This window comes from Magallana gigas, chromosome 2 (assembly GCF_963853765.1).
Source record: "Magallana gigas chromosome 2, xbMagGiga1.1, whole genome shotgun sequence".
NCBI classification, from domain to species: domain Eukaryota; kingdom Metazoa; phylum Mollusca; class Bivalvia; order Ostreida; family Ostreidae; genus Magallana; species Magallana gigas.
The window spans coordinates 45,758,300-46,335,015 of NC_088854.1; the positions used below are offsets into that span (position 1 = coordinate 45,758,300).

General features: G+C 33.2%; 32 protein-coding genes and 16 long non-coding RNA genes across 105 annotated transcripts; 33 read left to right on the forward strand and 15 right to left on the reverse strand.

Moving 5' to 3' along the window:
- Positions 1-1,768: 1,768 nt before the first annotated feature.
- On the forward strand, positions 1,769-7,041 carry LOC117681362 (uncharacterized). The gene is made up of 3 exons (XR_004596014.2): positions 1,769-1,997; positions 2,632-2,681; positions 3,947-7,041. It is a non-coding gene; the product is annotated as an uncharacterized lncRNA (long non-coding RNA).
- A 14,682-nt stretch (positions 7,042-21,723) lies between these two features.
- Positions 21,724-36,318, forward strand: LOC105339017 (paired mesoderm homeobox protein 2A). The gene is made up of 5 exons (XM_034445512.2): positions 21,724-22,189; positions 25,277-25,318; positions 33,855-34,048; positions 34,250-34,454; positions 34,576-36,318. Exons 1-5 carry the CDS (start codon positions 21,937-21,939, stop codon positions 34,758-34,760), a joined length of 879 nt encoding a protein of 292 aa, XP_034301403.1. The 5' UTR covers positions 21,724-21,936; the 3' UTR covers positions 34,761-36,318.
- Positions 36,319-43,502: 7,184 nt separating this feature from the next.
- LOC105338997 (transcription factor ovo-like homolog lin-48) lies at positions 43,503-46,534 on the forward strand. 2 transcript variants are annotated; one of them, XM_011444362.4, is made up of 5 exons: positions 43,503-43,827; positions 44,697-45,088; positions 45,253-45,361; positions 45,532-45,705; positions 45,878-46,534. In XM_011444362.4, the coding sequence occupies exons 1-5, from the start codon at positions 43,686-43,688 to the stop codon at positions 46,183-46,185; spliced, it is 1,125 nt and encodes a 374-aa protein (XP_011442664.3). In that variant the 5' UTR covers positions 43,503-43,685; the 3' UTR covers positions 46,186-46,534. The 2 variants fall into 2 exon arrangements, with proteins under 2 accessions (XP_011442664.3, XP_011442665.3); XM_011444363.4 differs by having other exon boundaries at positions 43,505-43,827; positions 44,697-45,049.
- A 25,828-nt stretch (positions 46,535-72,362) lies between these two features.
- LOC105338998 (zinc finger CCHC domain-containing protein 10) lies at positions 72,363-76,819 on the reverse strand. Its single transcript, XM_011444364.4, has 4 exons — positions 76,695-76,819; positions 73,708-73,869; positions 73,301-73,357; positions 72,363-72,735 (listed from the first exon to the last, which is right to left on the reverse strand). The coding sequence occupies exons 1-4, from the start codon at positions 76,736-76,738 to the stop codon at positions 72,522-72,524; spliced, it is 477 nt and encodes a 158-aa protein (XP_011442666.2). The 5' UTR covers positions 76,739-76,819; the 3' UTR covers positions 72,363-72,521.
- Positions 76,820-78,437: 1,618 nt separating this feature from the next.
- LOC105338999 (delta-like protein 1) lies at positions 78,438-97,063 on the forward strand. Of its 3 annotated transcripts, XM_066076829.1 has the most exons (10): positions 78,438-78,737; positions 81,373-81,423; positions 89,022-89,312; positions 93,380-93,440; positions 94,150-94,404; positions 94,776-94,836; positions 94,969-95,099; positions 95,223-95,386; positions 95,523-95,739; positions 95,960-97,063. In XM_066076829.1, exons 2-10 carry the CDS (start codon positions 81,376-81,378, stop codon positions 96,502-96,504), a joined length of 1,773 nt encoding a protein of 590 aa, XP_065932901.1. In that variant the 5' UTR covers positions 78,438-78,737; positions 81,373-81,375; the 3' UTR covers positions 96,505-97,063. The 3 variants fall into 3 exon arrangements, with proteins under 3 accessions (XP_065932901.1, XP_065932902.1, XP_065932900.1); XM_066076830.1 differs by lacking the exon at positions 78,438-78,737 and having other exon boundaries at positions 80,651-81,423; positions 95,926-96,059; XM_066076828.1 differs by lacking the exon at positions 78,438-78,737 and having other exon boundaries at positions 80,657-81,423.
- A 2,412-nt stretch (positions 97,064-99,475) lies between these two features.
- LOC105339000 (copper-transporting ATPase 1) lies at positions 99,476-118,289 on the reverse strand. Of its 5 annotated transcripts, XM_066076831.1 has the most exons (23): positions 118,138-118,254; positions 114,961-114,976; positions 113,478-113,593; positions 108,626-109,715; positions 108,074-108,310; positions 107,768-107,931; positions 107,502-107,663; positions 107,291-107,370; positions 106,942-107,179; positions 106,353-106,586; positions 105,898-106,038; positions 105,671-105,779; positions 105,332-105,456; positions 105,092-105,226; positions 104,802-104,993; positions 104,363-104,545; positions 103,275-103,482; positions 102,757-102,918; positions 102,260-102,402; positions 101,710-101,913; positions 101,141-101,258; positions 100,914-101,016; positions 99,476-100,579 (listed from the first exon to the last, which is right to left on the reverse strand). In XM_066076831.1, the coding sequence occupies exons 2-23, from the start codon at positions 114,965-114,967 to the stop codon at positions 100,336-100,338; spliced, it is 4,395 nt and encodes a 1,464-aa protein (XP_065932903.1). In that variant the 5' UTR covers positions 114,968-114,976; positions 118,138-118,254; the 3' UTR covers positions 99,476-100,335. The 5 variants fall into 5 exon arrangements, with proteins under 5 accessions (XP_065932903.1, XP_034301410.2, XP_011442670.3 ...); XM_034445519.2 differs by lacking the exon at positions 114,961-114,976 and having other exon boundaries at positions 118,138-118,289; XM_011444368.4 differs by lacking the exons at positions 114,961-114,976; positions 118,138-118,254 and adding an exon at positions 115,148-115,279.
- LOC105329962 (uncharacterized) lies at positions 112,823-117,651 on the forward strand. Of its 2 annotated transcripts, none has more exons than XR_900417.4 (3): positions 112,823-112,964; positions 116,947-117,027; positions 117,342-117,651. It is a non-coding gene; the product is annotated as an uncharacterized lncRNA (long non-coding RNA). The 2 variants fall into 2 exon arrangements; XR_010711184.1 differs by having other exon boundaries at positions 112,827-112,964; positions 116,955-117,027.
- Positions 118,290-120,688: 2,399 nt separating the features above from the next.
- Positions 120,689-125,742, forward strand: LOC105339001 (protein FRG1 homolog). Its single transcript, XM_011444372.4, has 8 exons — positions 120,689-120,844; positions 121,022-121,113; positions 123,005-123,130; positions 123,528-123,697; positions 124,001-124,105; positions 124,456-124,547; positions 124,648-124,758; positions 125,332-125,742. Exons 1-8 carry the CDS (start codon positions 120,780-120,782, stop codon positions 125,366-125,368), a joined length of 798 nt encoding a protein of 265 aa, XP_011442674.2. The 5' UTR covers positions 120,689-120,779; the 3' UTR covers positions 125,369-125,742.
- A 1,456-nt stretch (positions 125,743-127,198) lies between these two features.
- Positions 127,199-130,641, reverse strand: LOC105339002 (fucose-1-phosphate guanylyltransferase). Its single transcript, XM_011444373.4, has 4 exons — positions 130,491-130,641; positions 130,047-130,136; positions 129,506-129,679; positions 127,199-129,388 (listed from the first exon to the last, which is right to left on the reverse strand). Exons 1-4 carry the CDS (start codon positions 130,513-130,515, stop codon positions 127,800-127,802), a joined length of 1,878 nt encoding a protein of 625 aa, XP_011442675.3. The 5' UTR covers positions 130,516-130,641; the 3' UTR covers positions 127,199-127,799.
- Positions 130,642-131,992: 1,351 nt separating this feature from the next.
- Positions 131,993-137,808, forward strand: LOC105339004 (transmembrane protein 272). Its single transcript, XM_020071716.3, has 5 exons — positions 131,993-132,151; positions 132,715-132,825; positions 134,224-134,283; positions 136,248-136,469; positions 137,556-137,808. Exons 1-5 carry the CDS (start codon positions 132,067-132,069, stop codon positions 137,750-137,752), a joined length of 675 nt encoding a protein of 224 aa, XP_019927275.3. The 5' UTR covers positions 131,993-132,066; the 3' UTR covers positions 137,753-137,808.
- On the reverse strand, positions 134,851-136,015 carry LOC136273046 (uncharacterized). Its single transcript, XR_010711185.1, has 3 exons — positions 135,668-136,015; positions 135,367-135,486; positions 134,851-134,949 (listed from the first exon to the last, which is right to left on the reverse strand). It is a non-coding gene; the product is annotated as an uncharacterized lncRNA (long non-coding RNA).
- A 9,612-nt stretch (positions 137,809-147,420) lies between the features above and the next one.
- On the forward strand, positions 147,421-167,940 carry LOC105339007 (calpain-15). 2 transcript variants are annotated; one of them, XM_034445523.2, is made up of 14 exons: positions 147,421-147,560; positions 154,180-154,292; positions 155,210-155,688; positions 156,125-156,303; positions 156,623-156,806; positions 156,990-157,134; positions 157,421-157,508; positions 157,931-158,032; positions 158,170-158,319; positions 158,440-158,601; positions 159,039-159,256; positions 160,753-160,952; positions 162,030-162,199; positions 162,756-167,940. In XM_034445523.2, exons 2-14 carry the CDS (start codon positions 154,262-154,264, stop codon positions 162,922-162,924), a joined length of 2,277 nt encoding a protein of 758 aa, XP_034301414.2. In that variant the 5' UTR covers positions 147,421-147,560; positions 154,180-154,261; the 3' UTR covers positions 162,925-167,940. The 2 variants fall into 2 exon arrangements, with proteins under 2 accessions (XP_034301414.2, XP_034301415.2); XM_034445524.2 differs by lacking the exon at positions 162,756-167,940 and adding an exon at positions 162,291-162,353.
- A 2,460-nt stretch (positions 167,941-170,400) lies between these two features.
- On the forward strand, positions 170,401-177,011 carry LOC109617473 (putative uncharacterized protein ENSP00000383309). Its single transcript, XM_066076832.1, has 10 exons — positions 170,401-170,560; positions 170,811-172,756; positions 173,012-173,207; positions 173,366-173,482; positions 173,581-173,634; positions 173,744-174,766; positions 174,888-175,057; positions 175,931-175,995; positions 176,124-176,218; positions 176,718-177,011. Exons 3-10 carry the CDS (start codon positions 173,012-173,014, stop codon positions 176,834-176,836), a joined length of 1,839 nt encoding a protein of 612 aa, XP_065932904.1. The 5' UTR covers positions 170,401-170,560; positions 170,811-172,756; the 3' UTR covers positions 176,837-177,011.
- Positions 177,012-183,666: 6,655 nt separating this feature from the next.
- LOC136273047 (uncharacterized) lies at positions 183,667-186,588 on the reverse strand. The gene is made up of 2 exons (XR_010711187.1): positions 184,968-186,588; positions 183,667-184,595 (listed from the first exon to the last, which is right to left on the reverse strand). It is a non-coding gene; the product is annotated as an uncharacterized lncRNA (long non-coding RNA).
- Positions 186,589-191,061: 4,473 nt separating this feature from the next.
- On the forward strand, positions 191,062-203,590 carry LOC105339005 (calpain-D). The gene is made up of 14 exons (XM_034445521.2): positions 191,062-191,201; positions 193,243-193,356; positions 194,642-195,120; positions 195,975-196,153; positions 196,559-196,742; positions 196,928-197,072; positions 197,372-197,459; positions 198,697-198,798; positions 198,924-199,073; positions 199,182-199,343; positions 199,840-200,060; positions 200,768-200,979; positions 201,126-201,295; positions 201,466-203,590. Exons 2-14 carry the CDS (start codon positions 193,326-193,328, stop codon positions 201,629-201,631), a joined length of 2,289 nt encoding a protein of 762 aa, XP_034301412.2. The 5' UTR covers positions 191,062-191,201; positions 193,243-193,325; the 3' UTR covers positions 201,632-203,590.
- A 245-nt stretch (positions 203,591-203,835) lies between these two features.
- LOC117681363 (uncharacterized) lies at positions 203,836-205,328 on the reverse strand. Its single transcript, XM_034445525.2, has one exon. The coding sequence runs from the start codon at positions 205,326-205,328 to the stop codon at positions 204,147-204,149; it is 1,182 nt and encodes a 393-aa protein (XP_034301416.2). The 3' UTR covers positions 203,836-204,146.
- Positions 205,329-205,737: 409 nt separating this feature from the next.
- Positions 205,738-208,335, reverse strand: LOC105339008 (insulin-like growth factor-binding protein complex acid labile subunit). Its single transcript, XM_011444378.4, has 2 exons — positions 207,880-208,335; positions 205,738-207,373 (listed from the first exon to the last, which is right to left on the reverse strand). Exon 2 carries the CDS (start codon positions 207,352-207,354, stop codon positions 205,738-205,740), a length of 1,617 nt encoding a protein of 538 aa, XP_011442680.3. The 5' UTR covers positions 207,355-207,373; positions 207,880-208,335.
- A 110-nt stretch (positions 208,336-208,445) lies between these two features.
- LOC105339010 (S-acyl fatty acid synthase thioesterase, medium chain) lies at positions 208,446-216,828 on the reverse strand. Of its 3 annotated transcripts, none has more exons than XM_011444381.4 (8): positions 216,690-216,828; positions 214,078-214,211; positions 213,862-214,000; positions 210,242-210,341; positions 210,059-210,137; positions 209,844-209,937; positions 209,676-209,761; positions 208,446-208,660 (listed from the first exon to the last, which is right to left on the reverse strand). In XM_011444381.4, exons 2-8 carry the CDS (start codon positions 214,208-214,210, stop codon positions 208,539-208,541), a joined length of 753 nt encoding a protein of 250 aa, XP_011442683.3. In that variant the 5' UTR covers position 214,211; positions 216,690-216,828; the 3' UTR covers positions 208,446-208,538. The 3 variants fall into 3 exon arrangements, with proteins under 3 accessions (XP_011442683.3, XP_011442684.3, XP_034301417.2); XM_011444382.4 differs by lacking the exon at positions 216,690-216,828 and adding an exon at positions 216,460-216,623; XM_034445526.2 differs by lacking the exon at positions 216,690-216,828 and having other exon boundaries at positions 214,078-214,353.
- LOC105339009 (uncharacterized) lies at positions 216,222-221,552 on the forward strand. The gene is made up of 10 exons (XM_011444380.4): positions 216,222-216,389; positions 216,723-216,819; positions 217,480-217,597; positions 217,686-217,883; positions 217,992-218,222; positions 218,487-218,639; positions 218,900-218,992; positions 219,319-219,478; positions 219,776-219,943; positions 220,114-221,552. Exons 1-10 carry the CDS (start codon positions 216,359-216,361, stop codon positions 220,599-220,601), a joined length of 1,737 nt encoding a protein of 578 aa, XP_011442682.3. The 5' UTR covers positions 216,222-216,358; the 3' UTR covers positions 220,602-221,552.
- A 990-nt stretch (positions 221,553-222,542) lies between these two features.
- LOC105339014 (replication factor C subunit 3) lies at positions 222,543-226,586 on the reverse strand. Its single transcript, XM_011444394.4, has 7 exons — positions 226,402-226,586; positions 225,793-225,998; positions 225,269-225,363; positions 224,881-225,062; positions 224,393-224,529; positions 223,407-223,575; positions 222,543-222,823 (listed from the first exon to the last, which is right to left on the reverse strand). The coding sequence occupies exons 1-7, from the start codon at positions 226,486-226,488 to the stop codon at positions 222,635-222,637; spliced, it is 1,065 nt and encodes a 354-aa protein (XP_011442696.3). The 5' UTR covers positions 226,489-226,586; the 3' UTR covers positions 222,543-222,634.
- A 2-nt stretch (positions 226,587-226,588) lies between these two features.
- LOC105339013 (uncharacterized) lies at positions 226,589-229,967 on the forward strand. The gene is made up of 4 exons (XR_010711189.1): positions 226,589-226,684; positions 228,276-228,480; positions 228,698-228,859; positions 229,482-229,967. It is a non-coding gene; the product is annotated as an uncharacterized lncRNA (long non-coding RNA).
- Positions 229,968-232,457: 2,490 nt separating this feature from the next.
- Positions 232,458-263,421, forward strand: LOC105339011 (protocadherin-11 X-linked). 5 transcript variants are annotated; one of them, XM_066076835.1, is made up of 5 exons: positions 232,458-232,613; positions 256,243-258,949; positions 261,660-261,758; positions 262,213-262,336; positions 262,500-263,421. In XM_066076835.1, the coding sequence occupies exons 2-5, from the start codon at positions 256,331-256,333 to the stop codon at positions 262,916-262,918; spliced, it is 3,261 nt and encodes a 1,086-aa protein (XP_065932907.1). In that variant the 5' UTR covers positions 232,458-232,613; positions 256,243-256,330; the 3' UTR covers positions 262,919-263,421. The 5 variants fall into 5 exon arrangements, with proteins under 5 accessions (XP_065932907.1, XP_065932906.1, XP_065932908.1 ...); XM_066076834.1 differs by lacking the exon at positions 232,458-232,613 and adding an exon at positions 240,658-240,813; XM_066076836.1 differs by lacking the exon at positions 232,458-232,613 and adding an exon at positions 246,594-246,787.
- Positions 263,422-268,904: 5,483 nt separating this feature from the next.
- On the reverse strand, positions 268,905-293,688 carry LOC105339015 (protocadherin-7). 8 transcript variants are annotated; one of them, XM_066076840.1, is made up of 7 exons: positions 293,518-293,688; positions 292,166-292,200; positions 274,353-277,004; positions 272,483-272,572; positions 270,591-270,708; positions 269,646-270,234; positions 268,905-269,446 (listed from the first exon to the last, which is right to left on the reverse strand). In XM_066076840.1, exons 3-6 carry the CDS (start codon positions 276,975-276,977, stop codon positions 269,993-269,995), a joined length of 3,075 nt encoding a protein of 1,024 aa, XP_065932912.1. In that variant the 5' UTR covers positions 276,978-277,004; positions 292,166-292,200; positions 293,518-293,688; the 3' UTR covers positions 268,905-269,446; positions 269,646-269,992. The 8 variants fall into 8 exon arrangements, with proteins under 8 accessions (XP_065932912.1, XP_065932913.1, XP_065932916.1 ...); XM_066076841.1 differs by lacking the exons at positions 292,166-292,200; positions 293,518-293,688 and adding an exon at positions 288,145-288,285; XM_066076844.1 differs by lacking the exons at positions 292,166-292,200; positions 293,518-293,688 and adding an exon at positions 282,884-283,024.
- A 4,827-nt stretch (positions 293,689-298,515) lies between these two features.
- On the reverse strand, positions 298,516-301,541 carry LOC117681365 (toll-like receptor 13). Its single transcript, XM_034445530.2, has one exon. The coding sequence runs from the start codon at positions 301,402-301,404 to the stop codon at positions 299,281-299,283; it is 2,124 nt and encodes a 707-aa protein (XP_034301421.2). The 5' UTR covers positions 301,405-301,541; the 3' UTR covers positions 298,516-299,280.
- A 1,627-nt stretch (positions 301,542-303,168) lies between these two features.
- Positions 303,169-313,461, forward strand: LOC117681366 (heat shock protein 75 kDa, mitochondrial). The gene is made up of 17 exons (XM_034445536.2): positions 303,169-303,303; positions 303,630-303,794; positions 304,193-304,275; positions 304,592-304,741; positions 304,969-305,040; positions 305,224-305,387; positions 305,811-305,920; positions 306,049-306,122; positions 306,393-306,555; positions 306,917-307,030; positions 307,374-307,443; positions 307,786-307,933; positions 308,213-308,340; positions 308,661-308,934; positions 309,287-309,432; positions 309,972-310,044; positions 312,870-313,461. The coding sequence occupies exons 1-17, from the start codon at positions 303,180-303,182 to the stop codon at positions 312,969-312,971; spliced, it is 2,160 nt and encodes a 719-aa protein (XP_034301427.2). The 5' UTR covers positions 303,169-303,179; the 3' UTR covers positions 312,972-313,461.
- Positions 313,462-314,493: 1,032 nt separating this feature from the next.
- On the reverse strand, positions 314,494-319,018 carry LOC105321566 (V-type proton ATPase 16 kDa proteolipid subunit c). The gene is made up of 3 exons (XM_011419904.4): positions 318,831-319,018; positions 315,698-315,881; positions 314,494-315,536 (listed from the first exon to the last, which is right to left on the reverse strand). The coding sequence occupies exons 1-3, from the start codon at positions 318,901-318,903 to the stop codon at positions 315,323-315,325; spliced, it is 471 nt and encodes a 156-aa protein (XP_011418206.1). The 5' UTR covers positions 318,904-319,018; the 3' UTR covers positions 314,494-315,322.
- Positions 319,019-319,086: 68 nt separating this feature from the next.
- On the forward strand, positions 319,087-335,197 carry LOC105348182 (periodic tryptophan protein 2 homolog). Its single transcript, XM_034445532.2, has 19 exons — positions 319,087-319,234; positions 319,347-319,459; positions 321,344-321,438; positions 321,875-321,974; positions 322,347-322,490; positions 322,713-322,848; positions 323,372-323,513; positions 323,832-323,898; positions 324,034-324,189; positions 324,354-324,561; positions 324,927-325,075; positions 325,360-325,507; positions 325,779-325,929; positions 326,218-326,398; positions 326,730-326,877; positions 327,617-327,791; positions 329,390-329,608; positions 331,024-331,249; positions 332,428-335,197. Exons 1-19 carry the CDS (start codon positions 319,217-319,219, stop codon positions 332,621-332,623), a joined length of 2,772 nt encoding a protein of 923 aa, XP_034301423.2. The 5' UTR covers positions 319,087-319,216; the 3' UTR covers positions 332,624-335,197.
- LOC105321563 (uncharacterized) lies at positions 335,057-345,347 on the forward strand. Of its 2 annotated transcripts, XM_011419897.4 has the most exons (17): positions 335,057-335,197; positions 336,197-337,099; positions 337,325-337,395; positions 337,491-337,632; positions 338,456-338,530; positions 338,760-338,848; positions 339,425-339,498; positions 339,595-339,683; positions 340,478-340,626; positions 340,714-340,791; positions 341,240-341,300; positions 341,418-341,535; positions 341,775-341,875; positions 342,150-342,428; positions 343,016-343,147; positions 344,185-344,259; positions 344,571-345,347. In XM_011419897.4, exons 2-17 carry the CDS (start codon positions 336,215-336,217, stop codon positions 344,796-344,798), a joined length of 2,646 nt encoding a protein of 881 aa, XP_011418199.3. In that variant the 5' UTR covers positions 335,057-335,197; positions 336,197-336,214; the 3' UTR covers positions 344,799-345,347. The 2 variants fall into 2 exon arrangements, with proteins under 2 accessions (XP_011418199.3, XP_034301425.2); XM_034445534.2 differs by lacking the exon at positions 342,150-342,428.
- On the reverse strand, positions 345,090-351,505 carry LOC105321564 (uncharacterized). Of its 2 annotated transcripts, XM_011419901.4 has the most exons (6): positions 351,239-351,505; positions 350,079-351,083; positions 348,676-348,869; positions 346,803-348,543; positions 345,809-346,633; positions 345,540-345,732 (listed from the first exon to the last, which is right to left on the reverse strand). In XM_011419901.4, the coding sequence occupies exons 1-6, from the start codon at positions 351,299-351,301 to the stop codon at positions 345,682-345,684; spliced, it is 3,879 nt and encodes a 1,292-aa protein (XP_011418203.3). In that variant the 5' UTR covers positions 351,302-351,505; the 3' UTR covers positions 345,540-345,681. The 2 variants fall into 2 exon arrangements, with proteins under 2 accessions (XP_011418201.3, XP_011418203.3); XM_011419899.4 differs by having other exon boundaries at positions 345,090-346,633.
- A 1,322-nt stretch (positions 351,506-352,827) lies between these two features.
- LOC105321561 (uncharacterized) lies at positions 352,828-355,496 on the forward strand. Of its 2 annotated transcripts, none has more exons than XM_066076846.1 (4): positions 352,828-352,982; positions 353,501-353,670; positions 353,875-353,964; positions 354,075-355,496. In XM_066076846.1, exons 2-4 carry the CDS (start codon positions 353,517-353,519, stop codon positions 354,701-354,703), a joined length of 873 nt encoding a protein of 290 aa, XP_065932918.1. In that variant the 5' UTR covers positions 352,828-352,982; positions 353,501-353,516; the 3' UTR covers positions 354,704-355,496. The 2 variants fall into 2 exon arrangements, with proteins under 2 accessions (XP_065932918.1, XP_011418197.3); XM_011419895.4 differs by lacking the exon at positions 352,828-352,982 and adding an exon at positions 353,029-353,352.
- A 1,229-nt stretch (positions 355,497-356,725) lies between these two features.
- On the reverse strand, positions 356,726-378,915 carry LOC136273049 (uncharacterized). Of its 20 annotated transcripts, XR_010711214.1 has the most exons (11): positions 378,568-378,915; positions 376,967-378,195; positions 374,553-376,302; positions 372,139-373,888; positions 369,725-371,474; positions 367,311-369,060; positions 364,897-366,646; positions 362,483-364,232; positions 360,069-361,818; positions 357,655-359,404; positions 356,726-356,990 (listed from the first exon to the last, which is right to left on the reverse strand). It is a non-coding gene; the product is annotated as an uncharacterized lncRNA (long non-coding RNA). The 20 variants fall into 20 exon arrangements; XR_010711215.1 differs by lacking the exon at positions 376,967-378,195; XR_010711196.1 differs by having other exon boundaries at positions 376,967-378,915.
- Positions 378,916-379,360: 445 nt separating this feature from the next.
- LOC105321560 (cyclic nucleotide-binding domain-containing protein 2) lies at positions 379,361-399,641 on the forward strand. Of its 7 annotated transcripts, none has more exons than XM_020064576.3 (13): positions 379,361-379,722; positions 381,546-381,702; positions 390,652-390,837; positions 391,003-391,169; positions 391,514-391,587; positions 392,067-392,155; positions 393,346-393,575; positions 394,093-394,244; positions 396,292-396,462; positions 396,951-397,033; positions 397,969-398,070; positions 398,486-398,629; positions 399,079-399,641. In XM_020064576.3, exons 1-13 carry the CDS (start codon positions 379,556-379,558, stop codon positions 399,211-399,213), a joined length of 1,857 nt encoding a protein of 618 aa, XP_019920135.3. In that variant the 5' UTR covers positions 379,361-379,555; the 3' UTR covers positions 399,214-399,641. The 7 variants fall into 7 exon arrangements, with proteins under 7 accessions (XP_019920135.3, XP_019920136.3, XP_011418193.4 ...); XM_020064577.3 differs by lacking the exon at positions 379,361-379,722 and adding an exon at positions 381,234-381,415; XM_011419891.4 differs by lacking the exons at positions 379,361-379,722; positions 381,546-381,702 and adding an exon at positions 382,379-383,082.
- Positions 399,642-400,878: 1,237 nt separating this feature from the next.
- On the forward strand, positions 400,879-416,090 carry LOC105321559 (uncharacterized). 3 transcript variants are annotated; one of them, XM_066076847.1, is made up of 17 exons: positions 400,879-401,028; positions 402,404-402,750; positions 405,233-405,303; positions 405,435-405,621; positions 406,203-406,277; positions 406,538-406,629; positions 407,122-407,195; positions 411,185-411,246; positions 411,651-411,734; positions 413,026-413,090; positions 413,411-413,488; positions 413,846-413,906; positions 414,098-414,242; positions 414,565-415,166; positions 415,434-415,484; positions 415,594-415,683; positions 415,836-416,090. In XM_066076847.1, exons 2-17 carry the CDS (start codon positions 402,505-402,507, stop codon positions 415,953-415,955), a joined length of 2,103 nt encoding a protein of 700 aa, XP_065932919.1. In that variant the 5' UTR covers positions 400,879-401,028; positions 402,404-402,504; the 3' UTR covers positions 415,956-416,090. The 3 variants fall into 3 exon arrangements, with proteins under 3 accessions (XP_065932919.1, XP_011418187.3, XP_011418190.3); XM_011419885.4 differs by having other exon boundaries at positions 400,945-401,028; positions 402,401-402,750; XM_011419888.4 differs by lacking the exons at positions 400,879-401,028; positions 402,404-402,750 and adding an exon at positions 403,513-404,544.
- Positions 416,091-418,161: 2,071 nt separating this feature from the next.
- LOC105321558 (START domain-containing protein 10) lies at positions 418,162-422,177 on the forward strand. Its single transcript, XM_011419884.4, has 6 exons — positions 418,162-418,376; positions 418,868-419,015; positions 419,751-419,854; positions 420,043-420,160; positions 420,571-420,623; positions 421,826-422,177. Exons 1-6 carry the CDS (start codon positions 418,221-418,223, stop codon positions 422,042-422,044), a joined length of 798 nt encoding a protein of 265 aa, XP_011418186.3. The 5' UTR covers positions 418,162-418,220; the 3' UTR covers positions 422,045-422,177.
- A 2,551-nt stretch (positions 422,178-424,728) lies between these two features.
- Positions 424,729-445,160, reverse strand: LOC105321555 (H(+)/Cl(-) exchange transporter 4). Of its 5 annotated transcripts, none has more exons than XM_011419881.4 (22): positions 445,040-445,160; positions 439,103-439,285; positions 436,219-436,437; positions 433,926-434,071; positions 433,390-433,551; positions 432,892-433,098; positions 432,572-432,652; positions 432,281-432,463; positions 432,041-432,130; positions 431,785-431,840; positions 431,615-431,683; positions 430,992-431,154; positions 430,783-430,868; positions 430,514-430,638; positions 430,152-430,266; positions 429,828-429,923; positions 429,675-429,698; positions 427,666-427,724; positions 427,207-427,314; positions 426,858-426,976; positions 426,521-426,615; positions 424,729-426,122 (listed from the first exon to the last, which is right to left on the reverse strand). In XM_011419881.4, exons 2-22 carry the CDS (start codon positions 439,278-439,280, stop codon positions 426,032-426,034), a joined length of 2,472 nt encoding a protein of 823 aa, XP_011418183.3. In that variant the 5' UTR covers positions 439,281-439,285; positions 445,040-445,160; the 3' UTR covers positions 424,729-426,031. The 5 variants fall into 5 exon arrangements, with proteins under 5 accessions (XP_011418183.3, XP_011418180.3, XP_065932920.1 ...); XM_011419878.4 differs by having other exon boundaries at positions 439,103-439,357; positions 445,040-445,152; XM_066076848.1 differs by lacking the exon at positions 445,040-445,160 and adding an exon at positions 442,965-442,986 and having other exon boundaries at positions 439,103-439,357.
- LOC105321557 (uncharacterized) lies at positions 436,975-439,012 on the forward strand. Of its 2 annotated transcripts, XR_898982.4 has the most exons (5): positions 436,975-437,124; positions 438,063-438,116; positions 438,285-438,454; positions 438,549-438,597; positions 438,687-439,012. It is a non-coding gene; the product is annotated as an uncharacterized lncRNA (long non-coding RNA). The 2 variants fall into 2 exon arrangements; XR_010711218.1 differs by lacking the exon at positions 438,063-438,116.
- Positions 445,161-455,658: 10,498 nt separating the features above from the next.
- On the forward strand, positions 455,659-460,521 carry LOC136272412 (uncharacterized). The gene is made up of 4 exons (XR_010710413.1): positions 455,659-455,859; positions 456,092-456,138; positions 459,723-459,878; positions 459,972-460,521. It is a non-coding gene; the product is annotated as an uncharacterized lncRNA (long non-coding RNA).
- LOC136272582 (uncharacterized protein KIAA1958 homolog) lies at positions 457,343-459,057 on the forward strand. The gene has a single exon (XM_066074328.1). It carries the CDS (start codon positions 457,522-457,524, stop codon positions 459,055-459,057), a length of 1,536 nt encoding a protein of 511 aa, XP_065930400.1. The 5' UTR covers positions 457,343-457,521.
- Positions 460,522-478,654: 18,133 nt separating the features above from the next.
- On the forward strand, positions 478,655-481,214 carry LOC105323994 (uncharacterized). The gene is made up of 4 exons (XR_010710415.1): positions 478,655-479,700; positions 479,918-479,964; positions 480,069-480,224; positions 480,333-481,214. It is a non-coding gene; the product is annotated as an uncharacterized lncRNA (long non-coding RNA).
- Positions 481,215-483,369: 2,155 nt separating this feature from the next.
- Positions 483,370-485,966, forward strand: LOC117681369 (uncharacterized). The gene is made up of 4 exons (XR_010710421.1): positions 483,370-484,624; positions 484,943-484,989; positions 485,099-485,248; positions 485,389-485,966. It is a non-coding gene; the product is annotated as an uncharacterized lncRNA (long non-coding RNA).
- A 4,175-nt stretch (positions 485,967-490,141) lies between these two features.
- LOC105334227 (uncharacterized) lies at positions 490,142-491,766 on the forward strand. Its single transcript, XR_010710424.1, has 4 exons — positions 490,142-490,538; positions 490,779-490,825; positions 490,949-491,104; positions 491,213-491,766. It is a non-coding gene; the product is annotated as an uncharacterized lncRNA (long non-coding RNA).
- Positions 491,767-495,324: 3,558 nt separating this feature from the next.
- LOC136272422 (uncharacterized) lies at positions 495,325-498,025 on the forward strand. The gene is made up of 4 exons (XM_066073967.1): positions 495,325-495,852; positions 496,146-496,192; positions 496,293-496,448; positions 496,581-498,025. The coding sequence occupies exons 1-4, from the start codon at positions 495,840-495,842 to the stop codon at positions 496,713-496,715; spliced, it is 351 nt and encodes a 116-aa protein (XP_065930039.1). The 5' UTR covers positions 495,325-495,839; the 3' UTR covers positions 496,716-498,025.
- Positions 498,026-503,625: 5,600 nt separating this feature from the next.
- LOC136272425 (uncharacterized) lies at positions 503,626-505,211 on the forward strand. The gene is made up of 4 exons (XR_010710427.1): positions 503,626-504,025; positions 504,376-504,422; positions 504,559-504,708; positions 504,817-505,211. It is a non-coding gene; the product is annotated as an uncharacterized lncRNA (long non-coding RNA).
- A 12,591-nt stretch (positions 505,212-517,802) lies between these two features.
- LOC136272427 (uncharacterized) lies at positions 517,803-518,164 on the forward strand. The gene is made up of 2 exons (XR_010710428.1): positions 517,803-517,969; positions 518,078-518,164. It is a non-coding gene; the product is annotated as an uncharacterized lncRNA (long non-coding RNA).
- Positions 518,165-527,202: 9,038 nt separating this feature from the next.
- Positions 527,203-529,295, forward strand: LOC136272428 (uncharacterized). Its single transcript, XR_010710434.1, has 3 exons — positions 527,203-527,384; positions 527,497-527,543; positions 527,777-529,295. It is a non-coding gene; the product is annotated as an uncharacterized lncRNA (long non-coding RNA).
- A 21,876-nt stretch (positions 529,296-551,171) lies between these two features.
- Positions 551,172-553,102, forward strand: LOC105335029 (uncharacterized). The gene is made up of 3 exons (XR_010710435.1): positions 551,172-551,814; positions 551,938-552,093; positions 552,202-553,102. It is a non-coding gene; the product is annotated as an uncharacterized lncRNA (long non-coding RNA).
- A 3,628-nt stretch (positions 553,103-556,730) lies between these two features.
- On the forward strand, positions 556,731-558,144 carry LOC109619519 (uncharacterized). Its single transcript, XM_020069737.3, has 4 exons — positions 556,731-556,897; positions 557,164-557,210; positions 557,310-557,465; positions 557,592-558,144. Exons 1-4 carry the CDS (start codon positions 556,885-556,887, stop codon positions 557,727-557,729), a joined length of 354 nt encoding a protein of 117 aa, XP_019925296.3. The 5' UTR covers positions 556,731-556,884; the 3' UTR covers positions 557,730-558,144.
- A 6,846-nt stretch (positions 558,145-564,990) lies between these two features.
- Positions 564,991-566,745, forward strand: LOC117681368 (uncharacterized). Its single transcript, XR_010710442.1, has 4 exons — positions 564,991-565,159; positions 565,402-565,448; positions 566,067-566,222; positions 566,331-566,745. It is a non-coding gene; the product is annotated as an uncharacterized lncRNA (long non-coding RNA).
- Positions 566,746-576,716: the final 9,971 nt, after the last annotated feature.

Here is a 576,716-nt window from a genome sequence, read left to right on the forward strand (position 1 = left end):
ATTCTATTTTATGAGAGTATTCACGCTATGATCACATTAAGAGAACATTGAACTTTCACAAGATAGGTACAGGTATATTTTAATTGATTAATACGTTATCACACATAATTCGCTGCGTTACTGTACTATCCGCTTACATTCAATATCTGTCAGATAGTGGATGAACAGTACGTAAGAAATTTTGCTACTTATGATTCTCACAAGATTTGTCTTTCATATGAGAATCATTTGATAATTATTTGTGAAGTTGCTTTGATATTCTAAAGAACATTTTTTCATGCATATTTTCATTTATTTAGGTTTCTGTTTTGTTGTGAGAGTATTCAAATTATCCATTTATTCTGCAATGCATAGAAATTAAACTTTCAAATTAACACTCCCCAATGCGTTCAATAGTCAATGCTAGTATATAATTATAACATGAAAAAAAATGAGGGCTGTTCTAAAAAGTTGTCATTTTTATTTTTAGAATGCGCTATTCAAATGAAAACGACACACAATATACTCCAATTTAATATATGTGTTGTGTAGTGACAATGAAGCATGTGGCTGGTTCACAAAACACTAACATATATACAAATTTGAGCTCTTTAAATCCTAGGTGGGATGTTAGGAAAAGTCAAGTGGTTGATTCTTGTCAAAACAAAGAAATAACGTTGTATAAATATACTTTGGATCGCAATGCTAACTTTGAATTTTGAATCATCGTTATAAATCGAGCTGTATTGGCAGATAGATGATGACACAAAATAATCATTACACTTCTTGCGATGAATCGGGTTGAACAATTAGCAAATTTTGAAAAAGAAATAAAAATTAGAAGTTTTTAAAACGAGTTCTTAACCGAATCATTTAGCTTTATCAATTTGATTGACACGAGGTCAAATCATATATAAATAAAGGGTATCAATGACGTAATGCCTGTTTTAATTTAGACAGAATTTTCATGTCCCAATCTCCGTTTAACTCAGACAGGCGTGAACTTGGGAACATACTCGGCGTACGTCTGTACGTATATCACAAGAACCCCGTATATATCAGTGGTAGAAATCGCAGCTGAATTGATTAGCTTCTCAAGGAAAAAAAAAACTTTGATAAATACGTCTGGGAGACGATCGAAAGAGGTTTCACTGATGCCTCCATAGTGGACATCAGTCAACGGAGAAAGTTGCCGTCAAAACTCCTCTCGTCCGGAAATCAATACAATGGCCATGGTAGAAGATCACGGCAAAACAGCCGTGTCTCGGGCTCTCGCCTGGATATCGTAATGTCCGTGTAAACGGTCCTCCAGGAAGCCTCTTGGAATAAGTAAGATGACAGCTCATTTGTTCTCCAATCTTTTCCTGCCGCCGAATTAACACGATCTTGATTGCTTCGGTCGATTCATGGGGAGAAACAATATGAGTTTCTTGTCATTTTTCTCACATGGACATTGCAATATAGTAATTGAGAAAACATTGCTATCACCCCACGTATATGTGAAGAACTCGCTGAAAATGCATTATTTAACATTCGCGTTAATTGAATGTCTTATGTATGCATGTACCATTTTTGTTTGACCTTGTTTTTGCTTATTTGCTAATTATAATTGCTAAGGATATATATCATGTCAAAATACGCCTCAAGAATTCACATAAATAAATGTAAACAAAAATGCAATAGAGCAGGTAAATTGAAAATCAGTTTTGGTTTATTTATCAATGACGATACTTATTATGTGTTTAAAAAATGAAGGTGAATTCACTGTTGCAAATATTATTTTTAGTGAGACGAAACCCACAACAACAATAGAGATATAAGCTGAATTATGATGAATCTGTCCGTCACCTGGGGCTGGGGATAGACATTACATAACGCCTATCTCCTGACTTTTGTTGAGGTGAAATAGATGAGCTTTGGCGGCCCGGAGAGATGCTGAGTCTTTCTTCTTCACACCAAGTGTCAAATCGCTGACGCTTACAGCCAAATTACAAACACTCGGCATTTTTGGCTTATTAGTAAGTTAAAAAGGGGACAAATAAATGAGACAATGATTCTTTCATATGTCACGTTAAAGAAGAGCGGTGTATGTCTACTCACTAGAGCCTTCTGCCCCGTTTCATTTTTCTCTACTACGCCTACATTTTGAAGGGCCTTTAGAGATATTGCCAAATCTAACAAATGGCTTCACCCACTTATAGCTTGTTATGGATTTCGACTCATAATTTTATGATGAGCGCCTCACGATTCAGTTTGTCGTTAATTGAATAAATTAATCATGCTACAAGCCATATATACGTATTGGACAGCAGAAACTCACTGTTCGATAGAAAAATCTTTAAATGCATGTAGCAAATTTTATGAATAAGTGATGAAGGAGAAATTTTGTAGCACAGGGAAGTATTTTCGGGAATAATGGTTTGTTGTTACCAAACATGAAAGATAAATATCTATATATATGGAGATCACTGTTTGTCTCCTTTACTCTACACACATGCAGTCCCCGATTTAACAAAGACCAATTAGAATTTTCTTATGTTGGTTCTCGATCCCTGTAATAAAATGCAGTCACGATTAATTAACAATCATTGCAATAAACATTCAAAACATTGTTCATGATAAATTCATTTCAGTACATTTTTTTTATTGCAGGTAAAAATCTGAGTTCAAAAACCGACAGGTAGTCCGTCTCTAGTGGTAAGGTGAGAATGAATTTCTCCTACTCCGCCTTCCCTTTAACAATGTTAATGTTATAATAAATGTGGAAAAAAACAACAACACAAAAAATGTTAAATGTATTTTCTTCTTTTTTTAATATAAATTTTAAATAAAAAAAAAATGACATGAACAATTTCTAAAACATGTTTAAAATTTTACTTCTAGGAACTGTAAATTGAATTTATTTCATCAAATCTTTCACGCCACATTTTGGTACATCCCTATATAGTCACATTTATTTCCTCTCCGATGCTACCCAGTTGAATTAAGATCTAATCTGTTCATTTTTTATTATTTTTTTTTTTTTGGGGGGGGGGGTCTTTCTATAAATAAAAATATTCAGATATATTAAAAACACTAAGCACTCAAATTTTAATATTTGGAAGTGATTAAACAAATTAATAAACATTTTGAGCGAGCGATCAGAACCCAGTGCATGTCTGTCCTTATTTACGGCTAACTCACACCAAGGCGAACCATTGATTTATGATATCGACGATAAGACGGGATTCCACATCTTGTAGCATAATTAGCAATAATAGGTAATTTGACAATTTACATGGACAGTTATGCAAATGAGCTGCGAAAGTTTGCACGGACTTGAAATACGCAATGACTTTTTTCTACAGACGAGAACGTGTCGATCTGTCAGTTTTACCTGTTATACATTCATCATTTTTGTGAATGGCCTTGAATAAGCGTACATATATTTTCATTCTTATGTTAAAAAAAATCAAAATATTATATTTCTCACAATTAATTTTTCATGGTCAGTTTTAAAACAATTCTTAGTGAACATTACCACTGTTTACTTAGAGGGAAATAAACAAGTTTGTTTTTTCTCTGTAAAGTTTCTCAAAAGAGAAATAAGCTTGAAGGTTAATTATCTGCTTTGAAAAAGAATCTATAGACGGCAGTGCCATATGAATGAAATAAAAAAAAAATAGCCGTATTTTCTCTTTTTTCTGCTTAACTTCAATGAATTGCATTAATTGCAAGTAGACTTATTAAAGTGTTACATTAAAGTTTTAAAATTCAGAGAATATAAAACTATCTCTGACAATTTATTGTATATATAGATAAATTCTCTGAAATAAATGAATAATGATGATTATGATAATTGATACAGAAACAACTCTAAATCTGTTGACTTAACTAGAAATTGTACTTTTTCTGAACTGAACATTTGCTTATTCCAATTCGATGATCAATGGATGAGAAAGATACAGTGCTATTTCAAAATTGATAGGAAGACGAGAATTCTATATACCACCTTGCGCCATTGTTTACCAAAGATCTGCTGATTACCGTGAAAATTGTTGAAATTAGCCAAAGCAATCTGGTGTGCTCTCGTGTAATATTCATGAAAATCTCACGTGAACAACTATTCAGGAAATCAGACCCAAACATATTGCGTTGTGTTGTAATATGTTGATAATTTCTTGTTTAGATCATGATTATTGTCTTAATTTATGTACCAATCATAAAGTTCATTTTTTGACTCATTTAATTAAAAGGCAAGCGATATGCATGACTTCTCTTCAATGACTTGATTAAGAACAGGTTTAAATCGCGGTTTTATACCGGTATATTAATGAAATACAAGTTTTTATTTAAAAATGATGCCAAGTTTCTTTTGAGCTTTTACCGGCAAATAAAGGATTATAATGTTCTTTTCATATCCCAATTTTTACCCTCTTGAATTTTTTAAGCAGGAACGGACAGTCATAAATAAAAACCCGTTTGGTTCTTAATGTTAATTTAATCTAGATGAATGAAGACCTCATTTCATTTAATAACTGTATAAATATTTGATGATGTATACAATTTTGCAATAAACCTCAAAGAGCGTTTTGGTGAACGTGAGAAACAAAATCGTTCTATTTTGTTTTCAAGTAAATAGCTGGTCTACCATAAATTGAAATTTTATTGGCGGTTTTATTTATGAGAAATTAAACGAATTGCAAGGCAAGGAATATTTATGCCTATTATTAATATTGTAATAAAACTTATTCGTTTTGCCTCATTTCTTTTTAAACAAACGCAGAAGAAAAGAAAGATAAAAGAAAAAAACCGAAGAAAATAAATAACTAAATCGACCAAATAAGGTCATTATACTTCTAAGTGAAACACTCAACAAAAGCGCAGAAAAGTGTAATATACGCCGGATTATGTTGACAAAGTGCGCGATATCCCGGAATCAATGACTAAGCCCCGAAGAACTGCGACACAATCGGGGTTGACTGCGAACACCGTTCATGAAAGACAGTCCTCTCGAATTGCAACATTTTGTCTAATTGCCATATATATCATCGGGCTTGCGACAGAAAATGGTATTCAGGAGTCCTCAGCCGGAAAATCGAGCCCAAACTGGGTCAGCCAGTCCTACCCTGATACATTTTTAAAACGGTGTTCTTTGCTGTGGATTAAACAGGAAGTATGATGTTATAAAACAAGGACAAACCATAATCCACGGTATACCAAGGTCAACAAGGTCAAACCGCGTGGATTACAGCTTCATCTTAAAATTTGACGTCCAAGGGAAGTCCCTTATATCGTATTTCTTGGTTAAGCTTAGTAGAGGGATTAACATGTCCTTTTGGTAGAAAAGAATTACACACATATACTTTACCCGCCATTGTTACACAATAAGGTTGCAAAACTACCAGGGGTGAAATCAGATACAGGAGTGTGCAGGGTTCGAATCTTTCAACACCCTGCCCCTGTGGTGGAGTGTTGGCATTTTGCTGTCACTCCGCCATCCTTTGTCCTTGATGACAATATATGACAAAGTTTGAGGCATGTATGTCGCTTCATTGCAATGTAGTGTCGCCAATGACCAAAACAGGAAACCCTTCTTGTCGTCTGCGAACTGATTTTAGTCATTTTACCCATCCTTACAACACTTGAAGGAAAATGCCCACTTGCATCGCAATTTGGTTTGTTTTTCATGGAATCGCCAACACTTTATTTCAAAATATATTCGATTGTCACGTTATTGATTTATGAAAATTGTTATTCTGATTGTACTAGTTGAACTACTGCACAAATACTGCTTTTAAAAAAAGTAAGGAAAAAAGTAGTTAATTATTACGCGTTAATGAACATAGGAACATTTTATACAACATGTAAATGTCAGTTAAAATGTCATAATCATGATGTTTGTAAAGTTGTTTATATCTTCTGTGGGCAAATTCTCTACAACGCAATTGATGATGAACAACAATTTCATACAGTCTCAAGAGAGACAACCTGCACCGGAAAATGTAAATTGTAACTGTTACACTAACTTCTGCTGATCCATGCAAGAAAAATTATGTCAACATGCAAGAAAAAATTGCCAACATGCAAGCTAATTATGTCTAAGCAGAATTAGTTTATGACGCAACTTATACCCGTTTTGGTAAGAGAATCTGATCTCGATATAGATAAATGTCTTTACAGAGACCAGCATTTGACATGACAGATCTTTAAGATATTTATCTAGACATGCAATATCAATAATTATGACAAATGATAGCTAATATAGGTATGTTTAATAACCAGAAGATTTAGTTGTTGATATTATACCTTACTATCTAACTTTTGGATACTAATGATTGTGCATGTTTAGTGTATACAATGTACATGTTTTTGTATTGTATAGTTTTTAATGACAGTTGTGTAATTACATTTAGTTACAATTTAAGGAGAAGAGAAGAACTCGTGAGTTGTTTGAACTTATTTGTAATCCTTTGTTGTTATAAAATGTGTTAATTCAAATTTAATAACTTAATACGTCAGTTTATCTGACATCATATGATATGACAAATGCGATGTAATTTTGTAAACGTATTTGTACATGTAAACTTGTTTGTACATGTAAACTTATTTGTACATGTAAACTTATTTGTACATGTAAACTTATTTATGTCAACATGAAAGATAATCACATCAACATGAAATAATAATGAGCCTTATGTTTAGACAAGACTCGATTATGTCTATATCCGTCTTATATATGTCAGCACTTAAGCATAGTTTTCACGCAAGTTGACATAAATAAAATGCATATCAAGATATTATCATATAACTACAATAACAAAACTTTTTATTTTATTTTTTGACCGTATGTAATTTACACCTACAACTTTAGTATATTTTTGAAGTTTCAAGAAAATATTTTAAGGGTTCATCTAAAAAAACAGGTATATTTACAAAAGGAATATATAGGAAATTGTCATTTTCCGCATTTAGAGCAGATTAGAAAATTCTACAATAACGATTTTCCTCAAATTGTAACATGTTCATCTCAAACTATCAAAATGCACCAAATTTTGCTACATATTTGGAAAATTACAAATTTAGATTACAAAAATATGAAAAATAACCCAGAGGATAGCATCATTCTGTGTTTAAATTTTCAAAGAAATACACTTTTTACTTTCTCTTTTATTTTATTTCTGATAATTCACTCCAACAAAGCTTCATTTTATCGTAACTTCATAAAAGCACAATGGCAACGCTTACCGACCGAACAACGAAAAATCGTTTAAAAATAAAATTTTCCTTAAAATATCTAAATAATTTATCAGTATTTTGTTTATTGTGTCCTGGTTAATGAATGGTATCGAAACGATTTCACAAAAGGTATAAATACACTGTATTTTACTTAAATGCGCAAAAACATGTGCAATGAAAACTGAAGTCGGTCTCCTAAAATATAGTATACTCTTATCTATATTAATATCTCATTTAAATATATCATTCTACATTTATTCATTTTTTTTACATGGAATAACCCTGAGAAATTCTTCAAAATCACACTCTCAAATCATGAGTATTCCAGCATTTAATTCTCTTTTGGGAAGGAGGCTTTGACAAAATTCTGATCAGGAATTTAATTCTTACTTACATGTGCTCTTATCTTTTCTTACTATAATACTATATGTGTTTCTTCTTGTGTGTCATAATGGCGATGCAGATGCTATAGCTGTCTGTTACAAGGGAGATTTTAAAGAGGTGCAATTATTATAAAATTAGTTTTATCATCGTATTAATCGAAAAAAAGAACAATAATTTAAAAAAAAATAGGGCCACACACTAAAATATTTTTCTCCTTATTACGAGAAAAGATCTCATTATCACGAGAAAAAAACCTCGTTATTACGAGAAAAGATCTCGCTATTACGAGAAAAGACCTATATAAAATGGTGCGTTTTATTGATTTACATGTACTCTCTGAGTCTCTTTATGTAAAATACATGCAATTGAACATATATTAAGAAATTCATTAAATTAGTTAAAAAGAATTTCATCAGAAGAAGCAAAGCAGATAGATTAATAAATCAATAGACCAATTTATTAATATGAAAGATAATTTGTTTTGACTCAAAAATGTTTATATACAAAACAATTATTTTTAATATATAATGTGTATGAATATATAAAACACAATTTAGGGCAAATCCTGTATACCCATAATTGAAACTAAATAGTTATCAGTAACTAACAGAATTGTGTTTTTATGACTAGAACTATCTGGTATTTACTTCTGAGTGGGATTGTATTATTGAAAATTGAAAAGTAAAATTACATGAGGTTCTTTTCACATATTCATATAAGATGAAAAGTAAAATCCGATCATTTTATGTAGAAATTAATAAATAAATATGGTTGTTATCTTAAAATAATCAAAATTGAATTAACGTTTTTTTGAAAGTAAAAAAATGATATTGAACCAATTGACTTTGAAGTCTAGACCCGATGAAAGAGAAACACTATGTATTTTTTTCACAATAATAAATCAAATAACAACTACTATGTATTTTATAATAACGAGGTATTTAATTGTAATTTTGAGATAATTAAGTCGTAATAACAAGATCTTTTCTCGTAATTACGAGATAAACATATATTTCATGTGGCCTTATTTGTCTTTCGTAGTCATCTGTTCAAGTATTATTATTTTTAAAAATATAGAAATTAGTTATCCTTTTGTAATTGCTCCTACCTAGATGATTAATCAGTTTGCAATATTATAGTTACAAATCCATAAAATAATTTCATATGTCATTTAATTGTTATTTTTCCCGTTTGTATGATTATACATACAAAATTTACATTAGGACAACGGCAATATAGTTTATAAATTGGTATCTTGTCTTGATTAGTTCTTTAATTTCATAGGTCAATACGAGTACATGTATATTATTATATCAATATTAATATCTTTCTACAACTGAGCTTTAAAAAATAAATACAAAATCAAGTATCTTATCCTGTTGCATCAAATCTATATCGAAACACTCTTACAAACCAGGATATTGATATACACGTATCGTGCCAATGAAGTCAAACCACAACGTTGTCCTTACTGTACATTTTATATTTCATTATTCTATTATACTTGAATACTACATATTTTTGGCTTTACAACCAGTTATAACTAAATTGTTCTACGATATCTTCACAGTATCTCAACATTGAATCTGTGATCAGCAACAAAAGAAAATACATGTACGCTTCGGAACAAATACGTTAGAGTAGTTGTCTTTCTTTGCGAGTCAGACATAGGTATCATCTGATAAAAAGTTATCTTATGCACTCTGTAAATATGAGTTAAAGAGGACATGATTTCTTTCCAGGTCACTTTAACTGGAAAGACTTTTAAAATATCTTGTAGCATAAGCGATTAATCTCAACTAAACAATCAGTTTATATACATGTATCAAACAAATATTCCAATTAAAAACTTTAACAAAGTTAATCTTCATGTGATTTTGCAAAAATGAAAACACAACACATATATAATACATTTACCCATTCGTTTTGAATGAATATACAAAGAAAGTTGTACTTCTATTTTTTGCATTTCAGACACAGTTGTTTTATTCTTGTGGTCCCATCAATAAGTAGCAATGATCTGTCTTCGGCGAAACATAGTCATGAAGTCACTTTTGCAAAATTCTGCTGGAATTCATATCTTGAAAACGTATATCTCCTTCTGCAACAAATCTAAAATGATGCACTTGTCCATACTTCTTGGGACGTGGTTATATTATTAGCCCAAACTGCTCTTCTGCAATAAAATATAAAGAATGCTTACTTGCACTAAGATGGAAATATTGTCAATTATTTTTTTTTCAAATTTCGATATACTTGGATAATAAAGTTTAAACAATTACCCACTTGTTCAATATTTAGGCAGACGTATTAACAACGCGGAATATACATATACATGAATTGTCATATTTTATATAGATATATTTGTCCTTCTAGCATATTTCAATTTAAGTAATAAAAATATCCATAATGACTACTTTATACTTTATTGCTAAAATTAAAACATGTTAGAAGGACACGATGACAAAGACCAACTATAGTTATTGATAACTTTGTTTTGTTTTTAAAGTTGTCCCTCTTTGCATGCCAGGAATTACAACAACAAAACCAGCATTATTAAGAATGGAGTTAACAAGTCCACAGTATTGTATCATCAAGATTAAATTGTGTTAGCTGTAGACATTTGGTGCTGTGTACTATATACTATATTAATGCAACTTGCTTAGCTTTATCAATGCCATTTTTTTCCAAGTAGTACTTTCAATGTAAAATTATTCTAACATTATTAAATATTTGAATGTGTAAACCAATCAAAACGCAAATATAAGATATTCTATTAAAATGTTAACTTAATTTTGTATTTTTATCCCAAAAACAATCAACAATCTCAATTATTTCACAAAAGCATGTTTTATACTGAAATCAATCAAAAATGTTTAACCAATGGTAAACGTGTAACAAGTACATTTCACACTAAGTAAATGCATGCTTGTGATTGTTTACTAGATCATGATATATACATTAAATATATCGTAGACTAACCAAACTGATCATGTTGGAAACAAGTGATTACCTATTATTTTAACTTTGAGAAAAGTATCAAAATGCAATGAATGTGCAATGAATATTATTTTTGATAATTTGCTAAGCTAGAATTAAATATCAATCATTACACATGCTTTGCGTTTAATAACATACATGTACAATATGAAAAGGAGCATTTCTTAGTTCATAATATCCTCAGAAAGATTTACTTTTTATAGTTTAATCCTTTCTTTTGTTATATATATACTATTAATATGATATTGAATGGTATATATTTAAAAAACAAATAAATAAAATTTTTATCATTGTTCCAAACAAGAAAAAAAGGGGTAAATTAATAAATAAAATATTTATAAGAAATAAAAAAGAAAAGAAAATGGAAATAGGGGACATATCTTATGAAAAGGCAGAATTTTTTTTTTACTTATCAAGCCCTTCAAAGGTCACTACATGTACAAGGAAAATAAAACAAGAGGCCCAGGGGACACATCGCTCACCTGATCAACAATTGCCTTAATTCTGATCAAATTAGCATTACAGTATCAAAATATCTTGACAAATAAGTACAGTAGATCTTGCTAAAAAAAATTTGAAAAACTGCCAATTTTTATCCACCTCTTATTTTTTGGTAAATACCAAGCCCTTTTTGTTGTTGTACCTCTAAGATTTTTCTCTATTCCTATATACCCCCCCCCCCCCATTTCGTGGCCCCACTATTCTCTAGGGAATCATGGTTTCATCAAACTACCTTTAATCTCATAACCTGTGCTTTCACACTAAGTACTGAGTTTTGGACCAAAAACTTTCCCAGAATATTTTTAAAGATTTTCTCTATATATTCCTATGTATAAATTCAAACCGCCATCACGGTCCCGCCCTACCACTAGTGATTTTGCAAACTTGAATTTACACTACCCAAGGATGCCTCTACACAAGTTTAAGCTTTTCTGGCCAAATAGTCTCTAAAAAGAAGATTTTGAAAGATTTTCTCTATATATTCCTAAGTAAGATTTCATCCCCGATTGTGGCCTCACCCTACCCCTGGACTATTATTTAAAGAAACTTGAATCTATATGATCTGGGGATGCCTCCACTCAAATTTGGGCTTTCCTGTCCTAATACTTTTGAGAAGAAGACTTTTAAAGATTTTCTCTATATATAAAAATGTATCCCCCATTGTGGCCCCGCCCTACCCCCAGGAACCATGATTTGAACAAACTTGAATCTACATTATCTGAGGATGGTTACACGCCAATTTGAGATTTCTTGGCCAAATAGTTATTAAAATAAATTTTTAAAAAGATTTTCTCTATATACTCTTATGTAAAAATTGATCCCCCAATTGTGGCCCCACCCTACCCCCGGGGACTATGATTTGAAGAAACGTGAATCTACACTACCTGAGGATGCTTCCATTTTAATTTGAGCCTATCTGGCCTAATAGATTTTGAGAATAAGATTTTTAAAGATTTTCTCTATATATATTCCTATGTAAAACCTGAACCCCCAATTATGGCCCCACCCTACCCCTGGGGATCATGATTTGAACAGACTTAAATCTACACTACCTGAGGATGCTTCCATTTTAATTTGAGCTTTTCTGGCCAAAAAGTTTTTGAGAAGAGGATTTTTAAAGATTTTCTCTATATATTCCTATTTAAAACATGATCCCCCTATTGTGGCCCCACCCTACCCCCGGGGACCATGATTTAAACAAACTTGAATCTACACTACCTGCGGATGCTTCCACTCAAAGTTGAGCTTTCCTGGCCTAGTAGTTTTTGAGAAGAAGATTTTTAAAGATTTTCTCTATATATTCCTATGTTAAACTTGATCCCCCAATTGTGGCCCCATCCTACCCCTGGGGACCATGATTTGAACAAACTTAAATCTACATTTCCTGAGCATGCTTCAAATTTATTTTGAGCTTTTCTGGCCTAATAGTTTTTGAGAAGAAGATTCTTAAAGATTTTCTCTATATATTCATATGTAAAACTTGATCCCCCAATTGTGGCCCCACCCTACCCCCGGAAACCATGATTTGAAGAAACTTGAATCTACACTACCTGAGGATGCTCCCATTTTAATTTGAGCTTTTCTGGCCTAATAGTTTTTGAGAATAAGATTTTTAAAGATTTTCTCTATATATTCCAATGTAAAACTTGATCCCCCTCTTGTGGCCCCTCCCTACCCCCGGGGACCATGATTTGAACAAACGTGAATCTACACTACCTGAGGATGCCTCCACACAAGTTTAAGCTTTTCCGGCTGAATAGTTTTTGAGAAGAAGATTTTTGAAAAATACCAACAAATTTTTAATAATTCTCAATTATCTCCCCTTTAAAAAGGGCGTGGCACTTCATTTGAACAAACTTGAATCCCCTTCACCTAGTGGTGCTTTGTGCCAAATTTGAAATCTGTCCAGTGGTTCTTGAGAAGAAGATGAAAATGTGAAAAGTTAACAACGACAACGACGACAACGACAGACAACGGACAAATTGTGATCAGAAAAGCTCACTTGAGCCTTTGGCTCAGGTGAGCTAAAAAACGGGAAGGCCAAAAAAGACATGGAGAAGAGTTATTGAAATAGAAATGGTCTGGAAAAGACACAGCTAGAACATTATCCACCAACTATCATAGGACAAAGAGAGGTGGACAGAATTGTACTTAGCCTATGATCCACAAGGAAGTAATGAAGGCTTATCAAGTAAGTCAAAAGAATTGGCTTACACACTTACACAAAACCTAGACTTTAGGAGAATAAAAATGACAGAGTCATCAGGAGAATAATGTAATTTTAAGAATTTTGTTCGACATATTTCGATCAATTAGAGTACTTTAAAACTGCTATTTTGTTTTGTTTTCCTGGCAATGGGATATCTTTTATTTCCTTTGTCCAAAGCTGTACAATTTGAATATTATTTCAGATTACTGCCTTTATTCTTGATACTTTGTTTTAAATTTCTTACACGTGTTGAAGTTTAAGACTATATACAAATCGTCCCATATAATTATATATGATGAAAAGTTATTACAACATGCAATTGTTCCAGTGATTAGTATGTGGTAAGAATATCATTGCGTTGGAATAATTATGTGGAACGCTGTTTAACCGTACCATACAAACACTAGTATTCAGATTTTTATTAGTAAAGTTTTGTGTACATTAATGTAAGTTTATTTTTACTTCTTCTGTCCTTTAATGTTTCCTCTCCTTATTCGTTATAAATGTATCTAAACCCAGAAACCAATTCTCTCTGAATAACTTCAGATAAATCTCTTTTCCTGTTTGCAACTATACATCGTTACATAACATGAAACATTTTACACTGATTATTCATTTAATTATACTGTGCTTTACCAAAATTTAGATAATTGAGAAAAAAAAATTGTACAATGTTTGAATTTTAAATAATCTTAAGTTTTGCAAAAGACATTATTTTGCCCATAAACCACATGGCTTGTGTTTATAGATTAAACTTATTACTTCATTGATTAATTGACAGTGTTTACCAATTTCTTTAATGCATTTTATATAATATAACATTTGCCATAAATGGCTATCGGAAGGTTGAATGGATACAACTTTTTGAGGTATATTTTGTGAACATATTATTTAGTAAAATTATTATTTGTATTGGTATATTATTATCATGCATAATTAATCACCTCCTTATCTCAATTAACATCTGCCATTTATTGATGTATTGTGAAATGAAAGGTTTTGTTAGAAATCGGTTATAGAAGAAATTGTGTATTATTTTATATGAAAAAAATGAGGTTTGAAAAAAAATCAATGACAAATACTGCTTATTGTATTAACAGCACAGTTATCTCCCTTTTAACAATACATGGTGATACTTTCTGAATTTACCAAAAATACTAGTAAGACTTATATTTTGATCATTATCATTTACCATTGACTCAAGTCTCATTGTTTTTTTTTTTAAATGAATGATTTTGAACAAATAAATGTTATTTAAACAAAGTGTTGACATTTTTGAAGTTGCGAACAGAAATAAACGAATGCAGTGCAAGGTCGTTACAAATTGGCGGGCTGTTAATTAATATCAGATTGAAGAAAAAATAGCATTTTGTTGTTATCTGCAATGCATTATCATAATTAAATGGTTAATATTAACCCTTTTTTTTTTTTGCTTTCCCAATCTGGACTTTTATGAAATTAAACATATGGTTTTGGTTGTTAAGTTAAAATTCTTTCGCAAAGCTTGCATCAAATTCATAAGTTTGAATATTAGAAAACGTATATTGTAATATATAAAAAGCTGACTTGATCATTTTTTACCATATGAATTTCATTGAGAAGAAGGACTCTGTATTCAAATTTTAAAGTTTATAAATATATGACTTTTCTTGACTTTATAATTGTTTTAGCTATAGCTACAACTCATATCTAGAACTCTAAAGTAGATCTGGTGAGTAATTAATTGACTACCAAGCCTCTTTATATCAGAGAGAGAGAGAGAGAGAGAGAGAGAGAGAGAGAGGTTTACGAAGTTGGACGTAATAGATTTGCTTTAATGAAACAGCAGAATATTTTGAACATGATAATTCCGACAAATTCAGGACATAGTACTCATTAGGAATGCCAGGTCTTCTTCCAGTGGTGCCTCTGTGACGTAATTAAAGTACTGTCACGGGGAAACTCTTTGTTGTCCATTTTTCCTGTATCCAGCGACTCTAGGGACTCGCCTATACTGCTTATCGGTCGCAGTCCTCGCGATGAAATCAATCAAGCAATCGAAATAATTGTGACTAATTTTTCTTCTTCTCTACAGTCTCCCATTATTACTTCTACGAAGTCTTTTTCCCGTTTGATGATAAATGCTATTGATGAAGTCCTTTACTCCCTGTTTAAGGGGAGAGCGTCGATCGTGTTTTGTTCTCGCGGAAGCGAGATGTTAACCGAGATTACAATCTTGTCCGTTCCACCTAACGATTGACTAGCGCTTGGTAAACGACAACATTCGTTGCTCTTTTATTTATTGGCGTTTGATCTCCGTTTAGTTATTTTGTAATAGCCACCCTGCCAGATGTTAGAAATTAATATCACACTGACGACTATTATATATCGATGAGTTACGCACTAGTCACGCTTGAACGCTTTGACACGTGACGTAGCGTTGCAAACTGTCAAAGAAACGTTTAAGACATATGGCAAATCTATTCTTCCGATTTCAGCTTAGTCGAAGTTGCATATTAATAGACTCTCCATTAATGCCGACTTATCTTATTTTCGATCACGTAGCTCTAATTCAACGAAGTGCTACATTTTCTTGATACTCAAATTAAAACACGAAGCCCTCCCTGAAAGAATATTCTCTGAAAGTTGCATGGTGTCGAAAAAGTGCAAACGTATTCAAATTGCAGATTTAAATTGACAGTCACATGTCAGCACTAGAAAGACTGCAATCAGTTGGCCTGCTTGATGACCAACTTGAGATTTGTTCTTGCTAATGGACAGAGCAGTTTGGATACAATTTCAATGAATTTTCAACAGCAACCAGACACACCAAAGGAGGCATTTCACGATCGTGAAGTGTGATGACGACCGGGGCGATGTTACAGTGTTTGACAGTTACGTACACTGAAGGAAGTTCGTGAGAAGAAGCGTCTAGAAGACGATGAACAATTCATATCACTCCGCCGTGAAAGACTTTTAGACGTATAGCGAACCACTAAGACGTAATGTTTGACACTAAAAAGGCTGGAAGCTTGTAGAATTCGGGGGTTTGACAGTTTCACGCGACAGAATCTATCATACAAATGGACTCCGCAGATGCCATCGCGACGGATTTCACAAATTTCGCCCTCCGCTCTCATAAAATCTCCATGCATTGAACGTCAGTCATAACGAAATCCATCAAATCTGTTACCGGCGTGTTGGGGCTTACACGTCAGCCCGCTAACAAATGCTTTTTACGTCGGTCGTGTTTTTCTACAGTTAAACTTGTAGTTAAATACTGTACATTTTCTCGGGTAATCACACGAATTTTATAGTCCATATGTAGGTGAAGAATTTCAGAGATATAAAATATAGATAAAACTAAATGAATGCAAAAAAATGTAAGCGCCAGATGAAAGATTCCCGTCGAGATCAAACACAATTAACACTGTTCATTTATTCATTTTTTAACGAAAGTTTTATTTATGAATATAAATATTTCATTAGTATTGGCATTTTAAAAAAGTACAGAAGTTGAACACGCATTGTCTACCATAACTAATTGGCCTGGATCGTGATTTATCATGAACAGTATGGAAACACAATTTTAATTCAAAATTTGTGTTAGTTTTTGAAACCTTCGAAAAAAAAACAAGTGCTATCATACATGAAATAATCATACTAATATTTATTTGAAACATTATTTCTCACAAAATTTTTAACAACAGCAGTAAATATTTTATGGAGGTTGTAATAAGGTATAAGGAGATAGTTATAAGGAGATAGTTTATTTTTCTTTTGCAAACAAAAAAGTCTTTACTACAAAGAATATCAATGAACACATGTGAATGGGTTTTTTTTTCTTATTTGGAGTACAATTCATTAGGATTTTTTTTTTTACAGAAAAGATTTTATAAAATTTGCTTTGTTCAATGTTGTTTTCTTTTCTAATAAAACACAGGGGAGGGAACTATTCAATGACAGGTTAACGTCACAAATAAGAACACACTTTGCCCTTATATACTGACATAAGCAGTATACTTCTGTTTTGCAGTATTTATTAAAGTATATATGGATACATTGAAAGGGATTGAACAGCAGGATATATACCTATATACTAGCATGTTCATTCAAATTACTTGATTCTACGTCTATTATGGTAATACATGTATAAACTCAATATGGCAATGAGATATAATAATATGCATCATATTTAACTATATTTAACGCTCATACCTATTCTGAATTTTATTTTTGATATTGGTCGTAATTTTTTTTTATTTCAAAGATGTGAAAATTGTAAAAGACCTACCTACTCGACGAAAACTTTAAGATGAAAACTTAACCAAATGAGCTTCATTGCATACTACACATTGAATGTATTGAAGACAAAATATCAAAAGTTATTGACAATTCTACAGTTAATTTTTAGATATATTTTTAAGAGTTAAAAAAATTTCATTATAATATTTACTATAACTCATAGATGCAATTAAATGTGAATATAATCTAATTAATGTTTCATTGAGATATTCATCTAAAACTGATCAGCATGCAGATGATATGCCATCTTTTGACCTTTCTCTATAAATTCATCAACTAAGGGCAGTACAGCAAGGATTTACAAGTATACAATATTTAGACTCCCTTGAGTCTAAAATGGAGGGGGAGAGGGTGAAACCCCTGGTCAAGTGTTCCACAGTTCACAGTTACTAGTAAATAACATTTAATATATGGAGCTATTTTCTACTAACAATAAGTGTATTGTAGAAGTAAAACTATCGTAGAAAATTACGACCAACATGCATAAAAATACAATAATATATATTTATTAAATCAACATGATATTTCATTGTTACGTAACATAAGAGCAAAATTAATATTTCTAACAAAATCAACCAAAGTAGTTGTGTCATTAGAACCCGACAGCTGAATTAACTTAAATGTTTTAGAATTTGCTAAGGGATATATTCCTTAGGTTCGTATAATATTGGCAATAAAGAATAAAATGAAACTCGTCCCCTGTTTGGTGGGTGTCTCTAACATCATACAATCTATCCTGTCTGATCTTACCTTAGTATCTCCAAGAATAAATATTTAAACAATAAAACCAGACCATGGATATCGATTAACAGTCAAAACCGTTTGGAATCCTTATATAAAAACATTCTTTTGTCTTTTATCAGGGATCTGCTTTTTCAAAGAACACACAATGTAATTTTCTAATACCCTAATTTTTTCTGTAAAACATACATGTATTTTTTCTAACAATGACATGCATGGTTTGACGTCAGTTTTCATTGTATTTCATATATATTGTAAAAAGTTAATTTTTTCAGAGGATTCACCCAAATAAAATGGGGTTGTCTTTATTTTTAACCAAATGGCTGTATTCATTTCTTTTTAATTTTTTCATAAACATTTTAACAACATTCAGTAAAAAAGCAGAGATGAAACATCTTACTTTTTTCTAAAATGGTATTAAGGCTTTAAAGGGGCATGGTCACGATTTTGGTCAAATTTTATTTTTATGTTTTTATTCTTTACAATGCTTTAATTAGAAATGCATTTCTAATAATCAGATTAGATTGGAGAGTCATTCGTAGGGTTGTAGGCACGATACAGGGCTCACAATACAATTCTTTGTCATGTAAACAAGGCTCGTGCCCTGTTTTTGTTTACATAGGTTCAATATACCAGTAAAAAATCTTTTTCCAGCTTATTTGTATATCTTTTTATTTATTTTAAGCATAGATAAACAGTTCCTAACGTTTAACACACTCGTTTTATGTTTAAAACTGAAATTTTTACTTCAACGTTCAAAATGTAAACAAACGCTTTGTTTACATATCGAAGAATTTCAAGCTCTGTAACTCACTTATATCCCAACAAATGACACTCAAACTTCGGTTGCCTACTAAAAATGCCTTTTTGAAGCATTTTAAATATTAAAATCGGAAAAATAATTTTTGACCAAAATCGTGACCATGCCCCTTTAATATCTAAATTAGATCACTCATCTGGATAAATGTTTTAAATCATTCTAAATTCTTTATTATTATCCTTCAATCTTATTTGTAACATAATAAAAATCCATTCTTTATTAATATAACAAATCTATATGTGTAGGAGTAATCGTGAAATCAAACGAATTAAATTAAGTAACCAAAAAAAAAAAAAAAAAAAGCTACGGTGGTTTAACAAATATGGAGTATGATTTTACTTTCCAAAATGAATGTGCATGTATCGTCAGTGGCTATAATACTTTCCACACATTTCTTTTAAATTGTTTTTTATTTTCATTTGTCGTAAAAAGTTATTGCATGGGGAAAAATTAAGGTTTAAGCTGAAGCATTTGGGATTTTTTTTTTCGTTGAAGAAGTTGCTTGCTATTATTACCCTTACAGAATAGAAGCGATAAAATAAACTTGATTCCATAACGATGCATAAAACGAGGAACTCATTAGACCAAATAAAAGACGGATCACTTTAATTCTCCCGGAACCCCAAACTGAAAAAGGGGGTGCTTCATAAACGGTCGATTAATTTCGGTAAATCAACTGTTCTCTTCAATTCTCTCTCCATAAAAATTTAATTAATCAAATCAGTTTTAAGTGTTATAATTAAGAATCCCTGGGCAACTTTGTTCCCCAGAAGAAGCAAACTTCATATGGGATAAAATTCATAAATCTTTATGGGTAAAATATGATGAGAGACACCTCGGCAATTAAGATATCACGTTACGAAATTTAATCAGGGCCAATTTTCTGGCTGTAAGGACATCGGGATCGAGTGTCAACGCTACAAAGACGCCATGTTTCGTTGGCCCTTGATTAACTTGTTGTACCATTTAGTTGTTCGTATTTATAATGATAATATTGACAAATGGCGAGTAATACCAACCCGGCCTTTGCCTCTACCAGTCTGGTGCCTATTTGTAACTTTCTGGTAGCTTTTCTTTGTCCCGATGCCTCATTCTTTTCATCTATTTAGTTATTGCATTTGTTAACTAACCACGCAAGCATTTACCTTAAACCGTTTTCAAGTGATAAAAAAAAACAACAGAAAAAAAATCTAATTACATTACCGAGCTATATGACATGATTTAATCTTAAATATTGGTATGAAAAAAAATTGTAAAAAAAGAGAGAGAAGGGTAGACATGGAAAAACCCCAGTTTGTATCATCCAAAAACCGTTGTTTGAGAAAACATAAAATCTAATAGTTTACATCATTGGTATTTTTTATTTTGCATATTCTCTATATAAATTCCATCTAATTCACAACATCTACAGTAAATGGTCATAAGGGTTTAATTGATTACTAAACTTCAGCGGGAGTTCATAACGGTAAGACGAACTCATGAGACAGACGGCTGCGATCTTTGATGTTCATTTCATATTGATTTCATATTCAGAATAATTACAACGAGTGGGTGCACTCCAAGTTTGGAGGACTTTTAAACATTTGGTTTATTATTCTATAATCAGCCCGAGATGACCTTTCCTATTGGAGGGCACTCGAGTGTTACACTGGCCGGATGAGCAAATGAATGCCTTTTTTATATTTTGTAATCGGGAGAAAATGTTTTCCGCTTGAAATTAGACATTTCGCCATTGAAACATAACTTGACCATATGAGGGTATGCTTGACATTGTCAAGGAACAAGGCTTCCTTGGAAAGATTTATGCCAAGGGGTCGCAAGAGAATTTAATTAAATTTTTAGAATTCTCGTCGATCTTGCAGAATTATGATAGATTTCATAAGGGAAATGTTAAAATCAGAAGTGTTTTGTAATCTCTGTTAATTTTTTTTTAAAATAAATTCTTGAATATCAAATGTAATTCCTCTGTTTCAGATTTTGGATATCATCGAAAAATCATAATTTCCAATTTTGTAAAAGGAGAAACACAAGAAAATAATACAATGAAAAAACAATGCATCAGAATTGATTTTCGTATCCTTATGAATTCAATTAGTTCCATTATTGCGAAGGACATTACATAACAAATATAATATCTATAAATTGAATTAAAAAAATAAAATAAAATGATTTAAAAATATATACAAAATCTGTAGTATGCTTTTAAAGAAATGTTTTCTTCCAGCTCTGACGGATGAAATTAAAAGGCGCTGTTATGATGGGCATAATAGATATAGATTCACATTTATGATTGGACATCACCTACATTGGTCACCACTGACTATAGATGACCAGAGGGGGATTCACTCCGTACACCGACAATGGTATCATCTTACACGGTCCCGATATCTATAAATATTTGTTGAAGTAAACCTGCCTTCTGTCTTAGGGAAAACCTTTCTATTCATGAACCGCTTGAATTGAATATAAAATCGATGATCCCGCCTCAAACTCGCCGTTCTCCAATAAACAGGGAGCGCGGAAGCTCATTATTACTCTTCTAAGGAACATTATAATTTAATCATTTCCTCCATAAATAAATGTCCCAGGAGTTTGCAAATTTCTCACTTTGTAAACTTCATCAATACCCATTTATCCTAATCAAAATATAGCTTTCGGGACACCCCAGTAATTCGTTAAAACATAAGTCCCCCGGACTGTGGTCGGCATCTGTCGTCGTTTTCCTAGTTTCAGTAGTCTACTGACCATCCTTCATACCTAATCCTATTCTTTGCCGAACTTTCATTCTGATCTCTTGGTTATGGAGTACTCGTACTTAGGACAGAATTCTTTCGATGCCGGAAATTGTACCTTACCCGGCATGGAGAATCCCCTTGCTGGGTGTAACATCCCCTGTACCTACGGGGACAGCAACCCTTTCGGTCAAATGGCTGCCCAGGGATACCGCTACAACGGGGTGCGGAGTTTCCCGCCAAACCCCAGTATCAGCTCTGCAAGCTGCAGTATGGTGCCTCGCCCTAGAGATCACCCACAGCCGCCTGTTTTCCCAACTGGTAAGTAAAACAAAAATTACGCTTATATTGCAGAGCCGTTCTCCGGCAAAATAAGATTTGGGGGAAGAAAATTGTTTTAGGTGCGTCTAACTATGTTAGTGGCGCGTACTTAACGCTCCTGATTGTAGCTAAATTGGATTACTTAATGTACGGATACACAGTTTACATAATTTTCGCTTAAGCTGAAAAAAATCATGTTTATTTACGAGCCAAAATTGATATAAACACAGAATTGTCAGAAAATTTAATAAGAAACGCCGTTCTTTTCAAAAGCGATTTGGAGAATTTGACTTAGTTAAATTTAGTCGCCGCGAGACGGATAATTCGAACCGAGTTGTTCGTGAAATTGGCAAATAAGATTTGGGTCCTCCGAAGAATCGCATTGCCAATTTTGATTCCTTTATTTCATTTTATTGGTAAATTAAATAATCTATCGATTCCAATATACAACAGACATAAAACCTTTGATTTATTGGAAAACTGATATACAATTGAAGAACAACTTAAGGCACACGCCGAACTAACAATATTAGAGGTAAACTGAACCTCTTCATTGAGTTAAGTTGTCATTTCCCTCTACGTTGATGCAATATACTGGGGTATATGTCAAGAAATACATAGCAATGATGTTTATCAGCGAGGAAGCGATGATTTCAGACATAATTCGAGATAGTGATGACTTAAGACCGTAATATGTATTTATTATATGATGATATTTTATTGTTTTGTCGCTGGTTTACTTATCAACGAATTCTAAGGGTAAATGAAAAAAAATGTATGTTTTAATATAAACTGCATGAATATAATGATTGCATTTTCAGTTATTTTTTATAAAAAGGGAAAGCATCAAAATGGGATGCTACATGTAACAATTATTGTAGGTAATTTTTTTCAATTTTTAAAATTGTATATTTTCAGTCATTTTAAAACAAAGGGAAAATTATTGGTTTGTGTATATTTATTGTATTTAGTAATTCAAGAATTTTTTATCCAATTACCAAAACTGTATTTTTACGATTAAATATACTTTTAAAAATCGAAAACAAATAACTACATAACAGAATGAAATACACAAAATACTTCAGATGGCAGGTAAAATTTTATTTTAAAGCCATTATTTATTATATTAGTTTTCGATTAATTAATTGATTTTTTTATATTGTTTTATTTTATCTAACATCAAGATAAAAAATAGATAAATTAATTTTAGTTTTATGCTATCATCTTTGTTTTTATTGCCACTGAAAAATGCTGAACTGTAAACAAAATCCTTTTTTTTTTTATATATCACGAGTTCTTAAATAAATTTCATGTTTGATTCTTATAATGTTTTGAGATAAAAAAAAAAAAAAAAAAAAAAAAACCCATGAAGTCTAGATTAACAAGGTTGATATTTTAAAAAAAATAGAGATAACATTATTCTGACTGAAAAACATACATTTTTAAATCAATTTATAACAAAATAAACTATGTTTTTTTATATAAACACTAATCGGATTGTTGTAACATGTTTTTGTATATCTACTTGCAAAACATTCAAATCCCACGGGTTGTATGTTGTTTTAATAAGATCCCGTTTAATTAGGTTTTAAGGCTTTCTTCTTCATTTCTTATGTATCAAAATGAACAAATACTTTAACGTGAATGTTAAATTCGTTTTTTATTCTTCAGAATTTACGAATATTATCCCACGGGTTGTATGTTGTTTTAATAAAATCCCGTTTAATTAGGTTTTAAGGCTTTCTTCTTCATTTTTTATGTATCAAAATGAACAAATACTTTAACGTAAATGTTAAATTCGTTTTTTTTTCTTCAGAATTTAGGAATATTATATTTTTAGACAACATAAAGCTGGACATCCCCTTATTTCATACTCTTAATCTTATTTTTTTCTGTACAAAGACATATTTACCAATTTTTACCCCAATTGCTCTAAGATAACAACAAAGTACAGTATCACACCCAAGTTATTTTCAGTACATTGTTTAATATTATTTGATAAATTATCCGACCAAATAGCTAGGATGTTCATTTATTTGATTCTAATTACATAACGTGTATTATAGATATGTTCACTTTCATATTTTTATTTACCGACTTTATTTACATAAATATTTGAATTACAAAGTATAATATAGAAAAATCCGCGAAACGTCTTATTTACTAGTTTAATCTTTTAAAATTACGATTAGCAATGGTATTTTCATTCAAAGAAGAATATGTGTGGATAAAGAATACTCATGATTTGAAACAGAAAATTGAATGGAATGTTTTTGCTTGAAACCAAAATGATTACAATGTACAAGCATTTGTTTATCATTGAAAATATTCACAACTGAAAAAAAAAATTAAAAGTCTATAATGTGTTCAAATTATTTTTTATGAACTTTATGATAAAAATTATGATTTTGATGATAAATAGTAATTATTTTTTTTATAACGATCACCCTTAATTTACATTTATTTTATATTGATATTTGCATATTTTTACCAACATTTTTTTTCAATTTGCAGATAGATACCAGCAATCAATAACATATCCATTTACTCGTGCACCTTTAAAATATATACAAATAAATAACAAAAATATAAACACAAAATATGAAAGGATGCTAAGTAAAATTACTAAGTTGGAAAGACGATCATGGGTATGGTTTACATATACGACCAAGTTATTAAGCTAGATAATTCTACTATGCGGTATCTAAATTCAATTAAACATCTATGACATTTTTTCATTAATAATACTAAAACAGAAGTCCTGCGTTGTTCTTTAGTCCAAATTATAACTGGACCAAGTCACCGTATATTTTACTTTCTATACAAATATGCCATTTACAAAACCACATTTTTATTTACATAAAACAGAACAATTAGAAGTAAGAACAAATGATATTGCATCTATAAAACTGTAAAATAGTTATTTAGCATACCGGTATGTTGTTTATTGTCAATTCGAAAAATGCTGGTTTAATGTTATATTTGAAAAAAAGCCGTTTAAACGATTAATTCTCTAAAACTTTTAAGCCGTAACATTGTATTTTGATGATCATTATAAATCAAAACGTGAACTTTATTTTTTTTTAGGAACCAGTCCATGGTTAGGCCAATCCGAAAGCTTTACCAAGGGTAAGTGTGCAAAAACAGTTTTTTAATATTCCTTTTGGAAAACGATGGAATGATTTTGTTGGCACTTCAAAGAAGTAGGTCGTTTCATCACATACATTTTCTCTGTGGAGCTGAGTTCTCCATTCATCTATTATGGATACCATGACGGAAAATAAAGGCATTTTAATGGAGTCTGCAATTTCAAACCTGTATTCCATACAGTATGCAATAATGTTTTATGAAACAGAGGAGGAACAAGGCATTAAAGTTGACTTGTAACTCTCTTGAGTAGCCCCATGTGTAACTTCATTTTAGGAGTCTTTAATTATTCATGATATGGCGGTAATTATATAGTTGGGAACCGAAATGATGCCTTGGTAAGGTGCGATCGTAATATTACTGGTTCTCGGTCCCCACACACCAGAAGATCGGCTTGTGTGCACTATCCTCTACCCACCATTTGCGCGTAGAATTTGAACCAGGTCGTTGAAATTAGAGTCTTCAGGAAATATTGTTTTTCAGTACTAGATGGATCTCTCTCTCTCTCTCTCTCTCTCTCTCTCTCTCTCTCTCTCTCTCTCTCTCTCTCTCTCTCTCTCCGAAATCAAAGAAACATTGCTGATGTTTTGAACATCCCACGCATGTGCATCTTTCATAGGAGGCTAGATGTTCAACAAATTAGCTATCAGATATACCTTAATTTTCAAAAAAATGATTTGCTTAGCTATAAATACTTATTTATTACAGAACAATTCGACCTATTTGGACGGTTTCCTATATCTTTATACAGAGACATTTTTTATATAGTCTATCTAAAACCACCACGCCCAGCTTTGCAATGCTAGATTTTCTAATTTCAGACACGCTACATTATTTTTATTTTTATTTGACTGCATGTGAATCAGAAATTTTTAACAAAGACTTTTTTGCCTTCATCACTATTATCAAATTCAAAGGGACTGGGTCGTTCATAATATTTTCACATTTTTCAGTACTAAACAATATAAGGATGAATATATCTGTAAAAAAACAATTTATTTTTGTTGTCTATTTTGAAATTATTCTCAAACTTTATGTTTGCAGACAATGAGGCTCATCTCTCTTTGCATCAATGAATAAAAAAATCGAATATATTTTTTAAAAAGGCTCCTATCTTTATTTTGTGCTTTTGTTTATTCCTCTCGGTTAGAAACTACATTATTTGATCATATCGTGATTAAACTAAATCAATGCGTTTGATTTTCCTTTAGAAAAAAGTGTACTTCTTTAATGAACATTATTTTAATACAAGACAAATTGTATATACGTTATATAGCTCGCCACACGAAAAATATTTCTAACAATTATCATAAAAATATTTCAATAGACTGTTACATTTTGTAGAGAGGGAAAAATTACTGAAATGAGCTTAATTGAAAATTTGATATACCTCACTAGTCTTAATGAAATTATTAATGTTCAAAACAGTTATGCTCTCTCTCTCTCTCTCTCTCTCTCTCTCTCTCTCTCTCTCTCTCTCTCTCTCTCTCTCTGTTGCTGTTATTTTCCCCGCATATGCATGTTACATGAAACTGTTACAAACAAAGTTAACTAAATAGAGATCAAACTGACATTAAAGACTTTCAACAGCAAAACCGTTGGTCATAAAGTAAAATTGAATTCTAATGTCGCGCCCTAAGTCAGTAATTGCAAATTAATTAACACAGTGTTTGTAATTGTGATGAAAAGACGGCATTGGTTGATGTCTGTTAATTTCATCTGCGGAAATATAATCAGATAAGCTTTGAAAACGGTTCTGTCTCGGAATTTATGCATTAAAATGATAACGGAATGACTGATGCTCATACAATAATCAAAACATGGCTCAAGATTGCTCATTCAGAACGCAGTTTTTTTTATATTAATGTTTGGATATGATTTGATTAAACAAAGCCCTAGCGATTTCCCTCTCTTATTGGTTAAATTGTAATCGGTTAGTTAAATTACACGCGTACTTGAATTATCAATTTAATATCAATCAAACAGAGTAATTATAGGAAATGCTGGTTCTTTTTCAGTCGATCAGATACCAATTATTTTCCGGAAACACGAAACCCAAACAGAAAATGGTTTCGACTTTTATTGAACATCAATCACTAAAAAAAAATGGCGAGTAATTCTTCTAATGTACCGCTGAGATTTGAATTCTTAATTAATAAATCCTGATAGTCGCCCCTTACTTTGGCTTAAAGTTAACACAGTTTAATCAAGGCAATGCCTTCCGTCAAAAGTGAATTCAAACACTTGGTACGTGTGACCATATTGTCTCCGCAGACGGGTTATATTGAAATATCCATTACCAATCGGAAAACGGCCATTTTCTGGTTATTAATATCGCTTCTGTCGGTCTTTTAGCTGCAGAAACTTTTCACGCGTGGTTGAATCTAGTCACGTGCGAGGTTGTCAGGAATATAAAAAAGCAAGAGTAGATTAAAGACACCAGCTACCTAATGAGGTTATAATATTTCTTTACAAAAACATTTGAACGCGCACGATCTGTTCGCCAGAAGCATTGAATGAGATGTATTTGAAAGACATCATACAGTACAGGTTTTTTTTCTTGATAAGCAAACTGAATACTTTATAACATGAGAATAAAACCTATCTGAAAATGAAAAAAACAAACGACACTGTTAACTAGACCGTTCGATAGTTTATTCGTATCCCTATACAGCATCAACTTGTACATATGCACGTAAGTTCTGAAGCTGCATCATCCTTAACTGGAATCAGCTGTAGCGGTGGCGCTTTTTGTACGGTTGATGGTTTTTTAATGAGATTTTCTTCGAGTTAAGCACATAGAGTCTAATTTCCATCGAGTTACTTCCAAATTTCCAAGTTTCCGTGTCAGTTAGTGAATTATCTAATTAAGGAAACAAACCATTCTTGTTGTTATCAATATCAATAGTGTTATTTTACCAAAACCAAATTTCCTTACAATTTTTTAACAATTCTTTTTTCTTCAAAAATCTTAAATGCTGTAATACATATGCTATCATAATAATGAAATTCCTTTAACATTTTTATTGTAATTTATTCCTTACGAAATTTAATAATGCAAACATTTTTTTTAGCATGTAAAAATGTTTAAGATATATGTTTCTTGTACCCGAGATTTGTTCTACTACCTTTGAAATTTTATTTTTTACTTTTTATATCACTCTTTTCAAATGATCTATTTTTGCAATTGATTTACACATTCTAGCGTTTTACAATAATTTTGTTTTATAAATATGAATATTTGTTATCCTAAAAAAATTAAATCATTAAATAAATATAAAATTATCATTATTGAAAAATAATATACCAGCATATTGACAGTAAAAAAATTCCAAATGATTGAATCATTTTTTATTAAAAGTATTTTTGTTGTCTTTGTAATCTCCTGCTTTAAATGTTGTAAATACCATTATAAGTTTAAAATATATAAAAGAAATTGCATATTTGTTTGGATATGTGAATAAGGAAGAATTGATACTCAGATGAAAACCAAAACATACTATATACTTTAAATACTCTTTGATAGGGAATTATCTTATTAATTTCTTCTGGAATTCAACCTTTAAACCACCATAATTAAAGAATTCGTTTTATCTTTTACCTTGAAAGAAATGGTACATGTTATATGTTTACAAATATTGGCAAGATATGTTTAATTAATTTTTTCTCTCTCTTTTATCTAGCTATTTATTGTCACAATTACTGCTGAATGGTTTTACAACAAATCATTCATGACAACATTGCATACTTAGTAATATTATGAATCTTTATCTTTTTATGTTGTTGTCAAAGATGAAAAATTCACATTGAATATTTTGGGGGGCAGATATTATATTTATAATCATTACACAATTCTCACAATTATGATTAAATTTTGTTTGGATGTTTTAGGTTTAAATTTTGATTTAACAATTTAACATATTTTTGACTTAACAATCTCAGTGTTTTCGACTGTGTCACAGTATAACGTATCAATATTATAATAAAATATTTTGGACGATTTTACAGTTAAACCAGATGATTTTTCCATTAAAAAAGTTAGTCTAACATATTCTAAAATAGAAGAAACTGTATTCATAATCGTTTTAACCACTAAGGCCGCGTATAACATGATAAAGTTCCCTGAACATAAGAGGTAGTCTCCATCGTTCTGAGCGTCTACGGACCAGGATATGTTCGTTTTATAGACCGTTCTCTGGAAGCCCGGTGCCTGAAAGTTTCCAGATGTCCCAGAGCTTGTCGGGTCGTCAGAAATCAGTCGCCCAGCAAGATACATTAGTTTTCTCTTTTTCCTGACATTGTCAAGAAATATTGCATTTTGGCCGGATATAATTGTATTGTCTCGGAAGATAATTCGCCCTGATTTTACAAATGATCTCATACAAAGTGATTATAGATCTAGAGTTAGACTAATCATATGTTATATGCGAAAATTGAGATAAATAACTCCATCGTTTTATTGGGGGGACATGGCCAGGATTGAACATAAATTGGGAGGTGGAAGCGTTACAGACAGTGACCTGGGTTTTTATTACATCCCCATCTATCCATAAACAATGCACACGTTTAATCCGTGGTCAATGTAAAATTAAATGTCACTGTCTTTCATATTTTGATGACACTTAAGGTTTAGCAATGACTGTCACTCAAAGGTTTTTTTTTCTGATCGTATTGGCAAATGATATCGAAACACCCACAAGTCAGTGTTCAATAAAGTATTTTATTTTCTCTAAATGCGGTTACCTTTTCTTAATATTATTTTTAGCTTTACTAAATTTTTAACTATGATCATTTTGAGGATCTCCACCCTATGAAATCAATATTAAAGTTACAAACTGGATTACGAAAATAATGATGGCATCAGATTTCATTTGTGTTTTCATCTCAAACTAAATCGTAATTTTTTTTTTTAAATTAAAAATCTATTTTATTTATAGTAAGCTTTATTCGGGTAATACATTCGAGTAAAAATGCTATGATTATGTTGATTGAAATATTAGGAAAAAAATATTTCAACCAAACTAAAAATATAACAAGAATCAAAAGATCCAGAATTGTGAAATGCTAAAATATTCAGTATCTTCTCCATTATATGTGGGAACATGATAGCTCATTTTTGCCATTTCAAGCAAATATTTCAAACTAAATGATTTTGCATATCATGATTTATTGATTTATTATTTCATAAAGGCGACATTACTTCGCTTTAGCTTGACGCAACTACTAGTATATACAGCATGTTAATTTATACATGATGTAATAATTTCTTCTAGAAACAAGACCACTTTCATAAATGAAACAGTACATGTACTATAATAATCTTTTTTGAATAATTCATCAACAATTAAAACTATACAGAAAGTTACAGTATATATAGAACAGAAAGAGGATAAAAAAAAAAGGAAGAAAGAACCGAATAGAATTTTCTTGACTTCCGTGATAAAGTCGAACAGAGTATTCTTGTGGACAGGGTGATAAAAGCCAGGGATAAATAAACCCCGTCATCTTGACAAATAAGATGGCGGTCAAAATTGAATATTCATCGATTTCAGATGAGAATTTTGTACCCGCTCTCATCACTTCAGTATAAATACAGAAAATTAAGATCTTAGAAGACTATTGTGACAAACAGGAGTCGGAATACGGACAGTTTCATTAGAACCTTTTCGCACAAACAACCAAATTTCATTAGTGTAACCACCATTGATTTGCCTCTGATGAATGACATGTCTATTCGCACCCCTCCTAATCTTTGTTCTTTTATTTAATAAATGTTTTTCAAAAAACGCATTGGAACTGAAATTTTTACAGACTCATCTTCTTTGGGCGAACTTTTCTTCTGCACTGTGCGTGCGAAGATTCTCTGATTGTAAAATAACATGCCTAAGTTAGGCTCGATTTCGGACTCAATTGAATTAAACGAATATAAAACTGATATCAAAATACGAATGCTGCAGACTTTTATCGTGGCGCTTCCCAAACGAACAGCCATTGTGCCGCGGGAAAGACCGGGGAATATCTTAATTCTCCATAATAAAACGGGACCTCGTAATTAAAGCTGTGAGTTTAATATACATAGCCCTGGAATGATTTCCGATCGGAGAATGCGCAGTAATAGGGTTATGGCACCCAAGGGGAACCCGACCAAATGACAAAAAGTCAGCAGACGGGCCAAATTTACGTAATATTCCAAGAACATTATCTGTAGGTTCCCGTTCATTGGTCCACTTTCTTCTGGCAGCGTTTAGTTGTAGTGATAATTTACATTTCTCCCCCGAACCAGCACCCACCTTATATTTAGACTGTAGACGAAAAATAAAGATGCTTTTATAAAATGAATTGTTTTTATCGTTTATATACATTTTGCCTGATATTAAAGTACCCAGCTTCTCATTTTTTAATTTTATCATTAATTTGATTTGGTGTTTTTTTTATTCTTAAAAAATTATCACAATGTTATTGTTTTTTAAATTTAATTTTCTTTTCATAAAGTATTTGTGATTGTACTTGAAATTTTAATATTTAAAAAATGTTAGAGACAATGGAAAAGTGCACATTTATTCGATTTTCATATTTGTTCAATGATATCGTTGCGTGCCTCTTTCTTGTATACATGTACATCTGTGTCTGGCATCAATTGTCTTCAAATCTAAAAAGCGATATGTGCTTTGTATGGGGGCCATAATTCGCTGAACTGTCGTTTCTGTTTCTAGATCTTACATATTTATATGCAGGATTTTTGACTACATTTTTATACAATTGTTTAAATTACTTTCCGTTTTTGTACGAAATTGGAAATTTCGCGTCTCTGATTTAACGTAAGCAAGATGACAGAGTTGGGATATGTTTCCCCAAGTGGAATATGAATTAATGTTGCCTATTTAGCTCTTTAGAAATTCTACCCTGGAGAATTCCATAAATTCTCCCCCTTTGAAAGTAACGTTACGATTTGACAAAAACCACGTGTGTTTATTGGAAAGTGTAATTTTCCTTAGGTCGACCCCTCATTCTATTTCGTTAATTTGTTCTTGGCAAATAAAGAGTAACAGACCCCGTAATGGAAATTATTAGATCAAACTACCGATAAATGAGCCATCGCTGATCGTTCCCCTTCTTTATACGAGAGAGGAGGGATTTAGTTGTTGGGCATGCTGCGTCCTCACAGAATGCCGTTTGGCAGTCACTTGTCTATTTATTGTTGTGATTTTGCGATGTTTTTTTGTTTCTCCTTTGGAAACATCAATACTGCCTACATTTGAATTTGCAACACGACCATTTTAATGGAAGAAATGTCCACAGAGCGAGCGTCAAGTTACTAAAACGTCTGGAATGAACTGTGTTTGATAAATGTATAGAGTCCCCTAAGCGACAAAAAAAGAAGGCGCAAAACCGTTTTATCGCCACTGGTAGCCGTGCATCATGCTACACTTTTCTATCTTTTATTTCAAAGTGAGCACTTTGAAATCCACAGCGATGTGAGAAACTTCTACTTTGAAAACGTTATGTTTTAGAGGAAATATTCACACTGGGATATGCGAATGGTGTTTTCAGAAGCGGCGGTAGCGAAGAGGGATTTCGTTGCCTTCCAAAAGCCGATGCCTGCAAGATTCCTAGACTTAATAGGAAACACTACAATAAAAAAACAGCAGACATTTTAGTTTTTAAAAAACCTCTTTTATAATATTAAAGCAAATTCACCAATTCAATTATGTAATATTCGTCGGAAAAAATTGTAGTGATGCAATGAATTACCTAACATATAGTATATTTTATATGCGGATATTAAAAACTACTATACATGTACTTCAAAATACTGTTATATAAATAGTGCCTGTTTGGGAGGGTAACAGTTGAAATTGACACCCCGAGAAAACCATTGTCAACCGACGCGAAGCCCAAACAGGCACTATTTATTTTGTTATACTGAATGTCTTAATTTTTAAGAAAATTTTACTGCTTTTGTATAGGAATAACGTGAATTCTACAGCGAACCGTACGCGCATAATTTTCGCGCATGTAACATTTTTTAATGTTACCCGTTGCTTAGGGCGTTACTAACGCTGAGGGTAATAGAAAATATTATTAACTGCGTCTTAACCAATCAGATTTCAGTATTTAACATGAAAGTATAACAAAAAATATTAATACACGTTCTCTGACAGCAATACAAATATTACTTGGAGAAAAAGTTAGTATTTTTAAAAAACCCTTTGGGGTGAATCTAATTTTTAACATTTTTTTTAAATTTCATAGTTGCCAACAATCTTAAAATAATTGAAAAGAAATATATGTTTTACCTTGAGCAAAGTTATCACCGTTCCAAATATTTCATTCCACGTGTTATTTTAAAGAACCTATTTATATTTGTTTCTGTTGTATCTTAGTCGCAGTTGTCGTTCTTGTAATGCCGTGTTTAAATTTTAAAACGACAATTGCTTTCAGAAATATTCTACTTTCCTTACATAACAACTTCTTATGAAGATATATTTTCAGAAATTGATTTATTTTATGATTTTAGGACTCTCCTATAAGATGTACCAGCATGATGCCGGAATAAGCCCAGAAAAACGCAAACAGCGGCGTATACGGACAACGTTCACTAGCGCACAACTGAAGGAACTGGAGAAGGCGTTCGCGGAGACCCACTACCCCGACATTTACACCAGGGAGGAGATAGCCATGAAAACAGACCTCACCGAAGCTAGAGTTCAGGTATAACCATTAACCTGTAATTGCGACCATATGCATTTTAAGAATAAATCATTTGAAATACAAACTTTCTAAAAAGCTAGCAAAAAAATTACCTACATTCAATTTAATAATTCTTATGAAAAGTTATTTATATTTTTATTCTGGAGACCTTATTTATCTTTATCAAAACTCATATTGAATTGTTTCAATTTTTATTTTAAGGTATGGTTTCAAAATCGTCGAGCAAAATTTAGAAAAATGGAACGAGCGAAGCAGCAGCAACAGAGTCAGTCCAGTTCATCGGTAAAACAAGAACCCAGCAATAACAGTGGAGGCAATAACAGTAACAACAACAATTCAAGCAGCTCCAACAACAATAACAACAACACCTGTAAAGACAAGATCATCAAATCAGAGGAAGGTCAAGGTCAGTTAAACCGAGAGTAACTTTCGATTTAATGGAAAAAGAAATGTCATAAGAAATTAAATTGCTAACTAACTTCGTCAAAAAAGTGAGATAAATCAAATCATTGGTTTTTTTTCAACAGCAAAATCTCAACCTGATGCAACAAAATGGAATTCCAGTGTATCGAGCGGTAAAGTTACGCCATCTCTCTCCAACCCTTCGTCACTTCCGGGGCCCTATTCCAGTGTGCTGAATTCCCATGGACACGAATTCCACCATACCTCTTCACTGGATAAAAACGTATCTTTGGCAGGAGGAATCTTTTAATTTTTTGCCATTTTCAATGTTTGATAGTAAAATCATGTGTGACATAGGAGATGCGGCGTGACAAACTTGAGGTATTTTGGGCTGGATTTATTTATATATACAACAACGTCTTCCCCACGTCACCTCAAGCTGGTTTTCCGAATGTATCTCGTCCTCAAATAGTCTCTCCAGACCGATTGTTCAGCATGACTGGGATTTGAATGTGTACGTTTCAGCATAGACATGTTATATGTAACAGTATTAGATTTTTTGAATTTTTTTCTTTTTCTTTTTATTATATTTTTAATACTCCGTACTACAGTATTATTACAGTATTACATTGAATTTTGTGATGTGAAAGAATCTTGTGACTTTGCAGTAAAAATTAAATATTAAGGTTCTGTTTAATGTGTTTATATACAAATTAATTCGATGATGTGAATTGCATTAGTGGTGGTTGCATTTGAAACAATTGTTAAGGATACAATCTTTAACCAGTTCATATCTCGCTCTTTTCAATATCACAATTTTGAAATAACATTTCTAAGAAATCATTTGTGCTCACGTTTCTATCACGTTGTTATCTGTCAAATCAAATGACTTGATTTCATTATATCAGTTATGTTTATTGAAATATCCTAATGTATAAAAGAAATTCGAAATCATAACTTTCATTCCTCTTTTATTTGATAATTTTACGCAATGATTTGCAAATTTGAAGTACGCAACGAGACTCTTTCTTCTTAAGCTGTAAAACTGCTTGACAATAGTTTTATTGATCAGTATTTCTTTTCACATGAACAATTTCTTTCTTAAGAGTTGTATGAAATTGAAGCTAAACTCATAAAACATGATAAAATATGTAAATGTACGTTTAATAACTTGCATCACGATTTTTATGAAACAGTCTTTTTGCTGTACTATTTCTTTTGATCTTTTTAAAATTATATATATTTAGATAGGAATAATAGCTTTCGAATACATCTAATACATGTACGCAGTTCTAGCACTAAAGAAATACAATTGTATGGGGCTCTCGCATTCATAATAGCCAGGTTGTAGCGGAAATGACCAATTTGCTCTACAGTGTCTCAAAAACAGTTTTCGTCAAATGATTCAGATAAAATACTCATCAGTATTTCACGTCGATATATTTTTTTTTTTGGAAATCACGCTTGTCCTATAAGAGTTTAATCCCTTTGTACCATAAATGTCAATTTTATTTAAAGCAATATGAGCTGTATTTTTTAGAATTTTATTTTGCTTCAAAAACCTGCTAGTATGCTAAGTCTGCATGTAACTTAAACTTTTATGATAAATAAGATTTGAAAAAATCATTAGTTTTTGATAGTAGAAAGATTTCTCTTCTAAGGAATATATAGCAGATCAGATTTTGTACAGGACGACAATAATTCATTTTTGCTTCAATTAAGGCTTCTTTACGGCTTTTATCACAAAATAAGACTAACAGAAATTTAAAAACTATGATATTTTTGTCATTTTAGTAGCAAATAACATTTTCTTACAAAAAAAATTCACCATGAAAATTGCAGCTCAGATTGCTTTAATTCATTTTTCTATTTTACTGGAGAAAGTCATTTTATTGTAGAAGTCATGTAATAAAGTTTTTTTTTCATCTTTCACCCTAAGAAGCCAAGATGCGAGATATTTTTTCGTCTGATTTTTCCTTTATATCTCAATATATACAGGGGGCTCGGTGATGAATGCAAGGTGAAGCTCCTATTATTAGATGGTGTGATTAAGAGATATCAAAGGACAAATATTGAACATTTAAATAGTTTCATAAGAATGCTCAAAGGGTTATAAAGAAATTATAACATTTTAGTAGGAGATATCATCTGATAAAAAAATCTCACCCTCCACTGGTCCCGCAATATAGCTGGAAACACATAATTCTTTTTTTACCTCTATTTTTCTGTTTATTTTTTTTACATTTCCATCTTTTACCTTTGATGTATAAGATAAAGAATGCAAATAAACAATCAAATGGAAAACTTTTGCTATCATTTCATCATAAAAGACACATTTCATCAATGTGTGAAAAAAAAAAATTAAGTGTATATTAAACGTTACAATTGAAATTACAAGTTCAAAAGTTATAAATTCAACTAAGTCAATAAAAATTGGCTTTGATGTGAATCATCTTAAGTCTAGTATTACTTTTACAAAGGTTTGCTTTTAAAGGTATCATCAGTGAGTATGGTGAAGATTTACATGTATATAGGGGAAAAACCATTTTACCATCTCTATCTGCAGTTCTTTTTGTTTTGAAACTGTAGTCATAATGTCATCTTTCAATTGTCAGTTCTTGGACACTTGGCGAGTGAGATGTAGTCAAAAGAAATAATTTAAAAGTGAAAATAATTTCGAAAAGAGTACAGTTATGACACTTTTGAAATATAATGTTCAATGTTAGGCATAAATAAAGTTCATTATAATTATACTCGTTAACGTACACGCACTTTGACGGGTCGTCTATGGACATTTCTTCCAGGTGTAATTTGTATGATAAAAGTATGTTTCTGATTTAAAGACGATTGTCAATGAGTACGCAATTAAGATTTATATCCTAAAAATGATATCTGTTTATAATGCAAAATTTTTCTTTAAGCAAAAATTACAAAATCCTTGGTATTTATTGCGAAAAGATGAAAAAAGAAATACATCTATCAGTACATACGTGTATAGAATTTCGAACATTGAAAGATAAACCCAGAGAATTATCACTTTTACTTTTGATGGTTATCAGAGGTAATTTTCGCGATTAAGAAGCAATCATTTGTAAAATTCAAGTCCCATTGAGGTAAATGATGAAATTGGGCGATTACAGATGACTATTGCCACTGTTCAATCAGATAAGCCTCGAGATGTGTGTATGGGCGCACTATACTTAAATCTCACTTCAAAGCCGTCCTAAATCTGCTATTCATCGAGAGGCATTTCCACTGACAAGTTAATTATTACCTCGGATCCTTTCCCGCGTGAGTTTTGGGGGGTAATTTTGACAAATATGGATGAAATATTGCGTAAAGACATGAGAAATGAAATCGGTGATCCTCCCTAAAAGGGTCAAACGGCAAAACCACTGGGCCACTTCCAAACCTATACTTACTATTTTATATGGCAGTGCCTAATAATGGGTTAAACAAACTTCTTCTTGTGGCAAAGCGGATGTATATCACCTAAACTGTTAGTGTGCGGGGATGATGCCCTTGCTGCTGTTGACCCGAAGTGGAGGATCATTATACGCGGTGTGAACACCCATACACTGTTACTTTTTCTGATCGCTTTTGAAAAACGAAACATAAACCTTTTTTTCTTCGTCGTGTTTCGAAAAAATGGCCTCGCTCTGTGCCACATCATTTCAGAGTTAGGATCTTTCAATGACTTTTGTTGTTGATCGATACTGAAAAACAGACTTGTAATCATCAATTTAAAAAGAAAAATGTGTCAAGATAAGTAGCCTATTTTGCTCACATAAACTAACCAGGCACTTTTATGGACAGCAACTTCAATCACCCGGGTCCTAGAGGACACAAGATGCAGGCTTTGGTCGTCAGGTGGCGCTGCGTGAACCCCGTCTGATGATCACAGTTTAATCATGATGTCGTAGTTGTAATTAACTTAATATCGATCCCGATTTTTATAATTGGTAAAATGATTTCCCCGAAGATTCCGGGATGTCATACCACTTCATCTCGGTAGACACAGAAGCATTATCGCTCCTTTCATAAATGATTGGAACTATTTTTATTTTTCTATCCATTCTTCATAGCCGAAAATTAAAACTTCTCTTGGAAACAATCTTGATAATTCAATTACGTTGGCGAATTGAAATTAATTGGCCACAAATAAGGTCTAGCGGGAATAACTCTAGGATGAAGAATAACGAACAAGATATCAACCAGAAGTTACTGTACCTATCCTTATGAAATTCACAAATAATCTCCACATTTTGTATAATCTTTTTTTCCTTCTGAAAAGAGTTGAATGGTCGTGGCCATTTTTAGAATATATAAATCTCCTTAAAGCTTTGTGTAAAGATGCATATAGAAAGCATTCTTTTTACATTTAAAATGTAGGGATTTTTTTCTAGACTTATTGATTTTTTATAGCCTTACAAATCATTTTTTTTTTAAAAAAGTTAAGGTAGATCTGATGGCTAATATGTTGACCACTCAGCCTCCTTGCATAAAGTTTTACATCTTACTAAATATGTTTTCTCAATGAAAGTCTCAGTATGTAAATGATACATCAGTCAAAATATTGGCAAGTCTTCACGTACGGTAAAATCGTGGTGTAATTTCAAAACTCTTTTTTTTTTTACAGTTGTGGCCAAATTTTTACATCTCTCAAAATAATTTAATCATACTACGATAGATCCAAAGATATATTAGCTTCAGGCCAACCAGTACTGTACTGCAAATGATGAACTAATCTCATTGTGTTCTAGTGTGTTCGGGTGTCGAATAGAAAGATTCTCTACAGTTACCTTACCGTGCGCCGTGGTGACAAAACATGTTGTTTTTAAAAAGGGGTAACAAAAATACCGTTTCATCAAATGGACTAAAACTTCGCATATCAATAACATAAGTTTTGGTGCAAAGATTAATCTGTTAAGTATGACTTTTATGACAAATATATGATAGACAGCCACATTGTCTTCGTATTTTTTTATTGACCCTCGTACTACCATAAAACTATTACACTTTACGATCACTTTTACTATCATTTGACCTAGTATGTTAGTTGTAAGTATTGTAACTGAAGAACTGGAGCTCTACGAGAAAAACCCATATTTTTCCGTAGAGCTATAATTCTGCGACTATTCGCGTTGTTTCTCCGGATACGGAGCTTTATGATGTGACATACTGAAGACTTCAGAACAAATACCGTACTATTAATTCAACTTTGAAACATTTTCATTTCTCCAGCTGACATAAAAAGAGCATGCGCAGTCAACGATGTCTTCGGAAAATCATAGATTAGAGAGCATTTCTTATATACCTTTACGCCTCTTTTTTGGCAGTTGTATGTTTTTTCTGCTTTAACAATCAATCGTTTCTTCAAAATTATGTCTCTAATATACCCGGTATATGAAGATACAATATCACATCATAGCTTAACCCAAAAACAATACTAGAATTGGGCATATTGTGTATCAATAATGCTAGTACAAGCATTAGAAAGGGCTTCTGAAACTAGAGTTATCTGTAACGCCGTTTTTTTATTGTATTTAGATCGCATTGATCTAAAGGTATTCAGACAGTCGTCGTGAAATAGGCAAACAAAATACCAAGTGGGCTGATATTTCTTGCATGGGTTTCATAATTGAAAACCAAAACAAAACAAAAGGTTAAAGAAAATCGTTCCGCCAAAGACGAAAAACTATACAATAACTGTTGCGTGTTCCAGTTTTCTTCGTTCGTTTCTTAAAACAACTGAGAAAAGCAATTTGATAAAACTGAAAAGTTGAAGAAGGAATTTCGGGCTTCTGAAAGGTGATAAATTCAAAACCGCAAAACGCGAGATGACCGCTTTCCTTACAATGATAACGGGTTTTGTTTACAGCCGGTAAGCCACGTGCATCAAGAGGTAGCACGCAACAGTATTCAAAATCTGAGTATCGGTTACCAAAGTTACATCTTGTTATTTTTCTAAATTTCTAAAAAGATTTCTGTTGGCGATGTAATTACACAAAGGTGTGAGATTTGATAGTCTTATCTTAAGATGATCCTTGATTGCAATGTCAGAACTATTCGTCACGTGACCTTGTACCTGTATGTAAAGAACGGTTACAGTAGCCTTAAATTGCAGGGTTGTATGAAAAACGACACAGATATGTTTCTATTATGTAATGGTTGTACTAATATTTGTTTTCACTTATCGCTATATCTTTACATAAAAAGTTATCAAAATCATGTTTAATATTCTAGCAATCTACTAAGGAATTTCGGAAAGGACTTTGCTATTGTAAACGTATCTTACATTGTAAAGCATAAATAATGGAATCTTTTTTGCATCTGAAAATGAAATCAACTTGATAATTTTTATATATGTGTTAAAAATTAGTTATTTACGTTGTATATAGTTAACTTTTCTTTCGAGCAAGGAATATTCTCTCTAAATTTGTGTGTAATGCATTTTTAAAGGTGTTTTTCAAAACAGGAATAAACAGGTCAGCATTCAAAGATCGAAACAAATTTGAATCAAACAGGAAGAGACGAGTGATAACGGCATTGCCCCTGAGGTGTTTACCACGCCCTCCTAAACAAAACATCACACATCCTTTCTCATTCCGTTAGAGAAGTCTATTGAGAATTTTTCAATCCAAACCTCTTAAACAATTAGGGACACCGATTCAAACTGAATGGCGGAATTTGTTACCTGAAATATGACATACTAGTCAACCGATATGCCATTATTTACGGACAATGGCTCCAGTGGCGCTCGCAGTTCTCTCCCCTATCATATTTACCTAAAATGGCGGTTTGCTAATGGGACTTCAACCAAAAGTTAACTCCTCGATTGATACAGCTTAGCACATCGATTGTTTGGTTAGACGGAAGAGTTTGTTATCTATGTGCTTCAATTATTACACAATTTACACAAACACCGTCTCTGGATGGCATTTTCCTGATCTCGACAATCGATCTTGACACACAATCACCGCTGTTTTAAAAAGTGACATACTAGATTAATAGGATTATTTATTAAAAAGTAATTGCGATTGACAAACAATTTGAAGAAAACTTGATTTGTGATACCCGATCCTCTCCATTCAATTTGGAAACTAGATAAGATAGTTGCTTTTAAGTTCTATGTCTTACGGCATATATTTTAAAGGTTTTTTTTAAATTTAACTCATGAATTCCTTATTTTGATTAATTTGTTAAACAAAATAACTTTTCTGTACTTATTTAAGACATATAATCAATATGAAAATCGCTAAGATTTGTGTGTTCCATGTGTTTTTCATCTTATTGGACCAATGTTATTTCGGGCAATATATTGAAAACTGTCTTAAACCTAATTATTTGGGTTAGTTAAAAAGATGGATGCTTATCATCTTCAGTATACCATAGATGAAGACATTAAATTTGAAAAAAAAATGTTCAAAATTATTAATATTTGGTACTTGTGTACCAACATTTTACTTCGATTTTGTACTGAATGCCAGAAAGGTTTAAGTTTTCAGGGAAGGTTAAGATTTGAACCTGTACGGTTTTTATCAAGACAATTAATCGTGACATCACAATACAAAAAAATCCCCGAATACTACACTGGCTAGAAAGTGTATTACCAAATATAGAAAGAATCCGAGGACATTTAGGCCGGGTGTTTATGAAATAAAATCGCGAGGACAATTTTCGGGATCAGATTTTGCGACCTGGGGTTAGCATTCTTGGTGTGACTGTTTACTGTTAGGTGCTACATGACCCGAGAGGTGAAAGGCTATTGTTGTCATAGAGACGACATGATTAATGGAGAGGGTCCAATTCCATGGTGAACCTGAGATGCTGAATGCAAGGAACATACCGAACAGGGATATAGTTTCCACAGTAGTTTGTTGATAATGGTTGAAAAGTAACCAAATAACAATACTTAAGTTTAGAGCATTTATTTTTTTAACGATTCAGAAAGCAGGTGCTTACATTGATTTCAAAAAGGTTTAACCAGATGACAATTTCAATTTTTTGTTTTTGTGTATGTGTGTGAGGTTTGTTGATTGTAATTACTTTTGCAGAAATCATGAAACATTCCAAAGAATATCACAAAGTCCGTTACATATTTATAGATAATATGGTATTTATATTTTAATTGGAAACTGCAAATTAACACATATCGAATAACCGATTTCTTTCCATCCAAGTATTACGTTGATGTAGATGTTCATGTATATAACATGTTAAAATTTCACTGACTGCCTTTATGTTAAGAGTTATTTAAATGGTCTATAACGTAGAAAGAAACTCGCACCCCAGTTTGTTTTCTTTTAAATACATGTATAAAAAATACAAGTGTTCTTATTCTTCTGTTTGTGGATGAACAAAAAAGACCCATAATTGTTCCCAAAACACTTCTGTAATGTTTCGTCCCAAATTGGGTCAAGAGTACAAGGGTACTTTTTTAACTTCCGAAAAAAACGTTTACCTTTTATCCCACAGAACATTGAAGGCATATTTGAATTTGAGACAGTCTTTGCTTAAAGATGATTGCAGGGATGATTTTTAACTATTAGAAGAAATTTTGTCTTTCTTTTTGTACATACCATCACGTGTGAGTCTGGTTATTATGCAATCTTTTATATATACATCATCAGGATTTTAAATGTCTTCACAATATCAAAGCTTGAACCTCCGTTTTTAATGTCTTTTAATTTTTTAAGTCACTTTTATGTGGGAAAACGTATTTAAAAGTCTCTCTTTTGCCCTCCTCTATGAAGTTTATTAAGTGGCAATTCTAATTTAGGTTGACTAATTGTGGGAAATAATAGTTTAATGCATTTAAAGATCGTAAATGCCTAAATCCGAGGTCAATTTTCACAAATTTGAGTTGAATGAGATGGTGTACTTCTTGATATTGTTTGTAAATACGGGAGGTTAGAAGACAGTTACCTTTGTAGATACAGGTGTACCCATGGATCGTCACAGGTGACTGATTCGAACACGCTCCGGTGATCAACATCCCGTAGCGATTAGTGATGTACAGTTATATGGATACCCGTCCATCACCCTTGGGGGCGGGGCAGGGGCAAGCTCCGTATAAAACCTGACTGTTACCTTCTCACTTTTCATATATCATCTTTTAAGTTATACTTATTGTAACTTGGTACAAAGATTGACACATTTCAACCTACGGTTTAATTTGATTCCGGAATAAAATTTGTGTGAAAATATATTATGAGAGTTTGAAAACTTTACCATGCCAAAGTCATTTCTTGTTCGTGGTCAACACAGACCTAAGGCGACTACTGAGGTCTTGGACTCACAGCTGGAAGTAAAAAGTACTTTAAAACTGTTGGATGATGAAAAATCTCCCGTACAAGAGAACAAGAGCGAAAAAGGTAAGAAAAGTCATTTTTGTTATCCAAAATTACGAATTTGATTTTAGTGATAAACTTTTTGATTTAGATCATCATAAATTTGAACTTTTAATGTTTAAATATCAAACTTAAGTTTTTCATAAGACAATCTTTACAGGTAAAAAAAATCATTACATCCTGACATTTTTTATTTTTTCACATCATGAAAGTTTTATCACATTATCACAGTTAATTGATTTTTCTACTTTTTTTCAAAATCATAATCTCGTCTTTGCTTCAAATTATTTTCCCTACCCATAAATATAAGGAGTTTTGTACAAACAAAACAGACACTAGGGATAAGATTTCAAGATGCCTCAAGAAGGCCTGAAAGTTAATCTCCAGAGATTGAAGAGAAAGCTCCTTTTGTGCATGACAATGAAACACTTTTTCTTTCAGTTTCCCGTTCAAAACCACGAGACATCTCTTCTCTGTATAAACAGCGTGTCAAAATTTCTGTATCAATAGGAATAGGTTGTGGTGAAAAATCAGTGAAAATAGCCCCGGGGCCCTGGGCCGTTATATCCGTGTAGTGTATTGGGCAGGAATTTAAATTACAAGTATTGAGCGAGGTTAGAAGATTAGGTTTCGCCAGAATAGCGGATAGGCTGTACGATCCAGCTAGAGGGATGAATTAAAACTTTCTTAAATATCGTAAAGTTCAGATGAAATAAGATTAAGAGTACATTATCGAACTAAATGAATTATTATGCACATATATTGAAACCGTGGTATAGAGTTTTTGATGAGGACAATTTGAGACAAAAAAATATTTACAACTGTTTTGCATATAATTTTTTCATTAAATAAATTGCTTTGAAAATTCAAATCGTTTTATTTTATTTTGTCAGACATCCCTCATCCCGCAGAATTCAAAAAACGAAAAAGAGGCAAAACTACGGAGGATATCATCCAAGAAGATGTTGTGAAAAATCCCGAGGGAACACGAAGACCGTTATTTCTCCCTTTACCATATGAACACAAAATGTACAATTTAATGCTGCACTCTCCAGGAAGCGACAAATTCGGTTTTAACAACCTGATGTCACCCCTTTCCTACCATTCCTTCCGGTACCAGGAACTGTGTTCTCCGACGTCCCCCGTTGCTCCCCACATTCCGAGCCCGACTCCAATTATCGATCCAGGATTTTCAAATCGAATATGCCCAAATCCAGCAACTCCGACAAAAGAACAGTTAGACAGCGTAAATAACTTTGTAAAACCTTCCATTTCATTGCTCAAGGTGAGCAAATGACAAACAAACGATTAAATTTCATTGCCCCGGAATTAATGATTTAAATGAAATGTGTTTTATTTAAAAAAAAAGTCCTTTAATTTTAACAGTTTATATTTTTGAAAGCATTTTTGCATTAGACATATTGACTTGATTTTTGATTGATGTTTCAGCATTCAGTCGTCCATGGTGTAGAACTCATTAACGGTGGATTTGGTATGAAAAATCCGATCATTGCGCATGCTCAGGATCAGCGAATACTGACTCCCCTAAGTAATGCATGTAAGTATAGCTTTAGATATTGGTAGAAATTATGATCAGCTAATTAATATGAATTCTTCTACACGAATACACGACAGATAAATTACAAGATACTTTAACCTGAAAATCTATAAATAAATAATCAATACCTTGGAGATACGTCTTTTGATAAAATATGTTTGTTTGAACAGCTGAGGACGGCCAGAGCTTCACTTGCAGTATCTGTACCAAGTCTTTTCCCCTTCAGAGGTTGCTAAACCGTCACCTGAAATGTCACAGTGAAATCAAGAGATACCTTTGCACGATATGTGGCAAAGGTTTCAACGATACTTTCGATCTCAAACGACACACAAGAACACATACAGGTGAGATTCGTCATTTTGTAAAATCTATATAAAATCTATATCTCCTTACAACAAATGTGTGCATGTATAATCATAAAACACATTTTTAAAAATAACGATTTGGTTGCCATCAATAAAGTTACAGACTCGAAAAAATGACAATTCTGGAACAAATTTCGTGCTTTTTGAACAGGTGTCCGTCCATACAAGTGCGTGACTTGCGGTAAGGCGTTCACCCAGCGCTGCTCACTCGAGTCACACGGGCGCAAAGTCCACGGGTTCAACTTCCAATACGCCTACAAGGAGCGCCGGAACAAGTTGTACGTGTGCGAGGATTGTGGTCACACGACCTCTGACCCCGGACAACATTTCATTCACCTGAAACACTTCCATCCTCAAAACCCCGTCTTACTAAAGTTCTACGACAAAAGACAGTTCAAGTTTTCTGAGTCTTCCAACGACAGTGAGGAGATAATGGACCTTTCCGTTACTAAAAGATAATATTGGTGAAAATGCCAAATAGTTGATGATAATAATTATAATGTTGATGATGATGATAATGCACGTATACCGAAAGTTTGTAATTTTTAATATCTATATTTATACATGATTTGAAGGATATTATATATTTTTTTAAAGTGCTATTGGGGGTTCTTTGCAACAGAGAGTACACTTTTAGGACATGGTGCAATAAAAAAGAGGCGGGCCACATACTTGCAATATACACCTATCTCCTCTCTATATCACCTGTGATTACATTGATATCTACTTGTTCTCGTTATGGCATATATTTTATAGATTATATGATAAATCAATATTACTTTTTTGCATAAAAACATTTCATACATGACTACCTTTGTTTTCTCCATTTTTAATTCATCGCCATATTTCTGTTCTTCATATAGAGCTTTTTAGGGTAATGTTTTCATGCAGTGTATTGTCTCTTGCACATGAAAAAATGATGCAATACGAAGAGGTAACAGACAAGCGTTGCTAACGGAATTATGCACATCACACAGCTGTAGACAAATTGCTATACAAAGAACTGTGTTTTTAGCATTTAATGGTACAAGTATATGATTAACTAAAAAAAGTTATCTCTTATTAAATGTAGTGTTGACAATATCGTAACTCAACCAAATGCAGTTAAAATGCAATGAAAATTTTAAAGACTTTTAATAAATAATTGATTTAGTCGGAATACGGTTGTATGCAGTTTTTTGTTCCAGTGATAAGATCTTTGAATCTGCCGTATCATACATTTAATAATGGTCATTGTGCAATTCATAATATATCACTCCTGGGGGTTATTGTCAAAAAACCGCTTTATTGCATTTTAATTTCACCTCTAACATTCGATCAGCGACTATTAATTTCAGAAACTCATCTCATTTCTTGTTGATTTTTTACGAAAATAAAAATGCCAGATTCCACACAAAAAATACGCTTCTCTATCGAACTAAAATTATATCTTGAAGGTGGAAAGTTGTCAAACGAGATTTTTATGAGAAGTAGGCGAACGAGAGAAGAACGGAATTTTGTAACAAATTGTCGCTCTCCTTGAAAATAATCCCAATACAAAGGGTGTGTTTGTTGTTTTTCATAGCTTACCTACAGTTAGGGGACACTAGGTTTAAGTGTACCGTTGTTTGGGTGCTGTAGACTTGGTTTCCCACGGTGCTAACAATGAAGAGTCATCTTCCTTCACCAACTCCGTTACCGTAACGGCGCTTACATGTAGCTTGGTGTAAAATGTCTCGCACTTCTCATGCAATGTCTTACATATATGTGATTATTGCATTTCAGTGCAGGAGGATCCGAGACGAAGGGTTCTGTTTTCGTACTTACCCTATTCTTTGACTTGAAGGATACCGGTTCGAGTTTCACCGTTATGCGCTAAATACATCACGGTTCCTTGTATCTTTGAATGTGCTATACTGTGATTAATATGTATATAATACGATCCTACTGACTCTTCTTGAATCAAATGGCGTGGGAAAAGCGTAATCCTTGTTGCCTTTACTATTGACAAATCGGAAGTAATTATAGAATGGCGACGCAAGGGCAGATGTCGCTTTTGCTACTGTAATATTTCACGAAAAAAGTAACTGTTTCCCACCCTTTTAAGACACTGAGGTAACCTATAATAGCTTGATGGTATCTTAGATAATATACAATGCTTAATACCAGTGGGCCTATAAGAATATTCAAGCTAATACATCATGTTATAGCTATCCGATTTTCTTCCTCTGCTTGTCTCGCAATTTTGTTACACATTTGTTACGCATTCTCGTTTTTGCTTTTTTAATTTTCTACTTTTGTAATTCAAACATTAGCAATAGAAAGCAAAGGGGTTAAATTTTTTGTAATTTCATATTTAAAGTTTTTAGGTGTTTTCATCCTTACAAAAGATTTGTCATCGTTGGTGAGAATGTTAATTAATCGGGCATGTCGAGCAGTAGAGAATTTTTAGTTAGAAGGCTTAACCCCTCAACATGTGAACGACACGAAATTTGCATTTAGAAAGTTATTTAATGAGAAAATTACAGTAATAAAGTTCACTAGACCCATGTGGTCTTCAATTTTAAATCTGGTAAAATTACATTAAATTTCTTAAATGTTTCAACCCGGTGAAGGGCTCTGTTACCCAACGGTTCTTTTATTATGGGAGTCATCAGACCAAATAATCCATTATAGTCCAATAGTTGCGCCGCTGCAAGCATAACAGTTTGAAAGTTGTGAAGAAAATTAAAGTTTTGATAATTGTATCCTTCCATTCAGCGTGGGATAGCCGTGTACCCACCCCTTATTGTCCTCACTGTATTGTGTAACTGTTTTAAAGATAAACACACAGCCTAACGACTGTAAGAGTCCCCATAGCAAGCTATTGTAATGAAGACATTTATGCTTGTCAAACAGGAAAATACACCTGACATGTATCTAAACATTATCATTGCATTGAGGAGGATTTTTTTTTTTAAAACGAAAGGAGTTCAAAGTTGAAAATGAAAATAAGATCTTATTTTCATAAAAGAGAGAAAAATGTTTTAAGAATGTGAACGGGAAGAGCAGAAACCATGACGGCCAAAGAAGGCTTAAAATGATGTTGACAAAACATGCTGGAGCTAAGATTTTTTCAGTTTTTTCTTGTGATGAGAAAGTACTTAATCACTACAAAGTGTTCCACTTCAATCGAAAAAAAACCCCGATACACCCAAGATTTTGAACAGTAAAGATATCATAATTCCATATAGATCAAAATATTCCTTTATATAGCATATCCATCATTCAGGGATTTTAATAATTAGATCCTGCATAAAACCAACGAACACTGCCTTCAAATTTGTAGTAAACGTAACTAATATACTGGTAGAATACATTTGATCACGTGAATAAACGATAACAAATTGAAGCTTTGTAAGTTCAAAGTATTAACGACAATGTACATGTTGAAGGTGAAACATTACATAATATATAACATATAAATAGACATACAGGTACAGAAGCACTGAAACAACTCCGTTACATTTATGCTGAACAATGGATTACCAAGCTCTACAACTTCCAGCAACTAAAAAAAATTTATATTGTAGATTTTATTTTGTCATGTATCAAAGTATTATTTACAAACACATTTGGATACATACTAGTTATAAATTTATTTTAAACAAAAAAATTATTTTCCAAATTAATTCATTAAAAAACCAAATATCATGATATAAATAATTACTTGTACAAAGAAAACACAATAGTGCTTTTTATTGCATTAAAAACACAAAAAGTTTACTCTTTCTATACACTGTACACTTCAAATTAATGTTAGTAAAAATGCATATAAATCTATGGGGTTTTTTTTTTTTTAGCTAATATTGAAAAAGCTTTGAAATTGATTTAATTTTTAGTATATCGAGACAAATATTTGAAAATGAAATACATATATAGATTGTATAAACTATCAATTAATATAAATCAATTACAGTAGACAAATTCATTTTAAAAAAAGAAAACAAAGTAGATCAGGTATATGTCCTAAACGAAGTGAAATATTTAAAGCTATACACGCTATAATTTGCGTCAATTTTGAATAAAGGGGAAAATGTATGTGTTTGATTACTAATAAAAGTTACCTTTATTCTGTTAATTATAATGCTCAATTCGATCACGTAACAAATATATCAAATATTAAACAATAAAAAATATTTATTTTCCTGCCAGGAAAGTAATGCCTCCTCGTGAATATCAATCTATCACGTGATATCGACAGCTAAATTTAGCCTATCATACCAAAACTGGTGAAGGGTCAACATCTTCATAATTGTGATAGTTTTACAAAGGAAAGGATATTTTCAGTAAAGCATAAATTTGTCCGATATACGAGTGCAAACAAAAGAAAAAAATACAAGCCTGTGAGTAAATATGAATACTTCCTTTAAAAAAATGACGTAGACCTGTGTTTTCCCCCTATGTGCTATTTATAGATCCCATAAGTGTTAATGCAGAAGTAAGGGTATCGTGAATGGCAAGCGTATTTTACTCATTATACATGTATGTATTTCAAATTAACAACTGTTAAGCATATTAAAAATCAAGTTGGATATTTAATTAGGAAAACAATAACGACCACCTAGTTCTCCGCGGACATGCGCAATGAGGTCGGTTTGCTCTTCCTTCATCAATATTCATGAAAAGGTATATTTTCCTGGCAGGAAAATAAACAATTAAAAATCTATATCTTTGTAACGAGATGGAATTCACCCTTGTAATTTACAGATTAAGGATAACTTTTATAAGTAGACAAACACATGCGTTTTCACTGTCATTCAAAATTGACGCAAATTATAGCGTGTATAGCTTTAAAGCTTTTGGTTAACGTTTAAAGGGACTTGGACACAATTTTAGATCAAAATTTTCTTTCCTTTTTTTATGTTTAAAATGGTTTACTTGCTCATTTTGAATGATTGACCAAACTTTGAATGTTAAAAGTCAAGTTATAAAAGAGATATAGATGAAAGAAATCATTGTTATGTTAACAAAGCTCGAGTCTTATATTTGTTTACAAATAATGTTAAGTATGGAATTACCATTTTTTTGACAAAATGAATCGTGGCAAAGAGAGTAAACTGATTCAATGTGTTCATAGATAATATGCTAAACAGAAAAAAGCAACATTTGATTTAGACTTAAACCAATAAAACACATACGTAAACCATAACAAAGCTCCAGTTTTGTTTAAAAAACACAAATTTTCAAACTCTGTATCTTGCTTATATCTCAATATTTGACTTTCAAATTTTGACAAAGCATTAAAAGTACCCATATTAAGGTGGAATAACACACCTGAAAACAGTCACTCGAATTAACAGTAAATTATTTGATTATGAAAGATATTATGATAAATAAACTGTGCATATGTCAAATGAGCGAAGAATTTGCAGTCTGGGGATATAAAATGAATATCTAAAAAATTCAATTCAGTATCTAACAGCAAAAGCCCCCAATGGATTCGAACTCGGGATATACGGATCACAAACCCAACACTTTAACCACCCGGCTATGAAGTAAGGTACATGTCACCGTCGATAAAATCATTTTAATATAACAAAATGTCGTTTTGATTAGAGGTCAGCCATTTTGTGACGATGTGTTATTCCACCTTAACCATTCTAAACATTAAAACTGGGAAAGTAAAACTTTAAATTTTGAGCTCAAACCGTGTCCAAGTCCCTTTAAAGAAAAAAATATATAAGGTTTTTGCAATAATAGCTTTGTAGTAACCTCTAATGATACATTATCCTCTAATGATATTAAGTTGCATTAGTGGTCAGAATCTTGACCGTTCATGATATAATATTATTATTAAAGAACTACCTAGCCGTACATTAATAATACAAATTTAAAATGATATCATAATTGGTTAAAATTCACATCAATTAATGATATGTGATAAAAACACAAAAAAGTACATCGTTTACCATTCGTGATATAATTTTCATTGCAATAAAGGATGAACGTCAACTATTAATGTTACAGTCATTTAAGAAATAGTACTGTTTTAAGTTTTTTATGTTCCTCTACATACATTATAGTATCATGAATTGTTGAAGTCCATCCATTTGGCAACACTATCCAATAGGACCAATGCAACATCATTATAGGACAATGATGTCCTTTTTTAAATTGTTTATTTGTTTATCTTTATTCCTTTTTTATAAGCAACAAGAGGTAAAAAGGCAGAGTGGCAGTTGTCTATACTATAGACAAGACCATCCACTAGGCCCAATGCAGTATAAAGATTGATCAGTACATTTTGTATTGGTCAACGATGTATTTATTTTCAATGGTCTACTTTGTTGATCATCTATCTAATTTACTTTTCTTTAATAGCTAACAGAGAAACAGAAAGAGGGGAATGTGAAAAAGCATGTCTTGTTCAAAACAGAAACATTTCATTATAATTGCATATTTATAAATGATTTAAGTACATCCATTGATGCAATAAAAATTAATTTATCATTAACAGTCAACGATGTAGCTATTTTGCTTTTTATTTCATATCATTAGTTGAATAAATCTTGAAATTGTATCAATAATGTACGGCTAAGTAGTTCGTTCACGATAAAATATATCATTAACGGTCAGGATTCTGATCACTAATGCAACTTTATATCATTGGAAGATACTGTATCATCAGAGGTTTCTTCATGGACTTTAACCATTGATGAAACAATTACGAATTGTTTTTAATTACATGCATTTTTAAATGGATTAGTTTTAGTTTAAGACATTGTCTTCACTTTTAATAATCTGCTCGTTTTTGACGCCCCAGGTTTTGGATATTTGAGGTAAAATAATTATATGTTTATTTCATATAGAAGAAAATGCGACAAAACGAGTAAAATCTCGAAAAAAGTTTAGTGAACTTATGCAAATATCTAACAACAATTTTTAGAGAAGTTCGTTCATGTTTGTTCTTACCTAGTCTGACAATCATGCACAATATATTAATTCTTATCATATATTTATAAATATAGTTCATATATATTTCCTTAAAAATAATAAAAACAAAAACAAAGTAGAACTGATTGAATAATATATCAGAGGCTCCTTTTAGCCAACAGAAAAAGACAGAGGTACATTCAAAATTCAAAATAATATTATTTCATACATACCTGTATCTTTAATGCAATTAATGATAACATTTTGAATTTGTATCATCAATGGACGGCTAAATAGTTTGTTAATCATAATGGACAGGATTATGAACACTAATGCAACTCTTTATCATTAGAGGATACCATATCATTAGAGGTTACTACATAGACTTCAATCATTAATGAAACTGAAATGTTGTTTTGTTTGTTCGGGGGGTTTTGGTTTTTTAATTTTATTTTTGGGGTTTTTGTGGGGGGTTTTCACCTTTTTCGGAAGGGGGTTGTATTATGTTTATGATAAGAGTAAGTATATAACATTGAAAACTACAAAAATAATTGTCAACTAGATGTTGTCATTATATTTTTAAAAGCTTAAACATATTGAACGTGTTTTTCAGGTTTTATACATACATACGTCAAACTGCTCTTAGCCTCCAATTCTTTTCTTTTTAAAGATGAACTTCTTAAACTGAAATACAAAATGTAAAAAGAAGAAAAAATGAAATATGCAGTGTCATTTTGTTTGTATGGTGGATTATTGGTTAGTAGTAGACAGGGTTGAGATTATCTTTGAGATTACAGGTGTTTGCAATACATTCTCCATTTTCTTGAATCACTATTACATCATCCTTTTTATGATATAAAGGCGTTAACACCTTTGCTTTTGTGTTAAAGTTATTTTTAAATATTATATGTTTTTGTGTTTAGTTTTGGAAATCAAGGTAAATGTATATCTTGTCATATTTTAGAAAGTCTATTCAGGTTTTTGTGACTGAATTAAAGACTTAACGGCTTAAAACTTTGACTTTTGACTTTCATGCATGTATGCTCGATGACTTGTTATAAAGGTAAAAATCACTTGATTTATTATCTACATCATATAATCTACTTTTTCTTTATATTTGGTATAGTGATTCATATACATTTCCATGCATGATGTATATGCAAAAGAGATTAAAATTTCTTTAAAATATATATTACAATTTTCTTAGACATAAAATCATACATTTTTTATGATATGTTTATATATTATAAAGTATGAACTTTTAACAATATATAAGAACAGAATCAGAAAAGTTAGATATAAGTCTGGAAAACATATGTGTAACATGGCTTCCTTTGAATGTGTAGTATCGACAAAAAAAAACACCAAAAATCTCTGATTGATTTTAAATACCGTATGTTTTCAATAAAGATGAACCACTGCCTTTGAAACTTATTTTCATCTGCTTAATAAAAATAGCTCGAATATTCTTGGAGTATAAAAAGCATAAATTGTTCTGTGTTTAAAGTGTTTTGAAAGTTTTTTCACTGATGAAAAAACCTGTTATCATATAAAGTTTACGAATATTAATATTTTTTAACAATAAGCTATAATCCTGTCGTTTTTAATTTGATTATAAACCAGTATGCTTGATTTTTTTTTTTAGAATTACTACACTATAATACGGCACATTTTCTACCATGATAGGTTATATTTAATAGATACTGCCACCACCGAAGTCGGCATGTAAACAGAAAACTTAATAAATAGAACAACAAAGCTAAGTTACTGTGATTCATAAAATTTATTTTTAAACTGTATTTTTTAAACATTCATAATATAAAAAATATTATAAATCAAAATATGCTAATATCTTAAAACGCTTTCCATATTGCCTGTCTCTATGGGTTAAAAATATTTTGAGAGTCCATCAAATATTAACATCTCTGTATACATTATTTTTTGAAACAGGGTTGATAAATGTCGATCCTTACTTGTTTCCGTTACATGGCTGTTATAAAGTTTTGTTGCGCTCTTCTGGGTCCATTCAAAAGACAGCGGAAGTAAGCATTGTGTTTCAACTTTTTTTTACCCGCTGTATTCATCAAGAATCAAACATCGAAGACATGGGATGGTAGTTTTGTATACAAATGAGATTCCTTTCAGTGATTGGTGTATCTTGTTTCAGTATGTAATATCGACAGAGATTACAATCAGAAGATGGCATTATCACAAACCATCTGAATTTACAACTCAAAATTAATCTCTGTGAAATTTCATAATAAACCCATTTATCACTGGTTTCCAATACCTATCTGGCCACAGATGACATCTTTTCTGAGCGACCAAGTCAATATTTTCTCACCCTAGTCTTATCAAGTGCATAGTTTAACATAATTTACTTGAAAATTCCCATCATTTGTGAACCATTTCGGGTTTTGGAAATGACAAAACACAATTTTGAATTTAAAATAACAACAAAAAATACTTTATAAGAACAGAACACGTGTGAAAACTGATAAAATAGGTAGATATATAAATGAAGGGATGGATGAACAATAAACCATCATAACGGATATAAAAAACATTCTGTTGTCCCACGCTCTGAGTTATGAAGTGTTTTGTTGCCGTGGTGTACCTTATAAAATAGATTGGAATTTGTTTTATATTCATATAGGTAACGCAATAAATAACGTTTCCAATGGGTAGTCTTATATACATATATATAGTGTTAGGCGTTGCTGTTGTGTAATCGGAATGTTTAAAGTTTTTTTTGTAAAATCTTGCAGCATACTTATAATTGAGAAATTACACATGCATATATACCTCTAACCTTAAATTTACGTAGTCTCTTAAACCTTAGATGGTCCATTGTGATTATAATATTTTACGTTACATAAGTTTTAAGGGATTAAGTTTTTGTATCTTCATTAAAAAATATAAATAGATTTAAGTTGTTTCATCTACTGACCGATGAGCATCTGGATTTCAATTCTCCATGAGAAATTAGAGAAACGTTTTTAAATGTTAGCAATACATATAAAGTAAGTAAATAAAGTATATGGTTATAGTATTTTAATGTTGTAATTTAATTCATGGCGAACAAAAGAGTCATCCACCTCATAGCTATCAATATTTGGACTGGGTAAAACATGAAATTCTTCATCTTTCATTTCCAGCTTCAAATAATCGACATACATTTTATTCATAAATTTTGCTGTGCTTTTATTTTCATGTTTCTAAAAACTAAACTAACCTGTTGATTTTTCTCTCTTTCCTGATCTTTCAAACGGAAGTTGACTCAACAACTCAAAAAAATTAAGCTTCAAATTGTAAACCAAAGTGTTCTGTTATCATCGTTTGTATTATAACAATTTTTTTTTTATTTATTTGTAGCTTGAACTTTATATATATACACAAAGGGTCATTCTTTTTGGCTTTTCGCGGGCATTTCTTTCTGTTGGCACTATTCTGTCATTAATGGAAATAATAAATAAAAGTATCTGACATTTTTGTTACGGGCACCTGTCGAAAACTTGGCGTTACCACCTTACCCATGAATATAAACCGACGGGGAAATTGGACACCGTATATTTGAAAACATTTCCCCGTTTAAAGTCAAAACTGTTCGTGTAATAATCAACGGAAAGCTAAACGGAAGGCATTCCAAAAGATCGTATTTTTTCTTTTCTTTTCTAAACCTGACACCATCATCTACAAAAGAAAATAGTTTTTGAATCGGAAAGAGTGATATAATACACCTGAATTATGTATCAATTTTTGACAATTATGAAAACTGAAGCTTTTTACTTAAATTTGAAATAGAAAAAAATGGTGTTAAGTTAGAAATATCTTTAACCAAAACTTTCTTTGATGTTTAATTGTGAATCTGTTTTATAGCATTTAAACATGTTTAAAGTTCACAATTTATGAAAAGTTGCGCAATTACCTACACAAGTCTATAAGCGTGAATGAAACCACTGCGCATCCAGCTCAGATCCGCAGACTGTGACCTTGTTAAAATAAAATTATCCAAAAAAGTTCTCATTCATGAAATAAATTGCACCAATTTAGCTAAATTTTCTAAACGATTGGGTAACGACATAAAATTAAACAATAGAATACCTATAAAAATACCCCCGATGACAAGAAAAACCCCGTTGATTACTTTCTACAATTTCGATATCATTCCCGACCGACGACTAACCGTTGATCGGCAAATTTAACATAAACATTTCTTGTCTGTAAACGAAACTCATTAACATAAAAAAGACAGAAGAAGAATGAAATCTTCTAAAGACAGAAAGAGAACTATGGAGAATCACGCCCGCCCCGTAGACAGTTATCATCTAACCCACCTCATTTTATCTCTATATAATAACCGACAAAATTGTTTGGTTTATATAACGTATGACACTGCGCTCCTTTGGACAGGGGTTGTTTTTTTTTTTCAGGCGACAGGGGGCTCGGGTGATTATGATACTATCTGTTAAATAATCCATTAACAGGTCAGCATCAGGCTGAGTGACCTAGTTTTATGGCATCCTAAGTCGAAACAGCAATAAATTGCAACTGTTTTACATAAGGAGTCAGCAAAATTATCAAAATTTTAAGTTTTATCAATAAAATGTATCAAAAAGCAGACAAAGATTGGTTTTCAATGGGAAAAGAATGGATCTAAGTTGTTCAAACTTCATATTGTTTCATTGATTAATCACATCAAATGTCCATTGTTATCTTCTGTTTTAGTGTTAATTTGCATTTCCAAATTAAAAGTTAAAATAAAAGTTTAAAAAAAATATTTAACTCACTGTAGCGATATTTTAAGTCATTGGAAACAACAGGTAACATAATCATGTCTATATGTTCAAAGAAAAAATACAAATAATAAACATGATGAATATTAAGAACACCCCTTCCCCACCCCCACCCCCCCCCCCCCCCCCCCACCCCCCAAAAAAATAAAAACGAAGGTTAAAACGAAGGTCAAAGGCTTACTAAGAGAGATTCAATATTTTTCTAAAGGAAGTACCGCTTTTAATTTATGGAATCTATTCAATGTTCTCAATATAATGGATAAGATGGGAAGCAAGATTGGTTGAAGTACATTCTAGTAAGCTAGCATAAATAAAACACGAACATATCAAGTTTCCCACGAATTCAATTCATGTGTTTCTTTTGTTACCCGACTCTGTTTGATTACTATACAATATAAATTATTTTTTAGAACAAGCCGTTATCAGACGTTAGAATATTCATATACCTTTCCCTCCATTGTAAGCTGGTTTTATTGAGGATAAATATGCATATAATAGAACGTTATTTACATTTCCGGTTCATATTTCAATAACCTTTATCAAGAAGATAGCTTACGCGTATATATGTAAAACCGCCTTACAAGGGCAAAGAGAAGCTTTACCGATGACGAAAATATAGAGCACCGTAAATGGTAAAACTGTTGCAGAGCTAAACCGTGATTGGCAATTTTTCTGCATAAACTACATACATTAAGAAAATTGTAAACCTCAAATAGTCCGAATGCAGCATCAATCATATACATGTACAGTATTATACTGTGGATAGTAATATTGTATATTGTGGCATATAGTAAACCATGAAAAGTTACTGTAACAATGCGGCAAATTGTACTACAGAAACTCTCCGGTATTTTGTGACGTCACCGCCAAATAACCTTATACCTCGTAAATAAATTTCAATAAATTACAGTTTATTTATGGTTATTGTTTACATCTTATAATCCCATCTAGAACAAAATTTAAAACCCAAATACTGTTGGAAATATAACAGGTTTACAATTTATTGTCCATTAAATTCTGATATAATGGAGGATATGAGCGATTACGTATGTAAATAAGGGAATTAAAGGTTTATTTGACATTTGCAACCTCTTCATACATATCTATTTCCCGTTTCAAACTCGCTCATTGCCATTGAGGTGTATTCTGAGCTCATATCATGTGAAATTCTCTAGTCCGCATTATGGCCGTAAAATGATATTTGTCCATAAAGGGGAATTAAGTGACGGATGCCAAGATTAGACCTGCCGGTAGAAGAGAATCGCGGTGGCAAATATCCACTACACCCTACCGACCCAATAGAAAGGTCATCACAGAACACAGTCGGATGTCGAGATAGTATACAGAGAGAGAGAGAGAGAGAGAGAGAGAGAGAGAGAGAGAGAGATCTATGTGTGCAAGTTTACAAACTTAAGATAGTCGTAGTTCAAATTATAGTAAATATTATCAAACTGTAGCAGACTTAGAGATAAAAAAAAATATTACATTATATCATAACAAGTAGAATTAAAATATACATCACTCAAATATGGTGAACCGAAATCTAGGTATTAACTGGTTTTTTGTAATAGCATGAGAGGGTGGAGGTATAAAATTTTGATTTACTTCAATCTCTAAGATTTTTGAAATCTTTATGATACTGTGAAGATTGGATGAACACTGGAAAAGAGCCGTATTCTCCGTATTAATGTTATACAGTCTTGGATGACATGGGCGATCAAATTCCAATTCTGGTTACAACAATAACTTTGCGTGACATGAAAAATAGCTGGCGATTTGATTTCTGGTTACTTGAGCTTTATTTCGCTTTCCTTTCACAAAACGCTGTGTGCCATCTTCGGATTTCAAATGCTTAACTGCTTGGTATGAGCCATAAATCTAACCTTTAAACGGTCTCTACGAGCGAAAATAATTTGTATCTAATTTATTATGTATACATCTCTAACATGACTTTAGTACATTGACCTGTAATGCAATACGTTGTGGGCAATGGGAGGGTGTCAATGTAAACGAATGACCATATGTACATTTAACAGATGAAAATTTCCAACAATTAATGGAGTACCTGTCTCAGCCATCTTAGAACCCGGCCAGATGTCCAGATTCGATCAGGTTTAATGTCGACAGTTGGCCTGATACGGAAACCTTTTTAGAGGTTGAATTCCGGGATCCGTTATACTTTTTATCATGTCTTTGTTATTTCAAAGCTAAGAGACATCAAAAAATCAACGTTATTAAAATTATTTCAGAAAATATGGTATGATATGCTGTTGTTTCCCTCTCTGTGTGCTTTCATCAAATTCTGTATAATTTAACTTATCATATATATTCTTCGCTATTGAAAACCTTTTTCATTTGAAGATGGTTTGTGGTCATTGACATGCACAATAGATTTATTTTAGGTTATATTTTTAATGAAGAATGAGGATAAACTAAAGCACGATTTGCGATAGAAAACTTTGTTGAAATTTCTTCGTTACTTGAAACGTCACTAAGTAGTGGAAATATTAAGATTATGTTAACTATTTTTAATGAGATATTTTTTTCTTCAAACTTTTTGTCTTTGGCAAATTGTAAGTTTTAAAACTTTATTTATAAACAAAAGTCATGGACATTTCTAAAAATAAAATAAATCATACTCCCAAAGGTTAGCCTGTTTCCCTGGCCTCTTCATAATTAGCTACATGTATCTTTGCGGAGCATCATGGCTTGGCCAAGGAAACAGGTTCCCCAAAGACGACGGTATTGTTATCTTAGAGCGATATGAGAGTCATTGCGAATTATTCAGGCACCTTTAAAAATAAAAATATAGGATAATTATAATATATTCATATACCAATAATATTCACCGTTGCTTGAAAGTTCAACATCTGCATGAAAATATTATCTTCTGACACGCAAGAAATTAACTTTAGCCGACCTTATAAAATCGAATCACTAAGCATTTGCATTGTTGTTTTATATGAAATCACTGGACTGACTAAAATATACGAAAAGACATATTTTGACAGTCATTCATTATTCATAATTATTAAAACTTTTTTGTAACTAACAGAAGTTTTGTTTGACCTTTTGCAAAACATCTGAATATCGAACTCCGGGTGTCAAAAGTCATGGGAAAAAGAATGAAAAGGTTCTATAGGTTGACAAAAAATAGAAGTTTTTTATCTAAATTTTTATTTTTATGTCAGGTAAAAATGCTTTTGACATTAAGACTTTCTTTACAAACGAATTTTATTCAAAATAATTTTATCAAACTATTTTTCTGCAAAGACTTCAAATTGAAGAGAACAACTTTTAACCCGCTTTAACACCAAAAACAATCTACGACAGAAGACTTAACTTTTGCCAATCACCATCCCCCCTTTCCGATATGACATTCACATATTTTATATACTAAAAGTATTGTAATTATTAAATTTTAAAAAATCTTAAAGATTTGCGGTAAACAACAAAAATCATGATGAATATTTACATACTAAAGACGAAAGATCTAAAAATGTTAATGAAAATAATACTTATACTTGAAATCAGTTTAAACTTTGAAGAGAATTCAATAAGAAGGTATGCTATCACGCATCATGGTCCTACAATTTTATTGGTAAAATCGTTTTTCAAATCAGTATTTCCCGATGACAATTGAAGCCATGATTCTCAATTAACAAATTTTGTTTCGCTCTTTGATCTGAAACAAATCTCGAGAATTCAACTGCTTATGTTAAAAACATATGCTATATAATTATCTTATTAAAGTATCTTTGACTTCAATATTATAAAAATTTTATTTGCATTTTTATCAAATTGTCTATGTAATAGAAGTAACGGACCTTTATCGTGCCAGTGCTAACCGCTAGTACACGACTGGATCTTTATCGTACCATTGCCGACTGTTAGTACAGGACCTCAGTTTTTATGTCAAAGGTCCCTGAAAGTTTCGATTGCTGGAAGGAATCCATGTATCTCTGGCACTCGAGGCAGCAACGTTTGAAAATATCTTCCATTTAGCAACACAGGACTGGTCTTGAATTGTTAGATTCTACCTGCAGGTCTGTAGCTCCTGGTCGTCCATCCGAATTTTTTCAGACCTGGTCGTCCATCCGAATTTTTTCAGACCAGGAGCTACAGACCTGCAGCTAGCTACTACTGATATCGACACTTTACTTGCCTTAGACTCCGTCTTAAACAAGCTAACCGACCTAGGAGAATGGGGGTACCACTTCACTGTCCTGGCTGGTGATCGTCTTTGAAAGAGTATCAGAGGCAAGTTAAGTGACAATATCTGTAGTAAAATGTCTGAGGAAATTTTTCGAATCAAATACTTGTACAGAATATGTTTGAAAATAAGATAAATCAGTCCAAAACTAGCTAAATTTCTGCAAAATTAAAACTTTTCATTACGTACCGAACAGTAGCTCGAAGGTCGCCCACCCGAATTTTTTTCAGACCTTCAACTTCACCTTATCATATACTAAACAGAAAACCAATGGTACAACATCTATAACGTTATGTCTATGATTTTTGGGAGTTGATTTTAATCAACTTTCCTATGCAGTTACTCTGGCAAACCGAAAGTGAAACAGTGTTTGGACCTAAGCACAAATCATCACCGCTGACAAGACGTACAGTAGTTGGCCATAAATGAGTTCCAAAATGGCCGACGTTTACGTAGGTCTCGTCATCAGTTGAATTTTTTGGACCAATTATTTATAACAACAAAGTAAAAATGACTTAGCAGACATATATGTTACTGTGTATTATATCCTTGGGAGTGAAATAATCATAGAATTTACACAACATGATTCATATGTGGTTTTCTCGAAATTCTTGTCAGAAAAGTTCTAGAATTCATATTATAAAAATTTGCATAAATTATCGTTGATTTTAAAATAGATAATAATCAATAAAATCAACTCCCGACAGTACTTCAGTACTTTGATTCTTAACTTCAACCCTTAACTTATTAAACAAACAATCATTAACGACTTTAATACATATGAATACGTTTTTTTCCTGTATAGTCTTAAATACCTTTTCTGTTAAAATGCTACAAAAAAGCAGTATCTAGAATTAATGTGATTTTTAAAAGTAATAAAACAGATCTCGTTATACGACTTTGTCCAATAGATAAGAGTGTGTAATATTCTCCATATACATGTACTACCTGATATTAAGAAGAAGGTGGCCATTCTCTAAAACTTTATGGGTTATTTACGGCCTGTTTCCTTTGTGAGGGTATCTTCAAATCTGCAATAAAATGTGAAAATGATGATACTCTGACCTCTTCAGCTGCAGAGAATCTGTATGGTTACTTTAATTTTAATCTCGGATTTATCTCAAATTCAAAATAACATTAAAAAACGTATAAAACTGATAATATTTCAAAGTTTTATTTTTCACAATAAAATATGAAATGTTTTATATATTTCGAAATTTAAGGCATATAATCCGTGTATTACATTTATACTGGGTGGTAAAGCATACTTACAAGTTTTCTGCATCTTCAGTGTTAAACCGTTCGAATCTCAAAATAATAAAATCTTAAACTCACTTTACATGTTAAATACTTTAAACAATCGTGCAAAATATACATTCTGCCTTCAACCACATAATCCAGACCTAGATTATTATTTGACTCCTCACGTGCAACCTTTAAATGTGAGAAGAGGTTAAGGCCAGTTATATTTTTTTCTATGCTGTGTAGCAGTGAGTTCGAAAAGGTCGAGTATGCAGCAAAGAAGAAATAGTTAAACAATGAATATAGAATCTCGCATGATTTGCGATGGTATAGGATTTTTTATCCAACGAGTTGTTTGTTTTTATATCCCCGAGCCATGCGTTTTGTTAAACCTCAATCTTTTCTGTAGAAATTACAATTGTGAGCCGCACAACACATTTACTTTAAGACTTCAATAACTTTACGTATGGAAAAGCGTCCTTTGAAGATTAACAAATAACCATTTTATTTTCAAGCGTACATGTATGTTTATCAAATCTTAAAAAATAAGACATCACTAAATGCTCCACATTGACAACTCAACTCAACTCTTTTCAACTGAATTATTTTGGTATGCTTTTTTTCATTCTACGTCAATCAAGGCAGGTTAAAGTTTAACTATGACGTCACGTTGGGTAAGATACACAGTGTAATATCAAAAATTTTTAATACATGAGCGATATCCAACGCATATTGATATAAACATGTGGAAATATGGCTTATTTTGTAATTCATGTGGGATATGAAGGTAGCGACAACTTAGGGAAAAAATACATAACCGTATACACGATTGTTAATGTACACAAGCACGTTTTATATGTATGGGAATTTGAGTCCGACATCATTATTTCGTGCAGTCTCAGGTTACTGAAGGTTTCGATCGATCGATAAACTGTAGATTTCAGTCCTGTCAGTTTCTATATATCGCTGTTAATTACAATCGGTTTGTATGAGAAATAGAGGAGAAAATACCCAGTGAGTGTATTTACAAATCCGATGTAGATTACGAAGTATCATTTTAAAAAAGGACATGGGATTAATTAATCAAACGCTATAAAACGTATAATAATCCTTAATACAGAACGTATACGTACGTTTTCGGGTTGTGTAATTTTTTCTGCAATGATCACTACCGCCATAACCTGCATGAATCATCAAAGAAATCATTTTATTTTCTATATTTACATCTTCCTTTTAACAAATTAATAAATTGATCGTAAAAAGTAAGAAAAATTAACTTAATTATTGTTAATATACATCAGTACGTTTGATAAATTTAAATCGTTTTCTATAGGAATTTGAGTCTGATATCAGAAATCGATAAATGGGGCGTGTAGATTTCAGTCCTGTCAGTTTCTACAGAGCTATGAATGCACAATCAATTTTCGTAAGAAATGGAGGAAATCATACTTGGTGGATGTACCTACCTACCTAATCCTTGTTGCACCCGGAGGCACATAGGGCAAGGACAAGGGATTTCCACTCTTCTCTGTTCATGGCTATCCTTTCCGCTTCTCCCCAGGTAAGGTTGATGTCCTTTAGTTCATTTTCGACAGTACGCCTCCATGGTGTTCTTGGACGGCCTTTACCCCTTTTTCCTTCTGGAGTCCATCTTAGTGCCACTCTTGTGATGTCATTTGTTGGCTTTGCCAAAAATTAAAAAATTAAGGACTGAAGTTTGATACTGAAATTGATTTTTTTATACTTATGCACAGTAAAGAACATTTCGTGTACAAAACGTTCCCATAAGAATAATTAACTTGAAATTGATAGACATATTATTCTAATTCACATGAGGGATAGGGACCTTCACGGGGGAATAGTATTTAATCAATTTTGCAACGTTATTAACAATGAGATTCCCAAATTTAGATCAGTTTTAAATTGCTTTATAACGGATATTAAAGGGCCCGAGACATGATTTGAGATCAAAATATCATTTTTATCTTTTATGTATAAAATAGTTTACTTGTGCACTTTTAATGATTTACAAATATTTGAATGTTAGAAGTTGAATTATAAGCGAGATACAGAGGCAAGAATTCATTGTTGTGTACTTGTAAGCAAAGGTCGAGTCTTAAATTTGTTTACAAATAATGTAAAAGTAAGAAATTACTATTTATTTTTTGCAAAATGACTCGTGACAAACAATGTAAACTAATTTACATGTAATGTGTTCAAAGATTACCTATTAATATCAACAAAAAGCACCATTTGGTTGAAATTATACCAAAACAACACATAATTTTGCAAACAATAACAAGACTCGAGCTTTGTTTACAAAACAAATAACTAAGAACTCTGTATCTTGCTTGTAACTTGATATTTGACTTTCAAATTTTAATGAAGCATTAAAAAAACCTATACTTACCATTCTAGACATTAAAAATTAAACAATAAAATTTGAATGTTTTATGTCAAATCGTGTCTAGGTCCCTTTAACGGGAAAAAAATTGTTTCAAAATTGATGGCGATGATAATGATGATCTTAATGATGATGATGACTTTGTGACTTTGGAATAACATGACACCAGGAATCACAGTACTATATATTGTTGAAAAAATCAAGTGGAGGGCTACACAGATGTATAAGTGTGTTAAATACTCGATCTTTCAACCTTAAACGTACCGTAAACAGTTAACTATATGAATTTAAGTCTGCACACCCTGAATATACTTGATAAAATGCGTGAGGTGAATTGAGTCACATAAGTATTTGATTAGAAACTACGCCTAACATTTCAAAAGTAAATCTTACATTGAACATATACCTACTTTTTAACCCATTCAATTACCATAAAACTTTCTCTCAAATCAGACGGGATATGTTCTGACGTATTTTTGTTCGACCGTTTAAAAATGCATTTGTCGCTCTTTTGAAGTAAATTATTTTCACGTTCGTATGACAGTTTTACCTATTTATTCCGTGTAATAACCCATCACCTATATTTTTTTTCAAAAATTAAGTCTGTATTTTCTATGCATGGTATGAGGTAATAATTATTATATACATGTAGGTTAAAATCGCTTGATCATTTACAAGTGTGATGCGTCTCTCTTGGGTTGTCTTCGTTTGTTATTTATTTTCCAGTCTCGTTTTGAGGCTCACAATGGCTGTGGGAGGCCTTTTTCTTGGGGTTTTACTCTTTTTTAAAAGGCCAACTGTGTCTTTGAAATTGTCATTATAACCATGAATATAACTGAAACTATTAATAAATAATCATATTGATTTATAATGACTGCTAAAATCAGACTGTCTCATGTGTGTCTAACTTTACGAACCTTTTTTGGACTTGTACCATACCCTTGCATCAGATTTTAAAGAACAATTCCTATTAAAGTCGCCTCCAATACCATTCTGGGTGGTAGTTTTCAGTCTCCGGGCCAAAGAAGTATATATACGAGCCAACTTTTGATCTAAATCTCATTTTACCGTATACATATTAGTGGAAAAGTGAGACTGAAATCAAAACAGGATTTGTTGAAGTTAAATTCATGGTCCCATGTCCAGAACAATTACGCTCCTAAAATATAGACAAGTGAAGGTGTTCAGCCACTGTGACGTCACATGTGGGCTCCCAGACTGAGACAATCTAATCTATAAAAGCTGATACACCCAAATTGTTATTAGCTATGTATGCTGATACAGCCAAATTGTTATTATAAACCCAGTATAGTCCGTCCGTTTTTTACTTACCGTTAGGACAACCAACTTTTTATAAGCAAGGCTTTCATTTCGTTAATTATTATACTCTGTCCCGAGTTTTTGCTTCCACGACTTTTCGCTTGATATTTCGATAATAATAAATACCTTTGTGCTCAAACTACGTTCATCCACTAATATGAAAAATGTCCAGATTATCTGTTTTTAAACGCCCCCTCTACCGTTTCAGGTTTCAATACACATCCCAAAATAGAAAGTCTACGGGGATTTTGCATTGCATCAGCCATTAATAAGCCCGGATGATAACGTTAAAAACGATAAAATTACGCGAGGTGTCCCGAGTATTTCCGAATGGAGAAGTAAACAATTCCCATTATAAATCTCCGTAAGAAATATGTTTTCGTTCCTGTAAACTTTTATGAGTGAAAAGGGATCATAATTTGCTAATGAAAACATCTTGGATATTTTCCATTTCATCCATTTCAACTGAACTTATTTCACAGGTATGTGGATTTTTATTAAAAATCATCAAAAAGTGATGGAAGCAATAACTTGGGACAGACTATAGTGAAAAATTGAAAAATAATTTTTAGATTACGATATAGTATAGTTGTACCTGTTAAAGATTTATCGTTTAAAGCATGTATTTGTGGCATTTCCTGTAAAGTGCTTTAGAATCAAAAGTGATTTAAAAATACATTGATCTTTTGTGTATAGCAAATGAAACAACATGCAGTAACTGTTACTCGTTACTCTTCCAGTAAAGGATTTGAAAAGTGCCTAGGTAAGATCAAGTCCTAGGTGACGATAAACCGGAAACAAGATCTAATATAGACAAATATGTTGTGTTTTGGTTTTTTTAAATTTTAGTAGGTTCATTTTTGAACGGTTTGTCATTTTACAGAAATATCATGGTATTAAAACGTCACCTGACGTCAATGAAGGCAACATTTAGACCCATTATGCACGCATGGTCATTTAAATTTTCAGAATTATTAAATCATGCACGCACCTACCATGACCTGCGATACACACCCCCCCCCCCCTCACAAAAAAACCCCTCGGAATCTGTTATTACAAAATTTCAATTCTCCATCTAACGTGCAAAAGTACATATTAATTGTTGTAATTTCATAACAGTTTAATATATCACGTGACCTTAACACTGGTCATAAAATGATTCAGCATCTTTTCTTCTCATCTATCTCACCCGATAACATCTGCTCCGGCAAAAAACGGCAACGAAAGTAAGACAACGGTATATGGTATCACAACACACAATAGCGGTCCACAATGGCATTCCGACAACCGAATACACAGAAATGACGGGGCGGAATTTGCATTCAGAAAACATCAAGAATGGGGAACCGTTCACACAATGAGGGAAGTACGCGATTAACATGCAAGCTATATCTTGTCACGTGAATCGACCATTGTGTTTACATATTGCAAAAACTCGTTCCATGGAAATCTTAACCAGTTTATGTTACAACTGTAAAGTCTGCCGATGTTATATTTGATTATGTGTGCGAGTGTATGCATATTTATTGGTGTATTTTTGAAAACCAAAGTTTTCCGATCGAGAGTATTTGCCCGATGCATGATGAACTTGCCCTATATTTTCCGACATGGTGTTAATTAATCTACCCACGTTCTTGGTTACACTATTCTGGAAGGTTCTTTCCATCAAAACTAAAATCGCGCATTCAAAAACCGAATAGGCTCGTTAGATTTATTCATTATTTGTCGAATCTTAATTTCTGTGTATAACCAAAATGAAAAGGTTTTTGGTAAACATCTTCACTCTTAGTCGGTCTTTACGTAATTATTCAATATTATTTCAATGCAAATATAGATGTATGTATTTTGATGCAAATTCACTCTGACTTAGATCCGTCGAAGCGTATCCGCTATCTTACATTTTTAACTTCTTCTTAAAAACTACAAGGCCAATTGTTACCATTTTTGGTGTGAAGCATCTCTATGGTAAGAGAAATCAGTTGCGTTCAGAGTTCACCAGATTGTTACCTATGGTAAGTTCGATCACCAAAATCTACAGTCACAGGTGGTTGCAATTGATTAACAATGTTGATCTTTGGTGTACAATCTAATATAGATGAGGGTTTCTAAAGCCTACCTCTGTACCCAGAAACATTAGAAAGTATGTGGTATAGAACCATTTCAACAATACCGTCTTGGACTTTCCGTAGGACTTAACTATATACTTCATGCATCAAAACAAGTTAATTTGACGCTGGTTTCGAGTGAAATATGTACAGATTACGTAGCCTTAGCTCAAAAGCCAAACAAAATATTGCTGATATCAGAGAGCCATGGCTGGGTGACCAACAATGAAATAGGCCTACGTCACACTGCTGTATGACACAACTAATAGTACCCAAGGTCAAAGCTCCTGTTAAAAGGGTTCTAATTATACTTTTTGCTGGCATTAAATATTATAAATTTTATAATCTTTACGATCTTTGTAAAAATGATGGGATGAAAGTCATATTATAATATTATAAATGACTTCTTGACATCAAATGTTTGTATTGTGATGGCCTTTTTGAGTAGAATAAATCATTAAATGAAGCTTTTTTGTTCACTGTTTTAGAGCGAAACAGTCAAACTTCAAAGAGGATATAGGCTATGTATACATAGTTATTTTGATTTTGTTTTCCACTATTTTATATGTTCAGATGGTTACAATTGGTAACCAAGAGTAACCAAAGACTACCATTTGTTTAAATTTGACCAAAAAAATTGTTCATTGTTTTACCTATAAAATTGCTATGAATGGCAGTACTAGGTAATCAATGAATACCACAGTTCACTCATAGCAACCAATGCTGCCAGCCGTAGATATCATGTTCACCAAAGGTAAACTCTAAACGCACCTTATATCATGCTGGTTTATCGAAAATGAAAGTAGGTTTTTTTAAATTAATTTCACAATAATTACTTCAAAATTCAATGATACAAGTAGTTTACGGATATCACCTTACGCGTGTTGAAATAACAAAGGTGTATGAATTAACGCTGGGGCGGGCATTTTGATTTTTTGGCAAAATGTCTTCATTTATAAGTATAGATACCTTTGAGAGAAAATAACAGAGAAAATATTATAATAATCAATTTAAAAAACAAGTACGTTAACAATATTTGATAGATAAGGTGTGGATAAGCATCGAGAGCTCGATATGATGTAGCCGAGGTTGGCGCTTTGAAAAAAAAAAAAGGGAACATAAAAGACTAAATTGTCTATAAACATATTCTCTTTTTATTAATTAATTCTTCATAACTTAAAGATTTGCAGTGTCAATACCTACGATGAGCCATATTTATGACAGTATAATAGTATCTTTATATGAAAAGAGTTTCTTTCTTATTTACTTTTGATTTAAACAAAATAAAAACGGGTCATTTCTCGTTGAAACCTTTAAAGTGGCATGGTCACGATTTTGGTCAAATTCTACTTTTCTGTTTTTATTATTTACAATGCTTTAACATGTTTATATGGTGGCATAGATCTGCCACCACTTGTCAGATAGTTATGTCGACTTGTCAGATGATTATGTCGACTTGTCAGATATTTATGTCAACTTGTCAGATCTTTATGTTGACTTGTCAGAAAATAACCATATTGACTAGAAACTAAACATTTTGTTGTTAAATCGTGTTAGTGCCACTAACTGCCATTAAGTTGACACAATAATATCTGACAAGTCGACATAAAGATCTCACAAGTTAACATAATTATCTGACAGAAAAAATAGTAAGGCCACTAATTTAAAGAAAATTATCATTCATATTATAAGTCGACTTGTCAGATAATGATGTTGACTTGTCAGATGTTATGTCGTCTGGTCAAATAATTATGTCGACTTATCAAATAATTATGTCGACTTGTCAAATAATTATGTCGACTTAAAAGATGCTAATGTCGACTTCTCAGATCCTTATGACGACTTGCCAGAACATATTATTTCAACTTGATGGCACAAATTGGGCGTGGAAAGGTAATATAGGTTAACTTTTTAAACACGTGGATAAGTGACTAGTCGACTTAAAGAACTGGCAAGTCCACATAATTATCTGACAAGTCGACATCAAGATCTGACAAGTCGACATAATTATCTGACAAGTGGTGGCAGATCTATGCCACCATATGTTTAAGAAGGCATTTCTCATGATCAAATGAAATTTGATGAAAGTTATAAGCAAGATACAGGGCTCATAATTCTTTGTCATCTAAACAAGGCTGGTGCCCTGCTTTTGTTTAAATACACTGTAGGTTCATTACACCAGTAAAAAATCTTTCCTAGACAATTTGTCAATCTTCTTATTCATTTTAAGCATGAATAAACTGTTCCTAACATATAACACATTCATTTTAGGTCTAAAACTGGAATTTTGACCTCATCATTCAAAATGTAAACAAAGGCCTTGTTTACACAGCAAAAAATTGTAAGCTCTGTAACTCCCTTATAACTCAAAAAATGACACTCAAATTTTTGTTGACTGTTAAAAATGCCCAACTGAAGCATTGTGAACATGAAAATTGGAAAAATAATTTTTGACCAAAATCGTGACAATGCCCCTTTAAAGATTCTAAAACATTGTAAAAATAGCAAGTCAATAGCTAGGTCTAATAAATTAAATTACTATGCCATTTATTAAAGGCACTTGTATCTGCGATGAATTCATCTCATTGTATCATCAACAGTGTTAGACTATGGCGTAAACTTTTTTGCAGAAACAAGTGACTGTGGAATTAATAGATGCGTTAAACTTTCGTTTTTATAATATTGTAATTAAAATATATGACGATACTTTGAATCTGCTTTGGTAAAAGTTATTCAAGTACATACAGATATTTTGAGGTGATTCTCATCTACCGCACACAAACAAAGAGAATGGTCTCTAGAATCTAGCTGTATGTTTTATGTTGCGTCAAGTCATTTGATATATTTAAGTCTTTAAACGAAGGAAAGTTTCATATGATCGTAAATAAAAAGATATAGTTTCGGATTTATAAGTACAATAAACGGATTGAATTGCCACATCTTGTTGAATAAATTCTTGTGTAACGGGTTCCAACGAGATAACACAAGATTGAGTTTCGTGGATTTTTTTTATTTTTTAGTTCTTCTTTAATTCACACACAATCCTACCTCTGTCGTCAATCTCGCTTCAAGAATGAAAAATTTAAAAAAAATTAGTTCATACCACAAATTAAATTTTTTTCAATGATTCAAACTTCAATGAAAACTTTTTGAAACCGTAAACATGCCTTTCCTATCCTCTCTGACTAATTGCTTCGTTTACGTTGTTTCTCCTATTGCTTCATTCCTATCAACTAGGCCATACTACAACCTCTAATAGAGGTCCCCGTGGTTTACACAATCACAGAATGGGTGATTGATTGAGTTTTCCTTTCCTTAATCTCTTAATCTCTTGAGGAATAAGAATTCATGTTTTGAAATTAAAAATAAATCAAACTGCGTGCTAATTTGACAAGTTCGAACCCAAATACATTTATCATAATGTTCGAATCTCGTCCATTACCGCCTGTTCTCCAACGACAGTATTACTAAATGAACGATTATCTACGTCACTGACACGTCATTTTCATTATAAAGTAGTCAGAATATCACGTGGTATAGGTACCAAAGCTAACCAAATCAATAATAAGAAGAGCGATAACTCTCACACTTTACAATGTCTCAATATCAGAATCGAGCTCTATTTATGTTGACCATTTAAACAAACAAAAAATCAATCTTGATCTTTGACTACACAAATTTATTGTTACTACAAAACATTTGGTCATTAAAAACAAAAGAAATCAATCCTTATTCTTTCTTATCTTAGCTTTAAAAAATATGAACTTGAATTTAAAAGATTTAAAAGTTATTTTTGTCCATGGCATGATATGATCAGGCTATTACTTCCTCTGTTTCTTCTTCTTCTTCTTTCTTTTAGATTCTTTTTCAGATTCAGAACTGCCTGACGAAGATGATGATGAAGAATCACTGTCAGATGAAGATGATGAGGATGATGAAGAGGAGCTGGAATCATCATCCGAGGAATCTGAGCTTGAGTCACTGGATGAGTCGCTGGAGGATGAGGAACTTGAGGAGGAAGAGGAACTGACAGACCTGTAATGTAAATGTAATTTAGAGTAAATGTAACGTAAATGTAAAGTAATATAAAATAGTTTATACATTATAAATGTAAAATGGTAATGTGATGCAAATGTAAAACTGATTGAAGAGTGCCTTTAAGGAATATTTCTGCATATTCTACCTATATTCTCAGAATCTAACAAATTGTTGCCAGTTTTTTTTTTTTTTTTTTTTGGTTCTTGTTTTGTTTTCTATTTCTTTTAAGATTACTACATAATGTAACTTTGAAATGAAAATCATGGAGGGGGGGGCTCTCCAACACCCTTCTAGATCTAGACATGGTACTTTCAAAAAGGAAGAAAAAAATAAATCATATTTTTATTTTTTTTTTTTATTTTTATATTTCCTTTCTGAAATTATATATTTCTGATCTACCACCCAGATGAACCAGTATTTATTTGATGTTTTATCAAGACATCTGCTTATTTTATCCATGTATCTTATAATATGTTGTGTTGGCTAAACGTTTTGAAGCAATTGAGATAATCCAGTTGTATTCAAACTTGCTCTATCTAATCAAGGAAAAATAAACAGTTACCTTCTTTTTTTCTTCTTGGATTCTTTCTTTTTATGTTGTATCGAAGTGCATTTATTTCTGTAAATAAGAAAAGATTTGTAAGTAAATGCTATTGGTAGTCTACTTCTAATTGTTTTTTCTTCAAGTTTGAGATGATTTTTAAATTGTTTACATGTATATGTATCAGAGTTCATCAAATTTTTGAATAGCACTCTTTAGTAATTGAACTATTTCAGAAAATAAGAAAATTAAAGAATTGAAAAAAGGATATCAGTAATTGATATAATCTTATCATTTCTAATTTCAAAATTGAAGGGCGTTCAGGAATCTTAATGATTATATCAGTAACTGAGATACTTTCATAAATTCTAGATATAATTATATCTACATAATATGTATGTTGATTGAGAAATATGTAAAGAACTTACAGTAGCTCAGCTTGCTTTTTCTCCTCATCCATCTTCATCCGTTTAGCCATTTCCTTTGAGCGGGATTCTCTGTGAACATATTTGCGTTTTCCTGTGCACTCGAATGTGAAGTGACCTTTCTGTAGGCATTTCTGGCAGGTAAAGTTCTCTGCACTCGGCTGTCTGTCAAAAAAATAATTCAATATTTTTTCATACTAGTACAGAAGCAGCAGGGGAAGCAATCAGATAGCGAGGCAGATCCAAAGGAGATATTGATTAGGAACACTAATAGCATTGCAGTGACAAGTACTAAATTAAAGACAATCAAATGATTTCCTTCACCAATAAGCTCCTTAATTATGTAGTTTATAATGTACACAAATTTTGCATTAAACGATAAGCATTTTACTTGGGAAGCTTTGCCAACTTCCAGATTCTGAGACAGTTTTTTTAAATTTGTGTTCACAAAAACCCTTCATAAGCTTTACTAAAGAGGTACATGTATAGCGCCTTTTCCCATTATTTCACCTACACCTGTGTTTGGACGGAAAGTACCTGTTACTAAAAATAGCTTCAGGTACCTAGCTGTCGCAATATGATTTTCGAAACCTGGATACACTGTACTGATTTTATAATGGTGTCTGTAACAAATGATTTGTCGTAAATTCAGGAAACTCTGTGTATAACAGTAGTTGATATTCTGAACCGTGATAAGTTCAAGCAAAATGCAATGGATCTAAGTGTAAATGTACATGTATAGTGTTAATGAAGAGATCTGTTTATATTTGGTAAGCTCATACTTAGACTGAATTCAACAAGACCAAAAAAACCCAGAATAATAGATACATGTATGTAACCTCTCTATTCTGTTCATCTTTAAATTTAAGTGAAAAGAAATTACTACTTAGTGGATTCGATCCAGCGACCACAAAATCAAAAAGACCTCCGCGTTACCACTAGGCCACGCATCTGACATTTTCAGCAGATGAATTTTCAATATATATTGCTATATACATGATTGTATTATAAGAGACATTTATTGAAATATTTGTCTAATTTTCAGTACGAAGACCACGTTAAACCAAAACTAATTCAATGTAAACCTGTACTACAGTACCTGTAGAACATAATTTTAATCAGATGTCTTTGGTTTAGAGTGGTTCAAATAGTCAAATACCCAAATTTTTATCGTATACCAACTACTTTCCTATATATCCCTTACAAAACCTAAATATTTTAATGATGTCGTGTAAGATAATTAAGACTCTTTTTAATATATTTAAACTAAATATTATATAATATTGAAGATGTCTGATGTTTGCAATTGCTATATTTGTGGCCAAATCGTATATTAAGTTAAGCTATACCTCTTTAAAATTTTGTGTTTTGATGGATCGATTATAAAGAGACATGATGTCTGGTTATAAACCTTTCTATCTATCACATAAGAAATTGAGTTCAATTTTGAATGTAAATGTGATTTTTTTAGGGTCTTCTTAAAAGAGTATGAACAATTGTCTCCAATCCTATTTTCTTACTGAAGATTATGAGTTTACTACTAAACAGACCCGTAACTCTGATCATATGCCTTTTGTCTGGCACTGAAGAGCAATCATTACATCAAGTTTTATGTACAGATACAGCAACTTTATATAATTTCATGTTGGCAGATTATTTTTTCATGCCGTTTATCACACAAATTAAGCCACAAGTTTTTCTGAATGCCAGGAGACAAAAAGAGTTAAGGATCCTATTTTTTAGAAACACACAAAGATATTTCTAACTTTAATACCTAAGGTTTGACAACAGATACATGAACAAGCTGTTATACACAGAAAATATTTATATATGTAGTTGCAAAAATTGTACCTAGGCAGAGAACTGTTGTCAACTAGTGAACTACATGTAGCTGTTTTAAGAAATCACTGCAGTCATTTGTCAAATTGATAAAGATGCAAGGGCTATGCTGCTCCTTTATGCCTTGTCAAAGATCAACAGCATTTAAAATGTTGATACATCCCTTATTCAAATCAAGATTTTTTAAAATAAGAACCATAGTGTGTTCAATTTTACTTCCTTGGGTACTTCTTGTCTGTGAATCAAGATCAAAATAATGGCATATATATGATTTAAAAGATAATGCTAGGAAAAGATACTTGAGAGAATTTGGACTTAAACAATTGTAGAGCAATTTTTATTTGCATGAATCTTATTTTATTTGAGAAACTTGTTTGCAACAACTAATTATCACAATCAAACTTTTATCATAATTCAAAAGGACTGTTCACGGATGAGAAATATTTGCCGTAAGTAGGTTTTTGCGAAACTCACTTCTCATGCGCACATTCAACTGTTTAAACAGAACTTATTTAAAATGAAATTTATAGGTCTTATATACTGACCTTCTATTGAATGATTGAGAAAAAATTAGGGGTAAACCATAAAAATTAAAATTACTCTTCATAATGTTTTTCATTCATTTATCTTTAAAAAATTGTGCTTAATTTAGCATCTCTGGTGCAATCATTCATAAATATCAACCTATGCCTTATGTACTGCATTTGTATTCTCTTTTTGAGAAGAAGACAGGCATAGCCTTCATCCATGAATGTAGGCTTTGCCTGTCCACTGTCCACTTCTCAAAAGAGAATACCTTAGGTACTTGTGTTTATCCCAGCTGTAGCCAATTTACTCATCAGCTCATGAGAAAAAAAAGTGCTGGGACCCAATGACTATAGATATGACTAGTTCAGAATAAATCAATTTATGATACTGATATTTAAAACATTTTAATGAAAGTTTCTGAATTCTGAGTATGGAACTTGTTAGAGGAACAAAGCTCACTCTTGTACATATGTTGTACGTAATACCCCCCCCCCCCTTCAAACTATTGTGATAATCTCTTGATCACGTTTAATCTTAAATTGACGAAACAAAGATTTTTAAAGTTTTAAATTACAAAAGCTACATTAACAGAATTTGACTTCATAAAATAATAACTGTCTTACTTTTTTCGAAATGAAGGTGGTCGAACTCCATACGAGGAAGCCATTTTTGCTCGATAATATAAACTGGTGAACGGAAGGACAACGTATTTCCGGATTTATAGAAATGCAATTTATTGACAAAAACCATATGTAGCGCAAGTCATACATACATTTTACAAATATAATTAGTAAATAGATTTTCTTCTGTTAAATTCATTGCGGAAGTTAAAAATATTTCTTGTTGATTTAACATCTGCTGGGTTAAGAATTTTATAAGATATACACGCGTTAATAAAAAGTGACCAATATTTGCTTCGTAGTTGATTATAATGAGGACATTTGAATAAAAAATTATGTTTATCTTCAACAACAAGGTGACATTAAATACAATTTCTTTCATTCTTTGGAATAAACAGGTTTCAATAACTCAGATAATTTACCAACCTCTATATCTCTAATTTGTGTGAACTTATTCTCAATTGAGTAAAAAAAAGAACGAATCTTCTTGAAAATGGAAAAAATTAGGTATGGTTGAATTTCAAGCTTGTTTGAAATTTTGTGTACTTATCAATTGGCTGTAGAATGACATTTTTTCCATTTCCCTTTTCTCTAATATTTTTAATGTCTCTGAAAAACTATATTTTCAAAATACTTTTTCAAATTATTTTCAAAATCATTTATAGATACATGTACTGTATTAGTATGTGAACCAATTATATAATCAAGAATTCTTCGTATAGGCCTACAGTTTTTCCAACAAGTTTTTCCATTTCCTGCAATTTTTTTTCACCCTCTAAATATGCATGTTTTAAAAGCAAGTTTGAGTTCTCTTGATTTGACACAATTTTCTGCAATCTGAAATAATATCTCTATAATAATAATGTATATATTCTTAAAATTAAGGGAAGTGCACCAAACTCTATTCTTATTGCTAAATTAGAAGCTTTATTATGAAAAATCTTTAGTAATTTACCGCTTATTTGCTGATTTATTTAATCTGTGAATAGCAACAGGCCTTTAGAATCCCTAACGATTATGTAATAGTCTGATAAAGGATACTAACACTAACTATCACTAACAGATTGATAGTTACAGGCATGACAATCATTGTAGGAACAGATAATCTTAAAAAGTCCATCTTCAAAATAACGTTTATATATATTCCCATTTAAAATGAATGTTATATACTGTAAATATAATATAAATGCCATATTTGACATTTATTTCCAAAAAAACCCAGATATGGACACCAAAGAGAGAACAATAAGATGGGGGGGGGGGGGGGGGCTTTTAAAAAAGAATTAGTGAAGAGTATGGGAAAAGCATCTTCCCCAATCGGGGGTTTATGATCCGCTCCGAGTCGCGGAGCGGATCAGAAACCTTTCACTTGAGAAGTTGCAGGAAAGGGAGTCAGGTGTTGGATGCTGTATCAACCCAAAAAATAGCGGAATAAAATGTATTTTTCTGTTCTTCAGTGCAAATGTATTTTTTCACAAATGATTGGAAATGGGGTAGGAAAAACCAGTTTAAAGTCAAACTTAGAATACCTGTTAGTTCAAATTCGTCCAAATTATTTTGACATACGTTTGTCCAGTTTCCTTCTAAAAAAAGTTTATTTTTTATCTATCACCCAATGCAGACATGTTACCCGGAGGAAAATGGGTGGGGCTAGAATTTGCGGTTTATGTGTCTTTTGTTCTGCATTTGATTCTTTTACAAACTTTTTTTTTCTTTTAGTAACAACACCTGGCGTGATTATAAAGAGAGAATTTAATTCAAAACTGTATCAGAAACTATCCCCGGAGAGCCAATCACACTAGACTAGGGAGGATACAGATGTTATTTGTGTGGGGGGAGAATCGGTGGCGACCACAGGTGCCCGATAAATGGCCAGGGATAACTGTAAATCGAGGCATTGTTTGCCGGGGGGAGCGACGGTCGTGTGTCGGACACAGACAGATGTCGGAGGGCGCGCGAGGTCACGAATCGGGAAAGTTCCCCCCATCGAGATTTATTGAGATCAGTGCTGGAGATACGGGTGCTTAAACACCTTTACCTGTACAGGTAAGTATATTGCTAAATATGAAACTTCAAATGCCTAAAAAAAAAAACGAGAAATAAAAAATTAAAATACAAAACAAAAAATGAAGTAGTCTTTCTGCTATATTGTTCATTATAAATTTACGGGTTTGGGTATGATTAAAAAATCACTACGTTATAGTGAAACATCAAAATTTACAATATGACATTTTACCAACTTCATAAAAAATGGTATTTAATCGAAGTTTTCATAAATTATCTGCAGTCTTTTATCGTTTTGTATTTTGAAAAACGTATTCATGGTCACTGATTTTGGTCGAGATACTAGAGAGTACATTCCGCGGAAATCTTATCTAACAAACTTGTAGACACTGGCAGTCGGATCCAGCCTCTGTATCAAACCCTGCTATGATTGCTCTCGATGAGCCAAGAATCATTTGATTTAAATTACATACGTATTAAATTAAAGAAAGCGTTGTCAAATTAGATTTTGAGGTAAATAGCATCAAAAATGATGTCGTTGTCATCTTATTTCATTGTTCTCTTATCAGACAAATGCATTTCTTCCTCGTCTGCAACTAAGAATTAGCCAACTTATTGTTTAATTGAGATTTTAAAATGTCGTAATATTAGCACCAATGTTCAATTCTAGCGAAAATATGAATTTTTCGAGCCAAAAACCAAGCACTCAATATTTATAAATTGGTTTGAATTGATAGTTGTAATCAATGTATTTCCGCCCTATTTTCTGATTTAGTTTTAGTGTTTTTAATCGTTTGTATATCATTACCAGAAGTGTAAAAAACAAAGTATCACAACTTGTCAAGTCTGCATGGTTTCGTCCTGTACCTGATGCCACAAGCACTGCTGCTTGCTTATATTTTTCTTTTAAATCATAAGAAAATATTTTTTGAAGCCTCATTTTGGAAATTGAAATTCCATGAAATGTGAGAAATATTCAATTATCGAAAAATATGGACGTGTTTTGCGATTACCCCACTGAATATGAAAACAGGTGTTTCAGTTGGGAAAAATGCTTCATGCACGTTCACCATCGTAACAAGTGTTTATCCAGGAAAATAGCAGATACACATAAAATTATGACAGATACTGACATGGTTTTCAAACCTTCTGCATTCTGACAATTGCTCGCTTATCTATGGAGACCTGTAATGGGTCATAAATTTTTATCGAATTTTTTGCAAAGAAAACATCGATGAAGATAATACAAAGGCTCGTTAATCTTTGCGCGCTCGTGACGATATCCAGACGACAGGCTGTTTTCCCGCGCCGACTGATCCACCGCTTCCAGACACCCCAACAAATAAACATCTTCGCTGGAATTAATCAGAGTTGCGTTAGGAAATTTCAATAATTTGTCTGTTTGATAAATATTATGTATATATACGGAGATAAATTTTATGATTTGTGTGAAAATTAGTACGAATTAATTGGTTTTCGGGTCTTTCGTACGATTGCGAAATTGATGATTTTGCACCAGTAAATCAAGCCGATCTGCAATGTCGACTTTACAACTCGACGCAGTACGAACAATGAGTGTAAATTCGGTCCTATCAAAAACGCGTTGGCATATTCACTCCTCACAGCCAGATTAATGTTAACATCAAAAATACTTGGAATTTTTTCCATTTTTTTTTTTTTTTTTTTTTTTTAGTACAAGTTCCCAAAGTCCCTGAAAGTACATGTATTGGTTGTGTGGGACAAAGAGGGTGTAATCAAGCTTGCATGTTTTATTATAGATTTTAAGGTAAAAAATATACATATCTCTGAAGAAACGAACAATAAGCTTAACAGTAGAAATGCAGTCACTGTGATAAATTCGGTAGTCGACCAAAAAAAAAAGTTACAAGAAGGAAACTGCTCTCCAATAAACAGAGAAGATGTTTCTATGTTGAAATGCAATAAACAGTGTTCGGTCCGTCGAAGAAGAAAAAAAAATAACAACAAAACAAATTGAGTAATCTAAACAACCGCACTGCTCTCTGACTTTGTTTAGTCTCCTCAGACTCTGGATTTTTTAAGGAAAAAAATGAAGCATGGCAGAAGGATGTACATATCAAAACTATGTAATGGTGTGTGACAATTGGCGTTCTGTTTTACGGCCGCCAATATGCGGTTAGAGTACAAGCTCTGATGTCTGCTAGATATAGTAGGCCACCAGGCACGCAGATAATCCCCCTAACTGTACCATAAAATCTACACCAAATACCAAAAAAATCCAACAGTCAATGATTCCTGCTACGAGGGTCATCCAAAAATCGAATATCAAACGGATTTCAAAGTTTTAGCTTTACACTAAAACTGACAGCTCGGGGGTTCACGCCCTAGACTTTGACGATGCAGTGGAACTGCATGTCGCCGAACAGAGAACGCGACAGTTTTTGATTTTTTTTCCCGAAAGAATTTTATTACAAAGAGCATGCAAAGGGACGATAAGGAGGAGGCTGCGTCAAAATTCGGCAAAACTCAAGATCAGAATTAGTTCTAGCGCGTCGCTCGCTTGGCAGTTATATTATTGATGCACGCGCACGCCTGCGCGCCGGTCAGCTCTCAAGTCCGGAGATGTGTTAATATGCCAGCAGAGTTCATTTATAGAAATGATGAAACAATTAATTTACTTAGACTCCACTTTTTGTAGAAAATGGGAGGATTATATGTTGGACTAACTCTCATGCTGACTTTCAATATGGTAAGTGTACTTTTTTTCAACCAAACCACATGTTTTGCCAACTAATTATTTTGTTTGCTTCTCAAACTTGATTATGTTTGCAATGCCTTGAATTTGTACATCAAAATCTTTCAAACCGTAATTTTCTTATTTTCGGAAAGTTTTTTTATCACTTGATTTAATGATTGGATATATATTTATACAAAAAACTATAATACAACTTTTAGATATAACAAGAAAAAAATTTCAAAGCATCTAAAGCTACTGAAATTCTTCAAATTTAAAATCAATTTAGAGGCGTCTTGGTTCTTCATAAATGATATGGTTGGGAAAATGTCTTTGCTCTACCCGTTGCGTCGCAGGATGCCTTCTTGTTTTTATACGAAGCTGAAGAATAATAGCTATGCGCTTTCCTTTTGTCGTTCCTATTTTTTAACCGTTTCAGTGAACGTTTGGAGTCTGCTCTGTTTTTTATTCTGTTCAATTTTTTTTTTAAACTTTTGAAAATTTTGAGTACGTTTAGTTACCTCGATTAAAACTTTTATCCGTTTTTACAACATAAATTTCGTAAGAACATCGTTAATCCCAAAAGTCCCACAAAAGAAAAAAACTTTCTGCAAACGTAAGAAAAAAATCGCTCTTGCTATTGACATTCTAAGCCGTATTTTTTATACCCCATGAATGAAGCTATCGTATAAAAACTATACACCCTAATTGTCAAATGTTTGTATTAGGAGTCTGCTTTTTTTATACTTGATGTGCAATGGGTCTGTTCTGTCTTCGGCTACATGAATGGAGTTATCATCCCTTCATGGAACCCTTTAACACCTGACGGGGAAGTAGTGACGTAATCATTATCTATAATGGACAATACATGCATTCTACGCCTCTAACTAGAAGCCTATTTTATCATGTCTGCTCGATCCTTCTTCGTATCTTTTTTCTAACACCATGTTTAATGCTAACGTTATACAAAATTTTTCCAGCTGTTCGACTTGTATTTTTTAAATGTTATATTTATGAAGAGTTTTGCGGTTGGTGATTAAAATTTTTATTCCGTGTAATTAGATACAAATTACGAATAGCAGGTCTTCTTCAACGCTATCAAATTCTACTTCTTTCATTTTATGTGTGTTATGTATGAAAAGGTCGTCGTTTTTTTTTGTTGAATATGCATTTTTTGTTAAAAATTCTATATCAACTCTCTTGTATGGGAAAGAATTTCATTTTAAATCTCTCAGAACTGTAAATGTTTAAAAAAAAGAAGAAGAAAGAAATAAACTGTTTAGATTTGGAGTGGAAATCGGGCAATGTTTGCGTTCTGGATATAATGCAATTTAAGTACTCATCGAAAGTTTTTAAGTATACAGATTTTATCGTTTTGATTTACCATTCTATTCGTAAAATATCGGTTAAGTAATGTGTAAAACAAATTTCCATACAAATATCTCATTATTACGAGCCTTTAATGCAGTGATTGAAGTTTGAAGACTATCTATATATGAAATGTGGAACCCATTTTACAAAAGGTCGTACATGCAAGTCGGACAAAATTAACGATGATGCACGACCGTTTTACAACTTATTGCAACCTTGCAAGTTACGCCGAAATTCGGTCGTGTGTCTACGACCTCTCAGACGGGCTATGCTAAGTTTCGATGGGTTTTTTTCAAAATTTGTAGCCGTTTCTATGGTTGATATTTTAAAAGCTAGGTCCAGGAAGTGGAACTGAGTACATCATTGCATATGATTATATCCCGCTGATGTAAGATACGTTAACTATTAGCCAATGCAGGATTAGTTTGTTTGGATCATAAATATAGCAAAGTCTTTATACACAAAATAAAAAATATGCTTAAAATATATGTTTGTATAACAATATATTCCAAGTGTATGTAAACACAGAAGCGGGCAACATACGATGCTTGATTTTACAGGATCTCGATGTATCTGTATGGAGTAAAGCATGCATAGTATAGGCTTTACATGTTATATCTAACAAGCCATAGAAGAGAGACTATTAAGGAAATGGAGAATTTGACTGATTTCAGAGAAAAATATTGCTTTTCCAATCTGATATGCTTTTTTTTTTAAAAAAAAACCTTAGAATCACGAAGGAACCTGATTTAAAATTGTGTATACATGTATTATCATAAAGTTTCATTATTGAAAACACAGAAATTTAAAAAGTCACTGATAAATTTTTCTCTATCTTATCAATAGTTAAAAATTTTAACGGTCGATTAAAATATATGGTAAAGTATTTACTTTACGAATGAACGAATGATCAAAATGTTGACTTATGTTGAAGAATTTTTCGTGTTTCCGCTCGCAAATCACATATAATTGCTCAGCAGCATTGCTAACCACTTTAAATAAAAACCCTGTAATTTTCTAATAATCCGACAAGAAAACAGTGTGGCGATTTCTTATCTGATTATATTAGAAAGAGTTTCAATATTTCGCCCAAAGTTCCGAAAAGTCATTATTTTTTTTTCTAATAAACGAATATACCATACCAGATGAAAAGATTTAGATATGAAAGTCCAATGACCTAATCCTCTTTTTCTTCAGATCATTGACTGAAAAATACCTTGGTTAAAAAAAACCGTGGAACAATCTACACTTCTGTAGGAAAATTACACGTTCATTACTATAAGATCTTCTGGAAATCAAGGATTCAAGTTGTTCCCGCCTTTATCAAACTAAATAATATCAGCAGTATTTAAATTAAAACTATCTGTATCTCAATATTGAAAATTGTGCGGTAAATCCTCATAAATCTTATTTGATCCTTTAGCAAGCCTCCGACTTGTAACATCACAACAACAACATATGCTATCAATAATATCTTCACATCAAATACATGCATGTGAACTAAAAACGATGAAAGTGTTGAATTTGTTTAAAGTACACGTGTATAATTCAATTGACGTTGAAACGTCATTTCTCCGACGAAACGCCGTACATAACATATAAATACTCGGCACTCACCGTCATATTGTTTGAATTTACCGGATGGAATTTAATACAAAATTTATCTTGTTGTAAATAGTGTTATATTGTCATGTTGTAAATTTTAAATTTATAGGGTGAGTTAAAATACAAAATTTACAACGTGTTGTAAATTTTGTATGTTCACTCACCGAGTAAATTCAAAATTTACAACAAGACAAATATACTACCACCCTGTAAATTAAAAAGTAACAAAAAAGACAATATTAACAAAGAGGAATTTTCTCAGTGCCATCGGATTCTGCGAGACAGGGTTCCGGTTGTATTTCCAAACATTCGTCTTATCCTCCAACACGAAGACTGGCACGCGATGCAATGATCAGTTCCGGCTGCCTCTAATCTTTACCGGAAGTCGTCTTTACCACAAATATACCACAGTGTTGGTGACAAAGAGAAGAACCACCTGATGATTCCAAACGTAATGCATCGTTGGTTTCACTGTATTGCAAATTTATCATTGTGACCCGACCAGCGTAAATTAGATTTAAACCACTGAAAAAATTAACACGAATACTTGAGCCTCATGTCTTCTCAATATAAATCTTTCATTAACAGCCACAAACCTCATTTGCGGTCGTGGTTTGCTTCATGTCTTTTAAACCTGGATTAAAAGTATTAGTTGAAATTTCGCAGCATGGTTCGAATCCCAGGGCGGACACTTAGGTCTTTGGACGAGGCAGTTGACCTGTAACTCTCATCCAACATTCGTGATGGTTCGTTTAGTATTAGCGGTATGAGCTTATACCAAAATATCAGTTCCTTTGTGAGAAGCCGTGGAAACACGGGTTAATAAATCCCTTGTGAGAACAATGCTATTGCTTGTAGGTAAACGAATCAATGTCGAATGAATAATACAGATATACCCGTCTTGTGAAATAATTATGAGAATGAATTAAAACTAACTTTGCGAGACTGTTTGTAATCTCTCAACAACGTTTATAATACTAACTTTTTAAAAGCATTATTCCCATTTATTAACCAAAGAAATTTTCACATAAATGCTAGGTATAAGTTGAATTTTTTCAGCATTTCCTAAAATAAAGCAGGGGTAACTTTTTTTCCAAGCGAGCTGTTAGATATCATATTTACTAAGATTATACTTTTAAAAAAAAACACGTTTTCTAAGAGGACTCTACATCCAATAGAATGTTAACTTTAATAGTCGATAAAGTAGACATTGAAGGGGCATGGTCACGATTTCGGTCAAATTATATTTTTCTGTTTGTATTATTTGGAATGCTTTAGGAGTGTATTTACTATGACCAAATTGAAATTTGAGTGTCAGTAGTAAGGTTATAAGCAAGATACAGGGCTCACAATTCTTTGTCATGTAAACAAGGCTCGTGCCCTGTTTTTGTTTACATTAGTTTAATATACCAGGAAACATTCTTTTTGAAGCTGATTTGTCTATCTTCTTATTCCTTTTAGGCATAAATAAACAGTTCCTAGTGTTTACCAAATTCGTTTTAGGTCTAAAACTGGAGTTTACACTTCAATATTCAAAACTTAAACAAAATCTTTGTTTACATAGCAAAGAAGTGTAAGCTCTGTAACTCGCTTGTAACTCAACAAATGACACTCAAATTTTGGTCGCCTATTAAAAATGCCTCGGTGAAGCATTGTAACCATTAAAATTGGAGTAATAATTTTTGACCAAAATCGTGACCATGCCCTTTTAAACAAAGTATTTAAATTATAAATACATGTACAAAGTTGAATTATTATCAAATGACATTCCCTTCAAAATTTTACCATCGCAACAAAAATCAAATTTGCATCTACTAGTTACAAGTGCTGTCGTAATACAAGAGTCAGCAGAAATCTAAAATAATAAGTATCGCACTTTTAGTAAAAAGTGTATGTTGATTAAGTGAAAGAGACATAACAATATGATTTGAAAAACTCATCCAAAAATATTGGTGTCATTCATTGTACAACAATGGTCCTTGCTTATTCTGTTAGAGAGTTCTTTCAAATTTTCTAACGTATGTTTTAGTTAAAAACCGTCGCGTTGCCCCAGCCGGAAGAGCGTTCCCTCAGTAGTACGAGGGTTTACGTTTTGGATTTGCATCGCTTGATAAACATGGGTTAAATAAAATGTTTCTCAAAATAAATGTTTCATTGCTGAGTGCTTGGCTTTATCATTGAAAATTTCTTCGCTCCTGGAAATATGGTAAACCGAAGTGTCACGTCACAGTACATTTATTGCATAACTATTGTCCTTTCATGTAAAAAGGAATGAAAGTTTCATTATCAATTTTATATTCTATTTTTCTATTTATTATAAATCATCATTGCTCACACCTTTTAGAATTTTCCAGTATGATTTTTGGCCACTTTCCGGAATAGTAAGGTTTATTTCCTACTGTTTTAAAACACCTCTTTCTTCTCAATTTTTCAAAGAAGGAGCAAAAAGAATTGCTAATTGTCTTTAGTTTTGGAAGTTGTTCTCTTTAAGAGGGTTTGATGATCATGGTCATTTTTAGACTGTTTTGAATTTTTCTCTATAAAAAGAGTTCTATATAAAAACATAGGAAAATACCAAAAATTTAAAGATAAGTTATGTAGATTTTTCAGCTAATCAAATCATATCTTTATATTAAAGGAAGCTCTGGTGGATGATTTGGTGACCACGCATCCTCCTTAATATATGGTTAAGCATTTGAGCGAGGTACCCTCATGTTGGTTATCTCGTTATTTCAGACGCGTGTTCGATTCTTTTTCACGTAAATTGTGTTCTATATAAATTACCAAACGAATGTGTCATTTCTCTCTTAAAATCTTACTATTGCGTAGGTGTTGATACGTTTTTAAAAGATCCTACGTTGTGAATTAATCTTCAACGGCTTTGACGACGTTTCGATAAGAATAAAAAATGAATGAAATAAACAACATATAAATGAATCAATCATGTTTTTTTTTTATTCTTTGAATTATGACATCGTTTGACGCTGGCGGTTTTTAAATACTGACAGATCTTTAATGCGCAAGCGCCCCTTTGACACAGGGCATGTAAGGTTTTAGAAGATTTTTTTTTACTTTTAACGCTGAGTGTTTCGTTAATAATATCGGGACTTGAGTCGTCACTAAGATAGCACCCATCTACACATGAAACTTAAAGAAGTGCAGTTTTCGTCGGTATTTGCACATACCACAGCAAATTGATAAATCGTAATAGCAAGATGCTAGATAGCAAAAATCATCCTTATTTGAAATTCCCATGAATCGTAAACAAATATTTTTAATTATGATATACGATATACATTAGGTAAAGTTGTATCAAATCGCAATATTGAATTGAGCGAAGTTATTTAAATATTAACTTTAAAATGATATGAAATGCATTACTTTTAATTATTTTTTAACTAATATATAAATATACCGGTGGATACAGAGGGAAGAAATATATATTTCAAGCTATATAAAGTTGCTTGAAATTTGTGGTGTCGAAATGGAAAAAGATATGATTAATAGGCATGTGTGTTACTTTTTTATTAGATATAATCAAATGCAAGTTATGTACAACAAGAAATAAATTGATTGCAGCTCTTAGTCAAAACTTCTTAATAAATAGCGTAAATGTGAAAAAGCTATAAAGTTCTACATCACTGTAATATTTATATATGTGACAAATAATAATCTAAAACTCGTGCGTTTTGCCGATAATAAACGAGATTTATAACCACCCACAATGCATGTCGCAAACGCAGATACAGCAAATGAAATAATTTACCGTGTAGGACTTTCATATACATGTACAATGACAGGTCCCTGTGATATAGGTAAATAATGACTGGTCCCTAAGCTAATTAACAAAGGGAACGTCATTATTGCAGAAGTATTAGAATTATACATCTACGAATTCCTTGGAACGGAAATCGGTATCGATGGAAGCGAAATGAAACCGTGAAAAGTGAATGGAATTATTCAGATATGGTATTTATCTTAGCAATATACAATGTTTAACTTGGCAAAGCTTCACCCAAGATATACACCGCTAAACAGATAAAAAAAGAGAACCTATTTATCATAAATTACACATATTTCACTCCAGAAACTAGCCGGCAATCTCGATTTGATACCGAGTCTATGTTAACATGCACTCTGGAGATAGGGTTGATACTATCATGTAACCAGACCTGCCGCCTGCCCGCGCTATCCATCTGCAAGTGGTATTGTGTGTATGACTTCTCCAGCATCCAGTAACCGACTGTTACAAAATTCGGTGAATTTATTGCTGGCTTGTTTTTTTTTAAGGAAAGTCAAAGAGCAAGTTCCTTTTCGATAATTATTCAAATACTTAAAGCGCGCCGATAAAATTTTGGATACAATTTCTGAGTCGGTGCAGGATGATGCCATATAGGAACCGGGGCCATTATTTTGATGCACTATTTAGTTATTTGCATCCTGTGCACTGTCTGCCTTAATCCCTCCAATAATCAAGTAATTGTTATTGAAGTGCATTTTCGCCGAACATTCTATGTTATATTAATATTTTGAGTACCAAAATGGGACACATGTTGTCTTGTAGATTGATATTTAATAAGCTCGTAGCCATTGGTCTAGTCCAGCATTAACCTTTGCCAATTTTACCATTATTTCAGGTTGTAGGAACCGGTCGTTTCGAGGTTTCAATTTTGGCGTACTTCAATGAAAGTGGACGGATGGCGGGCGAATCATGTTGTTCCGGGTCACGTGATAACGATACGTGCTTATCACTTTGTCCTACCTTCCTCACTGTCTGTCTCCAACACCATTCGGCCTTTATCCCAGAATTCCCTGCGTGTACGTATGGACATGCTGTTACTCCTGTCTTCAACCGTAGTTTGACCGATGACGTCAAACCCACAAAGAATATGTACTTTATCAAAATTCCATTCCAGTTTTCTTGGCCTGTAAGTATATACGTTTTTAAATCTAAAACACGTTATCTGATCAAGTAATTATCTCATTATCGTTCTATGCAATTGCGCTTCCGTAAGAAAAAACCCAAATATCACAGAAAATTATAATAGACTTTTATTGCTTGCAGTAATGATGAAAAATAGCACGCTAATTTGTTTTAAGATTATTTGTATGTTTCTTCGTACACTTTTTTTTTTAAATATAACAAACAAAAGCAAAAAGCGGGCGTTCCTTGCATGACGTCATTTTTCCGGAAGAAGAAAGTCAGATCCGTGACGTGATAAGGTCGCCCCCGCCTGGCTCAATCCTATTTCCATTCATTCGAGTTCTGTATAGAGATATTACTACTATTTCTTCATGTTAACTCTCGATAAACACTATCGTACTTCAATCGAAGCAGGGGTTTTGTCGTGGCACCCAAATCTATATTTAGTAACAGATGAAGGAACTAGTTGTATAATCAGTGGGTTGGACCTAAAAAAGAGCGATGCTGCGGCATCTGGAAAGGTTCCGAAGAGCAGTAACACCGTGTGTACACACATTAAAACACGTTATTAATATTATTTATTTAAGAAGTTTATCTACTTTTTTTTTTTACATAATCACGGGTAGAAATCAGGGAAAAGTACAATACAGGACAGACGATAAGACTCTGCAGATAAGACCACGAACAATTTATTAGATTTTCCATCATTTCCCCGCTATTTTACGGCAAAAAAATACAACGTATGGATCAATCATAAAAAAAAAAAGGTTACATAGTACACAACACATTTTTAATCGTGAAAAACATTGCAGAGAATACGCAATGCACGTGTTCGCTTGTCACTAGCAATATCGTTCATGTTCTATAAACCAACCTTCGTTCGCTTGCGAGAAATTTTCGCAACGTTCTCGAGAGCCTTATCGTCGCAAATAACTATCGCCGCGAACATGTCCTGAAACGTCTCTGGTATAATATTTTCAAGATAAACTATATCGCGAAAATTACTAGTAGTCTCCAAAAAAGAATATTACCAGTAAATCGCGAAATAAAATAATCGCAAATAAAAGTTGGTTTACATGGTTTATATGCCATTAAGGTAAATTCTGTTACTTTACTAGGTCACCAATTGTCAAAAAAAAAAACACCCAAAAAAACCCAAGTTAGTCGGTTTTAAATACTGTATAGATTGCGCTATAAAATCTACATATAGTTGGACTGTGTCAATAAGACAAGCTTTTTATGTTCTATAAATATATGACAAATAATATTTGTTCATTAAAACAAAAACAAGGAAGGATTCGTTAAAATGCAGCGTTCCTTAAAAAGTTATAATTGTAAAGAAAAAAGTTACTGAGAACATTTGAAAGCAGAAACTATTATATAATAGCATATTGGAGAGTCCCTAGGTAACGATACAATGAGAATAAAAGAAAGGACAAAAATGTTGCTGATTTATCAAACTTGTCTACAGACTGCTAAGATAAAAATGTCAAGGTCATGACCTTGTTACTATCGACATCAAATCTGGAGTAGATAATGAATGGCCTGATTTGAGGGGTATCTAGGGCTCATTCTCTCTACCATTGCGTGAAAAGGTTCACTTATAGATACGAAGAGATCATCTTTGGTTGAAACCGAAAACGCCCGCACCAGGGCCAGTCTGGAAAAATTCAAGGACACTCGTATCGTCAAGGGTCATTTTGAAATTTGTAACGCTATCTTCTGACCGTAACCTAATAATTACACGTGCTGGAATGTGTCTGAATGACACAAGCTCTTTATGCTTCGTGGACTAATTTCTTGCTGACTTGACGTTCAGTTTCTCTTTCGTCATCAAACGTCAAAGTTTGTGTCAGAAGTCTGAAAAGCAGGCCTATACCTGTCATGTCACGCAATTTAAGTTCAATTAATTTTCAAGCATATTTTAAAGCGATTACGTGATGGATGCGCGGTGGAGAGTTGTTTCGGCACTGTGGTGATAAATTACCGGTCGTTATCGTCTAACCAAGAAGGCAGGGAGAGATGAATTAATTGATGGTATTCGTTACATCATCTTGAAGGATAAGATAATCTAATCTGATATATTGAACGTACTAGCAATAAAAAATTCAACGGAAAAGTCAAGAACTTATCGTTCAAATTTTCATCTTAATCGCTGCAGATAAGAGGGTCAGCGTCGATCTTCTCAAGGAGTTTGTGAACGGTATACAAGATGGTCGACCTTTGCTATTATGCAATACGGATAAACCAGAAGGTGCAAAATTGTGCACCTTACGAGTGTTTTCTATAAACAATGTAATCTTTCGTCGCTTCAAGTGTTTGTAATTAGGAGAAATTAAAAAGGAGATTCCACTCAGAAAACATCAGTTATCACATGCTATAGGCCCACGCTGAATCCGTCTGTTTACAATACTGATATACATGTACGTTTAAGATGCCGTTTTATATTAATTTGTCAAGGCTTTCATCTCGGTTATCAACACTTATGCCGACAATTTTCAATATCTTTTAAAATTTGTTTTGGTAAAAGAGCTTAAAGTGTCTGAAGAATTTATATGTCTGAAGAATTTATATTTCTAGTGGAAAGGGGGGGGGGGGAGTAATATTTCTAGCGTTACCCTTTGTGTTTTTTGTTTGTAATAACATTACGAATCAAATGTGTACTGTGTAGTCCAATACATTGCAAATGACTTATTGTGTGGTGCAAGCGCGGTTTGCATTATTTTACAAGACAGAAATAACGTTAAAATGTCAATTTTAATATTTTTTTAAACAATTGAAATTATATAACCATAAGGAATAAGAAATCTTTCTTTGAGTATTATTACATGTAGATGATCAAAAACAGTCAAGTTATGAAATATTTTCCTTGTCGGTTCCTTCGAGAAAAAATAACTGTTGAGGTATCGCAGAAAAATGAGGCCGGGTATTATATTTTTCTGCAATAATCGAAGCCGTTAATGTTCACATACATATACCAACAAGGAAATTTTTAAGAAGGTTGGATGATCATGGCCTCTTTAGACTAAATTGATCTCCTCGAGATGAAGAGTTAAGTGTAGATAAGATAAAGGAAAATGTTAATTAAAATTTTAAAGCTGATTTTTTTTTTTTACACAAAATTGTTATTTCTGGCCAAAAATGTTCAAATTTTATATATTCGGGAATATCTGATTGGTAGTGTGTTGAACAAAAAGCCTTCTCAATTGTTTATATTTACATCTTTCGTTAAATTGTCTAAACATAAAAATAACATTGAATGAAAGTGATAAAATAACATATAATCAATTAGTCTGTTACTTTGATTTTATTCACAGATCAAATTCAGCTAGATAAGCCTGGATTTTGTCTATTCAGCAAGTCAGTTTACGTAACACAATGAACAACACTTTCTATAAACATATAAAAGAAAATACTCAGCTAATGTGTAAATCTAATACAATATTATCTAGATAGCAGAAGGAATGTCTAAAAATTATCAACACTTTAAACAATAAGAGTACACATGATGATACAAAGTCCGATTCTCCCGAGAAAAATGGTATGGCAAAAAATGATAGGAATGTTCATTAAACCAATTCGCGAAATAATAAGATAAAAAGTGAAAGTCGTATTCGAATGAGAGATATAGGATTGCCTGGTTTTATTTACTTTAAACCGTAATTAGAATAGATGGTTTATACAGGATTGGTACGCGTATAGTCTCGTGCTCACATTCTGAGCACGTGCCGGGAATTTCTTGCTTTCATTGTCAAATTAAAACATGAACTTTTTTCTCTTTGTAGAACAGTCTTGTTGAAATTTTTGAATGACTCGTTAATTAGATACTTTATTCTGTTTAAATTGAAATTTGAACTTTTGCCCTCGGTTTCAAACACAGTTAACAAATTACATAATATCGATGATTCACAAAGGCCTGTTTTACCCGAAAGACACGAAGACGCCCAAACATTTGGCGGATAATCCTTTTCCGCCTCTCAAGAAGTAGAATTAACAATCTTTAATTCAATTGATTCTTCAGTAAACAAACTTGAAACAAAGACTCATGGCTTTTCTTATTCTTTATTTCAGGAATCGTTTTCTCTGGTGATAGACGCATGGCAAGAACCCCAACTAAATCAATCCGCTAAAGGTAAGGTCACCGAAATACGCAACTTAACATACCACATGCGGTCTCGGGGTTTTGCTCCCAACCAAAGGTCTCCAGAAGCGCAGATGCCGTTGCATCTTAGACACATTTAGATCTGATTGTATATTTTACTGACACAATTAGTAACGAAAGAGTGAACCTGCCAACATTTATATTACCCATCATTTCTCCCCGCTCTACCGTTCTCTGTCAAACGTGGGCACCCACGGTCATAATATCCCATGCCAGAGATTCGCCATTTGCATATTTTCTTTTCACGCAACACATTTCCGTAATAAAATAGGATGATAATGTGTGTGTTCTTGAAATAAAATGCATAGAATGAACTTAAGTGTACGTGCTTAAGTGCAGGGGGAACCTTCTTCATCTTGGATAAAAAGACACTTTGGGCTGCAACTGAATCCATAACTCTTTACCCCACTGAATTCTGAAATGTAATTGATAGGTTTTAAATTCACCATATACAACGAATGCGAAATTAAACAGATCGACACTTCAATAAAATATTGGATTTTTACTGCTCAATATCTCAATAAATCGCAATGTGTTTTTGTAAAGGTTTTGCAAAACTGTCTGCCTTCACAGACGATTAAAAACTGAGAAGTTATGAAGTTTGTCTGATGCCTTATTGATACCTGCGGTAGAGAGAAAAAAATACCATTAATAAAAAAGTACATAATATTTTTTTCAGATCTCTCTAATAGAATCTTACGAGACGTTGTACGAGACAAACTAACTCCCCCTTCCCTGTGGGTGAAGAGACGGACAAAGACGGCTCAGTTAGAGCTCATTTATGAGTACCGAGTAGTTTGTGACGAGTTCTACTATAGCGACACCTGTGAGCAGATTTGCAGACACAGGAACGATAACTTTGGGCACTATGTGTGCGACGAAACAGGGTCCAAAGTATGTCTTCCTGGGTGGCAGGGAGAGTTTTGTCAAGAAGGTATTGGTCGACAGTTTCTAGAAAAGTCAGCAAAACCAAACACAAAGTTAAAGATGAAAAAGCAGTAAATATAGTAGTATATACCAATTTAATCCAAATAAGGTCTTTCATCTCATTCCCATAGCAACGTATCGAAAACTGGGGAAAAGATTAAAGACTCTTCAAGTTAATTAAGTTTAGCTTTAAAAAATCCAAAGGATCGCCATGTTAAAGTTTCTGTAACTGATTCTGTCAAATTGTCACGATGGATGATTTGTACTTTCTTTGTTAATACTTATTTTTGACAAAATTGTCTGAAACAGTTTTTGATTATTTCAGTTGAAAATCTTTAGGGTTTTTTTCAGTAAATGTTTGAATTTTTATTATTACAGCGGTTTGCACTGAGAAGTGTAACAGTAGCCGTGGGTATTGCGACAAACCTTTTGAGTGCAGGTATGTACACTACGACTACTATACCTTGAGTCTTATTCGGAATCGAACTGAAAGCCTTTTCATAATGTTCATAAAGTGAAAGCAAGTTTGAAATTTAAGTTCCCTGATTAATGTTATTTTGACTTCTTGTAGATGTCTTCTGGGCTGGACGGGGGAATCATGCGATAAGTGTATTCCTAACCCCGGTTGTGTGCACGGAATTTGTTACGAGCCGTGGCAATGCATCTGTCAGAGCGGTTGGGGTGGTAGATACTGCAATATAGGTAAGTCTATTGCTAGTACAAATGCAAGTACAAACAGATTTATATAACAGTCACTGGTTTTTAGACACAAATGATGAGTGACATCTCTCAACGTTTTATTATTGAGAGGTTTTGTTCTTACAGACCAACATTATTGCACCAACCACCAGCCCTGCAGAAATGGCGGAACTTGTATTAACGACGCGAACAAGAATTTCACTTGCGCATGTTCGGTTGGATATACTGGTCAGAGATGCGAGAATGTCGTGTGCTATAATAGCATCTGTCAAAATGGCGGGAAATGTCAGGTATAATGATCTTATCCTCTTTTTTTTGCACAAAACTTCATTTTTGAATGAATTTACCATTTGATATAATTGGAAATTTCCTCATGTGTGTTATTTTGCCTAGATCTGTTATCCAAGTATTATGGCCTTATTTCAGGGAACTTCGGAAAATAATGCTTCGTGCGTTTGTCCCAATGGTTTCTATGGTCAACATTGTGAATACAAGAAACATTATTGTAAAGACACAAATTGCGCCAATGCTGGCACGTGTGTTGAAGAAGCAAACGGTGTACGTTGTTTGTGTGTAGAAGGATTTGAAGGAAATTATTGCGAAAGTGAAATTGACGAATGTCGATCAAATCCTTGCAAAAACGGTAAGGCGTTCAAATATTTACAAAGCATTTAACGCACGTGGCTAATTATTTTGACTAATTTGCTAACTTCAAATAAGTTTTTACATCATTTTATAAACAAATCTTGGGTGTCTATAAAAATGAAAGCTAATCGTCGACTTTTTTCATGCCCAGACTAAACAATTGATGGCTTATCTTTTCATAAAGGCAATTGACAACAGTCTTTTCATGTCATTCCCAGGTGGCACCTGTTTGGATGGAGTCAATGATTTCATATGTCGCTGCAGGGAAAACTACATCGGTAAGACTTGTGGGATAATTATGGACCCTTGTCGCGGAATCACGTGCTTAAATGGCGGCCGATGTGATATCACTGTCAGCTTCCGGGGAGAGTGCGCATGCCCAAGCGGCTTTACGGGAAAGCGTTGCGAGTCCAGCATGCAAGTTTGTGAGAGTATGCCTTGTGGAAACGGCGGCAGTTGCGTCGCCAATAAAAATAAATACAGTTGTGTTTGTTTGAAAGGTTACTATGGGGATCGCTGTGAATATTCGTCGTTCATTTGTACACCCAACTCATGTCAAAATGGTGGCATTTGCAAACAGCACAAAAACCGTACCAGTTGTATATGTCCTTCTGAATTTGTCGGAGACAGATGTGAAAGTTCAGTTATCCAGTTGGAAGAAAATTTTTCAGGGGCCTTTTCTCCGAACTCTTGTGTATCTTTTCATCCTCATTCATTGTTTACTCTATTTCTGATATTTTTAAATTTACTTATTCCCACGTGACATTTCGCATCAGACACAATGCTACCGGTGACAATTATGCCGATAATGTTTTTTATTCGGTGTTCTGGTAATGTTCCTGACATTTTTGCAGCATTTGCTGTACATTTCATTCCGTTCTGAATGCATCGATTATACATGTACTTTCGTCGCCTTGAGAAGGCGCATTATGCAAGACTGGAAGTAAAAAAAAAACGATGTCCTTGGTCGAGCGGTATGCTGATTTGTCATTCAAACCATGCAACTTAATTATCTGTCATCTCCCAAAAAATCAACAGCATCATGGAGTGTGAGATACGTGTTTAGAATGTGGATGCTGTGTGTATATATATTATGTACAGTATGACTTACAATAGAGCGAGAGAAGTTAGAATATTAAAAAAATTTTCTAAGGTGGACGGATTATTGTTGATTTTTCTCGTTCTTTCTGTGTATATACACGTACATTGTAATACTTTTGTATATATGTACATTGTAATATTTTCTCTGTTTTATACGTTGTATGAAATCGGAATATCATGGTATTTATATCTAATGATCAAAATAAATGCAATAAAGTTTGTTTCTCGGTAATAACATATCCTGGATTTTGAAGGTTTTAGGATATAGTCATTTCTTGTCGTAATTTAATTAGACAAATACGATTCATATACATAAATGAAAAAAAATCACAGTATGCATACCATATTTTCCTGAGTACTGAAATACTGTAAACAAAACTTTATTTGCGTGCGAGTAATTTTCGCGGGGTTCGCGAGAACGTTGTAGTCGCGAATATTTATCGCCGCAAAACAGTTCTCAAATGTCTTTGTCAATTTAAATAAGAAATCAACGTATATCTTGGGTTTCAAAACATCAGAACTAACAGTAGTCTAATAGATGATTTTAGATTTATTTCAATCTCTCGGTGAAAGTACATATACTTTTATATGTTATACATGTATCTTCAATGCTTGAGAACAGTAAACAATTCAGGTGTAACAGAAATTTACAGATTTATGTTTGCGAGAAGAAAAATAACAATAACACACTTCATTTAGATTAAGCCGAATACCTGATTCTTTTTTTTCAGTATAAACAAAACACGATAGAATATTTACGTTAACAGTATTTTTTGGCTGTCTGTGGTGAAACTTTGTCAGGAACTTGAGTAATACGAAGTAAGAACATTGATTAACAAGGCGTGTAAAGCGCCCATATAAAAGACGGACTAGGAAAGAATAGCTAAAAATCACACATATCCATATATCTACTGTAATTGAACTGATAAAACCGAATCACCATCTAAACAGTTGATATCAGTTTGTCTGCGTGAATATAAGGATATCTTTAACCTTTTAAAACTGCATTCGAACGCACTCTTTAGCAGCATTCAGTCAGCATTTGCAAAGCTTGCTAACCCTATTCACGCATGAACCATCTAATTAAAAAATTTCATACATGTATTATACTCAAGGGACCGTTAGAACCTTTTGCTCATTTGTTCAAACACCGTTCCATACCGTGTATTAAGTGTGCTCTAACTTGGAAATCAGTGGAATTGTAACCTCTAATCAGACTGCGTTGTAAAATCAAGCGTATAGTATGTCACGTAAAGTTGAGAAATGTTTCCTAGACATTTATGGATTTGAACCGAACTATACACCGTGTAACATTCGTTTCAAGTACAAAAGACGTTAACTTGCCGGGATAATCTTATCAACCATACCCCCCCCCCCCTTTTAAAAAAGGTTTTACCATGTCTATGATCTAGTTTTCTGAAGAAAAATGATAAACCCCGACATATATTTTCCACTGGCGAAAAATCTCAGAATTTATGGTATACTGAAGATTTAGGAGTCAACATTTTTTACATATAAATACGTGTGATATATCGATAACTCTCATATACAAAATAAATCGTAACCTTTTCTTCTTTTGTACATAGAAGAGACCTCATATTTCGATAAATGCATCCTTTATGCACAAAAATGGTCAAGGTCATATCTAAAGGTCAAATGTAAATCAAGGTCACATCTAAAGGTCTAATGTATAAACGCAATTTATCGTTTCCTATCATTATTTTTTTTCTTTTGTCAAATTTATGAAAATTCAATTTACATGTACATATACATGTATATAAAATCATTATATGCTTCTTACAGAAATATTGCGGTAAATCAAATGTGTTTTTTTTTTCAACTTGAAATATAATTGGTGTTTTCATATATTTTAAATGTAGGAAATTAACGTTTTTATTTACAATTCACAATCCTTTTTAACTATATTTACATTGTAAGCAAAGGTTTCAGTTACAAAATAGTTATCTGAGATTAAATAACAAATGTGTCTCCTTTAGAAAAAGCACCACAAACATCGAAAAGGTTGTACTAGAACAGACTGCAGCATAACCATTTTTTTTCCTACAAGAAATGATTTATACTGTATATAACGACAACTTGATCAGATATGATTTCTTACTCGTTTTTAAGCGAATACAGGAGCGGTGAAAAACAGCTAAGACTACAGACTTGTATGAATAGGGGTCTGGTTTGTAAGGCAGGAAGAATGTTTACATATCAATCTAAGTGTATATACGTCACCAAAAAAAGATTAATGCATTTTCATTTTGAAAATGGTATTAATAATCCAATCCCTAAATTGTCGGACAGAATCCAATTACATTTGATGATCAGATTGTGTGAAAAAAATTAAAAACCCTTGACATTGTAATTGAGTGTCAAGGTCAAATAATCGTAAAACTCGTAACTTTCTCCTGTGGTCCATTCAGCAATGACTCGCAAATATTTGTGTGGGCGATAAGGAATTACACAGGCATTTGCTCTACTAAAACAAAATAGAACTATATCTATTTCTTTGTTACAAAATGATATTTAGTTTGGCTTGATTGTAACTAAGGTAACATAGTATCAAAACCTGAACAAAATACAAAGATAAAAATGGATATCAGTGAAGAAATGAGTAAAATCTCATCTTAATGAATGATTTTTTTTATTTATATTTCAAAACACACATTAAAGCAACATTTTATATAATAGCAACAACAATTTTTATCATGATCATTGAAAAAAAGTCATAATATCACTCTGGGTTATAAACCGGTCTCTACAAAAGGATTAAGTCAGTTCATATCACTACCTCTCTCTCTGTGGGTAAAACAACCTATTCAACAATGAGCACCGTTCTATAAATCATATCAAAACCACCCAGTTTTCTTGAATATAGGATATTGTTACTTCAGTCATTAGCTTTCCCTCATATTCTACTAAAGATACATGAAATTACATTGGGTTATTTATGGTATGTGACAAAAAAATGGGACAAGTCAAGAGTCAGTGGGGTGGGTGTTTGGGACTGTTAAGTACAAGAATGAAAATATAATGTACATGAATAATAAAAATACTCCTGTAAAATCTATTCCAAGGACTTGAACGGTGAACAATCATCTTATTGATATCTGTAAACAACTTTGTGTAGATTTGTATAAACAACAAGAAAACATACAAAAGCTGTAATTCTAATAATAAATGCAGAGAAGATACTTTGAGTTTAAATATTAATTTGTGAGGGCAAATAATGAAACAAACTATATTGTTATAATACATAAATGACATTCCAAAAATATTTTAATAAAATATCACAAATATTTTGAAAAATAATGATTTAGATTCAGACATGTAATACGATGTAACATAATTTTGGAAGCTGAACTTTTTTTTAGAGTTAGATAAATCAATTCAAAACTAATCACAAGTTCATGTTATGACAATCGAAATGAGTCATAAAAACACATGATTTTTATCTTTTTGATCTACGTAACATTTGGTGTTAATTTTAGATGTCACTGGAGTCGGAGTCAGACATGTTATTCATCTCCAGCAGACTTGTGTGGTCAGGCGAGGGCGTCTTCTTCTTTCCGCTGAGGCGTGAAATGATGCTACCTTGTTTGCTGGGCTCCCTACTTGATGGAAGACTCTCCACTCCCCGGTGGACAGAAATATTGTCGAGCTCCTGATCAGCGGCGAATTTTGCATAGTATTTCGGAGTCAGCATTTTCTCTTTGCTGGGCTTCTTGAATCTGATAAAAGAAATATAAATACTTACTATTTGTTGTTTTACATTTGTATATAGAGATATAAAATCAAATACATGAATAACCCAGAATCAAACACCAAGAGCATACTGAGTATGCAAAGATTTAAAGATTTTCTATTATGATAAGATATTATTTTTATTTGAAATAACAAAATTGAATCAAATAAAACTATTTAAGATCATTATTTCGGCTCCCGCAGTACCATTTATATCTACTTTAGATATGTTTTTGTGATATGTATAGAGTTTCATGGCATTTGAACAGGTTTCATGGAATCCAAATAAATGAAGCCGCTAAGAAAGAAAAATTGTCTTACGTCTTCAGTAGCAAGGAAGAGAGGACCACGGACACAGAGGACATGGCCATAGCTGCTGATGCCATCCAGGGCTTGAGGGAGAGACCCCATGGTACAAAGATGCCTAAAAAAAGAACCCATAAAATACAATGTACATGTATCTTTTACTTCTAGACAAGATGCATTATTGAGAGAACTATAGATTTGAAAATTGTACAATATGCTAGAAGTTTGATTCAAGGCCTCACCAGCAGCAATAGGGATTCCGACCAAATTGTAGATGGAGGCAGCAAAGAAGTTGATGCGGATTCTGCGTACAGTCTTCTTAGAGAGCTGAATAGCTGCAGCCACATCTAGCAGGTCATTCTGTTGAAGAAAAAACAGTTTAATACGCATCTAACAGCTAGTAATGATTTCATTTTCCTACAATAATTATTTTGATTATGAACTTAATAAGATTAACAGGATAATATTATTGATTTAAAGATAAATCAGTTTAATTTAGCATGAAGCACAATAGTTGTAATTTTTCTCTTTGGAAATGTTTACAGGTCCTAGTTTCCCACAGAAAGTAATTCACAAGAAGTTAACTTACATTGATTTTACTTAATTTGTAAATTTTGATTGGTGTTACATGTATATATTCCATTTGAATGAATATTTGATTTGATTCAATTGAATTTGAAAAATATAGAGTGAGGCATGCTGTAAAATCTAGATTGGTTCAGAGAGAGAATTTCCTTAGAATTATCAGTCTTAAGGTCAACAATAATTACATTTTCCTGTGACTATTGTGTTATTTTTAAAAGGTAGATACCTTGATCAGGACAACATCTGCAGCCTCTACAGCAACGTCGGTCCCTGTTCCTATGGCAATGCCGACATCAGCCTGGGCCAGGGCTGGAGAATCATTGACACCGTCCCCTACCATTGCAACCTTCATACCCTGCTTCTGAAGCTGTTTTATTTTCTTCACTTTGTGAGAGGGCAACACTTCTGCAAACACCTTATGTATACCAATCTATCAAATGAAAAAGAAAAAACAAACATGTTATGTTAATAAAAGAATAGAAATCATTTGTCTTTTTATGTTCTCCAAAGTAGATTATAATAAACAAAAGCATATTATTACCACCCATCCTACCCCTTTTCCAAAAAAAAATAAACCCATACTAACTGTAAATACCTTGTACATTTTGTATAAATATTTACAGGTACGTGTAAATTGAGAATTCTTACAGGGTTTTGGCATAAAGTTTTTTAATTAAACCTTGCTATAAAGATTTCCATTTTTGTTTAATACTTTTAAGTTTACATTAACTCAGCATTAGATTATCTAATTATTTTCAATTAAAACTATCACATACCTGTCTGGCGATGGCCCTGGCGGTTTTCTGGTTGTCGCCAGTAAGTAGCACCACCTGTAGACCCATGTCCTTCAACACACTAATAGCCAGGTGGGCCTCCGACTTCACAGTGTCCGCCACCGCCAACATAGCCACGATATTATCTGTAATTGAAAATATACAGTAGATTTTAACAACAATACATTTAGGTATTTAACACTTTTGTGTAGCAGGACATCAAAATGAGGTCACTCTATAAACTTAAAAGATGATGATACATGTATGTGTGATAGTAACTGCCATAGATTTCAACATACAATGTGTTTACAGTATTTCCAAAATTAAGAGTTTATAAAGAAATTATGTACATGTATATCCCTTTAAGATGACAGATCATATGTAAATTAGAGGTATGTGAACTCTCAAGGGTAGATCATATAAAGCAATATACATATGATACACATATGAGGCAAAGTTATCAACAATGTCAGAAACTACTCAGTGTGAGTGGAACTGACCATCAATGGCACACAGAATCGCTGTTTGTCCCAGGTGCTCATGCTCGGTCATCGTTTCGTCCATTTTGTCTGTTACAACCAATCCATTTCTTGTCATCCACTCTCTGTTTCCAATCAGAACCTTGTATGGTTTAGAAGCAACAGCACCGACTAAACTACTCTCTGAAAAAGAAAGAAAAAGATACTGTATAAAGTATGAAATAATTACAGGGAAAAAATGATACAAAAAAGATTCATAAAATTCTGAAAATGGGTTTATCATAACATAAAAGTTTTACACGAAATGTGTATCTATGAGAACTTATTTTCGTTTAAAAAATAACTACCAAGTACCCTTATCATATTATGATATATAATGGTAAAATTTGCTAAGTAAAATTTCATTAAAGATTAAATTTTGGTTACCAGTTAAAACAATTTTAGTGAAGTGATAAAAAATCTTCTCTCTAATGAATATTTGTTTTTCAATATATGGGACAACATAATCTAATGTGACAATAGATGTGAGAGTATCTGACCTTCAATAGTTGCAGTGATTTCCTCCCCATCAAAGAGTACATTATCTGTCATCACCTTGGTGCTCCCCATCAGGTTCTTCCTGTTGTTGACCCCCTCAAGGTCAATGTCCACCAGCACACCATCAATCTGGGTCACAGTGCACTGCAGACCACACCCTGGCACCGCCTGGTATCCCTGAGTCTTACCCAGGATCTCTGTCTTCAAAGTCTGTAACAAAAAGTCAATACTGGTTAACAGCTTCCTAAAACAGAAACAAGATACTGTATATTCTAGGTTTTTATTTTACAAAAGGCGCTACTGTGCCCCTATTGTATTTATCAGTGTTTTTTTTCTGTTCAATATCTATCCAACTTAAATGAAAAATAGTATGGATTTTTTCTATGCGTTAACACATAGATTCTAAGTTCCTGTCCTGTTCTTAGGTACTGTGCTATGTGATGTTTTTTTATTTTTCCTTTGTTCAGTATGAAATATCCAACTAAACTCTATATAAGCTTGACTTCACATCATAAATATGTCCAATAGGCATGTATTTTCTAGGGCTGGGACGATACTGTACTTAGCCGATTCGGTACATATCACGATACATGATATGCGATACGATACATATCACGATACATTGCAACTAAATGAAAACATGAATAAGGGTTAAAAATTTATTCAATCTGTCGATGTATTACCGCATGTCCAAAGTTATTTTGATATATTTAAAATGAGCATTGCACAATTTACAAATTACTTTAGTCTCATATACTCTACTTTTTCATAAACAAGTAATACAAAAGTTGTCCACACTCCAGATTTAGCTTCCTAACAGTTTTGACAACTTTACGAGGTTTTCCGCCATCTTTGTATTTTCATATTTAGGCTTGCGGACTAAAAATAGCCGATATTTGAAGCTCGGATATTTTTGGAAAATAAAAAAATGTTCGCTTAGGTATCGTTGTATTAATGGTAAATGTATCGATCCAAATATCGTCAAAATAAATATCGTGATGCACCGGTGCATCGGTGGATCGTCCCATCCCTAGTATTTTCTCATTGCATTCTGATATTATCATCTCTACAGTGGTTACGACTGACATACCTGTTTGGCATACTTCACGATGGCTGAGGCTAGAGGGTGCTCACTGCTTGTCTCGGCTGTCCCAGCTATGGCGATCAGCTTCACAAAAGAGCAGACTGAGTCTTCTACAAACATGGCCACCCTAGCAACACGGGGGACTCCATGGGTTACTGTCCCAGTCTTGTCAAACACTATACACTTCAGCTGTTAAATAAAACATAAAATGATGCACAATACTACACAGTAACAACTAAGGCACATGAATAAACCTATACTAGTCTTGTAATCAATTCATTATTATTTAGAATTTCATTAATTAGTGTGCTTTTTGAAAGTAGTGGTTTACTTGAAACCAAGATGTAAAATAATCCATTGCATACAATGGCATTTATGACTAAGGAGGGTTCAAATTTGAAATAACAAACTTTCAATTAACTTTCAACAAATTATCATTACTTACTTTATGGGAGCATTCCAGGGGCTCTCCGCCTTTGATCAATATCCCGTTGGAGGCCCCTATCCCTGTTCCCACCATCACAGCTGTGGGTGTGGCTAAACCTAAGGCACAGGGGCAAGCAATGCTCAATACTGTGATAGCATACTGAAACGCTTTCTGAAATATGATCTCATCCCTGGAAAGAGTTCCATCATCCTGAAAAAGTTAATGATCTTCATTCATACCTGACCAAATACTTCATTTTTGGATGGAAAATAAATGAATATATTAACAAGAAAGATGCATGTACTTACCACAAAGTCTGGTTTGACTTTTGTGATATCACTATAGCCAACAATGGTCCAGGCAATAACAGTTAGAGTGGACAAAACAACCACACCAGGTACGAAATAGCCAGCTATCTTGTCGGCAAGCTGCTGTATGGGAGCCTACAAGAAGCAAATACCAGGGTATACATTTATATTTTCCACCATTCATTAATCACACTGAATATTTTAGCTGCGATCTCTTAAGATTTAGTTTGAGTTGTCTACCTTTGAGGTCTGAGCCTCCTCCACCAGTTTAACAATCTGTGACAGAGTGGTGTCTGCGCCCACATGGGTGGCCTCTATCAGAATCATACCATGCTGATTAATGGAGCCACCAATCACAGAGGCACCTACGATAAATAATGGAAAGCGGATTGAATTAATCCACATATCTGATACAAATATTCAGATTAAAATCTGAATAGAAAATATTTTATGTCAAAGAACCGCCAATGATGAAATGGAATAAGTGAGAGAAGTAAATCTATATATGTTAATGTCCGCTTAATATTTGAGTAGAAAATATTCAATGTCTTTGATGTACTAGCATACACTAGCTCTGACCTGGTTTCTTTGATACAGGCATGGACTCTCCTGTTATAAGGGACTCGTCACAAGTTGTGATTCCCTCAATGATCTTGGCATCCACTGGAATCTTCTCACCAGGGACAACCTGAAACAATGATGAAGATATTTGTGTTACAGGATCACTTTGTTGTCAAACATAATTTACAAATACATTATACTATTTTAATTTCCATATGTTTTAATTCAGTACTAAATTTTCTCACCTTCAGCACATCACCCCTTTGCACTAAGTCCACACTAATTGTTTGTTCATTCAGGATGTTGAATTCTTTGTCAATTTCCACTAACACAGCCTCTGAAGCCTGCAGAGACATGAGCTTGGCCAGAGCCTCTGATGTTTTACCCTGTAAAATATATCAATAACATTCAAACAAAGCTTTCCAAACAATAACAATTGAATCACACTAGAAGATGATTCCTTTCAGATAAAGATGAACAAGCAATATCTTTCTTATTTGGTTTTCATTGTTATCATCTTAATGATGTTTGTGTGTTCTTTTAACTTAACCATATATTTACTAACGTAAGGTAAATAAAGTTGCTTTAAAAAATCTCCAGTATATATTAAAGATACCTGAAACTTTTTGTAACTTAATGACACCTTTTGAGCTTAATTAAATTTTTAAAATAAATTAATAAAGATGTTGACTTTCTCTACCTTGGCTACATGTTCCAGCCATCTACCAAGAGATATGAACACCATCAACATAGGCGTGGTCTCAAAGAACGTGACAGGGCTGGTGGCTTCCTTCATGACCATGGCCACGATGACCACCACACAGGAGTACACATAGGAAATGGTGGTGGCTAGAACCACCAGAACGTCCATGTTTGAGGCCCCATGTCGGAGAGCTTTGAAGGCTTGGATGTAGAAGTATCGTCCTCCAATGAACTGAAAGAAATATGTAGATGTGTCATTTATTGTGTACGGTACTTTTCATTAAACAGCAAAGAACTGAACTTACACAGGGTTGTATTACAAAATATTGTAAAATGAGAAGAATTTCAATCAGCTAAAATATCAGAAAAATCTTTCATACTTGGGACAAAAAAGAAAGGTTTTGAATTTTTAAGGCATATACATGTACTAAGGTGAATGTTAAGGAATTAAATAGTTGTAAACATTAAATATAATATGACAACGCTGTGGATATAAATCTGTGGGAAAGTATATTACAAAACCGTCCAATGAAATTTATTCCCCAACAAATATAAATACTGTCACAAGCATTATTCTATAAACTGACCTGTACAGGGGTGGCCAGAATGAACATAAGCAGGTTATCCAGTGATAAACCGGGTACTATCATGATCTGGTAGTGGCCATCAGAAGACATCTGAGGTTTGATGGTGGTTGTGGAATTACTTCCTGTAGTGTTGGCCACAGGGGTGTGGTCGTCAGGGGGAGAGGCAAACATGAAGTACATCATTATCACCAAAGAGGGAACCCCAAAGATCAGTGACCACAAAAATGAAGTCCTCCATCTGAGGGACAAAACAAAGGAATTTAGTAACTTTTGATCTCTTAATGACTAATTCAATTTCAAAAAACAGTACATGCTACAAGATATCTAATCTTTAGACATTGGTCCTAACCTTTTGATTTCATCTCTGTGATCATAACGTGCAGCATCTTTATCATCATCAGTGTACAACTCTGCTTCATAACCCAACGACTGAAAATAAAACCCACAAAATTAACGATATGAACCTCAATCAACCTGGACGTTTTTATCTAGATAGATAGCTTAATTATAAATTTGGAAGTACATATTCATGCACTTGAAAAGGTAACCCAAGACTTTACCTTGATGGCATCAATGATTGCCCTCGGACCTATGACCTCGGGGTTATAGGTGAACTTCCCTTTACAAGTGGACAGAGCCACAGAGGCTGAAAGTACCCCAGGCTTTTTCATGATGGAGGACTCAATCATGTGCACACATGATGAACAAGTCATTCCTGTGATCTACAACAGGTAATTAACAGTCTCAGGAAATTGCTCTCTTGATTTAGCATTTCAAGAATCAAATCTCAAGGGGTGTTTTCATTTAGACTTTTATTGGTACGTACCAGAAGCTCTACAACTCCGTTGCCAAAGCCTTCATTCTCCAAAACAGTGGCCTCAAACCCCAGACTGGAGATTTTGGCTGCTATCTGGGAGGGAAGCAGGTAGGCAGGGTCATATTTAACCTCTGCTTTCTGTGCCATCAATGCAACCAAACAACTGTGTATACCTTTAGAAATAAATTGGAGGTCAATTTAAATATATTTTTCTAATTTGACAAGAATTGATATGTAAGAATGAAAACTGTACTTTTGTTTTCCAAGTTTTGAATGTTTAAACATGGAAACTTTTAAAACAAAAAAAGTTCTTACCATGGACTTTCATCAGATTCTTCTCAATGGTGGCCACACAGGAAGCACAAGTCATTCCAGAGACTCTCAGGAAGCACTTCTCCAGGTCATCATCAATTGCGGCCCCGCCCTTTCTGAAGGACACCGACCCTCTGTCCATCTCCATCTGTATGCTTCCCTGGTGAGAGGAGGAAGATGAAGAGGTCGGCTTGGCTGGACCATTCTTCTTAGGCTGTACGACTTGTACTTCTGGATTATCTGAATATAAAAGAGGACAACATTGGTGAGTGTTATTGTTATATACTTTTATGTAAATTGCACAGAGACAAAAATCAAGGTACAGCTGTACAATAGATCCTTTAATAAGAAAGATAACTCTTAATGACAAAAAAATTTATTTTCATGTTTTAAACTGTCAAGCTTAAAGGTAATATGTCAAATTTGACCTGTAATGTATTCTAAAAGATTTGAATGACATGTATAATGTAGATTTGCTTAGGAATATCAATATACCTACATCCAAAGTTTACTGGTATACTAGTGCACAGAGATAATGAATACTAGATGATGTACCTGTAGATAAGGATGCAGTAAAGCCCATGTCATCAATAGCATCCCTCAGAGAGGAAGGTGTGGCTCTGTCTGGATAATACTCAATGGTTGCATTCTGGTCTGCTAGGGAGACTTTGATCAACTTGACAGCTGGATTCTTGGAGATATGGTCCTCAATGCTTTTAACACATGAGTGGCAGGTCATGCCTTGTACCCCTATCACCACAGTTTCCACTGCTGGCTCTGTGTCAGAGCCCTGTACAGTGGCCTCAAACCCCATGTCATCGATCATCCCAGCAATGGCTGATGGAGAGATGACGAGGGGGTTGTAAGTCACTGTGGCTGTTTCTGTCTCCAGTGATACAGATATGGTCTTAATCCCTGGTTTGGGTGAAATATTGGTTTCAATGTTCTTCACACATGAATGGCAGGTCATTCCAATGACTGATATCTGGCAGACTAACTCATTCTGGACTGATCTTGTGGAGGACTGTCGTGAGGCCAAGCGGTCAAATTCACTGTCGAGGGAAGACTCTCTCATCAGTGTGGCTTCAAACCCCATATCATCAATCTGATCCTTGAGGGTGCCAGGGTTTGTCAGGGTGGGGTCATACACTATGTACGCCTCTTTATCATCGAGTGACACCCTTATTTCTCTCACTCCTGGTTTGCTTCCCATGGTTGACTCAATAGACTTGACACAAGATTGACATGTCATGCCCTCCACCCCAATCTTAGTGGTCAGACCCTTGTCCCGCGTAATTGAGTGAACCGATGCCTCAAATCCCATATCGTCAATAGCTGCAGCAATGTTTTCTGCGGAAACTTTTCCAGGGTTGAACTGGACATAGGCCTGCTTCTTCTCCAATGACACAGTTATTCCCAGGACGCCGCTGACCTCGGAGATCTTGGACTCTATGGATTTGACACATGACTGACAGGTCATGCCCTCGACGTTGATGATGGCATCCTGGCAGTTGTCTCCCCTGACCGGGTGTACCAACTTAATCTTTGATGGGAAACCCAGATCAGAGATTTTCTCAGCGAGTATGGGAGGGGAGGTTTCCGTTGGACTGTATGCAATCTTTGCTTCTTTCTCCTCCAAATACATCTATAAATTTATACAGGTTAACAATGAAAAAAAGCATTGGGTATTTTCATTTACCACACCAAACAAAGTCACCATGCAGTTGTTTCTTTTCTTTTTCTTTCATACTACAGTATAAAATTTAAAATAGTAGGTAATAGAAATTTAAAACCAAAAAATAGTGAATTTTTTAGGCATATGTACAACATTTATTTGTAGATGTATTGCATATGTATTTATGTGTTTATGATACTCATAGACCTTTATAATCACTTTCACATATTCATATTTCAATCCTAAACTGACTTAATTTTATATCATATTATGAATTATATGCCTACCAGTAGATCATTTCATTACAATAAATGAAAATTAGATGAGATAAAATTGTCTGGAACATATGTTCAGTGTAATTTTTCAACATCTACATATAAATATTCATGCTTAATTTGCACAGGTTGATAATATTAATTGGGTTATTAAAACTTAGGAATTAAAAACATTGTCAAGACAGATAACTCATTTTCTTCTGATATATATTACATAGGCTTTCTATGTTGTCAATGCATGGTCAACATTATACAAATTAGGAGTACACTTTACCACGTATCACATTGAAACAAAATGCCCGACAGTCACCAGGACTGAAAATCAGACTGAATTGAGAACTGTATATTCAGATTGTATACAGCAAATGTATTGAATTTTTTGGGACATCCATCACTTAATATCTTGGTTTTTTTTCTTTTCATTTCAGTACGATATGTCTAGTAGTGGAAAATAAAAGCAATTTTCTAAAAAAAAAACCAAAACAACCCTTCCTACTGTGACGTAAAGACAATTCATACTTGATATGTCTATTTATATACAGGAGAGTGATTTAAGGAGAAAATGATTACATTATGTCAAATCGGAAGGGATCTTGTCAAAACATGATCACCATTGCAGAGCTGTGGTTATAACCAGTATAATCATTTTGTCTATATCTAGGAGAGTGTGTCTAACAGTTAACCTAAATTACCTAAGCTCGTAACGGTACTTGCATAAAAAAAAATTAGGTTAGCAGTATGTTCGCCTTAATAATTGATAAAAAACCTAAAATGCACAGTATATGGTCTGTATAGGCTGCTGTGTGATGGAATATCTAAATTCCATTCACCTGCCCTTCATATGACAGAGGTTTCCATTTCTAATCTAGCTTTATCTTCATGTATTGATTTCTTTTCATACAGCTGCCATTCAATAAACTTGCGATATTAGGGAAAATTCAATAAGGAAATAATTTTTTTGTGTACTCTACAGAGATTTTTTTTTTTCCCTAGACCTGCCTATCCTTTTAATTTAATGTTTCGTTTGGCTGCACTTGCATTTAACAAACAACATAACTGATCGTTATCGTAATGGTTTGATAAACAAGCACAGAACAAAAAACATATTCCAATCCTGAGCTAAGCATGTCTGATTATATTAACACAATTATATTGAAACATCTTAAAGTGATCTTATTTCTAAGTCAAATCCTGATTTTACTTTTCATCAAAGTATATCTCTCTCAAACATGAAGAAAACCCTGTATCATCACAATTACGATGCAAATGTAGAACAATGTTTTTTTTACCCATTTCAAACAATGGGACTTTCTTGTACATTAGAGATCTCAATTAATTATTTGTTGTTGTACATGTAGGTCACACGTCCCCATACCATGGAAAATCAAACAGTTCAATGACATTGTATCACATCAAATGTCCATTGTCATCTGAAGAGGCTAGCTATGTTCTAAATTGTCAGCCCAATAAGACCACACTTACTGCTCCAAATCATGTGGTTAACAAGGACACATATTGTAAGTTGTTTTTCAAGTTGTTTGCTACATATCATAAGTATGTCAGCTAATTTAGATTATCTTATATAAGTAAAGAGAAAGGGGTGCGAAGGAGTGAGATTAAATCTAAGGTGATCAAGTTATCCACACAAAATACTTATCACAATGGTTAGTTGTGACATGAATAACAATAAGTCACAATTACATATCATTAAACAATTAATAATGAATGAATGACAGGTACACAAGTCTCCAACCTGATAGTCTATCACCTGTATAGTCTCTCTCTCTCTCTCTCTCTCTCTCTCTCTCTCTCTCTCTCTCTCTCTGTATATTTATGTTCAAGGTTTAATACTTTGAGAAAAGAAATGTCAATATTATAACTTGTTTGATATGTATCTAAATAGTCTAAACTTCATTTATAAAGTCATCAAATATTACAGTAAATCATATAATTCTGATTTCCTCAATATGTTATAGTCTCTTTAAAAATCTTATAATTCCCCTGACTGTCAAGATAATAACATAACATCAACAAAATCTTACCGGTAACGGCATGTATTTTCCTTGTTTAGCCATGGCGAACTCAATAAAAATCTGTCTGACTAGAAAATGGTTGTTCTATATAACATGTAAATCATCTGACACAAACATTTGCGCTCATTACGTCCAATAAATAACTGAAGTAAGGAGTTTCCTGAAAACTTATTGAAGGATGAAGTCACGTGCTCAAGAAACTGAATTTCCGATAGTTAATCATACAACACATTATCTCCTTGTTTACGACTCATCAGACCTTCGTCCTATATGTTCACTGTACAAACAAAAGTAATTTTGTGCTGATACAGTAGCTATTTAACAGCGAGACAGCATTTTCTCTCTCCTATATACAGATATTTCTCATGAGAACTCCACAAAACGACGTAAATATCTCATGATCAGGTAAGAATTAAGTATTCAATACACTCTTCTTGGCCTCCAATTAGAAAAACACATGTTCCATCAAAAGGTAACTATCTCAAAGCCCTAGGGCAGTAGCTGTATACTGTCTCTGACAATGTCTGGCCCAGGAAACCCGTCAACAAACATTCCATGAGCACTACCTGCATAAATGGCAGTAAGGAGAGAATACTGGAGGGACGTTATCTTGTACCCTGGCCTCCTGAACTGATAAACCTAATTCAGAATGTATCTCTTAAATTTTTAAGCTTGTGCTGTGACATACATATGCTGGACTTGGGAGGACGACGATTTCTGCATGATTATACAGAAGATGCCTGCATGCCTCTGTAGAGGGGAGAGGCTGAGAAAACACCCTCCCTGACCAAGCAGTGGACCACCCTAAATTAGAAGCTTATGGACTTCTCAGTGACCAACAACTGAGGGAGAGATATACATTCCCTCTCCAAGGCTACATGTGGTAGGAACCATCTAATTCATTGAACCAGGTAAATGTAACATTAGTTTTAATTCAAACATCTTGTAACTATCTATTCTATTTTAACATAAAAGTTTTTAACGGTTCTGCTCCCCTTTTATATTATGTGCCCATCACCTACATGAATGATAATTCAAGCAGGTTTAATCAAATATGACATTACGTTCCCCAATTAAACTGTTTAAAATTTGAATATCTCTTCAAATAAACCTAATTTACCACTACATCTAACAGTTAAGAAATTACAACATCGTCATTCATGTTAGTTTTTAGACACGTACAGCATGATAAGGTGTGTCCCACTTAATCTAAAATTTAAACATCTTTCTCACAAGCACACCATGCACACGATACACTCGCTTCAATATCCTGTTCAAGTGTGTCACACTTGTAGTACAGAGTGCACACACCAGGACACATGATGTAAAAACTCTCCATTTTGTGCTGGCTTATGACTTTTGTTTAATTTTCAAGCACCTGTGTCCCCCCCCCCTCCCCATTCATCAGCCACTCTGTTACGTACCTGAATACTTATCACCCCTGGCTCCTGGGCCATGTGATCTTGAATTTTTTGGACAGAAGACTTACAAGTCATGCCATCTACATGGAGCTCTGTTATTTTCTCCATTTCTTTTTCTCCTGTAATTTCCAAGAATAATATTAAACAATAAAATTCAGATGGAACACTAGCCATTTTTTATCATCTAACTGCCAATAAAGCTTATATACTGTGGAATCAATCCAAACTTTAACTCATGAAACTGTACCAAGGCTGCATATTACAAAAGGACTTACAACAAAATTAATGAGTGCTAAATAAATTAATAAATCACAAACTAATCAATGTTTTATTCTAATATCTGTGACATATAATTATGGACATTGCAATAGTTGTAAATAAATGGTTTTGTTTAAGTTTTGTTCATTAAAAGATCATTCCATGAGACTGAAAATATTTACAACTTCGTCTAGATTTTCTTTTGTAAAATGCAGTCCTGTTATTAGGAGTAGCAATAAGGGAATTAACTCCTGAGTATTGGTATATGGGTAGTTATTTTGTGGCTTTGTACATGGTATTCATCAAACCATGAACAATGAGTCAATATGAGCAATGTTGATTCCACAGCATTAAAAAAAAACCTGACATACATGATATAAATATCACACACACCATTACCAACAAAAATGGACATAATTTAAGCTTTTTAATAATGTCATTACAGAATTTCTGATAATTTAACACTCAATCTTCATTAGAATTCTGAAGGAAAAAAATTAACAATGCAAAAATAAAACCCAGATAACCACAATAACACAGATGTTAATGATATCAATATTAGAGTTAACTTATTTTCATGCATTTTTGGCATATTATGTTTAATTGGGCTTGGACAGAGTTGGACGAATATATGGAGTTGAAATCTGAGGTTCACACTTAAAATTTTTAAACCATTATGGCATGTCACTTTAGGTTATATAAATTCACATAACTACATGTAATAACCAACAACTGTATCATATTAGAACCATTTTAACAAAACCTTGGACTTTTGGTTGGACATAGCCATCTTTCTCTTGCATCAAAAGATGTTAAAAATGACGCGTTTTCAAGTGAAATATGCACCGATTGCTAGTCTTAGCTCAAAAGCCAGACAAATCTTGTTGATTTCAAAGAGCCTACATCACATTGTTGTGTGACACAACTACCAAAAGTCCAAGCTCTTGATAAAATAGTTCTATTCTGATAAATAATACATGTATTATAGTCCAACAATTAGTTTTCTGCTATTTCAGTGTATTTGAGTAATTTCGATAATCATTGTGATTATATAAACATAAGTCTTCATTTGGGAAATGAAATATAAAACAAAATGTCTCAGTTATAATCTGAATGATATCATCTAACATATCAGAAAATGGTACTGACTAACTGAAAAATCTAAAATGTGAACAAAAACATTTCACAGAAAGCTTTTCTAGAAAGAAATCATTATGATAAAACTCACCCGACATTGTCACTGCCTTCCGTGAAAGCAATAAAAAAAAAAAATACCCTTAATGTTTATATTCGCATAACTGAACACTCCTTTCAGAGATAAATGGCACTCATGTACCTAGACTAAAATATTCTACAATGTAAATAAACATGTACATTTTAACATCCTGTTTCGATTTGGCATATGTTTTACTTACAAATTCAATACAGTATCATGTAGATCCACAGTCCTGATCAAGACACCCTTTTATAAACGCAAAATTCCTGAACAAAGTCACGGATGAATAGTTTTGTAGAACATGTTTACATTAATGTACATGATGTAGGCTTTTAAACTTCAGATGGTCATATTCTTGATAAACATTGAGATATATGTTAAACTTGAATTTTATTATTTTATTATTTTCACAGAAAGCACAATGAAAATTTTGCTCATTGATGTTTGAAACTGTATTTTAAATAGCTGAGTGTATCTTTTTAAAAACACTGGGTCTTAATTAGCTATTATTCTTGTATACACAAATAAAGAAATTTAAAATGCCTCTGGTAATCAGTATATTTACATATTAGGTATCTTTGTCTATAAAACACCCCCTCCCCAAAAAAGCATTCAGCGTTTGAGAGAGATGGGTGGATTTGGCCATTTTTACACAGCCTTTATTGATCTCATTGAAAAGTCTTAGAGATCTGTATAAAGTTATTGGAAAACATTCAAATTTGACATGTAGAATACTGTATAAAGGGTTATTTTCACCCAGTGTAATTTTCGCCCTTCTACACTTGCAAACAGTTTCACCCTGTATTGAATTCGCCCAAACAGAATTGTTTTTGAAGAGAAATAATTGAAGACATCAGAATTCGCCCAGTCTTAAATTCTCCCGCTGACAATGAGTGCGAATTGGGCGATAATAAAACGGGGGCGAAAATTTCCCTGTATACTGTATAAAAATATATGAAATTATTCTTTTCTGTACAAAAAAAAGTTTAATTAATATAGCTTATGAAATCTTATCTAAATTTGCAATATGAGTTAGATCTGATGGGGGATTTGTTGTCCACTCAGCAAGTATTCTATAAAAGTCACATTACATGTATATTGGCCTTTAATTGATGTTTTTAAAGTTGATTTTTTAATTAGCTAAAATATCACAATATTTTGAATTTACATCATTAATACCTAGTTACTTAATTGACAGTACATCACACATATGTATATGAATAAAATGTCATTTTGAAAATGTTTATTTTTAATAAGTGTGGTTTTTCAAACATTTGGAATGAACAATGTACTGTAAATGTTAATTGGATTACAAATGCTGTCAAGCAAAGGCTTAAAGACCAGTTTGTGCAGAAATGGTCGGCTGATATTGCAAATTCTTCAAAAGGTCATATATATAGAACTTTCAAATTTATTTTTGGATATGAAAAATATTTGAGTATTCTGCCATCAAAACTTCGAAAAATTCTTGTTAAATTCCGTACGTCGAATCACCAACTTCCTGTAGAAACTGGTAGATGGTTAGGCATTCCTCTTAATGAAAGATGTTGCACATTATGTAATAAAAATCAAATAGCCGATGAAATGCACTTTATATTAGAATGTAATGCTCTTTCATGTATTAGACAAAAATACTTGGAACCTAGATTTTGTGTAAGACCAAACACTTTTAAATTTTGTGAGTTATTGTCTACTTTAAAACTTAAAAAACTCAAAAAACTCTGTTTATTTATAGATGAAATTTTTGAATCAGTCTGTCCTCCTTGAACATTTGTACTTTTTTCTCATATTTTTTTTTTTTTCTCTCTAATTTGTACTGTACATGTACCTCTGACTCTATACATACATTTGTAAATATTTATATATATATATGTGTACCTCATGTACCGTCATGTTGACGGTTTGAGTGAAAATAAATTGAATTGAATAAATTGAATTGAATTGAAATAAATCATCAGCAAACTTTGTTCATTATAAAAATGTTGAATTTTTTTTCAGACATGCAGGTCCACCTGGAGCTTTTTCTGAAAATATCTACATCAATCAAGAAATATGGTGGAATTATGACAAAAATTCTTGGTCAGTGCTTTTTATCTAATTCCTGAGATAACTTTCAACAAATAAATCCACAAAACACTACGGTAAACAACCTTCTTGATTTCTCAGAAACGCAGGGTAAGATAATCCATGGACCAGAGAAAATAGGACCATGTATCTCTGATGAAAAAAATTGATTGATAATAACTGTCAATATAAACATTCTTTGTATTTTCAAAATTGAAATATGTTGATTTTTGATAAACTTTTGTAAAATAGAACTGTACTGTATAACTTCAAATATTAACATATGTTTTTATGACAATTCACATATTCGTTTAATGACACTGTTCTAGGAAAGAAAAATAAAGGAAAATATTCGGCTGAAACAGGATTTGGGAACACAGTACTGATTGATCATCGTGATTATTTCTCAAAGTGTTCTTTGTGTTTAAAAGAGCACAGGAATCTCAACTGTTTTCCATTTATATCTTTTTATCATAATGTAACGAGATGGAAGAAATAATGACAGACCAGACCGTGATTCAAACCCAGGCCCTGAATCTTTAGTCAGGTGCTCTACCAACTGAGTAATATGGCATCAGTATTTGAACAAATCTGACTGTCACATTCCACCCTCCTGAAATGATCTTCACCCTTGAAGGAGATCACTTGTTAATTCCAGGGGTTGGTCATGGCACCAAATGAAACGGGATGGGAGGATTTGGAATAATGCCGGACCAGACCAGTTTCAAACCCGGCCCCCTGAATCTCAAGTCAGGAGCTCTACAAACTGAGCTATCTAGCGCGCCAGTATTCGAACCGGTCTGACCATCAGAATAACTCTTATCATAAATTATTAAAGGAGAGAGAGAGAAAAAAGAGAGAGAGAGAGAGATAGATTGAGAGATTTTCAAGATCTTTGTGACATTTAATTTATTAATTCCTACAAAATACGTAATCAAATGGGAATTTACGATCACTTGAGTTTTAACTTGAATAAAGAAATAAATGTATCTTAAAAATTTTATCTCTTTTTGTATGAGCTTATAATAACAACAAAATTCTTAGTCATGTAAAAAAAAACTGGAATGTCTCTGCCAAATATCTCCTTATTGCACGTTAAACAATCGCCATTCAATGAAAACTCACCAGATTGTTCCTTATTCTAACTGTATTCCTTTTGAACAATGAAATTTGATAACTAATAAAATGACAAATTACGTTTCTTTCAATCTTTGACTTTTTGTTTTTTTTATGTCGACCGTCACATTACGACTTCCTGTTGACAAAAGTTACGTCGGAATGGATTTTGTAGGTCGATCCCGACCTAAAATCAGATCTAACGTTATTGGCACATGACGTAAAAAGTTAATTTCACGTATTATCAAATAACCTTTTTTTAGTGCAGTAAATTATTTTGAAAATAACTTTGTATATGTATAGTTTATATAGAGCGTATATATTTGATAAGTTGGAAAGATTATGCACGTTAAGCACTAAAATCAGAGACATTTATAAATAACATAATAATTAATAGATAAATGTTATTTATTTCTCTGCTAAAATGTAGTATTAATTGCACCCCAAAACTTCTTGGATTGTTATGAAATTAAAAACTCTGAAAAATTATTATCCGTTCAATTTTCAATCTTTATATGTATATAGGGGAGAATTTAATATTCGACTACTATCATATGTAAATATCATAATTATACAGTGTATACATCATTTTAAAATCACAGGGTGTGTTAATTACACACATACGTACATGTAGATGTTTGTATTGCATACTTTGAATTTTTGTTAAAATTATCAGTTATACGAAACCGTAATTCTAAGCGTAACGCTAGGAAAACGTTGACACACAACTCGGTTGCCGTAAGCGTTAAGTTACATTTACATCCACTGAGTATTGTCTACTCTATTTCATTCACGATCCAGTTCTATCCACTTTATTTATATATCTAATTAACCAGTTGATCGATTGGCCCGTCACATCGGGGCTGCGACTTCAAGGACATCAGGCGATCCTGGGGCTGCGTCCCCAAAAAAAAATGTAAAAAAAAAAAAGCCAAGGTGCACGCAGTAGAGTTTCATACAGCGCCACAACAACGCGCGCACCGGCATCTTCATTTGTCGCAGTGCTCCTCCCTCCTCCCCTCTATATATATGCAACGCAGTGGCGTCGGAAGCAAATTGAAAGTGGGAGGGCTAGACTAATCATCAGAAATATTGACAAAAATCATGAAAATCCTAATCCGGGGGGGGGGGGGGGGGGTATACCTTTAACTCCAATGTTAACTGCCAAATCCCCCCCCCCCCACCCCTCTGATTACCGTATATTTACATATTAGGTATCTTCGTCTATAAAACACCGGACCCCCTCCACCAAAAAGCATTCAGCGTTTAAGAGGGATGGGTGGATTTGACCGTTTTTATACGGCCTTTATTGATCTCATTGAAAAGTCTTAGAGCTAGCTCTGTAAAAAGATATCGGAAAACATTCAAATTTGACATGAAGAACACTGTGTATAGGGATATTTTCGCCCAGTGTAATTTTCGCCCTTCTACACTTGCAAACAGTTTCACCCACCCGAATCATGAATTTCCTAATCTGTGGGGAGGGGGGGGGGGCTGCGTACTTTACCTATGACTCCAATTTTCAATATCACTTTTTTATATATATAACAACCTCCGCGATGCTATATTCCTAATGGTTAGGTCTAACTTTGCAAAAAAGGGGGAGAGGGGCCAAGCCCCCCCCCCCCCCCCCAGTTCCGACGCCTATGCGACGGTGCGCACCTTGAACATGCACAAAGTACGCGCTGTGGCTCGGAGAAAAACGCTGTAAGAACGAAGTGGGGTCGCCGTGGCAGCGCCGTAAAGTATCCAACAGCGCTATTACCGGCTGATTAGAGTCCTTTGGCGCTCTGAAGTAACGCACATATTTTTGGATGTCCAAGCAGAGCATACAAATTGAATACCGCGCGTTAGTTTCATTATAAAATGAAGATGTATCGTTAAATATTTACATTCCCCATATTTTTGGTATGTACACTGATGTAAAGTGAGTTGAAAGCTACTGCAGTTATAACATAAAGTACTGAATAAATAAGGATAATACAGGCTATTACGCTCTAAACCACATTTGCAGGCTAGGAAAGAAGTTAAAAAAATGTAAATATTATCATGTTTTTTTAAAAGATCTAACTGCAACGTTATGTGCAAACAATTTTTCACAACGTACATTAGTTTAGCTTTTTATATTTTGTGAATTTTGTGTTTTAAAAGATGATATTGATATATCTAATTAGGTACTAGAACACATGTTATATTTTTTGCTTTTATATATTCAAACCTGTAGCCATTGGCTATTTATAGCGTATCACATGCATGTATTCAAGTTATGCACGATTTTCACTCATTCGAAGGCTTTTCTTTGCTGCATTTACGCAATCCCCACCCACCCACTTATGAAGTGACATTTAAAAATCGAAGGACTGTGCACAATAAAATGTAAATTGCTTTATTTCAGAAAGAAGTTTGAAGAATATTTATATGTATTTGTACGTGTAAATAAATGCAGCAAATAAGCAGCGCTTCCTTCACTAATCATGTGTTTTTTTATTATTGTAAATAATTTATGTTCGGTTGAGTGGAACGAATAAGAATTTCTAATGCATGGTAAATAATCCGGAAAATATTAACACCACCAGTTCACCTTTTACTATAATCCAAAATGGCTGCGCCCATAAATTGTTGAAAAACAAAAATTCAAAGTGTTGAAAGAAATGGCTGATGCCTATTCATTTGTTAAAGGCGGGAAGTTAAGATTAAAAGGTCATAAAGATAAAAAGTGAGTATAGTATAAAAAATGTTGAATTATTTTAAAACAATTTAAAATCAATGTATTTGAAACGTATTCGTACTTCAGACGTACGAATACTGTTCAACCAGAGACATAAATAACGTTACTCATGTCATTGGTTGAACATAAATTTTGATACAAACAGTTTTATTGGATATTTTCCAGACATAAAAAACACAAGAAAAAGAGAAAGCATGACGAAATAGACAATTCTTCACAAGGCAGTTCACACACAGATCCTGACATAGCTGCTCATGGTAAGAAAGTAGGATCACACGGGAGCTCCGTTGTCAGAGAGTATGGATCTCTGGTGTCTATATCTGAATACAAATATAAAATATAATAAGAATTGGTAGTCTTATGTCATTGGTTTAATGGTTTTGTGACTGTTAGTAAGAAATTGATCTTAGAACTCGGAAGCTCAGTGGTTTAAGAACCACCGGCACTCAAACTCAAGGAGCATATTTTCTTTATTATATTCATTGACTGTTAGACTGTTACATACAATTCCAGGTATCCGTGTACTAATGTATTTATGTTTCTGTTTGAGGTAAATAAAGAAATTCTAATTGTTACCTACATGATTAATTAAGTCTTTGTAATTCTTTGTTTATTATTAGGGCTTTTCGACTTTCGGTCGAAAAGACCTATTGTTTTTGTCTTTTTTTATTATTATTATTTTCGACAGATTTCTGTCAGCGATTTTTTGAAAACTGGAAGGAATACTAATACAAGTATACATTGGTCTTAAAGCAAATATATCAATTTATGAAATGTAAGGTTTTCGATTTCCGGTTCTGGTACTTCCGGTTTTTACAAGGAAATTTGCAAAAATTGTTTGAAACTCAATTCTTTGTTTATTTTTTAATGTAGAGCATTCAAATTTTAGAATTATCTTTATCATAAATAGTTGTACAAAATTGTAAGCGTAGGCAACTTTCTATCTCTTACTGTTTTTGAGATATTAAGTCGTAATCTCTAAAAAAGGGGGGATGAAAAAACAAAAACATTCAAATGACCTTTAAAAAATTATTTGACGCCTGAATATTATTAGAATAGAAGTAATTAATATATATTCCAAGTTTCATTGAAAAGTATTGAGTACTTCCGGTTTTATGAGCCGATGAAAATTGTCTATGGGAGTTTCTATGTTAAATTGAATTCACGCGTGTAACGTTTTCTCAAACAGTTATGAAGCAAATATTTTTATTTTTGATATTTGCAATAAGGGACCTAATGCGCAGACCGGAAAAGGTCCTGGAAAAGAACTTTTGAAAAATAAGGGATCTGTAGGGGTCAGTATTAAAAACAGCCCTTTAGCTGTATCTTTTTTATTATTCATCCAATTTTCAAAATATTTTCGGTTAATAATTCAGAATAAAGAGTGCAATCTTAAAATTATGGTCCGAGGGGCCACTTTTTGACTCCTTACAGGGGTTTGGAGGGCCCAAAGATCATCACTTGTTGAAATTTCAAAATGTTTTAAGTAAGAGTTATCTCGCTTTGATGTAAGAATGTAGATCATAAGTACTATAGGCATACCAAGTTTTGTGTCCCAGGAATTAATACTTTCTTCAATATGATTTTTTGAAAATATTCCTCTGGAAATTAGAAGTGTAGCTACCTGTAAAGTTCTGGAGTTATCTTTCTTTTCACATTGCACTACTCATAAGTTCATATCTAAGCAAATGGAGATACCAAGGCGTTTAGAACACTTGGAAATAAATTAGAGAATAATTTTATGTTGAACATTTAATTAAAAAGGGATAATGGGGCTGTCGAAAAGCCCTAACTTTTTGTTGAAGACAAAAAAAGTTCTAGTTTTATATTGTCATTTGTTTAAACCATCAAGTTCTATAGTTGTTTCCAACAACATTTAGTGTACTGAGCCCCTTCTTTTGTTACAATATGGCATATACGGTGATATACCTAATTCAATTATAAAAATTGATGAATTAAACTATCAACTGGTGAAGGAATAGTTCAAATGTTATATCCAATAAAAATCTTGATAAGAACTTTCCAATTAACTGTTACTATATAGCTTAATTAACATTGGTATTCAATTACGTATGATTTAGTTTGTGTTAGAAAATTTTAAGGCTTTTATTGGTGGATATACATACCCTGAATTTTCTTTTTCAATAGGTGGCTGGTGGAAGGCAAAAAAGTTTGAAGATATTACAGGAAATGTTGCAATAGAAATAGGCGATAGTCGCTATGTTTCTGCTGTAGATAATGGCACATTTAGGCTTGGAGAACCAAGGGATCAAGGTGAATATAAAAAACATTTATAGCTTAAGCTGTGAAAAAGTCAAATATGTTTCACAAATTTATGAACTTGTATCCAACTACCTGGAATAAAATCTTAAAAAGCTTCTTACTTTAAATTCTTTATATATTTTTTAATTTTAACTTGAAAAATTGTATTACATGTAATAAATTTTATTTTGATATAATTAAACAGTTGCAAAAAAGAAAAACCTTTAAAGCAGTTTTCCTTCAATGAAGTATGAAGTCCTATTTTTGAAAAATTGTTCATCAAATTAGTTGATTCCTCTGAATCATTTGCTAGATCAGAGAGATAAAATTTAAATTTAGTTTTAAAGTTCTGGCTTTTTCAAGGCATTTAAACGAAGCATTGTTGAACAAGTCCTTAGTATTTGTACAGGTGATGGACCAGAAGCAGAGGAAATATTGACAGCTGTGCAAGTGTCGGACACAAAAATTGCGTTGAAGTCCGGATATGGGAAATACTTGACAGTGGATCCCGACGGAGATGTGACAGGAAAGGCAGAGGCCATCGGAATGAGAGAACAATGGGAGCCTGTGTTTCAAGATGTAGGTTTTTTTCAAAACTCTATATTACATTGAAATTGAGGTTTGACCAGCAGAGCAGGTGCTCGCAAGACTTGAAGTGCTTGCCAAACTTTGTGTTACAGGTATTTGGAATATAGGTGAGCGCTCGCATACACATGCTTTGCTGAACATGCCTCAGAACAGTACCATTACTAACATAGCAAATTTTTTCATGTGATAAATATGTTTTGCATGGAAGACATATGTGTTACTGTTTGTTACAGGAAAGTGACTTCAAATTTTTATTCTAATATGTATAAAAGTTGTTTGTTTTCAACATAACAGGGCAAAATGGCTCTGAATGGCAGCAATGGGAAGTTTTTATCTGCAAACAGAGATGATGAAATAGTTTGTCTCAGTTCCAAAGCTGGAGAGCAAGAAATAATACAGGTATGTTTTCACAATAAATGAACTCACTTGACTAGCATCTTGCAAGCAATAGATCAGGATTATTTTTTGCACATGCACTATTTTTATTTAATTGTCATTTAGATTGATTTTGTTTAGTTGATAACATTCCTTCAAGCATATAAAGGTACATATATTCAGAGATTATTTCACCATTTTCACCCCACATAGAATTCATTGTTTTTGCTTGGTCATTAAATATAGCAATTTCAAATGCGGGTGCCAATACATTTGTATGCATTATTTTTTTCATAGACTGTCATTTGTATTTGTTTACTGAAACCTTAGTCTTTAATGTACAGCTAATCAAATCAAAATTCCTTTCCATTCAGATTCGATTAAATACTTCTTTGGAAGTTGATCCTCTAGAAAATATTCCGAAGGAAGAGCGAGGAAAAGTGAAGGAAACTGAAATCAATTATGTGTAAGAAAACCAGAAAGCATTGTATTACCTATTCATCTAGCACATTTTTAAATATCAATCTGTGTAAATGGGGATACAATTTGGTACATTTTATTTGCAGGAAAAAATTCCAAAGCTTTCAAGACAGGAAACTAAAAGTAAGCAAAGAGGATGTATCTTCTCTTAAAAAGGCAAAGAAGGAAGGAATATTTCATGAAACTTTATTAGACAGGCAAGTAATGATATTGACATGTATTCTCTGTTTTGATCAATCAATTCTGTTTTGAATATTTTGATCAAATATACATCTTGTTACCCTCATTTGCAAACTTCTTTTTAATCACAGTTTGGTATTTTACCCCATGCAACAAAGTAGCGAGGGGTATGTTTTTGACCAGTCCGTCAGTCATTCAGTCCGCGAGTCCTGTTGAGCCCTTTTGAACTTCGAATTAGGCCCTATGTTAAATATAGTAATGAAAAGTTTGTAAGTGCAACTCCTCTTAAACCACTGCATATAACTTAGTGAGACATTGTAGGCAACAATGTGCATATTACCAGGAAATTCCAATTCCACTATTTTTCTATGAATTTTGGCCCTTTGAACTTCAAATTTTGGCCATACAAGAAGTTTTTTAGGAATGATTTTTTGGGAGTTACACTCTTTATCAAATTATTTTGTGTATTTAATGCATACATTGCCATTCATTATGTATATCATTGTTAATTAATGGGGGAGCGAGAGGTAAGTGAGCTGGTTCCTTTTTCCTTTCATCTTTGTAAAGCTTTTGATTCATTTTATTTTCAGAAGAGAGAAAATGAAGGCGGATAGATACTGCAAATAACTTTAGTTCTGCAAAATCCAGGGCTTTTATTGACATGATTAATGGTGACAGAATCCATTGCTTCTACTGAAAAGCTGTTGTACAGTAAATAAAAAGAAAGGACTAAATACCACTAACAATCATGAATATCAGTCAAAATGCTTAAGGTGTTTATCAGGATCAGTATTGCTTTTTCATACATAAAGAATATTGACTTGTGCATTTACTGGTATATTAGAATTGATATCAAGACTTAAGGAATAGATTGAAAAAATTTTAAGTGACAAAAAAAAAATACATGTATTTATTTTTGTTTAGGACGTTTTTCTAGACATTTATTGTTTTGGAGAGTACCGGTACTCTCCATGATTTTTATAATAAAAGTATTGAAGCTCATTATAGTCATGGTTATGATTTGCAATACCACTTTCAGAGGAGAAGATTACTCAAATTGACTCCCCAACCCCACTAATATGATATTCAAGGTAGGGTGCAAATTTCTACATTGGAATGTAAGCATTTTCTTCTCAAGAAGTAAAATGCTACAGTATGTGAATGGTATCACTATACAGTTATTCAGATAATTCCATCTTCGCTAGCCAAGGGTTTTCGGTCCACTTTGCTCCCCATAAACCCTTGGCGGATTTCATTACGAAAACTCGGTGTCAAGCTCCTTTTAATGATTGGCTGCAGCTGCGAGTAGCTGATCCAATCGCAGTGCTTGTAAATATATATAATATAAACTTTAAAAGAAAACACGTGTGATCTTTGGTAAAACATACGGTGCTTTTAACAAGTTGAGACACAAGTTCTCGAGTACGATGCCTCCCCAACGATGCTCTTACCGGATCGCTTTAAAAACCTATATATTTTACTGGGATTGAACATAGTTCTACAAACTTGTAAGGGCTCGCGTGATAGCATGGGAAGAAAACATGGCGAATGTAGAAGTTGCCTATCCCGTTAGTATATAAGTTCCTGCTTATGATTATTGCTTTTAAGGGTTCAATGAGCTCTGTTTTATTCAATTTCTTTGGTCCGCAATATGGCATGAAAGCTTTCCTATAATGCGGTGACTTTTTCACTTCCGGTACAGGTCCTTACAAAACACTATGAATAAAACATTCCGTGCTTTCCCTAGGTTATAACTTAATTCGTATTTTATTTCATCGTTAATTATGCTCCGATATTCGCTAGTCAACGTGTTTTCAAGCTGTATTAATGCCGTAGTGTGTATATAACCTGTTGTTTAATTCGATTAAAATGTAAATATGCAAGGGGCGCAACTCAAGTTGCTCGCTAGATAGCGCCACCACATCACCGAGTTTTCGTAATGAAATCCGCCAAGGGTTTATGGGGAGCAAAGTGGACCGAAAACCCTTGGCTAGCGAAGATGGATAATTCATTCAGAATGTGACACCTGAACTTATTCTGTATGAAGCTAAAGAAGAGGTGCACATTTCAACTAACGTGTACTGTATACAAGGTTATTTTCGCTCCGTGGTATTTTCACCTTTCTTCACTTGCAAACAGTTTCGCCCAGTCTTGAATTTGACCAGACGTAGTTGTGTTTAAAGAGAGATAATTGGAGACATTGGAATTCACCCAATCTTAAATTCACCCGCTGGCAAAAACGGCCAAAATAAAACGGGGGCGAATATTACCCTGTATACAGTTCCGGTATATGTGATAAAATTGTCAAAACTTTATTGACTTTCAGAGAAATCATCTAGGAACAAAAGTGGTACAGACAGTCAATTCAAACCATCCACAAGTTTTGTGTCACAATTAACTACCCGAAGTTTAGCAATATTGATTCACAATTTAAAACTAAGATCAGAACAGAGATAATGCCTGTATATATTGATTTATTCACAAACATAGGAATTCCCTGGATCATTTCTAGTTCTGCATGAAATACAATTGGTATGCAGATTATATTACAAAAATGTGATATTTATTCAACCTTATTGCTTGCAATGGAAATACATGTACATGTATATAAACATATTAGATATGTATATAAACAGTAAAATGGGGGGATAAATAACAAACATATATTTCATATTGAATTAGATCTATAGACAATGCTATGTCTGTATGAAGTCGCCAACAAAATATGTGTAACTTTTTTCAGATCTACAGAGTAAAACCAAAAAAGATTCTATTGAGCAAGTTACTTAAAAATAAATCACAATACGTATCACATGTATATGCCATAAAGGCAGGCTTTGCTTTCCCACTACTTCTTTCATCAAACCAAAAAATCTAATTTCTGTCTAAAAATTTTAAAGTAGTATTAGATTCTAATTACATGTAAGTACATGTACCATATCCAAAAAAAATAAGATTTCTGCTGATCAAATAAATATGTTATATGGTTACTGAGTTATAATCACAAAGTATTCTTTATATAATTCTCCTACATCTTGTAATCAAGTATGCTTATTATTTAAGACTTTAAAATCTTTGAAAACAGACCCTCCCTATACTTCAGCATTGCTCTAACATCTTTCATGTCCAGAATTTCCTCCATTGAGACCACATGATAGCCACTGAGGTCTACCATGTCCGGATTGTTACTCTGTGCTGCTTTCGCTGCTGTTAATGCTAGCACCAAAGACCTGGTCATACTACTCTCTAGAGGAAACAGGCACATCTGCCATAGACTGGTGAGGGCCTGCCCCTCCCCCTCTCCTTCTCTCTGAACTCCGCCAGTGTCCTCATCCAATTGAAACTGGGTCAGCTTGCAGTTCTCAATAAATCGCTGGATATCGTAACCTAGATATGAGGCTTCAATCACATTTGAGATTGGGACTTGTTTTTTCAGATCATCATCGATGTGGAACACAACTGTGGCATACTTGGTTTGGTCCTGGTGTCTGACGGCTACTGTGTGCAGGAATATGTTGTGTGGGGTTTGTGTGGGTGTGGGTAAATTGTCTGAAAGTTCCTCCTCAAACAAAGCACAGTTACTAATTATAGAATTCTGACCCACTTGAAGTGGCAGCTCAAAGTGGCAGTACTCTAAAACTGTGTTTGAGGATACAAAGCACTCAGTGGGTATGCAAGAGTGCATGATGCACCCTAAACCAGTGTCTGAGAACTTCCGTTTTTTAGCACTTGGTTTGATCTCTGTAAAAGTGTTAAAACAGTCTTTAACCAAACCAAGTTCATCCTGGAGTTTAGTGTCAAAACAGAAGTGATAAATATACTCTTTGGTTGTGCCAATGTGAATAAATTTTGATGCATTCATCAGCAAAAGGTTAATATCAGTTCCTTTCAGAAGCTCAAATATCTGTAATCTAGTTGGCACAAGGTTTGGAGTTAAATGTGTTACATTGCTAGTGTTGTGGACATATTCACTAGTGGCCAAGGGACCAAGTGCTTGTAGAAAGTCTCCATAGGCATCAATTTCACAAGTCAAAGGGCTGTTTTCTTTGAAGAAGTGCAAAAGTTTCTTAGCTATGTCCATTCCAAAGAAAAAGGAACTGTCTGTATATGAAGTATCTCCCTTGAAAGCAACTTCTTCAGAGAACTTGAGATTACTGAGCACAGCCCCTTTCTCATACATCTGAGTAATCCTTGGTTTCTGCAGGACTCTCAGACATCTCATTCCTCTTATATGTTTCTTCGGATCCACATTTTTCTCATTTTCCACCACATACACACCATGCTTTGTTCCAATCTGTACAGGTGAGGGGTGTGCCAGAGCAGTGAATCCATTATAACAGAACGACCAATATTTTGAATCCTCCACCGGTCCTAAATCATACACCAGAATATCATCGGCACAGGCTACAAACACCCCTGGAGGCATATTAGGGAGAAATGGCATGTACATAGCTAGTTTGAGGTCCAGCATTTGGTAAATGGGATCACCATGAGGGATAGGAGAGAAGATCTTCCCCAGGCAGCTAGCACTCGGCATACGTTTGCTCTGACCTCCAGCATGGATCAACAGAATTTTCTTCTTGTACATCTCCTGACCCAAGCAGAGCTCCAGAAAAGACAAAACCACCAGTGTAGATCCACCATTACCTAGAATTTGATATTGTATTCATCAAGCACTAGTTTAACATTTAATTTTCTATAAAGTTATCATTGACTTAACCATATATATTTTTTTCTGCAAGTAAAGCCAATATCACATCACACCTATCTTTGGTCCAGGGGGATCCGCCACAACATAGATAGGAAGATTCAAAGGAAGCTCATTTCTCTTCCTTTTACTCTCAATCTGTAGTTCAAAGACACGCTTCTGTGCATTATCTGCAGTTGTTATAACAACAACATCCCAAAACTTGCAATTGTTTGAATTTTTGTCTTTTCCTACAAAAAAAAAAGGAATCATCAAATGTATACACATTAACAGTAAACTTTTAATAGCAAATCTTATAGAAGATTCTCTTAATGACCCATATGTCTTAACCAACTTTTTCACTTATTTATTTTCATTCAATTAAAAGCTCTGAGGAGCAAAAGATCTTAATTACCTACATGTTCAAAAAAGGTTGTAATGTACATTATGCGTTTCCCCCCTGCAGATTATTTTTTAGCAAAATAAATATTGGCACAAAGTAGATCCGCTTCACTGCTACCACATTGCAGGTATATGTGACAAACACTTACTATGACCTGAGCATAGCCTGGTCACAGTACGATTATTCTTTCTATAGTAAAAACATATTATAAATACCTCGAATCTTTTCATAATCACATAATACTTTCTTCATATAGTTTGCAATTCCTGTGGCTTTGGGCAGGGGCACTTCTTGACTGTTTATACCTTCAAAATAAATGACAGAGAAACTGACTTTATTTCTGTGTCAGACACAGGCACTCGTTTAATATAGTACGCTAATCTACTATAATTTTCATAGACAAAACTAGCGCATGTATGGTGTAGTATAATGTCATGTCAGACCACAGGGGCTCGTCACGAAGTTTTTTCAACCTTCTATATCTACCACCTCTATACAATAAAATACACCAATATTTCGAATCCTCCACTGTATTTTATTGTATAGAGGTGGTAGATATGGAAGGTTGAAAAAACTTCGTGACGAGCCCCTGTTGTCAGACGGTGGCAGACTTGAATCGAACTGTATATCAATTGCAAAAGATCTTCAGTATAGCCTACATTTGTTTTCTTCCTTCTCCTCCATGATTTAGGCGACGTGTACCATTACTTGCCTGACCGGATTAGAAACACAGGCACACCGACACCTGTCAACGTTCCCAATCACAGAGGCATCTCATGCACTTCCGGATTGTAAATTTAGACAGCTCGAACCAAGAAATATTCGATAGACTTCATATGGAGAAAAACTAAATGCAATGTAATCATGGTAATAATGTCCATGAAGCCCTCTGCCAAAATTGTGAAAATCAGGCCCTGGGATGGGGCTAATATCTCTCTCTCTCTCTCTCTCTCTCTCTCTCTCTCTCTCTCTCTCTCTCTCTCTCTCTCTCTCTCTCTCTCTCTCTCTCCTCTCTCTCTCTCTCTCTCTCTCTCTCTCTCTCTCTCTCTCTCTCTCTCTCTCTCTCTCTCTCTCTCTCTCTCTCTTTGATTTGATGTTTAACTGGTTAACTCTGTACCTTGAAAATAACGGTGTTGACCCTCCATTTCTACGTACAACGAAACTGAAAAAATTAAAGGGAATATTCATATGCAAAAATCAAATCATATATTTTATATATTACATGTATTTTTAACAAGGCAAATATCAATAGCGGAAGTTCCTTCCGCTGATGTTAAGTTAATATCTCTGAAATTCTTTGTTTATTCATTTATTTTTATTTTTTGTTGTTTTTTTTCTTATTTCGTTATTGCCTGATATTCTGTTTCATTTAATCGGTTTTCAAATATGCATTTGTATATATATGGTTCAAATTGATTTTGTTTTTTAATTTACGTTTAATATTATATTGTATTTTTACCTGAGCTGTTTTTTTTTTATCTGTATATAAAGAGGATATAAAGATTGAAAGAATAGATCGAAAGACTTGTTATATAATATTCTCTGATGAGGAAACGTGATCTATGAAAAACTGAGAACACGTTCAAAAACGGAGAAGTTTAAGTTCAATTAAGTTCAGTACAAAAAAATTAAAGCAGCATTCAATTAAACAAACCAACCGTTCATCTTGTTTTTGTTACACCAAGAGCTAGGCGACTTAAATTACGCACACACAAAAGTCATACCTAATTGCATTTTAAATCTCTGTAGAAGTTCTGTGCAGTTAATAATGAGATTTCTTATAGCCAATGTGGATCATTGGGAGATTCCTCTCATTTGTTTTGTTTATGTTTTTCGTATCAGCAACAAACATACCCTTAATGAATTGTTGGTACAAACCTTTTTAATTTTATTCTATTTCAAATCACACAAAGAGAAACTTGAATAATATTACTTATATACTTATACAATATGCATGTATATTCTTCTTTCCTATAATAACAATTGAAACATAAAATGATTTGACCTGAACAGTTGGATTGTACGATATTTGTCAGTACATTGATTCATTCAGATGTGAGTGAATATAAAGCACTTTCATATGTAGGTAATTTTAATACAAACAATGCACAGAAACATTTAAATACGAGTATGTTGGATTAATCACGTTTAAATATCCAATAATTAAAGACCAACGTAGTCAAGAAACTCTAAAACAGGCACTCAATTATTCTGTGACGGTATTTCATCATTGAAATGATCCATCCGGAATACTCTATCAACCCAGGGACCCCGGAAGACCCACCCCATGTACAAACTGCTAATGATGTGGCCAAAAACGGTAAGCATATTTCTTTTGGACTATCACAAGTTAACTGTCCCTTTCCTTTTCACTAACACAATGATTAAAACCAAATTACACACTTTTGACGGTCATTCATTTTTCATAATGACCCCCCCCCCCCTTCACTCACGTATCCCCGATTTCATTAAGATAAATACTCATGAGCATGAAAAAATTACGAACACAATATGTTTGATTAATACAATAGGTGGTTAAATATACTATAGTACTAGGGACATGCGTGGTTCTAGAGGAGTCGAGGGGCGTCTAGAAATATTCTCAATTTTTAAATTCAAGTATCAAATTTACCGAAGATCGATGCGCTTCAGACTCCTTCCGGCAAAAATAAATATGAGATATCCCCTCAGACCCCCTCCCCCACCCCGAAAAAAATCCGATTCCACGCATGAGGGTTATACCAAAATTACGTATAGACAGGAACATAACACTTAAAATCCGATCACTGCAGTTCCATAATACAGCTACTGTTTATGATTTGTTGAAGTTTTGTCGAACATTTACAATCTTATCTTTATACAAATATGTTAGTTATATTTCAGATCCTCCGCCAAGCTACGAATCCCTGTTTGGTAAGATTAAGAGGGCAAAAGCGGAATCATCGGGGAGAGTGGACTTCGCCAAGAGAAGCTGCTCTATCTGTACAGAATCAGGTATCAGTCGACAAAGGTCTAAAGACATCAATACGATTATTGGAGGACAGCACTATACATTGTTGTATCAGTATATGAAGATCTATAAAGACAACATAACGATTATCGGAATACAGCACTGTAATATCTAAAGACAACAAACCAACTATCGTAAGACAGTACATTACATTGTTGTATATCGGTATATATTTACACTTTCCAGTGTCTTTGTATGTGATAACATTGCGAATCAAATCAATTGACAGTACTGTACATCAAAAAAACTACCAGGACGAACCGCGATGCTCAGTAGCACAATCATTATACAATGATTGTCGTACCATCGATGAAAGTCTAAAGAAACCTAAACGATTATCGGAAGGCAGCTCGTAAAAGAACAAAACTATGCTTGATATAGTATATCAATTAATGAAATGAAAGTCTTGGTATCAGTAAGCAACAATAAGATTATCGGAAGTCAATAAGTGTATATAAAAAGACAAGGCGATGCCTAATAGTACAGATAAGAAAAAACGATGATCGAAGCGATACAGATATTAAAATGATAAGCTTTAATCGTAGGATGCAGAGAAGAAAAAAGAGATACTACAGCTATAGAACTTAAAAGATTAGTAATCGAAGAATCCTAATCATACGTAACATACGTCAAGCATCATGAAGCATGGCGATAATCGTAAGACAGTGACACTTTAAAGGAGGTCAAGCAATAATCTTAGGATAGCAAAATTATAGTATGAGTAAAGAGTTATATAGTCAAAGGACATATAGCAGAGTTCAAAAGTTCACATGGTTAGTCGCAGAAAACAAGTAGGCCTAGAGCAGTTCTGAAAAAAGCAAGACTGAAAAATTAAGGAATTTAATTTCAGGGATAACCGTGCAAAAACAAAGTGATAATCGAAAATTACTCACAGTAGTACTGATGATTAATAAATTAGAAATAAATCACTTGTACATTAATATTAGGCACCCGACCTGTAGGTCACCTTTGATTATATCAACGACTACTGAAATAACACTACGCAGAGCTGAAATCTCGTATTTACACTGCTTGAAAGGTATTGAACTATATTCATCAAAATCGTGCAAAGCGTTATCGCGCTGTGCTACAATACACGTTATATATCGAACAGCCCTCGTAAGTGCATTGTGCCTATTTTACCACTGGCGTCCCGTTTTACTTTACATATACATGTACCTGCAAAAAAGCGATCTGGCTAATGCTAGGTTTCCAATTACGCTATATATGAAGCCCAACATCCTGTTCTGTAGCAAACGATTTGTATTCAATCCCAAGAAATCTGGACGTACATGTACATGCATGTTCTTCATAATTGATGTATTGTACTACTTTTAACACTTTTATAAAATGTCAATGTTAATGTTTTTATCTTTGTTCAGTGGTGTTTGCAGTAATTCTTTGCATCATTCTGATTATTCCGGTCAGCATGATTGTGATGGGTAAGATATTGCCATTATAAAACATTTGATAATATATTAAAATATGCTATTTATGTTATATACATGTATAATGGTGTTATGGAACATTCATATATTTGTTAAAAAAAGAAAGCGGTCTCCTTTACACAGAAATAGCTACATTATGCATGCTCACATAAATAATGTTTTATCGATCTTATTTTATATATACATATTTACCTGTATAACATGAAAAACATATACCTTATTTCACAAAATTTCGAATAAATATGATCTTTTTGCATAGCATCAATAATATTTGCGGTTTAAAAGGTTTCTAATAGCAAGATACATGTACCTTAAGGTGGATCTCTACACTAAATAAGTGTAGGAGATTTTTGTTGCATGCATTTGTTACCAATACTAGGCACAGTATTCAACAATAATAGACCTCAAAATACAGTACACTATTTTCTAGAGAATTTTTAAAATATCAATCTGGTTCCAGATAACCCCTTATTTATCAAAATTTTAAACATTTCTGTTTTAAAATTCTTATGAAAGTGAAATGTTATTAAGTTTAGAAATGAAAAATAAAAAAATCATGAATAAAGTTTGTATGATTTTTATTGGAATCCACATAAATATGAAACTAAAATATAAAAAAATTCTTTTAAGGCAAACTGCTGGACAAAATCCCACAAAAGCCTGAAAATATAAACAATATTCGTCGGTCAATGGGATGAAGAAAAGAAATTGAATGAAATTGAAAAATTAAAGGAAATACTTAATTATTGCAAAAATCTTGGTATGAAAGATCCTGTTTAAGAGTTGTCTTTCTTTATTTTACATGGTCTCAAATATCTTGGGATCAATTTTTTAATTAAGAAAAATCACGAAGAAAAATTAAAAAAAGGAACAAGTCTATGCTAAATATGTAGATATAAGATTAGTAGTGCTTCTGATAATGTTTGAAGCTGAAAAATTATACTTTTGATGAATGCATTATATATATTTAACTCTTTAAAACAAAATATAAGTAGTTAATTATATTATAAATTGCCTTTTACTTTTTTATATACAATAGCAATTATAAACAACAACCATACGCATATTAATACATACATTAGATGTCCATAGTGATACACATGCATGTGTGGAAATGAAAAACATGCTCCTTTTCAGACTTCTGTCTTTCCCTCATTTGGCTTGCAAATCCGGGCTTCCACTGCTATTGCTACCTAGCTGTATTTATGTTTATCAAAATACATTAGTTTAATGTCAAAGTTTCAATGAAAGTCTTTTACTGCAAATGTTTTTTTTTAATTTGGAAAGTTAGAATCAATTCAAGAGATCGTACTACGGTACTTTCGTTTTATATTCATCATACATATATAGTTTAAATGAAAATTTGACATCTGCTTACCTATATCGATAATCCGTCGCATATGTATGATCGTCTGTTGCAGATGACATGACAAAAATGTATTGCCAATATAGCAGCAGAGCAGGGAAACTGTATATTATTTAGATTCCACGTTTTCCGTACAAAACAGCTGATAATCAATGTTAGTTAAAAGCTTTAAACAGGAAGAAAATTGACATATTTTCTAAGCGTTTTGGTGATTTCCTATCTTATCTCCTTAGTTAGAAGAGTTCAATTAAACGGTGTATAGCTATTTTGTACCACGACATAATGTTATCAATCCGGAACACAATGGCGTTTCGAACGGAAGTCAGACATGTTGTGACGATGTAGCCTTCCACCTTAAATAATTTCTGCGTATTGTATTATGATGTGAAAGTGATTGCAGAAAAGCGAAAATTATATCAGCGCGAAAATAACCAAAAAGATGGTATAAGATTTATGTTAAACGACCGATCAAGGTCCCTCAAAGGGCATATTCATAAAAATCAATACTTGTATCATTATGTTGTTTGCATTAGTTAAAGGAAATACGTTTGATTGCTTTTCATTTTGTTTTGTTTTTTCGCTACATATACAGGCTCGGTGTTCCTGTATGACTGTCGCGCCAACGAGATGGTTCCCGTGTATCTGGTGGTGCATGGCGTCTTCCTCATCATCGCTATCATCTTTGGACTGTTGCAAACACGCTCAGACAAAGACAAGAAAAAAGACAGCAAAAAGGAGAAAACACCCAACGAAAAATGTATCGAACTGATATCAACCCTCATCCACGTCTTTTTGATTGCATGGTTTTTCTATGGTAAGTATCGGGACAGTAGTGTCCCTCCCCCTTCTCTCTGTGTTGAGGGAAAAGTTAATTAAGATCGGTGTGCAATCTTCGCTAGCCAAGGAAGACGATTCACTCTGCTCCTCTATTCGATATAGAGAAGAACACCGTGGATCGTCACCCTTGTTAGCGAAAACGTCAGAGAGCATTCAAAAAGCAGAGAGAGAGAGAGAGAGAGAGAGAGAGAGAGAGAGAGACGATAACAACTTGATTTATTATACTTTCATGTTAAATACTGAAATCTGATTGGTTTAGACGCAGTTGGTAATCCGTTCTATTACCCTCAGCGTTAGCAACACACTTGGCAACGGGTAACACAACAAATTGTTACATGCGCGTAAATTATGCGCGTACGGTTCGCCTTAGAATTCACTTCATTTCTATATAAAACAGTAAAATGTTCTTTAAAATTAAGACATTCAGTATAATAAAATAAATAGTGCCTGTTATGGAAGGGTAACTGTTGAAATTGACAACCCTCGAAAACCACTGTCAACCTCCGCTTCGCATCGGTTGACAATGGTTGTCTCGGGGTGTCAATTTCAACAGTTACCCTTCCATAACAGGCACTATTTATTTTATTCCATTGCGCTTTCGCTATCTCGGCTCTTCAGTGGATTTTAAATTGTAACAGTAGTAACAAACAATAACATATATTTCTTTGCTTTGGCTTATACAAAAGGAACTCTTGTGCACAGTAAATAGTAATAATTAAAAAAAACACGAACTTATCTGATATTTGAGTACTTTTCAAAATATAATCAATAACATAACAAAATGTTTATAATGACTGTCTACGCGTCCTGTAGATTCCTTATTTAATGCGTGTACTCTACTTCTCGATCCATCTGTTTTGTATCAAATTGCGAGCACCGACCTTTTGTAGTACATTAAGTTTTATTAACATGCAGTATGCAACCGTCAACGAGCAATTCAAAGAGAGATGTAAAGATTCTCGAGGGGTGCTTCTCGTGATTTTACGCGGATAGGAATTAAAATTACATGTATTATTCACACTGCCGTAAATGACACGATTGTCTTTTTCATCTCTTTTTGCAGGAAATTCAATCACCATCGGATTAAACTGGGTGTCTACTCCTGCCACGGCTCGAACCTACTGCCATCCCTCTCTGTATTACTACGCCTACTGGGTTATCATGTCGGTGTATATATTTATAGGGATTGTTGTGTTTGTTTCTCTCTGTGTTGTTTTGTATTCATGCATCTCTGGGTCGAAGGCGAAAAATAATTGTTGAATGCAGAGAGAGAGAGAGAGAGAGAGAGAGAGAGAGAGAGAGAGAGAGAGAGAGAGAGAGAGCCAGACTGACAGACAGACAGCTAGACAGACGGACAGACAGACAGCATACCAAACAGAGAGAGAGAGCCAGCCAGACTGACAGACAGACAGACAGACGGATAGACAGACAGCATACCAAACATGATATTATTTGTTGATAATTTTATAGTTGGCGTTTTTTTCAATTTGAAGCAAAGTATTTTCGAATTTTCGCCATAAGTAATTTCGAAAATTTACGCTTCTGTCTCTGACAACCGATTCACTTGACTTCTATTTTTTACAAACTAGTACATAGCTGTTAATCATCATCAAAGAAAAATCATTGTGTGTTTATGTCGAATTCAGATTCGAGTGTGTGTGTATATATATATATATATATATATATATATATATATATATATATATATATATATATATATATATATATATATATATATATATATATATATATATATATTTATTTTTTTTTTTTTTTTTTTAATATTAAATTTTTTTTCTAGCGTTGTACACCGGATATTTACGGCGGCGTGGAAGGGCCAGATGAAAAAATAAAAAATTCTTATTTGTTCGGACAAATAAGTTATTTGTTCGGACGAATTACGATTTGTTCGGACGAATAAGTTATTTGTTCGGACGAATTACGATTTGTTCGGACGAATTAGGATTTGTTCGCGAATTAGGATTTGTTCGGACGAATAAGTTATTTGTTCGGACGAATTAGGATTTGTTCGGACGAATTACATTTTTGTTCGGACAAATAATTTATTTGTTCGGACGAATTACGATTTGTTCGGACGAATTACGATTTGTTCGGACGAATAAGTTATTTGTTCGGACGAATTAGGATTTGTTCGGACGAATTACACATTTGTTCGGACAAATAATTTATTTGTTCGGACAAATAAGTTATTTGTTCGGACGAATTACGATTTGTTCGGACGAATAAGTTATTTGTTCGGACGAATTACGATTTGTTCGGACGAATCAGATATTTGTTCGGACGAATTAGGATTTGTTCGGACGAATTAGGATGTCATAATCATGGATACATAAATGTGAAAAGTCTAATCAGTTAACATGATCATGCGCGGATCCAGAAAAATTTACCGGGGTAGTGGTGGTGGTGGTGGGGGGGGGGGTCTGATAGATAGTTTTGTTTGTGGGGTGGGGGGGCAAGGCCCCCCGACCACCCCGGCTCTAGATCCGCGTATAGATGTATGCCAACTCTAGTCAGCGCAGGTTTTTTCTTTGCTAACTATAAGTTTTATTTCGCGCAATGCCAGAAGAAATGATTCCAATAGTCATAATTATATGATTCCGCTGGTGGATTTCGATTGTCGATGTTTATATTGAAAATGTAGTCATTCTCCTGTTTACTTGGGACACTGGACATACGAAATTATCTTACGCCTTAACTTTATACATATACATGTATACGATCAAAGTTAACTGATATGCTTCGTTGAATTGTAATAATCGCACAATTACTTAAGTGACTTATAAAACAAACTAGTTTTTACTTATACTTTATAATATAAAGACTACATGTATATTTAGACTACATGTATCTGCTCTGGTAATGATGTAGATGAAAGGGGGGGGGGGGGGGGGGGTCAAGCCACCCCTTTCCTTCAAATGATAAATTGTTAATAATATAGACATAGGTGTTACATGTATACTATCTGACATGTATGCAATATCTGACATATTGTGCTGTCAAGCTCAATTTTCAAACTCTATCTATCTAAAGGATTGGAGTTATATTATCATGGTGCCATGGGTTTTCGATAGTCTAAAACTAATGTTAACCTTAATGGTTGTCTCATTAGTCAACTTTGAATCTATTTCATTTTTAAAATCAGACATAGCATCAAAAATCGTCGATACAAAATCAAAGTTAGTCGTCATCATATGCAGTTTTTATCTATAAATAACCTGGATGCCGCATTCGACCGATGAAAATAGGCGTCAGATGTTTACGATAGTATGATTCATAAACAAAATTTTTCAATAATAGTTAAGAAAAATGAAATACAACCTTTTGAAAATATTGTATAAAATTGTCAATTGTTTTGTAAGCTTTTATTTCACCTTAAATCGTCCAATTATTTTAATTTTCCCCATAACTTGATTCAATCAGTTATGATTATTCAATCAGTTATGATTATTGATAATGTTTTTATTTGCGCTCCTAAGATTCCAAACATAGGAAAACTTTACAAAGCCATATGATAATTTTAACATGCAAATACGTCAGCAGAGGTCTATTTGACGGACAATAAGTATTTTTATCATTAAATTCTATTTTTATTACTTTTTTGCATTATAGTTAGGATGTTGTGATATTTTGCTGACTTTATATTATAAAGTATAAGTAAAAATTAGCTTGTTTTATAAGTCACTTTTAAAAGTAACTGTGCGATTATTACAATTCCACGAAGTATATCAGTTAACTTTGATCGTATACATGTATATGTATAAAGTTAAGGCGAAAGATAATTTCGTATGTCCAGCGTCCCAAGTAAACAGGAGAATGACTATATTTTCAATATAAACATCGACAATCGAAATCCACCTGCGGAATCATATAATTATGACTATTGGAATCATTTCTTCTGGCATTGCGCGAAATAAAACTTATAGTTAGTTAAGAAAAAACCTGCGCTGCCTAGAGTTGGCATACATGTACATCTATACGCGGATCTAGAGCCGGGGTGGTCGGGGGGCCTTGCACCCCCACCCCGCAAACAAAACTATCTATCAGACCCCCCCCCCCCACCACCACCACCCCGGTAAATTTTTCTGGATCCGCGCATGATCATGTTAACTGATTAGACTTTTCACATTTATGTATCCATGATTATGACATCTCTCTCTCTCTCTCCCTCTCTCTCTCTCTCATACATGTACCACTATTAATAACTTATTTGTCCGAACAAATCCTAATTCGTCCGAACAAATCCTTATTCGTCCGAACAAATCCTAATTCGTCCGAACAAATAACATATTTGTCCGAACAAATAGCTAATTCGTCCGAACAAATCTTAATTCGTCCGAACAAATAATTTATTTGTCCGAACGAATCCTAATTCGTCTGAACAAATCCTAATTCGTCCGAACAAATAACTTCTTCGTCCGAACAAATAGCTAATTCGTCCGAACGAATAAGATTAATTTTTTTTCTCATCTGGCCCTTCCACGCCGCCGTAGATATTCTAGCCTTTTAACATGTTGTAAATTTTGTATTTACTACCACCCAGTAAATTCAAAATTTACAACGTGACAGTTGAACTGCGGAAAATGCGGTATATAAGAAAATGAAATCGTGATGGAATTTGTCCTGAAGATTGCAGTGAAAATAGAACCATTTTAACAGGAGCTTGGACTTTGAGAAGTTGTGTCAAATGTAACAATATGACGTAGGCCTGTTTATTTCTTTACCGGTCACTCAGCTATGGGTCTTTGTGTCTGGCTCTTGAGCAAAGACTACGCAATCTGTGTATATTTCACTTGAAACCAGCGTCATTTACAACTTGTTTTGACGCAAGAGAAAGATAGTTACATCCTACCGAACGTCCAAGGTCTTGTTAAAATGGTTCTAAAACTCTACCAGTCGTTGCACGGTATATAGTAACACTTTTATTGATTAGGATGCATGTTTTATACAATCTTCGCCTGCCAAGGGTTCAATTCATTCATTCATCTAGATGATGAGGATCTGGGAGATGAGAATAAACAAATCGGGCCCTTAACTTACGAAGTTGGTTTAATGCACTTTATTCTTAATTTCAAAATGCTCGTACGTGTATTTGATGAACACGCATAGTTTTAAACGAGTTCTGTATTTGTAGTTACATTGTACAAAAACAAGTTATAAACTGTGATTTTTAAGCGTCATTTGTTTCTTTGTTTTTCTGGTTTTGAATCAATAAATGATTTATTGAACATTTTGGGGTTTTTTTTTATGTATACAGTGTACCATACAATTGAAGAAATTTATAATGATATAATTATTAACGTTAATAGTCAAATATGTCCCCTGGTCTTTTACCATTGTGCATGGGCATATATGTTAGATTAGAGCAAAGAAATGATAAATATGTGCGACAGATCATATTAGTATAAGGGCCAACATTTAAAACAATAAAACGCATACATTCATGAAGGTAGTAGCTAGAAAAATACCTGAGCCTAACCCACAAGACCCTTGATATTTATTTCGTTTTATACGTATGTACCATTAAGCGTCCAAATTGTAAGTCTGATTTTGTATTTATTTGTTTGTTTGTTTATTTATTCTTGTGGATCGTTCGATTTACTTCCTTGATACATCTCACAAATGACACAATATTAGTGACAACTTGTAAATAAGCTTGATATCATCATTATTGGGGTATTAATTTTCAGCAGACTATAAATATCATGCTTTGGGAAGTTTCTAAAATAATAATATTTGGGCTTTTTGTGATATTTCTTATTTATGTGTGTCTGAGGTCAGTCCATGCAAGTTTGTGGAGTTCGTATTCTCAATATGTACCTTTAGTTTTGATCATTCAAGAAATAACAGCAAAGTACGATGGAGACATCCTGTAATGAGCAATGTAATCTAAATTATTAATTGCAGCTAAAAGAATTTAAGTTTTCATTAAAAATAAATAATTAATACATCTAACAGCAGTTTAGAATACCTATATTCTTACGCCGCAGGCTAGGTCATTTCAATGGATGGTGTAGATCTCTGTCGTATCATGCATGTATGAATTACAAATTGTTATCATTAAAAAAAAATATTCAGTGGATGTAAATATTTAGGTATTCTCGATGAGAATAAAAGACGAACACTTGACTAGCGAAGATGAGGTATTAATTAATACAAACAACACGTCCAAACATTCATATACGGGTATGGTGGATTACACACGTTTAAATATCAAACAAATTCAAACTAACGTTGTCAAGAAACTCTATACAGATATTCAATTATTCTGTGGTACTGTGACGGTATCTTATCATTGAAATGATCCACCCGGAATATTCTATCAACCCAGGGACCTCGGAAGAACCTCCCCGGGTACAAACCGCTAATGATGTGGCCAAAAACAGTAAAGATATTTCTTTGCCTAAATATCGCACGTTAACCGTATCTTTGCCTTTTGACTAACACGAGTAATCCTTAAATCAATTTATACACCTATTACTCTCATTCGTGACATACAGATTGATCGATTTATTTTCATAATATAACCCCTCCCCCCACATATCCATTTTCATTGAAATAAGTATCCAAAAACATGCAAACCCTAACAAATTTACAAATTGATAAAAACTAGTAAGATGGGATTGCATGTACGAAGGTTGTTCCAAAATAACGTAGATTGGCAAAAAACTTTATAATCTGTTTACCGCAATTTTTTTTTTCGAAAACTCTTATTTTATTACGGACCCGTTGTCAATCAATACATTCTTACGTCGTCTATATTTCAGATCCTCCGCCAAGCTTCGAATCCCTGTTTGGTAAGATTAGAAGGACCAGAGCAGAATCGTCGGGGAAAATGGTCTTCGCTAAGAAAAGCTGCTCTATCTGTACAAAATCAGGTATCACTAAATGAAAAAGATTTAAATGCTGTACTGTACTGTACATTGCTGTCACAAGCAACTGACGTCATAATGTTTTTCTTGTAATATAACCCCTCTCCCTTATCTAAGTATCTAAGACATGTACAGTACTGTTTTCCGATAATTCCGATGTGTTTGCGATTGTTGTATCAGTATATAAAGGTCCAAATTTTAACAAAAATATTATCGGAAAATTATAACACATAAAAAGGGACGAACCGATGTTCAATAACACAAAACATCATATCAGTATACTTAAAATTATGTGCATGATGAATTTTCATACGTACTCGAATGGGGTTTCGGGTCACGTGATCAGGTAATATAAATACTACAACCATGCGGTGGCGTGGCACTCTAAGCTCGCTCGCTAGTTGCGATTTAAAGTAAAATGGTAGATGCTATGGAAAGTGTTGATTTTGGGCTGACAGATGGATGTAATTCGCGGATGCGTCGGTTACTGTTTCAGTAACAAATTTATATCTTTCTAAAATTGTTTTCGTTGAGGATTTAAATTCGTGGGGGAGGGCTAACCACGAATACCACGAAAATTGAGCCACCACGAATTCTTATGATTCCACAGTATGTGTTTTTGTGTAAAATAAAATAAACGCTAGCGAGCAGCACACCTATGCAATATCTGTTATTTCTATTCATTTAGCACTTTATTGTTTTATATTCGGACGAACGTAGTGAGGGGGAATATAAGAAAGTTTAAAGACCTTAAGGCAGTTCATAAAGGACAAAGCGATGCTCAATATAGTACAGAGACAATGAAATGATTGGCTCAAGAAAACATTACAATTATCAGAAGACAATATATCAAAGGACAAAGCGATGCTTAATAGTACAGAACGGAAAAGGCGATGATCGGAAAGTGATACAGAAAATGACAAGCGATAATCGTAGGATGCTTCAGGGAAGAAAAAAGATACTGGTGATCGAAAGAATTGTACAAGAAAGGGATGAAGTGGGTTTCGGTAAATGATAAAGGTACAAAACAATAATCGACAAATCTTAATAATACGAAGCATAGCAGTTTGGCGATAATCGCAAACATTATCAGTTTAAAGAAAGTTAAATCTTAGGGTAGCAATAGAGTATGGTAAAGAGATAGTCAATTAAAGGAAAAAACAAATTTCAAAAGTTCACGTACTTAATCGCAAAATACTAGTATTACTGAAGATCATTTTTAAAATTTATTTTTTAAGAAAACGGTCTCTTTTACACAAAATAGATCCAGAACGCGCCGTTGTCTTAAATGTGACCATTCATTAAAAATATAGAAATTATCAACCTATATCCGGGATTTTTTAGGTTTCGCAACATTCTTAAGGCTGAGTGGTCAACAAATTCTCCATCAGATCTACCTTAATTTTTAAAAATTGATTTGTTAAGCTATAAGTTATTTTTTTTAGCAAAGAAGAAAATCCATTTTAAACTTTTTAAAATTTGAATGTTTTCCTATATCTTCTTTTTCAAGGAGATTTATATGGTTTAAAAAGGTTATTACCATCCAGCCCGCTTTTAAGTAACCTTTTTTCTAAGAGTCGATTATTTCTTGCAATTAAAAAAAATTCTAATAGCAAATGATACCGGAAATAATTTCTGCGTATTATATTTATTGCTATGTTAAAGTGTCGATCGCTGGAAATAAGATCATTGTGAAAATAATCTAATGAACTGTATATAATTATGTTTAAATACCGATCAAAGGTTCACAAAGGTATGATAAATTTAATTGATAATTTATGTACATATATATAATCGTGACAAATAATGCATGCATTTATTAAAAAAAAAAAATATGCCTTTAAGTTACTCATGTACTTGTTTTTTCTTTCTTCATGTACTTGTTTTTCTTTCGCTTCAAATACAGGCGCCGTTTTCCTGTAAGATTGTCGCGCCAGTGAGATGATTACCATATACCTGGTGGTGCATGGCGGCTTCCTGATCGCCGTTATCATCCTTAGACTGGTGCAAAGTCGCCGTGAGAAAGACGGGAAAAAAGACACCAATAAGAAGAAATCACGCAAAGAAAATTGCATTGAATTAATAACAACCCTCATCCACATATTTTTGATTCTTTGGTTTTTTCTATGATAAGTACATGTATATTCAATTTGACTAAGCCTACTATACATGATTACCTCTTACACGTTATATATTTATTCATAGAGTAGCAACAAACGCTTGATACATTTACTAATATTCAATATTTGTAGGTGGATAGCAAAAAACTATTCTGATATAATCTTGAATACTAATATGCAATTAGATAAACAAAACTAATTTTGGTAAGATTTTCTTCAGAATCATGCTTCATGAAATTGAGCGTCGCTGGAGTTGCCAACCTCGCAAAAAAACACGCAAAGAAATATGTCTCGAACTGATAACTACTCTTGTCCATATATTTTTTTTTTGGGGGGGGGGGGGGTTCCGATGGTAAGTATCGGAACTGTAGTGTCCCTCCCCTATCCCCTCCTTCTCGCTGTGTTTAGCCAGGGAAAAGCGATAAAAGTTCGGGGTGCACACCGCATTTATATAAATTAATGTCTGTACAAGTGTAAGTAAGAATGTTAACTATGAATAAAAACTATGTTATATGAAATCTTTGTAGCTACAAATCATAACTCATTCAAACTGATCAAAAGGACTTTTCTTTTTCTCGTCTCTTGTTGCAGAAAATTCAATCACTATCGGATTAAACTGGGTGTCTTCTCCTGCCACAGCTCGAACCTACTGTCATCCCTCTCTGCATTACTACGCCGACTGGGTTATCATGTCGGTGTATATATTTATGGCAATTGTTGTGTTTGTACTAGTATGTATCTGTGTAGTTTTGTATTCATGCATCTCTGATTTGATGAAGAAAAAATAATTGTTGAAGAGAGAGAGAGAGAGAGAGAGAGAGAGAGAGAGAGAGAGAGAGAGAATATCAATACCAGGTGTTTTTTTCGTTTACATTCGTTTCAAATTGAGGCAAAGAAAGTTTTAGTTTCGCTTAGTCTGGCGGTCAAATCGCCAATATCAATATTAGGATATGTGATTAACACAATGAATGAGTATACATTAATCTCCTTTAAAATCTCTTAAGCTTTGCGGTAGTACATCATTTTTTTAAACACAGACTCAAACACGGTCATTTAAATATAGATACATATTTATTTATAAATATTTAAATATATATTTCATTTAATATAAATTGTGACTTTTTGTAAAAAAAAAAAAAAAAAAAGGAGAATTACATGATTATTAGTGTATAAATAATTAAACCACAGTATAATTTATGAGAATCAAAATGCTTAAAGATCATAAACATTAATGAAAATACCCCCTGAAGTTTAGACATATATTTTAAATTGGGGTGAGAAATGATAAATATATGTATGAAGGTAAAGAGCATTTCAGGAAAAAAACGCACAGTGCCCTTAATTAAAGGGGCATAGTCACGATTTTGGTCAAAAATTATTTTTCCGATTTTATTATTTACAATGCTTCTGAAAGGCATTTTTAATAGGGAACCGAAATTTGAGTGTCATTTGTTGAGTTTTAAGCGAGTTACAGAACTTGAAATTCTTTGCTATGTAAACAAATCTATTTTGAACGTTGAAGTAAAAATTTCAGTTTCAAACCTAAAATAAATGTGTTAAACGTTGGGAACTATTTAGCTATGTTTAAAATAAATAAAAAGATATGCAAATATAAGCTGGAAAAAAAGATTTGTTTACTGCTATATTAAACCTATATAAACAAAACCAGGACACGAGCCTTGACAAAGAATTTTATTTGATAATTAGAAATGCGTTTCTAAAGCATTGTAAATAATAAAAAAAAAATAGAATTTGACTAAAATCGTGACCATGCCCCTTTACTTTTTCGCGTTGTATGTACATTTCTTCCGTAGGTTGTGCGTTGTTTTGAATACAATCGTAACCTCGATCGTAGCCATTTTCGCTAGCGAAAAATAAAGTTATTTTTGCGTGCAGAAATGTCCGAGTAATTACGATAGGTTCTGAATAATGATTTAAATGTAAAGGGGACCAAATTATTTTCCAGACAGATAAGATACGGCTTCTACATGCAGACAAACCGAAAGTACACAAGAAAAACCAGTTTTAATGTACACAGTCAGTGCTAACAAGAAACGGGTAAAGCAGTTATTTATTTTATATTTTTTAGATATTTATTTCTATTTTTCTAAGAGTTTTTATCTGTGTTAACAGTGAAGTTATTCCGAACAAAATTTGCCTGTGTTAATCAATATTTCACATCTATAAACCGTCGTTAAGGCGATAATCTATGTTTTTAGAGGTGTACTAGTAAACTATAAAATCATTTGCGATAGCACACCATAGCTTATCTGATGGCTCCTCGCGATTTTACGCGGAAATTATTTCCTCGCATTTATTTAGGAATCTTCAGTATATTTTTTCAGGTGTGAATCTATATTTGTCAGCGAAATCTATTGTTATCGTTTATTTACAGGCAAATAAGGTTTGATTAGCATTCGTTAACAACTAATATAGTTTACAACCGTTAAATAGAGTTTTACATACTGTGGAATCATTTTTATTAGTGGTGAGCAATGTTCGTGGGTACCAGAAATGTTCTGGGTTCGTGGGAACGTGATTTCGTTCGTAACAAGTTCGGGATAATTTTAATTGATATTTAACAAATGCTTGTATATATATACGTTCATTGGGATGTAAATTCGTCGGCAGGGGTTACCCCAAGAAAGCCACAAACATTGATGACGGACAGTAGTTTCTCGACTGTAAACTATTAATAGTTAACGAAAAGTAACCAATAGTTTACGATATGTTTACTGTAGTAAACTTTAAAGCAAAACACCGCTCGAAGGAAATAGGCACTGTCCGCCATATTTTTTTCTCTCATCGCTACCTGTACAACCCCTAGGTAAGCCACAGACCTCTTACGAGTTTAAAGTATTTCACTGAAGAGGTCCCACCTGTGTGTGGACATACATCTTGCCCCGCCGTGTTACTCGGTTGCGATGAAATTATCAAATTTTTTGCACTTTTGTCAGGCCAGAAGAATACTAACATTAATGGGGAAGTGCGGTTATCGTTTACATTTGAGAAGAAAAATGTAAACATTTCTTGAACTGGCTTGTTCTGTTCAAAACTTTCTAAAACTGTAGTCGAAAGATACAAGAGCAATAAATATGACATTCAACATGTTGTTTTGTATGCAAATAACGCATACAAGGGCAGACCAATGCATTTTTAATCACTTAAACTGCGCAGCTACAGGCTCAAATATAAGATTTAAAAATCTAAAAAATATGAAGAAGGTCATTAGTGTCCACTCTACAACCATTTGTTGAGAAAAAAAGTCAAAACTTGCTTATTGAAGTTGTAACATCGTCTTCCATCCCTCCCTAATATTTAATGATGTTCACCTGAAAGAAGTAAAAACCCATAAACACTTAAGAGTTATTCTTAGTAGTAATTTGTCTTGGAATTTACATGTAGACGAAACAGTTAAAAAAGCCTATTCGCCCCTTGGTATGATGCGAAGACTCAAGTATATTCTTGATAGGAAATCTTTGCAAAAACTGTATTTTTCTTTGTAAGACCAGTCTTAGAATATGCAGACATTATATGGGACAACATACCAGAATAATTGGTCAATAAGATTGAAAGTATACAATTGGAAGCAGCCAGAATAGTTACGGGAGGGAATAGACTGGCATTCAGACATCTGCTATATAAAGAAACGGGATGGGAACCATTATCGAAACGTAGGGAAAATCATCGTCTTATTCAATTTCACAAAATATTTCACAATATGGCTCCTATTTATTTATCTACTATCATCCAATCACAAAAAACTCAAGGACATAACTACAACACAAGAACAATGCACCCACTGCGAGAAATCAATACAAGAACTAAGCTTTATTTTAATTCATTCTTCCCAGCTACAATAAGACAATGGAATGCTTTACCCCAAAATGTGCAATCAAATCCTTCATTACACTGCTTTAAGACATACTTACATACCAGTAGGATTAAAATCCCAAATTATTTTTATTTAGGTACCAGAATAGGCCAAACTCTTCACTCCAAACTAAGACTAGAATGTAGTGGTCTTAATCTTCATTTGTTTCAAAGAAAGTTAATCGACTCGCCTCTCTGTATTTGCGGCGAAGTTGAAAGAACTGACCTTTTTTTATTACACTGTAATACGTATTCCAGAGTTAGGATCAATACAATCCTGACACTTCCATATTTTCTCAATGTTGAATTATTATTATATGATAAAGCTTATTTATCTGAAAGTGAAAACAACAATATTTTCTACCTTGTCCAGAAATTTCTTGTTGAAAGTAAAATGTTCTGAGTTCACCTGTTGTTTTACTATAACTATTGTATTACATTACATGTAAATATCATATTTGTATGTAAGTGTATGTTCACAGATATACAATGCTTATTTAGAGTCACTAAGCAACATTATGCTTCAATATTAATACATGTATAAGTAACCTTAGTCTATTGGTATAGACATTATCTATTGGATTGATACAATTGTCTCAATACTCAATTCCAGCTATTTTTTTCTCGCCTTTCATTTTTTTTCTTTCCCTACATTTTTCCTAATCAATGTTTATGTGTAATATTATTGTGATTGAAAATTTTACCCACCTCTCATTTGTAAACTGACGAGAGCGAGATTAACATAAGCCTTTGGCTTGTTTCTCAATCTTCTATGTATTGTCATTATAATATGTATGATGAAATTTACTAAAGAAAATATTGTTTAAATTAACTTCGTCTCAAAAGAGGATACCCTAGTCTTAAAATGGACACAGACAAAAACCATAAATTTGCACGAGATATTTTTGTCTGTGTCCATTGAGATATATAATTATGATTTCATTGAAAAATATATGTATATTTTTTATTTAAGGTAATTATTTTTTTTGACCCCTATATACCCTCTTCTCATTGTATCGCAGGTTCCTTGTATCGCGGTGTGTATATTCCCGTTTTTTCCCGCGATTTCCCACAAAGAGTTTATGCACCAACTTCAGGATAAGTGCAAAGAAGCTTGTCAAATATATCGGCAAATAAAATTTTCTCACAAGTAAAAGTTTTTCCGGAGAGAAAGCAAGTTCAAAAGTCCACAGTGTATTTGATGAAAAAAGTAAATAAAAAACATAATAAAACGCATATTCCATTCCCTCTCCAGTTTAAGTGACTTTGATTTCATGAAGAACCATATTTTAATTTTAAAAAAATAAAACTGTCCATTTTAACTGAACCAGGCTTCCAGATTTCCAATGCCGCGATACAATGGAACTCTCTAATTTTAAAGGTGAATAAGACTTGTGATTTAAAAATAGCACACAAAATAAACTAAGTAAGTTTGAAAATTGATGTTCCTCAGAAAAGCTAGTCTAATACAAGCTTTTTTAACAGCACTTACTGACATGTGAAAATAACAACTTGGAATATCGTTTTTAGGGGAGAAAAATAAGTACCGCGATATTATGAGACACCGGTATATATCCTACTTCTAATATGAATTTAATTTCATACTTCAAGAACTAAATAAAACAATTGGAACTGGTATAGAGATGTCTGTCACGTTCATAGAGATGTCTGTCACGTTCATTCCAATTTGTTTTGAATTGATGTTTATTTTTTTCGATGAAAATATAACGTCAATGTGCCTCCATAGACACGGGAGTTTCAAGTATAGCCTGCAATTTTTTTGAAGATGCCACGCCGACTGATAAAATTAGGGTATCCTATTTTGAGGAAACGTTTCTACATAAATGTGCAAAATTAAACCTCTTTCTCAACAAATGGTTGTAGACAGGACATCAATGAACCCTTCTGTTACTTTTCATATTTTATAATCTTTAAAATAAGTCTGCTGCTGCGCAGTTCTACAGCTGTTCTAAGTGATTTAAAAAGCACTGTTCTGTTCTTGTATGCATAATTTGCACATAAAACAACATACACAACTTCATATTTATTGTTGTTTTTTATCTTTAAACAACAGTTTTGGCTAGTTTTGTGCAGAATCAAGCCAATTCAAGAAATGTTTACATTTTTACTCTCAGATAAATAAGATGGCCGCACATCCCCCTTAGGTATGGGAAACCTCAATATTGTGACGCATTGTTTATCAAATAAGCAATAAAATAAGGTGTAATTATGTAAGTAGTTTCTTTCCCAATATTATCAACAGCATAGCGCAGTGGGTTAGAGGGTTTACAAGGAATCTGTAAGTCATGAGTTTTACATATTTTACCTCTCGAAATATGCTCCAAAGCTATTTTTTTAAAATTCAATATTGTAAAAGGACTATATATGCTTTGAGCCTAAAATGGCCCCCTTAAATGAATATTGTCATTTTACTGTAATTCTTTGTTTTATTTGTACAAATATACATCTGAAGCTTTTACATAATTTTCATTTTGATTTTAGTGACCACAATTTAAAAATATGACATCATAAAACTTACCTTTTCCCGCCATTTTCTCATTTTTAGCATAAAACAGCTTGTTTTGAAGCAGTTTTTCTTTAAGGAAACGTTGAGCGACTGCTTGAACAAACAAAATATTATCACCAAAGATGTATCTCTCCAGTACTTATAAGTGACAAAAAGGTCGTTCTTGTTCAAAGAGTCACTCTATATTTCCCATTCGAAAAAAGATAAGAAAAATGTCAATTTTTGACTAATTTTGATTGAATCATAAAAATAGCGTCACTTCTGACGTCATATACTGCCAGTGAGTGCATATAAATCATATAAATAGGTGAAAAACATATTTTATGTCAACTCTTTTAATAAAATAACACAACAAATTAATGTATCTGAATTACTTTAATTAAAAATAGCGAATTATGGGGACCAAATTTGACAAACATCATAATTAGTTCTTTGAAAATGTTAAACCGTTGAAAGTATTCTAATTATAATGTACTTTAAACCACATTATTATCAACAGATATCCCATACCACGTTAAATAAACAGGCCAATGCATCATTTATAGGGTATGTTCATAAAATAAGAAATAAATGCATAAAATCCAATGGCCACGAAAGGAGTACATGTACTCATGTCAGCCACGAGTTTCAGGTGTGCAATCGGGTGTAACGAAATCGAATGGTTTATTTACCGTACCTGACCTGGATGACAGTGCCTATCTATGAACGGTGTTCAGCTTTAAACATGTAAAAGCAATCAACCGGAACTATACCTTAGTGTAGTGTAAACACGCTTTGATTGAGGATAGGAATCATTCACTCTGTGTAACTCGAGACGGGTGCCACGTAAAAAAAATCTTACCGAGCAAAGACTATTGCGTTTGCCTCTCCAGAACATATATAGAAAACTGTACAATTGTGGGAGAAGAACTGCAGAGTAGACGCAGTTTGTTGTTTGCAAAGGACATGTGCATTGGGGACATTTTATGCCAAAAATGCAGGAGGAATGTTTATAGATTTGAAAAAATTGGGGGGGGGGGAGGGTTAGTTAGAGTTTTCCGTCCCCTTGCCATCCCGGCATCAGGTACGTCCCCTTTGTGTCTAAAAATATCAGTAAATAATAATTATTGAAATGGCTATAGTTACTAGTATACATGAAGTACAATAAAACAGGTGTTTTAAGGTTGGCTTTTAATAGTAGTTTAAATTTTTTATGATTTTGTTTTACCTCTTTGCCTTCAGGAAAATACGACAATGTATTGAACCTTTGAGAAAAACTTCTTTTGCACATACAGATGAAACAAACGTTCCTTGCAATGTCATCAAAGATTAGTTGACATAAAATAAATAGATCCCTCGGAGGACATGGTGTGAAATTAATCTTTAAGAAATGGTCATAGAATGAAGAATATGAACTACACGTATATTCTGTCAGTAAGAAGCATAAAACTGTTTTATATAGTGAAAGGCTATATAAATGTATTTATAATATTCCAAAAATAAGCTGTGATTTTAGGTTCCAGGAAAGCTTCCAGACAATTTATTTTCCTTTGTCAGCATATGGTTATAACATTTTCCCATATAAATACAATAATTATAGGCAATTTATTCTTATCATTTCAATTATTGCAGTTAATGTACACGTAATGAAACAATATAAATATTTTCAATATACTATAGAATATAAAAATATTTATCAGGTGATGATGTGATCTTAAGAGATAGCGTATTGAGGGGTTAGTTATGACAGTAATACTAAACAGGCAGTATTATAATTTAAGTTAATTTTTTTTTTCATTTCTAATAGTATTGTAACTGTCACACACTATACAATAAAAACTAAGCAACACAAAATATCATTTTTGCCTCAATCCCTGTAAATGTGCATGATTTAGAATGCAAACTGTTTTGGTCTGCCAGGGGTGAAAAGAAAGGGAAGCTATGCCTTTTGTTGTCTTTTAATGAATGTCTGTACAGGGAACATACAGTGTATTTAAGTATAATGGATATATGCTGAAAACAGTTCTGTCTGAAAAACATCAGAGAGTTTCGAGAGGGCCAAGATCTGTCTGATATTTTTTCATACAGAATTGTTTGAGGCTTATATCGTACTAAAATTCTGCTATTGAATTTCATTGTTGATTTACCTGAGACTCCGATTTTGAAGGATATCAGCACCGCAATCACTGGTAACCGTCTGATATTAAGAAGCTCACTAATATCGGACTGTCACAGGTAAAATTCTAGACTGGAACAAGGGAATACCATCACAGTGGTGTTTTAACCTCTTTTTTGCAGTGTTTTTCTCACTGGACTAAACGTTGATGAATGAAACAGAAAGATGGATTTGATGAATTAGAGTAAGGGAACCTACCTGGAGATGGAGATGTTTAATAAGCTATTTAGGCACAGTGAGTCTTTGTTAAATTGCTCTGGTTTCATCAATATTCCTTAAATACCAATTTTCGTGGATTTCATTGTTCTGCTAATTGTTCAACGAAATGAAATGTACTTTCTAATGGAATACTTTTTGCATTGATAGGATCATATATTGGCCACGAGTTATGCATCTTTGAAACTGTCATTGCAGAAAATCCATAAATTGATACCTATGATTATTAATGAAACCACAGTATTCTTATCTTATTTATAACCTTGGTAAATAAAATGTGGAGAAATTGTACATGTATGTCAAACTGACAATTTAGAAATAAAAATTAATAAAAATGTTAACGTAGACATATGTTCACTCAGTTATCACATGTACTAATGAACTTAATTCATAGACATATATGGCATTAAATATCTTATCATAGTACATAATCAACATGTTATCATTTCACTAATGCGTGCAGTTTTACAGACTGATGAAATGTCTGCCATTTGGTTAAAACCAAAGTATCTTTAGTCAAACTAATTTACCTATAATTGACCTTGTATTTCAATCCTGCATTTTAAGTAGTAAGTATTAAGGTGTGATACCTTGAATTTTCCGAAATTGTCCAAAAAGTTGTGGACAATTTTAATGAATCTTTATTTGTATTAGTTGTAATATGTGCAATTCCAATAAATGTCAATTTTTTCGCGATTACTTTTCTTTTTCTAGCTCTAATTCAAAGGACACATATGCATGTATATATATGTATTAATATATTTACAAATAACGGTAGTTGTTTATATATTATGATTTGTACTAACGTCGCAACGCTTGAGTTGCATTTAAACGTGCATATGTATAATGTAATATTCTTGCAATGTCATATGGAAGGAAATAAAAAATGATTGAATGAATCATCCAAGTTTGTTGTAAGTAATTTTAAAATTTCAGAGGCATCTAAGTCAAACTGGATGTGCCATAAGTGTAAAAACGAGGTGGCTCAAGGAGAAAAATGCAAAACTTGTCAAAGAGGGTTTAATAAGAAAAAAGATGAAGAAGTAGGCAGCACAAGAAATGAACAAAATACAAAAGAAGCATTGGATGGAGCAACTAGTCATTCTGGTGATGATCAAGTAAATAGAATAAACTGTGATGTCAGCGAAGAAAGAGGGATTGAAACAGTCAATAGTAGTGGATGGACTTGTAAGATCTGCTACATGAGTGGGAATCAAAGTACTGAATGTAAGATGTGTAAACAAACCAAAAAGGAATTGAGTGACGAAGATAACATCAAGAATAGAAGGAAGAGGACGAACCTCAACAGAAGCAGGCTAAAGGCAGGTCACAGTCTAAAAGTGAAGGACGAACGGGATAAGCAGAAACAAATTGCAAGGGATATTGCAAGAAACATTACAGATTATTGCAAAGAGGTAAATTTAGTACATGGCGTTTAATATATTAAAGTTGTAAAATAAGGATAGATATTAACATACAAATACAATTAGGTATATATCTGCTAATGCATGAACTCATTTAATAAATAGGGACTTAGAACTTGAAAAAGAGAAAGTTGAAATAGCATTCTGATTTCTGTGGGAGAGTTATTTATTTAATTTCTTAACATTTGATACCTTTATGGATATGAAATCACAAATATATTACACATATTGTATAAAGAGTGTTTTCCTTATTTGTTTTTTAATCAGCGAAACACGATGTCATTTTAAGAATCTTTAATTAGTTAAGAAGATTAATTCAAAACAAACTGAATTATTCAAAGTAGTAAAACTAATTAAGAAAAAGAAGCAATTTTTCTATATCATTTTTAAATTGATTAAATTAATGTTACTCTCTAACCACTTGTAGAATAATATTCATTATGAAGACAGGAGTTTTCCTGCTTCAAATGACCCTAAACGAGATGAAGAGCGATGGATAAGAATAGGCCAAATTGAGGACAACAGCTGTAGAGGACATGGATCTTGGAAAATCTTTAGGAACCCAAGCCCAGATGATGCAATACAGGGGGCAGCAGAAAACTGCTGGTATGATTATAAAACACACGTTATTTCCTTTGGAAGTCATTGTGCTTGTCAAGCATGTTTTTTTGGTGATAATGATTTGAAATATTAACACTAAGGGACGAAAAACAATGACAAATAAACCTTTATTCAGTGTATTGAAAGGAGTTTCACGAGGGGATAAGTTTGAATACAACAGTAAAATTAAATATAAAAATAATTCTTTTCTGTAACCATTATACATATGAAGCTTTTTGTTGTATAAGGGTATAAGGATTTTGCTTCCATAGACTGTATTAAAATTGTAATATGTAGTCTTCACTCCCTAATTATATTTGGACAGGTTTCTGTGTGCAGTAAGTTTATTGTCTCAGAAAAAAGAACTTCTGAAAGACATTTTCATCACTGAGAGTTTTTGTGAGGAGGGTTTGTATCAAGTTCGCCTATGTAAAGATGGAAACTGGAAGACTGTGATTGTTGATGACCGCTTTCCCTGTGATGAAAAAGGAAATCTGAAATATTCTAGAGTATGTTATTTAATTATGCCAAAGAAATACATTTTTTCTGAGATTCATTCAAAAATACACTTCATGTAAGCGCCTAATTTATACCTTTAGGTACCGCATCTTGTCTTCTCTTCAAAATATATATCTAATGGGAGCACTATCTTGTAAAAGTGTTAGAATAAAAAGTCATATGTCTGATTCTAGTCACAAAACAAACAGCTGTGGGTAATGCTGTTAGAAAAGGCGGCAGCTAAACTTTATGGAGGGTATGAAGCATTGCGCTCTGGTCTTGTGGTAGAGTCCCTGACCATGCTGACAGGGGAGCCATGTGAACACATTGACCTCAAAGGTAAGTCAACAGCTGCCCTGTACGTGAATCAAATACCGACAGAGTTTAAAGTAATAAGACTGAAACTGTCAATTTTGTCAGGTATTGTATAGTCCTCAGTGAGCACAACATCTGTCATAATGAACAGAATATGACTTTTAATGATAATGCAAACTACCAACAGTTTTAACTGGAGAAATCCTCCACAATATTGAATAGACACCAACTTAAAAGAATGTAAAAATTATGAAGTGTGGCCACTTGTGGCCTGGCTTTGTGATATTTCTGGTTTATATTTTATTTAAAGGATCTGATGAGGAGAAGGAAGATGACAACAAACTTAAATTAGATCTTGACAAACTTTGGACTGAATTGAAGGCTTGGCATTCCTCTAGGTAAAGTCTAGACTGCCATAGTAACTCTGTTTTTATTGCATCTCTGCATATGCAATCCTATTTTTCCATAAAGAGTATTTTTTCATAGATAGTGATAAGTACCAAACATCTTTTAATATGTTGTATGCCGCTTTGAGACAGTGCCTCGGGTTACGTGTGTACATGAAAATATGTTTGTTTTTTTCCAAGAAAAATGAACTTCTTCGCTGACAAAAACTTTGTCTTAGATCTTTTCTATTGATAAGAAAATATGCTTCTTGCATTGGTTGTTTCATTTCAGTCGTATATTGTTTATATATATTGTATATTGTTGTGTATTGTTTAAGTTGTTTATAGAACCAAAGCAAATACATGCTTCCTCATTTGAAGATTCTAAAAGTATGAAATTTGATGATATTTGATTTTTTTAATGAATCATCCAGGTATTTGATAGGAATAAGTACCCCAGAAGATTTACAGCAGGGGGAACTGGAGTCCTCTCATTGTTATCCTGTTCTTGAAGTTCAGGAGATGAATGACACAAAGTATTTCTCTCTCTCTTTCTCTCAGTATTGATAACAAATACAGTATTTTTAAGATATTCCACACATTTTCTCTCTCTCTCTCTCTCTCTCTCTCTCAAATTTAGATTAAATTAATTCTGAGTAATTTTAAACAACAGGCTCATGAAACTGTGGACATGTTCAGACCATAAGCACTGTATCACTGGATGTTTGACAAGCAACGTTGATCTTCAGAAAGAGAAGAAAAGATTGTTACGAAACCTTAAAACAGGAGAATTTTGGATTTCATTCGAGGATGAATTTATAAAGTAAATCTTTTATTTTATATGTAAAACTCTACTTGACTTTTTATTAGTTTCAAAGATTTTATCTATCAGACCGCAGCTTTTTCCATCTCTTAATATTTGGTTATTCTATTTTGTTTTCAGATACTTTAATAGCCTGTCTGTCTGTAAAACAGATGAAGGATGGTTTGAATCTCGCTTTAAAGGTGTGTTTCCTCCTATCTTGAGTGAGGAGTGGAAGTACCACTCCTTTAGACTTGTGAATGACACCAAACTAAAACTTGGACTGTTTCAGGAAAGCATGAGGTAATTTAACCTTTCTATATAGATGTTTAAAACAGGGTGATCTTCCTTGAAGAATACCAGTATAATGAATGGAATCAATAAAAATTTGACATTTTTTATTAAAAACATACATATAATAGTAAAAACCCAAACATTGGTTAATTTGTTCCTTTATATTTCAAATTTTTAGTATTATTTAAAGCAAAGTATCAAATAGAAATAAATTATAATTGAATACGAAGCAACCATAACCTGAACTGGCATAAGATATCATTGAGAATGTTTTTGGTCACTCAGCATAAGAATGCTGTAGTAAGTTGCCGTATAATGGCCTTGTTCTTTGCCATAATTTAAGACCTTGTCATAAACATAAATTTATCCTCCAAATGAAATATATATGTATTTAATACTTAGTTTCAATATTGAAACAATGCAATTACTGATATTACAATTTTCAGAGGAACGGGTTTGAAGCTAGAAGCCTTCACAGATCTACTGATTATGGTGCTTAGAAACCAAGACGACGGTTCTGGACATCCGTTTATGACAGCCCCGTTGTTTTCAGAAGTCATGAGCTACAGTAAGAGGCGGGCCAGAAGCCTGACAACCTGTAATGTAGACCTTACCCAGGGTAGTTACACAGTGGCCTGTTTTTCATTCGGAAAGTTAAGACAAGGTCAGTCTTAAATTGCAAGCTGTACAAGTTATTGAAAGGCTTTTTATCTGGTTCATGTTAAGGGACTCTTCTTGCTTTTAATAGATGTTTGTTTTATGATTATTATGAAAATTGAACTGTAAGAACCTTTTGATTGACACTAATGAAGGTAAAGAATTATAACTCATTAAGATTAGTAAAAATAACTTTAAACTGCTGTGTTTTTCCTACCGGTACTACATGTAATGTTATGCTCAACTTCATTTTCCTCCTACCAGTATATTTTGAACTATTAGTACACATAACAATTTTTTACTTCAATTATACTTTACCACCAAAGTTAGTACAATATTATTTTGATAACTTGTGTATGTTAAAGAGGCAGTACGGCGCATCTTATCAAAAAACCGACTTGAAAAAAATTTCCGATCGGGTTCGGTATTTTTGTACTACTCATGAATGTATAAACTTTTAGAAAATTACAATGTTCTCAATGCAATAAATCTACTTATTTCATTAAAATTAATAATTACGTATAACCTATCACATAAATACATCGCAACGTGTTCGGGGTTCAGCCTTCTCTACTATTACGCATGCGTATTTACTGTAAACAAAACATATGCAGGGCTCGCGAAGAATCTCCTGGACAGGTTTGTTGATAAAAATATGTCTTTTCTACTTCTTATAGGTAATAACTGTTCAAAGTTTTTAAAATAACCACAATTATTTTTTTGTAAGCATGTATTTTTCGTGTTTATCATAGGAGTTGATACAACCTAAATTTATTTTTATAAATGAGGCCCCTTGAGGGGTTATTTGACATATTTATGTCTATTCATTTTAAAATGAACCTAAATTGGTAAACCATTTATAAATTATCGAGTAAGTAAGGATGTGTTTCATTAAGAAAATCGCTTTAACCTCGTTTTCCATGATGACCGTAGTGGGACGAAGATCTTGTAGTTTTCAGCACGTGTCAATTGCTGTCAATCAAGGTCCACGTGGTACAAACAAACAATATAAGATTATTCAGGTTTGTACGACCCTTGAATTCCCGGAGGCTCATAATTACGTTAATTAAGTATGTGAAAGGGATTTTCATGTATTTCAACTATTACAATAAACGTTATTTCTTATTTCCTAACTATAGAATAGGTAAATCTGAAGTTATTCACACATGTGTTTTCAGCTGTACTGTCTCTTTAAGAGATGAGACACTATTGAAGAAACGATCTATCTACAGTCTTTCTATCATGCTAACACGAAATAAGCCCCAGTCAGGGCTGATGTTTAATCTTCAGTTTGGATGTCCTGTTATGAGCCAGTCTCTGCCTATTTTCCTGCTTGAACTTTCGCATCACTTTGCCTGATTGTGACCTCAGATACATAGCATGCACTTAAGAACTGCTGTGTGTATGATGATGAGTTACGGCATAATATACAAGTACTACACTGCACTAATTCTAATTTAAATCATAATTTGTTGCAGTAACACTTTACAAATTTCCCTTTAGATAATAATTTTGAGGCAGAAGACTATGTCAGTTACACCTTAAGCATACACAGTTCCGTCCAGCTGCATTTTGTTGAGGAAGTCAATGCCTCTAGCTTTCCAGAGCTCATGTATGCCTCCGCTGATGCTCTCATTACATTGGCCAAACAGAGCAAGATCAAAGAAAATGATGTAAAAATCAGTGATATCGACGCATTTAATGTAAGATATTACTTTGTACTTATAGAACTGAGAAGTGAAGTTTAAAATTTTAAAAAGCTCATAGTCATTAAAATAATCTTAGCATATAGCTTAACTATTTTTAGGTATATTCTAAGGCAATACATCTACATAAATTCAATGTTTAGTATCTATATTACTATATTAAAATAATAGACTCGAATTTTTGGTCTTTAATACCGAGAAATCGGAAGAATACTGTCTTTTGTTTTTATATATTTTAAACATAATTGGTACTTGAAGATTACCAATTTGTTTTTATTTTTTCTCAATTAATTAATAATCAACGAAAATTCCTCAAAATATCCCGTAAATCACCTGGTTATTTTGGATTTTACAATCTTGCGCTTGTGCAATACATTCATGCTAACGGGATCGTTAGTTTGTTTCCACAATATCACATCTGCATGAATAAACTCAGAAATGATAATACAAATACGGGTAAATTTTCATTAGACTTTTGCTATATATATTCTAGATCTGTTCATATTAATTATTGATTTCTTATGAGAGAAAGTATAAAATAACTAATATACATTTCAACAAAGTACTTACTTTTGTCTTCGTGATGACAAAAAAATATTTGATTACATGCAAAAAAGTTACATTATATTTGTTAGGAGAGTGAAGATACAATATGGTTTATCGTAAAAATGGACAAAAGGCGTTGAATTATAATTCCCTTCTATGGATTAAAATTTTTAGTTGAAAGGTATTTGCAGTCTCAAAAAGGTTTGTTGTGATGAAATTGACTGTTATTTTCAAGGCGACTTCATTAACTTTCTCCAAAATCGTTCCGGAGCGATTCTGCAATTTTTTTGCTACATTACGGGTACAAGGGAGGCATTCTAACAGTGGTGAGGGCTTTTCCCGAGGCACAGTTAGATTATTCAAACTAAGGAAAGTGAAGTGAAACTAATAGCATTATTGTAGGCTTATAGCTTTCTTTTGTAAATGTCAATAATAAAGTGTGTCTATGTACCTATTTCGTAAATGTCCGATATGCAATGTCAACCCGTGCACGCACGGGTCAAAGTCTAGTTTGTTTTATTTGTGTAGATTGCGGATGGTGTGTATTATGTGAAGTTCAGGTTCTATGGACAAATTTGTGTCTTTATCAACGAGACAACAGAAGGCTATTCTTATCGTAGGAACTACGGGGATAGTGAATACATTTTAGATGTTAGGAATAGAATGAATACCTTGGATTACATTCCACCTAAATCAGGGTAAATAATTTTATTTTAATAATGTTCGGTATGCAAATAGCATATTGATTCAATGACATGATTTTATTTTTGTGGAGTTGGGAAAATTCAGGGTGTTCCAGATTTTCCCTCCCTGAAAAATTGAGACCTCTGCACCCATGCTTGATAAACGTGTATGTTTTTGCATCATTATGACTCTCATTGTTGTATAATAGTGAATTGGTAGGGTCATTGCTAAGTCCGGGGGTGGGAGGGTGAGGGAGACGAATGGGAAAAGAATTAAACTTTCGAATTCAGTAGAACATCAGGAAATTACATTTTCCTCTCAGTTTCACTACGCTAATATGTTAGAAATTATTAGGGAAGAAAAGTTGAAGGATATATTGGGAAATAACGTTTACAGATTCAATAAGTTTGTTTACATTATCAAATACTTTATTATATATACTTTTGGACTTCAGAACTCGTCTTGCGATAATTTCATTTAAGGAATACATTTGTATTAGTTATTAATCCATGCAGCCAGAGTTATGTTTCTTGTCACAGAATGTATTAACCTTAATGGATTTATTTTCAGACGTGTTATAAATATAGTGACTCCACTAAACCCTGAGACTTCATGGAAGATTGCGGCTCAGAAGAATTTCTTGAAGTCAGAACCACTAGAAAGTATTCCCCCAGTTCCAGACACATTGGAAGGTCTCCTGACACCAAGACCTATCCCTGAAATTACTTCATCATCATGATAGTATATATGTGATTGTAACCTGATTGATTGTAAAAATATGATATTAGATAAAGCCTGCGGCAGATTAGTCTTTAGTTTATGCTAAACTGCATATAATGTGATATGAAAAATCAAAAGTCTTCACGGAGGGTTATTTTTCATCGCTTTTAATGCACTGCTTTTTTAGCTCACCTGAGCTGAAAGCTCAAGTGAGCTATTCTGATCACATTTTGTCCGTCGTCCGTCTGTCCGTCCGTCTGTAAACTTTTTACATTTTGAACTTCTTCTCTAAAACCGCTTATCCAATTTCAACCAAATTTGGCACAAAGCATCTTTATGGGAGGGCGAATATAAATTGCAGAAATAAAAGTCCGATCTGTTTTCAAAGCGGAGAAAACCTTGAAATTGTAGAAAAAGGGGGGTGCATTTTTACGAATTACGACTTATTACGAAAATAATTATAAAGGAAAGGCGTGTTTCAATCAGTTTAATAGCTTCGGGCTCGGCATCCGGTAAAATGGGTAGGCAAGACTTGGCCAGGGCAAAACAAAAGATTGGCAGTTCAGTTATTAATCTGCCAATCTCATTAAAATTTCAGGATATTTGATGGACTAGTATATTTGTATTCGCTGTAAATATTGCTGCAAAATAATGCGTATTTGGAATTGACGATTTGCCCCGGCTTTTATTTTGCCACGGCCCGGGTTTGCAGACCCATTTTACTTAGACTCGTATTCCATACTTCTAAATCGAGGTTCTTTGTTTAAAGCAGCCATGACATTATACGAAAAAGGGTCGATCTGACTATGATGAATTTGCTTGTTGTGCAACAGTTCGCGTATGAAGGGAAATTTTGAAACATGCAAAATATATTGGTGCCGATTTTGTGAAGTAAATTGAGGCTAAATATTTCAATGCGTTGACAGTTTTCACACATGACGTTGGTGTTCGCTTGTTCTAATTTTCGTTTCGTTTTCATTATTTATGCTTTGTAACCTGGAAACTATCGTCTGTATTTCGTGATTTTTACGTATTAAATCAAACAGAGACTTCGGTAAATCAAACAGTTAACTGTTTACCTGCGCAAATTAAGCAAAATCTGATGATGGGGTAGGTGCCCACTGAAATACAATTCATTCTATCGGTAATTCGGCATTATCTTTTGCGTAATGATAGATGAATGCAATTGGTTTTGTTGAGATGCTCGGCATTTTCTCGAGTTTATTCAGTTTAAATAGAGTTTGATATCGCTGACGGAAATATGTAGGTATATACATGTATATATATGATTCATTTCGAAAAAATAAATTGTTCTTTATTTGTTATACATGTAGTGCATGTTTCTTGTGTTTAATTGTTTACAATTTCTATTTACTAACCATATTTGAGTGTTAAACTTCGAATTATAAGCAAGATACAGAGATTTGCTCACAATTCTATGTTTGTACACAGATCTTAAAAACTAAAGATTAAAAAAGTAAAAAATTTGTCAATATTTATTAAGAAAATTTTCAAAGTCTGTTCTTCCAGAAACCAACTTTAACAACTTATTGTATTGTAAACTTAGCCTTTTTAGCTCACCTAAGGGTGGGACCACAATGGGGGGTCGAAGTTTAACAAATGAATATATAGAGTAAATCTTTAAAAATCTTCTTCTCAGAAACTAATCAGCCAGGAACGCTAAAACTTGTGTGAAAGCATCATCAGGTAATGTAGATTCAAATTTGAGAAAATCATGACCTCCGGGGGTAGGGTGGGGCCACAATGGGAGATCGAAGTTTAACATAAGAATATATATAGAGTTAATCTTTAAAAATCTTCTTCTCAGAAACTAATCGGCCAGGAAAGCTGACACTTGTGTGGAAGCATCCTCAGGTAGTGTAGATTCAAAATTGTGAAAATCATGACCCCCGGGGGTAGGGTGGGGCCACAATGGGGGGGTCGAAGTTTAACATATGAATATATAAAGTAAATCTTTAAAAATCTTCTTCTCAGAAACTAATCGGCCAGGAAAGCTGACACTTGTGTGGATGCATCCTCAGGTAGTGTAAACTCAAAATTGTGAAAATCATGACCCCCGGGGGTAGGGTGGGGCCACAATGGGGGATCGAAGTTTAACAAAGGAATATAGAGTAAATCTTTCAAAATCTTCTTCACCGAAACTTATTAGCCGGCAAAGGTAAAACTTGTGTGGAAGCATCCTCAGGTAGTGTAGATTCAAAGTTGTTTTAAAGTCATGAAAATAATAACCCCTGGGGGTAGGGTGGGGTCACAATGGGGGATCGAAGTTTAACATATGATTATATAAAGTAAGTCTTTAAAAATCTTCTTCTCAGAAACTAATCAGCCAGGAAAGCTGAAACTTGTGTGGAAGCATCCTCAGGTAGTGTAATTCAACATTGTGAAAATCATAACCCTGGGGGTAGGTTTGGGCCACAATGAGAGGTCGATGTTTTACATAGGAATAAACAGAGTAAATCTTTAAAAATCTTCTTCTCAGAAACTAATCAGTCAGGAAAGCTGAAACTTGTGTGAAAGCATCCTCAGGTAGTGTAGATTCAAAGTTGTGAAAATCATGATCTCCAGGGGTAGGGTGGGGCCACAATGGGGGGTCAAAGCTTAACAAAGGAATATATAGGGTTAATCTTTAAAAATCTTCTCAGAAACTAATCAGCCAGATGATTCTTTATAATTGTTAAGACTTTGGCCCCAGGACAATTCTTTGGCCTCACGAGAAGGTTCAGAGGTTGATGTACGTTTATATCCCATATATAAACTATTGTTAAGGATCTTTTTGAGAACTGCGGTATATACATGTATATATATGATTCATTTCGAAAAAATAAATTGTTCTTTATTTGTTATACATGTAGTGCATGTTTCTTGTGTTTAATTGTTTACAATTTCTATTTACTAACCATATTTGAGTGTTAAACTTCGAATTATAAGCAAGATACAGAGATTTGCTCACAATTCTATGTTTGTACACAGATCTTAAAAACTAAAGATTAAAAAAGTAAAAAATTTGTCAATATTTATTGAGAAAATTTTCAAAGTCTGTTCTTCCAGAAACCAACTTTAACAACTTATTGTATTGTAAACTTAGCCTTTTTAGCTCACCTGAGGGTGGGACCACAATGGGGGGTCGAAGTTTAACAAATGAATATATAGAGTAAATCTTTAAAAATCTTCTTCTCAGAAACTAATCAGCCAGGAACGCTAAAACTTGTGTGAAAGCATCATCAGGTAATGTAGATTCAAATTTGAGAAAATCATGACCTCCGGGGGTAGGGTGGGGCCACAATGGGAGATCGAAGTTTAACATAAGAATATATATAGAGTTAATCTTTAAAAATCTTCTTCTCAGAAACTAATCGGCCAGGAAAGCTGACACTTGTGTGGAAGCATCCTCAGGTAGTGTAGATTCAAAATTGTGAAAATCATGACCCCCGGGGGTAGGGTGGGGCCACAATGGGGGGGTCGAAGTTTAACATATGAATATATAAAGTAAATCTTTAAAAATCTTCTTCTCAGAAACTAATCGGCCAGGAAAGCTGACACTTGTGTGGATGCATCCTCAGGTAGTGTAAACTCAAAATTGTGAAAATCATGACCCCCGGAGGTAGGGTGGGGCCACAATGGGGGATCGAAGTTTAACAAAGGAATATAGAGTACATCTTTCAAAATCTTCTTCACCGAAACTAATTAGCCGGCAAAGGTAAAACTTGTGTGGAAGCATCCTCAGGTAGTGTAGATTCAAAGTTGTTTTAAAGTCATGAAAATAATAACCCCTGGGGGTAGGGTGGGGTCACAATGGGGGATCGAAGTTTAACATATGATTATATAAAGTAAGTCTTTAAAAATCTTCTTCTCAGAAACTTATCAGCCAGGAAAGCTGAAACTTGTGTGGAAGCATCCTCAGGTAGTGTAATTCAACATTGTGAAAATCATAACCCTGGGGGTAGGTTTGGGCCACAATGGGAGGTCGATGTTTTACATAGGAATAAACAGAGTAAATCTTTAAAAATCTTCTTCTCAGAAACTAATCAGTCAGGAAAGCTGAAACTTGTGTGAAAGCATCCTCAGGTAGTGTAGATTCAAAGTTGTGAAAATCATGATCTCCAGGGGTAGGGTGGGGCCACAATGGGGGGTCAAAGCTTAACAAAGGAATATAAAGGGTTAATCTTTAAAAATCTTCTCAGAAACTAATCAGCCAGATGATTCTTTATAATTGTTAAGACTTTGGCCCCAGGACAATTCTTTGGCCTCACGAGAAGGTTCAGAGGTTGATGTACGTTTATATCCCATATATAAACTATTGTTAAGGATCTTTTTGAGAACTGCAATACTCAACATATGATATGACTATAAAATCATCCTGTTAGAAAAGGGACTAATGATTATAAACATAAGAATATCCAGGGGAAAATGGATTTTATTTATACAGGATCTACATGTATTATTGTACATTGTCCAGATAGTTTGTATTATGACTCCATTAAGCTGATTTTATCATACCTATTGTTCCTCAGGTGAGCGATGTGGCCCATGGGCCTCTTGTTAATATGGGTTTATGTCAGCATAAAATAAGGTTGATGAACTGTACAAATGTTGACATGATTGAGAGATAGTCATAGAGAAACTGACATATCTCTAATGCATTTGTATACATAGATTCAATTTGATTAATATGTTATTCAAGTATACTAAGAATATATGAATTTGATCAAACAGCTGGCAAGATGCCTGTATATGTTCTCTCCTGTATCGTAAAAAAGAGAATTATATAATTATATATATGATGATTTAATGAAAAATAATTAATACATGCCCTGATCTTTTATCATTTTGCATTTGCATGATAAATTAAAACTGAACTTGAAACATTAAAATGCATGTATGAAGGTACATGTAGCAAGCATTGCATAAATAAATCAAATACCGGTAACCTACAGGGACCTTAATATTTTGCAAATTACGAACAATGTTCATGTACCTATTTACCATTTAGCATTAAAGATCTTTTAAAATCTAATTTTGTTTCTTTTTCTTGACGCAATGCCAATGACACTTTACGATGGTGTCCTCGTCTGGTTTTGGCTCCAGTGGATCAAATGTTCTTCGAGTCTGAAGTTTCTTCTCGCACTCTATTTGAGTGCCCCCAAGCACAGCAATCGTCTGAAAACTCAATTTTTTGACACTTGTTTGCTTATTTCAAGAGGAAGACATTGGGGGTTTATGTTCAATTGGGATCGTCTGTGTATTAGTGGTTTATCTGACGCAGAGACAGCTTTATCGGATCGTCAACTTTCATGAAACGGTTGTTTGAAAAGGATTGGACGGTGTGTGACTCTTCAACTTCTGCATGTGGGTTTTGTAAAAAGTCTCTTTTCTTCTTTTTCTTCTAAGATGCAATACCTATTTGACCTATTGAATGATGATTCGGGGCTACATTATGGAGATGTCAGAGGTAATGGTACAATCTTGGAGCTTTTTGGTTGTTCGGAGGAAAATGAGAGTCGCTTATGTTGACGGTGAAGAATATGGCTTCACGATAGGAGATGGCAACAAATAAGGAGACGATGGCGACGATGGATGTAGGCACACGTCTTGTTGTCTTTGGTAAATCTACCGGTACATTTAAATCACCCTTTCCATCACACACCTCTCTCACACCCGCAGACAAAACTTTCTCACCAGTATTGAACTGTAAACCATAAAAATGTTTTTCCCTCTTTGTTTTCTATGCATTTCTATGGTTATATTAGATTTGTTCTTCACTTCGTCATTGATATGATTTTATGAAACAACATCCATTTCACTGGTTAAAAATAATGCGGTACTTTTTGAAGGAAGATTATTTTCAACTTAAGTACCAAATGTAAACGTAAAACACATTGAATAATTGATGCAATGTGAACTATACTTATGTTTCGACTTCTAAAACTATAATACATGTATAAGTTTCTAAATTTAAAATTGTAAGGTTTTCTTTTACCACTGTCTCTAAAATCCAAAAAATGTTAAATGTACAAAAGCATTATCAAAGCTATCCTTTTCTTTTGGTGACAATAACAAATCAATTTCAATTTGACTTGGCAATTACATTTCTATACTGTTGCACTGTACACTTTTAATTTTTTTTGTACATTTTCTTTTTCTTCTTTTCTTATGGTATGTTTTTTTTTTTTTTTTTTATAATTGTTTTTCTAAATTTTCGGTTTGTATTTTCAACATTAAAAGATCTTATTTTGTCTTTAAGACCATGCAGCATTTTCCCTCCTTCGTTTTGTTATGAGGCTACTCTGCTCCGATATGATCTCTTATAGCCTAGTATTCCGTCTTCTTTACCTTCTTTCTCCTTACATGAAATTGATTTTTGTTAATGGTATCCACTCCCCCCAGCAGGCATACGACGTTGTACCAACGTTGAAAATACGTTGATCATGGTTGACGACGTTGATCAACCAAAATACAACGTTGTGCGACGTTGAAGAAAAAGACGTTATCAACATGACAAATTTTCAACGTTAGTTAGACGTCAGATATTCTGACCAATATCGACCAAATTTCTCATACATATATTTATAAAATTGTATTTTTCATAATTTCGTGTAATTATTGAATTCTGTAATTTGTGGGCATAAAAAGTGAAAAAACATCATCAGTGATGGCAAAAATCGCACATGTAAAGAATTTACATGTATGCGGAAAGCGCGCGATAGGCATTGATCTTGTAACCCCCCCCCCCCCCCCCCAATATCTACACAGCTCGAAATGATTTAAGTAACTTTATGAATCATTTATATATATAGTGTTAATGAATAAAACTGTTGATAGTGAAATAAATTCAGTTATGGCGAAAGTTAGCGCATGTAAACAAATTATGCGGCAAGGTGCGCGATAGCCATTGATCTATTGCACATCCTCCATATCTGCTCAGCTTGAAAGCGCATGCTGGCCAGACAAGTATTAATTACTGGCGCGAACAAATTACCGCGCCAACTGAAACAAAGAATCAGTGTCCAGCTGGGGATAAGATATCCTAGCTGGGAAGCCATTTTGAACGCCATTCCAAACTTGAGACCGTGCATGAGGAGCAGCATTTATAAATTCTACATCGACCTTTAATACAAGGACATTTTGGATTTCATCCTCTAAAATAGTAAAGTAAGTGTTTCTTTCAATTATATAATGCATGTTGTATAATGTTTTTATTTTTTTCCAAGCTAGAAAAAAATGCTTAACCGCATGGCGCGTGTTTTTGAATTCACCACTAACGAACAGAGAATGCATGTAAAAATTGATCGATCTCTAACTTACATTAGTCTAATAATATCAAAGTATTGTTAGCCTTGAAAATGTCTTTAAGTTTTTGGTGTTTTTTGTGGTGTTTTTATTTTTATTTTTCACCACTAACGTTAGTAATGTTATGTACGATAGTTCACACGTATCACGAATGACTCTTTGGACGAGTTAACTAAGAGAATTTCCGTTTTACGTACAAGTTAACAGAAGAGTGAAACTATAAATAGAATTGGGATTTTATTGTTGTCGTTGATCTTTGGTCTCCAACATAACGATGCAAGTTTTAATACTCAATAAGTGTACCCAGGCAACTGATCGAAGCCGTTTTGTAATACAGTATATAGAAAGTAATAATCTTATCTGTTACCTTCGATGGTCTTTAAAGGAAAACAATAAATCCTTTAACACTAACAGTCCATATTCAATTCACAGTATTGAAGACAGTACTTTAGGCCTAGTATATAAGTATTTATATTTGTAATGATTATGATGTTAATATTAACTCAAAGTGATGATATTATTTATAATGGTTAATCAATACAAACAATAGAAACAAAAACTAGCTGCACGTGCATGTATTTTTTTGTTCTATTTAAGACATGGCCTATCTCAGAAACTGGAGACGGTACAATACATTTGTTCATGCGCTTGCACAATCAAGCAGCAGTGAAAATGATGTTGAAAATCAACTGCAGGCAGTTGGGGGCCAGCAGACAACTCCTGAAAGGTACACCTCCTCTGTGCAGTCAGATTCTGGGGAAGATCAGCAACAGCAGCACATTAATGAACCAGCAGATTATGACAGTGATTCTTCCATGTCCGTTGTTTTAACAAGTGATGAAGATAATGAAAATGAGCCTGAGGAATGTTTACCATCACAAATTGCAGAATGGGCTACAAAGTTTAAATGCACTAGATCATGCATTAATCATATACTTGAAATTTTTAGAAAGCAAGGCCACAGAGTACCAAAAGATGCACGTACTTTACTTCAGACACCTCAAAGTATTGATATCATTAGAAAATGTGGTGGCAATTATTATTATTTTGGGCTGCTATCAGGACTTACGAAAACTGTGTCATTACATCCAAATCATTTTGAAGATGAAAACTCAATTAAACTTTCATTTAACATCGATGGAGTACCATTATTTAAGTCTTCCTCGGTACAATTTTGGCCAATCCTATGCAGTGTCAATAGTTTTGAACCATTTATTGTTGCTTTGTTCTGTGGAACAAAGAAACCAGACTCAGTTGAGGAGTATTTGCTGGACTTTGTTGAAGAACTTTGTAATGTTGAAAATACTGGGTTTCAATTGAATGATAAACATTTTGCTGTGATCATTGACTCATTTATTTGTGATGCTCCTGCAAGGTCATTTTTGAAATGTACTAAAGGACACAATGCATACTTTGGATGCGATAGATGCACAATTAAAGGTGTATGGCGTGGACGTGTTGTTTTTGAACAACCAGACGGCATGAATATGCCGGAAAAGAGAACTAAAGAAGATTTCAATGAATTGCAGTATACTGATTATCAATTAAAGAGGTCACCTTTAGTTGATATTGGTATCGATTGTATCAAATCGTTTCCGCTTGATTATATGCATCTTGTGTGTCTTGGTGTGATGAAAAGAATTTTGATGTTTTTAAAATCAGGACCACGAGAGTGCAAGCTATCCCATCTGCAAATAGAATTACTTTCGGACAAACTTGTTGCTCTGAATGGGAAAATGCCTCGAGAATTCGCAAGACAGCCACGTTCGCTTGAGGTTCTCGATCGATGGAAGGCAACAGAGTACAGGCAATGCATTCTATACACTGGCCCACTTATTTTCCGCAACATAATGCATGACCAAATGTATCAACATTTCCTAGCTCTAACGGTTGCCATGTCAATATTACTTGACTCCAGAGATGCTTCTAGGAATCACTACCTGAATTATGCAAAAGAATTGCTTGAATACTTTGTCAAGAAAGCACCCCAGATATACGGAGAGACATTTACTACCTACAACATTCACTCTCTTGTACACATAAGTGATGATGTTAAAAATTATGGTGTTTCACTAAATGAACTAAGTGCCTTTAGATTTGAAAACTATCTTCAAAAGTTAAAGAAATTTGTGAAGAAAGCACAAAATCCTATTGCTCAAGTTGCTAAACGGTTGTTTGAACTGGAAAGAACTACTGTCAAACCATGGATGAATGTTTCAACAACCTATCTTTCCACAAAAAGAAAAGACAGTTGTTTACTTTTAAAAGATCAGTCGTTTGCATTTTTGCAAGAAAAAAGAGAAAATGGAGAATTGATATGCAAAGTTGTTTCACAACAGAGACTGGAAAATTTATTTATTAATCCATGTGAATCGAAATTAATAAATGTTGCCGTTGTGAAAAACACAACATTGCAGAGGCATGGACGGGAAAAAATAATCAGAAAGCATGACATAGATAGAAAAGTTGCATGTTTGCCTTATGATGGGAAATATGTGCTGTTTCCTTTGCTGCATGGAATTGAAAGGCAATATTAGGATAAGGTTGGTTTTTAGCACTATCAAGTATTGTAAAGAGAGATATATATTGCTAAATTAGTTCTACCGGTAATTGTAATTTCTTTAATACTGAATTGGTGACTTTATAATAAAATATATGTCAGATAATAATTTTTTTTTAAACATTACAACTCAAAGAACTCTTTTCTTGTGACATTGATGACAAAAAACAAACTATGTTATTTATTGAAAAAATAATATGTTTAAGCATTTTGCTTAATTTTGATTTTTTAAATTAAGATGGACAAGAAGTGGGTAAGAGCTGTGTGGAGAGAGGATGAAAAAGAGATGGAGCTTGCCATACCCAGTGTATGGGTTGAAGGAAATCGCATAAGATGGCCAAATACATCAAATGCAAAATCTGCACTCAAAGAATGCAAGAAACCTGCTGACAAATGGCTTTCATTTGATCTGATAAAGATCAAGTTTTCATCAGGTAACTTCTTAATTTATTGATAAGAAACCGAGTAATTTATGTTTGAAGATGTAAAAAATGTAGGGAAGTCAACAAAGTTAACAAAGAATTTTTTGTATACATTTCTCATCAAGTCAATTGTACCTTCTCTTCATGCATTGTTTTTCTTTTAAATAAAGACGACTATCGAGAATGTGAGGACTATGATGAGACGACAGCGGTGGAATCTGAGTGTGACTCAGAACCAGTAATGAAAAGGAAACCAAAAAAGAAGGTCATGAGTGACTTTATTATGGGTGAGCTTGCAATTTATCTACACACTTGAAGATTCTTTTATTTGTTATTTACTTTGATATTTTGATTAATGAAATATATATAAATTTTGTTTAATTAGATTCTGCTGAAGACAATTCATCAATAAAAATGCAGAAGAAGTTACCTGTAGCAGGTTAGATATTGTTATGCAAATATATATCCAGATATAAAAGAGGACAATTTATTATGGTAATTCCTTTTTTTTTTGGAGCATTTTCCAACAATTTGATATTATACTTCAGCACCAGTTATGCCGCCAAAACCACCCCAAAAAATCTCTTCTAAAAAAAACCAAGACCAGTCATCACTTCAGTCGTCCAGGTCTCGATCACCTTCACCTTCTACTAGAGATGAAATGGAAACCAGACGTAGCAGGTCTATTACACCAAGCAAGTCCTGGGCTAGTTCAAACAGTCGGGAGAGCTCGATGAATAGGTCGATGTCACCAAGAAGTCCCATTCGCTCAACACAAAGGTCCAGAATTTCAACATCCAGAAGTCCAATTCGCTCAACACAAAGGTCCAGAATTTCAACATCCAGAAGTCCAATTCGCTCAACACAAAGGTCCAGAATTTCAACATCCAGAAGTCCAATTCGCTCAACACAAAGGCCCAGAATTTCAACACCCAGAAGTCCAATTCGCTCAACACAAAGACCCAGAATTTCAACATCCAGAAGTCCAATTCGCTCAACACAAAGGCCCAGAATTTCAACATCCAGAAGTCCAATTCGCTCAACACAAAGGTCCAGAATTTCAACATCCAGAAGTCCAATTCGCTCAACACAAAGGCCCAGAATTTCAACATCCAGAAGTCCAATTCGCTCAACACAAAGGCCCAGAATTTCAACATCCAGAAGTCCAATTCGCTCAACACAAAGGCCCAGAATTTCAACACCCAGAAGTCCAATTCGCTCAACACAAAGGCCAAGAATTTCAACATCCAGAAGTCCAATTCGCTCAACACAAAGGTCACGAATCTCAAGGTCCAGGAGTCCTGTTCACTCTTTGAACAGCTCAAGATTTTCAAGATCAAAAAGCAGAGACAGGCATCACAATAGGTCAAGGCACTCTATGTCACAAAGCAGTGAAAGGTCAACCCTGAGAAGAGAAAGCCCAAAAAGACTTAACAAAGGATCTGAACATTCCAGGAGCTATGATAGGCCTTGTAGCAGGTTAAGTGTAGAGAGCACCCCAACACTTCCATCTCTTTCTAAGCGAAAGCAGCATCAGTCCTCAACAGACTCCTTTCCCATGACCGAAGAAAGTGAGTACAGTTAGATGTGTTACAAATTTTCAATTCAAGGGACCTTTTATGAGACTAGAATTTTTGCTTATGATGCCTTGGGTGTTAAATGTTTAATACTTAGTTATATTCTGTTTCACAGGATTTCAGAGAAGAGTCCTCTACCTTCTTGTTGAAATAAGAGACCTTCTTAAGAGTCCAGTAACAACAGCTTCAAATACAGAAGACGTTGATCTTGTTACCATAGACTCAGAAGAAGGATTTGAAGCCTTAGACAGAAGACTTGAAAACAGGGACTTTAAAGCCAGCTTTGTAAGTAATTGAAAATAAATGTAAATTGTCATGTTTCGTGTAGAATTATGTTGTATTTTTATATACATACTATACATAATGGGCCTGCCTTATGTGCCAGCGGGCAAGAAGAGGTTAGGTGAGGTGAGGTGAATATACATAAACTCTAAATTCTTGATCAAATGAGGGGAATTATTCTTCAAGTTAAATCACAAGAAGTAACCCTCAAAGATTTTCTCTAACAGTCAGGAATTATTACAAAAAAAATTAAACCTTTGGTGCTGGACTCAGGTTTTTTATTCTCTTGATATGACACAAAATGACTGAAATGCAGAATTAAAATTAGAAATTGTGTATAGAATGAATATAATGTTCTCCTTTATTATACATTTGAGCATTGAATCATTATTTTATGAAAGATATTGTATCATAACAATAGCGGTGTGTGCATACAAATTTTCATAAATAACTAATGCGCATTATAAAATTTGTATGCACACACCGCTGCAGTTATGAGACTATATCTTTCAAAAAATAATGATTTAAAGCTTATATTTACATTTTTCTAACTTCTTGCTTTGTCTGCAAATGTGATTTATATGTCAAAATTTCTATTTTATTCTAAGGATAAATTCAAATTAATGGAATAGCCATTGTAACAGCCACAAGCGTGAACTTTGATTCTCGCTTGTGACGTTGCATTTTACAGCGTTCAAAGTTTGTTATGTCACGGTTAAACTCGTCATTTTAACCTTTGAGTTCCGTTTGTGTGTTACGGTCTTATTACTTCAGTATCTTTTCACACACTTTACATGCAAAAAATATTTGGAATGTAAATTTATATATTGCAGTAACACTACAAAGTATGAATGAAAATGAACAATTGCATTTCAGAAATTCTTGCTTCAAAAGATTGGAGGTACAGATGGTACTGACCACATGAAGAAAGCAATGTTAAGGTAAATAAAGAATGATGTTACTGAATAATTAAAGATCATTTATTGAAAAAATCAATGTATGACATTGTATTCAGAGTGATATGAAATACTAAGTATTTGAAGTATGACATATTTCAATTTATTTTCAGAACTATGACAAACTCGTACATGGCTGGTCTAAACATGAAGGGAAAACGGGGAAAGAAAGCTTTTGGTTCCTCCCAACTCTACCTCCTTATAAAAGGTAAAATGTTTTCTGATTTTTACTACTGTCAAATTTCTCATTTGTAGTACATGTAGATTGAAACAATTAAAACATAATTTGATTAGTTGGTGCAGACGCAGAGTACTGTAGATTCCTCATTTTTCATGATTACTTCATTTTGCGATTCAATTATTTAATGCATCAAATTGCTAGAACATATAATTTTTATCATATATATTCATTAAATTTACACCTGCCAAAAATTAATAGGGAGATCATAAAATCCGCGAGATGTGCTTTTGGCAATTTTACATGGATATTAATTCCTTGTGTTTAATTAGGAATCTACAGTATACATCTATTTAAAAATGGTGTGTTATCTTTATGGCAATCTTATTGAAATTAGATCCCGTGATCTGCAAGGAAAAAGCCACTGGAGCAGATCAAAGGATCCAATTTTGGTTGAATTGTCTTTATGTAAAGAAAAAAATATATACAGAGGAACATATATTATAAAGCACCTTTATGTCTGTTTCAGAAACTGTATTGACATCTCATACACAGTATACAGAATCAAAATTCAATGAAGATTTGGCTAAATTCCTAAAATATGCCCCGGAGCGTGTGGGAGGAGGTGGAAGAAGGAGAAGAGATTGACTGTTTTTCACGTTCACTTGACCAGAACTAATGATTTTACTCTTTTTCATCTTCTTAAACTAATGTTTTTGTGAAAAGCTGGCTACAGATGTGAGCTAGGTTATCCATCAGTGATTTTAAGCGATACTTTCAATTTATTTAACTGTTTCTCTCTTGAATAAATTGATTAATGATATTTGTTCTGGTGTCATGTTGTTCATAAAATAATTTGAGGCAAAATGATTCACTGCAATTAGCGAAAAAAAATCAGTGTTCAAGGTCAAACAGTTGTAGCATTTCAACCAAATATCAACTAAATTTAAACGTTGTAACAACGTCAGAAGACGTTAAATCAACGTTGAAACAACGTCAGATATCAACGTTGAATCAACGTCAAAATTTCAACGTCCATTCAACTTTCATATTCAACCAAAATTCAACGTCATTTCAACGTTGAGGCATGACGTTGTTTCAACGTTGAATCAACGTTAGAATGCCTGCTGGGCCATTACTTGGTTTTTGTTTTAATTGGGGGAACTCAAATGTGTTGTTGAGATCTGTATTCAATTTCCAATTTCTCTTTGTTGATGTATTTTTTAAGTTTTCTACTTCTTTTCAAATTCGGTTTACTTTATACAAGAGACTAACTCTGTTCATCTTTGTATATTCGACTTTCAATTTGTCGCAGACTTCATCGTGTAAGCATTTCACTGCTCTGTGATGATCTTCTTCAGTATTCCCTCTTCTTTATCTTCTCTTTCCATTGATAAATCTCATTTATTGTCCTGATATCCTTTATATTCAATTTCTCTTTGGTGGAGTATTTTTAAGTTGTCTATTTCTTTTCTTATTCTGCTAAAAATCTTCTTCTCAAAAACTATTAGGCAAGGAAAGCTCAAATTTGAGTGGAAGCATCCTCAGGTTGTGTGGATTCAAGTTTATTCAAATCATAGTCCCTGGGGGGTAGGGTGGGGCCACAAGAGGGGGATCAAGTTTTACATAGGAATATATAGAAAAAATCTTTAAAAATCTACTTCTCAAAAACTATTAGGCCAGAAAAATCTCAAATTAAAATGGAAGCATCCTCAGGTAGTGTAGATTCAAGTTTTCTCAAATCATAGTCCCTGGGGGAAGGGTGGGCCACAAGAGGGGGGTCAAGTTTTACATAGGAATATATAAAGAAAATCTTTAAAAATCTTCTTGTCAAAAACGATTAGGCCAGGAAAGCTCAAATTTGAGTGGAAGCATCCTCAAATAGTGTAGATTCAAGTTTGTTCAAATCATGGTCCCTGGGAGTAGGGTGGGGCCACAATTGGGGGATAAATTTTTATACAGGAATATATAGAGAAAATCTATATAAAAAAATCTTTTAAAAACTATTTGGCCAAGAAAGCTCAAATTGGCGTGTAACTATCCTCAGATAATGTAGATTCAAGTTTGTTCAAATCATGGGCCCCGGGGGGTAGGGCAGGCCACAATGGGGGATAAATTTTTATATATAGAGAAAATCTTTTAAAATCTTTTTCTCATAAACTATTAGCCCAGGAAAGCTCAAATTTGAGTGGAAGCATCCTCAGATAGTGTAGATTCAAGTTTGTTCAATTGTCCCTAGGGGTAGATTGGGGCCACAATTGGGGGATAAATTTTTATACAGGAATATATAGAGAAAATCAATTAAAAAAAATCTTTTAAAAACTATTTGGCCAAGAAAGCTCAAATTGGCGTGTAACTATCCTCAGATAATGTAGATTCAAGTTTGTTCAAATCAAGGTCCCTGGGGGTAGGGCGGGTCACAATGGGGGATAAATTTTTATATATAGAGAAAATCTTTAAAAATCTTCTTCTCAAAACTATTAAGCCAGGAAAGCCCAAATTTGAGTGGAAGCATCCCCAGTTCGTATAGATTCAAGTTTGTTTAAATAATAGTCCAGGGTTAGGGTGAGGCCACAATGGGGGATGACTTTTTACATAGGAATATATAGAGAAAATCTTTAAAAATATTCTGGGAAAGTTTTCGGTCCAAAACTCAGTACTTAGTGTGAAAGCACAGGTTATGCAGCTTTAAGTTTGATTTAACCATGATTCCCTAGAGAAAAGTGGGGCCACGAAATGGGGGGGGGGGGGTTATATAGGAATAGAGAAAAATCTTCTTAGAGGTACAACAACAAAAGGGGCTTGGTATTTACCAAAAAAAAAAAGGTGGATAAAAATTGGCAGATTTTCAAATTTTTTTTAGCAAGATCTACTGTACTTAGTTGTCAAGATATTTTGATACTGTAATGCTAATTTGATCAGAATTAAGGCAATTGTTGATCAGGTGAGCGATGTGGCCCCTGGGCCTTTTGTTTGTAAATGTTGATTTGTTTTTTATACTTTTCAATTTCTCTTTTTTTTTTTTTTATAATTTCTCCATCTCCTCCCTGATCTTATCCTCACTCTCCCAGATCCCAACTTTTCTCATATCCTCTATTGTTTTATCTGTTTCAGTTCCTTTCCTCTCCTTCTTCTCCTTGCTTCTTTTTCTTTCCGTTTAAAATCTATTTTTTCTCAAGGTTCTTTCTGTTTCTCTCTGTCTTTCTTTAAAAAAAACATGTTTTCTGATCATGCAGTGTTTATAATGACTTCATTATTCTGTTTGCATGTTCGCATATAGAAATATAATAGAACTTTCAATACTATTTAAAGATGTTGTCCCATTAGCCTTCCAAGACAACCATTTTTGTTTAACATAACTGGCATTCTGGTAAATAAATCACAGTAATATTAAGATATTTTCCATCTCTTTAAAATTCTTTTAACAGTTTAGCAACTTATCTTTTAAAACAAAACATAAACGCACTATAAAAATACAAGTCGGGTCATCAGATTTACGTAAGTTTTCAGTAAAAAAAAAAGAACTTTTAAAAAATAAAAAATACTAAAATATATATTGTGCATAAAAAAGTACCAGTAGCATTATAAAACATTACAATAAAACAATTCCCTCAAATATTAACAATAGAAATATTTTCAACACCCTGGGTTTTTTTTTTCATATAAACCTGTAATATGTTGGGATCACCTGTCCCATCTTCGTAAAATAGTTTTGAGACGGATTTTAAAAGAAACAAAATTAAAGGCTCTCTTAACGAATGGGTACTTAGTATACCCAGCAAATTTAAAACACAAATCTTACTCAATATTAAAAATTACTTCAATGCATACATCAGAAATCTAAAAGAAGGAGCAGAATGGTCAATATCTCTAGCTAAAATATCATTCACTTTCTGCTAGGTCGCACTTCTGAGCAATGAAACATTATTTAAGATATTCTAACATTTCAAACTTGAAAACATCTTATTATGTCTGCAGTTTTCTTCATAAGGTGTGTGGTGACAATACTCTGCTCTGAAATGGTCTCCTTCAGCATTCCATCTCCTTTATCTTCTCTCTCCTTAGATAAATCTCATTTGTTGTCCTGATATCCACTTCCATCTTGATTTTTGTTTTAATTAGTATTTCAAAGATTTTGTTGAGGTATTTGTTCAATTTGTCTGGCTATTGGTACTTTGCGGAACGGAACGGAACGGAACGGAACCAGTTAAGAGGCCCCAAAAGGGGAAACAATATTTTTTTTAAACGTCATTATTTCAATTTAACTTATCGTAAATGGAAGATTGTTTTACAAATTTTGCTGTTTTAATGAACTGTGTATTACATAAAATATGCTACTCATTGCTCTATAAGTCAATACACGCTTCTTTCCCGAGAAAACCTAAAGTCACTAGTTGTTTTATGATGTTTGATTGACACTGTAAATATAAAGTTGAGGTTTAAACCAAACTCAAATAATCTGTGTGTGTAAAGTCGATGAAAATTACTTAAGTAATCTTTCTTCTGAATAGATTTCTTCTGGTTCCGTTCCGTTCCGCAAAATACCATTACCCGTGTGGATATTGGTATTTAACGGAACGGAACGGAACCGTTTAAAAATTTTGAAATAAAGGAAAACATCATAACAACTACTAGCTGTTTGTTTATTTCTATGTTCTTTTGAGATAAATGAAGCAAATCATTTCATCAATTCAAACATCTTGCATATGTGCATATCACTCCTGTGTTGTGTACAGCTATAACTTTTATTTCATCTATGATACTACATTACTTACACGGATGATATTACTAGTTTGTTCATCAAGCTAGCAATAACGCAATGTGTATCCCATATTACGTAGAATTCTAAAATATAACGAGCACATTCGCAAGGAAAAAGTTTAATATTCATCACTTACCTTCCGTCTGAACAATTTTCTTCTGGTTCCGTTCCGTTCCGCAAAATACCATTACCCGTGTGGATATTGGTATTTAACGGAACGGAACGGAATCTTTCAAACTTTTTAAATAATGGAAAATATCATAACAACTACTCACCGTTCCTTGAATTTTTTATCAGATTCTTTAAAGATGAATGAGTCTATCAATCAAATCAATTCAGTCATCTTGTGTATTTGCTGATTATTAATTTCAGCGTCTGTGTGCGTGTGCTGCATACAACAACAACTCTGTTTTCATTTTTTTTATCAATTTCATATCATTGTCACGGCAGAACTAACTAGTTGGTTAATTAAGCTAGCAAAAACACAATGCTTATATCAAGTAGAATTCATATTATACCAAGATCATTCGCAGCGCAGGGATACTATCGATAAAAATACTTGATAGTCTTATTTGAAATAAATTTGAATGAATGATGATATAACAAATGTTGTTACCATACTTATAAATAATTTTCTTCTGGTTCCGTTCCGTTCCGCAAAATACCATTACCCGTGTGGATATTGGTATTTAACGGAACGGAACGGAACCGTTTAAAATTTTTGAAATATAAAATATATCATAACAACAACTAGCTGTTTGTTTATTTCTATGTTATTTTGAGATAAATGAAGCAAACCAACAAATCATTTCATCAATTCAAACATCTTGCATATGTGCATATCACTCCTGTGTTGTGTACAGCTATAACTTTTATTTCATCTTTGATACTACATTACTTACACGGATGATATTACTAGTTTGTTCATCAAGCTAGCAATAACGCAATGTGTATCCCATATTACGTAGAATTCTAAAATATAACGAGCACATTCGCAAGGAAAAAGTTTAATATTCATCACTTACCTTCCGTCTGAACAATTTTCTTCTGGTTCCGTTCCGTTCCGCAAAATACCATTACCCGTGTGGATATTGGTATTTAACGGAACGGAACGGAATCTTTCAAATTTTTTATAATATGAAAAATATCATAACAAGCACGGCATTTATTCAATCTATAACGAACATGTATTTGTTACGGGAGTTTACGGGAGATTAAACGAGTTTGTTTATCAAATTAACAATATACAATGTTTACATCCAGTAGAATTTTATATTATATCAAACATATTCTGAGGGATAGTATTATTTCCAAAAATAATTGATGGCTTTATTTGTAATACATTAAAATAGATATTAATATAAGAATATGGATTCCATACTTATTAATAATTTTCTCACGATTCCGTTCCGTTCCGCAAAATACCAATACCCGTGTGGATATTGGTATTTAACGGAACGGAACGGAATCTTTTTTTTTTAAAGCCATCTCAGGGCTTTGTTCGTACGATCAGTTTTATAATAGAGATTAACTGCCACTGATCATGGCTAAATATACATTTACATGCTTTATATGTTAAAAATATAATGTGCACATTAAATGGATTGCATGTCACTGAATTTTCATATCCATGATACAGCAAGAGACAGATTATCATAATGTTGATTAAATGTGCTTAATCATGTGTCTCTGTATTCCGCTTGTAAGTTTGTGTTACTAATCAGTGCAGTCTAATTGCAACTTCTCGGGCCTTCCCGACAGGCTCGGAAAAAACATGAATGCATTAACATTACCGGATGTTAGAATTTTATACAAAATGGAGTTGCTTCCCATTTAAATAAGGATAGACTAAACAGCCTTGTGTGTCGTTTTTCGTGGTATAGTTTAGGATATATCGTTGGCTTTAATGAAGTCTATGTCAGGTCTCAACAGATCATAGATTGCATGTGTTGTATTTATATCAAGATTTATAAAAATGGATGTTACCATGTACGCCTATCTAATACTTTCAATTGTGTCAATTTCAACTGTTACCCTCCAAAACAGGACTATTTATTTTTTTATACTGAATGTTTTAAAGGGGCATGGTCACGATTTTGGTCAAATTTTATTTTTCTGTTTTTATTATTTACAGTGCTTTATGAATGCATTTCTAATAATCACATGAAATTTGGGTGCCCGTCGGTGAGTTTTAAGCAAGATACAGGGCTCGCAATTCTTCATAATGTAAACAAGGCTCGTGCCCTGTTTTTGTTTACATAGGTTCAATATACCAGTAAAAAATCTTTTTCAAGCTGATTTGTCTATATTCTTATTTATTTTAAGCATAAATAATCAGTTCCTAACGATTAACACATTCATTTTAGGTCTAAAACTGGAATTTTCACTTCAACAAAATGTAAACACAAGCTTTGTTTCCATTGCGAGGAATTGTAAGCTCTGTAACTCGCTTATTAGTCAACAAATGACACTAAAATTTTGATTGTCTATTAAAAATGCCTTTCTGAAGCATTATAAACATTAAAATCGAAAAAATAATTTTTGACCAAAATCGTGACCATGCCCCTTTAATTTTAGAGAACATTTTACTGCTTCTACATAGAAATGACGAGAATTATACAGCAAACCGTACGCGTATGTAACAATTTGTGTGTTACCCGTTGCCAAGGGAGTTGCTAATGCTGAGGGTAATATAACGGATTATCAACTGCGTCTAAACCAATCAGATTTCAGTATTTTTTTTTATTCGAACTTTCATGTACAAGTTATTCACATCATCTTATATATTTAGTTTTACAGTGCATACACATCATATATTCACTTCATTTGAGATTTAGAATATAAGTATAATATAGACACAGTCACATAACGAAGATAAAAAAGCACATGTACAGACAAGTGTATACACCGACAGACAGACGTATATATGCACAAACAATCTCGAAAACTTGCTTTCAGAAATTAACATAGAATTATAATAAAACAAAATATTCGGAAATGTATTTATTGGCCAATAAATCTCTCATCGACCGTAGAAACTAAAATATACATATAAAGACAAATGAATTCAAAGCACAAATCACACACCAACGCTAGATCAATCACAACGACAACTGATTACCCTTATGGCACGTCATACTATTACTTATTAGGTTAGTTACTGACTCACTACGCCTCGCTTTCGATAAGTTTGGCAAGTATCTAGTACATTTCGGAAAGATGTGTTTATTATGCAGCGTACAGATGTAGTCAGACGATAGGAATAAGTAATTTTAACATTCTACAACCTATATATCGTCAGAAATCGTTGGAGAAACGGAAGAACTTGTTTAAAACATAGCTTGAAATGAGGACCCCCTATAAATCCAAAATGGCGAGTGTCGTCCCTTTACTTTTTTTAATGTACATTGAATACACTTTTTTAACATGATTGAAACGGGGGGTTTCGGTGAATTTATTTATTGCAATACACAAAAATACACATAAGATTACCAATTTTAATCAATTTTTTCTTCGGGAACAAATAATTAGGATATTCACTATCCAACAACCAAGCCCCTGTGATTAAAGTATTCTCGTGCAAAATGTGACATAAAGTAAGCATTAAAGATTTTAATTGACTGATAACTGCAATGCGATAAGAATCTGTAATAAACAAAATACAAATGAAAATGACAGGTATTGGTTTCCATAGAAAAATAATTCAATAAACCTTTCACATAGAATTAAGTAATGCAACATATCTTAAATATATTCTATAAATAAATTCATTAATTGAATAGAAAATAATGAGTTAAAACCGTAATCAATTGACTTTATTAAACTGACTACGTAATTATCAAGTTCAAAATGTAATGTTTGTCGACGAAATGGCGCACCATACTTGAAGCACATGGTAAACTAAAATCCATCGGTAACAAGAATATGCAAAACTAAGCATAGTTGACAATAAAGACAGAGGTAAATTACATCACTAGAAGATTAATAATACATAATTATAACAGTCAAAACACTTACACAGTGGAATTCAAGGCTTACAAAAAACTGTAGTAATCGAGCGTTTAGAAATATGGCGCAGTACTCCACCCATAAACAAACAAGTCGTACACAAAATCTTTCGTACAAAATACATGTAGTAATCAAAATAAGATATGCACAAGACATAACAGAAATAAAAGTTAACGTTGTACACAAGATAAGCACACAAGATATTTATAATTTTATATTAATGAAATGGTTTGTTAGCTTGCTTCTTATATCCCAAAATGATGTTTTGATATTTTCCATTATTTTTTTTTAAGATTCCGTTCCGTTCCGTTAAATACCAATATCCACACGGGTAATGGTATTTTGCGGAACGGAACGGAACGGAATCATAAGAAAATTATTCAAAAGTTTCGTAACAACATTTGTTATATCATTATTCATTTCAATGTATAACAAACAAGCTATAGGTTAGCTTTTTAAAAAGAAAGTTAAGAAAGTCAGCCAGCGGAATATTATTTTTGGTCAAACGTGAATACACAATCTATTAAAATACGGGTAATGTAGTTTTCAGAAGAATGATAATAGGCAAGTGTATTTTTAGTTTGCACGCTTATTTTCATGTCTGTATGCATATGTGCGGAGAGAAGCTTATATATTATAGCAATGTACTTACATTGTACGATTGCAAATCTACTTATTACTTAAAATTGTAATTTGCAAGATTGCACTCTGAATTTCATGGTCCTGTCGCAAACTACTGCCGATGCATTTTCTCTCCAATCTCACTAAGCTGATTCCGAAGACCCCGGCCCGTGAACGCAGACGATACTTATGGGCAGTCTTTCAAGATATATATCCAGTTTGACCTAGACTCTTCGAGTTTCTCTAACAAGGACTGTCTAATTCCTTCCCAGAATTTTAATTTACGGAAGCGCAATTGAAGTTTAATCCCAACTTAATAAGTCAGCCCACTCATAAGGCTATCAAGTATTTATTTTTAAAAATGATTATAACCCTGCAAATGGATTTGATATAAACTTTGACTTGATGTAAACATTGTCTTTCGCTAGCTTGATTAACCAACTAGCTAATTCTTCCTAAAAAAATCAAATAATTCATTATATAATGAATAAATGTTGCCTTTGTAAAAATATGTTTCACATTTTAAAAAGTTTGAAAGATTCCGTTCCGTTCCGTTAAATACCAATATCCACACGGGTAATGGTATTTTGCGGAACGGAACGGAACCAGAAGAAAATTGTTCAGACGGAAGGTAAGTGATGAATATTAAACTTTTTCCTTGCGAATGTGTTCGTTATATGTTAGAATTCTACGTAATATGGGATACACATTGCGTTATAAACTAGTAATATCATCCGTGTAAGTAATGTAGTATCATAGATGAAATAAAAGTTATAGCTGTACTCAACACAGGAGTGATATGCACATATGCAAGATGTTTGAATTGATGAAATGATTTGTTGGTTTGCTTCATTTATCTCAAAATAACATAGAAATAAACAAACAGCTAGTAGTTGTTATGATATATCTTATATTTCAAAATTTTTAAACGGTTCCGTTCCGTTCCGTTAAATACCAATATCCACACGGGTAATGGTATTTTGCGGAACGGAACGGAACCAGAAGTAAATTATTTATAAGTATGGTAACAACATTTGTTACATTATCATTCATTCAAATTTATTTCAAATAAGACTATCAAGTATTTTTATCGATATTATCCCTGCGCTGCGAATGATCTTGGTATAATATGAATTCTACTTGATATAAGCATTATGTTTTTGCTAGCTTAATTAACCAACTAGTTAGTTCTGCCGTGACAATGATATGAAATTGATAAAAAAAAAAACAAAAACAGAGTTGTTGTTGTATGCAGCACACGCACACAAACGCTGAAATTAATAATCAGCAAATACACAAGATGACTGAATTGATTTGATTGATAGACTCATTCATCTTTAAAGAATCTGATAAAAAAAATTCAAGGAACGGTGAGTAGTTGTTATGATATTTTCCATTATTTAAAATGTTTGAAAGATTCCGTTACGTTCCGTTAAATACCAATATCCACACGGGTAATGGTATTTTGCGGAACGGAACGGAACCAGAAGAAAATTGTTCAGACGGAAGGTAAGTGATGAATATTAAACTTTTTCCTTGCGAATGTGCTCGTTATATTTTAGAATTCTACGTAATATGGGATACACATTGCGTTATTGCTAGCTTGATGAACAAACTAGTAATATCATCCGTGTAAGTAATGTAGTATCATAGATGAAATAAAAGTTATAGCTGTACACAACACAGGAGTGATATGCACATATGCAAGATGTTTGAATTGATGAAATGATTTGTTGCTTTGCTTCATTTATCTCAAAAGAACATAGAAATAAACAAACAGCTAGTAGTTGTTATGATTTATTTTATATTTCAAAATTTTTAAACGGTTCCGTTCCGTTCCGTTAAATACCAGTATCCACACGGGTAATGGTATTTTGCGGAACGGAACGGAACCAGAAGAAAATTGTTCAGACGGAAGGTAAGTGATGAATATTAAACTTTTTCCTTGCGAATGTGTTCGTTATATTTTAGAATTCTACGTTATATGGGATACACATTGCGTTATTGCTAGCTTGATGAACAAACTAGTAATATCATAATATCCGTGTAAGTAATATAGTATCATAGATGAAATAAAAGTTATAGCTGTACACAACACAGGAGTGATATGCACATATGCAAGATGTTTGAATTGATGAAATGATTTGCTTTATTTATCTCAAAAGAACATAGAAATAAACAAACAGCTAGTAGTTGGTATGATGTTTTCCTTTATTTAAAAAGTTTGAAAGATTCCGTTCCGTTCCGTTAAATACCAATATCCACACGGGTAATGGTATTTTGCGGAACGGAACGGAACCAGAAGAAATCTATTCAGAAGAAAGATTACTTAAGTAATTTTCATCGACTTTACACACACAGATTAATTGAGTTTGGTTTAAACCTCAACTTTATATTTACAGTGTCAATCAAACATCATAAAACAACTAGTGACTTTAGGTTTTCTCGGGAAAGAAGCGTGTATTGACTTATAGAGCAATGAGTAGCATATTTTATGTAATACACAGTTCATTAAAACAGCAAAATTTGTAAAACAATCTTCCATTTACGATAAGTTAAATTGAAATAATGACGTTTAAAAAAAATATTGTTTCCCCTTTTGGGGCCTCTTAACTGGTTCCGTTCCGTTCCGTTCCGTTCCGCAAAGTACCAATAGCCATTTTTCTTTCTTGGTGTATTAAGGGGTTTTTTCTTCTCTCATCCAGTTTACTTTGTATAAAAGACTATAGCTCGATTCATCTTTGTATATTCGACTTTCAATTTGTGGCAGACTTCATGATCATCGTGTAAGCATTTCATAAAGTTAGCACGGTCTTCATGCCTTAAATAAACTTCATTAACACCCAAGTACGTAAGTACCATGGTTATCTGCAAAAAATGTAAGTTTTAGCTGAATACAACCAAAAAATGAAGGCAATCAAAACAAAGACAGTAAAGTTGAATAAACTAAATGTAGAATAAAAAGAAAATAATTTGAAAATTAAAGACAAACACAATGAACCAAAGAAAGTTACATGAAAATGGAAAAAAAATAATGAAATAAAATAAAAATATCAGACAGAAATTGTTTATCTTTTCTTTTAAAAGTAATATATGTTTACCTTTGTATGGAAAAATTCAGTCACTATGTCACTCTGTAATTTATGAAACCCTAAAACGAGACAAACAAATTAATAATATATTTTTATGAAAATAATATTGTCAATCTGCGTTCTTAATATCAATATGTATGAAAATACTATACTGAACTAAAACGATATCGACTATTTCAAGGGCAGTTAATTTGATTAAAACAAAATAAATGTGTTGACTAATCTACCTACATTTTAAAAAAAACGTGCAAAAATGCAGAGAAAAGCTTCCATTTCATTAACCATTAATATGATTTGAAAAACCATTAATAGCATCATGTCTCTATGGATGCCACTGATTCTTGTAGAAGTCAAGGGATCACAGAAAATACAAATGTAAAGACCTGTGCTGTGGATATACTTTTACTGTTGTTATTTTATTTCAAGAAAATTAACAGACTTTCAGAGGTTCCTGGCAAAGCACAAAGTAAACCAAAACAGAAACACAAACACGGCTTACACACTACTGTCATCAACATCAGAGTAAATCAAGTAATTTTTACCTCGATCTGTCTCTAAACAGTCTAGGATCCAATATCCATTCACTATATTATGCATATATGGCTACCAGAGTTCTGCTTCACACACCTCATGTACCTTCCAATTGTTACTTTTTTAGGATTAAGATGGCGTTGACTGTAATAGGTACTTTACAAAACACAAGCGCATTTCTCCTTCAGCTGGTCAATGTATTTTGTCAAAATGTATAATCTATAAGTGAACAGGGAAAATGTACCTCACCACGCTCATATGAAATTATAAAGAAGTGGGTCTCTCCACTTATAAACTGACGTTGTTTACCTGCTGGTGTGAACTTGCTTAACCTTTCATAATATTACTTGACTAGCTGTACCATGCGTATCACGTGACAGAGATTTTGGCAAGCGCGTTCGACTAGCTGCAGGTCTGTAGCTCCCGGCCTATAAAAAATTCGGATGAACGAATTGGGAGCTACATAGCTGCAATAATGTAGCCCTCTCCGATTTTTTTATATCTGATATTTACTGGAGAGGGCTCCCTCTCCCCCCAAAAAAACAAACAAAAATCGGGAGAGGGCTACATTATTGCAGTTAGGAGCTACAATGCCTCCAATTGTAAAAAAAAATAAAATAAAAACTACAAAAAGCTATATACAGACAAGCAGCTATATATTGTTCGACGTGACATTATATGCCATTTAACTTTAATTATTTATGCGAATTTCATTATTTGTGTAAGTTTTTATTTTTGATCGCTGTTTTCTCAGTGGTGAGAATTTGGCGACAAATAAAGTCACGTGGTATGTAAACGTGTGTTATCCGACCTATTTTCAAAAAATATCGAGCAAAAATTCACAGTAACAGGGTGTGCGGAATCATTGATAATGCGTTAATCAATTCATTACCGTAAAAAACGATCCAAATATATCAACAACAATCAGAATGTGGCATATTTATTCACTCTTGATTTTCAATCATCAAAAGCATGGTAGATTTTCTATAATTCGTTGTGTAAAAGGGACAGTTTTCATGTGTTTACTCTTTAAGCTACCCTTAAAACGTTTGATAAAGTAGTAGGACCGGTTTTGCATAATGGCTGTGAAATTTTGGGTTATGAGAATATAGATATCATTGAAAAAACTCCATTTGAAATACCGGTATATGTTCTATGATTGAAAAGAAGTATGCCATCTGATATGGTTGACGGTGAATCAGGTCGTTATCCTTTATATGTCATTGTACATATTCTCGATTAATTTCTTACTGGATAAAAATGATCCAAGGTCCATTAAGATTGTGTTTACTGTTTACAAATATCTAGCAAATCAATATATGTACATTTGTACAATAATGACTGTAAATCCATGGACCGATTTTAAACGACATATTTTAGATTCTTGTGTTTTTTCTAATATCTGGACATAGTTTTATAATAAGATTAAAGGAAAATGCATCATGATATCATTATTGTTTGTGTGTATATATATATATATATATATATATATATATATATATATATATATATATATATATATATATATATATATATATATATATATATATATATCATCGATGCTTTATTTCTGCAGCTTCCTTAAATATTTAACACCTTCATATGATGGCATAATTCTGCAACTACTTGTCGGATAATTATGTCGATTTATTAGATAATTATGCTATAACTTGTCAGATTTTGATGTCGACTTGTCACTCATTCACGTGTTTAAATCTTCAACACTAAAACCTTTTCAAGCCCAATTTGTGCCATTCAGTTGACATTAAATTTTGAAATGTTTTCTGAAAAGTCGACATAAGGATCTGACAAGTTGATATAATCATCATTATTATGATTTACCTGGCAAAGGGATTTTAATTCAACTCCAAAAATTGTTTAATGAGGAATGAAAAAATTAAGAGGATCTTTAAAAACAAAATCCGGATAGTTAACGTCCGGGTTTTACAATTACTTACGTAGACAAACCGAAAGTAGCCTAAAGAAAAACCTGTTTAAGGTAAACATTAAAACATTCATTATCATTCATGTACATAGTCAGCGAAACAGGTAAAGCAGATGTTCATTTTGTATTAATTTAAATACTGAGTTCTATTTTTGTGTAAATCTGTTTTAACAGTGAAGTTAACCCGCATAAAAATTGTCTCTGCGTGTTAATGTTTATCATAGTGTATTTTATGTTTACCTCTGACCCCTCAGATAAGGGTAAAAGAATAGTTCAAAACCTAGAAGGGCAGTACAAAGTTAAAACAATCAATTCATTGATTTTCTATCGTAAATTAAATCTTTGATACGGGTTATCCTCTTTTGAGAGGCGGACATTCATAACAGATGGCTTGGTGCATGTTAAAAGCTAATTCTTACAAATCAAGCTCCGCCCCCTCAACTTTGGAGAGACATGGAAAGCAGGGGGTGGAGCTTGATTTTTCAATTTCAACACACAACACATTTGATTTGACATTTTTTATGTATCAAGATGTGGTAGCTGATGTGAGGAGATTATTTATGTATACTTCTAACAGATATGCAATGTTGGGAAAATAGTCTGATTAATGTCAAATAATTAACTCATATAAAACCTGTAGATTGCATGTTATAAGTATGTACAGAGCTACAAATCTAATGCTTGCAACACCACTGTAAATATATTGTTTATGATAAGACACTCTCTGAGTCTGACACATACCTAAACATAAATATTTCAATATAATTGGTGTAGACTTGAAGAGTTGACAACAGATTCAGGAAATAAGAAATACACACCTATAAACTGTTAAATGAATAAATATTCTATCATAGAATATTTATTCATTTAACAGTTTATAGGTGTGTATTTCTTATTTCCTGAATCTGTTGTCAACTCTTCAAGTCTACACCAATTATATTGAAATATTTATGTTTAGGTGTGTGTCAGAGAGTGTCTTATCATAAACAATATATTTACAGTGGTGTTGCAAGCATTAGATTTGTAGCTCTGTAGACTATGGAAGTCTGAAAAATTATTGAAATGTTACCGGTAAATAGGAGAGTAAAAAAACATTATCTCTTGACTGACGTTATGCCTCAGTGTAAACACCAAAGTAAAGTTTACTAATGTAAAACTTTGGAGAATTTATTTTGTTTAAAATTCAACACCAAGTACTTAGTTATAGTTACTAACCACATCATTCCTATGTACTGTGGAATCATCAATTTTCGCGGGGGCCAATTTTCGTGGATTCTTGATATTTTATAGGTTAGTGGGGACGTAATTTCGTGTATTTTCTTATACCTACAAAACGAAATATGACTTTATAACCCTAATATATTATTCGTGGAGGATGTTAATTCGTGGATGAGAGGTACCCACGAAATCCACGAAAATTGAGCCACCACGAAATCTAATGATTCCACAGTATTTGATGGATTATAGTAAGGAAACTTAGAGATGGAGTCATGTTTAAGTTTTTTAAGCATAGTGAGTCATGTCAGACAAGAGCTGAGTTAACAAAATACATGAATGACAAGCCCTCTACCTTGCTAATAACTCAACAGCTGGTATCCAAATTTATTAACACATTTAGAAATACCTTTATAATTGGTGTAAACAACAACAATAGAAACTAAAATTTAATTTTTTTTTGCGCAAATCGTGACCAAATCCATTTGATTGATTGTTAAATGTGATAATGCTTTGCACTACCGCCTTAACCCTGTCTGTATGTAAATTACCATGTGTTACAATCATGTGCGTGTTACAATTGATGAACAGTCTAAACTAAGCAAAACTGGACATTTATTTTGCCTCATCCCTATACAGTTGTGTAAAGGATAAACTTAATGTATTATCAATTTACCTTTTTTTTTAGTGTCAGTGTAACGTATTAGTTAAAAATCTTAAACTCCGTTTGTGTATAAGCAGTTGTATATAATTTACAAAGCAGTTAGATATTGGTTTGATCTGCCAGGGAAAAAAAGAAAAGGAAATATTGCCCTTTAATTGTTGTTTACGAGAATTTCTGAACAGGGAACAGACAGTTTATTTATCCTCTTTTATACAGTGATATTTCTCATTGGACTAAACGATGATGGATGGAACAGAAAGATGGATTTGATGAATTAGATTAAGGGAACCTACCTGGAGATGGAGATGTTTAATAAGCTATTTAAGAATAGTGAGTCTTTATTAAATTACTATATGATTTTATCAATACTTTTTGAATACATTTTTGTGGATTTCATTAATTATTTGATTCATGGGATTGAAATTGAAATTTAACAAATCGAAATTTTATTGATTCATGGGATCAATTAAATCTAAGCATATTCCACTGAAAGGATTATTGTAATTTTTGTATCCTTGAAACTGTCATTTGCAGTAAATCTATAAAAATTGGTACCCACAAATATTAATGCAACCACAGGATTTTAGATTATCTGATTTATAACTTTGTTAGATGAAATGTAAGAATAATTTAGTACAAGTATATTAAACAGACAATTTAGAAATAAGAGATTTTAAATAATCGAGGTCAATGTAGAAATCATTATGTTCACTCAGCTTTCACATGTACCAGTACTTAGCCCATCAAATATATAAAATAATGTAGAGTTGTAGATAAATGACATTCAAGATCCTCTTTTAGTACAAAATGAACGTGATTATCATATCAATAAGACATATGCAATATATTACAGACTAATATGATATATCATCTTGGCTAAAACAAAGCATCTTTAATCAAACTAATTTGCTTATACTGATAATTGACAAGCTAATTAGCATTTCAGTCCAACACTTTGCTAAGTAATAAAGTGTGATGCGTTGAATTTACCAGTATTGTAAAGAAATTTTTAGACACTGTTGATGAACTTTTAACTGTAACAGTTAAAATCTATGCAACTCCCATTGACGGCAGTTTATTTTTGGCAATTACTTCCCTGTTTCTTGCTCAATGCAATGTACACACTTGCACACATTACATAAGGAATAAGGAATCATTCTTCGAGTATTATGAGGTGATAATTTTGGTCGGGGCATGATCAAATCCAATAAAGCCCGAAGGGCTTTATTGTAGATTTGAACACGCCCCGACCGAAATTATCACCTTATAATATTCAAAGAATGATTCCTTATTACTTATATTTATATGATTTTAAGCCATCGTACGATTAAACATTTAAATATAAATAAGCAAACCCCCCTGGCGCCTCAATTTGGCGTCATTTGTATTATGGGTTATATAGTACAAAATCGATAGGTAGTGTTATCATAGGCAAAGACACTGGAAAACGTAAATATATGTATTTAATGCTATTTTTTTTCATATTATGATTTGTATTAACATTGTTACCCTTGTAGTCTGTATAATTGAATACTCATGCAATCTCATATGGAAGGAAATAAAAATTGAGTGAATGAATCATCCAAGATCATTGTAAGTAATTTTGAAATTGTAGAGGCATCTAAGTCAAACTGGGTGTGCCATAAGTGTAAAAATGAGGTGGACCAAGGAGAAAAATGCAAAACATGTCATAGATGGTTTAATAAGAAAAAAGATGAAGAAGTAAACTGTGCAAGAAATGAACAAAATACAAAAGAAGCATTGGATGGGGCCACTGGTAATTCTGGTGATGATCAATTAAGTAGAATAAATTGTGATGTCGGCGGAGAAAGAGGGATTGAAACAGTCAATAGTAGTGGATGGACTTGTAAGATCTGCTACATAAGTGGGAATCAAAGTACTGAATGTAAGATGTGTAAACAAACCAAAAAGGATTTGAGTGACGAAGATAACATCAAGAATAGAAGGAAGAGGAAGAACCTCAACAGAAGCAGGCTCAAGGCGGGTCACAGTGTAAGAGTGAAGGACGAACTGGATAAGCAGAGAAAAGTTGCTAGGGATATTGCCAGAAACATTACAGATTATTGCAACAAGGTAAAATTAAGCACTGGTTTTTTGTTAAGAATTAAAACTAATTTTAAAAAAAGAAGTACCGGTAATGATAAATCAATTTTTTAACCGGGTTTTCCAACGGAAAAATTCGGTTATTAAAATGGTGAAAATGGCGGGTTGGTGGGTAGGTGGCTGCTAAAAGGGTACCCTCATTGTACGGATAACTTCTCCTACAGTTTTCAAGATTGGAAGTTATTCTTATGCAGATCAATTGTACATATATCAGAGGTGTGCATATTGCTAGGATTTTGATTTCTGTTTATTTATGAAAAAAATACCAGCTTTTGAACTTAGTCATTTTTTGACCAAACATATCATATAGGGTACCCTAATTGTACGGATAACTCCTCCTACAGTTTTCAAGATAAGAAGTTGTTCTTTTGCAGATCAATTAGAGGTGTGCATATTGCTAGGATTTTGATTTCTGATAATTTATGAAAAAAATACCAGCTTTTGAACTTAGTCATTTTTTGACCAAACATATCATATAGGGTACCCTCATTGTACGGATAACTCCTCCTACAGTTTTCAAGATAGGAAGTTGTTCTTTTGCGGATCACTTGTACATATATTAGAGGTGTGCATATTGCTAGGATTTTGATTTCTGATAATTTATGAAAAAAATACCAGCTTTAGAACTTAGTCATTTTTTGACAAAATATTGAATATAGGGTACTCCATTTCACTGGATACGGTTGGTAGTGTTTATCAATTCAGGGTTGACATGGATTATGGATACAGTTCAAATAAAAGAAAACCTGGTTTGCTGTCACATTGACAGCTTTTCACTTGTTTTTTATTGGATTAAATCAATGCTGCTCTTTAATTTATTGCAGAATAATATTCATTATGAAGACAAGGGCTTTCCTGATTCAAATGCCCCTAAACGAGATGAAGGGCAATGGCAAAGAATAGGCCAAATTCAGGACAAAAGCTGTAAAGGAAAAGAATCTTGGACCATTTTCCGGAACCCCAGTCCTGATGATGCTATACAGGGGGAAGCAGAAAACTGTTGGTATGGAAGTCCTTATATTGCAATAAAGCTACGATAAATAGATGTCTATTTCATGCTCCCCCCCCCCCCCCCCCCCCCAAAAAAAAATTGCCTATCCTTGTTTCTTGAAACATTTCCAAAGGTGAACACGCCTGAAATGCATGCTTGAAAAAAGCATGCATGAAAAACATTTTTTAGATGACCATGAATAAAGTCACCAGTTACAAACAATGAATCAATATTCATTGTATTTGAGAAGTCTCACTGGGGCCAAGTTTGAAAATGACTGTAAAAGGTTAAAATGAAAATAATCTATATTATCATAATATGTGAAGCTTTTTGTTGTTTAAAGTTATAAGGATTTTTTCCCCATTGAATGTGTAGAATTTTTTGAAATAGTTTTCATTCACCCATCCCATTTTTCAGGTTTCTGTGTGCAGTAAGTTTATTAGCTCAGAAAGGAGAACTTCTTAGAGACATTTTCATCACTGAGAATTTTTGTGAAGAGGGTTTGTACCAGGTTCGCCTGTGTAGGGATGGAAACTGGAAGACTGTGATTGTGGATGACCGCTTTCCCTGTGATGAAAAAGGAAATCTGAAATATTCTAGAGTAAGTACAATGCATGTTTATATATATCTAAGAAATCTCCTTTTTTCTTAGATTCATCTAATAACTCGCTTCATATAAGCACAATATTACCACATCTTGCCCTTTGTAAGAATTTTTTATGATGAGACAAAAACTAAAATGTTTTTAAAATGTCAGAATATAATAATCTTTATGTCTGATTCCAGCCTCAAAACAAACAGTTGTGGGTAATGCTGTTAGAAAAGGCGGCAGCTAAACTTTATGGAGGTTACAAAGCACTGCACTCTGGTCTAGTGGTAGAGTCCCTGACCATGCTGACAGGGGAGCCATGTGAACACATTGACCTCGAAGGTTAGTCAACAGCTCTCTGTGAATCAAAGTACTGAAAGAGTATAAAGGCATAAGACTAAAACTGTCCAGTATGTCAGATATTGTACAGTCCTCAGTGAGCACAAAATATGATTTAGTGGACAGAATCAGGCCTATAATAATTATGCAAACAACCAACAGTTTTAACAGGAGAAATCCTACACAATATTGAATTTGAATAAACACCAACTTAAAAGAATGTGAAACTTGTTCAGTGTTGCCACTTGTTGGGCCCCCAACTTTGTGATATGTGATATTTTTGGTTTATATTTTATTTGAAGGATCTGATGTAGAGAAGAAAGATGACAACAAACTTAAATTAGATCGTGACAAACTTTGGACTGAATTGAAGGATTGGCACTCCTTTAGGTATAGTCTAGACTGCCATAGTGTCTCTCTATTTATCAAAATATTTTTGCATATGCAATCCTATTGTTTGTTTCATTAAGAGTGATTTTTCTTATCCCTGCAACATCAACAATTTGGAGACAGTGATTAGTATCACTCGAGTACTCGACTATCGCTCGGTCACACCGATCATTGATTAAAATTTTCTTAGTCAATTAATCGTTATAAAGTGAGGAAACAATTTCAAAACCTTTTTTTTTATAATGCGGCAGTTTTGGGGCTTCGAATAAAAAAATAGTTTTCTTTTCTCGGCATTTTTAATCACGTTACACTCGGTTGAATCGAATGGGTGTCCCTAGTACATTTTTAAGCTGCTACAAATTGATCTCTGTTGAATTTGTAGGTGAAATTGTTGTTTTAAATAGAAGTACTTATGCAAACATGTTCTTAAAGAGATCAATTTGTGGTTCTCCTAAACAGTTATTTATTGTATTAGATGTTTGTATTAATCAAAAATTTTAATCATATCAACTCAAGGCGTTTGTTTTTATACCACCATTAAATTTAATTGTTGATTTGGCACGGCACGGGACAATGACTTAACATGAAACAGGTCACATTTGATTTGCCTAAAATGATATGGAGCTCAATTATGTGTAAGCATCACAAGAAAAAAGAAAAATTAGGACATTAGCTAACGGATATCTAGATAAAATGTTTTTTAAATTTATTTGAAATCAAATACATCTATAGAGCGTATTATCATAAGTTTTTAAATCACTATGTTTATTATGGATAATGGTTAAGATACAGTGAATGTGATAGTAGAATAAGCACACACAGTTTCAAATAAATAAATGAGTACTGGACTATTGCTCAACTAAAGGCTCCGATTAACCGACTAAGCCAACCGAGTAAAATTGACATCTCTAGTAATTTTCAATGGTTTTATGGCACTTTTAGGTTTACCTTGGGTTACCTGTCAACTTGAAGATTTGTAAACGCTAACTGTATGATAAATCATTATTTTATAAGAAAAATTACCTCCTTAGCTAACAAAAACTTTGGGTTATCTTTTCTGTTGATAAGAAAATTGATTTCTTGCATGAGATGTTTTATTTCAGTCTGATACACATATTAATAGTATTAAAGCAATATCATCTATAAATGCATCCTGATTCCTTTGAACATTCTGAAAGTATGAAATAATGATTATATGATATATGATTTTGATTTTTTTTTTTTACAAATTATCCAGGTATTTGATAGGAATAAGTACTCCAGAAGATTTACAGCAGGGGGAACTGGAGTCTTCTCATTGTTATCCTGTTCTTGAAGTTCAGGAGATGAATGACAAAAAGTAATTCTCTCTCTCTCTCTCTCTCTCTCTCTCTCTCTCTCTCTCTCTCTCTCTCTCTCTCTCTCTCTCTCTCTGTGACCAGTCAAATCTGAATTAAATTTATTCTGATCTATTTTAAACAACAGGCTCTTGAAACTGTGGACATGTTCAGACCACAATCACTGTATCACTGGATGTTTGAAAAACAACGCTGATCTTCAGAAGGAGAAGAAAAGATTGTTACGAAACTTAAAGAAAGGAGAGTTTTGGATTTCATTTGAGGATGAATTTACAAAGTAAACTGTAACATTATATTTTGTAATTAGTTTCAAATATTTTGCATGTATCTTTCTGATTGCATTTTTATCCACCTCTCTATACTTGGTAATTTATTCTGCTTACAGATACTTCAACAGCCTGTCCGTCTGTAAAACAGATGAGGGATGGTTTGAATCTCGCTTTAAAGGTGTGTTTCCTCCCATCTTGAGTAAAGAGTGGAAGTACTACTCCTTTAGACTTGTGAATGACACCAAACTAAAACTTGGACTATTTCAGAAAAGCATGAGGTAATTATCATCTCTTCTTTCCATATGGTTATTTAAAAGGTGTCATTCTTCTTTGTAGAATACCACATTAAATAAGTGGAATCTATAATAATGACATATTTATTGATGAACATGTAGAAAAACCCAGAATGAGATACCAGTTTATATGCCTATTTCTAATTCAAACTTGAAAAATAATACTAGTAAATAGCAAAATACCAAATAGTAATAAAGAACACCTTTTAAACATGTTCATTGTAATTGAATATAAAGAAACCTTTAAAAACTTTGGAAAACATTAACTGACATAGGATATCAATAAGATATTCATGCTGTCACTCAGCATAGGACCTCCATTTAATGTAAGTCTGCTGTATTATGACCCTGATCTTTGCCATTTGACCTTGTCTCAAACATGACCTTGACCTTTATTTGTCCATGTATTTCAACTAAGACAAATGCTTACTAATTAGTTCAAATATTGAAACCATGCAATACTGATAACATAATTTTACAGAGGAACAGGTTTAAAGATACCAGAAACCTTCACAGATCTACTGATTATGGTGCTGAGGAACCAAGATGATGGTTCTGGACACCCATTTAAGGCAGCCCCACTGTTTTCTGAGGTCATTAGCTACAGTAAGAGGCGGGCCAGAAGCCTGACAACCTGTAATGTAGACCTTACCCAGGGTAGTTACACAGTGGCCTGTTTTTCATTCGGAAAGTTAAGACAAGGTCAGTGCTAACATAGATTACATTAAAAAGTAAGTGATGGTATAACTGGACTTTCATTGATACATGATGAAAGTGCATATATTGAATGAGTATAAAATGTTCTGTGCATCAATTTTTTGCAGTTTTTTTTCTTTTTTATCTTTATGATTATAAACTTCATATTTTTGTACCTTTCAAATAATTTTTATTGAAACTTAATTAAGGCAAAGAGTTGTAATTCAGTAAGGTAGGTGAAACACTAAACATATATTGTACACTATTATTTTTCTTCCTACTACTTTTATGCCCCAAATCAAATCTTTAACTCTGTCTTCCTCATAAGTTTTGAACAAACAAATCAGTTTATTTTGTTACATACTTAATCTCCCAAGAAAGAGATAAGTACTATGTTATTTTAACAACATATCTATTGTTTGGAAATGAGACACTCCGAAGGTACTATATACACTTACTCTGTCATACATTGAATAGCATGGAATAGGTCTCAGTTGGGGCTGCTGTTTAACCTTCAGACTTGAGGTCCTGATATAGGACAGTATCTGCATCTGTATTTCCCTTGCTTGACCTTTTGCATCTATTTGCTTGACTGTGAACACAAGATATGAAGCATGCATTCAATGTCTGTATGCTGATGAGTTATTATGCATTCTTCACTGTACTTAAATTTCTGTAGCATATTATTTACTGTTTTCCAACTTCTCTGACAGACAATGATGTTGAGGTTGAAGACTATGTCAGTTACACCTTAAGCATACACAGTTCTGTCCAGTTGCTGTTCATGGATGAATGTGAAGTCAATGCCTCTGGCTTTCCAGAGCTCATGTATGCCCCTGCCGATGCTCTCATTACATTGGCAAAACAGAGCAAGATCAAAGAATATGATGCAGACATAGGTCAGAGTGATATCAGGCTAAGTCATGTAAGTCATTAATTTGATTTTTGAAGATTTGAGAGGATGGAGTTTGAAATGCTAAATCATTTTATACATAGATAGCTTGAGCATACATGTATTTCATGCATATTTTAAGATTTTACATCAGCATATATTTTATGTTTCTCATATAGATTGCGGATGGTGTGTATTGTGTGATGTTCATGTTCTATGGAGAAATTTGTGTCTTTATCAACGAGACAACAGAAGGTTATAGTTATATCAGGCACTATGGACCCAGTGAATACATCATGAGTGTTAGGCATAGAATGAAGACCACCGATTTCATTCCACCTAAATCAGGGTAAATTATTTTAGCACTGTTAGTATACAATTGACATATTTATTTATATAACGTACATGTGTGTATCTAGAGGTAATTTTGTGATTGATGGAATAATAGTCATTCATCCTTGCAGTGAGAGTTGTCTTTCTTGCCATAGGAATCATTAACCTTAATGGATTTCTTTTCAGACGCGTTATAAATATAGTGACTCCACAAAGCCCTGAGACTTCATGGAAGATTGCGGCTCAGAAGAATTTCTTGAAGTCAGAACCACTAGAAAGTAGTCCCCCAGTTCCAGACACATTGGAAGGTCTCCTGACACCAAGACCCATCCCTGAAATTACTTCATCATGATAGTTTATTATTGAAACCTGATTGGTTGTAAAAAGTGGCATTTGACTTTGCCTGCGAAAGGTTAATCTTTGATTTATGTTAAATAGAGCATTTTATTTAAAAAAAAAAATGAGATATGTGAAAATCATAAGTAGATGTAGTTTTCATTGCTTTTATAAGGCATTTTTTTTTTAACGATATACTAAGGTATTCGATGTATAACGACCACATTTTGTACCTTATAAATGAATGGTCCGATATTCTTAATCATGATATCATTTTGAAGGTGTTATCAAATAAAAATACTCCACCAAAGGAATTTTCAAAATTTTGATTATGGTCCAACTAATTACACCTTGAATTTTGCATTGAAGTATATGGGCAATGTATGTTTTATTAAGATATTGTAAAAAGTAACTTAAAATTCGTAAAACTCTTTTGGTTAATACATGCACAAACTTTCTCTTTATTTAAATATGAAATAAAATGAATTATTTACCGCAGATATTTTGACGAAATTAAAGTTTTCTTTTTTTCATCACGGGGAGATAACTCTTTAAAAAAAAATTAAAGTGCGAAATTACCGTCTCCTTATATGTTGTCTGTCATGTGAATTTGTTTCATGTCACTTTCATAGTTATCTTGCAATACATATTTAACTAGTTTAAAATGATTCAAAATTGTTCAATATCCCGTCATTATACATTGAATACCTTAAACAGTTCATTGCTTACTAATTTTTAAAATGTCATCTGAAGCTGTAATTTGATAGCATTTACACTGTTTTGCCTTTTGTAGGTGAACCACATGAACAAACCACAAACTATATGTGCTCAAATTTACCCAAATGAAAATTGATGCAATTGTTTTACATCCCACACTTATTGAGTAAAATGTTATTTTTGGAATCATTGTTATTTAGATGTGTTAGGAAAGGTTGAAACGGCCAAACTGGATGATTTATGTCAGCATAGAATGTGGTTGTGAGATGAAGTGTACAAATTTTGAGAAAATTGAGAGAAAGTCATAGAGTAACTGAAATATCTCTAAAGTGTATGCATATATTTGCTTGATCATGGAGTTATAGTTTGTATACTGACCAGTAATAGATAACTTATAGATATTCATATAAATTAAACTATATTATGTGATGTCCCTAGAGCTTCATTTCAATAGACACTTAATCATGTTTTATTGCTAATTTTTACTATATTCAGAATTATTTTAGATAATTACATTATATACATGTACATTTATTAATTTTTTTGGTGCCTAGGTCACACTGACTTTAAAAGTATGAATTGGTTTGTTGTACATTTGAATTTTGTGCAATCTTTATATGTTAGAAAGCATTATTTGCCATTTTTCTGTATTAATTGATGAAATTATAGAGCTTCCAAAATATACCTGTGTGCCCATATAAACTGTGTTTGAACAGTTAACAAATTTTTTTACAACCGTTTGGCATAAATGAAATATAAACTGTCTGCAAAAAATACATGTAATTCCGCTGCCAAAAGTTATTGCTTAAATTATGTATGGCAAGACCAATGATGCAAAGAGCATGTGTGAAACTTAAAAAATAACCTGAACAGAATATTAAAAGTAGAACTTAGTACTAAAATAAATTCTATAAATTCTGTATGTTATTAATTCATTTTTTTCATTGTAAATTAGCAAATTAATTCTGATACAACAGCATTAGGAACAAATTGAATAAATGTTCATATTTTGAGTGCATGAAATTGACACAATTTGCCTCAAATTTTTGGAATCGCCCATATGAAAAAAAACAACCTTTTTTTCTATGACATACAGGACCTCAAAGATTTACAATTATTTTTCAATGAAAACCTGCAGTGTGGTGACTTTGTTTTAAGTACCGTGTAAAAAATTGAATTGTCCTAGTCTTGCAATAGTGTGGTTTAAAATTTAACAATGTTTCCATTTTAAAAAATAAATTTTGTGAGAAAACACAAATTTGTCATGTATTCTGTTATCTGTTTGGTTTGAATCATCTCTATTGCTTTATTTAGCATAAAGTTTCATTTGAGCAGTAAAATGTTTTCTTTAGGTGACTAGTTCATGTGGTTATTGCAAAAAACAACAACAACTCATGTCAGCGTGTTATGTTGGTTTTTTTTGTTACCTTCTTACATCAAAAAGAAAACAATTATAAACACATATATAAACACATAATTTTTGCCGGAATTATATACACGCACCTCTTAATGACGTTTTAACAACGTGAAATGAATAGTTTGGAAATTCGTCAATATCCAGATGACTAGCTGATTTTTCCGAGATTACTACTATTTGACAAACAGTTCGTTGTGTATTTGAAACGCAAGGCACCTAGACGCCAGTCAGACGTAAATGACGTTGGAACCAAATATAAACTATATTACTACGCCGTGAAGACGTTGTGAGTCTTTTGGAAATAATAACAAATAATAACCACATGTTGGAAATAACTTTTCGGATATAAAATAATGTATTTGATTTGAATTCCTGTAACATTTAAATTATTTAGCGTCTACATATCGTCATCGTCGTCGCTGGACTCGTCAGAGGACAAGATGACCGGCTGATAGTCCGGACGGAAATTATCTGCCGTTGTCACGGTGTCACGTGAACTGAAATCAAACTTCAGATTTTTGAAAGTGAGGCTTTTTAGATCCAAGTTACCCACATGCCTGTTGTACTCATCTTCCGGAGTTCCGGGTACTTGCTCGTATTTAATACCTGATATTTCCTTCATCGCTGCCCTGAGTCTCAGTGTATAATAGTCTCTGTCTTCAATGTCATCCACTACCAAGTCATTCAAGGTGTCTACAAACTCTTGGATTTTCTGGTCATAATTCAAAGACTTGGTCGCTTTTAACTGTAATTCGACAACATCGATTTTCTTCTCATCCTCAAAGAAACTGGAGGATTTCTTTCTGTGGTTCTCTTGTTCTGATGGCCGCCGTGACCCGGATGTTGCATCTTTGGTGACTTGCTGCAACAGGGACGGTCCGCATGTGTGAGGCCGCGCTTTCTGCTTCACCGGCAAATCTAACGTCAGTTTGTTGTTCTGTTTCTTTCCTTTGGTGGCAATACTCAGCTGGATGTCTTTTTTGAGGGGCAGGGATTGGACGCTGACTTCTACCTCCCGCTGTTGTGGACGACTCCCCGTGGTGGATGGTCGATCTACGGTGGGCAGGGGTAGACCTGCTAGGGTACCTGTCGATCGTGACGTCATGCATTCACTGACAGAGTTGCTTCTCCGTCGAGTACCATTGCCGTCCATAAATACGTCATCGACAAGTTCCTTTTGAGTGTCTTTTGGAATGGTGACTGTAATTTTTGGATGTTTTTTCTGTTTATTTTGCTGCGACTTTTTCCGGTTGCTCTGAAGTTTTGTGAGGAACTCGTAATCCTTTTCGACACTACCAAAATCAGTGTTTAATCCATGGAGATTTTTGGCCCGAAGTTCTCTTTCTATTTCTTTATTTCCATGCATGCGCGCCTCACATAATTTAGATCTATACAACTTATCCTGAAATCGTTTGAATAACACTTTTTGGTCTATTTTGATTCTATGAATTACATTTTTCTCACTTCTTTCCAACACATGCATTTGTTTTTTCAATAAGATAGTTTCCTTCCAATTTGCATAATGCACTGATGGAGACTTTTCAGCATTTTCACCCGTTTTCCATCCTTGCGATGTCATCTTGAACCTCTTGCGGCTTGACTGGCCGTGATTCTTTCAACATTTGTTTGTAGTGGGGTGCGTTTTTATCAGCTGTCGTTTGTACAATCTCTTGTTCTGTAACATAGTCGAGTACCTTTGTTTCTTATCGTGCAAAACGAATATATTCATTCCACTTTCATTTAATTTATGCGGCCATGGAAGTTCATTGATAACAACTGCTTTCACAAACGTGTAATTATCTTTAAGTCAACATAACTGCGATAGCTTACGTACAACTGTCGATTTACAGCTTCTAGAAGCCATTCCAATTCGGAAGTGTTATTTTTGCATGCTTTCGTACATGTTGGATTGAACCCCATAAGCCCCAAAAATACCTTTACGCTGAATTGCTTTATCCTTATCTATTGTTCTTGTGTCATGATTTATTTTATTTGTAGCTCTTGTTAAGGAGAACAGAAACAAAGCATATCCACACATTCATCAAAGTTAATCCTGCGTTTGATTGCACCGCACGATTCGACTCGAACTTTCCTGGGCACCAAACTATCCTTTCACTCCTGTTACAAAACCCATGTAGCTGTTCCTCAAGTTTAGAGCTTCCAAGCTCATACACAGTATTACGTAGTTTGCAAAAACCTGTTAATCCCATGTCAAAAATGGTGCCACTGTGCAAAATTTCTTCAACGTCACAATCGCATTCGAGTGGATTACCCGTTATATCTACGTAACTGAAAGAGCATAGGGGTGCATGGACAATAAATGAAATGTCCGATATATTATTGTTGTCTAAGTCGAGTCCAATCGAGTGTCGCATGTTTGAGAATGCTGAGGGAGATATGTGCACGAGGCTGTTATTACTCATGACCAGAGTTTTAATTGATAAAGTAGATAAACTGGTATCAAACGTTTGCCTATGGAAATGGTTATGAGATACGTCCAAGTATGATAGCATTTTGAGAGGGGCTAGAGAAGACACGGGTATACTTGTCATCCCTACTTCCCTCAGAAACAAAGTCTCTAGCGAATTTTCTAGTCCCTGGAATGTAGTTTTGGTAAAGGTCAGTGGGTTGCTGTCAAGATAAAGCATGTCTAGCTGGTAATTGCCCTGAAATGCATTGTGGATGGTTCTGATGTCGTTTTTTGATATTTTTAAAAACAGAAGTTTCCTTAGTGGTTTCAACGCGGCAGACGGTATCTGTTGTAGATAATTACCATGAAGCTCGAGTTCTTTGAGACTCTCTTCCAGTCCTGCAAAGGCGCCATTTTCTATCGAAGACAGTTCGTTGTAGTCTAGAACTATTTTTTCCAAACTTGTCAAAGAGTGAAAACTGTTTGTTGCTATTGTTGATAAGTCGTTTCCACCCAGGAATAGCTTTTGCAGATTTCGCAGATGTAACAATGCCGATGGCACATTTTCTAAATAATTATAGGTGAGATCGATCTCTTTGATTGATTCCAATCCGACGAATGCCCGCGGCCCTATGGAAGTGATTCCGCAGGAACTCAAACTCAGTTTGCGAAGCGAGTGTAAACGCAGATCTCTGAAAATGTCATTTGGGAGGACCTGGATATCATTTTGATAATTATGGATCATATTTGAATCCATTATAAGCTCTGTTAGAACACTTAAATCTTTCATGAACATTAAGTCTTGATCGATGGCTATTCGATTGCGTGCCAAATTGAGCTTTGTTATATAGGGTGCAAGCTGTGAGAGAGCCCCGATGGCGTGGTTCTCCAATGTGTTTTTGCTTAAATCTAGCTCTGTGATGTTCTTAAAACCCAAATCCGATAGGGAGATTGAAGATATATTGTTTCCGCGCAGTAAAAGCTTTGTCACGTTGCGGTTTGACAGGGATGATAAATTAGGCATCGTTTTTAGATTTGCATGGCTGCAGTTCACGATGGTCAGTCTGTCATTGTTCCACCAGACGTCTTCTCGGCACGTGCATGACGTCTGCTTCTCCAGAACGGGGCAACGGAAGTCAGCGAATGACTTCATGGTGAACATAAATAAGGCAATCGCAAGAGTTAACAGAATCATACCGTCTTGCGTTACGAATCTAAAAAAAAATATTTAATAAAAGTTAGTTTACTATTACATACATACTATATAAAAGGCACGACTTTTGCCATTTTTACGATCGATTTTATACATGAAATCACAAAAAATATTTGGTTTAGGTTACACGATTTATAGAAAAGATAGAAAACATATTTAGTTATGCTAAAACCCAGCAATATGTCAAACATCTGGAGGTTTTCATGCATAATAAATTGTTTTAATGTATATAATATTTATTGCCGGTATTTTTTATTTCAAGCCGCTGATGATAATAAACTTTATTTGCCACATAGTGGCTAATGTGACTTACAGTTTTTTAATCAAATAAATATATACATATACATTAAAGATATTATGTTACTCATAATAGGGTTATGAAAATCTATGCGGTTTCAAATGGAAAAGGCAATCGTTTTGTTTTAATTTGGTACCGGTTAGCCATGTAATCCTAGAAATTAAGTGAATAATTACAACAATCAGAACAGAACATTAGCGATTGCTTACCTTTTTTAAGTACTTTGGTTTTGCACAATTCCTTTATAATAACTTGTTTGCCCGTGCCCCAGCACGCGCATTTTATATATACATTACACGGTTACTTATCACTGAGCAAAAATTTTTTTCAACATCAGGGGAGTCCTGCTCACATGCGGCGGTGATTAAAGAACCATCACCAAAAGAAAATATCTGAAATCTCCCCAAAGTGAACGTTTCCCAGCTGCTGCTCAAGTTGCTCAATTACAGAACAGTTTCAACCGAAACACGGAGAGAGAGAAAAATTAGCGACCGTTTATATTCGATTATTGAACGATGGTGACTCTGATATTTGTTAGCAAATCCACCCATTCAATCGTTGTATTAAGGTTTTGGAAGAACAGGAAGAAATCAACACACATGTGCGCAATTAGGTTTTTTCCCTTGCATCAATCATCTGTTTTTGTCAGATTCCAATTCAATTTGTCTGAAAGGCACAAAAATATTTCAGCTCTGGCAAGTCATCTTGAATATCACAGAGTGGTGAATGGGGTTTTTTGGAGAGGCATAACGGGGTGAAAATAAGATAAAATTAATCTAGATATGACACATTTTTATTGCTATTGTACGTGATTTTATTAAATACAAAAGAGTTCGAATATGGCAACTTGAGATCGTGAGTTCACCAATCATACGAGAGTTTTGGAAATGTATGAGATGAGGAAGCTTTGATTGGCTGCTTCTTTGAGGTAGAAGTGACCCCCGGGCAGATACTGGATCGATGTCTCTCCTGAAGTCATATCCTTCCATGCTGAAATTATCATGTATCACGCGATTAACAAGTTAAAAGTAAAATTATACAATCGTAGCACCCACATTAATGACTGACGGTCACAATGTGATGAGTTAAGGTAGCTCACTCACGACCGTTACACTTTAGGACATTACGTCACAAGATGGCGCTTTAATGGTTTTGTTAAATTTGTCGTATCAATCGATCACATAGGCGTCGGAACCGGGGGGAGGGGCTAGGGGGCGCTCAGCCCTCCCCCCACTTTTTTTGTTAAGTTAGACCTAACCATTAGGCACATAGCAAAATAGAGGGATCAGCCCCCCCCCCCCCCCCCCTCCATTTTTTCGCAGGTAACATAATTGTTCCGTAATGTACGTTTGAAAGATTGAGAAGTTGGAGTCAAATGTTATGGCCGGAAAGATTTGTTGTAAAGGAGTTAACCCCCCCCCCCCCACGGATTAGGATTTTCATGATTTTGTGAATAAGGTTTTTTTCTCTCTCAATATTTCTGAGGATCAGTCTAGCGCCCCCCCCCCCCTTTCAATTTGCTTCCGACGCCAGTGGATCATCATAGCGCAGTGGATAAAGTTACGGTTTGCGAATCGCAGATTACGGGTTTAAATCTGTTCATATAAATTTACTATATTAAATTTTTAAAACTCAAAATATTTTATCCAAAATAACATATTTTTGCGGCTTATATAATTCCTACCTATAATAATCTAGTAAATTTCGGCATATTTGAGAACCTATTTCAAGGGGTAGTAAACCACCCTGATTTAAAATTAAACCTCTATGTTGTTTATTTCTTTTATTCTTTTGGACAAAGTTGTATGGTGTTGGAAAAAATTAATGATCAGCTCTCTACCTTAAACAGTTACCAAAACTGAAATAGATTTGGCATTACCAAAAATATAAAAGAGAGCACATAAAATTAATGACTGACTAAACAAGTGAAGTCGACTGTAAAACGTGTAGTTGATTGTTATTACATCTTTATTTGTTATTTTAAAAAACAAACAAAATATAATACCTTCTAAATTATGTTTGACGTCGTCTTGACCGTCAAATACATGTATAGGACAAGAAAAGGGCGGGTCTGTTCCACAGACTTCAGAACTGAAAAAAATGAAAACGCTCTTGTCAATATATAAAGCAAGCGTGTATAAAGGAATTTGATGGAATTTTGATGTTTTTTTACCTGAAACCTGCAATCATCGTGTAATCTGCCCTGAGAGGAGGTAAGAAAAGTTTCATCATCTCGGGGTCTGATATCATCTGTTCTGGGGTCCCCCCTGTGTGTTATAGAAGAAAGGTATGTATATCTGATTTATCAACGGTCGCGCAAGCTTTGAAAGCAGGTGCATTAGTTATATTTAACTATCAAAAAATTTCAGGATCCAAAGCAGTATGTACCAAGCCTTTTCAAGAATTCTATAAACTCTGAATCAGACATGTCCGCAACTTTTGATCCCAAGCTTTTCCTTTCCGGGGTCTATAAATAGTAAAATTGTTTGAAGATGATATAAGTGGATAACGTTTTTTTCCACGACTGTTTTGATCATTTCACGCATGCACAGACCAATTTGATTAACTTACATGTGGCGCCGAAACTCCCGAACAAAACATTCTCACTGGTTCTTTATGATGTAATTTCTTCATCAAGAGAGCAGTTTCAAAACTGAAGAGTGCTCCCATACTAAAAAGAAACACAGAATAAAACGTATTTGTAAAATGGCACAAATGCCTAGTTATTAAATCGTTTAATAAAATTTCTCATTTTTAATATTTTCATTTAAATTTATTGCATAAATAATGTGCTTTACATCCTAATGGAAGAATTCAAAACCACAATTTCAAACTATAGTCGGTTTGAAGAGTTGAATAGTTTCAAACACTATTGAAATTTTTGGTGGCATTGAACTTTCAACTTTTAAGATTAAAATCTATTCTATTTACATCATACTTTAATTACAACAGGACAAAATATGGAGATTGAGACATGTAGCTAACTATACGTCGCAGAGAACGGTTTTTGAAAAAAGAAAAGTCAAATACCAATACATTTGACTTTTCTTTTTTCAAAAACCGTTCTCTGCGACATATAGCTAACTATACGTCGCAGAGAACGGTTTTTGAAAAAAGAAAAGTCAAATGTATTGGTATTTCAATTTTCTGGATTCCTACCCGTCCTTCTGTCGTTATTTCATCGTCACTTATCTTTAGAACATCATCAAGGGATTAATAAGTATTATATTAGAAGAATTAATGATTGAAATTTTGACTTTTTTGGAAGAGCCTTGCCACTTGGTCTAAACTCATGCAAACCTCTTTTCCCACTGGAAGCCACAGAAAGCCTCGACCCCCCCCCCCCCCCAATCCCTCGCCTTATTAGCTGACAGTACCAGATCTTAAATCCGAGATCTACCTCCTCTACCCACCATCTTGATATATGTATTATGGACAATTTTGACTCAGTATGTCAGTACCTTAATTGGTTTGATTATAGACCGTCCAGAAAATTGTTTTGTAAACATGCTGTTCATACAACATGGTACATCGTTTGCACAATATTGGAAATGGGTAGTACAGTTACTATAGTACCTTATGTCAATTTTCTTTGACACTGCTTTTATAGGAACCGGTATGTGGAGAAAAAAAATCATGTCTTGGAATACTCCGGTATTTCATCATCAAAATCACAGCTTTTCTAAACGTTCAGTGATTCACTTCATTTTTTAGACGGTATCACGTGACCCCGTCTATTGGTTTACTGTCAGCCGAAGTCTCAAACCGGAAGGCACGCGTAGAACACATGAATTGAGTCTACGCGTAAGAAAATAGTGCAGAAAGTTTTCATGCATTTCAGTAAATATATATTATGAAAACACGCATTTAATCTTTTTAAGTCCTCTGTGTATAAACAAAATTCTATTTAGAAAATAAACAAATAGTTTTATTGATCAAAATATTCTTGCTCGGGTTCAAATGTGGAATGAGTTACGTAACTGAATGCACAGCCCCGTTGACGATTCAGTTGGTGTACGAGCTCATTAATCAATAAAATAGGTTGATGGCGGAATCGAAATTAAAGTTCCCAAACGCAATGTGCCATTTTTGAAAAGTTGTGAATTTCATTTTGACAATCTTTCACCTTAATACTACCAAACTTCATGCGCAAGCCGATGTTAAAATCGGGACGGGTTATACACAGATGTTTTACAAATTAAATAGGTGTTTTATTGGCTTCCAGTCTACTTGCGGTATGACTGCTGTTCGTCTCTAAAGGAATTGTGTACAAAGAAAATAAAGACTAGTCTCAATATTTGCCTTCTCGTTCGTTGGCTCTTTAGTTGATTAAACTGAATTTAAATTTTAAACAATGCATTATAAGCAAAATGTATAATAGATTATACATTTTGGAAGACTTATACATCATATAATATATACAATCTTATCGATTGAAGAACCAAGTTAAATGTTAATGTTCATGTTTTCCGGCTTAGTTGGAATCAGGCTTGGGGTGAATTACATTGTAAAATAATGCATTGCATTACCATTACTTCATGAATTAGGGCATTAAATTACCATTACCATTACTTAATTTTGTTGAAGTAATGCATTACATTACCATTACATGAGTAAAGTAATGCATTACCATTACTTTGTGAAAAGTCAATAAGTTTTTAAAAAGTAATTTAAGGTAGCTCCATACTTGTAAAATTCTCTGAGGAAAGTTGAAAAACCGAACTGATTTCGACTTAATAGACTTAAATGTCATCAATTGTTAGAAAAAATTTACATGTCATCACACTTTTTGAGATGCCAGATAAACACAAACTAAAGTATATTTTAGCATTAGAAAAATGTATTTTTTTCTGTTAAAAGTAAAATCTTGTAGGCAGAAATTTGTTTTTCTTGTTTAATTTTAATGTCAACTTTATCAGAAAACTAAAATTACAAAATTATTTCAAAATTAATCGTTGGAATAAGAAAAACTATAGCATTTAGACATACAACTGAGAGAAAAGTCAGAAAAAGAGTTATTTCCCCTTTGCATAGATAAAATATATAAAAATTTGGAAATTTAGTATAAAACTAAGTGCGAAAATATCTTTAACCTACCAATAATTCTAATTACATCCATGTGATTATATTCACATGAAATAAATAAAACTATCTTGCACAATTTTTAAAGAATTCAAAGTTTTACAAAAAAGTGTGACGTCACAGAACACTGGATCTACTTTAAAAACTAAATAAAGAGTTTTTGTAAATATTTTATAAATAAAACATGCTTAAAATATTTACAGGTTCATGTTCATGTTTACTATCAGGTTCAAATTTAATGACTTATAGAAGATTGCTGTTGCACTTGTAGTTCTCAAAGTAAGGTTGGTCCCGTAACATTTACACGCTAATGGCAGAGTTGACAATCTCTGTTATCTATGTCTCTGATTTTCGGAGTATGATTTTTAATGAAAGGAACGGTTGTATCGTAATTCGTGTAGGTGATGCACGAGTTCACACAAAAAAGTAGTAAGTGGCGAACGGATTTATTTTTACCTATTAATTTTGCATGAATCGCAAATGAAGAAAATCGTGTCAGATAAGTCGGTCTTAAAAATCAAAATGGTGACCGTGACAAATCTTTTTATTGTCAAAGTTCTTGGAATCTTATTGTAAAAAAATATTTCTAACGTCAGGTGCCTGTGTTTGTTATCGGTATACAAATGTTCACTTTGTTTGTTAATTCAGCAGTTTTAGTGTTTTCGGGGTTTTCATAAAACTTTTATTACAGATACCGTCCGACTAGTGGATTTCCTTTGGATCACAAAATTGAATAAATCTAATGATTAAAATTATCTACTTTGATATAGTTGTTTGATTTTCCCGGTTAGTAGTAATTTGTACAATTTTTCCTTGGGGTCTTTTTTTTTTTACATAATTTACCTTTGTGTCAATTTTCTACAATTATGAAGGCCGGGATACAGTTAAATTTAGACAAAGTATCAGACAATTCCAAAAAAGCCGAATTAACATAGATTGTAACAAATAATTCAAACTCATAAATTTTGGAAGCATATTCGAGGAAATCCAGGACAATTACAAGATCAAACTTTCAAGACCCCGTCTTTCAGTACTCTCAGTACTTTGATTTTAATACTGTATGCTGGATCAGCATTCTCAATATAAATAAATCCCAGTGTCTTATTTACCTGTGACCCCAGAAGACTAGGTCTTTATCCGGGTACCTGTTCAGGATTGCAGAACATGTGTCCTTTACAATTTGTTTGGCGTCCGTTGAACATGGTTCTCCAAAACGAGATTCACGCCCTGGTAGAGTGACCCCACAAACTAAAACAGTAAATGTATTTCATTAGTTTGTTGTATTCGAATGAACGTAAGTATTTCATACATTCACGTGCACTCACCCTCTATAGAATCAGGAAACTTTTTTCCCCACTGTGCATAAAAGTTAGATCCTCCACCAGCCCAAGGGAAACAGATCATCGCATATTTGGCATTGGGTTTGGCACGAAGGCAGTTCAGAAACTTGTCAACCATTCTACAATCAATCATATGTACATATAACTCATTATCAATTTGCACGCATACACCATATACATGTATGTGTACACTGCACGGTGTGTAAACACACTATTTTTGGTAGTTTTTTTCTTAACACAACCTCCCATCCACTGAACCGAAAAAATTATTATTGTTGTAAAAGTTGGAGCTATTGTGGTATATCTATATGTATTTGTATATGTTTGATCCCGGATTTTATATAGTCCGTTTATATTTTTAAGACTATTGATGCTCTGTTTATTAATTTATATTTAAATTCTATTGTCTATAAGTGTATGACCGTCATCGGTCATACGAGAGGCTCTCTTGTTGTTCTATGGACCTAGCTGCAGGACTGTAGCTCCCGGTCTGAAAAAATTCCGATGGACGACCTGGTCGTCCATCCGAATTTTTTCAGACCGGGAGCTACAGTCCTGCAGCTACTATGGACCAATCTCTTCCCTCTCTCCCTTTGCGGCATTTATTTATGGTAAATTTTCATTTCTACGTCTTAAATTCGAAACGGAATCAAACAAATGTTATTTATGTTCAATATTTGATTTTTGCTTAATAAATTCTTAGATCTGCGCTATCTTTGTTATTTTGTAATTCAGAGGCAAACTGAACAGGATGATCCTGGGTTGATGCTGAAAGACGTTGAATCTCTCTTCTTTTATTATATTACACTATTGATAGAACTCACTGCTTAACAGGGGGCTTCTAGAGTGGTACATGTACTTATATGAGCCCTATAAAGAGCGTTGAACCTAAAGCTAAACTACAGTTTAAAAGAGGTTTTTGTGCATTTTTATTTAAATTTCATGACATTACTGAAAATCATAAAAATATGCCTTTCATTCATTATGACGAATTTAAAGGTTTGCACGTGTAGGCTATATAAATTTATTATTCAATACAGCAAAATATATCAAATCCATAAATACACCGACATGTTTATATTATTGAAGGGTTAATTCTAACATCTCGATTGCATTTGATGATAATAACATGAGTCGGTTCGTCAGAATAGTTGGAATACAAATATCATAGTCAAACCTAATTTTGCCATGAGTCTAAAAGAAAGTCATAGGACTGTTCATATTAAGATACATGTATAAAAACGCATATCCAGAGAAGACAAAACACACTTGGGGGGGGGGGGGGGGGGGGGGGAGGTGAAGGGAGACTCCCCGAGAGACCGAACCTATAGATGTAATATTGCATTATGTTTTTATACAATCATTAGATTGGCTTTGCATGATGATTTCAGAATAAAAAAGCAGATTTATGTGCATCGTCTCAAGCCACGGGTTTTGTGTCCATTCTATTTCCACAACTTGAACCCGATTTGTGGAAATAGAATGGACACAAAACCCGTGGCTTGAGACATAAATATCCCAGCACTGTTCAAAGTGGTACATTTGTACCGCAGCATGGAAGGGACCATATATTTTTATTTTTATTTTTTTTTTGTTATTTGTGAAATATGTTGGAAAAAACCACAATTTAAAAAAAACCACGCAAATGTAAAAGTAAATGATGTTTGATAAAAAATCTTGATCATTTCTCTCCTTTAAAGATCGTATCAGTGTGTGTTAATGATAAAGATTAATATAATATGATATAATAACGAAACTATAACGCAAAACAAAGGAAAGGGAAATCATTGGCATAATATAAAATTAAGGTCACAAAATTCTAATATTGTTTAATTACACTAAAAAAAATGTATACCCTCTATATATTTTAATCCAATAATTAACGTTAGGAAAGCGATGATAGCGTAAAAAATAAAAATAAAACGCGGAACGACAGAAAGACAAACGACGATCGTGACACGATATCCTGGCCATGAAACAAACTCAGGATTTGTGAAAACGGGAAAAAATGGATTTTTCCAGAACGGTATTTGGTACGAATAAGCTTTGCACGACCCATCCTGCTCTTATTACATGCTATAAATAGATCGGGTGCTTCCCTCATTGGAATTTTTTTTACATTCGGAATCATCTTGACTTTTGGTAGACTCGGAAGAAAAGACCAAGAAATGAGGCGAAGATGACGTAAAGGGGAAAATAAATGGTGGCGAAAACAAGAACTTGAAAAAGCATTTTGTTTTCTTCGATTATGTAGCCCCAAAGAGTCATGTGGAGGTGGATATGTGGGATTCCACGAGGTAAATAAACAAACATCATTACTTATCCATTGTTTGATAATGACGCAATACATAACCTCAAAAACTTTACCTGTAAATCTTCAAGGACGAAGCATAAAACTGATAAATGTCAGTTCTATTGATATCCAAATGACAAATGTGACCCCGCGGGATGTAAGAAAATTTGTCTCCATTACGTCGTACGAAAATAGTCCATTAAAAATAGATTAAATCCAATGTTTAAGAAAAAAATGATTCAAGATAGAACTTTGACTTAAAAAACGTTAATCCAGAGTTCTTGAAAATGACACTTTGACCTACTTTTCTCATGTGTTTGTGTTCTTTTATCCACAGCGTTACGGCAGAACCTTCATAACCCGCGTTTCTCCACTACCGCGTGTTTAGAGGAAGAAAAAAAGACCAACCATGCCAGATTCTGTCACACAACTAGGTGAGTTATGCAAAAAGTTCAAAGGATAAGTTCAATATTTGCCATGCTCTTGTTAAATAAGATTATGATAAGGCCTAATACTGTACTATAAATTCTGTTCCCAGAATTCGGGATCAATTCTGCATACAGCTATATATAGATCAAGCAAAATAGAAATATTCAACCTACCCCTTGAATTCTCCCTTCTATAAAAATTATTATTTATTTCATACACAACAATTAATGCAATGAAGTTGAAAAAAAGTCATAGATGAATGAAGGCACAACACAGTGCCAAAAGAGCTGTTTTGACAAGAGCATAGACTTTCACTGGGTGTTACTATCTAGTTTGTTCATTAAAATAAGCTGTCAAATATTAACACCCATTCTTCTAATTTGCCAAAAGAATCTCATAAATATTCATAGACTGTCCAAATTGGAAAGTTTTTTTCCCCAAGATCTGCTCTATGGTGTGAAATTGATGTTGTTTCAACTGAAATATACATCTCTTATGTTAGCCATGGGTAAACCCCACCTCCATCAAATTGGAAGTTGTCACATACTGCCCATTGTCCAAGCTCTTGTTAATTGGCTCTAATATTCTAATGATCAAATTCAGTTTTGAAATCTCTCTTCATTTGAAAATGTACTACCGGTATATGTATCTTGATTTATCAACAGGCAGAGTAGTTTTCACGGTCAGCAGAAAGATGATCGGAGAGGGTACGATGAGTGGTGGAACAACAAACCAGGGTGGAACTGTTTGTCCCCATCTGATACCTTAGGGGTCCTGGGATTGGTAGGTAGTAAACATGTCCACTTTAAAGATTATTCATCTATCATGTCAATGTTTAATCCTGTTAATATATTTCCCCATTCATTTCCAGGGTGCGATTGTGTATCTTAGCCTGCAGATATCACGATGTCACCAAAAGGTCTCGGAGAGAAATGAAAAGCCTGTATATGCCAGGAACTGCCTTATCTCTCAGATATCCCAGGTTGTGTTTTGTCATCCCACCACAGTCAGGAGATTGGGGGAGCAGAGAGGGGAGATCCAGGACAGTGGAAAGGCCCCAGTAGAATGGGTAGGCCACATGTTACTTGGTATCATAAATCCTCAAGCATACTGATTGTCTATAGAAACACAAAACCCTTATTTCCTGCATTACAATGTAAAATTTTCTTTGTTGTAGAAAACAAAAGAAGACCCATTAACAAAGGTGATGGCTGAATTTGAAAATGTGGTTCAAAAATATGTGGCCATAGCTAAAACCATTCAAGCCCAGCGCAAGGCCAGGAAAGGGGAGATGACTGATGCAGTCAGCATGTGGAAAGAGGCCAGCGAGATGGGATACTCTAGATCACAGTTCAATCTGGGCCTCAGCTACGAAACAGGTCAAGGAGTGAAAAAAGATGCTAGGAAGGTATGGTTCCAAATGAGTTCTTTGTTAATACAAATAATTCTATATCACATTGATTACTAAATTAATGATGTTTTTTTTACTATTATGGTCATAAGTTGAAACTATGGTTGAAAGTGCATTAGTGTAACATCAAGTGAAAGTCTTAAAATATGCTTCTAGAATATTGTATACATTTGGTATGAATTTTATTCAGTGTTTCCTAGTGAGAGATCTTGATTTGAAATGAGTTAAATGTATTTCATTGGGGAAACAATTTTGATTAAGGCTGCCAAGTATTACAAGATGGCAGCGGCTGAGAACCACACCCAGGCCATGTACAACTTGGCCCTGATGTACCGCGAAGGAGAGGGAGTAAAACAGGACACAGGCAAAGCCATCGATCTGATGGAGAGGGCTGCCGAGCAGGGACTAGCCCAGGTATGACAGGGGAAATCCAAAGGGCCAGATAAAGTTTCTCAGCTTACATGCATAACAATTATTATTGCACTGTTATAAATTTTTTTTAATTATCAGATATGATTATGTAGTTGGAAAATATGTATGTGTTAACAGTATACAATTATCATAAAAAGTTAATCCACAAGAAATATTTACTTAAAGTATTACTCTCTATTGACATGTTTTCTTTACTATTGATTTCTCACTTACTGTATTATCTGTTTACATTATAACTTCAGGCTCAGACATATCTTGGAGTACATTACACAGAAACTGAAAGTCAGGACTACAACAAGGCTGCGTCAATGTTCAGTGAGGCTGCAAAACAAGAGGTAAAACTCAGGCACAAGGCCTTCAGAACTTCTGTAGATTTCTAATAAAATGCAAGGAATTAATTTCCACATAAAATCACGAGAAGCATTCCTCACTGATTTTAAAATCTAGCTTTTATTTTTCAGGCAGTTTTGAACTATAAAAGTTATAACATAAAATTGGGGATCGCGATTTTATATTCTTGCGATTTGATACAAAACAGCAGAATTGCGGAATTAGGTTCTTGGGGTTAAATAAGGAATTTACAGTGTCTGCCCTTAAAATATTGAATATGAAATGAATGGCTTGGAAAGAATGCAATATTAAAATATAGTTGTTTTCCCAGAATCCTGAGGCACAGTACTTCCTAGGAATTTGCTACGAGCAGGGATTGGGTGTAGAAGTCAACGAGTGTAAGGCAGCCCACTTGTACTCCCAAGCTGCTCAATCTGGGCACGACGGAGCGCTGTACAACCTGGCCGTGTTTCACGAGTATGGCATTGGAGGTATGAAGCACTTTTTTCTTAACATGTACTTGTAAAACAAAATATTTAGAATTTCATAGTACTATGATATTTATGATAGTTACTACCAAAGAAGTCTCCTAAAAAAAATTAACACACATTTAATTTTAGTTAAAAGTTATATTGAAAAATTATATTGAAAAATTGCATCCATTAAACAAACGTGTAAAAAATTGTATTTAAATAGGCCCCTCTAACCATAACCTCTGTATCTTGTATTCCTATATTAATTTTTTATTTATGCATTGGTTTTTCAGTATAGATTTCATATGTCAATAGGTTTACCAGAAGATTCCATCTCAGCTGAGGAGCTCTACAGGAAATCTGCCCAGCTTGGTAATAAAATGGCTGAGGATAAAGTAATGGAGATTGAAGCCAAGAAAGTTGTGAAGCCATGGAAGGGGGATTATCCACCTTGCAGAATGGATGAATTTTTACATGATTTAGGTATCATATTGAATCAGCCTATTTCAATTATACAGTAATATAAGATGATAAATGCACTACTTAAAATATGGATAATTTTGTTTCATATAAAGTGATGAACAATAAAACCAATGTTTGAAACTGGTATTTACATTGATTCACATGTATATGAATCGAAACTTTCGTTTCAGATCGATTTTCTGGCAGCGATGAGGAAAAAGCTGAATCTCAAGCAAAAGAAATTCCAAGACAATACCCTCAAAGAGAAGAGATGACAGGGCTAAAGGGAGACGACTCTAGGAGTTCTCTCCACATGTCCTCCTCTTCTCCCTCTTTGACGGAGTATGTCCGCCAACACCTGTCTCATCTACAGATTGGAGCGGGTCCTGTCTTAGGTCTTCCATCTCCTCTCTCTGCTCAGGACTTGGCTGCAGGGGCTTGGAATCCACAGTATGGTAGCCCCAAGCTTACCTCACCCTCTCCCCCCAGCTCCTCAGTGGTCTTCACCCTCGGGGATGTGGATGAGGAGCTGTTGGCTGTGAACAGTCTGAACCTCACATCCACTCCGACTGACATCCAGTTCCAGATTCTGGAGAGAAATAGTCATCATTTCTGCTCAATGATACAGAGGACCTCTACCACACCTGATCTACAGAGCCAAGTCGTTTCCTGTCTTTGATTTTATGAACAAAATATTTCTTATGCATTGATTTTTATTGTCACAATATTTCTATGATTATAGATTTTCATTTCTAAGCTTGAATTAGATTTTGTTTGAGTTTAACATTACATCACCATGCAATTGTATTTTTGATATTTTTTTTTTATTGAACGTTTTGCTGCATTTTGCTTCACAATTTTTATTGATATTTAGGTACTAGCTTATTTGAATTTCCTTCTGCTTTTAGACCAAGCATTCATCAAATTGATAGATTTGTTTTTGAATAATGTTTAGAATCTTTGATCCAAAGAACTTCTTTTATTGTTTTTCATTCAGTACTTTGGCTAAAGTGTTCATTTGTAAAGCAGTATATCAATTAATATTTGTTTTTTTATATAAGAAATTATTGAAAACTTTTTGTGCAAAGAGCTTTATACAAACATGCCATATTACAAAGTTAGTGCTAGTTTCCATTTCATTTAATTTGATATTAATCTATCAATTTTTTAAATGTTATTTTCATCATGATTTTGAATTCCAGCTCAGATTCTATAAAATCATTGATTACACTTCAGGTTACATTTAAGAAATCAAACCACAATCATCAGTTGTTATATATGGCCATTTTTAATACTCATTTCTCCATACTGGAATGTTAATGCCGAAAGAGAGCAGGAATTTTTGTCTGCTCAGAATGTTCAATATTTGATTAGATGAGTTTGTGTTCAGTTGTTTTGTCAAACTTACCGGTACATGAATTTTTTGGTGCATTTCCATTATACCGGTAGATTGTTTTAACTAGTTTAGAGACTATGTGCCCCATACAAGCACACTAATCCCATCAGGGCAATGCTCACAACCTGATGCAGAGCTTTGTTTTTGTATCCATAGATTTTAATAAGTAGGTTACAAGTTCCCATGAATATGTATGAAGTCTTACAAGTACATTAAAGATTTGTAAAACATAAATCATAGTGTTTTGATTTACTTCCACATGCATCTGTAGTGTTGATTTTATTGACAAGTAATAGGAGCAAATGTTATCGGAATTCTACATAATAGGAAATTATAAAAAAAATATCATTATGAGACGGACCTCATATTTATCAGAATTATTTGTCAACCATTGGATAGTCTGGATCAAGGATACCGTAACTTAGAACAATTTTGAGATGCAGAGCTGAAGTTGTTAGTAAATACTGTTAGATGGGTGAAGTACCGGTACGCGTTTTCTGATGTCAAACCAATGTGTAGTTACTAAATATGGTTGAGTGATTTAGCAAATGCGAAGGGATACTTAATGAAGTTTTCAGCTTACTACATAACTATTAAGGTGGTATGGGACATCTGTCGATATTAATGTGGATTAAAGTACATTATAATTGAAATACTTTCGCCAGTTTAGAATTTTCAAATTTTACAATATTTAACAAAAAAAAATAGCTTTTGAAAATATTTGGAGAGGTTAAAGTTGTAAAACTTTCAGTGGGATTCGAACTCATGACTTAAAGTTTCGTTGTAAACCCTCTAACCCACTGCGCTATGCTGATAGGTGACAATAGGGAAAGAAACTACCCGGGTACTTGTATTATTACACTTGGTTTTGTTGTTTATTTCGATACACAATACATCACAACATGAAGTGTCCCATACCACCTTAATTCCCCTTATGTGTAAATAACCACTTTTATTACAGTACAGTATACATTTGACTTGAAAGTTGCCATATAACAAGATCTTGAGTGATGTAATCACAGATTATTGTACATGATCAATTGGCAAGGTTCTCACATCTGTTTTATAACTGCATATTCACCAAAGAGTTTCGGTCAGTGTCTACTTTGAATAATTGAAGTATTTCTATAATGTCCCTTCCCCCCTTCCGTGTTTGAATGAGGCATAGTATATGTGAGGAAAATTCATAATTTTTCTTGAAAAAATAAAAATCTAACAGACACATTATAAAGTGAAAATCTTTTATTTATTTTTTGTTCACCAGCATCTATACAACATGTCATATATTACAAGTTTTTATATTGCAAATACTGTACTTAGAAAAGGTCAGCAATGTTCTCTTCCATAAATCTTTTATAAATAGCCATGAATTTGGCCACGAATGCCTCAAGGTGGTAGATTGCCTTCTGTCCTAGCTGAAGACGATGCTGGAAAAATGCAGCTGATTGCACCACTTCTGTTTTCAGTTCTCCATCACAGTTATTGATCAATTCTTGAAGCAATCCCTTTAAACAAGGACAGTTGAATCAGTACATTAAAAGGTATATCAAAATTTTCAAACACACAACATTTTTGCATGTTATCTTTGTCACTCTAAACATCCTTTAACTCTTTTTTTTTGTAAGATTTTATATATGAGCATAATAATTTGTAATTAAAATCTTTCCAATTTCTTTTGTAGCAAATCTCTTTAGCATTTTGAAAGACAAGACTTCAGGCACTATGCTAATGAAACACCATTATTTCAAGCCACAGTCAAGTGTCCACATTGCTCTCTTAATCTAGAAGCTGCTTGATTACATATACATGTAAATCGATAGAATTCTTGAATATTCATGTTTATTTTTGAGATGCCATTTTCAACATGTTTGAATAATAAATACTGCCACTGCATGTGCAACAAAAGCAAACAACATGTTCATAATTGTCCGCTACAATGGTATAATCAATGATCATAGGTTGGATGCTGACTATGCTCACTTAGGTTGATATTTTAATGAGTTACAACTCTCTTCTCATGCAACTACAGCCATAAGGTCAATAATTTTATATTTTGGTCATGCTTTGCAATGATAATGTCACACTGACCTTCATTATGATGTCGGCAGGTATGCAGTGGGTGAGGAGTTCATAGAGACGACCCCTGACCTCCAACAGTCGCCGAGGAGATTGTTGCTGTATAATCATGTTTGCTGTTTCTCTCAGATAAACTTCCCAGTCTGGCTCTGAAACCTCCTGGTCTGGTTTTAATGGAGTTCTTCAAAATGCCATTTCAAAATACCAATATCAAAATGTATATTCTGTGTTCATGAGAAAAATTTTCAACAACAAGCATCCTTGGTTTAGCTTAACTTGGTGTACACCAGTGTAAATATTTTGTATTATATATCAAGTGCACTAAAATGGTGTACTCTACAGGGTGTAGGAAAGTTAAGAATAAATAAGGCGGGAAAAGGATGCAGTTTTAAAAGAGAATCTGATGCTGCGCAACAATCCGAGGCTTTTTTCTGATATAAATGCAATAAAATAAACACATTTCAAATTTAATGGCTTTCATACAAAAGACAACTTATATGCAACTTCTAGTCTGTAATATTACTTCAAATCATTTGTCAAGTTTTTAATCATAACTTTCATCCGCCATATTGGTTTCAATGCTACACCAAACAACACATGCCCCTGTGTAGAAAAGTGTACACCTAAACGTCACACCACTGCACTTGATTTGTAAAACTTTACACGGTGTACACCTTTTTGGAAAATCAAGCGTGCCCAACATAAAAAATATTTCGCAAATTCAAAGTCCTCTCAGACTTAAACTAATGAGAGACGTGTAATATCTGGAAGGAGACATCAGAGATAAATCAGCCCCGTCTTGTCATCACTGAGGACTTCTAACATTGGACTTTGCATTCATAGACTTAAACAATTAAGTGGTCTTTGTTTCACAATTCACAATACTATTGAATAGCCAAAAAATCCTCAAATAATTTCTGTAAAAGAGCTTAAGCAAGTTGTTTTCTCAATAAATGGGGAATAAACATATTCGATTTAACTATCGGGTAATGACTTACTGTTGCACTTTGCAAGCTTCGGCCATCAGCAGTGCTCTCCTGAGATTCCTTTTGCTTTTCTCTGCCACCCTCTTAGCTAACTCTGTTGGTATTGGACATCCTTCTTTCTTACAAACTGTCTGCAGAATTTGGGTTATCTGAAAAGCAAGAAGAGATCACTTTTCAATTTGAAGTTTGGTTAACATACTATACCTTGATTAACCTGCTTTCAGCTAAGGTACATAGCATTGATAGACCTTATCACCCAGTACATGAAATAATATTGTTTTATTCTCCTATCGCTTATTTCCCCTAACTTTCAATGTTTCCTGCCCATAAACATTGAAAATTCATTTCTTCTTTCCTTCTGCATAAATATACTCTTACTAAAAATATGACAATTTCTTTTTGATAATAGCCTGAATTAATTCATTCAAACTTCAATTATACAATTTCTTTGGTGAATTCCATTCAATAACATGCAAATGTAAAGATTCATACGGTAATACCTCATCAATACTTGGAGCTGCAACCCTGATTCCCAAGCACCTGCTTCTAATGGCTGGAATGACTTTACTTGTGGACACACAGCACAGGATCAGCCTGCAGGTTGACATGTACTTCTCCATGGTACGACGAAGAGCATGCTGGGCATCCTTTGTAAGCTTATCAACCTCAGTCAAGAGAACAACTGAATGGAGAAAGTTAGACTAGTACAGTTAAATGTGAACTTTGACATTTTTTGTTGATATCAGACCAGACAGTGTTTTAAATATTCCTTACATAAGACACCATCGGAAACATCTTATAATTTTGTACAAATAAATTACTTATATAGTGACTTAAAGGTGTAAATAACCATTTTGGTTTAATAATTAAAATATTTCAAACACATACCTTTAAAATCTTTCTGTGAAGAATCCAAATTATTTGTTTGTGCCACGGTCTTGATTAGTTCTTGAATAACAACCCTGTCCTGTATTCCTACATCACTGTAAATAATAATTAATAAACAGAAATCATCATCTTCATAATATCAGGGTCCTGTTTCTACATGAGCAGGTGGGTCCCATAGCCTGAGTGGACTTGGGACCTAACGTTGTGAGCCAAGGATCATCATAAAGAAGTGAGAAAACTAACCATATGAATAGGAAACAACAAAAGTATTTCTGACTTGTTTAGATAGTCTAAATGAAGTTTAAATTAGACAAACAGTTCTGCAACAAAATGCATCTTTGCTAGCCAAGGGTCAACCATACAATCCTCTCCTCTACATGAGTTTCAGAGTAGGTCAAAAAACCCTTGGCTAGCAAAGATGCAATTAATATTAAACTTGCATGTTAAGCAAAGAAAACTTGTCACAATTTTGTTTGGGTTTCTTATTTATAATAAAAGATTAAATAATTAATGTTAATTCTAACCTGGGATTGACTTCAATGTGGTAATTACTGGAGATGGTAGAGATTTCAATCTTTTTGTTGGATGGGGTTGTGAAATTGTGTTGTTCAATTCGAAGTTTTTCTACTCCTGATCCATACAACTCTCTCAGAAGACACATGATGCGTGTCTTCTTACCTGCTCCTGAGGGTCCATAGACCAACAGGTGAGGAAAATCACCTCCATGAACCTGGAAAGAAAATTGCACTCTTTTTGTTAGGTTTGTTGGGCATAACTTATAATGTAAGATAAAGAATTGGTATTTGTTGGTTAGTTTCAAAGTATAATGAAACCACATTCAGATATACTTTCATTTCCTAAAGGTTTTGCAAAGGTACTACAACGTTAACATAATGGCCTTATGCCAAGTTATGGGTACGTATTTCTTTGTATTCTTTTCTTCCTTTATCAGCTGTTTATAAAAAGTATATAATACAATTCCGGTTTGGCTGCAATTACAAACTTAATACTTAGTGAGAGATTGATTTTCAAGGTTTCTTTATCTGCTTTAATGCTGTACTCAGAAAAAATAGAGAAAATTGAGGAAACTCGGGATAATGTAAGTTTCAGAGTTTAGTCAATAAAATACTCACCAGTTTCTTTAAGAGAGTTGCTTGATCTTTATGGTAATCAAGTTTATTCAATGACGAAGGTCTGTGTTTGTCTACCCACAAACTCATATTGTTTAAGGAATAAGTCGCTACAATATTTCCTAAACTCAATAAAACTGAAGTAAACACCAAAGTTCCCGGCAAAACCGACGTTGTTAAAACGCTTGAAAGCAAGTGCACCTAAACGCTTTTTCTTTAGAAGTTGCAGTCTGCAATGGTCAACATTGTCAAAGAGGCTGGATATGGGATTCATCTGACTTTGATGGTATACAAAATGATGAATGAAGAGTAACGTGTCTAAGAAATACCATTTCCTTACTAGATTGTTGGGGTTTTCTTGTTAAAAAAGGGCTGAATGATACCTGTAAATGGAGATAACTGCTTCAGCCTTGTCTTGAGTTTTATCAAATCATTTTACCTTACAAACACAGGCGCTTGTTTCTTATAGTAGAAACATACATATCGTACAATCTCAATATTACGAGATCTCAGTATGTTTATTTTAATAAGTTTAAGGACAAGCTTTGTCAAAAATAGATATAACAAAGATAAAAATTGGATTTCGATTAAAAAATAATGAATTTCCAATGTAACGAGGGATATATATCACTTATCATGTACAGATATGGTAAAACCGTATGAAAGCTACTGTGATATAACTAAAAGTGCCATCATGCACTGCTAATTTATTTGTCCAAAAGGACCCCCCCCCCCACTTTTAATACCTTGTTTCAGGAACTTATAAACTATAACAGGATCCTTAACTATTGCAGGTGCATGTTTCCATAACTTACTATACATAAAATTTTGTTTTCAAGTGTTTTCTTGAAAATTATAAATATTTAAAAAAAAAAAATTAAATCACATGTATTTAATAAGCACTTGGACAGCTGAATAGGGTATCGGTATACATATACTGGCATGGGACCAGTTCTCGCCAGTGCATTGTTATGTCATTTTAATATAATTATATGTGTTGATAAACTGACTTCACAATGCACTTGCGAGAAATGGTCCTTGGTGAGAATTGGTCGTATACCAGCTAGCTAGTACAATACATGCATGTATATCACAATATGTCTTTTTTTTTACCATTTTGTATGCATATAGAAAGGAGACTCCCTGGAATATTATTGTTTCGTGTTGTATTTTAATGTATGTGTAACACTCGGCCATCAGAGTCTCTCAAGATCTTGTCAACCAGATGATGTCAGCTAGCTATCCGCACTTGGTTTTAAGGGTCAGAACATTGGCACAATGTCCAGGGCTGGCTTGATCTTTTTTATTTCAAGCTTGCCTTTGTGAGCAGTCCTGTTGTCATTTATTCTGTATTTGATATTTATTTCATGTTACAAGGTCTGGTTCATAATGCTGTTTTTTGTGTTGCTGGTTTTTTTTTTTGTATTTTTATCTCCTATCAGTTGGAAACAGTTTCTTCTTTTGTAATTCAGCCCTGTTCATCTCTTGGTCAGCTTCTTTGTATGGTGTCTTTCTGATGTAAATTTTTCAAAGAAAGAGAATCTATGAATTTTTGATTATAGGATTAAATGCATGTGAATCTTTCCACATATTATTGGTGATGATCTTTTACATTCAAATAATAGAATTTGCTGTTTGATTATAGATCTACACCTGTTATTTGTATTATGGAATTTAAATTAGAATTGCATTGGATAAAGAAGAAAAAAATAATAATTAGATCTATTCATTAGGTCACAAGGAATTTTATGTTCTGATAAATTATTGAAGTTCAGAATCTTGCTTAGATACTAGGAAAGATTTCTCAGAATCAAGTACCCTGTAATTTCTTTTCTTCCACCTGTTATGAATATCTCCATCTAATTCTAATTTTACAGGAATTTTGTTGGATTCTTCAGAAGCTGTCTGCAAGCACACAGCATCCATTGAGGGAAAGTGAAGCGCATCATGGACATATGTCAATTGTCACCACATTCTGTCGCATGGCTGCTTGCCTTTATGATCGGACTCGGCATTGTTGTCAGGGGGCGTGTGCAGGTTCCCTCTCTCAATGCAGGGATTAACTCAGGGGGCTTAATTTGGGTGGGTACTTGGGCTGCCTATTGACATTTCTCTGATTTTTCTGTGTTCTGACCAGTGTATGGCTCTATGTGGCACTAGACTAATGGAATTAATTAAAAATAACCCTTGAACAGATTTCCTTATTAAATCTTTTATTCTGTGTTCTCAGAAGTGGTTCTAGTGTCTTCTTTTTGCATTGAATTTAAATCTGCTCTAATCAAGTTTTATTTCTATGTAGATTGGTCCATACAGGCAGGAGACTTAGACTTCAGGGAATATCTTGTGTAGTCCCATGGAGTTGTCTCCCCTTTGTTCTGTTGACAAATGGAGGATGCAGTCACGTGCCATCAGTCCACTTGCAGACGGTTCTGACGGGTCACAAGGATGCCAGATGCTGTCTGTAATGAGTTCATAATTAAAAAGTTCATCATGACCAATGCATGTTAATTGTCTTAGACTATCTTAAGTTGATTTCATGTTTAACATCACAACAGCAAGTGTATTAAGATTAAGGAGAAATTGAAACCTTTTTGAACTTTTATTTTAATAAACAAATCTGTTTGAATTTACTTGTGTAGCTGAAATACTGCACTCTGTAAAAAAGTTCATCATGATCACCATTATGCATTTTAATTTTCTTACAGTCGTACTGGACACTGAATTCCTAATGTTAAGTCTCATATGATATTCTAAGGACTTTATCAAACCTAGCTCACAATTCTTCACCTGATTAATTTTCAGAATGATAGAATTTTATCAGTTTGATTAATTTTGTTATCTTTTAATCCTTTGTTAATCCCTTCTCTTATCTTTCATGGGGTAGATAAATATTACCACATCTAAAGTTTCTCACCCTGTGTAATGTACAGAGTACTACATCTTGTACCGGTAATATTATGCAAGAATGAACAGGAAGACCTTGTAAATATGTATTCACAGATACTGCCATATTTGTTTACTTACAACTATATTTATGGTACAAGCATTGCATGAAATTCAACTTTAGTTCTTTTTTTCAAAAGTTGTTTAACAGAGAAAACAATGCAGAGACTGTTTTTGATAGTGGTCAGGAAATCTATATTACTGTGGGAGTCAGAAAACCTGTGTGTTAGAGATAAATGTCAGCGGCCCATCTCTCATCCCAAGTCTGATGATAAAATCTGCCAATCTAAGCATCACCTGACAGCCACTACAATTTCTAATTGTCACCTAAAGTTACCTGTAATTTGGGAGACATTTGGGACTGAATTTCAGGATAAGATATATCCTCTGTTTATCATATATTTTCAATACCAAGACTGCTCCAGTTTCAGAGAAATCAGGTATCACATTGTGCACCTATCTCATATACACACTAGGTTTAGTCTAAATGTAAATCAACAGCAATAAACAAGACAATTCTCTCAGTTTCTTGGGTATTACCGCTAGACTAAAAATAAGAAAAAACCCTGCGTCATATGTCACTCTCTAATCACAGTCATAAATCAAAGTTAGCATATTTTTTTTTACCAGAGTCAAATTTCTATACTTTTGAAAGTATGGTATATTTTTTTCCTTTTATGCCTAAAATAGGTATTTTATTCAGTAAAATCTTCGAATTAGAAAAACAATATTGGAGTTCAGTGTTTAATATAGTACTTTTCCATAGATTATTGTAATCCCTTAAAAAAAACCCAACTCTTCCAGGGATACTAAGAATTTTGAATTCTATTTTTCACTGTTTCGCTATAGAAGCAAAATTTTAGATCCTAAATTTAATCACTTTGATTCACCGTTGTATAGTTACCAGTAACTATGATATCTAAACAATTTATATATAGTTTGATAGTATAAGGTTTTTTTAGCACTACATTACCCAATTGTTTTGAACGAAAAGAATTTAAATTTGCACTCAATTTGCTTCCAGTGGTCAAATATTTAAAAAAAAATTGTGAGAGTTATAATGCAAATGTACACTTAATAAAGCGTTTTATTTCCCCATAAATTTACCTGAATCAAAAACTGTGGAAATTGATGTTCTGATCTGGATTTCACTTTCTTTTTGTAGGGAGATTTTAATAGAGATAAACCTTTTGAATCTGAATGGTGATTCTTAACCACTAGCAGCCGTGACACCAAGTAAATCACCCCTGGCTGATAGTCATCAAAACTGGCAGAGGTAATTTCGGTGTGCTTTTTTTTTGATCGGATATCTTTGATAATATTCGGTGAGTTATCGTGTCTCTTATTAGATTTGAAGTTTGGGGGCCAATTTGATACCCAGCCACCCCAGAATTCTGTATACTGAAATCTGATTTCTTTTATTAGTATCCACAATTCAAAAATTAATTATCATTTTTTTTTTTCATCTTCTCCCAAGATTTTATCATTTCCTTTAGCTGCGTTTGTTTTCCATGAAAATTATACATGCACAGAGTCTAAATTGGTTCTCTTTGACATGCTGTGTTAAATTCTGCCATCTTTGTATAATTTATGATGTGGACTATGAAACAGGTCTGGCAGTTGTAGCATCTTGTCCCTTTTGTAGAATTTTGATTGCCTGGTACATGCATTTGGTCAAAGAAAAGGGTAAAGAGGAAATAAGACATCATCATTCATATCCGACTGTCCATGTTGAATATTGCAATACAGTGAGGTGTCATTAAATTCTAATTGGAACATATTGGACTATTGTAGGCGATTTATTCACCAGTCACACTAGCTGATTATAGTCATCAAATTTTATTGATCACCTGACCAATTTCAATGGAAATATCTTTTCTATGGATCTTTTCAGTGCCCTAACATGCAGAGCTGTGGCTTCTTTATATGGCATATAATTTGAGATGATGTGGGACAATGTATGAGGGGCTGGGGGAATGGTTTGATTGTTGGGGAGGGACCCAGAGCAGGTGGAGAGAAGGGGATTTTGTATGTGGACCCCTGGGTCTAAAATTAGCATATAGTTCTTGTTAATTTGCAATTGTATGGAACAATTAAACCACTTATCATTGGAAAAAGGAAGCCTTGTGCATTTATACACTTGAATATAAAATATTCTTCTCATTGATACTTAAAATGCACTTATTTTCAAAATGAGAGAGAATAAAATTCACCTTATTTAAGTCTTAAAATTTTGTAAAAAGTTCAATAAAAAAATATATTGGATTTCAGGTTAACGAGAAAAAGGGACATGTGCAGTGCTGGGGGTATCATTGTTGTCCCTGGAATAAATCTTGATGCAATGACAGGTAAGCAGTCATACTGATGACGCTGTGAAATGGACCAGGTATTTAACTTGTTCTCAACAATACGGTAATGATAGGCTTGTCCTAAATCAATTAGCGGCATGGTCTCATGTTAAGTCAATATTTACTACCTTTTTCACCACAGACATTAAGATTGGGTATATCCGATGACAGAGCTGCTGCTAAATTCACTCCCAGAAGGAAAGATCAGTTTCTCCGTAAAACATGTTTGAATTTATTTTGTAAAATTTTTAAACCTGATTTGGTAGAAGCTTTGTGGCCTGTTTTTCTTCCTTTGTTTTTTTTTAATACTCGAAGATTACTTGAATTAGTGATATGAAAAATAGAATTTAAAAAAGATACTACTTTGTAAAAATAAATAAATTTCAAAAGGGTTCGTTTAAGTTTAGACCTATGGAAAAAATATGTTGGTCTTACTCCAAATTCGTAACAATATATATTCTTATACTCTAGGGAATACATCTGCGGGCAAAGCTCGGCTGATTTAAATGTTTCGGTTTGGGCCGAGCTCAAAGTATACCCAGTAACTTAGTCGGACATTTTATCATATGATACCCAAAATGTCAATTAACCAGAAATTGAAGCTATGCAAGCAGGGGCTGGATGTAACTCATACATTCACGGAAACAAAGAAAAGAGCCCATTTCTGGTCAAATTCATAGAATCTAGTTACCAAATATATGGTAATATTTAATGATTTAGTCACCAGCCAAATTCCTGTATTCACTCCACAGTGACTTAATGCAATTGCAATGAATGGTAATATTTTGGTGTTCTTGATGGAATAAGAAATATATTTTGGTGATTGGGAGTTTTGTTTCTCCATCCTTTGTTTATGATTTATACTTTGTCAAAAACTGAAGAAGAGTTCACTGACAAGATGATGGTGTGATGGCATACAATGAGGTACATGTAGTCATGTTTATTCATTTAATAGATGTAAGATGAGCAATATCATTGGTACATAAATAACAATTATTGTTATTGAAGAATGTGAACAATAAAAAATATATCTGTGTATGTGATGTTCAGTAGAAGTTCAGCTGGCGTAAAGCCCTTTCAAGTCAAACTGTTAATTAGTAGAAGTACATGGACAGGTATTTTATAGATATGAATTATGAACTATTTAATTATTTAATTAATGTAAACAATATGCATTTGTGCTTATTCTTGATTTTTTTTCTCTGAATATATAAAAATCAGTTGTACATGTATTAACAATTAATGAAGTATTCTTTGGGATATTTTTCATGAAGGTTATCACATTATAATGTTTTGGAAGACTTGTCTTATATAAAGCTGGGGGAAATATATAAAGCAAATTAAAACTCTCATGAAAGGTTTTTCCAGTTTTGCAAGAGTTCCTAAATATTCCAAACACCAATATAACTATGTTTATGTAATGTAGGAATGCAAGCAGAAATGAGTGAATTTTTCCATTTGATTTGCATGCTGTTGTTATCATGCAGTAATAATTAGATTCAGTGAATACAATGTACTTACTAGTAGTGAAAGGTTTCAGAAAAAAGTTGTAATGCCAATAATATTGCAAAAATATTAACAAATACTTTAAAAACTACAAATGTGTTATTATAGTATTTAATATTTTATACTGTTCACATATAGCAAAATTTATATATAACAAACATGCCTGAAACATGTACAGCAAATATATGGCTGTAAGGAAGTAAATTTAAAACACATAATAGCCAAATTTTAAGGTATTTTATCATTCATATAATGTATTTTCCATAACAAATTTCATTGAAAATAGATGAAATTTTAAGATATATATTAATATAAAATATTCAAATTTAAATAAAATGCAGAATTTTTTTTTTAAAAATGAAGTAAAAAGGTTATATTGACATTTGCTTTGATATTGATTCTATAACTTAATAATTAGAGTATTATGAAGCACTGTCAGCTGATTATATTATTAGTATGCATTTGCTATGAAGGTATAATAAATTACAGTTATAACTATGGTAAAGTTTTTCTTAATGGTCCCTTGAAATATGTTTTGCTCTATATCCAGTATGTTTAATTGCATATATTTACCCAATATTCACCAATTTCGTTACATGTATGCACACTTGTTCTCCCAGTCATAAGGGGTGTGGTACATTTCTTTTATTGCATGTTGTTCATAAATTTACTTTTTCTTTAGGTCAGTTTCATTTACTTTTATGCCCCTATATAATTGCCAATGGAATTAAAACTTATCATATAGTAACTTCTGCAAACCCTGCTTAGGTGTAAATGGACTAATATTATGTACGGTATAAGGTTTTAGATGATATATAAAAGCTTTGACATTAACCATTTTAATGCAACAACAAAAGGGTAACGTCAGATGATTGTCCTTCATCCCGACATTTCTCAGAATGCATTGAACTAAATATGTGGTGTGAAAAATATGCCAGTAGGTAAGGGAAAGGACATGTCCTTATGAGGTTATAAATAATGATGCAGATATATTTTCTTTTCTAATTACCTGGTAGAAGTTGTTTGCATGGTGGTTTTCGCTGTAAAAAGCATGTAGACAAAGATGATTTTAGCATTTAATAAGGCTACTTGTGCATTAAATGTGCTGTATCTCTTTACGTTTTAAGATTTATTTGGCTAAAATATACTGTTACGTGAGAGAGATCAATGTGTCTATGTAATATGATACATATGTTTTCTTCAGAAAGACAGAATTTCTATAAATGAAAAGTAAAGAATTTTTTTTTAAAGAATAAAACTCTCTTTTTAAAATTGTATATAACTTGATAATGGAGCAATTTGGTTCAAATTTACTTCTGAGTCCCTCATGTTTAATTCATTTATTCTACAGAAATAAAACTAGGAAAAAGATTTGTTCTTCAGATTTCTCAACACAGAGGTAAACTCTGACGATAGATTATTACCATCAGTGAAATTCTATCATTTGGATGAAATAACAAACGAAAATAAACAGGAATTGCGCATTTGGTGTACAGAAGCTAATACTGGTGGATTATGTCCCTTTATGTATCAGTTGGTCCTCACCTGTTTTGGTCTCTGGTATAAAAGGGGCTATGTTACAGGTAAATACAGTGTATGGTTCCCTGTCTGTCAGAGAGATGGTCCAGGTTTGTCATCAGAAGCTTGCAATCTGATCTTTGTTTGCAACTTGACTGGTAAAGTTGTGTGCAATGTTTATACATTGTAATCTTTACAAAACCTGTTTGATATTGGATAGTATGCAGGACTGACATCTCTCCTAACTGTGCTTGGAATTGTAACTTGTAATTTTTTCTCTAAGGACAAATTTTGAACATGCGTGGATCTAAGGGGGGGGGGGGGTACAGGGAGAATTAAAATAGTAAAATTTCTGAAAATATAGTCGTTGTAATCCCCCACCATGGCAAACATTGGCAAAATTTTCTGGATTCACACGTGGGAAACTTTACTAGAACTCATCTATGGCCTTGCTTGACCACTTCTTATTTGATCATTTTACTGCTATTTCATGAAGGTCATTGTTGGAGTATCTGTCATTCTAAAACATTGAGATTAAACATGTACTGTTTAAAATGTCTTTAAAAGTTATGCAATTTTGGGTTTGTTTTTCTCTTTAGAGGTCAGAGTGCTATTCAACAACTTTTTAAGATACTTAATCCAATAATTTTAAAACTGCTGATAATATATACATGTATGCATATATATTTGAATTTTGTCTGTATATTTGGTTTTTATAGATATCCATGTATTTTTAAGTTCTGGGGTTGTGTTTTTTTATGATACTTGCAATACATTTCTCTGCTTTGAAACATTGAACCAGAGGAAGTTAGATTTTAAATGATGCTGATCATATACTACATGTATTGAACTCTATCAGAGGGCACACATATATATATATATATGTTTTAATCTTCTGTGAAATGCAGGCTGTGAATTCCTGTTTTCTTCTGAAAAAGCCACACTTAACGCTATAATTTTTGTCCATACTGGTACATGTATCAACAGATCAATCTAATGCTTACAGGATTTATTCTTAACAGAAACTTGATTCAGGGTGAGATTTCCATTTCTTGTATCTTCACTTTCCAGTAAATACCTACTGAAGTATAGAGATTAGTCTTTATTGTAAGTGGTGTTCAGGCCTGGAGAAGACAATGTGAATCAGTGTTATCCATTAAAGCATTGTCTATACTAACGCTATCACTAGGCAGAGTGTATCACTGAGGAGTAATGGATGCATTAGAGAATGCAAAAAGAGAAGTATTGTCCATATTGGGGTTTTTTTCCATTAAGATAGTTGGGAATAACTCGATAACTTCCCAGAATTCATGAATAAAACAAAAGTGCCAAGCTGTTCCTAGAAGCTATTTAAAAAAAAAAACTATATGAGAGAAATTGGTTAATGGTAGATGAAAGAAAGCATCACCAAACTCTGTTTATCAAAGTTATAATTTGTAAACTACCCCCTTCCCTTGTGTATGTATATACATGGGGAAAAAGTATGCACATGTGATCAAATGAAATAAGATCTGTACCTTTTCAGACAGTTAACAACAAATCAAAACTCAAAAGAGATATTTAATTTCAAATATGTTTATGTGAAAACAATTTGTTTGTTTGTATTATTTATGTTGTAAAAAATATTGCGTTGCTAATTTATAGTGCATCATGATGGCTTCAATTTCATCAAATATGTTTGTCAACGGCCTTCCCTCGACATCATGTCTCCAAGATAATATTTATGCACTCTATCCTGATGTACTTTTTCATCTTTTCATAGACTACACAGTGTTTTCGTAATTTCCCGTTGAATTGTTTCTGTGAACTTGGCTTTTGTTCGACTGATACTCCTATGATATCCTCATCTCATGATTATTCTTCATAAGTTCGGTGAATGTCATAATTGTGTTCGCCCTTTGACACTGCGGGCTTTGTGAACTCCCCCAGAATTGCGCTACTCTAGACCGAGATGTGCTACAGTATCTTCCTGATTCAGTTTCCTGCCGAGCGTTTCACACGCATCTCTCCATTGTTTGAGGTGCTGCCTTCGACGAGGGTCACCTTAATGATAATTTATACCACTGTGACAAACCGTCATCTAAGAAACTTTATAAGGATTGTTTTGTATGTATCATAAACCATAAAAATACCCCCATACAAATAGTTTTCTGTGTCAAGAGATCAAATACACATTTTAACGTCTCCGAACTCAAGAATGAGAATGGCGATTTTGTGCTGTAGGTTTCCGCTTTCATTGGGTGTACTTTACTCATGCTGTATGATTTAATTCGCCTGCACGATAGATTTATTCTGTTGGATGTACATGGCCGACTTTTGACTGAGCACCCTTGCTCGGCGCAGGTGGGATGATGAGTAATGAACAAAATAATTCATCTCCCATCCCTGACCAACAAAAGCCCGAATTCAGCGCGTACGTTCTCGTTACACTTCAGGGTTTCTGCACGCTTTAGTTCTGTTAAGCAGTGACAGTAGAGTTAGTGAGTCCCCCCTTTTCCTTGGTGCCCCATGATTACCCTCTCCAACTGATGGTCATTATGGCCCTGTCTGGACTATTTACCCAGGGCCTTCCCAGGAAAACTCCCCCTGATTCTTGACCACTTCAGACTTGTCAGTAACTCATCATTTCCTAGGTCTCTTGTACAAAGATCGTGTTCTTTTGCTCATTAATTATGTGCCTCATTTAAACATTTCCTATTAACTGAAATGTCAGCAATTGTGAAAAGGTGTTTGCTTGTCATTTCATGGTAAACAGAAATTGTGTTACTGTTTCTAATTGAATTAACATGGGCATTCAGGACACTTCATGCATGTGTAAAGACATTAATTTCTCTGTCCTTGTGCAGAGCAAGCCTGATTTTAAAAAAAGATTCCGTCCTATAAGGATACATATCTAGTATTATGGAGTGAACCTGCTTGCATGATGTTGGCTTTGTGGTTTGTTACACGCAGAACCACCAACCTAAACTGGAAGACCACACACTGAAGAATTCAAAACACATTAAAAAAAAACTTAGTAAAAATACCAAGGGAGGCTTCTTTATATTTGCCACTATATAAATTTATAGTTCCTTTTCCTGCAGAGATTCAGAATTATTTGTTGAGTGTCATACAGGGTGTGTAGCAGAAGTTCATCTAGACTTGATGTAAATCACCGTTTTCTTAAACAGATACAATTAACATTTTTAAAAGCTTTTAATGAGGAGACCTTTTGACTAAAGTTAAAGGATAAATGGCATCTCTTGATGGCTTGAGCTGATATGTGGAATCGGAGGACTATTATTTCGGGAGGATCCTATTTCACATTTATCTTGTCAAACACTGAAGGTCATGGAGATGACCAGCCAGGGTGTTGAAAATCGGCAACTTCTGGAACAAGGTCGTAAAAAAATTGGGAGTAAAAATCCTAGGAGGAGTTTTCTAGATGGTGTTTCATAAATAAGAAAAATTTTGTAATCATCTCACCACCAAAATTAACATGATTAATATCACTTAAGTCCCATGGTCATTATCATGAATTATTACATATACTGGTACTACCACTATACTGTATTGTATAACTTTTTCCTGTGGATGCAAATTTTTTTTTTATCTTTTAGGTTTCTAGCTAGGAAACTGTAATACTGTATGCAGGGTTATTTTCGCCACGTGTAATTTTTGCCCTTTTACACTCGTACACAGTTTCGCCCCGTCTTGAATTCAACACAGTTGTGTTTAAAGAGAGATAATATGAAACATTAGAATTTGCCCAGTCTTAAATTCACCCGCTGACAACAAGGACAAAAGGGGCGAAAATAAAACAGGGGCGAATATTTCCCTGTATACAGTATTTTATAATAAAAATCCAGTTGTACAGTTTTATAGACCATATTAATGGGACAGATATGTAACGAGTAGGAATACATATCCTTTTGCTAACAGAAACAGTTGTCTTTAAAAGAACTTTCCCTATGATTTATGAACTTCATAAAGTAATGCTCAATTTTGAAGTTCATTTGGAGTTTGAAGGAAACCCACCAGAATGTGTTGCTTGGAAATGAAACCATTCCGTTTTATTTTCTCCTACCTGTTAAAGACTGTCGCCACTAAAAGTTCTCACGGAATAAACATATCTGTCAATTCGGAATCGATATCATGTCTCCCTTATTGAGACAAAGGATTTTACTTTTTAGTCATCGAGAAGAGAAGCGGGAAGCATCAGCTTCATTGATTATTTGTCATTATAATGGCAATCCTGTTTTTTAAGTCTCAATATTTCAATGTTATTGTTTGTTTCTTTAAAATGATGGTTTTGTTTCCGTTTGCATAGATAATGGTGACAGGTTTACTTATATAGGCATTGATTTTTTATCATCATTAGAGATAATGTATATACCCATTAAATTTGAAGAGTTTTGAACTTACTTTATTTGCATGTGTACATGGGTTCAATACAGGAAAACTGGGTCAAAAAGATTTTATGTCCAACTCAATGGTATGATTTTTTTTATTGAAAAGGAACATTTTGTTAAAAAGGGCAATTATTTGGGATTTAAGAAATTTTCAGCCCAATTGTTCAACAAACTATCAAGGAAGCGTATGTTTATGTTCATAATAGTTTAGGACAATAAAATGAAAACTACTGGAACAATTGGTATTCAGTGCCGTTAATTCAGCACGATGTATAGTTAATTATGTTGTGTTATTCGTGGAGTAAACTACCCACTTGAGAGTCTCTCTATATTCTATGCCTTTGTCCAAGAGGTAATTTGTCAGGTAGCTCATGATGGGATGATTATGGGCATATTAGATAAGATAAATGGGCAAATCTTCAATTGCTCGAACCTTTTTTGAAAATCAGTTTTATTCTTTTGAATTTGAACGCACAACGTTTTAAATTTCAGATATCATTTTTGATCACCGTCAGAGATAAGTTCCCAGTGACTCTCTGACTTGCAGTTTTTCTGTTGTTTGTGATTTTTGAGGTCTCGAGCCGTAGACAGAACCAATAAAGTCTTGGTATACACACACCACTGTCCATTATCTTCACATAATGAGAAAGCAGCGATAAAGATCTCCATATCTTATATTCCAATTTGCATTAATTTCTCTATTTCTTTGATTTGAAAATTTTCCAATTTTATGCTTGCTGGATAACACAGAACTTGTTGACAGAAGTGTTAGATAACTTTATTGGAGGCCATTTATTTTTTGGGGAGATTTCGAGTGTGTAAAACGTATTGTCCCATTTATCATTATAAATCTTTTTTTCATCTGTGAACCATTCTCTTTTCTTATGTATATCAAAAAGGATTAATTTGAAAGCAAAATTTAATGGCAGCTAGAATGATTTTTAAATCTGCATAATTACAGTACTATAACTGATGCCTCTAGTTAGTTCATGAGTTAGTTCATGATTTAGGTTTGAAATATTGCTACGATTTTGTTCCAGAATGGGTTCTTTTTTTATACATGTATTATATTTTGCTGCATTAGTCAACAACTCCCTTTGCCGGGAGGGATGTTTTGATGCAACAGGTGTTTGCAGAATAAAATAAGGGAATTGAACCATCAGTTGATGGTTTTTATATATGTTTTGATGAAATAAAATGTTTCTTCAATTTGTTTTGTCATTTGTGACACCTGTAGAAAACAGTGATTTGCACACAGGAAAATCCATGTATTTGTTAATTGGTAGACAATCCTTTAAAACAGAAAGGTGATAATTGTCAAGAGGTGTTTGTAGAATAGCATTCAGATGACTGGTCATTTTGCACACACTAAAACGAGTCGTTAATGAATGAATTGTGACATAGGGTTAGTCCCATTAATTGTCCTGTGACCTACGCACGCACAATGCATGTCCCGCTCGCCCCGGGGCCAGTAGATTGTTGCCCTCGGAATGTTTGATCCCAAACACCAGGGAGTTGTGTATTGTGCATATGTTTTCACTGTGGCGGGCAATCATGTGATTTGGTTGAAGTGAAATTGACGTATCATTTAAACTTACAGCGGTAGTTACCTGACCAAGGTGTAATGTGGCTTGACTTCAGGTGTCAGTCTGTGTACCTGTGTGCTATGGACTGCTAGGAAGAACTACACTTTTGTGTTCACGGGATTGGTGCGTATATTTATTACAAAAAATTGACTTTTCTCACCAGTTTCATGTTGCAATCTTTTCCATGTACGCAAATTTATTCGTAGCTATAAGTGTATTTTTTGTTTCTCTCTTTTTTTTCAAAGCTCTCCTACATGGAAATAGTATTGCACTTGATGTATAGATTTTGTTTCAGTTTTCAAATTAAAATTCATTATTTTACTTCTCCAAAAATAATCTCTTTAATAAATGAATTTGGAACAATGTCTGGTCGATGCGATTATAGATGAAAGTGTAAAGACAGTGTTTAGCACATGTCATTTTCTCAAATAATTTCCTCTTGGGCTTTGTTCACCTGAGTCAGAAGATTTTTCTTTGACTTTTTGAAAAAGCCCTTGTACTTGCTGGATAATCAGCCGATTCTAAGCGTTAAGATTTCTTGGATCAATCTTTTGATTGTTGTCTTCAGCTTTCACTTTTCAAGTGGATTGGAAAGCATGGCATCACTAATTTGAAGAAGACTTGAAACAGGGCAAAGATTTTTCCCCTTTTCAATTAAGGTTAGTTGGTTACTATTTACCAAGATTCTCAGTTCATTATTGGAAAGAACTTTTGGGATTTGGATAATAATGGTATACATGCCGGTATATACCTAATCAGAAATTACAATAGAATTTTCTTCAATTTTTTAAAGCTTTGGAGAAAAGTTGGTTAATAAATGTTTTGTTTTACGGTAATTGTAATGGCCATTTTTCCTTTCTGTGAAAATGGTGTCATACTGTTGTCTCTGTTTTGTTCTTTTGTTCTGTGATGTTGACTGCTGATGATAACACCTGTGTTTACCTGTAATCAATAGATTAGATATGACCCGAGTTTCTGGTCCAGTTGAACGTTGTTGATATTCCACATCAAAGTTCTGTACACAATGATCTTGAGGCAAGGGTTCCGTCGAACGGATCTTCGGCTGTAACTCTCTATTGCCCGCATTAATCTTGTTTATTTCCTTCTTTCACTTTACAATATGGGCAAGGAGCCCGATACTAAACGTCAGCGGCAGAGATTCTAAAATTGTATGTTGGGGGATATCCTTGTGGTTTGGGAAAGAATAAACACACAGAGATTTATCATAAACATCAATCATAATACAGGCTCATTTGCATAAATATTAATTTAAAAATAATAAAGACCCTAATCATGTCAAAAGTGATACATCATATTTTCTCAAAACATTAATGTAATCTCATGCTTTCGTTGTTTTTCCTCATAATTTTCTCATTAAGGTAATGTCGTAAATATTTTTCGGCATCAGTATGAAAAAAAGATGTGCTGAAGTTGAGTAAAAAATAGAAGGAGGATGGAAAAATACAGGCTTATAGCTAGCCATATTTACCTCCTTTTACATGAAACAAGTTATTCATAGTGTGATTAATTCATTAAATTATTTGTTTAATAGGATTTGATTTTTCAAGTATACCTTTCACAGCATTGCAAAATATTATTTGAAAAAGTATATTTCAATTTCAAAAGCAGGAAATTATCCATATATATATGCATTTATAATAATTGTAGTTTTGCTTTATTGGCATAAGGCGTAAGAAATTATTTTATAATTATATGACATAGAGATATAACTCTAGATTTTGATTTCAAAAATAAATTTTTAATTAGTTACTGTTAAAAATTAGATATTACTGTACATGTCAATATAATATGTACATTATTTAATACTCAAGATTTATTCTGTACATATTTCAAATGCTTTTGGAATATGCTAGAATTGTAGTACCCTATGTGTATGTTAATATTCAGGGAAGAAATTTCAATAGCCACATGCAGTACATGTACCGGTATTTGTATTTAATAAAACGGGGGTGGAACAGTTAAATATGGTTTATAAGTGGCCTGGATATAAAATGGTTAACTATTATTTTGCATTTTTGAAGAGAAAAAATAAAGTTTGAACTGAAATTATCTGTGAGTTCAAATAGTTTACTTTTTCCCAGTTTCAAGGGTACTAAATTTTAGATTAAAAAAGAGCAAGTATACCAATCAATTTTGAATCTAAATCATGGATGATCTTCCCATCACTTATTCAACATACTCCAAACAGATGTCACTGTTGCTGATGATATTGTAGGGAAAAGTCTGATATTTTCTTCTCTTTAACAAACTTTTGTGTCATTGAATCAATAATTCCTGCTACAAAATCAAAAATGCTATTGCAGTGGAGAAATAGAAAACTGGAGTAGGTTTGATGAAGGGAAATGTTAGTTATTGTTAATTCCCAATTTCTAGTTTGTGAAGTGGAGACTATCCAGATAACATGGTCTAATAATTTGCATAAGAATGGACCAATCAGACATGTAGTGGATTTTGGAAATGGACCATTGTTTTAATAATTCATCTGTTAATGAGGCTTTACATTTTTTTTTTAATCACTAGAAAAAGATTCATGTGCAAAAGCTACCTAAGGCAAAGAGTTTAGGGTTAAATTCATTCTACGTCGTATTATTTTTTATGAGCATTAATTGCAATAAAGTCATCATTGATTTTTCAGACTACAAGGTTCAAAAGTGCAGGTATTGGGCATATTCTACGCATGTACGTTTTTTTTGGCAGAAGAAATTGTTTTCAATTTTTTTAGCAGTTGTATTTAAATCTGCAAGTATTATCGATAAGTTTCCTTACAATCTTATTACACATTTACCATTGTTCTTTCTAATTTTATTAAATTCAATTTTCATGATCAATCTTAAAGTACTGAAATTCAAATATAATGTGTTATGAAATACTGAAGAAGCACATTTTTTGGTTGTGTCAAAATTTCGTTGATTTGAACCAAATAAAATCCCGTTGGCATTTAATTTCGTCATATTGTAATATCTTTGTATTCATTAAAACTTTGGTTAAAAATTCATCATGGATTTAATTTCATTGATTTATACTGCCAACGAAAATAACGAAATTAAATCTTCAAGGAATATTTCTGCTTCTACAGTATTTAAGTTTATTTGAATCAGAATAGTTTGGAGGATACTGTACAACAAGATATACTGATTTCAAAGTCTTCTTTGGCACTTAGATGAAAACAAAAACTTTTTACTATTTTGTTAAAGAACTTGGTCAATACTGTGCTTAATATGGCTGTCTGCATATACCTGATACCAGAACTTTTAAGGCGATTCCCTCCGCATTTAGCTTTTATTTGACATTTACTGGGGATTTGGCTGACGGGATTGACTCTTCCTGTACCTCCATGTGATCAGGCGGAGGAAGACTGGCGATAGTTTGTTCTCGCCAACACGCTCGGACCCTCAGTTTGTTTTTTGATCTGTCAAATTATGTCTTCAATGTGATGTATTTATGTCTAAGTAAGATGTTTAGTGTAAATCTGTGGTCAGCTTGGGTTTCTTCAGATGTCTGAAGGATCACAGAGTTATAAGGACGCTGCCGATGTATCCTATCCATTTCTGATATCATTAAATTCGGGACTTTATCAATCAGACTTTCTCCTTTTTTGTCTAAATTTAGCTGGACTTCCATTATTTTGGAATTACACATTTATTACTCGCATTCAGAAGAATTATTCTCTCCTGTTTTCCATTTCCCCAATCTTTTGAATGTAAGTGAAAATCTACTTCTAATAAATAAATATATTTTGAATGTTTTTTACTTTTAAATACTCCAACAATTTTTTTATTTTCTCAAAAATTTTTGCTCTTGCCGCTACTCTCATTATTTACATAGATACATGTGTATACATTAAAAAAGATGGATAATGAACAAAAGTTTTCTTTTTAGAAAAAACACTACATTATTCTTATAAATTGAACAATATTTGTTAACCAAAGACATTTCTAATTTAAATCAAAATGATTCATACTTATGTGTGGAAATTAAATTAAGAATGTTGTGATTTTTTTTTATTTAAAAAGAACTAAATTACTTTGTTTTTACACTTTAAATTGAATGAATAAAAGTTTAAAATTTTATTATTCTAAAAGGGTATATAAGGGGAAATGAATCCCTATTTTTAGATGTGATTTCCTGAAAAGAATTATTCTTATAAATCTTATTGTAGGATCATTGAAAAATGGTTAAATTCTCTTTTTACCAGAAGAAATGTTTTGACATAATTATGATACAGGAGACTAATTAGAACGTTGTCACCAGACAGGAAAATAATGTGATAAACATCAGAATGTTTACACCTATGGAGGGTTGAACTCAACTACGACAAGCCCCTGTCACGCCTAAAAACAGCACCCCAGGAATTTGGCAATCTGAATTCAAACAATTAGTTCAGCTATATTAGGGGTGATTTTTGAGTTTTATCAATGGTAGCATATGGGCGGCCTTCAAAATTTTAAAGATTAAATGCTGAATTTGTTTTCCAGTGGACTTGTAGTAGCTAGAAAACTTGAAAAATAAGGAAGAACTTAGTGAGACGCATTTAAATTTCAAGGTTCTAATTTATGTTGATTATGCAGTGTTCCGTTACTAGTCTTTGTTATGATACAAAAGCTGAATTACATCTACCCAGGACTTGGCATATTGACTTCCAATGGCAATTAATATGCCTGACCCATAAGCAGAGCTGTATAGACCATGGAAGGCTAATAGCATAACACGAAATAATGTACAGTAAATTAAATTTCACTCAAATATTAATGAGAGCCATTCACCTTAGTTTATATATCCCAGTAGAGTGAGAACTTCAGAGCATCATGGTCCTCTCCATTCCTTTGATTCTTATTTAAGGGGGGCCATGTTACACATCATCAAATGTTACAACAGCCGCTTGATAAACTTCTCATCAACAAAATTGGATGTATACAATATCTTAAATTATTCACTTTTCATCCCAGTTTGTTTATTTTTTTTATTTTGGCAATTTTTCGTAGATGTACCATTTGGTGGCTTAATGTATTATTTTAGCTTCCTGCTCTACCTCCCAAATGTTTGTTTCCAGTAATATTATACATGTATGTAACAGGTACTTAGTATTTTTGCATGGTCTCAGTATCATGCGTGCAATCAATCTCAATTTGCTTGCAAACAGATGCTGTGTTAGCCATACAAAAACACTTTGTTTATTCTCTTCTATTTAAAAAAAAAAAAAAAAAGAATTGTTCATGCAGCCTGTTCTCTCAGATGTCATTTTATTTATATATACTTATTACAATGATAGTTATATGTTCATAAACTTAAATCAAGCAATGAGGCATAGACTTCATCTATTTCAAATGGTCTCTTAATTGAGTTGTCAAATTACGGAAGGCTTTCAGATATTTTTGGTGCTATTAGATTGTAATATTTTTTTCTCTTTGATTTTTTGGGCGCTTAGTGCCAGCGAACTTCAATAATATCCCATGCTTTTTCTATAATGCTTAGATAATGGTCCGATGCATCCCATTTGATATGGCCTATTTCTCTTTATGCCTCCATCTTTTCATGCGATTTACGACCAAATTTGAAATTTAAATTTTTCTTCTACTGTAATTGAGTATCGTTATTATGAATCATTATGGCCGTTTATGAGTTTTAACCTCCACAGCTTATATGAGAAACGGTGTTATTGTATGTATTTACAAATCTTATAAAGTTGTATATGGCTCTCTAATGATGGATTTTGGTATCCCTGACTCTACCGTTGTGCTGGCCAGCCGGGGGATTTGGTACAAATATAATTTGTCTCTACAGAGCAATGGTGTATAAATTCTCCATATTCGGACCTGATTTATAGATTCATAAATGGAATGTCATGCTGTCCAGGTTAATATGAATGTGAACTTAGAGATTTGACCATGACAGACTCGGAGCATCAGAATTGATTGTGTACATTAAAAACTGGACTTACTCCACACACTAACCCTCACTGGCTCACCTAGGATCCAGGGAATAATGGGGTAAAGAAACGAAGCACATAAATAATTTGACAAAGACAGTAAGATGATACACGCGGATATCAGGATCCTTATCTGCCATGCTGTGAAAGGTATAGGACTTATAAAAAACGAGACTTGTTGTTGTGTAAATTAATATGGCAGTAACAAGGCGTCTAAACCAGTATTGTCATCCATTGTCAGCACCAGCAATCTTTAAACCTTTTTCAAAAAAGTTAAATGATTAATTCTAAGTTAATGGTTATTACATGTAAATGACCAGTTGTTGAAGAGGCGTAAAAATTGATGTTCTATTTTTTCTTCTTCTTGAGGGTTTTTTAAAAAATATCTGCATTAATATTCTCTACCAAGAAATTTTGCATATGGTAGTATGAAATATCAGCTGCATTTCCAATCAATTAGAAATTAACATGTTTCCTTGTGTGTCATATAGCAGAAAAAGGATTTATAGATGGCATGAAAATTTGAAGTCACTGCTTTTCACCGCTTTCTTTTGGAAGAGAAAATTTGTATGCAGTTTATGGTAACTATTAAGGGTGTGCTGTATGTCTTTCAGGACTGTTGAACTTCTGAAGTGGTTATATGTTATCTGATGCTTGTTCTAATACGGCCATCCAATACGCCACACAGGGTTGACTGAAAGAAATGAAAAATTGGTTGTCATAACAGATTATCAGCGCTAATCCCGATATTAATTAGTTAGCCTGTCCGTGATTGGTTCCGAGGGTTTTATCGCCTGTTACATCTGATTACTATTGGCAGGTTCGAGCTAGAATCGGGATTCTGTCTAAGACTTAATTTTATGTTAGGTCTGCGGGAGAAAATAATACAATGGAGAGGAAAAAAAACTCAGACGGATGTAGTTGTTCCAATTGTTAGAAATCAGAATATGATCTGTTTCATGCAGAAGTTGGGTGCATTGTTTGAGTCTGCAGTGACACAAACTTCACAGAAACACTTGTTCATAGTTTACACTAGGTCTGGTGGTATGATTGGTGTTGTTCAATAATGACAAATGTTTTGGTCTGTTTGTTGTTGGAGTGCTAATATCTATCTTTGGGCTGACATCTTGAAACGGACCCGGGAGGCCGTCCCTTTTATTACGTTGACAGAGCGTGTGCAGAACCCCATATTGTGAGGAGCATATTTATTTATTCATGGCCCGAAACTCAAACTTTAATTGATGTGATTGTATTTCTAGAGAAAGAGAAAATTAATAATGCCGTCTTGAGATATGGAAAAGATATAAATACAATACTTTCAGCTTTTTAACTTTAGCCAGGGTAGAGTTTGAACAAGGACAATCTTATTGATTGTGCTATGAATCGTTAGAACACTCCCACTTTTTTTATATCATTCCTTTTGGAGGCAGCTTTCACTGTGTGCCATAACCATGCCTGATTGTTTGTTAGTGTGAACATTGTCAGGAAATTCCAGTGTATCTTTGAATACGACCTGCTGGGCTGTTGATGCGTTTCTGGGTCTGTGCAAACATGGTCTCCTTCTCTCTCTAAATCTGAGAACAGGTTCATTAAGATGTCTCAGTTCTCAGTGTCTCAGTTCTAATTGAATTAAACTTGAGAAGTTAAACATTGTCAACTGAACTCTAGTTCTGCTTCTCTCTGTAGAGAAATAAGCAGGCAAACTAATGCTGTAGGATTTTTAATGAAGTTTGCAGTTCATGTTAAATGTTTTGGTTGAAAAAAAAAAATGGTTAAAGAATATTGATATTGATTAATTACTTGATATTCAACTATTAAATGGTATCTACATATTATATCAATAGTTTTTTCTCTCTCCTCTTTTTGTTAATTTATTTCCTTAAAAGTCTTTTAATAAAGTTTTCATTCAGGCACATAGCAAAGAAAATGCCTTAAATAAATGTGGTGCAAATTTTGCAATGTAGAATTCTATTTTCCTAGTACATTTATTATAAAAGTGATAGAGCACATTTTATAATAAAATTAAACTCCTCAAAGATGATGTGTAGATAGTCCTGGTCTGTCCATTATGTCGGGTAGATCTGACCCAGTGTTTGTCCTAACACAGTTATATCCTTACACCCTCGGTGTTAAGTCCCGCTGCCCTTATGCTGGAAATAATCACTGGTCGTCAAAGGAATGAAAAGTCAGGTTTAATTGCAGCTACATGAATTGGATCAAAGATGACATATTTTTTTACATCTCAATAAAACGGTGGGGTATCCCATCAAGCTTTATGTCACTGGCCAATCAAAATTTCACAACAGAATGGTTTTTATTGGGCTCCATTTGAATTGATTCCTTCTTTTTTCATCGGACAATTTGTCTGCTTTAAGTTGATGTAGGCCCTTGCCGACTGGATAATGGGATGGTTGGATGGCTACTTATTTCTACACCATAATTCTGTAGACAAGGGAATTGGAGGGATGGCTTTAAAAAATAGTTCTAATTACAGAGGTCAGGGGTCGTGGACCATGAAGCCTTTCAGAATTAACCATAAAATCTTTAATGATTTATCATAAACCTTAGGCTTCTAAGACTTTCCATTGGCCCAGTAAATTCTATAATTGCTATCTCTGTAGTGGTCCAACATTTGGGGACTGGGGTGGAGATTTTTATGGTCTGACTATCTGACACATGTTGGGCATCCTGAAATCGGATAAGGAAGCCATCAGTTCATTTTTCCTGTTTCCCTGATTTGAACATAATATACAATTTCATTTTGTCAAATTTGAAAAGAAAATTTCCTGTGTTAAAATCATTTTAAGATCATAGGTCTTTTTGATTATTTACTTATGTTTAAAATTATTATATTCAAACCAAAATTTAATTTGGCTTAACAGGAATGAATTCTGGCAGGGTTTTTTTTAACGATTTTGTGGACGTTTTCGAAAATGGTGCCAAAGCACCACCTGTCCTATTAATTAATCTAATACTAGGGGGTATGTCCCTGTCAGTTTGTCCTTATTTTGCATGTTTACTGGGGGAAAGGAATCAATAATCCGATGATAAAATGGGTGCATAGTAAAGTATTTGAGGATGTCTCAAAGTTTATCTTCAGATAATGGCTTAATGCCTCTTTATAAGGATTAGGGAATTATTTTTTGGACCCAAGTACCCTTGGCAGCTAGGATCAAGGTGTTAGTTTGCCAAAATAATCATCTCCGGTCTTGTCAAGGATCAGCTTTACAACAGTTTTAAGGATAAGTCAGTGAAGATGTGCAAATAGCAGATAATGCCCGCTGTGAAATCCCATAATCCCATGTAAGTCTGGGTCTGCAGGAGTGACTGACAGACAAATCTTCATTCGGAGCAGAATTCTGGTCTTGGGTCTTTGATCTTTTGCAGAAAAAAGAAATCTTTCCAAATAAAGGAGTCACATTTAGTTTGGTTTATGGTTGCTGTTGTCAATTTATGATAATTTTTGCCTGAGTTTGACAGAACTGGCTAGATGTTAACAAGGGGCACTTTTATTGGTCAGTGATTTATGATAAAACATGAGGCCAGGCAAGAAAAGGCATTGTTATTATGTAACTAGCATGTAGTAGTGATTGTACTGACACTTATAGTGCAGGTATTCTTGTTGCCTTTAGGTGTATCAAATCAGCCATTAAAAAGTCCATAAATCTCCATATATTTATAAATCCTAATTGTCATAGATTTTATCTATGTAAAAAAAATCTATTAATAATCAATTTTCTCTGAGATGGAATCATTTCATTATCTGAGAGTGACCAGTCAGCACTAATTGACTGTTCTACCTTTATAACAGGTGTGAGAGAAGAATTTTTTCTGACATCCCTTAGTCTTTGGATGTAATATATACCTTGGATTTTCCCCTGTATTAGATTTATCTCTGGTGAGTTGTGTTTTTACGTCAGTATTTTGCTTTATGTTAGGGGACTCTTCCTTTGTGTGGACACTTATTAAGTAAGATACATTGAATGAGATGCTCCCCATTGTCGAGTGATCACAGAAGCGTTTTTTGTGACCCTCGATCATCATCAGTCACCAAGCTTCTGGAGTAAGGCTGATTACACTTTTGGTTATGGCTCTCAGTGAAAGCTCTAAACCTTCTGTCCATTTGTCATCCTAGTTGCAAAAAAGAAATGCCTCATATTCTAACCACACACAAAAAATCAGTAGTATGGTGTTACCTATATTTGGAATTCGTTTAAAAAAATATTGGTATGTAAAATTAATGTGGTGGGTTTTTTTTTTATTTGCCAGTGTATCTGGTATTATATGAAATAAAATTCGATATTTTTGTAATATGAAACTTGATTATAGAATATTTTTCAATCTGTCTCTAGTTTAATCTTGATCAGAATAGAACATTTACCTAGGTTATGAACACACCGGATTAAACGTAAACTCATAATGACACTTCAACAGACCAATATTTAATTAATTCTTTGGAAATCAAATTGAGGTGGCTTAGATAGCATGTTGTATTAACAAGTCATGTCTTAGCACCTCCAGCAATTGTGTGGACCTAGCCTAATGATAAGGATGTTTATACAAAATATTACATGAATCTACTAGAAAACAGAGAAATCACAATTTTGTCACCCTGTTGTATGGGGGCCAGATAAAAGCCATTGAGCCGGTACAACTTAATTCTATTTGATAGAGTCGGGCATAGATGAATTGCTAGGTAGGGGTGCCAGATTTTACCTGTAATTTTTAATCACACCTACACATCTATATTAGAGGGCCTATGTGTCTAAGTGGCCACTCTGATGAGGTGATAATCTCCCTTTGTTGTGTTGGATAACCCTATTGTACACTGTAAAGACCCTTGATCATCGGTCCACAGGTATATGATCTGAGTGAGAGTTGGGCTGATACATTCAGTTTCTGGGGAACCTGTTACAAGTGTTGTCTAGTGCCAGGACTGTTTGTTTTTTCCTGGTGAGTCTGATATACTGAATTGACTTCAAAGTAAAGAGGTAGAATTTTTGTTATTTGTTTTGTATATGATACAGCATTGTTATTGACAATGATCAAATTCAGAGATACTGTTGTGATATTGATGATATTCTATACTTATAACATGTGCTGGATATACCGATACATATTCCTAATGCTTTGTCAATAACAATTAATTCCCATATATGTACTTAAATAGCCATGTTCTCAAAAGTTATATATAATTTTAAAAAATATGATTTGAGGATTTCCATTGGTTCGTCATTTCATTTGATGAAGGGGTTCAGATGCTATTGCTGTTCAAATTGATTTTCAGTTGCTATGGTTAGTTTGATGATTGCAGTGAACAAAATATCTGCATTTGGGAAAAATTAAGTTCCCCCTGCATCATACTCCTCCTATTTATTGCATAGTTTGATTAGAATTATGTAACATATTTTTGCTGGGAGAGCTATTAGGAGTAATTGTGCCATTTTGTCCCTGATTCTCCCATTGTCTCCTTATTAACGGTTGCGCAGACCATACAATCTGTGAGTGGAGGCAGCGTGATTCATGTTAGCACTACCAGCAGCTCCATTAAGTCAGCAGGTCCAATGACAGAATAATGCAGTATATGGGCCTCTGAAACATTTCAACCTTTCAAAAATTAGTTTGTTTCATATTAATTCTTAATGAATTTAAGTGCACCATTTATTCATTTTAATTCTTTTTTCTTGGGGGGGGAGGGGGGAGGGGGACTACAAGGAAGTTGGAAGAGGGTGAATTTTTTAAAATTACTTTTTGAGGGAGGGGGTAGCAAGGAAAGGGGGGGGGTTAATGCTTTTGAAATCAAACTTAGGGTAATTAATATTGATTTAGAACCCAGGTAGAACAGTGCCGTTGTTGACCTATTAAACAGGTTGTTTGGGCAGGTGATTCAGACATATGTCACATCAACGCGGACGTTTGTCTATAGGATATACCTATTTCATCAGCAAACATCCCATTATCTGGCTGTCTGATCCCCAAAAACCAACGCCAGGCAGCTCTTTCATGTTTTTACTGTAATTAGACATATCTGATAAGCACTGGTCATCTCTGATCGTTCTCTGTCAGATGATGAGGCAGCTTAAGATAAAGATATAGTATGTGGCGGTGTCAAATAGGAGTAAAGATACTTAATTTGGAAGCCACTTTTGTGGGGGATCCATGCTAGTATTTGCTCAGTGATGCAATTTGTCAACACCTTACCACTGCATGCAAAATGATTGCATTTGTGCATGTCGTTGCCCGGAATAATTTTGTTTTTTGTCGTTGCAATGATTGATATTTTCTATTTGAATCGTAGACCTCAGAAAATGATAGATGTAAATGCAGCAGAATGTTATGCCGCTTGCATATGGTGGCCTCTTTAATTTTTTATTCTTATATAGTCTTGATCACAGGACGGAGTATCGCATGTTTATTTGAAGTATAATGGAGTTTATTTCATGCCCTGCTAAGCCCCCTATCTATTTCATTTTATGCTTGCAAGTTTTTGAATTAATTCTGCATTAATTTAAGATTATACCTGGCCGCTCTCTATCACATCTCCCGTAACTCACCTGCGTTATGACAAAATATTTGATTTCCCTGTTTAATACAGAGTCTTAATTTTCTCCATGCAATGCCTTAGCAGACCTAAATAGGATGTGTCATGTTTGATAAGAAAGCTTATTTTGAGAGAAAATTTTTATAGTTTTAATAAATGCAATCAGTGCTTTTTATTGCTATAATTAAGATAAAAAAGAACTATGTGAAGCTTTTGAGATTGTGCTGGACTGTTTTTCAGGCCCTGTAGGTTTATTACAAACAAGAAACAAGTTTGTCACAGGTACTTAACAAAAGCCTGGCCCGACATTTTTATGTCTGGACATTTGATAACTTTTGCACAACCCATGCAGATCGACACTTGAAACAAATTAACACAATCTATACCCCAAGTAATTAAAGATCCTTATGTATGTAAATAATTAATATCAGTAGATGGGGGGTGCTGATAAATTTTGGGGGAATAGATCTAGAGATAAGCTGGGAGATAGAGAGATTGAAGGAATAATTAGGTGATGATAGAGAGATAGACATGTTGATTGCTGGTTTGTTCACAGCTGATGCCATGTTGAGCTGTCAGTCCTATAACTGTTGGCATCCATTGGTGTGAACACAGACTGGACCTAATCATATGTCACCCTCATTTACATGTAGGCTACCAACAATCTTGTAAGAATGGTACTGTTATAAATTATAGTTAAAAGTTTAAAAATTCTAATTTTAGTTACATATCTATTTAGATAATTATTTATGTAAGACCATAAGATTAAAATACATATACTAGCTGCATTTTAGTTTTAAAAAAATTAAAATTATAAATATTTTCTTTTAATTAGAATAATCTTTTAATATTATAAATAATAATTACTGAAATAATTGAAGATTTTAATGAATTCACAACATGCAGATATTATTTCTAAAAAAAAATTCATTTTTATGGTTATAAACTCTTTTATTTGAAAATCGAATATTCGAAAAACATAATGACAATCATCCCTAAAAAAGCTGGCTAATCTTGATCAGGTTAAGCTGTTGATTTTATGATGATATCTCCCCCAATTTTATTAAGGAGGTCACAAACATCCATGTGTATCACAACTTTACTGACATCCCGACAAGCGTTGTCTGTGACAGAGTAGGCAGTCCTTAGTCACTCAGCCGCGACGCTGCGAGCAGCCCAGCTTTATTGAGAGTCAGTGCGACAGTGTTGTGGAATGGTCAGGAATACAGGGTTCCTTTTTCGGATGTGTCAACTCTTTAGTGTAATAGGGGAAATATTTAAGTTGTCTTAACGGCTTAAGCGGGTATATTTGTCGGAGAGATTATCGTCATCCTTGACTGGGAGGATGGACAATGGACACATCATTACTTTCATGCCCTAATGTAACTTAAGAATTTCCAAATGGAGAAGAAATTGAAAATTCAGTGTTGACATACAAGAGGAAGCATGAGGTTTTAAAAGTGTCTGCAGTGTTGACTGAGAAAGGAGCTAAGCTGTAGATAAATAAAGCCTGATTTGCGGACAATAATATAAACATCAGGCGCACACACACTGACCTAGCATAGCGAGTTGTGATTCAGTACGGGACTTTTGAATTTATTTTCTTTAAGGAACGCTCTATATTACAACAAGGTGAGAAATGGTTTATTTCAGGTTTTTAATTTAGGTATCAAAATATTGGAATATTGTGATTTCATTGATATACCCAGTATTTGAAATATCAATTTAAAATATCTCTTGAAAATAATTTTTTTATTGCTACGGGAAATTTAAAATTTATGCTGATTAGGATCGAGTTATAAACAAAACAAATTAGAAAAAATTATATAAATATTGAAGAATTCTTTTTTTTTATTAAATTATCAAAACTGCAAATATGACTTTAAAAGGTTCAGAGCTATCAAGAAAATATTCTTAATTGCCTGAAAATATATTTTTCAAAAAGGTGTTGATTTATGTTGATAAGTGGTTAGATTTTTTTATGGACATGTTTGATCAGAAGTTGTCAAATTTTATTGGCCTTTTATGGCATTTTTACATTGACAAGATGAAACATATCCAGATAGAAATGATTTTGAGTGATAAGATTCATTGAAATAATCCAATACCAAAATTCAATAATTTTCTGTCCAGGTTAAAAACAAAGGCAATTTTATTCTTCATATAAAGGGGGACTAAATTTATAACATGAAGAAATATTGCTTTTGCGTCAGGGTGTTTTCTGAATGAAAGTGTAATTTACAATGGGTAAATATTGACTTCAAAAGAAATGCACCAGCATAAAACACAGGTAACTATACAACAGTTGTACAGTTGAAAGTGGTTTTCTTCACTTTGGGTGAAGACAGGGGGTGTGTTTTCTATATTCTGCTGAAATATCAGGTGGCAAGGTGCAATTGAGTCTTTTGAAGTGTTGAATGAATTTCTAATAAAGTAACTTCTCGTAAATTTGGAACTTTATATATTTACTCATTTAAACGAGTTGTCTCTGGAGTGAAGGTGACATTTAAAGACTTGAAATGAGAGGCAGTGAATTTATTTCTATCTTTGAGACCACAGATCTTTATCATTAATTCTCTTTTAAAACTTAAGAAGATTTTTTAAAATGATATGACCATTTCTTTTTGTTTGTCAAATTAACAAGCAGACTTTTAAAGGATCTAGTATTGGTACGATAAATTCTAATTTTCTTTATATACTCATTATAAATTAGAGAAAAATATTTTTTTGAAATATTGAAATTGCTGTGATCAAGTCACCAATTTCAAAATTAAATTTAAAGAAATTTGGATTATTTTTTCCTTTCTGTTAAAGGAAATTCTAGTTAAAATATTTACATGTTTAGATTTACATATTTAGAAAAATGCTAAATTTTTTCAATATAAGCCCTGTTGCTAACAGGTGTTGCTAGACCTTCAGAAACTTCACAGGAAGCTGGATAATTCTACTTTTATTTCTATCTCTGCGACAGTCTTTTCTTGCTGTCAGGATTTTATAACTTAATCTAGATTTATGAAACATAAATGCATTAATGGTTTTAATTTGTTTCTTTTTTATTGCTCAGGTATCACTATAAAGAAACCCCTGGAAACCCAGCGGGACTGAAATGACCAAGGAGCCCCAGCCTTTGTGAAGGATAAACACATTCCACTATGGCAGCTTTCTTCCTACTGTGTGCTTTATCCATTTTCGAGACTTCTTTATCAGAATTTGTTGCTGATTTTTCTATAAAGGAACAAGGACCCCCGGGTCAACTGATTGGGAATATTCCAACGAAAAGCAATTTTCTTCAGAAGGCAAACCACTCATTAGTCACTTATACGTATCTGGATGAAAATAATGCCTATCCTGATCTATTTACCATCACCGAGTCCAATGGGGATTTGACAACAACTACAACCATTGACCGAGAGAATATTCAATGTAAAGATCCACAGTGTATTTTAACATTTGATGTGGCTGCAACCTTTAAGGGGTTTGAGGTCATAACAGTAAATGTTCATGTCATAGATATCAACGACAATGCACCACAATTTCCAAAATCCTTAATTACAATCAACATTTCGGAAACTTCTAGTGTTGGCCATCTTGTTCAACTCCCATCAGCCGTGGATTTGGATACAGGGGAGAATAATGGAGTTCAAAATTATGAAATATTCCCAGCTAACGGAACTTTTGGGCTACAGACCAAAAAGAAACTGGATGGAAGTTTTGATGTAAAATTAGTGTTGCTTGAGAATCTTGACAGGGAGAAAAAAGCATTTTATACGTGTAAGATTTTCGCAAAAGATGGAGGTGTAGAACAGAACATCGGCACATTGCAAGTTGATATAAATGTTTTGGACGATAATGACAATCCCCCTGTGTTTGGGGAGTCCATTTACAATAAGACTGTTCCCGAGAATACCCTGCCCGGTACCACCATTCTGAGAGTGACAGCCACTGATGCTGACAGTGGATTAAACGGAGAGCTGGAGTACCACATCAGCCAAGGAGCTTACAGCGATATATTCTCCATCAACAACCGAACCGGGGAAATCTTACTTCTGAAGAAATTAGTTTACGAACCAAACGAGATCTTTTCTTTCTTTGTGGAAGCAAGGGACAAAGGGGTGATTCCAAACTATGCTCAGGTCAAGGTTAACATACAGATTCAGGATGCTGGAAACAACCCACCAGTGGTCAAGGTCAATTTGGTGTCGGGGAGTGCCGGGAAAGTCCTAATATCTGAACTGATTAATATTGACGCATTCGTGGCTCACGTCAGTGTGGAAGACTCGGACACAGGAAAAAATGGAGAATATGTGTGCTCCATCTCCTCCTCCTTTTTTGACATCAAGCCTCTGCAAAGTAAGGGTTACAAAGTCGTGGTGAAAATACCTTTGGACAGAGAAAAAGCCAGTGAACACAACGTAACAGTTTCTTGTCATGACTTAGGAACACCCCCATTATATTCCTCCGTTAGTTTCATCGTACAAGTTGGGGATGAAAATGACAACAAACCTGTGTTTCTCCAGCAGACCTACTTTGCAAGCATAGAAGAGAATAACCCTGTTGGAGTAACTGTCACTAAGGTTTCGGCCACTGATAATGACATCGATTTGAATGCTCAGATTCAGTACGTTCTCCACAGCGATGCTGGGTCTTCGTTTAGTATCAATCGAATCACTGGAGTCATCAACGCCACTGGGGTACTAGACAGGGAGACCACTAGTGACTACTTATTCCGAGTCTTAGCGGTGGATGGTGGAAAGGAACCAAAAACCGGCACTGCCACAGTCATTGTCAATATAACAGACATCAACGATAACAAACCCAAGTTTTCAAAATCCCTTTTTACTTTTGAAGTGAGTGAGTTAAGCGACCCTTACACCCATGTTGGCAGGGTCACTGCACAGGACCCAGATTTGGGACAGAATGCCTATCTACAGTACTCCATGTCTTCACAAGACAGGAATGTTCCGTTTGAAGTCTCGCTCAATGGAACTGTGATTACCAGGGCTGAACTGGACAGAGAGTACATGGGTCAGTACAATTTCATGGTGTATGTTAGGGACAGTGGCAACCCTTCTCTGAACAGTTCCGCCTATGTTACGGTATATGTCGTGGATGCGAACGATAATGCACCAAGGATATTGTTTCCCAACAAAATGAACAACACTGTGTCCTCCACAGTGACCTCTTTACCCATAACCAAGATCATAGCAGAAGACAAAGACGATGGCATCAACAGGCAGCTTACCTACTTCATACAGACCGGAAACGACAAAAACATGTTCAACTTGCACTCGCAGACTGGAGAACTGTTCCTGAACCATAACTACCAGTTCACGACAGATCAGTCCGTCAGCTTAATCATCTGTGTGCAAGACGGTGGGCTTCCAGTGAAATCAGCATGTACCCAACTTAATGTTGAGGTGTCCATTAATAATGCCACTATTGCTGAGAAGAAACCTGAAACAGACAATAAGTATATTTACATTTCTATTGGTGTCATCATCTTTACTCTCATCATCTCCGCTGGCATTGTGGTTGTTATTCTGGTCATCAGGAAGAAAGACAATGAGCGCAAGAATAACAAGTCCAGTCCTGGTCCCCTGGGGGTCCCCATGCAGAATGGGTACGCTCCCACTGGAACCTCTACCCTCCCCAATTCTCACCCAGAGGCAGAGTACATGGAGAGGAAGAAGGTGACGCTCAACTCGGGAACCAATAGAGAGGGAAGTCTGGGCAGCTCCAGCCATAACTACAGCTCCAACATCTCACAAAATGTAAGTACACATGTACTGACAAACACTGCAGTTAGTTTTATACATCTCGTATTATTTAATTCCATTTTTAAGGAGACACAAACAAATTTCAAAACAAACAAAAATTTGAATTTTTTTTAAAGTTAAGAGATGGCTATTAACATTAAATGTGTATCAGGTCATAGATAAGCATGTTTCTTTTTTTTATTTCTTTGCAAGCATACATTGGAAAACCCGATTGCAAACAGGTTAATAAAAACTTTCTTTTAACAATTCTATTTCGGTAAAAATCCATGTGGACTTGTTAATGACCGTGATTTGAAATTCTAATGCAATTAGGAAAAAACCTGATCCAAAATCATCAGGCCGAGTCATTTAAGATTCTGTAGGGAAAATACAAACCCAAATAAAACACACATTAGTGTTACATGACCAATGGTTAATGAAATTCAGTAAGAGTTGACATTTTAACCTAAGATCACAATTCCGTGCCCCCTTCATAACGCAAGCAGTGTCTTATGAGATAAACTACACTGGGGGGAGATATCTGTAATATTATTTTATGTATTTTAGTCAAAAGTCAGGTGTCTAAGATTGCACGCCCGTACAATGGTAGGGTGTTGTGTGTATCTGGGATACCGATCTCAGAAAAATGTATCGTGCATGTCACTCCCCAAGAATCTGGTTAATAAAGGCCACAAACAGGAGAAAAATATGTTAGATGTCAGAAATGGTGTCATAATGGACCCTTAACTCTCCAGAGCGAGATAAATGGGCTGACCTTGGGCTACTTGTCGCAATATCTTTTTTAAATAACTTTGTCTTTTTGCATTACTCTTCATAATAAATTATCTGGGGTCCACAGTGGACAATGCGCCAATTTGTTTTTCCATATATGGCTATTATAGATACTTTTCGTAAAGGATATGAATCATAGAGGCTGGATTGTTTCTGAAAGGGCAGGATCATTATTTTCCATTAGAAATTGCATAATTTTTTGTGGTTAGCCGTGGTTTTTTATGCATTATTGCTCCCATTTAAAAGATATCACCATAACTGGAATAATGGCTGCTCTTTGTAGACACAGCATTTTAGATAAATAGGGTCATCCTATTTGGAAGAGGTGAAGGGATTACAATAGGATGTTTTCATTGGTTCCTTGATAATCCAAATGGTTTACGGCATCAATCTTTTTTAATCATCCCCTAATCTTCTTATTATTATGAAATTAGCCCAACCTTCGGGAATCAGGATTTTTTTCAAAAAAAGAATATTAAATCTTTATCTTTAAACATGGGCATTTTTATTTTTTCCAATTTGATAAAAAAAGAAAAAAGATGTCTTCTGGCCTAGAGGCAGTGAGTGGCAATGGTTTTGTGGGTGTATCACTGTATAGGATCAGAATTGCTGATTGGGTTAGTGTCTCTATAGGGGGCTGAAGCAATCTTATAGGAGAATGCAGTGCAGATCATGCATTTATTTTGATAAATCATTGCTTTTAAATGAATTTATATCATCCCTTTCTTTGGAATTATTGCAGATAGGGGAAATAAGCTTGTGAATGGGTATAATAATTCAGTAAAATTGATATTTATTCCTCTAACTCAATCTTTGGTCTTGCAAAAATTATATCTAGGATTTAGTTGATAAATTATTACTCTCTCTCTCTCTCTCTCTCTCTCTCTCTCTCTCTCTCCATACAATATTTTTAGAGTGTAATCTCTTTACTTAGGTGGGTACTTTCCATTCATTGTTGTAAAAACAAAGATCATAAGTATTCCAAAAAAATCTACCAATAAGAAAACATTTCATATTTTAAAGCATGTTTTTAATTTTTGTTTGAACTCAACCCTTCTAACCTAGAGGTCTTCAAAGCCTGTCAAAAAGAACCATATCTACCCGAGAAATAATCATGATATTATTGAATAGAAAAATAAATCACTTTGTTTATCAAACTTGACAAATATTTTCTTTGGGACCTTATTGAAATTGTCCAGGATATGTAATTATTTGAGCAATAGATTTGCAGAGTTTTCTTTAGGGTTTAAACTTGTTTAAGGATGTAGTCATATATTTAAACAGAGCAAACTTGCATGGAGAACAAGTCCAAAACCAACAGCTATCAATTTCACCTTTTTACAAAAGCCACTGACAAATTAAAATCCAAGACCTGCTGTATGGTTTCTTAAAATGTTAGCCTGATTTTTATTTCAATGGAGAAAATATCAAGTGACATGAAAACTAGATTGTTTGCAATTAAAACGGCATGAATCTGATCATTATCTTTTTATGCAGACATTATTTTCCTGATGATATATAATGTATTTAATTTTTTTCTTATCAAAAGATAATTATTTCCCCTAATTTTTAAGAATAGTTTAAACCTTAGGTCCTTGAATATATTCTTCTTTTAATTATTATGTGCAATTGAACTTGATAGACTTTGCTATTTCACCAAAGAATCATCTATTCTATAGTGTATGAATAGCATTATCAAAATAGATTTCCTGTCTTGACAATTAATATTTAGATTTGTGAGAATTAAGTGGTACATGCATGTACAAACTTTCTTAAGAATATTTGAACTTGATATAAAAATAATTGAGTCAGAAAATTGGTTAATAAATAATTTAATATTATCTTCAATACCTTAATCGTCTAATATTACCATATTTTTTGAAATGGTTATCCTGCTGTTCGTTTATTTATTCATTTATATGTTTTGTTACAGAATTTATATGACAAGCCCCCATCTTATTCCTCCCTGAGACCAGATTCTAACATGGAAGCCATGAAACTTCAACAAATTCTCCTGAAAAAAGACAACCAGGTTTGTACACACCTTTTTTTTTTAAAACGGGATCGAAATCATACAAAACATTTTAGAACAGTTATCCATGATGGAAGCCTCCATATAAATATATGATGTCATCATTCTTCTGCCATAAACCCTGCTGTAACAACGGCATTGTCTCTACAGCTGTTACAATGCTTCCTGCAGATAAACTTTTACGGGGACAAAAACCAACCTTCTAAATTACTGCGATCAATAATTCAGTTGTACAGAATCCTAAGTGCATTCTATATTTGATTGACAGTAAAATATCATATTCGTAAATTGTCATATCTCTGAATAGGCCTAAACAACCGATACATATATTGGCTAGAATCTAACAGAGTTCAAATCAATAGAACTCACAATGTAGTGTCCATTTCTATTATATGAGTGATAACTGATCGTGATGTACTCGATTTAGTAGTTATTTATTTAATTCTATCTTTAGGTTTCTACTAACGGGAGAGCCCACCCTTGTGACAGTAATAGCGACACGTCAGGGGAAACAATCCCGTCAGACAGCGGGCGAGGGGGCAGTGAGGATGATAATCCAAGTACTGCACATACCGCAGGTAAATAACCAAAAAGCAAAAAAGTTCATAGGAGTTTACAATCAGCAATGAAATGTTAATACAGCTGACAAGAATACAAACCTATTTACGAAATAGATTTTAAAACACAATTGTTGGATGAAACAATATTTTTATATTGATTTCTGTTCTCTTTCTATTTCAGATGATTCCAGATCATTTGATTTCTACCACAGCCAATCAATGTCTCCTTCTTCATTTATTTCATCACTGCCCAGAAAGGACAGTAAACCCCCCAGACCTCCCCCTTGCCACATTCCCAGCAGCAGTGATAAAAGACACTCAGCTGTTCCATTTCATAGTGCTCATAACATGCCATATTCCCCCATCTCATACTCCTCACATAATAACTCGGACCAGTGGGACTTCGTGAAGTCCCCCTACAACTCAAGTGTTCACAAAGACTATTTCAATCTTGTTGGCGGTGGCAGCCTTATTAGCACCAACAAGTCGCGGGAGGATGATGACGATGCCGCTACAACCACATCGGGCAGCTACACCATTAACCCAGAGGACCTGGATGATGATCTTAACTACCGATGCTCTAATGACTTCATCGTGTAGTGATGTCATTTTGTGTGTGTGTGACTGTGCTTTACAAGTTCACGTACTACAATTCACCATATTGTACTGAGTACAAGAGATCGTAGTCAAGACTTCGTATATGCAGACCTGCCAAAAAATTATCTAAATATGAGTGTATTCAGATGATGCAGGAACAATTTTTTTAATGCCAGTATTAAACGATCAAGACACAAAACTAGAGCTGATCATAAAAAATCTACAAAGCTGGTGTAGCTTTAATCTGTGATGCATAATTTCATTCCATTATTGAACTGCTTTGCTCATTTTCTCAGAATTTCATTTCTGGATTTTTGAAAGCTTTGTGTTTTATTGGACCATTCCAGGACCGCAGTGTTAAAGCTTTATCATTGTAAAAGCTTTATTGGAGGCAACAACTTTGTCGTTTTATTCGTTATATGCCAAGTTACAATTTATGCTCATTATTTTACATGTTATTATATATTAAACCTTAATAAACAAAAAAACAGATATGAACAAAATAATGTATTTTGCTTGGTTTGTGCGTGTTCGTTTTATGGAGAAAAATCAAAACATACAAGCAGTTGCTGCTGAAATGTTGTTTAACCTATGAGTAATTTGAGCATCTTATGCCAGAATCCTCACCACACCTTAAAGAGTGAAGGAGTACTACGGATCACAAAGACCAGTGGTCAATATATAAAGCTTTAAATCGGGCAAATTCATCCATATAATATTTCAAAGAAAATCTCAAGATACATTTGCCATCAATGCTTGCTTATTGAGCTTCGGTATGTCAACAAGGTGCAAATTCAGTGCATACTCAGAGGTTGTGAGAGGTGTGATTCAGCTCCAGGTAAGATGCCTTGTTCTGCAATTAAAACTCAAACTCTGGGAGCGCTGTGTCTTTGTGATCGGTGTGAATTGATAGTTTCACTCTCTGTTGAGTATGTACTCGAGCTGTATCGAGTTAGGATGAAAGCGGGGGTTTTTACGTGAAATGGGTCCCCTGTCTTCCCGCTAATCAGTCCCTTACAATGGCGCTATATGGTAAGTGTGTGTCTACACACAGAGTGTCAACATTATTTTTGATCCTTGAGTTCTTTGCATTAATTTGTAACAATGATCGGGATCAATTCTTCAGTAATAGGGACACAAAGGAAGCAATATTTAAAGATTCCAAATAACGGGGGGTTTTACCGGTGCACAATACAGCGAGATGTAAATAATGTGTCAACGCTAATGGGGGCGTGGTTTTGCGTTGTTGCGATTAACGCGTTAATGAGATTCATAAGAAAGAAAGTTCCTGTATTTTGTGTAACTTTAGCGCGCTATTGTCATACAATATTTAACGCCTTTAATTCTTTGCGGTTTATTTGTGAATCTTTTTCAACAATTCGCCGCGTGGATACAATACACAGTTGAATTTACTTTTAAATTTATTTATTTTTTAGCTGAGGCCTTCAATTTATCTTTTGAATAAAACATCTGCGCTGATATTTTAAGGAGGTATATTTCTGTTATCTGTTTTGATATTGCTAAAATATAATTCTTGTTCTAAAAAATGTCAGTGGATGCGTCCAAATTTTGCACAAATTTATTGCCTCTAATTACTCTGGTTTCCTATTATACAATTTTCTGGAAAAAAAAAACATTTAGTGGTGGGAGATAGCAAAAAAAAACCTGAATAAATAATAATAAAAAAAAATAGATAAACTCGTTGAAGACCGTGATGCAGCAAAATGAATAAGAGATTTAAGAGTTAGTCTTAGATTTCATCGGATTATTACAAAGGAGTTCCCAATAGTACGTGTAATAGAGGGCAAACAGGCACCGTCAGATTAAACTGTTTTTCTCTTTCGATTTTCTTTCATATTTTTGTTATTTAAAATCAAGAAAATTGAATATGACACTATAAACAGATTTTATTTTCTCCCGCGAGGCTGATTTGGTGGTCCCGGGGAAATGGGCTGTAAACTGATACTGAAGGTCTATCAGGACCGATTGTTTACTGTTATGGCTCGGGAAACAGACAATGAATTATGATGAAGATGGCGCCCATATAAGACGCGCATCTTGCACACAAAGAGAGTCCCAATAAAAACAAAGTTTATATTTGATTAATGGCGCAAAAAGAATAACATACTCTACTTGTTTGTCTCCTAGTCGCCGAAAAATGAATCGGGACAACAAAATATAAGAGCGTGTCGTGGTTTGAGCCAGAAGTTTCTTGCAGAGACCGCACTACTTCTTACTAAATTACAGTACATTACATCACATCAAGTTATATTTTATGATATACATATTGTTATAATGAAACATACAGTTTGTAACTTTTATAATAATCTGATTTTCTGCTTGTTTTATTTTTTCTTAGGCGTAGGTTAACGACAATTGCAAGTAACAAAAACTGGTCATTGTCATACCATTCAGTTATAGTCTTATTCGACGGAATATTTTTTCTGACACAAATTCAATTTAATTTAATTTTAATTAATTCAAACAGTTTATTTTAATGAGATGCGCGTAGTGTATACCTTCAATAGTTGTTTACACCTTGGTCTACGAGCACACACCCTTGTACTCAACGCAGTGCTTTGACACCGAATCGCATCCTGTCTGAGAACTTGATATTACACAACACTCCTATATATTTGATAGCTGTCTTCTCATTCTTACAACACAAAGGATCGGTTACGTCTTTAAAACTGTAAATCAAACTTAGATATTAGGTCCAAGTTTATATTTTTTTTATTGGTGTTGTTTAATATTACGAATCTAGCAACAACAGAAATCTTTAAATATTCTTTTAAAATTCAGGAAAATAACATTAAAGTATGCCAGTTTAAATATGATATTATCATTTATCTAGTCATAGATTCACCACGAGAGTATGCTATTGTTTTAAAGTTATACTTGTTCAAGGTAAAGAGAGATAACTCTTATTTTTCCTCTATGGTTCAGTGACTTCTCTGGAGATTTTCTTTATAAATAAACTACTACAAAACTTCGCAATAATTAGGTAGCATCTCGGTACATTATAAGAGATCGATAAAATCCACTAAGAAGAAAAAAACAATACACAAAATTTATATTTGAGAAAAATGTATTCAGAATTAAAAACTTTCAAAAGTTATTTTACTTAGAAAATATTATTCAATTAAAAGAATAAATACAAACATAATTAAAAATAATTAAGTTTAGGTTATTACGTTTGAAAATGAACTTCATATGCATGTGCTTTATAAGTTTCAAAAATTATTTTTGGTATACTAACATGTGTAAATATTTTTTTTTTACTTGAAAGCGATAGATATAATCCTTAAGAATATATGACTTACTTCCCTTTTATACACATACTTTTATTTAGATTTCAAGTTATGTACATTTATCTTTCTTGAATTTATTGGATTTTTTGTTGTATTTTACTGTTTTAATTAATATGTAATTTAAGTCTTGTTCCGGGTCCCTAGTTGAAAATAAATGTACCGTTTTCTACTCTGAAAACTTATCTCTGTAATTTTCAAAGACGTATTTATATGTAGAATAAAATAGGGCTTCTCTGTCAATCAAAGACCCATTGGGGTATAAGATATACACAACTAGCTTGTAAACATTACAAAGGGTGTGCTCAATAAAGATTTACTATGTAAACATTTTATGTGAAATGTCCATTTAGATAAAGCTCTTTAAACAATAAAATAATTTCTTTGGTGATTCATGCGGGATATGAAGGTAGTGACAATGCAGAAAAAATACATAACCCGCGTTAGCGTTAGTAAGTTATGTAATTTTTTCTGCAATGATCGCTACCTTCATAACCCGCATCAATCATCAAATAAAGCATTCTATTGTTTAAAATTACACCTTTCTTCAAACAAATTGATAAATATTGATTGTAAAATGTAAGTAAAAAACACTAAATTACTGTTAATGTACATCAGTATGTTACAGCTATAAAAGAAAAGAGCCAAATCGTCTTCTATGGGGATTTGAATCTGGCATCATGATTATTTCGTGCAGTCCGTGATTTTTCTTAGGACGCTGTAGGTTTCGAACAATCGATATAAACTTTAAAGGGGCATGGTCACGATTTTGGTCAAATTTTATTTTTCTTTGTCATGTAAACAAGGCTCGTGCCCTGTTTTTGTTTACACATGTAAAATATACCAGTAAAAATCTTTTTCAAACTGATTTTTCTATCTTCTTATTAATTTTAAGCATAAATAAACAGTTCCTAACGTTTTAACAGATTATTTTTGGTCTAAATGTGTAATTTTCCGCTTATAACTCAACAAATGACACTCAAATCTTGGTTGTATATTAAAATGCCTTACTTAAGCAATGTAAACATTAAAATTGGAGAAATAATTTTTTGACCAAAATCGTGACCATGCCCCTTTAAGTCTGGCTATGAATTTGCTATTTTAAATTTCCGTGACATGTAAGAGTTATCTCCCTTAAATCAAGAAACGCTGCTTCTCTCATCAGAACTGTCTGGTGCCACTCAACGGAAGAACAACTCAACGGTGTCGTCCTAATAATAATAATCATTACACAGTTTTGAAGTACATGCAGATATGTAGTATAATGTTAAGAGATCTTGTATTGGTTGCCAGTCATCTCGACACATCAAAGGACCATGCTCTTGGGAATTCTTATTCTCACCTTAAGCAGTTTCCGTAGAGGACAACAATATTGACGATGCAACTTACTCCACGTATTGTTTCAATTTTCTATGAACAAAAATACAAAAGAATGCCAGTAAAATTAATAACCAAAAGCATGTAACATGATCATCAATTGCCTTCTATGGGGATATTTCTTTTTCAGTATCGCACCAAACAGGTAACGTGTCCTAACGAAGTTATTCCGCTTTTCTCATGGACGATAGACAACTAAATAGATGCTTTTTCGGGTGACTAAGTCTACTATGAAGGATTTTTTATTTTAACAAAAATATCTTTTTATAGAAACCTTCAAGAAAACAATATGCCAATGAATAATTTTTTTCTGCAAAACGCAAAACGGTACAAAATAATACTTAGCATTTATTCCCTCTCCTTTCTCTCCCCATTCCCCCCCTCCCTCTCTCTCTCTCTCTCTCTCTCTCTCTGAGATGACGGAGTAGAAACAGACAGATGCTGCAATATCTCAATCAGCGACAACTTGTCGAAGTTACACCCTTCGCCGCCTTAACACTCAGTCTGTTGAGCTACTCACTGAGAGCTTCTGAATCAAACACGTTTTCCTGTTTTATTTACTCTTCATTCACCCACGAGTTCATCCATTTGTATAAATGGTTTACATGCTGGAAAACGACTCCATTTATAAATGATGTGCTGTCCATTTCTACATTGTTGATATTTTGTAAAATTCTTGAATTGATTTAAAATTAATCATCATCTTTTCGTCCAATTATGTTATATTGTATCCTTTAATGACTGTTTCCTTCTGTTTCATCGATTCATTCAATTAAACAGTTAAACCAAGAAAAGAATTGTCGTTACTTGAACATTTAATTCTTAACCCCCCCCCCCCCCCCCCCAAAAAACAAAAAAATTAGAAAGAATTTTAATTAACATTTTATTTATTAGTACATGGTGAAAATATTATACGTTGAAAAATCCAATTTTGCAAGTTAATTTATATCGACTATGAGTTTTTGTATACGTTTAGTCGGAAAGTGAACTCCAGTTCAGTTAATGTTACCAAGAGAAACCTTGCTTCAGATATAAGTTGGAAGAATTTCTGTGTTCTGAGAAGTTCACAGAATCGTGATTGGCAGCCGATATATACATGTGCATCCGCCGTCTCCTTGGTCTTTGAAACCCGAGAAAACTGTGAAGACTGACAGAGACAGAGGTACGACTGTTCTCCCTCCAGAGGGCGCCGGGAACCAGACGAAGGTTGCCTCAGACGTGTCAGACCGTGAGTGAAATCACGCAGGTCCCCCCTTCCAGGAAACCCCTCTCCTGGGGGCGTGAGAAAAAGGCAAGGCATAAAATACATTGGTTTTATTCTTTATTGATATGTATAATTAAAAAAAATGCAAACATTTTCATACATATATAAAAATGTATTTCATGGAAAAAGTTCAGATCTGTAATGTATATATAACACCCAGCAGTTGTGTATCGTTAACAAAAAAACATTGAGCATTACTTGACACGAATGTCAATAAACGGTAAACAGATTACATACATCAATTAGCGTGTCCAACTTTACAAACTCTGTACATGTACATAGATTTCACAAAAATAGCACCCTGATAAAACAGTAGACCCTGTATACTCAAAACAAAGAAGAGTGTCTGGGTGGATATTCTGGTTCTTCTTAGATTATCTATACCACTGCTCCACATTGTGACCTTTACTATAAATAGATTTCTGTATCAGAAGATGAGATAGAATGTCTGTATTTTCAAAATAAATGATCGGCAAGACTACTGAATAAGTTTGGTCTCGATCTCCTTTTCGTGTTTGGTTCAGGGTGGGCCTGCCTTAACATTTCACCACCGCTATCTCGACCGGAGGACAGGTTTACAGTCTGAAAAAGACAGATGTATTTATAAGACATGTCACTGATTTCTGTCAAATTACAGGAGATACACTAGTGATAAATCTTGGTATCTGATATCAGAAACACAGAGAAGCAAGTTCATCCACTGAGCTGTCTGTTACTTTCTCTAATTGATAGCTTCTGCCAGTGAATGAAAATACTGAATGAAAATTTGCAGACATCTTACCTATTCACTCTTTAGATTTCTTGAAAGACTTCCCAATTTTCAATTTCCTCTTGGAGTTTTCCTCTCGGAAATTCCCTGTTGACCAGAGCTAGCAGTTGATTGGTTGGCAGTTGAGTTTCAAGCAGATAGTAAAGGGTGGGGATAACACAATCCCTGAGATCAAAATCCACCAGTATTTTTGTTTCAAAGCAGATAAAAATATCAAATTTACTACACAGTATACATATTCCAGGACGGATTTGTACAAATTGTATTGTGTCGTCAAAAGTTCACAAAATTTTCTGTCCATTTTCTTTGGCCACTGCCGGAATCACAAAAAAAAAAAAGAGAAACATTTGAGGGAAGGGTCAGACATAAGATGGGAGGCAACTCTCGGACTTTGTGGATTCTTGAGAATGCCTGTTGATTCCATGTTTCTTCTCAAATGTCTCTCGGGGTGTGAGCCCTGTATAGTCTTTCTTATTGCTAGCACTATTGTCGGCCTTGTTGGAGGCTCTAGTTCCTCCCCGGTCAGGGGGTGTGTACACTGTAGGGGGAAACGATGAAGCCCGCGTGTAGGGATTTGATAAATTGTAGGTTTTTTCCTCATCTGAAAAATCAAAAAGTTTTCCTTATTTATAACTATCTTCATATACAATTACTTATTTCATTTTTGTAACATTTTAGTTATGGAGATGATACATATATTTTAAATGCTATATTTCTAAATTTGTTGAATGTGTCTACAATATGTATACATGTGTATTACAATGCAATTTTGGATATTTTTTACATGGTAAAATTTTACTAATTTTTTAAAATTGACTATATTGTAGAAGTAATTATTGGTTTTGAAAAAAAAAATGACATAATAACAGCAGGTTTTTTTCTGAACAATAAATAACACCTGATTTTCTTTTTATGAAGACGTTTGTGATTTACTGCTTTGAAGGGAGCAGCCATTACCTGGAGCGTTTGAGGAGTGGTGCATCTCGACGTCACTCCCCCCTCTCCCACTGTCACTGGCCGTCAAATCTGTGGACGTGTCACTACTGCTATCGTGGGAACCCTTCAGCAGGTTATTCTGCAAATAAGACACAAGTATAAATTGATTATGGCCGCTTTCATGTCCTAATCAGTGAGTTTGCTCATTACTAAGCCTGGACAAAAATATATTCTAATTTTATTTTTTGTATGTTTTCATGTTTTTTATTAGATTGATATTCAAAAGATATCTCTTCTATCCAGCTCAGTTTTCACATATTTGATGTTGATTAAACCTTGTTAAAAAAAATCTTTTTGGCCTCAAAAAACCCCCAACTTCTAATCTACCTAACAAGACAGAAAACATCAAATAAACAACGATTTGCAGTGAACTCAAAGACTTCCTTCATGAACAAATTACCCATATAAATAATCGGAAGCTGAGGAAAACCAAAGATATCAGCTTGTAGATGTGGTATTTATCATGGCATTGCTCTTGGAGAATGGTAATTTTAGGAAAACATGGAGATAGGGAGGCTTAATTATAGGATCTCCTCCTGGGCTAATTAGAAATGGAGGGAATGAATCCAAGTGATTGATAACAGAGACAGGTGTTACAAGGTGAGCTTTCAGATGAAGCAACTGACCAATCACCTGATATAATTATATCAAAACACGGCCCTATCCCAGATCAACACATTAAAGTTGATTGATAAACATCCCCGAGAATATTGTTATCAGAATCTCATGTAGATCATACATTATATAGAGGTACAAATAGAAATTGTGTTTCGCACTTCTTTATGACACACAATGTACTTTGTAGGAAGTTTTTAATTAAAATCGTGGGTTGAAATACGGTGCCATTTTTGTTGCTTATTCTGAATCTTTTCTTCATCAAATATTTATCTTGTTGCACCATGCAGTAGTATAATTATGTCGGTCCTTTTCATGGCAAAATTCACATCTGTTGGTATTGTTATAGAAAGGCAACATGACGATCCATGAATTATGGGAACGATCGTAATTTCAAAATTAAAATTCAAGGCCATTAATAACAAAGCATCCAAAATAAAGCAACTCGGGAACTCTCAGTTTTCAGTTCATTTAAAAGGAATTGTATTCGGAGGAAACCAATCAAGTGAAAGGGGATCCCCAGCGATTTAGGCCAATATTCCATTTTTCTCTAAATGTTTGAAGAGTATAATGTATTCTTTCAGTTTCGTTGATAATAGATCACATATCCCCCTGGATTTGGTACAATTAATCGAGAGGGCTGGAGGAGTTTGCTTGTTCATTTACCTGGCTTAATGTGGTCATTATACCCACTAGATGACCATTAGCCATGAACTGAGGGGCGGGGATAATAGAAAAACCCTGCCGGGATGGGGAGGAGGTCAGGAATTAGGGAATTTAATGGCCGCCTAATTATAGGTCAACAATCAATTCATCTGTACCCTAATTATTGGTTCTCATCTGACCTTCACAAAGTAACAAAAACAAAATGACAATTTCTGCTCCAAAAAGTTTTTCTCTGTTTTTTCCTGGGTCCTTTGGTCATCATGAATGCTTGGATTTGTGGGTCATACAGAGAAAATTGGAGAGGAGAAACTCATGTAGAGAGGAACGGACATCAAAGCTAATGGCTGTCAGACAACAGTGTTTGAGATGATTTTTTTTTTCAACTAATATTCATTTTCATAAATGTGCCAAAAAATCATGTACAACTTTTCTTCAAGTGTTAGAAAATTTCTGAGATTTTATGCATTTCCTATCTAATAGTTAATTGTGATATGAATTTGCTGCAAAAAAAGTTGGTTCACACTAGTATAAACGGGTACCTATATATTACATATTGGATGTTTATATTGTACCTTTCTATTGTCTGCGTTTGGATTGATGAGGAACTGGTCAAAGTGTTTAAGCTTGTCTTGCTCTGGTCCGGGGTGGTACAAATTAAAACGCTGCAATTAGAAATACGAGATATACATTAACAATTATAACAACAAAACAATATCAATTATTGAGTGGTAATTTACAAACAAGTGTTGCATTGTGTATACAGTACAATATGTTCTGCTTAACAATCGAGTAGAGATGACAAATGTTAAATGTTCAAATTTCTTCCACTATCAATAATTCAAAAATGTTTGACAAAGGAAGAAATCCAAGTATGTTTGAAGGCATATTGATTGTGAATAAAACTATTATAATGAAACATTTATCAAAAGCACCAGACAACAACCATGAAAATATAAAAATCAAGTCGACAGTTAATGTGTGTTTCATCAGCAAAATTTCTGATGTGCAGATCGAAATATGTCACCATAAATTCATATTGATAAAATAGTTGACTAAAAATATTTCAACAAAAAATTGCATGTTCGACAAAATATATGCAGCATTGAGCTGATATCAAAGACGGAATGAATCATTTTTTAAATTTCTGAATTTTCACGAAGAATAAGAGAGGGTTTAATTAAAATTTGACATATTCAGTCGACTTTGTAAATGAAGTCCAATGTATGAATCACGTCCGTCTCCAGTTTCCCCGATATAGTGGACGACAGTGGGTGCCACTGGACCATGTCACATTGACATCCCATTATAGATTCCTAGCCAGACAATCGGTATGGGAAATGCATCAAAAAGGCACACAAGATCAGACATTTAAATTTCTCATCATATTTCAGTAAAAACAAAACATAGGTGGGAAACCTAAACCACAAGAAGGCAAAAAGTTTAAGAGAACTATTTGGGCATATCAGAGAATCAATTAGTCATTGAAATATAATATTCTTTTTTGACCAAAACAACATACATGTATTATACATTTACAAATTTAGAAACTGGGACAGTTTTGAATTTTGAGGGGCTTAGTGTGAGAAAATTTACAATATATCCCATCATTTGTGTTGATCAAGGACTGTTGAATAACTGTTAAAATCAGAGAATGACATTAAATACCCATTTGTAGCAAGTGTGTAATTTTGTGGAGAATAGACATTTTCTGCATTGTTAGAGCCTGTTGAAAATACACAAAACCCGTAACATTTCCCCTGGGGTCAGTCTGTAACACACACAAATCTGTGGCCATGGAACAAAAGGACTAGGGGATAACAGTGACTTATCCGCGAATCTCGTCATTAGGGAGTTGAGAGTCCACTAGATTTACATAACTGATAACAAACAGGGCCGGTGTGATGGTGTCAATAAAGTCTCTTAGTACCAGCACAGAGCCAGTTAACAGTCCAGAAAACAAGATACAATCACCTAGTGTTACAAAGACACTCTGCCCCCCATCAAAGTAGCGGATTTTTCTCATGATTTCCCTCACTCGTTTTATCCATTAACCGGTTACCATGGCTAAATGATGGCAATTTAATTCGATTTTGTGAATAAATCATATCTCGATTAATAACAATTACCAGGTTTATTAGTTAGAAGTATGCCGAGAGAGTGAGTTAAACATTATAATGGGGTTATTTCTATTTTGAACTTCTGATTGACATATCTAGAGGACCATCTTAAAATATTCAGTGAAGTCCATATCAACCTGACTTTTTGAGATCAAGAAAATAAAAACCTTGAAGTATTTATGATCAGACATTTTACCGGTAATTATGTTTAATGGTTCTTCCCTATAAGCATTGATTTCCACCAATTTTTACGCCAATCCAAAGGATATATGATTCAGAGAGTGAATTTATCAGATAAAATGCTATAAGTATCAGCAATAAGTACCTGGTCATCTAAGATGGAATGGCCGGAGATGTCCAAGGACTTGTCAAGGTCATCTTCCAGGGAGAAGCTGACCTCCTTCTTTTTTTTCTTGCTGAGGTCCTCTGGGAAGGTCGGGGTTTGATTCTGGTAGTACCGCTTGTCAATGCCCTGGAACTGCTGAAGATTCCTCATCTTTTCTTGCTCAGCTTTCCTCTCCCGGTTTCGCCTGTCATTTCTTCGGATGATGATGATCACAGTGATGAGGACGGTAGAGAAGAAGATGGTGATGATCACAACGATGACGCAGATAACGACGTATTTGTTGTTGGCGTCGTCGTCAGAAAATGGATTCATGGACATATTGGTGTGTGTGAGCATCACCTCCAGAACACAGGTAGAACTCAGAGAGGGCTCCCCTTGATCAGAAATAGAAATATTCAGCCTGAATACAGAGTCCTTTCTTATAATAAAAGTATTGTCATAGAAAAGCTCTCCAGAGTTGGAATCCAGCTTAAATGTCTGATGTCCATTTCCACTGAGGATCTGGAAGCTAAGGTGGCTGTTTCGTCCAGAGTCTGCATCATAAGCTTGAACAGTCGTGATGAGAGAACCAATCTTGGTTAAGTATGGAAGACTGACGGTATGGTTATACTCATCTGGGAAGACACATTTTGGAGTATTATCATTGGTATCAATAACATGGACTATCACGTTGATATTCGTTGACTGAACTTGTTCGCCTTGGTCTCTTGCGGTCACTGTGAATGTATGGACCCTTTTAGCTTCATAATCCAAGGGTCTCCTGGTGAATATGGTCCCATCACCTCTTATTTCAAAGGTATCATCGTTCACGGTATACAAGATCTGACCGTTCAAATCAGTATCAAGGTCCACAGCATGGACCGTGCCCACTTTAATATTGTTCATGTTTTCATACACGTTAAAACTGTACTGAGTGACATTGAATCTTGGGGCATTGTCGTTTACATCCTGGACATTAACAAAGAGGGAGGTGGTGCCTGTAAGAGGGGGGTTCCCTTGGTCCACGGCCAGGACCCTGACAGTTATCTGAGGGGTGGCCTCCCTGTCCAAGGGACGGCTCGTGACGATGACTCCAGAAGTGGAATCGATGACCAATCCATAATCACCATCCAAGGAATACCTGATTACTGCATTGACTCCAGAGTCGGAATCCTTGGCAAGAACTTCAGCCACCTTCATGCCTGAAGGTTTGTTCTCCGGGATGTATGCCTGGTAGATTCTCTGAACAAACTTGGGAGCATTGTCATTGTCATCCACGATGTTAACAGTGAATGATTTGGTGGATGACATAGAGGGAGAGCCTTGATCCTGGCAGGTGACAGTAACTTGATAGGACTTCACCGTCTCGTAATCCAGGGACGACTTGATCACTACCACATAACCACTGGATCCCATTTCTTGAAGCCCAAAAGCTGGATTTGATATGGAGCAGTCCACCTGTCCGTTTTGACCGGGATCATTGTCCCCCACCTTAATGTGGGCAATGGAGACATCCTCTTTGGTTCCCTCTTTGATACTAACAGACTCATTTCCGTTTCCTCCCTCAAAGAATGTTACGTGCATGTTGGGAGCATTGTTGCCAGCATCTAATACATTTATTGTAACTTTAGCTTGAGACACTCTAACTTCTTCACCATGATCAAATGCCTCAATGAAGAATTCATAAAGATTCTGTTCACCATAGTTCAACTGAGAAATCACTTGAATTTGTCCAGTCTCTGCATTTATACTAAATTTGGATTTCAATGCCTCTAAATCAGATCTCAAACTGAATCGGTAAGAAACTTTCCCATTATCGAGAGTGTCTTTATCTGTTGCCACACACTGTAGAATATTTGTTCCAACAGTCACATTTTCTTGGACAGATTTATTATAAGATGTATGTGTGAACACTGGTGAATTATCATTGATATCCAAAATATCCACGTTAACTGTCAGGACTCCAACATTGGGAGTGGATCCGCCATCCAGAGCCCGGATATTAAACTGGTAGTAATTCTTGATCTCTCTGTCCAAAATCTGCTTTATCACAACACGGACAAAGAAACTCCCATCCAGAGATTTTGTCACATTCAATCCAAAGGGTCCGTTTTCTGGTATGATCTGGTAAGATTGAATGGAGTTTATTCCCACATCTTTGTCTGTAGCACTGTGAATTTTGTAGGATGTTCCAATACTGCTATGTTCAGGAATTGCAAGACGAAGGGAAGATGGCTCGAAAACTGGAGAATTATCATTGATGTCTTCAATAATCACTCGTACATTAAAGATTTTTGTGTATGAAAAAGCTTTCGACCTGACAGTCACTGCAAGATCTTTCTGACAGTCTGCTTGGAATTCACAAACACTCTCACGGTCAATGGAGGTGTTGGTCCGAAGTTCACCGGAAATATTCCCAATATCGAACAAGTTTTCTGGGTTTGTCAGGAACTGGTACCTCAGGGAATCAAACTGGTCTCTGGAGAGATCTGCTGTTAAATTGAAAGCATCAGGAATACTCCCAACAGAGTGAAGTCTGGGTGTATCCTCCTTGATTGTAAAAGTCACAAGACTCTGTGCAATGGCCGAGGAGAAAATACTCAGCAGAATGTATAGCATCTCCATGGTTTTCAGGCTTTTATCTTGTCATTTCTGTAAAATAAAAAAAAAATTCCATGAATAAAAAAAAATCAAAATCTTGAAGTGATTTTTGTAATATAAATTGTGAGACAGTCTTTTACCAAGACTAGGGATTATTTTTACTTCTCTTGACCATGCAAGGAGAAGTCACACTGTTTTAAAAACATCCATGACACTTGAGGCAGACCAGGGTTAATGAGCTGATGAGCCTCACGCTGATCGCAGAGTGGGCTATAACCAGTGATCAGGCCTCGCCACATGTCACTGCGGACACAATAGGGCCGGGTGTCTCAGCGAATACCTGGGCCCAGGTGTGTGTAGGCAGTCAGGTAAATTCGGACTGATAGCATCTAACCTACATCACTGATGAGTTTGATTGAATAATGCTCTTCTATTGATTTTACCCTTATCACAATCCAATTGCTCTTAATTGATTTAAAAGATTAAAAAACTGGTTAAAGGCTTAAGTTCCAATTGTTGTTTTGTTTTTGGGAAATTTCTATTTAAACATCCATGCACCTGTGGTGAATGTTTGAAGTTTACTAATGATGGGAAAATCTCAGCTCTGCCTTCTAACCCCAGATGCTTATGGGATTATAAAATTAATTCGTCAATAATAGATGAATAATCAATCAGATTTGCCTCATCCACCCAGACAATGGTGGTCAATGACCGTCCATCAATTCTATAGTCAATTTTATGGTAAATTTACCCAGAAGTGTGCTAGCACAAAATTATGATATCATATTCAAAGCACTGTAACCAAATCTTTAGATGATGCAAATGATCCAATTATCTTCTACATTAAGTTGTCAACCTTGAAAAAACAAACTGTGAAAGAAATTGTCTGTGCACAGTAGCATAGAGTGTAACTTTTCATAGTAATCCACATCAAAGGCCTCGGCCATCTTTTTGAACATCATCCAAATCTGACCACTCAATATTTTCTTATAATTTAGCCGTGACAATAACAGACAGACCAAATATTTATCTTCCTGTGCGGGACAAATTATCCTATTGTCCTTGAGCAGACAATCTCAAAATAATGAAGACCAGTTGTCCAGCATTGCAAACAGGTACCCCCGTTTCCAGAATCCCAACTACCTGTAGGGAAGTCAATATTAGCTTTGCGGTGAAGGGCCCCCAGAGTGCCCTGAAGTGGGGGGTGTTCCAGCGTCATTCCTCTCCCCCCAGACAGGCAGGGCATTTAATAATCTGTTTCATCCACACTTGATGTGTATTGTTTATTTACAAATTTTCCCTGCAGGTAAATTAGTCAACATTTCACCTTTGTCAAACTAATGACCACAAACTGGCCGTTCTCACAACCAAGAAGCTGAAGTAGTTTTGGGCAAATACTGTTAGTTAAACCATCTAGAAACATTCTCATAGAAAAGAAAATCTTTTCTTTGTCAGAAATATTATCATAAATAAATCTTAGAATTTAGATTGTAGATAAACTCATAGTTTGGAATTAAACAGTACTTGATTAAAACGAATGTATTCATTAAAGGTTACTGTACAATGGGATAGAAATTTCAAATATTAAAGGCCCACTAAAATGTTTGAAAAATATTTAATATAGGCCTGTTATATAATAAGTACAGTTATGCAATTTCCATATGGTCCTTCCTTTATACCTATGTGACCTTTGTCTTGACCCTTTACCTATTACTGGCCCATTTCTGGAACATAAATTCCCCACTAGTCACAGAAATGACAGTTTTGTCAGACCCCTGGGGAACGTTGGCCATTTATCAGCTATGACAAGGCAGGACAACATTAATTGATACTTATGGCCACACAATTCAATTACTGCACTGCCCATTACACAATTCTGACATCTCCAACAAAAGTGTCCGGGTCCTATCACTTCCCGTAACAAAAGGGAAGTAATTCTGAACTTCCCCTAAAAAAACCCACCTTCAAAAATTGTTTTTTTGTTTTAATGTAACAATTAAAAAGTGTTATAAATGGCCAGTTTTTTGGCAATTGAATATTTACTTATCTTGAGATATTTATAAAATATATCTTTTTTTTGAAACATAATTAGACACAGTAGCATGCATGAACACCTTTTTAAGAAACTGTGTCATGCCATATATAACTTTCAAATATTTCACATGAAATAATATCAAATATTAATTAAATCACTATTATCATCTTAAGTACTGTAATGAAATGTGTAAAAAACAATCAAAATAACATCTTCTAAATTACCTGCAAAATGATTTTTATCCCATGTGCAACTTTGTAAAATAAATCCAGCAAGATTATAGAATTTTAAAAAAGACCTAGTTGAACATTTAAGAAATTCCAAATGAAGATGTATCCGTTGTCCTGAATGACAAATGATGCCCATACTTGAACTGGCACAGGTAAAACAAAGGGTCGTGGGTTGATTTAACTGCCATTAAAGCTCTTCTCAGTCCCTGAGCGGTCGAGTCACTGATTCATTCCTATAATCCATCACTTCAACGGATAAAACAATCCCACCATCCCTGATTGAATACTTACTAACCAATAATAAACGAAAAAATCCCCGAACTCTTACTTTCCTATTCTTTCTTTATTAAATATCTGGCATAGATTTTCAATTTATAATTAACAAAATAAATTATCCTTATCTAGCAAATATGAAACAATTTCTCAAACTTTCAAAGACAGGCATTTCAAAAAAAAATTCCAGTTATATGACACATGGTGTCGGCATAAATAATGGGGGTCCTGATTATAAAGTAGCAACCCTAGATACCTTTCTCTCCAGATTGCCCAGCGACCAAACACCATCGGCTAATTCAAACTCATACAGATAAGATAGAAATCGGTGGCCATTGTCAACATAGTCTTAATGACATCAAAGCTGGACCCCGGGAAATGGGGAAATATGGGGATTTGTAATTAATTGTCCTCCCATTAATGCGTTGATTCAAAATTCTGCCAAACTTTGAAAGAGGGCCCAATATGGCACCAATAAATGTCCTCAATATAAGGCCATTTATTATTCTATCCAAACACATAGACTTAAAACTTTTTCTGATATTGACAAACCCCAAGTTTATAGATGCAATGTTAAAAGATAACTGACCTCATAAAAAGGGGGGAGACCATTTTTACTCACACTGATTAAAATCTTAAGAGAGTGAGAGAGAGAGAGGAAAAAATACGCTTAGCTTAAAAGGGGATATAACTCGGGAGAAAAATTCCCATCGTGTGTTATGGCTACTGCTGCAATTAAAACCTTGCGTTAATGGCCGGAGCTGTCACAGGCAGGCATATTTCCATCCCCTTGAAGTAAAACCGTAGCTTTATGACGTGCAGGTGAGAATGGGACAAACAGGGCCCTACACTGACCAGTAGCCATAATCTTCACACCAGTGGCTTTAATGACATATCATACATCTTCATAATTCCCTCCAAAGGAGGTTCAAAACAAACACTTCATCAAAAATGTAATCCCCACCATCAAACCCTCACAACAAAGACACTGTGGTTGCATCCAAACTTTGACTTGGTTACTTTTAACAGATGGACCAAATATGAACATAAAATCTCGGATTCCATTTTGGGATGTCAAATCTAAATATAGTTCTTCTTTTCTCCTGAATACCACTAGTATTCTATATTACACGTCATACATATATAAATTAATAGTAAATCTACTTATTTTTATCAATTTTAATTTTTTCTTGCTTTACTTTATTAATGTTTTATTTTAAAACAAAATTATATTTAGCAGTTTGTTAATTTAAAATCTTTACTTCAAATGATGACTGAATTTATTTATAATTTCTTTGCTAAAAAAATTGTATTTTGGAAAATTTAAATATTAATTTAATATTTGACAAGATGTTTTATTATAGAGAAAATTTCAGAACCAAGCAAATTAATTTTTAGAATAATCAAACAACTTTTTGTAATATGACACTTTTAATTCTGTACACTTTGCTGATGGTTTTGATATAAAATTCTGAATCATTTACCAATACTATATTTATACTGATTATCAGTGGATATATATGGACATTTTTTTTAAGTCAAATAAATTCAAACAAATTTGTAAATAATTAAACAACAAAAGATTAAAATCCAAACAGTTGAAATTTACAGTCATACCTGGAGATCATATCAGGGAAAAAAAATCCAAGGCTCACAAAAATGCACCTGTGATATCGGAGCAGCGAAACAGAAACAAATGAGCCTGCAGAAGAACTCCCATAATTCATAGCAGTAAACGCGGAGTGACAAAATGACAACCCACCTGATGAAGCTCTGTGGTCAGGGGCGTGAAATAGGTCAGCAACTCTGACCCTCATTAGCAACACTTTGATTATAATTCATATGTAACTCCAATGAAAGGAACAGATTATAGAGAGAATATCTGCCCTTTTCTCAATCTGCATGGAGCTTTATCAAAATTATGCAACACTTTGAAGTGAGGTGTTGGAATGGAACCTTTAGTCCCCAAAATCTTGGTAAGGTGTGAAAGTGTTTAGGATTTCACACACCTCAGGTTAGAAAAAAACATGGGGAACCTTGAAGATCTAGCAGAGATTAAAGGTAGATTTCTTTAAATTAGGTGTATCTAATTCTACTAACGTGTAATAAACTGGAAGAAATGGAGGATCACCTGTAAAAAGCCATCCATCCTATAACAGTCCCTCCACAGGTGACCAGCAGGAATCCAAAGCTGGAAACAACACTATAAAGTCACCTCCTCTAAATCCCATAGTCTCAAGTCCATTCCAGTCCGAAATCATTGACTAATCAAGCACATGCACAGAAAATATCAAAACTGTCTGCATGTAGACTTCCATGTCTATCATTGAAGGAACACTAATTACCCAAACACAGGTGACATCTTCCAAAACAAGCACAATAAAAATGCCAGGGCCCCCTCTCTACTGGTCAGTCACAACTAATTAATTAGGCAAGCAATGTTAATGACATCTAAAACAGGTAGAATTATTTTACAACACATTGTGATAAGGAAAGATTGCTGCCATATCCCTACCCCCTACGACCACAGAGCTAATAAAATTAAAATTATCAACATCTATTTAATATGATAATTATTAAACATGTGGTTTTTTGTATATCATTTAATGTCTTGATCTTAGAAACAAAAACAGAAATTTAAAGAGGAAAGTCTCATACAATTGAAAACTTATCTCCTATAATACATATACCTCAACCATAAAAATTACATTGAAACATTAAAAAACAATGACGTCAAAATAAATTTGGAAATGCTTGAATATGAGTGGAAAAAATGCCATTAACAAGTTTCTCTTGACTTGTAGGAAAGAACATTCTATTTCCATGCTTTCAGACCCTTTTTGAAAAATAAAAACAACTTACTGTGCACCTGTCTTTCAGATGAAGTCTCTGAGAAGTTATGAAATTCCCAACCTTCTCTGAAACCTTTTAATGTACAGAGATCTAAGACTTTTGAAGATTTGCATCAAACCCCAAGAAGTGGCTTCAGTCCCCATGTGTGCTGTTTGATTGCATACTTCACACCTTAGTCCACCCCAAGATTAGCCTGCTAACATATCTGTTGTTTTTTCAATGAATGGTAAATAAACACCGATAACTGCTAATCAAAGCTTTCACACTGGTCACAATGTCAGGTATGATAACATTCTACAAACATCAAAAGCAGGTACAGGCCAGTGATGTAGTCCTCTCACCTATATCTCACCTGTATCAAGACTGATTAACTGAGCATACACTTCCTTTTGTCTCCCTGTTATAAGATCCCTAAAGAACTGACGAAACTTTATCATTTGCTAATCCACTATCCCACAGAAACCAACCTTCAAATGATGACTTCTATTTCACAGAAAGGCCCAACTTCAAAAGAGGGAGTATTAACACAGTATAGATACCTTGTTTTGCTGAGATCTTGGTTTTCTGACTCCCGATACCTGTGTTAAAACCGAGGTAGTTTTGTAAAAATTTGACTACCGATCGAGCCTCCTGCAGCTTAAGCTTATGGAGGGGCACCTGACCATTGATGACAAGACGCCAGCCACTTCATTATTATGTCAGCTACTCTAGGTATTAAGGGGGTCAATATTTGTTTAAAATCTCCAATGAGTTTACCTACACTGTGTAATGACAATGTATTCCAGCTACACAGATTAGGGGCCGAGCTGCTCTGTAGGGATATGGACAGAGATCAAATTGTACTTAACTATTTCCCCCATTAGTATTTCACATACCCTTGATATTACCTGTCAATAATAATTTTACAGGCCTCCTCCCTCTTTAAAACAAAGCAAAGATGAGATAAATTACTTAACAAAAAGAATTTTTTTTTTTGTAGCTAGTACCTAGTACATAGTTTGAACTAAAAAATGTTTATACTTTACAAATATTAGCTCAAATCATAAATCAATTAATCTACAGAATTTTCTCTAAAATCTAGAGAATGAAAATTGCCAAAATGCTGACAACATAAGAATAGATAAATATTAATAAGAACAAAGGAAACTTAGTTAAGTAAGGGGAACATTTTTGGGTGGCTAATGCAAATCTAAAATAGGTCTCCTGTTTGTTTGCTATAGGATATACTTCAAATCTCCTTGTTGAGATCATTTTTCAAAAACTTAAATCGTTTCAAAACATCAAATATATTTATAATACAGTTTTAAACGGAGAATATTTTTGTCCAGATAAACTTGTCTTTGGTGTAAGATCTCGCCAATTAAATGAAAGCGGAAAGTAAATATTGACGAGTTGATCCCTGGAATAAGAGGAGGAGGGTCAATATTTGGCGGGATAGAAGAAAAAAGGTTTGTAACAAATTGATCTCTTTAAATCCCAGAACAAACTTGTCACAGGAAATCGTCCAATCAAAAGAGTTCCCCTCACAAACACAATCAATGCCTGTCATAACTGGGGGATGACGACAAGACAGGGGAAGAGTCATGTTTCTTGAGTTCACCCAGGCTAAAACGATTTCTCCAGACTTGGGACTCTCTTACACATCATCTCAAACAAATATTTTAAAAATGAACACAACCATAAGATCCCTTTTCTGTCACTATAGAAGTGGTTTCAACTGCACTTGTGAAATATCTTAAATGCCTTTTCTAATGAACCTAATGATGATATCAAACGAATATCACTTACTTTTATCTGGAGAGAGGCTGGTTAATTATAAAAAATAAATCAGATCGCATTTCACTTCCGAATTTACGTCTACGAAAAGAAGTCTTTTTATGTCAGACTTTATACATTATCATGAAAAAGTAAATGAGAACTTAAAGAATTAATGACTAATATCCTCTTAATGAGCTGGCTTCTTTGTTTTTTAGTAAATTAAGAGATAAATGAAGCACTTTCTGTAATGAAATTTAGTGAAGAATATCTATTCCTGGTGAGAGAAAAAAAAACTACCCTTAATGCACCCTTAGTCTTCAAACTAATTTTCTTTCTGAAAACGAGAATAAGCAATCTCACTGAGTTAAAAAAAATACAGGGTCATAAGTAGCTCTTCAATTTTAACATCTTTGTTATCTCTTAGTTGATCACTTTCCAGAATTGATGGCGTACACGATTGCAACACTGACCCAGGGGAAGCACTTCAGCCTTTGATGCTTCATTTTAAACTCATCTTGCAAAACGACTCCCTCTCCCCAGTTTTTTGAGAGCAACATGCCAAACTTGAGATTTCTCGAGAGTATTTGAAGGTTAAGCCTGTGTAATCTTCGGGGATTCAAGGATTCAAAAAACTTTCTTACTCCGTTATCTTACTATATCTCCCAGAACGAACAGGATTAAAATAATGAATATTTGAGATACATGCATCTCTTTTAAAACAAAAAAACATTGACTGAATAAAAAAAACAATTTTAAGCAGAAAAATCATCTAAGCATTACCGTAAATGTATTTTAAAACTGCCACTAAAAGTAATTGACTTTAATATATTATAAATTTACCTTGCTAATTCTGCAGAATAAAATCCTTAATATATAAACCACAGCTTACTCTGCAAGTTTGGGATTAACTCTGGATCGGAAAATTGTTTAAAGTCAATTTGATCATTAAAAATATATCACTTTTCAAAAAGAATATAATATGCTTCTCACTCGTGCTGAACACTGTGCACCTCAACGACACTCCTCTATATATATTCGATGAGGTTATTCCGCTTAAATGATCATTCCACTCCATGACATTAAAAATGATACCATTCTATTTTAAATGAAAAAATAATGAGAAGGAAAAAGCGGAATAAAAGATCAAAACATTGGCATTTCTAATAAAACTGCTGCAAGATTTATCCGTGTGACATGACAACTTTAATCCCCTACCTTTAGAAAACTTTCTACAGTGTAACCGCTAGATATAGTGCTTCATCTACTAAGTTAATCCCCAGGAAGATGCAGTGGTATATTGGGAATTTTTGGAGCTAGTGTAACAAATCCCTAAAATATAGAGGTGCAGATTTAATACAGTTCGGGGGACCTCCCACTGCAGATCATAATTGGAGGAAAAGCAACCTGAAGCCCCCTATCTGTCAAATCAAGGCCCCTCGGCTCATTGACCAAATACACAGGAGCGAACCAGGCCAAAAGTTGGTCCTTTATCTGCCCTCAACAGATTTTATCCCATTCTGATTGCTGTTAAATTTTTCACTGATTTTCCACAATAAAAAACAGAAACTTTAATTGAAAGCATGCAAAGAAATGATTACGATAATTGATTTATCCTGAGATTATGGCGATGGAGAGATACATGCATTAGACACCCGCTACTAAAGCTGCCATTGTTTTCCTCTGAGAAATTGTTTTTTTACTCCAAGGAAGCTCAAATGCTTCTCTGACCATTTGACCTTCTGTCTACACAAATCAGTTCTCTATAGGACACTTATCTACTAACGTTAACTTGCTAATTTTTTTTTACAAGCGTACAACCAACTGTATGCATCTCCGAGATGAACTCTAGACGGTCAAAATACTTAAATGGTGACACAAAGAGGTAACTTGAGTAATACCATGGGTAGGGGACAGGAACACGCTTCTAAGACAATGATGTATCATATTGTTTTGTTTGTATTTCCGATTACTATTGCCTGATGGGGAAGTCCGTTTTCTGATCATTCAAGCAATGTGATGTATGGATATGGAACAGCTTGGCATACAAACTGGAGTGGTTATAAAATTTAACACCTCACTGGTATGAGGACAAATAAACTGAGACCAATAGAAAAAAGGGGGGGGGGGGGTTAAAATTATTTTTTTTTAAAATACAAAAATAAGGAGGGAGCAGGGGGCAAATGTATAAACATAATTTAAAAAAAAAAACCACAAATCTTAAATCTGAAATTAAATAAAGATCTAATAATAGAAAAGAATCTAATAAGTACTTACATCTAGAAATAGCTGTTATCTCATCCAAGCATTTATGAAAAGTAATGGAAATAATAAAAATGTCCAACAATTTAGCCACACCTGGGCACTGCTTAATGTGCTGGAAATTAATTTTCAATGTGTACCTGCAACACTTATTAAACTATTAAACAAATCCCTGGCCCATAAAATCATCATGTTCTACATTGCTAATTACTCTTGTCCATATGCTCTGGGGGCTAGCCCTATATGTATCAGATAAGAAAATCTCATTTTTCACTCTCCAGAATCCAGTTTCTTCAGAATGCAAGATTCAAAAGTGAAGTACCTCAGGCCAAGAGTTGACATGCTTAAGAAAAAGCCATTTCTCAATTTCAAAGGAACCTCTTAGCCTAGAACAGGTTTTGAGTATCTAAAAGATAAACTATGAACATGTTTACCAAATCTTGTCATCATCTGATTAATAATTTTCTGCCTCTTGTAAATACGGAGCTATCAGCCGGCAAACAGAATATTCACTTATAACTGTGGCTGCAGACATCAAAGACTTGGAGTCTAGAGGGGATTTCTGTTTTTCGTGGTTTTATCAAATAAACAATCACGATATAAAAATGTCCTTGTAAAAAAAGTATTTTCTAGTCATTCAGTCTAATATAAGAAATATCAGCCAGGAATTATCTTTATGATGATCGTTCATTGCGGATTTTTCATAATTTAAGAAAATTTCCCAAAATTTGCTGATATCATTCATACTTAAAGTTTACATTTTCTCGGTGATCGACTGATAAAAATCAACGACATTGCATGAAATCTTCCTGAATATAAAGTCTGCGTAGGAAAAAGGAACAGATTAAATACAGCAAATGGACATGCAGATAATGGTTATTTCCTAAATCCAAATCATATTCTTTATGGTTTACATTAAAAAAAAAATCAGATCCTTTGAATATTAAAACTATAATTGTTAAATATGCAGTAATTTACCACGGAAGTGGACAAAGAAATTATTATTTTTAAATCATCAAAGTGCAAATAGAAAGCAAACAAGTTTTTAAAAGTTTATGAATAATTAGAGGTCTTATAGCTTTTTGAATGCCCGGAAGAGTTTGTAAATCTCTTGTCAATTAGCCGCATGCTTTCTTAATCCTTTAATGATTTAATTGTCAGAAACAGATTAATAGACCGCAAACAGATCAACAAACCATGAACACCGCATCTTAAAATGTTCAGAAATGACACCACAAATATCCCCACTAACTGGCTATTTCTTCTCATATTTCTCCCTTGTGGTCAATTAAATCCCCATTTCTTGGGTTCACTCCCGAATTACCCTTGCTACTCTGGATTCTTGTATACAGGAGCACTTCATGAAAATTAGTAGCCTCATTATTCATGAAAAATGTTGAAAGATGGTTACTGCGTGCTCTAGAATTTTTCATTAGCTATCATCAATCAAGCCCAGCTGAAGAGGTGTCGAGCCTAATTAAACATTAATTATAGCCCTAAAAGGCGACTAAACAATAATATCATAAAGTGGATGGAACTTTTTTTTACTATTTCAAGTTATTGATGTAAATGAATATTAAAATGCTATATCAATAATGACCAATTCAACGGAATTTTTTTTTGAAAAATCCCAAAATGCTTGACGAAAATATCCTAACCTAAGACAATGAAATATATGTGAATAATATATAAAATATCGCCACTTGTTTTTAATAGATCAAAATTAATAGCTAAATTAAATAAATAATAAATTGCTTAAACATTTCAATAATAATAAACTCACCAAAAATTTGCAAAATCCCATGACCTGATGGCTTCACAGAGGGGCTACGTTTTTGTGACTGAACTCGAAATGTTACTGTGTCTAAACAAATCAACTTCCTTTGAAACAAAAGATTTCCCCCCAAATCTGTTCTCTAGTAGGTGGTACCGCCTCAATGCTATGCATATTATATTTCTCGTATTTGTAAGAAGCCGATAAGGTACATGAGTCGATGCATTCACATTTATTTTATGAGAGCACCGAGGTTTTAAAGGTACTTATAATTATCTAACTCTGCATCTCTGATTAAAATCAGTGCTGACAACTTCATTATGTTTCCAGATTGAATATTAAAAAACAATGTCAAGAGAGCTGGTCTGTGTTTGTATACATCAATAGCAATATTTGGTGACCCACTGTTTGATCCAACGGGAGCCAGGTCTGTTAAATGTCCTTTGTTTTAGTGTGTTTACATGATGAAGGTAGAAGAATTCAGAGTCTGGGTTTATAGATACAGTGTCCCTAGAGAACAATTATCTTGGAGGACCTTATACTGTCTTCTTCACAATAAAGCCAAACATCTTCTCAGACAAACCACAAAACCTTTTGAATTTTTGAATAAAGCGATTTTGAAACAAGATGCTACCTATATGGACCAAATTCTAAAATATTGATTCAAGTACAAAAATGTTTTGATTTTTTGTTTTGTCTTTTATTAAAAGTTTCATGAAAACGGCAAACAAAATCTGCTATTTAAGGAAGTTTGTCAGCAATGAAATGTAGAATGAAACAGGAATAAACAGGATCTGGTAAATCTTTTGTATAATGTAACATCTTGTAAAAAGAAGAGATAATGCAAGGTGTTGCTGCAGTTCCGAAAAATAACACCATCAATTTGATGAAAAAATTCTCAAGGTGTTCTAAAGAGCCTACAGTATATAATGTACACCCCACCTTGTGTGATGTTAGTACAAAGAAAAACATTTTCCAGCTAATCCCCACATGTTTTAAACATTAGATAATTTCTAAGATAAGAGTTAATGAGAACGAAAATCAATATTTTTGGCAATAATGGCTTTTTCCTCGCAAAATCTTTCCACAAAATATTTGATAGCTCTCTTGTTAAAAGATTTATTTCTCCGCTTTCATGAAGCATTAGAATTTCAGTAATTATTGTATATATCTAAATCAAAGAGAAGATCCCAGTTTCATTGTTATGGCAATCCCATTTTCAACTTAACAATTACATAAATAAAAGCTGTTTGGATTTTAGAGCTCATCACATGTAATTAGATTTATTGATTGTTCTAAGTCCCTGACCAAACCTTGCATGCAGCATCAATCTAAGCTAGCTCATTCATTTTAACGGTCCATAAAATATCAAAAAACAAGCCAACAAAAACCGTTTCCATGGAGATACCTAACAAAGACCTCACAGGTAAGGTAAGAAAGTCCCATAACGAGCGTTCCTAGAATTGGATTTGTTTTGTGGTGGATTATCCTCAGTCAAGCAGACTACCGTTACCTCAGCCATGCTTGACCATGAAGACACTTAAGATTGTAAAATAATGCCCTTAAACTGAGCATCTTAATTAATAATTCAAATCTAGTTTCATGAATTTTCCAATGCACAAGACAAAGGCTTTCTCTGTCCCTGATGATGAAGATAAGATAGCATGGGTTCAGAAGGTCAAAATTGGCGTTCACATTCACCCAGTGTATAAGTGTATGCAGTAACAAGCTCTTTCATCATCTCATATAATCTAATTCTTCAAGTATTTAATTTTTGTTCTAAATTACTATTGACTATAAACATTGACAATAATCTTTAGAAATATGGTTATAATCATCATGTAAGTCTACTGCATGATGTATCGGCAAATCACATTTTAAAGTCAATGTAAATGAAAAGTTAATAATTTGCAACATACACAAAATCCTTAATCCAAATGTACATGCATTTCAAATCTTTGAAATCATCCAATATCAATATGTAAAAATCATGACATTCTTGGTTTGCTTAAAAAATAATGATATGAAACCTTTAATAAATTCCTATTTTACAAAATTTGCAATTCATCAGAATAAATTTTAATCCCAAATATCTTTTAAATATCTCCTTTATAATACCATTTATAATATTAACATTGTCAAGATATCTGTCCTGTAAATTCTAACATTTATCAAGTTTTATTGTAATGCAATACTTAGTATTGGATTTAATTTCTCTCACTGAATACAGTCATTGAATAGAAGACATTTATTCATACATGAACTTTTTATATTTTTAAAAAGCAAACCATTTAAACGATTTATCATATCGGTCTTGTCTTATCAGATGTTTACATGTCATTCAGTTGTTGCAATATTGAAATGGTAACTACCGGTAAAAGCCAAGGTATAATTCTAAAACAAAGAATAATGTACTTCCATCTTTAAAATGAATGAAAGCTATATATTAAAGAATACTTACACATGCTCTGGTTTAATATATTTTTATGTAATTAAAACCCTGAATGACACTAAACAAAGAAAACCTCATTCTGAAAACGCTGTAGATTTTAGTATACCTGTAGTGGTTACTGAGTAATATATTTTTATGTAATCAATCCCGGAACAAGCATATTCTAGCTCTTTAAAAACAGTTCTGTTAATAATGTCTCATTTAAAATGCTAAAATGTTTGACTTGAAACAAAAATAAAATGTGGTTTTTACATCTTAATTTTATACCGTACATAAACATTAATAAGTCAAAGCAAACTAACATATCAGTACTCTGTGAGTTTTAAAATCATAACTTTGCTAAGTTTAACCAGTGTAAATGATTTACCTATGGTTATGCAAAACTTGCACAAATCTTCACTATATTAATATAATGTACCCAGACTGGTAGCTATCACAGAGCAGAGCCGGACCTTGTCACTGTGTAAGGGATAAGGAGAGATGATTCAAATGGTCCGAGATTTAACACCTATAATTAAGATCACTATCTACCCCAAATCAGCTTTATGTAGCCATAAAAGATAGCACTTCCCTAATTCTCCGGACCTTTCCTCTCAAAAACACCTTATTCATGTCCACTGTATCAGAAACAACAATCTGAGAAATTTCCTTGGAATGATGACCAGTGTATAGACATTTGACCATTTGTCACAATTAGTCATGGAACTGAAATGTCATGTGGGGAGGATAAGAAGAAACTCCGTGGGACAAGGGGCTCTTCTTTCAACCTCCTAATGGAGTTTTAATCTTACAATAATCAAAACTGACTTTCCATGGTCACAGAAAGTCAGAAGCAAATCATTTCTTCCAGTGAGCTGTGAAAGGAATTAAACATGTCCATGAATTGGCCATCTAGACTTGACAAAGGCTAACTGAGCTGTTCTAATTAAATGCACCACCCTAACAATTAAGGTTAGAAGGGCGTTTTGGTGGTGCCAAACAAAGCTTGTCCACACCATGCAGAGAATATCCGAATTTTCTACATTAATTGTTAAAATCTCCTGTTGATTTGTTGAAAAGTTAAGGAGTTTGACAGGGGGAGAATTGGGGGTCCATCATGTTTCTCCTCCTTAGTCCATCAACCAACGACAAAATCTCAGGGATGCGTGAAATGTAGTTTTGCTTGTTAAAACAACTCTGGGTGAGGTGGTATTTCAATAGATGGATAAACCAGAGACTGGAGATGGCAAAATGATTGATAACAAGCAAATACTGACTGAAAAACTTTCAAACTCTTACAGCTGCGAAAACTTCAGAATTCAGACAACTCATGTTCATGCACTTATGAATCACAATGGGAAATAACCCATTTACCAATTCTTCTTAACTTAAAAGCCTCTCTTCAACATTCTCTGAAATTCTTCCAAACACATAATGACAAGTACACAGAGATTATAACTGTACTAAAGATAATAGCTATGCTAAAGACAAAGTACTAGTAGACCCTAATGATTTAAGTCAAGAGAAGCAATTTACACCTTCACACACATTCAATAAAAATCTAAATATTTGAAGAAAAATAGTATTTAATTTTCTTACCTTTCTGCCGTTGTCTTTTGTTCTGTAGAGGAAATCTGTGTAAATACAACAACATATTAGGTGACACCAGGCAGGACCAAATGCTGGAATCTTACATTAGTGTCAGACAGTTAATGATGTGATCTGTTGATGATAATACGATTTTGTTTGCAATAATCAATACCTGAATGGGTTCTAAAAGAAGTCACTCTAACATTTTTACACCTCCCTCATAAAGGTGAGATTATAGCCCCACAGTTATCTCCCTTACAGGTAACTGTCTCATCTATATATATGATACTTATTTATCTTTGCGTCCTCGGCCATTAGCAGATATTCTTCACTCACTAAGCTTAAGGCTGCATTGATGGTAGTTGCGCATGCAACAACGATGATAATTACTTGGAAATTCCTGATATGCATTCCCATTGATTGATTGTTTTACCAGGTGAAACCATCCGTGACCTCGATTTTCCATCCGCAATCCAAAAAACACAAAAGTCATCAAAAACCATGGATCAAATGAAACTTGAAAATCGATGTCTTCAAAGAGAATCGTTTATCAACGAAAATGATGACATTTTACTTATTGCATGCTGGTAGTTAAAGTGCAAGAGAATCACAAGTCTCCGATTATATGCAATTTTAAAGGTGTTCATTTTGTACGCATTTTGTATTTTGTAACCTGGCAATTTCCTAAATTTCTTTTCCCCATCATGTTCTGTTATTAAGAAAATACATTTTTTTTTAAGGAAGCTCAAATTGAATGCTTCATATAACTTGAAAATTCATAATGGAGAGAGAGAGAGAGAGAGAGAGAGAGAGAGAGAGAGAGAGAGAGAGAGAGAGAGAGAGAGAGAGAGAGATTTTTATTAATTTAATTACAATCTCATACAGGGATATTCAGGATATATCATCACTTAACCATTAACAAATGAAAATTACAAAAAAAGTCAAGTAAGCTTATTACACTGTAATACTTTTTTGAAATCAATAAAAAAAATAATTACACTTTTTGGTAACAGCCTGTAATGTGAACCGGTTCAATTATGTTTGATTAAAAAGTTTCCCATGTCTAATCATTAATATCAATCAATTAAACAACATCACTTTTATATGATGGGTTCTAAAGTGAGGGGTTATTTTCAAGTTTATAATACTAATGCTATTAAACATTTTTAATTGCAAAATTTCAAAAAATGATAATTCAACTTTTACATAGCTTCAGCAAAATAATAAACAAATTGAGGGAATCAATTTTTTTTTTCTTTGTCAGAATATAAATTAGTATATTCACAATATTATATGCAGTTTAACTTTAGAGAAAGTTTAGATCATTACCAGGTAATTCAATAATATTGATGAATACTTACTTATAGACAGTCGTGAATTTTACGAATTTAAAATCCTTCTTCATCCAGTGAAAGCAAGATGATACTGAGCACGGATGCTAGAACCACTGAAAAGAAGATGTTTATCTGCAGATGCAAGTCAAGTATCTCTTTATATCAAGCTTTTTCACACAGTTTAATGTATTTTCTCACACTTATTGCATTACTCTTTAAATTTCCCATCACCAATGTTTTTTTAAAGTGACTCTTCTTTTTTTAAAAGTCAGAAAAAAAACATCCCGAAGAACTACAAAAAAAAAAAAAAAAAAAAATTCAAAATTTCAGACTTTCACAAATAAATTAAAGCTTTCTATTGGCTCACATGATAAATATCAAATCAAAATATAAAATTTAAAGAAATTTGAATACCCACTGTTTGTTTAAATCCCAAATGCTACGAGATTGCAATGAACCTAACACCTCTCCATGCAAGAAGTCTTTATTTCTGTTTTACTATCCGGTCCAATGATTTCCAACATGCATTCCCTGGTCACCTGCAGAAGCTTTTTGCATCCTAGCTATCTCAAGTACTGGATCCAAGATATCTGTAACTTGTTCAGCCACGCATGAAAAGTCATGGAACACACCAAAAGGCCTGACAGCTTCTAACCTTTTTTTTTCTGGCATCCAACAGCCTGTTTCTGGTATTCCTGTGGTAATTTACATGCAATTAAAAAAATCAATATCAAAATTTTTGAGTTTCTGTAATAACAGCACACGTGTAATTTTTATTTCTCATATCAAAATTTCTCCCAAAGGAACTGCGGTCTGCTTGCCTTTATGATCTTTATAATAGATTTTTTTTCTCTGACAAACAAAATAAAAAATCTTTGTCCAAGTTTAGAGTAACCCCTATGCACATTTATATAATCATTATTCTGTAAATATTTTCTTTTCACCAGTACATATACCTACATATATGTACATCTATCTGAAATAAAACAAAAATCCCCAATTAATAATACTGGTACACATGTATATGCATTTTTTACAAATATAATTGATGGCAACATGTATTTCATAAAAAGAAAGAAAAATTCCCATTTTTTAATTGGAAGGGTGTCTTAATTACAAAATCTGCCCCATGATGGAAGTTCTAGGTTTGTTTCCTGTTCCACCTGATGAACTGATGATAATTGTGTCACTATCCCCCTCACTGAATTCCAGAAACGCAACAGTTATAAACAGCAGATAACCCTGGGGACAGGGGTTATCTATGCCTGGGGGTGCACCTGCTAATCTGCCCCCAAAAATCTTTTTTCCTTCCTCTAATTTGCAGCGATTAATTAAAAGTAGGTTTGGTATGTTGTGTTGGATTCATGTTTCGAAGAGATAACATATCATCTTTTAAAAATGTTTGAAAATCTTCTAAAAAATAACAAGACATTTTTTGTTTTTTAGAGTTGCGACCTAGGATCTATGGCATTCTTATTAACAAGCATTGATCATACCTGTTAAAAAATCTTTAACAATACAATTTCTCTTCAAATGACAATGTGTAAGCCCATACAGCAGAACTAAATCGTCAAAATTATGTAATAGTCAATAAAATGCTTTTTTTAAATAAATGGTTTCTATGACAATATTCAAAACAAGCACCCATCTGTGAAATGGTCTCCATTAACAGACCTGCACCTGTTGTGTAACGCTGAGATATTGGGGATATATCACCTCCCCTCCCCACGATTCATGGCAGCAGGCTCCAGTGATCATCAGCAGACCATGGTGGGTCATCTGTCAAATAAAGCACTAAAAACAAACCAAATTACCATATCAAACAGTTTAAAAGGATCTGAAAACATCTCAAAATTTGGAACACATTTTTTTTTATATTGATATATATTGTGTTCAAAATGCATGTTTAATGAAAATGAGTGAAATCTGAAAATTTTTAGAGGAAATTAATTCTTTGAAGATATTTCTAAAATGATTAATTTATTGGAATTTTGGAGAATTTCTTTTGATATGAATTCAGGTCAATGTGCAAGGATATATTTCTGAATTTGTTTAACTACAGAATATGGAATTTGGATAATACTGGCTGTGGGTGTATTTATCTGAACTATTATAACAATGAACAGCTGATGAATAGCATCGTGTCAATTTCTTCCTTGTCAATTCTTCGTTTCCTGTGATTTAACTCGTTATCATTTGTCGTGAAGAAAAAGTTTAGTTTTTTGTTTGTTTTTTATTTTCATTTTTATGTGACTACTATATAATACAAAGGTGCAAATTGACTGCATTCATAATACACATAATCACGTAGTCTACTCTTACAACTATTCATGTTTAATTTTGAAAATTAGATTGATTTAATGATCGCCTACAATTCATACTTATTAGATTAACTTTATATCATACTCATATGTTTTGCAGACTGAAATTTTTTGAAGAGACGTTTATAGTCAACATTTTTCATCCTCGCTGTTAATACTTCGCCAGCCGATAGTTATGAACTGTAACTGTGATCATTCTATACTGACGATTTCCAGTCGTCTTTGTCCAGTGTTTGTTGTTTCAATTCTCTTCTAGTGAGATATTGCCATCAACACCCACTGCAGCGATGATTAAAAGTAAACAAATACTGTTTGTTGAATAAACATCGTATTGGCGGTCTCGTGTCGTGCACGCTACTGTGCCCAAAAATGGAAGCGAGATAACTCGAGTTGTTTCAACAAAAAATATGTCCCGTGAATAATCGCATTTTTTATTTTAGAATAGCCTTACTGAAAATCTGCAAAAATAAGCATAAAACCCTGATGATAAATTGCAGAAAGCATAACTTGGGGTTTAAAAAGTTCACCATAAACATTTTTAATGACTTACACTTGTTAATAATACAATAATATTAAAATTCTTTGAATATATATTCTCCAGTCTTAGTTTTTTTTAAGATTTAAGCAAAAATGTATAAAATTTGTGAACATAGCTCAGCTTGCAGCACATGCAAGAATAACAGTCGTCATTTTTGCCTTTTAGAACTGACGTCGACATTTGATGTTATAAAGAATTCAAATTCTGTTAAAGCAACAACTGCAGTAATTTGATTTTCAGTTCATCGTCCGTCATATTCTGAACATGTATATAAATCCCAACCCTTCTGACCTTCCTTGTTGCTTCTAGAAGGGTCCCAATCAAGTGCGCCCCATTAGTGATATTATTTGTTCAATTAAATAAAATTATAAGACAACTGTTGTTTTGTAATGCTTCAAATCGTAGTGACAGATTTGAAACGGGTTAATGCCCAAATACTTTCCAATTCGTACATATTAGGGAAAGCCTGGATTCGAGACGTGAAATCAAGCCTTAATCATCAAAGTGCCGAAAAAAAGTAATAGTGTACATTTGGTAAATATCAAACAAGTATAAAAAATGTATATACTTATATATATATATATATTTAAAGGGACTTGGATACGATTTTAAAACAAAATTTTTATTTCTTAAATATAAAATGGGTAGCTGCAGATCTGTTTGTCTATCCGAATTTTTTCAACCAGAGAGCTACAGATCTGCAGCTATAAAATGGGTTACTTGCACATTTTGAATGATTGACCAAAATTTGAATGTTAGAATTTAAGTTATAAGGGAAATACAGAGGTAAGAACTCATTGTTATGTATGCCAACATGGTGCATGATGTCAATAAACTGAAAATAGTTGCGGCAGTAGATAATTACATGATAATTATATTACATAATTACATTACATAATTACATGATAATTACATTACATACATACATGTGTACGAGTATTACATGACGTAGGCGCCTGATGTTAAAATATTTCGGTTCATAATATTATTAAAGTAGAGGGGATAATTTTATTATTAAACGAAATAGTTTTAACGTCAGGCGCCTGTGTTACATGTGATATTAACTAAGAAAGTGAAGCACTGAATAAGTAAAAAAAAAAAAATCAAAAATATATTCAATGAAAAAAAAGCCCGTATCGTTGAATTCGCCGATTTCCTCTTGAACATAATGAGCAGGAGACAGCTATTGGCTAGTGTGTCTGTTTCCGCAATACAGTAATTGCTTTCACATACCGAATCTTCACTATAATGTGCATGCAATACCCCCTCCAAACATGCCCGGAAGTACATGTACACTTTCAGTTCAAACATGGCTCGCTTCAAATTCATTTAAATCATAAAAAGGCATTTGACCCTGGGACCACAGAGCCTTTTTGTAATTTGTTAACGAAATGTATATTATAAGGAATATTCTACCACCTCCTCCCGAAACATGTTTTTTCTCTTTTCGGGAGAGGTTTTTTTTTTTTTTATATTACTACATCTATATATACATTAATGTAAGTTTTTTTTAATTTGAGGGGTTTGGATACGGTAGAAGCGAAACCAGGAAAACAATTTGTGAAACCTCGACTGTAATATATAAATAGTGCCTGTTTGGGAGGGTAACAGTTGAAATTGACACCCCGAGAAAACCATTGTCAACCGACGCGAAGCGGAGGTTGACAATGGTTTTCGAGGGGTGTCAATTTCAACTGTTATCCTCCCAAACAGGCACTATTTATTTTGTTATACTGAATGTCTTTTTTAAAAATTTTAAGAAAATTTTACTGTTTTTATATAGGAATAACGTGAATTCTACAGCGAACCGTACGCGCATAATTTTCGCGCATGTAACATTTTTTAATGTTACCCGTTGCCAAGTGCGTTGCTAACGCTGAGGGTAATAGTAAATATTATTAACTGCGTCTTAACCAATCAGATTTCAGTATTTAACATGAAAGTATAACAATATGTTATATACAGAATATGTTTAAAAAGATTCTTCACACACAAATAAAAGACACGACACGTTTTAAGGTCCTCTGCGTCCGTGTGTTCATTTTTGTACGTGTGTGTGTGTGTGTGTGTGTGTTGGGTGGGGGGAATCGGCTTGGCAAGTAATAAGCTAAACCTACCCCCCCCCCACCCCCACCCCAGACGACGATTTCTGAAAAAATAACAGGAAATGTTCAAGTGTTGTGTTTTTTTTCTGTTTTATAAAGTTCTATATATAATGACGTGTTTATACATATACATGTAGTTTGGTTAGAACGAAAATGGATACTCAAGAAATACTGAATACTCAACACGATACTTAACATTCACACCAAAACATGCGGTATAGGTCAATAACATTTTGACCTTAGAACAGTAGACGAGGAAGGAAAGAAAATGAAGTATCAGTTTCACACGCTCTTATGACTCATTTTTATCCTTTTTGGGAGGGGATGGGGGGGGGGGGGTAATAAAAGTGTGCTTTTGTTTTTAAAAATATCAACGATACTAAATATACTGTAATTGCCATTTGAACAACATTAAAAAAATTATTAAGACCGAGGGCTAGATATTCGTGGTCATTTTTTGATTACGTATCAAGAAGGTATTTAAATCCTAAATAAGATAACAGTTCATGGCCATACAATTATATCTAAATTTGCGGGTAGATCTAATGGGTAATTTGCTGACCATCCAGCTCACTCCTTCATAATTTCTTGAGACGTTCTAATGTTTGTGTGTATGTAAAGTGCATACACATGTAGTACAAAAAACGTTAATATCGGCAATATGCCCAGTTAAAATGTAGTTAAAATTCAAATAGAATACATAGCAAGTGCGGATCTAAAAAAAATTCCGGGGGGGGGGTCTAAGTGATAATTGTGTTTGCCGGGGGGGGGGGGGGGGGGGTCTTATCCCCCCATTAGATCTGCACATGCTTATGTACAAAACACATCACTGACAGCTTTCAGGTTTAACGGAAGCTACAAGTCTTTTCCAAAACAGTTCCTTTGCACTCTTCTTGTTTGACCACTCTAAGAAGTTTGTTGTTTTTAACAGAACATGGAGGGAGTTAGACATGTTTTGTGTTCTAATGTTTTCCAGAATTACTACTACAATGTCACTTCTGTCTTCCTCCACATTGCGAGCATGGACCATTGCCATCTCGAATTTACACCACCGATTCTGTATAAAGTTATTGGAGAGTAGAAGCAGCACTTTCCGACTGCTGTTAATCTTTTCCGTTATGTTATCAACTATCAGTTTCCCAACTTCAAAATCTCTATCGTGGAGACAGAGCCGGAGTTTCTCCTTCCTTTCCAAGCATGGAATCAGCTCCGATATTACCCAGACTCGGTCATCCGAATGATACGCAACGAATACGTCATAAATGAAATCGTCATCGCCGCCGGGTAGCGGTTCATAGCCGCGTTTCCTGGCTCGCATGAGATAGAAGAAATACTTGATGTGCCACCGGTAATGGTAGAACAGTCCCACCACTATCACAATCAGGACCACTCCAGCGGCCGTCGATATTGCGGCAATGACGTAGGGACTCAATGGATGACAGTACGAGTAGGACAGAGAAAAATCCGAGAAGAGTTTTGTCGCCCATTCACGTGGAGATTTACACTTGTATGCATAAGGCCAGTTTAACATGACCTTTGTATTGTTCCCGGTCCATTCTCGGAACCATACCATATCACACGTACACAGGTACGGGTTATAACCAAGCGACAGTTGTTTCAGGCCTCGCAGAAGTTCTGCTGGAAAGGAAGTCTGGTTGATGATGGCAATTTCGTTGTGATCGAGATAGAGGGTTTTAACTGATGCCACGTTTCGAAAAACTCCAAGCTTCCACTGGCTCAAATAACAGTGGTCAAGATGCAAGCTACCCAGAAAAGGCATTCTTGAAAATAAGTTCTCGGGGAGTGTCAGAACCAGCGTGCTCTGGAGAACCAGTTTGGTCAGATTGGTTAAGTGGTGCAGAAGCTCATAAAGCATCACCCCGTCGTATGTAGTCAGTCGAATTCTCGTCATGTCCAGCACATTGAGTCCGCGACAGTACCGAAAAATGTTTTTGTAGTCCGTTCTTGATTTGGAATCAAACATACTCATGTGGTTAGCAATGTAAAGCAGGCGCATTGATGAACTGTTGAAGCAGGTGGTTTCGAAAGTTATATCGAATGAGCGCAGATACTTTATGGAGAGGCGAACAAGTGAGGGGAGGTCGGAGAACGTGTTGTTAGGAACTTTGTGGAACAAATTCCCGTCTAAAGTGAGATTACGGAGTCGTGGAAGACAACTGCCGCAAAAATTATGTCTGTTTATCTGAGATATAAGGTTGTGACCTAAATCAAGAACTCGCAGCCTTGGGGCTAGTGGTTTCCTTGCATTGTCACAAAATCTTGGAACCGTAGTTAGTTTGTTCCAGCGAAGTCGAACAACTTCTAAATGTGTGCCTCCGAAGTCCACGTTTGTAATTGAATTGTTGTTAAGACCAAGGTTTCGAAGTCCTCGAATCTTTGAAAACACACTCCCAACTAAATTTGATATATTATTATAATTTAATGAAATTCCTTGTAGTGTAGAGACATTTTGCAAATACTCGAACATGTCCAATGGTAAGTCCGGAAGCGCCATCTGAATGAGGAATAACTTCTTCAGACTGCTGTGGCGAAGTCCATAAAAACTCTCCCTGAGTATGGAGACAGGAAACTGGTTCCCACTAAGGTCCAGGAAGGTCAACCGTGGAAAGACCTCGAAGGCGTCACTTGTTATGTTTTGGATGCCATTCCCACCAAGAACCAATTCTTTGAGCCGAGCAGACGTCACATTTCGGAAGGTCTCTTGACTGATCAGGGGTAAGAAATTTCCCGTGAACTTGAGAACTAGCGTGTCTTTTGGAATCGGCGGAATAAACGGTAAATGGTGGCCATGTTTTTCACAGGATACCTGTCGTTTTGAGCAATTACAGAACTGTTCCGGACATTGCGAGTTTTGGGCACTTGAAGAATTACATCTAACACACATGTACATGTATACTAAGAAAATCACAACCAATGTACACCACGGCATTTTTGTATACAGATTCACCAGACAGTTAAAAATTCCTTCTGACAATAATACACAGCGTTTAAAGATGAAAATTCACATTAACAGGAAGAAATATAATGCAAGATATGCGTGATCATGCATGACGTCTGATGTACATGTAGTATTTTACATCTATAGTGGTTTTTTTTTTAAAGTTTAACATATATATATATATATATATATATATATATATATATATATATATATATATATATATATATATATATATATATATATATATATATTACTACCCTTATATCAATATTATAATGACATGTGTTTGAATTTAATTTAATGCATATAAGGACAGTATTTACGGTAGAGAGAGGTACAGTGCGCTTAATTAGCATACAGTGGGGCCAATTATATTCCACACATTTACAACATAAATCATGGTCAAGTGTGGGACATACGGAAGAATGAAAAATACTGGTATGCTTTGAAATATATACAGAATTGACTAGAACTAAAGAAATTCGGAATTGGTTATGTTAATTCACCAAGTAAGGATCATGGGCATAAAGATTAAAAACAATAATATAGTCATGATTTTAACAAATAATGGTTGAAATGAGTGGAAAGATCGTCCAGTTCCACGTTACAAGCTTTGTCAACCGTATGTAAAATGATTTATATGAAATATATGTGTCACAAGGAGTAACATTATGTTCCACACCAGCTAAAAAATCACCCGGTATTTTCCGTCATCTTGACTCGACGGAAAAGGCCGAGTGATGTTCCGATTAGTACCACACATGTCATGAAAAAATATGTTGCATCAAAATAATTTTTGATAACGTATTCTTCGTGTTGAAAATTAATAAAACACCCTGTATACGTGTCCAAGTGGTAACGTAAGGGTCTGATTTTGTGGTCGCTTATTTGATCCAACCGAATTCTATTTATGTATAGGATATCGATATTCTTTTTATCTTGAGAGTAAAATAAGTGAAGACTCTTCAAATTCTTGGCGCATTTTTTCGCAGCTGCATGTGACAAAAAATGTTCAAAAACAATAGAAACAAATTTCCGCATGTGTATTTCCCGACGATTGTTTCCTGAATTTATCTTAAATTAGCAAAAGATGTCTGATTTTTCCGTTCTAGAATGGGAGAGGGCAATACTAGTATATCACTTATAACTCTAAAAAATGAATAACGAGTTCTCAAGGAAAAAAAAGGTATTTATTATCGAGGAAGTGTTAGTTGCACATAGTACATTGTACAACTACACATGCTTCCTGTAAATGGATCTAAGTATAATAGAAGATTTCAAGCGTAAAGTTTGGGAAAAAATTAATATCTACAGTATTACCATGACAAACTCTTCGACAAAATTATTTTGTACAGTTATGAACTATTATCTAAAGCTTTCAAATGTTTCATCTATTGTTAGCGAAGTTCAGTAATACCATTTCTAAGTAGTATAAAAACAGAATAACAGATCAGTGGTTACAACCCCCCCCCCCCAATTTTTATTTTTTTTTTACATTTGACGTTTTGAAAGGACAGGAAAAGACTGACTATGTGCAAACAGTTTTGCCCTCGAGAAAGGTAAACCAGTCTATACCAAAACGTGACCTTTTTTGGTTTTCTTTCTTTCTTTCTTTCTTTCTTTCTTTTTTTTTTTACTGAATTTAAAACTATATTCAGTGGTATTGTATTAATCAAATTGAATGTGCGTCAATAAAAAATATGGAAATCCGGAAAAAATCGTATTTGGTTTTAATATTAGATTTATCTCAAGGTCGCTGAAAAATGGCTGCCTCCAGTTACACATGTGTGCTGTCAAGCCGAAGATCCTTTTTGTCAATTTTGAGGTCATATTCAAGATACAGCACAACAGCATTTATTGACAAGAATCAACATACAAAGACCCCAGGTATGCTCTGATTTTTTTCATATCTAATTTTTATCAACTTTCTTGTGTAATAGTTTCACCATAAAAAATTAGAAGTCACATTTGACAAATGATTTGTATTTTTTTTTTCCATACCTTTCCTGATATACTTCTTGCATGACCCCTCACAATTCATTTATTATTTTTATATCATAGCTTTGTTACACGTTTTTATTTTATTCGTTTAATTGTAAGCATGGGTGAAACTTTTGCAAGAAAATTTCAAATTATTCAAATGTATTTTCAAATTAAATCAAGAATTACATATTTATTTTTAATTGTTGATATGGAGAATTTATTAATTTTAGGTTTTGTTCCTGTTTACCATTCCCGAAGAAAACCATTATTGCAGCGCTCATTTAGTACCACCTCTTACTACTGCAGCTCTGACAATGAAAATATTGTCAACGCTGAACCTACTGAACAAGAGGAAGATTACCACAGCATCATAAAAGACACTGAAAGGTCAAAAGGTGAGTTAAGGTGCAACTTTTATTGAATATAACCTGTCATAGAGCTTGTGGTTGTTTCTCCTTGAAATGCATATGCTTTAATAACCACGCATTGCATGTGTGTCTTCTTGCCCAATACTTGTTTTTTTTTTAAAGATACACATATTCTTATCAAAATGTGTGACTTTGTGTGAATATAAGTAAAAATCTAGATCATGTTTTTTTTAATTTTGAGGGAAATTATTTTTTAATTTTTGATAATATATAATTTGCAATTCTCTCATCTGAGATTGAGATTACAGTTCAACACAGTGAGGTCTGTCAAATAGAACTCATTATAACTGGTCTTGGTATAATTACGGAAGCGATAGACTGCTACATGTACTTAAACTTGGATTTCAATTATGTATTTTTTCCAGGGCCATCGGATCATCATGAATTTCAAGCAGAGACAAGAAAGTTACTGGATATTGTTGCCAGATCACTTTACTCAGAAAAAGAGGTAAATCCTATGATAACTTGCATGCTCCTTATTTACTAGAGAAAATGCTAGATGGTATGAATGTATATAAAATAACATAGTCTCTGATCATATGATGTATCCTATCAAAGCACTAGTTAAACATTTCAAACTATTTCAACTGGCAAACGCTATAGGAAAACAAAATTGGAATTGACCATGTAGGATTCACATTAGAATTGATTCCCTATTGAGGAGGATTTATGCAAGTGATCATTGTACTGTGTACTGTATTGGTGGGATTTACTGAGATTAATGATAACACATAATTCTCTAATAACCTTTTCTTTAACTCCAGGTGTTTATCAGGGAGTTGATCTCTAATGCCAGCGATGCTCTGGAGAAGCTACGATATCAACAGATGACAGACTCCGAAATCCGAGACTCGGATGTTCCCCTGGAGATCCACATCGGAGTGGATGAAGACAAAAAGACATTTACAATACAAGTACTTAATACATGTTTATTTTTAACTGATTGTTTATTATTAGTGGATATTAATTAATTTGTAGTTAAGGGAAAACACATTATATCTTGTATTTACATTTATTATACGCATGTACATTTGAATAGCATTTCTGTCAGTTACTTGGTCAGGGTTTCATGAATGCTTTTAGTATTTATGTTGAAGAAACAAACTTTGAATAAAGTTATTAAATGATCTTTACGTTATAGGATACTGGCATCGGTATGACCAAGGAAGAAATGATTGAAAACCTTGGAACAATTGCCAAATCAGGATCTAAGGTATTAAGGATGGATTTCATTGATTTTTTTTTTAATTTTTCTGCAAATCACTTTAAGCAGGAACATCATTTATCCTTCAGGAATAACATATCTTCCAACAGGGAGAACTAACCACTCATATAAAGGATGCCAAAATACTGAAGACACATTTATTGTGTCGTTAATAATCACCTTTTGCTGTAGGAATTCCTGGAAACCATTTCCAAGAAGCCCGGAGATATTGGCAGCAGCATCATTGGTCAGTTTGGAGTGGGCTTCTACTCGTCGTTCATGGTGGCGGAGAAGGTGGAGGTGTACTCACAGTCCAACAAGCCAGGCTGTCAGGCCTTCTGCTGGACCTCTGATGGGTAAGGACACTTATCATGGGGGAACAAAGTTTTTGATGTGGACTTTAAGATTTCAATTTCAAGATCGTGTACACTGGTTTTCTTCCATGTAGACATTATTTTTAACAGATAAAGTTTTATTTTCTATTTGATTGCAAACTTTATTATGATAGAAGATGATGAATAAACTGAGATATATACTACTTGTTTGGTTTGTGTTAAATTATGTTACATGTAGATGAGTCTCCTAGACTTTATTTAATTGATGTTTTTCCAAATAGCTCTCTGCGCAATGATTTTTACTAAAGGTCATAGACTTATTCAAGCTATTATATGTGAATGAGTTTGTAGTTCATTTTGATAGGTGGCACTATGTCTAAATGTACAGATTTTCAGTTCAGAGAGAACCAGTAGTGCTGTATAATCGTTGTGTCCTCTTTACAGCACTGGGAGCTACGACATAGCTGAAGCTGAGGGGGTGCAGAGAGGAACCAAAATAGTTCTTCATCTGAAGGGCGACAGCTACAACTACGCCAAAGAGGATCGGATCAAAGGTCTGAATGTTAATCAACATTAACATATCCATGTAGCAAAAATAAATGAACAGAACTTCTTATCAGTTAATGATCTTAATTTTTTTTTATTCATGTTCTTGTGTATTAATGTCATGGTTACTTTGCAGAGGTTATCAAGAAATACAGCAACTTTGTTGGAGTTCCTATTTACCTGAATGGAAAACGAGCAAACATTGTGCAGGTAATACACTAGTTACAAGTAGATGCACAGTATCATACTAACATTTTGGATTTCGTTGTCAAGATTGGCTGCTTTTTTCATAGATAAAAATATTCTACAAAAATTAAAGCTCAAACATTTCCAAATCGCTATATAGCTTATTTTGAATTGAAAATTTGCCAAAATCACATTTACTGCAGCCAGTGAAATACACATACTAATGCATGTAATGCTTATGTTAGGAATAAAAAGAGCAAATATTATTTTATATGTGTGGTGTTTTTTATGCAGCCCCTATGGATGATGGATCCAAAAAGTATTACAGATGACATGCATGAGGAGTTTTATCGCTTTATCGGAAATGTGTATGACAAACCTCGCTACGTGCTTCAGTACAAGATTGATGCACCCCTGAACATTCGAGCTTTGTTCTACGTACCTGAGTATAAACCAAGTATGTGATTGCTTTGAGCGTCAACTAAAAATCTTTGTGATTGATGTTTTTAAATAAAATTGTTTAACATCAAATCAAATTGAATTATCAATATGGTTAGTGAAAAATTTTGATAGCATTAAAAGAAAATTAAGATCATCTTAATAGGGGTATAGATTTATATATAAAATTGTTTAATATCAAATCAAATTGTATTATCAATATGGTCAGTCAAAAATTTTGATTGCTTTAAAAAGGAAAATTTTATAGATTGTCTTGGTACAAAAAGATTTAAATATTTGAACGTTAGATCAGGAATAACGATATTTCTATTATTTTGTCATGATTTCTTTATTTTCAATTTGTTATTCTGCTTTTACAGCTATGTTTGACATGAGTCGGGAGACAGACGTGAGCGTGAATCTGTACAGTAGGAAAGTGATGATCATGCCCAAGGCCAACTACATCCTTCCTAGGTGGCTTCGGTTTATGAAGGGTAAGAGTTTGTCTAATTATGATTGCAAGTAGTTGTCATTATGGACTAAACTGTAGATTCATAATTAAACTCGAGGAATTAATATCCACCTAAAATTCTGAGAACCAACTGTCATGAATTTTAAAATCTCATTTCAAATTTTCTCAGTGTTGAGAACTATAAGAGATTCGGATAAAAGTTCCACAATCGGGATTTTATATTCTCACGATTTGATACAAAACGACAGGATCGCGGAATTAAGAACTGGCGTAAAATAAGGAATTTACAGTATCATCTGTGCATGATTAGAAGAATTGTGTGATGAGTTCTGTCTGTGAGATTATGAATTTCTGTTTTCCAACAGGTGTCGTTGACAGTGAAGATATTCCCCTGAATCTGAGTAGAGAACTTCTACAAGACAGTGCTTTAATCAGGTATCAATAAGATTTCATTCTTTGTTTTGTATTTTACGTTTACATACAAACTACCAGTGCTTTCAATATGACATGTTAACGAGTCACTGAGCTAGAATACGGTACAGTATTTATGAAGAATTGTTCTATGATTTGGATATTGAGAATTGATAATTTTTTCTATTTTTTTTTTCAGTCTGTAAAAAAAAATTACATTTTTTTTTGTTTTCGTGATACATGTTCATGTAGCATTATGTGGCTTTACATATTTACATTGTGTGAAATTAAAAAAACAATCTTGATTTTAGTAATTTTGCTATCTTTGATAACTTTGTACTGTTAATGTTGTTCCATGTTTCCCAGGAAGTTGAATGATGTGCTGACTACCAGGATTATCAAGTTTTTCATGGACCAGAGTAAGAAGGACCCTCAGACCTACCTACAGTTCTACGAGGACTACGGACTGTTCTTTAGAGAGGGCATTGTGACTACACACGATCAGGATCTAAGGGTGAGCTCAATAGATACATTTGAGGTGTGAAAGTTCAAAAGTATATTAATCATGGGGATTAACATCTATAGAAGTAAAACATATATGTAGACCATGCTCTCAAATCATTACAATGAATGATGATAATTTTCTTGTTCAGCTCTGTATAATATCAAGACAGGCAAATGTTAATCTGTAATGTAGAATTAAGGCTGTCTATAGAGAATTTGAATATTGAAGTTATTTTCTTTTTACCAGTTCTTGTGTTGTTATGTAGAAAATTGGAAAATGTGTTTGTAGGAAAGAATAGCTAAACTGTTGAGATTTGAGTCATCTAAGACTGCCCCTGGAGAGTTGATTGGCCTGGATGAGTATGCAGACAGAATGAAGGCCGGAGCAAGGGATATTTTCTACCTGTCTGCTCCAAAGTAAGTACAGATTACTATTGAGAGTACAAACTAAGCCAGATACATTCTGTAAAAGATTCCTAAAGTTTGTCTGGTTTTAATCAAAAGTATGCTCTTTACAAATTTCCTTGTATTTTTTAGATAAATTTGTTTTTTATTTGAGAGGTTAAACTCTTGAACAGGAAGCATTGCAACAGAAGTTTTTGTTATTTTATGTAGCCATTTATACCGGGTAATAAGCACTTTACCATCCTGATGTACAAAATCAGTACATATAACTTATGAGTGCTTGATTTACCGCTGTCTGTACTTGTTGTACATGTACATTTATATTTGATCAGTCGGCAGCTGGCAGAGAGGTCCCCGTACTTAGAGGCCCTACAGAAGGAGGACAAGGAGGTGTTGTTCCTATACGAGCCTTATGACGAACTAGTCCTGATGAACCTGGGCCAGTTCTATAAGAAGAATCTCAAGTCCATTGAGAATGAGATCACCAGCGTGGACAAGGACGGGGAGATAGAAGAGGGCGAGCCGGGCAGCCTCTCGAGGAACGAGGCCAAGGACTTGATGGACTGGATCTCCAATGTCCTCATGAACAAAGTCAGCAAGGTCAAGGTCAGTCAATGTTTTTATCATTAAATGCATCATGGGTAAAATTATATTCAGCTGTTGTTGTTGTATTTATAGATTTACAAACAGCTATTTTAAAATATTTATTGGTATTTAACACTACCAATAAAGTATCATAATGATTGTACAGTATTTTGTTATCTTCTTCTGTTAATATTGATGTGTACCAGATAAATCTATACAAAACATTGAAATAATGTTGTGCTTTTTAAATGTGACTACAGCTTTCAGATGAACTGTACCTGAAATGATGGATCAGTTTGTGGTCCTCTATAGGCTAGAGTTTGAAATATAGACATGCAGATACAACTATACACCCTGTAATTGTATGAACTAGGTAACAAAGAGGCTGTCCTCCCATCCCTGTGTGATTACGGTGGCTGAGATGGCGTCAGCCAGACATTTTCTGAGGACCACGCTGGCAGGGAAAAGTCAGGAGGAGAGATACAGGCTGCTGCAACCCACACTAGAAATTAACCCAAGGTAATCAACCCACACTAGAAATTAACCCAGTGTAATCAACCCACACTAGAAATTAACCCAAGGTAATCAAAAGAGATGAATGAAGATTTTTACTATTAGATGGTAATTTATAACCCTATGCAAAGAAATAAAACCATGGAGATGAACTGAACTGAACTTTATTTAACCATGGAGATCAAAAGTATTAACTCAAATTATAAATCCTCACACTAGAAATAAATCCAAAGTACCAGTAATTCAAGGACACACTTAATTTTAACAATCCCTTGTTATAACTGTATTGCTTCACTGTGACTGCTTCCAAATCTTGAAAATTTAATTTCAAGAAACATTTTTAATCATTTTAGCTATTCTTTTATTAAAAAAGACCTTGACTAAATCTAGTATTGTACTACAATTTTTACCTTTTGAGTTTATTTTTCATAAGAAGCCAAAGATTGGTATTATGTGCACTATCATGGCTATTTTGTTCTAGAGGACAATTGACAAAAAGGAAATTAAATACATAGTATTAATGGATATTCTGTTCTTTTTTGCAGTCATCCTTTAATAAAGAAACTAAATTCCCTGCAAACCAACAATCCAGATCTGGGAAGATTGGTGTTGGAACAGGTAAGCGAGGGTTATCTTTCCTGATTTCTGTACTAACCCACCAAGGCAAGCTGATTCAATGTGTAAACTTTTCCACCATACTGGTGTCATTTTCATTTTGTTTCTGAGGAAATTATATAAAATTCTTAAGGGGACTTGGACACGATTTGACTTAAAATTTTATTTTTCCATTTTCAAGGTTTATACTGATAAATATAGAAGTTTAAAATGCTATGACAAAATTTGAAAGTCAAATATCAAATTATAAGCAAGATACAGTGTTCATAATTCTTTGTTTTGTAAACAAAGCTCAAATATTGTCATTTTTTACATATGTGTTGTATTGGTGTAAGTTTCAATCAAATGTTTCTTTCTTTTGTTGATAATAGAATTTATAAAGATATTGAATTACGGTAGTTTAAATTGTTTTTCACATGTCATTTTGTCTAAGTAATGGTAATTCTCTACATTACATATTTTGTAAACAACTATAAGACTCGGGCTTTGTTTACATAACAACCAATTCTTACCTCTGTATCTCGTTTGTAACTTGACTTTAACGTCCAATATTTTAGTCAATCATTTAAAATGCACCAGTAAACCATTTTATACATCAAAAATAAGAATAAAATTTTTGATCTAAAATCGTGTCCAAGTCCCTTTAATGGATGAAACATCCTGTTCTCAATGCTGGGTTCTAACTCTTTTTAATGTTTTGCAGTCATATAATACAGGTGTATTAGGTTGAGAGATACCCATTGATGGCTTGACTACCGTAGTCTATTGAACTATAATGACCAGGTCATGTGTCATCATAAAGCATTAGCATTGTCTGTACACAGGACATGAAATCTTCAGATCAGTGATCTACATGTAATTCATGAACAAAAGTATTTTGATATAAAATATGCATATATTGTATATGAATCTACTTTATTTTGAATATTACTGAATTTGCTCATTAATTAGATTTAACTCTTTGTATGGAGTACAGTATAAATAAAGGAGCTTATGACTCAGTGGTCACAGGTGGTGGGCCGGTATCCAAAAGGTCACATGTTGGAGACCGGCTGTGGTCACTTGATATTGTGTGCTGTGATTAGCTTAGACAAGACACTTTATCTGTATTGTCTAAGTTTACAAAGGTGAAGTGGGTACATGCTTATGCTGGAGGTTTACCTGCAATAGGCTGGAGACCCATCCGGGGGGGGGGGGGGGGGGGGGGGGGGGTAGATGACTTTCATCCACCTAACACCTTGAAAACCTGCGATGAGCACCATTCCTTTTAACCGTGGAGATCCAGTTTGTTAATGGAGTATACCTAATACTGGGTAACTTTTGTCCTGTTTTATTTTGCCCTTATACTCTGCAAATCGTTTCTTCTTGTCTATAATTTGCCCAGACACAGTTGTGCTCATTAAGGTACCTCACTACACCTCATTAAGGTACCTCACTACACCCATACTTATACTTTTTAAGACACAACATCACAAGATGGCGATTTAAATATTTTGTTAAACTGTTTATATCGTTCGATTCGGTTGTATATCGTCGTAGCTCAGTGGTTAAAGCATTGGGCTTATGAACCGCAGATCATGAGTTCGAATCCGCCTGGAGCTTTTGTTCTTGTTTACTGAATTAAAAGTTTTCGAAAATGTAATTTATCCAAAATTGCACATTTTTTGCCTATTTGACTTAAATACTTCTTATCCATTATGATATTTATCATAATCAAGTAATTTTCTGCTGATTTGAGAAAGTATTTCAAGGTGTAGTGAGCCACCTTAAAGAGAGGTAATCTGAGACATTAGAACTCGCCCAGTCTTAAATTTGTCAGCTGTCATTGGGGTCCAAAGGAGCTAAAATGAAAAGGGAATATTTCACTGTATACAGTAGATCCATGGTACACTCATTGAAGTTATCTTTTACCATAATTGACAAATTTCCTTATAAAACCTTGAAAAATAGATATTAAATTACAGGTAGTCTACTTGTAACTCAAATTTTCTCAATAATTTAAATTTGACATTTTAAATGATGCCAAACATACCTGTAGAATAAATCTCGAACAAGCTTATTAACTAAGATCAAAAACAAGGATGAAAAAAAATACACCCCTCCCCCCTGAAATGATTTGAACTATCAATACTTTATCCCATGTAATGGTTATTGAAATCATACAATTTAAGAATGTTTACTAGAGGGAGTGGAGGGACTCTGAGGGAGAATCTGGGAGATCCTTATTTTCAGAGGTGGGAGTTGTCCAAAGATAAGCTTGACATTTAAATGTCATATGTATAAATTTTGGAACAATATTCCATTTACCATTTATCCATCTTGATAGAAATTATTTTTTTATCAGTTGAAATCTTTTTTTTTTTTAACCTTTTTATCCTACTCTGAGCTAGGCTCAATTCATAGTAATGCAGATTATTATCAGACTTATTTGCATGATAACTAGTTCGAGTCGGTCGTACCTAGTTGATGAGAGATTCACTGTTTATAGGTACCCAGATATGTAGCGATCTTTATCTAGAAGTCAACATTTTCAACCTTTATCTCTCTTAAATGTAGGCCACACTCCACTCCACCCCAAAAAAGGACTTGCTCTCACACATTAGGACAAAAGGACAACTAAGTTATGACCTGCAAAAACTTGTGGGTTGATTGAATATCATGAAAAAATAATTTTTGAAATACATGTGTACTTGTAAAATGGAGTAGATGATATGGGTTTGGTACCATAATAAGTTTGTGTATTTGCCACAATTATACTGATATGATTTATAAACTGGGTCAATAAGATAATATGAGGATTTATTGACAGATTTTCTATTGTTTTTCAGCTGTATGACAATGCGATGATACACGCTGGTCTAGTGGACGACCCTCGAACCATGGTAGATCGACTCAACGAACTTCTTGAGAAAGCTTTGGACAAACACTGATATACCGTATACATGTATGCATCATCCAAATGAACTCATCATCTCAAAGACAATAGGCAGATGCAATTTACGAAATGATGTTCCTGAAACTTCTGCTTTAATCTTTTAGAGGTCATTTCTTGCCTGACCAAGGGCTTATTTTACCTAACAATTCAGATGTTTTAACTGGAGAGAGGTTGATAATACGGCATGCACATTTGTATGTGTATCAGTTTATAGCATATGTTGTAGTACTAAATTTACAGAGTGCATTACATGTATGTGGTAACAAACTTGTCTGTGATTTTTGAAATAAAATATACGTGTATACGTAAAAGCAGTGGCGTGATGGTTCATGAAGGAGGTAAATTTACAGGACAGGCATTAAACAGACAAATTGTTTTGTTGCTAGATACACCATTACCAAATAATCCAAGGGAAAAGTCTCTGCATGGAGATAAACCCATGATCTAGACACTGGATAGAGAAAGCTTTGATAAAACTTTGTAGGGATGTGATATGGTTGAAAAATTATGTACGTTTACCATTTGCATGTGTTTTGTTAATTAATATTTCAACAAATAATAATTAATAACCATAGAATTAGCTAATTAAAGGTTGCATTTCACAAAGGAAATTACAACTTTTGACCAAAGTAAAAATTGCTCATTTTTCATAAAAAAAAAAAGGGTTCACTAACCTGGTAATCATACACATGTATGTTGAAAAAGTTCAGAATAAAATTTTTTACCTCTACTTTGGACTAAGGAACATTCCATCATCACTGCTCTGATTTTTGATGGAAAAATATTCAGATTGTACAGTTTAACCAATAACAAGCACAATTGAACAAAAGCAAAGTTGCTAGATACGTGAATGACCAAGACTGGCATATTTTGTCAATATCTGAATTGTATTAACTGATTCCATGTGTGCCTTTGTATCTTAAATTTACAAGCACTTCATTTTTTTACCATTTCCTCATATAAACAAGGATATTGACAAGCAGTTTGAGTGCCTACTGCAAATGCTCTCAGAGTAGGCTGACTACCTAGTTAAGATGGGATAGCATCCTCCCAAGATAGGATGCATGGACACAGATTGTGATGCGGAGATCTCTTGTTGGTATAAATATAGCTCTGAATGATGATACATGTCCTCATGTGATGTAAACATTGCAAAACAAACCAAGGATTTCCCAAAATAAGGAAACTACATTTATATCCTATTAAACTCAAAATTTGCAACTAACTTGGTGTAATCACTGCAATATTTTTTCCTCAATCCTTTTCTTGCCATTTGGTGTGAATATTCCACCCAGCATAGACAGTGTCTCTCACTTCAATTTTTCAAATTCATATAAAATTACTTAGCTTGTTGCATGAACATTTTAATAAAAGTCAATGCTAGTCACTCCCATTCCTGCAGCAGTTTAAATAACACAACATTCAGCATCTGACATGAAAATTATCGTTTTTCCCAAAGCAATTTCCTCATGGAAATCAAGTTAACGATGCAGTCAAGACAAATACAATACATGGAACTTGTTTGTTAATTTTATTGCCACTTGGCGTGGTGGAAATCATAAAATTATGACCTAATACAGATTCACTGCTAGATCTAGCTCCATAGTGATTTCATCTATCTAAATAAGGTTTCCTTTTGAGAGATTACATTACATTAACTCTACATATATAGATGTCTTTCTTTTAATAATAATTAGGCAACAATGGAATTGAAGTTAAAACTAGGCCAAGACATATTAAATGTGTCAAAAGCATGAACAAGGTAATATCTAATGACAAAAATTTTTCAGAATTGCCAGTTTCCAAATACATTATTTTTTTTTTTTAAGACTAGACAGAAAAAACAACAACAGACAATATATTAAATACCTTTAGTTAATATTTATACATACTTCCACAGTCCATGTATGTTCACATGTACCTTATATAATAATAAAGAGTATTGTATGAGAAAGATACCAGAGAATATGGTGGGTAATTTCAAGGTCAGGATAGAGATGGAAATTGAACTTTTTAACAATTTTTATAGAAGATACATGTAAACTTTGAGAATACCCCGTGTTTAACTATAACACAAATCACAGAAATGATGCACAAGATCTAGAAGTGACTGGCCCACTATAGGAATGATTATAACACAGCACTTACAACACAGTTCTACAAACACTACCATATCCAGACCTTATACAATGTCAAATGACATGAATTAGTTTTACACGGGCTTACTTTCAATGTACAGGATTTATTGAGATATTTTGATCGTCCCCTCTCTTACAAACACAATATAACAATAGACCAGCATTTCTGACAATTTTGTACAAGTTCAGTAGTCATGGTGAGAATGAATTAACTCTCGTTTCTTGTAGCCAAAATTAGAGCGACGATAAATCCGTATAATCCCAATACTTCAGCGAAAATGAGAATCAGAATCATTCCAACAAACAGTCGAGGTTGCTGTGCCGTTCCGCGTACTCCTGCATCTCCCACGATTCCGATGGCGAATCCGGCGGCCAAACCACTGAGACCAACACTGAGACCAGCTCCCAAGTGTGTGAAACTTCTACAAAATTATAGGTATCAAATAGAAGAGCTTCCTCATAACATGACTTGAAATACAATGCGTATATCACTGTACAAATTCATTAAGACTGTTGATCATTGTTAAATCCCAATTCACCAAAAAAATAAAATTTCAATGAATATTGGTTAAGAGCAACTTACTTGAATAGGGTGTAGTCTTTCCCGATACTGTTAGCTATGACAGCAGCTACGACTAATCCGTAAATAGCAAGAATACCAGCCATGACAACAGGAATGACGGATTTCATGATCAGCTCTGGCCTCATCACAGACATAGCTGCTATTCCAGTGCCGGATTTCGCTGTTCCATAGGCAGCTCCCAGGGCTGAAAAATGTAAACAAGTGAAACTGAAAGTACACTGTCACATATATTTTTTGTTTTTTCTTTATGTTGGGCATCATCCATTTTTAATGTTTTCATAAAATTTACAGGTTCAAGAATACAAAACATACATAAAAATTTGTCGACAATGATCCTACCCATAATATTTTTGTTACTACAATGAACCTAAGGTTTCTTGGATCAACTCCACAAAAAATCCATGAATACAACAGACAGTAAATAGTGTTGAGAATACAGAAGTACATGTAAAAATTGTGAGGCATGACCACTCTCGAATCTTTAAGGTGCTACAGTAAAATATCATTAATCAATATAATAAGTAACTGTATTACACTGAACATTGGGTAATAAATTGACCGTAAAATAGTGTCAATTTTCAAAATTACAGCTGTGTCAAATTTGAAATACAAATGAAATTGCATGTGACAAATTTGAACTTTCACAGATATTCCTAAAAACACCCAGCTATGATTTAATGAAGGACTCTTTTCAGTAGATCGGGATAAATATAGTTTTCAACATCCCAGTTATTATTTTATTTATAGTTCAAAGTTTTGATATGACAATAATGTTATTTTCCCTTCGGATTGCTTTACTCAGGTAGAAAACTTTACTCAGGTAGAAAACACTTATGCGTGTTTTGTGTTCCCAAGGTCAGGGTGAAGATGGGACATTTTATCAAAGCCACATCCTTCCTAAACAATTTACAAGGTAATATAGCATCTCCAGGTGAAATGATGTCAAGTTCCACTGCAGTTGAACAATTAATGTATAATTATAATTAATATATGGGAGCCCCAGGGCATTCTTACAAATATTTTGGAGGACAACAAAATAACCTTTAAAGTTTTTGTTAAAATAGGAGTCTAGAAAAAAATTAATAATCACATACACACACATGAATGAATGAAGACACCTGCCTCTAGTTTACCATGAGAGAATAAATATTGATGTCTCAGCTCATCTTGAGATGGTTGTAAAGCAGTCAACTATGCTCTAAGCTGTTTCAATCAATGAGATATTCAGTCCTACACATTCCTGTCCTGATCTCTCCATAACAAATGAAGGAATCAATAACTGTGCTCCCACACCATACAGACCGAGAGAGGAGGAAATCAATGCTATTCCAAACAAGAGACGGCCACAGAGGACTCCATACATTCCAGGAGTTATATATTTTAAGCAAGGTCTGTCAGAAATCTGAGTGAAACTTACACCTTTCATAATAAAACCAAATAAAAATTAATTTTAAAAAAATCCCAAAAACTTTTAATAAATATATGTTAAAAAAATTGTAATAAATTACTGCACTAGAAATAAGCCACTAAAATGCTGATAAATGTAAAATGCTAATCCTACTGGATACGACTTAACACCTAGTACATGTTGTTGTATCATGTACATAAAAAAAATAAGTGGATATCACTTAATGTGGCCTGTTAGTATTGCTCATGTAAGAGGATATCTTCATAATAGTCACATGACTAAGACTACATGTGATGTTTGCTTAGCTGGGTTACCACTATACCTGACCAACCTTTATCACATGATCATTATGCAAATCAGCTGATAGATATGTGTATTCTATATAAAGTCGATATCCTGTATCTGGAGACTTTTTTATTTATATGATACCTGTTGTTCTTTTTATGTCTCAACCAAACAATATATCAGGAACAGCCCTTATAAACTGACTAAGAACCGTCTATCCATGAGAGCTGAAAACTCGTTTGTTAACGTATAGAAGTAATGTGCTACAATTAATCATACACTTCACTAAACAATTGATAGGTCAAGGCACTTTAGGTTAACAGCATAAAAAGTCCATTCATTGCACTTATCACTATTGCAGTGTATCAAGGAAACTAAAATTTTCACACAAATTAAGATGGCCAAAAAACAATTTTTAATTGTGAACAATTCTGGGACATAACCGCTCCTATATTCACAGGGACCTGAATGAGCAGGCTTCAATTTCTACCAAAATTCCTTGGTAGTCTGGACTTGACTTTATAAACACAAGTATATGAAAGAGGGCAAACATTATCTCTTAAATGACTCTATCACTATATACACAAATCTGAAAATTCAGGCCGCCAGCATTCTTGATGTCACTTCAATGTCAATATAAAAGACTCAAAAGTATAGACAACTTTGGAATCCTTTAAGAAAGGAAAATTTTCCATTGCATTATGTCATTGCAAAAAGCAAACTGCAAAACATTTCGTGCACAAATATTAGAACATATATCCTATAACATATAATGGAAAGTGTTACGGATATCACTACTATGTCCAATATTGCATTTGCAACTTTTTGTCCATCAGATTGAATATCCTTAAACGAGTGGTTCACTTTACACAGCATACATTAAAACTTAAAACATTCTTTTTTTTAACAATAATTCCATCTCTGTATATTTCTGTCCAAGAGCTACTCTACTTGATGGTTACCAAATGCAAAGATGGTTAAATTTTTATAGACATACTGTTGAAACAGGATGCCTGTACATACTTCATAATTTTTAAGAGAGAGAGATGAGAGAGAGGGGGAGAGAGAAAGAAGAGTCTCCAGCTCTAAATAAGATAAATGAGACAACTGTCACTCATCCTCCTTACAGTTTTAATTAAATGTAAAACAGCATATAACTTTAATCAGTCTATGTACAGAGAATTCTTAAAATATTTTATCTGTAATAGTACACTATTCAACAATTGATTTGCTAAGCCTACTGATCACGAGATTAGAATATTTTTTCCAATTTATTTCGGAATACTTCATCGTAACTGTTTAATAGCAGTTAGATATCTTATATGATAAAACGTAAGATATTTCTCATATAACACCGATTTTCTACCCAATGTACCCAGCAAGACCGAGCAATAGTGGTGATCAATCGTCATCATTACTTAATTTTTATCATAATCTTACCACTGAAAGCTATAGCGGCTGTGGCGCCCATTGAGCCAAAGAATGGGGTATAGATCGGTTGGGTATTTGCCATTGTCCAAGTTAAAGAATTGTTCACAAAAAGGAATTAAAAGAAGATATCTTTCCCGACTGTTCTTCCTCAAAATTTGTTCACCGTGAATATGGCGTATGACATGTAATCATGTGATCGATGTGAAGAAATTTGTGAACCCGATTGTCATTGGCTAACAAAAATTTCTTCAGCCAATCAGAACGAAACTAACATTACTATGTTCAAGGGAAGGGACGCAACTCTCCTCAGTGGAAGCGATAAAAACACGTGTTATTGTATACATTACCAACTTCATAGATATAATGGATGACACTTGAACAAAAAGTTATTAAAGATGAAATTTTCATATAAGGTAAGAAATAAGCAGATTGTTTAACATCGAAACATAGCTTTATGTTAATTTTACACAGGTAAAGACTCTTACCTGTTTACTGGTCTTTGAGTAAATAATTTTGTTATTCCAGTTTTCCAACCTACTGGGATCAGTTTACAGGAAGGGAAACATTCTTTTTAGTCCAGATGGAAACAGTGTCATCAGCCCTGTTGGAAATAGGGTTTCAATATTTGATTTGAAAAAGTAAGTACTGTACATATGTACTTCATTTTGACTTTTTAATTTGTAGTCCATACATGTGTAGCTATGGAGGAAAAGGTTTGTTGGCAGACAGATTAGAGAAAAAAAGGAACATATCAGTGAACTAGAGCATTGCAGTTGAAACGCAAAAAATTCCTTGACAGTCCTAATTTGACCCTCGATCTTCAGATCAATAGGGCAGTTTAATAGGAATCATGTTATGGTGTTCCGATGGGGCCACTTCGACCTTCGCACTTTCGCCTATAGGCATAAGATGTGAGACTGCGAAGTTGCGTTGGCGAAGGTGCGACAGAGAAGTAGCGAAAGTGCAAGGATGAAGCGCGAAGATGCAAAGGCAAAGAAGCGATACTACTATCGCTCCTTCGCCTTCGCAACTTCGCACTCTCACCTTCGCACCTGTGCGCTTTCGCCTTCGCCTTTTTATAATTGTGGAGCTCTCTATCGTCTAAAGACAATTTTAGCTGTATAAAATGACATCTGAGGCATAGACGATCATTTTATAAATTATTATCAACAACCTGCTCAGATTCATAACTTTTTCGGGGGGGGGGGGGGGGGGGGGGGGGGGGGTGTTGAGGGATAATTGTATTTGTCGGGGGGGGGGCTTCCGAGACATATTTTGGAAATTCTATGATATAAAATTAATGAAATTAAATTTTCTGGGGGGATGGGATTCGGACCCCCTCTCCCCCTTTACTGTGTGAAGTTATTATTATTGAATTAGGGGGGGGGGGTGGGGGTCTGGATCCCTCTTCACCTCTAGATCCATACATGAGCAAGGAATGCCGCATAATGAAATTAGAATGTAACTGTGTTTGATCCATGGTAAACGGGCAGCTGGTAAGTGACAGGAGTCTGGAAAGTCATATATATACATTATGGCAGACGTTACATTCATGTGGAGTATATAATGATTAAATAGACATAGCCAGCACTGGTTAACATATATGTCACATGTACACATTAAAATATTTATAAACATTCATATTAAGCACAATGGCCTAGCGCATGCGTACAATAATATCATGGATTAATCGGAAAACCTTGGCGAGTATGGTGAATGCATCAAATTCTCAAAGGCGAGAGTGCGAAGCGCGAAGATACGATGGCGAAAGTGCAAAGGCGTAGGAGCGATAGTAGTATCACTCCTTCGCCTTCGCACTTTCGCCATCGTATTTTCGCAGTTCGCCGTCGCATCTTCGCGCCTTCGCACTTTTGCCTTCGCAACTTCGCACTCTTGCATATTCGTCCGATAGGCGAAAGTGTGAAGGTCGAGTTGCCCCATCAGAACACCATATCATGTCCTGTATAATTGTATAATCGTATCACTATCATACTAGCCCACATAGAACGCAAAAAAGCATTTTCATCCCTATAAATCTTTCTACTGGCTGATCTTCACTGCTATTTATCATGTGAGTAAGAGAGTTATTGTCATTTTCAGCAAGTTACATTGATGGAACAGCTAATTCTTATTTTTATATTCCACTTCCATGTGAAGGTTGATTATATACTGCAACAACATTTGAAGTCTTACGTTGATCAGCTCATGCAGTCTATGGATTTTTATTCTCTGTCGCTAAAGTTTAAAAATACTCCACTCAAAGACATCAATGAACAATTTAGAATTATATTTTATAGAGTGTAGTTTGTACTTTGACATTTGAAAACATTTTAAAAAGTTGTCATAAAAAAAATTCAAATTGATATTAGAGGTCAATTTGGTTTTGTCAATTTTTCTCAATGTCTTTTTGAAATGCAATCATATTTCTTAAGAAATAGAAAAGAAAATATTCAGCAATTATCATACACAAATGGCTTTCAGCTATGATAAATGATTGAAATCAATTATTCTTCTGCTTGTAGCAACCACTCAGAAACCCTGCCCATTGAGAGCAACACCAACATAACTTGTATAGCTTTGTCACCAGATGGAGTAACTCTCATATTAGTCAATGAAGGTAAGACAATAAGTCAGTCCTGATGTTGATCCCTTATGACAAGATCAATGCCAGTCATCCCAATTAATTAAGAGCAAAGTCACCCAAACTTTACTTTAAAATCAATTACAATGACTTTTGGAAAACTTGCTTGTCCCCATACATTTCATGTTGACATCTTTATAATTTCATTAACATTTTAACATGCATGCTGTGTCTTATTCTTTTTTTTCAGTGTCTCATATAAATTCTACTATCTATTTATAAAACTTTCACCAATTTTTATAACTGAATAAAAATCACTCTCTCATGGTTCAATCTATTTCTGTAATGTGGTCATAATGGAGTTCTAAACTTCAATACTTTTGATGCATATTTTGCCTTATTTTTTTTTTTGAATTTTGTTCTTATGAAAAGCAGTTGATGTGCATATAATAATACCTTTTCTTTCTTCCAGAGGGAGATGCGCTGCTTTGCAGCTTGCTCAGTAGAACAGTAATCCACACTTACAAATTTCATCGCCCTATCAACTGTATACAATTTAGTCCAGATGGGAAGTAAGTGATGATAAAGTCAGGTGCTTGATTAATCTATCACCAAAATGTGATATAATAATAGAATACTGTATACAGGGAAATATTCACTCCTGTTTTATTTTTGCCACTTTTGCCCTGGTCTGCAGGTGAATTTAAGACTGCATGATAGGCAAATTCCAATCTCTCTTTAAACACATCTGTGTCTTGGTCAATTCAAGATGGGGCAAAACAGTTTGCAAAATGTACAAAGGCAAAAGTTACTCAGGGCGAAAATAACCCTGTATTCGGTACTTTTATTTATACATGTAAGTTCATTTGGAATAAATCAAAGAAGGTTTGAATATATCATGTACCAACAGAATATCATTCTACTTTGAATTTGTCTTTTTTCAGGAAGTTTGCTGCCACACGGGACAACATGGTTCAAGTGTTCCATGCCCCAGGAAAAACGAAGGAGTTTAACCCGTTTGTTCTGTACAGGACGTTTTACGGGGCCTATGATGAGACAGTGTGCATTGACTGGACCACAGACTCCAGGTATATAATACCACAATGTTCATTTTAAATGATTTTAAAATCTTTAAAAAAAATTTGCAAATCATGTTCCAAATACTGAAAAATATAGATTTCTATTTCTTTGAAATTAAGAAGACAAATTTGTATGAATTTAGCAATTATCATGATTTTTAAGCATACCAAACTTTTTTATTATTATGTAATGTGTATATGATTTTAATAACTGACCTTTGTGTTGTACAGAGCATTTTGTGTGGGGTCAAAGGACATGACTACAAGGGTTTACGGAACAGAGCCTTATAATAACCTGATTGTGAACAGCATTGGAGGCCACAATGGTGCCGTTGTGGGGGCCTTCTTTGAAAAAGACTCATTAAATGTATCCTTTACTTATTTCACATCATGGACTTAGTCTGTCTTTTTACATATTGCACATTTTACCATGGTATAGCCTCCAAATGATTGATTTCATCTTTTACATATGCTTTTACAGAATTAAGTTTTTGTTGGGTAATGGTCCTTGAAAACTTTGATGTAAAACAGGTTCTTGAATGTTAGATATGTATTCATAGTTACCGGTAATTGAAAAAAAATGATTTTTAAAAAAGCTAGCCTTTCTGCTTATATTATGTTCAACCTCAATTTTTATTGGGTAGTTTTTGTTTATTGAAATTCACCTGGAGAAGAAAATATTCTTTCTTTGTTGTACCAAATAGATAATTTTCCATAGACGCAGGAGTTAATGCAACCCATCAGCAACCATGTTCTAAGTCAACATGCAGAGATTTCAAGGGAAATAAGTAGGAGGGAAAATGCCTCGTAGGAAAACTATCTACGTGTTTACTTTAACAAAAACATAAATCATCAATTGCAATCTAGTAACATTTTCTTTAACCTGTAAGGTGTACATTGCTAGCAGATCAGGTCATCTGAGTGTTTGGAAGTGTGACACGGAACTGGATGGACTGACACCATATACGAAACCAAGAATGGAGACAGATGCAAAACTGGTGTCAGATAATGAAGAGGAACCAGAAAAGAAAGGTTGGGATGAAAAAACTGTTAAAAAAACCACACAATTTATTGCATAGAAAAAAAAGAAAACAAAGTTAAGTAAAACAGAAAATGAAAACAACTGCATTGAAAAGAATTATAATGTGAAAAGAATAAAGATAATGATATAAAACTAATACAAAATAGAACGATTTAAAAAAAAAAATGAAACTGCTGCAGACAAGTGTAATTACTGGTATTGAGTTTATTGAAACCATTTTAGGAGAGTTTTAGGGGACATGTCTTTTTTAACAATTTTCATGTGAACAATAATTTTACTAAGCCATTTTTCAATTTTGATGAATTCAGAGCAGGAGGATGTTACAAAGAATCCAGTCAAAATTGAAGAGCAAATCAAATATAGGAAGCTAGCAAAGTAAGACATTGTTATACTCAAACAGTGCCAATACCAGCAAAAGCTCCAAAAATACTACCAAAAATACTTCAGAGAAATTTAATCTTTTTATTCTGATTCTGTGTGAAATTTGAACTCATTGGTATGCCTTTGTAGACATTCATATAAAGAATCTCTGGGAGAAGGAGCCAGAGTTTCCAAGCTGACCAGTGTGGCATTCCAGAAGGATACCCACATCTTGGTGTCCGGATTTAAGGATGGATCTTTCTATCTTCATGAGCTTCCAGATTTTAACCTTATTCACTCACTGAGGTACATTCCACTATTATATTGTAAAACCAATGAGGCTGAGACATTGTTAAATAAATTGTCCCATATTTCCCATTTAACTGTTAGACCCTTTAGCCAGGTTTTATCTGTGATCTGATAGCTGAATTATATACTGTATATGATATATATGGTGTATTGTGTTGTAGTATATCGGACCAAACAATATCCTCAGTAGCCTTCAACAAGACAGGAGACTGGATTGCGCTGGCTTGCTCTGGATTGGGTCAGCTACTGGTCTGGGAGTGGCAGAGTGAGACCTACGTACTGAAGCAGCAGGGCCACTTCAACAACATCAGCTGTCTGTCGTACTCCCCTGATGGACAGTTCATTGCAACTGGAGGTGAAGATGGCAAGGTAAAGCATTCTCACATGCCAGTGCTTGACTTTGTTTTCAAAAGGTCTCAACTGAATTGGTTTTTACATACTGGTAGTCTAAATTGTTTAATTTAATACTGTTGAATCATTATTTACTGTGGGGGCCAATGGATTGTCAGCTAGTCTTTTACAGTTCAGTTTTCTTGGAATGTGATTTCATGGATTTATTTGTATGTTGTATTATTAGTAAATTAATAATGTGTTTCATAATTCATTGAGAATGTTAATTTGTAAGGAACCCTGAGAAAACATTGAAAATTGAAGCATCACAAATCTAATGATTCCTTAATGCTTATGGAAGTGATGATTGCTTTAAGGACTGATGCTAATTCTGTGATTTACAGGTGAAGCTTTGGAACACTAGCAGTGGCTTCTGTTTCGTGACCTTTAATGAACACCTGGGCGGAGTTACTGGGGTGACTTTCACTCAGAATGGACAAGTCGTCCTCTCCTCGTCACTAGATGGCACTGTCAGAGCATTTGATCTTAACAGGTATGTGGTCAGCTTTTCAAGAGACAAAACCATCGCTCTTAACTTCAGTATTTAAAACCTTATTCTTTAGAGCATACATGTACCAGTACATGAATAAAAGCTCTTAGTTTACATGCCAGTGATACATTTAAGTTAAATTTAGAAATTGGCAGAATAAAATTTAAAAAGATATTTTAATTTTTTCAATTTAATGTTTAATCATGCAATTAACTGTTTTAATTGCTTGTAAAGGTGTTCAATTATTTAATTCACTGCATATGTAAGATTTATTTTATATCTTTCAGATATCGTAACTTTCGAACCTTCACCTCCCCTCGCCCGGCACAGTTTTCCTGTATCACAGTGGACAACAGTGGGGACATAGTGTGTGCGGGGGGTATGGACACCTTCGAGATCTTTGTGTGGTCTATGCAGACAGGGAGACTCATAGAGGTTTGTCAAGCGTGAAACAATAAATACACAATTCTAGATATTCTAGGTTTGTTTTAACTTCATTTTAAATGTAGCTCTCATGGAAACAGTTCATTTGGTCTCCAGATGTGAAATTGGCAAGAATTTAACCCTTCAAATTTCACCTGTCTTCAGAATGGTAATAGATACTGTATGAGAAGGACCATACCCAAACCCAAAGAAATTGACAAACATTTTTCTGTTTACATTATACATGTACTTATATTTACAGTTTAATTGTATTTGATAACAGGTGCTGGCCGGACACGAGGGACCAGTCAGCTCACTGAGCTTCAGCTCCAACAAAGCTCTCCTTGCCAGTGGCTCATGGGACAAAACAGTCAAACTCTGGGATGTGTTTGAGAGTAAAGGGGCAAAGGAAACCATAGTACTCTCCTCAGATGGTATGTTCAGATGTTTATGAAAGATGGTTTTAATTATATGTCTCAGTAGTATATGCATTTAAAAGAGTGTATTTAAGAGAGTTTTTACAGCATAGCATTATCTGGGAGGTTTTTGTCATGTCATGAATTGTTAAATAGCATATTCACTAAATACACATGGCACTGAACCAGAAATCCATGCAAGATCAGACAATGCCAATGAATGGTCAGTGCTATGATCTACACTGTACACTTGCAAAACTAAACCAAACAATATACAATGTATTGTAATTTTTCATGGTTTTTCAGTGTTGGCTGTAAGATTCCGCCCTGATGGTAATGAGCTGGCTGTATCAACACTGGACTCACAGATATCTTTCTGGGATCCTGCTAATGTAGTTCAAACTCACTCCATCGAAGGTCGCCATGACCTTGGGTACTCTAGAAAAGAAGGGGACAAAATCACAGCTAAAAAGTCTGCAGCAGGAAAGTGAGTTTTGTAAAACTATTGTAACATCTGTGAAATTCATTCAACACAGATTCAGCCTTTTTGTTATGAAGGAAATATTTTACATATAGAATTTAACCCAAGTTACAATTTATATGAAAACTGGAAGCATATATAATGTAAACTATTTAAAGTGTACCAGAATAGTACTGAAAGTATTATTTTGATAACATGTATTGGTAATACATATACTTTTGCAGGGAAAGATTCATGTAGGCAAATGAATTTGGTTGAATACATATATTGACAAAGATATTTTTAAAGTATACATTTAATTTTTCAAATGGATTCAGTTATAAATGTTTCCTTGTAGGGCATTCATGACGGTCTGCTACAGTGCTGATGGAAAGTGTCTGCTTGCAGCCGGCCAGTCCAAGAGTGTCTGTATCTACTCTGTTCCTGACCAGCTTCTGGTGAAGAAGTTTGACATCTCCTGTAACATGTCTTTTGATGGGATGGAGGTGAGTCCACTGATGATGTACTGTAAACGTAGTACATTTGATTGTGTATTCTGTTCCAGATTTTTTTTCAGCGGAATGCGGCTTTTGCTAAATTACATCACTAATTGTCAAACATAGAAGGAGATAAATAGATACATTAAGAAATGCAGTTAATTAAAGCAATATGAGCTGTATTTTTTAGAATTTTATTTTGCTGTAAAAACCTGCTAGTATGATAACTCTGCATATAACTTTAACTTTTATGATAAATAAAGTTAGAAAAAATCATTAATTTTTGTCAGAGGAAAGATTTCTCTTATAAGAAACATATAGCAAATCAATTTTTGTACAGGACGACAATAATTCAGTTTTGCTCCAATTAAGACTTCTTAACAGCCGATTCACTAAAATTTGGCGAATAAAAATTTGAAAATCATGATATTTTTTGTCATTTTTGTAGAAAATAACATTTTCGTCAAAAAAAAATTATCATGAAAATTGCAGCTCATATTGCTTTAAGGACATGTTACCTGTTGAAAAAACATTTTCCGCCAAATATTATACATGCTAAATATAGTTCATTTACAGTGTATTAATGTATACATTTGCATGCATATACTTGTGTATTGACTTTACAGACAACGAGAATGGGCTTTAGATTGAAGAGTAGAATCACTTTACATGTCGCAGCTTGCTTACTCCTATTATTTAAAACATTTTTGGAAGTACATGTATTGTAATTTGATGACAAATTTTGTAGGAGTACTTAGATAGGAAGAAAATGACGGAGTGGGGCAGCTTGTCTTTGGTGGATCAGGGGGAGGGAGATAGAAACGGACACAATATCAGTCTCCCCGGGGTCAAAAAGGGGGACATGAGCAGTCGTCACTGGAAACCGGAGGTCCGAGTGGTCAGCATCCAGTTCTCCCCTACAGGTAATGGGCAGTCACTCCATGTTGAAATGTTTTTATACTTGTATGTTGTCTGTGTCATGGTAAAAGCTTCATACTTTTATAGGTCTACACATATAGTATGTTTATTTGTCTTCTTTTCAAATAAACCAACAGTATTATTTAGCATATGATAGTATAGATATACATACGAGGGTCAATCAAAAAATACGAAGACTTTTGTCATAGCTATGTTACTTAATGTCATATCATTACTAAATTTGGTAGACATAATTTAACAACAGTTTCAAACAATTTTCAAGAAAAAAGTTAATAAATTCCTTTATTTCTAAGAATTATTTAGAATATAATCCTGCAAAAATGAGGTCACGGCGCACGGTCAAAATTTGTGTTATGTCAACAATAAACCATATAATGCTGAAAGTAATATCTCTATAAATTGGGCTTAAAACCAAATAATATTGAAACCTCAAATTAAGTTTTGTCTTGTTACTCTATGTTCCAAATAATGACGGGATATACTGTGTCGTCGAACAGATATTAGTAACTAAAGACAGATAGTCCTCTTTAGAATTGACTAAAAACATCGACGTCGCCGGACTTCACGGTGCAACGAGAGGTACAAACAAAATGGATTTAACCCAGGGAAAAGCCGACAAACTGTGAAAATGCTAAATGGTGCAAAAAATAAGTCAACAATTATTTGCAAGTTTGTGTTTAACTGTAAAATATTTTGTGGGAGTGGTGGTAATTGTATTTTGAATATAAAACAGTCCGAAAGAGAGTAGAATATCTGTAAATATTTGGTAAAAAAATAAGTAACGTCAACCGACGTTCAGGGTTATCGTTACAGTAAACCAAGAGATAGACGGTTAGAAAATGAAAACTTTGAAGAACTAACTTATGATTCTCGAACAAATGTGTGCAAATAAGATGTTAAGTGGTTCAGTGCAATTTTAAATTGTAAGGAGAGAGGCACAAGAGACTAAGCGTGATATAAAGATGGGGTTTATCTATAAACTGTGCGTGTTTAATATTGACGTCATGTTTTGAACATTATTGTGGGCCGTGGTAACAAAACATGTTGTTTTTAAAAAGGGGTAACAAAAATACCGTTTCATCAAATGGACTAAAACTTCGCATATCAATAACATAAGTGTTGGTGCACAGATTAATCTGTTAAATATGACTTTCATGAAAAATATATGATAAACAGCCACATTGTTTTCGTATTTTTTGATTGACCCTCGTATATACATGTATGCTTTTAATCCAATAGATTGTACTCTGTACATGTAATATGTGCTTACACTCCAATAAACTTTGGAATCATTAGAATTCGTGGTGGCAAAATTTTCATGGTATTCATTGAGAGCCCTCACCCATAAGTATACATCCTGGGCGAAAATCTATTTTAAGAAGATTTAGTTTTCCTACTATTGAAATTACATCTTATCTAATAAGCAAAAAACCCACAATCCATGAAAATTGGCCCCCACGAAATTAAATGATTCCACAGGAATGTCCATGTTCTATTGGGTTTATGTTATCTTTACAGATAAACACCAATAGATTTTATTCTTGCGTAGCTTTGATGTATATGTATTTCATTATTCTTTTAGGCCGGGCATGGGCTGCAGCCACCACTGAGGGTCTTATGATTTACTCTCTGGACAGCAGTATGGTGTTTGACCCTTTTGACCTTGATATTGAAGTGACACCTAACAGCACTAGAAAAGCATTAGCAAAGGGGGAGTACTCTACAGCACTTATCCTTAGTTTCAAACTCAATGAAATGAAACTGAAGCAAGAGGTCCTGGAACATATTCCTGTATCTAGTGGTAAGTGCAAGAAACAATTGGGAATCCTTTGGCATCATGTCTTTTTATGTGCGCATATATACGTATCACAAGGTTGAAATACTTTTCATAAAATAACATTGCATGCCAAAAAATGAAAAATATTAAAACATTGCATGGAAAAATAGAAAATGTTATACATCAAGTAAACATTATAATTTTAATTTAAGCTGTTGAGTTCAGGGTTGCAAATAACCACTCGCCCACTCGCAAATGCGAGTAATTTTTACGGTGGGCGACCATTTCTTAAAGATTTAGTTGCCCACATGGCGAGTATAAAATTTTTTGGCAATCAAGGACCAACTTAACGAAATTGTCACTTTTTGATCGGCAACTTCGTTGGAATTTCCTCCATAAGAGAATTTAAAGTCGCTCTGTATTATGAGTTTACAATCGTTTAAATTATCCCCAAAGGCAATCAAATGATAATTAACTAATTCTGAAGACGTTTTCACAACATCAGTTAACCCCTGTTGTAATTAATAACTCGAGATTTTCTTATCTTTAGGGGTTATAAATACCGGTGATGCAACCACATACTGTGCAACCGATGTTTATTACTTTTAGTGTTGAAATTACTATTAGTTGGTAATTTGTAATTAGTTAATAATTCTGCCAAATTAATGTTAAAACAATCATAAAACCGTTTGTTTACAGTTATCTTAAAAAAATTAGATCCTTTATATAACAGTTGTAACTGGGTCAAAGGGTTGGACTAATGCCTCCACAATACACAGAAATACAGGACTAAATTTATTTGTCATTTAGCTATTTTTACAATTACAAAACATCTCATCTATAAAATGTATGAACACATAAAGAATTAAATTTAATAAATTGGATCTAATTCAAATTAATAATGGCACTTTACAATTTTTATTCTACATGTATATATTTTAATATTATAAACTAACTTCATTGTGAATATCAGTGGGCCCCTATAAACTATTGTGGGCTTGTATAACTTGAAAAGTTGGGAGCCCACATGGCCCCTGGGTTTGAAAATGTTATTTGCAACCCTGGAGTTCCAGTATCACTATATCAGACTAGAATAAAGCTTTAGGCCAAAATACATGTAAGATATTGACTGAAAGCTGAACTGCAGTTTATGTAATTTTTTAAATAATTAGGCATTCTATGTAATAACATATATTTTTAACGTTTGATACATGTATTTTAACCTATCAATTTCGATTAATATCAATGTCGATTACTCGGTACTTTGTGTTCATATTAAATTGACTTCTTGATGTATAGAAATCTTTTTCTTATTGGTATGATACAGGTCATCTTCTTCCTCAATTCTTCTTCCATCAAAGCTCAAGGTCATTCAATGCTTCATAGTAATGTGCTACTAAATTGGTAATAAATCTAAAGTTGTGAATATTTCTCTGCAGTTGAAGTGATAGTAGAGAACTTGCCAGATATTTATGTGGACAAGTTGTTAGTGTTTCTGGCCACACAGATAGAGAACACAACCCACATAGAGTTCTATCTGCTGTGGGTGAACAGAATTCTGATGATCCACGGGCTGAAACTAAAACAGAGGTCCCAGAGGATCATCAGCTGTGTGAGGACACTTCAGAAGAACGTCAACAGGAAATACGAAGACATAGGTAAAATGTAAGTATCTACTTCTGTCTCAACAGGCATACTAGGGAAAAATGGTAATTACAGTCTTCTTAAATGGTTATTAAAACCAGTTTAAATCCTTTCACAGATATATCAATTACCAGGTAATACATGTAAAACACTTTGATAAATTTATTCATGAATATGATATACAATGAAGCATTTAAACACTTTAAAATTTCAATGTATATCTTTTCTGTCAAAGAAAGATGATTATGACCTGACACACATTGTCTCATTGTGTCACTGAATATGACATTTAAATGACTGGCCTAGACATTTATAGATATATACTGGTTATCTCCCTTGATCCGGATTATTGTCAACTCTGATTATTAGTATAGGCCAAGGTAAAAATACATATGTTTATCCTAGCTTACTCTAATGACCCAATGAAATCCTGATAATAACAATTTTTTTTCAATCAGTGTATTTTAATACATATTGTTGAACTTCTTTGCAAAATTAAGCTGAAGATAACTTTCTGTTTTTCATTTGAAGGAAAGATAAGTTCTACTTTAATTTTCCACTTTTTGTTTGATATAAAATAACTGAAACAACTAAGCAACTTGTGTTTTAGTATAACAAAGTTGTTTAATACATAGTCTTTCCTACCCACTAGACTTCAAATTCTGGATTCAGGCTAAGAAAAACAAAGATATTTTTGTTACTTGCCTTATTAGGCTATTTAAAGTAACTCTAAGAAGCTGATATTAATATGATCAGACTTCCTATTATTGTCAACACCAGTGTTGTGTAACACTTATGTAACACTTGTGCCAGAATAACTTTAAAGTCATGAGTTCAAAAACTGGACACATTGGGTCTCAAAATTACAGCACATTTGTACTTAAATAAGGGGAAAGGGGTTATCCTAAAATATAATCCTAAATTTCAACCATTTTGTAATTTTCTTCATTTAGAGAAATATTTGTATGTATTAAGAAATTATATTTTTCTTTTGACATTAAGACTCATTCATTCAATTTTGATAAACTACCTTATGTACATGTAAGGGGAGTGTTATAATTAAATTTCACGAGGTAAATTAAATCTGTCCTCACCCTATTTTGGAATTATCAGGTAAACAGGACACCAAGATAGTCCACAAATGATATGTTTCATCAGGAGACTTGTGTATGCTGACGATGTTGAGTTTCTCTTTACAGATGTGACCACAATAAATACAGCATTGACTACATCCTGGCCCTGTCGCAGTGCAAGCGGAAACACGCACCCCCCTCAGACGGGGAGGGGGAGGTTGAGGGGGAGGGGGGAGACAGTGACAGTGTGATGGAGGGGGTAGATGAACTCGACTCCTCAGACGAGGACTTTATGACAAATCTCATGGAAAAAGTCACCTAATAAACTCAATTTTATCATACATCTCTCTTAATCTTTTGTTATTAATATAGTCAGGAATTATTTGTAAATATCTTGTATCTTTTTCTTTATCAGTGTTCCTCACCCTTATACAGATTGCAAAGCTTGGGTGTTATTTGCATACCCAGCAAGTGTCACTTGGGCATTAATTAAAGTTTAATGATTATTGTTAAATTAGAAACTTTGCTGTATGCTTAAATGTTTTTGAAAAATGAACAAGTAGGTCAGAGTATTGTTGACAATGTCATTGTACTCTAAATTAGTGAATGGGCGTCTTCCTATTAGATAAACACTTGGAGTAATGGTCCATTGATATTATTCTTCCCTATCATTTGCAAAAAATTAGATATTTGGGGTCTGCATCCCGTGATGCTTACTTTTACGACAGAATGTTACAACGCTAAATATCTTGCAAAATAATAAATATAGACAAAGTTGATTCTCAATCTCTGTAGCTCAGTGGATAAAGCAGCAACCCACTGATACGATGTTCGAATGCTGAGACTTTGAAAATGATATTTTTCATCGAAAATTGCATCCCATCTCTTTAATTTGAGTTAACTGCACATGCACAAACATATGTACATATTGTTAAAATTAAACCAGGTCGGGCTAATTCGAGAATTTTATTAGAGGTGTATTGAACTCTTTAAGAACAGGTAACTGTCGTTATTGAGTATATCATTGAGACGAACCGTGTGGCACCCCCGCTTTATTACAGGCAATGCTTATCGCTTTTCACCGAGTTGTGAAGTTTCATTGTAGTTTTTTGTTGTTGAAATTAATTTTAGCTTATGGATATAAGATGTGTTAAGACTAGCTCCATTTTCAAATTAATATTTGATGACTTTTCGTAAATCGCCGATTTTTTATGTCCCGTTAACGACTTTTCCACTTTGATTTTCGATATAAATTGTGATCTTGCACATTAGTGCTCAGATAAAATCAGCCCATGACAGGAAATTATTGATGGTCTCCATCAAAATCTGCATTTAAAATCTGAATTATTAATAGTAAAGTTTGACACACTTAACACGTATTTTAATATGAGGATTACAATCGAATTAGATACTGAGGTGCGACTGCTGTGTACGATGTACAAAAGGCGAAAACATAATTGATTTCAGCAGAAATATGTCGGTCCATAGTATTTGGCTGATTATCTGTCTGACATCACACGGGAGTAGTTATTAACAGCATCTAACAAAATGGCACTCAAACAAGTGAGCAATCAGTATCGTTTTAATTTTCCCATTTCTCCTGGTCTTGCTTTCCAGATATGATCCGAAGTTCTCCGGACGCACTTCGCATCGATCCGATTCGGTGTTTTAGAAACCTATTGTGTTTCGGGGCATGCTGCAATGTTTTTCTAGTGTAACCCTCATCTGTTTTATTGGCGGTATCGATTATTCCATTTGAGACGTTAAAAATTTTCAATTCTTTCAAGAGCTTTGTCAATATAAGATTATAAAAATGTGTTATCTAAGTGATTAAACAGCTTTGTTGCCTTTTTACCTACTTTGCCGTAAAGATATAATATATGTTTGGAATGATTACGAAATTATCTTGCATGACTTAGATAAATATAAGGTAGAGAATTTAACCTTGAAGAGGGATACTAGTTATTCTGAAATGATTGTCTTATTTCAAAGCTTCGCAATTTGTTTTCAGTTTGCACACAAGGACGGTTTGTGTTGAGAGGTCGTTTTAAGGAACCTGCAGTTGAATGCTCGACGATCTTTAATTGGACTGAATTTAATATTCTATCGGATATTATCGATATATATTTTTTCTTTTTGCATGTAGATTTAAATGATTCTTTTAAAAAGAAATGACAACTGTTGACTATTGAAAAGTGTAGTCTATATCTCGAGAAAAAAAATACTTGAAATTAACCGCCTGGCCAAGTCTAGCTTTTTAAATCCATGAATTGAAAAAAAAAATAATCCCACACGTCTATGTATATATATGTGTTGTCAGTCACTCGTTTGAATTCAATCAGCAATAATAAGGTACAAATTAGTGTTGGTCCCGGAGGGGTATGGACCATTTATAAAAACACCGCACGTGTTTACATATGTATATATATACTTGGATTCTCGGCTTGATCACTCCGGGTTGCTAATTGGTCTCGGATTAATATGGACCCATTCGATGTGAACGCAATCGGGATTTGCACGTTTATTGCAGATTAACGTTGGGGTAACACTAATTCTTTAGTTGGCGGATTAAGGAGGTTTAACTACTGACGAATTTTCATCTATACATGCATCTGTCGACTGTTCGACCGGACTATTAACTCGTCTCGGTAAAATCCAGTACCATGTGATCTTTTCAAGGGTTCATTGCAAAAAAAAAAATTCTGCCTTATCAAGAGACGAGTACCTTAAGTATGAAGTACTGATAGTGGTACTCTTGGACTGTGTAGTTTTGTGTGTGAAAAATGTCCACCTATGTTGTACTATCTCGCACTCGGAAATAAGCCAAACTTGGATGTAATGTTAACAGAATTCTTTGAGAGGGCCGAACGGACGAATATTTAGCGCGTATTATTAAGTAAGTAATTTTCTTCTTTTTTAAAATAGAACAATAAATAAAATTTTAAAATGTAAGTATTTAATATTGATTATAGACGTAAAGCTAAACTGGAAAATATGCTGTACTTATTTTCATTTTCAATTTCAGACACAAATTCTCTTTACATACTGTCCTTTACAAAAATTTAGATGATTGAGAATCAAAATTTGTATATGACAACTAGTTGTCATGTACAAATTTTGATTCTCAATAATCTAAATTTTTGTAAACTAAAAGGACAATACAACTTGGTATAACTAAAATTTTTAGAAGAAAATGGGTACAAAAAATGCCCCAGATATATAAATCAAATATCAAATCCGTACTTATTCCTCAGCTTTGGATAGCTGTTTAATTGATACAAATAATCCTAACAATTGTATACGCTGTACTCTGAATAGTGATAAGGGGTACTTGTAATTGTGAGATTCGTTTCTTTTTCTGTAACAACTGCCCCCCCCCCCAAAAAAAAATATTAAAAGCGATTACCAAGGTTTCCAAAACCTTTGTTTATGTGAACTGATGTATTGGAAACTATTCAAACTTTGCAGTTCCAAAGTTCAAATTTATTTTCTTTTCACATATATTCAATAACATTTCGATTTTGCAGTTAACAACTTTTCTCGCCATTTGAACACACTACGTATTCGCTACCCGCCTACTTTCATTGCGTTGAAATTGTTTAAAAACTGCGAGAGGCGTGCTGCAACGTTTCTGCAAATATTATTTATCGACCCAAACTATTGTCATGATAGTTTACCTCAATGTAGATATTGGTACCGTAGAATTCGATTTAATTAGATTACATACAGGAGAATAATAGACTGAAATTGAATTCCCGATATTAATTTGTAGAATAAAGAGGACATGTGAAAGACTGTAGGAATTTGACAGGACAGTGTTATGAATTTTGATCCAACATTGAAAATCTTTTGACGGATGCGTTTAATATAAAAAAGTTGAAACGCTTTTTTCCAGGGCTGGACTGAAATTACAATGAAAGACCCGAATCCCGTTTCCGACGAAAAGTTGGCAAGAATTCGGAAAAATGCTAGGGTTGTGTCCCCTTGGAAAAGAAAGCCTTTAATGAATACTGTGAAATCTGACCCAGGAAATATGTTGTATAAAGAGAGGGGAATAGATGAAAGTTCAGAGGAAACAATGTCTTTAAACCGATCCACAACATTTTATGAATTCGACAAGCAGATGACGTCAACAGACCCCCAACGAAGTCAGCATCACAATTTCCTCCGGCGCATGTCGTCTTTTAATCTTACCAAATCGAATACTATGCCAGAACTCCATGACTCCGCCAAACTTAAGGATATACACGAAGAAACTATGTTTCGCCGAAATTATCGTGAAAATCTAGTCAAGCGACGTCTCCATACGACGTCAAATGTGAGCGTACAACCGTTACAAAACGGTCGAATCAAAGTGAACGAACTCTTCATGCAAAACCCCAGTATTCTGGAACATTTAAATTCAAAAGTGACAGATGAAGAAAAGAAGTTGGTGGCGGATTCTCGACGAAAGAGCATAGAGGAATCTGGTCTCTGGCAGTTGGCATCAGCACAGATGTTTAACCTAAAGGCCCAGAAGACCCACAGTTTCGAAGACCATGCAATGGCTGTATTCGCAAGAAAGGTCGCCATTAACAAAATGAGGCAAAGAATAGAGAAAAAGCTAGATTTACCCACAGACCATTTCTCCAGAATTGCTACGTTGCGCAGCAACGTTCAACATATCGAGAGACGCTTCCGGAATATAGTGCAGGGATCCTCCTCCGATAATGCTGGATCCACCCATATCCACGCCCTCCAGCGGTTCGATGTGGAAGGCGACCAAAACAGAGACCCCAAATTCATGAAGCCAGGGGAAGTAAGTGAGAGGGAACGTCTGTATATACAGATACTAGTACCAAATAAAGAGGCCTAAAAAGCTTAAAGTAGAATATATTTCGGAAAAACACTGGCCAATTTACTAAAAAAGGAAATAGAATGAACGTGTGTCTAAAAAGCTAGAGGATAAATCATTAGTAGAGATGTTTTGAGCATATAAACCATCGGAGAGTAATGATGAAATTGGTTTTCTTTTGTCTTTCAGGCACTGCAATTTTTTCGGCGATATGCTAGAATTGTCCTTATTATTCTCAAATGGATCGAGCTTATTATGGAGTAAGTTTGAATCAAACTTCCAAATTCTTCAATAGTATAGGAGCATAATTTGTGTCTTAATTTGATCGACTCAACAATTTCTTTTTCTGCAATAGTTCAAGCGAGGGAAATAAGCTGGAGAGAGAACTGAAATCTTTCGTGGATATAGCGAACGAGGTCTCGTGTGAGAACGTGTCCAGATCTATGGACGAGTACGGACTTTCATTTGACAAAAATTACTTTGTTGCGAAAAAGGAGGTAGGTAAACATATGAAAAGCAACCTCGTTCAAAGAATAATTTATTTCACGTAGGACTTCGGATTAGAAGGAATATTAAATAAGTTACTCTATCAGGAATGTCAGCTTTAGTACATGTAGCATTACTGTATAGACGCAGAATGTAAATATTATATCACCAAATTATGATAATGTCAAAATGTATGAAAATTTCAAAAAATTTACCCACTCCTCGATAACGGCAAGAATATCAACAAAGAACATGTTCATACATTGTATTTATTTATGTTTTGACTTATTGTCGAATTACCGGTATATTAGATTTAGAACGTCTAGCTTCTATAGGATAAACAAAAAGCATATTCCCAAACACAAGTACCAATGTCCTATGTATTACCTGTTTGGGATTTTTGTGTTTTATAGATCAACCACTTTATAGGATCAAATAGCAATAGCCTTTAGGACTGCAAAAAATAATGTTTGAAATAAAAGATCTCGTTATACATGTTTATTTTAAGCGGGTTAGCGTTTACGTAGAGAATTGATGCAATAAAATTCATGGTTTAAACGAACGTAAACTAAAGTCAGTTTGTGGATTAAACCCAAGGCCTTGCATTAAGTGATTAATTCTTTTGTTTATAAGTAAGTCTCGAAAGCCCTTTTTAATCGATGTTTAAATATACATATGCATGTACCTAACATCAAATTTAAATCAGATTCATATACATGTTTAAAGTATCAAAAGTAGAAGTTATGAAATTATGGCAATTTGAAGAAGTAAAATGTTTTTATGTATTTAAAGCAGATGTACTTGTTTATATGTAGTCAAATATATTTTTTGTAGATATCACTCACACAAGACCACAGAAAAACTTTAACAACACGTTGGAATTTTCGAACTCCTGAAATGATCAAACAGGTACATGAAAGTCAAAACTGGAAAGTCTTGTTTATTATATTTGAAAGATTACATTTATTTCAACAAGTGACGGAATCGGGTATTTAAATCTAGACAGATTACATAACGGGATCAAGAGAAGTGATATCTTGAACGTCAAAATAAGATTACTTTGCTTGATTAACCAATACAACGAGAAACCTGATACATTTTGATCGTTGTGTTTCCTTTGATATTTTGTTGGGTGTAGGTGATGCATGGACTCCAGGCTTTGAGGTCACTCTCAGAGTACCCACTGGGGACCCAGGAAAAACTCTGCCAAGTCGCCTGGTACCAAACGTAAGTGTACCCACTCACCATGTTAATTTACCTCAACAGAGTGAAAAGATATATATTGACTATACATCAACGTACTGTGATAAACTACAGTACGACATATATATTCCAGAGGCTTCCTGTCCTATAAACAACCCCTGCTTATTCCTATAAACATGGGCACATCTTATAATTGATCAATGAATGATCTTTCCTTTTAAATCCGTCCTTGATCCCTTGGAGTTAAATTGTTCAATCATTTACCATAAACATTTCAGGAAACATTTCGTTGGTTCCATCTTCAATCTCGAGGGCATAAAAAATATGTTTAAGTAGAAACTAAAAACATAAAATTATTAATTCTATTTAGCATATAGTAAACTACATTTTTTGAATTGCATATATTCTGGTTTATTTACTTTATATAAAATTCCACTACATTTATATATGTTTTGAATTTTTGTTTATGAATGATCTAATATTAAAACGAGTAATCCCCCATTTTGTTTGTAACAACCTTGATTGGTCTTTCAGATTAGACTCATAGATTAGGCTTATGGGGATTAGAATAAAATGCTTCACCGATTTATTTATTTTCAGTCTCGGTCCAAAGAAAGCAATAGTTCGTCAAGGCCACGACGCAGAATCGTTTTATTTTATACTGGCTGGAACTGGTGAGTTATCTTTTTTCAACGATGACCTCAAAATAATAAATGCCATTTCTTTTAATTAAGCCATTAACTGTATTTGTTGACACATATATTTTCCAGCGTTTGTCAAAAAGATGATGACAGATCCCAAAACAGGTGAAACACGTCTGAATACCGTAGCTCGTCTGACAAGAGGAATGAGCTTTGGCGTAAGTGGATCCTGGTCACGGCACCAGTAATTAAAAAAATATTTACCAAGGCTTTTTTTATTATAGAATTACTAGTATTATGAAATGATATTATACATGTATTACATGTAACTAATATAAGCATGTAAAAATGATGACGCCGTTTGGATTGTCTCATGTTTATCATTATTACCTCTCTGTACAGTATTCGTGGGAAGACGGGGTAATGTATGATATTAGTATGAACTATTTTCATGCTAAATGGTTTGTTATTTTATTTCAAGATGAACCAACACGAGTGATGTTATATCTATAGATTTAATTTAGAGTTACTTGAAATAGGCTTACATTTTAATATGTTTTACATTTTAAGGCCAAACAATTGAATACGTTTAATTTCTTGTGGGATGTATATTCACTCTGACGTGGGATAAGGATAGCTATCCCAATGCATTTGAAATTCTCTTTAGGGCTTTTAATGATTGTTATGTTCTATTGATCACAATATAGTGTAGATACGAAGCACACGTAGAAATAAATTTACATGATTCTTTTCTTTTTTTTTTTAGATTATTTTTATTTTTGTTAGTTATTATGTCTCCTGTCTTTGAACTAGCTCGGATCCCGTCTCTTTAGAGGGAACGCTAACTTGTTCACTTTTTTTCATAATATGATTATATTATTTCTTCTTTTTAAATAGCCCTCTGAGTTTTAGTAATTTGTAATTCATGAAACCTTATTTTCATTTTAATTTTGTGTTACAATTGTTGCTTAAAAATTATCCCACATTAACTCGAGCTTATTCTCAAATACAGGAAATCGGTCTCATATTCAATACTAAGAGGACAGCTACAGTAGAAAGTGCTACATCAATGGAGTTATTAGTAATTGGAAAAGAAGATTTCAATAGGATCTTTATGAACGATAATGATGAAGAGGAATCAGAGCATGTTAAGTTTCTAAGGTAAACAAATGCTTTATTCTAGATAAAAATCATAGAGGTCGTAGGGCTATTAGATCTAAAAAGCATCATTGTTTTTGTTTCTTATAGGCAAGTACCAATTATGCAAAACTGGCCTATTGATTGCCTTAGAGACGAGCCGGGAACGTGTATTCTTCATTATTTTAAGTAAGTATGACGAGTTTAAAAGTTTAAGGTGGTATGGGACATCTGTCAATATAAATGTAAATTAAAGTACATGACAATTAAAATACTTTCACCGGTTTAGAATTTTTAAATTTTACAATATACGTTTAAAATTTGTTAAACTAGTAAAGATTTTAAAATTTTGTGTTGCAGAATTGTAAAAATCATGAATTAACGATTATTTCTTTGCACTGTTATAAAAAGGACGCATTATTGCAACATTACATATAAATCATTTTACGAATACACTAAAAGAAACTCTACGTAAAACAATACGTAGAAATATGCATCATTTTTCATAAATAGTATCTTTATAGCAATTACTTGTTCCTATAGTAACAGCAAAACATTGTAATAAAACCAAACGAAAACATCTCCCCTTGACCGCCCGAGAATATTGATTTTTCAATGTTTTTTGTTTCTATTGTAGACGGGGTTCCTTAGTCACTGAAGACGGAAAGAAAAGCGAATGGTTATACTTTATTAAATCGGTTCGTATTTACATGTACTAGCGGATTGGGTATCTTTCACTGATATTACAACATACTTTTGTTGCATTAACATATATTTTAAATTGTTTTGTAAAACCTGGTATAAATTGTTTGTAGGGTTCTTGTGAAGTGCTAAAAAAGCTGAGAAACGTCAAAGCGAGGAAATCTTGTCAAATTAAAAGAAAGCCAGACCCAATCACTGAAATAGTGCTACCGGAACTTGGAGGGGGGCCAGGTAAACTTGGTCGATCATTATGCATTTTTTCCAAACGAATACTATTATTTTTTATTGCAATTTGAATAAGATTTGGGATATTACTTTTTCATGTATTGGCAAGAATCACTGGAAATGACCAAATGAAGGCAAATGAATAATAAAATGTTTATAAAGAACTACATGTAGTTATTATTTGACAAAATTTTGTTGTTTTGTTTAAGTCCCAAAATGATGTAGTCCTGATGTTTGTACTTTAGAGTGTAAGGTTGACACGGGGCAAAGACGGAGGAAGCACAAAATCTACATGAACACAGACGTATTTCAGGATATGGCCAATTATTATGAGGCTCTCAGAAGGGTACGTGGTATACATGAGGTTATGTCAATCAAACAGAGAGAGAGAGAGAGAGAGAGAGAGAGAGAGAGAGAGAGAGAGAGAGAGAGAGAGAGAGAGAGAGTTGCACTTATAAAATGTAGAGGAACACATAAATAGTTTCTAGCCTAGCATACTGATGCTACTTAGTTAATGGCTAATTAAAATTGTTGTTGTTGCAACTATGCTTTATTTATTTGTAGTTAAATAAAAGGTCAGCTATTGATATGTTTTGTAAAGCTATTATTTGTGAATGTAGAAATTAGCTAAGGAGGAGTTTAACAAAAACAACGAAGACGATGTCCATCTTCCTCCCCTCCCCTCAAACCCACACAGCAACCTGGTGTCTGTTCCGGAAGCGGAAGTAGAGAAAGAAAACGAGCTTCAAAATGATAAAAATAAAGACATTGTCGTTATGAATGGACCCACTGAAGAAAAAATAATCTGCATACCCAAAGTGGGTTGCAGAGACCCGTTCTCAAGTGTCTCTGAAAGTAAATTTATGACGGGGCCGAACTCTCGATACCACGCCCATTTTGTACGTATGTTTGGGACAGTATCTTGACCTTTGCCCTCTTCCTGCCCTGTGTGTAACACCGTGTATCTCATGTAACACGTTTGGTTCCTGCTAACCACGAATTGGTTGTTTGGGTGGATGGTGCTGGTGATTGGTGCACTTGTAATGTAATACTTGTACTAATTAATATGTACTCCGATTGATTTTAAAATGTAATATTTACATACACTTGAACTAATTGATATAGTCTTACTAATGAATATATATTGTCTCTAATATTACGCCTTTAAATAATACACATATAACCTTTATTAAATGAGTTGACATTTTACTATGAGTATATTAACATAGTGAATAGCATTTTTCCTCTTTCAATTTAATGGTAACGTAATTACTCATTGCATATAACTGAAATATCTAGTGAAGCTAAGATATCTATTTTTTTTATTGTATCTTGATATTTTTAAATACACTATGTACATGTATACATGTAAGACGCTCATTTACACACGGTTCGTATAAACGTCATGGGCAAAATACAATTTTTCTTACGAAACTGGAAAGTTTAACTCTTGTTATAACTAGGCCTTTTATATTAAACCTTGCAGATCATGCCGACATCTGCTATGTTGAAAAAAGACGAACCTCCAAAACAGAGAGTGGGTTCTGAGGAGGAAGATATTACGAAGAACGACTCTGTGTTTGTGAAGCTGGCTCTTCTGCAGAGCAAAGACGTGTTTGTAAGTTGTAATAACCATTTTTCCGCTACTTTAACGTTGTTTTGGAAATTATTAAGTTACGTGCTTCTTTCAAAATGTATACATTTGTACCTAAAGCTATTTAAAGAAATGTTCACCTTGAAACAATTTTTCATAGTGCGATTTTTTGAAGATGTGGAGATAAAATAGCGCATATGCCCATTCGGTTTAGTCGTTAAATACTATTTTGAATTTATTTTTTTTTTTCAATTAAATCTATTCAAATATTATAATACAGATTTCTCAAAGCAAAACTTCTAACTATGTTCAGTTTTTAAGGTATTATGGGATATCTGTCGATATTAATGTGGATTAAAGTACATTTAAATTAAAATACTTTGAACGGTTTAGAATTTTTAAATTTAACAATATTTTACCAAAAATACGTTTTAAATTTTTTGGAAATTTGTATTATTTTTCAAAACGTTCAATTGATGGGATACAAAATATATTTTTAATGTATGTCATCTCTTTACGTTTTTGTCGATTGAGTTCGGTTTGTTTTTGTTGGTTGAAATCGGTCTGTTTTCTATTAGATCTATTTAAACTATGAGAAAAATATGGAGCACAGACCCACTCTATTACAAAAGGTGTTGAAGTTCTGAAAATGGCACTATTTGAAGGTTTTGATACAAATTCATCAGTTTGAATCAACATATCCCACATATTTAACATATTTAAAGGTTACAAATCGATGTTATATTAAATATATATTGTTCTCAATAATTCTTTTTAAAAGTTATAAGATTTGTTGATGATTAAATTTTTAAGTATCTTATCCGTCCTTGTTTAGGCATTTTACACGCCTTATGCACCCATTTTCAAATTCTGGACCAGGTTAATGCATTTGAATGTTTTTTTTATCAGAGTGCGTAATTTGTCAAAGCGCGTTGTAACATGACTGCTTGTAGTATATATATGAATGATGAACAAGAAATATCTTCATATCCAGAATCGGATTTGGCAATTTGACTCTGATCAATTTCACGTTGTATGAATTGCGGAGGTTTTTGTTGCAGGGTTTGGATACTTTGACAGGATGGGGCAGTGAAGACCTGGACGACATGCTCAACGAATCTCCCACCACGTGCCTTGTACGTTAAATTTAAAACAGCATATCTTAGAATTAAGTCTTATACTGTGGGGTTTTTCGATCAATTTTCGTGACTTTCAATTTTCGTTGACTCTTTAAAACACAGTTTTGATGATATTCGTGGACAATCGCTTTACCGAAACACATTGTTAAAATTTATATACACTTTGTTAAACATTTAATTTTGTTGCTTAGGACAACATTCAATTCCCTGAACAATGCTGCTTATATTGAATACTGATGAAACCCTCAGAATCAAACGTTTGCAGGAAATTATTATATATATAACAAAATACTTTAATGTTTTTCAAGGTCAGCAAAGGAGCCGAAGTCGTCATGCTTTCGAAGAAAGTGTTCCTTAAATACATCAATGAAACTGTACGCAATAATTTGCGCGAATCTATTCGTGCTTATCCACGTGAACAGAAACTCCAAGAAAACTTTCAAAACAAACTGGACTGGGAAGACTACAAGAGCTCTCTGGTGGATACAGTGTTATACTCGCCTTGTGGAAGTTTCCAGTCTCCCATACCTATATAACAGTCGTGGAAAAATCTACGTGTTTTAAAATTTATAATACAGACTGTTACATATTTCAGTCTCCATACCTATATAAAAGAACTTTCTGGAAGAATCTTCATGTTTTTAAGACGAATAAGACAGAGTTGTTTCATAATTTATTCCACAACAAAATGAAATTCGTGCAAGGAGTAAATCCTCAAATGATGCGGACAAGTAATATTCAATGTAGAAGGGCGTGTGTGTTTTTGGAACAAACAATGTACAGCCACTCCTTCGTCTGATAACAATAATACAGAAATGTTTGATTACGAAAAGAGTTGTATAATATCAAATCAACATTCAACTGTTGCTTATGAAAACTTGGACTGACATTGTGTTTAATTTAAATTTCAATACCAATATGGAATGTTTCTTTACATAAATAATGGACAATTCTGATTGGTACTGTCAGAACGTACATTGTATACATCTATAACTGGAAGGAGTAAGAATCACGGTTAAGTAGCTAATTCATATGTATTCATAAAATGTGTTGATGTATTTTAATAAAATGTTATTTTTTTTAAATTAGGTGTTCAGTCTGTTTGTTCAACCATAAACATGAAAACACCGGTATTTTCGTATCAATATTTCGCTGTATGGCATTTCTTGAAAGTTTGTTACAAATAACAAACGCAAGTGCTGGTCAGTGATCAGGTGCGTCTGGCTCTCGGAGTGGCTAACATCCCGGCAGGAGTAGAGAAAGCCACTTTACCCGAACGTTTTATAACAAATGTATTTCTTTTCGCTCTTAGTCTACTGTATGTCGATGGACTTAAGGTTTCTGGCTCAGGGATCTCTATAACTGTCTCTTCTTCACTGCTGTCAAAGTCGGAATCATCCGTCACAGGAGTGCGTGTATTCAGCGAGTCATTGGCTTCGTCTGCTTCGTTGTTCGATTCTTTCTCATCGTCTATTGCGGAATCAGAACCTTCATTAGAAATTTTGTCTTTAAGGTTGGAGCTGTCAGAAGCTGAATTTTCACTTACCTTATCCGTTTCGTCTTTGGTGGACTCATTATTCGGTCCACGCGGTGTGAATTCTCTAGGCGTTTCTCGTTTTGAATTTCTACTAGTACTGTTCTTCCCTCTCGTTTCGCTACCCGTCGATTCTTTTGCTTCTTTTCTTTCTTTGGACTCTTTGTTGTCAGGGATGGATTTGTCAACCTTTTCACTACTTGGTCGAGTCTGTTTACCATGATCTACAGAATTTGAACTACTATTCACAGATTTCGAATCTTCGTCAGACGGTTTTCTGGCTCTATTTGCATACCAGCCTCTATAGGGTTTTCTTTTTTCATCTTTTTTGGCTATCATATCTCTCTTAATAGCCGCCCATCCACCGGTTTTCTTGGCGTGTGCGATATCTAACTCTTCTTCACTGCGCTCATCTTTAATTTTGGACATTATTTCTTTTTTGACAAAATCCCATCCAACTTTCTTGTCTTGGGCGGTATCTGACTCTTCTGAAGTTTTCTCATCTTTTCCTTTAGATATCAGTTCCTTTTTCACTGTACCCCATCCACCCTTTCTCTTGGCACGTGCACCGGTGTTTAACTCTTGTTTGTTCTTAGCACTATTTTGGTTCTTTTCTGTATTTTCCTCTGTATCAGAGTTCGATTCTTCTTGCTCGACGCGTCTAGGCTTAAGGGACTGTTTAGCCTTTGCTTTCATTTCTTTCCTATGTTTCTCAGCCATTTCAGAAAGTTTGTTGGCTGGCTTGGGCTTTTCATCTTGAGCAAATGCAAGCATTCTCTGAGTTCTCACTTGATCTTGGCGTCTGTTTCGGCCTTCGTATTCATCGGAGGCTATGGCCTACAATAGAACAAAAAAAATCATTTCAATATTAGAATAAAATTTTACCATTTACCTTTTGTATGAAAACGCATTCATTTCTCATCTCATTGTTTTGACATCAGATATCTCCAAAATACCTAAAGAATGTTTAGAATTAATTTCCAGGAACTTTATCGGACTTGCATACCTTATAAGTCAACAGCTTTGTGAATTTTTCGGAGCCGACTTCAAATCTCGCATTCAAAACGACGTCGGTGTCCTTTGGTCCCGTTGTGACTTTGCCAGACCATTCGTGTGGAGGCTCGTGTTTAAGGTGGGACCAACCTTTGCTGGTCAAAATGGCAACATCATGCACTTCGTCATAAATCTTGTATGAAAAAAGATATTCTTGCTTTGCACGCAAATATCCCGTTCTTGGTTCCTGTATTTTAACCAGCTTCTGAGCATCTATGGAACGATCAGGGTACGGGGACCATTGGTTTGAGGGAATATCCACATTAATGAAACCGAAATATAGTGGAGTACTTTCAACCACATTTACGCTAAGCTTGTTCTGAACTGTCAAAAGATACAATCCATGTCTCACAGGGTTGATGCACAAGGACAATTTTTCTTCCTCTTCGTCAAAGAACCACGTCATGAACGAATCTGTGTTGTACAGTTTATCTGAAATGAACTTTAATGATGGATATATTACCGATTTGAAATACTCAGTCCTAAACTCCAATGTAGTTTCTTCCGACATTGTAATTGAATACGGGTTTGGAAAGAGAGGGTGTAACTTGAGCTGCTCGCCATCTTCGGTAAGACCTAGTCTGGTCATGCTTGCAGGAAATCCCATGATTGGTTTTAAGTTGCAGCTAGAGCTAAAATAAACTCGATAGTTACAAATTGTTTTCAAGGAACCATCGTTTTCGTCTTTGATGCTTATTTCCAGAGCACATTTCTGAAAACCAGGACAGGTAACCTTGATATGCAACTTTTTCCCAAACACCCAGTACATGACATGGCGAGAGAGATCAGTCCCTTCTCTGTCGGTAAAAGAACAATGAAAAGTTAAGTCATTCTGCAAATCGAACTCTATATCCAAAATATCCTTGAAGCACTCAATTTCGTTGGTAACATGCGTAAGTGGAATAACCCCTGCATCTAGAGTGTCATCTGCAGGCCCCCATTGCTGACGATTATTCGCAAGAAACGCACCAAATATGTCCACGTTTGGTTTAATAAATTCAAGAAAATATGTACACAAGAAAAGGTAGTCACGGCATTCGCAACTCAAATCCCTGAAGAATACATGAAGAAAGTATGTACCCTTCTGCATTGCGAAAACCTCGATTGAAACAGTTTTCCCTTCAAAATCGGATTCAATGCTCACATAAGGATGACGGTAGTTCTTGATTTCCTTCTTTTTCTTGGGAGGATTTTGATTAACAATGGATGTCGTAAAAACATACATTGCATCGGCCGGGTACGTAAACGTAATTATCAAGTGACTACCGTTACATTTCACGTTGTACGCAACTTTAGACTGCAAGTCAAATCCGTGGTGGAAGAAAAAGGGCGACACACAGGCCATATCGTACCACTCGGATTCCTGGACGGGTCTACAGAGCAACTGCCAGTACTCAATGTCCGGAAGATGGGTATAGACGAAGTGGGAGGGGTCTGGAAGACTGTAGAACTCGCCAATCTTGCCTCTCATGGCCTTCATCCAGGCCGTTTCTGATTCCGGTTCCGTTTTCTCGTCGTTCATTTTCTTCATGTCTTTTAACCCTGGCAAACTAGGGTCCACAAATCGCCATTTCCCTTGTATCATAACTGCACACCAGACCGCCTTGACTGCTCGCTTTCCCGGACTTGGACTTGGGTCCCTGCTGTATATCCTCCTTCTGCCCTCAATGACCGCGCACTCAATATTCAACATTCTGAAACAAGAAAAGAAAAATGCATTTTTATGTCCATATCAAATGTTCAAATTAAACGAATTCTTAGTATGATGTTTACGATTACATGCAAAATTCAAGTTCATTTGTTTAAGTGATACTTATATTCCTTACCCGCAAAATTTGTAGAAAAGATGAACTTGTGCATAACCAGCAAACTCAGATTTATCGCCTTGGTCTAATGGTGGAATCTTGTGAGAATGTTGTGACATCCACTTCATGGTAATTCGAACTCTCAGTTCATCATCGTCAACCACACTTTTCATGTGCCTGATGAACTTGATGAAATCGTTGAAGCTCTTTGCTTTCTGTAAGATTTTAAAAAGAAAAGATGCAACAATATACATGTAAAAGAAAAAGATATATACAAATTAATTTTGGTTCTTGAAACTCGGTATAACAATAAAAGTATGGATAAACCTGGAAAATCCGTGATTATTATTGAAAAAAAAACATTTTTTTAAATTATGTATGACAAAATCTAAATGTTTGAAAACAAATTTAACATTAGTCATGTATGTACAATGCAATATAATAGCATTATAAGTGCCATTGCAAAGTTTTTAAGACTTTTTAGTTTCACCAAAGAAATGTATTGTTATACTATTGGTCCAGTTATACCATTGTATTATGAGCCATTGTTCTTTTATAAAAAAATGTACCAATATTATTTATAAAAATATTAACACTAAAGACAAAACTCCACCTTCTGTTGTCAGATGGAACTCTGAAATGTTACTTAATGGTTATTTAGAAAAAACCACCAAAGTTGTATTCAAAATATGTTTGATGTGACCAAAGATTCTGCTGCTCAATGGTTCCAGTATAGGATTTTACACAGAATTCTCCCAGTTAAAAATTATCTGAAGAAGATAAAAGCTACTGATAACGATGATTGCACATTCTGTGGGAATTCTACTGAAACTATTGAGCATATTTTTGTTAGTTGTTCCCATTCATTAGCCATGTGGAATCAGTTTAGTATTCACATTTATAATACTACTTCAGAAAGAGTTGGTTCAATATATCAAATGTCATTTTTGGAAATTGTCCTCTTCTAGATACAAACATGGTTGTGAATTTCCTTATTTTTATGGAAAACTATTCATTTTTTATTGTTCTAAACAAAACAAACTTCCATGTTTATCTGGTTTATTATGTTACTTAAAAGTGAAATATGAAATTGAAAAATGTATATCTTATAAAAATTCTGAAATGAAAATATATGACAAAAGATGGACTTTGTGGAGAAATATTTTTCAAGAGTAGACTCGTATACTTTCTTTTCTGTACGTTGTATCAACTATATTCCTCAAGCTATTTATTGTATATTCTTGTTGAGATTGTATGAGTGTGTGTATGAATGTCTATGTGAAAATTTATAAATTGCAAATAAAAAAAATCTAAATTACAAACTGAATTACAATTTAAGTTTTAATATTTTAATGTAATGTAAAATTAATTATACATTTGTGCAAACATTTAGAATTGAATGCGTTAAAGATCGAAAATTTTACCTTAAGATTCAAAGTTTCTTCAATTGACTGAAAAGATTTCATATCAGGAGGTTTTGGCATGAAAATTGGGAACGGGAGAGGGTATCCTCGCTCGGTCCTCGGGGCCGGTACATTGAAATGTCGTACGCCCATCTGCGCTCTATGCAGAATATCAGGAGTGGGTACCGTTTTGAAAAAGCCCCACTTTTTCACAAACTCTCTAATTGGTTTTAAATTTGCATCCGCAAGACTGAAATCAAAGACAAGAGGATCGTAAGGTGCTTTGAAGTAAGCAGAGAGATCTTCAGACAGGGTCAAGTCAAATTTCTCGTCATCTTCGTCGTGTTCCTCTACGTATGCTACCGCGTCAACCTGCGGTTGTTTTGGTGGAATGTCATCGATGGGGGCCGATTCATCAAACACAATGTCTCGAACAGTTCTTGGTGTATTTTTCCTCGCAGTTTCTTGTGGCGGCTCATCTTCTTCTTCATCCTCGGGCGGTTGTTCTTCCTCCTCCACTTGTGATTGTTTTGTTTGTAGTAGTTGTTGATTCTCTGCGCCTGTGCCGTTTCTTTCATTTATCGTTTCGTCCTCTACGCGTGTCTCTATTGGTTCATTCTCTGTGTTTGCTCCACTGCTCTCTTGTGGAACATTCCTTTCTTGATCGTCTTCAACCACTTCATTGTTTATGTCATCATTTATTGGTTCCTCCACGACTACCGATTCTTGTTCTTCCACAATCTCTTCCTTGTCTTTTTCTTCCACATTGGCATTTTCCAAACCCTCTTCCTCGCCGGTTGAATCTTCTTCCTCTACTGGCAAAAGATCTATCCTTATTTTGGGCTGTTCGTCCGGCACATCCTCATCGTTGAAGATCGTATTTGGCGGCGCAACATTGTAAAAATCCGAGTTCGTTAATCCTCGAAAAAATTCGGTTGAATTTTCGGTCACAAAAGTAAATTTATCGTAATTATTGTTTTGAAATTCATCATAAGAATCTTCCTGCACTGTTGGGGAGTTTTCAATCTGTAAAAAAATGTATCGTGATTAAAACTGAATTTGTTTACCGTATTCAAAGTGCTCTTGTTTTACACACAAAAATACCCGATGACAGCTGTAAATGACAGACAATTAACGCATCCACTAATAAAATTCTCTCTATTAACAGTGAATAGACTTACTTCGTCTTGGATAGTTTCGTCTGGATGTGGTGATTTTGAAGATTTAGAAGTACCAGATCCCATCCTCTTTTAAGGCATTTTTCGTCTTGTGATATTAAAACTGAATCTAGCACATCACTTCGGTGTTCCAGTTATTATAAAGCACCGAGAAATTGCATTGAAGGACGTGGGACAACTGGTACTTGGTATCTTGCTTGACACCATTATGCCATGGTTATGTGTTATTTAATGACAATTTCATACCAAGGGACAAAACAAAGGGCTTTAATGTAGTTTTATCTGATTTAAAGACTTGGCGATGAATTTGATTGGTCTTTAATTAATTGTTTAAATTCTCGCTGGTCCGGAAAGATTGTCAAATGATGTTAAATTTTTTAGAGCTTTTGATGTTACAAAAAACACCGTAACCACATATTGTTTGAAATTCTAATCCATGCCTCCTTCAAAAATTAATAATCAATGGACATAGTTTTCCACGTGTCGGGTTAAATGATTGTCGGGTGCATTTGCCCTTTCCAACCAAATTCCGAACTTCCCCTAAGATTTGCGATCGAATTCTTATACTCAGAGAATCTGGTGCATAATCTTCAATATTTGTGGGAATACATAGCAACTAATAACAATTGCCTCATCTCTTTAAACTGTTCTTCGTTGTCTTGACCTCAGAATTGTTAGAGCTGTAAGTACTGCGTTCGGAGGTGTTATTTCAAAATCTGTATATGACAATATAGGCCATAGAAGGCCTTGCGGTAAATCATTGTTGATTGTTGTTGTTATCCGCCACTGCTATAAACAGTCAAAAGTCGGCAATAAACCATGGATACATGTAACCCATGATAGCAGTAGTACTAGTGGAATTGGGTGGCTGATATATAATTTGTATGGTCGTAAGTTGCAGGATGTTTTGAAAAATCGCAGCTGCTGCAAAGGAAACGCGTACATTTCTCATACATAAGTTTTTGCTGTATTTTACACACCGGCGTAACAAAACAGTTAATGGGCAATGCTAGGATTTGGTACAACACCTTGCAAAGGTGGCTCAAAAAAGGGCCCTTAGTATTGTTTGAAATGTAATAATTCTGGTTATGTACGAAATTAAGCTCTTATTCATTCTATAGTAATGACAGTATATAAATGATTCTTATGAAAATAAAACCAGGAAATCAGTTGTGCTTACCAACAAATTGGAATTTGCGGAGGTTGATACATAATAATTTTTTTTTAAATATAAATGCCTGGTAAAAAAAAAAATGCGGCAAATGAAAATCATATTCGAGTCGAAAAAATAATTTCTTAAAAGAAAAAAAGAAATGCGAATAAAATAAAATTAATTTTTTGTTATAAAAGAAGTCATTTGCAAAAAAGGTCACTTATACAAAATGATAACTTAAAGTATCGTATGGTTGTTTGTCACTGTAGTTTTATTTAATCCCGCACGTCCTATTTGAAATAAAGCTGCTAAAATGAATTTTACACAACAGCATTTTCATGATGACTGAGGAAACAAAATTCACTTTTATCAATCCGGAACGTTGATCAACCCTATTGCGAATATTATTCTAATTTTACACATAACATATTCTTAATCTTTATAGTGTTTGATTTGAATATGTTCTTCTTTTGATCTGTAATGTGTTGTTCTAACCACGAACTATGTATTTCATGACAGGAAATTTGATTTGAAGGAGAAATGAAAATAACGTGGGAAGAAAAACGTTAAAGATTAAACTTGAAAAGAAGATAGGTGATTACGAGTTTACAGAATGCTTATCAAATAATAGTTTAAATGCCAAATTTCGGCTTTCGTTTTACTTGCTCAAAACAGTTTCCTTCACTGACATATTTGTTACCGAGCAGCCGAGAATCTTTCAGTGATTGACAAGACAATAAATCAGTTGGAAATTATGTGATAATTCACGCTCCATTAAGTCTAGTTTTTACTCTTATTTCTATGCACATTATGTTTACTTTTTGCCCCGTGGCAAGATTTGATTGGTAATATTTGCTGTAAAATCAATTTTGAAATCATAAACGAAAAAAGCATAGTAGGAGTGACATATTTTCATAGATTTTGAAAGACGGAAAGAAGGATATTAGTTATCTTTATTTGGAAGGTAATTTATTTGTTATGGGTACTGTAGTACACATGATTGTCAATATGTATATTTTAGTTCTTTATCATTCAGCAATGACTAGAAATACTGATCTATTGATAAATATCTAAACACTTGATATATACATGTATGTCCATCTATGTTTCAGCTGTTCTTTGTTGACCATGGTGAAGGACAATTTCGTTCAGACATTCCTGGAGAGTCGTCTTACAGCCCTCCATAACGCCAGTGCTCCATCTGTCACAAACTACAAACAGAAGATCATTGCATTTATTGTTGCTACTGTTCTCATTTCTCTTTTGCCAGTTTTGCATATAGGTAAGACAAAAAATTGAATTTAAACTACTTTCTCTATTTTAGGTAAAAACTGTATCATGAAAACAGGAATATAATTACATAAAACACTCAGAACAGGCTTATTTGAGAAGTTTAAAAAAATATTTTAAACATATGTATACCATATACAGAAATAGAATTTTTTTTTATTTTGAAAAACTAATTCACTGTGTTATTTGGTTTTAGGAGTATTTTATGCTAAAATATGGGTTCCACAGAAAGGATACATTGACAAAAGAACCTGTTCAAATACATGCTTTGATACCATCTTCAGAGGTTTGTAGTCATTAATCATGGAATATGTGATGTTAATTTATATGTTTAACCATTGTGATTTTAGCTTGAAACTAAAAATGGTGACTAAAGTTGTTTTTTCAATTGCCTAGGTTCCTATGAGAATCCAGGAGCTACCCCATACAAACATGTTTATTTCAACGCTACCTGGCAGACGTCTCGTATCTGGATATTTACTGTTGTGTTCATTCTACTGGCTTATGAGAGCATCAAATACCTGATTCCATTGATGAGACGTAGGAAACTGAGGACCAGCATGTTTTGCCTCTACCTGATTAACCTGTATCCCCACTACTACTCCTGGTGGTCCTACTTCAGCTACTACAACGAGGACTTCTACAACTACTTCAAACATCACTTCATGTTCACAGTCACGGAAATCATCGCCACCTGCATTGTGTTGAACCTTTGTAACCGCAAAAATGAGGTGGTGTCTTGGAAAGTTTTGGCCGTTGTAAGCATTAATCTGATGCATATCTTAGTAAGCGGGTTGGATCAATTTGTCAGTCATGTCCTTCAGGGGAAAGGAACAAACTTCCAGAGTGCCCGTGACATCGGACTCATGATTCCAGATTCCCTCCATGTGATCATTCCAATATGGCAGCTTTTTAAGTCTGCAAAAAATAGAGAAGTCCAATTGAATGAGCTGTGTAATCGAGAGGAGATCATCATGTGTATTGTTTTCATTTCCATTTTCACTCTCATCGGTAGAATCATGTAAAAGAAGATCACAGGTATCTGACAATGTATTTCTGTTAAAAATTTTTTAACAATATAATCAATACAATTGATTATAAGTTGATGCTAGCTTTATTTCTTTCCCTGCTTGGCATGTTGTTGTTAAATACATGGAACATCTACATGTTCTTTTCAATAACTAGCATGAACATATGATAAATATGATAAAAGTGAGTTAGCTGTATCTCTAAAAAATTCCACATCTGTGTGCAGTAAAAACTGAAATATTGCTGATTTTTTTAAATGTGATTTCTCATCTTGTAGACCCCTAAAAATGTATATTTTTTAACTTTATTGATTCATAATTGGTAAAATGTTATTCAAGAAACTTTACTACTTGTTAAAATGTATGGAGCTTTTATGTGTACATGTATTACTTTACCTTAATGTATTGAGTATTTATATATGTTTAGCAATATACCTAGTCACTGTTATATCTCTGTAGTCCAGAGACTAAGTGTGAAACATACAATGGGTGTGGAGAGTTGTTTTCAAATGCTCATTCCGAAATATTCTTTCATTGAGTTATCTTTCTTGGTTGATCATAGTTCTAACGGTTGTGGCTATCTTTCTTTACATTCCATGCCATGCAATTACATGAATGTGTTCAGATTCAGATTTACAAATTCATTAATCATGTCATATACCAATGTACGTGTAATTTATATGCATTTCAACATTTTGAAATCATTTAAAGTTTATAATATATATTATTCAGTTAATTTATTGATGAATCAATGACAAAAGAAACATCAATAAATAATATTTAATCAGAAGCTACTTGTTATGTAGTTTTTTTTCTTTTAATTCAGTCGCATTTGGCAATACCGGAAGAGATTATGTTGAAAGAAGTATTAAAGAGATTCATATGATAAAATTAATGACATTTCTAAATTCGGACATGCATGACTATTACGTAACTGTACGATATAGATATATATATATATATATATATATATATATATATATATATATATATATATATATATATATATATATAAAAAGCACTAAAAATTGGCTAACGACACGAACAATAGAAATTGTCAAATTTTCGGGACAACCAGTCCCTTCTTCAGGACCAAAAAATAAATTACATGAGTACAAAACAAAGAAAACAAAATCTAAAGCTACTACTAAACTACTTAAGAAACTATAAAAAAGAACAGCTACATTATAAACATTTGTTCACATTCTTAAAGAAGGTGTTGCTACTGTCGCCGATCGCTCTAAAGTAATCAATCGACTGCCAACTTCACGCCTGATTAAGTTAATTAGCTAATTAAAATTGGCGTCCGAGTTATCTAATGAAAATTTGAACCCCCGTTGTTAACTCGTACGGCACTTATGATATAGACTCGAATTTTGATTAAAAAGAGATAAAATTCAATGAAAATAAATAAATAAAATTGAAAAAAATGATTTGCAAATAAAAGGTAGTAAAGAAACTAAAAAATGAATGGAAGAGGCGCAGTTGACAGATTTCATGAAATTGCTATGTGGGTGTCAGGTGATGTATGGCAATGAGACGTTCATTTTAGTGAAGTCCATTTGTTTGTTCATGCCATCAGGTCTGAATGATTTGAGTCTGTGCATCCAGAACTTTTCCTTGCTCTTCCTCTCCGCGTCTGTCCAATGAGGATTATGGTCAATAACCAATACTGTCATGTCTTCCCATTTGTGGCCACTTGTATTAAAATGTTCTCCGACGGGCTCCTTGACTTTTTTGGTCTTTATGGTAGAGCGGTGGTTGTTGATCCTTCTGCGGAGGTCACCTGTTTCACCGACGTATTGCTTAGAGCAGACTTTGCAACTGATGAGATAGATGCAGTTGTCTGTGCGACAAGAAGTGTTGCCAAATATCTTGTAGGTGCGACCTGTGATGGGGCTTTTAAAACTGTCCGCGTTGGTGCTGTGTTTGCACAACAGGCATCTGGTATCGGAACATGTTTTAAAACCACCATTTGGCAACGGGTTGTCTAATCTTGCCCTCACTACCATGTCCTTTCAAGGTATCACACCGGTAATTGTTTTCACTATATAACACTATAGAGGGGAAAAAATTCTTAAAAATCAGTTTGTATTTTTCATGACAAAATATTCGGAGGAAATGTTATTTGTTACCTATCTCATCAGCTAACACCATAAAAAGGGCAAGCGATACTGCATTTTCTCAAAATATCTAGCTCCAAACAGGTCTACCCTCAAAACCACGTGTTTTCCATTTGTATGTAAACAGACTGCACACTCCCCAGGAAGCTGCTGCATGAGCCCTGAAAGAAGTAGTTCCTGTGAAAAAAAATCATCACCTAACAAAATACATGAAATATCCTACTCAGTGGTACAAAAAATTTTAAAACTGAGTAAAGGAAAATGTAAAAATGCAGTCAAGGAAAAAAATAATTCTGAAGTATATATGGAACTACAATTGACTAAGTTCATTTTGATTGGCCGATTACCGGTGTGATACCTTGAAGAGACTCTAAAGATGTCAGATCCCTTTCAAATTTGCACCTGAGAATTCCCAATCAACTGTCACCAAATCCCTAAAACCCTGTCCCCAAGCTCCCAATATTTCATTAGCTATTGAGGATTTATCTCCCTTACTCAGACTGAAGAAAATAGCACAGATGAAACACATTTGGAGCCTCACACCATGCATGACCTGAAGCCAATTTTCATCCTTAAAACAACAAGATACAAAATCATCTTGGTACCAAATCAGAGCATATACATTTTTCTTTACATCAAAATAAAAATATTCCATTAGAGTCACTTCATTATGCAATCATTGCATAACAAAGAAGAAATTTACCTCTATTGTTCACACATTTCATAACAATATTGTGAATTATCAGGTCAAAAATGAAATCTGTATCTGGTAAATTTATATATCAGGTAAAGCCTGTTTACTTGTCTACACACTGCCATACCCACTTTTATCTAAAAGCAGCATGGTAACACAGGACAGCCCAAATGATATCAGCATGTAATGGAGCTCAGATCTGCTCTGACAACCATAAATCTTGCTTTGATGATAAGAAATGTAAAAGAAACAACTGGGATGCAACTTCATTCTGTGATGTATGTAACATTCTATCTGTAGAGCAAAAGTAGCCATGAAATTTCAATTGGACACACTTAATTATACCCCTCATCAGGCCATCCCTATAGAATTTGAAGAGAATTACTGATCAATGATGATTGACACATGTTAGATAATTTACAGCAAGAGCAATAAGCATATACATGTAGTAATTCAATAAGGCAATGCATTTCTGATGCATATTTACAAGAGAAATCACATAAGTGCATGCCATATCACAATACTGAAAAAAGAATCATACCAACCCCCCTAGTTGTGGATAAGGGTGGGGCATCTATATTGTACCCATACATGTTACATGATATGATTTCATTCAAATTTTGATTTTCATTACTTAGAATAGGACAGGTGTGCTGAGGTTACCATATAAAAAATAGTAATATCTCCTTCTAAACATTTTAACAATGACTAATGTTTCAATATCTTAGGTCATTCAAACATAAATATCAGTATTTGTATTTTGTAAATAAGGAACTCCCCTTAAAATGTGGGAAGAAACTGATTTTCTGGCTATAATGCATAAAAACATTTTCTGGTAAACTGAAATTCATCAGTTTTTAAGGATGAAAACCATGAAAAGCTCCTAGATTCAATCATGATGATATTATATATACTTGACTCATAATGACCTTCTCAACTAAATGCATGAAACCTCTTTTCTACACAAAATATGCATCTGTGTGATCTTGTAAATGGTGTTAAAGCATGTTTTTGCCTTAAACTATTACAAATGGGTAATTCAGTGTAAAATAAACATAAACATAGCACATATTTGCCCAAATCCCTTAATTCCTTCAATCAGGACTATGTAGGAAATGAAATTAAAACTCACATAAGGTGAGCAGAAATCAAAGAAATTAAAGTTTTTGTCAAAATAATCCTTCGATAGACTGTTCATGTTCTTCTTCGCAATGTTTCGCACTTGTCGCTTAATTCTGAGACTTGCACGTAAACTCAAAATTGGTCATTCGATGAAAAACTAGTCGCTGCGTGCTCTTACGACAAAGTCTGAGGGCATCAAATATGACTGCGACAACTGATCTGCACACTTTTACAGCATCTAGAACACAGAAACCAATATTCTAAGCTCCAGTGACTACAAATCATCCATTTTTAAAGGTTTTTATTATTATATATTAAAAATTACATGTTTTCCACACCAAAAATCATCATTTTTCATATTTTTTTCATTACAAAATTTTAAAAGCATTTTTCTATCTTCAGACTACAGAAACTAATTTCTGTTAACAAGATTTGACATAAAATACTGAAAACTGGCACCTGCATGCATTTTTTCAATTTGACACACAGCCCTTCAAGGTATCACACCGGTAATTGTTTTCACTATATAACACTATAGAGGGGAAAAAATTCTTAAAAATCAGTTTGTATTTTTCATGACAAAATATTCGGAGGAAATGTTATTTGTTACCTATCTCATCAGCTAACACCATAAAAAGGGCAAGCGATACTGCATTTTCTCAAAATATCTAGCTCCAAACAGGTCTACCCTCAAAACCACGTGTTTTCCATTTGTATGTAAACAGACTGCACACTCCCCAGGAAGCTGCTGCATGAGCCCTGAAAGAAGTAGTTCCTGTGAAAAAAAATCATCACCTAACAAAATACATGAAATATCCTACTCAGTGGTACAAAAAATTTTAAAACTGAGTAAAGGAAAATGTAAAAATGCAGTCAAGGAAAAAAATAATTCTGAAGTATATATGGAACTACAATTGACTAAGTTCATTTTGATTGGCCGATTACCGGTGTGATACCTTGAAGAGACTCTAAAGATGTCAGATCCCTTTCAAATTTGCACCTGAGAATTCCCAATCAACTGTCACCAAATCCCTAAAACCCTGTCCCCAAGCTCCCAATATTTCATTAGCTATTGAGGATTTATCTCCCTTACTCAGACTGAAGAAAATAGCACAGATGAAACACATTTGGAGCCTCACACCATGCATGACCTGAAGCCAATTTTCATCCTTAAAACAACAAGATACAAAATCATCTTGGTACCAAATCAGAGCATATACATTTTTCTTTACATCAAAATAAAAATATTCCATTAGAGTCACTTCATTATGCAATCATTGCATAACAAAGAAGAAATTTACCTCTATTGTTCACACATTTCATAACAATATTGTGAATTATCAGGTCAAAAATGAAATCTGTATCTGGTAAATTTATATATCAGGTAAAGCCTGTTTACTTGTCTACACACTGCCATACCCACTTTTATCTAAAAGCAGCATGGTAACACAGGACAGCCCAAATGATATCAGCATGTAATGGAGCTCAGATCTGCTCTGACAACCATAAATCTTGCTTTGATGATAAGAAATGTAAAAGAAACAACTGGGATGCAACTTCATTCTGTGATGTATGTAACATTCTATCTGTAGAGCAAAAGTAGCCATGAAATTTCAATTGGACACACTTAATTATACCCCTCATCAGGCCATCCCTATAGAATTTGAAGAGAATTACTGATCAATGATGATTGACACATGTTAGATAATTTACAGCAAGAGCAATAAGCATATACATGTAGTAATTCAATAAGGCAATGCATTTCTGATGCATATTTACAAGAGAAATCACATAAGTGCATGCCATATCACAATACTGAAAAAAGAATCATACCAACCCCCCTAGTTGTGGATAAGGGTGGGGCATCTATATTGTACCCATACATGTTACATGATATGATTTCATTCAAATTTTGATTTTCATTACTTAGAATAGGACAGGTGTGCTGAGGTTACCATATAAAAAATAGTAATATCTCCTTCTAAACATTTTAACAATGACTAATGTTTCAATATCTTAGGTCATTCAAACATAAATATCAGTATTTGTATTTTGTAAATAAGGAACTCCCCTTAAAATGTGGGAAGAAACTGATTTTCTGGCTATAATGCATAAAAACATTTTCTGGTAAACTGAAATTCATCAGTTTTTAAGGATGAAAACCATGAAAAGCTCCTAGATTCAATCATGATGATATTATATATACTTGACTCATAATGACCTTCTCAACTAAATGCATGAAACCTCTTTTCTACACAAAATATGCATCTGTGTGATCTTGTAAATGGTGTTAAAGCATGTTTTTGCCTTAAACTATTACAAATGGGTAATTCAGTGTAAAATAAACATAAACATAGCACATATTTGCCCAAATCCCTTAATTCCTTCAATCAGGACTATGTAGGAAATGAAATTAAAACTCACATAAGGTGAGCAGAAATCAAAGAAATTAAAGTTTTTGTCAAAATAATCCTTCGATAGACTGTTCATGTTCTTCTTCGCAATGTTTCGCACTTGTCGCTTAATTCTGAGACTTGCACGTAAACTCAAAATTGGTCATTCGATGAAAAACTAGTCGCTGCGTGCTCTTACGACAAAGTCTGAGGGCATCAAATATGACTGCGACAACTGATCTGCACACTTTTACAGCATCTAGAACACAGAAACCAATATTCTAAGCTCCAGTGACTACAAATCATCCATTTTTAAAGGTTTTTATTATTATATATTAAAAATTACATGTTTTCCACACCAAAAATCATCATTTTTCATATTTTTTTCATTACAAAATTTTAAAAGCATTTTTCTATCTTCAGACTACAGAAACTAATTTCTGTTAACAAGATTTGACATAAAATACTGAAAACTGGCACCTGCATGCATTTTTTCAATTTGACACACAGCCCTTCAAGGTATCACACCGGTAATTGTTTTCACTATATAACACTATAGAGGGGAAAAAATTCTTAAAAATCAGTTTGTATTTTTCATGACAAAATATTCGGAGGAAATGTTATTTGTTACCTATCTCATCAGCTAACACCATAAAAAGGGCAAGCGATACTGCATTTTCTCAAAATATCTAGCTCCAAACAGGTCTACCCTCAAAACCACGTGTTTTCCATTTGTATGTAAACAGACTGCACACTCCCCAGGAAGCTGCTGCATGAGCCCTGAAAGAAGTAGTTCCTGTGAAAAAAAATCATCACCTAACAAAATACATGAAATATCCTACTCAGTGGTACAAAAAATTTTAAAACTGAGTAAAGGAAAATGTAAAAATGCAGTCAAGGAAAAAAATAATTCTGAAGTATATATGGAACTACAATTGACTAAGTTCATTTTGATTGGCCGATTACCGGTGTGATACCTTGAAGAGACTCTAAAGATGTCAGATCCCTTTCAAATTTGCACCTGAGAATTCCCAATCAACTGTCACCAAATCCCTAAAACCCTGTCCCCAAGCTCCCAATATTTCATTAGCTATTGAGGATTTATCTCCCTTACTCAGACTGAAGAAAATAGCACAGATGAAACACATTTGGAGCCTCACACCATGCATGACCTGAAGCCAATTTTCATCCTTAAAACAACAAGATACAAAATCATCTTGGTACCAAATCAGAGCATATACATTTTTCTTTACATCAAAATAAAAATATTCCATTAGAGTCACTTCATTATGCAATCATTGCATAACAAAGAAGAAATTTACCTCTATTGTTCACACATTTCATAACAATATTGTGAATTATCAGGTCAAAAATGAAATCTGTATCTGGTAAATTTATATATCAGGTAAAGCCTGTTTACTTGTCTACACACTGCCATACCCACTTTTATCTAAAAGCAGCATGGTAACACAGGACAGCCCAAATGATATCAGCATGTAATGGAGCTCAGATCTGCTCTGACAACCATAAATCTTGCTTTGATGATAAGAAATGTAAAAGAAACAACTGGGATGCAACTTCATTCTGTGATGTATGTAACATTCTATCTGTAGAGCAAAAGTAGCCATGAAATTTCAATTGGACACACTTAATTATACCCCTCATCAGGCCATCCCTATAGAATTTGAAGAGAATTACTGATCAATGATGATTGACACATGTTAGATAATTTACAGCAAGAGCAATAAGCATATACATGTAGTAATTCAATAAGGCAATGCATTTCTGATGCATATTTACAAGAGAAATCACATAAGTGCATGCCATATCACAATACTGAAAAAAGAATCATACCAACCCCCCTAGTTGTGGATAAGGGTGGGGCATCTATATTGTACCCATACATGTTACATGATATGATTTCATTCAAATTTTGATTTTCATTACTTAGAATAGGACAGGTGTGCTGAGGTTACCATATAAAAAATAGTAATATCTCCTTCTAAACATTTTAACAATGACTAATGTTTCAATATCTTAGGTCATTCAAACATAAATATCAGTATTTGTATTTTGTAAATAAGGAACTCCCCTTAAAATGTGGGAAGAAACTGATTTTCTGGCTATAATGCATAAAAACATTTTCTGGTAAACTGAAATTCATCAGTTTTTAAGGATGAAAACCATGAAAAGCTCCTAGATTCAATCATGATGATATTATATATACTTGACTCATAATGACCTTCTCAACTAAATGCATGAAACCTCTTTTCTACACAAAATATGCATCTGTGTGATCTTGTAAATGGTGTTAAAGCATGTTTTTGCCTTAAACTATTACAAATGGGTAATTCAGTGTAAAATAAACATAAACATAGCACATATTTGCCCAAATCCCTTAATTCCTTCAATCAGGACTATGTAGGAAATGAAATTAAAACTCACATAAGGTGAGCAGAAATCAAAGAAATTAAAGTTTTTGTCAAAATAATCCTTCGATAGACTGTTCATGTTCTTCTTCGCAATGTTTCGCACTTGTCGCTTAATTCTGAGACTTGCACGTAAACTCAAAATTGGTCATTCGATGAAAAACTAGTCGCTGCGTGCTCTTACGACAAAGTCTGAGGGCATCAAATATGACTGCGACAACTGATCTGCACACTTTTACAGCATCTAGAACACAGAAACCAATATTCTAAGCTCCAGTGACTACAAATCATCCATTTTTAAAGGTTTTTATTATTATATATTAAAAATTACATGTTTTCCACACCAAAAATCATCATTTTTCATATTTTTTTCATTACAAAATTTTAAAAGCATTTTTCTATCTTCAGACTACAGAAACTAATTTCTGTTAACAAGATTTGACATAAAATACTGAAAACTGGCACCTGCATGCATTTTTTCAATTTGACACACAGCCCTTCAAGGTATCACACCGGTAATTGTTTTCACTATATAACACTATAGAGGGGAAAAAATTCTTAAAAATCAGTTTGTATTTTTCATGACAAAATATTCGGAGGAAATGTTATTTGTTACCTATCTCATCAGCTAACACCATAAAAAGGGCAAGCGATACTGCATTTTCTCAAAATATCTAGCTCCAAACAGGTCTACCCTCAAAACCACGTGTTTTCCATTTGTATGTAAACAGACTGCACACTCCCCAGGAAGCTGCTGCATGAGCCCTGAAAGAAGTAGTTCCTGTGAAAAAAAATCATCACCTAACAAAATACATGAAATATCCTACTCAGTGGTACAAAAAATTTTAAAACTGAGTAAAGGAAAATGTAAAAATGCAGTCAAGGAAAAAAATAATTCTGAAGTATATATGGAACTACAATTGACTAAGTTCATTTTGATTGGCCGATTACCGGTGTGATACCTTGAAGAGACTCTAAAGATGTCAGATCCCTTTCAAATTTGCACCTGAGAATTCCCAATCAACTGTCACCAAATCCCTAAAACCCTGTCCCCAAGCTCCCAATATTTCATTAGCTATTGAGGATTTATCTCCCTTACTCAGACTGAAGAAAATAGCACAGATGAAACACATTTGGAGCCTCACACCATGCATGACCTGAAGCCAATTTTCATCCTTAAAACAACAAGATACAAAATCATCTTGGTACCAAATCAGAGCATATACATTTTTCTTTACATCAAAATAAAAATATTCCATTAGAGTCACTTCATTATGCAATCATTGCATAACAAAGAAGAAATTTACCTCTATTGTTCACACATTTCATAACAATATTGTGAATTATCAGGTCAAAAATGAAATCTGTATCTGGTAAATTTATATATCAGGTAAAGCCTGTTTACTTGTCTACACACTGCCATACCCACTTTTATCTAAAAGCAGCATGGTAACACAGGACAGCCCAAATGATATCAGCATGTAATGGAGCTCAGATCTGCTCTGACAACCATAAATCTTGCTTTGATGATAAGAAATGTAAAAGAAACAACTGGGATGCAACTTCATTCTGTGATGTATGTAACATTCTATCTGTAGAGCAAAAGTAGCCATGAAATTTCAATTGGACACACTTAATTATACCCCTCATCAGGCCATCCCTATAGAATTTGAAGAGAATTACTGATCAATGATGATTGACACATGTTAGATAATTTACAGCAAGAGCAATAAGCATATACATGTAGTAATTCAATAAGGCAATGCATTTCTGATGCATATTTACAAGAGAAATCACATAAGTGCATGCCATATCACAATACTGAAAAAAGAATCATACCAACCCCCCTAGTTGTGGATAAGGGTGGGGCATCTATATTGTACCCATACATGTTACATGATATGATTTCATTCAAATTTTGATTTTCATTACTTAGAATAGGACAGGTGTGCTGAGGTTACCATATAAAAAATAGTAATATCTCCTTCTAAACATTTTAACAATGACTAATGTTTCAATATCTTAGGTCATTCAAACATAAATATCAGTATTTGTATTTTGTAAATAAGGAACTCCCCTTAAAATGTGGGAAGAAACTGATTTTCTGGCTATAATGCATAAAAACATTTTCTGGTAAACTGAAATTCATCAGTTTTTAAGGATGAAAACCATGAAAAGCTCCTAGATTCAATCATGATGATATTATATATACTTGACTCATAATGACCTTCTCAACTAAATGCATGAAACCTCTTTTCTACACAAAATATGCATCTGTGTGATCTTGTAAATGGTGTTAAAGCATGTTTTTGCCTTAAACTATTACAAATGGGTAATTCAGTGTAAAATAAACATAAACATAGCACATATTTGCCCAAATCCCTTAATTCCTTCAATCAGGACTATGTAGGAAATGAAATTAAAACTCACATAAGGTGAGCAGAAATCAAAGAAATTAAAGTTTTTGTCAAAATAATCCTTCGATAGACTGTTCATGTTCTTCTTCGCAATGTTTCGCACTTGTCGCTTAATTCTGAGACTTGCACGTAAACTCAAAATTGGTCATTCGATGAAAAACTAGTCGCTGCGTGCTCTTACGACAAAGTCTGAGGGCATCAAATATGACTGCGACAACTGATCTGCACACTTTTACAGCATCTAGAACACAGAAACCAATATTCTAAGCTCCAGTGACTACAAATCATCCATTTTTAAAGGTTTTTATTATTATATATTAAAAATTACATGTTTTCCACACCAAAAATCATCATTTTTCATATTTTTTTCATTACAAAATTTTAAAAGCATTTTTCTATCTTCAGACTACAGAAACTAATTTCTGTTAACAAGATTTGACATAAAATACTGAAAACTGGCACCTGCATGCATTTTTTCAATTTGACACACAGCCCTTCAAGGTATCACACCGGTAATTGTTTTCACTATATAACACTATAGAGGGGAAAAAATTCTTAAAAATCAGTTTGTATTTTTCATGACAAAATATTCGGAGGAAATGTTATTTGTTACCTATCTCATCAGCTAACACCATAAAAAGGGCAAGCGATACTGCATTTTCTCAAAATATCTAGCTCCAAACAGGTCTACCCTCAAAACCACGTGTTTTCCATTTGTATGTAAACAGACTGCACACTCCCCAGGAAGCTGCTGCATGAGCCCTGAAAGAAGTAGTTCCTGTGAAAAAAAATCATCACCTAACAAAATACATGAAATATCCTACTCAGTGGTACAAAAAATTTTAAAACTGAGTAAAGGAAAATGTAAAAATGCAGTCAAGGAAAAAAATAATTCTGAAGTATATATGGAACTACAATTGACTAAGTTCATTTTGATTGGCCGATTACCGGTGTGATACCTTGAAGAGACTCTAAAGATGTCAGATCCCTTTCAAATTTGCACCTGAGAATTCCCAATCAACTGTCACCAAATCCCTAAAACCCTGTCCCCAAGCTCCCAATATTTCATTAGCTATTGAGGATTTATCTCCCTTACTCAGACTGAAGAAAATAGCACAGATGAAACACATTTGGAGCCTCACACCATGCATGACCTGAAGCCAATTTTCATCCTTAAAACAACAAGATACAAAATCATCTTGGTACCAAATCAGAGCATATACATTTTTCTTTACATCAAAATAAAAATATTCCATTAGAGTCACTTCATTATGCAATCATTGCATAACAAAGAAGAAATTTACCTCTATTGTTCACACATTTCATAACAATATTGTGAATTATCAGGTCAAAAATGAAATCTGTATCTGGTAAATTTATATATCAGGTAAAGCCTGTTTACTTGTCTACACACTGCCATACCCACTTTTATCTAAAAGCAGCATGGTAACACAGGACAGCCCAAATGATATCAGCATGTAATGGAGCTCAGATCTGCTCTGACAACCATAAATCTTGCTTTGATGATAAGAAATGTAAAAGAAACAACTGGGATGCAACTTCATTCTGTGATGTATGTAACATTCTATCTGTAGAGCAAAAGTAGCCATGAAATTTCAATTGGACACACTTAATTATACCCCTCATCAGGCCATCCCTATAGAATTTGAAGAGAATTACTGATCAATGATGATTGACACATGTTAGATAATTTACAGCAAGAGCAATAAGCATATACATGTAGTAATTCAATAAGGCAATGCATTTCTGATGCATATTTACAAGAGAAATCACATAAGTGCATGCCATATCACAATACTGAAAAAAGAATCATACCAACCCCCCTAGTTGTGGATAAGGGTGGGGCATCTATATTGTACCCATACATGTTACATGATATGATTTCATTCAAATTTTGATTTTCATTACTTAGAATAGGACAGGTGTGCTGAGGTTACCATATAAAAAATAGTAATATCTCCTTCTAAACATTTTAACAATGACTAATGTTTCAATATCTTAGGTCATTCAAACATAAATATCAGTATTTGTATTTTGTAAATAAGGAACTCCCCTTAAAATGTGGGAAGAAACTGATTTTCTGGCTATAATGCATAAAAACATTTTCTGGTAAACTGAAATTCATCAGTTTTTAAGGATGAAAACCATGAAAAGCTCCTAGATTCAATCATGATGATATTATATATACTTGACTCATAATGACCTTCTCAACTAAATGCATGAAACCTCTTTTCTACACAAAATATGCATCTGTGTGATCTTGTAAATGGTGTTAAAGCATGTTTTTGCCTTAAACTATTACAAATGGGTAATTCAGTGTAAAATAAACATAAACATAGCACATATTTGCCCAAATCCCTTAATTCCTTCAATCAGGACTATGTAGGAAATGAAATTAAAACTCACATAAGGTGAGCAGAAATCAAAGAAATTAAAGTTTTTGTCAAAATAATCCTTCGATAGACTGTTCATGTTCTTCTTCGCAATGTTTCGCACTTGTCGCTTAATTCTGAGACTTGCACGTAAACTCAAAATTGGTCATTCGATGAAAAACTAGTCGCTGCGTGCTCTTACGACAAAGTCTGAGGGCATCAAATATGACTGCGACAACTGATCTGCACACTTTTACAGCATCTAGAACACAGAAACCAATATTCTAAGCTCCAGTGACTACAAATCATCCATTTTTAAAGGTTTTTATTATTATATATTAAAAATTACATGTTTTCCACACCAAAAATCATCATTTTTCATATTTTTTTCATTACAAAATTTTAAAAGCATTTTTCTATCTTCAGACTACAGAAACTAATTTCTGTTAACAAGATTTGACATAAAATACTGAAAACTGGCACCTGCATGCATTTTTTCAATTTGACACACAGCCCTTCAAGGTATCACACCGGTAATTGTTTTCACTATATAACACTATAGAGGGGAAAAAATTCTTAAAAATCAGTTTGTATTTTTCATGACAAAATATTCGGAGGAAATGTTATTTGTTACCTATCTCATCAGCTAACACCATAAAAAGGGCAAGCGATACTGCATTTTCTCAAAATATCTAGCTCCAAACAGGTCTACCCTCAAAACCACGTGTTTTCCATTTGTATGTAAACAGACTGCACACTCCCCAGGAAGCTGCTGCATGAGCCCTGAAAGAAGTAGTTCCTGTGAAAAAAAATCATCACCTAACAAAATACATGAAATATCCTACTCAGTGGTACAAAAAATTTTAAAACTGAGTAAAGGAAAATGTAAAAATGCAGTCAAGGAAAAAAATAATTCTGAAGTATATATGGAACTACAATTGACTAAGTTCATTTTGATTGGCCGATTACCGGTGTGATACCTTGAAGAGACTCTAAAGATGTCAGATCCCTTTCAAATTTGCACCTGAGAATTCCCAATCAACTGTCACCAAATCCCTAAAACCCTGTCCCCAAGCTCCCAATATTTCATTAGCTATTGAGGATTTATCTCCCTTACTCAGACTGAAGAAAATAGCACAGATGAAACACATTTGGAGCCTCACACCATGCATGACCTGAAGCCAATTTTCATCCTTAAAACAACAAGATACAAAATCATCTTGGTACCAAATCAGAGCATATACATTTTTCTTTACATCAAAATAAAAATATTCCATTAGAGTCACTTCATTATGCAATCATTGCATAACAAAGAAGAAATTTACCTCTATTGTTCACACATTTCATAACAATATTGTGAATTATCAGGTCAAAAATGAAATCTGTATCTGGTAAATTTATATATCAGGTAAAGCCTGTTTACTTGTCTACACACTGCCATACCCACTTTTATCTAAAAGCAGCATGGTAACACAGGACAGCCCAAATGATATCAGCATGTAATGGAGCTCAGATCTGCTCTGACAACCATAAATCTTGCTTTGATGATAAGAAATGTAAAAGAAACAACTGGGATGCAACTTCATTCTGTGATGTATGTAACATTCTATCTGTAGAGCAAAAGTAGCCATGAAATTTCAATTGGACACACTTAATTATACCCCTCATCAGGCCATCCCTATAGAATTTGAAGAGAATTACTGATCAATGATGATTGACACATGTTAGATAATTTACAGCAAGAGCAATAAGCATATACATGTAGTAATTCAATAAGGCAATGCATTTCTGATGCATATTTACAAGAGAAATCACATAAGTGCATGCCATATCACAATACTGAAAAAAGAATCATACCAACCCCCCTAGTTGTGGATAAGGGTGGGGCATCTATATTGTACCCATACATGTTACATGATATGATTTCATTCAAATTTTGATTTTCATTACTTAGAATAGGACAGGTGTGCTGAGGTTACCATATAAAAAATAGTAATATCTCCTTCTAAACATTTTAACAATGACTAATGTTTCAATATCTTAGGTCATTCAAACATAAATATCAGTATTTGTATTTTGTAAATAAGGAACTCCCCTTAAAATGTGGGAAGAAACTGATTTTCTGGCTATAATGCATAAAAACATTTTCTGGTAAACTGAAATTCATCAGTTTTTAAGGATGAAAACCATGAAAAGCTCCTAGATTCAATCATGATGATATTATATATACTTGACTCATAATGACCTTCTCAACTAAATGCATGAAACCTCTTTTCTACACAAAATATGCATCTGTGTGATCTTGTAAATGGTGTTAAAGCATGTTTTTGCCTTAAACTATTACAAATGGGTAATTCAGTGTAAAATAAACATAAACATAGCACATATTTGCCCAAATCCCTTAATTCCTTCAATCAGGACTATGTAGGAAATGAAATTAAAACTCACATAAGGTGAGCAGAAATCAAAGAAATTAAAGTTTTTGTCAAAATAATCCTTCGATAGACTGTTCATGTTCTTCTTCGCAATGTTTCGCACTTGTCGCTTAATTCTGAGACTTGCACGTAAACTCAAAATTGGTCATTCGATGAAAAACTAGTCGCTGCGTGCTCTTACGACAAAGTCTGAGGGCATCAAATATGACTGCGACAACTGATCTGCACACTTTTACAGCATCTAGAACACAGAAACCAATATTCTAAGCTCCAGTGACTACAAATCATCCATTTTTAAAGGTTTTTATTATTATATATTAAAAATTACATGTTTTCCACACCAAAAATCATCATTTTTCATATTTTTTTCATTACAAAATTTTAAAAGCATTTTTCTATCTTCAGACTACAGAAACTAATTTCTGTTAACAAGATTTGACATAAAATACTGAAAACTGGCACCTGCATGCATTTTTTCAATTTGACACACAGCCCTTCAAGGTATCACACCGGTAATTGTTTTCACTATATAACACTATAGAGGGGAAAAAATTCTTAAAAATCAGTTTGTATTTTTCATGACAAAATATTCGGAGGAAATGTTATTTGTTACCTATCTCATCAGCTAACACCATAAAAAGGGCAAGCGATACTGCATTTTCTCAAAATATCTAGCTCCAAACAGGTCTACCCTCAAAACCACGTGTTTTCCATTTGTATGTAAACAGACTGCACACTCCCCAGGAAGCTGCTGCATGAGCCCTGAAAGAAGTAGTTCCTGTGAAAAAAAATCATCACCTAACAAAATACATGAAATATCCTACTCAGTGGTACAAAAAATTTTAAAACTGAGTAAAGGAAAATGTAAAAATGCAGTCAAGGAAAAAAATAATTCTGAAGTATATATGGAACTACAATTGACTAAGTTCATTTTGATTGGCCGATTACCGGTGTGATACCTTGAAGAGACTCTAAAGATGTCAGATCCCTTTCAAATTTGCACCTGAGAATTCCCAATCAACTGTCACCAAATCCCTAAAACCCTGTCCCCAAGCTCCCAATATTTCATTAGCTATTGAGGATTTATCTCCCTTACTCAGACTGAAGAAAATAGCACAGATGAAACACATTTGGAGCCTCACACCATGCATGACCTGAAGCCAATTTTCATCCTTAAAACAACAAGATACAAAATCATCTTGGTACCAAATCAGAGCATATACATTTTTCTTTACATCAAAATAAAAATATTCCATTAGAGTCACTTCATTATGCAATCATTGCATAACAAAGAAGAAATTTACCTCTATTGTTCACACATTTCATAACAATATTGTGAATTATCAGGTCAAAAATGAAATCTGTATCTGGTAAATTTATATATCAGGTAAAGCCTGTTTACTTGTCTACACACTGCCATACCCACTTTTATCTAAAAGCAGCATGGTAACACAGGACAGCCCAAATGATATCAGCATGTAATGGAGCTCAGATCTGCTCTGACAACCATAAATCTTGCTTTGATGATAAGAAATGTAAAAGAAACAACTGGGATGCAACTTCATTCTGTGATGTATGTAACATTCTATCTGTAGAGCAAAAGTAGCCATGAAATTTCAATTGGACACACTTAATTATACCCCTCATCAGGCCATCCCTATAGAATTTGAAGAGAATTACTGATCAATGATGATTGACACATGTTAGATAATTTACAGCAAGAGCAATAAGCATATACATGTAGTAATTCAATAAGGCAATGCATTTCTGATGCATATTTACAAGAGAAATCACATAAGTGCATGCCATATCACAATACTGAAAAAAGAATCATACCAACCCCCCTAGTTGTGGATAAGGGTGGGGCATCTATATTGTACCCATACATGTTACATGATATGATTTCATTCAAATTTTGATTTTCATTACTTAGAATAGGACAGGTGTGCTGAGGTTACCATATAAAAAATAGTAATATCTCCTTCTAAACATTTTAACAATGACTAATGTTTCAATATCTTAGGTCATTCAAACATAAATATCAGTATTTGTATTTTGTAAATAAGGAACTCCCCTTAAAATGTGGGAAGAAACTGATTTTCTGGCTATAATGCATAAAAACATTTTCTGGTAAACTGAAATTCATCAGTTTTTAAGGATGAAAACCATGAAAAGCTCCTAGATTCAATCATGATGATATTATATATACTTGACTCATAATGACCTTCTCAACTAAATGCATGAAACCTCTTTTCTACACAAAATATGCATCTGTGTGATCTTGTAAATGGTGTTAAAGCATGTTTTTGCCTTAAACTATTACAAATGGGTAATTCAGTGTAAAATAAACATAAACATAGCACATATTTGCCCAAATCCCTTAATTCCTTCAATCAGGACTATGTAGGAAATGAAATTAAAACTCACATAAGGTGAGCAGAAATCAAAGAAATTAAAGTTTTTGTCAAAATAATCCTTCGATAGACTGTTCATGTTCTTCTTCGCAATGTTTCGCACTTGTCGCTTAATTCTGAGACTTGCACGTAAACTCAAAATTGGTCATTCGATGAAAAACTAGTCGCTGCGTGCTCTTACGACAAAGTCTGAGGGCATCAAATATGACTGCGACAACTGATCTGCACACTTTTACAGCATCTAGAACACAGAAACCAATATTCTAAGCTCCAGTGACTACAAATCATCCATTTTTAAAGGTTTTTATTATTATATATTAAAAATTACATGTTTTCCACACCAAAAATCATCATTTTTCATATTTTTTTCATTACAAAATTTTAAAAGCATTTTTCTATCTTCAGACTACAGAAACTAATTTCTGTTAACAAGATTTGACATAAAATACTGAAAACTGGCACCTGCATGCATTTTTTCAATTTGACACACAGCCCTTCAAGGTATCACACCGGTAATTGTTTTCACTATATAACACTATAGAGGGGAAAAAATTCTTAAAAATCAGTTTGTATTTTTCATGACAAAATATTCGGAGGAAATGTTATTTGTTACCTATCTCATCAGCTAACACCATAAAAAGGGCAAGCGATACTGCATTTTCTCAAAATATCTAGCTCCAAACAGGTCTACCCTCAAAACCACGTGTTTTCCATTTGTATGTAAACAGACTGCACACTCCCCAGGAAGCTGCTGCATGAGCCCTGAAAGAAGTAGTTCCTGTGAAAAAAAATCATCACCTAACAAAATACATGAAATATCCTACTCAGTGGTACAAAAAATTTTAAAACTGAGTAAAGGAAAATGTAAAAATGCAGTCAAGGAAAAAAATAATTCTGAAGTATATATGGAACTACAATTGACTAAGTTCATTTTGATTGGCCGATTACCGGTGTGATACCTTGAAGAGACTCTAAAGATGTCAGATCCCTTTCAAATTTGCACCTGAGAATTCCCAATCAACTGTCACCAAATCCCTAAAACCCTGTCCCCAAGCTCCCAATATTTCATTAGCTATTGAGGATTTATCTCCCTTACTCAGACTGAAGAAAATAGCACAGATGAAACACATTTGGAGCCTCACACCATGCATGACCTGAAGCCAATTTTCATCCTTAAAACAACAAGATACAAAATCATCTTGGTACCAAATCAGAGCATATACATTTTTCTTTACATCAAAATAAAAATATTCCATTAGAGTCACTTCATTATGCAATCATTGCATAACAAAGAAGAAATTTACCTCTATTGTTCACACATTTCATAACAATATTGTGAATTATCAGGTCAAAAATGAAATCTGTATCTGGTAAATTTATATATCAGGTAAAGCCTGTTTACTTGTCTACACACTGCCATACCCACTTTTATCTAAAAGCAGCATGGTAACACAGGACAGCCCAAATGATATCAGCATGTAATGGAGCTCAGATCTGCTCTGACAACCATAAATCTTGCTTTGATGATAAGAAATGTAAAAGAAACAACTGGGATGCAACTTCATTCTGTGATGTATGTAACATTCTATCTGTAGAGCAAAAGTAGCCATGAAATTTCAATTGGACACACTTAATTATACCCCTCATCAGGCCATCCCTATAGAATTTGAAGAGAATTACTGATCAATGATGATTGACACATGTTAGATAATTTACAGCAAGAGCAATAAGCATATACATGTAGTAATTCAATAAGGCAATGCATTTCTGATGCATATTTACAAGAGAAATCACATAAGTGCATGCCATATCACAATACTGAAAAAAGAATCATACCAACCCCCCTAGTTGTGGATAAGGGTGGGGCATCTATATTGTACCCATACATGTTACATGATATGATTTCATTCAAATTTTGATTTTCATTACTTAGAATAGGACAGGTGTGCTGAGGTTACCATATAAAAAATAGTAATATCTCCTTCTAAACATTTTAACAATGACTAATGTTTCAATATCTTAGGTCATTCAAACATAAATATCAGTATTTGTATTTTGTAAATAAGGAACTCCCCTTAAAATGTGGGAAGAAACTGATTTTCTGGCTATAATGCATAAAAACATTTTCTGGTAAACTGAAATTCATCAGTTTTTAAGGATGAAAACCATGAAAAGCTCCTAGATTCAATCATGATGATATTATATATACTTGACTCATAATGACCTTCTCAACTAAATGCATGAAACCTCTTTTCTACACAAAATATGCATCTGTGTGATCTTGTAAATGGTGTTAAAGCATGTTTTTGCCTTAAACTATTACAAATGGGTAATTCAGTGTAAAATAAACATAAACATAGCACATATTTGCCCAAATCCCTTAATTCCTTCAATCAGGACTATGTAGGAAATGAAATTAAAACTCACATAAGGTGAGCAGAAATCAAAGAAATTAAAGTTTTTGTCAAAATAATCCTTCGATAGACTGTTCATGTTCTTCTTCGCAATGTTTCGCACTTGTCGCTTAATTCTGAGACTTGCACGTAAACTCAAAATTGGTCATTCGATGAAAAACTAGTCGCTGCGTGCTCTTACGACAAAGTCTGAGGGCATCAAATATGACTGCGACAACTGATCTGCACACTTTTACAGCATCTAGAACACAGAAACCAATATTCTAAGCTCCAGTGACTACAAATCATCCATTTTTAAAGGTTTTTATTATTATATATTAAAAATTACATGTTTTCCACACCAAAAATCATCATTTTTCATATTTTTTTCATTACAAAATTTTAAAAGCATTTTTCTATCTTCAGACTACAGAAACTAATTTCTGTTAACAAGATTTGACATAAAATACTGAAAACTGGCACCTGCATGCATTTTTTCAATTTGACACACAGCCCTTCAAGGTATCACACCGGTAATTGTTTTCACTATATAACACTATAGAGGGGAAAAAATTCTTAAAAATCAGTTTGTATTTTTCATGACAAAATATTCGGAGGAAATGTTATTTGTTACCTATCTCATCAGCTAACACCATAAAAAGGGCAAGCGATACTGCATTTTCTCAAAATATCTAGCTCCAAACAGGTCTACCCTCAAAACCACGTGTTTTCCATTTGTATGTAAACAGACTGCACACTCCCCAGGAAGCTGCTGCATGAGCCCTGAAAGAAGTAGTTCCTGTGAAAAAAAATCATCACCTAACAAAATACATGAAATATCCTACTCAGTGGTACAAAAAATTTTAAAACTGAGTAAAGGAAAATGTAAAAATGCAGTCAAGGAAAAAAATAATTCTGAAGTATATATGGAACTACAATTGACTAAGTTCATTTTGATTGGCCGATTACCGGTGTGATACCTTGAAGAGACTCTAAAGATGTCAGATCCCTTTCAAATTTGCACCTGAGAATTCCCAATCAACTGTCACCAAATCCCTAAAACCCTGTCCCCAAGCTCCCAATATTTCATTAGCTATTGAGGATTTATCTCCCTTACTCAGACTGAAGAAAATAGCACAGATGAAACACATTTGGAGCCTCACACCATGCATGACCTGAAGCCAATTTTCATCCTTAAAACAACAAGATACAAAATCATCTTGGTACCAAATCAGAGCATATACATTTTTCTTTACATCAAAATAAAAATATTCCATTAGAGTCACTTCATTATGCAATCATTGCATAACAAAGAAGAAATTTACCTCTATTGTTCACACATTTCATAACAATATTGTGAATTATCAGGTCAAAAATGAAATCTGTATCTGGTAAATTTATATATCAGGTAAAGCCTGTTTACTTGTCTACACACTGCCATACCCACTTTTATCTAAAAGCAGCATGGTAACACAGGACAGCCCAAATGATATCAGCATGTAATGGAGCTCAGATCTGCTCTGACAACCATAAATCTTGCTTTGATGATAAGAAATGTAAAAGAAACAACTGGGATGCAACTTCATTCTGTGATGTATGTAACATTCTATCTGTAGAGCAAAAGTAGCCATGAAATTTCAATTGGACACACTTAATTATACCCCTCATCAGGCCATCCCTATAGAATTTGAAGAGAATTACTGATCAATGATGATTGACACATGTTAGATAATTTACAGCAAGAGCAATAAGCATATACATGTAGTAATTCAATAAGGCAATGCATTTCTGATGCATATTTACAAGAGAAATCACATAAGTGCATGCCATATCACAATACTGAAAAAAGAATCATACCAACCCCCCTAGTTGTGGATAAGGGTGGGGCATCTATATTGTACCCATACATGTTACATGATATGATTTCATTCAAATTTTGATTTTCATTACTTAGAATAGGACAGGTGTGCTGAGGTTACCATATAAAAAATAGTAATATCTCCTTCTAAACATTTTAACAATGACTAATGTTTCAATATCTTAGGTCATTCAAACATAAATATCAGTATTTGTATTTTGTAAATAAGGAACTCCCCTTAAAATGTGGGAAGAAACTGATTTTCTGGCTATAATGCATAAAAACATTTTCTGGTAAACTGAAATTCATCAGTTTTTAAGGATGAAAACCATGAAAAGCTCCTAGATTCAATCATGATGATATTATATATACTTGACTCATAATGACCTTCTCAACTAAATGCATGAAACCTCTTTTCTACACAAAATATGCATCTGTGTGATCTTGTAAATGGTGTTAAAGCATGTTTTTGCCTTAAACTATTACAAATGGGTAATTCAGTGTAAAATAAACATAAACATAGCACATATTTGCCCAAATCCCTTAATTCCTTCAATCAGGACTATGTAGGAAATGAAATTAAAACTCACATAAGGTGAGCAGAAATCAAAGAAATTAAAGTTTTTGTCAAAATAATCCTTCGATAGACTGTTCATGTTCTTCTTCGCAATGTTTCGCACTTGTCGCTTAATTCTGAGACTTGCACGTAAACTCAAAATTGGTCATTCGATGAAAAACTAGTCGCTGCGTGCTCTTACGACAAAGTCTGAGGGCATCAAATATGACTGCGACAACTGATCTGCACACTTTTACAGCATCTAGAACACAGAAACCAATATTCTAAGCTCCAGTGACTACAAATCATCCATTTTTAAAGGTTTTTATTATTATATATTAAAAATTACATGTTTTCCACACCAAAAATCATCATTTTTCATATTTTTTTCATTACAAAATTTTAAAAGCATTTTTCTATCTTCAGACTACAGAAACTAATTTCTGTTAACAAGATTTGACATAAAATACTGAAAACTGGCACCTGCATGCATTTTTTCAATTTGACACACAGCCCTTCAAGGTATCACACCGGTAATTGTTTTCACTATATAACACTATAGAGGGGAAAAAATTCTTAAAAATCAGTTTGTATTTTTCATGACAAAATATTCGGAGGAAATGTTATTTGTTACCTATCTCATCAGCTAACACCATAAAAAGGGCAAGCGATACTGCATTTTCTCAAAATATCTAGCTCCAAACAGGTCTACCCTCAAAACCACGTGTTTTCCATTTGTATGTAAACAGACTGCACACTCCCCAGGAAGCTGCTGCATGAGCCCTGAAAGAAGTAGTTCCTGTGAAAAAAAATCATCACCTAACAAAATACATGAAATATCCTACTCAGTGGTACAAAAAATTTTAAAACTGAGTAAAGGAAAATGTAAAAATGCAGTCAAGGAAAAAAATAATTCTGAAGTATATATGGAACTACAATTGACTAAGTTCATTTTGATTGGCCGATTACCGGTGTGATACCTTGAAGTTCTTCGGGCGTTTAAATGCAGCCATATATATATATATATATATATATATATATATATATATATATATATATATATATATATATATATATATATATATATATATATGCATTCACAACTGACAATCGCTGTTTGCTTACAAAAATATGTTTACTAAATTGTGGCAGAAACGTATATACATTGTATAAATGTCCCTGGTACTGATATTATTGTGTAATGATCTTGATTAAATTTGGAACAAAAGTTCGCGAATTTTATCCACAGAGCATCGGGTTCAACTCATCAGTCTGTCGGAACTAGGAACAATGCCCTTAAACAACACATATTTAATGTGTGTTTTATTGACAAATAAATCCAACCCCGCCCGATCGCGTAATGGACGTTAGAGGTTCGCCGTTATTAAAGAGCTGCTGAACAGATGCCGTGTGCCTTTACCTGTTTAAAAAGACATTTTATTTTTAAAACAATAAACACTTGATAAACAAAAACCAAATAGCTATGCCGAGATTTTAAACGCCGATAACACACGAAAATTAGAAGAAGGAATAAATACACATTCATTTTGGCGCGATGCTATTCTTGCCGTCTGTTGAGCAGTAGCTTACCCATAGTGACGTGTAGCATCCTTGCTGGAGTTATGGAGACGGTAATTTCTATAGATCGACGCCTGACCCAGCGGGTCCAAGGGGGCCCCAAGGATTTAACCCCGAAGATGTGTGTGATGGACAGCTACAGGAACCAGGGGTCGCGCTGCCGGACAGAGCCCTACCTTCCTACGATCATTTTACCTGTTGGAAAAGCCAGGTGAGTAGAATATTACCTTTGTAGGGCCTTGGTTGTTATTCTGCGGTAGTTACTTTCTATTTTATGAAAGTACATCTCTTTAAACATCGAGATCAAAAGTATGTGAAAGAGAAATGTTTTTGATATTTGTGAAAGGTTTGTGTAGATGTATTGATTATTTATTATCAGATGTACAAAACTTCTGGTAAAAGTCGCAAGTACTTGTAAATCGAATCGAACTTTCAAAACATTTCGTAAGAAATAAATGATTTAGATATGAAAACCCCCAGGAGAAACATTTTTTTCACACTTCATTTGTATATTAATACTGCTAGACATCCATTTTCTTATCGTTGAAATATTGCTATTACGTTTAATAATTGATTGATATTGCTGATAAAACATCTTTGATGAAAAGTACTTATTTCACCAATACACACCATGCATCGAAAATCAAAGAATATAGGTGAGAATGAATATGAATTTTTTCATTGTGAGCAGAACTCCAGCAACTTGAAGAAAATGAATCAAATATACAGTAATAAAGAGATTCGCTCAAATATTGTCTATAAATAGTTGTACGCAATGACGTACATTCGAACGTTGCAAATTGAATTGTGGTGTTGATGAATACAATTTTTAAAAACTGGAGGAAAGAGGATTGTGTTAAATGCAGTTGTTAAATTGTGCACATTGTCAATGTTGTCGTTATACAGCACAGTCGATTTGCATAGCGCATGTACATTTTAACGCGTGGACAATGTGCACCTATTGACGGCTATCAAGAGACAAGGTTGTGATAGCTGCACGGCGAGTGCGAAGAGCGATACTGGTCCAAATTTAAAAACCCTTAACGCTGGATAATAAAATCTTCTTATCGTTCACCATCATTTTGTCTTGCATACATTTACATTAATTTTGTGGAACCTCATAGCGATGCTTGTTGACCAAAGACTTGTTCCCATTCCACACGCTGATCACCAATGTTATATTATTTCAAATCCATTTGTTAAAGTAACAAACAAATCTACGGAACACAACAATCCTGACACCCACACACTGCATAGTTGATTTCAAACACGGACAGCCAAACCAATTTAAATCAGCATTAGATTTTTGTTGGACAAAATAATTGGATCATTCAAAGTTCAAAATTGAAATTAATGTCAAAAGATTCGAAAATTGAATATTGAGTGAGCCACCTGTGGCGTATTTTAATGAAACCTTGGCTTGTAAGATTGAGACAGTGACCAAAAACACATATATTAATATCACCGATATCTTTTTTTCACTGCTAGTATTACTAGTATCATAAAAATGAATGACTGCTGTTAATTTTCTCTGAAGACACCGAAACACGTATTAGTATTAGAAATAACCATGAAACGGTTGCTTTGGCAATGCTATGGGATGGGATGAGGATATAATGACTTTGTTGACGCTTTTTGTTATATTTATAAAACGCTTTTATCGTTAGAATTCAATCTGTCGTGTTGGATGTCATTTACAGACCAATTATAACGCGGTTACAGAGCGAGCTAGTCGTAAAAAAGCTACATTTACTCACCTTGTTCAACCAGCTGTGATGGGAAGCCGCTGGGTAGCGGATGTTCATAAAAGGAAGACCGTGTTGCAACGTTAGCTTCAGAACAAAAATCAGTTTTGCACACTACAGGGAAAAAACATCCATGAACGGAGAAGACGCCAAAGATTGGTACAGAGGCACACAAGATTAATTTCGGTTACTCTTTCGTCTGCATGATGAGTACTGATGACCAAAGCTTAGATGTAAGCTTTTTGTATATAATTATAAATGTGGATTTCATTTTGCCATGTTTTGGTAGGTGCGACACGGCGGATTCTGTGTGGACCACCAAAGATCAGAGAAGCGAAGACCGAGTTTGTTCGGACAATAAGGATGTTGAGAGGCGAGGAAATCGAGAACCGCTCGACTGCCTCAAAGTAGCCAAGTTCAAAAGACGGAGACATTTCTTTCACAGAGTGAGTACAACCTTAGGCTTGTTGTCTGTTTAATTTTTTAATCAACTCTAGCTTGGAATAGAACTTTCCATCTTTCCTGTTTTTTGTTTAGTTTGGTTTTTTTGTGTTTTGCATCCGCTCGAGATTATTTTCTGAATTTGAGAACTCTGGGTAGAGAAATTAATGCACGTTTGTGAATGAGGCCAATTTGGCCTGTGAATCCAGTACAAAAAAATATTTGACAAAAGTAGAATGTCGGTTATTGATGGATTAAAATGCCATAAATTTCAGAGCTGAACATTTAACTGGTACAATGCCTTCCGCATTTAGTACCTCAGCATGAATTAATTTAGATGTCTATGATTAGATCGAATGCTGCGATATTAGATGTTTCTTTCCATTTTTCTTTCAATGCGAAGTAGTATGTTAAAAAATAAATCAATTTAATTTCATTTTCAGAATATGAATGCAATTTCGTTATATAAAATCAAATAAATTTCGACACCAAATCCAGTTCTGGCACTTGCAATGAGATATGTGTTTTTTAATTATGTGCCTTAGTTCAGTCAAGTACATTAGAAATGACGGAAGAGGGCTTTTGAGAAGAGGAGCGCGTTGCCTTTAATGGTAACCCAGAATTAAATCTTTTATCCCTTTGCCGCTTTTAAGCAAAATGTTTTGATTTGATACACATTAAAATCTACATAATTCAACTTTTGGCGACACAGTGAATTATCAATGGCTTTGTAGGTATTTTACATCATTATCAGTAAGACCTTTGTCAACTTGCAATAATAGAAAACACCAACTGTCAGCGAGAGAAGTGACAGAGGAAGCCCCCTACAAGTTTGAGTGGACCCTGCGGTGCTCACTGGGACCTAAAATCGTGTCTCTGGCTATCTCCTCACTGTCATGCTGAACTCTGACAATCCGGGTACTTTTGGAATGTACAAAAGTAATTACTAATATTATTTCAACGGTAGTATTTCGTAGCCATTCTGTGAAACGATTTAAAATATCAACGTGGTTGAAGGTCTCATACTGCGAAAAAAAACACATTTGAACCTGATTGTTAGAAGAACAAACATTGGAGTGAGCAAGACCCGAGATAAAGCAATGAAGAAAAAGTTTTTACGAAGCCGGACTTTTGCTTCTAACCAACCAAAAACAAGCTTGATGAAAAAAAGAACTAAAACTGATATTGAAAATATAAGGATACACAGAGAGAAGTCGGAGCCGTTGATTTCTAGTCCAAAATCGCCATTTCTTCAATTCCATGCATGGAATACAGTCCACTCTCGGAGGTCTGTTAGAAACAGCCCAAGTATTAGAAGGAAAGAAGATGAAAGCGCTGGGGCTTCCGACGAAACGTTTATGACGGAAAAGCCAAAATATGTGGAGGTAATAAAACAGTAGCTGATAAAGTAGTTAAACTCTTCAAAATCGATAAACGTTAATTAGATAGATTCTAACAAATGAAATTGCGAACGATCAAACGGCTGTGTACCGTTCATCTCAGTGCTGTTAACTGTGGAGGATGCAAAGTAATTAGGATTTTAAAACAAGTTTGCTTGATTCCTATCTCTCAATGCCAAGTAATGAGTAAAGAGTACAAAGTCTTTGCAAGGGACTTTAAATAACCAAAAAATTATTTTAATTCTTTTGTGGCGTGTACTAATAATTGTTGCCTCTATGTTGCCATGGTATACATGTACCTTTTATATTGTACGGACATAAAAAATGCAGGAGTTATTATCATTTATAAGTTGACTCGTCTTTGCAATCAGTTGATTCGGATGTAGACAGGGTAGTACGACCCTTTGTCCTCCTTCAGAATCGAAGAACAATATCAACATATTTCAGAACTTAAATTTGAAATGTTTACTAAAGCTTTATTCAGGGCTCTTCATCCAAAGGAGATTAATACAGTCTAATAATGACCCCGACCATTCAGCCCTAATTGGTCATTGAAATTGAAACCAATTATCAATATACCGTTCCTTAATTGCGTGGTACGTACGTTCTATATTAATAATTCCTCGGAAAACACTGGTGGAAGGTGGCAAACGTTTAATCAAAGTTCTTGATCTAATGGATTTCATACATACATTCTTAAACAATTTTGACTAATGATTACTCATATCTACACATGTAAGTGATGCGGATGATTAAAATTTAGAATTTTCTTGTATTTATCACATGCCATATTGTATAAACTGTAGAAGGCATAGGACTAATATTATTGGAATATTTAAGCATTTAACATTTCATCGTTCATAGCGGAAAGTCTTGGATTTAATAAAGTGCCGAAGCAATCGTTCTAGTAATCGAATGTTGACGATCTTCTAGATTATTGATAATACCTCTTGATATCTGTTACTAACAATCTGTTTATAAGTTTGATAATGGGAAGGAAGATTGGTCACCTTGAATTACAGTTTATTTGACACAATAAAACGTAAATCCCATGAACAGAATGAAGACTGACATCCCCCATTATGCGACAGCCTGGAGCTACCCCCAAGACAACGAATGCTTGATCAACAAAATGTTTTAATGCAGAATGAATTGCAACCTCGTAAACACCTAGTTATGCAACTGATATATTTATTTACCTCTTAGATAAATATTTCACGGGTTCTTCCACAAGAAATTCCTTTTATCTTGGAGACGAGAAAAATGCAATGACCAGCACGACAATGTGCAGGAGTAATGATAACTGTGTGTGATAGTTACTCATTGCCACTCCTCCTCTAAGACAGAAAGGAAAATTAATCTCCTTGTTTTTTCTCCCATGGGACGGTATCAAGCTTAAAAGCGATCGATTGAGCTTATACTTTATGTAATAGCAATGCCTCCTTTAGGCACCCACAACCTCAGAACTGACAGGGGTAACTACGCATTCAACAAAATTATCTTGAATACCCGATGCCCCAGGAATGAATGACGCTATGGGATGAATGTAGCATTAATATAAGAAAATCTATCGATAATTGTGTTAGTTTTATGTATGGGAGGCGATTAAGTCACGGATCTGGACGGGTTCCGTCAGCGGTTCACAAAATCAGTAATAAATCTTGTAACACTTGGCGATTATTTAAATGTCGCTCAGATATATCTTGTCATGCGAATTGATTTAGATTTCCTAATAAATTACACAAATACCAATAATCACCCAAAAATTCGCCAGGAGTATGGATGTTGGACACCTAGTTAAAGATTTACAGTCTCTGGTTACGGAGTTACACACAAAATAAATGGAGGCTGTTGAGCTCATCAGGAAAAGAGCCCATTCAAACGAGGAGAGGACCCTGAATTAATCTTCGAGATGAACAACTGAAATTACACCGATGTGAGAATAAACACAGTCAACAAGGCTGGAGAAGAAGTCGCCACTTTTGTGAAGGCCACAACTGACTAAGAATTTGGACCAAATTTCGGAGATATAGCTGTAATTCTCCGTTGCCGAGGAGGTTTGGGTGACAATAAATACATATCTGCTCAATAAAACGAATTTTTCATTTCGGGATTATTAGGAGACATGAAGATAACAACAGTTTTAATCAAGTTCTCTTTGTTGGACTTTCCCGTATTTGCCGATACCATGCAGAATTGATTTTGAAGTTTACTCACTCAATTGTGGGAGATAAGTGAGTTGATATTTTGTGGAACTGAAGTGCATCTCTAACGTATAATTGCAGATTGTCATTGTTCAAACATAATTATCCATTGTCTAACAATAAAATACCAATACTGACCGAGATGATTCCAACTCGAAAATTAATTGAAACAGCAAATGATGACGCCAGATTTTATAGGCGACGCTCGGACGCGCAGTTCGGAAGAAAATTCAGTGATGGTAACATTCTGTACTACGATTCAAAATTTAAAAAACGAACGTCATCTTTTTCGGACTATCCAAGAAGACTAAGTGTCAAATCAGACCAAGGCTTCCGGAAATTTAGCAGTGGCAGCATTGACGTGTTTTACCAAAGCAGACGATATAGTCGCGATGACGTCATGGAGGCACCAGGATTTACAAAAAGTAAAGTTTACCCAATAACCGAGAGGAAAATATTAGAAAACGTGGATAGGCTTTATTTGTCGAAATCAAAACTGATGAAGACTCGTTCAACAAACAACATCAACTTACCGCCATTGAATTTACGTTTACCAAAAACAACTCGTAAACCACAGAAACCCAATGGAAAGTCCCTGCGGAGGGTTAGGTCGGAAAATTATGTCATCCCACTTCCGTTTAAGAACAAGATTTTGGTAAGTTTGTATGGATTGTTTTTTTAGTAATAAAATGAGGCTTTGACAATCAAAAAACATTACGATGTACAATCTGAGTCAGTGACTTTAGTATGGCAATGAACATCTACAGATGCATGCATGTGTTATTATGTGCATTTTACATGCACTGTATGAGTGTAAATACAAGGTTACATCGAAAACATATCGTAAATTTTGTATTTTACACCCACCCAAAAAAATTTACAGTATGACATATATTTGTAAATTCCATGTGTCAAACTTAACAGGAATTTATCGTTATCAAATATTTTCATCAGCTTGAATAAAATGTCCATAACAGAAATTTATGCCTAATTTTATACTGTATATTTTGTTTTAATGCTTAACATTTTCCCATAAGGACTTTGAAAGACGTTTATAAAATGAACTGTAATGCTCGTGGTTGTGATAATTATCATCTATAAAATTCACCTCTATGCACTTTACGGTAAAAAAGTAAATGTTAAAAAAATGTAAAAAAAAAAAAAAAAAATTAAAAAAATAAATGTTAAATGTGTATGCAAAGAGGATGTGATATACATGATTCCCTAGCAGAAATATATGACAGTCATGTATTAAATCAATTTTTTTTGGATGTTTTCACCATTGCGGTTATTAAATTTTATATGAAAAAGCAAAACAAACAAAAGCCTTACAGACGTAAAGGTTACATGCGCCTGACGTTGTAACTTTTTCTTTAAATTAAATATATTTATCCCCTAAACCTAATAACACACCCTTTATAACGCCAGGTGCCTGAGCTACAGGTATATGTAGTAAACTGTATAGTTTTACATTGCTGTGTACTATTATGTATACAATACTAGGGTACTTGTACTTTGTGTCTGCAAATTTTCACGTTTGTTGTGCCGTGTACAAGTTCTTTTCCATGGCCGGTCTGTTGTTTTATTTCCTTCTGTTGACAGAGCACTCAATGTCTCTGTTACAAAACAACCTTATATTTCAATCACTGCAGGTTTCGGGTGTCATAAATCTCTCCTGCACTTTTAACGTAAGACAGTGAATTACTTACGGTTATGAAAAGTCAGACAGATAGCTAATAAATACAAGAATTATTGTGGTTTTCATAAATTATCATGATCATTTCCATTATTTTGATCCCAACGATTTGCACACAAAGAAATATTTCTTGAAAGACGATTTGCTTTCATTATTTACGAACCCCTTTGTATTTGATTTCTCCCGTTTAAAGATTGTATGAAGATTTACTGTGCCTTAATGAAATAATGAAACTGTTTAATGGGGGTATTATAAGTGATTTCTGACTTTATTACGAGATGACAGGAGGGATATGTTTACACAGCTATAAAGACTTATGAATGGGGCATGGAGACAAAAGTACCTCCATTACTGAAGATCACAATTAAATCGACCGATTATTAGTGTTTAGTTTACTGTAGAGATTCAAGTACCCGAGGCTCCTAACCGCCGACAATGGTTTAACTTTCACCATAGAGAAACCTTTGTACTAAAACCAGTCACAGAAGCTATTCGTTTCACTAAAATAATTTTGAGTCACAAGAAGTTGGGAACAGACAGGAAGAAACATGGACATACAGCAAAAGAATTCTATTAATTATCAAAAAGAAAAGACGGAAAAAAGTAATTTGCGAAGAAAAAGCAAAGAAATGCGACCTGATGCTTCCAATGGTGCCATCGTGTCTTCCAAGCCGAAACGAGGCTTGGCGCGAATTGCCAGGAGAAAAAGATGGGAACGAGTCTGTAGTCGAATATTAATGTGTAGAGTGTTCCTCTCTCCGAGTCTGAAGATTGCATCCAATGACCATGAGAGGGTTTCTAGATTTACCGTTAGTGTGAGTAAATTCTTCATTTTTCCCATGGGAAGAATCCGATCTCTTGCCTATTCGTATAATTTATGTTTGTAGAAAGTTATTCACAGCTTTAGATCTCTGTTTAGAGTTATGTACATTCGTATGATGGAGTTGACAAGTGATATACCTTTGGAGTGCAGGTAAATTTATCGTTTTCTCCCCTCATCCCCCCAAAAAGGGAAAAGAGCTTTCGATAAGATAACGGAAGTCGCCTCTCCACGGCTTCAAAGCATTCCTGTGATCCAGGGTCAATGCAGATTACCTGTACATGAATTGTGTTTACCTGTTTTAATTTTCTAAGCAAAATCTCGTCTTGTCATGTGGCTTCCACGTTGAATTTATCATATCTGCGCTTTCAATCACAATAGCGTTGTCATTTTGGAACAATGTCGAAATTGAAAGGCGTTGATCTGGTAGAAACGCTTTGTTTGCACTGACCCCACCAGATAACAGAGTTTATATGATGTGATCAGACTAAACAGAAACAAGGCAAATGTCACCCTCTTTACCTGATTCATATTCCCCGCGCCCAGCCACCATGCCCTGCTGCTTTCTACATCAGAAGGTAAGACCAGGGTTTTTCTGCTGCATAGAAATTTTGACAATTACGTGATGTATTTCAAACGAAGTTTAAAAAAAGATGAGAGTATTAAAACAGCGAGATCAAAAGAAGCAATTGATTCAGTCGTCTCTAAAGAATTGATTCTTTTTTCTTTACAATCGGTCTTGATTTTTCATATGCTTTTTTATTTTAATTTCAATTTCTTTTGTAAAAGGGAAAGAGTATCAAATGCAATACTTTATCTGTTTTTTTTTATTAGATTATTTTTCTTTCAGTTTCTTGTATTTTCATTTGCTTTGCCTCGCTTGTTAATTTTTTTATATTCCCCTATTTTGGAGAAAATGGTAAATAATGAATAAAGCTTAATGCTGGAACAGTTAATCAAAATCTGATGTGTAATTGCTGTTGTGTATTTTAATATTTCAAATTTAATATACTGCCAAGGTAAAAGTACCAATGCTGTCAGCAAAATATGGTAAAATTTGTCGTCGATAAAATCAATTTTTAAATATTAAAAGCCCTATAGCAAGGTCTGCAATAGACATGTCGTGTATCATATTTCAATTTACTGCAAGGATGTCATCAATATTAGGTTAACTAGACAAAAGTTTCCCTCTTAAAGTTTGTGGTGTTTATCATAAACATTTTGGAATATTCTGCCTCAATAAGATCATAAATATTGAGGAAATGATTAGATTTCTTTTACAATACAATGTACCTTATACTTAACGGGCGACGTTATATGCTTACAAAATGTTACACTTTGTGTTTTGTAACGAACGTGCATAGGCCCACAGCACATAAAATTGAAGTTGTAAATCACACACAAGTTGACCAACTTCATATCTATTTACTTAGTTGCAAATTTTGGGTCGCACGCTTCAACGTTTAACATAATTAAAAAGTTGAAGAAGTAGCATATTGCTGTCGGTGTAATTCGATAAATATCATATTCATCAAAGAATTTTGCTGTTATGTGTTATTTTAGTTTGGTGGTCTTCTTGCATTCATTGGGCTTAGCTACTGAGAAGCCCAGCGATAATTTGTATAGCCTACTAGATTCATTGGAGTAATTGTGGGCTTTGAAATGAAATGTCAATATAGCAAAGAATATTCATTGAATAGTGAAATAGAATAAATCTATTTCATTTATCCAATTTTGTAAAAAAGACTAAGGCTTCTTTTTTTGTATAGAAGCTAGTTACGAGAGATACTACTGGGCAACTTTGATAGATAGTAGTCAGTCTCCATGGAAGGCTGTCGGAGAAAGAATAGACCAAAGCACTAGTGGAATATTAATATTTGAAGTTTTCTACACACACAAACACCCTGTTACCGCACCTGTCGACTTTAATTTTGCTGGACACAAAAACTTATTTTGATAATGGAGTTAAAAGGTTCTTTAGTGTTTTGTCAAGCTTAAAAACATCTGGTGTCTTTACGTTGGTGAGTAACGCTGAGTGAGGTTTTTGCATGGAGGAACTCTTAGACGTTGAAAAGAAAGGGATTAATCATGGATCTGTTCGAACGAATTTTATCATCTCCCAAGGACTACCCAATCCCTCCCCTCAAAATAAAAGAAAAAATCAACAACATGTACACAGCATACAGTCTTGATGGTTCATCCGGACCGATGGATCACAACTTCCTAAAGGAGCCCGAAGAGAACCACTCGGCCGTAAAAAGGAGATACAGGAAGCGTAACTATATAGCATCTCCAAATTTGCGGAAACCTAGGCTTGAACCAATACGGTTCTTTCATATTCCTGAGAATTTGCAGTGGATATATGATAGGGCGAAAGAAAAGCAGTCGGTGAAAGATGCTCTAAGAAAGCGGCGATTTAAGAGGAAAAAAGAGAAAACGATAGAGACAGTCGTAATACAAGTGATAGAGATTCCAGAACCCGACTTAACTCCCAGAAATGTTGTTGAGGTAAAGAAAGAAGGAATGGTGTTAGTACTAGGACACTTCATGTAGAAAGCATAATTAGTGTACGATTTTTTTCCCAGTAGAAGGCTGTTGTACAAACCGAGGTACAAGATTATGGTACAAACTGTGATACTGAATGTTGTACAAACTGTGTACGAGTGGAACAAACTTTAGTAAGACTTGTACAAACTCTAGTACATTGCACGAGATTGGTGTACAAATTGTATTACGAGAAACAAGTTGCAGTACGAGGCTGTTGTAAAATTCGTAACAATTGTTATTCTATTTTTGGTTCGTTAGATAATTGTATTTTTTTTATTTGCTTGCAGCCACTGGTCAGATTCAGGCGTGCCGTGAAGACGATACAAGTTTTATTGAAGGCGACCCTCACCAACTCACAGGGCCAGCGCCATGATCTCCTCTCCTGGGCACACCAAGACACCAGCTCTTCAAAGAGGGAGTACGAGATGTTTGGTCTCACCTTTGACCCCGGGGACTTCAGAGCCAAAAAGGAGGTAGAATTCATGTAATAGTACACATATTGTAAATTCTAAAGAAAACCGTTTAAGGACAATAACAATTCGGACAGTGGAATTGCTAAGTGAAGTTGTTCCTGTGAATTCCATCGTCAAAAAAGCTAGAAATACGTTAATCTTACTTATCTTTCTTTTTAATTACAGACTATATTAAGTAATGAAGCAAAAGCTATTTTATCAATGGAGCCTGAACGAAGGACCGAGGAACAACTAAAGGTGGCGCTGCTAGCGCTGAATCAGGCAGTGGAGGCGTTCAGCGAGTTCCCGATCACCATGCAGAAGTCGCTCGTGAGGGTCGGCTGGTATGAACAGTGAGTAAACGTAGATTGTCTCTGATCCACAACAAAGGCTGCTCATCTATTTAAAATACCACTTCCTTTGTCAGTTTGTCAACATAAAGGTTGAACACGGTGATTGGTTTATTGAAATCTTTTCATAAGTGTTTATAAAAGGATTCCAGAGAAATAATAATGCGAGATTCGTTTATAGCTTCTCGTTTTATCGTTAAGCAAACAAACGGATTTTTAATTATTTCCCTGTGTTTAAACAGACATCAGTAACGCGTTTGCGATGAAGAAATGTCATCATTGCATAATGTTTGAATGGCAGTATATCACGATACTCCTTTGAACATGCCCATTCTCTTTTGTTACAGTTTTGAAGACAAACGAGTCATCATAAGACAGGGTCACATGGCAGACAATTTTTACTTCATATTATCTGGGACAGGTACACATTCTTAATATCAATGAGTACTCCATTAATACTTACCAATGTATGTGGTGTTTTGGTAATAAGGAACCAGTGTAAATACTTTTGAAGTAGGATAAAAAATAATATTTAGGAACGTGCATTTATCATATACGAAATGAAAATCATTTTCAAAAATCAAGACCTTCATTCTCATTTTTTAAACTTCGGAGCATTAAATCAGGAAAAAAAATATTTTAAAAATATCATTTTGCAAGCTATTTTATTTATCCTAGATAGATGAACGCATTTTTTGAAGCTTTTGAAAAACCAATGCATGTGGTATGGTAGTAATAAAAAACTTATGTTCTTACTTTTGAACTAGGAAAAGAATTAATATTTAGGAACGTACATAACTATACGAAATCAAAATCAGTAAATAAAAAAAATTCCAAGCTGTTTTTTTTTTTATCTTGAAGAAGAAATATACACATGACATCTTTAACGTTTACTTGTAGCCGTTGTCACCATCCTACAGACTGACCCTGAGTCGGGGGACCAGGTGGTACGAACCGCCGCTGTCCTCAAAAAGGGGAACAGTTTTGGGGTAAGTACATATCGTTATTACAATTATATATATTCGTAGACAATTTTGTAAACTGAAATATTAAAGATATTTTTACTGCATACTTAGGAAGAGTTTGATTTTTTTTTAAAATAGCATTAAAAAAAACAAATGCTGATTTGAATCGATGACAGTATATTCGAAACCATTATATTTGTGGCCACGCCTGTCGTGATACAGGTCTCTATCAATTAATCTATCATCTACTTCTAAGGTCTTACCAAAATACTTTCAACTTACGCTTCTATAAACGAGTGATTTGCAAACGATCCGTTGCTATCATTGTCACATGCCGCAGCCAAATGATATCGGTATGCTGACAATGGGCCTTGGCTTGAAACGACGGTTTATCATCGCGAACAGAACGAAAAAAAACCCAACAAACTGAACAATATATAACTTAATTAACTGTACTAGTCATCGTAGTATTTCTATGAAACAGTATTTGAGTTTTACTATTTGATAATTTGTCAGAGAAAGGACGTAACATTTTTTTTTATCATAAGAAAAATGACGTTCTGGTTCACACCATTTATTATATCTGGTGATGTCGCATCAGATCTCGCATTTATAAAGAGACCTTGAAAATATATGTATTTTTCATTGATGGGTTGAATGATAAAAGAACAATTTAAAATGTCATTGTTAGGATCAAATGAAATTAAGACGGAGAATGTCAGATGTCGTAACATCAAAGACACGCAAATATCTGATTTATAAGAAGGTGAATTAAAGTTCAATAACACATCTATTGGTTTTTAAAACATTTTAAACAAGTCACAGAAGAATCATTGAGAGTAAATTAAGATTTCAATACAATAGTCTAGTTCCGTTTATGAGGTCGGTGCGATATACCGTCGCCGGGCGTTATTTACAATAAGGAACATTTTACGATGACAGTTTTAATTACCACTTGTAAAAGAGTTTTCTTGGCCGCTATTGATGAACAGTATTAGAACCCTGCCTATCATCCGGTATGCTGTGTATAGAATAAAGTATCTACGCATAATGCTGCTTATTTGCGTTTCAATATCATTTGAAAGCAAATGCCACATGCAGAGCAAGATTTGCATTGTTACTAAGATTTTCTGGAGTTACCGTGGAAGACGAAAAAGATTGCTGCTTTAAGCCTATCGATCAAAACGATTGATTGAGCACACCTCTACTTGCAGGAACTGGCGCTTATGCACGCTGCTAAACGGAGCGCCACTGTCACTTGCAAGAACAGCGTGGAACTTTTAGCAGTAGGACGTGAGGATTTCGTGGATATATTCATGCCCATGGATAAAGACCAAGAGCCGGAGCACATCCGCTTCCTACGGACAGTTCAACTCCTGAAAGGCTGGCCCATCGAACGGCTTCCGTATCACGACCCCAAGATCTGTTGCTTCACTTATTTCAGGTTTGTATTGTATGTGGGTCAAGGATCATGGAACAATCTTTATAGATTCAAATAAAAATTTCAATTACTAGTAATCATAAATGCTTTCTGAGCATAAACTGATTCTTAAAATGTGCAGTTAAAAGAATTGAATATTTATAATATCTATAGCAATATTTGAAATTTTAATGAATATTTGTTTTTGTAATGATAAACTTTTTAGACAAGGTAAAAATTGTGATTAATTGAAGTCTAAAGACGGCTTTAAAATTCTGGGAGCAGGTTAACGACAAGTTAATTTTCGATTGGACATGAAGCATTGATATTTTTTCAATGAATATTGTTGAAACTTGTCATTCGTTTCATTCCATTTTTAGGCATATATTAAAATAAATCTCTCTCTCTCTCTCTCTCTCTCTCTCTCTCTCTCTCTCTCGTGCAAAAGTCATGTAAGTACCGCAGTTGTTCTCTCTAACCTCTAACGAACGTACCCACAAAACCATAAAGAAATAAATAGCGTGACCATATTTATTTACAGAAGGGGCCTCCTGCTGTGTAAGGACAGTAACATCAGTGAGTGGGTCTATATCATCAAGACAGGATCCTGTAGAGTACTCAAATCACTCCATTCAGCTAAACCGAATATACCAGGACTGCCAGCCAATCAACAAATAGCTAAGTCCCTGTTACGTAAGTGAAACCATCAATAAGCATGCAAATTTTATCGCAGGGTTCTAGTAAAATACTTGTTTTAAACACTGTTCTCTCGGCGTTGGTATAAGTCATGTATTATTCAAGGCACTTGAGCTTCATGATTGATTTACCAGTGAAAAGTTGATTGTACACTTGTGACGTCATAAATTACAAAATATTTACTGATTGTTAGTTAATTTTACATAAATTATTTATTAAAAGATTAACTAATTTTTTAAAACAATAAGACAAAACCTATAACTCCGAAACAAAAACCATTTAATGAACATAAGAATGATTATTTTTGAAACATAATATATACAAACCAGACGATGTTAAGAATTTTAGTTTACTGTCGTTTGTTTTACGTACATTTTATGAGCGGTGAATTTAAATGAAAGTTGCAGAAAATCCTTTTAACATAATTTCATTTGCACCACGATAATGATAAATTTCAATCTCAAACTTGCAAAAGCATTTAATTTTTTGGACTTTACAAAATATCAAAGCAACACAGAATTCAATAATTACCGCCTTTATAAATAAACAGACGCATCAAAGCGGAAACCTATTGGATTTCGCAAACAGACAATTTTGATTATATTAGTTTCAATAACATTTTACGCGAAACACGGTAAAAAATCAATCCGTCTGCAACTGTTAGATAATTTGGCATATCAATAATAATCATAATGAAAAGATTAATCAATAGTTTCATATTTTCAATGAGTTTGTTTTATCTTAGATGAAAAAAGAGCCAAAGAAAACTGGATTCTGAAGTTTTTTTTATCAATACACACACGAGTTTTTTTTTCACTCTTATCTTATTTTAACTGTTATTTTTGGGAGTTGATTTTAATCAACTTTCCTATGCAGTTTCTCTGGCAAACCGGAAATGAAACAGTGTTTGGACCTCAAGACAAATCACCACCGCTGACAAGACTTCGTACTTAAAATAATATAGATTTTCAATCAGGGCTTAATTGACCCTTTTTGGTACAGGGTCCTGTACCCTTTCAATTGGGAATTTTTCGTCGAAATATTGTTTTTTTGGGAAAAATATTTAAACAAATATGGCTAAATCTAGTTAGCAAAAAAACCCAAAAATTCTATACAGATTTCTTAGTTTCTAACTGCATATTACATATATAATCATTAAATTAATGTTTGCATCATAATAAAACACAATTAACAGAACATTCAGATATTTTAATTGACATACATAAGGATGTCTCACTTAGCAGTTACAAATTCAGCATCCTATATCTTTTATAGCACAATACGACACAGTTACTTTATTGAGAATTTATCAATTAGATTTTGGAAAAAACAGTCAATTTTCCATTAGGAGTGGGTCCTTTTACAAGACCTGCATGCAAGAAATATTATGCCCTGTCAATTAATGTATCCAGAAGCATTGCTCTTCAAGGAAACTTATTCATAAATACCTTGAAAATAGTCAGATTTTAAATGGTACGAACAATTTAGATATTTTTGTGGTCTTATGTATTTCTACGCCAGAGTTCAATATTGCTTGGATACAATTATTTAGACATATTTCGATTACAGATACGAATTTGATGGCGTTTATTCAGTCTTTAAATATTACACACCAAGATTCATGTGGGGTTTTCCGTTTTTCCGTCTATACATGTAGCTCGGAATTGCATTGGAAAAGTCCGAAAATTCATATTAGAACTACGTGTATTATACCAAATTGTCCAGATATTTTGTATTATGACTCCGTGAAGCTGATTTAATTATGCCTATTGTTGCTGAGGTGAGCGATGTGGCCCATGGGCCTCTTGTTTTTCTGAGTTTACTTTATTTTATTTAGCTTGCAACTGTTATTTTATCTCCGTCTGTAACAGTTATTTTCCTTCCGATTGTTACTAGCATTTGTCATCAATATTTTTTTTCTTTTGTCTGAAACTGTTATTTCGTACAAATGTATTCAATCTGTAACCGTTATTTTGTACAAATATAATCAGTCTGTAACTGTTATTTCGTACGAATGTAATCAGTATGTAACTGTTATTTTCAGGACTCCCTCCGATATCTCCACCGAAGTCCTCCAAGACATCGTCCTCCTCATCTACCTCCTCCTCGGACAAATCCCCGCGGTCCGACTCCTCGTGTGGGACGCCCCGCCCATCCAAGCAAAAGTGCACCATACAGCACCTCTCTGACATACTTCACAAACCATATCCAGAGGGTAGGTCATGGTCACTTTTATTTCAGGGTCTTCAACACTCTGCTCATCTAACATAATTTTACTTTTATGAAATATACGCATTGTAATCTGAATAGTAATTGAAATGTTTACAATGTCAGCCAAAGTTGCAGGGCACATATGCATCTTTTATATAAGTCTAAAATTGGAATGAGATTTGTCTTTCTTGTTTGAGGGTCTGTGACATTTAACAAAAGAAAAACATAAGATAGCAAAGCTAGTGGTGTACGGCAAGAGTATATTTACCCCCTGTTAAACAATCAAAGTAATACTGGACTAGGATACGTCTAGTTTTGAAGATAACGCGCTTACATATCTATATAGTTCGATTCAGTTGCTGATATTGATGAACATCTATATGTCCTATATGACTAGTGTACAAATGACGCCACCACATGTATTTTTGTGATTGTAAACTTATGATTGAACAAGATTCGATTAAAATAGTACAAATGCATCGAACTTTTCAGACTCGGCAGAGCAGGAAGAGCACCAGCGGTTGTTAGATTCTATCTTCTCCCAGAAACACTCCTACATATCTAAATGGGGAAAGGTGAGAGTGTTACCAAGTCATTAAACGGTTCTTCTAACGGTACATCGCTACAAAAGTGCTTTATACTTCATTTATTATCGATGATGTAACGGGAGTAAATCCGTCTAAGGTTTATAAGCCTTGAAAGTAATCATGCCGTATATCTTTTGTGTGAACATGTATTTTAATAGTATGCCGAATATAGACCAAATAAAGTACATGCTCCGGTAAAGGTTGACTTTTCCTATTTTGCACTATTAGACTCTGTTAACAACAATATCATCACCAAGAAAAGCATGATGCGGTCTCTGGAATGAATCTAATAAAAAAGGATTTCTTTCAAGTTAAAAGGAAATTTTTCAAGTTATTATATTGTATATCACAATGTAGAAATGTAGAAATCGAACAAAATTGGATTTCATATACCGTACTTTATGCATAGTCTTAGTAAAATGCTAGCGAAAAGAGAATGGCAGTGACATTAGAATAGGATCCTAAATACCTTAAAATAAGTCAATATCAATAATTAAAAATTGATTTGGATTTTTTTATGAAGAAGAATTTATATAGATATAAATAATGATTGTATTTTAGTACGTTTTATTACCGACAATTTTCAAAACTTCTCCCCTAGGGCTACTTACAATGTAACTTACTGCACAGCAAAAAGTAATATGGCTTAATGATCAATTTAATGAGTTCATTTACACGCAATTTTTTTTAGGTGAGATTAAATAGAATTTAATTGGCTGCAATTCAAAATAATTCTACTTGACCGTTAAAATTTTGACATCTGTTAACACCTGAATTGCAATTCAAAATCCTAACCACAATAGATTTTCTTATTAAATAATAAGTTTTTGATTTGCATTTAGGTTTTTAAAAAATACGTTAATAATAATGACAGTTACCTAATTCATTACGTTAGTGACCTAATTTTTTTTTTTGATTGACAGCGAACTTCTCCAAAACTGTCTCCGTCCGAGAGTGCCCTAAAACGCCACAGGCCCGATACGGTGTACGTACAGATACAGAAGCTAGGACCCAAGGAAACATTTGTAAGTTCTCATAACGGGTTAATACTGATACCGTTTGAAAGTGACCAAAAAACTGTGCAAGTTTTTATGTTCTGATATGTTTTATGTACATATACAAACATCAGACACGGAAAAGTTATTATAAAAAGAACCCATCAAAGATCTATTGAATATTTTTCTCACAATACAAAGCATGCGCTGATCAAGAGGAAGGTGTGTGGGGTCGGGAAGACGGACCATCTCCTCCATAGAAAATTCAAATTTAACATATGCACATAATAAAATTCCTATTAAATAAAGACCTCAGTCCCCCCCCCCCCCGAAAAACAAGTTTATCCCCGCCCCCCCCCCCCCCAAAAAAAAATAATTCTGGATCCGCCCATGCAACGCATTTTTTCGTCGTAACTATTGAAATTCTTCTCTTTTCCTACTGAAGGGAGTTGAACAGGTGGCCTTTGGTCGAATAGGAAAGACAACGAGCACCATTCTTGTATCTGAAGGAGCAGAGTGTATTCTCATCAACAGGAAATTTTTCCAACAATACCTAACGGATGAAGTCGCCAAGAGAATACGAAGAACTGTAAGCTATCAAATTGTACATATATACTTGTACAGCCATGATTTATAATACAGTATATATGCTAATTAAAGAAATGTAATGAACATCTGTTATACCATAACAATAATTAATTTTATTTGCTAATTCAAGTTTAAAAAAAAAATCACACAATTCAAATAACCTCATAAATCAGTTTGACACGATTTTATAAATTGTAATATCTTATTAAGTGTCATGTTCCTTCATTTGATATCAATTTGTGGACAAAAGGGCACATTGCATGTTAAACAGTATGCTTTTGATAATCTCCGTATCCATTCTAGTTTTTACAAGTTTCTTGAATGACAGACTGTAACTATAAATTACAGTTAACCCCCCCCCCCCCCCCGCCTTCTTTTTTTTTTACTTTTTTTTTTTTTGCTTTTTAAAGTTGGAACATACACTAACCTGATGTGGTTTTACATTGACAGTTGCAGCCCATTCCGTCAGAGGAGAGTCTACAACAGAAGCTACAGGACAACACGAACTGGGAGGCGTACAAAGCTCTGACGGTGGTCAACCACATGGTGCAGCACAAGGCCCACGGCGACTCCCAGTTCTACTGAGTCAATCCGGGAATCTACAGTTTACTTTAAAAATTTTACATTTTATGTTCAAATTGTGCCAAGTGTCAAACTGCGAATTTTGAAATTAATTACGAAATTTACAATATGACAGCTAGTTGTTATACTAGACAGACTAAAGGGAGATAAGGATGTCTCATTGAGCAATTGATTGGCTATATACATGTGTTTCTTGCATGATAAATGCATTAAGGCCTTTGTTGTTTCTGTTTTGTCTAAATGACAAAATTACATCCGTCCAAGTTCTTTTTATGTAGTTATTTATAAAAAAAATATGTGCAGACACATTGGTCTGCTGATGTATTGTCTTTCTGTAGATAAATTCAAATACCATGATAAACATGTGCATCAAACACTACACATGTGAGGAAGTGCAATATTTTCAAATAAATGATAAACGAATGCGAAAACTTTTTTTTGTCTTATTTGCCTCAGTTCGAATTAAACAGTTTTTTAGTGTTCAAAGGCTATGAATTTATTGTCATCCCCTACAAAAACCAATTGAAAGTTAGCCGTTAATTAGCTTTAGCTATGTTTTGTATGAAATGACACTGATAAATTATTCAATGTTAAATCGACTAATTTCCAAAAGATGTTTGTTGAAAAATATAAAACAAATAAAATAAACTTACAGAATTTCTTGGAAAAATAAGGAACTTCTTGGAAAAACGTTATACGAGGCTATAAGTTATAGCAAAAATGATATAAATGTAATATATATAATATTTATGTAAATTATCTGAGAGGCCCTTTTTTGTTTGTTGTGGCATTTTCATATTTTTTATGTAAAGTCATCGGTCATACTTTATCTCATAAAAACCTACATAATTTACACCATTAACATCATTCATTTAAACATGGCCACTAAATTGCAACTTGTGGAATTTAATTAAATCTAAGAATTGGATAGATATTTGTTCAAAACATCATAGATACTAAAAGGTTGAAAATCTTGAGAGAAAAGATTTTTAGTGTGTTTTTTTCTAGATACTATGAATATTATGAACTCTTTCAAGATCACAATATAGTTGTTTTCTTATATTTTATTAATAAGGATATATCCTAGGAATATTGATGGTATTGTGTGACAGACTGTAAGCAGAATAGAAAAGGCAAATAAAGAATGACCCCCCTCCAAAAAAAATAATAAAAATCAAATAATTCGATCAACAAAAAGACGATACTGTTTCAATTATTTTATCACACTATTTTTACGTCATCGTAGCAGATGAACTGATTTTGTTCAAGAGCTATTCATCTTTTTATTAAACAAAGGAAATACGATTAAAATTAGACCGAAAAATAGGTGATGTAATAATAGCTAACAATCACATTAAGGTCAATTAAATACCAAGTTTTGATAATTTTGCATACGTGTCGGTATTATATTAAAGAAATCTCAAATGGTGAGTTATGTAAGAAGATTAGGCACATTATAAGCTTTACACTTTAGTCTAGATTGTCTAATAACAACTTTTATACATTTTTCTTAATGAAATGACTCAATTTAAACTTTTTTGAAAAATGTTGCACAAAGCCTTCCAGTTTTATCTTCTTTTTTGCAAATGTGTATTTGCAACGTGCAGAAAAGTTTATGAGCAACTCTGCCGCTAAATATAAAATTAAATGGTGATTATCAATTAATCCTGAAAAGCAATCCCTAGTAATGTAATTGAGTAACCATTTCACTTTTAGATAATCCCCTTTTCTTAATCCTAGTGATAAAAGTTTAGAACGATTTTATACCTGCCCACTAAAAAGGGGTATAATGGAATTGGAGTGCATGAAAAACTTGGGGTAAGTTTATTTTTCCTTTAGAAGTATATACATAACTGTCGGCATTGTTATAAAAGATGACATATCAATATCTATATCTCTCACATATGTAATATAAGATACAAGTTTATATAAGAAAAATGCCCAATGACGATATGTATCTAGACTGTAAGCAGTAGATTTCAGATACACTTTTGTTTTTCAAAATTAGGCTTATTAAGTCGAAGACAAGGATAAAAATGTTAACAGTTGTTAAAGATTTACGAAGTAGTAACATTTAATGAAATTTAAAGTTTACGTTCTAAAATGATACCTATTGAACAAACCGGCATAGTTTTTGCATGATCTAAAGTCGAAGTTTTGATTTTAAAGTCGAAATTTTGTTTTAAATATATAATGGAAACATGTTAAGAGAGAGAGAGAGAGAGAGAGAGAGAGAGAGAGAGAGAGATATTAGCACAGCTTGTCAATATATCGAGAACAAATCAAGATGAAACGAACTTATTCATGATGAAACCACGCAACTGTGTACATGTTGTATACACAGAGATTTGAGGGGTGTCACACTCATTGATCTACCCACATGTATGGTAACACCGCACTTAGACACCGGCCATTGCAATCTGCACACGACATGGACATTTAAACAACCAAGTACCTCAATAATCGATACCAATTCCCCACCAATAATGATAAATGAATTCATGTTATAATCAATGTTTTCTGTATTCTGGACGGTTTCTTAATTGTTGGTGCATTTATTCATATTCAAATACAATAATTCACAAAAAAGCATCCGATTCCCAAAATTTCCGACTTGGTCATCAAAGAAGCATACAAATCCGCCAACTGAGTCTTTACCAAAGATTTATAAATCGTTGATAATTGATAGTAAGAACGGATTATTATGAATGCATTACAAATCAGATAGTAGGCTAAACGAAAAATGTTTCTTTTCATAAAATGGTACAGAACTCTGCTGGTTTTAAGAGGTTGTGAAAATTCTCTCGAAAATATTTCGTTCCCTATATGGGAATATTGCTCAGTACTTAATATATCAGAAACGATTTGAGTATCACGCCGAATGAATAGGATCTCAAGACTTCGCCACAAATTAAGTTCAATGAAATGCATTTGATTAAAAGTTAGCTTACACTGCTGTATAATGTATTAAACGTGTTCAGCATTTCACAACACTTGTTTTGATAGGGTTTCTCTTTCATGATTGTAAATTCCGAATTAGAGATGGTTATTCGTCATGAAAGACCTTGGTTATGGAAGAAACATTGACAATAAATAGCATGACAGATCGACCCTTGACGTGCCGTTCTTGCAGATATTTTGAATGACTGGCAAAACTGCCTCTTGAAAAAATGTCGCTTATGTTTTTCAGCAGTAGTCCGTGATAAAGTGGTTGATTTCTGGAGTGTATTGAAGACGTGCTGGGGAATTCAAGATAATATACCAGCAAGGTGGGAAAAAATAAAATAAAATAAAATGGCGTTGGCACTGTCATATGACCGCCAGACCCGGAATCTGTTGGACCAGGCCATGCAACAGACGTCAAAGTTCAGACGACAGTCGCTATGGAAGGACGCAGTGACGGTAGCCAATCAGAACCAGACGGTGGTCAAGATGAGGCTGATGGAGAGGAGGAAAAATAACGCCAAAATAAAGTCAAAGTTCAAAAGAGACATTCTTGGGTCACCCCATATCTTAGCGTATCTTGGACGGCCTGTGTCGGTAAGTTCCAGCCTTTTCTCTATCCAATTTAATACACCGAGTGTATTAAAATTGACATTTGTTATGAACAAACAACTTTTGAATATTTCGAGTTTGTTTTAATTAAGTTTTACCCTCTTAAAAGTGGAGTCTAAAAATACTAGTGATAGATCTAGATTTTCAAGCCCGACAAATGACGTAACGCAAACCAATAACAAGAATTATGAATGCGAATGCTCAAAAGCATGTTTCTTTGTAAATTTGAAAACGCAATCTTCCTTGGGTTGAAAAGATCAAGGAACTCCTTTCAGCCATTGATCCGACCTACGTCTGTTCTCCAAGGAACCAAATGCACCAAACTCTGTGTCTCTCGAGTTCCAGACTGATATTGAATTATATAGAGCCCTGCTATATTTCCGTCCTTAATCCATCCTGCATTCGGGCATTGTTAGGTACGTCTTACCCTATTGGTTGCAAAGACTGCAAGTGTTTAGCGCCACTGTAATCGGCTTCAGTCCCAGTGTCAATGAGTCCAGTACCTTTTCAGAATTCCGGCAATACATTCTATTTCCAGACAACTTAATAGAGGCGGGATATAGCAAGTTAATAAAGTTCTATGCCTCTGTCCGCCTAAGCGGTGTTATTTAATAAATCTTAGCATCAATTTAAATAGTCCCCCCAATAAATCTATAATTATGAATCAAACTTGCTATTTGCATTTTATTTAGCAAAATGGACCACCGTAGATCGCAGTCTTTGGTTTTAATGAACTGCTATGGAAGGCAGTGAACTGTGGGGGCTATTGAATCGCTTTGTGTGTCCTCAAACAACTTGTTGCATGTGTACAAAGGGATAGTAAATGTTCTTTTTCTTCTGTTTTGAATGCTACGTTGTTATTATTGACATTTGTGATGGGTCATTCATATACGAACGTTTAAAGACTGCAAAGGGGTTTGTGATTCTCTCCTTATAAGAAAATAAATGTACTACCTCAGATTTTAGCGAAAGGTTTCCGAACTAGTACCTTAATTCATTAGCCGCCTTTTATTTCAAGTCCAAAACCTAAGCGACTAAATTACCCCGGAGGTCATACTTTTATCCCAACCATGGATTTAACACATTCAGCACTAATTTTCTTGCAAAGTTCGAACGGATCATCCAAAATCAGGATACGTGACCAACTTGGAAGGGGTACTAGACTCGAGAAGAAGTAGAATTCAATCACTTTAATTCAGCCTGATCGATTAAATAAAAACATCCTCCAGTGGCGAGCTATCTTTCTACCCTGCTGTGACGTGGCATTGTTCTTACAGACGTTCAACGAGCAATCAGTATCTTTTAATCTTCAATAATGCACAACAAAGGTTCTGGCAACAGTCTTAGGTGGACTTTAATTAAGACGACCCAGTGTGTGGAGATCCGTTGTCAAGACCTGAACTATCGCATCATTTCTTTTTAAGAGTTGATAAATCGGATTCAGAAAACGGTTCTTGTGGATTATTTTTCACTTAGACAACAAATTACGAGGACCGATGTAGAAGTGCCTTACAAGTATATTTGATATTGTGAGGGCCTGCACCAAGTCATTTCCTTACAATGAGTGAACACGGGGAGAAGGGGGAGGAAGAGGAGGAGGAGGGGGTGATGTCCCCCAAACCCCTGCCATTCGCCAGAGCCCCGAGTTTTGAGGTTGTGATTGACCCAATGGATGAGCCGTGGGAGTGGCCCGCGAAACAGGAGAAGAACACAGAGGACAATAGTGATGATAGTGACGATGATTTTTTCGGGAGGGGGAGTGCAGCATCCAATGAGGAGGTGGTTTGCCTTTGTATTTTAATAAGTTTTTTAGGCTACATTTTAAAGGTGATATCGTTTATTGGTGTTGCATGAAGATACGATACTACTTTTTGAGAAAAAAATAATACTTGGTAGGACTTGGGGGTGAAAAAATTCTGATTTTTTTTCGTTAAGTTTGAGGTTTTCACGCTGATTTTTAGCAATACATGCCATAATACTATTGATTTGGTTATGGTATTTGATATCAAAGAGACACGTTTGTCACCTCGGCGTAAATTGGCGGTTTACGATGACTGGATCTGGGACGGTTGTTAAGTTCTGTGTTATTTGGAATCCTTCAATCCGTGTTTGCTATGATATATGTGTGTTATGTCTTAAACCCGGTAAATACAGTTAGTGCAATGCATAAGAAGCTTTTAGAACGTGTTAAAGATGTCCTGAGGAACTAAATCGTAATAAGCTTTAGATTGGAGATTATTTCATTATTATTAACCTGTATACTCATTATAGATTTTTATGTCACTGGAATTTTTTTTATAGAATACGAGTAGACTTTGATTAAAATCTAAAGAAAATAGCTTCTATAGGCAACAAGGAATCATGAATGAATTAAAATTAATTTAAAAATAACTATAAATGATGAACGCCTGATGAAGATAGCTCATTGCTGCTTTATTTGCTTTATTAACAGAGTTTTCTTTTACAGCCCTTCATAAAGTTTCGAAGAATGGCACGTGCTGTGAAAATGCTTATAAGCGTGTGTCACGTGTGCCGGAGGTGAGTACATTTATACGCCAATCCAAAACATAATTTTTCATGTTTGTAAACGTAAATGAAGTAATAAAAATTGGTGTCGTTAACTTTACTGGACAATAAATAATGTATTGTCTTATTTTTGGCATCAACAGTTTGTTGGTAACTTCGGTTTCCAAAGAAAATTGGTTCGCATTGCTGGACAACCTAGTCGCCGCCACAACTCTCCAGCAATCGCAAAAGAAAGGAAGAGCGTTCGTCGCTTTGGTAACCAATGAAAAACATAAAATGGAACAGTTGACCTTTGACATCAACGATTATAAACAACAACGGCTCACAAAGGTCAGAGCTTGTCATTGTTCTCTATATCTGGTCTTGTTTTCCGCAATGTGTAGTAATTATCTGTAATTGATTTCCAGTAACTTAAGATATGAATTCTATTGCCTCCGATGTGTCCTGCAGTTTACTAAATTTACACAAGAATACATTTCCCTTGCATTGAATGTGTTTCCGATAATTTTATATAATATTGCATTGTTGGTTATTTTCCTTTTAGTTTTATTACAGTGTTTTTAATGACGCAAGTCACTTGTGATTTATTTTATTGAAATGCTAATGGGTCATTTATATCAACTTTAATATCCGAGTGGGTTACTTAACATGTTCATTAACTTAGTAACACCCATTATTCAACAGTCATCAAAAACTCCGCACGTATAATTCAATAGGTCCGTATCGCCAAAAACATTTAAGCTTGTTATATAATATGGCGAAATCAAAATACAATGCAAATTAGCATACAGTCCAGAGGTGTTATCTATGCGTATCGACATACAGCAAACATGTAGTGTAATGAGATATATTTTACGAATATTAATTGTCTGGGCTAAGATGACAAGCAGCATTCAAAATTGTTTTGACAGGATTTGTTCACGGACGAGATCCGAGAGATAATGCGACAGAGACCAGGAACACGGTCCAATGACCAGATTATGGAGGTACGAGCCCTGACCAGCTCAAGGTCGCAGGCAGGGTGGGGGGGGGGGGCATGAATAGTTTAGAGATTGAACCAAAGTGATAAATGTTTCTTTCAAAAGACAACGTAAACCAAAAGGTTTAAAGCTTGTTTCTTGGTTGAAAATTTTATTTTTAACGAATTTAATGTTTTCCAATATTCATGAACTAGTATTTGTTTTTTAATGTATGATATAAATTATTTCTCCTTTTACTGACCTTGACCTTTGGCATATTAATCAAGGTTGTGAGAGTCATGAAGGGAATGTCGAGGCAGTTTTGCGAGTACTCGTTAGGAATCCAGAAAAAGATCTGCCAATATTCCTTTTACGACAAGTATGTTTTTTGTACAGTGTTTCTGACTTTTCATAATATAACATACAATGCTGTAAAACAGATACTTATTGTATACACGTTTTTCATGAGTTTGAATACAAATACTTATTGTGTACAAGTTTTTCATGAGTTTGAATGAAAGTGTTAAGGAAACTAATATATTTTTTACACTCCCTGGTCATTTTGCAAAATACTTGTAATATTCATTTCTTCATTATTCAGTTTCTTAGATTATAAAAAAATGATATGTTACATGCATGTTATAGAGTATGAAAATACAGTCAATATTATTGACACTAAGTTTTGTCTTTTGATTTTTTTTTATTTGATGGTAATTTAATGTTTTAAAAATATATAAATTTTTAAAACTGTTAATACGGTTTTATTTAAAATGTGTCAGATAACTGGAAGGAAATACATTATCAATGTTGTTTGCGCAAAGTAATATTCTTCTTATGTATTTTCTGATGCGACAACGTTCTGTCTCCCCAGGTACCGCCATAACCGCGTGATCATCAAACGAGGCCTGCCCCCTGACGGAATCTACTTCGTCATCAGTGGAACATGTAAGTAAAGAAAATAAAGGAACCTAGGGAGACATGCAAGTAAAATGTAAACAATGAGCTCCAAATGTAAATATCAATTTAGAAGTGTAACGAATTCAATCTTTAAACGCTTAATATATGACTAGCAGTGCATGTGTACTAATTTTTAGTCAATGGTATTTGGAAAACCAGTTTATATAAGCAGTGGCCAAAATCATTTATATGTGGGTTTCATCATTATTAATGTGGTAATATTTAAATTTAATAATTAAAGTTATTAATGTCAATTAAGAAATCCTTACAAGTGATATTGGTGTACCCTCGGAAAAAAACTCAAAAAGTTTTACTTCTGTTAATATGCATAAAAGTAAGCATTTTACCGACATACAATGTAATCACTTATGGAATACATATCATTTAGCAAGTTTTTAAAATAATTTTTTGATAATTTCATCTGTTGCACGAAAAAAAAAACTTGTAGAAGGGGTGGAGGCATTTTTCTTTATGACCTATCTTTACTACATTATGGTTTTCGATCTTTCGTATAAAACAAAACATGCTGAATGATCAAAATAAATATTTGTATATTTCCTACTTGCAATTGTGTCCGTTTAAGGAAATATTATAGCCGAATGTTGGAATGATTAGATCTTGAAGTTCTTTTGGAAATTCTTTCTTTATCTAGATTAATTGAAAGATACATGTATATATTTTGTTTAAAAAATACGTAAGCATTCAACGGCATACGATTTTACAGCCAAGAGGTTAAATTTCGCGTTTTAAAGGTACATGAGCATTAACTTTACACGCGTTGATTGCAAAAAAGGTGCATTGTTGTCTGGAACAAAGGAACTGCACAAGTCTACCTACCACCGCTGTATGATAGCCCAAATGTTCAAGACGGGGTTTAAATCTGATATTTAATCACAACCCGTTATTTAAAGTCTGCCGGAATAATAGGCAATGCTTGATAATGGTCGGTATATACTTACTTAATTTTTGTGGATTGAATCAACATTTTAATTTCCCAACGTGCTCTGGTCTCTAATGAAAAAGTTCATTACATTTTCGTCCAAATCTCGTCTTTATAAGCGGACGATTATCTTTGGCGTCCATGATCGTTCGTTTTAAAGGAAACAAAATATGCTTGAGGTTTTATATAGATAGGAAATTTATTAGTATAAATTGATTTTTTGCCCCTGACGAGGACACAGACTAATTATTTGGCATGTCCCACACTTCATTTCCCTTACTAGCTGTTAGATACATAGCCTGATAGTGCCAGGTCGGACCTCTTGTTTGATGTAAGTGTGACGGTGCACATTTTGATTTTTATATATTTTACGTAGTAGTTGCTTGTGGTCTGTAATATCTCGTAAATGTTTTAATTATTTTATATTTTACAATTTAAGATTTAAGTTAAATGAAAGTTAAGAATTTGTGGGCTAAATAAATATTAAGAAGAAAGCGTCGCGCTACATAAATAATGTACATGGGTTCGGATTAACGTTTACACGTTTCCTTTTTGTTCGGATCTAGAAAGTTAGTAACAATTTATTTAGGAATAAATCATTCTCACATATCGGCAATTATCAAATGTTCAAGTTAAGAAGTAATGCAAACAAAAGTCGGTCTATCTATTCAACTGTCAGTACGTAGGTATTTGAGTTAATTTTACTATCACTTTAGGATTAACGCATAACAATAGATGCCAGGGATAGTGAGAAACTCTTCCGCTAATTGAATAAAAATTAAGGTAAAAGGGGACGCTAACCTCACGAGGCTCCCCAAAGGAAATTCAATAAAGTCATTATAATAATTTGTTAATTACACTGTAATTACCCCCTTTGAGTGACCTCACTGAGGACAGGTCGAGGATTAAGTTTATTCCCCCGTCTCCCTCTCGTCACTTACGCTTGGGACACAGAGGAATAAACATCATATGTACATTGTATCCTCGACCTTGTCTTTATTCAGGTCAGTATTTTTATGTTTTATAAGTTAGATTGTTTATATGAATTATAGGTATTTTTATTATTTAATCAAGTTATTAAAAATTAAGTTAAAGTGATAGCTTTAATTTAACATTAAGAAATTAGTAAAAGTTCCATAACATTTTTAACTTGGGTGTTAAGATAGTTTTAAACATAATTTTGTACAGTAAATCCGATTCATATTCACTTACTTTAATGATAATTTAATACTAATTTGGATATTGGGTTCAGTATTTGAAAATTTGTTTAGTCAATATTTTTACTTTAAAATTGTAATACTGTCAATCAACGGCCGGGAATTGATACCGGAAGTTGATTTTAAATATGGCCGCCACTCTTTAAATGGCGGACCAGTGATGTTATATTAATGTCTATTTTAATCATGTTCTTTAATAATGTTCAATTTAAATTTAATTGTCAATATGTTGTAATTAATATTCATTTTTATACTGTGTCACTTACGCTTGGGACACAGAGGAATAAACATCATATGTACATTGTATCCTCGACCTTGTCTTTATTCAGGTTAATAAGGTTTCTTACCATTTACGTCCGGGCGTAAGGCTAATTACAACAGCGAGTTTTACAATTTAAGATTTAAGTTAAATGAAAGTTAAGAATTTGTGGGCTAAATAAATATTAAGAAGAAAGCGTCGCGCTACATAAATAATGTACATGGGTTCGGATTAACGTTTACACGTTTCCTTTTTGTTCGGATCTAGAAAGTTAGTAACAATTTATTTAGGAATAAATCATTCTCACATATCGGCAATTATCAAATGTTCAAGTTAAGAAGTAATGCAAACAAAAGTCGGTCTATCTATTCAACTGTCAGTACGTAGGTATTTGAGTTAATTTTACTATCACTTTAGGATTAACGCATAACAATAGATGCCAGGGATAGTGAGAAACTCTTCCGCTAATTGAATAAAAATTAAGGTAAAAGGGGACGCTAACCTCACGAGGCTCCCCAAAGGAAATTCAATAAAGTCATTATAATAATTTGTTAATTACACTGTAATTACCCCCTTTGAGTGACCTCACTGAGGACAGGTCGAGGATTAAGTTTATTCCCCCGTCTCCCTCTCGTCACTTACGCTTGGGACACAGAGGAATAAACATCATATGTACATTGTATCCTCGACCTTGTCTTTATTCAGGTCAGTATTTTTATGTTTTATAAGTTAGATTGTTTATATGAATTATAGGTATTTTTATTATTTAATCAAGTTATTAAAAATTAAGTTAAAGTGATAGCTTTAATTTAACATTAAGAAATTAGTAAAAGTTCCATAACATTTTTAACTTGGGTGTTAAGATAGTTTTAAACATAATTTTGTACAGTAAATCCGATTCATATTCACTTACTTTAATGATAATTTAATACTAATTTGGATATTGGGTTCAGTATTTGAAAATTTGTTTAGTCAATATTTTTACTTTAAAATTGTAATACTGTCAATCAACGGCCGGGAATTGATACCGGAAGTTGATTTTAAATATGGCCGCCACTCTTTAAATGGCGGACCAGTGATGTTATATTAATGTCTATTTTAATCATGTTCTTTAATAATGTTCAATTTAAATTTAATTGTCAATATGTTGTAATTAATATTCATTTTTATACTGTGTCACTTACGCTTGGGACACAGAGGAATAAACATCATATGTACATTGTATCCTCGACCTTGTCTTTATTCAGGTTAATAAGGTTTCTTACCATTTACGTCCGGGCGTAAGGCTAATTACAACAGCGAGTTCCCCTTTACGAGAAGAACTTCGTAAAATAAATCATAACTTTTTATTATGATTGTTAATTGAACGGTAAATTGGAATCCAGACTGAAAACAAAGACTTCGTTCAACGCCAGGTCGAAGATCGCGCAGTTCAGTAGCAATAATATTGATATTCACCGGACGACAAGTCATTTTACGAGAAAAATTGTGAAATGTTGTTTTTCCAGTTCTGTAATTAAACTAATTAGTTGTGATATGGTTGATTTTGATCTTTAACCAGTGGTTTCCAAACCAGACGACAAGAGAAACCCGGATGAACTTCACGCTGGAGAAAAGTTCGGGGTCAGTTTTCTTGTGTTTCATCTTTACCACCATTTTCTCTTATTTTCGACATATTCTTGTGAGTTTTTTTTTTTAAATGATTGAAGATTGATAGCTCCTTCTCTATAGCTGTTAAATTCTTTGTAGATAATTTTCTATGAATGTGTGTCATAAAGGATAGTATGATTGGCATCTGTAATACCGTTGTCGAAGGTCGGCTTAGATTTCAATGAAAGGCTTATGAACAGACAACAGACGTTCCATCTAACAAAGCAATAGTGTTTTAACACATTCTCTTCCCCAGTAATTCCCTGTCAGTCGTTCCACTTGCCATGTACAAGCTGGAGTGGAGATTCAAAATACAAATTCACACAAGTTAAAGGAGTATAAAGTGCACACTTGTGATTGGAATTCTTGTGTTTTAGGAAGAAGATTTAGTGTGTGGATGTGGCAGGCGAGCTACGGTGATCACACGCCACGAGGTGGAGCTTCTATTCCTACACAGATTTGTGAGTAGTTTCCGGTTCTTGTATATCAAATACGTAGAAATGGGAGGAGGAGGCAAAATAATACCTCCAGTTATCTGTGACAAAATTTAAATGCGATGAAAAAAGAAACTTGTGATGTATTACCCCCTTTCTTCAAGTTCTTCGTTAGGGAATTTGAGCTTTTAAAGGTGTTTTTTTTAAAAATATTTTCGCGTGTCAATATATTTCCCCAGTTGGGAAGTCGATGCTACGTACGTACTTTTTAATAAAAAAACTGTTTGCAATAATGTACTGCTATGTACTGTGTAAAATGTCCCCAAAATAAGTACAAAACTGTGTTTTAAAGAATATCAAAGCAAGCATTCATAAATTCATGGAAATCATACGAATATTTTCTGCTCTTGAATATCACTGTGTATGGACCATCATAAAGAATAATAATTAAAAAAAACTATACATGTAACAGACAATGCGTGAAAATAAAATTCTTTTTATATTTTGTTGTATTGAAGAAACAGCAAGGCAATATGGATTTTATTGGAATGGGGAGGGAACCTTACTGTGGGCTTCGTTATCGATATGAATATTACTTAGAACATACATTTCCCATTATCCCCTGTAATCTGCCTTCATCTTACAAGTGTCTTATCGAATCAAAGAAACTCAAGTAATATTGCTTACGGCTCACTTGTTGGAATCCTTTTGATGGAAAGTTAATTTTCCAGACCCATAATAGTGTACATAGCGACAGCGAAATTGATTGGGTTTGATAGATAAAAACTAGGTCCGATTTCAAATAATAAACTTTATTCCAAAGTAAGTTATAAAAAAAAAAGTAGAAAACGCAGGGTCGATATGCCAAACAAATATCTTGGTGTCTGTTCATACACAAAGTCTTATCTCGCCTTAGCGCACATTCAAGATACTCAAGAATTTTTTTCATTACACCTGACAAACAATTCAATCTACATTCAACTGATAACAAATAATTGGGTAAAAATTAAATCCCTCTCCCACTTTTAAATAATCGCTGCAAAGTCTTGAAAAAATTACAGGGGATGACATGTTATTGTTTTGCAGAAACTAACTGATAAGAAAGTGTATAATGATTCTTGATAGATATGTACTCCAAGCCTGGACGAATTTAAATACATGTCCTTGTAAAATTGGACTGCCAAATGCATTTTCTTTTAAATTTCAAACCTGAACACAGGACATGGTGCAAATTGATTTGAAGTGACTCAATGATTGGATTATATGTGTATCAGTTTAGCGTTTCGATTTAACCGCCGTTCATTTTCTTTCTTCACAGGACTATATGGACATATTCGATATGTCCGCGGACTCTAACGATCCCAAGAACTTAAACATTTGTCGGTAAGGATTTACGTTATTCTTTGAACGTTATGCAGTTATTGGAATAAGTATAACATGTATTTTCATTTTAAAGCACACAGTATGTTGTGATTTATTTCAACATCAAAGTTCAACTTAATCAAAGAAATCACAGATAGGTGTTAAAATGTGTACAACGTATTACTATAGAGTATCATGTTAAACTTGGCTGTGAAAAGTTCACATAAATTTTGGCTTTGAATGATTAGGGAAATAGCTCGGTAGGATGCCACTTTGTTTTCTACTGGTAAAATAACTTAAATTTTTAAACTTGAAAGTAACAAAAATTTGCTCATTTTCAGGAGGGACGTGGTCCTCAGACATTTCCCGATGGACAAACTCGAGGACAATCCAGGAACGTGGAGTACTCTAAAATACAGGTATACACGGAGCAATCTGTCCTTTAAAATTGCAAAATACAGCCCTCACATTTTAATTAACTTGTTGCACTTGTTTGAATTGTTGTTCAAGTGGTTGCCACTAAGAAAATAGAAAAGTTAAATACAAAAGTATAAATGCACCATATACTAGAAATGTCGTTAAAATAACTATCTATTCGACATACCCTGTAAAGTTTTTTATCATTTTTATTAATAAAACCTTGATTAAAATACTAGTTTGACCTTTTTAGAGGTTTGCGATTTCTATTTGGGTTGAAATGACATAATCGTATTCTCCCACAAGAAATTAACATTTTACCAATTGTTTATGAACGCTGTCTTTTTTTTTGCTTGCAGATATGGTCGTCTTATTGTGAAGAACAGCAACGAAATGGAATGGATATACGTGATTTTGTCTGTATGTACATGTATCAAACAAAATAGTGTACCGTTTTCTTGTCTGTTGACTTAATCCATGTATCGACAAAAAAATCGGATAAGTTTCCATTTTTGAAGTATAAATCTAAATTATCGGTGTAGTGAGCAAAGTTCAGTACGTAATGAAAGGAAGTAGTGACGGTTAATGAGATCCACATCCATTCATTGCAGGGAGAAGCGCGCGTGATAGCGCGGCTACAGCCGGATACCATAGACGTGAAGGCCCGGCGTCAGCAGATACAGAGAACCATAGAGCAGGACTCGCCATTCTACAAGAAAAAGAAAATCCTCAACTTTGTCTCAGACCGGGCTCACGGTAAATAATTGATCAAACTGATTACTGGTAGCTTATTCCGAGTCCCGAACTTTGTCAAGTTACATTATCTATTAATCGATGATCTAAAATCACAGGTACTTAGGGCATTGATATCTTTTTGTTATCGATGAGTAATATTCATATACCAGAAAAATATCAATGGAGAAAAAAATCTATGTTGGGTTTATATTTCTTTTTATTTAAAAAAAAAATTGAAAGGGGTGGTCCATGCCCCAAATGCTTTTTATCAAAATTCACGATGCGTTCCTCTTTGTACATTTAAAAATATTGACAGAATAACGCTTAAACATTTTGGTTTCAGTAAAATCAAAGTACAGCCCTGCAACATATCATCCAGGGATACGGAGGGACCTTATGTCGGCGCCACCTGCGCATGGGCACAGACGTTGTCTTGACGATATTGCGTACAAAAATGTACCAGACGCCCAAAACGCTGTGACGTCAATACGAGGATTTCTTCGCTCTAAATCTGAAATATTAGAAAGTAAATCGGATAAACTTCCAAAAATTGACATTAAAGTCAGTGATGAAAATGGAGATACAACTGAAAAGACAGAAAATGACGAGAATATAAGACCTATTTCAGTTCCCCCCTCTGAACCTCAACAGTTATCATTCACCGAAATATCCACAGACAAAAAGTCGTTTTATCAAAGAACTGGACATAATGCCGGAAACAAGCCGAGACCAAAGTCTGAGAATCTGCACGCGATGAAAAAGAAACGGTTAACCCACGAACAAATGATGGAACGTCTGCATATGGCGGAACGCAGACGATTAAAAGAGAAATACATGAATGCCCCGAACATCAAACCACAGCGCGTGGTCATTACACACGAGAAGGAGACGGCGGAACTTCCTGCTTTTGTCCAGGTGGAAACTTTGCATCCAGGACAGACCTTCGTAAGTACTATCAATAGCACTTTGCATTTCTAATAATCAGGTAGTTTGTTCTGAACAAGGGTTTGCTTTTCATAGTGTTCGTCGTAGAGATGAAATGAAACTGTTGAGATTTTGAAATCGGTTACAAAGTTTCATTCCTGCATGCGGCATAATATTTTCGACCTGGTTACATAAGTCCAATTATGTCTATGAAATAATACTACATTGACACAATGTTGTGTTATTAATGTTTCTAATAGAAAGCCATTCATTTTATTTACAACACAGGGTTTGCGATCTTGCCTAGAATCTTATGAGCGAGGACCCTCAGTTAGCCTGGTGAGTACATTATCAGCGAGGAAGTCACGTGGACTATCTAATTGTTTTGATTGGTCATTGCTGTCATAATCTCTCTAGCGCAATATTTGAAAAGTTTTTCTAATTTTAGATCAGCGGTGACTGTGAAGTACTCGCCATCAACAAAAAATTCTTCCTACGCCATTGCGATGACGCTATGTTCAGTCTCATCAGACTCAAGGTAATTTTAATATATAAATATACTTTAATCGTCCAATGGACCGGGTGTATTGTAGATCGTTATATTCTAACTAACCTGTACTTTTGATATACACTATAATGAAATACCTTAAAGTCATAGAGCAAACCCAACGGTATTCTGTTCAATTTCAGGCGAAGCCTTTTCCTCAGCAGAGTGAGTTGGTAGACCGATTAGATATCACTCTACAATGGGACGAATTTAAACAAGAGACATTGAAAGACTACCTCAGGAGACGAATCAGAAAACATTGACCATACCATATTTTATCTGAATAATGATTATGATGACGCAATATTTCCCCCTAATACGGCAAATTTCGCTGGGTTTAGTGCTGTGAAAATTGTGTACTTTTGTTCTCTCTTACCAGTATTATTATTTATGAATTATGATTAATAAACAAATATTTATTACTGTGTTTAAATGTGTTTCTGTAGTTTGCTCTACATGTAGATACATTTGGTTTATGAAGAAATTCGGCTGGTATGTGATTCATTGTATGCGTTTTGAAAGTTTGTCCTTTAGAATTATGACGTGGCAACATTATTTACCCCCCCCCCCCCCAAAAAAAAATGATGACATTTTAAGGGTAAATTCTGAATAGTTCAAATAAACATGTATTTGGAAGGAAATTACACGTGTTGAAGACCTAGAGCGGTGACTGGACCTATCCTCTCCCCCAAAATTTGCAGAATTATAGTATTATACATATACAATGTACAATATATAGTAGCGTAAACTTATAAATAGTATACACAAGTCACCCCTTGGAAAACAAATCATTACAAGGACAAGCTGGGAATACTTTGTAAAAATCGAGGTAATGTAAAGAAGATATAGATTTAAATTCACTCTCCCATCTTGATGATTGGGAATTTTGCCTTTGAGATTAAAGGGGTCTTTAACACTAGTACTGTGCTGTATTTTGCACCCGCTTATATAAGATGCAGTTTCTGAAAAATCCATGCATACGTAATGATAAACTAGAGATAATCTAGAGAGTATATAACCACTTTTGTTTTTACTGTATCTCACCTGACATGTGAGATATTAACCTTTAAAAATCAATATCCCATAGGAAAATAACAATCCCCATAGGAGAAATAATTAAAGGAAGGGAAATATTGAAAATCCTACAGGATTTAAAAAATCCTACAAGAATTATAAATATTTCCTATAGGAGAAAAGTATTCCCTGCAGGAATTTGACTCAGATACTAGTTGGTAGTTTTCTAATAGGATATTAAGATTTTAGAAATAAGAAAAAAAATTCCAGGAAAAAAAAAGGGAAGGGGGGGGGGAGTAGAGTTCACATGTACCTGTGTTACAATTCATGTTGTTGATTGACTTGATAAATTCAATTAGCCTTAATCGACTGGTAACTATAGTTTACGGACCGTAACCTATAGTGAACGATTATAGTTAACAAATGACAATCTGAGTCTATCGGTCTGCAAATAACGTTAAGGATAGATTTTGCATCATCGGAACCCACGGGTTTTCTATGTAACGGATAAAAAACCCGTGGGTTCCGACGATGGAGATTTTGATGATGAATATAGATTCACATCTGTAAACTATTATTTACATTGTTAATCATAGTTTCACACTCTTGAAACCATATTTATTATATAAACTATAATTTTTAATTAAGGTCAAGATCTAGTAAATGAAAGGTGCCTACAGGTTTCTGAAATTCAAGATATAAATTCTTTTAATGATGCTTCATAACAATATCTTTGTTTTATAGGGTGTACCGGGGCTTAAATATTTGGTAAACACAATGAAAAATCATGTTTTAAAAGACCATTTTCTACGAAATATGAAGGATAAAAATAACAAATCTCGGGGTTTTGTCCATTTTTGACCAATGAAATATATCTAGAATGCCTACAGTCTCTCCAAAAACGGAATAAAACAAGCTCTTGACCTCCTCTTTAAAATGATGTCAAATTGAATATAGGTACCGGGATTACTTTTCCCGTGATTAAATATAGAATGTCAAAATATTGTTTTATTTTCTACATAATAATGAAAAGATTCATCAAATCAATTATGACGTCATAATGGTTAATTTACAACCGTTAAACCTAATTCATCGTAGTGAAATTGTGATTAGGCGCCTACCTCATTTTTGTAAATTTAACAAGCTCTGGATTAAGAAAAGTTTATCAGCAATAGCACTCCCTAACTAATCAATATAGATTCTCTCATCCAGAAAGACACTCTTTCACCACTCAACCTGCCCAAGGCAGGTAGATCCGCGCCGATTATTTATTTTTTTTTTTGGTGATGCATCACGACATTACTCTTTTTTTATGGCTTTAAAATATTATACTCTAACGTATATTCAGTATGTAAAATGGTACAAAATAATAAAAAAATTGCAAATATTGCTACTTATTGTTCTAGTAATGTTCGAGAGATTGGTTGTCGTAAAACCGGATGTAGGCTAAAGTGAAACTTGTTTACGATAAATTTTGACAAGTCACCAGACAGACACAAGTCGGCTGAGTCGCGATGGATGTTGGGGAAGTGAGGGTGGCAGAAGATGCTGATTTTAACAGACTGAAAAGTTTGTGTGACGACACAAATGGGTGGAAGCAGGAGTACAACAAAAACAACACAACAGTGTGGACAAAAATCAACGAATTATCTGAATTTCAGATGGTCAAAGTAAGCATTTTAATCTTCTGTCAAAGTAAATATTTCATTTGTCATTTCATACACTATGATGGTTTTGAACAAATTTTTATATTTAATAAGATTTATAAATGTTGGATGTTTTTCAATGGTAATCTTGTGTTCTAATGAGAAACAAATAGGCCATTGTTTTCTATCAAATAAGGTTTTCTTTATACTTTTTTTTTGCATAATTTAGACTCAGTACAAAATAATAAACTATACCATAGTGATATTTATAATGTAAGAAGAATGTCAAAATATTTTGTTCTTTATATAACAGGGTATGAAAACAGCACTGCTGTTATTTATTTTGGGAACAGCTAACCCACTGTTTGGTAGTTTTGCTACCATTTTGTTGTCTATTGCCTTTATAGTACCCCTATTTTACTTACCAAACAGGAGTCAAATTTCATTCATTTGGGTTTACACTTTTCTGAGGAAAAAGTGCATCATTGTTATTTTTTGTCATAATTTCATTTAAGGTCAGAACAGTCTTTAAAGATATTAAACCAGAGGTACTGTATGATGTACTTCATGATCCAGACTACAGAAAGACATGGGACCACACAATGGTGGAGGGGTATGAAATCTGTGACATAAATCCAAACAATGACATTGGATACTATGCAAGTAAGTTTAATGCTCCAGTCACATCTTACCAGATAATACTTATGGACATCATACCAAAAAAAGGACAATACCAAACACAATTCCATGGTTAATTGATGAAAGTCGACCCTGGTGTTCTTTGACATAAACAAGGCAAAAAATTACTGGAAACATAGAATGAATGGTCAACCACAGATCTCACTGTTTGAGCAATGAAAAATTATTTGGAAACACTTAAAAAATCCAATGAAACATTTGCTTACATGGTACCGTCCCTTATGAGAAATAAACATGCTAAAATCTGTTTGGCAAATAAAACTGTTATTCCCTCTCTAGATACTATTGGTCAAATAAAACAGTTTATTCCCTCCCCAGATATGTATTGGTCAAATAAGAAAGGGACAAGAAATTCTAAAAGAGATGAACAGATTGAAAAATTTGCCATTTGCCAACATTCAGAGGCATTGTTCGATGAGGTGTTACTGAGCCTCTACTTAGGTCACTGTTATGCATAATTGATACATTACACTAAGATTGCTGTAAAGATATTTTTGTTTGTGTATTATAAAAGGAATGAATGATGCTAAATTTCATACCTAATTCAACTACAATTTATATATATTTTGTTACAAGAGTTTGTTCTATTTTGATAACCTGTATTAAATAATGCACCATAGAATTTGCCAAATTTAATGATACATGTACATTCAGAATTGAGTTTCTTTGTCGGAATTAATAAGATATTATTTTTCACAGTGAAGTGCCCCCCTCCTTTAAAGAATCGAGACTTTGTCACACAGCGATCATGGCTAGATTTAGGTGCAGAAAAATGTATTGTGAACCATTCTGTTAACCACAAGGTAAACAACAGAAAGAACCTATTAGAAGCAACTCATGATTTCTAATTTATAAATAGTTTGTTGATAAAAAAAAAAGCAACATTACAGTTATATATGCAGATAATGCTGAGAATTTTCATTTACTTATTAAAATGACATGAGTTACTTTGAAAATGAAAGAAATTACAGAAAGATTTGATTTTTGACAGAGCATGCCAATTCGGAAGGGATACGTACGAGGTATATCGTACGTTACAGGTTATCTTATACGGGAGCAGGGACCACATAAATGTCAATTTACGTATGTCTCGCAGTCAGATCCTCGAGGTAAATTTACACTCCATCAGCCAATTACTACTGTTCACATAAAAAAATACAATGTACAACAGGTGAATGAACCATATTAGGGATAGGCTGACCGATTATATAAGTATCAGTAATCATTTATTCAGAGATCCTGAATATTTATTCTTATTCATGTAGATTTATTCCAAACATATTCATTCATGTTGCATACTTACGGTAATTACAGACTTTTTTTAATCAACTTCCTCTATGATCTTCATAAATACAAAATTATTTTGAAAAATTTATGAAATCAAATAATTTATATATTAAACATAAGTAATTTTATGTTATATACTTCCTTTTAAAGGCTGATACATATCGATCAAGCTGATAGTAAATCTGTTTTATACTACATGTAATTGCATTGATGGTACCTTTATTTTTTAAAGGAAAACTTCCAGCATGGGTTGTGAACAAAGCTACACAATATTTAGCACCTAAAGTAAGTACTGAAAACTTTTATTATTTAACTTGCTGAAAAAAGTAATAAAAGAATATTGTACTCAGTCATAAATATGCTTAATCACAGGTCAGGGGAACATTTTATATGAACTGTTTTAAACAATGTCATTGATTATTAATTTCATATTATACTTTTATACCCTACCTACCTACCTAGTCCTTGCTATGCCTGGGAGCACATAGGGCAAGAACTAGACTCCTCCACTTGTCTCTGTCTTGAGCCACCTTCTCCAGTTCTCCCCACGTAAAGAACTATATATGATATGAGTTGAATTTGGCCCCCATAATTCGCCATTTTTTAAAGTGTTTCGGGAACTATAAAATATTATGTTAATTTTTAGAAGAGTTGATATAAAATATATTTTTCGCCTATTTGTTTGATTTATTTGCACTCACTTGCAGTATATGACGTCAGAAGTGACGCTATTTCTATAATTCAATCAAAATCAGTCAATTTGAAAATTGACATTTTCCCCATCTTTTAACAAATGGGAAATATAGAGTGCATGCTTGAACAAGGAAAAATTTTTTGTCAGTTATTAGTCTTGGGTAGTTACATCTCTGATTAAATTTTTTTGTTTGTTCAAGCATGCGCTTTATGTTTCCTGAAAGGAAAACTGCTCGAAAACAAGCCGTTTTATGCTAAAATTGCAAAAATGGCGGGAAAAGGTTGTCTTTATGATATCAGTTTTCTAAATTGTGGGCACTTGAATCAAAATGAGCATAGTGTAAAAATATCACATATATATCTGTATAAAGAAAACAAAGAATTACAGTAAAATGATGATGTTCATTTAAGGGGGCCATTTTAGGCCCATATCATATATAGTCCTTTGTGTTCCTTCATTTCTTTTTCCACGGTCCTTCTCCAGGTGTTCTTGGGTCGACCGGGTTTCCTTTATACTTCTATAAGTTGTAAATTAAAACTTGGTTGCAGCATGCAAGCAGATTCATAATTACTGCAAAGTCAGTTTCATTTCCTTAATCGAAAAATTGTGATATATACTTATTGAACATAAATAATTATAGTTATATCAAATCAACATCATCTCTGGTGGTTCCCTATAGCCATGTTTGACTGTATAAAGTAGCAGTGTTACTGTATACTCTATGGTATTAAGTATGAAAAAGTAGTAAGAAACATTAATAGTTTATTGTGTGATATTGACTTGTGCTCTGCAGGTCATCTCTCGGATATACAAAGCCTGCCAGAATTACAGTACCTGGAAGTCCTCACACAACCCCGGACACAAACCCTGGCTGTACCCTGAACAGATGACACTGCCACGGCTAGATCTCCAGGATATACAGGCAGAGTGTGAATTCACTTCCAACGAATCGCTGGACGAAAGCAACGTCAAGGAGGAAGATATAGACAAGGGTTATGTAGATGAGATATGATGGAGTGTTGTATATTTTTCTGGACCAAGTAGGGACGGGGGTGGGGGTGGGGGTTTTGGCTGTGATGGGACAGTCTACCAGTAAACATGTTTAAATAGACACCACTATCACTTTTGCTCATTATTATGAGAAAGTTTGTCATGGGTTTGTACATTCCAAATACTAAATAAGAATGGCATATATTTACAGATGTATTGTGGTATTTATAGCAAATAAATTAAGTTTCTAAGAAGCTGTGAAACAAAATACACATGCATTACATTTGATTTTTATCCAACAGGTTGTTATATTAAAAAATTTACAAATGTATTTATGCTGCAAAGTATGCAAAGAGGATTTAATAATTGATGTCCATTCCATTTATAAAAAGTTCTTTATCTGATGATATATCTTACATTTTTGTATTTATAAACTACACTCAGCAAAGTATTATGCTGTTTTCTTTCACAAAAAACTGTTGTACTATATATATTAATTATTGTCAAAATGTCAGGACAGTTTCATTAAGCTCTGTTCATTTTGTATGGAACACCTGAGAAGGTGTTTATGCACAGCAATTTTATGTATAGTTCCAATTGCACAATGAGTGTATTTAAAATTATAGATAACCACCCATAGAAAAAAATCTGTAACCATTTCATTGAATTATAAACGAAATATATCTAGTTAGATAAAATGCACACTTTGCTCTCATGTAGAAATTAGTTAACACATCTACTGGTAGTTATCTCTCTGTATATTTCTGTATTCTATAGCAAAATATTTTTGAAACCTTTATCATAGCAAATAGGCTATATGCTTCTAAAGCCCTTGATTTATTTTAGGTGAGAAAGAATGGATTTCAATGTAGCTCTCTCAATGAAAGATGGTAAACCCATGTTCTTTCCCATTTTCAGACTGTCGGTAAATTATTAAATGCATTTTTGTTTCAAGCTTATTTGTCGTGTGTTTTGTGCCAAATTTGCAAAATTTGCTAACGAAAACAGCTGTGACTATGTTTAACATATGCTAGTATTATTGTATTTGTTGTTTTCCATAGAATACAGGTGATTTTTAAGGTTATTTTTTCAGTCTGTCTCCTTACAAAAAATATAGTGCAACAGAATGAATGATTGGAAGGGAATATGATGATGTTCATTTTCTATAACTTAATTGTGTTTACTGTACATGAACTATTTCAGTTGCCCAGAACCTTTGTGCTTGATGCTTTGCTAAACAAGTTCTGCGTCTAAGTTCCCACTTATTGTCAAATTCCACTTGGGATTTTAACACAACATTAAAAGGGTGCTGGCAATTCTACATTACTTTAAACATTTTTCTTTGATATACAGTATATATTTATTTTAATTTATTGGTGAGGCATTACTTTTGTATGTTTATGTATGATTTGAGCTGGAAAAATGTTGAAAGTTTTATTGGTTGTCTCCAATCTTTGTAATGGATTCTGTCAAAATCTGTGCAATATTACAGCTGACCTCATGACAAAGATCATTCAAACTTACTGGGTACCTTTATATTATATACATGTATACATACACAAAATATAAGCCCAAAATACAATGTAATTGTATATGTTTTTTGTTAAACATTGTCTTGTGGTAAAATGACTTGGATTATTTGGCTGACTGTAGCTAATTTACACGTATATATACGAGTACATTACACACTGTATGTGTTCATATGCTGCAATGTATAAATTTGAGATTCTATTTGAACGAGCTTTGGTGAAAAAGAAGTTATATTACCGTACATTAAGATACATAAGTTGATATATTTTTGTTCAAAATTAAGAAAGTTTGTAATGTGTTTATTGTGCACAATTGTGAATCTGTAAGCTAGTCATGTTATATTTCTGTTCGTTTTACTTGTCTGGTTACAGCAGCTTCAAGCTTTCACTGTCTCTTGAAATGTTTACACTACCAGAGATGCCTTAATTTATGTCGATTGATTTTATGGTGTTTTCCAATGCAAACTGAAAATTATAATTCTTCATCATCAAAAATCTTTTCAATTTTGAATTATTTAAAAAGAAATTTTCAAAGAATTCTTTTAATAACAAGGTGTTCATATTTCTTCTAATATCTCAGGTCAGTTTGTATAAAATAATGTTTCACAAATTTGTGGCAAGGTATTTCACAATTTGTACCTCAGTTGTTGAATATTTATATAAGAGATTAAAAATGTTACAATTTTCTCATGCCCTGTGCAAGTATTTTACTATTTATTTTTGTCTGTCTTTTTACTAATAGAATTCCAGAATTAAATCAGTATCTCTCATTGAATATTTGTGTATTTTGTTTTCTCTGTGATAGATGTCATCAAACTAGCCAATCAGCATGCATAGTTTTATGATCATGGTACAGTTGAAGTAAGTTGAACTTCCTTCAGCTGTTATTGCTCACTCATTGCTTTCAAGAGTCAAAATTAAAGAATCTTTTGGTGAACATTTTACAATCAGCGAGCACTGCAGTTTCATGCTGAGCTTACTGGTAATGAATTTATTTTAGATATCCCCTAAAATTCTCTTCCAATCCAAAAACGTGTAAACTATAAAAGTTCAGTGAAATCTCTTTTTTAAATCTTCCTCTATATACAGTAGTGTTGCCTGTATGCACTTATTGAATGATGTTGAGGTAAAGATTTTTCTCTTGACCTCATTTTAAAACTATTATGACAACAGAAAATGTCTTTGATACAGGTCCTTGTTTATTTGATCATATAACATGTACAAAGCGATACATGAACAATATATAAGAGTTAACATTAGTGAGCCAAGATGCACACAATCAAAACAAGAACTAGCCCAGCAGTAACAGACGTCTGGTATTGACTTCAAATTCACAGATTTCTTTGGCCAGAGGCATCATAAATATATCACAAAACAAATCATAAAAATTTTCTCTAGATTTCAAATCATTTCTAAATTTTATAAGAAAGTGTATTTAGATGCACTTTGACAAATTCAAGATAAGCTATATCTAAATGCATTTTGGCGATAGACAAATGTTTCGGGGGAGTTAAATCTGCCAAAGATGTTTCAGTTTCTCATTATTCTGCATCATTAACTAAACAAAGAATAGGTAATGCTACAAATATGAAAAAAAAATATTAATTTATTTTGATTAAATTTACATATATTTATATAAACAGGAAAATTTTGAAATAAATTTCCTGTTGAACAAAATGTATTTTAAAAAACCCGAATTTGCTATTTCTCTATTGATAACATTAAAATAATAACATCATCTAACAGGTTGAGGTAGAAAGAAATCAAAATATTGTACATTGCTGGTGACCCAGCAGCAGACTACATGTAGCTTAAGTGAGTTTAGTTGTAAGTTTCCAACATTTGGTTTTGTACAGAATGCTCTTACTAAGTCACCCCCCCAAAAAAAACAAAAAACAAAAAAACCAACCAAAACCCATTGATGGAGTGTTTGAAAAAATCATGGGAGAGGAAAAATTTCAAATACTTTGCTATAGAATTTAAATCCATGTATAAAATAGACCATGAGGTGTTTTTTTAACGACAGATATCTGCTTACATAAGCTGTGGTCATCAATTGTGACAGCTACTACATACACATGTATCATTATAACAACAGAATGAAATCTCTTGGAGATTCATAAATATACATATATAAATTTAGTTCTGTAGAAGAATGAAATGAGTAAACACTTAACAAAATATCACATTATGGAGTTCATAACAAACGAGGATACATAAGTGTCACACTATAACTTAAATTTGCATACAAACACAAACGCTCACATAAAATGACTTAAAATGTTACCTTGTCAGTCAAAAAGACTTATTAAATGAATCTTAATGCAGAATAACTTCATATTTCACACACAGCCACCCACTGGATCCACACTGCTAGAGTTTGAGACGAATCTATCGCACTTTGTATACATCTGCATGACTGTTTAACTAAATCGAATGTTTATCTAGACATTAATTTGCTACAGACGACACGGAATGAACTAGTTGAATAGGATGGACTCGGGGTCCTGGTTCTCTAGATGAGCTATGTGACGGAGGACGTCTTTCTTTGTGAGAATTCCCAGTAATCTCCTACAATACATATAACAACAAAATAATACAAATAAAGGGTGTACAGGTATTGCTTTGGGAAGTACGTATGGAATACAACCAAGTGCTGTTAAATGGACCTCAATATTTTTTATTATCTTTTCCATATACAAAGATTACACTTGAACTTTGGAGTTCCATATATTCAGATACATTATATGTAATCATAAAAAGAGCTGTGGGAAAAAGGAAATAACTTTGCAATCAGTTGATTATCCTTTTTTACAAAGCTTTGTTTTTTCCTAAAACTCTCAACATGCAGATTTATAAAAACCAATACGTTTTAATCAAAAGCATCAGCGTAAACCCACAGTTGGTCTGATTCTATTGCCTCAATAGGTGACGAGAACTGTTGGTTCCTAACCTTTTCAATAACTTACCCTTTGTGTGTGACCAATGTCTGTCGGAGTCCCAGTTTTCTGAACATTTCTACCACCATCTCCATAGGAGTCTGGTCCGTTATCGTAACTGGGGCCTGAAAACAATAAGCACGGGTCAAATTTCTGTACACAATTTATATTCAAATGACTTTCTTAACATCATATATATTACAATATTAACTTAAATTCTATATTCAACAATATCAAACAACTATTGCAGTATATCAGATGTTATGTTTACCTTATCTATGATTTTCCTCATATTAAAACAAAATCTAAATTCTCTTACAACTTTGCATTTTACTAATTAACGCGGTATATTAAATGTTATTTTTACCATATCAATGATTTTCCTCAGCTTCAGAGGAGCAGGGCCATTAGGGTTTTCTGTGACATGATTTGTGAAATATACAATGGAGTTATACACAATACCATCTTGGTTTTTCAGTGCATTGGCTGTAAAAATAGAGAAAAGAAATACAAATAATTGATACATAACACAATATAATAAATAACAACATAATTTTGCATGTCTACATGTAGATTTTCCAGATCTATATGAACATCTGAAGAAAAAAAATATTAATTTTTTAATTATGGAAGAATATTTAGCCAATTTCATTAAAAGTTTTATTGAGATGATTTACAATATGGTATGTCTCAAATTATTTTATAATAACACTCACATAAAGCAAGATTAAGATCTCGTCTGAGAACAAAACCCACGAGGTACTGAGATTCTCGAGAAACAATCACTGGAAATCCATTGTGAGAAGTTGATTTCAGAACATGGTCTGGATAAGTAAAATAAACATGATTAAATTATTGTTAAAAAATGCATTACAATAAAACACAAAGGTTTTTTTCACGGTACTAGTAATTCATGATACTATGAATGTACATGTGCATTTTTAATTGAAATGTTGTGTGTGCATGTACACCTTTCATACATTAATACATCTACGCTGTATTAGAGTTTGATGGCTCTTCATAGTCCTATTTCTGTTATACTGTCATATTCTGTGTGGATCTTGCCAAAATGCTTTTCATTTTTAGTAAGCCTTACAAAAAGTATTGTTTTAATGTATACTTTATGATGATGTTATGTATTGTATGGACTTCCGACGATTTTCCTCTGAACTTACCCACTTCTTCTACAGTCATGGAGTCTTGCGTGATGACGCTCAATGGAGGGTCATTTCTCCTGTAATGTAATCAGGACAGGTGTACAATCAGTACAGGTGTACTATCACATGTAATAATGGATAGTTCAATGGCACCCCATATTTATTTAAATTTCATTAAAGCATGATGTTGGTGAGTTATCATATAAATATTAGAAAAAATCAACGGATTAAATAAGTGTCTAAGCATGAATTATTGATTACGGTAAATGTGATACATATGTTTTATAAAAAGCATCATTTCTGAAAAACTTCAGGTATATATGAAAGTACAAGTGTTCAGCAGGAGTGAAGTATTTTTTCAATTTAATTGTGATCATTAACATAAATACAAAAGTACACCAGAACACAAACAAGCAACAATTTTAAACACAATTGCATTTTAACTCTTTCTTTATTTGGACCATATTTTAAATATTCAAATCTTTTTTGCACCAACTTTTATTTAAGTAGCTCTCTCTTCAATATTGTTGTATAAAGATTTTCTCAAGAAGAATATCATTGAAATCTGTAGACATAACATACTTAAAAAAATACGAAGAAAAAAAAAAGGGGGGGGGGGTCATTGTTCATCACTCTGAGTTATGGCACATTTACATGTAATTGGCATTTGTTGACAGTATTTTTAATTTAGCAAAATAATTACATCAAATATTGCTTTGAAGTATGCACAATGATCAGATGGAACAGAAATATTGAGAAAAAAAATCTGTGATAGGCTGCATAAATTTTTTCATGACCTTTTTGCACTTAATGCATAATTTTTTCAGTAGGCACTGTTTGATTTGAAATAAAAAGCTTTCTGAATATCATGATTTTTCCTATTATTTGCATGATTTAATGCTGAAGGTATATTAAACTCTCTAAGTAAACCAAAAATTGACAAGGGAGATAACATTTCATGTACATTTTACCTTTTAAAATATTTTTCTTTAGAAAAACAGAAATATGATATGTCAATTTATTTAAATAAGAAAGATGAAAGAAGAATTAAAGTTCAACAGTGAAAAACCATGTTGTATTAATAAATATTAAAAAATTAAAGGATGTTTATATAAGTAAAATGAAAATCAATCTAGAATAGAAGTGCAAAAAAAAATTCAGATGATATACCGTAGCAACAATTTAAGGGCGAAATTTTCAAGTTTTCAATACAAGATATCATATTCAAGTGAAAAAAGTGAAAAAATCTGGTAAAAAGCGGTAAACTGTTGCAATAAAAATCTCATTATGCAGTTATAGTATTTCCCATGCCTTAAAAGTCTAAGTGAGCCGAAAATGTTTTATGAAGTTCAAAATTCTACCATTCAAAATGAGTTCATTGTATGTTTCCTACATGTATTAACAATACTGTAAATGAATGCTGGAACATGGAATCTGTTACATATTGTATCATTGATACCGGTATGAAAACTTATCACACGTGAAGTAATTCACCAAAATCATCACTGAATTTTTTTTCTAAGATTATACCATCTAAAAAGCCCACACTAACAAATTATCCCTGCATTGAATCTATACATATTTTTTTTAAAGAAGCACCTGAGCTCACTACAAATCCAACACTGAGTAATTATCAAGCTATAATGTAGTACATGTATTAGGTGGAAGTACCACACTATGATTTCATTAAGGAAAAGCAATTTCAAAGTAAAATATATAACTATCAGTTACTTGAAGATAAAAATTTAATCTTTATATGTACATGTGATATTTAATTGCTACATGTATTTTAATAATAAAATTAGCTTTTATTTTGTATAGAAACAAGAATTTGGAAATACCATGCATCATGCGATAAACATTTTGTGAATATAAACCCAAACTGAACACATTACAAATTGAACAATAAAAATTTGCACATCAAATTCAATTTTTATACAAAATAAATTCAAACACATTTATAGCTGTGCTATGAGTTACAGGAGTAAACAACAACATTCCCGTTCAAACGAGTACACATAACTTACACTGCTGATCCATACCGCGCACATCTTGTAAAACATTGGACAACAAATTATAAATCATGGCAAACAAAGTGGACCAATAAAACAGAGAGTGCTACAGACACACTGACAAAGTATTACAGTAAACACTACACAGATCTGTAAAGTAGGTCATACCTGGGTCTCATGACATCAGACGCCAGCGTCGTGTGGGTGAATTCTTCTTTGCTGTCCAGGTACGGATACCCATTTAACAGTATGTGAGCATCATATCTGTTCTTGTCAAGGTGAATCATAAAACAGCACGTCTGCTTACATGAACAATAACTTACAGTTCAAACTTTATACATTCTCTATAATGAAAGGTATTAAACAACCCTGTCTTGCAAGCTCAGAAACAGAGCCCCTAAAGTTTTAAAGCCAATATTCCTCAAATGATTTTTCTACTGCTTCAGCTTTTTTTAGCCATTCCACATAAAGCATTTAAGATTTCAAGGATACATTCCCTCTTTTCCAAGAGCGTCGCCGACCCACTTGCTGGTCATGCTTGCGACCATGAGGGGGACAATGTACTGCAGTCCCCCTGTCAACTCAAACATGATCACCACCAGTGAGACTGGGGAAAAGAGAAAAAAAGAAATCTAACATGGTACAGAAGCATTAGTATTAAATTGTACATACATCATAATATCGTTATTATTTATCAAAATTCTGACAACACTGAAATTAGAGCGATACCTCAAAATTTGCTATAAATGTCATTTTAAATTTGCCCACTGACAATGAAAGCTGGGTTTAGAATAAAATTGGTGCAAAGACAATTAACCTGTATACAGCAGCTCACTGTGACCATCATTACCCACCTGTCATTCGAGTCACTCCCCCTAAGGCAGCTGCAGCCCCGACCATGGCGTACAGACCAGGGGTGATTCTACAAAACTGTTTTGACTCGCACATATTCTCAAAGAAAGGGTTGTCATGGTTTGCACTGATAATAAAGAGATATCAAGAGAACTAATAATTAGTAAAAATTTGTACATGCAATTCCAAAATGTTGAAGCATACATAGGTAGATGTAATTTCTTTAGCCAAAAATCCCTTTAGAAGTTTTAAATGTTTTCAAAATACTTACACCACTATTTGTTCCACACCAATTCCAATCATTCTTCCCATGATTGCACCAACAGCCATGCTAGGAATGAACAACCCACATGGAATCTACAATATCAAGTGTATAAAAAACACTACATTACAATGTACTGTATCTCAAAGAATAATTTGCATCAATGAATATTCAATTTCAAATCATGTGGGATTACATGTACATGTATGTGTATTTACTTTTATGCCAAAAGTGAAAACGGTGATGATTCCTTTGAACACAAGAGCAAGAGCCAGCATCCATAAGGCCTTGTAGACGCCGTCTCCAATGACAGTGCTTGAGGTCATCGTCTTCAGAGAGGTCTGATTCAGCATGTGGGAACTGTAGTTCCTCTTGTAATCACTGCAACCAATCCATTGAAAAACAGTATTACAATTTAAAGTAAAAGTTTACAACACTACTACACTTCCATCTTTCCTCTTGTAATCGTAAGATTAAATGTATTACAAAAATAAATGTTTATCACACTATTAGACTTCTATCTTTTCTATTGTAACCATAAGATTATGATTAATATGCCCTTACAAAATTACTATATGTAGCATGTTACACTATTAACTTTGGTTCATCTTGACATATGTATACTCTTACACAAGTACCGGTACATGCTTTTCATTCTCATATCCTAGCCATTTAATACCTAATAGAATACAAAATTACTATTCTATGCTATGCCACTGTAACTTTTTAAAATATATTCTTCTACACACTTAAGATATTTTTACTTAAGTAACCCTATTTTTTAATTTGCATTTACAATTAGCAGAGGAGTAAAAATTCAACAGTGAAAAAAAAATCCTACCACAGATCTGTATCGTCCTCTGGTCCACAACGCCCCACCAACATCTTTATCAACTCACTGGTATTTAACCTAAGCAACACAATAACTTATATCAGTCTCTTGATCAAAGCATTTTAAAATCAAACTCTTTTTGTGTTTTTTATAATTTATTAGCTTCATGAGGTACTGACCTTGTGTATTGGTTTGGATAACTCAGAAGAGCTGTGACAAAGGTGACAACAAGAACCTGTGAAATAAGGACAAACTAGTTAATTCACATGTCTAAACAAAGGTGTAATCGAATGCTACCATTACTAGTCAGAAATTGATAAACACAACAAATGATCAAGGGAGTGGTGGAAGCCTAAATTATCTCCATGTTTTTGACACAGAAATGCTACAGTACATGGTACAGCAATCAATGTCAGATCTATTTATTAAGCTTACCTCTATTATTGGGTAATTTCCTAATTTTGAATTTTTTCTGTATCTGCACCATGCAATGTTTGCTTTTATAAAGAAACTTCCATATAGACCCTGCAATGTATTAAAAAAATCATTAAATGTTTTCTAGGCAAAAGAGAAAGAATTATATCCTCATAATGGAACACAATATAGTTACTGAATAAATCCCTTTCCAAGATAAAAGAACAAGACAGAATCAATATATGAAATAAAGGCACTTACCCCCAAAACGCCAATAAGCACAAAGGGAATTAACTCCTGTATATACCATGGTTCATTATATTCCACGTAAAACATGACTAGATGGTCATTTCCAAATGGATTGATTGACCTCAGAACAAATGCAGCAGCCAAAGCACAGAAGAATGAACGCCACAATGTTTTCAGTGGAAAATAGTAGCTAACCTAAACACAGAAAAACATGAATTGTTATTTGAATTAAGAATATACACTATCAATAATATATCAATCAAAGTTCAACACAGCAGAAATTTGTTATGAGAGACTATGTACCTCCTCTAAACTAAAGAGCACTCCTCCTATGGGGGCCCCAAAGGCAACACTAACTCCTGCAGCTGATGCAGCAGATAAAATCTAAAATATAAAACACACATTGACTATCTTTATTCCCTGATTACTATTTTCTTTCAGTAAATCTGGTATCAGATGTGTTATACTGTTATACGGATAGCAGATGTCTTGAACACAAATACAAGCAAAACATTATTTATTAAAAGTCTGAATTAATGCATGTTTTCTGTGCTGTTTAAAATCTAAAATTTCCTAAGAATAGCCTGGACTTAATGACCTGTAAAAATTTATCAAAGACCCACCTCTCTCTTTTTGGCCTCATTTGTGCCATATTTTGGAAAAAGATAGGAGAAGACATTTCCGCAGCAGCTGGCTACATGAACAAATGGTCCCTCCTTCCCTAAACTCAGTCCAGCAGATACTGCCAGCATCATTCCTACTGACTTTGTCAGCAAGGTCCACTTCCCTAAGTAGCCTCGAATGATGAAACCGCTCAATATCGTTTTTATCTACAATAAACAATTGTACAAAAATCAATTTTTATGCTGTCTTGGGAAAGAAAAAACACAATGTCTTTTAATCTAATTAAGATAAATGTTCGTGGCCATTATTAGACTCTTTGAATCTCCTTAATATGAAGAGCTCTGTATAAAGATAACAGTTCAAAACTTTTAAAACTTAAATATTTCAAATTATAAAAAAGATAGGTAGTGGACAAATATGTAAGATTTAAAATGTAAAAATAAATCTGATGATAAGTTGGTTGACCATCCATCCTCCATAAGTAAAGGTGAGCTGACCTCAGGTATACCAGATCCACAGGCATAGGGTGCGAACACCCTGACGAACAGGGCAGCCAGCATCGCGAACACAATGGCCCACAGCATGTATATAAAATAGGTCACCACATAGGAACCTGCCCCAGATCGGCTTCCTCCAAATATTTCTGACCAGGTTTTCCACTGAAAGGAAAAATATACCCAATTTCTAGTTAATAAATGAACATTTGTACAATGTATCAGTCATACTAATATATAGCATAAGAACAAATGCATGAAAAAGGTACAAGTAGGTAATTGGTGTTGGTCATTGTACATACTGTGGAATCATTAAAATTCATATAGACAAACTTTGGATTGTCAATTTTTTTTTTCAGGTTCATGAGGACGTATTTTGGTGGATATACATGTATAATCATTAATGAACTAATACATGTTCACAATTCATTGAGGATGTTAATTCTTGTGTAAGGGGGAGCAAAAAAATCCAGGAAAATTGAGCCACCATGAATTCTGGTGCTTCTACTGTATAGTATTTGATTAATCCCGGCATTAACCTGTTGACAGTAGTCATCGTTGGCGTCTGTATTACTGACGGACCAGCAGCACTGCTCGCGGTTCAACCAAAATGCCTCCGCACAGATTCCTTCCTTCAGATCGGACATCCAGGTGGCGCCAATGTCAATAATACCCGCACAGAGGCCTACAAACAATCACAAAATTCTAGTAATAGTGGACAAATACAGCTAGGATTTAGAGGATAACTACTGTAGTTCAATATTATGGATATATAATTTGTTCGATGCAAGTTTGACATTTGTGTTTGCTTAATTTGTGATTTGTATTTCAAGATTAGTAAGGTAAATCACCATTATGATGCTGGGGGTGTGTGCTAAATCGAATCTTATTAGAAACAAGGACCAAGGTATCATATCAACATGTATCTACAATTATTTATACTCGTTATAGTTGATTACAGAGTTGATGGATGCATACCTTTGTTTTAATAAATAGATTAAATACGGAAAATTAATAATGAGTTTATCAGAAAGAATGACAGTTTATTTTATATACTATGCAAATTTGATTTGCGAAAAATCCAATATGATTACATGTATAAATGAAAGTTCATGAAAGTAATCATAAAACCATATTTACATGTACATAGTTTCTAATTTCTTCTGACACTCCTTGTCAGTATAGAGGCAATGTTAATTTTCAAAAATCAAATATATTCGTTTTATCTTATTCCAATGATTTGAAATATATAGGAATTTTCTGTTTACATGTATATCTATAAAAGGAAATTACAATAGATATGCAAAAATGTATATAAATAATATTATTTACCTATATAAAGGTACAAATCTGGCAAATGAATTGTTTTACAAAAGAAGATAGAGCTACTCAGATATTTTAGATCGGTACATGTAATACATGTACACGTAAACAAAGTTACAATTTTTTCTAATTGTTTTGTTGCTACTAAATGATATAACTGCTTGAAAGATCTTTGATAACATCTGGTTTCATGCAGTATTTACTATGGAGATATTTTTGTATCATATTTGATAATGCGGTAGACTCAACTGAGTAATGAAGTGCATTTGCAGTTCTAATTTTGTAACAAAGATTACACAACATTTTGGAATGAGGGATTTTAAGTCATTCTCTATTTGGGGGGAGCAACTACAATATACACTGTAGGTCTATTATGGAATGTTTACTGGAATCACTAATGTATGTCATACAGTGTATATCTAATCAAAACTCAAGAACATTTATGAAACAGAGTTATATATCATAATTCATTTTTCTACAATTTTCATTCATATGTTTAAAAGGAGATTCGATCAATGTGAAAACTGACAACAGCGTCATTCACCCGTAACAATATTTTAGACAGTCAATCACACATATTAAAGATATTACAATCAGGGTCTCAATCAAAATAGCCCCCTATATTGCTTGGGGGGGGGAATAAAAGTATACTATTTAATATGTTGCAGTAACTATATACCAGTACATATAATAAAAGGAAGTAAATATTATTTATTTGCATACTAAGAGGAATTCTGAAATCCTTGATTTAGATAATACTTGTACATGTGTAGTTTTCCACAATTAATCTATTTAGTTTAAAAGCATTGTATGCACAAACAATGTAGCATTATTACTACCAGCATCTACAGTTTAGGATGATTAAATTTGCCTTCAATTGTAATACTGGGCATTGACAAATACACACATATAATTCCTTTTCAATGCAATTATTGAAGTAATTGTGTTTTCATTCATGGAAAATGTCAGTGTATATGGATTGTACTGAAGCGAGTTTCGCATGACAATTAATTGACAAATTAGTTTCTCCACTTGAAATACTGTCCCAATGAATGAGTGTTTTGGTCTAGTATGTAAGGTAAGCTACATGTAAAAAGTACAATTAATAATTTAATTCCTGAGGCAATACAGAATGCATGATTTACAATTCTATCGTCTTCTCTCAGGATATTTTCTTTTTAGGGGATATGCTTGACCTTTAAAGATTAAATGCTGATGAATAGACTATGTAGATGCCTATATACACCTATCTTTACCTATGACATTCAAAAAGTGTAAAAATGACACTACAATATGAATACATTTACTGGTACAGTAAAACACACCTATAATGAAGTGCCAGGGATGGGCGATTTTACTTCGTTATAAACATAATTCATTATATCCATCAAGTTAACAACATGTTATAAGGTCTCGGCTAATGAAAATCACTTTGTTGTAAGCATCAGTTCATTATACGCATGTTCGCTATAACCATGTTACTGTACATGTAAGTAAACTGGTATGTACCTGCTGCCACGCCCACGAGTAGCACACACACCCATCCAGACCAAGCATCGTGGGCACTCTTAATCTTCTCCCAGATGCCTTCTTGTTTCTTTTTGATGATGTGGCGGTGTCGCATGCGGTCCCTGGCAATGTCCCGCAGCCAATCAATGGTGTGGAAATCCTCATACTGACCAATCCCTGGTGGAAGATCATCCAAGGTGTCCATGAGGTTGGAAGAACCTGAAATGAGACGATCAGACCTGTTGTACATGCCATATTCTCTGTAAAATGAAAATCACCAGCATATACAGATGCAAAAGCAAAGACTCTCTGTAATAAAGTAAATTGTGTTTATTGTTACGGTAAATACATTATTGACAAAAACATAAACTTCTTCAATGTGTCAGGTAAATAATGAAAGAATAATCGTTAAATGCACTGGGGGACGAAACATGTCATGTCTCCGAGGCACAAACATGATTAAGCACATTAACTTGTACACAAGAAGAAGAATGCATGTTTTCAAAATCAAGGTAAAATAAAACTACCTTTCATTCACAGAAAAAAGGAAAATTAGAATCACAGCTTTACCTGGGATCGAGTTCTATAGGTCAGGAGTAAATATGTCCACCTGTATATTACAGACTTAGGAGTAACAGAACATGTATTATACCCAGTTAGGCATCATCTATGCCTGGTACACAATTGCCCTCGATCCATAAAACTTTTATCTATGGTAATCATATTCACCCTCTATCAATTCCCGTTTAACTAGAGCTCATTCAGCTGGTTGTATCCTGATATTGTAATTATACATATGAACTTATTTTTAAACACAGGAACTTCACTGACATACCGGTATATGTGTTCTTAATGTTTTTCTGGATTACGTACATTGTAAATATTACAGCTGCATGAAAATGTCTGGTAAGTTTTAATTGTTCCTTCATAATCATGGGAGGGGAAAGGCATGTAAATTGGAGTAGGTTGGGGGTTGGGTAAGAGAAGTGAATGCTATATCTCCTTCCTGTTAAATCTGTATGGATAAACATAGGGCAAAACTATTGTTATATGAAATAGTATAAAACTTATATACATACAATTACCAGGGTTAATGCCCCCTTGGTCCATCAGATATTCTTGTATCCAACCCTGTTACTAAACTTGTATTCACTGTCAAATTTATCTCTCATTAAAAATCTAAATCATTTTTCAACTTTGTACGAGAATGAGTAAATGAAACATAACAATTTGACTGCATTCATTCTCACAACATGTAATATTCTCTCAAACTTAGCAACCTTATATGTTCTATGCCAGAATTACATGTAGTACAATTATGAAACTAAATTCATTAACATCTGCATAGAAACACCTTTTGTTTTAATAACTGTAACTGTATTTCAGAGGGCACATATTATACCATTTGTATATGTATAAGATCAATATTTGATTATAATGAATAACTCTCCCCAATATACTGCTATCGAATTAACTGGAGATTATGTTAAATGTGGTATATGAAGGTACATGTACCACTGTACTTGTTAGATTTCCTTTAAATAATCAATAAAAATCTATAAATACTCATAGAGCCATAAAGGTATAGAGAAAAATACGTTTTTTCAATAATTATACAACTTAGATTTGTTTTACACCATTTCGTATTAAGTAAAGACATATGAGCACAAAATATTTCAATAAACATGAAAATTGCTTATCTTCAAACTTTTAACAATTTAAACATAATCTTCTTATTTAAAATGAAACAATAATTAATTCAGTAATTAATATGCATTTACTCAAACAGTAGAGTACAGTAAATGACTGTTTAATACCTATAAGTGTATAATATCCATGAACAGGTTGATCCAGCTGTTGTGTTTGTGTACATTGGAACAGAAGAAACTGTTATACAAGTAAATTTTTACCCTACTCATTGATCAGTTAACATAATTATTGTGACTTACCGGCAATTTTATCAATACATGTAGTAATACTAGAGGTCTCTTCAAGCAAGTCAGACTTGTGTTCAGAGACAGTGGTAATAATATCACTAATAAGATCCGTAAATCGCTCCATTGTAGACAAGTCATCTTCAGCCTTCTGTTGTTGATCAGTGGCCGACATCAGCACTGACCAAAGGGGGCCCCCCAACAACGCACTCTAGCTGTCCCAGCGTCCAAGCCACCTGCACCTGTTACAGGACTGTCACGTTCTATTGAACTCTCGTTACTGCACCTCAGTGAACATTCAGGTAAGCAAAGCCTTTCTTAAGAACTGATGACAAATCCATGTTTTAGCCTAGCAGCCATGAGAGAACTTTTCTCTTTCTCTGCCACCTTTTGCAGTGTTGTGCAGTAGGAGTGTTGGTTGACCTCTGCAGACTTTATGTGTGTGGTATGTTTAATTGACAATTATCTGTCCATTTCATAGGCCATGCATGCCCACAGATGACAATTAATTTAATGGTAATTTCTACTCTACAGCTGCCCATGATGTAATTGAAACAGAAACAGTCAATGAGGGACAATCAGAACAGAATGACAAAATAGCATGACATCGTGTAGTGGGACCTTCATTAGGATTTTCCCTTGGGGCTGTAAATTTGCAAGTCTTTCCTTCCAGACATTTTTTCTCATCTATTTTGCGTCATCCTTCTCATCTTTCATGAATTAGCAAAAGAATGCATCTCTGACCATGAGTTTCACAAACTCTAAAGTTGGTCTACATAATTCTCACTACGAATTATTGTGCCATATACCGGAGTGTTCAAATGGTTTTTGAGATGAATAAATGATTTTCCTCTTTCAAACCTGTTGTTGTATTGTCACTTGATGATAATTTTCAAACTTAAACCAATTTTCTATTTATCACAAACATAAAAACATCGATGAAGACTTACTAGAACTGAGGTTTTTAGCGATTTCTTCCTCGTCGGAGTCATGCCAGTGTTCCAACGCTCCAGTCCTGATGTCCAAGAGTTCGTCATCGGTACTGACAGCACTAAATCGTCCGTCTACATTCCCGTTGGCTCCCTCCCGTCGCATGTTGGAATTGTTCCTACTTAATGATTCATCCATGTGTTCTGAAAGAAGAAGGTCTGTCTCCCCAAAATAGTCACCAGCTTCCATTCTCTATCCCTACATAGTCTGTAGTTCTGAAATTGAGAGAAATCATTTTATTAAAATGATGTACTATAGATTGTGAATCAAAATGCTCAAAATAATTAATAGATTTAAAGCTAATTACCAAAAATCATAAGACATGTGTGCAAAAACTCAATTTTAAAACCATATTGTATGATTTTATCTCCCCCAGTTCTGTATTTTCTTATTGTATAGTCATGCAAGCATGCTATACATTATACAATACATAATTTGATCATATATGAAAATTATCATTGAAATCAGGAGTTGTGATGATGTAATGGATGCTCATTTCATATGGGATAAAGAAATGATGACTAAAGGCATAAAAAACCTGATTTTTTAACAGGCATACTTAATCTTCAGCAACCAAACAATAACTGCCCTAATTATATATAAAAGAGGATTTACCCTAGTTTCAGGCTACTTGGTTCAACTGCTTATCTATTTTATAATTCATGAATGAATAACCAAAATATTTTTAGATGAGTTGAGGATAGATTTTTCATGTGTAAAAATGTTCACATTGGTCTAACAAGTACATTGGACAAAAAACACATTAATAATGGAATAATCTCTTCGTCTGTTATCAAAAGCGATGACCAGACTCTTTATTGACATTGTACACATTCTAAATGTATGGATAAAAACAACATTGTAAAATAGCAGTCCTAAAGGGAAACTACAGATATATGTATATACAGTTCTCTTAAATCTACTTATCTGTGTATGTTAAGATGTTATATAAATTTTAACAGAAATTGTATAAGGTTTAGTAACTTTGATGAAACGCACATTCTTCATCATGTAGTTTCACTGAATTCAATGTTTAAAACTGCCCCCAAAATTTTGAAAAGCTTAAAAATGTACATCTGTCAGCATAGGGCACAAATGACACCAAACTGAAAACTTAACTAAGTCACTTGAATGTATGCATAGTAATACACATACTTTTATTTGTAATCAACTTCCTTATCATCATTTACATACGTATATGCAATATATATACGATCACTGAAAATTCAGAATGTTTTGAGAAAACTTAAAAGTTCATTTTTTTTTTAAAGAGAACAATATTAACTTTAAAATAATTTATTTATAATATATATAAATTTAACACAGATTTAATGTATTATACATGTAGGCCTATATGCCCACTGACTTATTTAAATGATCAGTCAGAAAACACACATTTGTTGAAAAAATAGCATATTTTAAGAAATATACCAGTATAATTCAAATGGGAATCTTAGTGCTCCCATTAGTCTCTACATATCTTAATTCAAATATCAGTTGTATCCATAATTGAAGTACAACAATTCGATCATTATAGCTTTATCTACATTAACAATTACAATAGACTTTTAGTTTCTGTTTTCAAATTTTTGAATCTAAAATAAGTGGCCCACAGGCCTTGACAATCACCCGAGTACCTTACCCCTAGATTGACATGTTTTATTATTTGATTTTTTTGCAAATGTTTGGGTTCAAACTCAAGGGGGGGGGGGGAACTTGCAGGCCTTTAACTGTCAATCTTTTATAATATTCAGTTTTATTTATAAAGCCCAAAAAATGCATACAGCTTGTTCCTACAAGACGAGTATACAATGCACAGGATATTAAAGTAGATAAATCCTAAAATAGCTAGAACACTTATTTGATCAAATATTGCCAAGTGACAATTTACCATGTAGTTTTCAAGATGAAGTTATTAATAAAATTGTCAATGGATGACACATAGCTATGACCCTAAAAATAAACAAGTTCAATATATGACCATATTTATCAGCCTCCCCCTCCCCTCCCCCCAAATGAAAAGCTTCATCTTCTGCCCCAAGGCCTGGGCAGTGAATCTCACAATTAAATATCAAAACAGTATGAGTATGAACATAACAACATGACTTTATCTCCCATGGCTGTGATGATATAGAAGAAAACATTACTTAGTCTAAATCAATACATTTTCACTAGGTGGTCATATTGACCCCACCCTAGGGTCTGAACCCCTGTCCCAGGGACCATGAATTTCACAATTTTTGTAGCGGAGTTCATGGACATCATAACTATGCATTTTGTTTTTCTCAAATATACATGGGAGTAGAAAAAAAGATTTTTGAAGATTTTATACTATGTGGCCATATTGGCCCTGGACTAAGGTTTTAAACCCTGACAGAGGGGCCATGAATTTCCAAATTTTGGTAGGGCTTCATGGACATCATAACTATGGATTTAGTTTTTTCCCCACATGTGTGGGAGTATAGAGAAGACTTTTGAAAATTTGGCCTTATTTTGCATGTTTGGCCCCACCGATGAGGCCCCAGGGGTAGTAAAGCCATGAATGTCATAATTAAGATTCCTCTTACCATAGAGATGCTTCACACCAACAATATTAACTATTGGCCATGTAGTTTTCAAAGAGAAGTTAAAAATGTAAAATTGTTGACACGATGCACGAAGCCATGGATGATGACAGAGACCAATTGCAATAGTGACTCAGGTGACCTTAAAAACCCAATCAGATCTTTTACTTGTGTAATACATGTACTGTTAGCCTGCATATACATGGAGTTTGTAGATCATTTACAGCTGCTAAATACTGGTATTAAAAGTAATCCAATACAAACTTCTAACAGAGTCAATGTACGTATGTGGGTGCAATTCCAACTCTCAAAGTAAATCATAATGTAAAAATGTAATCTTTCCCAAATCTTAAATGCATGGATAATAAATGAAAATTTACTAACTTGTGAATTAGTATCGATCCCCCTATTTTCAAACCTCAACCCCCTAGCTCCCCCAACCTAAAAACATCAATCTAAATAATGACAGACTATATTGTACATCCTCTTTTAAACACCATGATTTATGATTCTTCAGAATGTTTAGTACTGAAAAAGCTACAGCGCAGAAAAAGGTTTAATTTTAAGCTAAGCATTACCAGGGTAATCTTGGCTGGTGACCTGTACATCTTGCATATGTAAGACTTTTTCAGATTTTCTTTTTCAGTAAATTGAACATCTATCCAATTTACCAACTGAAATCAGATCATTGGAATCGTTTACACAGAACGTCTTTGATAACATGATATACCTGTACAAAAATTTGTGTTTACATATGGTACATGTGCATGTACAAAGTAAAAGAGATAGCCCTGCATTGTTATATCACTGCCTGGGTGGACAGACAGGTGACAAAAATCTTCATAATCCCATCTTTTGTGTAAGTGATATAAAAAGATTAAGATAAATTTATTTGCCAGGATACATTGTACGGTATATCAATCACTATATAATGAGTGAACAGAGTAAGAATTACACACGATCTACAAATATAACAATGATACTACAAACAACAATATTATATACATGTATATGTGTATGTTAACACTTTTAATACATGTACATTTATTATCAATGTCGGAACATGTATTATTGATAATTGTAAGCTTTTTCAATAATGAATGAAGCATTGAGCAGTGTATTGGTACAAGTAAATAAAAACATAAAAGAAGTTGATATGCTCAAGATGCATTTTGCAGTTTCAGAACAAAAAGCAGACAAGGATAATTTCTGATAAAAATCATCAGCATACAGTTGGTGAACAACATCTATTACTCACCTTTAGATTAAGTCAATTTTCAGGGACTTCCATACCCAGTAAGCAAACATTAAATATCAATGTACATGAAGTTAAATAATTATGTTAAAATGTCCAAATATATATTCATACTTTTACTGTCAACATTTTCAATATTCAGTGTTTTCCCCTGGCCGTTTTTGCATGGCGGTACCGCCATGCATTGAAGTTCCCCGCATCACACAGTGTCGCCATGCTTCCCACTATGCATGTTATTTTAGACCAAAATTCTTTTTCAATTATTTCACATCTTAACAATAATTAGTAGATAGAAAATTGTCATTTCTCCGCTTGAATTTCATAAAACCGCTTGCACCCGCAGTGAGCGATCGATCTCAGCAAGGGGGCACACGTGGTTAACGATTAAAGGACTTATAGCTTATGATTGAGATATATTAAAACCAAGTTTATTAATCTGTGATAAATGCATAAATAGAGGCGTGCTTATTTCTTGTTTTAATATAATGTTGTGGATTTTCCAAGATCTAAAAATAGCACAATGTTCACTCGATGATGTTAGCTTGGTTTCAATATGCTTGAACTGTTTACCTGCCGCAAGGATATTGGAAACTCGAGAAAATGTACTCAATAAAGAAAAAACAACTACAGTTGACTGCAGCTAATACACGGAAGCGATGTCATATGACTAGAAACATCGTATATAGTATGCCTGTATGTAAACGGGGAATGGGACTGGTGTCAAGATATATATCACAGAAACTTTCACATAAACCCCCCAATTTAAACAAGAAATATCAACTGTCCAGAATAGGTTGAATCAAGTTTGCTGGAATTATTTTGACTTGTTTTGCCTATTTCTTGTTCACCCCCCCCCCAAAAAAAATCTCCTCTAGGCCTATATAATATGTAGAAAAAGGAATGGGGCAGAAGCTGATGCTGAACTGTCTTGTGAATCTATATTTCTTGTGAAAACTTGTCAGCCTCTTGAAAAAATTGATTTTGAAAAAAAAAGCTATTAGTTTTGCCAGAAAAAAACCCAGAATATTGTAGGTATCAAAAAAAATTATGAGTTGAAATAATACTTGTTGATGTAGATTTCATGAAAATGCATCAATTATAGTACATATCATGTAGTACACTTCATCAAATGGTTATATTATTATTACGTGCAGTGATTTCAAATCGGCGTGGGCGCTTTAACGCCGCACCATGCATCTACTGCGACAAACTCCCCCCCATGAATCAAAAATTTTCTGGGGAATACACTGATATTGAACTTACATGTATATTATTAGCTGCAGGTCTGTAGCTACCAGTCTGAAAAAATCTGGATGGGTGACCTAGGAGCTACAGTGCCACCCATTGAAAAAATTGTTTTTTTATTGCACACAAAAACGTGCACTAGTTTTTTACTAATTAACCTTATTTATATGCAAATTCTATGAAAACAATTGGTACCATTAAATTCTTTATGCAATTTATTACTGAAATCGTCTCTTTACTTATGCTTATTATGTTCACAAAAAAAACCCATGAAGATTTTAAAAGTTGTCATCATAAAAAGGTACACAGTCAATAATGGGACCCTCCATTCTTGTCTTATACCATAAATTCATAACATCATGTAAAAAACAGGGGCTTAGATATATATTAGTACAGTATATATATCCCTGGTAAAATTATACACTCCAGTTTTTTTTTTCTATTGAAATGTGTGGTATTTATTTTCATTCACGTCAACATTATTTATTTTTTAAATAACTATAAACAGCTGAACAGCTGAAGGGTACATGTATATGCGATAAATACATGTATGAGATTAGGCCACAATTTAAACAATATAACATCTATTATCATTTAAAAGTTTTACATTCATCAAACTGATATAGTTTTTATTTAGACTGGTATGCATTAAGATACCAAGATAAATGTTTTGAAATGATCAAACACTGACAGGAAACATCATACATTAGGCCTAAAACATACGATCAATAAATTTCTTTCGAGTTCCTTTGTGTTTGTTTGAAAATGACTTCTATCAAACAATAAACGTAACTTCATAAAATATAATACCAGTGTTTAAAAAGTGCAATTACCTGGATTGGTAAAGTTACGAAATCACCAAAATATTGACAAGATTCTCATTCTGACTTGACTTTTCTTAACAGGAAAAACAGAAAATCAGGTAATTTTAGAGCCGGATATATTCCGGAAAAAGTGTCACTGTTGCATGTACATGTATCATCCTCGTTCAGGGCCTAATTATTTTAAAAGACTCAGGTTGCTTTGGTTCAGGATTGACCTATGGGTTGCAAGATATTGTTAGGAAAAATGGATGCGCTGTATTATTCATAGCAATTTCTGTAACCGTCGTTCACGGTCGATAGATTAAAGGGTCATGGTCACGATTTTGGTCAAATTTTATTTTTCTGTTTTTATTATTTACAATGCTTTATGAATGCATTTCTAATGATCACATAAAGTTTGGGTGCCCGTCGATGAGCTTTAAGCAAGATACAGGGCTCACAATTCTTCGTCATGTGCCCTGTTTTTGTTTACATAGGTTCAATATACCAGTAAAAATCTTTTTCAATATGATTTGTACATTATACTCTTATTCATTTTAAGCATAAATAAACAGTTTCTAACAATTAATACATTCATTTTAGGTTTAAAACTGGAATTTTCACTTCAACATTCAAAATGTAAACAAAAGCTTTGTTTACATAGCGAGGAATTGTTAGCTCTGTAACTCGCTTATAACTCAACAAATGACACTCAAATTGGTTGCCTATTAAAAATGCCTTACTGAAGCATTATTAACATTAAAATTGAAAAAATAATTTTTGACCAAAATCGTGACCATGCCCCTTAAAATTGTTTAAAAGAAAAGAGCAATGCCACTGGCACTATAGCTGCGAGTCTGTAGCTCCCGGCCTGAAAAAATTCAGGTCGTCCATACAAATTTTTTTCAGACTGGGAGCTACAAACCTGCAGCTACACTGCATGGCACTTGTTTCTCTTAAAAAGTTTACTCCTAAGAGGCACTGACCGTTTCAATATTTTTGAGATATTTTATGATATCAGAAAATGAAATCTTAATGTAAAAAATTCTTTATATAATTTTTAAATATTTCTAAAAAAAAAAATATATATATATATATATATTCTAATATCGAAAAGTACATTAAATATATCAAAACGGCGCCCATATACTTAATAGTGTTACTATATATATCATTATACTATAGTGAACTTTTATAACAGAAACAAGCTTTTAAGTGTCTGTTGGCAATGCCCCTCTGCAAATAAATCTTTCTTTTTTGCACTAAGTTTTTTTTTATTCTTCACACTGATTTTTATCAAGGCCAATATCAACAGATTCATACATGCATAATAGCAAGTTTAATAATACAGAGGAAACCTACATTAATGAGTGTTTTTTTTCTCCCCAAAAATGACTCACCCTTTTAAAAATTTCAAGTCAAAACCCCATTATGATGGGTCTAATCATTATATGAGGAAAATTTGACACGGTGAATAGAAAAAGCAATAGATCATCTAACTTATCGCAGCATAACATAAAATATGAAGTGTAGGAATATGGAAATAATATTGATTAAGCTGTAATTTTTTCAATTCATATTGGAAAACATAATGAAGCGATGCTTTTTAATTCAGAATATTACTTTGTAATATCTAAACTTTCTTCAGATCTTTTGAAAATTTGTACTAATAGTCCATCTATTCATGAACTGAATTGGTATTTAAAACCAAACGCAAACAAAATCAACTTAAACGCAACAAATACACATACACGTGTCTCTCTCACATAATATCATGCACAAGTTAGAGTTGAGCACAATTATTCAATGAACAAAATCAGCAAAAAACCAACAAATAATGCACCTCAAAGGCAATGGTGTTTGGAACAGACAGTTACCTTCAGACCGATTTAATGCCAGAAAAAGGAAGCACATTTGTTTAACAAAAAAAAAAACCCACCCCAAAACCCCCCCCAAAAAAAACCCCCAAAAATAAATAAAAAAAACTCTTGAAGAGCGGGACAGGATAAACGTTTAATTTATAGTCACTAATATATTCGGCATATTTCTAGAGATTATCTCCATTCACACGCAGTTTGACGAGGGTTCTCAATGTTTTTCGACCAAACTCCGACATTCTAAAATAATAATAATATGATTTATAATAATAACACAGGATAAAAAAAAACATGAATTGTTTTGGTGTAAAAAAAGGATTGCGTAAATTGGGTTTTAACAATTCTATATCTAGATTGAACTGTTTCAATCTAAACACCGATGTATTAAACTAAAGGAATAAGAAGGCAAATGTGCGAAGTTACGAAGGAGCTATATTTTTATCATCTTCGTCTTTCGCAGCCGCATCTTCGCACGAGTATGCCTATTCACCGACGCATATTTGCACCTTTGCACAGATTTTCGTTAAAGTAATAAGAGACGAATTTCAACCACTATAATGTGTACATGCACGTACTGGCCTTCGATACTATAGAACATCACTTTACGTTTATTTAATATTGAACATCACTACTTATGGAGCGTTCTCTAAGTTTTCAGAACTTGTATCTTAGAATCCTTTTGTTTTTCACCATTAAACGATGAAATATTTTTTGAAATCAAATTAAATAGACGAAAGTACGACCGAAGGTTCCAGGGGACACCATACCAAACAAATGACATGCTAGAAAATAATTCAATGGTAAATGATACGTTCCATTCAAAAGAGGTATAGCGCACTTAATGTACGATTTCGCCGACAACATTTCGTTTATAATGCAAGCATCAGGCATTTTCGATATTATACAATATTTAGTTAAAATACAATTAAAGAAACGCAAATTACACAATAACCAGGTTAGAATAGTCTTAATTATTTTACATGAGATCATTAACATCTTCGAATTTTGGGAGGGATATATAGGAAAATAGTATGCATTAAGAATTTGGATATTTGAGTATTTGAACCACTTTAAACAAAAAAGTCCGATTAAAATTATGTTCTACATGTATTGTAGTATACGTTTTCATTGAATTAGTTTTGGTTAACTTGGTCGTCGGATTGAAAATTAGACAAATATTTCATTTAGTGACTTTTCTGATACATTCATGTATATAGCCACATACATTTAAAAAAAGAGAGACATACCTAGTCTAGTAATATGCGTGGCCTAGTGGTAACACATTGGTCTCTTTTATTTTGCGGTCGCTGGATCGATTCCACCAGGTAGTAAATTTTTTTTTTCACTTTAAAGCATGGTAAGAATAGAAAGTTTAAATTACATGTATCTAATCTGTCATTATACACGTAATTGCCCAAGTAGATTTTGCTTCATAGTCAATTGAACTTTTATACCCTCTTATTGTGATATCAAGTTTTCCAATTAGGCTAGTCATAGCAAACTTAGAAAAAAAAGAGTGTAATGAATCAAGGAAGTCAATCTAATAATCTAATGATTAAAAAATCATACGATGAATAAAACTTGCATGTTGAAATTTTGATTCTAATTTACCAAAAAAATATGGGGCCATGCAACTCTTCCCTTTTTCTAACAAAGGTTTTTGTTTCTAGTTTCTTTTTTGTTCACGTCATTTTCTGACCGCCCTCTCGCTGATGCATGTATGTGCACACTATAACCATTCAAACACATATATATGTACACATTATAAACAATCTGTTATTTCATATCATCAGCAAAATGTGCTAACCGAAAGTTCTCTTTTTTGATTTATATAAATGAAAACCAAAGTCGTGAAAGCACGGGTCGACCTTAAAAAAAACCTACCAACTCAGACAGCGTCACGAGTGAAATTTTTTGTGAAGGTTTTGTAATTAAAAGACAATTAAAATCCGGAAGTGTGAAATTATACTATGTTAACAAAATAAAGACTTATATCCGGTAACTATAATAATCATACATTATAGTCTAAGTGTACACAAAGGTGATTAATAATTATATAATAATCGCAATTTTAGTTAAAATTTTATCGGAATGGACTGTTTATTAGTTTTGTAAAACTTTGTTAAACCATAATGATTAAAATTAGTGTGAAACTTTATTTTATACTAGTATGTTATATAACAAACAAACCAATGCAAACACGTGATCACATAACCCCTTAAACTTTAGCTTAGTGTCAATCTTCCGTAGAGAAGGGAGGGGTCAGCTTACATGTATATCTATATGCATGTCAGTATGTTGACATTTAATATTTGAGTGCTTTTTATTTTTCGCGCCGATGACAATTCGCAAAAATTTAAAACGTAAAAATTAATCTATAGCTTTATGACTCGAATTCGCAAAAATAAATCGACGTAAAAATTTCCAGATTTACGGTATATGTTCTCTTATACGCTAAGAGAAGGGAAGGTGAGGTTTTTCCATAGGGAAAAAGATTTAAAACCAAAAGTAATTTCTAATTAAGTTCGCAAGTACTCCTAAAACTCAGTCATGTTCTCAAGAGGGAGACTTGAAACAAGTGAATTATATATGATGATTGAACTTCTTCTCAGTTCCTTCGTGATTGTTTAAGCCGTTTCTCATTACGTTGAAAGAAGAATGAGTTGAATATACTTGTTAAATCACGTTTTCAGTCTGAAGTTTTCTTGTCCATGTCATTTGAAGATCGTGTTCGAGTGGAATAAGACCGTCTGTTTACTTCAGGTAAGAATAACCATTGCATATTTTATATAATTAAAGAGTGAATATTCCTTATTTCTATACAGAGTATCATCAATATTATACTTCAAATTATTAGTAGCATACTAGATTTTTACCCGTGCGTGCACGGGTGGGCATTGCATACATGATATCGGACATTTGCGAAATAGATACATCGACACACCGTATTGTTGACATTTACATAACCAAGCTTTAAAGGGGCATGGTCACGATTTTGGTCAAAAATTATTTTTTCGATTTTAATGTTTACAATGCTTCATTTGGCATTTTTAATAGGCAACCAAAATTTGATTATTATTTGTTGAGTTATAAGCGAGTTACAGAGCTTACAATTCTTCGTTATGTAAACAAAGCTTTTGTTTACATTTTGAATGTTGAGGTGAAAATTCCAGTTTTAGACCTCAAATGAATGCGTTAATCGTAAGTAACTGTTTATTTGTGCTTAAAATGAATAAAAAGATAGACAAATCAGCTTGAAATTTTTTTTCTGGTATATTCAACCTATGTAAACAAAAACAGGGCACGAGCCTTGTTTACATGACGAAGAATTATGAACCCTATACCTTGCTTAAAGCCTCTCGACTGGCATCCAAATTTCATTTGATCATTAGAAATGCATTCCTAAAGCATTGTAAATAATAAATACAGAAAAAAAAATGTGACCAAAATCGTGACCATGCCCCTTTAAGACTACAATAATGCTATTTATTTTACTACACTCTGCTTAGTTAGAATAAGCTAACTGCATAGGCGTCGGAACCGGGGGGGGGGGGGGGGGGGGGCTTAGCCGCCCCTCCTACTTATTTTGCTAAGTAAGACCTAACCATTAGGCACATAGCAGAATAGAGGGTTCACCCCCACTTTTTTTTCGCAGGAAACATAATTTGGTAGGTAAGATTTTTTTAAATTGGAACTATAGGTATACTCTCCCAGCCCCCCCCCCCCCCGGATTAGGATTTTCATGATTTTGGGAATTAGGTTTTTTTCTCTCAATATTTCTGAGGATCAGTCTAGCCCCCCCCCCCCCCCCCCCACTTTCAATTTGCTTCCGACGCCAGTGAACTGTGTCTCAGAACATACCCTCACCACAGTTAAGATGCCTCTCATATACCCGTAATACGAGTATAGCAAAAAAAAAATGCAGAATCGCTGCGAAACGATTTTGGAGAAAATAAATGAGGCTGCATTGAAAATAACAGTCAAATTTTCATATGAAAATTTAATTCATTTTAATGAAGAATTCAACATTTTTTCACCAACGTTTTTTACTCGCTTCGAATTTACACACCATGTTGACATTCGGTACTTTCGGGATATTTCATATTAAATGCACTGAGTTAGAGCTGTCTCCCGTATTCCTTTGATGATCAGAATAATGAAAATTTACACGTACTTGTAATATCGTTTCTGATATTATCCATGCAAATGTGATATTGTGGAAACATAAACCAAAGAGCCTCCCGTGATTTAGCGTGAATGTAATGCGCATGTGCAAGCTTAAAATTGTAAAATCCAAAAAAATCCGGATTTTTTAAAGGAATTTTCGTTGATTATTAATTGGCGAAGCTTGATTGAGAAAAAATAAAAACAAATTGGTAATCTTCAAGTAATAATGCTGTTTAAAATATATAAAACAAAAGACAGTACTCTTCCGAATTCTCGGTATTAAAGCCCAAAAATTCAAGTCTATTATTTTAATATAGTAGTACATGTATAAATATAATTTATTATGTGTGTCACTGCTTCCCTTGACTAGTTCTCTTTATCATATAATAGTAGTACTGTAGCTATTTTTAGGTGTTTTATTCTTATTTTTATTCATTCATTCGTGTCTTGCACGTACATGTATAATATAGGAACAGTGCAATGCGATTTTTTGGTGTTTTAAAGCATGGTATGAATGTTTGCTTCTGGTTTACATATTTACAGAGAAAAATGAGTAGAGGTAGCAAGAACGACACTGACAGAAAAATAGAAGAAAAAGAAAACGGAGAAGAAAATGATTACAAGTATACAAGTTACTGGAAGAAATTTACAATGGAGATTTCAACCCGCAACGTCATTCGAACACCCACCGGCGCCATTACAAAACAAACTAAAGAGAGTAATTGTAATTCTTTATCCACGTCACCAATGTTTCTTACAATCATAATATTAGGAGCAACGGTGTTTTTTCTTCTGTTGATAATCGTGATCTTAATCAAAAAAATAAAAACCAGTTACAAGACATGCTCAGATGCGGTGGACTCAAATTGCGAGATTTCCCGCGGAAAAAGAACTTTCGAGACACAGACAACACAAGCAAAAGTTATTAATCAGAGACAAAATGTGATGAGGGAAAAACATTTTGGTCGAGTGGTCCTTCCTGCTTCGTCTAATCTATTAGACATTGGTCAGGTGTTCCCTAGTTCTTATGAAGGTTCGGGTGAATACGTCGACCCGAATGATCCCTACATCAATACAAATGACCCCGAAGCCAGTCCAAAAGACCTTGACACCAAACCTAAGTATTTAGAGGTCTTGGCGGAGTCGCACAACACAAGCACTGAAGTAAACGGGTTTAACTGTCGACATCTGCGGGTGCCAATCTGTAAATGTTCGGCATCAGGATACTATAACGTACAGTGCAAAACATGCCAGAGAAAAAGGAAAGTCTAAACCAAAATATGACGATATAAATTATTGATTTTGTTAGTTTTATTATAAAGGAGGCTGGGGGTCAACAAATTGACCATCAGATATACCAAAACTTCAAAGATATGATTTGTTTAGCAGTATACTATTATTCAGTAAAGAAAAAATCCATACATTTTACCTTTTAGATTTTGGTAGTTTTCTAGATCTTCTTCTAAAGGATAACAATGCAGTCTAAAACTTGCCACTATAATCAATCCCTCTTAAATACGCTGTGTATAATTTATTTTATAATAAATACAATTCTATAAACATGTTTTTAAGAAGTATTCACAAAACGAATGGTCTGCCAAATTGTGATATATTATATCAGCTGGCCCGTAAGTGCACAAAAATAAAGTGGAGTAATGCACTTCATAATGATCAAATGTTTTAAAAAAAGTTTTAAACCCTAATGCTCAAATTCAACACAAATTTGATAATATAGTTGTATTTCATAATTTTGATTTTCTCAAATGTCTTATTAGTCCACATAATGCATCTAATTATTTATATACATCAACATCAACCACAACAAACTCACTACATAGTATTACTAAGAACAGTTCAATTGTTAAAATTGAAGGTGACAATTACGCTGTCTCGACCACTGTGACGTATGAAGTAACCCAAAGGTAGCTGCAATCCAGGGCTAAGTTCAAGACCGTAGCAGCTAACCTAGCCGCTAAGTCGTAGTATCTAAGTAAGTTGAACGGACCGCTAGGTTAGCCGCTAGATTTCAGATTTGAAGATGAAAATTTTCAACTTAAAGTAGATCCAGTGTTCTGTGATGTCATACTTTATTGTAAAACTTTGAATTCTCTAAAATTTGTGCAAAATAGAATATATATTTAATGTGAAGAGAATCAAATGGAAGTAACTAGAATAACTGTTAAGTTCAAGATTTTCGTAGCTTGATTTTATCCTAAATTTCCAATTTTTTATACATTTTATCTATGCTAAGGGGAAATAACTCTTTTTCTGGTCTTTCTCTCATTGTATGTCTAAATGCTTTAATTTTTCTTACCCCAACAATTAATGTTAAAATGTGTTTGTAGTTTTACTTTTCTGGCACAGTTGACAATAAATTAAAAAAAGATAAACAAGTCTCTGCCTACAAATATTTTACTTTCAATAAAAAAAGTAAGGTTTTCTGATGCTAAATTAAGCTTTAGTTCATGTTTATCTAACATCTCACAATGTGTGATGACATGTATTTTTTTTTTTTTTTTTTTTTTATAATTGATGAAATTTTAAGTCTTTTAAATTGAAATCAGTTCTGTTTTTCGACTTTCGTCAGAGAGTTTTACGAGTATGGAGTTACCTTAAGAATTACATCGACATAAATTGTTAACTTCAAGCTGAAATATACGTTTTAAAATTCATTATAACTTAATGGATGAACAAAATATCACTAAATAAATAGATTTCATGTTTGTAACAAAATGTTAACAAAGGTATGCATTGCTTTAATTTGATGCCTAGCATAAAATATTTAGCCTACGAATATCTACGTAGCGGCTAGGCTAGCTTATCGTTCAACTACGTAGCAGCTACGATCTTGAACGCAGTCCAGGTCACCATCATCGGACCATTTACCGTCTGTAATTCCATTTACCAAGCTATCTGCTGAAAAGAGAAAGCAAAAACCTAAGGGCAGCAAACTATTTCATAACATTGAATAACTGAATAAACTCGAGGTACATGTAGTATGTCATTAAAAAGAAAACATAACACCAAATAAATAAACAAGGGTAAGGTTTGGCAGGTATTTCGACATTTTAAAAAATATTTTAAGCTCTTCCATTCCTTTAACGCCTTTCCTCTTCTGTATGAAAAAGGGTAGATAATCGGGAAATAAAGTGCCTAAATATCAAACCCCGTGCGATCGGATAATAAAATCCCGGCAACATTATCTACATGCAGAGCTACATATATAAAATTAAGTTGATTATTGTGGGAGAGCTTTGATAACGGCGCTTATTACGAGAAAAGCTCAAATACGAGGGTTGTCCCAAAATAATGTAGACAGGACACATAATTTATAATCTGTTCACTGCAATTTCATTAGACTTCTATGTTTTCTTCAATGACCCTTTGGCAAACAATGCTGAAAAGTTCAAATCTGTACTTTATTTATTTCTCGAGAAAATGAATAATTAGTAACAACAAGTTTTATCAGGCGGCGCACTGTGCGACGTCAAAAATTTCCAGTTTTACGTTGTTGCTAAACCCTCCACATCGTTCACGACAACATTTACGTTTTATTTCCGAAAATGTCTTAGAAAAAATATTATCTTTGAACATGTACTCTGCGTGCACATTCAATATATATTTCTAGTTTGTTTTGTTTTTAAATATTTTCTAAGTACAAACGATCTGTCGGCTCCAAACTTGCCCTGTATTAATTGTTGTCTAACGTCCGTCTTACCGAAATGTATCGTTCAACATTTTGACGTCCATTGATATCGTTCGGGGTTTCTTTTTTCCACTTATTGTCATCATACTTGTTCAAATATTTTCAATATTGTTTAACTAATTCACAAAACGCATTTCTCATCGATTCTGTTAATTTCATTTACTTCCAAAGCCGCTTAGGATTTATTTGATGGTCTTTACAAAATTGTATCAGTTACTGCTGCGCCGTCTTAAACGCTGAAAACGTCATTTTATTACCACTTAATTTTCAACTTGTCACAAAACGCGTTATAAAATATTTAAAAGTTTTGTTATAGCCAAAACATTTTCAGAGTAAATAATATAATTATTATCAAATATCGGTGTATATTTTATTTGAATTTTTTCATTCGAAAAGTACTTTTCCGCCCAATTTTCAATTCATTATGTTGATTTTAACTTTTTGTTTTTGACATTGCGCCGCATGTAGAATTTCTGATCTAACATGCTTTCATTTCACTAATTTAATCTCAAACAATATTCGATTTTAAAACATTATTTGAATGCAAATTTCTTGAACCCTTTGTGGCACAAATTTCATCTTCCTTTGTCTTCGATTAACTGAATAACGCCACTTGTCTACGCTATTTTGGGACAACCCTCGTATGCGCTAGTATTATGTATTTAAGTTAATGACTCAATAGCGCGAAGTATAAATTTTTGTTTAATGTTGAATTCTTTTCTGAATTATGTGATCATGCAGTTGTGTGAAGACTTAAATATCATTTCCTTCCCGGAATGTATTCACCAAACTTCAATAAAATAATTATATGTTGGATTTGATTAATGTAAACAAAAATTCAGTGTAATTTCCTGTTTGTGCTTTACCACCATTAATTATATTATATTGTTACACGTAGCACGTCAGAGTTACACGGATCTTTGTAATGCATGTATATTGTTTTATTATCATTTTAATTCGTTTAATTACATGTTCGTGACATTTTTTTAAGAAATGAGTTTCCTTTTGATAAACCTTTTTTTCATGGTTATGAAAATTTGCAGTGGTAAAGCTATATATAATAATTGTTCCAATCATGATGAGAGAAGTGAAAACAACCTGTAAGTATAACTTTACTTTGGATTAATGTATCTATACCCAAACAGTATATATTTTTTAAAGAAATTCATATTAAACATCGATTTTCATATAAATTGATTATCTTGTTTGTTGTTTATATATTCTTTAAAATCACGTCAACGCAAATATGCCTAGTCTAAGCTAGATTATTTTTGCATGTTTTATACAATGCATTGCTGTTATTTTGTCAATACTAAAGATATTATTTTGTAGGTTTCCTTGTTGTGCCAACTATTATCGGGATAAAGGAGACTGCAGGGGTATAATATATATATATATATATATATATATATATATATATATATATATATATATATATATATATATATTCAATAAATCCTTTTTTCTTGGTACCGGGGATGAATAAACACAAAAATAAGTCCAATGCTCAAACAACTTTTATCTATAGCGCTTTCGCCCTACCGGGCTCTTCAGTAGATTTAAAAAAAAACCCTGAAGAGCTTAAACCTCCGCTAGTATTATGAAGAGCTTAACTGTAGTTAATAAACAGTTGTCATGTTTATGTTTGTTAAATAAAAGCAGTTACAATTTGTTATATTCAATGGTTTGATATTTAGGCACTTTATTTCCCGATTATCTACCCTTTTTCATACAGAGGAGGAAAGGCGTTAAAGGAATGGAAGAGCTTAAATCTTAAATCAATAATTTAAACCTGAAGAGCTTAAATCTACTATATATATATATATATATATATATATATATATATATATATATATATATATATATATATATATATATTCAATAAATCCTTTTTCTTGGTACCGGGGATGAATAAACACAAAAATAAGTCCAATGCTCGAACAACTTTTATCTATAGCGCTTTCGCCCTACCGGGCTCTTCAGTAGATTTAAAAAAAACCTGAAGAGCTTAAACCAGCGCTAGTATTATGAAGAGCTTAACTGTAGTTAATAAACAGTTGTCATGTTTATGTTTGTTAAATAAAAGCAGTTACAATGTGTAATATTCAATGGTTTGATATTTAGGCACTTTATTTCCCGATTATCTACCCTTTTTCATACAGAAGAGGAAAGGCGTTAAAGGAATGGAAGAGCTTAAATCTTAAATCAATAATTTTAACCTGAAGAGCTTAAATCTACTGAAGAGCCCGGTAGGGCGAAAGCGCTATAGATAAAAGTTGTTTGAGCATTGAACTTATTTTTGTGTTTATATATATATATATATATATATATATATATATATATATATATATATATATATATATATATATATATATATATTTATCTCATACGTGTGGTGTATATTACCCGTGTGATAAACCTTTGCTATATCACACGGGTAATGCTATATCAAATACTTCCGGTCGGAACTACTTTTGACACAACCCCTCGCTTCAACGCTTCAATGACCTAATTTAAGTGGAGCTGTATTGAACATTAGGCTACTATTTTACATTTGTATGGAAAAATTAATTTTAAAAACAATTATATTTTAATATAATTGTTTTTAAAATTAATTTTTCAATACAAATGTAAAATAATAAATAATAAAATTATGAAAAAATATGAATAGGACCTAATTGGATCTAAATCACGTTCGTGAAAATGACGTAACAATCAATTATCAAAAATCTTCTGCTTAATAATTTGACGGCGTTTGGAAAATGAGTGAAGAAAAGAAATACGGAGATTTTTTTGTCATTTGCAATGAATTATCGAAAACTCAAGACATTGACAGCGAAGAAAATCTAAACACAGCTGTTGGTGAAGTTTCAGAAGGTGAGAAAACCCATAAATCAACGCCAGTGCCAGTTATTGATTCAGAAATTTCCGAAATTGAGCGTTTAGAAGTTTTGAGTGCATTATTTGAATCAGAGCTTTCAGAAGAAAATAATGAAGATAATGCCAAAATTTTGAAAGAAAACTTGTCAAATCATAATGAGTCAAGATTTGTTCATTACGAGAGTCAAGAAATTGAAAAATTCATTCAAGATAAAGAAAACAAAAACACATTGAGAAAAACATTGTATGATGTCAATTTGTTTAGTTCTTTCCTTCGTTCCAAAAATGAAATGCGTGAATTCTACAAAATTTCTCCTACAGAATTAGATGTGTTTATTGCCAATTTTATATTAAGCGTTCGGAAAAAGGGGGGAGAGGAGTTTGAACCGATATCATTGAGAAGTATGATTTCCAGTATTGATAGAACCCTTCGACGACACCGCTACGAAGCAAGCATCATGCAGTCGCCTGATAATATATTTACAGCCACCAAACAAGCTCTGAAAGCCAAACAAAAAGATCTTAAACAAAAAGGGAAGGGCAATAGGCCACAAAAAGCAGATGCGTTATCTGACGACGATATTAATATTCTGTATGACTCCGGAGTTCTAGGAGTTACCTCCCCCCAGTCGCTGTTGAACACGGTATGGTTTAACAATGCCATCCATTTAGGGTTGCGTGGACACCAGGAACACTATAACCTCTGTTGGGGTGATATTTCATTACATAAAAACCCTGATGGCACAGAATATTTACAGCATTATGTGAGACAAACAAAAACGCGCACCGGTGCTAACACGCGTGACACAAGAACAGTTCTTGGCAAAATATTTTCAATTCCCCATTTGAATGAAAACAACCCAATTGAAGTTTATAAGAAATATGCAAGTTTAAGACCACAGGGGTTTCGTGAACCAAATGATCCTTTTTATATTGCGACCCGCACTATTCCATTGTCGGACAAAAAAAGCGATAAATGGTTCATGAAACAAAAGCTTGGAGTAAACAAAATCGGGAAAATTATGGGGAAAATGATTGAAAAATGTCCACAAATTGCAGATTCTGGAAAGCGCCTCACAAACACAAGCACGAGAAAATACTGTGTCCAAAAACTCAGGGAAAACAATATAGCACCTACGGATATAATGCAAGTTACTGGCCACAAAAATGTGAATTCCATCAACAATTATTCCGAAATTACAGTTACAAAACAAAAAGAAATGTCCAAAATATTGTCTACAACGAAAAATACAGATTCAACCACAAGTCCACACGGACAAGCGTCAGCCGCAGGAAGCATTCAACAGGCCCAGTCGCTGTTTGCAGGGGCAATCTTGCACATAAACAATATGAATGTTTACACTTACCAAAATGCCTCCCAGGACTTCCAGCCACCACCAGCCAAGAAATCAAAATGAACATAAAATCCAGCTACATTTATATAATGAACTTCCAGTTGATTGAATTGTTTTGAATTTGGTTTTTGTTTCACACAAATAAACAACATCTCGTAACGTTATGTTTCTAGTAATTGAGTCATTCAAATCCATTGGCATTCGTAACTTTTCAAAGTAATGAGGTCACGCGATCTAATTTTTAAAATCTAATCTGCAACATTTCTTTTGTAAATGTAAGGCTTAATTCAAAATAAGAGAAAAACAAAAACTTAGAACAAAGTCTATTTCAGTGATAATTCATATTCAGATGCGAAAAACTTTCTAATTCAAATCCGCACTATTTTGAGCAGCGCAAGGTTACATCAGCTGCTTACGCCGCATTGCACCATCGATTAACGTTAGAAAAGAAAAAAATCAATCGTCGCTTTTAGGGAACATTTCAAAAACTAAAAAATACTGTTCATATGAGATAAATAGAACATCTATGATTGTGTGATTTTATATTTGCTTTATCCAACTCGTTGAAATGGTTATATTCGCTCGGCAAGCCTCGCGAATATATACACCATTTCAACTCGTTGGATAAAGCAAATATAAAATCACACAATATAGATATCCTCTATATATATAATTGTAACTGCTTTTATTTAACAAACATAAACATGACAACTGTTTATTAACTACAGAATGCCCGCCAGGATCTTTTGGAATAAACTGTCGGTTACGTTGTTTTTACCCTTCCTTTGGCAAATTTTGTATGAATACCTGTGACTGCAACAACTCTGATTGTGACCCCTTCAGTGGATGTAAAGGAAATGATACAGAGATTGAGACAACAGCAGGTATGTACAGAAGCATTTAATTCATATATTCATGAAACAAAATTGTGAAGATTCACATAGTTTAGTGAATGTACAATGTGGAATATCATTCAGTGATCACGAGGTCATGGGTATCTCTGACGGTTAACCCGAATTTACCGTGGAGCTACAGTTCTGCAGCTACACCGGACTACTCAACAGAAAAAGAGGAACTTAACTATGACCAAAGTTTGAAAACAAAGAATTTAAAAATGCCAATTATAATTGTTGGTTGCATCCTTATGTTCTTAATACTCGTAAATGGAATAAAATGGATTCTTAAGCCAGTTCAAAAAGCTCATATTATTACAAATACAATGGAAGATAACGACCTTTCAACCGTATATACGGAAATTGATGAAAGATCTGAACAAGAGTCTGAGTCTAACACAATGTGTTCAACTGTCACATCAACATCTTTCACGTCTTTGAATGGAATAGAAACCAGACGACCGCAACTTCCGGTCAGGAATACCCGATTAAACTTCTGCTAAAGAGATGATGGTTTTTGCGATAATAAAACAATATACTGTATACATACGTGTATCTTAAAATGCATATCATATTGCCTATATATGGTATGAACTCTTTATTAATTGAAAATGTAACAATTTTTATGATCAAAGACGAGTATTAAAAGAATTGCAAAATGCAATCATGTTCTTAATGGTATAACCTCATCTTTGATGGCCAAATAGAGAAATACGAACAGAGAAACACATTGAATCGTCACCCTTGGCTAGCAAAGATAGTTTTCTATTTGAACGAAACAATTTTAAGAATATAACAAAATCCAGGCATAGTCCCAATGGTGTCCTCCTTGAATGAAACTCGTTTTAAGGTATTGCAAAAACCCATGGCTGTATCTCCCTGTAACACTTAAACCCAAAATATTTAAGTACTGACAAGACAAGATTATATTAATGAAACGCAGAAAAATGGTGACTTTATAAAAAATTTTTCACGTGTACATTTCATTAAATATATGTAAAAAATACTTGTTAAGTAAACCAAAATTAACAGGTTGAAAAGAAATTAACAGAGAGACCATTAATGGTTATGCTGATTACTAAACTACAATGATAACCTTATTATCACATTACATGTATTTAAACTCCTCTGAACATTGAATAAAAATAGGCTGAATCAATCACATTTACTCTACTGTAGGATTTAAATAAACAATGTTTAATTATACCGACGTGTGCTTATATGTGGTTTGACTAATATGTTAATAAAAGGCACTTACTTATTAAATACATATATGCTGACCAATTCTTTTAGATATCAGAATGTATCGTAAAATAAATTGCTTGCAATAGCTTTATACGTTAATTAAGGCAGCACTGACTGATTTCAGAAACAAGAATTCCAAACACACTTCAGTGAATTTTTATAAAATGTTCAGACATTGGGAGATGGTCATGGCCATTTTAAGGCTTCATTAATCAATTTGAGAAAAAAGCTCTATATGAAGACAATTTTTAAAGCAGGACACTTAAAATATTTTTTCAGTAAATGACAGTTTATGGCTTAAGATGAATGTGCGGTCCTACATGTCATTTTGTTTGAAAAGTATGCAAAAACAGGACAATGTCCTTTAAATCACTTAAAACAGGTGTGGAACTGCGCAACAACAGACTTATTTTGAAGGAGGGATCGTAACTAATATGGCGACCAAATGCTGCTATGAATTCATGTCAGCTTTAAAAGCAATCGTTTGAAGCGTGTTGTGGTGCATGGTTACTACACGAAACAACCTCCTTTGCATTTGTTTACGTTTCGCACACAATAATAAAATACTCCTTCACAGAAGACTTTTGAATTTGAGACCATAGCCTAAAAACCAATTAACATACAGTCTAATTTTGTACCAAGGGATCTACATCATTTACAAATTAATCTTTATTTACCAAGCATTAGAATTCGGTCATCTTTTTAAATATATGAAATGCCGTTAGTACATTTGTTCGTGCATTAAGAAGTTCTGTCAAATCTGTAATGCAAAGATTCCAAGTCTGGAAATCAATGAAATTACAGGTACGCCCATGCCGTGATAACATGTATATACTAGTACTTATTCAGAACAAGTTCAAGAACAAACACAATGCATGCAGTATTTGGATTTTTTAAAAAAACTTTTAATTTTAACGACGTAAAATTACAATTAAAATATTTTTTTTGTTCGCGTCTTTATATGCAATATGGCGACACTTTTGAAGTCTTCATAGAATCTCTGCAAGGATAGAAAATTATCAAAGTTTTTTTGTTGACCAAGGAGTAATTGAGGATGAGGTAAGTTATAAATATTATCAATAACACAGTTTTTTGTATTTACGACGATTTATCTATACACATATAATAAACATTCGCCAGTTTGAATGGGAATACAATTTCTTGTAAGGCGCAAGGCTGTTTATAGGCAATGATTTGCAATAATATGTCAAAGACTAGTCATATTTCTCACTATCCGTATGTGATATGAATAATATATGGGAAAACTCATAAATGTAATGGGTCTCTTAATAAACTTTTTGCTGGGCGAAGTTTCTCTCTTCTTTTCCATGTTGCTATTTTGTTAGGTTTGTAAATCAGTCATCTTCAGATAATACACTTAGTCGTTTGAAAATTGTTTACAACCTTAGAATATTTCTTCCTGTTTTGAAAATAAATATCTTTGCGATGTGCGTAACATCTCTCGATGGCTAATTATGTCAGGAAAAAAATCTCTAAGTGATGTCTCTGATCATGAGTCCAGAAATGATTGCCAAGGAAATGATATAAGGGAGAAGGAGGTTAATGTTTAGACCATAATAGCACCATCCTTTTTAAGGCACTTCACAAAAATCTCTGATGATCAATCCTGTATTAACCTAAATGGGGAATGACGTTTTCTTTCATTTCAAAAATCATAGATAACAGTTACATTGTAGTTACCAATATTCAAATGACAATTCTACTACAGTTATCGCCGAGATCAAAGAGATGCCGCGGACATTATTCTCCAATATACCACGAACGTCATCAGTAAATTATCAGATCAGAAATACCTATCTGTCTCGCACGGATCATGAAAGTACAACTTCAAACCGTCAAACTTTTTAAAACCATGTCAATTTCACGTGTTAGTTCCAGTCAAAACGATGTGTATTGCCTCAACTGTTTATTTTTAAGAGATCAATGCGGCTGTTCCTATGACCTCCCCACCGCACATGTTTATGTTTTTACATAAAATATATAAAGTGTAGTAGTAATAATCGTATTAAATTGCCCTTAAAATATTAGGAACATGATTCAAAGATATTTTATAAATAAGTGAAGAGTATTTAAAATCCAAACAAAAATCTGTCGTCTGCATGTGATTCCTTTGATCGATACACATGTAAACATTACTAACAAAACCGTTGGGGTTACACGGAACAGCCGTCAAAATGACCTAGATCGTCTCTCTATAGGAGAAACGATCTGTAGAAATACTGGGCTGTTAGTAGAATAGAAATACAGTTCTTGTTATTGTGCATGTTGCAGGATAACCTCCTCGGTCTCGAAATGTTGTTTGAAAAATAAAAGCCTCGGCTAACGCCTCGGCTTTTATATTTCAAAACAACATTTCTCGACCTCGGAGGTTATTCTGCAACATTCACGAAAACTCGTACTTTATTTCTTAAATATACACTTACTATAGGAATAGAAGACGGTGAAAATTGACATTGATGACAAAATATATAGTAAGATTCATCAGAGAGGGCCGAAACATCACAAATACAAAGCAAATAGAGGTAATAGATGTTCATGTTCTTTTACTTTTAGGCCAGCTGATGCAAAAATAGATCATTTGCACACCGGCAGCACTTAGGTATCAAAATAAAATCGAAATCGTTTTTAATGTGTTAGTTGAAAATTTTATCATCTATAAAATACTTTGCATAGCAGAAAACATGGAAGATGAATCAGATTAATTGGTAAAAGGGAAGTTTAGTAGTCCATGCCCCAAGTTTCTTGGTTTTGAAACTGCTTCATGATTCGAGATCCTTGTGATGTAATAACAGAATACAAAGCACTGTATATTCTGCAATTGTAGTGTCAATCAAGATAAACTACATGACCATCTTTTAGCCTAATCGTGGTTTTTCAGAAATGTTATCACCAATGAACACAATTTGATTTGCATTATTAAGAACGTTAACTTTATTTTTTAAACACAAAATAATTACTAGATAATAAATTGCGATAATTAATACTTTGAGTATTTTTCGTTGTTGGAAGTGGTAGGGGTATGTAAATTCTCTGGTTTTTTTTTTCTCAGATGTACATACCAATTCTTATGTAAATTATAGCAAGAAAGTGCAACATCGTTATTACAATAATTAAACAGGTTGTACATAGATCTAAATGGCAGATGTGGCTTAGATTGAACTGAGGAAAGCAGACGTGCATTGACTAGTCAGAAGACATCTAAGCCACATCTTCAGATAAAATTCGGATCAACTGACTCTGTGAACAACACATCTTCCTTAGATTCACTGGAAAGGATGTCTCGATCTAAAAGATAAATTTACACCGATAACTTTAACATTGAGCAATAAATTATGGCATGATCATACCGAAAAAAATGCAATTGAACTTAAAAGACCAATTCTTTCCCTAGATGAATACATACTACTTTAAAAGGATAAAATTATCTTAGTTCCTGTTGATGGTTTGATATAGCTTGTTTTTGACTTTGAGCATGATAATATTAATGTTTTGTGTTTCGTTATATTAACACATTACTATATTTAGTAATTTTATTTATTGCTACTAGAAATGACTTTTCTTTTGATATGCTGTTTCCCATTTATTTTTTAAATAAACTATTTGTGAAGTAAGCATAAGTCCCAGTGACAAAAATGAAAACAATCAATAACTTTAATTACTTCGAATTAGGAGTAACCGAAATAATCTTTCTCTAAAATGAACTCATTTTTAAAAATTTCTTTTTTCAATGGATACAGTTTGTCCTTTCTTTATCAGGCAAAATTAAAGGTTGAAACATTTTATTTACATGTATGTAATGTATACATTTCCTAGTCCAAAGTTTGGTTTGAAAATGGATGAATTTTCATATTTTTTTTCTGAAATACCTTTTTAACTCTGCTTGGTTTTCATAGTTCAGTTCTTATAAAGCAGATATTAATATGTACCAATATAAACAATTTTTCGATGTTTGTTGGTAGGACTCTATGCTATCTTAAGATAATGGAGAATGCAAAGGTAAATAGTAAATAAAAAATCAGACACGTGTAATAAAACGATTAATCTAAAAATAATTTCGGCAATTTCTAAAAACGCAAAAGTGAATATGAGAACACTTTATTAATTCAGCATGCCCATCCGGATATTTTGGAACAAACTGTTCTACACCATGCCACTATCCTCACTATGGTAAATCGTGCGGGAAAACGTGTCATTGTAATGCTACAGATTGTGATTGTGTCTTTGGATGTTTAAGAAATAATTCAGAGACAGTAACAGGTTGGCACAAAAGGTTGGCCTAAATAAACCTTAATACACCCCACCAATTTAGACATTTCACAGCAGTGAATTTTTAATTTATCATCAGACTGTTGTGAAGTTTTTATGAATAAAAGACTATTAAAATCCGGAAGTGGGAAATTATACTATGTTAAAAAAAATAAAGACATATCCGGTAACTATTATAATCATACATTTTAGTCTAAGAGTACACAAGGGTGATAAATAATTATATAATAATCACAATTCTAGTTACAGTTTTATCGGCATGGACTTTTTAATAGTTTTGTAAAACTTTGTAAAACCATTATAAAATTGGTGTGAAACTTCATTTCATGCTTGACAATGTATGTTTAAAACAAACAAACAAACCAATGCAAACAGTCATTTCTAAATAAAACTCAGTCATGTTCTCTAGAAGGAGACAACACAAGTGCTTTGTATATGTTGAATGATCTTCTTCTCAGGTCCTTCGTGCTTTTTAAGCTGTTTCTCATTACTTTGAAAGAAGAATGGGTTGATTATACTTGTTAAATCACGTTTCCAGTCTAACGTTTTCTTGTTCACGTCATTTGAAGATCGTGTTCGAGTGGAACAAGACCGTTTGATAAGTTCAGGTAAGAATATCCATTGCAAATTATATATAACTAAACAGTGAATATTCCTTATTACCATACACCATATAATGAATATTGTACTTCAAAACATTAGTAGCATATAGAATTTATCATGTATGTCATTGCTTCCGTTGACTAGGTTTTTTATCCTATAATAGTAGCTCTGTAGCTATTTTTACGTGTTTTCGTTGAAACAATATTTTATTCAGTACTTGGTGTCTTGCATGCATATAATAGCAACAGTGCATAAAAGATTTTTTGGTGGTTTTAAGCATGGTGTGTAGTTTTCTTCTTGTATATAGATTTACAGATAAAAATGAGCAGAATCAGACAGAACGACACTGACAGCGAAGGAGAAGAAGAAGAAAAAGAAAAGAAAAAAAATACAAGTAAACACGTTACTGGCAGAAATTTACAACGGAGATTACAACCCACAACGCCATTCAGACACCCACCGGCGCCATTACAAAACAAACTAAAGAAAGTTATTGTAATTCTAAATCCACGTCACCAATGTTTTTTTACAATCATAAAATTTGGAGCAACGATGTTTTTTCTTCCGTTGATAATCATGATCTTAATAAAAAAAAAAAATAAAAACCAGTCAAAAGACATTCTCAGATACGGTGGACGCTAATTGCGAGAACAAAAACTTTCGAGACACAGACAACACATGCAAAAGTTTTTAATCAGAGACAAAATGTGATAAGTAAAAAACATTTTTGAAGAGTGGTCCTTCCTGCTTTGTCTAATCTATTAGACATTGGTCGGGTGCTCCCGAATTCTTATGAAGGTTCAGGTGAATACGTCGACCCGAATGATCCCTACATCAATACAAATGACCCCGAAGCCAGTCCAAATGACCTTGACACCAACCCTAAGTATTTTGAGGTCTTGGCGGGTCGTACAACACAAGCACTGAAGTTAACGGGTTTAGTTGTCGACATCTGCGGGTGCCAATCTGTAATCAGGATACTATAACGTACAGTGCAAAACCTGCCAGAGAAAAAGGAAAGTCTAGACCAAAATATGACGATATAAATTATTGATTTTGTTAGTTTTATTTAAAAGGAGGCTGGGTGGTCAACAAATCGACCATCAGATCTACCAAAACTTCTAAGATATGACTTGTTTAGCAGTATGCTATTATTAAGTAAAGAAAAAATCCATATATTTTACCTTTTAGATTTTGGAAGTTTTCTAGATCATCTACTAAAGGATAACAATGCAGTTTAAAACTCGTCACGACCACAAATTCCTCTTAAATACGCTGTGTACAATTTATTTTACAATAAATACAAAACTATAAAGATTTTAAAATTGATATTAAATGCAAGATAAAGGATGTACATGTACATGTATTTTAAATGATTTTTTAACTTAAGGAGGCTAGGCAGTCAACAAATTTCGAAACCATACAATCTACCTTAAATTCTTATTTATATTTTTAAAACTATGAACTGCTATATGGTAAGGACAACTTTCATAAAATTTGAATATTTTCTTCATTCTTTTACAGAGCTAATGTTTTAAGGAAACCAATATGGTCTTTAGGTGGCTACAACCGTCCAACTCTCTTTAGCAATTTCTTTTCTAAGTACACCTTTCTCTAGCTTTAAATCAAAGAGTAGCTCAAAAGAAAATTAATAGAAAGTATTTGAATATGTAATAAAACCTTAGGGATAAAAACTATCATTACTTATTTTTATATGCAATAAAAAGATATTAATGAAGTAAATGTAATTGCTCTATGTGTAAAAAAAATTAAAGATGTTTTGAAAGAAATATTCACAAAACGAATTATCTTCGACATCAATGTGGACTCTTAAATGACATTAGCAATACGATACTATTAAAATAACAGAAAAAAGGAAAAATATTATTGTTGACCTATGACTGTTCATGGCCGAAGTTCCTGAGGTTTAAGACAGGTTCATAATTTTAAGTCAATGTAATAAACAATAAAAACACAAAATATAAAGTTACTTGATATTGCGTAACGTGTGTTTAGAATCAGTCTTGAAATTAAGTTCAACTACATGACTTATCTTTGCAAGTAACCTTTTTACTTAATCGTGCTTTTTTCAGAAATTTTACTTCCAATGAACAATCAAATTTGCATTAGGATATACTTTTGTTTTAAACACAAAATTATTTCTAGACCAATGATTGCGAAGATTTGCTTTAAATATAGGAATTTGTGATAGTGGTTTAAATATATTTCCCGTTAAAAGTGCTTCAATTTGCTGTATAAGGTAGCAAGGGACAGTTTCGAATAAAGTACCCGTCAATATTTTTGTAAAATTGAGAGTTGCTGTACTTGAAGGCTTATGAGTGTTGCTAAAATTCATGAAATGATTTTTAATGATTATCATTAGTAAGAGGGATGTCTGTTGTTGAAATTGATATGCAATATGTAGGTCCCTTATGTTAGGTACATAAGAATCAGAAGTAATATACGAAACCTGCGGCTATGACTGTTGTGCTGACTTTACACAGTGAAATTGCAAGTTACAGACAGGAGGTAAAATAACACGAAAAGTAGGTGGATGGGACATTGTAAACTATACACCAGTAAGTTTCTGACATGTGATAGTGCAACATGCACGCGGTACGGAAGGTCAACCCTCTGCAGGGAATTAGCTGGGGAAGGTTTAAAAAACTGAAAAATCATGAAAAATTAGCAAAATATGAAAGGGTCAAAATCTCATAAAACCAGTATGTAGAAAATTTTACAGGTTTTGACGAATAATTTTCTTCAGAAATTAGTGATTGGCCTTATAAAGAGTGAATTAAAGGTATTTGTGCTGAATGGGAACCGAGGAAATTCTAGTTACAGAGTTCCGAAGACACGCACCACTTGGCTACAATGAATTGTATAAAAAAAACCTGTCCCCTGCCACCTTCAAGACTACATGGTATTTTCATATTTCTCCTTTAACTGTAATTTTGAGTGGATTTTGTACCATAAGTAATACATTTTGTGAAAATGGATGATTTTCTTGGCTATAGATGTCATTACATGATTTATTAGCTATAATATTCAAGGGGAGTAACTCCCTCTTAAATGTGTAGAATGACCACCACTAGAGTAAATTGGCTAAGAGAGTAGGTATTTCCTATCCTGAAGACAATTAATAGGCTTAAGGTAATTACTGAGATAAGAATAAATACTTTTAAACAGTTTTTATCAATTAAATCATTAAATTTATGAATTTGCAGCCATTTTGCTGTCTGATTTTATGAAATAACATTAAGCCACCTGACTTATATCCCCCAATTTTTTTAAAACAGCATATTTTTATTTCAAATGAACTTTACATGTAGACAAATGCAGTTATCAAAGTATACAATATGTCAAAAAACTCAAGTTTTTGCTCCTTCCTATCAAAAAATGGTATTTTAGATGTATTTACAGAATTGAAAAAGCCACCCCTTCTTTCCAATGGACTCCATAACCATTACATGTAGGATATGTAAATGTACATTTGACCTTGAAATAACATCTGCTATGATAATTACTCTTGAAATGAATAAAAAACAACATATTTTTACCCTTTTATTGTGTATATGCATCAAAAATCTAGAAAAACATGTAACATTTGAACATTTTTCATGGAATTCTCATCCGTCCCCAGGTACCCGTGTGTGTTTGAATTTCATTTTAATTAAACACACACATCACACTTGTAGGTCTTACTAATTTAGCAAAGTTTAAAGGAGACTAGAAACCAGAATATGTAAGATATCCACTAAATATGATTATAGGCTTAGTTTTTCATGAAAACAAGAAATCACATGTAGGGCGACGTGACTTTTTGTGAATAAAAATGCTACAAATCATCCATTTACCAAAAAAGATCAATTTTAGATATCAGTGATGGTTGTTTTTTAAATATGTGTAAGAAATGACTCAAGGAAACTGCCAAAAGTTTCATAATATTAGGTTTAAGTGTTCAAACTAACCCTTCTTGTGAAAATCAAAAGATAGGGGGAGGGTATATATGTAGAGAGATTTCTAAGTGATGTGATGCTTTTATCATGATAATATCAAGCAAATGTATGTACTATTGAATAAGGTTTCTTATTTAAGGGGGTTGAACAACAGTTGACCTCTAAAAGATTAGGTAAAGTTGCTTTATTTATGGAGAGCCCTATGAATCTGTGTTAAATAGAGGAAAGTGGAAATGGTGGGTTCACTTATATGGCCATATTTTTCCTAAACCTCAATGGAATTGTCAAAATGTGGTGCACTTTTTCTCAGAATAGCATAAGCCTTTTAATTTTAAGACAAGATGAATTTTCAGAGAATGTTAGTGTATGTTAAAGGTAGCAAGGGACAGTTTCGAATAAAGTACCCGTCAATATTTTTGTAAAATTGAGAGTTGCTGTACTTGAAGGCTTATGATTGTTGCTAAAATTCATGAAATGATTTTTATTGATTATCATTAGTTAGAGGGATGTCTGTTGTTGAAATTGATATGCAATATGTAGGCCCCTTATGTTAGGTACATAAGAATCAGCTGAAGTAAAATGCGAAACCTGCGGCTATGACTGTTGTGCTGACTTTACACAGTGAAATTGCAAGTTACAGACGGGAGGTAAAATAACACGAAAAGTAGGTGGATGGGACATTGTAAACTATACACCAGTAAGTTTCTGACATGTGATGGTGCAACATGCACGCGGTACGGAAGGTCAACCCTCTGCAGGGAATTAGCTGGGGGAGGTTTAAAAAACTGAAAAATCGTGAAAAATTAGCAAAATATGAAAGGGTCAAAATCTCATAAAACCAGTATGTAGAAAATTTTACAGGTTTTGACGAATAATTTTCTTCAGAAATTGGTGATTGGCCTTATAAAGAGTGAATTAAAGGTATTTGTGCTGAATGGGAACCGAGGAAATTCTAGTTACAGAGTTCCGAAGACACGCATCACTTGGCTACAATGAATTGTATCAACAAAAACTGTCCCCTGCCACCTAAGACTGCATAAATATACAAAATACACGATAAATATACTGAGGAAAGATGTGGGAGTGACAGGCCTCAGTCATATTTGCATATCAAGTTCCAGTTCTAATCAACTGACTTGGTGAACAACTCCTCTCTCTTTTTTTTCAGATTCATTGGAAATTATTTATCGTCACAATCTTCATTTTTCCAAAACTACTGCAATGTACAATGTATATATGTGGTTATGTATTTAAGTTAATGAGTCAATTACCCGAAGTTTAAAATTCTGTTTAATGATGGATTCTTTTGCAATTCAATTATGTTGTAATCATGCAATTGCAGACTTAAATGTCATTTCCTACCCGGAATGAATTCACCGAACTTCAATAAGGTAATTATAATCTGGATTTGATTGATGTAAACAAACATATCAGTGCTATTTCCTGTTTGTGCATTACCATAATTTATGATAAACGGTTACATGTAGCACGGCAAAGTAACACGGGTCTCTGTATCTTATTTTATTTCAATATGTTTCATGACATTTAAAATTGCGAAATTTTAAAGAAATGAATTTCCTTAAAATAAACTGTTTTCTGTTGGTCATAGTATCAAATTGTAAAGCTGAAAATTGTTCCGTTGGGATAAATGAAAACCTGCAGTAAGTGTAACTTTTTTTTAGTATCAATGTTGTTTTTTGATCGAACTAATTTTAAACCTCGATCTCAACATAATTTGATAAGCTGGGTTATCGTTTATTCTTGAAACTAAAACAACTCAAATGTGTCTAGCCTAAAGTAGATAATTTTTTAGTATTTTGTACATTTGTACTGCCGTTATTTTTTCAATACTCTTGAGATATTATTTTGTAGAATTCTGTGTTTTACAAACTTTTATCGGGTTAAAGGAGAATGCAAAATAATAAAATATATAATATATCATATTTATATTATAAAGAATATATTCTTAAAGTTTGCTTTCATTTAGCGAACATAAACATGACAATTGTTTATTACATACAGAATGTCTGCCAGGATATTTTGGAATGAACTGACAGACAAGTTGTGTTTACCCTTACTTTGGCAAAATTTGTATGAATACCTGTGACTGCAATACCTCGGACTGTGACCACGTCAGTGGATGTCAAGGAAATGATACAGAGATTCAGATAACAGCAGGTATGTACAAAATAAAAATAAATGAAGCATTTAATTCATCTATTCAAGAACCGAAATTGGGAAGATTCACATAGTTTAATGAATAGCATAACGTGAATTATTTTTTAGTGAACACGAGGTCATGGGTATCTTTGTCCGTCAACCCGAATTTCCCATGGAGTACAGTTCTGCAGCTACACCATACTACTCAACAGAAAAAGAGGAACGTAACAATGACCGAGGTTTGAAAACCAAGAATTCAAAAATGCCAGTTATAATTGTTGGTTGCGTCAGTATACTCTTAATACTCGTAAATGGAATAAAATTGATCTCTAAGCCAGTTAAAAAAGCTCATATTATTACAAATAGAATGGAAGATAATGACCTTCCAACCGTATATACAGCAATTGATGAAAGATCTGAACGAGAGTCTGAGTCCAACACAATGCGTACAACTGTCACATCAACTTCTTTCACGTCTTTGAATGGAATAGAAACCAGACGACCGCAACTTCCGGTCAGGAATACCCAATTAAACTTCTTCTATAGAGATGATGGTTTTTGCGATAATAAAACAATATACTGTATACATACGTGTATCTTGCAATGCATATCGTACCACATTGCCTATATATGATATGAACTCTTTATTAATTGAAAAATGTAACCATTTCTATGATCAAAGTCTAGTATTAAAAGTATTGCAAAATGCAAACATGATCTCAATGGTATAACCGCATCTTTGCTGGCCAAGGATGACGATCCACGGCTATAAATAGAGAAATACGAATAGAGAAACATCTTAGATCGTCACCCTTGGCTAGCAAAGATGGTTTTTCATTTGAACAAAACACTTTAAAAATATTACAAAATCCAGACATGGTCCCAATGGTGTCCTCCTTGAATGTAACTCGTTTAAAGGTATTGCAAAAATCCCTGGTTGTATTTCCCTGTATCACTAAGATCCATAAAATTTTATTACTGACAAGACGTACCCATGTAATGTATATTGAAACGCAGAAAAATGGTGACTTTATAATTTTTTTTCATGTGTACTATTAATTGAACATATGTTCAAGAAAAATATACTTGTTAAGTAAATCAAAATAAACAAGTTGAAAGGAATTAAACAGAAAAAACCCTTAATGGTAATGCTGATTATTATACTACAATGATAACTTATTATCACATTACAAGTATCAAAACTCCTGTGAACATTGCAAAAAATAAGTTGAATCAAGCACATCAACTCTACTGTAGGATTTAAGAAAACAACGTTTAATTATACCGACACGTGCTTAATTGTGGTTTGACTAATTTGTAAATAAAAAGCACTTCCTTATTAAATGCATATATGCTGACCAATTCTTTTAGATGCTAAATATATCAGAATCATGTATCGTAAAATAAATTGCTTGCAATAGCTTTACAAGTTAATAAAGGCAGCACTGCCCGATTTCAGAAACAAGAATTTAAACAACACTTCAGTGAATTTTTAATTAAGAGGGATGTACGGCCATTTTGTACATTTGAGGATAAGAATGTAAACATTTCTTTAAATGGTTTAATAATTATATAATAATCACAACTTTAGTTACAATTTTATCGGAATGGACTTTTTGATAGTTTTGTAAAACTTTATTAAACCATTATAAAATTGATTTGAAACTTCCTTTCATACTAGGATGTTATATAACAAACAAACCAATGCAAACGCGTGATCACCTCACCCCTTAAACTTTAGTTTAGTGTCAAACTTCCGTAGAGAAGGGAGGGGTCAGCGTATATATGTTCTCTTATACGCTAAGAGAAGGGAATGTGAAGTTTTTTCATAGGGAAAACGATTTAAAACCATAAATAATTTTTAATTGAGTACGCAAGTACTCTTGAAACCCAGTCAAGTTCTCAAGAGGGAGACTAGACACAAATGAATTATATATATGATGATTGAACTTATTTTCAGTTCCTTCGTGATTTTTTAAGCCGTTTCCCATTAATTTGTAAGAAGAATGAGTCGAATATACTTGTTAAATCATGTTTCCAGTCTGACGTTTTCTTGTTCATGTCATTTGAAGATCGTGTTCGAGTGGAATAAGACCGTCTGTTTACTTCAGGTAAGAATAACCATTGCATATTTTATATAACTAAAGATTGAATATTCCTTATTTCTATACACCGTATCATCAATATCATACTTCAAATTATTAGTAGCATATATATTTTATTGTGTATGTCACTGCTTCCCTTGACTAGTTTTTTTTATCGTATAATAGTAGTACTGTAGCTATTTTTAGGTTTTTATTTTCATTCAGTTATTGGTGTCTTGCATGTACATGTATATTATAGGGACAGTGTAATACGATTTTGGGGTGTTTTAAAGCATGGTGTGATAGTTTGCTTCTGGTTTATAGATTTACAGAGAAAAATGAGCAGAGGTAGAAAGAACGACACTGACAGCAAAACAGAAGAAAAAGAAAACAGAAGAAAATGAATGAGATTACAACCCGCAGCGTCATTCGAACACCTACCGGCGCGATTACAAAACAAACTGAAGAAAGTAATAGTAATTTTTTATCCACGTCACCAGTGTTTCTTACAATCATAATATTAGGAGCAACGGTGTTTTTTCTTCTGTTGATAATCGTGATCTTAATCAAAAAAATAAAAACCAGTCATAAGACATTCTCAGATGCGGTGGACTCAAATTGCGAGATTTCCCGCGGAAAAAGAACTTTCGAGACACAGACAACACAAGCAAAAGTTATTAATCAGAGACAAAATGTGATCAGGAAAAAACATTTTGGTCGAGTGGTCCTTCCTGCTTCGTCTAATCTATTAGACATTGGTCAGGTGTTCCCTAGTTCTTATGAAGGTTCGGGTGAATACGTCGACCCGAATGATCCCTACATCAATACAAATGACCCCGAAGCCAGTCCAAATGACCTTGACACCAAACCTAAGTATTTAGAGGTCTTGGCGGAGTCGCACAACACAAGCACTGAAGTTCACGGGTTTAGTTGTCGACATCTGCGGGTGCCAATTTGTAAATGTTCGGCATCAGGATACTATAACGTTCAGTGCAAAGCCTGCCAGAGAAAAGGAAAGTCTAAACCAAAATATGAGAATATAAATTGTTGATTTTGTTAGTTTTATTTTAAAGGAGGCTGGGCGGTCAACAAATTTCTAAACCATCCAATCTACCTTAAATTCATATATATATATATATATATATATATCTATCTATCTATATATCTATATATATATATATATATCTATATATATATATATATATATATATATATATATATATATATATATATATATATATATATATATATATATATATATATATATATATATATATATATATATATATATATATATATATATAAACTATGAACTGCTATTTGGTAAGGACAACTTTCATAAAATTTTAATATTTTCTTCAATCTTTTACAAAGCTCATGTTTTAAGGAGACTAATATGGTTTTTTGATGGCTACAACCGTCTAGCTGTCTTTAGCAATTTTTTTTCTAAGTGTACTTTTCTCTAGATTTAAATCAAGACTAGCTTAAAAAAATTTAATAGAAATTATTTGAACATGCAATAAAAACGTGAGGATAAAAACTACCATTACGTTTTTTTAATATACAATGAAAAGACATTAATGAAGGAAATGTAATGTAATTGAAAAGTAATCATAAAGAAATATTCACAAGACAAATGGACATCCCCTTTGTGATATATTACATGTATATCCACTACAAAGCTCTTTTCCGCGTGCATTAACTGGCACGTAAGTACACAAAAATAAAGTTCCCTGTGGAGTGAAGCACCTCATGATGATAAAATATTTTTTAAAAGTTTTAAATACTAGTGCTCAAACATGAAAATACGTATATCTTAGAATGATAATAAGAAAACCCGAAAGGAGAACTAATTAACCAAAACATCTTAGAGTGCAGGAGTTTAAAGCGAATTGCAGTAATCTGCAGCGTACTTGATGCATGTACTGATGCACACAAAGTGACAGTTCTGTTCATTAAATCAAAATGAAAGGAAATGAAAATATAATATTTTTCCTTCCTTTTTACTTCATACAACTTGGGATGAATAAAGTAATCAAAGTTTAGAATCTAACAAGAACTATATTTTTGGTGGAACATTAGCGTTGGAAAATATCACATGTTTTTGTAATTCAGAATTGCTGTAGTTTCATGACTTTATTTAACATTTTAAAAACAATAACATAAATGTTGGAATTTTTCAACTGATGTGAACTAATGATAAGATACTTGGGTTTCAGAATATGTTTTTAAAATATGATTTGCCTATCAAATTTTATTTTTATAAGGTTTTTAAGCTCTCATTCTATACTTTTTGTGAAAAAATTGCTGAATCTGTCTTTTCTCTCTTATTAAATGGTTAATATATTAGCTTTTCTGTCAATTAATGTCTTAATATAAAGTCTTCATAATACGTAAAAATCAGAAATATTTAAATATTGGAAGCATAAAAAAAATCTTAATGACTTCAACATTTTAGAAAATTAGAGGAAATGTGGGGTAAGCAATATTAATTTTAGCTTAAATATTAATTCCAATTTAGTAGTATAAGCTGATAGGCATTTTGATATTATATTTTTTCACTGAAGAATAGAAATTTAACATCTTAAACAGATGTACATAACTGCAAATAACTACATTTTTTTAATCATCAAAGCCACTGAGCATGATAAAAAAAAAGAACAATTGTTACATGCATAAAGTGTTAGAGATACAAATATACATTTATTAATTACATAATCAGTACAAAACTTTCGTAAATTAAAACTAAGCATTTTCATAATTAAGAGGTTAATTGTTTAATCACCATTTCATTTTTTCCCACTTTGACCCCCAGTGACAGAGTATTAGCTTGTGTTGTTTTGGAGAATTTTATCCATTTTCGACTTAATTACAAATAATTGTCTGAATTATGGTATCTTTACTAATGATGAAAATGAATTTGTTCTTAAGGTAATTTTTTTAGCATAATTATATTAAGTAAAATTTATTTCATTTTGTTGAAAATATTGAAGTGTGTGTATCCAGGATAAAACATACCACCTTGTAATGAAGACTAAGAAATTTGACATGTACATTACTTTCCACATGTTAGAAATAAACGGACAGTAGATGTTTAATGAAGAAAAAATGATTCACAAAAATTGCATCCGCCAAAACTAATAGCATACGAGGGTCAATAAAAATACATAGACTTTTGTCATAGCTATGTTACTTAACGTCATATCATTACTAAATTTGGAAGACATAATTAAGCAATAGTTTCAAACAATTTGCAAGAAAAAAAGTTAATAAATTCCTTTATTTATAAGAATTATTTAGAATCAAATCCTGCAAAAATGAGGTCACGGCGCACGGTCAACATTTGTGTTATGTCAACAATAAACCACATACTGTTGAAAGTAATATCTCTATAAGTTGGGCTTAAAACCAAATAATATTGAAACCTCAAATTAAGTATAGTCATGGAATTCCATGTTCCAAATAATGACGAGATATATTGTTTTGTCGAACCAATATTTGTAACTAAAAACAGGTAGTCCTCTTTAGAATTGACTAAAAACATCGACGTCGCAGGACGTCACGGCGCAACGATAAGTGCAAATAAAATGGATTTAACCCAGGAAAAAACCGATACAAGTTGTGAAAATGCTCAATGGTGCAAAAAATAAGTCAACAATTAAGTTTGTGTTTAACTGTAATAAATTTTGTGGGGGTGTGGTAATTGTATTTTGAATATAAAACAGTCCGAGAGAAAGTAGAATATCTGTAAATATTTGGTAAGAAAATAAGTAACGTCAACCAACGGTCAGGGTTATCCTTACTGTAAAGTAATAGATACACGGTTAGAAAATGAAAACTTCGAAGAAATAACGTATGATTCTAAAACAAATGTGTGAAAATAAGATGTTAAGTGGTTCAGTGCCATTTTAAATTGTAAGGAGAAAGACACAAGAGACTAAGTGTGATATAAAGATGGAATATATCTATAAACTGTGCGTTTTTAATCTGGACGTCATGTTTTGAACGTTACAGTGCGCCGTGGTGACAAAACATGTTGTTTTTAAAAAGCGGTAACAAAAATACCGTTGCATTAAATAGACTTAAACTTCGCGTATCAAAGACATAAGTGTTGATGCACAGATTAATATGTTAAGTATGACTTTCATGAAAAAAATAAGATAGACAGCCATATTGTCTTCGTATTTTTTTATTGACCCTCGTACATCAATAGTCCAAATTCACCAAGTTTTTGTCCCGCCAAAAGAACGGCTATACGGTAAAAAAAAAACCTAGTGATAACTTTACTTGCTTAACTTGCTTTAAAGGGATGCCTAAATATACAATAAAGCATTGAATCATTATTTTTTTAACATTCATTCTCTTTCCGAAAACATGATTTATTTTTAAAAATATCTTGCCTATTAAACGAGTAATGTGCAATTAACGGAAGAGCCATTGGAACAGCCGAATCATGCTGACAAAAATAGTGCAAAGAGATTTGATAACTTATAAGAGAATTTTATTTTTCATTCTGTAATTTGACGAATTTACTTTTGGTATACTAAGAAATTTATCAATTGAATTCATTTTACTTTAGAATATAACATCAGGAAATATTAATCAGCGTAAGTTTAATATCAGGTCGTGATCTGGCTTGAAGTCGCGAGGAGAGTCAGTCATGTTCTTCGAGAAATACTAAAGGAAGACTGTATTCATACGCACCAGATTTAGTGATTGGGTCTTCTGTGTTATACGTAAATATCACTCAAATAAATCAATGCAATTTGATAGGGGGAAAGAAAGTAAATGTAAATATTACAAAATAATAGGTGAAACTGGGGAAAGTTGTGGGGAGTGACAGGCTTCATTCATAACTTCATTTAACCGGTCAACAACTCTGCTCTAGGTCTTCAGATTCATTGGGAATCATTTATTGTCTCAATCTTCATTTTCCCAAAATTACTGCTATGTATGAATATGTATTTTCGTTAATGACTTAATTACCAGAAGTTTAATTTTTGTTTAATGTTGAATTTTTTTGCAATTGAATTATGTTGTGATCATGCAACTAAATGCAGTTTTAAATAGACTTAAATGTCATTTCCTTCCCGGAATGGATTCACCAAACTTCAATAAGATAATTATATGCTGGATTTAATTGATGTAAACAAAAAATCAGTGCTATTTCCTGTTTGTGCTCTACCATTCACCAAACTTCAATAAGATAATTATAAGCTGGATCTAATTGATGTAAACAAAAAATCAGTGCTATTTCCTGTTTGTGCTTTACCATATCTTATGTTAAACTGTTACATGTAGCACGGCAAAGTTTCACGGGTTTCTGTATCTTATTTTATTTCAATATGTTTCATGACATTTAAAATTGCGTTATTTTAAAGAAATGAATTTCCTTAAATTAAACTGTTTTCTGTTGGTCATAGTGTCAAATTGTAAAGCTGAAAATTGTTCCGTTGGGAGAAATGAAAACATGCAGTAAGTGTAACTTTACTAAGTATCAATGGTTTTTTTTTTATGGAACTAATTTTAAACCTCGATTTCAACATAATTTGATAATCTGGGTTGGCGTTTATTCTTAAAACTAAAACAACTCAAATGTGTCTAGCCTAAAGTAGATAATCTTTTAATATTTTGTACAATTGTACTACCGTAATTTATCAATTATTATTACTCATGAGATATTATTTTGTAGAATTCCGTGTTGTGCAAACTTTTATCGGGATAAAGGAGAATGCAAAGGTATTAAAATATATAATATATTATATTTATATTACAAAGAATATATTCCATAAATTTGCTTTCATTTAGCGAACATAAACATGACAATTGTTTATTAAATACAGAATGTCTGCCAGGATATTTTGGAACGAACTGTAAGTTACGTTGTTTTTACCCTGGCTTTGGCAAAAATTGTATGAATACCTGTGACTGCAATAGCTCGGATTGTGACCACGTCAGTGGATGTCAAGGAAATGATACAGAGATTCAGATAATAGCCGGTATGTACAAAATACAAATACACGAAGCATTCAATTTATGTATTCACGAACCGAAATTGTGAAGATTCACATTGTTTAATGAATAGCATAACGTGAATTATTTTTTAGTGAACACGAGGTCATGGGTATCTTTGTTCGTCAACCCGAATTTCCCATGGAGCTACAGTTCTGCAGCTACACCAGACTACTCAACAGAAAAAGAGGAACGTAACAATGACCGAGGTTTGAAAACCAAGAATTCAAAAATGCCAGTTATAATTGTTGGTTGCGTCATTATACTCTTAATACTCGTTAATGGAATAAAATGGATCGCTAAGCCAGTTAAAAAAGCTCATATAATTACAAATACAATGGAAGATAATGACCTTCCAACCGTATATACGGAAATTGACGAAAGATCTGAACAAGAGTCTGAGTCCAACACAATGCGTACTACTGTCACATCAACTTCTTTCATATCTTTGAATGGAATAGAAACTAGACGACCGCAACTTCCGGTCAGGAATACCCAATTAAACTTCTTCTAAAGAGATTATGGTTTTTGCGATAATAAAACAATATACTGTATACATACGTGTATCTTGCAATGCATATCATATCACATTGCCTATATATGGTATGAACTCTTTATTAATTGAAAATGTAACCATTTTTTGATCACAGTCGAGTATTAAAAGTATTGCAAAATGCAAACATGTTCTCAATGGTATAACCGCATCTTTGCTGGCCAAGGATGACGATCCACGGCTATAAACAGAGAAATACGAATGGAGAAACAACTTGGATCGACACCCTTTGCTACCAAAGATGGTTTTCCATTTGAACGAAACACTTTTAGAAATATTACAAAACCCAAACATGGTCCCAATGGTGTCCTCCTTGAATGTAACTCGTTTAAAGGTATTGCAAAAATCCCTGGTCGTATCTCCCTGTATCACTTAGATCCAAAATATTTTATTACTGACAAGACGTACCCATGTAATTTATACTGACACGCAGAAAAATGGTGACTTTATAAAAAAATGTTCTTGTGTACTTTTAATTTGAACACATGTAAAAAAAAATACTTGTTAGGTAAACCAAAATTAACAAGTTGAAAGGAATTAAACAGAAAAAAACCCTTAATGGTTATGCTGATTATTATACTACAATGATAACTTATTATCACATTACATGTATTAAAACTCCTGTGAACATTGCAAAAAATAAGTTGAATCAAGCACATCAACTCTACTGTAGGATTTAAGAAAACAACGTTTAATTATACCGACACGTGCTTAATTGTGGTTTGACTAATTTGTATATAAAAAGCACTTCCTTATTAAATACATATATGCTGACCAATTCTTTTAGATGCTGAATATATCAGAATGTATAGTAAAATAAATTGCTTCCAATAGCTTTACACGTTAACTAAGGCAACACTGCCCGATTTCAGAAACAAGAATTCTAACAACACTTCAGTGAATTTTTCATTAAGAAGGATGTACAGCCATTTTGTACATTTGAGGATAAGAATGTAAATATTTCTTTAAATGGTTTGTTTCTGTCCGAAACTGGCCAAAAATGATGCCAACGATATAAAAGCAATAAATATGAAGTCCTACATGTCATTTTGATCGCAAAGTATACATACAAAAACAGGACATTGCCTTTTTAAGTTTAATCACTTAAAACAGCTGTTGAACTGCGCAAGCACAGACTTATTTTGAAAGAGAGATCGAAACTAATATGGCGACCAAATGCTTTTATGAATTCGTGTCAGCTTTAACTTTAAAAGCAACCATTTGAAGCGTGTTGTGATGCAGGATTACTACACAAAACAACCTTCTTTGCATTAGTTGCATTTCGTGCACATAAATAAAATACCTCTTCACAGTAGACTTTTGATATGTAATTTGTGACCATAACATAAAAAAAAACCCATTGAACATACAGCCAAATTGTGTATAGTAGAGAGAAATCGAGAACTCCAAGGGATCTACCAAGCATTCGGCCATCTTTTTAAATATATAAAATGCCGATAGTAAATTTGTTCGTACATTAAGTTCATGAATGTATCTGTAATACTAAATGATACCAGAATTTCCGTCCAATTATTCACGGACCTGTAACGCACATATTTCAAGCCTATAGAAATCAATGAAATTACAGTTACGCTCATGCCGTGATATGTATTACATATATATATATACTAGTATTTATGTTATTCAGAACAAGTTCAGGAATAAACACAATGCATCGGTATTTGGATTTTTTAAACTTTTGATTCTAACGACGTAAAATTACAATTTAAATTTTTTTTGTTCGCATCTTCAATGCAATATGGCGGCACTTTTGAAGTCTTTATAGAATCCCAATCAGGATAGAAAATTACCAAAGTTATTTTTTTTGACCAAGGAGTATGTTTAATTGGCGATGCTAAATGAGGTAAGTTATGAGTATTATAAATAACACAAAGTTTTTTGTATTTACGACGATTTATCTGTACAAATGTAATAAACATTCGCCAGTTTTAATGGGAATAAAATTTCTTTTAAGGCGCAAGGCTGTTTATAGGCAATGATTTGCAATAACATGCCAAAGACTAGTCATCTTTCTCACTATTCGTATGTTATATGAATAATATATTGGAAAACTCATAAATGTAAAGGGACTCTTAATAAACTTTTTGCCGGGCGAAGTTTCTCTCTACTTTTCCATGTTGCTATCTTGTTACGTTTGTCAATCAATGCAGTCAAGTTAAGGTAATATTCATGTACAAAAATACTGTGTTCCATTCAGCTTTTGATTCAACCATACATATTATGATAATAAACTAAGTGGTTCGAAAATTGTTTACAACTTTAGAATATTTCTTCCGGTTTTGAAAATAAATATCTTTGCGATGTGCGTAACATCTCTCGATGGCTAATTATGTCAGGAAAAAAATCTCTTAGTGATGTATCTCTGATCATGAATCCAGAAATTAATGCCAAGGAAAAAGTATAAGGGAGAAGGAGGTCAATGTTTAGACCATAATAGTACCATCCTTTTTTAAGGCACTTCACAAGAATTTCTGATGACCAATCCTGTATGAATTTACATGGGGAATGACGTTTTCTTTTATTTAAAAAATCATAGATAACAGTTACATTGTAGATACCAGTATTCAAATTCAAACTATAGGAATAGAAGACGGTGAAAATTGACATTGATGACAAAATATGTAGTAAGATTCACCAAAGAGGGCTGAAACATCACAGAGCGCATAAACACAAAGCAAACAGAGGTAATAGATGTTCCCGTTCTTTTACTTTTAGGCAAGCTGATGCAAAAAGAGATCATTTACACACCAGCAGCCCTTAGGTATTAAAATAAAACCGAAATCGTTTTTAATGTGTTAGTTGAAAATTTTATTATCTATAAAATACTATGCATAGCAGAAAACATGGAAGATTAATCAGATTGATTGGTAAACAGGGGAGTTTAGTAGTCTTTGCCCCAAGTTTCTTGGGTTTGAAACTGTTTCATAACTCTGGATCCTTGTGATGTAATAACAATTAGAATACAAAGAAGTTTATATTCTGTAATTGTAGTGTCATTCAAGATAAACCATAGTGTCATTCAAGAAAAACCATATCTGATACCTAACCTTTTAGCCTAATCGTGGTTTTTCAGAAACGTTATTACCAATGAACACAATTTGATTTGCATTATTAAGAACGTTAACTTTATTTTTTAAACACAGAATAATTACTAGATAATAAATTGCGAAGATTAATACTTCGAATATTTTTTGTTGTTGGAGGTAGTAGGGGTATGTAAATTCACTTTTTTTTTTCAGATGCACATACCATTTCTAATGTAAATTATAGCAAGAATTATTACAATAATTAAACAGGTTGTACCTAAATCTAAATGGCAGATGTGGCTTAGATTGAACTGAGGAAAGCAGACGTGCATTGACTAGTCAGAAGACATCTAAGCCACATCTTCAAATCAAATTCGGATCAACTGACTCTGTGAACAACACATCATCTTCAGATTCACTGGAAATTGTCTCGATCTTAAATATATATCTATACCGATAACTTTAATATTGAGCAATAAATTATGGCATGATCATGCCCAAAAAATGCAATTGAATTTAAAATACCATTTCCTTCCCTAAATGAATACATACTACTTCAAAAGGATAAAATTAGCTTAGTTCCTGTTGATGGCTTGATATAACTAGTTTTTGACGTTAAGCATGCTAATAATTTGTGTTTTGTTATATTAACACATTACTATATTTAGTAATTTTATTTTTTGCTACTACAAATGATTTTTCTTTTGATAAGCTGTTTCCCGTTGGTTTTAAAATATCCTATTTGTGAAGCAAGCATAAGTTCCAGTGACAAAAATGAAAACAATCAGTAAGTATAATTACTTCGAATTAGGAGTAACCGAAATAATCATTCTCCAAAATGAACTCATTTTTAAAAATTTGTTTTTTCAACAGATACAGTTTGTCGTTTCTTAATCAAGCAAAATTAAAGGTTGATAAACATTTAATTTACATGTATGTAATGTATACATTTCTTGTTCCAAAGTTTAGTTTAAAAATGGATACATTTTTCATAATATTTTTCCTGAAATACCTTTTTAAATCTGCTTGGTTTTCATAGTTCAGTTCTTATAAAGCAGATATTGATATGTACCAATATAAACAATTTTTCGATGTTTGTTTGTAGGACTCTATGCTATTCAAATTTTTTCTTGGATAATGGAGAATGCAAAGGTAAATAGTAAAAAAAATCATACACGTGTAATAAAAAGATTCATCTAAATATAATTTCAGCAAATTCTAAAAACGCAAAAATGAATATGAGAACACTTTATAAATCCAGCATGCCCATCCGGATATTTTGGAAAAAACTGTTCTACACCATGCCACTATCCTCACTATGGTAAATCGTGCGGGAAAACATGTCATTGTAATGCTACGGATTGTGATCGTGTCTTTGGATGTTTAAGAAATAATTCAGAGACAGTAACAGGTTGGTACATGTTCAAAGATCATTTGCTGATACATGCACGAAACAAAATTGGGAAATTCATGAAGTGTTGAATAAATATTATTACTATTATTATTATTATTATCAGTATGCTAAAAGTACACTGTGGATTTTCATTTTAGGGATCACCAAATCAGATGTATTATCAACAAAAGAAAAATCCGAATATTCAACAGCTCAAACGGAATTATATGAAAAGCAAGAAAATTCCAAACACTCAGCACCTCAAACGGAATTTTATGATAACCAAGGTAACGTGAAAAACGATAATTTAAGAATACCGGTTATAATTGTGGGTTGCGTCCTTATATTTCTAATAGGTGTATATGGATTAAAATGGATTTCAAAGCCAATAAGAAAAACAGGTACGTTTGAATTACCTAGAGAAGATAATGACCCAACAACCGAATATCTGGAAATTAATGAAAAATATGAACAAGAATCCGTGTCCAACACAACCAGTACAACCGCCCGGCAAGGTCTTGAACATCTCTGAATGGAGTAGAAATCAGACTGCAACTTCCGGTCAGGAATACACAATAAATCTCCTGCTTAAGTTGTAAATCTAAAGATATTTTAAAAAGTAATAAAGAAAATTCACATTTTGTTGGTTCATACGCTCGTTCAAAATGGTTAATTTACATACTAACGCATGTTTCTTTTATTTTGTTATGTCTGCATCCATTCTGCCTACTATCAATATATATTTCATTCAGCTTTTAAATCTACAATTTTTGAAAAAAAATATTCTAAGTCTTGTGAAAACTATTTAATTAAGAATGCTTTCCGGACTTTTTGGGGAATATTTTATCACTGCAATGTCCGAAACATATCTCTACGTCTAGTTCTCACAGAATTTTTTTTCTAAGAGTAAAACACAAAATGTTTCTTTTCATTCCGCGAGTTACAGATAATAAGGTTCAAATATCAGCATCCAAATTGTGACACAAAGAAGACACTTCATTTTACCGACTTATGCACAAACACATCATCATTTGTTACCTGTATACGAAAATCATGGTGTTTTATGAAAATCAAATGAAAATCCTAACATCATAAGAATCACTTAATCAAAACAATATCGAATCTTATAAAGTTTAAGTCATTTTTTCTGATCAAATTCTTTATAGGGATATCTGAATCTAGCAAAAAACAAAGCTAGCCATAGCAAACGATTAAAAGAAATCATACGATTGATGATACATGCGTGTTGAATTTTTTATTAATAAGTAGAACGCCGAAAATATGGGGCCGTGCAACTCTTCCCTCTTTCTTACAATGCTTTTATTCTAGTTTCTTTTATGTTCACGTCATTTTCTTACTGCCCTCTCGCTGATGCATTTATGTGCACACTATAACATTCTAATACATATGTACACATTATAAAAAAATTGTTATTTCATATCACCAGCCAAATTGCTAACCGAAAGTACTCTTTTTAATATGAATAAAAACCGGAGGCGTCAAAACATGGGTGTACCTTAATAAACCCCACAAACTCAGACAGCTAGGATACGAGTGAAATTTTTAATTCATTACCAGACGGTTGTGAAGTTTTTGTAAATAAAAGACTATTAAAACCTGGAAGTGCGAAATTATACTATGTTAAAAAAAATAAAGACTTATACTCGGTAACTATAATAATCATACATGATAGTCTAAGAGTACACAAGGGTGATTTAATAATTATATAATAATCACAATTTAGTTACAATTTAATCGGAATGTACTTTTTAATAGTTTTGTAAAACTTTGTTAAACCATTATAAAATTGGTGTGAAACTTCATTTCAGGCTAGTATGTTATATAACAAACAAACCAATGCAAACACATGATCACCTAACCCCTTACACTTTAGCTTAGTGTCAATCTTCCGTAAGGAAGGGAGGGGTCAGCTTATATATGTTTTCTTATACGCTAAGAGTAAGGAAGGTGAAGTTTTCCTTTGGGAAAAAGATTTAAAACCAAAAGTAATTTCTAATTAAGTACGCAAGTACTCCTAAAACTCAGTCAAGTTCTCAAGAGGGAGACTTGACACAAGTGAATTATATATGATGACTGCTCTTCTCCTCGGGTCCTTCGTGATTTTTTAAGCCGTTTCTCATTACTTTGAAAGAAGAATAAGTTGATTATGCTTGTTAAATCACGTTTCCAGTCTGACGTTTTCTTGTCCATGTCATTTGAAGATCGTGTTCGAGTGGAATAAGACCGTATGTTTACTTCAGGTAAGAATAGTCATTGTATATTTTATATAACTAAAGAGTGAATATTCCTTATATCTATACATCGTATCATTAATATTATACTTCAAATTATTAGTTTATATTTTATTATGTATGTAACGTCTTCCCTTGACGGTTTATTTTTGTCGTATAATAGTAGTACTGTCGCTGTTTTTAGGTGTTTTATTTTTATTTTTAATCAATCATTGGTGTCTTGCATGTACATGTATATTATAGGAACAGTGCAATACGATTTTGGGGGTGTTTTAAAGCATGGTGTGATAGCTTGCTTCTGGTTTATAGATTTATAGAGAGAAATGAGCAGAGGTAGAAAGAACGACACTGACAGCAAAACAGAAGAAAAAGAAAACAGAGAAGAAAATGAATACAAGTATACACTTTACTGGCAGACATTTACAACCTACCGGTGCGATTACAAAACAAAGTGAAGAAAGTTATTGTAATTCTTTATCCACGTCACCAATGTTTCTTACAATCATAATATTAGGAGCAACGGTGTTTTTTCTTCTGTTGATAATCGTGATCTTAATCAAAAAAATAAAAACCAGTCATAAGACATTCTCAGATGCGGTGGACTCAAATTGCGAGATTTCCCGCGGAAAAAGAACTTCCGAGACACAGATAACACAAGCAAAAGTTATTAATCAGAGACAAAATGTGATCAGGAAAAAACACTTTGGTCGATTAGTCCTTCCTGCTTCGTCTAATCTTTTAAACTTATGTCAGGTGTTCCCTAGTTCTTATGAAGGTTCGGGTGAATACGTCGACCCGAATGATCCCTACATCAATACAAATGATCCCGAATCCGGTCCAAATGACATTGACACCAAACCTAAGTATTTAGAGGTCTTGGCGGAGTCGCACAACACAAGCACTGAAGTTAACGGCTTAAGTTGTCGACATCTGCGGGTGCCAATCTGTAAATGTTCGGCATCAGGATACTATAACGTACGGTGCAAAACCTGCCAGAGAAAAGGAAAGTCTAAACCAAAATATGACGATATAAATTATTGATTTTGTTAGTTTTATTTTAAAGGAGGCTGGATGGTCAACAAATTGAGAATCAGATATTCGAAAACTTCAAAGATATGATTTGTTTAGCATTATACTATTATTTTGTAAAGAAAAAATCCAAATATCTTACCTTTTAGATTTTGGAAGTTTTCTAGATCTTCTTCTAAAGGATAGCAATGCAATTTTAAACTTGTCATGACCACCGATTCCTCTTAAATACGCTGTGTACAATTTATTTTACAATAAATACAATACTATAAAGAATTAAGAATTGATATTGACTACAAAATAAAGGATATACATGTATTTAAACTGATTTTTTAGCTTAAGGAGGCTGGGCGGTCAACAAATTTTCAAACCATCCAATCTATCTTAAATTCATATATATATTAAACTATGAACTTCTATTTGGTAAGGATAACTTTCATAAAATTTGAATATTTTCTTCAATCTTTTACACAGCTCATGTTTTAAGGTGACCAGTATAGTCTTAAGATGGCCACGAATGTCTATCATTCTTTAGCAATTTCTTTTTTAAGTGCACTTTTCTGTAGCTTAAAATCAAACAGAAGCTTAAAAGAAAATTAATAGAAATTATTTGAATATGTATTAAAAACTTAAGGATAAAAACTATCATCACTAATTTTTATATGCAATAAAAAGATATGAATGATGTAAATGTAATTGCTCTATGTGTCGAAAAATTAAACATGCATTTAAAGAAATATTCACAAGACGAATGATCTTCCAGATTGAGATATATCATATCAATAAAACATAAATCTTGTCCGCGTGTACTGGCCCGTAAGTGCACAAAAATAAAGTTCCGAGTGGAATAATGCACTTCATGATGATCAAAAGTTTAAAAACAGAGAGAGAGAGAGAGAGAGAGAGAGAGAGAGAGAGAGAGAGAGAGAGAGAGAGAGAGAGAGAGAGAGGCTCATCTCTTTATTAATGTGTGACTCTTAAATGACATTAGCAAAGTGATACTATTTGCATAACAGAAAAAAGGAAAAATAGTATTATTGACCTGTGACTGTGCATGACCGAAGTTCCTGAGGTTTAAGACAGGTTCATAATTTTAAGTCAATGTAATAAATAATTAAAAATACAAAATATAAAGTAACTTGATATTGGGTAACGTGTGTTTTACATCAGTCTTGAAATTTAGTTAAACTAAATGACTATTCTTTGCAAGTAACCTTTTAACTTAATCGTGCTTTTTTCCAGAAATATTACTACCAATGAACACATCCTAATTTGCATAAGGTTTCCTTTTGTTAAACATCAAATCCTTTGTAGATCAAAATTAAAATATAGTCCTCGTTGAAAATGCTTCAATTTGCTGTGTAAGGCTGCGCAAAGATAAATATACACTTCAAAATAGTAACTGGAACTGAGCAAAGATTTGGAGAGTGACATGCCTCAGTCATATCTGCATATCCGGTTCCAGTTCTAATCAACTGACTCGGTGAACAATTCATTTCTCTCTTTTTTCAGATTCATTGGAAATCATTCATCATCACAATCTTTATTTTTCCAAAACTTCTGCAATGTACATATGTATATATATATATATATTATTATGTATTTAAGCTAATGACTCAATTACCCGAAGTTAAATTTTTGTTTAATGTTAAATTCTTTTGAAATTGAATTATGTTGTGATAATGCAATTGAAAGCAGATGTATGCAGACTTAAATATAATTTCCTTCTCAGACTGCATTTACCAAACTTCAATAGGATAACTATATGCTGGAGTTGATTGTTGTAAACAAAAATTCAATGTAATTTCCTGTTTGGGTTATTAAATAGTTACATGTAGCATGACAGAGTTACATGGATCTCTGTTATGCGTATATATTGTTTAATTATCATTTTAATTTATATATAAACATTTTTGTGACATTTTTAAGAAAATGAGTTTCCTTTTGATAAACTGTTTTTTGCTGGTTATAAAAATGTGCAATGGTAAAGGTGGTGATTGTTCCAATGAGAGAAGTGAAAACAACCCGTAAGTATAGCTTTACTTTGGATCAATGTATTTATGCCTATACGATATATATTTTTTAATGAAACTGATATCAAACCTCGACTACTATACATGTATTATTTGATAATCTTGTTTGTTGTTTATTCTTTAAAATCACATCAACGCAAATGTGTCTAGCCTAAGTTATATTATTTTTGTATGTTTTATACATTGTATTGCTGTTATATTGTCAATACTCAAAATATTACCGCTACTTTGTAGGTTTCCGTGTTGTACAAACTATTATCTGGACGAAGGAGAATGCAAAGGTACATGTATTAAAATATATATAATTACAATATATTTCATTATATATTATATTTATATCATATAGAATATATTCCAACTTTCATTTAGCGAAAATAAACATGACAACTGTTTATTAAATACAGAATGCCCGCCAGGATCTTTTGGAATGAATTGTCAGTCACGTTGTGTTTACCCTACTTTTGGGAAATTTTGTTTGAATACCTGTACATGCAGCAACTCTGATTGGGACCCCGTCAGTGGATGTCAAGGAAATGATACAGAAATTCAGATAACAGCCGGTATGTACAAAATACAAATACACGAAGCATTTAATTCATCTATTCATGAAGCGAAATCGTGAAGATTCACATAGTTTAATGAATAACATAAGGTGAATTATTTTTTAGTGAACACGAGGTCATGGGCATCTTTGTCCGTCAACCCGATTTTCCCATGGAGCTACAGTTCTGCAGCTACACCAGACTACTCAACAGAAAAAGTGGAACTAAACAATGACCAAGGTTTGAAAACCAAAAATTTAAAAATGGCAATTATAATTGTTAGTTGCGTCATTATACTCTTAATACTCGTAAATGGAATAAAATGGATCTTTAAGCCAGTGAAAAGGGCTCATATTAATACAAAAGCAATGGAAGATAATGACCTTCCAACCGTATATACGGAAATTGATGAAAGATCTGAACGAGAGTCTGAGTCCAACACCATGCGTACAACTTTCACATCAACATCTTTCACGTCTTTGAATGGAATAGAAACCAGACGACCGCGACTTCCGGTCAGAAATACCCAAAGAATCTTCTGCTAAAGAGATGATGGTTTATGCGATAATAACACAATATACTTTATACATACGTGTATCTTGCAATGCACATCATATCATATTGCTTATATATGGTATGAACTCTTCATTAATTGAAAATGTAACAATTATTATGATCAAAGACGAGTATTAAAATATTGCAAAATGCAAACGTGTTCTCAATGGTATAACCGCATCTTTGCTGGCCAAGAGTGACGATCCACAGTGTTTGTCTATAAATAGAGAAATACGAATAGAGAAACATCTTGGATCGTCACCCTTGGCTAGCAGAGATGATTTTCTATTTGAACGAAACACTTTTAAAAATATGACAAAATCCAGACATGGTCCCAATGGTGTCCTCCTTGAATGTAAGTCGTTTTAAGATATTGCAAAAATCCCTGGTTGTATCTCCCTATAAGAACAGACCCATGAAATGCTGATAGGACGTAGCCAGATAATTTATATTGAAACGCAGAAAAATGTTGACTTAAAAAAAAAATTTCACGTGTACTTTTAATTGAATACATGTAAAAAAAAATACTTGCTAAGTAAACCAAAATGAACAAGTTGAAAAGAATTAAACAGAAAAAAACGTTAATGGTAATACTGATTACTAAACAACAATGATACCTTATTATCACATTGCATGTATTAAAACTCTCCTGAACATTGCAAAATAAAGCACATTAGCTCAACTGTAGGATTTAAGAAAACAATGGTTTGACTAATTTGTGAATAAAAAGCACTTCCTTAAAGAAAACATATATGCTGACTAATTTCTTTAGATGCTAAATATATCAGAATGTTTAGTAAAATAAATTGCTTGAAATAGCTTGAAATAGCATCCGTTAATTAAAGCGGCACTGCTCGATTTCAGAAACATGAATTCCAACAATACTTCAGTGAATTTTTATTAACTGTTTAGACATTGGGAGATGATCATGGCCATTTTTAGGCTGCATTAATCTTTTTGAGAAAAAAGCTCTAGATGAAGAAAATGGAAAAATTCAAATTTTTAAAGCAGTATACTTAAAATATTTTTTTCAGTAAATGACAGTGTATGGCGTAAGGAGAATGTGCGGTCATTTTGTACATTTGAGGATAAGAATGTTAACATTTCTTGAACTGGCTTGTTTCTGTCCGAAATTGGCGAAAAATGTTGCCAAAAGATATAAAAGCAATAGATATGAAGTCCTACATGTCATTTTGTTTGAAAAGTATGCATACAAAACAGGACAATGCCCTTTTAATCACTTAAAACAGGCGTCGAACAGCACAACTGCAGACTTATTTTGAAGGAGCAATCGTAACTAATATGGCGACCAAATGCTTTTATGAATTCATGTCAGCTTTAAAAGCAACAGTTTGAAGCATGTTGTGGTGCATGATTACTACACGGAACAACCTCCTCTGCATTTAGTTACGTTTTGTGCACACGAATAAAATACGTCTTCACAGTGGACTTTTGATTTGCAATTTGTGACCATAACTTAAAAAACCATTGAACATACAGCCGAATTTTGTATAGTAGATAAAAACGAGGACTCCAAGGGATCTACATCATTTACAATTAAATTAATCTTTTTTTACAAGCATTCGGCCATCTTTTTCAATAAATAAAATGCCGTTAGTACATTTGTTAGTACATTAGGTTCATAAATGTATCTGTAATACTAAATGATACCAGAATTTCTGTCCAATTATTTACTGACATGTAATGCACAGGTTCCAAGCCTGAAAATCAATGAAATTTCAGCTATGCTCATGCCGTGATATGTATTACATGTATATACTTGTACTTATTTTATTCAGAACAAGCTCAGGAAAAAACAATGCATGCAGTATTTGGATTTTTTTTAACTTTTGATTTTAACGACGTAATATTACAATTAGAATATCTTTTTGTTCGCGTCTTCATATGCAATATGGCAACACTTTTGAAGTCTTTAGAGAATCTCTGCCAGGATAGAAAACTACCCAAGTTATTTTTTTGTCCAAGGAGTTGGCTTAATTGGCGATGCGAAATGAGGTAAGTTATAGATATTATAAATTACAGAAAGTCTTTTGTATTTACGACGATTTATTACATACTTGATAAAAATAAACGTTTTTTGCATATTTGATACAGATGACATCACAAAACTCGTTTCGGCCTCCTGGGTTGATACAAGTTATCAGTCCTCTAGGGCTGATCTGGATCCGTATCATACCCCTTTCGAAACCTCTCTGCCTTTTTTCATTTGTGCGTGTTTACAGACTAAAACATAAAACATTTGTTACAGTCGATATTTTTAAGCGCTCTTAAAAACTCCCAAAGCTACCAAGTGTTTTGGAACAATTATCTTTTAAAACCTGGGTAAATTCCGGTTCTAAAGCTATATGTTTGTCAAAACAATTAGATCTCATATTTTCATTTAATATATGTACAGACTACTTTCAAATGATAGTTAAAATCAATTTATTAAGTTGCTTTCTTATCAATTAATAAAGGATGAAATAAATATAAGAATAGACACCCTTTTTCACCTTTTCCATATCACAGCCATAATCAGTCCAAGACTCCAATATCTGATACTGGCTGTAATATGGAAAAGAGTATGTATTATTTTCTATCTATCTGTACAAATATATTAAACATTCGCCAGTTGGAATGGGAATAAAATTTCTTGCAAGGCGCAAGGCTGTTTAGGAACTGATTTGCAATAACATGCCAAAGACACCATATTTCTTACTATCCGTACGTAATAAGAATAAGATGTAGGCAAACTCATAAACGTAACGGGTCTCTTAATAAACTTTTTGCGTGGCGAAGTTTCTCTCTACGTTTTCATGTTGCTATTTTGATTGGGTTGATAATCAGTGCAATAAAAATTGAAAATATATATCTTTGCGATGTGCGTAACATCTCTCGATGGCTAATTCTGTCAGGGGAAAAATTCTCTAAGTGATGTGTCTGATTATGAATCCAGAAATTAATACCAAGGAAATGATACAAGGGAGAAGGAGGTCAATGTTTAGACCATGATAGTAACATCCTCTTAAAGGCACTTCACAAGAAATCATAGATACCAGTTAGACACCAGTATTTAAATGACAAATATACTCTAACTATAGAAAACTGACATTGATGACAAAATATGTAGTAAGAATCATCCAGGCGGACCGAAACATCTATGAGCGCAAAAATACAAAGCAAATAGCGGTAATAGTTGTTCCCGTTCTTTTACCTTTAGGCCAGCTGATGCTCAAAGAGATCATTTACATACCGGCGGCCCTTAAACATTAAAAAAAAAATCAGAATCTTTTTTTAATGTGTTAGTTGAAAATATGATCATCTATAAAATACTTTGCATAGCAGAAAACATGGAAGATAAATCAGATTGATTGGAAAAAGGGAAGTTTAGTAGTCAATGCCCCACGTTTCTTGGGTTTGAAACTGCATCAAGATTCTGGATCCCTGTGGTGTAAAAAAATTAGAATTCAAAGTTACATTTACATGATATTCTGTAACTTATATCCTGTGTCAGTCAAGATAAAATACATGACCACACCTGATACTTAGTGAAAGGGACATTTTAACTTAATCGTGGGTTTTCCAGAAATGTTATTACTAATTAACACAATTTGATTTGCATTAGTAGTGACGTTTATTTTTTAAACACAGCAAGAAAGTGTATCATCATTAGTGCAATAATTAAACAGGTTGTACCTAGATCTAAATGGCTGATCTGTCTAACATTGAAGTGAGGAAATCAGACGGGGATTGACTAGTCAGAGGACAACATTTAAGCCCATCTGCAGATCAAGTTTTGACCAACTGACTCTGTGAACAGCAAATCTTTTTCAGATTCACTAGAAAGGATGTCTCGATCTCCATGATATATTTACATCGATAACTTTAAATTTGTGTAATAAATTATGGCATGATCATGCCATACAAAAATGCAATTGAATTTAGAGGATCATTTCCTTTTCTAGATGAATACATACTACTTCAAAAGGATATAATTATCTTATTTCCTGTTGATGGTTTGATATAACTAGTTTTTTAATTTGAGCATGATAATGTTTTGTGTTTTGTTATATTAACACATTACTAAATTTAGTAATTTATTTATTGCCACTAAAAATGATTTTTCTTTTGATATGCTGTTTCCCGTTGGTTTTAAAATATCCTATTTGTGAAGCAAGCATGAGTTCCAGTGAGAAAAATGAAAACGATCAGTAAGTATAAATATTTTGAATATATACATAACCGAAATAATTATTTTCCACAATGAATTTATTTTCATTTTTTTCACCGGACACAGTTTGTCGTATTATATCAAACAAAACTAAAGGCTGAGAAACGTATAATATACATATAAGTTCGGTTTAAAAGTGGATAAATTTTTCATCATTATTTTTGTTTAAAAACCTTTTCAATTCTGCTTGGTGTTCATAGTTCAATTCTTATAATTCATTCATGTATATACTAATATGTACCAATAAAACACTTCTTCGATGTTTGTTTGCAGGACTCTATGCTACCCAAACTATTTTCGGGATAATGGAGAATGTAAAGGTGAATAGTAAAAAATCAGACAGATGTAATAAAAAAGATTAATTTAAAAACAGATTCAGCTATTAAAAAAAATGAATTTGACAACACTTTATAAATTCAGCATGCCCATCCGGATATTTTGGAACGAACTGTTCTAAACGATGCCCCTATCCTTACTATGGTAAATTGTGCAAGGAAGTGTGTCATTGTAATGCTACAGATTGTGATCATGTCTTTGGATGTCAAAGAAATAATCCAGAGATTGAGACAGCAACAGGTTGGTACATGTTTAAAGATCATTTGCAGATACATGCACGAAACAAAATTAGGAAATTCATGAAGTGTTGAAAATATTATTAATATTATTATTACCATCATGCAAAAAGTACAATGTGGATTTTCATTTTAGGGATCACCAAATCAGATGTATCATCAACGAAAGAAAAATCCGAATATTCAACAGCTCAAACGGAATTATATGAAAAGCAAGAAAAACCCAAACACTCAACCTCAACCAAATTATATGATTACCAAGGTAACGTGAAAAACGATAATTTAAGAATACCGGTTATAATTGTGGGTTGCGTCCTTATATTCCTAATAGTTGTATATGGATTAAAATGGATTTTAAAGCCAATAAGAAAAACAGGAACATTTGAATTACCTAGAGAAGATTATGACCCAACAACCGAATATCTAGAGATTAATGAAATATATGAACAAGAGTCCGTGTCCAACACAACCAGTACAACCGTCACAGCAAGGTCTTGAACATCTCTGAATGGAGTAGAAATCAGACCGCAACTTCCGGTCAGGAATACACAACAAATCTCCTGCTTAACGAGGCCGGGTCTAATTTGTTCTGCCCTAGATTTTTGAATGAAATTGTTTACATGAATGTCTACTGATATATTTATTATTTTAAGATATAAAAAATAAGACATTTACCACACCGTTTGTTTACGGGGTCATCTCAAAGTTTGTTAATTTTTAACATAGGACCCTATGGGATTTTGCTTAAAATGCATCAATTATTTTTTTACATTTTTTACATTTTTTTTTAACTTCTGCCCTAGGGATTTCTTTTTCTGTTCTACATATTGAAGTTATTGCTAAAAGGCATCAAATGGTCAAATTAAAGAAACCTTTTACCTCCTGGTTTGTTCCAGGGGTGTTATCAAATTGTTTTTGTATGCCCAATTTCCCATATTTGTCAGATAATGGCTATTTTTTATTTGACAAAGGCAGAATGGTGATCTTTATAGTAATATTAAAACATTCAGACATAGTTAAGTAATAAATAAATACATAACATCACATATTAAGGGTCATTGATATAAAATACATGGTTACTGTCTTGAAATATACAGTGAATTTAACTATATTTAGGCGGGTTAAGAAAACGTGGCAGAGGGATAGGCTTGCTAAACCCTCTTCACGTTTTCGACCCGAGCCCAAATATAGCTTATACTTCGAGACATTTATGCTTATTTCACAATATAACATTAATTTTACACATCAAAGAGCTATTTTTAACAAATTTCGATGAATATCTGCAGTTGAAACAATCACGCCATGGCGTCAACCAAGCAAAAAGATGACGTCACAATACAAATGAAACGCTGTGCGAAAGCGTGCGTACTCGATCTGTACTCGGCCTCGTTAGGTTGTAAATGTAAAGATGTTAAAGTAATAAAGAAGATTTATATTTTGTTGGTTCATGTGATCGTTCAAAATGGTTAATTTTCATACTAACGCATGTGTGAAAACTATTTAATTAAGAACGCTTTCCAGACACTTTTGGGAATAGTTTATCATTGCAATGTCCGAAACATATATCTACGTCCAGTTCTATCAGAATTTTTTTTCTAAGAGTAAAAACACAAAATAATCATACATATGTTGGCTTCTTTTCATTCCGCGAGTTACAGATAACAAGGTTCAAATATCAACATCCAAATCGTGACGCAAAGAAAACGATCTCATATTTTATCAACTTATGCACAAACACATCATCTTTTGTTACCTGTATACAAAAATCATTGTAATTTATGAAAATCATAACATCATCAAAACCACTTAATGAAAACAATATAAAAGATTTCAATACAAAGAATGAAAAAATAACCCCGATAATAATCAACACACAACCTTGCAAAAAATTAGAAAACACCTGAAATGTCCTTTTTTTCCGGAGATATCGCAAAATCTTTTAAAGTTTTAGTAATTTTTTCTGATTAAATACTGTAAAAGAATATCTGAATCTAAAATAAAAATAAAAAGGATACACAAATAAAGACCCCCCCCCCCAAAAAAAAAAAACTCATTAAAAATTACTTGCAACCATATATTTTATCATACATCATTATACACATAATTGCCCATGCAAGTAGATTTTGCATCATAGTCAATTGAACTTGTTTACCCTCTTTTTTGTGATATCAAGTTTTTTTCAATTAAGCCAGTCATAGCAAACTTAGAAATAAAGGGTAAAATGAATCGAGGAAGTAAATCTAATAATATTAACGATTTAAAAATAATCATTTGATTGATAATACATGCATGTTGAATTTTTTATTCTTATTTACAAGTAGAACGCCGAAAATATGGCTGTGCAACTCTTCCCTTTTTCTAACAAGCTTTTTTTCCAGTTTTTTTTTTTGTTCACGTCATTTTCTGACTGCCCTCTGGCTGATGCATGTATGTGCACACTATAAACAATCAAACATACTAGTTTATATGTACACATTATAAACAATTTGTTATTAGTATTTCATATCACCAGCCAAAGTGCTAACCGAAGGTTCTTAGTTAATGTACTGTAGATGAGCAAATAATCACGATGGTTTTAATTTCACTATGTTTGCGATTAATTACTTTTCTGCTAAATTAAACCCAGCGTAAATTTTAACATAAGTTTTTAAAAAAACTTGTTAATGCTTATACTTTGATCAACTGGTTTTCTTGAAGCCTGAACTTAAAGCCATCGCGATTGGTACTTTTTGATTAATCGTGAAGTTTTAACACCGTGGAATTAAAACGACTTACAGTAAATGAAAACCGGAGGCGTGAAAGCACGGGTGTACCTTAATAAACCCCACCAACTCAGACAGGTACGACACCAGTCATTTTTTAAATTTATTACCAGACCGTTGTGAAGTTTTTGTAAATAAAACACTATTAAAATCCGGAAGTGTGAAATTATACTTGTATCCGGTAACTATGATAATAAAAAATTATAGTCTAAGAGTACACAAGGGTGATTAATAATTATATAATAATTATAATTTTAGTTACAATCATATTGAAATGGACTTTTTAATAGTTTTGTGAAACATTGTTAAACCATTATAAATAAAATTGGTGTAAAACTTCATTTTATACTAGTATGTAATAGAACAAACAAACCCACATACGTGATTAACTAACCTCTTAAACTTTAGCTTAGTGTCATCTTCCGTAGAGAAGGGAGGGGTTAGCTCATGTATAAGTTCTCTTATACGCTAAGAGAGGGAAGGTGAAGTTTTTCCATAGAGAAAAAGATTTAAGGTGGCTCACTACACCATAAAATATTTTCTCAAATCAGCAGAAAATTACTTGATTATGAAAGATATCATAGTCTAATAGGAAATTACTTGATTATGATAGATATCATAGTATAATAGGAAAAAAATGTGCAATTTTGGATGAAAAATTACATTTTCGAAAACGTCTAATTTAGCAAACATGAACAAAACCTCCAGGCGGATTCGAAATTATGATCTGCTGATCATAAGCCCAAGAGAGAAGAATGAGTTGATTATACAAAATGTACTTGTTAAATCACGTTTCCGGTCTGACGTTTTCTTGTTCATGCCATTTGAAGATCGTGTTCGAGTGGAATAAGACCGTCTGTTTATTTCAGGTAAGAATAGCCACTGCATAGTAATTATAACTAAAGAGTGAATATTCCTTATTTCTATACACCGTATCATCAATATTATACTTCAAATTATTAGTAGCATATATATGTTGTTTATGTATATCACAGCTTCCTTTGACTAGTTGTTTTTTTATCGTATAATAGTAGTACTGTAGCTATTTTAGGTGTTTTATTTTTATTTTTTTTAGTCATTGGTGTCTTGCATAAACATATATATCATAGGGACAGTGCGATACGATTTTTGGGTGTTTCAAAGCATGGTGTGATAGTTTGCTTCTGGTATATAGGTTTTCAGAGAGAAATGAGCAGAAACAGAAAGAGCGACACTGACAGCAAAAGAGGAGAAGCCGAAAACGGAGAAGAAAAGGGATACATTTATACACGTTACTGGCAGAAATTTACTAATGAGATTACAACCCGAAACGTCATTCGAACACCCACAGGCGCGATTATAAAACAAGCTGAAGAAAGTAATTGAAATTCTTTATCATCCACGTTACAAATATTTCTTCCATTCATAATATTAGGAGCAACGATATTTTTTCTTCTGTTGATAATCGTGATCTTAATCAAAAAAATAAAAACCATTCCTAAGACATTCTCAGATGCGGTGGACACAAATTGCGAGATTTCCCGCGGAAAAGGAACTTTTGAGACACAGACAACACAAGAAAAAGTTATAAATAAGAAACAAAATGTGATCAGGAAAAAACATTTTGGTCGAGTGGTCCTTCCTGCTTCGTTTAATCTATTAGACATTGTTCAGGTGTTCCCTAGTTCTTATGAAGGTTCGGGTAAATACGTCGACCCGAATAATCCCTACATCAATACAAATGACCCCGAAGCCAGCCCAAATGACATTGACACCCAACCTAAGTATTTAGAGGTCTTGGCGGAGTCGCACAACACAAGCACTGAAGTTAACGGGTTTAATTGTCGACATCTGCGGGTGCCAATCTGTAAATGTTCGGCATCAGGATACTATAACGTACAGTGCAAAACCTGCCAGAGAAAAGGAAAGTCTAAACCAAAATATGACGATATAAAATATCGATTTTGTTAGTTTTATTTTAAAGGAGGCTGGGCGGTCAACAAATTTCTAAACCATCCAATCTACCTTAAACTCATATATATATATATATATATATATATATATATATATATATATATATATATATATATATATATATATATATATATATATATATATATTAGGGATGTCAACGAGTACCCGGTTAACCGGGTACTCGATCAAACGTCCGAGTATCGAATACTAAAATCAGTACTCGGTTACTCGGATGTATATTTTTAAATATTTCTAAGTTTATTTAATAATGCATTAAAACATCAGTTTTAAAACTTAAAATGTCCATTGCACTTGTACATACAGTAATTAAGATTTTCTGCTAAATGACCGTTATCGCCCGTGGCAGTGTTTATATAGTAATTATCGTGTCCAAGCCCCAGTTACCTAGCTTTTATCACCTTTGGCTGTATTCTACCCTTATTTCCCTTATTTCTGACTTACTTTAATGATTTGTTTTCACTGAACATCGTTTATATAGTCTTTTATATAAATTAGATAGCACACAGTAGAGAAAATGACCTAAAATGCCACCACCGACTTCAAAGGTCTGAAAATATTTTAAAAGAACTGAAGAATAAAAAAACCGTAAAATGTCAGCTGTGCGAGATAAACTTATAAACTTATCCTATACGGGGGGGGGGGGGGGGGACGACAAACATGTTAAATCACATTCGTAATAAACATCGTCTTGAACAATTCATGATTTTATTTCTTGTGAGTATCCTGCGTTTATCTTAGAAACTGGACTCGGATTAACAAAGCTTCACAGTAGACTATCTTCTTCTTGTGTTGATCACATAAAAAAACCCACTTTGAACGATTTATGATTTTATTTTATGTGTTTATCTTGTATTTATCTGATAAATAAATTGCTCATAATTCTTACAACAGAAACACACTTACGGGGAAACCTCCCATTATATCATGTGGTTTTATTTCTACAAAAGTGACCAAGGTTTTACAGTTATCAATGTACTTGTTCATATTTATTTACACTTTTACCGAGTACCCGGCTACTCGATCGGAAAAACGTCCGAGTAACCGAGTACTAAAAATTGACCGATTTGACATCCCTAATATATATATATATATATATATATATATATATATATATATATATATATATATATATATATATATATATATATATATATATATATATATATATATATATAACTATGAACTGCTATTTGATAAGGACAACTTTCATAAAATTTGAATATTTCCTTCAATCTTTTATAGAGCTAATGTTTTAAGGAGACCAATATGGTCTTTAGATGGCTAAAGCCGTCTCGCTCTCTTTAGCAATTTCTTTTCTAATTGCACCTTTCTCTAGCTTTAAATCAAAGAGTAGCTGAAAAGAAAATTAATAGAAATTATTTGAATATGTATTAAAAACTTAAGGATAAAAACTATCATTACTTTTTTTATATGCAATAAAAAGATATTAATGAAGTAAATGTATTTGCTCTATGTGTTAAAAAATTAAACATGTTTTTAAAGAAGTATTAACAAGACGAATGATCTTCCACATTGAGATATATTATATCAATAAAACATAAATCTTGTCCGCGTTAACTGGCCCGTAAGTGTAATAAAATTAAGTTCCGAGTGGAGTAATGCACTTCATGATGATCAAATGTTTAAAAAGAGAGAGAGAGAGAGAGAGATAGAGAGAGAGAGAGAGAGAGAGAGAGAGAGAGAGAGAGAGAGAGGAGGCTCATCTCTGTATTAATGTGTGACTCTTAAATGATATTCGCAATACGATACTATTTGCATAAGAGAAAAAAAGGAAAAATAGTATTGTTGACCTGTGACTCTGCATGGCCGAAGTTCCTGAGGTTTAAGACAGGTTCATAATTTTAAATTAATGTAATAAACAATAAAACCACAAAATATAAAGTTACTTGATATTGCGTAACGTGTATTTTGCAGCAGTCTTGAAATTTAGTTCAACTACATGACTTTTCTTTGCAAGTAACCTTTTTACTTAATCGTGCTTTTTTCAGAAATTTTACTACCAATGAACGCAACCTAATTTGCATGAGGATATACTTTTGTTTTAAACAAAAAAATTTTCTAGACCAATGATTGCGAAGATTTGCTTTAAATATAGAAATTCGTGATAGTGGTTAAAATATATTTCCCGTAGAAAGTGCTTCAAATTGCTGTATAAGGCTGCACAAATATACAAAATACACGATAAATACTAGTATACTGAGGAACGATGTGGGAGTCACAGGCCTCAGTCATATCTGCATATCCAGTTCCAGTTCTGATCAATTGACCCGGTGAACAACTCCCCTCTCCTTTTTTTTTTTTTTTAGATTCATTGGAAATTATTCATCATCACATCTTCTTTTTTCCCAAACTACTGCAATGTACATATGTATATATATTATTATGTACAATGTATTTTTAAATAAAGCTAATGATTCAATTACCCGAAGTTTAAATTTTTGTTTGTTGAATTCTTTTGCAAGTGAACTATGTTGTGATCATGCAATTGAAAGCAGTTGTATGTAGACTTAAATATAATTTCTTTCTCAGACTGCATTCACCAAAATTCAATAGGATAACTATATGCTGGAGTTGATTGATGTAAACAAAAGTTCAATGTAATTTCCTGTTTGGGCTATTAAATTGTTACATGTAGCATGACAGAGTTACATGGATCTCTGTTATGCGTGTATATTGTTTTATTATCATTTTAATTCATTGAAAAACATTTTTGTGACATTTTTAAGAAAATGAGTTTCCTTTTGATAAACTGTTTTTTGCTGGTTATAAAAATGTGCAATGGTAACGCTGGTAATTGTTCCAATGAGAGAAGTGAAAACAACCAGTAAGTATAGCTTCAGTTTGGATCAATGTATTTATGCCTAAACGATATATATATATATATATATATATATATATATATATATATATATATATATATATATATATATATATATATATATATATATATATATATATATATATATATATATATATATATATATATATATATTAATGAAACTGATATTAAACCTCGACCACTATACATGTATTATTTGATAATCTTGTTTGTTGTCTATTCTTTAAAATCACATCAACGCAAATGTGTCCAGCCTAAATTAGATTATTTTTGAATGTTACACATTGTATTGCTGTTATATTGTCAATACTCAAAATATTACCGCTATTTTGTAGGTTTCCGTGTTGTACAAACTTTTATCGGGATGAAGGAGAATGCAAAGGTACATGTATAAAAAAAAATATATAATTACAATATATTTCATTATAAATTCATTATATATTATATTTATATTATATAGAATATATTCCAACTTTCATTTAGCGAAAATAAACATGACAACTGTTTATTACATACAGAATGTCTGCCAGGATATTTTGGAATGAATTGTCAGTCACGTTGTTTTAACCCTACCTTTGGCAAACTTTGTATGAATACCTGTGACTGCAATACCTTGGATTGTGACCACGTCAGTGGATGTCAAGGAAATGATACAGAGATAACAGCAGGTATGTACAAAGTACAAATACACGAAGCATTTCATTCATCTATTCATGAAGCGAAATTGTGAAGATTCACATAGTTTTATGAATAACATAACGTGAAATATTTTTTAGTGAACACGAGGTCATGGGTATCTTTGTCCGTCAACCCGAATTTCCCATTGAGCTACAGTTCTGCAGCTACACCAGACTATTCAACAGAAAAAGAGAAACTTTATAATGACCAAGGTTTGAAAACCAAGAATTTAAAAATGGCAATTATAATTGTTAGTTGCGTCATTATACTCTTAGTACTCGCAAATGGAATAAAATGGATCTCTAAGCCAGTTAGAAGGGCTCATATTATTACAAACAGAATGGAAGATAATGACCTTCCAACCGTATATACGGAAATTGATGAAAGATCTGAACGAGAGTCTGAGTCCAACACAATGCGTACAACTGTCACATCAACATCTTTCACGTCTTTGAATGGAATAGAAAACAGACGACCGCGACTTCCGGTCAGAAATACCCAATTAAACTTCTGCTAAATAGATGATAGTTTATGCTATGATAACACAATATACTTTATACATACGTGTATCTTGCAATGCACATCATATCATATTGCTTATATACGGTATGAACTCTTTATTAATTGAAAATGTAACAATTGTTATGATCAAAGACGAGTATTAAAAGTATTGCATCATGCAAACATGTTCTCAATGGTATAACCGCATCTTTGCTGGCCAAGAGTGACGATCCACAGTGTTTGTTTATAAATAGAGAAATACAAATAGAGAAACATCTTGGATCGTCACCCTTGGCTAGCAGAGATGATTTTCTATTTGAACGAAACACTTTTAAAAATATGACAAAATGCAGACATGGCCCCAATGGTGTCCTCCTTGAATGTAACTCGTTTTAAGGTATTGCAAAAAACCCTGGTTGTATCTCCCTGTAAGAACAGACCCATGAAGTACTGATAGGACGTAGCCAGATAATTTATACTGAAACGCAGACAGAAAAATGGTGACTTTAAAATTTTTGTTCAGGTGTACTTTTATATACTTGTTAAATTAACCAAAATTAACAATTTGAAAAGAATTAAACAGAAAAAATCCTTAATGGTAATGCTGATTACTAAACTACAATGATAGCTTATTATCACAATACATGTACTAAAACTCTCCTGAATATAGCAAAATCAAGCACATCAACTCATCTGTAGGATTGAAGAAATTCACAGGATGAATGACCATCTTTAAGTCCTCCTTAAAGATAGCTTAAAGGTGTTCAAAGGTAGCTTAAAGACGATCTTTAAGCCACCTTTAAGCTATATGTGTTGCTAAAAGGTGGCTTAAAGAAAGCGTAAAGATGGCTTAAAGGCAGTTTAAAGACTATCTTTAAGCCACCTTTAAGCCACCTTTAAGGACAACTTATAGGTCCTTAATGTCCAAACTTCTTTAAGTCACCTTTAAGCCACCTTTAAGCTACCTTTAAGCTACCTTTAAGCCATTAAAAAATTTTTAATTCAATATTTTGCTTAATTTCCAACAAAATGTATTAACTTTATGAAAGAAAAGGTAGTAAAACGGTTTTTGTTCTAGAAACAAAAATGAAAAAAAAAAACTCTCAAAAAACCGCCCACGGCGAGAATTGAACCCGGGACCCTTAGTTTACTAGCATCACCGCACTTTCTCTGCGCCTGACAACTTATATATTATGAGCGTTTTTATATCCTATATATCAGTGGATATTGAATCAATGTATTGAATGTGTTTACTTGAAAAGATTTTGACAAACCATTCAGTTCGTAACAATCAATTATATCTAATTTATAAATTACATGCATGCATGTATTTAGAATGAAATACGGAACTTGGTCTTCAGTGAACAAAAATATATTATACCTAAATGGAAACCGTTAGGTTCACTAGTAGGCTTTCTTAGTTAATAAAATTAATTTAAACCGAGTAAATATACGTTCATCTAATTTATAGCTATAAAAATGTAAGAAAGAAAATGAAATCATTTCTTTTATTAAATGCATTGATACTATTGGGGTATTTGTTCAATTTCCCGCAATTTCCCGGTTTTCATGATCGCGGCGCCGTTCCAATATGTTTAAATATTTACATGTAATTGTATGTACATGATTTTTAAACTATCAATTCTATAACAAACAATATTACCAATTACCGGTGACGTATTTACTGCATGTGGCAATTGCAAATGATGTATACATATACTTGTACATACAATTGTATGATGTGCCAGGCCGGGTATGTGACATATTTACCCTTATACATATATTTAAATAATCAACCCCTATTTATGATCACCGGTACATTAATTTATTAGCCTCAAGATTTTACTCTTACATACATGTATCGTTAATTTGTAGACGTAACAGTTTTGAAACCCAGAGCTAGGAAATAATTCTTTGAAAATGAATTACAAATGTAAATTAACTTTTATTCACTAGACTTATCGTATACTCGTACATACTAAGATTCAACGCCTTTAGAAACCCTGACGTGCACCTGGGCACACGACACACCTGTTGTGTATATCTTGTATATTCTGTGTTAGTTCCAGGGGTTTTCTTAAGTTGGACAAACAATAGACTCTAATTAGATATACACAAACGAACAAAACTATGTCTAGACAAACAAAGCAGTAATATCCTGCCCGATATAACAAAGGCAGTTGAGAGTCTTTTCATCTTTAACATGTATCTAGCAGATCTAGAGTTAGAAATAATGAAAATTGAAAAAAAAAATACAAACCTTAAACCGATTATCAAATTAAATCATGCATTTTTGGTTCATTATCTTTATTTTGTTTAATAACCGGATGAACTGAGAGAGAGAGAGAGAGAGAGAGAGAGAGAGAGAGAGAGAGAGAGAGAGAGAAAGATATTTTTTTCACCGAATAATTTAATTATAATAGGAAACAAACATACTTTAATTAGTTTTATGCACATATTAAGATACAGAGACTGCGCTCATCCCTACAATAATTTTGAAACCCCCCAAAAATTATAAAGAATTTTATAACGGCAATCTGTGTCCATCGGAGTGGTGCTGATGATAGCGATCTGTGTTTAATGGAGCGACAATTAAAACCGCCTTGAACACCCCCCCTTCCTTGGAAATTATATTATCACTCGGATGACCCCCTCCCATCCCTATAAAAGAGCTTTTGTATTTAATATATGTTTTTTTTGTTCAGCTTGATCAATTTTGACTTAAAGGGAACTTAAAGATGGTTTAAAGACAACTTAAAGGGAGCGTATATGCCACTTAAAGATGGCTTAAAGGTGACTTAAAGAAGTTTGGACATTAAGGACCTATAAGCTCAGCTTAAAGGTGACTTAAAGGTGGCTTAAAGGTGGCTTAAAGAATGTATATCCTTTAAGCCACCTTTACGCCACCTTTAAGCCACCTTTAAGGACTTGCTTAAAGATTGTTTTTCGCCCTCTGAAAACAATGGTTTAAAAAAAAACCACTTCCTTAATAAATACATATATGCTGACCATGGAATTCTATTAGATGTTAAATATATCAGAATGTATAGTAAAATAAATTGCTTGAAATAGCGTGAAATAGCATTAGTTAATTAAGGCGGCACTGCTCGATTTTAGAAATATGAATTCCAACAACACTTCAGTGAATTTTTATAAACTGTTTAGACATTGGGAGATGGTCATGGCCATTTTTAAGCTACATAAATCTTCTTGAGAAAAAAGCTCGATATGAAGAAAAAGGGAAAACGTTTAATTTTCAATGCAGGATAATAAACAGATTTTTCTGTAAATGCCAGTTTATGGCTTAATGGGAATGTGCAGCCATCTTGTACATTTGAGGATAAGAATGTAAACATTTCTAGTACTGGTTTGTTTCTGCCCGAAACTGGCCAAAAATGTTGCCAAAAAATATAAAAGCAATAAATATGAAGTCATACATGTCATTTTGTTTGAAAAGTATACTTGACAATGCCCTTTTAATCACTTTTAACAGGTGTCGAACTGCATGCACAACTGCAGACTTTTTTGAAGGAGCGATTGTAACTAATATGGAGACCAAATACTCTTATGATTTCATGTCAGCTTTAAAAGCAACCGTTAGAAGCATATTGTGGTGTATGATTACTACACGGAACAACCTCCTCTGCATTTAGTTACGTTTCGTGCACAAGAATAAAATACGTCTTCACAGTAGACTTTTGATTTGTAATTTTTTACCATAACTTAAAAAACCATTGAACATACAGCCGAATTTTGTATAGTAGATAAAAATCGAGGACTGCAAGGGATCTACATCATTTACAATTAAATTAATCTTTATTTACCAAGCATTCGGCCATCTTTTTAAATATATAAAATGCCGTTAGTAAATTTGTTCGTACATTAAGTTCATGAATGTATATGTAATACTAAATGATACCAGAATTTCCGTCCAATTATTCACTGACCTGTAACGCACATATTTCAAGCCTATAGAAATCAATGAAATTACAGTTACGCTCATGCCGTGATATGTATTTAATATATATACTAGTATTTATGTTATTCAGAACAAGTTCAGGAATAAACACAATGCATCGGTATTTGGATTTTTTTAACTTTTGATTTTAACGACGTAAAATTACAATTTAAATTTTTTGTTCGCGTCTGCAATGCAATATGGCGGCACTTTTGAAGTCTTTATAGAATCCCAATCAGGATAGAAAATTACCAAAGTTATTTTTTTTTGACCAAGGAGTATGTTTAATTGGCGATGCTAAATGAGGTAAGTTATAAGTATTATAAATAACACAAAGTTTTTTGTATTTACGACGATTTATCTGTACAAATGTAATAAACATTCGCCAGTTTTAATGGGAATAAAATTTCTTTTAAGGCGCAAGGCTGTTTATAGGCAATGATTTGCAATAACATGCCAAAGACTAGTCATCTTACTCACTATTCGTATGTAATATGAATAATATATTGGAAAACTCATAAATGTAAAGGCACTCTTAATAAACTTTTTGCCGGGCGAATTTTCTCTCTACTTTTCCATGTTGCTATTTTGTTACGTTTGTCAATCAATGCAGTCAAGTTAAGGTAATATTCATGTCCAAAAATACTGTGTTCCATTCAGCTTTTGATTCAACCATACATATTATGATAATAAACTAAGTGGTTCGAAAATTGTTTACAACTTTAGAATATTTCTTCCTGTTTTGAAAATAAATATCTTTGCGATGTGCGTAACATCTCTTGATGGCTAATTTTGTCAGGAAAAAAAATCTCTTAGTGATGTCTCTGATCATGAATCCAGAAATTAATGCCAAGGAAATAATATAAGGGAGAAGGAGGTCAATGTTTAGACCATTATAGTACCATCCTTTTTTAAGGCACTTCACAAGAATTTCTGATGACCAATCCTGTATGAATTTACATGGGGAATGACGTTTTTTTTTATTTAAAAAATCATAGATAACAGTTACATTGTAGATACCAGTATTTAAATGACAAATATACTCTTACTATAGGAATAGAAGACGGTGAAAATTGACATTGATGACAAAATATGTAGTAAGATTCACCAAAGAGGACTGAAACATCACAGAGCGCATAAACACAACGCAAACAGAGGTAATAGATGTTCCCGTTCTTTTACTTTTAGGCCAGCTGATGCAAAAAGAGATCATTTACACACCGGCAGCCCTTAGGTATTAAAATAAAACCGAAATCGTTTTTAATGTGTTAGTTGAAAATTTTATTATCTATAAAATACTATGCATAGCAGAAAACATGGAGGATTAATCAGATTGATAGGTAAACAGGGGAGTTTAGTAGTCTTTGCCCCAGGTTTCTTGGGTTTGAAACTGTTTCATAATTCTGGATCCTTGTGATGTAATAACAATTAGAATACAAAGAAGTTTATATTCTGTAATTGTAGTGTCATTCAAGATAAACTACATGGCCATATCTGATACCTAACCTTTTAGCCTAATCGTGGTTTTTCAGAAACGTTATTACCAATGAACACAATTTGATTTGCATTATTAAGAACGTTAACTTTATTTTTTAAACACAAATTAATTACTAGATGATAAATTGCGAAGATTAATACTTCGAATATTTTTTGTTGTTGGAATTGGTAGGGGTATGTAAATTCACTTTTTTTTCAGATGCACATACCATTTCTAATGTAAATTATAGCAAGAATTATTACAATAATTAAACAGGTTGTACCTAAATCTAAATGGCAGATGTGGCTTAGATTGAACTGAGGAAAGCAGACGTGCATTGACTAGTCAGAAGACATCTAAGCCACATCTTCAAATCAAATTCGGATCAACTGACTCTGTGAACAACACATCATCTTCAGATTCACTGGAAATTGTCTCGATCTTAAATATATATCTATACCGATAACTTTAATATTGAGCAATAAATTATGATCATGCCCAAAAAATGCAATTGAATTTAAAATACCATTTCCTTCCCTAAATGAATACATACTACTTCAAAAGGATAAAATTAGCTTAGTTCCTGTTGATGGCTTTATATAACTAGTTTTTGACTTTGAGCATGATATAATTTGTGTTTTGTTATATTAACACATTACTATATTTAGTAATTTTATTTTTTGCTACTACAAATGATTTTTCTTTTGATAAGCTGTTTCCCGTTGGTTTTAAAATATCCTATTTGTGAAGCAAGCATAAGTTCCAGTGACAAAAATGAAAACAATCAGTAAGTATAATTACTTCGAATTAGGAGTAACCGAAATAATCATTCTCCAAAATGAACTCATTTTTAAAAATTTCTTTTTTCAACAGATACAGTTTGTCGTTTCTTAATCAAGCAAAATTAAAGGTTGAGAAACATTTAATTTACATGTATGTAATGTATACATTTCTTAGTCCAAAGTTTGGTTTAAAAATGGATACATTTTTCATAATTGTTTTCCTGAAATACCTTTTTAAATCTGCTTGGTTTTCATAGTTCAGTTCTTATAAAGCAGATATTGATATGTACCAATATAAACAATTTTTCGATGTTTGTTTGTAGGACTCTATGCTATTCAAACTTTTTCTTGGATAATGGAGAATGCAAAGGTAAATAGTACAAAAAAATCATACACGTGTAATAAAAAGATTAATCTAAATATAATTTCGGCAATTTCTAAAAACGCAAAAATGAATATGAGAACACTTTATAAATCCAGCATGCCGATCCGGGTATTTTGGAACAAACTGTTCTACACCATGCCACTATCCTCACTATGGTAAATCGTGCGGGGAAACATGTCATTGTAATGCTACGGATTGTGATCGTGTCTTTGGATGTTTAAGAAATAATTCAGAGACAGTAACAGGTTGGTACATGTTCAAAAATCATTTGCTGATACATGCACGAAACAAAATTGGGAAATTCATGAAGTGTTGAATAAATATAATTACTATTATTATTATTATTATTATTATCAGTATGCAAAAAGTACACTGTGGATTTTCATTTTAGGGATCACCAAATCAGATGTATTATCAACAAAAGAAAAATCCGAATATTCAACAGTTCAAACGGAATTATATGAAAAGCAAGAAAATTCCAAACACTCAGCACCTCAAACGGAATTTTATGATAACCAAGGTAACGTGAAAAACGATAATTTAAGAATACCGGTTATAATTGTGGGTTGCGTCCTTATATTCCTAATAGGTGTATATGGATTAAAATGGATTTCAAAGCCAATAAGAAAAACAGGTACATTTGTATTACCTAGAGAAGATAATGACCCAACAACCGAATATCTGGAGATCAATGAAATATTTGAACAAGAGTCCGTGTCCAACACAACCAGTACAACCGCCCGGCAAGGTCTTGAACATCTCTGTATGGAGTAGAAATCAGACTGCAACTTCCGGTCAGGAATACACAATAAATCTCCTGCTTAAGTTGTAAATCTAAAGATATTTTAAAAAGTAATAAAGAAAATTCACATTTTGTTGGTTCATACGCTCGTTCAAAATAGTTAATTTACATACTAACGCATGTTTCTTTTATTTTGTTATGTCTGCAACCATTCTGCCTACTATCAATATATATTTCATTCAGCTTTTAAATCTACAATTTTTGAAAAAAAATATTCTAAGTCTTGTGAAAACTATTTAATAAAGAATGCTTTCCGGACTTTTTGGGGAATATTTTATCACTGCAATGTCCGAAACATATCTCTACGTCTAGTTCCCTCAGAATTTTTTTTCTAAGAGTAAAACACAAAATGTTTCTTTTCATTCCGCGAGTTATAGATAATAAGGTTCAAATATCAGCATCCAAATTGTGACACAAAGAAGACACTTCATTTTACCGACTTATGCACAAACACATCATCATTTGTTACCTGTATACAAAAATCATGGTGTTTTATGAAAATCATATGAAAATCATAACATCATAAGAATCACTTAATCAAAACAATATCGAATCTTATAAAGTTTAAGTCATTTTTTCTGATCAAATTCTTTATAGGGATATCTGAATCTAGCAAAAAACAAAGCTAGCCATAGCAAACTTAGAAATCAAGAGTGTAATGAATCAAGGAAGTCAATCTAATAATGTAACGATTAAAAGAAATCATACGATTGATGATACATGCGTGTTGAATTTTTTATTTTTATTAATAAGTAGAACGCCGAAAATATGGGGCCGTGCAACTCTTCCCTATTTCTTACAATGCTTTTTTTCTAGTTTCTTTTATGTTCACATCATTTTCTTACTGCCCTCTCGCTGAGAGCATTTATGTGCACACTATAACATTCTAGTATATATGTACACATTATAAAAAAATTGTTATTTCATATCACCAGCAAAATTGCTAACCGAAAGTACTCTTTTTAATATGAATAAAAACTGGAGGCGTCAAAACATGGGTGTACCTTAATAAACCCCACAAACTCAGACAGCTAGGATACGAGTGAAATTTTTAATTCATTACCAGACTGTTGTGAAGTTTTTGTAAATAAAAGACTATTAAAACCTGGAAGTGCGAAATTATACTATGTTAAAAAAACAAAGACTTATACCCGGTAACTATAATAATCATACATGATAGTCTAAGAGTACACAAGGGTGATTTTATAATTATATAATAATCACAATTTAGTTACAATTTTATCGGAATGTACTTTTTAATAGTTTTGTAAAACTTTGTTAAACCATTATAAAATTGGTGTTAAACTTCATTTCAGGCTAGTATGTTTTATAACAAACAAACCAATGCAAACACATGATCACCTAACCCCTTACACTTTAGCTTCGTGTCAATCTTCCGTAAGGAAGGGAGGGGTCAGCTTATATATGTTTTCTTATATGCTAAGAGAAAGGAAGGTGAAGTTTTCCATTGGGAAATAGATTTAAAACCAAAAGTAATTTCTAATTAAGTACGCAAGTACTCCTAAAACTCAGTCAAGTTCTCAAGAGGGAGACTTGACACAAGTGAATTATATATGATGACTGATCTTCTCCTCGGGTCCTTCGTGATTTTTTAAGCCGTTTCTCATTACTTTGAAAGAAGAATAAGTTGATTATGCTTGATAAATCACGTTTCCAGTCTGACGTTTTCTTGTCCATGTCATTTGAAGATCGTGTTCGAGTGGAATAAGACCGTCTGTTTACTTCAGGTAAGAATAGTCATTGCATATTTTATATAACTAAAGAGTGAATATTCCTTATATCTATACATCGTATCATTAATATTATACTTCAAATTATTAGTTTATATTTTATTATGTATGTAACGTCTTCCCTTGACGGTTTATTTTTGTCGTATAATAGTAGTACTGTCGCTGTTTTTAGGTGTTTTATTTTTATTTTTAATCAATCATTGGTGTCTTGCATGTACATGTATATTATAGGAACAGTGCAATACGATTTTGGGGTGTTTTAAAGCATGGTGTGATAGCTTGCTTCTGGTTTATAGATTTACAGAGAGAAATGAGCAGAGGTAGAAAGAACGACACTGACAGCAAAACAGAAGAAAAAGAAAACACAGAAGAAAATGAATACAAGTATACACGATACTGGCAGACATTTACAACCTACCGGTGCGATTACAAAACAAAGTGAAGAAAGTTATTGTAATTCTTTATCCACGTCACCAATGTTTCTTACAATCATAATATTAGGAGCAACGGTGTTTTTTCTTCTGTTGATAATCGTGATCTTAATCAAAAAAATAAAAACCAGTCATAAGACATTCTCAGATGTGGTGGACTCAAATTGCGAGATTTCCCGCGGAAAAAGAACTTTCGAGACACAGATAACACAAGCAAAAGTTATTAATCAGAGACAAAATGTAATAAGGAAAAAACATTTTGGTCGATTAGTCCTTCCTGCTTCGTCTAATCTTTTAAACTTAGGTCAGGTGTTCCCTAGTTCTTATGAAGGTTCGGGTGAATACGTCGACCCGAATGATCCCTACATCAATACAAATGATCCCGAATCCGGTCCAAATGACCTTGACACCAAACCTAAGTATTTAGAGGTCTTGGCGGAGTCGCACAACACAAGCACTGAAGTTAACGGCTTAAGTTGTCGACATCTGCGGGTGCCAATCTGTAAATGTTCGGCATCAGGATACTATAACGTACGGTGCAAAACCTGCCAGAGAAAAGGAAAGTCTAAACCAAAATATGACGATATAAATTATTGATTTTGTTAGTTTTATTTTAAAGGAGGCTGGATGGTCAACAAATTGAGAATCAGATATTCGAAAACTTCAAAGATATGATTTGTTTAGCATTATACTATTATCTAATAGAGAAAAAATCCAAATATCTTACCTTTTAGATTTTGGTAGTTTTCTAGATCTTCTTCTAAAGGATAGCAATGCAGTTTAAAACTTGTCACGACCACCAATTCCTCTTAAATACGCTGTGTACAATTTATTTTACAATAAATACAATACTATAAAGAATTAAGAATTGATATTGACTACAAAATAAAGGATATACATGTATTTTAACTGATTTTTTAGCTTAAGGAGGCTGGGCGGTCAACAAATTTTCAAACCATATGCATCCAATCTATCTTAAATTCTTATATATATTTTTTTAAAACTATGAACTGCTATTTGCTAAGGACAACTTTCATATAATTTAAATATTTTCTTCAATCTTTTACAGAGCTCATGTTTTAAGGTGACCAATATAGTCTTAAGATGACAACGACTGTCTATCATTCTTTAGCAATTTCTTTTTTAAGTGCACCTTTCTGTAGCTTAAAATCAAAGAGAAGCTGAAAAGAAAATTAATAGAAATTATTTGAATATGTAATAAAAACTTAAGAATAAAAACTATCATCACTAATTTTATATGCAATAAAAAGATATGAATGATGTGAATGTAATTGCTCTATGTGTCGAAAACTTAAACATGCATTTAAAGAAAGATTCACAAGACGAATGATCTTCCACATTGAGATATATTATATCAATAAAACATAAATCTTGTCCGCGTTAACTGGCCCGTAAGTGCAGAAAAATAAAGTTCCGAGTGGAGTAATGCACTTCATGATGATCAAATGTTTAAAAACAGAGAGAGAGAGAGAGAGAGAGAGAGAGAGAGAGAGAGAGAAAGAGAGAGAGGCTCATCTCTTTATTAATGTGTGACTCTTTAATGACATTAGCAATATGATACTATTTGCATAACAGAAAAAAGGAAAAATAGTATTGTTGACCTGTGACTGTGCATGACCGAAGTTCCTGAGGTTTAAGACAGGTTCATAATTTTAAGTCAATGTAATAAACAATTTAAAATACAAAATATGAAGTAACTTGATATTGGGTAACGTGTGTTTTACATCAGTCTTGAAATTAAACTACATGACTATTCTTTGCAAGTAACCTTTTAACTTAATCGTGCTTTTTTCCAGAAATATTACTACCAATGAACACAACCTAATTTGCATAAGGTTTCCTTTTGTTAAACATAAAATCCTTTGTATATCAAAATTAAAATATAGTCCTCGTTGAAAATGCTTCAATTTGCTGTGTAAGACTGCGCAAAGATAAACATACACTTCAAAATAGTAACTGGAACTGAGCAAAGATTTGGAGAGTGACATGCTTCAGAGATATCTGTATATCCGGTTCCAGTTCTTATCAACTGACTCGGTGAACAACTCATCTTTCTTTTTTCAGATTCATTGGAAATCATTCATCATCACAATCTTTATTTTTCCAAAACTTCTGCAATGTACATATGTATATATATTATTATGTATTTAAGCTAATGACTCAATTACCCGAAGTTTAACATTTTTTTTAATGTTGAATTCTTTTGCAAGTGAATTATGTTGTGATCATGCAATTGAAAGCAGTTGTATGTAGACTTAAATAAAATTTCCTTCTCAGACTGCATTCAAAAAACTTCAATAGGATAAGTAAATGCTGGATTTGATTGATGTAAACAAAAATTCAATGTATTTTCCTGTTTGGGCTATTAAATTGTTACATGTAGCATGACAGAGTTACATGGATCTCTGTTATGCGTGTATATTGTTTTATTATCATTTTAATTCATTTAAAAAACATTTTGTGACATTTTTTAAGAAAATGAGTTTCCTTTTGATAAACTGTTTTTTGCTGGTTATAAGAATGTGCTATGGTAAATCTGGTAATTGTTCCAATGAGAGAAGTAAAAACAACCAGTAAGTATAGCTTTACTTTGGATCAATGTATTTATGCCTAAACGATATATATATTTTTAATGAAACTGATATTAAACCTCGACCAGTATACATGTATTATTCGATAATCTTGTTTGTTGTTCATTCTTTAAAATCACATCAACGCAAATGTGTCTAGCCTAAGTTAGATTATTTTTGTATGTTACACATTGTATTGCTGTTATATTGTCAATACTCAAAATATTACCGCTATTTTGTAGGTTTCCGTGTTGTAGAAACTTTTATCGGGACGAAGGAGAATGCAAAGGTTCATGTATTAAAATATATATAATTACAATATATTTCATTATATATTCAATATATATTATATTTATATCATATAGAATATATTCCAACTTTCATTTAGCGAAAATAAACATGACAACTGTTTATTACATACAGAATGTCTGCCAGGATATTTTGGAATGAACTGTCAGACAAGTTGTGTTTACCCTACCTTTGGCAAACATTGTATGAATACCTGTGACTGCAATATCTCGGACTGTGACCACGTCAGTGGATGTCAAGAAAATGATACAGAGATAACAGCAGGTATGTACAAAATACAAATACACGAAGCATTTCATTCATCTATTCATGAAGCGAAATTGTGAAGATTCACATAGTTTTATGAATAACATAACGTGAAATATTTTTTAGTGAACACGAGGTCATGGGTATCTTTGTCCGTCAACCCGAATTTCCCATGGAGCTACAGTTCTGCAGCTACACCAGACTACTCAACAGGTTTGAACACCAAGAATTTAAAAATGGCAACTATAATTGTTGGTTGCGTCATTATACTCTTAATACTCGCAAATGGAATAAAACGGATCTCTAAGCCAGTTAAAAGGGCTCATATTATTACAAATAGAATGGAAGATAATGACCTTCCAACCGTATATACGGAAATTGATGAAAGATCTGAACGAGAGTCTGAGTCCAACACAATGCGTACAACTGTCACATCAACATCTTTCACGTCTTTGAATGGAATAGAAACCAGACGACCGCAACTTCCGGTTAGAAATACCCAATGAAACGTCTGCTAAAGAGATGATGGTTTATGCGATAATAAAACAATATACTTTATACATACGTGTATCTTGCAATGCACATGATATCATATTACTTATATATGGTATGAACTCTTTATCAATTGAAAATGAAACTATTGTTATGATCAAAGACGAGTATTAAAAGTATTGCAAAATGCAAACATGTTCTCAATGGTATAACCGCATCTTTGCTGGTCAAGAGTGAAGATCCACAGTGTTTGTCTATAAATAGAGAAATATGAATAGAGAAACACCTTGGATCGTCACCCTTGGCTAGCAGAGATGGTTTTCTATTTGAACGAAACACTTTTTAAAATAGGACAAAATCAAGACATGGTCTCAATGGTGTCCTCCTTGAATGTAACTCGTTTTAAGGTATTGCAAAAACCCCTAGTTGTATCTCCCTGTAAGAACAGACCCATGAAGTACTGATAGGACGTAGCCAGATAATTTATATTGAAACGCGGAAAATGGTGACTTTAAAATTTTTGTTCACGTGTACTTTTAATTGAATAAATGTAAAAAAAAAATACTTGTTAAGTAAACCAAAATTAACAACTTAAAAAGATTTAAACAGAAAAAATCCTTAATGGTAATGCTGATTACTAAACTACAATGATAGCTTATTATCACATTACATGTACTAAAACTTTCCTGAACATTGCAAAATCAAGCACATCAACTCAACTGTAGGATTTAAGAAAACAATGGTTTTACTTATTTGTAGATAAAAAGCACTTCCTTAATAAATACATATATGCTGACCAATTCCTTTAGATGCTAAATACATCAGAATGTATAGTAAAATAAATTGCTTGAAATAGCTTGAAATATCATCCGTTAATTAAGGCGGCACTGCTCGATTTCAAAAACATGAATTCCAACAACACTTTTTATTGAATTTTTATTAACTGTTTAGACATTGGGAGATGGTCATGGCCATTTTTAGGCTACATTAATCTTTTTGAGACAAAAGCTCTATATGAAGAAAATGGAAAATGTCCAAGTTTTAAAGCAGTATACCTAAAATATTTTTTTTCCAGTAAATGACAGTCTATGGCGTAAGGGGAATAAGCGGCCATTTTGTACATTTGAGGATGAGAATGTAAACATTTCTTGAACTGGCTTGTTTCTGTCCGAAACTGGTTAAAAAATTGCCAAAAGATATAAAAGCAATAGATATGAAGTCCTACATGTCATTTTGTTTGAAAAGTATGCATACAAAACAGGACAAAGCCCTTTTAATAACTTAAAACAGCTGTCGAACTGCGAAACTACATACTTATTTTTAAGAAGCAATCGTAACTAATATGGCGACCAAATGCTTTTATGAATTCTTTCAGCGTTAGGCCTAAAAGCAGGCGTTTGAAGCGTGTTGTGGTGCATGATTACTACACGAAACAACCTCCTTTGCATTTAGTTACGTTTTGTGCACAAGAATAAAATACCTCTTCACAGTAGACTTTTGATTTGTAATTAGTGACCATATCTTAAAAAACCAATTTTGTATAGTTGATAAAAAACGAGTACTGGAAAGGGTGTACATTATTTACAAATTATTCTTTAGTTACCAAGCACTCAGCCATCTTTTTAAATAAATGAAAGTCGTTAGTACATTTGTTAGTACATTAAGTTCTTAAATCTAGCTGTAATACTAAATGATACCAGAATTTCCGTCCAATTGTTTACTTACCTGTAATGCACAGATTCCAAGCCTTGAAATCAATGAAATTATAGTTACGCCGTAATATATATTACATTTACATATACTAGCACTTATTTATTGAGAACAAGCTCAGGAATAAACACAAGGCATGCAGTATTTGGATTTTTTAAAACTTGAGATTTTAACGACGTGAAATTACAATTAAAAATTTTTTTGTTCGCGTCTTCATATGCAATATGGCGGCACTTTTGAAATAGAATCTCATTTAGGATAGAAAATTACCAGAGTTATTTTTTTATACCAAGGAATTGGCTTAATTGGCGATGCTATATGAGGTAAGTTATTAATATTATAAATAACACAAAGTCTATTGTATTTACGACGATTTATTACATACTTAATAATAAATACAAGTTTTTTGCTTATTTGATACAGATGACATCACAAAACTCGTATCGGCCTCCTGGGCTGATACAGGTTACCAGTCCTCAAGGGCTGATCCGGATCCATATCACACCCCTTGTGGAACCTCTCTGCCTTTTTTCATTTGTGCATGTGTACAGACTAAAAAATAAAACATTTGTTACAGTCGACATTTTTAAGCCCTGTTGAAAACTTCAAGAGCTATCAAATGTTTTGGAACAATTATCTTTTAAAACCTGGGGAAATTCCGGTTCTAAAGCTATATGTTTGTTAAAACAATTAGATCTCATATTTTCCTTTAATACATATACATACTACTTATAATTAATATCAATAATTTCAATTAATATTTAAAATCAATTTATTCAAGTTGATTTCTTTCAAATTAATAAAGGATGAAATAAATATATTAATAGACATCTTTTCCAAAATCACAGCCAGTGTCAGCCCGAGACTCCAATATCTGATACTGGCTGTGATATGGAAAAGGGTCTGTATTATTCTCTATTTATCAGTACAAATATAATAAACATTCGCCAGTTGGATTGGGAATAAATTGTCTTGCAAGGTGCAAGGGTGTTTAGAAAATGATTTGCAATATCATGCCAAAGACACTCATCGTATTTCTCACTATCCGTTCGTGATATTAGTTGTATTTGGGTAAACTCATAAATGAAATGGGTCTTTTAATAAACTTTTGGCGGGCAAAGTTTCTCTCTACTTTTCCATGTTGCTATTTTGATTTGGTTTGAAAATCGATGCAATCAAGTTAGGTCATATTCATGTACAAATAGTTTGTGTTTATTCAGCTTTTAATTCAACCATACATATTCAGATAATATTAAGAAATTCAGTCGTTTGAAAATTGTTTAAAAATTTAAAATATTTCTTCCTGTTTTGAAAATAAATATCTCTGCGATGTGCGTAACATCTCTCGATGGTTAATTTTGTCAGGGAAAAATCTCTAAATGATGTCTCGGATAATGAATCCAGAAATGAATGCCAAGGAAATGATATAAGGGAGAAGGAGGTCAATGTTCAGACTATTATATTACCATCCTTTTTAAGGCACTTCACAAGAATTTCTGATGATCAATCCTGTATGGACATACATGGGGAATGACGTTTTCTTTGATTTAAAAAATCATATGCCACATGTTTCTTTAGTTTGAAACTGCTTCATGATTCTGGATGTTTGTGATGTAACATTAAAATACAAAGTTACATGTAAATGATATTCTGTAAATCACACAATATAACATTAGTATACTGTAATTTAACGTGTGGGATGTGTCCCTATAGTTTAACTCGCTTTGAATGGTACATACGTGGATCTAAAGGTTTCTTAGATGAACGTGTATGAAGTAAGTAATTATACAATAAAAACTGTTTACATGGAAAGTAATGCAAGTCTGTCAACAAGAGTCTGAGTCATGTTCAATGTACAATGTAAACAACTGTCATAACAAGACAATAACTTAGAATATCATATTTGGAACAGGTTAAATTCAAAGATACGAGTTACTTATGTCTATTTGTAAGTGATATGAAATGAATTCATTTAGCATATTAAAATTAACTGTTAAGATTCTAGTTTGTGCTTTACAGGTGGTAAGCACAAAAATGGAAAACCATTATGCAAAATGTTCTTATTAATCTAGAAGATATATATTTAATTATAATAGAACAAAAATGGAAATTAAAACTCAAAAATACAGTAAGATTCGTCTGGTCTGTTTGAAGACCGTATGTAGCTAAGTTACCGCCAAATATCTTTTCAAGGCATTTTAAGCAGATTCACCAAGAATCAAATCAATCTGTGCAAAAATGGTGTTATCATATTTTAAATTAATTAAAAACTGCCGGAAAATGGATTTGCATGTATGAAATGAAAACTATAAATATGTTTCTATAAAATATGCACTAGCCAGTCTCATTATTTTTAGAATTTTCATACCATAATAGCCTTTTAAATTAATATTTTGTGTACATATCCGTAACAAGCTCGAACATGTGCTTAAAGTTTATCACGCGTGCTTATTATATCTTATGAACCTAATCCGTCACCCACATGCTCTATGATGTGGCAGGGAATGAAGAGACATTAACAATTTAGTTAAAATTCCATTTGTATCTAGGCCATGTTATAATAAGTAAAAATGGTGCATACAATTTAAATTGTATTTAATTTCATCGAGATGAAATGATCGCCAGAATAAAAAATGGGTCCATGAAACAACAATCACAATGGCCTTTTCAGAATGTATGGATGCCGTTTGATTTATGCCCCTACATATTTCAAATATTTTATATCATTAATTAATATATTACTTATTATATTATTTATTTATTACACTTTTAGAAATGTAGCATATTCTAAATAGCGATATACCGGATATATCTATACCCTGTATAGGCAAAAGTATCGGCATGAGCAATTTGACGTTATCATCAAGAGTAGTGCATAAAGGCTATTCCGGACTGAAAAAAAGCATTATTTACCTTAATCAAAAATGTATTACATGTGAAATGTTTCATCTTGACCTCTCTAAAAATGGCTGACCACCGTAAATGATCTGTTATTTTTTGACACATTCTTAAATTTAACCGTTGTAAATTGTTGACATTTGATTAAAGGTTTTTGACATGTAAAAAATGACGTCATAATCGTACTTGATTTCAAACGGCGAGGAGTTTCCCGAAAGTGACTGACTTAGGGTAGTGACGGAGTTAGGGGGCTATGCGATACTTTTAATTAATAATAAGTTTTTAAAGTGATAAAATACTGCCAGAAAATTTCATATACATGTATCAAATGCATGACTATACATTAAAAACTATACCTATTAACAGAATATTGTGAAAAATGTCTTGTAATTGACGAAAAAATGTTAATATCATAACGTTTCCAATTTATATTTATTGTGCATAATCGAGACAAACTACATATATCGGAAATTCCAAAAAAAGAAGTCATGATGTTCCAATTATTTGTTGTTAGTAGACCAATTACAGGTTTTTTCCTGGTTGTATTTTATAATGACGACTTAATGATTTGGAAATGCAGACATTTACAGATAAGGGATTCCAGATTAAGAGATTTGCTTTTGATGTCTGAAAAATGAATTACCTTGCACTGCGTTACATTCTGTGGGTTTTGAATATATTGGTGACATGTCAAACAAATGAATGGATCATTGGAAAAGTTAAGAACAAGCAGTAAGTATTTGTAAACCTTTATTGGATTGATATGAAACAAACAATTGTTCGTAAAAAAAAACCAAAAAAAAAACAAGTTGAATATCCCCAAAATTAAGACTAATGCTTTTACACGTAATATTGATAACACATCTGATCTGCAAAAACAATAGACATAAAGTAGCTACTTTTTCATTGCAATTCACTTTGCATCATAAATGCAAGCAAGGTTTTTTTTTTTACTGTTATACACCCATTAATCTGATTTTGTATTTCTTTTATAAGTATATAATTAAAGAAGTAAAACAAATGTACCAAATCGATACTATGAACAGAATTTGTGACTATTGTTTACAGTTGACCTTAGAAATTACGCTTCTGTAATGTTTTACAATAACAGAGTGAAACTAAAATAAAATCGTGCTAAACCTTGTATCTGGTAAATAATTGATTTGTTTTCAAATGTTTTATTCATTTGAAAACAATTTATAAACTTGTAAATTTCTAAGAGGTATCTGAATTTTTATAAATACATGGTATTTTTTTGAAAATAAATTGTAGACTATTCCGTTGCTCAAACTATTTTTTAGATAATGGAGAATGTAGAGGTAAATGATTCTAAATGCAAAGGATTACTTGTCAGTAAAAAATATAATTTATCATTTACAAATGTAAATTCTGCATTTGTTTAACCAAATATTATTAATTTAAAAAAAAGAAGGTAAAAATACATTGTAAAGAATATCACCCATAACATTTCTAATTTGGCATTCTAAACTACAAAACAATATCATACAACATATCTATGTAACAATTTAATATCAATTAGCATGTCTGCCAGGGTATTTTGGAACGAACTGTTTTATACATACCTTCATACTTCTATACACAACCAAATGTTTACAAATTTCAACAACTCTTTAATACTAGTAATAAAAAAATGTTGATTAATCTGTGTAAATTCATTAAAGTTATAATTGAGAGAGTTAGCTCTCTAGGTTAATTGTTTATCATACTTTTTTCCCTTTTTCCTTTTTTTCCCTTTTTCCTTTTTTTCACTTTTGTATTGTCACTCCAATGCATGCAATGTATGTATTAAATGTATTATTGTTCAAATTTTTGTGACTTTTCTCAACACTGTAATTTATGCAGTTCAGAGAATAAAGAAATTGTCATTGTCATTGACCGATGCGTGTTATTACTGTCAGAATGAGTAAGTGTGATTGTACCGTCACAGATTGTAACCATGTACTTGGGTGCCAAGGAAATCATTCACAGACTCTAAATCTACAAGTTTATGGTCAAAGTATACATCAAGCAGGACCGATTATATACATATGTTAAAAATAAATAATGGTATGTCTAAATATCATTATATTATAATAGAATATTATATTAATATATTACCCCACAATTACCCTAAACTGATACCGGAAGTTTATATAATGCTAAAATCTAACAATATAAAACAAAAAATGAATATTTTAATAAAATTATTTGATGTTACGCTGTTGCAATGTTAAGCATACATAATTTAAGCAAAAATAATGCCTTATTTGTTTCACATGCTGAAAATAAAAAATACTGACTTAAGATCTCGCAATGTGTAAAAGTCATTTCTCATTCCATGAAAACTACACTGCTATAACATTGCCATGTTAGATATTCTAATGGCATAGTAGTACATACTCCGACCAAAGGGAATTTATTCAAAATAAAACTTAAGGTGCCTCACTACACCTAAACTTTTACTTTTTAAGACACTACGTCACAGATTGCGACTTTTAAAAAGTTTTGTTAAACTGTTTATATCGTTCGATTGGGTTGTATATTGTCGTAGCTGTTTTTATTTAAAAGTATTGGGCTTCTGAACCGCAGATCATGAGTTCGAGTCCGCCTGCAGCTTTTGCTCATGTTTATAATTACTGAATTAAATTTTCAAAAAAGTAATTTTTTGGACATTTTTTTGCCTCTTTGACTTGAATATCTTCTAATCCATTATGATATTTATCATAATCTAGTAATTTTCTGCTGATCTGAGAAATTATTTCAAGGTGTAGTGAGCCACATTAATATAGAATGGACGAAAATAAAAAGTGCAATATAGTAAGAACCTCATACATCCTTGTTAAAATATGGTGTATAAAGATGATATAATATTTCTACCCTCTGCAGAAGGGTTTCAACACACACATAAGCAAATTCTTTAAAATATGCTCTTATCGAAAGTATGAAGTGATATTGTATAAACATTTTATTTTAATACAAAGTAGTTCATGATAAAAATATCTATAAACTGTGCATCCTTAATGACATAACGGGACTTTGCCAGTCACATTATCTAACAGAGATGGCATATCGCGGAGACCACTCACAGTCTTTTACAGACTATTCTACCACATATTATAAGTCAGTTGTCTATAAGTCTTGATTTTAAGAAAAAGCGTTATCAAAATAAACACTGTTATAATGTTAGTAAAGAACACTTAGATTTCCATCAGTAGGATATTATACATTATTTCCATAAATAAGATATTGCACAATTCACATAATGATAATATCATCAACACTTCGTGTAATTTATAATTTCATTTCGTGCATTAACCAAATGTTGTTTGAAATTGTTCCAAATTGTTACTGTTTCAATCTCTGAATTATTGTTTTTGACATCCAAAGACATGATCACAATCTGTAGCATTACATTGACACACTTCCTTGCACAATTTACGATAGTAAGGATAGTGGCATGGTGTAGTATAGTTCGTTCCAAAATGTCCAGTTAACCATGCAGAATTTCTGAGGATCAAACATCTATATACATAAATGGAGATTAATGTTTTTCTTTGATTAAAAATATCATTTTACATTATTAACGATTTAGGATATAATCACTAGGTTTAGTTTTTAAAAATCTGGCGAGTGTTGATGTCCCAGCTATATTCAGGTGGTTTATGAGCGCTGTAGGGCTTGAATTGGTTGTGCTGTAAATCCTGGTATGTGCGTATGTTTTACTTATCCTTAACCGTCATATCTGTGAAGAGATGGTCGGCTTTTTAGGTTGTGGAAACTATCTCATGACGGTTAACATGATCAAACCATGCTAATATAAAATTGATGAGTTCACTCGGGCAATGTTTCATTGCCTTGTAAGGCTTTGTCTCTTCAACATCATTCTCTTTCACAATAAAATTAATTTTACTTATAATAGATAATTGCATGAAAATTATTTCTAAATCGGTTTTGTGAGTATGAAAAATATTTATAAGAATGAAATATGCTTTGAAGTCTTGAACAATTCCGGCATTTCCAATATTTTATTTGGATATCCGATACAAGCTAACACATGTACATGAACGAACTCCTTCAAAACTAAATTAATTGTGTTCCTTTTAATAGTTGAAAATTGACCAATTATATAGTTTTTTCCGGGTTATATTTTATAATGACTTCATGATTTGTAAATACGGACATTTCCAGGTAAGGAACCCCTGATTGCTAGTAAGTTTGTTCATGTGTTTTAAAAAACGGATTACCTTACAATGCGTTGTATTTTGTGGGTTTTAAGCATATTAGTGACATTTACGACACAGGATTGTAGTAATGAAAAAAGTGAAAACAAACAGTAAGTATACGTTAATTGATTTGATATTAACACAAACATATTTGTATATATACTGATTTATATCCATAGTGTATTTGAATTTTTTTATTTAAACAATTACATGTTATTGAAGGTCTCTCTGTTGCACGCACTATTATTGGGATAATGGAGTATGTAAAGGTAAATGGTTCTAAATACATATAAATTCATTAAGAAGAAAAGAGTATATTTTGAATTAACAAACGTGAAGAATGTTTTCCAGTAGAATATTAATTTCGTTGTAATTCTAAGGGAGCAAAAAGAACTATCGTGTAAAACACTAAGGTTACGTATAATCTTTTTTAAATCTAGCATTCTAAATTACAAAACAATACCATTTAACATAACTATATAACATTTTATTGATGATTTAGAATGTCCACCAGGATATTTTGGAACGAACTGTTCTGTTCGATGTGAATACCCAACCTATGGTCAACGATGTCGGAATACCTGTGATTGTAACGTCAAAGATTGTAACCATGTAGAGGGTTGTCAAGGGAATCATACACAGACTGAAACATCTACAAGTAGGTTGATAAAGCAAACATCTAGCAGGAACGATTATACACATACGTCAAGATTCAATGAAGGTATGTCTTTGAAAATACGTGGTGCCTTAAATAAATGTGGTCTATCAGCGCACGTCCGCCATTACATCAGTGTAAAATGAAGTTTATGCAATACCGGAATTGAACATTATTAATACATGTATGAAAAAAAAATATGAATACCTTTTATTAAAACAGAATAGATAAATGTAACGCGGTTTATTTTGTCGTGAGCAACGTCAAGCATACTTAGTTTTAGCAAAAATATGCCAGAGTTTGTACAACACTTGTTAGATGATGCTGACAGATCTTGCAAATTGCATAGGACAGTTTTCATACCCCGTATAATTTACATTGTTTTTAATTGCTATGTTTAACTTTATAATGAGATCTTTATTCTACAAAGAAGGAAGGTTCATTTAAATTAAAAATAAAACAACTGAAAAAAAGGACAAAACTTGTTTAGTGTTTCAATACTGTTGATTAACTTGATAATTATTACACTCTCATCCTCTCATCAGAAAAGATGCCAAACAGTAACAAGCAAATCACAAATTATTCGTTAAAACATACCCTTGTCGAACGTTTGAAATGTTTACACATTTTATTTTCATACATATTAAGTACTATAAGTTATTACAAACTGTGAATTCGTAATGACATTGTGGGATTTTGAACGTCACAATGTGTGATATGACAGATGGAAGACGTCTTACAGCCATTTACGGACTATTTTACAGCATTCTGTAAGTCACTTGTTTATAATTCTTGATTTAAAGCAAAACTTTGATCAATTTGATGAAAATAAATCCTGTATTAATCTAAAGGTTCTGTACGCAACTTACTGATTTCATAGGACTTGTTTATAAATATAGAAAACATGGTTTTACATAATATTCTGATACAACCACAAAGATGCAAATGCATGATGCTATTCATTGGAAAAAATGGATGTCACACTGAGAACATGTTTATATTTACACCCGATCAATTATTTATTTTAGAATTTGTTATCTATGGAGCAATGGAAAGAATGTTGACATCACAAACAAAAGCAGCTAGTTTAGCTGCATGGACCATGGACTTTGGTAGTTTGTGTCAAACAGGAATTAATTCAATGCATGGTTGTCCATTTCATCGTCGGCCATACATTCAGAAGAGAAATCTACCTTATTTTTCCGATTGTATTTTCTACCGTCATATTACCATTGTATATTTCAATTGATACCAGCGTCATGTTCAAATTAATACGATGCGTGAATTACATAGAGTTGTCTCATATGAAAAGCTAAAAGTCAGAACGACCATGAGAAAGAGCTAAAATACAAGAAAAAAATGAAACAAGGCAATTCATACATAATTTTGATAGTTTTTATTGTTGAGTAAAAGAGTAACACTTAAAATATGTTGTTGCATTTGTTATATATGTGTTTTAATCAATTAATTTGTTAATAAATGTGTTTGTTTCATTACTTTTGAAGTTCAGTATAATGTGGTATTTTTAACTTTTGAGACTTGCCCTGAGTTTATAAATGTATTTGGGTAGTGTTTGGCTTGTCTTGAAGTTCTATTTTTGGATCAAAACCTGTTTGGGCAGTAATTCTGGTCAGGTGATTCTGTTGGAGGGAAGTCTCTTATGTTCTATCATTATTTGCTTAGCCTTTGAAGAAGGAAGGAGGGTTTATTATACCCGCACTTTCTAAAGAAAGTTCGGGTATATTGTTGTTACCCTGTTCCGTCCGTCCGTCCGTCTGTCTGTCCGTCCGTCCGCCCGTCCGTCCGTCTGTCACGTTTTACTTTCTCAAACTGCTCTTACATCTTATAAACCAGCAAACTGAACTCTTGGAGTTTGATTTGGGGCATCATGTTGTTTTGTAAAAAGGTTTCAAAACTTCTCTGTTAGTCCTGGGGGTCAAATAATTGGTAAAAAATGACGTTTTTTCACAAAAAACCTTCTTCCTCGAACTCCTCCTACATGTTCAACCGTAGACAAATCATCTTTTGGAATATGTTTTAGGGTATCCTATAGATGCGCAATAAGGTTTCGGAATTTTCAATTTTGTCCTGGGGGTCATTTAATGGCTGAAAAATGTAATTTTTTTTTTTTTTTTTTTTACAAAAAAACTGGTTTCAAAAACGTCACTTTTTTTGGCAGTAGCTAAATGATCTTCTGGAATATGATTGGGGGTGTCATATTGAGGCGTGATCAGGTTCCAGAATTTTTTTTTTTATTAAGGGGATCAGTGGGCAACAAAAAATGACGTTTTTTGGCCAAAAAAATATGGTTCCCAGAACTCCTCTTACAACTTTTGGAATAGCTACGTCATCTCTTGGGATATAATTGGGGCTATCCTATAGATGTGCAATAAGGTTTTAAAAATTTAAATTTCATCCAGGGAGTCAAATAGTAGCAGAAAATTGATGTTTATTACTAAAAAACAAAACATTGATCCAAGAGCTCCTCTTATGATTTAATGGATAGACAATCATATCTTGGGATATGATAGGGACTGTTATATAGATGTGCAGTAAGGTTTTGAAAATTTAAATTTCATCCAGGGAGTCAAAAAGTAGCAGAAAATTGACGTTTATCACTTAAAAAAACACATAGATCCTAGAAATCCTTTTATGATTTAATGGATAGACACATCATATCTTGGGATATGATAGGAACTGTTCCATAGATGTGCATTACGGTTTTGAAAAATTAAATTTAACCCTGAGGCCCATTACCTACCGATACATACCTTTTGATGCCCTTTAAGGATCAAGAATATATATGGTTTAGGGGTGGGGATCTCAACCGTTTTCGAGATATTCGTGCACTGCCTGTTCAAGGGGGGTCATGACCACCCCCAGGGCCCATGACCTACATACCGTTTGATGCCCCTTGACACAAGGAACAAGAATATATATGGTTTAAGGGTGGGGATCTCAACTGTTTTGAAGATATTAAGGGACTTGCTGTTTGAGGGGGGTCAGGACCACCCACAGGGCCCATGACCTACATAACATTTGATGCCCCTTGACATCAGAAACATGAATATATATGGTTTAGGGGTCATGATTATAACAGTTTCTGAGATATATAGTAATTTCAAATTCCTGGGGGGTGGGGATGACCCCAGGGGTCAGATCTAATAAACCCTATATATTGCCAGTAACAGCCAATATATGATTATGAAAACCCTATATTATTATCTTTGTCCGTTTTCAAGTTACCATTTACAATAGAGTCTACGATTCTTCCTACAAGGTTCAATGTTAAACCCCACACCCTTTTGACACCCCCCTCCCCCGAAAAGTGGTTGTCTAACCCAAAATGAGAAAAATCAAACCAGGGTGCACAACTAGATATGCAGGCCTATCAAATCCTAGAGTTTTGTACAATTCTGTTCAGCCATCTCTAAGAAACAAGTTCAGAGCGGGAAAGAAGAAAAAGAAGATGAAGAATAATAATACATGTATCAAGAACCGTACAAAAACAATAAGTCTTCAAATTTCATTCGGGAGACTTAATAATAAAGATTAATTAGAGATAGGATCATCAAACATCAATAATTTAAAGATAATTGACAATTTCTGATTCTAAGGGGGTCAGGATGACCCCTTAGGGTCATAACTTACATGCCATAATGATCTGATGCGCCTGCATGACCTAAGGAGGAATAATATCTTTGGATTAAGGTGGGGATGGTTTTTATGATATTTAATAATTTCAGGAAGAGCATTTGGGATCATGACCTACATACCATCTTAAATGCCTTGAACAAAGAAACAATAATATAATATGTACATGATATATGATCGATCAATTTAAGAACCCAGATATAGATCAATCATCTGTTTTGTAATACTTCCTATGTATATAATATACATGTACATGTATTAGTTTTTGTTTTGTTCTATACTATTCATGTTCATGACTGTAGTATGGCTTAGTCTTATTTTAAATTACATTAAAAAATTGTCAAATATATGACTTGGAACCCCCACTCCCAAACAAACTCAAATATAAACTGTTCTCCCCCCCCCCCCCCCCCCCTCCCTTGTCGAATGATCTATCAAAATCAAAATATAATTTGGGTGTCTAAAAACTTACATAAACTGGTAAAAAATGTTATTCTTAAAAAAATTATATTACACTTTGCATAATTGACAAATGATCTATTGAGATATGATCAGAGGTCATATTTCTACCTTGGGATCAATAAGTAGTATTCATTGACAAGTTAAAATTAATAACAATAAATTATTCAAATTATAAATGTTTATATCCACATTCACCCCCCCCCCCCAATCTAATCTGGTTAAAAAGATTCAGTCTTCTTAATACATTCTTACATGTGTACAGAAGCACATTTTTAAACCTTTTCTTGATTGCTTTTTCTCTTGTGATTAACATTTTGGATTAACAAAATGTTATATGCATCACTTCCATGTGTATTAATCGCCTATTTGGGGCAATTGTAAAGTTTCCTAAACAAAGCAGTGACATATCATTAGTCTAGGAATTACCCGGCACATGGATCAAACACTACTGTATAACATATGAATAAGATAAAATACATTATTATGGGGGTTGGGGGGTTAAAGACAACACCTGGGGGTCATTAATGTACTTTACACCATTTGATGCATCATGCATACATAATGACATTAGAAGATATTTTGTATTTTCCTGTTTCGTGGGGTCAGAACAGTCCCATAAGGTCATGACCTACATTGTATTTGATGCATTATAATACATTAGGAAAGAAATACTCCTACCTTCCTATTATAACTCAAATAAAAATGATAAGTGTCTACGCCTACTTACATGTAATACACAAATTTAATAAGAAATTGTTTACACAGGGTCAATATGGGGTCAACTCAATAGTGCTTGATCATGCAGTCTGACAAATGAAAAAAATAACTTTTGCAACTAAAATGACAGAAACTTAACAAATGCGATAGGATAGGTAACGATGATAAGCTTATTTAAATATTAAAAGATGATGATACAGTATGCTGTCAAAGGGAGATCACATTTAGAAAGTGAAAGTAGAACTTATATATGCATGCTGGCATCTCATTATATTGCGCTACTGCTACTACATGTATTATGCTTACCTAAATTGGTCAACATCATAATGATAATCCAATTAAAACACAATAATGAATTCCTTTAGCTGATCTTAACTAGGGGCCTAATCCTTTTCTGCATACGGAAAACACAGACATGTATGCATGGGTGTTGCTAAAACGCGGAACGAAAAGCGGAACGGAAAGCGGAACGGAATGGAAAATAGCATCACGTTTATCGCTTAAAAAGGGTATAGACTGGCCAGAAACGATTTACTTTGTATCTTTTATTTATATCTAATGAATGATTATCAACATGTTGTTATCTTATTAATATTCATATGAATGTCTATTAATTATAGCATTGTATTCATTCGGCTTTAGTTGAGTACGAAACGGAAAAATCAAATGTATACGAATTGTGAAACATTTACATGATTAAACAAGTAAATTAGCTATAACTTTTTACATATTTTTCTTATATGATATTGCTGGCATATCAGCGTAACGTACGCAGTTAGTGAAAGCGTTTTATGCGTGTTTTGAGTATTTTTATATTTCAAATATGATGATGTACATGTATATACTTACATCAAAATTGAATTGTCGGTGTTCTAGACGATATTTTATCATACAGACGATACAGTATCATTGAAATGGAAGAAAAAAAACCGTAGGACTGACGACATTAAAAATTAAAATACAGAAAACATTAAAATATACCCGGTAATTTGTGAAACTAGTAATTTGTGAAACTAGTATTTTTAGCAATGCAATTTTGTTTACGTTTGCATTACTAAGCAGTTGTTTATTCCAGCAGCTATAAACATATGATCCGAATAGAGAGCTCTAGACGTTGCCTAATTTGATTTTAAGATTATATATTGGGACTATAGTATGTCGATCCCAAAATATTCATGCAGCACATTTGGACGATTTATAATGGAAAATGTTGACATCTTTTCTCCATTTGGAAGTCACTCAGAAGACCTTGCACAATTTTTCAACACTATAATCCGGGTCTGTTGAAATGCAAAACCCCGTAGACTTCTTTGTTTTTAGCCGTGTATTTATACCAGCTGATAAGCTAGAGAGGACGTTTTAAAGAAAGAATAATGAGAATGTGTAATGCTTCTAAAAGAGAATCGCTTAAACCCTGAGGTATATATAAATATACAGCAAAAAGTGAATCGAGGATATTTTGGGACAGAATATAGTGGTCAATGCATGTACTGTTAATTTTGAGGTAATAAATATTCTTGAATAAATAATCTAATATTGCTAATCTTTCAAAAAAAAAATAAAAAGGTACATAAAGTATATCGTTTTAGCATGATTAACAAATCTATGAGGTAAATAACATTAGATAAGATTTTCCGTTTTCCCTTCCGTTCCGCTTTCCGTTCCGTTTTCCGTTCCGCGTTTTAGCAACACCCATGTATGTATACACGTGAACCCATCTAATCGAAGAGCTGGGTAAAACTAGTACCCGCTAATGAGACATGCAGACCTGTGTTGTGTACGTAACTTCAGACAAAGATCATTCATTTGTAACATGCATGTATTTTTATGACCTATTCTTCAAATCCACTTGCACTATTTTATTAGGTAAATAACAGCTTTAAGGTGGTGCAGGACACCTGCATATTGTGATGTACATGTAAACTGTCTATTGAGATAAACAATAAAGTATATCAAATATTGATTAAATATTTACCCCCCAAATAATGTTACCTAACATTGAAGCGCAATGGGTTTGAGCGTTTACATGTCTGTAAGAGCATTGGGGTCCAAGGTGTATTTTTGGTACTTTTACAATTGATATAAATGAATTTTCATGGGGAGGGGGGGGGGGTCTGGACCCCTCACTCCCATCCCTTCTCTAAATCTGTGCACACGATGATGTTCATGTAGGCACACAGAAGCAAATCTAAAACCGGCAACCGCCACGGGGAGGGGGCATAATTTAATTTTCAATTTTGTTTGTAATAATTATATAGACCATTATACTTTCTATGACATAAAATGTTAAGATTATTGATTAACTGAAAATTCAATGCAAACAGTTCTACCCTATATTGCACATAAAGTGCTGCTCATGTCACGATGTGTATTATCATATGAAAATTATAAATTTTAATTGTATTACCGGAGCTTACATATAGCCTTCATTTTTAATTAAACTGGTACAAACAGTGTTATTTAGGGGCAAACAAATGGTGCGGGTATTACTGTCTAATGACAGCATCTAGTTTATTGATTGATAATATTTGTGGAAGTTGGCTGCTCATAAATAGGTTAGTTATTTAAGTACATCTCTTTTAAATCTAAAAGGCTAAATAAGTGTTTAATTAACTTTTAAAATAATTATTAAACTTAGTAAATATAATCTTAAATTTTGTTAATTAATTGCTAAAGTATTGAGAGGCTTTTAATTATAATTCAACTAAGTAAAGTAATGTTTTATATTAATACATGTAAAATACATGTGTTATACTTGAAAATTATATTGTGTGCAAGATAAGTGTATGTGTGTGTTTTGTGCATAGAGGAGGGTGCGGTCATCACTTAGTGCGTGTGTCCCTGTCCCTGTCCCATTCCTGTCCCTTTAGGATCTAGGAGGCAAACTCCAGGTATCTATATCTATTGAACAAGTATTATTTCTGTAATAAGAGCATTTTGACAATCTTATTGAAAAGTTATATTTTCTATTTATTTAATTGTCTGAACGATGAATTGGGCATTTAATTTATTTGCACCTATTATAAAGGTAATTCCTGTAAATTTACAAGAATAGAATTACGTGAAATGTATTTATAAAGTGAAATATTCTGAGTTTAATGTATTAAATTCTGAGGAAAAGATTATATGAATGATGTCCCTTTACTTGTATTTTTGGTATTTGTATGTTAGATACTTGTTTAAATATTATTTGTGTGACTGTGATAATATGTGTAAATGTGTTTTATTGAAATTGCAGGATTCGTAAGATTAAATTTGTATGAGAACCAAGCAGCGTTGTGATTTTATAACAACAAGTGCTACACATTGTTATTTACTTGCGCAGTTCCAAAATGAACTTTCAATTTTTAAAGGAACCTAACAAAAATTCAACGTCATTCACCGTCAAAACCCGACGATAAATCACGTTATTATATGACAAAATCTTATATTTTTAACATTTCTACGTTGATAAAAACGTTATTTTAACACTGAAACATTGCTTTCCGTAGATTTCCATGTATCACATCACCGGAGTGCAGTTAATGGTTTTAACTTTTTACCGAACCTTTTGACAGAAATTAATACAATGATAATCAGTACACTACCGAAAAGGCAGTCTGATAGAATTGAACTTTGGTCCTTATAATTGGAATATACTTGTTCACCCCACGTTTTTTTTTATCTTAGGTTCAGCCAATTTGACGCAATTCCTTTCATCATCAAAGATGTCGTTACCAGTAGACAAAACAAATGAAGAAAACAATAATAATAAGGAAACTAGAAATGGAAAATTAACAATTATAGTTATTTTACTTGTGGGATGTGTCCTTGCAATTTTACTTGTTGTGAATGGAATAACGTGGATCTCAAAGTTTGTTCAAAGAAAGTTTGGGAATTTAGAGAATGCAAGAGACAATTATACATTAGAAACTGTTTACTTGGAAATAAATGCAGGGTCTGAGCAACAAGAGTCTCAGGCCAACTTACCAGGACCCTGTACATCTCAGTGCAGAGTGGAAACAAGACCAGAACTTCCGGCAAGGAATACAATTAATGAAGACCAAATTCCGTGTCACGCACACGCCAACGAAGACGACGAAACATATATAAATGTCTAATAAGAAAATTTATCAAAATTTTCATGTGATTTTAAATCACTTACATCATGTTATTTTATAATAAAATTTAATACAAAACGTTCAATCAAAGTGAATGAACAAAAAAAAATAACTGAAACACAAAAATACGCATGAGATTTGTAACTATGTAATTTTCAAGATTGCATAAAGTTTTCTAGTCAAATAAATAAGGTTACTTTTACCAAAACAATTCTTTTATTGGACCAGTGTACACGCATTGACACTGTACATTGATTTTGAAAAATATATGTGTTTATAATTAAGACATTATTGTGTAGTAAAAATATGCAGATGGACTCACAAATAAATAAAAGTTATCTACTTGATTCAATATCATTGGTTTTTAATTTGTATTTCCTCTTCATCTGTTTGGAGATCTTTATAATTTCTGATCTTTTTCCAAATATGTGATCTATGATTAAAATAAAAGCATCAGAAAAATAATAAGTAGATTTTTTTTTATTAATATTTCATACTTTCTAGCTTCTTGATTACTCAGTTTATGATGTGAAATCAGAACATTACACCACCTTAATAACCCTGAGGTAACCATATCAGTAGCTTTATACAAACTTGCAATAAGATTAAATTTTGAATTTAAGGTTTGATTGTTTTCACCGTTTTGGTCATTTTAAGGCTATTGTTACATCCTTTGTACGAGAGGCTCTGTATAAAGATACTGGGTATTCAAACTTTAAAACTAAAGTATTTGGATTTTTTCTTTAGTTATTGATATTTTATGGCCAAAAGTAGCATGTTTAAAGGTTTAAGTAGATCTGATGGTTAATTTGTTGAAAATCAAGCCTTCTTAGGCAGACAAATATTTACTTGAATGCAGAAATCTTAAACATGCAATAGAGATGATTCAACAGGAGAAAAATATGTATTGGTACTTATTTATATCAAATTATGGTACATAATACTACATATATTTAGCAAATTATGTTGTCAAGTGGAAAGATCATGTAAAATAAGAAGTATGCGTAAAATACAAAAAGTATCTATCACTCTAGCTCTCAGAAAGTGGTGTTGAGCAAAAATAGGAGATTTTGAATTCAATGTAAATTGTAAATCTTATTTATGAGGTTAAAATTATGAGTAAATCAGGAGAGGTGTGTCTGATACATGTATTTACCTTTCATCAGCTCTCTGTGCACCACCTGTAGGTAGATCTGAGGATATCTGGTTTGTATAATCTGGTTTGAACATCCAGGTAGAGTTAGCTACAACTGATTTCAGGAAATCTTCTCCTAACTGTGGATGAAGATTGCATGTACCTTTCAATTCATTGGTAGTCTCATCTGTCTGCTTGGTGCAAAATAAACTATGGTTTATGACCAACCACAGATCTATCACGGCTGATATTGACAGACAGCACAATTTCATATAAATTCTTCGTCATGGCACACAGTGGAAAAATTGCTGGTTGATTCTTGTAGTATTGAGGATTATTATGCATTCTGTTTTGTTTACAAAGGGAGAGAGAGATAGCTTGTTTGCATAATTGGCGGAAAGTCTTTGCATGTCTAAAAGGTGTGTCATACCTTTCAATTTCATCCATTACAATATCATTTTCGTTCTTAATTTCAGAATCCCAATGTCCTTTAACTTCCAAGTTCCGGTCATACATTTCCTTTTCTTTCTCTGACAGTTTGAAAGTAAATAAAGCAGAGGAATTCTCATCATTGTTTTCGAAATTTTCAAACAAATTTTTGTCGCCAGGGAAAAGTACAATGTCTGTATTACCATAAAACAGTGTTGAATATCCTACAAATCAAAGCACAAAATGAATTAATAATATTCTTATCAAGAGCTTACGGTCAAAAATGTTCACTCTTTATAAACCATAGTTAGTGCGGATATCAAAAGATGTATACAATACATGGTTCATCTATATTTCTCAACTGCAAATTATAAGAGTTTTTTTAAAAAAAGTTTTCATGTTTTTTTTTTCATGACAAATGACCATGTCCCTTTGAGTCTACTTTTTTAATTAACAGACTAAGTCTTGTTAAGATTAATCACAAATTAAAGAATATTATCTAGACACTTTTGGAAATAACTTTCTTTGCGATGTCCGTAATATCTCGCTATGTCCAATTCTGTCAGAAAAAATCTCTGTGATATCTTTGATTACGTCCTCGTCAATGAATGTTAAGGAAATGATATATGAGGAAATATAAAAAAGAGTTGTTGAGGAAATTGATGAAGAAAATGGAAAAAAAGTAGAGGTGATGAAATTGAATGAGGAAATTGAGCTGAAAAGGTTGAACAAGAGAAATCAACATTTATTTAAATATATTACTAGTGTTTCCTATTAACATTCTATTTAAGTTAATTACAAATTCGTTCTGAAAAGTGTTGACAATTTAACAAAATTTGCGGGTTATCTGCATAAAATTGGAGAGTAGTATACTAGATTGATTACTAGCATTAAAACCATTTCTGCAACATACATATATAACTATCTAAAGGCAAAGAGAACGGTTTAAAAGGATGCAAAACGCTTGCTGGTGTGGTGCTACTTTGCACTTTTGAAAAAAAAGAAATTGTGCGTGGTTTGGTCGAAATAACCGAGATTGAAAACATGTATGATGTATGATAAATAATTAATATAACCTTATTTCGCTTAATAGTATTATATCAAACTGAGAATCCAAGAGACTATTACATTTCTCAATAGAAAAGTTTTCTTAAACCTCACTAGTCCAACAATTACAGGATTAGGGACTTAGAATCAGTTTTGAAAGGGGGTGCAGATTTACCCCATTATCTTGACAGGCAAGCAAAAGCATTAATTTTGTCATTCTTCAAATTCTACTAGGGGAAGGGGGGGGGGCATTGCGTTGTCATTTAAAATATTTGATCCTTACGTTACATTTACCTATACTTTTTTGTTAATTATAAGTTTTTCAAATGATAAATTAATTACTGCCAGAACTTATATTTATAAATCAAATTCATGACTATACATAAAAATCTATATTTACAAACAGAACATGAGCAAAAATGTCTTGTAAATTACGGAAATAAATGTTCACATCATAACGTTTTCAATGAATATTTATTGTGTATATTCGAGACAAATTACACATATATGTATCAGAAATCCTTGAAAAATGAAGTCATAATGTTCCTAATAATTGTTGTTAGTAGACCAATTACAGTTTTTTCCTGGTTCTATTTTATTATGACGACTTCATGATATGGAAATGCAGACATTTTCTGATAAGGAATTCCAGATTAACAGATTTGTTTTTGATGTCTAAAAAATGAATTACCTTGCACTGCATTATATTCTGTGGGTTTTTAATATATTGGTGACATGTCAAACAGATGATTGCATCATTGGAAAAGTTGAGAACAAACAGTAAGTACTTGTAAACCTTTATTAGATTGATATGAACACAAACAACTTTTCGTGAAAATAAAGAAAACCAAAGGTGAATATCCCCAAAATTAAGACTTATGCTTTAACATGTAATATTGATATTACATCTGATCTGCAAAAACAATAGACATAATGTAGCTCCTTTTTCATTGCAATTCATTGTGCATCATAAATGCAAGAAAGGTTTTCTTACTATCAAACACCCGTCAAACCGAATTTTTATTTCTTTTATAAATATATAATTTAAGAATATGACATCGCGGGACTTTGCCAGTCACATTGGCTAACAGAGATGGCAGATCGGAGACACTTTCAGTCATTTACAGACTATTTTACCACATTATATAAGTTAGATGTTTAAAAATCTTGATTTTAAGAAATCCCTTTATCGAAAACAAACACGGTAATAATGTTTGTAAAATAGACGTGGATTTCCATAAGTAAGATATTGTACAATTCACATAATAATAATGGTATTATCAACACTTCGCGAATTCTATAATTTCATTTCGTGCATGCATAACCAAATGATCTTTGAACATGTACCAACCTGTTACTGTCTCAATCTCTGAATTATTTCTTTGACAACCAAAGACATAATCACAATCTGTAGCATTACAATGACACTTTTCCTCTCACAAATTACCATAATGAGGATACTGACATGATGAAGAACAGTTAGTTCCAAAATATCCGGATGGGCAATCTGAATCTACAAAGTGCTGTCATAATCAATTTTGCTTTTTTAAAGATAGCTGAAACCGGTTAAAGAGATTGCTTTGCATTCTCCGTTATCCCGATGCTACTAGAACCATTTTTGGAATGAATTGAAATTCTCTTGTGCAAATAGATACAGAGTTTTCATTTTTGTTATACTCGGTATATTTAACCGATATAGACAGGTCAAAATATGACTGAAACTCTACCTTCTTAAATTTTATGTCTTCCATGTATTTTTCGAAATAACTTGTCATTGTGATGTCTGAACAAAAAAGAGAGAAGAAATTAGGCCGCCAAGGCTGTAAAGAGAGAGTTTCATCAGTAAAACAAAAATATTTCAATAGTTTATTTGTGTTTCTTGTCTATAATTGAATTGTTACGTGCAAATTTTTTATTCATTTGTGAAAAGGGTCGATGTGATGTAGTTACGCATTGTCTTTCGTTTATTGCGATCTCTATCCGCTGACAAGACTACTTCATAAATCATGAAAGGAATCTATAGAATTTTAAGAGGTTAGAATACTAGTTTTAGTACTTAGTCTAGCATTAACATTCCTATCATACATACCTACCCGAAGGTAGGGAGGCCGCCTTAAAGGACACCGAACGCTTGCTTGTGTGCTATAAGGAATTGCTGATTTTTTTAAAGGTGTCAGGTACATGTAGCTAGGGTACCATCAACTATCTTTTAAAGGCATTTAACCATGCAGAATTTATGAGGGTCAAACCTATATTTACATATATGGAGATTGGTGTTTTTACTTTAATTAAAGATATAATTTTACATTAATAACGATATAAGATATAATCACTTGATTTAGTTCAAAAATTCTGGCGAGTGTTGATGTCCCAGCTGTATTCAGGTGGTTTATGAGCGCTGATGTGCTTGAATTGGTTGTGTTGTAAATCCTGGTATGTGCGTATGTTTTACTTACCCATTGACCGTCATTTCTGTTCAGAGATGGTCGGCTTTTTAAGTTGTGGAAACTATCTCATCACGGTTCACATAATCAAACCATGCTTATATGTAATTCATGAGTTTACTTAGACAATGTTTAATTACTTTGTAAGGCTTTACCTCTTCAACATAGCTTTTTTTTTTTTTACAATGAAATTAGTTTTACCTATTATAGATTGTTGCATAAAAATTATTTCTAAATCAATTTTGTGAGTAAAAAATTTTTTTTATAACAATGAAATATGCTTTTAAAAAAGTCTTTTTAAAAAAGGCATTTCCATTATTTAATGTGGGTATCTGAGACAGGCTAACAGATGTCCATGAACGAACTCCTTCAAAACTAACGTAATAAAATTAGGTTCCTTATGTTTAATTGTTGCAAATTGACCAATTATATAGTTTTTTCCGGGTTGTATTTTATAATGACGACTTCATGATTTGAAACTGCAAACATTTCCAGATATGGAACCGTTATTGCTAGTAAGTTTGTTCATGTGTTTTAAAAAATGGATTACCTTACATTGCATTGCATTTTGTGGGTTTTGAGTATATTAGTTACATTTACGACACAGGGTTGTAGTAATGAAAAAATGGAAACAAACAGTAAGTATACATTAATTGATTTGATTTTAAGTTACCTCACTACACCAAGGCTGATACTTTTTAAGACACTACGTCACAAAATGGCGATTGAATTGTTTTGTTATATTGTTTATATCGTTCGATTCGGTTGTATATCGTGGTAGCTAAGAGGTTAAAGTATTGGACTTCTGAACCGCAGATCATGATATCGAATCCACCTAGAGCATTTGTTCGTGTTTACTGAATTAAATTTTCGAAAATGTAATTTTTCATCCAAAATTGCAATTTTTTGCCTATTTGGCTTAAATACTTCTTATCCATTATGATATCTATCATAATCAAGTAATTTTCTGCTGATTTGAGGAAATATTTCAAGCCACCTTAACACCAACATATTTGTATATATACTGATTTATATTCACACGGTATTTGAATTTTTCTATTTAAACAATTTAAACAATTACATATCTTTTGTAGGTCTCTCTGTTGCACGAACTCTTATTGGGATAATGGAGTATGTAAAGGTGAATGGTTCGAAATATATATAAATTCATTTAGAAGAAAAGAGTATAGTTTACATCTACCAACACATGTATATTAAAATCGGTGTAATTCTAAGGGGGGAAAAAGCATTCTAATGCAAAAAGCATTACATAACAATACCATATAACATTTAACGACGGAAAACTTTATCAATAATTTAGAATGTCTGCCAGGATATTTTGGAACAAACTGTTCTTCACAATACGAATACCCTAACTATGGTCAAATATGCCAGAGTGCGTGTGATTGTTACGTCAAAGATTGTAACCATGTAGATGGTTGCCTAGGAAATCATTCAAATGCTGAGACATCTACGAGTTGGTCGACAAAGAACACATCTAGCAGGAACGGTTATAAACATACGTCACAAATAAAAGAAGGTATGTCTGAGAAAAGACACGGTGTCTTAAATAAAAGAGGTCTTTCAGCATACAGCCACCACTACATCAGTGTAAATTGAAGTTTATGCAAAACTGGAATTGAACATTATTAATACATGTATGAAAAATATGAATACCTTTTATTAAAACAGAGTAGATAAATGTAACGCGGTTTATTTTGTTGTGAGCAACCTTAAGCATACTTAGTTTTAGCAAAAATATGCCATAGTCTGTACAGCACTTGTTACATGATGAGGACAGATCTTGCGAGTTGCAAAGGACGGTTTTCATAACCTGTATAACTTACATTGTTTTTAATTGCTATGTTATATTGTAACGAAATCTTTATTCTAAAAAGAAGGATGGTTCATATTTAATTAAAAATAAAACAACTGAAAAATATGACAAAAATATGACAAAACTTTTTTAGTGTTTGAATACTGTTCATAAACTTGATAATTATTCAACTCTCATCGAGGTTTGTCCAATGCACGATGTTTAATCAATATTGTCGACATTGCAATATTGGCCAATACCGAGTAAACATTGTGTTAATATCATATTAGCATAATTATTAAATTTGCATTTGCAGCGTTCCATATTATTATATCCTATGTACATTTTCGATATCGCAATGTTGACCAACATCGAGTCGACATTTTGTCAACATTGTGTGTCTTGCTTCCTGTTTACATTGTCGACATCGCAATGTTGACCGATATCGGGTCGACATCGTGTCTACATCGTACCTCTTATATGGCAGGAATCAGTTTTGTAAATTGGGGTCAATACGACATTTGTGGACATTGGACACACCTAAAATTTTGTTCACAGGTGAAAGTTCTTCGGAGAGGAAGTGAGCTTAAGTGTCCACACTGTATCTAAAGAAATAAACTTAATAAAAAGCATAATGAAATGCATATTTCATATCATATTACCTGTTTGGGTTTTTTTTTTTGGTTTTCAAGTAGCATCATATTTGAATTTAGAAAATAAAACTTTATTTATAACTATACCAGGCTTTCATGCACTCAATACCGCGATACAATGGAACTCTCTACATGTGAAGGTAAATAAGACTTATGGTTTTAAAAATAGCACACAAAATAAACGAAGAAAGATTAGAAAATGATGTACCACTGAAAAGTTAGTGTAATATAAGCTTTTTTAAAAGCACTTGATGACATGTTAAAATGAGAGAATGGAATATCTTATTTTAAGGAAAAGAAATAAGTACCACGATATTATGAGACACCAGTATACATACCGGCAGCCCTTAAACATTACAGAATGTTGTTTTAATGTGTTAGTGGAAAATCTTATCATCTATAAAATGCATTGCATAGCAGAAAACATGGAAGATTAATCAGATTGATTGGTAAAATGGGGAGTTTAGTAGTCCATGCCCTAAGTTTCTTGGGATTGAAACTGCTTCAAGATTCTGGATCCTTGTGATGTAATAATATTAGAATTCAAAGTTACATGTAAATTATATCCTGTGTCAGTCAAGATAAAATACATGACCACACCTGACACTTGGTAAAGGGGACCTTTTTACTTGATCGTGGTTTTTCCAGAAATGGTATTACTATTAACACAATTTGATTTGATTTTTTAAACACAATAGAATTTCTAGATTATAGATTGCGAAGATTAATACTTTGAATATCCTTTTTTTTTGGTGGACTTTTTTTCAGATGCACAGACCATTTCATATGTAAATTGTAGCAAGAAAGTGTAACATCATAAGTACAAAAATTAAGGAGGTTGTACCTAGATCTAAATGGCAGATGTGTCTAACATTGAACTGAGGAAATCAGACGGGGATTGACTAGTCAGAGGACAACATCTAAGCCCATCTGCAGATCAAGTTCTGACCAACTGACTCTGTGAACAGCACATCTTTTTCAGATTCACTAGAAAGGATGTCTCGATCTCCAAGATATATTTACATCGATAACTTCAAATTTGTGTAATAAATTATGGCCTGATTATGCCAAACAAAAATGCAATTGAGTTTAGAGGATCATTTCCTTTTCTAGATGAATACATACTACTTCAAACGGATATAATTATCTTATTTCCTGTTGATGGTTTGATATAACTAGTTTTTTACTTTGAGCATGATAATGTTTTATGTTTTGTTATATTAACACATTACTAATTTAGTAATTTATTTATTGCTACTAGAAATGATTTTTCTTTTGATATGCTGTTTCCCGTTGGTTTGAAAATATCCAATTTGTGAAGCAAGCATAAGTTCCAGTGAGAAAAATGAAAACGACCAGTAAGTATAAATATTTTGAATATATACATAACCGAAAAAATTATTTTCCACAATGAATTTATTTTCATTTTTTTCAACGGACACAGTTTGTCGTATTTTACGTATAAAATACATATAAGTTCGGTTTAAAAGTGGATACATTTTTTATCATTATTTTTTTAAACCTTTTTAATTCTGCTTGGTGTTCATAGTTCAATTCTTATAATTCATTCATGTGTATACTAATATGTACCAATAAAACACTTCTTCGATGTTTGTTTGTAGGACTCTATGCTACCTAAACTATTTTTGGGATAATGGAGAATGTAAAGGTGAATAGTAAAAAATCAGACAGGTGTAATAAAAAAGATCAATTTAAAAACAGATTCAGCTATTAAAAAAATGAATTTGACAACACTTTATAAATTCAGCATGCCCATCCGGATATTTTGGAACAAACTGTTCTACACGATGCCCCTATCCTTACTATGGTAAGTTGTGCAAGGAAGTGTGTCATTGTAATGCTACAGATTGTGATCATGTCTTTGGATGTCAAAGAAATAATTCAGAGATTGAGACAGCACCAGGTTGGTACATGTTTAAAGATCATTTGCAGATACATGCACGAAACAAAATTGTGAAATTCATGAAGTGTTGATAATATTAATAGTATTATTATCATTACGCAAAAAGTACAATTTAGGTTTTCATTTTAGGGATCACCAAATCAGATGTATCATCAACGAAAGAAAAATCCGAATATTCAACAGCTCAAACGGAATTATATGAAAAACAAGAAAAATCCAAACACTCAACTAATTACCAAGGTAGCGTGAAAAACGATAATTTAAGAATACCGGTTATAATTGTGGGTTGCGTCCTTATATTCCTAATAGGTGTATATGGATTAAAATGGATTTCAAAGCCAATAAGAAAAACAGGTACATTTGAATTACCTAGAGAAGATAATGACCCAACAACCGAATATCTGGAAATTAATGAAATATATGAACAAGAGTCCGTGTCCAACACAACCAGTACAACCGTCACAGCAAGGTCTTGAACATCTCTGAATGGAGTAGAAATCAGACTGCAACTTCCGGTCAGGAATACACAATAAATCTCCTGCTTAAGTTGTAAATCTAAAGATATTTTAAAAAGTGATAAAGAAAATTCACATTTTGTTGGTTCATACGCTCGTTCAAAATGGTTAATTTACATACTAACGCATGTTTCTTTTATTTTGTTATGTCTGCAACCATTCTGCCTACTATCAATATATATTTCATTCAGCTTTTAAATCTACAATTTTTGAAAAAAAAATATTCTAAGTCTTGTGAAAACTATTTAATTAAGGGGAATATTTTATCACTGCAATGTCCGAAACATATCTCTACGTCTAGTTCTCACAGAATTTTTTTTCTAAGAGTAAAACACAAAATGTTTCTTTTCATTCCGCGAGTTACAGATAATAAGGTTCAAATATCAGCATCCAAATTGTGACACAAAGAAGACAGTTCATTTTACCGACTTATGCACAAACACATCATCATTTGTTACCTGTATACGAAAATCAAATGAAAATCATAACATCATAAGAATCACTTAATCAAAACAATATCGAATCTTATAAAGTTTAAGTCATTTTTTCTGATCAAATTTTTATAGGGATATCTGAATCTAGCAAAAAACAAAGCTAGCAAGGAAGTCAATCTAATAATGTAACGATTAAAAGAAATCATACGATTGATGATACATGCGTGTTGAATTTTTATTGATAAGTAGAACGCCGAAAATATGGGGCCGTGCAACTCTTCCCTCTTTCTTACAATGCTTTTTTTCTAGTTTCTTTTATGTTCACGTCATTTTCTTACTGCCCTCTCGCTGATGCATTTATGTGCACACTATAACATTCTAGTATATATGTACACATTATAAAAAAAATTGTTATTTCATATCACCAGCCAAATTGCTAACCGAAAGTACTCTTTTTAATATGAATAAAAACCGGAGGCGTCAAAACATGCGTGTACCTTAATAAACCCCACAAACTCAGACAGCTAGGATACGAGTGAAATTTTTAATTCATTACCAGACTGTTGTGAAGTTTTTGTAAATAAAAGACTATTAAAACCTGGAAGTGCGAAATTATACTATGTTAAAAAATAAAGACTTATACCCGGTAACTATAATAATCATACATGATAGTCTAAGAGTACACAAGGGTGATTTAATAATTATATAATAATCACAATTTAGTTACAATTTTATCGGAATGTACTTTTTAATAGTTTTGTAAAACTTTGTTAAACCATTATAAAATTGGTGTGAAACTTCATTTCAGGCTAGTATGTTTTATAACAAACAAACCAATGCAAACACATGATCACCTAACCCCTTACACTTTAGCTTAGTGTCAATCTTCCGTAAGGAAGTGAGGGGTCAGCTTATATATGTTTTCTTATACGCTAAGAGAAAGGAAGGTGAAGTTTTCCTTTGGGAAAAACATTTAAAACCAAAAGTAATATCTAATTAAGTACCAAGTACTCCTAAAACTCAGTCAAGTTCTCAAGAGGGAGACTTGACACAAGTGAATTATATATGATGACTGATCTTCTCCTCGGGTCCTTCGTGATTTTTTAAAGCCGTTTCTCATTACTTTGAAAGAAGAATAAGTTGATTATGCTTGTTAAATCACGTTTCCAGTCTGACGTTTTCTTGTCCATGTCATTTGAAGATCGTGTTCGAGTGGAATAAGACCGTCTGTTTACTTCAGGTAAGAATAGTCATTGCATATTTTATATAACTAAAGAGTGAATATTCCTTATATCTATACATCGTATCATTAATATTATACTTCAAATTATTAGTTTATATTTTATTATGTATGTAACGTCTTCCCTTGACTGTTTATTTTTGTCGTATAATAGTAGTACTGTCGCTGTTTTAGGTGTTTTATTTTTATTTTTATTCAATCATTGGTGTCTTGCATGTACATGTATATTATAGGAACAGTGTAATACGATTTTAGGGTGTTTTAAAGCATGGTGTGATAGTTTGCTTCTGGTTTATAGATTTACAGAGAAAAATGAGCAGAGGTAGAAAGAACGACACTGACAGCAAAACAGAAGAAAAAGAAAACGGAGAAGAAAATGAATACAAGTATACACGTTACTGGCAGACATTTACAACCTACCGGTGCGATTACAAAGCAAAGTGAAGAAAGTTATTGTAATTCTTTATCCACGTCACCAATGTTTCTTACAATCATAATATTAGGAGCAACGGTGTTTTTTCTTCTGTTGATAATCGTGATCTTAATCCAAAAAATAAAAACCAGTCATAAGACATTCTCAGATGCGGTGGACTCAAATTGCGAGATTTCCCGCGGAAAAAGAACTTTCGAGACACAGATAACACAAGCAAAAGTTATTAATCAGAGACAAAATGTGATAAGGAAAAAACATTTTGGTCGATTAGTCCTTCCTGCTTCGTCTAATCTTTTAAACTTAGGTCAGGTGTTCCCTAGTTCTTATGAAGGTTCGGGTGAATACGTCGACCCGAATGATCCCTACATCAATACAAATGATCCCGAATCCGGTCCAAATGACCTTGACACCAAACCTAAGTATTTAGAGGTCTTGGCGGAGTCGCACAACACAAGCACTGAAGTTAACGGCTTAAGTTGTCGACATCTGCGGGTGCCAATCTGTAAATGTTCGGCATCAGGATACTATAACGTACGGTGCAAAACCTGCCAGAGAAAAGGAAAGTCTAAACCAAAATATGACGATATAAATTATTGATTTTGTTAGTTTTATTTTAAAGGAGGCTGGATGGTCAACAAATTGAGAATCAGATATTCGAAAACTTCAAAGATATGATTTGTTTAGCATTATACTATTATTTAGTAAAGAAAAAATCCAAATATCTTACCTTTTAGATTTTGGAAGTTTTCTAGATCTTCTTCTAAAGGATAGCAATGCAGTTTTAAACTTGTCACGACCACCGATTCCTCTTAAATACGCTGTGTACAATTTATTTTACAATAAATACAATACTATAAAGAATTAAGAATTGATATTGACTACAAAATAAAGGATATACATGTATTTAAACTGATTTTTTAGCTTAAGGAGGCTGGGCGGTCAACAAATTTTCAAACCATCCAATCTATCTTAAATTCATATATATATTAAACTATGAACTGCTATTTGGTAAGGACAACTTTCATAAAATTTGAATATTTTCTTCAATCTTTTACAGAGCTCATGTTTTAAGGTGACCAGTATAGTCTTAAGATGGCCACGAATGTCTATCATTCTTTAGCAATTTCTTTTTTAAGTGCACTTTTCTGTAGCTTAAAATCAAACAGAAGCTTAAAAGAAAATTGATAGAAATTATTTGAATATGTAATAAAAACTTAAGGATAATAACTATCATCACTAATTTTTATATGCAATAAAAAGATATGAATGATGTAAATGTAATTGCTCTATGTGTCGAAAAATTAAACATGCATTTAAAGAAATATTCACAAGACGAATGATCTTCCAGATTGAGATATATCATATCAATAAAACATAAATCTTGTCCGCGTGTACTGGCCCGTAAGTGCACAAAAATAAAGTTCCGAGTGGAATAATGCATGCGCACTTCATGATGATCAAAAGTTTAAAAACAGAGAGAGAGAGAGAGAGAGAGAGAGAGAGAGAGAGAGAGAGAGAGAGAGAGAGAGGCTCATATCTTTATTAATGTGTGTGTCTTAAATGACATTAGCAAAGTGATACTATTTGCATAACAGAAAAAAGGAAAAATAGTATTGTTGACCTGTGACTGTGCATGACCGAAGTTCCTGAGGTTTAAGACAGGTTCATAATTTTAAGTCAATGTAATAAATAATTAAAAATACAAAATATAAAGTAACTTGATATTGGGTAACGTGTGTTTTACATCAGTCTTGAAATTTAGTTAAACTAAATGACTATTCTTTGCAAGTAACCTTTTAACTTAATCGTGCTTTTTTCCAGAAATATTACTACCAATGAACACAACCTAATTTGCATAAGGTTTCCTTTTGTTAAACATAAAATCCTTTGTAGATCAAAATTAAAATATAGTCCTCGTTGAAAATGCTTCAATTTGCTGTGTAAGGCTGCGCAAAGATAAATATACACTTCAAAATAGTAACTGGAACTGAGCAAAGATTTGGAGAGTGACATGCCTCAGTCATATCTGCATATCCGGTTCCAGTTCTAATCAACTGACTCGGTGAACAATTCATTTCTCTTTTTTCAGATTCATTGGAAATCATTCATCATCACAATCTTTATTTTTCCAAAACTACTGCAATGTACATATGTATATATATATATATATTATTATGTATTTAAGCTAATGACTCAATTACCCGAAGTTAAATTTTTCTTTAATGTTAAATTCTTTTGAAATTGAATTATGTTGTGATAATGCAATTGAAAGCAGATGTATGAAGACTTAAATATAATTTCCTTCTCAGACTGCATTCACCAAACTTCAATAGGATAACTATATGCTGGAGTTGATTGTTGTAAACAAAAATTCAATGTAATTTCCTGTTTGGGTTATTAAATAGTTACATGTAGCATGACAGAGTTACATGGATCTCTGTTATGCGTATATATTGTTTAATTATCATTTTAATTTATTTAAAAACATTTTTGTGACATTTTTAAGAAAATGAGTTTCCTTTTGATAAACTGTTTTTTGCTGGTTATAAAAATGTGCAATGGTAAAGCTGGTAATTGTTCCAGTGAAAACAACCAGTAAGTATAGCTTTACTTTGGATCAATGTATTTATGCCTATACGATATATATTTTTTAATGAAACTGATATCAAACCTCGACCACTATACATGCATTATTTGATAATCTTGTTTGTTGTTTATTCTTTAAAATCACATCAACGCAAATGTGTCTAGCCTAAGTTATATTATTTTTGTATGTTTTATACATTGTATTGCTGTTATATTGTCAATACTCAAAATATTACCGCTACTTTGTAGGTTTCCGTGTTGTACAAACTATAATCTGGACGAAGGAGAATGCAAAGGTACATGTATTAAAATATATATAATTATAATATACTTCATTATATATTATATTAATATCATATAGAATATATTCCAACTTTCATTTAGCGAAAATAAACATGACAACTGTTTATTAAATACAGAATGCCCGCCAGGATCTTTTGGAATGAATTGTCAGTCACGTTGTGTTTACCCTACTTTTGGGAAATTTTGTTTGAATACCTGTATCTGCAGCAACTCTGATTGTGACCCCGTCAGTGGATGTCAAGGAAATGATACAGAAATTCAGATAACAGCCGGTATTAACAAAATACAAATACACGAAGCATTTAATTCATCTATTCATGAAGCGAAATCGTGAAGATTCACATAGTTTAATGAATAACATAAGGTGAATTATTTTTTAGTGAACACGAGGTCATGGGCATCTTTGTCCGTCAACCCGATTTTCCCATGGAGCTACAGTTCTGCAGCTACACCAGACTACTCAACAGAAAAAGAGGAACTTAACAATGACCAAGGTTTGAAAACCAAGAATTTAAAAATGGCAATTATAATTGTTAGTTGCGTCATTATACTCTTAATACTCGTAAATGGAATAAAATGGATCTTTAAGCCAGTGAAAAGGGCTCATATTATTACAAATACAATGGAAGATAATGACCTTCCAACCGTATATACGGAAATTGATGAAAGATCTGAACGAGAGTCTGAGTCCAACACCATGCGCACAACTGTCACATCAACATCTTTCACGTCTTTGAATGGAATAGAAACCAGACGACCGCGACTTCCGGTCAGAAATACCCAAAGAAACTTCTGCTAAAGAGATGATGGTTTATGCGATAATAACACAATATACTTTATACGTACGTGTATCTTGCAATGCACATCCTATCATATTGCTTATATATGGTATGAACTCTTCATTAATTGAAAATGTAACAATTGTTATGATCAAAGACGAGTATTAAAAGTATTGCAAAATGCAAACATGTTCTCAATGGTATAACCGCATCTTTGCTGGCCAAGAGTGACGATCCACAGTGTTTGTCTATAAATAGAGAAATACGAATAGAGAAACATCTTGGATCGTCACCCTTGGCTAGCAGAGATGATTTTCTATTTGAACGAAACACTTTTAAAAATATGACAAAATCCAGACATGGTCCCAATGGTGTCCTCCTTGAATGTAAGTCGTTTTAAGATATTGCAAAAATCCCTGGTTGCATCTCCCTATAAGAATAGACCCATGAAGTGCTGATAGGACGTAGCCAGATAATTTATATTGAAACGCAGAAAAATGTTGACTTAAAAAAAAAATTTCACGTGTACTTTTAATTGAATATATGTAAAAAAAAAATACTTGCTAAGTAAACCAAAATGAACAAGTTGAAAAGAATTAAACAGAAAAAAAAACGTTAATGGTAATACTGATTACTAAACCACAATAATACCTTATTATCACATTGCATGTATTAAAACTCTCCTGAACATTGCAAAATAAAGCACATTAACTCAACTGTAGGATTTAAGAAAACAATGGTTTGACTAATTTGTGAATAAAAAGCACTTCCTTAAAGAAAACATATATGCTGACTAATTCCTTTAGATGCTAAATATATCAGAATGTTTAGTAAAATAAATTGCTTGAAATAGCTTGAAATAGCATCCGTTAATTAAAGCGGCACTGCTCGATTTCAGAAACATGAATTCCAACAATACTTCAGTGAATTTTTATTAACTGTTTAGACATTGGGAGATGATCATGGCCATTTTTAGGCTGCATTAATCTTTTTGAGAAAAAAGCTCTAGATGAAGAAAATGGAAAAATTCCAATTTTTAAAGCAGTATACTTAAAATATTTTTTTCAGTAAATGACAGTTTATGGCGTAAGGAGAATGTGCGGTCATTTTGTACATTTGAGGATAAGAATGTTAACATTTCTTGAACTGGCTTGTTTCTGTCCGAAATTGGCGAAAAATGTTGCCAAAAGATATAAAAGCAATAAATATGAAGTCCTACATGTCATTTTGTTTGAAAAGTATGCATACAAAAACAGGACAATGCCCTTTTAATCACTTAAAACAGGCGTCAAACAGCACAACTTCAGACTTATTTTGAAGGAGCAATCGTAACTAATATGGCGACCAAATGCTTTTATGAATTCATGTCAGCTTTAAAAGCAACAGTTTGAAGCGTGTTGTGGTGCAGGATTACTACACGAAACAACCTCCTTTGCATTAGTTGCATTTCGTGCACAAGAATAAATACCTCTTCACAGTAGACTTTTGTTTTGTAATTTGTGACCATAACTTAAAAAAACCCATTAAACATACAGCCGAATTGTGTATAGTAGATAAAAAACGAGGACTCCAAGGGATCTACATCATTTACAAATTAATTTTTATTTACCAAGCATTCGGCCATCTTTCTAAATGTATGAAATGCTGTTTTTTTAAGTACATTATGTTCTTTAATGTATCTGTAATACTAAATGATACCAGAATTTCCGTCCAATTATTTACTGACATGTAATGCACAGATTCCAAGCCTTGAAATCAAAGAAATTACAGCTACGCTCATGCCGTAATATGTATTACATGTGTATACTACTAACTGGTACATATTTTATTCAGAACAAGCGCAAGAATAAACACAATGCATGCAGTATTTGGATTTTTTAAAAACTTTTGATTTTAACGACGTGAAATTACAATTAAAATATTTTTTGTTCGCGTCTTGATATGCAATATGGCGACACTTTTGAAGTCTTTATAGAATCTCTGCCGGGATAGAAAATTACCAAAGTTATTATTTTGAGCAAGGAATTGGCTTTATTGGTGATGCTAAATGAGGTAAATTTTAAAGATTACAAATTACACAAAGTCTTTTGTATTTACGACGATTTATTACATACTTGATAAAAATAAACGTTTTTTGCATATTTGATACAGATGACATCACAAAACTCGTTTCGGCCTCCTGGGCTGATACAGGTTATCAGTTCTCTAGGGCTGATCTGGATCCGTATCATACCCCTTTCGAAACCTCTCTGCCCTTTTTCATTTGTGCATGTTTACAGACTAAAACATAAAAATTTGTTACAGTCGACATTTTTAAGCGCTGTTAAAAACTTCAAAAGCTACCAAATGTTTTGGAACAATCATCTTTTAAAACCTGGGGAAATTCTAGTTTTAAAGCTATATGTTTGTCAAAACAATTAGATCTCTTATTATTTAAATACATGTACAGACTACTTTCAAATAATATTTAAAATTAATATTTTAAGTTGATTTCTTATAAATTAATAAAGGATGAAACAAATATAATAATAGACACCCTTTTCCATATCACAGCCAGAATCAGTCCAAGACTCCAATATCTGATACTGGCTGTGATATGGAAAAGGGTATGCATTATTTTCTATTTATCTGTACAAATATATTAAACATTAGCCAGTTGGAATGGGAATAAAATTTCTTGTAAGGCGCAAGGCTGTTTATAGGAACTGATTTGCAATAACATGCCAAAGACACCATATTTCTCACTATCCATACGTAATATGAATAATATATAGGCAAACTCATAAACGTAATGGGTCTCTTAATAAACTTTTGGCGTGGCGAAGTTTCTCTCTACTTTTCCATGTTGCTATTTTGATTGGTTTGATAATCAGTGCAATCAAAATTGAAAATAAATATCTTTGCGATGTGCGTTACATCTCTCGATTGCTAATTCTGTCAGGGAAAAAATTCTCTAAGTGATGTGTCTGAGTATGAATCCAGAAATTAATGCCAAGGAAATGATACAAAGGAGAAGGAGGTCAATGTTTAGACTAAAATAGTACCATCCTCTTTAAGGCACTTCACAAGAATTTCTGATGATCAATCCTGTATGAACAAACTTTGGGAATGACGTTTTCTTTGATTTAAAAAATCATAGATACCAGTATTTAAATGACAAATATACTCTAACTATAGGAAAAGAAAAGGGGAAAACTGACATTGATGACAAAATATGTAGTAAAATTCATCAAGGCGGACCGAAACATCTATGAGCGCAAATATACAAAGCAAATAGCGGTAATAGTTGTTCCAGTTCTTTTACCTTTAGGCCAGCTGATGCTCAAAGAGATCATTTACATACCGGCGGCCCTTAAACATTAAAAAAAAATCAGAATCTTTTTTTAATGTGTTAGTTGAAAATATGATAATCTATAAAATACTTTGCATAGCAGAAAACATGGAAGATAAATCAGATTAATTGGAAAAAGGGAAGTTTAGTAGTCAATGCCTCAAGTTTCTTGGGTTTGAAACTGCTTCAAGATTCTGGATCCTTGTGGTGTAACAAAATTAGAATTCAAAGTTACATTTAAATGATATTCTGTAACTTATATCCTGTGTCAGTCAAGATAAAATACATGACCACACCTGATACTTAGTTAAAGGGACATTTTAACTTAATCGTTGTTTTTCCAGAAATGTTATTACCAATTAACACAATTTGATTTGCATTAGTAGTGACGTTTATTTTTTAAACACAGCAAGAAAGTGTAACATCATTAGTACAATAATTAAACAGGTTGTACATAGATCTAAATGGCAGATCTGTCTAACATTGAACTGAGGAAATCAGACGGGGATTGACTAGTCAGAGGACAACATTTAAGCCTGTCTGCAGATCAAGTTTTGACCAACTAACTCTGTGAACAGCACATCTTTTTCAGATTCACTAGAAAGGATGTCTCGATCTCCAAGATATATTTACATCGATAACTTTAAATTTGTGTAATAAATTATGGCATGATCATGCCATACAAAAATGCAATTGAATTTAGAGGATCATTTCCTTTTCTAGATGAATACATACTTCAAAAGGATATAATTATCTTTTTTCCTGTTGATGGTTTGATATAACTAGTTTTTTACTTTGAGCATGATAATGTTTCGTGTTTTGTTATATTAACACATTACTAAATTTAGTAATTTATTTATTGGTACTAGAAATGACTTTTCTTTTGATATGCTGTTTCCCGTTGGTTTTAAAATATCCTATTTGTGAAGCAAGCATAAGTTCCAGTGAGAAAAATGAAAACGATCAGTAAGTATAAATATTTTGAATATATACATAACCGAAATAATTATTTTCCACACTGAATTTATTTTCATTTTTTTCACCGGACACAGTTTGTCGTATTATATCAAACAAAACTAAAGGCTGAGAAACGTATAATATACATATAAGTATTTTAAAAAAAAAAAAAAACCTTTTCAATTCTGCTTGGTGTTCATAGTTCAATTCTTATAATTCATTCATGTGTATACTAATATGTACCAATAAAACACTTCTTCGATGTTTGTTTGCAGGACTCTATGCTACCCAAACTATTTTTGGGATAATGGAGAATGTAAAGGTGAATAGTAAAAAATCAGACAGATGTAATGAAAAAGATTATTTTAAAAAAAGATTCAGCTATTAAAAAAATGAATTTGACAACACTTTATAAATTCAGCATGCCCATCCGGATATTTTGGAACGAACTGTTCTCAACGATGCCCTTATCCTTACTATGGTAAATTGTGCAAGGAAGTGTGTCTTTGTAATGCTACAGATTGTGATCATGTCTTTGGATGTCAAAGAAATAATTCAGAGATTGAGACAGCAACAGGTTGGTACATGTTGAAAGATCATTTGCAGATACATGCACGAAACAAAATTAGGAAATTCATGAAGTGTTGAAAATATTATTATTATTATCATCATGCAAAAAGTACAATGTGGATTTTCATTTTAGGGATCATCAAATCAGATGTATCATCAACGAAAGAAAAATCCAAATATTCAACAGCTCAAACGGAATTATATGAAAAGCAAGAAAAACCCAAACACTCAACACCTCAAACGAAATTATATGATTACCAAGGTAACGTGAAAAACGATAATTTAAGAATACCGGTTATAATAGTGGGTTGTATCCTTATATTCCTAATAGTTGTGCATGGATTAAAATGGATTTTAAAGCCAATAAGAAAAACAGGAACATTTGAATTACCTAGAGAAGATTATGACCCAACAACCGAATATCTGGAAATTAATGAAATATATGAACAAGAGTCCGCGTCCAACACAACCAGTACAACCGTCACAGCAAGGTCTTGAACATCTCTGAATAGAGTAGAAATCAGACCGCAACTTCCGGTCAGGAATACACAACAAATCTCCTGCTTAACGAGGCCGGGTCTAATTTGTTCTGCCCTAGATTTTTGAATGAAATTTTTTACATGAATTTCTACTGATATATTTATTATTCTAAGATATAAAAAATAAGACATTCACCACACCGTTTGTTTAAGGGGTCATCTCAAAGTTTGTTAATTTTTAACATAGGACCCTATGGGATTTTCCTTAAAATGTATCAATTTTGCACATTTTTTACATTTTTTTATACTTCTGCCCTAGGGATTTCTTTTTCTGTTCTAAATATTGAAGTTGTTGCTAAAAGGCATCAAATGGTCAAATAAAAGAAACCTTTTACCTCCTGCTTTGTTCCAGTGGTCTTATCAAATTGTTTTTGTGTGCCCAATTTCCCATATTTGTCAGATAATGGCTATTTTATATTTGATAAAGGCAGAATGGTGATCTTTATAGTATTATTAAAACATTCAGACATAGTTAAGTAAGAAATAAATACATAACATCACATATTAAGGGTCATTGATATAAAATACATGGTTACTGTCTTGAAATATACAGTGAATTTAACTATATTTAGGCGGGTTAAGAAAACGATGCAGAGGGGTAGGCTTGCTAAACCCTCTTCACGTTTTCGACCCGAGCCCAAATATAGCTTATACTTCGAGACATTTATGCTTATTCCACAATATAACATTAATTTTACACATCAAAAAGCTATTTTTAACAAATTTCGATGAATATCTGCAGTTGAAACAATCACGCCATGGCGTCAACCAAGCAAAAAGATGACGTCACAATACAAATGAAACGCTGCGCGAAAGCGTGCGTACTCGATCTGTACTCGGCCTCGTTAAGTTGTAAATGTAAAGATGTTAAAGTAATAAAGAAGATTTATATTTTGTTGGTTCATGTGATCGTTCAAAATGGTTAATTTTCAAACACATGTGTGAAAACTTTTTAATTAAGAACGCTTTCCAGACACTTTTGGGAATAGTTTATCATTGCAATGTCCGAAACATATCTCTACGTCCACTTCTCTCAGAATTTTTTTCTAAGAGTAAAAACACAAAATAATCATACATATGTGGGCATTCTTTTCATTCCGCGAGTTACAGATAACAAGGTTCAAATATCAACATCCAAATCGTGACGCAAAGAAGAATGATCTCATATTTTATCAACTTATGCACAAACACATCATCTTTTGTTACCTGTATACAAAAATCATTGTAATTTATGAAAATCATATTATCATCAAAACCACTTCATCAAAACAATATAACAGATTTCAATGCAAAGAATGAAAAAATAACCCTGATATTAATCAACACACAACCTTGCAAAAAATTAGAAAATACCTTAAATGTCTTTTTTTCGAGTGATATCGCAAAATCTTTTAAAATTTGAGTAATTTTTTCCTGATTAAATACTGTAAAAGAATATCTGAATGTAGAAAAATAAAATAAAAAGGATACACAAATAAAGACCCCCCCCCCCAAAAAAAAAACCCATTAAAAATTACTTGCAACCATATATTTTATAATATATCATTATACACGTAATTGCCCATGCAAGTAGATTTTGCATCATAGTCAATTGAACTTGTTTACCCTCTTTTTTTCTTTACCCTCTTGTGATATCAAGTTTTTCAATTAAGCTAGTCATAGCAAACTTAGAAATAAAGGGTAAAATGAATCGAGGAAGTCAATCTAATAATATTAACGATTTAAAAAAAATCATTTGACATAATACATGCATGTTGAATTTTTTATTCTAATTTACAAGTAGAAGCCAAAAATATGGCCGTGCAACTCTTCCCTTTTTCTAACAAGCTTTTTTTCTAGTTTATTTTTTGTTCACGTCATTTTCTGACTGCCCTCTGGCTGATGCATGTATGTGCACACTAGAAACATTCAAACATACTAGTACATATGTACAGTGTACACATTATAAACAATTTGTTACTAGAATTTCATATCACCAGCCAAAGTGTTAACCGAAAGTTCTCAGTTAATGTACTGTAGATGAGCAAATAATCACGATGGTTTTAATTTCACTATGTCCGCGATTTATCATTTTTCTGCTAAATTAAACCCATCGTAAATTTTAACATAAGTTTTTTAAAAAACTTGTTAATGCTTATACTTTGATCAACTGGTTTTCTTGAAGCCTGAGCTTAAAACCATCGCGATTGGTACTTTTTGATTAATCGTGAAGTTTTTACACCGTGGAATTAAAACGACTTACAGTAAATGAAAACCGGAGGCATGAAAGCACGGGTGTACCTTAATAAACCCCACAAACTCAGACAGGTACGACACAAGTCAATTTTTTATTTTATTACCAGACCGTTGTGAAGTTTTTGTAAATAAAACACTATTAAAATCCGGAAGTGTGAAATTATACTTATATCCGGTAACTATAATAATCAAAAATTATAGTCTAAGAGTACACAAGGGTGATTGATAATTATATAATAATCATAATTTTAGTTACAATTATATTGAAATGGACTTTTTAATAGTTTTGTGAAACATTGTTAAACCACTATAAAATTGGTGTGAAACTTCATTTTATACTTGTATGTAATAGAACAAACAAACTTACATACGTGATTAACTAACCTCTTAAACTTTAGCTTAGTGTTATCTTCCGTAGGGAAGGGAAAGGGAGGGGTTAGCTCATGTATAAGTTCTCTTATACGCTAAGAGAGGGAATGTGAAGTTTTTCCATAGAGAAAAAGATTTAAGGTGGCTCACTACACCATAAAATATTTTCTCAAATCAGCAGAAAATTACTTGATTATGATAGATATCATAGTCTAATAGGAAAAAAATGTGCAATTTTGGATGGAAAATTACATTTTCGAAAACGTCTAACTCAGCAAACATGAACAAAAGCTCCAGGCGAATTCGAACTCATGATCTGCTGATCATAAGCCCAAGAGAGAAGAATCAGTTGATTATACAAAATGTACTTGTTAAATCACGTTTCCAGTCTGACGTTTTCTTGTTCATGCCATTTGAAGATCGTTTTCGAGTGGAATAAGACCGTCTGTTTATTTCAGGTAAGAATAGCCATTGCATAGTAATTATAACTAAAGAGTGAATATTCCTTATTTTAATACACCTTATCACCAATATTATACTTCAAATTATTAGTAGCATATATAAATTGTTTATGTATATCACAACTTCCTTTGACTAGTTTTTTTTATCGTATAATAGTAGTACTGTAGCTATTATAGGTGTTTTATTTTTATTTTTTTAGTCGTTGGTGTCGCATGAACATATATATTATAGGGACAGTGCAATACGGTTTTTGGGTGTTTCAAAGCATGGTGTGATAGTTTGCTTCTGGTATATAGGTTTTCAGAGAGAAATGAGCAGAAACAGAAAGAACGACACTGACAGCAAAAGAGGAGAAGCCGAAAACGGAGAAGAAAAGGGATACATTTATACACGTCACTGGCAGAAATTTACTAATGAGATTACAACCCGCAACTTCAGTCGAACACCCACAGGCGCGATTATAAAACAAGCTGAAGAAAGTAATTGTAATGCTTTATCATCCACGTTACAAATATTTCTTTCAATCATAATATTAGGAGCACGATATTTTTTCTTCTGTTGATAATCGTGATCTTAATCAAAAAAATAAAAACCGTTCCTATGACATTCTCAGATGCGGTGGACACAAATTGCGAGATTTTCCGCGGAAAAAGAACTTTCGAGACACAGACAACACAAGCAAAAGTTATAAATCAGAAACAAAATGTGATAAGGACAAAACATTTTGGAAGAGTGGTCCTTCCTGCTTCGTCTAATCTATTAAACATTGGTCAGGTGTTCCCTAGTTCTTACGAAGGTTCGGGTGAATACGTCGACCCAAATGATCCCTACATCAATACAAATGACCCCAAAGCCAGTCCAAATGACCTTGACACCAAACCTAAGTATTTAAAGGTCTTGGCGGAGTCGCACAACACAAGCACTGAAGTTAACGGCTTTAGTTGTCGACATCTGTGGGTGCCGATCTGTAAATGTTTGGCATCAGGATACTATAACGTAAAGTGCAAAACCTGCCAGAGAAAAGGAAAGCCTAAACCAAAATATGACAATATGAATTATTGATTTTGTTAGTTTTATTTTAAAAGGAGGCTGGGTGGTAAACAAATTGACCATCAAATCTACCAAAACTTCTAAGATATGACATGTTTAGCAGTATCCTATTATTAAGAAAAGAAAAAATCCATATATTTTACCTTTTAGATTTTGGTGGTTTTCTAGATATTCTTCTAATGGATAACAATGCAGTTTCAAATTTGTCACGACCACCAATTCGTCTAAAATACGCTGTGTACAATTTTTTTTATAATAAATACAATGCTTTAAAGATTTTAAAATTGATATTGATTGCAAGATAAAGGATGTACATGTACATGTATTTTAAATGATTTTTTTTAACTTAAGGAGGCTGGGATGTCAACAAATTTTTAAACCAACCGATACACCTTAAATTATTATAATATATATATTTTTTAAAACTATGAACTGCTTTTTGGTAAGGACAACTTTCATAAATGACTCCTGTTTGGTAAGTGAAATAGGGGTACTATACAGGCAATAGACAACAAAATGGTAGCAAAACTACCAAACAGTGGGCTAGTTGTTCCCAAAATAAATAACAGCAGTGCTGTTTTCATAAACTGTTATATAAAGAACAAAATATTTTGACATTCTTCTTACATTGTAAATATCACCATGGTACAGTTTATTATTTTGTACTGAGTCTAAATTATGCAAAAAAAAAGTATAAAGAAAACCTTATTTGATAGAAAACAATGGCCTATTTGTTTCTCATTAGAACACAAGATTACCATTGAAAAACATCAAACATTTACCTTAAATTCTTATAATATATATATATATATATATATATATATATATATATATATATATATATATATATATATATATATATATATATATATATATATATATATATATATATATATATATATATATTTTAAACTATGGACTGCTATTTGGTAAGGACAACTTTCATAAAATTTGAATATTTTCTTCATTCTTTTACAGAGCTAATGTTTTAAGGAGACCAACATGGTCTTTAGATGCCTACAACCGTCTAGCTTTCTTTAGCAATTTCTTTACTAAGTGCACTTTTCTCTAGCTTTAAATCAAAAAGTAGCTTAAAAGAAAATTAATAGAAATTATTTGAATATGTAATAAAAATTTAAGGATAAAAACTATCAGTACTTATTTTTTTATGCAATAAAAAGATATTAATGAAGTCAATGTAATTGCTTTATGTGTTGAAAAATTAAACATGATTTTAAAGAAATATTCACAAGACGAATGATCTTCCAGATCGAGATATATTATATCAATAAAACATAAATCTTGTCCGCGTTAACTGGCCCGTAAATGCAGAAAAATAAAGTTCCGAGCGGAGTAATGCACTTCATGATGATCAAATGTTTAAAAACAGAGAGAGAGAGAGACACCCCTGCGAATGTTATTGTCATTCAAATTTTAGACCACGTGGTTTTATTTGACCTTTTCAGTTTCGCAGTAAAAATCGTGCCTCGTGTTTATAGTCTTTTTCACAGAATCTAGGTTCTTGTGGTCAATTATAAAATCTAGATGTTTATTGATTTTAAACTTTATCTTCATTAATTGGTGAATAAAATGTGGTCTAGAAATAAATGTGACAATACAAATATTAGTTTTTGTCTGCTGATGCAACAACTAACATGCTTAAAAGAGATCCCTTCTGAGGATTAATTTTCGATCCGCGCCTGACCTAGTAATAACATCAATAGTGAAATAGAGTATACTATTTTATGCAGAATGTTCCTTGAAAATGGCACGATACACTAAGTTTTTATGCAAAACAGACACCCATTATTTTTTTTAAACATGGTATTGCACAATACAAGCATCAAACATGGCTATGATTTTATTAAAGAACCCAGTGTTTATATTTTCAATCACTCGAACACGAACGATAACTCTGTTCTGAATATTATCGTTTGATATAAATACCTGTAAATGGTGGAATAAGACATACATCTTAAAAGCTTTCCAAGTTTTAACATAAATCAAAGTAGGATATGATATGAAAAACGACCAGTACTTACGTATTTTGAGAATTTTATCCGAACACTTATACTTCCGCTCGAAATTTCACAGGAATTGAACACATTTCGGTGAAGTCTCGTGAACTTTCATTCGAGCACCTCTGGATTTATTACGTACTTAGCAACGATAAAGAAAACATTCCGAACACAATCGCAGGGGTGGAGAGATAGAGAGAGAGAGAGAGAGAGAGAGAGAGAGAGAGAGAGAGAGAGAGAGAGAGAGAGAGAGAGAGAGAGAGAGTTTAACTTAACTTAATCGTGCTTTTTTCCAGAAATATTACTACCAATAAACACAACCTAATTTCCATTAGGTATACTTTTGTTTAAACATAAAATGCTTTCTAGATCAAAATATAGTCCTCGTTGAATATGCTTCAATTTGCTGTAGAAGGCTGCGCAAATATACAAAATACACCATAAATATACACTTCAAAACAAAAACTGGAACTGAGCAAAGATGTGGGAGTGACATGCCTCAGTCATATCATTTTTTTCAGATTCATTGGAAATCATTCATCATCACAATCTTCATTTTTCCAAAACTACTGCAATGTACATATGTATATATATATTTATGCATTTAAGCTAATGACTCAATTACCCGAAGTTTAAATTTTTGTTTAATGTTAAATTCTTTTGAAATTGAATTATGTTGTGATCATGCAATTGAAAGCAGATGTATGCAGACTTAAATATAATTTCCTTCTCAGACTGCATTCACCAAACTTCAATAGTATACTATATGCTGGAGTTGATTGATGTAAACAAAAATTCAGTGTAATTTCCTGTTTGGGCTATTAAATTGTTACATGTAGCATGAGAGAGTTACATGGATCTCTGTTATGCGTGTATATTGTTTTATTATCATTTTAATTCATTTAAAAACATTTTTGTGACATTTTTAAGAAAATGAGTTTCCTTTTGATAAACTGTTTTCTGCTGGTAATAAAAATGTGCAATGGTAAAGCTGGTAATTGTTCCAATGAGAGAAGTGAAAACAACCAGTAAGTATAACTTTACTTTGGATCAATGAATTTATGCCTAAACGATATATATATTTTTTAATGAAACTGATATTAAACCTCGACCACTATACATGTATTATTTGATAATCTAGTTTGTTGCTTATTCTTTAAAATCACATCAACGCAAATGTGCCTAGCCTAAGTTAGATTAATTTTGTATGTTTTATACATTGTATTGCTGTTATATTGTCAACACTCAAAATATTACCGCTACTTTGTAGGTTTCCGTGTTGTACAAACTTTTATCTGGACGAAGGAGAATGCAAAGGTACATGTATTAAAGGGGCATGGTCACGATTTTGGTCAAAAATTATTTTTTCGATTTTAATGTTTACAATGCCTTAGTAAGGCATTTTTAATAGGCAACCAAAAATTGAGTGTCATTTGTTGAGTTATAAGCGAGTTACAGAGCTTACAATTTTTCGCTATGTAAACAAAGCGTTTGTTTACATTTCGAATATTGAAGTGAAAATTCCAGTTTTAGACCAAAAAGAAATGTGTTAATCGTTAGGAACTGTTTATTTATGCTTTAAATGAATAATAAGATAGAAAAACCAGCTTTAAAAGATTTTTTACTGGTATATTAAACCTATTTAAACGAAAACAGGGCACGAGCCTTGTTTACATGACGAAGAACTGTGAGCCCTGTATCTTGCTTAAAACTCAACGACTGGCACCAGAATTTCATTTGATCATTAGAAATGCATCCCTAAAGCATTGTAACTAATAAAATTGGAAAAATAAAAGTTGACCAAAATCGTGACCATGCCCCTTTAAGATATATATAATTACAATATATTTCATTATATATTATATTTATATCATATAGAATATATTCCAACTTTCATTTAGCGAAAATAAACATGACACTGTTCATTAAATACAGAATGCCCGCCAGGATCTTTTGGAGTGAATTGTCAGTCACATTGTGTTTACCCTACTTTTGGGAAATTTTGTTTGAATACCTGTACCTGTAGCAACTCTGATTGTGACCCCGTCAATGGATGTCAAGGAAATGATACAGAAATTCAGATAACAGCAGGTATGTACAAAATACAAATACATGAAACATTTAATTCATCTATTCATGAAGCGAAATTGTGAAGATTCACATAATTTAATGAATAACATAACGTGAATTATTTTTTAGTCAACACGAGGTCATGGGTATCTTTGTCCGTCAACCCGAATTTCCCATGGAGCTACAGTTCTGCAGCTACACCAGACCACTCAACAGAAAAAGAGGAACTTAACAATGACCAAGGTTTGAAAACCAAGAATTTAAAAATGGCAATTATAATTGTTAGTTGCGTCATTATACTCTTAATACTCGTAAATGGAATAAAATGGATCTTTAAGCCAGTTAAAAGGGCTCGTATTATTACAAATACAATGGAAGATAATGACCTTCCAACCGTATATACGGAAATTGATGAAAGATCTGAACAAGAGTCTGAGTCCAACACAATGCGTACAACTGTCACATCAACATCTTTCACGTCTTTGAATGGAAAAGAAACCAGACGACCGCGACTTCCGGTCAGAAATATCCAAAGAAACTTCTGCTAAAGAGATGATGGTTTATGCGATAATAACACAAAATACTTTATACATACGTGTATCTTGCAATGCACATCATATCATATTGCTTATATATGGTATGAACTCTTCATTAATTGAAAATGTAACAATTGTTATGATCATAGACGAGTATTAAAAGTATTGCAAAATGCAAACATGTTCTCAATGGTATAACCGCATCTTTGCTGGTCAAGAGTGACGATCCACAGTGTTTGTCTATAAATAGAGAAATACGAATAGAGAAACATCTTGGATCGTCACACTTGGCTAGCAGAGATGATTTTCTATTTGAACGAAACACTTTTAAAAATATGACAAAATCCAGACATGGTCCCAATGGTGTCCTCCTTGAATGTAACTCGTTTTAAGATATTGCAAAAATCCCTGGTTGTATCTCCCTGTAAGAACAGACCCATGAAGTGCTGATAGGACGTAGCCTGATAATTTATATTGAAACGCAGAAAAATGTTGACTTTAAAAAAAAATTTCACGTGTACTTTTAATTGAATATATGTAAAAAAAAAAATACTTGCTAAGTAAACCAAAATTAACAAGTTGAAAAGAATTAATTAAACAGAAAAAACCGTTAATGGTAATACTGATTAAAAAACAACAATAATACCTTATTATCACATTACATGTATTAAAACTCTCCTGAACATTGCAAAATCAAGCACATTAACTCAACTGTAGGATTTAAGAAAACAATGATTTGACTAATTTGTGAATAAAAAGCACTTCCTTAATAAATACATATATGCTGACCAATTCCTTTAGATGCTAAATATATCAGAATGTTTAGTAAAATAAATTGCTTGAAATAGCTTGAAATAGCATCCGTTAATTAAGGCGGCACTGCTCGATTTCAGAAACATGAATTCCAACAATACTTCAGTGATTTTTTATTAACTGTTTAGACATTGGGAGATGATCATGGCCATTTTTAGGCTACATTAATCTTTTTGAGAAAAAACTCTAGATGAAGAAAATGGAAAATTTCCAATTTTTAAAGCAGTATACTTAAAATATTTTTTTATGGCGTAAGGGGAATGTGCGGTCATTTTGTACATTTGAGGATAAGAATGTAAACACTTCTTGAACTGGCTTGTTTCTGTCCGAAAATGGCGAAAAATGTTGCCAAAATATATAAAAGCAATACATATGAAGTCCTACATGTCATTTTGTTTGAAAAGTATGCATACAAAAACAGGACAATGCCCTTTTAATAACTTAAAACAGCTGTCGAACTGCGAAACTACAGACTTATTTTTAAGAAGCAATCGTAACTAATATGGCGACCAAATGCTTTTATGAATTCATGTCAGCTTTAGGCCTAAAAGCAGGCGTTTGAAGCGTGTTGTGGTGCATGATTACTACACCAAACAACCTCCTTTGCATTTAGTTACGTTTTGTGCACAAGAATGAAATACCTCCTTACACTAGACTTGTGACCATATCTTAAAAAACCATTGAACATTAAGCCGAATTTTGTATAGAAGACAAAGAAACGAGGACTGCAAAGGTTGTTCGATATTTACAAATTAATCTTTATTTACCAAGCATTCGGTCATCTTTTTAAATAAATGAAATGCCGTTAGTACATTTGTTATTACATTAAGTTCTTAAATGTAGCTATAGTACTAAATGATACCAGAATTTCCGTCCAATTGTTTACTGACCTGTAATGCACAGATTCCAAGCCTGGAAATCAATGAAATTATAGTTACGCTCACGCCGTAATATGTATTATATTTACATATACTAGCACTTATTTTATTCAGAACAAACTCAGGAATAAACACAAGGCATGCAGTATTTGGATTTTTTTTAAACTTTTGATTTTAACGACGTGAAATTACAATTAAAATATGTTTTCGTTCGCGTCTTCATATGCAATATGGCGGCTCTTTTGAAGTCTTTATAGAATCTCATTTAGGATAGAAAATTACCAGAGTTATTTTTTTTTTTACCAAGGAGTTGGCTTAATTGGCGATGCTACAATGTATATAAGTTAAGTTATTGATAATATAAATAACACAAAGTATTTTGTATTTACGACGATTTATTACATACTTAATAATAAGTACAAGTTTTTTGCATATTTGATACAGATGACATCACAAAACTCGTATCGCCCTCCAGGGCTGATACAGATTATTAGTCCTCAAGGGCTGATCCGGATCCGTATCACACCCCTTATGGAACCTCTCTGCCTTTTTTCATTTGTGCATGTTTACAGACTAAAAAATAACAATTTGTTAAAGTCGACATTTTTAAGCGCTGTTAAAAACTTCAAAAGCTACCAAATGTTTTGGAACAATTATCTTTTAAAACCTGGGGAAATTCCGGTTCTAAAGCTATATGTTTGTTAAAACAATTAGATCTCATATTTTCATTTAATACTTATACAGACTACTAATAATTAATATCAATAATTTCAATTAATATTCAAAATCAATTTATTCAAGTTGATTTCTTTTAAATTAATAAAGGATGAAATAAATATAATAATAGACATCTTTTCCAAAATCACAGCCATTGTCAGCCCGAGACTCCAATATCTGATAATGGCTGTGATATGGAATAAGGTCTGTATTATTCTCTATTTATCAGTACAGATATAATAAACATTCGCCATTTGGATTAGGAATAAGTTGTCTTGCAAGGTGCAAGGGTGTTTGGAAAATGATTTGCAATAATATGCCAAAGACACTCATCGTATTTCTCACTATCCGTTTGTGATATCAATAGTGTATGGGTAAACTCATAAATGAAATGGGTCTCTTAAAGGGACTTGGACACGATTTGACCTCAAAATTTTCAAAATTTAATTTTTCAATTTTTATGTCTAGAATTGTTAATATGGATGTTTTCAATGCTTTGACAAAATTTGAGAGTCAAATATCGTGTTACAAGCGAGTTACAGAGGGTATAATTCTTTGTTTTGTAAACAAAGCTCGAGTCCTGTTAATGTTTACATATTTGTTGTATTGATATAAGTTTCAATCTAATGTTGTTGTTTGTTGTGACGAAATTATTTATGAACCCACTGAATCAATCAATCTTGTTTCCACAAGCTATTTTGATAAAGAAATGGCAATTTCTTTGCTTTACTGTATTTGTAAACAAATATAAGACTCGAGGTTTGTTTACATAACAAAGACTTCTTTCCTTTGTATCTTGCTTGTAAAATGACTTCTAACATTCATATTTTGGTGAATCATTCAAAATACAAAAGTAAACAATTGTATACATACACAGGATGAATGACCATCTTTAAGTCCTCCTTAAAGATAGCTTAAAGGTGTTTAAAGGTAGCTTAAAGACGATCTTTAAGCCACCTTTAAGCTACCTTTAAGCTATATGTATTGCTTAAAGGTGGCTTAAAGAAAGCGTAAAGATGGCTTAAAGGCAGCTTAAAGACTATCTTTAAGCCACCTTTAAGCCACCTTTAAGCTACCTTTAAGCCACCTTTAAGCTATTAAAAAAAAATTAATTCAATGTTGTGCTTAATTTCCAACAAAATGTATTAACTTTATGAAAGAAAAGGTATTAAAACGGTTTTTGTTCTAGAAAGAAAAATGAAAAAAAAAACAAAAAAAAAACGGCCACAGCGAGAATTGAACCCGGGACCCTTAGTTTACTAGCATCACCACACATTTTTTTTTTTTTTATCTTTTATTGATCAATCATACAAATTACACATCAACAATCATCATAATGAGTATCACAGCATTATATATAGTTTGACAGTTTACAATAAAAATTCGTTAAAAAATGAACAATAATACTCCTTCTGTTTCTTTCAGCAGTGGATTGTTTTTCAAAAACTTTTTAAAGAATACTTTTCTGTTGTTGTTCACAATACACATATAATGATAATTGTAATAGATATAATGTCTTAGCAAATATTTGCAAAAACTTGTCAAATGCACAGTTTTGTTATTTTGCAACATAAGCTGTCTCCTTCTATAAATTGTGAATCTACATAAGGACATAAAAAAATTAACAAAAAAAGTGTTAACATTTTTCATAACATTGGGAAAAGCTGTGATGAATATCTCATCGATATCTAAGACATTGTATACACTATTTTCACAATCTTTCAATAATGACTCTAAATGGTATATCATAAAATTACTTTTAAAATCTTGTATTTCTTTGCATTTTACAAACATATGAAGTAAATCTTCACTTTCTGATAAACACTGTGGACATCTGTTGGAATCCGATTTACCAATTTTGTACAATTTCTCATACGTAAAAATTGCATTATGATAAACTTTAAAATCAAGCTCCACTACATCAGGAGGCTTTCCACTTTCTTTAAGTACAATCCATCTATTATCAAGCATCTTTGTATCGTTTGTTCTAAGTTTTTCTAACCAATATTCATTTGACTTTGGAGGATTAAACAATTTTTGAATCAACAATCTATAAAAGACTTTTACAGTGCATGAAGGAAAAACATAATTAGTATTTTCAACACAAAGTAAAAAAGAAGGTAACCATACTTCTTTCCTATAATCATTGTTTTGAACAACACTTTTCCATTCTTCTGGAATAATAGATAATAATGTTTTGTAATCTTCTTTGATATGTTTTGCATTAATTTCAGAATCACATTCATGTATCATTTCTACAATAAAAGATGCAGGTAAAAATCCAGGTATCACTTCATAAGAAATGTCTCTGATATGTGTGATCCCCGCTTTTATAAAATGTTTCCATAACAATGTCTTGTTTTGATTGACAATTTTTGGATTAAAAAACAAACAGTAATTAAACACATCATTTAAACGTTCATTGTATTCAATATTGTCCTTCACAGCATACCAAGCACTAAACATTTCTTTATAAAAACAAGGTAAACATTGTAAATTTTTTTTGTTCAACTGTAGAAGAAACATTTCCACCCCTCCTTTCAAGTCACAAATTCTTGATATAAAATAACTAAAAGTGTATTTCCATACAAGCTCTTTTCTTGTGCAAAAATATTTTGCTAAAAATTTTAATCGAAAAGAAAGCATTTTCAAATAGATATCATCCATTTTTAAACCACCATTTTCTTTTTCTCCGACAATTGTCTTATATGACACTAAGTGTGTACCATAATTCCATAAAAAATTAATACATTCCTTCTGAATTGTATTTCTAGCCCAAAATGGAATACAAATTACAGACAATGAATACCATAGTTTAGACATAAGTAATGTATTTATTACACTAACTCTTCCATGTATTGTCAACAATCTTTGTCTCCACAGATTAAGAACTTGTTTGATATTTTGAACTTTGCTTCTCCAATTCAAATTTTCACATTCTAAAAGGTTTTTACCAAAATAAACTCCAAGAATTTTCATGACATTTGTTTCTGTAATATTGATAAGTTGTTTATCATCTGATAACAATTGCCCTGTTCCAATACACATAACTTCAGATTTTTGTGCATTAATTTTGGCACCAGATGCTTTTCCATATAATTCAAAAACATTCAATATTTGAAAAATAGACTTTTTATCAGACACTGTTATCGTTGTATCATCTGCATGCTGAAAAACTAATGCAGTTTTATCACACATAGGAATATCTATTCCTTTAATACATTGGTTACATTTAATTGCACAATTTAAAGGTTCTGAACATAACACATACAACAATGCAGATATTGGACAACCTTGTCTAACAGAGTTTCTAATTGGAAAATATTTTGTTAAATGTCCATTGCTTTTTACACTGCTATAAATATCTGTATAAAATATTTTTACCCATTTTCTAAAATAATCTCCAAAACCATATGCTTGTAACACATCTAGTAAATATTCATGACTTACTCTATCAAACGCTTTCTCTTGATCAATTTTTACAATATAACCTTCTACTTGATCCATTTCAACCATTTCTATTATATCTCTAATACTTACTAACGTATCAGCTATATCTTTTCCAATAATACAACATGTTTGATCATTAGAAATTACATTAGGTAACACATGTTTGAGTCTATTTGACATTATTCTTGCTATTATTTTGTAATCAACATTTAAAAGACTAATTGGTCGCCAGTTTTTTAACAATCTCTTATCACCTTTTTTCTTGTATAATAATGTAATGACACCCATCTTCATAGAATGTGACAATGTTTCTTGATTTTCAATTTCTAAAAATAGTCTATACAATATGTTTTTTAAATGGGGTAAAAAATTTCTATAAAATTCAATAGTCAACCTATCAGGACCAGGACTTTTATTGCTGGCCATTTCTTTCACAGCTTGTTGTATTTCATTAACATCAATACATTTATCACATGATGCGGCATCATTGTCATCAATCTTTGTATTAATTAATGATAACAACCGGTTTTTACTATCATAATCAATTGTTACACATGAATATAATTTAGAATAAAAGTCATACTGCAGATTTAATATAGAATCTGCATTTTCTGTAACTTCACCATTCTCATCCACCAACTCTTTTATGGCATTTGATTCTTGTCTACTCTTTTCTAAATTCAAAAAATATTTCGTACACTTATCCGATTCATTAGCCCATTGTGCTTTAGATCTTAGTATAGCTCCTCTACATTTTTCATTTTCAAATTCACTAAGATCTGTTTTAAGCTTTTCAAAATGTTCAATGTTTATATTTTCACCATCAGCTATTCTTTCTGACAATCTTTGTAAACTGTTTTGAATTCTATAATATTCTTTATTTTTTTCTCTTGCTCTATTCTGACTATAATTTCGTGAAAATTTTTTGATTTTATACTTTAAATTATCCCACCACACCAAAATTGATTGCTCAAATAATATACATTGTTTTTCATTTTCAATGAGTTCTTGAACTTTCTTTACGTAATATTCATCATGTAAAAGTAAATTGTTATGTATCCAAACACCTGGACCTCTTTCAGACACATCTGTATCAAAATTCATAACAACCATAGAGTGATCACTCATTGTTGTTTCTACATAAAAAATATTTCTAACATAGGCACATAAAATTTTTGTGATCAAGAAAAAATCAATTCTACTTTGTACAATCATATCTCCTCTTACAACTTTTCTTGAAAAAACTTTTTTCTTTTCATTTCTTTGTCTCCAAACATCAACCACATTATGTTCAATCATCATATCTATCAACGCTTTGTAACTATGATCATACTTATGTACAGTTTTTCCATATCTATCTATGTCTGCGAGAGTATTGTTAAAATCTCCCATAATAATTAAACTTGTAGAACGTGGCATTATTTCAATAATATTTTTAAAAAACAATGCTCTTTCTTTTACATCATTTGGTGCATATACATTTATAATGTCATATTTGGTGTCATTTTCTTTGTATGTTATATGTAAATATCTACCATCAAACCCATTTATATTTTCAACTTTTGTTTTGATGCTATTCTTCACTAAAAATGCTACACCTTTAGATGACACACTTGTGCTATCATAATATATATCACCGTTCCATAGATGTTTATAATTTTCAATAAAATTGTCTTTCCAGTGGGTTTCCTGTAAAGCTACAATGTCATATTTTCTATCTTCAAATAAATGAAATACCATTTTCATTTTATCAACATTGCACAAACCGTTACAATTCCACGATGTTATAAAAACCATTGTGAAAATAAAGTAAGTACTTAGTATTCCTTTCATTTTATTTGTTCTTCTTTGCTTTGCCTTTGTTTTTCTCTTTACCTTTTCTCTTCTTTGTGTTTTTAACGGTAACTTCCGTGTCGAGGTCTGATTCCACGGTTGATGATTCTTTTTCATTTTCGCGTATTTCGGAATCTATAACATCAGGTGGTATTTTCTCGGATTGTGTTTCCTTCGTTTTATCATTATCACTTTTTCCGTTTTGTTCACTAGTTTCGGTCTCCTCCGTGTCTTTTCCCTCTATATCTTGTTCTTTTGTGTCCGATTTTTCTTGGTCACCGATCTCTTGATCACCGGTTTCCTGGTCCCCTTCTGGTGCCTCCTCGTCACCGACACTGTGTACATCCATGTCATCCTCGTTATTCACCTCATGGTCCCATTCATCGATTTCGCCTTCGTCTCCGTGTTCACTCACCCTGCACGAACATCTGTGTTCCCATTCCTCACACTGTTTACATCTGGTAGATTTACATGCCCTTGCATAGTGTCCTTGTTCTTTGCACTTAAAGCATCGGAATTCTGGACATGCCCTAAAAAGGTGTTCACTAGAATAACACAGCGAACACACTTTTAATTGTCCGTTGTGAATACATCGGTAGTAATCTTTTTGAAACTTTAATGTGCAAGGAAACGAGGTCATATGTTCTGGTAGTCTGACTTTTGCATATCGTGTGCCGTCGGCTATCGTAGTACCTGGATAAAACCTTCTGTTGATTGGTGACAATAGTTCAACACCCATTGATTTTAACGTTGCTTCGATTTCATTGTCATCGACGTATGCAGGGAGGTGCATAAAACTAACCACTAACGAGCTTGGTACAACTTCATTACACTCGAAAGTGTTGTCACCTATTTTTATCCCTTCAAGGAGGTACTGTATGGGGGCTTTTCCGTCTAATGTAATTTCGTACAGATTCCCAGATTTCGGTACACATGCTAATAAACTACCAACTCCACAAGTCTCGTGAATAAATGTGATTACTTCCTCAGGTTTGACAAAGGAATTGTCTTTAACATTAACGAATAACGTGTTTTCTCGACAGTATTTTCTGCCAGCAAACAAATTCTTTGATCCGCCAAAATGGCGACCACCTGACGTGGCAGCCATTCACACTTGATTTACTATTTACACTGTCTTTTTTTCAGCACAATATATACAAATTAGCAAAACAAACAAAAGTATATACATAGAGTCTTCACGTGGAAGACACAGTTAATTGGTTCACTATAAACAATAGACGCTGTTGGTTGTATTCGAACAGTCAAAATACACCTTGCTCACCTGTCCATTAGCAAACCGGAAGTCTCCTAAAATGCTTTTATGAATTCATGTCAGCTTTAGGCCTAAAAGCAGGCGTTTGAAGCGTGTTGTGGTGCATGATTACTACACCAAACAACCTCCTTTGCATTTAGTTACGTTTTGTGCACAAGAATGAAATACCTCCTTACACTAGACTTGTGACCATATCTTAAAAAACCATTGAACATTAAGCCGAATTTTGTATAGAAGACAAAGAAACGAGGACTGCAAAGGTTGTTCGATATTTACAAATTAATCTTTATTTACCAAGCATTCAGTCATCTTTTTAAATAACTGAAATGCCGTTAGTACATTTGTTATTACATTAAGTTCTTAAATGTAGCTATAGTACTAAATGATACCAGAATTTCCGTCCAATTGTTTACTGACCTGTAATGCACAGATTCCAAGCCTGGAAATAAATGAAATTATAGTTACGCTCACGCCGTAATATGTATTATATTTACATATACTAGCACTTATTTTATTCAGAACAAACTCAGGAATAAACACAAGGCATGCAGTATTTGGATTTTTTTTAAACTTTTGATTTTAACGACGTGAAATTACAATTAAAATATGTTTTCGTTCGCGTCTTCATATGCAATATGGCGGCTCTTTTGAAGTCTTTATAGAATCTCATTTAGGATAGAAAATTACCAGAGTTATTTTTTTTTTTACCAAGGAGTTGGCTTAATTGGCGATGCTACAATGTATATAAGTTAAGTTATTGATAATATAAATAACACAAAGTATTTTGTATTTACGACGATTTATTACATACTTAATAATAAGTACAAGTTTTTTGCATATTTGATACAGATGACATCACAAAACTCGTATCGCCCTCCAGGGCTGATACAGATTATTAGTCCTCAAGGGCTGATCCGGATCCGTATCACACCCCTTATGGAACCTCTCTGCCTTTTTTCATTTGTGCATGTTTACAGACTAAAAAATAACAATTTGTTAAAGTCGACATTTTTAA

Excerpts from the sequence above, each read along its gene's own strand:
- LOC105321555 (XM_011419878.4), bottom strand. The coding sequence starts at position 439,331 with ATGGAAGCTGGTGACTATTTTGGGGAGACAGACCTTCTTCTTTCAGAA. Across the intron at positions 434,072-436,218 it reads ACTCGTGGGCGTGGCAGCAG|GCCTCTGTGCGGGTATTATT; the intron begins GTACATACCAGT and ends GATTGTTTGTAG. Across the intron at positions 429,699-429,827 it reads TCTGATGTCATGAGACCCAG|ATGTGCGCGGTATGGATCAG; the intron begins GTATGACCTACT and ends ATGTTTTACAAG.
- LOC105339004 (XM_020071716.3), top strand. The coding sequence starts at position 132,067 with ATGATCCATCCGGAATACTCTATCAACCCAGGGACCCCGGAAGACCCA. Across the intron at positions 132,152-132,714 it reads TAATGATGTGGCCAAAAACG|ATCCTCCGCCAAGCTACGAA; the intron begins GTAAGCATATTT and ends GTTATATTTCAG. Across the intron at positions 132,826-134,223 it reads CTCTATCTGTACAGAATCAG|TGGTGTTTGCAGTAATTCTT; the intron begins GTATCAGTCGAC and ends ATCTTTGTTCAG.
- LOC105339008 (XM_011444378.4), bottom strand. The coding sequence starts at position 207,354 with ATGATTCTGTTAACTCTTGCGATTGCCTTATTTATGTTCACCATGAAG.
- LOC105348182 (XM_034445532.2), top strand. Across the intron at positions 319,460-321,343 it reads TCAATATTTGATTTGAAAAA|CAACCACTCAGAAACCCTGC; the intron begins GTAAGTACTGTA and ends TTCTGCTTGTAG. Across the intron at positions 325,076-325,359 it reads AGAGCATTTGATCTTAACAG|ATATCGTAACTTTCGAACCT; the intron begins GTATGTGGTCAG and ends TATATCTTTCAG.
- LOC105339007 (XM_034445523.2), top strand. The coding sequence starts at position 154,262 with ATGGAGATGTTTAATAAGCTATTTAGGCACA. Across the intron at positions 157,509-157,930 it reads AAGGCTTGGCATTCCTCTAG|GTATTTGATAGGAATAAGTA; the intron begins GTAAAGTCTAGA and ends TGAATCATCCAG. Across the intron at positions 162,200-162,755 it reads TACATTCCACCTAAATCAGG|ACGTGTTATAAATATAGTGA; the intron begins GTAAATAATTTT and ends ATTTATTTTCAG.
- LOC105339005 (XM_034445521.2), top strand. The coding sequence starts at position 193,326 with ATGGAGATGTTTAATAAGCTATTTAAGAATA. Across the intron at positions 196,154-196,558 it reads GGGGAAGCAGAAAACTGTTG|GTTTCTGTGTGCAGTAAGTT; the intron begins GTATGGAAGTCC and ends CCCATTTTTCAG. Across the intron at positions 201,296-201,465 it reads TTCATTCCACCTAAATCAGG|ACGCGTTATAAATATAGTGA; the intron begins GTAAATTATTTT and ends ATTTCTTTTCAG.
- LOC105338999 (XM_066076829.1), top strand. The coding sequence starts at position 81,376 with ATGGGAGGATTATATGTTGGACTAACTCTCATGCTGACTTTCAATATG. Across the intron at positions 94,837-94,968 it reads GACAAACCTTTTGAGTGCAG|ATGTCTTCTGGGCTGGACGG; the intron begins GTATGTACACTA and ends GACTTCTTGTAG. Across the intron at positions 95,100-95,222 it reads TGGTAGATACTGCAATATAG|ACCAACATTATTGCACCAAC; the intron begins GTAAGTCTATTG and ends TTGTTCTTACAG.
- LOC105339002 (XM_011444373.4), bottom strand. The coding sequence starts at position 130,515 with ATGGAGGAGAAGGAAGAAAACAAAT. Across the intron at positions 129,680-130,046 it reads TGATTATGAAAAGATTCGAG|GAAAAGACAAAAATTCAAAC; the intron begins GTATTTATAATA and ends TTTTTTTTGTAG. Across the intron at positions 129,389-129,505 it reads TCCCCCTGGACCAAAGATAG|GTAATGGTGGATCTACACTG; the intron begins GTGTGATGTGAT and ends ATCAAATTCTAG.
- LOC105338997 (XM_011444362.4), top strand. The coding sequence starts at position 43,686 with ATGCCAAAGTCATTTCTTGTTCGTGGTCAACACAGACCTAAGGCGACT. Across the intron at positions 43,828-44,696 it reads AGAGAACAAGAGCGAAAAAG|ACATCCCTCATCCCGCAGAA; the intron begins GTAAGAAAAGTC and ends TTATTTTGTCAG. Across the intron at positions 45,362-45,531 it reads GACTCCCCTAAGTAATGCAT|CTGAGGACGGCCAGAGCTTC; the intron begins GTAAGTATAGCT and ends TTGTTTGAACAG.
- LOC105339011 (XM_066076835.1), top strand. The coding sequence starts at position 256,331 with ATGGCAGCTTTCTTCCTACTGTGTGCTTTATCCATTTTCGAGACTTCT. Across the intron at positions 261,759-262,212 it reads TCCTGAAAAAAGACAACCAG|GTTTCTACTAACGGGAGAGC; the intron begins GTTTGTACACAC and ends TTCTATCTTTAG. Across the intron at positions 262,337-262,499 it reads AAGTACTGCACATACCGCAG|ATGATTCCAGATCATTTGAT; the intron begins GTAAATAACCAA and ends TTTCTATTTCAG.
- LOC105321566 (XM_011419904.4), bottom strand. The coding sequence starts at position 318,903 with ATGGCAAATACCCAACCGATCTATACCCCATTCTTTGGCTCAATGGGC. Across the intron at positions 315,882-318,830 it reads AGCCGCTATAGCTTTCAGTG|CCCTGGGAGCTGCCTATGGA; the intron begins GTAAGATTATGA and ends TACATTTTTCAG. Across the intron at positions 315,537-315,697 it reads AAAGACTACACCCTATTCAA|AAGTTTCACACACTTGGGAG; the intron begins GTAAGTTGCTCT and ends ATAATTTTGTAG.
- LOC105321564 (XM_011419899.4), bottom strand. The coding sequence starts at position 351,301 with ATGGGATCTGGTACTTCTAAATCTTCAAAATCACCACATCCAGACGAA. Across the intron at positions 348,544-348,675 it reads CTTTTCTACAAATTTTGCGG|AATGTTGAATATTGAGTGCG; the intron begins GTAAGGAATATA and ends TTCTTGTTTCAG. Across the intron at positions 346,634-346,802 it reads CAAAGCTGTTGACTTATAAG|GCCATAGCCTCCGATGAATA; the intron begins GTATGCAAGTCC and ends GTTCTATTGTAG.
- LOC105338998 (XM_011444364.4), bottom strand. The coding sequence starts at position 76,738 with ATGGCTTCCTCGTATGGAGTTCGACCACCTTCATTTCGAAAAAA. Across the intron at positions 73,358-73,707 it reads AAAAAGCAAGCTGAGCTACT|AAATAAATGCACTTCGATAC; the intron begins GTAAGTTCTTTA and ends TCTTATTTACAG. Across the intron at positions 72,736-73,300 it reads TCCAAGAAGAAAAAAAGAAG|GTCTGTCAGTTCCTCTTCCT; the intron begins GTAACTGTTTAT and ends TTTACATTACAG.
- LOC117681366 (XM_034445536.2), top strand. The coding sequence starts at position 303,180 with ATGGCTGCCTCCAGTTACACATGTGTGCTGTCAAGCCGAAGATCCTTT. Across the intron at positions 303,795-304,192 it reads AGACACTGAAAGGTCAAAAG|GGCCATCGGATCATCATGAA; the intron begins GTGAGTTAAGGT and ends TATTTTTTCCAG. Across the intron at positions 305,388-305,810 it reads TTCTGCTGGACCTCTGATGG|CACTGGGAGCTACGACATAG; the intron begins GTAAGGACACTT and ends TCCTCTTTACAG.
- LOC105321563 (XM_011419897.4), top strand. The coding sequence starts at position 336,215 with ATGAAAGACCCGAATCCCGTTTCCGACGAAAAGTTGGCAAGAATTCGG. Across the intron at positions 340,792-341,239 it reads TGTATTCTTCATTATTTTAA|ACGGGGTTCCTTAGTCACTG; the intron begins GTAAGTATGACG and ends TTTCTATTGTAG. Across the intron at positions 341,301-341,417 it reads GGTTATACTTTATTAAATCG|GGTTCTTGTGAAGTGCTAAA; the intron begins GTTCGTATTTAC and ends AATTGTTTGTAG.
- LOC105339017 (XM_034445512.2), top strand. The coding sequence starts at position 21,937 with ATGGAGTACTCGTACTTAGGACAGAATTCTTTCGATGCCGGAAATTGT. Across the intron at positions 34,049-34,249 it reads TCACCGAAGCTAGAGTTCAG|GTATGGTTTCAAAATCGTCG; the intron begins GTATAACCATTA and ends TTTTATTTTAAG. Across the intron at positions 34,455-34,575 it reads CAAATCAGAGGAAGGTCAAG|CAAAATCTCAACCTGATGCA; the intron begins GTCAGTTAAACC and ends TTTTTTCAACAG.
- LOC109617473 (XM_066076832.1), top strand. The coding sequence starts at position 173,012 with ATGGACAAGAAGTGGGTAAGAGCTGTGTGGAGAGAGGATGAAAAAGAG. Across the intron at positions 173,483-173,580 it reads CATGAGTGACTTTATTATGG|ATTCTGCTGAAGACAATTCA; the intron begins GTGAGCTTGCAA and ends TTGTTTAATTAG. Across the intron at positions 176,219-176,717 it reads ACTCTACCTCCTTATAAAAG|AAACTGTATTGACATCTCAT; the intron begins GTAAAATGTTTT and ends TGTCTGTTTCAG.
- LOC117681365 (XM_034445530.2), bottom strand. The coding sequence starts at position 301,404 with ATGCCGTGGTGTACATTGGTTGTGATTTTCTTAGTATACATGTACATG.
- LOC105321559 (XM_066076847.1), top strand. The coding sequence starts at position 402,505 with ATGGCGTTGGCACTGTCATATGACCGCCAGACCCGGAATCTGTTGGAC. Across the intron at positions 406,278-406,537 it reads CCAATGACCAGATTATGGAG|GTTGTGAGAGTCATGAAGGG; the intron begins GTACGAGCCCTG and ends ATATTAATCAAG. Across the intron at positions 415,684-415,835 it reads TCAGTCTCATCAGACTCAAG|GCGAAGCCTTTTCCTCAGCA; the intron begins GTAATTTTAATA and ends GTTCAATTTCAG.
- LOC105321560 (XM_011419889.4), top strand. The coding sequence starts at position 385,444 with ATGATTCCAACTCGAAAATTAATTGAAACAGCAAATGATGACGCCAGA. Across the intron at positions 385,957-390,651 it reads CGTTTAAGAACAAGATTTTG|CCACTGGTCAGATTCAGGCG; the intron begins GTAAGTTTGTAT and ends ATTTGCTTGCAG. Across the intron at positions 390,838-391,002 it reads ACTTCAGAGCCAAAAAGGAG|ACTATATTAAGTAATGAAGC; the intron begins GTAGAATTCATG and ends TTTTAATTACAG.
- LOC105339014 (XM_011444394.4), bottom strand. The coding sequence starts at position 226,488 with ATGAGTTTGTGGGTAGACAAACACAGACCTTCGTCATTGAATAAACTT. Across the intron at positions 225,364-225,792 it reads CACATTGAAGTCAATCCCAG|TGATGTAGGAATACAGGACA; the intron begins GTTAGAATTAAC and ends TATTATTTACAG. Across the intron at positions 222,824-223,406 it reads CTGCCGACATCATAATGAAG|GGATTGCTTCAAGAATTGAT; the intron begins GTCAGTGTGACA and ends CCTTGTTTAAAG.
- LOC117681363 (XM_034445525.2), bottom strand. The coding sequence starts at position 205,328 with ATGACATCGCAAGGATGGAAAACGGGTGAAAATGCTGAAAAGTCTCCA.
- LOC105339001 (XM_011444372.4), top strand. The coding sequence starts at position 120,780 with ATGGCTGATGCCTATTCATTTGTTAAAGGCGGGAAGTTAAGATTAAAA. Across the intron at positions 120,845-121,021 it reads AAAGGTCATAAAGATAAAAA|ACATAAAAAACACAAGAAAA; the intron begins GTGAGTATAGTA and ends GATATTTTCCAG. Across the intron at positions 124,106-124,455 it reads GAGAGCAAGAAATAATACAG|ATTCGATTAAATACTTCTTT; the intron begins GTATGTTTTCAC and ends CTTTCCATTCAG.
- LOC105339010 (XM_034445526.2), bottom strand. The coding sequence starts at position 214,225 with ATGATTGATTGTAGAATGGTTGACAAGTTTCTGAACTGCCTTCGTGCC. Across the intron at positions 210,138-210,241 it reads CGGGAGTTTCGGCGCCACAT|ACCCCGGAAAGGAAAAGCTT; the intron begins GTAAGTTAATCA and ends TACTATTTATAG. Across the intron at positions 209,938-210,058 it reads AGAATTCTTGAAAAGGCTTG|GGGGGACCCCAGAACAGATG; the intron begins GTACATACTGCT and ends TATAACACACAG.
- LOC136272422 (XM_066073967.1), top strand. Across the intron at positions 496,193-496,292 it reads GGATAATGGAGAATGTAAAG|CATGCCCATCCGGATATTTT; the intron begins GTGAATAGTAAA and ends TTATAAATTCAG. Across the intron at positions 496,449-496,580 it reads AGAGATTGAGACAGCAACAG|GGATCACCAAATCAGATGTA; the intron begins GTTGGTACATGT and ends TTTTCATTTTAG.
- LOC109619519 (XM_020069737.3), top strand. Across the intron at positions 557,211-557,309 it reads GGATAATGGAGAATGTAAAG|CATGCCCATCCGGATATTTT; the intron begins GTGAATAGTAAA and ends TTATAAATTCAG. Across the intron at positions 557,466-557,591 it reads AGAGATTGAGACAGCAACAG|GGATCATCAAATCAGATGTA; the intron begins GTTGGTACATGT and ends TTTTCATTTTAG.
- LOC105321561 (XM_066076846.1), top strand. The coding sequence starts at position 353,517 with ATGGTGAAGGACAATTTCGTTCAGACATTCCTGGAGAGTCGTCTTACA. Across the intron at positions 353,671-353,874 it reads TTTGCCAGTTTTGCATATAG|GAGTATTTTATGCTAAAATA; the intron begins GTAAGACAAAAA and ends ATTTGGTTTTAG. Across the intron at positions 353,965-354,074 it reads CTTTGATACCATCTTCAGAG|GTTCCTATGAGAATCCAGGA; the intron begins GTTTGTAGTCAT and ends TCAATTGCCTAG.
- LOC105339015 (XM_066076840.1), bottom strand. The coding sequence starts at position 276,977 with ATGGAGATGCTATACATTCTGCTGAGTATTTTCTCCTCGGCCATTGCA. Across the intron at positions 272,573-274,352 it reads ATTCCATCTTAGATGACCAG|CGTTTTAATTTGTACCACCC; the intron begins GTACTTATTGCT and ends TTCTAATTGCAG. Across the intron at positions 270,709-272,482 it reads CAAACGCAGACAATAGAAAG|AATAACCTGCTGAAGGGTTC; the intron begins GTACAATATAAA and ends TCTTATTTGCAG.
- LOC105321558 (XM_011419884.4), top strand. The coding sequence starts at position 418,221 with ATGGATGTTGGGGAAGTGAGGGTGGCAGAAGATGCTGATTTTAACAGA. Across the intron at positions 419,016-419,750 it reads TGACATTGGATACTATGCAA|TGAAGTGCCCCCCTCCTTTA; the intron begins GTAAGTTTAATG and ends TATTTTTCACAG. Across the intron at positions 420,624-421,825 it reads CACAATATTTAGCACCTAAA|GTCATCTCTCGGATATACAA; the intron begins GTAAGTACTGAA and ends TGTGCTCTGCAG.
- LOC105339000 (XM_066076831.1), bottom strand. Across the intron at positions 104,994-105,091 it reads AAGTCAAACCAGACTTTGTG|GATGATGGAACTCTTTCCAG; the intron begins GTAAGTACATGC and ends TAACTTTTTCAG. Across the intron at positions 103,483-104,362 it reads TCGTGAAGTATGCCAAACAG|ACTTTGAAGACAGAGATCCT; the intron begins GTATGTCAGTCG and ends TTTTTGTTACAG.
- LOC136272582 (XM_066074328.1), top strand. The coding sequence starts at position 457,522 with ATGAGTGAAGAAAAGAAATACGGAGATTTTTTTGTCATTTGCAATGAA.
- LOC105339009 (XM_011444380.4), top strand. The coding sequence starts at position 216,359 with ATGTGGAGGTGGATATGTGGGATTCCACGAG. Across the intron at positions 216,820-217,479 it reads AGATTCTGTCACACAACTAG|GCAGAGTAGTTTTCACGGTC; the intron begins GTGAGTTATGCA and ends ATTTATCAACAG. Across the intron at positions 217,884-217,991 it reads GAAAGGCCCCAGTAGAATGG|AAAACAAAAGAAGACCCATT; the intron begins GTAGGCCACATG and ends TCTTTGTTGTAG.